General features: G+C 41.8%; 5 protein-coding genes, 2 long non-coding RNA genes and 1 other non-coding gene across 13 annotated transcripts; 3 read left to right on the forward strand and 5 right to left on the reverse strand.

Moving 5' to 3' along the window:
* The first annotated feature begins 15,595 nt into the window (after positions 1-15,595).
* Cacna1d (calcium voltage-gated channel subunit alpha1 D) lies at positions 15,596-328,478 on the forward strand. 3 transcript variants are annotated; one of them, XM_027947777.3, is made up of 49 exons: positions 15,596-15,662; positions 17,660-17,969; positions 21,873-21,978; positions 174,149-174,288; positions 182,775-182,917; positions 188,996-189,148; positions 189,666-189,862; positions 197,472-197,575; positions 225,051-225,220; positions 240,778-240,865; positions 241,139-241,198; positions 242,214-242,240; positions 246,100-246,260; positions 247,231-247,456; positions 247,590-247,797; positions 251,435-251,555; positions 254,871-254,985; positions 255,500-255,569; positions 256,402-256,468; positions 257,190-257,337; positions 259,719-259,848; positions 262,740-262,799; positions 265,199-265,305; positions 266,455-266,542; positions 267,107-267,214; positions 267,300-267,352; positions 271,173-271,319; positions 272,987-273,188; positions 275,144-275,302; positions 276,875-276,985; positions 284,989-285,072; positions 291,768-291,812; positions 292,219-292,347; positions 294,530-294,595; positions 296,691-296,782; positions 297,608-297,767; positions 298,341-298,468; positions 298,601-298,697; positions 299,229-299,331; positions 300,818-300,919; positions 305,762-305,892; positions 318,670-318,783; positions 319,477-319,844; positions 320,543-320,569; positions 321,635-321,781; positions 322,969-323,132; positions 325,631-325,752; positions 327,309-327,629; positions 328,076-328,478. In XM_027947777.3, exons 1-49 carry the CDS (start codon positions 15,596-15,598, stop codon positions 328,367-328,369), a joined length of 6,540 nt encoding a protein of 2,179 aa, XP_027803578.2. In that variant the 3' UTR covers positions 328,370-328,478. The 3 variants fall into 3 exon arrangements, with proteins under 3 accessions (XP_027803578.2, XP_027803581.2, XP_027803583.2); XM_027947780.3 differs by lacking the exons at positions 197,472-197,575; positions 241,139-241,198 and adding an exon at positions 196,796-196,899; XM_027947782.3 differs by lacking the exons at positions 197,472-197,575; positions 241,139-241,198; positions 291,768-291,812; positions 320,543-320,569 and adding an exon at positions 196,796-196,899.
* Positions 328,479-330,986: 2,508 nt separating this feature from the next.
* LOC139707490 (uncharacterized) lies at positions 330,987-333,353 on the reverse strand. The gene is made up of 2 exons (XR_011709054.1): positions 332,162-333,353; positions 330,987-331,637 (listed from the first exon to the last, which is right to left on the reverse strand). It is a non-coding gene; the product is annotated as an uncharacterized lncRNA (long non-coding RNA).
* Positions 333,354-333,360: 7 nt separating this feature from the next.
* Chdh (choline dehydrogenase) lies at positions 333,361-357,126 on the reverse strand. The gene is made up of 8 exons (XM_027947783.3): positions 357,052-357,126; positions 337,722-338,492; positions 336,983-337,134; positions 336,075-336,204; positions 335,665-335,799; positions 334,981-335,123; positions 334,493-334,595; positions 333,361-334,022 (listed from the first exon to the last, which is right to left on the reverse strand). Exons 2-8 carry the CDS (start codon positions 338,437-338,439, stop codon positions 333,604-333,606), a joined length of 1,800 nt encoding a protein of 599 aa, XP_027803584.1. The 5' UTR covers positions 338,440-338,492; positions 357,052-357,126; the 3' UTR covers positions 333,361-333,603.
* A 5,225-nt stretch (positions 357,127-362,351) lies between these two features.
* On the forward strand, positions 362,352-374,572 carry Il17rb (interleukin 17 receptor B). The gene is made up of 11 exons (XM_027947776.3): positions 362,352-362,432; positions 364,454-364,478; positions 365,248-365,388; positions 366,804-366,931; positions 367,298-367,424; positions 368,232-368,279; positions 369,751-369,893; positions 370,244-370,309; positions 371,265-371,364; positions 372,337-372,435; positions 373,580-374,572. Exons 1-11 carry the CDS (start codon positions 362,373-362,375, stop codon positions 374,140-374,142), a joined length of 1,500 nt encoding a protein of 499 aa, XP_027803577.3. The 5' UTR covers positions 362,352-362,372; the 3' UTR covers positions 374,143-374,572.
* Positions 374,573-377,008: 2,436 nt separating this feature from the next.
* Positions 377,009-392,363, reverse strand: Actr8 (actin related protein 8). 3 transcript variants are annotated; one of them, XM_027947836.2, is made up of 13 exons: positions 392,162-392,363; positions 388,588-388,758; positions 387,381-387,491; positions 385,341-385,445; positions 384,786-384,959; positions 384,203-384,296; positions 383,729-383,861; positions 381,712-381,865; positions 380,642-380,737; positions 380,343-380,483; positions 378,989-379,253; positions 378,090-378,253; positions 377,009-377,291 (listed from the first exon to the last, which is right to left on the reverse strand). In XM_027947836.2, the coding sequence occupies exons 1-13, from the start codon at positions 392,282-392,284 to the stop codon at positions 377,148-377,150; spliced, it is 1,875 nt and encodes a 624-aa protein (XP_027803637.1). In that variant the 5' UTR covers positions 392,285-392,363; the 3' UTR covers positions 377,009-377,147. The 3 variants fall into 3 exon arrangements, with proteins under 3 accessions (XP_027803637.1, XP_071474914.1, XP_027803638.1); XM_071618813.1 differs by having other exon boundaries at positions 388,588-388,721; positions 392,162-392,234; XM_027947837.2 differs by lacking the exon at positions 388,588-388,758.
* Positions 392,364-396,599: 4,236 nt separating this feature from the next.
* Positions 396,600-402,439, reverse strand: Selenok (selenoprotein K). Its single transcript, XM_027947825.2, has 4 exons — positions 402,349-402,439; positions 398,974-399,064; positions 397,493-397,576; positions 396,600-396,690 (listed from the first exon to the last, which is right to left on the reverse strand). The coding sequence occupies exons 1-4, from the start codon at positions 402,365-402,367 to the stop codon at positions 396,600-396,602; spliced, it is 285 nt and encodes a 94-aa protein (XP_027803626.1). The 5' UTR covers positions 402,368-402,439.
* Positions 402,440-417,543: 15,104 nt separating this feature from the next.
* Positions 417,544-423,212, reverse strand: LOC139707501 (uncharacterized). 2 transcript variants are annotated; one of them, XR_011709057.1, is made up of 3 exons: positions 422,640-423,212; positions 420,284-420,351; positions 417,544-418,504 (listed from the first exon to the last, which is right to left on the reverse strand). It is a non-coding gene; the product is annotated as an uncharacterized lncRNA (long non-coding RNA). The 2 variants fall into 2 exon arrangements; XR_011709056.1 differs by lacking the exon at positions 420,284-420,351.
* A 3,817-nt stretch (positions 423,213-427,029) lies between these two features.
* On the forward strand, positions 427,030-427,091 carry LOC114102384 (small nucleolar RNA Z39). The gene has a single exon (XR_003584502.1). It is a non-coding gene; the product is annotated as a small nucleolar RNA Z39 (small nucleolar RNA).
* The last annotated feature ends 129,627 nt before the right edge of the window (positions 427,092-556,718 follow it).

A 556,718-nucleotide genomic window follows, 5' to 3' on the forward strand; every position in this document is an offset into this window, starting at 1 on the left:
AATGTATGAGTGTGCCTTTCTCCCCTCATCCTTGCTAACACTTATTGTTTGTATTCTTTTTTTTTTAATATTTATTTTTTAGTTGTAGTTGGACACAATATCTTTATTTATTTATTTATTTTTATGTGGTGTTGGGGATCGAACCCAGGGCCTCTCCCGTGCTAGGCGAGTGCTCTACTGCTGAGCCTAACCCTGTTTGTATTCTTAATAGCTGCCATTCTGATTGGAGTGAGATGAAATCTTAGAGTAGTTTTGATTTGCATTTCTCTAATTACTAGAGATGTTGAACATTTTTTAATATATTTGTTGATTTATTGTATATCATCTTCTGAGAAGTGTCTGTTCAGTTCCTTAGTCCATTTATTGATTGGTTATTTGTTTTTTTGGTGTTAAGATCTTTTAGTTCTTTATATATCCTAGAGATCAGTACTCTGATGTGCATGTGGTAAAACTTTGCTCCAAGGATGTAGGCTCTCTATTCATCTCACTGATTTTTTTTTCTGAAAAGAAGCTTTTTAGTTTAAATCCATCCATCCCATTTATTGATTCCTGATTTTATTTCTTGCATTATAGGAGTCTTATTAAGGAAGTTGGGGCCTAATCTGACATGAGGAAAATTTGGGCCTACTTTTTCTTCTATTAGGTGCAGGGTTTCTGGTTTAATTCCTAGGTTCTTGATCTACTTTGAGTTGAGTTTTGTGCATGGTGAGAGATAGAGGTTTAATTTCATTTTGTTGTATATGGATTTCCAATCTTCCCAGCACCATTTGTTTGAAGAGGCTATCCTTTCTCCAATATATGTTTTTGGTGCCTTTTTCTAATATGAGATAACTGTATTTATGTGTGTTTGTCTCTGTGTTCTCTATTCTGTACCATTGGTCTACAAGTCTATTTTGGTGCCAATACCATGCTGTTTTTGTTGCTATTGCTCTGTAATATAGTTTAAGGTTTTGTATAGTGAGCCACTTGCTCACTCTTCTTTTTTTTTAAATTTTTTATTGTTGGTTGTTCAAAACATTACATAGTTCTTGATATATCATATTTCACACTTTGATTCAAGTGGGTTATGAACTCCCATTTTTACCCCGTATACAGATTGCAGAATCACATCAGTTACACATCCATTGATTTACATATTGCCATACTAGTGTCTGTTGTATTCTGCTGCCTTTCCTATCCTCTACTATCCCCCCTCCCCTCCCCTCCCCTCCCCTCTTCTCTCTCTACCCCCTCTACTGTCATTCATTTCTCCCCCTTGTATTATTTTCCCCTTTCCCCTCACTTCCTCTTGTATGTAATTTTGTATAACCCTGAGGGTCTCCTTCCATTTCCATGCAATTTCCCTTCTTTCTCCCTTTCCCTCCCACCTCTCATCCCAGTTTAATGTTAATCTTCTTCTCATGCTCTTCATCCCTACTCTGTTCTTAGTTACTCTCCTTATATCAAAGAAGACATTTGGCATTTGTTTTTTAGGGATTGGCTAGCTTCACTTAGCATAATCTGCTCTAATGCCATCCATTTCCCTGCAAATTCTATGATTTTGTCATTTTTTAATGCAGAGTAATACTCCATTGTGTATAAATGCCCCATTTTTTTTTATCCATTCGTCTATTGAAGGGCATCTAGGTTGGTTCCACAGTCTTGCTATTGTGAATTGTGCTGCTATGAACATCGATGTAGCAGTGTCCCTGTAGCATGCTCTTTTTAGGTCTTTAGGGAATACCGAGAAGGGGAATAGCTGGGTCAAATGGTGGTTCCATTCCCAGCTTTCCAAGAAATCTCCATACTGCTTTCCAAATTGGCTGCACCAATTTGCAGTCCCACCAGCAATGTACAAGTGTACCCTTTTCCCCACATCCTCGCCAGCACTTGTTGTTGTTTGACTTCATAATGGCTGCCAATCTTACTGGAGTGAGATGGTATCTTAAGGTGGTTTTGATTTGCATTTCTCTGACTGCTAGAGATGGTAAGCATTTTTTCATGTACTTGTTGATTGATTGTATGTCCTCCTCTGAGAAGTGTCTGTTCAGGTCCTTGGCCCATTTGTTGATTGGGTTATTTGTTATCTTATTGTCTAATTTTTTTGAGTTCTTTGTATACTCTATATATTAGGGCTCTATCTGAAGTGTGAGGAGTAAAGATTTGTTCCCAGGATGTAGGCTCCCTATTTACCTCTCTTATTGTTTCTTTTTCTGAGAAAAAACTTTTTAGTTTGAGTAAGTCCCATTTGTTGATTCTAGTTATTAACTTTTGTGCTATGGGTGTCCTATTGAGGAATTTGGAGCCCGACCCCACAGTATGTAGATCGTAGCCAACTTTTTCTTCTATCAGACGGCGTGTCTCTGATTTGATTTCAAGCTCCTTGATCCATTTTGAATTCACTTTTGTGCATGGTGAGAGAAAGGGATTCAGTTTCATTTTGTTGCATATGGATTTCCAGTTTTCCCAGCACCATTTGTTGAAGATGCTATCCTTCCTCCATTGCATGCTTTTAGCCCCTTTATCAAATATAAGATAGTTGTAGTTTTGTGGATTGGTTTCTGTGTCCTCTATTCTGTACCATTGGTCCACCCGCCTGTTTTGGTACCAGTACCATGCTGTTTTTGTTACTATTGTTCTGTAGTATAGTTTGAAGTCTGGTATCGCTATACCGCCTGATTCGCACTTCCTGCTTAGCATTGTTTTTGCTATTCTGGGTCTTTTATTTTTCCATATGAATTTCATGATTGCTTTCTCTGTTTCTACAAGAAATGCCGTTGGGATTTTGATTGGCATTGCATTAAACCTATAGAGAACTTTTGGTAATATCGCCATTTTGATGATGTTAGTTCTGCCTATCCATGAACAGGGTATATTTTTCCATCTTCTAAGATCTTCTTCTATTTCTCTCTTTAGAGTTCTGTAGTTTTCATTGTATAAGTCTTTCACCTCTTTTGTTAGGTTGATTCCCAAGTATTTTATTTTTTTTTTTTGAGGATATTGTGAATGGAGTGGTTGTCCTCATTTCCATTTCAGAGGATTTGTCACTGATATACAGGATGCCTTTGATTTATGCGTGTTGATTTTATATCCTGCCACTTTGCTGAATTCATTTATTAGCTCTAATAGTTTCTTTGTAGACCCTTTTGGGTCTGCTAGGTATAGAATCATGTCACCTGCAAATAGTGATAATTTAAGTTCTTCTTTCCCTATTTTTATGCCTTTAATTTCTTTCGTCTGTCTAATTGCTCTGGCCAGTGTTTCGAGAACTATGTTGAACAGAAGTGGTGAGAGAGGGCATCCCTGTCTTGTTCCAGATTTTAGAGGGAATGCCTTCAATTTTTCTCCATTCAGAATGATGCTAGCCTGAGGCTTAGCATAGATTGCTTTTACAATATTGAGGTATGTTCCTGTTATCCCTAGTTTTTCTAGAGTTTTGAACATAAAGGGATGCTGTACTTTGTCGAATGCTTTTTCCGCATCTATCGAGATGATCATATGGTTCTTATTTTTAAGTCTATTGATGTGGTGAATAACATTTATTGATTTCCGTATATTGAACCAGCCTTGCATCCCAGGGATGAATCCTACTTGATCATGGTGCACAATTTTTTTGATATGTTTTTGTATCCAATTCGCCAGAATTTTATTGAGGATTTTTGCATCTAGGTTCATTAGAGATATTGGTCTGTAGTTTTCTTTCTTTGAAGTGTCTTTGTCTGGTTTGGGAATCAGGGTGATGTTGGCCTCGTAGAATGAATTTGGAAGTTCTCCCTCTTTTTCTATTTCCTGAAGTAGCTTGAAAAGTATTGGTATTAGTTCCTCTTTAAAGGTTTTGTAAAACTCTGCTGTATACCCATCCGGTCCTGGGCTTTTCTTAGTTGGTAGTCTTTTGATGATTTCTTCTATTTCCTCAATTGATATTGGTCTGTTTAGGTTGTCTATATCCTCCTGACTCAATCTGGGCAGATCATATGACTTAAGAAATTTATCTATGCCTTCACTATCTTCTAATTTATTGGAGTATAAGGATTCAAAATAATTTCTGATTATCTTCTGTATTTCTGAAGTGTCTGTTGTGATATTGCCTTTTTCATCCCGTATGCTAGTAATTTGAGTTCTCTCTCTTCTTCTCTTCATTAGCACGGTTAAGGGTCTGTCGATTTTATTTATTTTTTCAAAGAACCAACTTTTAGTTTTGTCAATTTTTTCAATTGTTTCTTTTGTTTCTATTTCATTAATTTCAGCTCTGATTTTAATTATTTCTTGCCTTCTACTTCTTTTGCTGTTGTTTTGCTCTTCTCTTTCTAGGATTTTGAGATGAAGTATGAGATCATTTATTTGTTGGTTTTTTCTTTTCTTAAGGAATGAACTCCAAGCAATGAATTTTCCTCTTAGAACTGCTTTCAATGTGTCCCATAGATTCCGATATGTTGTGTCTGTGTTTTCATTTATCTCTAAGAATTTTTTAATTTCCTCCTTGATGTCTTCTATAACCCATTGATCATTCAGTAACCTATTGTTCATTCTCCAAGTGATGCATGATTTTTCCTTCCTTCTTTTATCGTTGATTTTCAGTTTCATTCCATTATGATCAGATAAGATGCATGGTATTATCTCTACTCCTTTATATTATCTAAGAGTTTCCCTGTGACATAATATATGATCTATTTTTGAGAAGGATCCATGTGCTGCTGAGAAAAAAGTGTAACTGCTTGATGTTGGGTGGTATATTCTATATATGTCAATTAAGTCTAGGTTATTAATTGTGTTATTGAGTTCTATAGTTTCCTTATTCAACTTTTGTTTGGAAGATCTGTCCAGTGGTGAGAGAGGTGTGTTAAAGTCTCCCATGATTATTGTATGGTGGTCTATTAGACTCTTGAACTTGAGAAGAGTTTGTTTGATGAACATAGCTGCACCATTGTTTGGGGCATATATATTGATGATTGTTATGTCTTGTTGGTGTATGGTTCCCTTGAGCAGTATGTAGTGTCCCTCTTTATCCCTTTTGATTAACTTTGGCTTGAAATCTATTTTATTTGATATGAGTATGGACACTCCTGCTTGTTTCCGAAGTCCATATGAGTGATATGATTTTTCCCAACCTTTGACCTTCAGCCTATGTATGTCTTTTCCTATCAAATGCGTCTCCTGTAGGCAGCATATTGTTGGGTCTTGTTTTGTGATCCATTCTACTAGCCTGTGTCTCTTAATTGGTGAGTTTAAGCCATTAACATTTAGGGTTATTATTGAGATATGGGTTGTTCTTCCAGCCATATTTGTTTATTTCTGTTACTAAACATGGTTTGTTTTCCTCTTTGATTATTTTCCTCCCTTTACTGTCCTACCTCCCACTGTTAGTTTTCATTGTTATTTTCCATTTCCTCTTCCTGTAATGTTTTGCCGAGGATGTTTTGAAGAGATGGTTTTCTAGCTGCAAATTCTTTTAACTTTTGTTTATCGTGGAAGGTTTTAATTTCATCTTCCATCCTGAAGCTAAATTTCGCTGGATACACAATTCTTGGTTGGAACCCATTTTCTTTCAGTGTTTGAAATATGTTATTCCAGGATCTTCTAGCTTTCAGAGTCTGTGTTGAAAGATCAGCTGTTATCCTGATTGGCTTACCCCTAAATGTAATCTGCTTCCTGTCTCTTGTAGCTTTTAAAATTCTCTCCTTATTCTGTATGTTGGGCATCTTCATTATAATGTGTCTAGGTGTGGATCTCTTATGATTTTTCACATTCGGCGTCCTGTAGGCTTCTAGGATTTGGGATTCTGTCTCATTCTTCAAGTCTGGGAAGTTTTCTCGTATTATTTCATTGAATAGATTGCTCATTCCTTTGGTTTGGACCTCTATAAGTTCCTGTATCCCAATGACTCTTAAGTTTGGTCTCTTTATGTTATCCCATATTTCTTGGATGTTCTGCTCATGGTTTCTTAACAGTCTTGCTGAGCTGTCTATGTTCTTTTCAAGTTGAAATACTTTGTCTTCATTGTCTGATGTTCTATCTTCTAAGTGTTCTACTCTGCTGGTAGTATTCTCAGTTGAGTTTTTAAGTTGGTTTATTGCTTCCTGCATTTCTAGGATTTCTGTTTGTTTGTTTTTTATAACCTCTATCTCCCTGTATAGTTGATCTTTTGCTTCCTGGATTTGTTTGTGTAATTCATTGTCGAAGTGATCTTTCAGTGTCTGATTTTGCTGTCTAATGTCTTCCTTGATACTCCAGATCATCTGAAGCATGTATATCCTGAATTCTTTATCTGACATTCCATCTGCTGCAGCTGTTACCTCTTCTAAAGTTGAATTGACCTGCATTGCTTGTGGTCCTTTCTTTCCTTGTCTTTTCATACTGCTTGCGTTTCTTTCTGCTTGGTGAAACTGTTGTGTTTTTGAAAAATTTTTCCCCCTATATATTTATATTGCTCTTGTATAGTTGAAAAGTCTCTCTTGCAGGGTCGGGCGGCGGTCTGCCTACCTTGCAGGTGCGGGCGGCGGCTCTGCTCTGCCCCTCCTCCAATTGGTGTGACGTGTCTACCACGCCTGCGGACCCCTGGGCCTGTTCTGGCGGTCGGTCGCAGGTCTGCCTACCTTGCAGGTGCGGGAGTCGGCTCTGCTCTGCCCCTACTCCAATTGGGGTGACGTGTGTACCATGCCGGCAGGCCACCGGGCCTGATCTGCCGGTCGGTTGCAGGTCTGCTTACCTTGCAGGCGCGGGCGGCGGCTCTGCTCTGCCCCTCCTCCAATTGGTGTGACTTGTCTACCACACCCGCGGACCCCTGGGCCTGTTCCGGGCGCGGGCGAAGGCTGTGCTCTGCTCCTACTCTAATTGGGGTGACGTGCCTACCACCCCGGCCGGCCGCTGGGCCTGTTCCACCGGTCGGTCGCAGGTCTGCCTACCTTGCAGGCACGGGCGGCGGCTCTGCTCTGCCCCTACTCCAAATGGGGTGACGTGTCTGTCGCGCCGGCAGGCCACTGGGCCTGTTCCGTTGGTCGGTCTCAGGTCTGCCTACCTTTCGGGCGCGGGTGGCGGCTCTGCTCTGCCCCTACTCCAATTGGGGTGTCGTGACTACCATGCCGGCAGGTCGCTGGGCCTGTTCCGGGCACGGGCGGCGGCTGTGCTCTGCCCCTACTCCAATTGGGGTGATGTGTGTACCACGCCGGCAGGCCGCTGGGCCTTATCCGCCAGTCTGTTGCAGGTCTGCCTACCTTGCAGGCGTGGGCGGTGGCTCTGTCCTGCCCGTCCTACCACGCACGTGGACCACTGGGCCTGTTCTGCCAGTTGGTCACAGGTCTGCCTACTTTGCGGGCGTGGGTGGCGGCTCTGTTCTGCCCCTACTCCAATTGGGGTTATGTGACTACCATGCTGGTGGGCCGCTGGGCCCGTTCCGGGCGCTGGCGGCGGCTCCGCTCTGCCCCCCTGGCTTGACGACAAAGTGAGTGAGACTCGGGTGTCCGCGACTCACCCTCTCCACTTGGAGACCAACTGTCTCTGTCACCGCCGGTATCGATGAAGCTCTCTCCTCCGCCGCCTTCCGATGACATCAGATCTCTGCCATGTTGGTATCCCATGCGAATGGCAGCATTTCGTTCCCTTTGCCGGGTGACCAAAGCAATGGGTGAGTCCTGACCGGCCCTCACAAGTCCCGTCCCAGTCCTGCTGCCACTGCCTATGAAGGCTTGGTTGGTATTTACCTCCACAGCATTCAGCAGGACCCGGACCGAGAAGCAGTTTCTGTGGGTTCTTTAGCCCTGGGCCAGAGCAGTTCCGGGAGCCGGAATTCGGCCGCTCCGTGCTCGGTGTATGTTCTGATAGGAGCAGGCTCCAAGAAGCAGTCTCCACGGGTTATTCAGCACTGAGCCTGAGTAATCTGTCTGCGAGCCGCAGGCGAATGGCAGCCTGAAATTACCTGTTCTATGGCTGAATGAGCTGTGATCAGTCGAAAATAGGGATGGTGACGTCAGCTCTCCAAGATGGTGGCCGCTGGCTTCCTCTGTGGTCTGACCGGTGTGGAGAACCGAATTGGACCGCTTCCTTCCCTGTCTCAAACCCAGAATTCAGCACTGAGTACGGTGATTGCACAGCTGGCAGAAGCCCGCAGAAACTGCAGCGCTGTTTCTTTGCGTTGCTATCTCCTCGCTTCGCAGCGCACGCCTCAGACTCCAGCCGCGGGGCGATCTGCTGAACAAGCAGCGCGACCCTCCGTGCGGACAAATCCCTCGCGACTGAGCCCCCGTAGCTGATCCCCGTGCGATGGAAATCCTTCCTCTAGGCTCTGGAGTACCCCAACCCTGCTGGAAACTCCCAACAAGACAGCCTTCAGCCGTTCTAACTCGTCATTCTCCCACACAGTGACATGGTACACGGGGGGCAATGCTCTCCCTTCGCCGCCATCTTCTCTATCTCCTCACTCTTCTTGCTAAGGATTGCTTTAGCTATTCTGGGTCTATTATTTTTCCAGATGAATTTCATGACTGCTTTTTCTATTTCTATGAGGAATGTCATTTGGATTTTGATTGGAATTGCATTAAATCTGTATAGTGCTTTTGGTAGTATGGTCATTTTGACAATATTAACTTGGCCTATCTAAGAACAAGGGAGATCTTTCCATCTTCTAAGGTATTCTTTAATTTCTTCTTAATTGACCCACGAGGCTTTCCTGCAACCTACAAATCTTTTCACCCTCTGATCTATCTTGCTCATTTGGGTTAGAATTATTTTAATGAAGCACAACTCTGATATTTCTCTGCTGAAAAATGACCCAAAGCATTCTGAATAGCTGTTTTGGAATGGGGTCTGTGGACTCTCAGAGGTGAGGTTGCCAGTTGTAGCAAATAAAATACAAGAAGCTCAATTAGGATTGAATTTCAAATAAGTGATATATATATATATATATATATATATATATATATATATATATATATATACACACACACACATATATATATATGCAAAATATTTGGGCATTCTGTGTTTCATCTTGTAACTTAACTACCTTCAGGACCTAAAGACCCTTTTGAGAGGTCTTTGAGGTCAAAACTATTTTCATAGTAACACTAAGACTTATTTGCTGTAACTGTGTTGAGATTTGAAAGTACAGAATCAACAGTGTTTAAAACTGTTGATGTTTTAGTATGAAGCAGGCAGTGATACCAAAGAATACCGGTGAACATTGCATTATTTCAACATGCACTTACATTAAAATGAGAACAGAAACACACATACACACACACACACACACACACACACACACACACAAATACCCAAAACCAGTTTTACTTAAGGGTCTCCTTGACAAAGCAGTAAAATTATTGACTTTGTTAAATCTCAATCCTTGTGCAGAGATCTTTTTTAATATTCTGGGTGACAGGGACAAATGCATGACACATTTCTGCTGCACACAGTGATTGTGTGATGGTTTGAGGTAGGAAGCTGATGGGTTACTTTGTCATAGAACACCATTTTTACTGATAAACTATAGTTATTCAGACCTAACTTTTTGGCAGATTTTTCTTGAAAATGAATGAAGTGAACTGGTTACTTCAAAGAAAAAACTTGACAGTATTTGTGCCAATTATAAAATTTGAGCTTTCAAGCGAAAATTAGAATCCTGAAAAACTTCTGTCTACCACTGAGAGCTTGACAGCTTTCCAATACTTAAAGACTTTCTGATGAGATTGGTAGTAATAAAAATTAATGCAGTTTTTTTGATATTGTATAATAAAATGTGTCAACTTTTGGAAAATCTCACTGAACCAATATTTTCTATATGACCAATGTATGATGTTACCAAATCATTCATGGGCAAAAGATCTATTTAAACTGCAATATAGATTGATGGATTTTAATGTAATAGACTATAAAAAGTTTCACTGATATGGTTTAAAATTCCACATTTCAACTAACCTTTCAAAGTCAGGTTTTGGTGTATAGTAAAGATATAACGTCCAAGTTTTCTGAAAAGGGCTGTCTTTTCCAACTACATATCTGTGTAAGGCTGAATGTTCATCATATACTTCAGTCCAAATATTCTATCACTATGGATTGAACATAGAAGCAGATATGAGAATCTAGCTGTCTTTTCAGCCAGACAGTAAAGAGATTTTCAAAAATGTGAAAGAATGCCACTCTTCTATTTTGTTCTGGAAAATAGTCATTTTTCACTTAAAAAGTAGGTTAACATTTAATGAGCCTATTACTATTTAAAACTGAATTACAAATGATTTTCAGTGTTCTGTTAGAATTTTTAGTATGTTTAATATCAATAGGTAAAATCTATATAGCAAAAACTCTTCAGGGTCTACCAAAACTGTTAGGAGTCTAAAGGGGTTCTGAGATCAGAAAGTTTGAGTACTGGTAGACAATATCCAGACTGGTGAGCCAGACTTCAGGGATTTTCCCCCACCCTGCTCCAGGCTGCTTTTGCAACCTTACTTATTACCACTATCTCCTAAGCAGCCCTAGGTCCCAGTCTAGTCACCTACTTACTGATTTCTGCACATGTTCATGTTGTTTTCTATGATATTCCTGTACTTGGGGCACATGTTTCCACCTTCTTCATAGCTTGTTCTGGTAATTAATAGGTCAGGGCTATCCTCTAAGCACCAGGGCCTGTAGATGGACAGACTCATTCAGACCGAACTTCACAGTGTGTTTATGGATATATCCTGCATGTGACCTTCAGGATATGTTTGTCTTCCTTAATTAGAATTCTTGGTGTCCAAAGGACCTAATTTTCTGTTTTATATTTTTACCATCAAAGGACCAAGTGAGCTACCATAAACATTATGGGATTTGGGTAAATATTAGCTGATAATTTCTAGTGATACCTGTGAGCTTTTATGATCAGAATAATGTAGTGACTGCAGTGGGCATAACACTTGGTAGCTGGGGGAGGGGTGCAGGAGGTGATTCTTGCTTAGAACCTATATGTAAGAGACAGGATTTGTAGCCAGGAAGCAATCAAACCAGACACAAGAAAGCACATCACCAAAAGAATAACCAGATGCTGCAGGTCTTTAGAGAAGGGGAGGTGGCACTGGGGGCACATGGGTATTTAGTTGGCTAGAGCAATCACAGAAGGCTTCTGGGAGGAGGTAGGGACTTGACAGAGGCTTGTTAAGGAGGCAAGAGTTTAGTTAGAGGTCAGCAAGGCAGGGATTTCAGGTCAGTGAATAACGAGAGCCAAGGCAGAGGCAGAAATGAGCACAGCATGTACACAGCCTAATGAGGAGACTGCTGACCACATTGAAGGTGAATGGTGCAAAAAGGATAAGGTTGAAAGCTGGTCAGGGTTCAGGCTGGATGTGGAAGGAAAGAAGAAACATTTTTTCAGGGTAGGGAAGTGACACAGTGTTTTCTGAACACCAGATGGATAATTTGTGAGAGGAAGTATAAAGGTGGAGCATCTAGTTCATGATCCAGGGAGGGGTGTGATGTGGTGAAGTTCTGGACTGGGCACCAGTAGGATTTCTTTGAAATGCCATATATGCCAGGAACCACACCTGGAATGTAGATCTATGCCTTTAAATGGCAATGTTTATATTACAAGGGCAAGGAGAGTAAGACCCTACTATAGAGTGTTAATGACACAGTTGAGTCTATAGTACATGTGGTTGATTTTGAGCTAAAATCTTTTATTTTAGTCTTTTCTCATTGTCTTATTGTCTCAGCCACTAAGTAGCTAACTGTATGTGATTTGGAGCAAATTTCTCACTTTTTGATGTCTTGGTTTTGTCATCTGTGAAATGAGAGTATTAATAGTACCTGTCTGATAGGCTTATTATGGGGATTAAATGGGTTAACCTGTAAAGTGCCTATATTAGAAAATGCATTTAAAAATATTAGCTACTGTTTATTCCGTAATTCACATTATCATAAGAATATAAATATTTTAATCACTCAAATTGCCCAAAACATCTAGCTTTGTAGAATCAGATCCCTTAAAAACAAAAACTCTTTTTTTTTTAAAAAAAAATTATTTTTGTAGTGTGTATAGACAGCATACTTTTATTTTGTTTATTTTTGTATGGTGTTAAGGATCGAACCCAATGCTTCACACATGCTAGGCAAGTGCTCTGCCACTGAGCTACAGCCTCAGCCCCCCAAAACAAAAAAATCTTGCTGGAGAGATTTGCAAAGATGGGATTCATTGCAAAGAATTCCTTCAACTCATTAAAGTCTAGAGTGCAGAATCCAGATGCCCAAGACACATTTTAATCATGCCACTTCTCAGTTAAAACACCTTTACTGGCTCCCACTATGGAGAAGCATGTGATCTTCTGGCCAGCTTGCTAGACAGCCAGACTTCTTCCATGGGGCTTGAGGGGGGCCTTCTCAGTCTCCTCTCCCCCGCTAGTCCATGCTGACTTGGCCTCAACTATACTGTTTTTAATAGACATTTTAGAGCAGTTGTAGGTTCATTGAAAAACTGTGCAGTGAGTTCCCATATACTCCCTTCTCCGATAGTTCCTATTATTACATCTTGCATTAATGTGGCACATATTACCATTGATGAAATAATATCGATGCATTAACTAAAGTCCTTAGTTTACATTGTTTAATCTTTGTGTTATACAATTCTATGGGTTTTGACAAATGCATAATGTCCTACATCCATCATTACTTTATCATAAAGCATAGCCTTTTATTATACCTTTTCCTTCTCTCTGTCAATTTGTATTTTAATTTTTTTGGGGGTACTGGGGATTGAATTCAGGGGCACTCCACCACTGAGCCACACCCCAGCCCTTTTTTGTATTTTATTTAGAGATAGGGTCTCACTGAGTTGCTTAACACCTTGCTTTTGCTGAGGCTGGCTTTGAATTAGTGATCCTCCTGCCTCAGCCCCCAAGCTCTGGGATTACAGGTGTATGCCACCATGGCTGGCTATTTTTTTTCCTTTTTAAAATTTTTTCTTTTTAGATATACATGACAGTAGAATCCCTGTCAGGTTATAACCATCAATTAAAAAGCCTTCTCTTCTGTGAAGGTTTCTCTTTCTCAGACTTTCTTAATAATCTCTCTAATGCTTGCATAGTACTGTCCTCAAACTGTTATAGCTTCTGTGTTCTGCATGGTGAAGATGTATACATAACTTTTATTCCTTCACTAGATTGTCTGTCCCTGAGGTAAATGTTGTGCCATAGATTTATCCTTACAACACATAGCCTAATTGTTCTTAACAGGCGACTTGTGAATGCTGGCTGAACTGAATTGAATCATGAACCAGTATTAGGATGAGAATTTTTTTTTTATTAGTTGCTCATGACAATACAGTGATCTTGACATATCATACATTTGATTCAAATGGGGTATGAATTCTCATTTTTCCACGTGTACAGGTTGCAGGATCACATTGGTTATACTGCCACATATACATACAGCAATACTAGTGTCTTGAGAGGCAAAGCTTTAGACCTGGTATTCTGAAATCACAATGTACACTTGTGAATTTTATATATGCTTCATGGAAGGGTAAATTCTTTGAAGGGAACAGTCTTCTATCCCTTCTGATTTTGGTTAAGAAACAGCCATGGGTGAGGTGGCCCAGGTCAGCTTTATTACCATAAAGCCACGGGGCTACTTCCCAGTCTCTCTTTTCTCCAAAACAACAAAACAAAACAAAACAAAAAAACAAAAACAAAAACGAAGTGGGATGGGGCGGCGGGAAGACAAGAGCTGTTTTCAACCTCCTAGAGCTGACACCCCTCTCAGAAAGGCCCCTGGAGAGTTTTCTGTCTGGTCCTCACTCTTCCCAGGTGCCCACCAAGAATTGAGAATATCCAGTGTGTCTTCTGTGGACAAGGAGAACCTTCTTATAAACACTTATTTTCTTAATTCATGCTGAGCTTTTTGCTTTAGAGACACTGTTATTCAAACGTTCTAAAATGCTGTAGGAACAAGCAGATGGGAACAAAGGCAAATAAATCGAATCCTGTGAATTAGCAAAGTAGACGCCCTTTCTCAACAGCCAGCACAAAGCTAAATGAAAAATATCAGTCATCCACTACATACAGTATATTCCCCTCTAACTAGAGCTGCGGTTTGCAAACCTCCCCTAACCCAAATGGGAGACAGCAAAGGTATAAAACAAACTACCAGTTCCCAGACAGGAGTCAACACTTCCAGCAGCATCATCTATTTCTTCTTCGAGTAACCCTAGTGGGTTGAAAGACCTTGGCTTTTACTTCCCCGTACCTGTCTCCAAATACACTTGCGGGTGGGGGTGGTGAGACGGAGGGAAGGTGCAGTGAGGATAGAGGGAGGGGGAAGGGGAGAGGTAGAGGAGAGGGAGAGAGGGAGAGAGGGAGGGAGAGAGAGAGAGAGACCGCGGTAGAGAGAGTGAGAGGGAGCCAGCCGGATCCAGGAGTCCTCGGTGGTGCCAGACAGTGGGGAGAATTGGGGCGCTCGGGAAACCGCGTTAGAGCTTAGGGCAGTTACCTGGGCAGTTAGTGCTCTCTAGGGAGTAGGGCGCCCCCATCCCTCCCAGAAAGCCAGAGGAAAGGTGAAGGGGACGCCTGTCTGGTTCCAGAGCAGTGAGGAATCCAGGCACAACTCCGCGAAGGGTGCGCTTCAAAAACGCAGCGAAGACAACCCGCTAGCACCTGTGCTCCCAGGGGGCGGGGCCTCCTCCAGGTGTGCAGAAGGGGAGGCCGACGCGGAGAGCCCTGGTCGGTCCCAGGAACCCAGGCACCTCCCGCCACGAAATGCAGTGGGAGGAGCGGTTAATCCGCACACCGCCGCGGCCGCGGCCTCTGCAGGCGCAGCCTGCCTCTTTCGGGGGAAGTGGGGAAAGCACACGCTGCGGCGCGGAGAGGGTTAACCCGGCGGTTCAAGGCTGAAGCGCACTTAACTCTTCGGCGTCCGCGGGTCAGTCGAGCCAGACCCGGGTGGCGGCACCCTAAGTCTCACACAGCGGCCACCCTGAGCGCGCGGGCGGTGCGAACAGAGCCCCCAGCCCAGCTGCTGACAGCTGGGGCGCGGCGCGGCCCGTGGGAGGCTCAGAGCGGGCGGGGGTGTGGAGGGAGGGCGGGGGACGGCGGCGGCGGGCGCGCAGCGTCGCCAGGGCGAAGCCGGCGTGCGGCGCGGCGCGGCGGGCGCGGAGCGAGCGAGCGGGCGAGCGCCTCCGTCCCCGGATGTGAGCTCCTGCTGCCCGCGGTCCCGAGCCAGCGGCGGCGGGGGCGGCGGCGGCGGGCACCCGGCACCGCGACGGGCGGACGGGCGGCATGGGGGGCGCTCCGAGCGGCCCCGGTGGCCGGGCCGGCATCACCGCGGCGTCCCTCCGCTAGAGGAAGGGACCAAGCCAATTCTCCTTTGCAGCAAAAAATTAAATGTATATATTATTAAGATAATATATACATCTGATTTTATTTTTTTAAAAAGTTTATTCTGCTCCATTTTTGAAAAAGAGGGAGCGTGGGTGGCGAGCGGTTTTTATAAATTATCCTTATTTTCTGTTATTTGTCCCTGTCCTCCCCACCCCCTGCTGAAGCGAGAATAAGGGCAGGGACCTCGGCTCCTACCTATCCGTAACCCCCTTACCCATCCCTTCCCCGCCCTAATGCCCAGCATAGTGCCCTGCACACAGTAGGCGCTCAATAAATGTTCGTGGATGATGATGATGATGATGATGAAAAAAATGCAGCATCAACGGCAGCAGCAAGCGGACCACGCGAACGGTGAGCAGTCAGAGCCTGGGCACCCGCTGCCAAATCTAATCCTTGTCATGGTCCTCCTCTTCCCACCCCCTCTTCCCCCCCACCCCCAATCTCCAGTGCTCTGGGTGGGTTGAGGGGGTTGGAGAGGATGCTTCTAGCTCGGTGTCATCTACATAGAAGGGGAAGATGCGTGACAGCCACTCGGTTCTCCCCTCCAGGCCCTGAATGTCAGAGTTAATTCTGCATTTGTGGGGTGGGGGCAGCTATTGAGAACGTAGACTACTGTGAAGCTGGAGGGGCGGCGAGTCGAGGTGATTCGGGTTCAGTGTCCTCCGGCTCAACTTTCCTCCAACGCCCTCGAGCAATGAAAGGAGGGAGATTGTTAGTCTTCAGCCTGAGCCCCCTTTCCAGCCTCCTCTTGCCTTCCCCTCCTCCCTTGCCCCCTGATTGACTGGGAAGAAGGTCCTTAGTGGCATCCGGAAAATTCTAGGATTGCCTGGTTTCACCCTTCACGCTGTGGGTGAAGCGCACACCCCTACACTTGCAGGGGGGCCAGATCTTGGAATCTGGGGGAAGGGGGTCGGATGGAGCCAGTATTCCCGCTCCTTGTGCCTCCAGTGCACACGCTGGTAACCTAGCAATGCCCGGGGAGTCGATGCCCCTGTGGGGCTCCCCTCCTCAGTCTGGGTCCGGCACCACGTGCAGTTTCCACGCGGACTGGGGTTGAGTCGAAGCGGGATGGAGCAACTCCTGGCCATACCCCGTCTTTGGAGATCAGTGGCGCCCCCAACCCCAGTAGACTTGAAGCCTTTCGGGGTGAGCGCTCCTGAAGGGAAAGGCTTGGCACGACTCATCTTGGGATCCGTTTGTCTGCTGTCCCCGGCTTTGCTCCCTTCTCAGGCTTGCTGGGCAGACAGATCTGTGCTTGCTTTGACTCTTAACAATAATTGGCTTTGCAAATGCTCATCCCTCTACCTCTGTACTGTCTCTCTCACTTTGACTTCTGCCTCTGCTAGGAGGCTGTGGCCCAAGGCAGACAGGTGCCTGGGAGACCTGCCTGGGGATGGCCTGACCCCAAGTGGTGGGGGCTTTGCTCACAGAGGCCCTCTTTGGTTTCTGCCTTGTGTGCACCTGGATGTTAGTCTACACTGAAATGATTCTTGTTTAGGCCTTGAGGGCCCCCTGGCATAATCTAGCCTGTCTATCCTAGGTGTAGGTGTGCAGGCTGTCTGGATGTTGGCTTGGCTGCTGCTGCTGCAATTTAAAATGCAAAAAAAGCCCTAAAGATGTTTTCTGTTTTCCGAAGCTCCTGGAGGAAATGAGTCCCAAGTATCATGAATTTTCATTTTAAGGAAGTGTCAGTGCATAATCTAGATATCTGTTATAGGGCTTTTCGTATTGCCTTGTATCAGGTGAAGATTTTTTTACCATGCTGAAAAAATGGTTTTGTGGTGGTGGAAAGATGTTGGAGTAACACCCTGAAAATAATTAAGACTGTTGAATTATTGGCACTGCCTTGTGTGTGTGTATATGTGTGTGTGTGTGTGAGAGAGAGGGGGGGGGGAGAGAGAGAGAGAGAGAGAGAGAGAGAGATATGGTGGTAATTATTTTAGAGAAAAGCTGTTGTACATATCTGTTAACTTGTAAGAGATACATGGGTTTTCGAAGTCAGAAAAGATACAGAAAAAATGTGGCAACGACCTCAGTTTTTCAGAAGAAATGTACCAAAAGACTCCTTGCAAAGACATGGATGTGGAATACTAACTTGATTAGGTGTGGTGCTTGCAAAGATTCTGTGTGACTGACACTTAGAGCAGAGCTCTTGGACTTTCTCACTGTTCTGCTTGACAAATCCTTGCTTCTAAAAAATAGGACATGAGATTCAAAACAGGAACATCAGAATGATTTATCCTCTTAATGTTGGTATACAACCTTTGTCTCCCCACCCCCTCACCACTGGATTCTAATGTTATTGTTTTTGTTTTGTTTTAACTGTTCTTTTTCTCCTTTTTTCCCAGAGGCAAACTATGCAAGAGGCACCAGACTCCCTCTTTCTGGTGAAGGACCAACTTCTCAGCCGAATAGCTCCAAGCAAACTGTCCTGTCCTGGCAAGCTGCAATCGATGCTGCTAGACAGGCCAAGGCTGCCCAAACTATGAGCACCTCTGCACCCCCACCTGTAGGATCTCTTTCCCAAAGAAAACGTCAGCAATACGCCAAGAGCAAAAAACAGGGTAACTCGTCCAACAGCAGACCAGCCCGCGCCCTTTTCTGTTTATCACTGAATAACCCCATCCGAAGAGCCTGCATTAGTATAGTGGAATGGAAGTATCCTTTTTTTGTGTGGGGGGAGTCTTTCTCATTTTCTCTTTTACCATCTGTTCTTTAAAAGGATTTGCTTTCTGAAATGACACTTACAAAGCTGTAGCAGTCTGGAATGTGAAGCTGTGTATTAGGGGTTTCATGGTATATAACTTCCTGTCTCCTTAGGTTACAGAAGGATGGCTCCCTGGGTATATTTAGCCTACTGTCTGTGTGGGTGTGTGTTTAGTGGTGGGGGGAGGGAGTGAAGCCTAAAACTTCAAAGTGGTAGAGAGTTAAAATATGAAACTGATCTTTGGTCATTAGACACTACATGGTTAGTTTTAAATCCACCGTTGTTTTGGGGCTGTGCTATACATTGAACCTATTGCAGATGAGGTACACTGATGAGGAAAAAAAAAAGACTGAGACTGTACTGACTGTACTGGAAGTGACCTTTGATGGAATCTTCTCATTTCTTATATTTGAAATTTCCTTCTGCAACTACAGTTAATGCTAAGGTTGCTTCAAGTTCTGACATTTGATGTTTCTAATTGTTCAGGTAACTGCAAATATGAACGTTTCTTTCATAGGGAGTGTTTTTGATTTTTTTGGGCTATGAATGCTATGATTTCCTGGAATTTCCTTTTTGACAAGTTCAAAAACAGTATTTGAAATGTAAGTATGGGGAAGCCTGAGCAGGGAGAGGTTTGTGAATGCCTGTTCTTCCTGAGCCTTGGAGAGTTATAGAACAGCCCTCTCCATGGAGGAATTTGCAGTTGCTGTCTTTATAAAAAAATTCTGTCTATGTCCTTGGACTGAAGTTACATTTCTGGGCGTCTCCTTTGTATTTTTAAAACTGAGTTCCAAGTGCCCAGTGATGGTTGTCATGCTCTAGATCTTCGATGACTTATTGTGCTTCTGCCTGTTTATCCCCATCCCTGTACCTGGAGGCCAGACTCCAGTTATTGCCTTCCTTCAGAAAAAGTTGACTGAAATCTTCTCTTTGAACAAATGGCTAATTAGTCAGATGATTTGTTGGTCTGGGAAAAGTAAAGCATTTTCTTTTCCCAGAAGAGTGTTTGGGGCTGATAGGTGCCTCAGAGCAGTTCCTAATGGTAGATCGGAGTGACAAAATTGAGCTTCCCTTACCAGGCCCAGAAAGATGGAGAGGATATTGACAGCTGGCTAGAAAGTGGAGCTGAACCCCCTAATAATTTGAGTCCTAAGCTAGGCATTTATTTGTTTGCCCTTTGTTTTAGCTTACTATTTTCTCTGCTCCTGGACAGGAGTTAAAAATGAGGCAACTGTCTAAAAAGATATTGGAGAGAGCAGTTGAATGCATGGATAGGATTTGAAAGGTTTACACGTGCTTTTTCTTTTTAGAACAGATGTCTCTTCTGAGTGAGTTATGATGTCTCTCACATTAGCTGGGGTTGTGTGCGTGCATTTTCTCTTTAAGTTCTTTTCTAGTCTGAGGACAGAACACTCATGTCAGGCCGGCAAGGAACTAGGTAAATTAGTGTGTGCTTCCATAGCCTCACTGGAGTCAAGGGTAGCAGTGCATTTGCCAGAAAGATCTCCTCCTCCTTAGATTGTCTTGATGTAACTCTGAGTAAGCAGAGACCTCTTGGTGAGGTCATTAATTTTATGTGGAGTGAGGTGGGAGACCCAATGCTGTTTCTCTTTGTGCAGAGTATTTTGTACATAACAATTTATGTGTATAAAGTGAATTCCTGGATCACGCTGCTGGCTCCCTTTCCCAAGTTGCCAGACATATGTATACAGGAAATAGGGCATGTGGCTTCTGGTTCAGGAAGAAACATGCTTACAAGTGGGATGGTTTGTAGAATAGGTAGATATTAAGTGATATGTGATCTATTTGTTTTGTCAAATGACAGTTTCCTTCCATTTTAGGGAGCTAGTTATAGAAATCCACCCTATGCCAGCTCTGTCAGGCCCTGCAAGCACTGGGGAAATGAGAGTCTTGTTTGTTTTTACAGATAGGCAGGGCAGAGTGTCCTGGACCTTGGGGGAGCAAAAGGTGTTCCTCTCATTAGAAGAAATTGTTAGGATCAGACCCCGTCTACTTTGTGTGGCAGTGAGATAGTATCCACCAGTGCCTGGGGACTGAAATCAGACCAAGACAAAACAAAAAACACATTTTATATTTAGCCTTCCTGAACAGTTGAACATGTTAGTATTGCTCAGATTTGCATGTTTATCATTTAGGGAGTTGGGAAAAGAAGGATGCTGGTATGAGGGCAGGGGAAGCACTAACTGTTTCTACAGAGAATAACTTTGGGGCAGTCAACTTTTTAAATTTCAGTGTGAAACCTGAAAAATGAAATGAGAATTCTGAAGTCTCCCCCTGTCCCACCCCAGTCCTGGGGATTGAATCCAGGAGTGCTCAGCTACTGAGCTACATGGTTGGTTCTTTTATTTTATTTTGAGACAGGGTCTTGCCAAATTGCCCAAGCTGGTACTGGGGATTGAACCCAAGGCCTTGCAAATGGGAGGCAAATGCTCTGTCATAGAGCTACAGCCTCAGCCCTCAGAAGTCTTCTTAAGGTGGACTGCCTTAAAGTTGGATCCCTGGATAAAAGATTTGTAAAACTAGATGAGTTAAGAGAATCAATATGAGTTAAAGCTAACGGGTTTAAAATAAACCCATCAAAGTTAGTAAGGGGATAATGTTATTCTTGTCCTTATTCCAATTAGTTATCAAAGCTCTTCAAAGGGGCTGAGGTTTTATGAAACCCAAGAGATCTCCAGAGAGGTAAGGGATATTTATTTCTTACATCATTTTTTTGATTTCCCAGAAGAGTATCAGGATGAATAGGGAAGAGTCTGTTGATAGCTTCAAATCTTTAGTACCTTGAGGGATTTAGTTAAACCATGGCCTTGCTTCTTGTGGGTGAATGTACAGGAACACTGTTGTAAAATCAAGCCCAGGAATCACAAATTAGGTTGGTGTTCCTAAAATCTCGAGTTTGAAATGGCTGAAAACCAAAAGAATAAAAACAGCCATTTTTGGCAAATATCAAATTTGTATTGCCAGTTTTGACAATGTCTCTTAATAACACCAGCATGTTTTAGTAAGTATGTGTTCGAGGCTGATCTCAAAGTGATTCTTACAGGGAGACCTCCGAGATTTAAAATTGTTAAGGCCTATTTTTAAAGTGTCTGGTGCTGATTTCTTATGGCTTTTTAATTTAATTTGTTTATAAATTGGACACAGCAACAGCACATTATAAACTGAGCTCCGGTCCAGCTTTAATCTGAAACAGTTATAGCTATCGATTACTCTAGAAGAGAAAGCAGAGGAGGGAGCTGGAGCCTGGCGTGCTTATCACAGCATCTGAGGTACTGAAAGTCATGAGAGTCACAGGGAGAATAGAGAAGATTCCTAGTGGCTTTGTCCTCCCCAATCCAGATAGGATATTTAGACTGACCCAGCCAGGAATAGCCCCTGAGAAAATGGCTCTAACACATGGAGGCAAGGATCTGTGGAAGAGATTTACACCACGATGGCTACTTTCTCTGTGTCTACAACAGCTGGGAATTTAGTAAGTCCCTCCTTGCTTTTTAAGCTCCAAGAAGCAGAAACCTGGTTCACACAATGCCCTAACTGGCTGTTCAATACTTTTAGGTTTTAATATACAGTGTACAGCAGAATAATGAATGTAACATGATTCTTGCAACAGAAAGAGGACATGAAGAGGTCACTGGATAGGGTGACCTACTGTGAGATGACCTTTGATGATTATTTCTCTTGAAAACCTAGTAGTCACAGTAGTCAGTCAAAAAATGATTTGAGTTTTGTCATTTTCATTTTAAAAGTAGTTCACATGTGATATGATTGGGAGTGTGATTGTAGACATGGTTTATGTTTATGTAATGCATATGTACCTTAACAAAAATTTTCAGACCATTTGACATATTTATATTATTGGCTATTTTTGCCAATTGTGTGGCCTTAGCTATTTACATCCCATTCCCTGAAGATGATTCTAATTCAACAAATCATAACTTGGTAAGTGTCTTCAGAGTTCCTGCTTATCCTGGTGTACGGTTATCATTTGCTTCTGTACTTGAACTGGCAGTTGACTTTCTGGGTGATGGAAATTTACAACCATGGATGTGATGTTTCTTGAAGTTTTGCTACCATATTTTTTAAAAATATTTTTTAATTGTAGATGGACACAGTACTTTTATTTTATTTATTTATTTTTATGTGGTGCTGAGGATTGAACCCAGTTCCTCATATGTGCCATGCAAATGCTCTACCACTGAGCCACAACCCCAGTCTCTTGGTTTTGTTTTAATCTCTATTCTCACGTTTATATTGAATGAAAGTGTTTAAAGTCATGAATCTTGTATAAATAGATATGGAACATTTTGCAGAGGAGATGTGTAGAAGATTTTAAAATGACTTTCTCTCTCTGCCTAGACATTTGCTTTCTACCATGCTCTTCCTGATAATATTAGTTTTCTCTCCCTCTCTCTTTTTTTAAAATCCAGTGTTGTTTGGGAATGGTGGGTACTTTGTTCAGTTTTTCTGGTAAGTAGAAAAATGTCACAGATCTTGTATATGAGCTATTAATTTTTATAAAAGTAGAATACAATAAAACTAATGAATCTATACAAAGCCTAATTTGGAGAATAAAACAGTATAGTACTGATGTTTCTACTTCGACTACTATGAAATGTCCCAAGGTAAAATGAGTTTATGGTTAAACACCAGTATCCCTCTATATACTTTATTGCCCTCTTAAAGATTTATAGTGTACATTAGCTGAGTAAAAGTTCTGGGAAGTTCCACAGTTAAAAAATAGGTTTCGTTTTGTTTAATTCAGCTAGTCCCTGAAAATAATTGGTTATGGATTCTTTAAAATTTTTTTTTGGCAGAAGACTTTAATGTCATGGAACCACTGTTCCATGGGACTTCCTTTGGGAAAAGTTGATATAATTAAAAAAAAAAAAAAAGCACTAAGGAGCACTAGACTGAGACTAGGAGCTTGTCCCATTCAACTGTCAGGGAGTTATATTCATACCCTTTTTGCATTGCTCCTCCCCCGCCTGGCAATTAAGGGGATTGGCTAAGAAGATCACTGGGATTGTTTTTACTTCTGACATTCTGTAGTCTTTCTTTGATGATTCAGAAGCCATTTCAGGATTTTTCTGGGGTTGCAGCATCCTTCTTGCAAGAAGCAGTTCCTGATAATTGGAGACCAAGTGGATGAAGGAGGGAATGGCAAACTTTCTCTTCGGCTTTCACCTTTTCCAGCTAGTTGCACTTGGTTTTGGTTTCTTGTGTTGACACTGTATTTGAACAGGGCTGGGTGTTCTTAAGTGAGCGAGTGCTGAAAAGGCAAACACACGATGCTGTTCCTAGTCAGGGAGAGCTCTGCTGGCTTCAAAAAATAGTGAAATTATACTCTTGTGAATTTAGCCTTAATCGTTTATGGTACAGGATTTCTTGTTATATTTAAAGTGTTAGAGGCTGGGGATGTAGGTTGGTGGTGGAGCACTTGTCTAGCGTGTGTGAGTTCAATCATGAGTACCATAACAATAAAGAAAATTAGTTGGGCATATTTCAGATGTAACATCATGTCTCTATGTATTTGGGTTTGGGTAGTTTGATTTCTAGAGAGTTTTCAAAAATTTTTGGATATTGCTGCTGAAAATACAACTGTGAATGGGAGTTGGATATACCTATGAACACTATGAGTATATATTTGTACTATGTTTGAGATTATTTGCATAATTTGGGGTATTATAAATGGCTTTTGATTTGGTTGTAGACATTTGACATTAAATGATCATTTCAAAGGAAAAGCAGAAAGAGTGAAAAGCCTCCCATCAATGGAGATGGATCCTCGTAGTCTAGGCCACAGATGGTGTTAGCCTTGTTACCAAATTTAACAATGTGGATGGTGACCCAGTTTGTTGCTTTTTGTAGCTCATGATTAAACAAACTTAGAAAATAAATACCTTTCAGAAAGGCAGATTAATTTAGATCAATGGAATAATTAATGTAGCTGCATGTGTAAGCCAATTAATATTCTGATTTTTTTTTTCCCAGAGAAATTCAGGGCATTAATATAAATGCTGTCAGACCTTTTAGATTTCTCAGCTAAGAAGTGATGGAATAAAGTATATGAAATGGATAAATCTCTCTTCTCCTTTGCAGCTCCGCCCAGTGGATCTTTTCTTTATAATTCTTAAACTCTGGATTTGTTCTTAGGGTAGGTGAGCAGTGTGTTAGTTTGGCAGGCCTTTTGAAATACCAACGTATATTTTGACCTCTTTACTGAGTGTTCTGAAACTCATGGTGTTAAAGTTTCTGACTGCTTTCACTTGGATGGTCACATGGCCAGATAAGTTTCTGTACTGCCTGACTCTTTAAATATTTCCTTTCCTACTGTGGGAAGGGAGGCTCTTTGTGGATTTCCCCCTGACTCTGAGCAAGGTCCCATGCCATGTCTGTCCTCCCACCAGGGAGCTAGTTCTTTTTTTTATACATTTGACCCAATTTGTACCCAAGTGATTGCTCTATTTTTGGGATCGGTTTAGAGGCAGCTGAACAAAGCTTGTTTTTCATCTGTAGTAAATACCTTTCATTTAATGTGAATGACAAAACAAAGGGCAGAGGCTGACAAAGGTTACAAAGCTGTGCATCTCAGGGAACTGGTGGATTTCTTTGCCTGTTAGCTCAGTGGGAATTGTGTATGACAAGCACTTAGAGTGACATTCAGGGCCTCTTTATGGCTGATGTTTCTGCCTATTTCAGGTCAGTTGTAGTGATAGTATTACTTTAGTTGAATAAGAAATGTGGCCATTTCCATGAGCCCAGTGTATGTTTGGTCTGGGTGGTGCGTCTAACTCAGCTAGCTTTGGGGATTTGAAGACTACCTTGGGGGTAGTAAGTTTTCCCAGAGTTAGATTTTTCTTTTTTTAAATACAAACAGTCTAAGTTTCTATGCCGTTTTCCTTTGTGGATTCACAGGGACAAGTGGAGGCTGAAGCCATGGAAACAGTGCAGCTTACTCAGTTCCCACAGTCGTGGCCCTCCCAGTTAAGTCAGTAGCAGTGTTTCCTCATTTCTACTTAATGAAAACTGTACATCATTTTTGTTTTTGTTTTTGTTTTCTTGTTGGTACAGAGGAGGGGAGCTTTTTCTGTATCTGGTGTCAGAGTAAGGATGATTACAAGTGATACTTCCCTGTCATGAGAAATGCTTTATTTTGCATTCCAGCCTTAAATCCCTCATAAGCAAACTGATATCGTTTTCAGTCTGTGAAACCTCTTCCTGGTATTCTCCCTCCCCAGGCTGCCTCCCACTTCTGTTGTACAGAACTGCCTCAAATTAGAAGTGTCCCAATTGAGGATCCCATATGTCATTTCAGACCTTCCTTGCTATCTGCTAATAATTGTACCCACCTCTAAACCAGTTCAGAGTAGCAGGAGGGTGAGGCCTCTCTGTGACTCATGCTTCTCTATCCCTTTGTCTAGCAAAGGGACTGGATTATAATAAATGCTCAATAAATGCTTGTTAAGCTGAACAAAATGTTTTACTAAGTCTTTGATCCCTTTCCTGCACCTTTCCTCATCTTATGTTGAGGCCTGGATGTTCATACTTTTAATTTCTTGACATTTTGCCTCTGTTCAATCCACGTGTCTTCCACTTCCTCTTCATTCACATCAGTGTCAGACGTCTTGCTAGAAGTGATCCTCAGGCTTCAGTGGCTAACTATTGCCCACCAAAGAAAGACCAGATCCCATGGCAGGGTCCAATTTGTTCTGGTCCAACCCCACTCTTCTCCTTTACAGTCTCCCCTCTCCTATTTGTCCATCCAAAGTTCTTAATTATCCCCTTTTCTACTTGTCCACCTCATAGCTTTTCTTCCACTGTTTTCTTCATCTGAGATGCTTCTTCCTCTCCATTACCTTTCTTCTTATGTCACTGTCTTTAAGTTGCTTAATAATCTCAACTTATATCTCTTCAATGAGACCTTTTCTGATCCTGATCCAAAGGAACAAGTCTTATTTGAACCCCTCTCACAGCACTTTGCATGTAAAACACCATACATTTCTGTTATTTATTTGCATATCTTTATCTTATCAAGCAAGCTCAGAATACAATTCAGAGTGAACCATTTTGAGTCCCTGACCCTGCTCAGCACAATAGTACACTGTAGATGTTCAGTCACTAAATGTTGTTGACTGCCAAATGAATAGGTCTTTCAGGAGATGCACCTTGCCCTTTCCTCTCCTTGAGTTAAAATTTAGAATTTTCTTGGATGGCAGGTCCCTCTGTGGACTCCTTAGAGGTCCCTTGCAGGGAGTGGGTAGGAAGTTGTTTCTTCCTGAATTTGGAATCTGTGATTCTTGTGTATCTCTGGCTGAAGGATCCCTCAGAGCTGGGTTTCAGAGTGAAGCAGTCACATTTTGGGCTCTGGTTACAGGGATCAGAGTAGCAAAGAGTGGTGGGAGTCCTTCTGGTAAGCTGTGCTGGGCTATGGACACTTGTCAATGGGATTAGATGTCTTAAAGGGGCCAGGAATGCTCTGGGACAGTCTGCTGTGATTGCCTTCTCTTTATCACATCTGAGATCCTTATATATAGTGTTAAGTGGGCTTAAAAAGCAAGCTCATCTGGGGTTGTGGCTCAGTAGTAGAACACTTGCCTAGCATGTGTGAGGTAGTGAGTTCAATTCTCAGCACTGCTTATAAATAAATGAATAAAATAAAGGTCTATGAATGTCTAAAAAATATTTATATATATAAAAAAGCAAGCTCTTTGGATTTGCATGGTCATGATTTAGTTTCTCACCGTTTTGCACCAAATGGGGGTGTATTGTAATAGAGTACTTGAAACAATTTTGTAACCAGGCTCATTGGACTTTGCCTATAGGGTGTATATTAGTTCTGTGCTTCATTTACACTGTTTTTCCTCTATTGTGTTCTGCTTCAATTGCAATCTCTTATTTCTGTGTGCCTAGATTCTGTCTATTCTTCAAGACAGTTCATGTGCTACATCTTTGTCCAGATTTCTCTGATCCTTGGCTATTCCCTATCCCCATCTCTGATCCTTGACTCCTACCCCCATCTGCCTAAGTGCATATTTGCTTTCTTGCTGGACTCCCATGAGCATGGTAAACTCTTGTATTCATAGATATTGTCCCTTTTCTATCTTGTTCTACAAGTGTTATGGGAAGTGGCTCAGGTGTGGTGGTTCTAGACATGTGTTTTGGGATTTGACAGCCAGCTGTTTGGCTGATTAGTCTAGTGACTTTGGAAGAAACTAAATGAGTTTCTAGAGGTTTCTGATTCCAGTCTGTAGCTTTATGAACTTATCTGTGCAGCTGGCACACAGTAGGCACATCAGGAAATGTATGTGGAATAAATGAATAGAGAATGCCCACACAAGGGATCTACAGTACATCCTTATAGATCATTAGTTAATTTTCAACAATTGGCTAATGATTAATGGTTGCCTGAGAGACTGACTTTCATTGTCCAATATTAATGAAATCACAGGAAACACCTGTCAGGCTTCACCTTTAATTTCAGGATTGTAAATTTTTTGGCAAATTCAATCCTTTATATTTGAAGCAGGAGAGAAAGAAGAAGAGTACTTCTTGATACTTTTTAAAAAATTATTTTTTACTTTTTGAATCCTGTCACAACCTGGCTTTTGTGTTATATGTTCATTAGCTACATTGTGAATAATTCTTTGCCGGTGGATGTAAGTACCAAGCTTCATTTAAATATCGGTGGAGGAAGAGCCACAGAATGCCCAGAAGGACTTGTGGCACAAAACTTTTCTCAAAGCTGGCTCCTAATAACAAAATGTGAACCAGTTTATCTTTTTTTTTTTTTGTTGCTTTACCTCATTTCGATAAAGAACAGATTGCCTAGATTGATCTTTTGTTGAATAGATATTACTTTGATTATTGATGATTTTTCAGAAATAAAATCCAACTCTTAAAGAATTCAGATTTACTACTATTACAGTTCCTTGAGAAGAATTCTAGTTGTGTCCTTACTTGTTTGGATTGTTTGTTAGTTAAAAAGTGAATTTAATTGGTGTATAGTCAGACTTGATGCAGGAACTCTCCCTGCTCAAACACTTTAACTAATAAGATTGTATTAAAGTGAAGTCATTTAGGCATACTAGAATATTAGCCAGAACCCTTTGGGTTATTGGTTGCAGAAACTCACTCAAATTGGCTTAGCTGAAAGAAAAAATGTATATGTTGTGCTTGTAGGGCTTTCTCTCTTCTTTTATGGTGCTAAGGATGTTACCCAGGGCTTTGGACATGGTAGGCACGTCAAACCATTTTTGTACTACTACTGAGTACACAAATATGGGTTTTTGTTTGCAGTTTATTAAATGAATTAACTGAAAAGTCCAGGGAATAGAAATTGCATCAGACACAGCTGGAAAGGAGGCATCAGGATTCTGAGGCCAGATTCTGACTGTCCAATAGCTCCGCCTCACATGCTGCCTTAAATGTGCATTTTTCAATTCTCATTTTGGGAGGGATCGCGAGGAGATGCATTCTTTTTTTAACCATACTCAAGTTTAATATTTCAAGATTGATTGTGTGACTTTGTAATATATACAGACACATATGTTCTCTAACCCCAGTTATAAGTTTTCCTTAATGAAAAGGCAGCAACAACATTTCCCCATCAGTGTTTATTTAATTTTTAATTTTCTGCAAAATTAAATATGAGAAGTATCTGAAACAGAAGGTGCAAAACTTTGGGAAAAGTTTTATGCCACAAGTCCATCTACTCTGGGCATTTTGTGGCTCTCCCTCAACCAATCTTTAAATGAAACTTGAGACTCACCCACCTGAAAAGAATCATTCACAATGTAGCTAATGTACAATACTAAACACAAAAGCCAGCTTGTGACAAGATTCAAAAAAATTGCAGAGGCTATAGAATTCTGGTGGTTGGTTATATAGCGTGCACAGTGTTATGGTTGAGTGGATGAATGTGCCATAGGAAGAGATGTTGGTATTATGTTTCTGGCCCTGTGGGGGCAGGGTCATAGCAGGGGTTAGTTCATCTAGGAATGTATATTAGCACCCCCACTTCTGCCTTTTGCTGTGCACAGTCTCCTGAAGTACTCTGCCATCAGCAGTTGCAGAGTGTGTCCCCAAAGTCCTGTTCTGTTCCTGTGACAGGAATAAGGAAAGGGCTGGAGGGTGTTTCCCTTTTTAATTCAAATGAGATTAGTGTTCTTCCAGCTGGGGTTCTGGTGGGCAGTAAGGGTGTTTGGTAGGGCTGGGAAAGCTGAAAATGGCCGATCAAAAGGAAAAAACCAGAAAGATTGAAGGTGGGGACAAAGAAGGAACCGCTTAAAGTGATCAGTCAGCTACAGGGCCTCTGTGTGTGTGTGCGTGTGTGTGTGTGTGTGTGTGTGTGCGCGCGCGTGCGTGCTCGTGCACACGTGTGTTTATGGTTGAGGGAGAAAGTTGGGATGGTTATTGACACAGACAGGATGAAGCCTGATTGATCTACAAGGATGAAGAAGGGACCCAGGCATGACCCAGGCTGGGGAAAAAAAAAACAAAAAAAAAAAAAACAACTTTCTTCTTCTCCAGAACCTCAAAGCAGTTATTTCTGCAAATTTTTTTTTTTCCTCCTTCCTGCAGGCCAAGTGGTAATTTTAGAACTCCTAGGACATCTGTTGAAATTATTGAATGAGTGAACATAAGGGTCAGGTTAGAGGGAGTTGAAGGGTGACAGAAGGAAGGGAAGGCAGGTGCAGACTTCTCAGAGGTAGTATGGTAGGACACTAGCTGGCCAGGGCTGGCCCTGCAGGAGCCCAGCTTGGAAGGAGGAAGGAGGTGGCCTTCCTTAGCTTGGGGATACACTGAACTGGGCAAGAGGCTCATGCTCTTCTGCCTCAGTCACCCTCTTCCCTCTGTAATCAGCTCCAGAGAGCCCCCTGCCTGCTATACTGTGTCCACGGGGAAGTCTAGCACAATGCAGACTCCCAGATATTTTTGTAGAGCTGTAAGGACACTTACTTATAAGAAATGAAATTGAGGCACCCTTTATTCAATAGATATGGAGACCTATTGTGCAGAGCACACATACCCTGTGTTCCTGACTGCTAGCCCATTTGGATATGGCTCCCCTTGTTGCTGCTGCCTTTTCATTAAGGAAAACTCATAACTGGGGTTAGAGAACATATGTGTCTGTATATAGGTCTCATATTTCACATTCTTTTTTTTTTAAATTTTTTATTGTTGGTTGTTCAAAACATTACAAATTTCTTGACATATCATATTCCACACTTTGATTCAAGTGGGTTATGAACTCCCACCTTCTCCCCATACACAGATTGCAGAATCACATCAGTTACATATCCATTGATTTACATATTGCCATACTAGTGTCTGTTGTGCTCCGCTGCCTTTCCCATCCTCCACCCTCCCCCCTCCCCACCTCTCCCCTCCCCTCCCCTCCTCTCCCTCTACCCCCTCCACTGTATAACCCTGAGGGTCTCCTTCCATTTCCATGCAATTTCCCTTCTCTCTCCCTTTCCCTCCCACCTCTCATCCCTGTTAAATGTTAATCTTCTTCTCCTGCTCTTCGTCCCTACTCTGATCTTAGTTACTCTCCTTATATCAAAGAAGACATTTGGCATTTGTTTTTTAGGGATTGGCTAGCTTCACTTAGCATAATCTGCTCTAATGCCATCCATTTCCCTGCAAATTCTATGATTTTGTCATTTTTTAATGCAGAGTAATACTCCATTGTGTATAAATGCCCCATTTTTTTTTATCCATTCGTCTATTGAAGGGCATCTAGGTTGGTTCCACAGTCTTGCTATTGTGAATTGTGCTGCTATGAACATCGATGTAGCAGTGTCCCTGTAGCATGCTCTTTTTAGGTCTTTAGGGAATAGACCGAGAAGGGGAATAGCTGGGTCAAATGGTGGCTCCATTCCCAGCTTTCCAAGAAATCTCCATACTGCTTTCCAAATTGGCTGCACCAATCTGCAGTCCCACCAGCAATGTACAAGTGTACCCTTTTCCCCACATCCTCGCCAGCACTTGTTGTTGTTTGACTTCATAATGGCTGCCAATCTTACTGGAGTGAGATGGTATCTTAGGGTGGTTTTGATTTGCATTTCTCTGACAGCTAGAGATGGTGAGCATTTTTTCATGTACTTGTTGATTGACTGTATGTCCTCCTCTGAGAAGTGTCTGTTCAGGTCCTTGGCCCATTTGTTGATTGGGTTGTTTGTTCTCTTATTGTCTAATTTTTTGAGTTCTTTGTATACTCTGGATATTAGGGCTCTATCTGAAGTGTGAGGAGTAAAGATTTGTTCCCAGGGTGTAGGCTCCCTATTTACCTCTCTTATTGTTTCTTTTGCTGAGAAAAAACTTTTTAGTTTGAGTAAGTCCCATTTGTTGATTCTAGTTATTAACTTTTGTGCTATGGGTGTCCTACTGAGGAATTTGGAGCCCGACCCCACCGAATGTAGATCGTAGCCAACTTTTTCTTCTATCAGACGGCGTGTCTCTGATTTGATATCAAGCTCCTTGATCCATTTTGAATTCACTTTTGTGCATGGCGAGAGAAAGGGATTCCGTTTCATTTTGTTGCATATGGATTTCCAGTTTTCCCAGCACCATTTGTTGAAGATGCTATCCTTCCTCCATTGCATGCTTTTAGCCCCTTTATCAAATATAAGATAGTTGTAGTTTTGTGGATTGGTTTCTGTGTCCTCTATTCTGTACCATTGGTCCACCTGCCTGTTTTGGTACCAGTACCATGCTGTTTTTGTTACTATTGTTCTGTAGTATAGTTTGAAGTCTGGTATCGCTATACCGCCTGATTCGCACTTCCTGCTTAGCATTGTTTTTGCTATTCTGGGTCTTTTATTTTTCCATATGAATTTCATGATTGCTTTCTCTATATCTACAAGAAATGCCGTTGGGATTTTGATTGGCATTGCATTAAACCTATAGAGAACTTTTGGTAATATCGCCATTTTGATGATGTTAGTTCTGCCTATCCATGAACAGGGTATATTTTTCCATCTTCTAAGATCTTCTTCTATTTCTCTCTTTAGGGTTCTGTAGTTTTCATTGTATAAGTCTTTCACCTCTTTTGTTAGGTTGATTCCCAAGTATTTTATTTTTTTTGAAGATATTGTGAATGGAGTGGTTGTCCTCATTTCCATTTCAGAGGATTTGTCACTGATATACAGGAATGCCTTTGATTTATGCGTGTTGATTTTATATCCTGCCACTTTGCTGAATTCATTTATTAGCTCTAATAGTTTCTTTGTAGACCCTTTTGGGTCTGCTAGGTATAGAATCATATCATCTGCAAATAGTGATAATTTAAGTTCTTCTTTTCCTATTTTTATGCCTTTAATTTCTTTCGTCTGTTTAATTGCTCTGGCCAGTGTTTCGAGAACTATATTGAACAGAAGTGGAGAGAGAGGGCATCCCTGTCTTGTTCCAGATTTTAGAGGGAATGCCTTCAGTTTTTCTCCATTCAGAATGATGCTAGCCTGAGGCTTAGCATAGATTGCTTTTACAATATTGAGGTATGTTCCTGTTATCCCTAGTTTTTCTAGAGTTTTGAACATAAAGGGATGCTGTACTTTGTCGAATGCTTTTTCCGCATCTATCGAGATGATCCATATTTTACATTCTTAACATAAACCATCAATTCAAAATTTACACAAGCTAGGTATAGTAGTGCATGCCTGTAATCCCAGTGATTTGGGAGGCTGAGACAGGAGAATTGAATGTTTAAGTACAGCCTCAGCAATGTAGCAAGTCCCTGTCTCAAAATAAAAAAAATGGCTTGGAATATAGCTCAGTGGTCAAGTATCCCTGGGTTCAATCCCCAATACAAAAAAAATTCACACAAATAATATCTGAATTCATAATGGTGGGATTCGTTATGTATTTGTATATAAACACAATATAACAATATAATTTGACCAGTATCTTTCCTCAGTATTTTCCCCTTCCCATTTTCTCCCTCCCCCTTGTCCCTTTCTTGTACCTACTGAGCTCCCTTTGATTTTCATGAGACCCCCCCCTTTTTCCTCTTTTGCTTCCACATATGAGAGAAAGCTTACAGTCTTCGATCTTCTGAGTTTGACTTAATTCGCTTAACACATTTACCCAAATCATTCTAATTACAGTAATCAGTAAGCCTTCAGAATTGTTTTTCATTATGTGTATGTGCATGGATATGTGTGTGTGTGTGTGTGTGTATACACATATAAACATATATATTACATACATATACTGTGCATTTGAAATATGTAGTTTGAGTATTTTAAACTTCACTTAAGTGGGACCACAGGGCATGTATTATATAGCATCCTTTTTTCCCCACTTAATATGTCTTTTAAATCTTGCCATATCTGATGCAAAAATCAAACAATTTCTTTGTTGCTGTAAAAATATTCTATGTATAAACAGACCACAATTTAATTAATTGTTCTGTTTCTATGAACCTTAGATTAGCTTCAAACGTTTTGCTATTTTGAACACTGTTTTATTAAATAACTTTTCATGTGCTTCTTCATGTCCAAAGTAGACATTTCTCTGGAATAACTACTTAAAAGTCAACTTTCTGGGTTAGCAGGTACTTGTATTTTTAATTTCCATACTCACTGCCACATTGTTCTTGACTAATTCTGTACCAGTTTTACTCCCACATCCACTACATCTCATTTCACTCTGATGAGTGATCTCATTTGTTCTGTATTTTAGGAAGAAAAAGGACTTTTGGGGTATAGTATAGCCTCTCTCTTAGTTGTTAACAAGCACCCCCAACTATCTGGTTAGAGAAGAAAGTCTGTGAACCCAGGCATTAAATTTTTGTAATTGTCTTTTGAACAAGTGACCCAGATGTGAAAGGCACTAGAATTTTTTTTTTTTTTTTTTTTACTTGCTTTGGGAGCCATGAACTTGGATGCTGTAGAACTTTCAAGTGAAATTTTTATTATAGGCAGTTACTAGGTGAATCAGTTTCTAATGTAAAAACTGAGTCTTAGTTTGGGAATGTTTGCTTTCTATATTTTGGTTTTGAGATGGATACTGTCTTTTTGTCCCTTTACATAGAGGAAAAAAAAAATCCAAGCTTGTAATTTCTGATATCCCATGTTATTTGAATATTAACAAATTTACTTTTCATACACGTTCATTATTATTCTTATTCTTATGGTCTCTATATAAAGTTAATCCCCCTTCTGCTTCCAAAAGTTCTGAGGTGGGTTAGAAAGTGGAATTTGATGAAAAATGAGGCAATTGGGAATTGAAACAAAGTAGACTTGCCAAGGCTCTTCAGGTGAATGGATTGCTAACATTTGGACACTCCACTGGCCTTTAGGGCTTCCAGCAGAGGCAGGAAAAGAGGACATCCATGAGGCTTTTATCCTCTCAACAAAGGCAAGCAGCCGCTTGCATTCAGAGAAGCACTTTCTAGGAACCAAACTCAAGGAGGAATCTCCAGCATGGGTCCTTGTACAGTGTAAGGTACATTGTTGGAGCACCGCAAGGCATGGTTCTGCAGTGCCTTTATAAGAGTCAGAAATGCTGTGTTAGCAGATGTTCCCTGCACTTTTTTTTCTTTCTAAATGGCTAGGGTAAACATTAAAGTATGGTAAGAACGAAAGCATTTCTATTTTTGAAAACAACTTTGCTTTTTATTATATAAGTTAATAGGACTAAAGCTGGGAAGATTAAAAATGAACAGTTTCTCATAGCTAACATTAAATTACTCATTGAAGTACTTTTTGAGCATTTATTATCTGTAAAATATAGTTCATTAGACATTAGAACACTATGCTAACTTGGTTAAAGTCAGATCGCAAAGAGATAGTATATATTAATGTTGAGAACCCTTCCTCTCCCCTCCCAAAAATTTTTTTTGAATAGGTGTGGTTTCATTATTTTAATCCAATCTCAGGAATTGACCAGTATTATTAAAAGAACACATCCTTGATTGTTCTTCAGTAAAAAAAAAAAAAAATAACAATGAGGTATAATGAAACATTATTTATTATTTAGATGATTGCTTTTAAAGTATACAAAAACCAGCTGAAATGGGTAAAATCCTCCCCTTTTATACCAGTAATTAGCCTTTTGGTCCTTTTTTCATGATCATGCACAAATGAACTTCTCTTTAGGCTTACACAAATTCTGAATTATTGAAATATAAAATAATGGTGAATCTGTCTAGAACTCTTCAGAATATTTATCTGGTGGAAAAGACATTAAAATGTTTAAAATTTAAAATTAAGAATAATATGGGAAAGTAAACACAGCTAGTAAAATTTGGTAAGAGAGGTGTTTTTGTAGAAAGCTATGGTCTGGTGTGGTCAAGGGTAGAGAAAGCTTTGGTATGTTATATTGGCCAAACGAATTAAGCTAATTGATGCATTAAAGCCACGTGGGGCGATAGTAGGTTAGGTGCCCTGGTGTGGATTTACCCCAGTGTTGAAGCAGAGGCGTGATGAGGTTGAGATTGGAGAGGACCACAAAGGCTTCAGCTAGATTGTTTCTTTTTAGAACTGGCAGTGTGATTTACTCAGGGTCACGTGGTGAGAGAGGAGCTCAGGGAGGCCTAAACCCAGGACATCTGTTCCATTCTTTCTTCCCACTCAAGTAACAATTTGAAGCCTGTGGAAGCCATGCACTTTTCAAATAACTAAGGGCAGGACCTGAGAACAGCAGGGGTAATAGTGACAAAAGATTGTCTCTTCAAAGCAAGCTTAGGTCTTGAGTCAACTTTTATTAATTATCTCAAGTTTTTTTCTTTGTATGTCTTCCAAAAATGATAGTATTGATCACTTCTTCCTCCCCTATTTAACTTTGTAAAATATCGTGTCACTTTCAAAATATTATTTGGTCATAATCTGTCTCATTGTTTTGCAGAAATGGTCAGGACACTGGCTAGTGGCTATTGTAGGGCAGGTGAGACTCAGCAGAGCTGGTTTGCAGGTGCAGAAGGTCTTTCCTCCTTATCTTGTTTTCCCGTGGCTCACTGCCCTGTCTTTTTGCCCACAACTAGAGGCCCGGTGGTAACAGCCAATATAACTAGCTCATGGCTGATATTTACTCCATGAAGGAGATGTTGTTAAGACCTTCATTTTATAGGTGCTTGCACGAGGCTACGCCATCCTGACATGGTCAGGATGAGTCACACCTGGCCTTTTACTTTAAGTGTTTATACTCAAGCATGAGGCTCAGAAGGAAGTCAAGGCTCTTAGGCTGATGGTGCTTGAACACCTAGCAGCAGCAGCAGCAGCAGCAGCAGCAGCAGCAGCAGCAGCAGCGGTGAGGCCCCAGAGAGATAATAGCAGAGCCTTGTGGTGAGTCTCCCTGGGCAGGCGTCACGCTCCCAAGATTGGTTAGTACTTGGGAACTGGTACAGAAACTTTTATCCTGCCTCATTCCCACCACACAGAGGCATTTCCAGTCTTGGGGCAGGAATAGGGGTTGTGGTTGAAGAGAAGGGCAGAGGTTTTTTAATGATCCTGTAACCTTCTGACAACCTTCTCAGTCATCAAATTAAAATGGGAATGACTAAAAGAGTTTAAATTTGGGCATCAGGCAGATTTTCTTGCATTTTTAATTCCTTGAAAAGCATTGCTTTGTGAGTGGTAGATCCAGGAGCTCTTGCAGTATTTTTCAGGGGTTTGCTGAATGCCGAGTGGTTGTACAGCATAAGCCAGTAACATCGTTGATAGGTGCTAGAGTCAGACCTGGGCATAGTCCTCAGCCTTCCCTTTCGTGATGTGTGACGGGAGCAAGCTTCTTTTTCCTCCTGTGTCTGTTCCTTTCCTATGAAAGACAAAATGCCGTGGCTAAAGGGGTTAGCCCAGAACCTGGCTCCTAGAAAGCACTGTGCTTCAAATCTCCATGTTGGTCTTTGAGGTGGTCGTTGCTTGCTTCTACTTTACAGATGAAACTGAGGCTCCTGGAAGACTAACCATCTTGCTCCAGGATACCCAGTGAGGAGGTGGCAGGATCTCCAGCTGTATTAGGAACGTTTCCCGGATAGTTAACTGGATGTGGGTTTGATTTCTAAAGCTATTCTGTGGAAAATATCCTCACCAGACTTAGCCAGTCCACTTGTCCCATTGATGAGCCTAATATAGTAGTGATCAGAGAGGGTGTTGGGTGGATCTAGTGAAGAAGTGACCTGGAAATTCTAGACCTGGACTATGCACCTCCATTTAGACAACACAGGGTTATTTTCCTAGGGTCACCAAGAAAAGAAAGGGGCTAGTATAATGATCAGGATCTCATTCTGCCATAGCTGGGAAGCCTGAAGCCTCAGTCTACATAGTGATCCAGGGTGTTTAAAAAAAGAAATTGAATGCTTAACACTCTACCCTTGAGGTGTGCTGATGTCTCTATATATTCTTTTTTTAAAAAAATATATGGTTCTTTATTCTTTTTAGTTACGCATGACAGTAGAATGTATTTTGACATGTATACGCGGATTATAACTTCCCATTCTTGTGGTTGTAAATGAGGTGGCACTTCCTTGGTTGTGTATTCATATATGAGCATAGGAAAGTTACATCTGATTCATTCTACTGTCTTTGCCATTCCCATCTATATACTCTTTTCTCAGCTATATTGGACCAGTTGTCCTTTGTTCTATGCTTGGCCCAGGTGGGAGCCCTGATCATCTCTGGATTTAAATGTTGCTTAGAAGTAGAAAGAAAACAAGAGCTAGGGTGCAAAACAGGTGTTCAGGGAATTCTGTCCTCAAAGCTGTGTGATTCCTAGAATCAGAATGATGACAATAATCACTAATGTCTGAATGGATGTACACAGCCTACACGGTATTTGCTTCACTTTGGCTGATTTCATTTTCACAGTGATTTTTGTGAGTGTTGCTCACATTTTACAGCTGAGGCTTGGGGCTGTGAAATGACTACCCAAGATCAAGAAGCCCTGTTAGAATGTGGATAGCATGTGCTATTTTCCTGCCATCACGGACCTGGCCCCCGCTCCAGTCATTCAGGTGGGAGACTTAGGCTTACAGATGGAATGTGCCTTGTTAAAACTAGGGTTCACCAGAAACTGGGCGATTGGTCTTCTCTATTACCATGGTGCTTGACCTGCCTGTAAGATGTGAATGCTAATAGTAACCCTTGTCTTACATTGTTGAGAAGATTAAAAGTGATTTTTGTGTGGGAATCACCAGTGCTGTACCATTAATTTTCTTATACATAAATTTCACTTTCTCAGGCTTTTAAGACATGCCCTGGTCACACTCCCTTCCTTTTTGAGACAGCAGAGACTTAGTAGGAAGACAGATCTGGGTTTTGGGTCCCACTTTTAGCGCTGGCTAGCTTTGTGACTGAACTTAGTAAAATGGGGAAAATGACCCTTGTCTCACTTTTAGCTTAGGGTCTTTGTGAGAAGTAAATAATATTTGAGTCCTAGTTTACCAAAAGACTTTGGTTAATCAATTGAGGGGTCAAAGGTAGTTCCAGAGAGGCTCCCCCTACCCTCCTAGTGAAGTTCAGAGAGCTTGGCAATATCTAAGCATTGAGGGAATCTCTTCCTCTTTCCCCTTTGAAGTGCTCTAGGGCTTTAAAAAAAAAATCAGTTATGGGCCATGCCTGTTAAATCCCTGTGATCTCCCCATAAGTGTTTTTTCCCTTTGGCCCCATGATTTTTCTCCTCCTTTTTGTTATTGAAGCCCAGACCATGACTGTGTAAAGAGGAAAATACCCCTTCACTTTTTTTTTTTTTTTTCCAGTGAGGGGCATGTTCCTGCTCAGAAATAGGGTCTTGCTGGCAGGTGCCTGGTGGGGCAGTTGAGGGAATGGTAAGTGGTGCTGCAGCCTGCTGCTCTTGAGGTGCGGAGGTTAGCCTTTCTAAAAGACAAGCACCGCTGGGGTGTGGGGGTTGATATTCATGCCCCACTGATGTTCCCATGGGAGTGGGAACATGGGAGTGTGTTCCCCTCTGTGTAATGAACTAGTGGGGGCCTATGTATCATGGCTTGCACCCTTTCATTGTAAGCACTAGAGTAAGCATTTTATACCCAATTTCTTCTCTGGGTTCCCCCCCCCAAAAAAAAAGAAAAAAAAAGCCATATAGTAACTAGCATTCCCAATTTATAGATGAGGTAAGTGAAGGTCAGAGGAGTTAACTGACTTTGTGCTGAGGGAATCAACCCATAATATCATAAACGGGGCCTGTAATTACTCCTTCCAGTGTTCCAGCATTGTGCCCAGCAGTGAGCATGAAGAATGTCCAGGAAAGAATGCCAAACTTGGAGTCAGGTGACTGGCTTTGAATTCCTGCTCTGTAACTTCACTTCTGTGTGACCTCCACTTTCCTCAGTGGTCATAAAGTAGAGAGTAGAAATTCCAGTGGGTTGTGTGTATGCAAATGTTTTGTAATCAACCCAGCAGCACACACATGTGAAGCATTACCCTTACTACTGTCTATCTCACCTTTCCCTCTGGTCCCTCCAGAAAGCATGCAGGGTCCTGAGCCCCAGTTCCACTGTTTTCTCTCCATGGTGCCTGTCAGTGCTAGGCCTGAGCCCCAGGGAAGAAGAGTCACACCTGCCAGTGCAGCCACAGTGATGGTGGTGGGGGAGACGCTGAGGTTGCAGAAAGGAGGTGGGGTAGGGATAGGGAGGGACTGAAAAAGCCCATCATACCTGGAGCTTGATATGACCTTATTCTCCACCTTCCAGAAAGAGCTGCTTCAGGATTTCAAAGGCCATCTGTTATTTGAAGTCCTGATTATTCCTTGAACTCCTTGAGATTTGTGGAATTCTCTGTGTTTGTGAAATGCAAACCACAAACGATTTTGCCTAGTAATGGATAGGCTTGTGACCCAGCCAGGCCTTTAGGCAAGCCAATGATATTTCCTGGTTTTAAGTGTGAACAGAGCATAGTTAATATCACATCTTCACTCTGTTCCTCAATCTGTCTTCATTTTGTCTGTGATGAAAGACCAAAGTAATGCACTTGGTCATGGCCTGAGGCTGGGTAGCCATCAGAGACTAGAAGTTCTGATGTGTGGGTCTCCACTCTTTTCATGGGCTGTGAATGCTAAATTGGGTAGGTGGAATCAGCTGGTAGCACTGAAAAGAACAGCCCTGCGGCCGGGGCCAGGGAGCGGTCCTGTCCTCTAACCATGGACTTTGTTGTGTTTGAGACTGTTTTCTTTTTTTGAATAAGAATGTGAACTTCTTGTGGGCAGGGACCCACTCTTCTCTTAAATTCTCCATGGTCCTTGGCATGGAGTGCTCAGTAAATGATTGGCCATTTAATGAAGTTTACTATTTACGTGAAGCACCCTGAGGTTGCTTTAATTGTTTCAACTATTTTTTTTATAAGAATAGTTGAAACACAGCTGGGTTCAGTGGTGCATGCCTGTATTTCCCCCAAAATATAATATAACATATATTGAAAATATTTTTTTTGTTTTTGTTTTTTGGTACTGGGGATTGAACCTGAGACACTGAGCCATATCCCCAGCCCTTTTTTGTATTTTATTCAGAGACAGGGTCTCATTGAGTTCCTTAGGGCCTAAATTGCTGAGGCTGGCTTTAAACTTGTGATTCTCCTGCCTAAGCCTCCTGAGCCGCTGGGATTACAGGTGTTCACCACCGTGCTCAGCTGTGTTCTATTTTCTAAATAGGGGTCTGATGGTCTCTTGTTCCAACTTGGGAACAGAAAGTTGGAGATAGGCTCCCTTGTGGGGAGATTTATTGCTTAATGAAAACATCAGAACTTAAAAGACTAAAACATAGTGCTCCCTCAAAGTAGTCACTCCAGAAGTTGTACCCTCATCTAGTGGTGTTGAAACACTTGTTTTTCAGAATTGCTTTCAGAGCCAATTTCTGCTTTACGTTTTGCTTTGCTTCTGGCTAACAATGGGGGTGGTCCAGTCTTATTACTGACCAGTCTTTTCTCAGAGGAAACTCTTGGATTTGATTTTCTTTACAAATAACCATCTTCAAAGAACCAAGTCTTGTCTTTGAGGAGTAGAATGTGTCATGGGCTTTGAAGAAGGTCTTTGCTGCATTTTGAAAATGTTCTGAGGAATGGCAATAGGATCAGAATTATGTGTCTAGTTTCCCAAGCTTACTACTTGGAAGGAAAAACTTATTTACATGATTCTGTTGTGTTTATTAAACAAAACAGCCTTACCACTTTTGCAGTCACACTTTTCTAAGTCTGCAGTCTTGTCTGGTCTAACATTCCCTCTGTGCCAAGAACTTTTGCACCTAGGCTTTTCTCTAGCCTTGGCCCCAGGGAAGTGGGAAAGTGAGATGTTTTATTCTTGGCCCGCACCTGGATTTTAAAGGCCTTCCTTAGTCTGGGATAACTGTGATCCCAAAGTATAAGGACTCAGTTCTAGAGTTCGGCAGATTGGTGGTTCATGCTGACCCCTGCCAGGGATTGGGGGTCCTCAGGAACCAATGTAATTGTGTCGTTCACAGCTGTTGTTTGGGTTATTTACAGAAATAGAATTACTTGAGTTGCGAGCAGGGCTCCTTGGGCTTGACTCAAGAATATGTAAGTTTCTGCATTTTTTTTTCCTTGCCTTAAAAAAATGCATTTTTGATACCAGAAAGTTAGAGATTTAATCTTAGCTGTAGCAGACAGAGTTCTACCCTTGCTGTGTGAGACAACAAAACTACTTTAAAAGGAGGCCTCTCTCTCATAAATTAAGGATCTTTGTTCTGTAGCCAGGCTCAGATGATAACTGCTGGTCCCAAAGCCTGCTGTACCTGGCTTTGGGACATAGGGTCAGAAGAGAACAGAATTAATTGAGTAGGGATTATTGCATGTTTATGCTTTTCTTTCCTTTTTTTTTTTTTAATACTTTTTTTTTTAGTTGTTGGTGGACCTTTATGTATATGTGGTGCTGAGAATTGAACCCAGTGCCTCCCGCATGCTACGCAAGCGCTTTACCACTGAGCTACAACCCCAGCCCTTCTTTTTTTTTTTGGTAGTGGGGTTTGAACCCAAGGCCGCCTGCATGCTAGGCAAGAGCTCTACCACTGATCCATATCCCCAGCTGATTCTACTTATTTTTTTAAAGCAGCATTATTGAAATATTCGTATACCATACAACTCACTGGTTTAAGTCATACAATTCAATGATTTTTATTCACAGTTGAGCAACCATCATCAAAAATCAACTTTGTAACATTTTTCTTTTCTTTTTATGTTTTTTTTAGTTGTAGTTGGACACACAATACCTTTATTTTATTTATTTATTTTTAATGTGGTGCTGAGGATCAAACCCAGCACCTCGCACTTGCTAGGCAAGCGTTCTACCACTGAGCCACAACCCCAGACCCAACTTTGTAACGTTTTTATCACCTTCAAATGAAATCCCATCAGCCATCACACCCCTTTTTCATCTGATTCCCCTTGCTCCAGGCCTGCACAACCACCAATCTGCCTTCTATCCCTATGGATTTGCCTATTCTGGTTATTTTATATAAATGGAATCAGACAATTAGTGGCCTTTTGAGTTTGACTTTGCCTACAATTTTCAAGTTTTATTCATGTTGTAGAATGTTTCAGTACTTCATTTCTTTTTATGGCTGTATAATCTTCCATCACTTGAATATGTCACACTTTATCCCTTCATTAAATGATGGACATTTGAGTTTTTGAAATGCAGTCTTGCTAGGCTGATCTGGAACTCCCCAGCTCAAGCAAACCTCCCTCCTCAGTTTTTTAAGTAGCTGCATCTGTAGATATGTGCCAGAATGCCCAGTTGTTTCCACTTTTGGCTATTAAACATAATGCTAAGAATATTCATATATAAGCCATTTGTGTGAATATAAGTCTGATTCCCTTGGTTTATATCTAGGAGTGAAATTGCTTGGTAATATAGTAACTTTAACATTTTGAGATACTGAAGTTTTCCAAAGCAGCTGTACTGTTGTATGTTCCCATCAGCAATATATGAAAGTTATTTGGGAATCTTAAAATTGGATAGGGCTTTCAGGATTGCCTGTTCCAACTCCCTTGTCTGATGGAAAGCACTGCGATTCCTACAGGAGTGTTCTTGCTCAAGGTCATCAACTAAAAAAAAAAAAAAAAGTTGGGACTGGAATTCAAATCTCTGTATTTTCCACCTTGGGCATGATCAGTTTCTATTCTGTTTCTGAAGCCAATAGATGTGACTTGCAGAAATAGAGCTGAAAGATGCTCAAGAGGAGTGTGTTCCTTCTTGAAAAGGCTAATTCCAAAACGTGAATGAATTGACCTGCCCTTTGGACAAGGGGAGAGGTTGAAGATCTTTTCTTTTTTGTATTGGAAATTGAACCCAGTGGTGCTTTACCACTGAGCTGCATCCCTGCCCCTTTTTATTTATTTTGAGAAAAGGCCTCACTAAGTTGCCCAGACTGGTTTTGAACTTGATGATTTTTCTTCCTCAGCCTCTGGATTTGCTAGGATTATAGGAGTGTGCTACTGTTCCTGACTGAGATGCTGAAGAACTCTTGAGATTAGTTCTTTTGGCTTTTGGGGTCCACCCTTGCTGTGTGAGACATTGATACTGCCTTAAAAAAGAGGCTCCTCTTTTAAGCATCTTTGACTAAACCCAGTGTTCTATAGTCAGTCTCAGACGTTCACCACTGGTCACTGACACCTGGCATAGGGACCTAGAATTAATTGAGGGGTAGTTTTTAGGGGTAGTAGGTTATAAGAATTTTCAAGATGCTAACTAAGTGAGATGGGATGGGAGGTAGGAACACTATCTGCAATAGTAACATGGGAGATTTTAGTCTGTCCTGTTTTAGTGACCTGTGTGGGATCACCTTTATATCAGGTGCATATAATCCTAAGGACTATCTGAGCCACTGATGCCAAGGTCACCAAAACTTCAGAAAGAATCTCAAAAGAAGTGCTTTATGTACAAGGATGTTATACCACACTTCAGTGATGGGAGACACTGGCTGTACCAAGCTAGAATAGTATAGACCAGAGATAAGCCTAGAGAATGTATCGGAGTAGGGAAGGGCTTCACTAAGGGTTACAGTAAATGAGTGGTAGTAAAACCTAGGTTAGAATCGAGGTCCTCTGGCACCTTGCCATATGCTTATTTCCAATTCAGGTCGTATGTCTTCATTTACACAAAGAACAATATTTCATATACACAAGCGAAAGGACTTCTTGGAGACATTGCTTGACTTAGATAATAATTTTTTTAGTCTACTTTAGGCACTAGGTCCTGCCCTAAAACCCTTCTTTGCCATTCTCATATTAGAAAATATTAAGAAACCTTTCAATTTTGGCCAGATCACCAGGGTTCTCATTTTTATCTCCCCCCTTATCTCCAGGATCTATTTTCTGCAGGGAGGTCTGTCCTTGACTTTAAAGAAAGCTTCAGAAAACAAAGAGCCTTGTTTTTTGAGAAGGTCAGCCTCTTTCATCAGATTCTGAGAACCTCAGGGCATGGACAGTGTGGTCTCTGTTACTCAGACTAACTGGTGCAGAGTGTTCTAGTGAATATCTGTGAAATTTCCGTTTTGCAGGAATGCTTCCATTTTGATGGGTTTCTGAGGTGTGATTCCTTTTCCCTATGGTCCTGAAATTTTGTCGGTTCCAATTTGGACATTGTGACCAGAAGAGATGGGATGATTTTGTTCATCATGGGGAGTTGCCCATTTTCCCTTTGAACTTGATAAAAGCGAAAAAGCTTTCTTTCACACTTGTGCTGTGAATATAAGGGCTACTTTTTTTTTTTTTTTGCTGAGTTGTGCTGTAGGTGGATGGAGCCCAACAGGACTTCCCGGGAAGTATTCCCAGAGCAGGGAGGGGGCAAGCATGGAATTGTGGAAGGAATTCTGTGCCATAAACACAGAATATCTTGTTTAATAGTGGAACTTTTCTGTTTTCTCCTCTAGAGGTGGAAAACAGTTCTTTTCAAAGACAAGCTTAATGACTACTGTGCCAGCACACAAAACTACAAGATAAATTTATGCACCAGTTTAGCACTAGAAATGCCGTTTATAAAAGATGTGCGTGAAAAATCTTAAAAATAGGTTGAAAACATCCTAGGCGCCGCTGGTGTACTTTCAGTTATTAGGGACAGAACTCTAGGGATGAGAACGTGGTGCCAAGATCTGACCCAGGTTAGAGCACCTGTGCACCTGGCTTCTGATAACCTTTTTGGAGGTTCTTTTTAATTAAGTCCTTGTTCAACTTTCACCAAGGCTTATGTTTCTCTGGTTGGAGCAGAATAAGTTTTCGGGCTGAATTACTTGGATCATTGCCTTTGTTTTCTTTTTCACATAGCCGGTGGATATCTGGCCTTTTCAGCCAAGGAAAATGGAAATGGTTTTAAACACTCACTTGAGCCATGAATTTCAACCATGTATTAACTTGCTGCTTATTCCTTGATTTTTTTTTTTTTTATATCCTCTGAGAAGCAATGATATGACACAGGGGCAGGCCTCCAGGGTTATTTCAAAGCCCTATGAGGCTTGGAGCTGGGGGGGGGGGGACAAGGGAGAGTGGAATTGTGCCTTCCAGCTGGTGGTGCCCACAGAGCCCACTCACCCTTCCCTCCCTCCCTCCCTCCCTCCCTCCCTCCCTCCTCCTCCTCTTCTCCCTCTCCTCTCTCCCTCCCCTCTCCTTCCTTTGTGTGTGTATGTGTGTGTTTGAGTTTCCACTTAAGATTTCATTTTGGGGAGAAGAATTTCTGACAACTTCTTTTGTAGGCAGCAGAGGTAAAGATTGGTCTGTATTTTACCCTTACTTGAGCCTGCAAGGACTGTAGGCTGAACATTCGGAGCTGAATTCTTGTTCCCTCCTCCTGGGAGTGAGCCATAGGGTAGATTATGTACTAAGGTCTCACTTTTGTTTCAAACTCATAGCTATTGCTTAGCTCTTTGGGGCAGCAGAAGTAAGAAACCTGGTATCATGAATGACCCAGTCACTGTTAATAAGTGGCTTTTGTATAACGTGGACATTTTTACAAATAGTGCTCTCTCCTTTTTTTTTTTTTTTAAGTATGAAAAAAGGGATAGACCAGGTCCTTAATTCCTGTCTTCTTCCAAAACTGTTTTCCTAAGGAGGAGACAATCCAGGGATGAAGAGTAGCTAGGAGGCCAAATCCAGTGACTACAGTAGGGGAGAGGGGAAGTAAGCTAGAACTAATGATGATCAACATAGGACTTCTTGGGTTTATTTTCTGCTTTGAGTATAGGTTTTTCTCTGTAAATCCTGAAGGAGATTTATTTAATTCCTGCATATTTGGAGCTCTTTGAATGTGCCAAGGATCAGTCCAATTCACTAAATGTTAACTAGGGAGTCAGAAGTCAGTCCCTGACTGCAAGGAGCTCACAGTTCAATGAGGGTAGATGACCCTTAGTGAGCCTGTGTATCAGGACTCCACTAGTCACAGTAATGGGCCCCAACCCAGCATAGACTGGATTAAGTAAAAGAGGAATTTATTGGCTCACATAACTGACCAGTCCAGAGATAAATCCTGGAGTCAGCTCAGGGGCTCAAATGATGTCATCAGGATCTGGTTTCTCTCTCCCCATCCTGGCTCCACTTCCTGTGTGTTGATTTCATTCTCAGACATGACCTCCCCTCATAATTGCAGGAGGCTGCCAACGATTTCTAGGCCTATATCCTTCTACCTTCCTTCCAGAGAAGGAAATCCTGAATCTGTCCCATTCCCACCAGACAGACTTGTTTCATCTCACTGGCTTAGATTGACACACATGTACATCCTGAACCAGTGGTTTTAGTCCCAATCCTCAGTTGACTATAGATTCTACTCTAAAACTGTTGAATAACTGATAAACATACCCCAGTGACCTGGCTCCTGCTGGTACATGTGACCATTTCATTTACACCAAAAGCACTGAATAAAGCTCAGCTCAGTGCTTTAGGATCCAGGGAGGAGCCCACTTTATCCCAAGTAGGTAAGGAGTAGAGAGATTCAAGTATTGATTATTGGGACCAAGTAGCAATGTCAGACTTGAACTCTGGCCTGGCTCATTGTTGGGGCTGAAAACTAGTGGGCATATTCCCACCTGACACATGCTTGAGTCAGAGTTGATTCCATTATGAACATCGTACCTTGTTAACTGTGCAATTTTAGCTGCACTGTGAATTAGGACACCAAATCTGGTCTCCTCTGGGAGCATAGTTCTTGCCCTGGGTAGGGTGGTACTTTTAACTTCTGGTGAGCGTTAGGACTTGACTCCACTATTAGATTTATTCCTGCTGATGGTTATTTGAGATTTTAAAGTATATAAAGGTAAATGAGGATAGTTGGTACAATGGCATCTGCTGACCTTAGCTGCATTATTTAGATAAACATGTTTTAACCTTCTTCCTGGGGTTTTGTATAGTGGAGTGGTAAATGGTGTAGGCTTTAGAGACTTAGGAGAGCAACCCATGTTATGTCTTGGGTTTCTTACTGAGCCTCAGGTTCCTTGTCTGTAAAATAGTAACCTCATAGAATTGTTGTGAGAAATAAATAAAGTGATATGAGTAAAAACATATTGCCTGGAACATTTAATAAGCAGCCCATAAAAGGTAGCTATTGTTATTATTTCCTAATTTGTCAAATGAGCAGGGTATACTGCCAGATAATCTCTTAAAGTTTGTTTTAGGATTAGCATTTTGTAAATCCACAAGAATCTTTTCTCCATTGCCCATCCCCACTGAGAGTTTGAGAATTCTGTGGAGATGTTAGAAAGTCTTGAAATGTCACAGCCATCAGAGTGTATAGTGTTTCCTAATTCATGGAAGACTTTTATGTTCATTCTCTATTTGATCCTTAGAACATCCTGTGATGACACAGAGCAGGAATTTCAGTTCCCATTTTATAGACAGGGAAATCTGGGGGTTAGAAAGATCAAATGAATTAGCCAAGGACAGTGGCTGGAAAGTTGTAGGCCAATGCCTGCTGCCAGGAATCTCCCCAGATATCCCCTGTCCTCTGTAGCATTCTGTTATGCCAGTATGGATTTGCATTTCTAATACGAGTATTTGAATTTGTTAGATAGCCACCGTTGTTTTACCATTGGATTTGACTGGACAGCCATATTGTATAACTCTTCAGAATAAGGTTTGAGTTCATTTTGTGGAAAACAAGATTGTCATCTTCTTTGTTCATTGGTTTGATTTATCAGGATTGTATTTGCAAACCTCTCCACTAAAATAATTCACCTCAATTTGTGTTGTATGAAATACAACATATAACAAATAACATAAGTCAAGTTTAAAGCATTTCAAGGTTGTAGTTGGTAGGTTTCCAATTACAGTGTGAAAAGCTTGCCTAGGAGAGGTTCAGGTCATTTGTGACAGTAAATATTTCTCAGGGAGGGTGGATTTTTGTGAAAGATAGGTAAATCTTCAATTCTTGGTTGGTGAATGCATAGCTCATTCTTCCTATCCATACCCCTCCTGAAAGTATTGTGTATTGGCAGTACTTAACAGTACTGCATAATAACTACCATGGCATAAATTATTTGAAAAAAAAAAAAAAAAAACGGAGTGTGCTCAGCATCTAATAGGCTATTGTTAGGACTTCATTAATATTCCTCTATGGGTCTGTTGGATAGATCACTGTTTCAAGACTTTTGGAAATGTAAACCAGATTAATTAGAAGTATTGTGCATAGTAAGTGTCCTTGAATGTGTCCTGTCATTTTGGTATAAATGAAACGGTCACATGTACCAGCAGGAGCCAGGTCACTGGGAATGTTTATCAGTTATTAAACAGTTTTAGGGTAGAATCTAGTCAACTGAGGATTGGGACTAAAACCAGATTTCTGTGCTCATCATACACAAGGAATGGGCATTCTGAGCAGACACATAGGCCTTGACCTAGCCCTCTTGTCTAGAAGTATCCATGACTCCCTCTGAAGTTATCTCCTGTAGGAGACCAAAGTACAGATTATTAGCAAGTGTTTTTGAGATACATCATATATATTTGAGGTGCCTAAAGTATATAAATCTAAAGTGTGCAGCCTAATGAATTTTTGCATGTATATACCCATGTAACCACTTCCAGGTCAAGATACAGAACATTTCCATCAATCTGGGGGTTTCTTTATGCCTTGCCTGCCCCCACTCAGAAAACCACTATTTCAATTTCTACCTTTGGCAATTAAGATTAGCTTATCCGTGAGTTTCATTATAAATGGAATTATAAGTTTGTATTGTATATCTGGCTTCCTTTACTCAATATAGGGCCAAAAGCACGATTTTTCTTCAGTCATGGTTGCCTTGTGAACTCGCTAGGAATGAAAAGATTTTGAGAAAGCTTGATTGATACTGGTGGGCAGCATGAATTTTGAAATAAGAGATGCCCTGGAACCATCATGAAATGGAACAATATAAAGATCAAGGAAAGCAATCATCCCCAAAGGAAGGACTTCCTAGAATTGGAAGTTTCTGGGACCCAACTTCCTTTCTTTACCTGGTCTGTGGTATTCTTTGCTACCCCACATCCTCCACACAGGCGCTGGATAGTGCGGGCTGCTTATGTGTAACATCACATGTGGGATATAACGTTTGAATAAGTGTGTAAGAAGGTCTCTGAATGTTTTTAGCTATTATTCTTTATCAACTGTTTCTTATTTTGGAATCATTCTTGTATAAGCAGTGTGAATGTAAAAGATTTTATAGGAAGAGAACTTGTTATTACTTGTTTTATAAGTCTCTTCTCTCAAAATCTGTCATTTCTTTACCTTTTTTTGACTGATTAAATTCTGAAGAACAAGTCTATCTTTTGCTCAATTGTAGTTCTTTGATTTGGAGAAGTGAGAAAATTAGCTATATGTGGGTGTATTTTTCAGCAAAGGTAATATAATGACTTTGTTCCTTTGTTTCCATGGGTCTTACAATCTTCTGGAATTGTCTGATACATACCTCATCACACTATACTAAATCGTACTACTAACAGAAAAGATTGAGTTTGAATGTAGAATATTTGAAATCTAGTTTTATAGTTTCCACCCACAACCTGTGCCCAGGGTCTTGGCAAATGCTGTACTATTGAGCTACATCCCCAGTACATTGCTTTTAAATTTGAAGTCAAGTTTGACTTTTTTCTTTTATTGTTGACACTATCTAGAATCCTAAGAAAGATTGCAAATATATTATCTTGTGTGTTCTTCTAGAAACTCTATAGTGTTAGCATATATGTTTAGATTTGTGGTTCATTTCAAATTAGTTTTTATAGTTCATTTCAAATTCTTAAATTTTTAAAATTATTTTTAATTAGCTATACATGATAGTAGAATGCATTTAGGCACTTTGATATGTCATACCTAGGTGGGGTATGATTTCTCATTTTTTGAGTGTACATGTTACAGAATTTCATTGGTCATGTAGTTATACATACATACATACATACATACAGTAATAATGTCTGTTTCATTCTACTGTCTTTTCTATCCCCACATCCCCTCCCATCACTTCCCTCTATCTAGTCTATGGTAACGCTATTCTTCCCTAGTGCCCCTCACCTTATACTGTGAATTAGCATCCACAGAAAACATTTGACCTTTGGTTTTGTGGGATTGGCTTATTTTGCTTACCATGACATTCTCTAACTCCAACCACTTACTGGCAAATGCCTTAATTCCACTCATCTTTAAAGCTGAGTAATATTCCATTGACTATATATTCCACATTTTCTTTCTTCATTCATCTATTGAGGGACACCTAGGTTGGTTCCATATTCTAGCTCTTGTGAATTAAGCTGCTATAAACAATGATGTGGCTGCGTCACTATAGCATGCTGATTTTAAGTCCTTTGGGTATAAATTGAGGAGTGGGATAGCAGGGTCAAATGGTGGTTCCAGTCCCAGTTTTCCAAGAACTCTCCATACTGCTTTCCAATTTGGTTGCACCAATTTGCAGTCCACCAGCAATGTATGAGTGTACCTTTTTCACCACATCCTCGCCAACATTTATTGTTGCCTGTATTCTTGAGGATTGCCATTCTGACAGGAGTGAGATAAAATCTTAGAGTAGTTTTGACTTGCATTTCTCTATTGCTAGCGATGTTGAACACTTTTTCATATATTTGTTGATTGATTATATTTCTTCTTTGAAGTGTCTGTTCAGTTCATTTATTGATTGGGTTATTTGGTTTTTATTTTTTGGTGTTAAGTTTTTTGAGTTCTTTATATATCCTAAAGATTAATGCTTTATCAGAGGTGCATGTGGTAAAGATTTTCTCCCAATCTATAGGCTCTATCCTCATGTTATTGTTTTCTTTGCTTAGAAGAAGCTTTTTAATTTGAATCCATCCCATTTATTAATTCTTGATTTTACTTCTTATGCTTTAGGAGTCTTGTTAAGGAAGTCGGATCTTAGGCTGACATGGTGAAGATTTGGGCCTATTTTTTCTTCTATTAGGTGCAGGGTCTCTGTTCTAGTGCCTCAATCTTTGATCCACTTTGAGTTGATTTTTGTGCAGGGTGAGAGATAGAGGTTTAATTTCATTTTGCTACATATGAATTTCCAGTTTTGCCAACACCATTTGTTAAAGAGGTTATCGCATACAAAACATAGTCAAAAAGATAATGCACCATGATCAAGTGGGTTCATCCCAGGGATGCAGGATTGGTTCAACATACGGAAATCAGTAAACATAATTCATCATGCTAATAGACTTAAAAACAAGAATCATGTGATTATCTCAATAGATGCAGAAAAAGCACTTTTCCATGTCCCCATTGAATTGTTTAGGCACCTTTGGAAATCAGTAGGTCATATAAATTTGGTTCTGTTTCTAAATTCTGTTCCATTGATCTGCCTATTTTATGACATTTCTACACTGTTTTGATTGCTGATGCTTTGTTATTATAAGTCTTAAAATCTGATATATTTTTCAATTTTTCTTTTCTCTCAAAATTGGCTATTCTAACTAAATCATTTGTATATCCATATAAATTTTAGAATAATTATTTTAATTTCTGTGAAACAATCTTTTGGGATTTTTATTTTTATTGATGATGTTGAATCTATGGGTCATTGCCGCAGTCTGGCTGGGCACAAAATCACGAGCCACTCAAGCAGGAACAAACTTTATTTCCAAAACTCCCGTGAATGCCAGGCACGCGGCCTTCTCACTACCCCAACAGGAAATCCCTCCTCTGGAATTCTCTCCTACCGCACTTCCCCAACCAATGGGAACTCTCTGGGAGTCCTGAGAGCTCCAAAGTAGCAGGCCCAGCGGACAGCAGGGGTCTAATCTCCAATTGACTGCACATCTTAACATAATCATTATCATCTCAATGGCTTGCTGGCGTCACCTTTCAGCCAAAAATGCCATGCGTCATTCCTACTTGGCTATAGCTCTCAGCAGATCATTCTGGGGAGAAAAACAGCTTAACAATATCAACTCTTGGAATGACTGAACATGATGAAGTTCTCCATTTATTTAGATATTTTATAATTTTTCCTCAAATGTTATTAGTGTATCAGTCTTAAAACATATTTTTAATCCCTAATACTTAATATTTTTGATTACCAAATGGCATTTAAAAAATAAACTTCCAGTTGATTGTTAGTACACAGAAACATGATTTTTTAAAAATGTTGGCCTTGTACATTTCAACTTATTATTCATTCCAGTATTTGTTTAGTTGTTCTCTGAATAAAGACAGTTTTCCTTCTTTCTAATGTTTATATATGTGTGTAATTTTCTTGCCTTTATAGCATTGACTAGAACATCCTTATAATGTTGAAGTAGAAGTGTAAGTATAGATATCCTTCTTTTTGAACTTGGAGACAAACGTTTGGTCTTTCATCATGGAGTAAAATGTCAATTGTAGATTTTGTATAGGTGTTCAATACTGATTGAGAAAGTTTCCTTCTGTGTCTAGTATGCTTAGGGTTCTTGTTATGATGGGGTATTGAATTTTACCAGATTCTTTTTCTATGTGAATTGAGATAATCATGTTTTTTCTCCTTTACCAATGTGGTAAAATTCATTTAATTTTGAATGTTAAACCAATTTTGCTTTTCTATGGTAAGCTCATGTGGTCCTGATACATTATATTTTAATATATTGACGCATTTTGCTTTATATATGTATATTTTTTTGCATGCATGTCCTTATCAAGTCTGCAGTTTTTGGTAGTGCTTTGTCTGATTTTGATATTGGGGTTTGACTCAAAATATGTAGTTTAGTACCTATATCAGAGTTCTAATTTTCTTTTTAAGTTCACAGAGTGGTAGATATTAAGAGGTGGGATTGTTTTAATGATCAGCCAAGAATTTCTGCTTAGTAACACGTGTCATCTATGGAATAGGCTATATGTTGTGTGTGAAGTAATGCATCAAAGATGCTGGAAAATATTGTAAGTGGGGCGAGCAATCTGCACCATCCTCTTATACTCAAATTGTGTTTATATTAGCAAAATTTATCACTGAGGGAATGCATTTTCTGATTGTCACCCATTTGTAATTGGTGGAGTATTCAGTTAATAAGATTGCGTGCTAATATTTGAGTCTCCTCCCTCTTCTCTGTCCCTTTTGGTTTTATTTTTTCCAAACAAAAGCTTACAATCAGCTAGAGCTATTTTGCATCAGGTTGGCTACATAGCTTTAGCTAAAATATTTTTCATTTGTATTGGTGGCATTGTAGGTTGCCACTACTTTGGTGATTTCAGTTTTGAGGGATTTGGGAGTAACCGTCTGGTTCCCATTGTGATAATGCATCCAGGAAAAGTACAGGGAAACAAGGAATGGTTTGGAAGACATTGAGGTGTGTGCTACGCTTTAGAGAACGCACCTCTGTGTTCAGAATGATGTGTTGGAAAGTACACCCTACACATGTTCAGCAGGGCTGGTTGTCCTCCTTTTTTATCTGGAAGATGGCATCTCTGGGGAGTTATGTCCCTTTGAGGCTTTGGAAGGATCTTGGGAAGTTTGAGTGAGTTATGGGGCTCAATTCTGCACCCATAAGCAGGGATCCAAAACTTTGCGTGGAGCATTTGGTGACCTGTAATTGACAGGTTTCCCCTCCCTCCTGCTGTTGTCACTGTTTCTGTGGAAGGAGGATAGAGATGCATGGTGCCCACAGAGTAGAGAGGGCAGGTTCTCAGGTGCCACGGGCTCTGCTTCAGGGATGTCTGTGTTCCTCTGGGGGATTCTAAAGGATCTGGGGAACCATTTGCGCAAAAATGTTCCCTGAGCATGAAATGTCCCTCTCTCCTTGCTCCTCCCCCAATCATATCCTCCTCATTCTTTAGACTTGAAATTTCAAGTCCAGTCTCCAAATTCATTCCTGACTTTGTAGATGCTCCCTGACTTAGTATGGCTCAAATTACAATTTTTTGACTTTACTGGTACTTAAAGTAGAAATTATACCTTGAATCTCAAATTCTGATAGTTTCCCAGGCTAGTGATCTGTGGTATGATCTTCTCTTGCAAAGCTAGGCAGCAGTCATGAGCCACACTCCCAAGCAGCCACACAGTCTCTATAGTGTCCTGTGTTGCTGAGCCTGGATGGTCCACAGTTTAGATATATAACAAATGCATCTTTGACTTAAGATGTTTTCAACTTACAGTGGGTTTATCAGGATATAACTGAATTCTGAGTTGAAAATTTACATTAATTTTAATGTAATTAATTTCTACTCTTCACTTTAAGAATCTTTTTTTGCACGTGTATGGTTTGTATGGTTTAATATAATATGCTTTGGGTTGTAATTGAGAAGCCTAGAAGATACAGTTTAGATCTGAAAAAGACACAGAACAGATGCTTTAAAAAAATCCTTGACATTTTCAGGTAGGCTTTAGTTATTTGGAGACAATAAAGAAAAGTTTTTAAATGTACATAGTGGGAAATGAAGTACAACCAGGAAATTAAGGTTGTTAGAGCAGATGATTTAGACTAAAAGAAACAAGTTAAATTATTTGGGGGCTTAATTTGTCTGACTTGACCTTCTTGTTTCATTTACTTTTAGACTAGCTGGGACAATTTTTCAGTAGAGGTGCCTTGTTATTAATGAATTCTCCTACCACACCCATTCTACTGGATATTCTAGTAACTTTTCTCATTTATGAGCAACTGCTGTGTTCCAGCCACTGTCCTCAATAGTCACACTTGCCTTTTCAGGTCAATAGTTTTTACTATCCCCCTTGAATAAACTGAGGTTCCAAGAAGCTGTATATCAAGGAGGGTATGCAAACTTTGGGGAGAACTATCAAGTGAAGATTCCAGGGTAGGAGAAGAGAATGAAGAGATTGTTAAAGATAAGAAATTTTAAGTGTTTTTTGGTACTGTTAGAATTTTATCATATCACTTTTGATTTTTAAAACTGGCCTGTTGATTAAATTTGATAATTTTTTTGTTATTGTTAAATTGGTTTCTAGAATGTATATTGCTGTTATGTTTATTGTTTTTGATATTTTTTCAGCACTCTTCAAATTTGTTGGGTTTTATATTCTTCTTAGGGTAGATCCTTTTATAGCAGAGCCTAGTAGAGAGGAGGTGAACATCTTGAACAGAATGCAGGAACCTTAGACTTGGGTCCTTCTCTGATGTTGTCCAGCTGTGTGACAGCTGAGTCTCAGGTACTGCATTTTTATAGCCGTGGTGCTAGTACCCAGTTAGGCTTGGTGGCTGTTTCTCTGAGGCCTGTGACTGAGCATGCATGGGGTCATGAGGAGGTTTTTGTTCTTGTGTTGGCAACCTCTGTACAGCCAGTTATCGAAGATGGTTGAGATTTAAACTGAGAACTTTGCACTCCAGCTCGGGCTCTTTGTTGGATCAAACTTCTTTTGATGTTTTAGTCATGCCCTCTCTGAGATATCTCTCAGTTGTTAATATATCTATGTTCCCCATCATGTTTTCTTTTCTGTCTTGGCTTCAAAGACACTGAGCTGAATTTATTGTTTGATTAAAGTTGCTGGATTGGCTAAAATTTTAAATATGTATTTTTTGTTTTTTATGAGAAGTTTCTCCCCATTTATGTTTTGATAATTTTATTGTTTTTTGTGTCCTTTATTGTATGTAACCTTTGAAAAGTAGGTCAGGTCTACATTTTAAAAATAATTTCTGATGGAGAAGGGCCATCAGACAAATGGAAAAAGATGTGAGTGATTTGGTCAAAAAAGTTCGGGACAGGTTTTTGTATTGAAACTCCTTTTTTATCTTGTTCCTCATCAGATGGTTTGTACAGCTCGTATTTCTATCTTCTCATCTGTGGTATGCATCAGGGGAAAGGTTTTCTTTATAAAAATTGTTCTCCTAATTTGACAGTTTTGGTGGGGTGTCCTTCAGTTCTGATCTTGTGGGCAGACCTATGATTCCTGGATACTCAGGGGATCACAACCTTCTCCCTTCTTTGTGACAGGCCTGAGGCAGCCTCCCTGGAGTCCTGAGTGGCCCCTGTCCAGGGCTATGGTGGAGCTGGGGGCATCAGGCATATGCTGTTGCTGGCTAATACTCATTGAATATGGGAGGATAAGATTTGGGCCATAGTTACTAGGTGTCACTATCCCTTTTATGACCTCTGTTTTTAGAAGTAGCTTCTATGTACGTGACAATTATTTGACATCTACTATATGTTGGTCACTGAGGTGGGTGCTGTAGTTTTAAATACTCAAGGGTGACAACAGTATCATGATAATTACAAATATGATAGATTCATCATATAGGCAATAAATTACAAAGAAATAATATTGAAAAGATTCATAGTAGCTAAGGTATGCAGCTCCACGAGGGAATCTGAAACCACTGTTGAAAAGTATTTTGTTTACCTGGGGGTCATATAAGGGAGCAAAATTCTCATTTCTAGATTGGTTCTTTGTGTGTTAGGGCTCCTGGGAAACTCTTCACAGTGATCCCAGATACTTAGGTTTACAAGGAAAGTACCTTCAACTCCTCAGCCCTTTGGTGTGGCTCCCAGAGATCGCTTATTTCCAGAATTACTGGGGGGGTGGGGCTGGCCCTGCTTATATTTCTCTTTTCCCGCTGTGGCTATTGCTTTCTGAAATTCAACTGATTGCTTTTCTTTCCAAATTGCTGGGTTAAGCTTTATCTTATCTAATTTTATCTCTTCCAGCAGTGTATATCCAGAGCATCATTAGAGCTTGTGCTCATTCTGTCCCTTTTACTTTTCCTGTGCTTCCCTCCACATCCCCAGGGAATAGGGACTGAATTTGCATACTCTATGCATTTTATGGCACTGGGAGGATGGCTGAAGGTGCTTTTTTGCATTTGGAATCTCACTTTTCTGGGTCTCTCTTATCCCCATTGCCATATTTTGCTGCTTCTGGAACCTGATCGGGTTCATCCTTTCCATCTCTTGGTTCATGCCTTTTTGACCCATGATCCTTCCCACCTCCATCTGCCCTTTGATGTGTGTGTGTGTGTGTGTGTTTGCTTGCTTTTCTTCTGTTCCATTTTTGTGCTACTTTTTTTTTTTTTTTAACCCCAAGCATCTGTACATCCAAATAATGAACTGCAGCTGCAGTGTTCTCTCTGTGTCTTTTTGCTCTGTGCATCTCTCTCTGGCCTTTTTCTCTGACACAAATCATGCAAAAATCATGCTAGTACCTTTTCCTTTCCATATTCCCGTTTTGGGGTGTGCAGATACCCGGGTGAGTGAAGAGGAACTACAAAAGCATCTACATAAACTCGCTTACACAAGTACTACTGAAGAAATAGGATTGTGTATCTACGTCTTTATTGCCCTTGTGCTAGTTCCTTTAGTATGGTGGCACTTTAATTGCTTGGAACTTGCAGCTTGGGCACCTTCCCCTGAGTATCTTGCTGATGCAAAGGAGGGAAAGCAGGAGCAATCAGAGCCTCGCCTTGCCTATGGGTCCCCAAGTGATCCCCTTCCCCAAATGAAGATCAGTTTTTCTGTGAGCCTTCTGGAGTGGAGTGACAGGGAGAAGAGAATCCACTATTCGAAAAGATTATGTAGTATTTGCTTGTCACTTCTGTTTAAAGGCAACAAGAAAAATCTATCTTTGGCTTAGAATTCTCCTCTCCTGACCTGTGGGTGAATATTGACTGATGTGCTTTACCTCCCATGTAGAAAAGACTCACATGCAGGGCCATGAATTAGAACTCTGCCTTGGAGGTATCATCTTAATGTTTTCTGCTGAGGGGAATTAGAACATGGTGTTTCCTTCAAGGTTACAAAAAGCAAACAAGGATCTTCTTCCTCCTAGACTAGTGGGAAGTAAACTAATTATTTGAAATCCTGTTTTACCAGTCATAAAAGTTAGACAAAAACTCGGGCTGCTATATTAGAAGATCTTAATATATTCTGGACCATAAATTTCTATTCCTTTTCTGGAAGAGAAAAAATGCATTTTAGACTTGGATAGTTTCATCTAGTTTTTTAGGCTATGAGATAAAAAAGATTAAGTTTCTAGAGTCTTGAGTTTTAGCACAATGATAGAAAAGTCACTTAACCTTCCCTGCTTCCTTGGCTCTCTGAGAGGAATAAAAATTCCTGCCTTGTAGGTATACACACATGTGATACGCATTCAGTGAATATTCATAATAGATGAGCACTTTGATAAGCCTGCTGTTGAAGGCCTGGGTGGTTCTTTTGTCCTCATTTGTTGGCTTTATTTTGTTATGATGTATAGCTGGACCTAAAGTAACACATGCTGTTTGTGCTTCTGTGGATACTGGTACTTTCAGGGTCTTAACTATATTGTTTTTCTGGAAACTTCAAGAGGACTCGGGGCTCCAAAAAAGGGCTGAGAAGTTTTGAATTTCCTTTTTTCTTTCTTTGTAAATGATCTGAAAGCCTAAGTCATGTAATTAATAACAGGGGAGGTTAAGAGTCAAAGCTTTTTTTTTTTTTTTTTATTCTCTGGTCATTTTTTAAGCTGAACTTGGCATGGGTTGAAGCAAATCTGTTGTCTTTTTGACCATTCAATTTTTTTTTTCTTTAAAAAACTGAGAAAATACATTCTATCACTAATTAAATAATTGCAAACAGACCTGTTAACATATGGTACTGATTTTTTCACAGAAGCATTGTTGAAATGCATGGGAACTACCAGGTTAAAAACATAAAAATGGAAAATCCATATATTCCAGATGGTATCTCCAGACCAGAGGATCCAAGTGGCATGAGAAACTATCTAAAGAGGGGGTTGGGCATACTGCAGCCCCCAGGCCAAACATGGCCTTTTGCCTATATTTATATAGCTGGGGAACTGAGAATGGTGTTTTACATTTTTAAATCTTTGAATAAAAATCTAGAGAAAAATATTTCATGAGATGTAAAAATGGCACATTTCAGTGCCTTGTGAGTAAAGTTTATTGGGACGTAGCCACACACATTCATTACATCTTGTTGGCGACTGCTGTCCTATAATGGCTGAATTGAATAGTTGCCTAAAATATCTGCTTTCTGACCCTTTACAGAGTGTGCCCAACCTGAGACTAGATTATGAATTTTTGTTGGACTATGTATGCACTGATACATATTTCTTTTTTGAAGTTCAACTTCTAACTTAGGGTTTTTTTTTTTTTGTCTTTTGTTTCTTTCTAATAAAGGAAAACATGACCCATTGATCTCACTACTCAAACTAACCCCTTTAATATTTTGGGAATAAAAATAAAATGCTCATGCTGTTTTCTTTTTCAAGCAGAAGGTAGAAAGTTAAAAACCTGTCTTCTACATTTTTGACTACTTCAAGTTCTCAACCTAAAAATGAACATTTAATAATTTGATAATTAACATTCTAAAACATGTTTTGTGATTATGCCAGAATGTACATATCCTTTTTGGAAAAAAAAAAAAACTTCCCATAATATGTTTAATTTACTAGTAAAATATTCTTATGTTATGTAGCCTTTTATTATGAAAAAATTTCAAATATACACAATATAAGACAGAAAAGCATAATGAACCCCATTGTACCCTTCAATCAATCTCAACACTCCTTAGCTTCTGGCTAATCTGTGTCATTTATGGAAATCTACCTTCATATAATGTTGAAGCAAATACCCAGTATAGCATTCCATCTGTAAATACTACAGTATGTCTAAATGATAATGACTATTTTTTGAAATTAGATAACAACTTTAGTTAAAAGCATGAAGGTAAAATGAGAGAACTTAAGGAAGTTATAGATAATAATTAAAATGGATTCTTTGCTAATTTTTTTGTTCTACTTACACATGATAGTAGAATGCATTTTGACACATCATACATAGTGGAATATAAATTCTTCTGGTTGTACATGATGTAGAATCACACTGGCCGTGTAATTATATATATACACACACACACAGGGTAATAATGTCCGATTCATTCTACTATCCTTCCTACTGATAATGATTTTTTTAAAAAAACATAACCACAGGCCACTGACATGAAAAAATAATAATTCTTTAGTGTAAATTTGACCACTGGGCATTATTTATAATTGTCTTTTTTTTTCCTCTCCACAATTATTTTTTTTAAATGTTGGTTTCCTTTACTGATCCTTTGAATTAGGAGCCACATAAAGTTTGCACAGTGTGATTTATCCTTGCCTTTTAAAACCATTTTAATCTGTTAGTTCCCTCTATACCTTTTTTGTTCTCCTTGCTACTCTTAAAGAAATGAAGTTATCCGTTAAATAGAGGTTTTAACATCCCTGTGGTATTATGTTTAATATAGTCCTCTGTCTTCTAAATTTCCTGTGAATTGGAAGTTGGGTCTTTTTAAAAATTAAATGACAGCGGAATGCATTACAATTCATCTTCCACATATAGAGCACAATTTTTCATATCTCTGGTTGTATATAAAGTATTCACACCAATTCATGTCTTCATACATATGCTTTGGATAATGATGTCCATCTTGTTTCACCATCATTGCTAACCCCCTGCCCCCTCTCTTTCCCTCCCACACCTCTGCCCTATCTAGGATTCATCTATTCCTCTCATGCTTCCCCTCCCTACCCCAGTATGAATCAGTCTTTTTATATCAGAGAAAACATTCAGCATTTGTTTTTTTGGGATTGGCTAACTTCACTTAGCATTAACTTCTCTAACTCCATCCATTTATCTGCAAAAGCCATGATTTTATTCTCTTTTATTGCTGAGTAAAATTCCATTGTGTATATACCGCATCTTTTAATCCATTCATCTGCTGAAGGACATCTAGACTGGTTCCACAGTTTAGCTATTGTGAATTGTGCTGCTATAAACATTGATGTGGCTGTGTCCCTGTAGTATGCTGTTTTTAAGTCCCTTGGGTATAGACTGAGGAGAAGGGATAGCTGGGTCAAATGGTGGTTCCATTCCCAATTTTCCAAGAAATCTCCATACTGCTTTCCATATTGGCTGCACCAATTTGCAGTCCCACCAGTAATGTGTGAGCGTACCTTTTTTCCCCGACATCCTCGCCAATACTTATTATTGTTTGTCTTCATAATAGCTGCCATTCTGACAGGAGTGAGATGAAATCTTAGTGTAGTTTTGATTTGCATTTCTCTAATTCCTAGAGATGATGAACATTTTTTCATACATTTGTTGATTGTATATCCTCTTCTGAGAAGTGTCTGTTCAGGTCCTTGGCCCATTTATTGATTGGGTTATTTGTTTTTTTTTGGTGTTTAGCTTTTTGAGTTCTTTAAATACCCTAGTGATTAGTACTCTATCTGATGTGTGAGGGGTAAAAATTTGCTCCCAAGATGTAGGCTCTCTATTCACATCACAGATTGTTTCTTTTACTGAGAAGAAACTTTTTAGTTTGAATCCATCCTATTTATTGATCCTTGATTTTATTTATTTATATATTTATTTATTTATTTTGCATTACAATTCTTAATACACCATTATACAATAATTTATCATATCTCTGATTGTATCTTGTGCTATAGGAGTCTTATTAAGGAATTGGGGCCTAATCCAACATGATGAAGATTAGGGCCTACTTTTTCTTCTATTAGATGCAGGGTTTTTCATTTAATTCCTAGGTTCTTGATCTACTTTGTTGAGTTTTGAGAGATAGGGGCTTAATTTCATTTTGTTGCATATGGACTTCTAGTTTTCCCAGCATCATTTGTTGAAGAGGTTATCTTTTCTCCAATGCATGTTTTTGGTACCTTTGTCTAATATAAGATAATTGTAATTTTGTGGGTTAGTCTCTGTGTCCTCTATTCTGTACCATTGGTCTACTAGTTTGTTTTGGTGCCAATACCATGCAGTTTTTGTTACTGTTGCTCTGTAGTATAGTTTAAGGTCTGGTATAGTGATGCCACCTGCTTCACTCTTGGTGCTGAGGATTGCTTTAGTTATTCTGTGTCTCTTATTTTTCCAGATGAATTTCATGATTGCTTTTTCTATTTCTAAAGGAATGCCATCGGTATTTTGATCAGAATTCCATTAAATCTGTATAGTGCTTTTGGTAGTATGGTCATTTTAACAATATTAATTCTGTCTATCCAAGAGCAAGGTAGATATTCTATCTTCTAAGATCTTCTTTGGTTTCTTTCTTTAGAGTTCTTTAGTTCTTATTGTATAGATCTTTTACCTCTTTTGTTGATTCCCAAGTATTTTATTTTTTTGAGGCTATTGTAAATGGGGTAGTTTTTCTCATTTCCCTTTCAGAGGATTTGTCACTGATAATACAGAAATGCCTTTGGTTTATGGGTATTTGGAAGTTGGATCTTGAGGCTTGATCACATTCATGTTTTGTTTTATTATTATCTTTATTTTTAAGTAAGTTACTTAATAGGTGGTGTTAGTCCCTCCAATAGGAGGCACTTAATTTCTGGTTGTCTCTTTCTGGGATTCAATATAGGTTGTAACATGATATTCTAACTCTATCATTTCCACTTATTGACTGAAAGTTTTGAGTTGGCTTATCTTTATCAGTGACTCATTTTGTTTTTGCAAATTTTTTAAGTGTTAAGGATTTAAGCATTGAATATGTTCACTGGAGTTACTGATGTTCAAATAGTCCCCTTTTTGGTTAGGGAAAACCTTTTCTAGTTGGTTCCAGTGTTTTTTGAAGCGAGTCTAGTAGCCTTTGATTGCTCTCTTTCCAACTGGTATAATAAGATGTTCTGGACTCATCTTACATATTTCTTGCCCCAGATCTGGAATGAGCTATTTCTCCAGAGGCAATCTTGCTTCTTTTTAGTGGGAAATAATATTAAAAATTACTTTTTGGGCTTGGAGGCACATATTCACAAATTAACAGTTTTTATGGTAATAAACACATACAGAAAATGCATATAGTACCACACTGTTAACTACCACCTGGGTTGGGAAACAACATGCCAGGAACTCAATATAGCTTATTTTTGTCTGCTTTGAATTTTATACAGTAATACTTCATGGATTCTCTTGTATATTCTTATATTCATTTGTTTTCATTTTTCTTGTAAGATGATACTCCATTGGATAAATAGGCCACATGTATCCATTCTGTTATCAATGTGCAGGTGAATTGTTTCTAGTATTATAACTTTTTTTTTTTTTAACAGTTTAAGACCAGCCTCCTACCTGTCTCCTGGTGCTCATGGGTGTACTTTTTTTTTGTATCAGGAATTGAACTCAGGGGCACTTAACCACTGAGCCATAGAGACAGTGTCTCACTGAGTTGCTTACCCTTCACTAAGTTGCTGAGGATGGCTTTGAACTCAAGATCCTCCTGCCTCAGACATACATTTTGAAGGTCATGTATGTAAAGGAAGAATTGCTGGGTTTAAAACCACGTGTGTTTCTAAAGAGTTATTCTAGTGCATACTTTGACTAACAGTGTGTTTACATCCTTGACCACACATGGAATTGTCAGATTTCAACATTTTTTGCTAGTGTGATTGATTTAAAAATTATTTGGTTTGGTGTTTCCCCAATTATCAATGACGTTAAACACCTTTTATATATTTAATTGACTATTTAGTTTTCTTCCTTTATGATTCTGTTTAATTTCTGTTTCATTAATTATTCATCTGATTTTTTTCCCATCAAGTTCTTTTTTAATTGATTCATTGGCATTTTCATGTGTATTATACAAAATGAATAATATTATCACATCATTATGTATTGTTTTCACATAAAGTTTTATTCTGGAGACCTTTTCACATCCTTCATCTACTGATCTGTTTTATTCTTTCTCATGGTGGCCTGCTATTTCATTGATAGAATTAAGGTCACTTCTAGTCCCATTAAAATTGTGCTACAAAAGAACTCTTGTATATTATCTTGGCATGATTTTGTGTGTATATCTATAAAACAAAGGTGCTTCTGGGTCAGTTTGCTTGTTTTAATAGATATTAATATTTGCCTTAGTTCACACAAAAGCAGTTCATATTATCTAAGTTAGAAGGTTCAATTGATAGTGTTCAGAGAAATTATCTGGCTATGAAATGATTTTTAGACCTCCCTGTATTAATTGCAATTTAATTATTTTTGAGAGTGACACCTACCATGTTTCAAAGGAAGAAGTTGCTAATTTAACCTAGTAGTTTAGAACACATTTCACAGGGGATTCTACACTTGTGTAGAACGTATTAAAAATCAGGGAAGCAAGCAGATGCTTAATGGTGCTGTGAGGTTCACAAAGGGAGGCCTCATCTAAAGGCTATGGTTGTTCTTTATGACAGTTGACTTCTGAGTGAGATTCTCAACCCACCTTTTGGATCTTTGATTTGATTCAAATTGAAATACTTTCCCCCTTGTGTTGCAGTAAGTCTTTGAGTATATCTGCTTTTCCTTAAATATTTCCTGAGCACCTCGTTATGTTCTAGGGAAGGGTGGGTGCTGAATAAGGTATGGAAGGTTGATTGAGATTTGCTCTTTGTCTTCATGCAGAATACCATGATATAGAAGGAGTTCATTTAGTATATTTGTACAGTGGACTTGTTTATCATTAATTGGGTATGACTCCCTTCAGAACATCATTTAATTTAAAGCAGCTGAGCCAGTCACAAAAGACCACATATTATGATTCCATTAAAAGAAGGTCTTGAATAGGGAAATCTATAGTAGCAAAAAAATATATCAGTGATTATTTAGGGCTGGCGTGAAATTAAAGATATAGGATTTCTTTTTGAGGTGATAAAAATTGATTGTAATGATGAGGCATACCTGTGAATATATTAAAAGCTATTGCATTATATACTTTGAGTTGTATGGTATATGAATTATATTTCAATGAAGTGTTAAAAATATAAAACAAAAACAACAACAAAAAATATACAGCTATTCTTCCTCAGCTGGCTCAGTGACATTTTCCCTTTAAGTTCATGATTGAACTTTCCATGATTGTTTTAAAGATTGGATGATGTAGAGCTGCCAGTTCTGCAGGAAGGAGCCTAAACGGATGCCAGTTAGATGTAAATGAAATAGCCGGTTTACTTACCAGCAGGTTGGAGAGTGACCTTTTGCGGTTCCCTTCTTCACTAAATGAGTCAGTGCTGTTCAGAAGCCCTTTAGTTATGTTATTAATACTTGTTTCAGAGCACAAAACCAAATAGGACTCCCTACTAACCAGTCTTTCTAACCCTGTACTACATAAAATTTTAATATATATGAAATAAAGTCAAGGGTAAAATATACCTGTCACCCAAATTCAACATCTGCTAATTGCATGCTTCTTTTTAAAATTGGTGCATTATGGTTATATATAATATTGGGGTTCATTTTGACATAGTCATACCAGCATGGAATATAACTTGTTCTAATTCCATCTCTACTTCTTCCCCTTCCCCTTCCCTCCTCCGTCCCCCTGTTCCCTTTCCTTTACAGTTTTCCTTCTAGTTATTTTTTTTTTAAATTTATGCTTTATAATTACACATAAAGATGAAATTTGCTTTGGTTTATTCATATGTGCATATAGGATAGTTTGGTCAATTTCTTTTGAAATTCCTCCTTTTCCCCATTCTTCCTCCTCCCTCCCAATCCCCTCCTTCTACTTCACTGATCTTCTGTTTCCATTCTCTACCCTTTTAACTCACAGCTTTGTAATTTCTCCAAATTTATAATTCACAATGATTTTTAAATAGTACTTCTCACAGCCCTCCCCTTTCTGTTGGAGATGATGAAGAAGCGGGTAAAGAACTTCAGTGTTTACAGTTGAGTTAGTGTTTATTATTTCTCAATGTACATTATTCAGGGCCCTTTCTTTGGATAGGTGTATATTATATATGGTACATACTTGGGAATCAATGTGTATTTGAGTTCTTAATACCTGTTTGTACTTGTACAAGACACTCTGGCAATATCTAGGAATATAGCACCCAACTGAGACAAATGTGTGAATAATAATTATTGTCCTAATAATAACTAACATTTAGTAGTTTTATCACTTACTATGTATTAGGCCTGCTTTTTTTTTTTTTTTTTTTTTTTTTTGGTACTGGGGATGGAACCCAAGGACGGTCTACTACTGAGACAGATTTTGCTAAATTGCTAAGGCTGACCTCAAACTTGAGATCCTCCTGCCTTAGTCTCCTGAGTCTGGGATTACAGATGTGTGCCATTGTATCTGATCTTCCATAGTCTCATTTAGTTCTTACAACAGATGTGGTAAAGCAGTCATACTTTACAGATAAGGAAGCAGATTCATAGAGGTTAGATACTTTGCCCAAGGTCACATGCCTAGTAAATGGTGGAGTGACACCCAAATATAGTCAACACTGGAATTGGAACTTTTTTTTTTTTTTTTTTTTTTTTGGTGAAAAGAGAGAGGACCATGGAATTTATAACTTTATTCCAAAAATAATATAAATTAATGGACAAGAAAAAGCATAAAGAAGAAAATAAAAATCACCCATAATTCTACCAGACAGGCATGCCCATCTTTAATGTTTCTGTGTATTTCCTCTAGTCCGTTTTTATGCCTACTGGTTTATTTTTATATCCACTCAACCTCTGTCAGCCTCTGTCAGCCTATCAGTGAAGTCCATTGCTAATTTATTAAAGAACCTTGGGATGGAGGTCACACAAGTCATAATCAGGATGTTGACTGGGTTTTTCAAGGTTGATGATGAGTTCATACAATGGTCTGGCTCAGGGAGGCTCTATTCTTTTTTAAAAATATTTATTCATTTATTTTAGTTTTAGGTGGACACAGTATTTTCATTTTATTTTTATGTGGTGCTGAGGATCGAACCCAGTTCCTCACGTGTGCTAGGTGAGCGCTCTACCACTGAGCCTCAACCACAGCCCTCAAGGAAGCTCTTTTTTTTTTCCCAAAGTGTACCTTTGGTCTTTCTCTATTCCTCTAACCATTAGATTGTCTCTCCTGTGAAACAATTAAATATACCTATAAAAGGGGCAAATTCTGCATGTATCAGTATAGAAATTATGGGAAGAAGCTCAGAGTTAACAATAACTGCTTTGGGATGTCATGGATGGGTAAGGTTGGTGATGAGGAATAAGGCAGCTTGGAGGCAAAAGAAAAGGTTCCAGAAACAGATGGGACTGGCTCTCATCCAGTTGAAAACCTGCAGTTCTGGGAGAGAAAGTTCCACATGCTGTGTAAAGGTTACGAGAACCTGCAGTCTTGGTAGGCTGTAGGCAAGGAAGAATCAAGTAGGACTTGACCCAGTGAGTCATCAGTCGTTTGCCTGATGGTTGGTGGGGGGTCACCTGCCCATTGTGCCTGTTTCCAATGAGGGGTTAGAGCTTCCTCTATGAATTAATATCAGGAGAAGAGCTGCATTGAAGAATCTTCACACATCTGATTTGTGTATGGCATGTAGAGTGGAAAATTGGCCTAGTGCATGGGGTGAGTGGAGGGCAGTGAGGCACCTGGGTAAAAGGCTCAGGTCCTCCTGTTCTGTAACTTAGGTTCTAATCTCAGCTGTGTAACTTGCTTTCACTGTGACCTGGCAAATTACTTAGTTCATCACTCATAGAATGTAGGGCCACTAACAGCACTGTCCTCATAGGCTTGCATGGGGTTGGGAAAGAATAAATGAGATGAGGCACATAAAGCATTTAGCACAGAGAAGGACACCATAGAGACTAGCTAATGTGTTATGATTCTGGTGTGTGTATGTGTGGAGATAGATATTAAGGCCGGAGAACTGTGGATTCTTCTTGCTGTATTCATAAAACCATGCCTTGAGACTTTAGGCAAGCCACTTTAATTTTTTTTTTTTTTGAGTCTGTATCCTTAACAGTGAGCTGACGAGTGTTTCTAAATAATCTTCTTGATTCTGTCCATGACCATCATTCAGGATTCTGCCTGTAATTTTAAAGAATATCTAACAAATGCAGAGTACTTCTCAGAATATTTCCTCCTTTTGATCCTCCCCACAACGTCAGCAGAGCAGTGATTATTTCTATCATTTTCCCAGATGAAGGAGCAGACAGGCAGACATTTAATGACTTGCCCTCACAAGGCCTCAGAACTTGCGACAGAGCATATTCCAGAAAAGCAAGGCCAGAGTCCTTTAAAGCAAACATGTGACACAGATGCACCTCGATTGGGCTTTTGCCCTGTTGAGAAACCAAGCCCAAAGGAGGTTCTCAGTGAAGCTGAGTGGGGGTTTTCAGGAGAGATGATTCCCAGGGGAGCTTTGGGCTAGGGCTGTCATAGTGGAACAGTAATTTATGGGCTTCTGACAGCCTGAAAAGGTCATGGTGTTCTTCTTTAGTAATAAATGAAAATATAAAGTAACTGGGATCCAGGGAAAACCATAAGGGCTCATGAAGGCTGACCTCAGCTTTTTTTTTTTTTTTTTTTTAATCATGTAAAAATTCTATCTGTTGGATACAATTAACCAAACCTGGCCACTTTTTCTTCTAAAAGTAGTTGGGATTTGGGGCACAAGATAATATAGCATTTGGCAGGTGGGTGGGGTGGGGATGTTCTAGTAACAGTGGAAAATCCAGATTATTTCTATTGTGTGCTTTGGTGTTATTCTTTTTCGTCTGCCCTTTGCCCTCTTTCTCCATCCCATTTTTACACACCTTTCTTGTAAAGCCATTGCAGATGGAAGGAAAAATAGGAGTAGTGGTGGGGATCTATGCCTTTTGGAATGGAGAACTGATGTAAACTGGGTTTCAGCATGTTGAGGGTGAGGTATATATAGGGCCCATGGATTGAGAAAGAGAGTCTTAGAATGATGGGGTCACAGAGGATCACAGATATTGGCTAGGCCTCTAGCTATAGAGTTCCTCCTAAGCTGCACACTGGCTGCATGAGGACTGTCTGGCTGCAGCTTCCAAGCTTGTAATTTAGATGTTACCCTGCTCAACCATGAAAGGTTGGGAGGAGTCAACTCTGTCCTAGAACTGAGGGGAGGTGTGAACTTTGGGGGACTGGTGTTGGGGGACCGGTGGCTAGATTTGAAATCTGGCTTATTCCACAGCCTGACAAAGCAGTACTAGGACCCTCACCTCACGAGGTCTGAATTTGGGACAGCGTTCACCAAACCAAGCTATGCCACATGCTTGTGTGTAGGCACTGAGTGTATATCTATGTAGCTGTATTTGTATCTTTATAGTTGTTCAGTGGTCAGAGTTCAGATTAATATGTCCTTGGTTCTGTTGTTTCAGAGTGGCTTTTAGCCTAGGATTCTGTTAACTTACTATTGGTCACAACCATAGTTTAGCCTTTGAATGACGATTAAGACCAAGGTTTGACCAGCAGAAATAGGCCATCTTCCAAGAGATCCTGTTGTATTTATGATTGGGCATTTTCTCTGCATTACTTTTGTACCTCGCCTCCTACTCCATGCCATCCCTCTATCTTTGCTGAAAGTTTTGGGTTATTGGTCTCAGTTTTCCAGCCTGACCCCATTAGTGTGATTACCAAATGTACTGCATCATACATAGAGCAAAGCAAATGGATAGCAAATGCCCCTGGGTTTTTTTATTTTTATTTTTATGGATATAAACAGCATAGTTATAAAGAAACAAGTAAAAACAACTATTTACATTTTGCAAATATAAGATGGCATTCTTGGGCTGTGGTTGTGGCTCAATGGTAGAGTGCTTGCCTAGCATGTGTAAGGCACTGGGTTTGATCCTCAGCACCACATAAAAATAAATAAATAAAGGAATTGTGTCAATCTATAACCAAAAAATTTTTAAAAGGATGGCATTCTCACACGTGAAGGGCTTTGTAAAGTGAACCATATTGCAAATATAAGATGGGCTTTGTCTTACTTTCTCTCCCCTTCTGGCAAGTCCTAAGATGACTCTTCAGATGGGTGTCTCAGTTAAGATTCTGCCTACCTGTTTTTGAGGCTGTGTGCTCAGCACCTGGAGCCCATGAAGACTGCATGTGTGAGCTGAAAGGATTTTTAACAAGAGATGGGAAAATGTTTCTCAGGAAGACATATTTTACACCAGCTCTTAAAGATAATGACAGTGGCTCCTTGGGGTTACCTATCCCTCTTGCTGGCTGTCAGAACCCAACAAGAGAACATTGGCAGCTTTCACTGAAACCTTTCATCCTGTATGTGAAATTTTAATACTGGTTTACTTTCAGCACAGCTGGAAATGACAAGTAAATCCCTGCCTATATCCCTCTAACACCCTTTCCCCACCCCAAATTTTCCCTTAAGTGTGTATTAAAATGCTTACCACCTCCTTGGCATTGCTGGACAGCCTTTCCAGCATGAGCCATAGGGTAAGTTCCAGGAGAGAGGAGAATTGGGCCAAGGAGGATTATCCCAGATTTCACAGCTTCCATTCCTAGGGTGGATGGAAGGAAGGTCTGGGCTCATTAAGTACAGAAGTTTTCTGTTATTTTCATCAGGAATAGAGGTCTTTTGGAAATTCCTCTGTGGGTTGGTTTTCCTTGGTCCTTTTATTCTTTCTGCCTGTGTCTAGTCTTTGTGCTTTCTTTTTGTACCTTTGTACAAATGAAAGGTCATTTGACAGAATAGTTAGACTCATGTTAAATACCCTAACTATGGCTTAGTTGATGTATACAATAACTGAAGAAAACACAATCTTGGTTCTGTGCCTTCATAGATTATATAATTTTAGAAAGCTCAATTTTCCAGAGCACCAAAACTGAATTTTATCCATTGTAAACAATGATTTTTATTTTTAAAAATTCATTTTGGAAGAAAATTCTATGAAATGTACCATGCATTTAACTGCCTTCAGAAGCAGCCAGCTTAGAACTGAGTCTGACATCGTCTCCATCATGCAGGGTCACTGTTATGAACACCAAAGGCTCTGCTGTGCTAAGAGGGATGACTTCAGGTTGTGGCTTCCTACAGTCTGTGTCTCCAGAGTCTTGGACTTGGCTGACTCTTGTATCTGGTTCTGTCATTTGGTTCCTGCTCCCCCAGGCTTTCAGGTCTTTCTTTTGCTTATAATTTCTCTCCCTCGGAATTTGTGTATTCAGAAGCAAGAGAACAATTTATTTATAAATGTAAGGACAAATTCTGCCATATAGTGGCTTCTCATTGTAGGTGCAGCAATAGTGCTTTACATGCATGCTCCCATGTGATGCTGGTAGCTCTTTGAGATGGGCAGCATCTTTCTCCTTATTTTACAGGGGAAGACACTGAGCCACAGAGAAAGCAACCACACACCCTTCTTGCCTGAAATAATAGGAAATTAATTCAACCGACATTGGGGGCTTCTAAATAACTGGTAGTGGGTGTTGAGTAGTAACAGAAAAGAGTGAAGGACTATTTTAAAATAGTCTGATTATTTTACAGGGCTTCACAAATTTTTGTGCTGTTTTTAGACCACATTGAGGGCTTTAAGAAGGTTAGAAACAATCTATAAATTAAATTTAAAAAGCATATGCTGTCTTCTCACTGCTGCTATGGGGTTAAGTGCTACAGATCAGAGGACATTTCAGTACAGGTTAATTTTTTGTCATATACTGATATCACAATAATTTGTGTTCCTTTTATTTTTTAATATTTTGTTTTAGTTGTAGTTGGACACAATACCTTTATTTTATTTTTATGTGGTAGTGAGAATCGAACCCAGTGCCCCGCACATGCTAGGCGAGTGCTCTACCGCTGAGCCACAACCCCAGTCCTAACCTGTGTTCATTTAGGAAGTCTGTCTTATATTTGAATGTGCTTTCATTTAAACCCATTAACTTTGCTTTTGTTAGATGGAAGTGACACACATGCATTTGTATTTATGTAATCATAGGCCCTCCCTCAAGACCATGTGAGTGGTTCTAACTCCAGGTGATTTGTCAGTAGACTTGGGTTCTAGTTTTGCCTCTGCCACCAGTAGCCTTCCTGTAGGACCTTGAGCTGAAAATTTTACTTTTCTGGGCCTCACACTCCTTGACTATAAGATAAGGAGAATAGAAAATTGGATGGGATTTCTAGTGTGGGTCATTTTATGAAGATTTGGTATTTTTTCTCAAATGATTGCTACTAGAGGCAAGTTTTCAGTACTTACTCTAAAGAAGACTACCATACTGTTGAAATGTAAACCTCTTATTTAAAAAACTCTTTAAAGTTGATTCTTCAAAGGATAGTACACTTACCCTATTTTAAAAATGTTCTCTGTTGTTTTTTTTTCAAGCAACTCCTTGTAGTTTGCATAGAAGTTATATTTAGACCACTGTAGATTAATACATCATAAATCTAAGTTGATAGATTTTCTTAGTGATATTCTTTCTCTGTTCACCTTGGCTCTTTAATTTTGAGTAAACTAGGGAGCACAGTAAAAGTCTTCTTCTCTTAAAATACTCAAAGGATATATTTTTTCCGGTGCAGTTCTTCAAAGGATAGTACACTTATTTACTATACAGGACAATAACAGAATAAAAGGCTTGAAAATGGAAGAGATTGCAGTTGGCTGCATGGACCCTGATCACTGTGCTCAAACCTGTGCATTGTTGTTGAGAGAAAGAGGTGGTATGTGGTGTGAACCTGTTCTGGCTCACCCAACATTAAAAAAAAAAAAAGTGCACTTGCCCTTTCTGCCTTGGCCCCTGTGAAAAGGTTTCCTAGAAGAAAAAGCAAGGAGGGCTGGGGATGCCCTTGCAGTGGTGCTGATTGGGGCAGGCAGGAGCAGTGGGGCTGACTGGCCTTCAAGGGCCCTATCTGTGCAAGAGACTGAGATCCTGAAACAGTGAAATACAGCACCTGGAGCAGGCAATGCAGAGGTCCAGGTCCAGTTCTCTTGTGTCTTTAATGTTCCCTGAAATTCAAAGATGGTGAATAATGGAGCTATATTACTCTGAAACTGTGGAGCAAATTTGATCAGCATCAATTTTCCTCTTCACCCTAAGTTCAGTTCTCTCTCCCTGAACCCTAACCAGGCATCTTGGGGACTGTAGTGAGCCTCCAACTCTGCATTCCTGAACTTTTCTTGTCCCCCTTGGTACTGGGGATAGAACTTGGGGGTGCTTTATCACTTAGCTATATCTCCAATCGTTTTTATTTTGAGACATATCTTGCTAAATTACTGAGGCTGGCCTTGAACTTGCAATCCTTCCTGCCCCAGTCTCCCTGGTCCCAGGGATTGCAGGCATCCAGACTGCATTCCTAAACTGCTGAGGTAGCAGGCTTTCCTGTACAACTGAGTCAGGCAACCATGTGATCTGCTAACTACCAGTTTCTTTGAATAGGTGTTTATTTCATGGATCATTTTGAAGATTCTCCATGGATATACAATATGGTTTTAGAATGCTGGGTAATTTCTCATTTGTTCTTTGAGATTGGTTATTTTTCAACCTTCTTTAAAATTGGTCACGAGCACTTTTAAAGAGTCTCTCTCTTGCTGTCTTTTTATGGCTCCTTGCCCAAGGAAAGCCACATGAGAAGTCCCCAGGCCTATGGAAGCCTAACCTACTTGAGAGGTGGTGAGGGAGAATGCTTTTGGGAAAGTACAGATTTAGAGTTATGGATATTTTAATAAGGGAAAAAGGAGACTCAGAAGTGTTTTTTTTTTAACTTAAATGAGCAATTATATCCTTAACTTGGGGATAGAAATATATTCTGAAATTTGTTTAGTCAGCTCCCTTTGAAATAAATAAAATTACAGTGATGATATCATTCCTGTTTAAAATATTTGAAAAAATATCAAGGCAAAGTGATTAGGCCTAATTGTTTGCCAAAATTTCTTTAAAGTTACATTTTTGGGGGCATTTCTATGCCAAAAAACATCTTAAACTGATGAACATATAGTTCTCCTCACTTATTTTGGCTGGTTTTTAATTAGATTACTGTTTTCATAGTTGAGGAAATACATTTAGGCTGGGACTATGCCCCAGGGTGCCAGATTTCAATCCAAGAAAAAAAATGTTCTCCCTCAATTTAGTGCTGATGTACCCTTAAATAGCACAGGTGCAAGTGCTTTTCCTTGGCCAAGGGCACACAGTGACTTTCCAGAGGGTTGATTGGTTGTGGAGTTGGGCAGGTTTAAGGTGGAGTGCCTGGCTTGCCCTCCACCTGGAGAAACCATGACTCCCTATAAATTTAGCCTTCAAAGGAAGGTTCTTGAGCTCTGTTCTTCAGGTCAGGCTGATGCGAGCAGATGGGGAGTGGGAACAGAAGCCTGGGTTGCAGCTGGGGACAACCTGACCTTCATCTCGTATTCAGTCTATTACGGTGAATCACCAGCTCACATGTTTATGTGCTTGCTTGTTTGAGAGCTTGTAAATGAACTCTGAGATCTACTCTTTGCTACTTACTTGTAGATTACTGAGAAGAATGAATGCTGTGTTTTCCTAACGGCATACTCTGAGGCTTACAATGAAATAATTCTATGACCCCTTGCTTAGGAGCCTTCACCTTACCTAGGTGTGAGGTTTGGATTCCTACCTAATACTACTATCCCTTCCAGTAAAGTCTTGCCCCTTCCCCAACCATTTTGGCATGTTTGCTGGGCTGTCTTTTCACTGTAGTATCTGACCTATCTGGAATGGGTTGTCTTCTCTGGGGGCTGTAGTCTGAGTGCTGGGTATTGTTTTCAATCTTCTTTGCCCTGAGAGTACAAAGGTGGAATATGCCATCTTGGCTGAGGAGAACTCTCGCCAGGGGTCCTGATTCTTGCTTGCTCTTTGGTATCCTATTACTTGGCCCCATTCCTCGATCTGGGAGTGGACGGACCCCAGTCCTGTGACAACTTGGCTTGGGGCCTGGAAGGTGGCAAATCCAGGGCACTTCTGATCTGTGCCAGTATCCCTCAGTGGGTGTAGGGACGCTGCCCTTTTAAAGTCTGAGAACTTAACCTCCCCTGTCTTCTCCTCTCCAGGATTTTGCTGGCTCTCCTTTGTTTCTCAGAACTGTTCTGGAGGACTAGGAACAATCCACACTTGTTTCTGTGTCTGTTCTTGACGTAGTTAATTTCCTTTTTGTTTCTAGTTCTCTGTCCCTCTCTGGAAAAGGGGGAACTTCTTTCTTAGCTATCATCATTATTTTGCTTGGCTTGGTAGAAGGATGTTAGCACTTTCCCCCACCCCCGTCTGAATTGGAACTGCCACAATATAGTTTTAAAGGATTTAATATTCTTGTGTATTTTCTGCCTTCATAACTTTCTCAGGTCAGGAGCTACTTTTTCTTGTGTGTCTGCACTGTGTGTACACCTGCTGCGTGCTTAATAAGCCCAGCACAGAAGGAAGAAGTGCTGAACCTGTGTAAGAGAGCAGTTGCTGTCAGGGTATGTTATCCAGGCACATTAAAAATTACTTCCAGATAAAAATAAAATTGTCTGCACATGCATTAAAGTGGGGACACAAAGAGCCACTATGAGACAATGACCTTAGCTTAGGAAAGAAAAGTTTAAAGTAATGCTGTTTTACTTATTTTAACATTCTGGTTGACACACTGATTCAGAATGGCCTTACTGCCAATTAGTGGAGCTATTTTAGTGAAGTTTTTAAATAAAATCCTGATTTCTGTGACTAATTAGGCTAGGCTTGTGTTCACACAGTCCCTGTTCTCAGTTATTAAGTTTTTATAAAAACGTGTTTACATTGTTGCTGCAGCAGCTAGTCTATGCATTTCGCCACCTGGCTACGCAGTTTTTGGGAGCGCTGTTCTCCCTCCTGTTCATGTTGCATTTTAAGAACAGGCTCTTGCCTCTTGTCAAGGGCATTTGCTTGGGAGTGTAGGGGAGATCTTACTAGCACTGATGATGCAGCTACCGCGGCCATTATCCTAATAGAGACAGCAATCTGCCCATGTGCATGGGTGAACATCTTTAGGCTTTATTTGCAACAGAGACCTCAAGGATTGGGTAATTCTACACATAAGGGGTGTGTGTGTGTGTGTGTGTCTGTGTCTGTGTGAAAATGTGTATGATTTTTACAATCATATTATAGAAAGTTATTAAAATTTGTGAAGAATAGGTTCAATTACTTTAGGAAGAAAACATTATCTAACTAGTCTTTATTCAACTGTTGTTACAAGTCACATAAGTACATACTACATATGGGGCTCCCAAACTCGGTAATATTTAGCAATCAACACAGTCAACACATGTGATCCCCTGGCAGTCAGCTCCTTTGCTTTGGAGGAGAGGGTAAAAATGGGACTGCAAACATTAAATTCAAAGATTGTTCTAAGGATCCCATAAGACTTTTGCAGTAGGAGCTCTCCATACTGAATATGTTGCCTAGAAACTTGTTATAGGGGAAACTTTTTGTATAAACCACAATTGTGTCAGTACTTTCTGAAAGCATCCTAAATTGTCTGTCTCTGTGTGTTTTAAAACTGGAATTTGCATCACAGAAAAAAATGTGAGCTAAATAATAGAAATATTTACAAAAATGGGCAAAAATTGTGAGCCAGTAAACTGCTTTTACAATAACAGGATTCACGTCCTTACAACCATGTGCAATGTCTACAGACCAGACTATATCTATCCTTTCACCCCCTAACAGATGGGAGAATTCTTAATCTCCTGGCCTTTCCATTAGTCAGCTTCTCTGTGCACGTGCCCTGATGAGTTCAAAGGACTCCTTTTCTTTTGCCTCCATCTTTAAACCCACAACAGGATAGCCACTGGATTGAATGTGCACTTAGCATAGATTCCTTTACCATTTCCTAGGTCTTTTCTAAATGCATTCATCTTCCCCCTTTGATATTTGTTCATCTCAAGAGTAGGTAGGGATTAGGTTGTTCTTTGTTCCATCTCTTGCTGCACAACGTGTGTGTATGAGATTTAAACACCTTAGAGACTAACAGTTCATCCATTTGTTAGCCACTCGGGAACCGGCCCATGGCCTGTATTCAGTAAACGGTCACTAAATATTTTGCTGATTAATGATTCCGAAGATTACTTCAGGTTCTGAGCCCCTGCCTTCAGTTGAGCTTGATGACTCTTTGCATTACAGTCATGAATGGAGAAGTGTTCTGTTGAGTGGGGAAATACCATATTCTCCCCAACTCTTGTGCATTGATTTAGTTTCACCCAGCACCTCCCCTTTTTAAGTTTTCATTCTCAATGTTAATATTATTGTCAAGGGTACAACTTGAGATTTTTAAAATAATGTACTGAAATGCAATAAAAGTGAAAATTATAATGACTTTAGAGCAAAACCATGCTTCCCCTATTCCACTTGTATTCTACTTTCTATATAGCAGATCTAACATGGTTCCATGAGGATACTGTACCTCATGGTTTCAGTTTTCCTGTTGAAACTGAAAAAGATTTAATGAAGTATTTAGTATCAGACTTGTGATATGAACCAATACAGGGATCTTTAGCTATTTACAAAAACCGTGGAAGGTAATGAATATTCAAACAAGGCTCTTAGTCATAGTCACATAACAAGATGTGGGACAGGGCTTTGCTAATGGAGTCCAGTTGGAAAGTAGCTGTGGAAAGTGGACTTCTGCCCTTTTCTCCATCACTTTCTGACTGCTCTTTCTGTTTCCCTGTGAGGTACTTCCCAGGGAATAGAGGAATAAGTTGACAAAAGACACATATAAAAGAGAGATTTAGGGTTTCCTAAGATGAAAGCTTTTATGTTATATAGACTCGTCTCTTTTATTCACTTCAAATCATTCTCAGTGATGTTCCATTTCTCATCCCCTCCCCCCACCCCAGCCCTCTTCTGTGTTCCTCATGGCCTACTGGGAAGAAAAACTCTTCAAACCATGTTTGCCTCTTAGCAGACAGGGCCTGCCTGCTTCTCATCCAGGCTCTTTTCTTTGCCTTTTAGACAGTTTGTCTTACCTTAATAGGCCTTGCTCAGATTGTTCTTTTATTTATTTGAAAAATTCAACAAAATTCTGCATAGGTATATATGTATACACCCCCTAACACACACATACACACAGAGTCCTGTGAGCTTTAGAATGTAGGTAAATTGTATCTACCACTGCAATTAGGATACAGAACAGTTCCATCACCCCATAACACTTACTTATCCTGCCCCTTTGTAGTCGTATTCTTCTTTACCCAACCCTTCACAATCGCTGAGCTGTTATGTCACTGTAGTTTTACCCTTTCTAGAATGTCATATAAATGGAATCACTTAGCATAATCTTTGAGATTCATCCATGTTCAATAGAATGTATCAATCATGCATTCCTTTCTCCTGCTGAGTTGTATTACATTTATGGATAGACTACCTTTATTCATTCACTTGTTGAAGGAATCTTGGGTTCGTTCCAGTTTTGGGTGATTATCAAGAGAATGTGTATGAACAAACAGGTTTTTGTGGAAATAACAAATTTTCATTTTTCTTTTGTAAAATATCTAGCATAGGAATTGCTGAACCATATGGTGAGTGTATGCTTAATGTGATAGTATATGACTAAACTGTTTTCCAGAAGGATTATACCATTTTGCATTTCTACCAGAAATGTATGAAAATTCTGGTTGCTGCTTTGTCCTTGCCAGCCTTTGTAGTGTCAGTGATTTTAATTTTAGCCTTTCTAATAGGTATGTAGTAGGTATCTCATTTTGTGTTAATTTTCATCTCTCTAATGAAACATTTCATATGCTTACTTGCTTGCCACCTGTTTATCCTTTTTGGTGAAGTGTTGATTTCCATCTTTTGCCCATATAAAGTTTTGATTGGTTTGGCTTCTCCCTGTTGAGTTAGGAAAGTTCCTCATGTATTCTAGATTGAAGCTGTTTTTCAAATCAGATATGTGATCGGCAAATGTTTTCTCTCAGTCTGAGGCTCATCTTTTCATTCTCTTAATGTCTTTTGCAGAGCAAAAGTTTTTAGTTATTTTTCTTATGGGTTGTACTCTTTTTGTCATATCTAAAAAATTCTTTGCCCAATAGGCCATAAAGATTTTTTCCATTGTCTTTCCTTTAGAAATTTTGTAGCTTTATATCAAGAACTATGATCCCTGTTGAATTAACTTTTATTATTGATTTTTTTTTTGCATACGGGAGGCCAACTGTTCAATACTATTTATTGAAAAGCTGCCCCTTCCCAGTTGAATTACTTGTCTTTGTACATTTGTTTTGACCAGACTTGACTCTTGCTTCTTCTGTTCACTGATCTGTGTGTCGATCCCTTCATCAGTACCACATTGTTTTTGATTATTGCACTTTTGTTGTAAATTCTAAAATTGGATGGATTTCGGTCTCCACCTTTATTATTTTTTAGAATTTCTTTGTCCTTTTCATAAATTTTAGATTCTGCTTGCTGATTTCTGAAAAACAAAAAGACTGCTGAGATTTATTATTGCTTTTATTCTATAGATCCATTTGGGTAGAATTGACATCTGAACTATATTGAGTTTTCTAAATCACGAAAATAGTATGATTCTCTATTTAAGTCTCCTTTGATTTCATCCAAGAGAATCTTTTTTCATTGATCATGTACATTTATGATTGATACAGGTTTAGGTCTGCCATTTTATTGTATATATTTCATTTGTTCCCTCTTTTTTGTTCCACTGTTTTCCTTTTCTGCCTCCTTTTGAGTTACTTACATATATTTTTTTTTACTTCTTGTTTTAATTTGTATATTGTTCCTGATCATAGAGGAGAAAGCATTGTCTTTCATGTCAAGTATGATGTCGACTATGAGCTTTTCATAATGACCTTCATTGGGTTAAGGAAGAGTCTTTTTAGTCCTACTTTGTTCAGTGTGTTTATCAAGAGAGATTGTTGGATTTTGCCAGCTGATTTTTCTAAGGCTTCATAATATTTCCTTCTCTTCTGTTTTTTTATATTTGTGAAGGATTCCTATGAATTCTTTAAACATTTGGAAGAATTTTCTGGTGCACAGACTTGGACTTTTCTCTGTGGGAAGTTTTAAAAATCAATTAATCTCTTAATTTATTTCAGGCCTATTCTTTATCTTCTATTTTTTTTTTTTTTGGTTTCAGTTTTTTTTTCCTCCTAAGTACATGTTCATTCCATATAGGTTATCTAATTTGTTGGCAGGATTCCTTTAATGGTAGGTCTTCTGGGAAGGAATTCGGTTTTCAGTCCTCTGAGATTGTCATTTCACTTTCATTTCAAAAGAATGTTTACTGCTGAATATTGAGTTCAGAATTTATTGTTACCTCCTTTTAGCTCTTTATAAGTATTATTCCACTTTGTGACCTTCCTGGTCCCTTGTGGGAAATCCATAAGCATTCAAATCATTGTTGCTTGTATATTACATGTTGTTTTCCACTGGGCATTTTCAAAACTCTTTTCTTTGTGTTTAATTTTCATCATTTTGATTATGGTGTGTCTGGTATGGATTTCTTTGAGATTATCCTGATGGCAGTTTGTTGAGCTTCCTGAAACTGTAAATTTAGTTCTAGTGCCAAACATGAGAAGTATTTAGCCAATTTTTTTTTCAAGTATTTTTTCTACACAATGCTTTTTTCTCTTCTTCTGAAAGTTAGACATATTAGTATTTTCACACAGGTTCCTAAGCCTCTAATTTTTGATTATTTTTTCTTTTTATATTTTACCATAGATAATCTTTATTAATCTAAGTTCAGGTTCACTCACTGGTTCTTCTGTCTCCTCCATTCTGCTACTGAATCCATCCACTGACATTTTAAATTTTTTGTTATATTTTTTTGTTCCTCAGATTTTCATTTGGTGGTTTTTGGGGTGGTGCCTGAAATTATCTATCATTCCATTCAAACAAGAATGTCCAGCGTAGTCATAATAGCTACTTTAAGTTGTTTAATAAGTAAAATACTTATTTCATTGCGGGGTTGGTATCTATTAGTTGTCTTCCTCTTGCATGTTGAGTTTCCTTGTTTTTCAGATGCTTGAGTAATTTTGGATTACATTCTGAATATTTTGAATATAGGTTGAACATCTCTAATCTGCAAACTTGAAATTTGAAATGCAAAACCAAAATGAAATGAAATGAAAATCCAAAACGTTTGGATCACTGACATGATACCGCATTGGAAACTTGCATGTCTGGCCTCATATGATAGGTTGCAGTCCAAAATACAGGTGTACAAAAATACTATATCAAATTCAGGTTCTGTGTATAAGTATACATGAAACATGAATTTTGTATTTAGAGTTGAGTCCTATTTCCAAGATACCTTATTATGGTATATGAAAAATTTCTAAAACCTGAAAAAATGGGAAGCATTTCTGATCCTAAGCAATGCAATAAGATATACTTACTTAGCCTGTTATGATTCTCTGGTTATTGCTTACGTCTTTTGAAGACTGTTGGGTTTTTCTTTTTAAGCAGATAATTGAACTGGTTGCACATTCTGACTTCTGTGGGCTGTGTTTCCAGTATCAATTCTGTTTCCAAAACCTTTGAATTATCATTTGGGTCTGTACCTTATGTGTGCAATCTGCTATCCAGTCTGGGACCTGGGTAGTGAGCGCTCTCAAGTAAAAAATCTCAAAGCCATTGGTATGCTATTTAGGATCAGATCCACAGGAAGCAGCTCAGGTGTGAGCCCAAATGGTAATATACCACTTTGAACTGTATGTTGACATAAATCCTGAGCTGCCTTCTCATAGCAGTCTCTCTTATAATTTCTGATTGCTGAAGCCCTCTTTTGCTGTCTTTTAGTTAGAAAGGCAGGACTTTAATTCTCTGCTTTGCTATATTACTTTTTTGTGACTATGTCCAGGGTCAATCAGCAGATGGCCATAGAGAAAAATCAATGGGATTTCACTCCATGTTCTTGGGACTGCAACTCCTCTTGGGAGAATCATTCTTCCGAGTTTTAGATACCTGCTTATCCTCTGTTGTTTCTCTTTGGTATTGTGAGATTGTTTGTGCTGGGGTGAGAAAGATCAGGAAAAAAAGCAAAAACAATACAGGGAATTTCTCTGAACATTAGGGGATGGATGGGTGTGTGTGTGTGTGTGTGTGTGTGTGTGTATTATATGTATAACATGTATGTTGATAAAGATATTTTATTGCTATATATCAATAAAACGTCTTCAGGCCAGAAAGTGAGGGCTTTTCTTCTCTTTTGGGGTTCTTTCTGTCCATACCCAGCGTACATTTCTGAGTGCTCTAATGCCAGATTAAGTGATCCTGGCAGGAAAGAAAATAGGAAAATTCAGTGGTGGTTTGGGAATATTCTGAATTCCAGTCTTCATTTTCTAATCTACCTGTTATCAAGTTTCAGAATTCTTAGGTACTTCATGTTTTCTGCCCAACTCATATTTGTTGACATTCAGTGAAAGACAGTGTGAATATTCTTATTTTATCTTGCTTAGAATTGGAGCCTCTGTAATTCAAACCCTGCACAGTGTGGGAATTACCAAACTTGGTTTTGGGAGTTCCTAGGATGTGCTCATAATATGTATCATGGCATTCTCAAATAATTCTTAAGATAAAATAAGTGCCTTTCTTTACTATAACATGGAGGTTGGCAAACTTTTTCTGTAAAGAGCCAAATAGTAAATACTTGTGTCTTGTCATAAGTATCACAAATTCTTAACTCTGCTGTTGTAGTTTAAAAGCAGTTGTAAACAGTGCTTAATAAGTATAGCTGTGTTTCAATAAACTTTCAGATGGATACTAAAATTTGATTTCTTATACTGCTTATATGCTTTTCCCCTCAAGAAAAGCATAAATCCATTCATGAATCTCCCATAGGCTCACCTCCCAACCCTGTCACATTGGAGACCAAGTCTCAGCATGAGTTTTAGTAGGGACAAACCACAGCACTAACCATGGACAGGGGGATTCTGGGAAGAGGTGGTGTACCTTGGCATTGGAGGGCTGCTGAGTGTTATAGGGAACAAGCCCAGTGCTGGTACCATCTGTGATGACTGTTGACTCACAACTCTGTATCTATAAAGGGCAATGGAGTAAACAAACATGTGACTTTCTTTTGATATTCAGGTTTTTATAGTACAAGTGTAGATGAAACCTTGCTTGTTTAACCGTATATGTTAGTACTGTTTTTAAAAACTCCTATCATAAACCAGTGATAAATGCTTAGAAAACTATGGGTCTTGATAAAATACGTACCTTGTTTGATGTCTGTCTTGCAAATAGGAGAGCATGTCTAGAATTTCTAGAATTTAAAAAAATCTTTTACTTCACTTGTCTTCATTATATAATTGATTTAATTTCTCTCAAATGTGACAAAAAAGGAAAATATGAACAGTCATAAAAGAGGACTGAAATTAGTTTGCTCTATGCTAGATATTTTTGGACATATCTTTGTACAAAGTAGCATTCCCATTTTCACCTTGATGAGTCAAATATCTCCACCTTTAATCCACTTAGTTTGATGCCCAACTGGTATTTCTCTCCTTGCAAATGTTGAGAAATATGTGGGGCAGTGATAGTGGTCACAAAGTGCTGAGGGGTACTTTAGGAATTCAGGTTATAAGGATTTCATTGCAATGAATTGTCCCAGTCAAAATTCTCAGAGCTCTTGTTGACAAATATGTGGCTGAGTAAAATACTACTAATGATAATAGAGAACACTTGCATGTAGAACACTTTCCATTATGTTTAGAGAGCTTAAAATCTAGAAATCTCTAAAAGTAAATTGGAGTTTTTTTTAAAAATATTTTTTAGTTGTATTTGGACACAATACCTTTATTTTATTCATATATTTTTATGTGGTGCTGAGGACCGAACCCAGAGTCTCGCAGGTGCGAGGCAAGCGCTCTACCGCGGAGCTACAACCCCAGCCCAAATTGGAGTTTTTATTAACCTATTTAGTGGCAAAACAAAACCTGAGTTGCTGTGAGACTTTTTTTTTTTTTTAGTGAAATCTGAATTTTTTTCATAGCTGTATTGAGGTTTAGTATACATGCCTTTAATTCACCTATTTGATGTGATTTTTTTAAAAGTAAATTTATAGAATTGTATGACTATTACCACAATCCAGTTTTTATGACACATTTATTGACCCCAAAAGTTCTCTTGTGCCTGTGTGAGACTTTTTATAATTTTTGTCAATTAACAGATGTTTCACTGAAGAAATATCAGTTTGATTTTGGAGTTCCATTCTGTATTCTTCTGAAATAGGATAGGTACTCATTATCTGAAAGCTGATTAATTTTTAATTCTTTTTTTCATATTTTATTGGTGCATTGTAATTGTGTAATGCACATAATTACATAATGATACATAATGGTGAGATTTGTGTGCATGTATGAATATGTAACCACAATACAAGAATATAATTTGGCCAATATCATTTCGAAGTACTTCCCATTTCCTTCCTGTCCTCCCTCCATTTGGTCCCTTTTCTCTACTCTACTGATTTCCCATTGATTTTATTGAGATTCCCCCACTTTTCTTTTCCTTTTTCCTCTCTAGCTTCCAAATTTTTCACTAATTTTTAATTTTCAATTCTAAGACACACCTGGCATAGATGTTTCTCTTTAAGGTATTTTGGACTATGAACACATCAAATCTCTACAATAATTCTACAAAGCAGATCTGTTGTTCTTCATGGTATAGTGAGGAAACTGAGGCACATAGAGGCTAAGTAGTTTGCTAAGGCAATACAATTATGTGTGTGAGGAAGCCACAGTTGGAACCTAGAAAGGATCATAACTGCTTTATTTGCCCTATTTATCCCAGGCTGAATGGAGTGCCACAAGACAGTCTAGTGGGAATCCAGGAAAGAAAATCAAGAAAATGCCAGCTGGGCCTGAATTAGAATTTGCTATGTTTAAACATGGAGAAACCATTTTTTTCTGTTTGATATTAAAGACTCTTAATAAAATATTCAAAGTTTAACTAAAGGTACAATGGAAACCTGTGCACCCACTCTACTGATTGACTAAATTACCAGTCTTGTGTGCCCCTCCCCAGCCTGTCGCTGTCACACAGATGTGATCACTGCAAAATTTTTGTGCTTGTCCTTTTCAGAATTTGTTGTTTTGCCATATCTTAATTCCTCAGTGACATCTTTTTAACTTTGCATGTTTTAAAGTTTATATAAATGGAATTCTACTGTTAGTCAACTTTCCATTACTATAACAAAACATGTTGAATAGTCAATCTATAAAGAGAAGACACTTATTTTGGCTCACAGATTTGGAGGTTCCCATTTGATTAGTTGGTCCTGTTGATTTAGGCCTGTGGTGAGGCAAGACATCATGACAGGAGTACATACCAAGCAAACTCCTCACTTCGAGACTGGCAAGCAAAAGGAAGGAAGGGTGGGGGAGACTGGGGTCCCACGATCCTCTTCAGGAGCGCGCCCTCAATGATCTAAAGACCTTCACCTAGGCTCCATTTCTTAAAGGCTCCACCATCTCCCGATAGTGCTACTTTGGGGACCAAATCTGAAACATATAGGCCTTGGGTGACATTCAGGTTCCAAACTATATAGCACTGAGACTATCCTTTAACTTGTGGTGTCCCCTGTGCTTCTGAGATTTATCTATAATTTTTTCATTGCTATGTAGTAGAATGCACTATCATCTGTTTACACATTGTTGTTGGACGTTTGTGATATTTCCTTTTTAAAAATGTAATTCAAATGGATGCTGCCTTGAATAATCATCTAAATTTCTCTTGATGCACATATGCAAAGGTTTGCCCAGGAGTGAAATAGCAAGGTCACAGTATATATATGTCTTGAGCTTTACTAGAAAGTGCCTAGCTACTTTCTAAAGAGTTTGTATCAATTTATGCTCACCCAATTAATGTAAGTGGTGTGATTATTTTCATATCCTTGCTAATACTTGATGTCTGATATAAATTTTTTTCCAGTCTAATTGTTCAAAAATGGAATTTTGTTGTGATTTTAATATGCATTTTCCTAGTGACTAATGACATTGAGCATCTTTTTATATCATCACTTAATTTTCCTCTTGTGAAGTGCATACTTTCATGCCCATTTTTTTTCTGGGATGTCTTTTTCATGCTAATTTACTGAAATTCTTTTTAAAATTAAATTTTAAATTTATATATGACAGCAGAATGCATTAAAATTCTTATTACACATATAGAGCACAATTTCTCATATCTGTGGTTGTATACAAAGTATATTCACACCAATTCGTGTCTTCATACATGTACTTTGGATAATAATGTCCATCACATTCCATCATTTCTAACCCCATGGTGAAATTCTTTACATGGTCTGCAGGTTAACCCTTTGTTGATTATATGTGAGAGATACTCCCCCCGCCCCCAGTTTGTGGCTTATCCTTTAAATCTTTTTGTTATATCTTTTGATGAACTGAGGTTTGTAATTTTAAGGTGGCTATTTTTTTATCCATTTTTTCCTTTAGGGATTTTCTTTCTTTCTCTCTCTCTCTCTCTCTCTCTCTCTCTCTTTCTCTCTTTCTTGAAAAAGGAAAAAAGTTTATTGCTTTGCTAGCAAAGGAGAAGCACAGGGGACTCCTGTCCCAGAGGCTGTTATTTTCTTTATTTAACTAGCATTTATGAAGTACTTTCTGTGTGCTAGACATTTTCAAGTACTTTATAAATGTTTACTCATTTAATCTTCATAACATTAGAGGCAATCGCTATTAATATAAGCCCCATTTTATAGATGATAAAACTAAAGCACAGAATGGCTGAGTGACTTGTCAAGGTTACCCTGCTGGTAAATGGTAGATCCAGGACTTAAATCAGAGCAGTTTAAGAAACCCTTTCCTGTCATGACATGACATCATGCAGATATTTTTTTCTTTTCTTTTTTTGGTACTAGGGATTGAACTTGGAGGTACTCAACCACTGAGTGTCATCCCCAGCCCTTTCTGAATTTTATTTAGAGACGAGGTCTCACTGAGTTGATTAGAGCCTTGCTAAGTTGCTGAGGCTGGCTTTGAACTCACTATCCTCCTGCCTCAGCCTCCCAAGCTGCTGGGATTATAGGGTATGTCACCTTGCCTGGTCATGCAGATATTCTTGAATTGTTTTCTAAATTTTTTTTTGCTTTAACATTTGTCTGTGATTGCTATATAATAGATTTTTTTTTCATGTGTAGTGTGAGGTAGGGGTCTAGTTTAATTTGTTCCACGTGGAATAGTAGTTGTTTCAACACAGACTACTTAAGGTGAAAAACCTTTTTTTTCCAACCCCTTTACAATATAAACTTTTTAAAAAATTTAATTAATTAATTTGTTCTAATCAGTTATACATGACAGCAGAATGCTCTTTGATTCATTGTACACAAATGGAGCAGAATTTTTCACTTCTCTAGTTGTACCCAAAGTAGGGTCACACCATTTGTGCAGTCATACATGTACCTAGGGTAATGATGACCATCTCATTTCACCATCTTTCCTACCCATGCCTCCCACCCCCTCCCCTTTGCCCCATCCAAAGTTCTTCCCATTATGGATTAGCATCCACTCACTAAAGAAAACATTTGACCTTTTTTGGGGATTAGCTTACTTTGCTTAGCATGACATTCTCTAACTCCATTCATTTACCTGCATATGCCATATTATTCTCTTTTATTGCTGAGTAATACTCCATTGTGTATATACACCAGTTTCTTTATTCCATTCATCTATTGAAGGGCATCTATGTTAGTTCTGTAGCTTAGCTATTGTGAATTGAGCTGCTATAAACATTGATGTGGCAGTGTCACTATAGTATGCTGATTTTAAGTCCTTTGGGTATCAACCAAGGAGTGGGAGCTGGGTCAAATGGTGGTTCCATTCCAAATTTTCTGAGAAATCTCTATACTGTTTTCCAGATTGGCTGCACCAATTTGAAGTTCCACCAGCAATGTATGAGTGTGCCTTTCCCCCTACATCCTCGCCAACACTTATTGTTACCTGTATTCTTGATGATTGCCATTCTGACTGGAGTGAGATGAAATCTTAGAGTAGTTTTGATTTGCATTTCTCTAATTACTAGAGATGTCGAACATTTTTTTCAGATTTGTTGATTGATTATATATCTTTTTCTGAGAAGTGTTTGTTCAGTTCCTTAGATCATTATTGATTGGGTGGTTTGGTTTTTTTGGTGTTAAGTTTTTTGAGTACTTTATATATCCTAGAGATTTAGAGCTCTATCTGATGTGGATGTGGTAAAAATTTGCTCCCATTCTGTAGGCTCTGTCTTCACCTCACTGACTATTTCTTTTACTGAGAAGAAGCTTTTTAGTTTGAATTCATCCCATTTATTGATTTTTGATTTTATTTCTTGCACTTTAGGAGTCTTATTAAGGAAGTCAGGGCCTAATCTGACATGATGAAGATTTGGGCCTACTTTTTCTTCTATTAGGTGTAAGGCAACATAAGCTTTGTAACAAATCAAATTTTATTATATGCTGAACTGTTTCTAAATTGTGTTTTATTTCAATAGTGAATTTGTGCATCAGCCCCATACTATGTCAACTGGTATGCCTTTAGAATACATTCTTTATTTGCAAGTCAGATCCTTTTTTCTTGTTCTACCTAATCAAAAGTGTCTTGAAAAGTTTCTTTTTACTCTTTGAAAGCAAAATGGCAGGATAATTGTTTTACACTAACACTATTATTCATGTTGGACTTTGGGAGAATGATTTGTCATTGCTGTTACATTAACTTGTTTGCTTCAATTTCATTTGAATGACTTGAGCTCTGTTTATATGCAGGGCAAAAAACTCCTCAAATGCATACCAGGTATTGGTTTATGGAAGGCTTTTGAGTCTTGTTAAATGGAAGGGAAAGAGAAAGGAAAGGAAAAGTAATTTGATGGATTAGTAGTCTCTTCTAAGTTCAGTTACATTGGCAATTCTGAAAATATGCTAAGGAACTTCAAAAAGTATGTGGAGCCTTGTCTGATTTGATTCCATAAGTTAAAAAATGCATAATGCATCTTTTAAGTTGCTTTGCACAATAAGAGAACTGTACCTGATTAGTCTTAAGTGGCTAGTGTGCAATTTGGTATGTAATGTTTGTCTTAATTCTATTGGGTTAAATTAGAATGTCTGGTATCTCCACTGGGAATATACCTCCCCAAATGTTATGATATTATCATTGAACAATGCGAAGTATCTCTTCAAACACTAGCAACTGTCTCCTGTGACTGCTTTCTTTGTGGAAGTATTATTTATGCTGCAAATGACTACATTTCAAATCATACTGGTTCTCTCCATCTTGGCATTTCTCAACCCAGTTGGCCAAAGTGGAAATTTATAAATGCTATGTCTGAGAATTTCAAGAGAATGGGGAGACATTTCCCTAAGGAAAACCTGGCAGTCTGAAATCTTTCCATCCTTCAGATTATGGCAAGGTCTTACCATAACCAAAAGGAAACTGTCAGTGCTCCCCTTCATCTTTTAGTAATGTCCCCCTTCACTGCTCTAGCCATGATAGTTTCCTTGCTGATCTTCAAAATGTGAAGCATGCTTTGGCCATAGATTTTTTTCCCTCCTCTTCCTTCGACCTGGAATGTGCTTTCCCAGTTGTATGTTTGGTTCACTGATTACCTGCTCAAATTTCATCTCAGAGATGTCTTCCCTGACCGGCCTCTGCAGGAACAGCTCCCACATTTCTCCTGCCAGCCCCCTTTACTCTGCCTGAACCACCCCACCCCCACTTTCCACTAGTAATTTATCTCTTAAGAGGATAAGCACTCCTTTTCACTGCTGTCTTCAGTGTCTATGGTAATGCCTGCACATGGGAGCCAATGGACAGCTGTTTCTTGAGTGAATGGAACTATTTGCTTCAAGGAAGAAGACAGAAGAGGGCCTTGGGAGCAGGCGTGTCCCCCCTCATCCCCCACTCCACTGGCCTCTTTTTCAATGCTCCCGCAACATCTTGCTTCCCTCTCTGTTAGAACCATTTAGGCAGCTCTTCCTATGGGCATTTCTCTCATTACATGCTAAGCATCTTGAGGCAAAGGTCTGTCTTAATTTTTTCCCTTCTGTCATCCCTGCTGTCTTCCTTCAGGGCTTAGGACTGAGCCTGGCATGCTGCTTTGTTCACGGTAGACTACTTAGCTATCTGTTAACAAGGGATGTGGGTAGCAATTGTCTTCCCCAAGGAGGAGAGCAGTAAATTAGACAGCAGTCTAATTTCATATGCAAGCTTCTGGCTAAAGTAGCTTTTTCCTTCTGTATTCCTCTGACTTTTCTTGAGTCTTGTATAATAAAATTCCATTGACTATAATCCTAATGAGGAAAGGGGCTGATCCTTCTTGCTCACCACAGTTCACTGGGTGCCTGGCCTGGTGCTTAATGCATGATATTCACTCTCAGTAAATGCTCACCAATAAATCACAGCTGAAGTTAACTTTGGCTCATGTGAAATTTATTATTTATGTCCAAAATAACACTTAAAAAGTGCAAGACTTATTTATAAGATCTGTAGAGAACAAATGGTTTCTCATTGTGAATGAGACTTTGCCGCTCCTCTGACCGCCTATGATACTAGACAAAGGGCTACAGAGATGTGCACCTGTTTCTTAGATGGGGTGTTCATAAACATCAGCCTTTGAAGTCTCTTTGAGTAAATTACTGCTTTTACTTCTTTAAAAGGGGCCTTTGTGACCTTAAGTAACGTCAGATGTCTACGGTTCATACTATCCTCAATAATAACTAGTTAATTGTAGTGGACAATTTAATGGACCAATTTTCAGGTAACTGTAGACAGGTCTTATATACATTGCCTGGGAGTGGGACTGGGAGGTGTGTAGACACAAGCAAGGGCCAGGGCTTTTGCCAGTTTTGCAAGGCAGGCGTGAGTCAGGAGTTCCTAGCTGATGAGGAGTTCTGGTTTATGGGGTTCTTTGTGACTGAAAGGAGCATGGAGGGCAGAACATGGGCTAGGAGTAAGCAGACCTAGCCCTGTGTCATTTAACCTCATTGAGTGTCCTCCCTTAACAGTGACAGAAACCTATGGGGGTAATGTTTGCATCAAATGAGGTAATATGATAACTTGTGAATGTTGACGTTTGGAAATAAAATGATGCTTATATTTTATAATTGCTTGACAGGACCTCAAACTTGTTTAACTCAGCTTGTCACCCCCTTATGTACCTGCACCCATGCAGTTAACTGTGGCTGGAAACACCATTGAGCTATGATGATTGGTATTCTTTATAATCACTGACATGAAACAAGAAGTGAATGCCTTTAGCATTGGCACTGTGTATCTCAAGTCCATTCTCTTATTTCTACACAATGATTTCACACTCCCCTCTCCTGAAACCTCTAACACCTCTTTCCCATCCTCATTCTCAGTTTATGGCCTTACTTTCCATTTCTTTGAAGACTGAAGCTACTAGAAGAGAGTTGTATAAGCCCCCACTGTCACATCCACCCACCTGCTTACATTTCTGTCCATAGGTGCTGCTGCCTCCCCTGTTGACATGGGTAAACGACCCATTCCTTGAGCCATGCTTGGGTGCCAGGTTGAATCCAGTCTTGCCTGTCAAAGTAAATGACAGTGTAGTCATTCTGCCTCTCACATACCTTGTCAATTCTTCTATACAGGATCTTTCTAGTCAGTACACAAACATGGTATTATTATCTCTTTCTTAGGTGACCCTTTATTGATCCCTTTTTAGCCACAAGACACTAACTCATTTCTTTTCTCTGACTCAACACTTCAAATTATTTTCTGTATCTGTGGTTTCTTATTCTTTTCCCATTTTCCTCTTTGAATTCATTTATCAGGCCCTAGCTCCCACTACACATCCAAATGGCTCTCACTAATGATCTTCATGTTGCTAAATCTAGTAGTCAGTTTTCAGTTCTTGCTGTATTTGATTCCTCATATTTGCCTCATATGCACTCTCCCCACTTGTACTTCCTTCTTGTGGCTTCCAAGATACCTCACTCTGTGGGTCTTCCCTTCATCTGACTGGTTATTCCCTCTTAGTCTCCTTTCCTGATTTCTCTTTGACCTCTTGCTGTTGGAGAGCTCTGGAGCACAGTTGCTGGACCTCCTCTTGTTTCCATTAGTACTCTCTCCTTCAGGAATCTTACCCAGATTGGGGCTTCAAATACACTTAAAAGCTATTATCTCATATACCTTCAGCTCCCATCTCCCTTCTGCCCTCAGGCTCACATAGCTCCTTGCCTGGGAGAGGTGTGCCCCATCCCACTCACCCTGCATATTATCCTCCAAAGCACTTCTCACCACTTACTGGTTGTAGATGTATTTCCTGGTTGGTGGTTGTCATCCGTTTACCACTAGAATGTAAACTCTGCTAGGCAAGATTTGTTTATTGCTGCACCCATGGAACCTGTAAGGGCACTTGATAAGTATTTTATTGAATGAATCAGTTCCCAGTATACAGTGAAGGCTCTAATAATTTAATAATTCACTGTTCAAATACCCTGTCTCAACTCTTCTACTTCCAGCAGTCTTCTAGCCCTTTAGAGATAGTCTGCCTTAGGAATATGTATAAATCCATTTGATAGTGTTATGACTTTCTCTATAATCCTATTTAATTGACCTTAGATATTTTAGTGTACAGTATCAAGTATATTACTTGATATTTTAGTGTACAGTATCAAGTATATTACTTGATTGATTTGGGAGAACTGGAAAGATATTTGACTTCAGAACCAAATACTCAAGTTTAAATTCTTGCCCTGCCATTAAATAGCTACTATGCCTTAGTCAGAACAGCAACCATAGGTCTTACTTTTCTTTTTTTAATAACTATTTTTAAAACATTTTTTAGTTGTAGATGGACATAATACCTTTATTTTATTTATTTTTATGTGGCACTGTGGATAGAACCCAGTGCCTCACACATGCTAGGCAAACACTCTACCACTGAGCTATAACCCATACCACTTTCCTCATTTTTAAAGTGAAATATTTGTCTTATAGGGCCATTGCAAGAAGTTGAATGCTGAATATGGAATGCATCTAGCATAATTATTGGTATACAATAGGCATTTAATAATAACTATGATAATGGCCTATAGCTGTACAAATGATCTTTAGGATTACTTGCATTTAAAAAAAATTGAAATTTTTAGAGTTATTCCTTTAAAATGTTGGTTGTTGGTCTTTGGTCAAGAATATCTTTATCTAATATAACATTGTTTCTGTGGTGAAAATTAGATTTGATTTACATTTCAACCTACAGAGTCTTTTTCAGGAATTTATTCTGTTACAAAGTTCAAGGACTGCCTTTTAGTAAAATTTACTTAACTGGAGTGCTTTGGAATGGAATGTTCTGGAGGAATTGCATCTCCTAATTAATGAGAAACAATTCATTTTGTGTGGAAGGCTCTTTCTAAAATGCCTTTATATTCACAAAGAACATAATTTCAAATTGTATACTAAGCACTTAATAATTGATTACTTGTCTTTGATCCAGAGACACTTAGTTGAACTCGTATTTTGATTGCCCTGAGGCTTTAGAAAGTATATCGGATGCTACTGAATGTGTATTGTGTATTCAACATGGACTTAAAAATCTTAAAGGAGCTTGTTGGTTTCAAAACCTAAATGCCAACAGTAGCCACCTTCATAATTATTGATTGTACCTACTCAAAGGAAAGATTACAAACCACCTCAACTTCAAGGAAGTTAAGCAGTTGTTGAGATAATACATGCAAACATATATCTCTGTGTGTGCTGACATGGACTCAAACACTGTTACATAAGGCAAAATATGAAGCACAAGATATGGTCTCACACATCACTCTGCAATATGTGGTGAGTGCAGAATGGACAGGATAAGTCTTATGTACTATGATTTCAAAGGAGGAAGGATGATTAGCAAAGGCTAAAATGGGTCAAGGGAGTCTTCCTGGAAAAAGTGAGATTGGAGCTGGGCATAGGAAGATGAGTCAGATTGTACCCTGTGATATAGCCCATAAAATTGATCCAGCCAGGGACCAGTGCATGGCTCTCCGGCCAGTCTGTATCCTCCTCTGAGGGACTGGAGTGGGTCCAGCAATTGCCTTACAGCTCCTCTGTGAAAACAGTTCGTTATTCTTAAAACATATCCTTTGTCTGCCACCTGTGATTTTTGGGAGCTTTAGAAGCTTTGCATCAAGGCTGGCAGGGACAGGTATTCTTAAGCTGAGAAGGCAGGAAAGGGAGTTTAGTCCAGATGTGTTGTGGGGAAATGTTTGATTAGTTTCCTCTATGTCTGACTTTGAACATCAGTCTTACAAGGGCAACATTTGGCTACAGATTTCTTTCTAATGACGTGAATTGACTTGATGGAAGAGAAAGGTATATCACTATTTAGAGAGATAAACCTGGCACCATTAGCAGACACTCTCCCCCAAATATTAAGTTAGGCCATGAAGTAGAGATGGAGCAGTGTGGCAGCTGGAGAGAGTTGTCATCTATATTCATTTACTTGCTCAACTCCCTGGTGTGTTTGACCATCTATAGCTATGATTTCTAAACAAACCAGCAGAGTGTGTGGCCAAGAACCTGCAGTGTCATACAAGCCTTTTCAGTAGTCGTGAGTCTTTTCAGTTGGCATGGAGGCCAAGTTGGAAGTGGGAAAGCTGGAAAAGGAAAGGTGTGAGGCTCCCAGGGTGATAGTCATACTTGTCCCAAGTCATGTGTTTAAATTAACTATAAATCCTAAACAGGAAAATAATATTGCCTTTTTTAGTCCTTCGCAATCTATATCTCTGTGTGAAAAAATGAACTTAATTGTGAAGGCCTAATGGTGAAAAAGCAGGATCTATGTGACAATGACTAAGACTGTCCCAGGCTTTGATGGGACCATGGCTGGTGCAGGGCTTGCATTGCAAATATTCTCTAAAGCAGTAGTGGCTGGAGAACCTCTTACCCTGAGTGACAGGAAATCACTGGAAAGGCCTTAGCACCCAGTTTTACAAATGAGAAAATCATTTTTACAAATGCTTAGCCCATGAACTGATTTGTTTTGAGATCACCAAACTCTTCTTGTCTGTCTCTCCCTCTTTATATATGCTATTGACAGCTGTTTATATCTCTACCCTGACTTACTAGTCATCTCAAATGGTGTGCTTCAAAGGCACCTCAAACTTGACACATCCAAAATGGAGTCTAGATCTCCCTCCAGGTTTGCCCACCTCCAACTGCCTTGCCCTAGTGGATGGCAACCCACTCACCTAGGTGCTGACACCTAGAAATCTGAGATTTCCTTGGATTCCTTCTTATCTCTAATCCTGTCATCAGAATCACAATGGTCCTGTCCTTTCCCCTTTGCCTCTGGATGTATTCAGAGCCTCCTCTTTTATTTTACTACCACTGCCCTCCTGTAAATTACCCTCATCTTTTGTACCTCCAGGGTCTTCTCCACACAGCAGCCAGTGGTCTCTTAAAAACGAATCTGAACATGTTACCAATCTGAACACGATTTCATAGAGTGTTCTCATGGGAACAGAGCTCAGACTTTGTGCTGACTGTGCAAGGCTCTGTGCAATCCCGTCTTTCCTCCTGCATCTCTGTCCACTCTCTCCTTTGCCCTTAATGCTTTAGCCACACCATCATTTGAACTTCTTTAAAATTAGCCACAAAGCTTTCAAACATTTTTTTTTTCCAATCTGGAAAACTTCTTTTGATACATTAAAAAGAGGTTTCCATTAAGTTCCTAACTTAACATTTACCACTTTTGGGTATTCACTGATTCCTCCAAAAGTTCTCCTACATTCTTCTTAGTTTCTTGATAGCATTATTTATAATTTTTTTCTCACTAATGTGGTTATCTTCTGTACTGATGGCTGTCAGGAAAGGGCCTGTGTTTAGCTCACTGGTGTGAGTCCTCTTTGCCTCCAGCTCATCTCCCATTGCTCGGCCTTTCCTGCATTCCATTCCATACTTGTCTCTTGCTGCTCCTCAGACATGCCAGGATTGGATGTGCCCCAAGGCCTTTGCACTTGCTGGGCTTTCTGTGCAAAAAGATTTTTTTTTTCCATCATGACACCTGGATGACTAACTCTCATTCTCTGTAGATCTTTACTCAAAGTCATCCTTTCAGTAAAGTCATCTCGGACCCCAGTGTCTAAAGTTATACCTGCCCTCGACACTCACACCACCCTTCTTGGCTTAATTTTGTCCACTGTACTTTATCACTGTCCACCATATGGCACATTTTACTCCTTTATCTTATTTATTATCCATCTTCTCCCAGAATGAGAACCGAGGGCAGAGAACTTTCCTGTTCTTTCATTTCAATATATCCGGTTGTTTGAATAGTTCTGTGCACACGAATACTCCATAAATATTTGAATGAATTTAACACATGAACAATGTATGCCCAGTGACTGGCACATAATGAGCATGCCTTACTCTTTTTTTATTGTGATGAAATGTATATAACTTGATATGTATCGTTTTATTCATTTCTAAGTGTGCTCTTCAGTGGCATTAATTACATCCTCATTGTTGTGCAACCAGAACTGCATCTGCTCTGAAAGCTTTTCTCAGGTGAAAGAATAAAGGAATAAGCAAGTAACTGAATGAATGACTCTGGGCAAAGCAGGTTTATATGATGGGTCTCTGGACTTGGCAGCCCGGAATTCTTGCCACTGTATCGTGCTATACATGAGGGAGGGTGAAAGGATCCTGATCTCAGGGATGCTCAGTTTTACGTACATGTTTCACCTGTTTTCTGCTTTAAATGAAGAGGACCCTGCCCCGTCTCCCATCTCTCTGATTTGCACGTTCATGTTCTCACCCACTCCATGTGCATACCTGTCCCTTCTCTTCTACACCAAGGCGGTGCTCTTATAATGCTTCAAGAGGACCCTGTCTGCCTCCCTGAGTGCCCCCATTAGTCCCTTAGAGCATCACTGATGGTGAGGAAGGGTTTATTTTTAAAGTCAACCAAGTTACGTTGAACACAGAATGTGAGGTGTGGGTCAAAATCATTGACTATGAAGTTCTCCCAGATGAGTGAGGGGCTGTGTAAACCCCTTAGCCGGTTTTCTGTGTTGAATTACACAGAAGTTCCACCCTTTTAGGTACTTTACCTTCCCTTGGGTAGCTGGAATACCTGTCTTCCCCTAGTGCACCTGCGTACCTCAGCAGGCTGGAATGTCCTTTTGCTCACTGTTGCTTCTGTGCTTTTCCTACACTTGCTCTTACTCATTTGCACTAACCCACACAAGCATGCTCAACCCACCAGTTTGTTTTGACACTTTTGGGTTTATAAAGCAGCAGCCCAGAGAGAGCTCAAAGCATACCTTGAAATGTCTTAAAACTATATGAAGCTGATAGGATTAAACCCCCTGCTCAAAAATATGTGACAGTCACCTCCTGCCATCCATCACATGTCTGATCTGGCTTCTCTGGGGACACTGTGGTGTCTTTTCATCATGACCCTATTGAAGTCTTCAGACAGAAATTCGGGGCAATCATATCTTGGTTTTTGGATCTTCTCCATTGAACTCCACTATGCCCCTGGGATGTGCCTGATATTTTGTTTGTGGTGTCAAGAGGGGATCAAGGGCAGGTGAAGTCTGGGAGGAGCTCGTTGTGTAGTGCTGTCAGCTGTTTCCATACTGAATGACTGTTAAGTGCCTAGCAGGGACAATTATTACATAATTTTTGTGATAGCTTTGCTGTGCACAGATAGCTATGGGGGCTCCTAGGAGAGCAAAACTTGCTGTATGGATGGGGATACAGGTAAAGGTCAGGGAGAGTTCAAGAGGCACTGGTCAAAGCTGGAGGTGTGGGGATGTGGCTGCTTATGGCAGCAGGGGAGCAAAGGGGTTCAGTTGGGATGTAGGAACTGGGTTCAGGGCAATTTCCACTGCTCAGTAATGGACATTAACTGGATTTATTGGGTTATGTTCAATTTTGTTGTGCACTTTAGTCATTTGTGGTTTGACTTGCTTTCTGCTTTCATTAGAGATATAAGTACCTGTCAGGAAATTTCTGCATTTCCATAGTGTGAATGTTATAGGGTTTGCAGAGTCCTGGTCAGTTTTCATTGCTGTAAGGAAAGTATTCATTGTTATGTAAATTAGCAGGATTACTCAGCCCAGTGGGCAAAGAAAAGTGCTTCTTTAGGTCACTGTTACTTCATGAGAGTAAGTAGAGCTTTGGAAAAATAATTGTAATAATTAGTTAAATGTAGTTGGATAGTTTTTTTTTTTTAAACTGGTCACACCATTTTAAAAAAGTCACTAGTCAGTTCCTTTTATCTGAAATCCCTGCTAGACACTTAACAGTCATTCATATGTTAAGACCTGGCATTTGGTAATTACAGTAATTAGTGATTAAAATAAATCATTGTTTTAAACAGGTCATTAAGAGAGCCCTCAAAATGGCTTATTGGAAACAGGAAAAAGTATCCCTTAGCTGACAAAGGTTTTCTCTGTTCTTAAAATTGAGTTTATAAACCAGGCACAGTAGCACACATCTGCAATCCCAGTGGCTTAAGAGGCTGAGGCAGGAGGATGATTGCGAGTTCAAAGCCAGTCTCAGCAAAAGTGAGGCACAAAGCAACTTAATGAGACCCTGTCTCTAAATAAAATACATAATAGGGCTGGAGATGTGGCTCAGTGGCTGAGTGCCCCTGAGTTCAATCCCTGGTACCAAAAAAAAAAAAAAAAAGTTTATAAATGAATAAACAGGAGGTTTTTCAAGATGGCAGAATAGAGAAGGTTGCTTTCCTGACTGCTTTGTGGATTGAAACCAAGAAAGCAGACAGGCAGCTTCTCAGCAAGTGAAGAACTGGAAACGTTCAGGGACACTGTAAGTCCATAGGATAGAGACTCTGCTGCCTTAGATCCATACTGTTAGATGGGTAGACACACAAACAACATGAATAAAACAAGGAAATAAAGCATTCCAAACAGGCCAAGATGCTCCTGTAACAGAATCTATTGACACCACGGTGGAAGAAAGGTCAGAGAAGGGGTTTAGAATGTACAGTTAAACTGATCTGTGAAGTAAAGGATGGTATAAAAAATGAAATCAGAGAAAATAAAACACTTCAGTAAAGAGGCAGAGATTCTGATGGGGGAAAAGAAAACAAGAAGAAATTCTCAAAATGAAGGAAAGAATAGACTAAATGAAAATTCAATAGAAAGCATCACCAACAGAGTAGACCACTTGGAAGACAGAACCTCAGGCAATGAAGATGAAATATTTGATCTTGAAAATAGTTGACCACAGAGAGAAGATGTTGAGAAACCATGAACAGGACTTCGAAGAACTATGGGATAACATGGAAAGACCGAATTTCAGATTTATTGGGATAGATGAAGGCGTGGAGGTACAAACGAAAAGAATGTGCAATCTTTTCAATGAAATAAGAATCAGAAAATTTCCTAAACCTAAAGAATGAAATAGAAAATCAAATACAAGAGGCTTACAGGACCCCAAATGTACAAAATTATAACAGACCCATACCAAGGCACATTTTAATGAAAATTCCTAATACAGAATAAGAATAGAATTTTTAAAGGATGTGAGAGGAAAAAATATGAGATTATGTACAGGGGAAACCAATTTGGATCTCAGCTGATTTCTCAACCCAGACCCTCAAAGATAAGTCCTGGAATAACATATATACCAAGCTCTGAAAGAAAATGGATGCCAACCAAGAATCCCATGTCTAGCAAAATTAAGCTTCAGATTTGAAGATGAACTAAAAACCTTCCATTATAAACAAAAGTTAAAAGAATCTGTAACTAGAAAGCCTGCAATACAGAACACTCGACAAAATATTCTATGAAGATGAAATAGTAAACCAGCAAAGGGAAGAACTACACTAAAGGAATAGTCAGTCAATCAAAGGAGAAACTAATTCAAACTAAAAACTAGAAATAAACCCAATGACCAGGAATACAAATCATATCTCAATAATAACTGTGAACATTAGTGGTCTAAACTCATCAATCAAAAGGCATAGACTGGCAGATTGGATTAAAAAACAAGACCCAACAATATGCTGTCTCCAAGAGACTCACCTGATAGGCAAAGAAGTGAAGATGAAAGGGTGGGGAAAAAACACATCAGCTCCATGGATCACATAAACAAGCAGGGGTAAAATGGACTTCAAGCCAAAGTTAATCAGAAGGGGAAAAAGAAGGCTGTTTCATAGTGCTTAAAGGAATTATATATCAATAAGACATAACAATCATAAATATTTAAACCCCAAACAATTGAGATCTATGTATATCAGACAAAACCTTCTCAATTTCAAGAATCAAATAGACTACAACAAAAAAATACTGGGTAACTGTCACCCTGGATAGATCCTCCAAACAAAAACAAAAAGCTCTAAGTAAAAAAATATATAATTGATAATTTAGACTTAACAGACATATATAGAACATTCCATCCATCAATGACTGAATGCACTTTCATCTCAGTAGCACATGGATACTTCTCTAATATAGACCATGTTATGTAAGCTATCACATATGTTGGCTTACAATTGTAAAGTTACCTTAATATATTTTTAGCTTTGGGAGGATTATTTTGATAGTTCCCTTCCTATTGATATTAATTTTTGTGTTCTTGCCTTTTTCTTGCTTGGGGCTGGGATTGTGACTCAGTGGCAGAGTGCTCGCCTAGCGCTGGTGAGGCACTTGGTTCAATCCTCAGCACAACATAAAAATAAGTAAAAATAAAGGCATTGTGTCCACCTATAATTAAAAAAATTAAAAAAATTTAGCCCTTATATTTCTGTTCCTACTCTTATTTTTTTCTTCCTACTACATAATTTGAAAACAATTTGATTTTTTTAGCTTTCTGATACAAGTAATTTAAGTTATAAATTTTCATTTGAGTATTGTTTCATTCCAGAGATATTTTAAGCTTTTATTATCACTTAGTTTAAGCTTTTATTATCACTTAGTTCAAAGCACTTAGTTCAAAGCACTTTTTGTTTACTTGTGCTTTCTTCCTTGACCTCTGGGATATTTATAAGTGTGCTGTTTAATTTTGAAATAGTTGACATGTGGAGTGTAGGGTGTGGAGTTCTATATATCTGAAGGTGATTGATTTCTAATGTAATAAATCATGCAGAAAAGACAGTCTGAATGATTTTAAAATTAAAACAAGTAATGGAAAATGCTTTTTATATTGATTGTATTGGTTACATACATGTCAAAACTGATCAAATTGCATACTTCAAATATGTGTGTTTTATTGTACTTCAGTTATACCTCAGTAAAACTATGGGAAAAATGACTAAACAGATAATGAAAAAATATTACAATTATTTTCCCAAAGCTGTCTTGTCAGATTATAGTTGGGAGGAAACTTTTGTCTTGGGGGAAACTTCTCTCGTCATTGAAACTTTTTAAGGTTCTAATTAGTTATACATCACAGCAGAATGCATTTTGACACATTGTACACATATGGAGCACAACTTCTCATTCCTCTGACTGTACCCCATGCAAAATCATACTTTCATGCAATCATACATGTACAAAGGATATCAATGTCCAACTCATTTTGCCATACTCCCCCACATACTTCTTCCCTCCACTCCCTCCCCTCTGCCCAATCCAAAGTTTCTCCATTCTTCCCTAGCCACCCCCCATTAAGGATCAGCATCTGCATGTAAGAGAAAACATTTGGTCTTTGTTTTTTGGGGGACGGGCTTATTTTGCTTAGCATGATATTCTTCACTTCCATCCACTTACTGGAAAATGATGTAATTTCATTCTTCTTTAAAGCTGAGTACTATATTGTGTGTATATACCACATTTTCTTGAACCGATCGTGTGTTGAAGAGCACATATGGTTTCATAGTTTAGCTATTGTGAATTGATCTGATATAAACATTGATGTGGTTGTGTCACTATAGTATGCTGATTTTAAATCCTTTCAGTATAAACCAAGGAGTGGGATAGCTGGGTCAAATGGTGGTTCCATTCCCAGTTTCCTGAGGAATCTCCATACTGCTTTCCATAGTGGCTGTATCAATCTGCCGCCCTATCAGCAATGTATGAGTGTGCCTTTCTCCCCACGTCCTTATCAACACTTATTGTTGATTGTATTCGTAATGATTGCCATTCAGACAGGAGTGAGATGAAATCTTAGAGTAGTTTTGATTTGCATTTCTCTTATTGCTAGAGATGTTGAACACGTTTTCATATATTTGTTGATCAGTTGTATTTCTTCTTCTGTAAAGTGTCTGTTCAGTTCCTTAGCCCATTTATTGATTGGGGTTTTTTGTTTTTGTTTTTTTGGTGTTAAGTTTTTTGAGTTCCTTGTATATCTTAGAGATTAATGCTTTATTGGAGGTACCTGTGGTGACGATTTTCTCCAAATTTGTAGGCTCTCCCTTCACGTTATTGTTTCCTTTGCTGAGAAGAAGCTTTTTGGTTTGAATCCATCCCATTTATTGATTCTTGTTTTTACTTCCTGTGCTTTCTTGTTAAGGAAGTAGGTCCTAAGCCAACATGATGAAGATTTGGGTCTACATTTTCTTCCATTCAATGCAGGGTCTCTGTTCTGAGTCTGAGTCTCTGGTCCACTTTGAGTTGATTTTTTTTTTTTTTTTTTTTGGTGCACGGATTTCCAGTTTTCCCAGTACTGTTTGTTAAAGAGGCTATCTTTTCTCCAATGTATATTTGCACCTTTGAACCTTGACAAAGCAGGCAGCTTTCATGGTCCTTGTTGTACCTTTTCTTTGGTGGTTTTCCTGGGGGACTTGGCTTCAGACAAGGCACACGACCTACATAGGGATTGTTCCCATCTTTCAACTGGGAAATATTTGCTTCTATCATACCTTGTTTACTTTCCTAAAATAAAACACTAACCAATGAAAGGTTTTCTTTGAAATTTTAAATAGGTTTATGTAAAATTTATCCTGCAGATGAGAGGATTCTCAGTGAAATCTTCAGTGTACAAAATTACTAAAAGCTATTGAGCCAGAGTCATTGCTTTCTGAAATGTCTTCCCATAAAAACATGAGAATCTCCATCTTCTGTCAGACTAATGGTTTTTCCAGTCTAGCATTCTACCGCTGAGAGTGAATTGAGGCAGTCTCTGTGGAGGACCTGATGACCCTTCCTGCCTTCACCTTAAAAATTTAGGAATGGGCTAAAGGTGTAACCTCCCATAATAAGTGATTATGGAGCCATTATTCACATTGTTCTTGAATTTGTTGAACTGGCTTTTGCCACAGTTCTTATTTTTGGCCTTTACATCTGGTGGAACATGGCAGCCAGCTTGAGTAGCACCCAGTGAGAATTTACCCCATGTCATTAGCAAATAACCACAGTCCTCTTTTCCATTAAATTTTAATATCCATTGATTTGATTCTCTAAGTAGAACTGATAAATGCACACATTGCTCATCTATGTGTTTATTTTAGATCATTCTAAGAGCAAGTTACTTTAGTTCATGTTACTAATATAGTTCTTAATGATACTTTCCTCCCTTCATCTTGTAGAGGCCTTTTCAGAACTGTTAGATTTGTGAGTTCTGGGTAAGATTCCTGGCCCTCTTGTTCACTGGCTATGTGATCAGGAGTGTTTTTGCTAGATCCTGAAATCTCTGCTTCCTCATGGGTAAGGTGGAGGCATTAGCTACTTCCCTGGAGAATTGTACTCACTCAGACTCTTAAATTGATTAAAATGAAAGGTAGTCAGGGTCCAGCTGACCTCAGTTGTCACATGAGGCTCAGTGAGGGGGGATGTCTCTTAAAATACCCCAGCGGTGGTGGTCTAAGCTTGGTTTTCTCCTCAAATGTGGTGAGGTGGCCACAGGCAGCCCCAAATTCCTATTCAAACAGCTTGGCAGCTCAGCCCAAAGAAACAATGTTTTTTTTTTTTCCCCAATAGAAAAAAATAAATTCCGTGGAGGTGTCTGAGTATTTGGCTTCAGGCACAGTCTGTTCTGTCCTTTTCATGGTGGCCAGGGGAATACAGTATTCTGGCCCTGCGATGGCAGAGGATGAAGTCACCTCTGTATAAATCACACAAGCAGAGGACTCCCCACTGAGGAGGAGATTCTTACCAGAAGTGGAATCGGGCTACACAGCACGTGAGATGATAATAGTGGCTGCTCAGAGGTGTGTGGATTGGGGCGACCCAGGCAAAGAGCTGTGGGCATTGCAGGCATGCAGAATTCCCAGTACGTGGAATCCAGCCTTTCTCATCCTTCATTTTAGCTCTTAGGGAATGCAACTTTGTTATGTTGGTTCCAGATTTACTCCTTTAAAACATTAAGTTGATGCTGCCACCATGAATATCTTTTACAAGCTTTTAATTCAGCTTACTTGCAGCCTTCATGTGTTTGGAAAAGACCTGTGTTAAGGGAGTAGGGTATGGGCAGGAGGAAATTTAATGTTTGTTACCTCATCAAAAATTACTTTTGGGGCTGGGGTTGTAGCTCAGTGGTAAATCACTTGCCTCACACGTGTGAGGCCCTGGGTTTGATCCTCAGCACCCCATAAAAATAAACAAAAATAAAGATATTGTGTCCATCTATAACTAAAAAAAACCCTTAAACTTACTTTTGGAGACTCTCTGATATATATAATATATAATATTATATATTATATAACATATTATTATATATTTATTATAAATATAAAACACCCCTTAGTACTGTGAGGGAGCTGGAAAGGAGAGAGGAGAGCCCCTTTCCTGGGATGTCTCTAAGTTCAGTATACACATACTGTGACATGAAGTGGAATATGGGAAAGTTCTGGGTGTGGGGAAGGGAGACACTCTGGGAAGCGCAGAGTAGAGCCTGACCCTATCCAGCAGGCACCTGCAGGAGGGCTCGATGGTGCCTGAGGGAGGCAGGTGGGTTAACTTTCATAGCTGTAGGGAGCAAGAAGGGGTGCAAGAAAGGAATGATGAAGCAGAGAGAGGGGAAGGGAGGGGATTCATTCATTCTTGAAGTTCACTTTTTGCCAGCTTCTGTGGGTAGTGCTGCTTCCTACTCTAGTGGAGGAAGACTGTCATAAAGTGTTCTGGCTACTCAGAAATTTGTTTGAGGTCAGATGAGGGCACAGAAGAGAGAACCCTCTTCCCTGCCCATGCTCCTTCCTGCCGCTGAGGTGGTATGAACAAATAGGATGGTAGGGTGGTGAAGGATGAGCCTGAATATAGTGTTTCTGAAGTGTGAGGTCTACCAGGAGGAGGCATGGCGGAGCCAGGTGTAGAGAACCTTGAATGACAGAAGTGTGGTGCTGTGATTATTCAGGTCGTTGTTCTCCAGGGAAGACATCATGGCTGTGTGTTCCAGGTGGTTGCCCATGGCCTGCCTCATGCTTGGCTTAATGCTCTGCTGGCATCATCTTGAAATTCCTAGTACTTACAAAACAAGGGGCCCTGCATTTTAATTTTGCACTAGGTATTGTGAATTACATAGTCTGTTTAGAGGCTGATGTACCATCAGTCTGAGTTGTGCTTTAGGGCATATTTAGATAGCGTTAAGGAGAGGGGAAGAGCAGAGGTGGGGCCATAGTCAGGAAGCCATTGCAGAGTGTTGAGGAAGAGATGAGGCTTAGATTAGGATTAGGTATACTGAGGATAGGGAGGGGACCCTCTGATAGCCTGTGGCCAGGCCTGAGCTACCGAGTGGTCATTCAGGGTCAGGGGGAAAAAGATCCAGAGTTAGCCTTTACCTCTCTATGTAGGGACTAGCTCTCAGAGCCAGGATTGTAGGTAACTTCATGTGGATAATTCTAAACTGCAATTTAGAATACTGTCTAATATTTTTACTTTAAATAGTACACTAAAGCTGACATTGGCAGGCTCATTCAACAAATGCAAAATAACCAGAAAAGACATTCTGAGACATTCTGGAATCAAGCAGATGGACTGAGCAATCGTGTTAAAAACAGCAAATCGTAACTTGAACTTTAGTTAATCATAATCAAATTTCTCTTCCCTTAATTAATTTTGAAGCCTTTCCCCAAGTAGTTTTCTATTTTGGTTTCTTTTACTTAAAAGACCTTGTATTATGAGGCACCACCACATTTATAAGATGCCTTGTAATTGACATCTGAACCAAAATACCATATCATTTAGGAAACAATATCCTTTCCAAGGTTTCAAAAAGTGGTTATTTTGTTTCTTAAAATGAATTCCCTCATGAATCTTCATATCTTGTTCTGTTAACATAGAAATGAACAAAACTGTATTTACTTGGAGATTTTAAAAAATACCATTCATGTTAATGGTTGTCCTGAACTTAGGATCCCAGAGGGGTGGGAAGGGTGTGTGGCTTGGGTATGTTGAGTCCGTTCCCTTTAATACTGTACTGTTGACTGTCTGGTTCAGGCATAGGGAGAGTCTTTGGTTGCAAGGACACAAGGTTGAGGCAGTGCTGTCCAGGCCCCACATGCTGTGTGGGGCTCCTCGACACTTAGCAGTGGTGGCCAGAAGTAAACCAGGGTGAGGCTTGCAGAAAGATGAAAGGGCTGTATTCCCATTAGGTGGTCAGGTTGCTGTTGCCTTTTGGATTTTAATGTACTCCAGGTAGGTGAGGTGCAGAGACCACTGCAGCTTGTGTTGCCCTACAGCTCATCATGAAAATGATATTCTTTCTCTCACACATTCTTTATATGAAAGAATGATTTAGTATCATCTGGATATTCTATGGTTGAAAAATAAAGATTATATCTGCTTTTTTTTTCTTTAAAATGTTTTGAGGGGTTTGTGGAGGAATACATGATGTCATATATGGGAGGCCCATAAAGTTAGCAAGGCGAAAAATCAAGTGTTCCTTTGTTTCCTCATTTGCTCCCAGTGTTTGGGATGTGTCTGATTTCATTTGGCTCTCTTGTTCTAGTGACAGGTCCACTCGGTGAGTGCTTGGCACTGGTTAGGAGTGGTTTATAATGTCTTGCGCAGTGGATAGAGAAAGCAGTTGGTAGACACTTGGTCAGGTCCTTTGTGTTTCTTAAGTACCTACTATTATGCTTTGCACATGATAGGTGCTTATTAGGGTGAATATATAAAGGTTGCTTGAATTAATCCTGTTTACCTATCTGACGAAAGAGACAACCTTTGTAGAGTATGAATTGTGACTTCCTCTAGGTGAAGGGACAGGTTTGTGCTAATACATCCTAATAACCTTATAACCTCACTTGGCCTTTCTGTTATTAGGGCAAAGGCAGAGACCACCTCTATTTTGCTCAACATTTATTTTGCTGTGCCTAGTTTAGTTCTTGGCCCAGGGTTGGAACTTAGGTATATCCCATTCATGTATTCATTAACAGATATTTCTATCTTTCTTGCATTTTAGTAGTAGCAGTTCATTCTAGAAATGGAGTCATGTCTTCATCTCAGCTTCTTTAGTTCTCAAGCTCTTCATATATACATTTTACATACATGTCCAACTCAGTGATTGGCACATGGCAGCCATTGACATTTGTTCAGGAAATTGCATTGGGAAGTAGTGTCAGATGGAGGAAAGTGCACTGACTTTGGAAGACCCAGGTCTGGCCACCTGACTAATCTGGAGGCCTTGTGGAGTAGGTCAGGTGTCTTATCTCAGCCTGTCAGAATCCTGCTTTCCAAATGGGGCCACTAATCACTACTCTACTTATCTTGAGGATGGCTTATGCAGCTCAAAAGAAACAATGAATTTGAAAGCTTAGTTCAAGTTAAGCCTTACATATGTGAGGACTTGTGCTTGTCACTAAAACATGATAGAATCCTGTTATACTGGATGTGTGACTAGTGGATACACACTTACTCCTCAGTCCACTGAGAATTGCTGCCTTATTTTATCTAAATTAATACATGCAAAGTAAGCACGAATAATTCTATAGACACATTGTCAGTATAGAAACTGTGGAAATCCACAGAAAGCTGTAACAGTTACCCACAGGCCAGAGATGATCATTGTTAACCTTGTAGAATGTTTGTAGAATGCTTCTCCTAGGTAGGTGCATGCAATATAATTTCAGTTACCTAATGGTTATTTTTGTATCTCATTTTCCCCCAGTAGATAGCTAATCCCACTAGAAGAAAGAGACTTATCTTAACATTTCTTCTGTAACTTTTTCAGGGTCCTGTCCATTGTTAGAGTGTTTGCTAAATTCTTAGAGGCTTTCTAGAACTTCAGGGTTCAAAAGATTGAGTTGTAATTCAATATTCACGTTTTAAATACAGGAAAGCTGAGACCCATGGAGAGGCTCACAGTCCCAGGGCTGGATGGAAGCAGAGCTGGAACTCAAAACCTTGCCCGTTGTCGTCTTGCTCATCTCTGCTTCCTGATAAAGTTCAGGTGCAGATGCTAGAAGGTCCACAGAACTGGTGCTTTTAACAGAGAAACTGATTGATTTTTGTTTTGCCCACATCTCTAGATTTGTGGCTACTGCTGGGAATCAGGATAGTGTCTGGTTGTCTTGAAACAGCTGTCTCCAATGGAGCCTTCCAGCTGTTCTCAAGCATATGCTAATTTCTGTGTGAGCCTACATCTGAGGGCCTCCTCCTGTTCATTGTGGTTGTGCTGTATGCACAGGCTCTGCACCCCTGCTTAACATTCTTATCTTGTTTAAGGTCCTTAGCCAGGCTATCCTGTGGAAGATTCAGCTTGTGTGCAAGCCTGACATTTCAGGATCCAAGTCTAAAGAGAGGGGAGTAAGTCACCAGGAAGCATTATCACTCAATTTATAAAGTTACTGGTGACCCAAAGGAAGGCAGAGAAAGTGCATTGGACCCTCAGGAGCAGGAAGCTTTCCTCATGGCAGTTGGGGCTGGTAAGGGCTTTGACAGGAGGGGTATCTGAGCTTGACTTGGAAAGAGTGACTAGGATTTGAACCCTTGGAGAGTGCAGGAGAAAGCATTCTAGGCAAAGGAACAAGCATCAGATAAGAAGGGTCAGGACTATATCCCTTGGTAGGGTCAGCTGATTAGGAATTCCAGGATTAGGGAGCTCAGCAGCTTGGCCAAGTTGAGTTCTTCCCCTTTGCAGGCTGTGACTCATGATGTCCCAACCCTCCTTCCTACTCCCTGCTCTGGTGCTGTTGGTGCAAACAGCCTGGTGAGTTGGAGCAGTCAATTTTCCTTTGAGACGGGAACCTTGCAGTGGGTTTGAGGTGATCAGGGAGCTTTCTGATATTGTACACATGATTTTGTGTATAGTGTACCTTTTACCTTTGATTTTCAGAGTCTCTGTTCCTTCGGAAGAATATGTACCTTGAGAGCCTTGGAAGAAGGTTGACCTGTAGGTTTATATTAAAAAATATGAAAACCTCCCAAATCTTATAAAATATATTGGGGAAAGTTTCCTTCAATTTAAAAGCCTTCACTGTTCTCAGACATGGTTCATTGATCTCCTTACACCACATGACCTCCATGGGCAGGGTTGTGTCTTCTCGCCTAGAACTTGGTCTTGGAAACCTATATGTAATGTTTGTTCATGAAAAAAAAAGTCTTTTTTGTGGCTATACATCCATATGTATGCTGTCTTGTAATAGTTTAAAAAAAATTTACTACTTCTAGGATCCTATGGCTGAATCTGTGTAGAGCAGACATTTCCAATGTCACTCTCCTGCCTGGTCCCAACCTGAATCCTCATATAGCACAGGGATAAGTTTTGGCACATCCTTTCAGCCAGCTGGGAGATGGGGCTGTCTGGCCAGCATCTGCCTAATGCAGCTGAGCTGTCTTTTCTCCACAGGGCTCTTAAACTCCATGATCTTTAGGTGTAGGTCTGGACCTAAATATACATCTCTGCCTGTTACCAGAGGTGGATGCTTGGAAGCCAAATCTACACCACCCCTTCTTGACTTGAGAACAGCTTGTGCCAGCAGCAACCCTTACTTACCATAGGCAGTGTAAGAACTCCTGGGGCTGCAAAACCATCAGTTGGGTTTCTCCTCAGGAACTTTCTTCCTGGTGAGTCTGCACTCCATTTAACATTGAGAGCTCTGCCAGGTGGATATGAGGTTCCCAGCAGAGGCAGGGATGTGGGCAGCTGCCTTGGCATTTTGTTTGGTGGGTACACAGATGCTGAATCAAGAAGGTCGTTTGTTTCCCCATCTGACTTCTTTGAGCTCAAGGGAGAAGAGTGGGCCCCTTTTTCTAAGTCCCTTTTAGAAAAGTACAAGGAAAATGTTTAGCTTTTGCAACCAGTGGCATTGATCTCTCTTGGAAGGATATTGGCTGTCGCATGTAGTATTGTTAGGGTGACAAGCCAAAACAGGCAGGTCCTAATCCAGGTAAGACCAGGACATTCCATGTTGTCATCACTCTCATTCACCTGCTCTTCTAGGCCATTCTTTTTCATTCAGTAGCTTGCCAGTCATTTAGTCTGTACTGAGGGTGAACACTGAACACATGCACATGGCTTCTACCCTCAGCAAGCTTTTGGACCAGAAAGAGGCAGACACCAGCAGCTGTTATTACTGTCATGTAGTAGTATGTGTCATAAGAAGCTTTGAGATGTGTGCAGCATGGGATTGGGGTGGGGGAGGGAGGTGGATGGATGTGCTCTCTCTTCTGGATGTCCCCATTTTCTGTTATCTAAAGCCAGCATAATCTTCACTGCTTATTTCCATATTTAACATTTTATTGCATTTAAAGCCCTTCTGTTCCTCTGCCTGGCCACCCAAATATCTGTCCCTTTGCTGCTTAACACTGACATGCCCTAAGACAGGAATTGGAAAGAAAGAAGTTCTTATTCTTGGGGAGCTTGTCTTTGATTACTTTCTCAGGGTTCCAGTTGTGTTGGGGTTTTGTTCTTTAGCATAACTGGAAGTTTCTTGAAGGTCAAAGAAAGCCTCTTTGATATTCTTGGAAAACTGAAAGATGGGGTTGGTAAGTGTGGATTGCTGTAAATGCTGTCCTGGGTATATTTGCTTAATGAAAGGCTTAAGAGAGTGTGTGTCTGCACAGTGTATCCACCTTTCTGCTAGCCATGTGGCCAAAATGACTCTATTAGAGGATCTTGGTTCTGCTTTGGAAATAAAGTGGTAAACGTGTGAGGAGTGACTAGGAGGAAAAAAAAAATGTCTTAATAGATAGAGATCCCAAAATTATACCTGTGCCTGAGGCCTTCTTGAAGAATGAAAAGCTTAATTCATGCATTTTTCGTTATGCTTTCAGTTTTTTTTTTTTTTCAAAGAAAGGGATGTGTCAATTTGAGCTGCCTAATTCATTTTTAATGTGGGTCAGAGCTGCCATCTTCACATGCCTTTGTCTAATCACACCTAGACTTCTGTGAAATGCTTGCCTCATAAAACAAGTTTAATTAATAGAAATAGGAAGGTGAATCACAGTGCTGATGATTGAGATGAGACGTCTTGCCTGCCCAGAGAGGCCTCCAGTGTTGTCCCTCCTGAGCCTTGTAGTCTGAGGCACATTCCCACATAGGGAACCAGGACTCTGGGAGTCAGTCTAGGGTGTCATCAACAACATGTAGCTTGGATTTGCTTTTGGCAGATGTGGCTGCCCCACTTACAGTCCTAATGCCAGAAGTATTGTCACCTTCTTATGAAAAAATTTTTGACAGGAAGCAAACAGACAGACTCTGGTTTGAGGCCAGGTTTGCATCTTAAAGCAGGTTGACCTATTTTCATCACAGCATTATCAAAGCCTGCTTTGTGATTCTACCTCCCTAACATGCTTTTATTGGTGTCACATGAATTGAACACCTGATTCAAGGAGAAAGAGTGAAGACTTTGTCCTTGTGCAGGGGAGCTCTGTTTTCCTACCGGGGTAGGGTCTGAGCCACCACATAATATGTCCCCAGAGCTAACCTGCTAATGGCCCTGTTCTGCCCTGGTGAGGCTGCCCTGGGAGGGAACGACAAATCTCTAGCACAAGCATGCAGGGCTATGTCTTTCACAAAGTGTTTTCATGTCCCTCTGTCAAACCTGGACAGCTTTCTAGTGAGGGAGGCACAGCCGACAGTTTTATGCTTGGTCCAAAGATGAAGCTGAAACTCACACGGGCAGGTGGTGAGAAGCCTGTATAACAACTTGCAACACGGCACACTACAGGGCCCTGTCGGAGTATTTACCTAGAGTCCCTGCCTCCAAGAGTTTCTTTCTAGACTTTTGTTCTCCTCCACATTTGGTTTAAATAGTTCCAGGGGTCTCAGGAGCAAAACAAGCTCCCAACCTCGTATAGGATCTGTGTGTAATGGTCCAGAAAGCTCTCACCTCTGGACAGCATTGGAAGGGAACTCCCCTGAGCATCCTAGTGACATGGCTGCATACCTTGTGGATAGGAGGGAAAGGGCATCAGTCCCTCCTAGACTGGGTAACATCTCTGGGACAAATGCATTTGCCAGAGGAAGTCATGCAAAGGAAAGAAGAGGATTTTTCCACTGAGTTTTCCTTGCCTCTCTTCTGTGTGTTTTCTCCCTTGAAAGACAGAGCTTCTCGTCCCAGCAGGCCCTATCCTGTTTTTCAGAAGCCTCTTGACTCTTCCCTGGTTTTCTTTATTTTCAGGCAACAATTCCTTATTCAGATTTTGCGACAGCCTATACTGTCTTGAGTGATAAGAATGATATTGTAAAAACATCAGAGCGAAATTAATCCACTGAAAGTGTTTCATAGTGTCATCATAGTATCCAGTTCTTGTAACATTTTTTTGTGGACTATCTGCTAGTATTATAAAACTAATAGTAGTAATTCTTTACATTATAGAGAGCTTCAAAAATCAGAGGCTGCTTTTTGCTGTAACCCCTACTAACCTTCTGAGTTAGATACACTGATTTTAAATATTTTTATCTAATAGATGAGGAAATTGAGATCTAGAGAGGATAAGATTCTTGCTCAAGTTTACTTATCAGCCAGTGAACAATTGAACCAAATCTAAAATCCTTTAATTCAAAGCAAGGCAGTCTTTAATTTCATGAACTTTATATTATAATTAAGGTCATTAAATAATTCAATAAATTGAGGGACAGATGATGATGGACCTACCCTAGTCTGAGGAGTGAAGGTAGGTTTTCTGGAGACATTTGTAGGTAAGTGAGACTGGGATGCTGTGTTGGCTTTCTTTTGGTGGAAAGAGTTATGAGGATTACTTGGGGGGCACTGCCAGTTCAGGGAGCTGGATGGAGTGCCACATGGCTGGAGTGAGAGAGCAGGGAGTTGAAGACTATAGGCCTCCATCATGGAGGGCCAGGATAAGTTCTTTAGTTTGGTCCTAACGACTATGAGAAGCCACTGAAGGTTTTAAGTGAAAGAGTGATGTGTGTTTTAGAAGACTGCTTTGATTCTTGAGTGGAAATCCATGGAGGATGGCAAGAACAAACTTGGCCAGCCAGATCATGCATCTACCTGATGGAATAGTTTCAGGGAGATGGTGTTATAGAATATAACTGTGTACAGCCATGATGGACAGAAGTGGAAAGATTCAAGAATTGTTAAGGAGTAGGATGAAGAGGAGTTTGGTTTGGTTGTGGTATAGGAGGAAAAAGTAGTTAAGACACTCAGGATTTTGGCTCAGAAGGTGGTAGGACCATTTTCTGAGTTAGAAAACCTTGGAGAAAAAACCATATTGGGGACAGAACACAGGATCATGGATTTGATTTGGGACATCCTGATTTTGAGATGCCTGTGAAATATGAAAGTAGAAACATTGAGCAGGAGCTGGACAAGTGGTTCTGGAACTCTGGAGAGAGAACTAGGCTGGAGATATATATTTCAGATTAATTGGCTCAAAGAAAAGAATGGAAATAGTGGACCTGAACTAGGCCACCTTTTATCTTTACCATACTTCTGGGAGGATTTTTTTTACTCAATCCCTGATTAGGAAGTGGAACTTTAAGGGGCAAGTAATCCTGTTTGGAGTTACTTTACTGATAGCTGAGTTTTTTGGCTCTCCAAGAAGACCCTGTAATGCAGAAGGAAAATATAGTAGGGAATTAGAACAATAAATCCATTTAATATTATATCTGAGTATTGTCAATTTAATAACTAATGTTTGACAGACTTCTGATACCTAGTCTCTGTGATACTGATTTAAGGCTGTGCCCATGCCAACAAGCTGTTCTACTTAAATTTACTCTATTAGATCCTTATGGTATATTTCAACATAAGAAATAATGCATTCATAATGTTTTCAAATTTTGAATTATTTATGTAAATTCCCAGAGGTATTTCTTCAGGAATAGGACACTTTTTTTAAAAAAAAAATGACTCCTACTATTATAAGGGCAACTGATTTGTCAAGAGGAATCGTGTCAAGAGGAATCCTTGACTTGTTGGGGTGAGATTCATGCTCTATCTCCCTGACATCCTCAAAGGATTACTTTCCTTATGTTTCCAAGGACCCATCTGGGAGGGACACTGAAGACTCGGGGACAAGCCTTCATCCTCTGACTCATTCATCAGTGTTTGCTGAGCACCCTGAGTTGCCTTTTTTCTCTTCTTTGCCACCAGAACAGAAATGTGACTCAGACCTAGCCCTGCTTATAGCCCGGGGCTGGTGACCTAATAGATGGGGAGATGCACAGATAATTTTAACCAAGCATGAGCTCTACTTTATTTGGGTTCCGTATGAAGTTGGGGGGAGTTCAGAGAAGCATTTCACATAAACTGAATTTGTGGAGGTGGCTAATGATTTTGTGCCCCTTATTCCAGTGTTTCGCTCTTGGGTGGATCCAGAGAACCCTAGGAGGGTGTGGATATAGAGGCTAGCAGGCAAGCCTCACTCTACCCCCCAGCTACAGAGGCTCTGGTGCAGCCAGCCTCTCCCCAAGCCTCTGGTGTTAGAGATCAAATCCAGGGCCTCCCATACTTTAGGTGTTCTGCCACTAGCCTGTATCCCCCATTCTGAGAAAGGGTCTTAATTAATATTTTGTCATGTTTGCATTTTTGAGAGCACTAAGATTTCTTAGCCACTCCATGCACATTTCCATTTTGCTTCAGTGTTGCTGCTGAAATTACTAGAACTTCTGAATCAAGACAGATGTGTGATTCTAAAGAATCTTCAGAGCCATAGGGATTTTCCTCACACTGAAATCGGTGTCTTTTTTCACCCCAATTTAATTAAACCCTTAATGAATATTTTATCAAATGAATGTCATGTCTTGTATTTAATTATTAATATTGTTTATGAGGCTCTTTCTCTTTAGCATAATTTATAAAGTAAGAAATCATAAGAAGAATGATGTTTTAGGGACAATGGCTGAATAGCTGTATGTTCTCCTAAATGATCCAGCTAGTTATTGTAAATATTTGCAAAACTGGGCATTAAAAAAGTTACGGGATAAAGTAGGGGCTCCTGAAGTGTGGGCAAATCAGGTGTAGATGTTCTGTGAGTATTAAGTTGTTCTGAGTCTGTGACTTCCTGAAGCTGTGGATGGACCGTAGCTATGAGGAGACAGAGCAGAGTGGAGTCAAGGTTGGTCTCATCCTAGCTGGATGACTGTAGCCAGCCCTTTGCCCAGTGTCAAAGTCATTTTGGTCTTCCCACTGTCCAGATTTCCTGGTTCACTGATGACCCTGGTAACTACCTTGGGGTCTTTTCTAGCTGTTTTAGGTAAATAGTAGGAATATCCCCTCCAACACTATGGAATTTTGTTTCAAGGAAGCTTTTCCTTGTGTCCTTGCTCACTCACTCCTTTCTATCATCATGACCTTGTGGCATGACCCTGTGTCAGATCTTAAACCTCTAGCATCCTCCTACCAGCCTGTCTCTCCATCCATCTTGCCTGCTCAGCACTACCCTGGCCTTTGTCCTTCCTTCTGTGTGACCCTGGGCCAACTTAGATCCCAGACCTTCTAGCTCATTTTTCTAACAGTTGTTCTCTCTGATTCTTTCATTGCCTCTGCCCAGAAAACTTCCAGCCCTGGATGGACCCAGCTGGGTGTTCTGCCCTCCTGTCTGTCAGTCTTGGTTTATGCCACTGCCACTTTGTACATAACTGTTCTGCCACATTGCCCCCTCCCCTGACAAGTTCAACTCCTTTTCACCTCAGCTTTTTCACAGTTGGTTCTCTCTCCCTGGATTGCCCCTCCCTCGTTTTATCTACTATTACTTCAGGTTTATGATTCTTATTTGCTTCTTCAGAGAGCCTTTTCTGTGTGGTTGAGATCAGACACTGGGTGCTCTCTCAGTGACCTATCCTGGTTTATTTCATACTTAGGATTGTCACTTGTTGTTTATGCACTTATCTGTTCAAGACCTGGTTCAGGTTTTAGAGGGCAGACCTAATTTCAGACCTTCTGTTTCTTCACTTCCATGAAATGTCCTAGAAATCCTATTACTTTGGCATCCAAACACCATCTCTGTCTGTCTCTCATAATCAGAAGCAGCTCAAACATCTTTTGTCAGCATGAGTGTCCTGATTTTTACTCACAAAATAACTGTGGTCATCATGGTTTTAATTCCTGTTGTCTGGACATGTGATAACAGAGTATGAGCGAAGGGCATGGGCTTTGGACCAAATTCTTTTCGTTAAATCCTGACCTCATCACTTATAACTGGGTGATGATAATCAGGCAACTGCTCAGAGCCTTGGTTTCCTTATCTAGAACATAAGTACCCACCTCCTGGAATTGTTGAGAGGATTAAATGGACTGACACAGGTGCGGAGCACAGAGAGAAGTACTCAGGACCCTGGTGAACATCCAGAAAACATTGGCTACTGTTGTTGTGGCCTGGTCTCCACCACCTCTGGGCACATAAGGATCTCCTGCCTTGTGGTTAACTTTTCTTTTATGTGTAGGTATTCAGTAAACATTTGTAGATTGAAATACATATTTTAAAGGGATATTGAATTCAGACCTTTGGTCCTATAATTCAAAACCCTTTCCTCTTGCCCGGTCGCACCTGTCTTCTCACATCACTCACTCTCAGCCTCACTATATGGTCATCTTCCCTCCCTCCTCAAAACAAGAGGCTCAGTATCTATTTTTCCTTCTTATTATGTCTATCTGGAATACTTAAGTTCTACCCTTGAACTCAACATCCCATCTACCCTCTATCTTTAATGCCAACTTCATAAACAACTTTTAGGATGTCTTCCCTGACTCTGTTGACCCTGTATGAGTTATTCTATATCTACTCAGTCCTGTTTAAGTCACACTACTTTTATCCTTTGTAAGATTATGAACTATTGCAAGCAGAAGTGATGTTTCATCTTTCCTGAGAATCACACAAAGCATAGAAGAATTCAGTACTTCCTAGGCATTCAGGAAAAGCTTGTTGGCTGAAGAAATTAACCAGTTGACCTAGTTTTGGTGTCAGTTGATTAATGCTTGGATATCAGGTCATACTCTGGGTGCTTGTTAAATCTCATGTTATTCAGAATGTTCTGTCACCAACTTTTGGCAAAACTAATGACAGGTCCTGTGTTTCCTTTGCCATTTCTTTTGTTTCTCTGTCTTTCTAGGAACACCTAATCTACACTAAGGGTTATTTCTCTTTCACTCAGTGGTTAAACAAGAGTTCCCAAGCACCCATCTGATGCATTACAGGCACTAGTCTGAGCACCAAGGAGCAGTCATGCATCAATCAGGCAGGGCTGCTGTTCCCACAGAACTGCATTTCAGTGGGAGAAGATAATTACCAAACTCACACATGACATAGATGGAACTTGGAGAGGGATGAGAAGAGGGGAATGTGATGCTGTTATACCCTTGGTGGCCAGGAAGGAATTATCTGATATGATATGAGTAGAGATTGGAATGAAGTGAGGGGGCTTGATGGATGTTCTGGAAAAGCATTTTTGAGGCAGAAGGGACAGACAGTAGATGGAAGTCTTGGGAAAATAGCGAGAAGGTACTTGAGATTGAAATGGAGTAGTGCCCAAGAAGATGGGAGGAGTCGGAGGGTCAGAATGTAGAGAGCCTTCTAGGAGCTCCCATCTGGGCTTTGGATTTTATTCTGATTAAATGGAAAGCCATTCAAGAGTTTTGAGGAGCAGAGGGACACAATCTAATTTATGTAATGTCACCCCAGGTCTCTTATGAACTTAAGGAAGTTGAACTAGCAGGCTTGTTTGTAGGAAAAGGGCAATTGCTTCATTTTTAATGGAAGAACACTGCTCAGTAAATTCATGGGTAAGGCCTATTGTGTTTGAGTCTCCTGATTTTTCAGCAAATATTTATTGCTTATGAGTGTGTAGTCTTAGGTAGTCTCTGTTTGGAACTATAGCACCCCAGATCCCAACACTAGTTCTTTCATTCCATTGCTTTGGCTCAATTTGTGAGTAGGACCAGCAGCCTTCAAAAGTAACTGCAGCATTTAGATAGGAATGGATATATTCACACCTTTTTCATGGTCTTGGAGAAAGTGCAAGATAAATGAAGGAACTGAACCAGGTGGGACCCAAAGGCAGTCATTTGAATCACATTTTATCATCACTGTTTTGAAAATTATCTATCTACCTGTGGATAGATAAGGACAAGAGATTTTTAAGATGTTATTGCCAGGAATCTAATTTTATGAGAGTGTGATAAAATGATGGCAGGGTGAGAAACATGGAATATGTGTTCTCCAGATTTCAACCAGCATTTCTTGCTTTTGAGTTTGAAGTTCTGCCTGGAAATTGTTTTAGGCCTAAACGATAAGCAAAAGGAAAATGGCATAAGTGGAATTGATCCCCCCAAATGCTTCCTGCTTCCTTCTCTCCCACTATATGTGTATAAGTGGTAAACACTCGAGAAGAAATGCACCCCAAAGCCAGCATGCTCCCTTCGCTCCCAAAGGCACTCAAGCATTTGTTGGAGAAAGAACGTTGTTTGTAACTTTGCACTTAAGGGTATGCTCCCTTCTTTCTAGGATTATAAAGTTGCCAGGAAGACCTTGTTGGTGTTGAAGTCATGGGCAAATGAGGGGAAGGAGAGAGAGGGTGGTGAGTATTCTTCCACCCCAGGTGTGAGGAGGGCCAAGTTGCAAGGCTAACAAGGCAGCTGCAGCACCCCCTCTAATTTTCCTCCTTCCTGCCCCTAACGAGCAGGTGGGAAGAAAGAGGCCCTTCACTCTGCTTGCACTGTGCCCTTGGCCTTGTGTTCTATCTCAAAACCTGGGTCACCAGCAATGATGGCTGCAATCCAGCCAGCCGTGCAAGAGCTCTAGTCAGAAACGGTGAGGTCAGAATCCATTATTTAGGGAGTTGCTGTTTTTCTTAGAAGGTGTAAAAAGTAGTAGGTGTAGTTTTAGAAGAAGAAAGAACAGAAATTAAGTTCAGTGACAGGCTTTGCAGGGCCTGATGGGTTCTATTTGATTAGGAGTTTATGAAGTAGGGAGCATTCGAGGTGTGTGCGCGCACGCGTGTGCGTGTGTGTATAAGTAAAAGCTAAAGGATTGGAAGACTTCTTTGAAAAGAATGATTGTCATTCACGGCTGTGAAGTCTGGTTCATATTGGTGACAACAATTAGAAAATGAGTTCAGACATGTAATGGGATTACTTTAAACCACTTGCAGTAATCTGGACTGGTCTCAAGTATAGCTGGACTGTCTCAAGTATAGTCTTACTTGGGGATGTGGACAAAGTTGCTTAAGTGCTCTGGGCTTACTGAGACTTAAGTCAGGATAAGAAGTTAGATCCCAGATTCCTCCATTAGTTGATTTAATCACTCTAACAAATGTTTATTAAGCACTTTCTAGGTATCAGGTCTGTTCTGGTACTGGAGATGTTTAGTGGGAAGGCTCACATGGAGCATATCTCCTGGGGGAGATATACAAGCAAGTAAAGAGAAGGTAATTTCAGAGCATACTGCCCTTATTAAACAAATAAAGTAGGAGATACGACAGTACCTGAGAAAGGTCAGAGAAGGCCACAGTGGGCCTTTTCTTCCAGGCAGAAAGAAGGTACAAAAGCTTTGAGGCAGAAAAAAGTGTCAGCAAGGCCTGGCCAGTTGATAGCATTCTTCCCATGCAACAGGAATGAGCAGTCTCCTTGAATTCTTCCTGTGCAGTTCCCCACACTTGTGTTTATGTGGCAGCCACTTTATGGGCTCTAGGCATATTTTTTTTCTTCCCCTGGCCAAGATATGAAGATTTCTGATCAGACTTCAGAGCCGGTCATTTCCCCCACCCTTCTTTATTCAGGTATGAAAATGAGATCACCTTGAATTCATCTATTGATCTGGAATTATGCACAGCAGCAGTTTACTCCTCTTAAGGTCCTATTGTTTTCCTATTTCCTCAGGTTTCAGTTTGAATTTTTCCATACTATCTGTCCACTGGTTGTCTATTTTAGTGAAACTAATAATTTTACCCATTAAAATGGTGCATTTCAACATAGCTTTTATAGATGGCTGTTTAGCGGGGAGTTTAACCTTTTAGACTTAGTCCATCTTTGAGTTGATAATGACAGCTGGCTCCACTAGCTCATCCTTAGGCTGTAGTGCTTCACACTGGGGGATGCACAGGGTGTGGTCAGGAGACTCTAGTGGAGGCCATTTGGAGGGATTTGAGGGACAAACTAAGGATATTTTCATTTGGAAGAAGAAGATGAAAACAGAGACTAATCCAAGACGTAGAGGAAAGGTAGCACCTTTTCTCCATTACACCCATAGAAGAACCCTCACCTATGGTTGTTTCTGAGGCCTTGGATTACAGTGAAGCCCCCAAAGGAGCTACTTATTCTCCAGATGGTCCCATCAGCTATACAGCATCTGGGAATGCTTTTCCTGGTGACCAGTGGCTCAGGCTAGAATATTGTAATCTTTGGCTCCTGTCGGCCTGCTTTACCTGCTTCAATATGACCCTAGCTTCTAGTGATGCTTGCAAGCCCTGACTCAAACTGCATAGAATGCAGCTGAAGTTGTAGCAAGGGATATGCACTGTAAGCATTCAAAAAAAAAAAAATTTAAAGATGTTTTCATGGCTTCTTATTTAGAAAGTTTGTGCTTAGGAGGACATGTGCTCATTTAATGATGAAGGCATTTTATGACATGTCAGAGGTGATTCAGACAGATAAGCTGGGCAGGAGGGAATGCTGGGGTGTACATAGAAAAATGTATAATTAAGTGAGATTATCTGAACCAAGCATGGTGGTGCATGTCTGTAATCCCAGCTATTCATCAGGTTGAAGCAATAGGGCTGCAGGAGGCGAGCCTCAGCAACTTAGCAAGACTCTGTATTAAAATTTAAAAAAAGGGACTAGGAATGTAGCTCAGCAGTTGAGCTCCCCTGGGTTAAACCCCCAGTACCACAAAAAGTTTTGGGGGGCATCTGTTTGTTGACAACCCAGGGTGGTATCAGTGTAGACCTTCTGATATCCTGGCTTTTCTTTACAGTTGTAGAATTCTGTTATTAAAGAAACAAGATTTAGCTACTTCTTTGAATACCCAAAAGAAATGGAAAATGAGTTCAGCATCCATGGACAGTGAGAGCCTGGTAGCATGTGCACTGCAGACATGGTCCTCTTTTGGCTGATATTAGAGAAGGGCACATAACAAGAATTTGAGTGTCTACCACAGACACTGGGGTTGAGAATACATCAGTGAATCCAAATATCTTGGTCAAGACCAACAGAAATCTTCTGCTTTTTTTTTTTTTTAAATTTATTTGTTCTAATCAGTTATACATGACAGAACTTTTTGCTTTTTTGAAGCTTATATGCTTTGGGGGAGATGAATGATAAACTATCAAAATAGTGGTTAGACATATTATAAATTATGTTGGAGGTTGATAATTGGTATGGAAAAATAAAACCGAGCAGGTTGAGAGGAGCATCATATTATAGACAAGGGATTGGAAGCTCAGAGAGCTGAGCAGTTGTTCAGGATCATAGCACCATGAAGAGGTGAATTTGGGATGAAACTTGAGATTTGGTAGAATCCAGAGGCCTGATCTAATCTCTCAGGCCAATGAAAGGTTTTACCTCACTTTCCCTGTTTGAATTCCCCCACTTTACCTGGGAGGAGTCCATACTGCCAGCTATGGCTAGAAAAGTTGCTATCTTTCAGAGTTTAATATTTTTAACTCCTTTTTTCCAATAAAAATACCATACAGCTAGGGCCAGTCCATTGCTGAGAAGAATAATATAACTCTCACCTTTCATCTTGGAACTTACTAGCTTCTTTCAGTGCAACTGAGGCCTTAAAGTGAGGCTATAACTCTGGGTAAATGGTGTTCAATAGCCAACAACTACTATTATTTTTCTTTAGCATGACCTTTTCTTAGCACTTTGATATTTGTCATTTCCTGTCTGCATCTTTAGACGGAAACTTGCTCTTCGCAGCTTCATTTTTCATTGGGTTGGCTTCTCAAGCAAATTCTGATTTGAAAATGAAAGGTGGTTGGCAGTAAGAATAATGGAAGTGAATTTTTGGTATTAAACATTATAAGCCATAATTAATGAATTTTTCTAATGTTTAGTTAGCTTTTGCATTGCTATGACCAAAAATACCTAACAAGGAGAGGAATTTATTTGGGGCTCATGGTTTTAAAGGCATTAGTCTATAGATGGCTGACTCAATTGCTCTGGGCCCAAAATGAGACATCACGGAGAAAGGGCACAGTGGAGGAAAGCTGCTCAGTTTACAGCAAGGTCAGAAAGCACAGAAAGAGGGGAAGGGCTCACAGGAAAAACAACCCATTTAGGGTATACCCCAGCTACCCATCTCCTCCAGCCATGCCCCATCTGCCTGTTATTACAAAGTCACTCCATACAAACTAGATGGATTGATTAGGTTATAGCTCTCACAATGTGATCATTTTACTTTTGAATATTCTCATATTAACAGGAAGTTTTTTGGGGGAACACTTCATATATAAACCACAACATTCCATTCCTGGTCCCCAAAAGCTCATGTCCATAAAACAATGCAAAATATATTTAGTTCATCTCTAAGAGTGTCATGATGTAATCTTAACAGTTTCAGCATTACCCAAAATTACAAGTCTAGAGTCTCATCTGGGACTCAAGGCTGATTCTTCGTTGTGAGCCCCTGTAAAAGTCAAAAGCAAGTTACACATATTCATTATGTAGTGGCCCAGAGTAAACATTCCCATTCCAAAAGAGAGGAATGGGGCATAGGCAGAAGGGATAGAGCCAACGCAAGACCCAAATTGAGCTGGGCAAACTGGTCCTGTAATTCTGTATCCAACATCTAGGATATATACTGGTCAGATGTTATTTCCAAAGGGCTTGGAATAGCCCCTTTAGCCTTACTAGTTATAGCCCACCAGGTCTCTCCCTTAGCCTGACTCTCTGCAGCTAGAATCTTTCCTTGGCAGATGGTCCATGTTATTGGCATCACTTAATTCCTGAAGTCTCCATTCCAACTCTGCTTCACATTCGTAGCTTCATGAATTGCCCTCTTGAGGGTAGCCCACAGAGACTCTGACCCTTTTATGTGTTTCCTGGCCTCATAGGCCTTCCTTTGAAATCTTGATGGAAGTATTTATGACTCCCTAACTCTACCATCTTCCATTCCTGCAGAACTTGCACCATGTGGATGACACCAAGCTCTGCAACTGACTTGTGCAATACCTAGGTCTCCTGGAATCATAGCTGCAGCTGCCTCTGATTGTCTATACAGCTCAGCATGGTCAAACAACTTCCTAGCCACACTTGCTGGAGCAGAGTGCCCCCAGGATCTCTTATCAAAGGAATTTTTAACTCTATATCCTTGAACCTGAGACAGTGTAGTCTTACTGATTTCTGAGATGACCTCAAACTCTTTGCTATTATCTTTGAGTAAAGTACTTAGCATCTCTTTAGTGTTTGTAATCTCTTCAACAACCATACTTTCCTTGACTCCAGTTTCATGTGCACTTTTTGATCAAATTGCAAGTTTTTCAAATGTTTCTACTCTGTTTTCTGCTCCTGTTTATCCCAGTAAACTTGGCTAAAAGTCACCAGAAATATCTATGTTACTGATTTAATGCTGTGCTGTCTTGAAAATTTCCCCATCAGATTAATTAGTCTGTCACTTTAAAGTTAAGCCTCAAAGTGTCAGGACAGAGGCAAATGTAGCTAAGGGCTTTGCCAGAGTATAAAATGAATGGCCTCTAATCCAATTCGCAGTGGAACCCTCATTTCCCTCTGAAACCTTATGAGCAGTTTTGCATTCCTATCTCCATTATGGTTTTCTGAGCTCCCTCTAGAATTGCTTTCTAAGCTTTGATTACAACATTATAAAGATTTTTCAACTTGCATCTCTAAACTTTTCAAAATTCCTCCCACAAACCAGCAGCAAAGTCTTCTGAACCCATGGTCAGGTTAGTCACAGCAACAACTCCACTTCTAGTAACAGTATCTGTTCTAGTTAGCTTTTGCATAGTTGTGACCAAAATACCTGACAAAAACAACTTGGAGGAAAAGTTTATTTGGGGCTCATGGTTGGGTGTTAGTCCACAGAGAGCCAACTCCCTTGCTCTGGGCCCAAATTAAGACAGCATATCGTGGGGGAGGGGCACAGTGAAAGAAAGCTGCTCAGTTAATGGTGGGCTCAAGAAGCAGAGAAGGAGAAGAGGATCCACAGGAAGAAAAGCCTTTCTAGGGCTTGCCCCAATGTCCCACCTCCTCCAGCTATGCCCCACCTGCTTACAGTTACCACCTAGTTAGTTCATTCAAACTAGGATGGACTGATTAAGTTTATAGTTCTCATAATCTAATCATTTTACCTCTGAATATTCCTGTATTAACAAACTTTAAATACAAATCATAACATCTAGTTTTCATACTCTCAAACAGTTTTCAGAGAGATTGCTTTTGGATTGTGTGGTTGTCTTGCTGTAAAAGAAATTGAACTTTTGGTAATTTGGTGAAGGCTCAGTCATAGTTGGCAGAGCTAGGCTGGGGTGTTGGGGTCTTTGGCACAGCTCTGGGCCCTGTGACAGCTGAGAAATTTATGCCATTGACAATTTTCTGGAGAGAAATAGAATTCTTACTTGCTGCTGGTTGGTGGAAGGGATTATGAAAAGTTTAGAGATGCAAGTGGGATAAAGCTTTAGAATGTTAAGTGGAGCTTACTAGGTGATTCTGGTGGGAGATCAGAAGTTCAGAATGGAGATAGGAATGTGGACCATGCTCATGAGTTTTCAGAGGGAAAAGAGGGCTCTAATAGTAGATTAGGTAATGAAGGAAGTAAATAAGTAATTTTTGGGTGGCCCAACTTGGATGTGTTATAGGTGTGCCTCTGTTTTGGTACTATGGGTGTGTTCTGGGCCAAAAAAAAAAGAATGTGTGTAAATGGAATTTTAAATCATTTTCCAATGAAAGGGATCTTTTTTCTTCTTTTGTGGTACTGAGGATTGAACCCAGAACCTCACACATGCTAGGCAGGGGTTCTACCACTGATCCACATTACCAGTCCTCTTTACTTTTTAGTACATTAGGTTCTCTTGAAGGGACAGCTCTGCCTACTCTTCTCTTTTTATACTAGCTTAAAAACATTTTAAAGTAAAACATGTTCGTTTCATAACATACAGGAAACAAAAACAAAACAAAATATCATTTATTAAAGTGGTATCATTTAAATGTACTCTATTGAAATCAAACAACATATTGTGAATATCTTTTGTCATAGTGTGATCTTTTACACCTGTTCTTACTGACTACACAATATTTCATTAAAGTGGTTGTTCCATTGAGTTCAATTTTCCGTTCTTACAAATTGAGGTTGTTTTCCTCTTTGTATCACTGTGAACCACATTGCATTGAATGTCTTGGGGTAGCAAAGTCACTGTGCACATCATGATTATTTCCTTAGAATAATTCCTAAATATGGAGTGCTCTAAAAAAGAGTGTGTATGATTTTTGTCTTTGATATGAGTCACAAAGTTTTTGCTTTTTTGCCTTTTAAAAGACAAATTAGAAAAAAAATTTATTAAAACAATTGAATGAGTAAGAGCCCAGACTTTGAAATCAGATCTACACCTAGGTTTGAATCCTAGGTCTACCATAACTAGTTGTGAGACCCTGATAAGCTTCTCCAAACCTTAGTTTCCCATTTGTGAAATGGCCATCATCATCTTCTTAGACTAAGTGTGAGCATTAATTGAATGACTCAATAGTAAAACATTAGACTGTAAATGAACTCTGCTATGAAAAAAGTCCTTGTTTTTACCCAAACCTAGAAGAGCATGGGATCAACAGTCTCTTCTTTGCTCCACCCATGGCTTCCCTAGCAGTCATTGTAGGCACAAGGAAACACACGGCCATCTTGGTACACTGTAACCAGGGTTGAGATGTCTGTCCTAATTCTGAAAACCTTCTCTCAGACATTTATATGTTCAGACAAACTAATCAGGCTGAAATTTCTCATGCTTATTTGCAGCTAGATGAAGCAATCCATTTAGTTGCTTTGGAATTACCCAGGCGTGGAAGAAATTGATTTCTCAACCTTGAGAAATTCTGCAGTTACTGAAGTACAGACACATACCAGAGTCAGCTTGGTAAAAATCACAAATAAGAGGACCTGGGCATGACCCTTGGTTAGGGTCTCTATCATTGGCAAAATTGGGGATTTAGCCCTAGGGTCCTATGTAAACTGAAGCTCTCCATTTAGCCAGCATCAATCATAAATTTATTTCTTTATTTTACTCTTTGAATAACTGATTTTTTTCCCCCTTTCAGCTTCCCCTTTGGTCCTTAGGAATGAAGCTTTTGTTGAGTCTGTGTCTCTTTTTCCTGAATCGGAGGCATTTACATAGTTGTTTCCTGTTATAATCGCATTGATATAAACTTTGGGCTGTCACTGAAGGCTGAGGGCAGGAGGGCTTGAGCTGAGTTTCAGGACTCCGAGTCCATAATGTGAAATTTCTCCGCTTAATCAGTCTTCACATCCCATGAGATGGGAACAGATGGGAAAACTGGTATACCAAGAGTAAAATGCCCAAAGACATGTGCCTAATAAATGGCAGCACTGGGAGTGAAATCCTTGTGGAGTATGGCTCTATTTTTGGTGACTTTTAACCACCAATAATACCACCTTTTAATTTGTTTATAAGAATATGTTTCATACCAGGAGACACCTTTTGCATTCACCAATTATACAGCTGTTGAGTGTAAGGATACACAGAGAAAAAGAAACCCCTGTTGTTGTCTTAAGGAAGGTATTCTCATATAATCAAATTATATATATAATCATATAATATCATATAATCAAAGCAAAGGCATTCTCATAAAATCAAATTATTTTACAAAATAAGTAAAGTCCATTTTTGTGGTTGAACATGATGTGGAGTTACACTGGTCATGTACTTGTATATGAGTATAGGAAAGTTACATCCAGTTCATTGTACTGTCTTTCCTATTCCCATCCTGCCTCTCTTACCTTCATTCCCCTTTGTTTAATCCAGTGAACTTCTTTACTTCCCATCCTTATCCTCCCTTCTTATGGGTTAGCATCCACATATCAGAGAAAACATTTGACTTTTGGTTTTTTGGGACTGGCTTTTTCACTTAGCGTGATAGTCTCCAGTTCCATCAATTTACCAGAAAATATCATCATTTCATTCTTCTTTATAACTGAGTAATATTCCTTTGTGCATGTATACCACATTTTCTTTATCTATTCATCTCTTGAAGGGCACCTAGGTTGGCTATTGTGAATTGAGCTGCTATAAACGTTGATGCACCAGCTCTCATTTTGTTTTCATTTATCGGCAATTCAACATGCTATTTTATCAGCTCTATAATTGCATGATACTAGTTAGATGTGAGGAAAGAAACTGTTTAGGGTATATATAACACATTGTTTTCCTGTTCCCCATATTTAAGGTCATGCCTTCTTGTCATGACTATAAAAACTCTTATCCTCACTTTAGATTCTGATATTATGTGCATGCTCACAACCCCTCTTATACCCTTGAGAATCATTACTGTGCCAAGTGTTCATCCCATTTCTGTACATCCCATCAGTAAACATTTGAGTAAGCCTGCTTTCTGTCGTATGTATTAAGGCTCTTAATTTTGAAATATGAAATATTTTAGTACTAAATATACTCCTTTAATCTACACCCACTTCTGAGCCCATCTACTTCACCAAGATTTGCCCCTCTCTGGGATGAACTCCTTGGTTTAATAGCAAGGGAGAAGACAGCTGACTGATTAAAACAAGCCCTAGGAATCTCAAAATCCTGGGATTTTAGAAACTGGGATTCTAAAATTAGCTGGAAGATTTTGAGTAGGGGAAAGAACTCTGCCAACATGAATCATCCCTGAGAACACTGTTCTGTTATAACTCTGTTGCAGATTTGCCTGACTCCATGGAGGAAAAGTTAAATTATGTTAGTAGTAGTAGTAGTGATGATGATGGTGGTGGTAGCCTACCATTTAATATGTGCTAAGCCATGTGGTAGGCACTTGTGATACTCATTTAATCCTTAAAGTGACCTGCTATAGGTATTGCATTCTGATGTTAGATATGAGATTGGCTCATATAGGTAAATTTTGCCTCATAACTAGGTAGTGAAGATGCTGGATCTTAACCTGTGTTATTTGAGATCAATAGACCTGTCATTTTAAACATTATACCCTGTTGCAGCTCTTAAAGCCCATATTTAAACATGTGCGTGCAACCATCCCCTTACCACTCCTGGATCACAACGTTTTTACTTGTATTGTCTTTGCTTTCTTAAACTCTTTTTTGGAATGTGGATTGTGTATAAGTGATATTTTAATATTTTTATTTTTAGATAGATATATTTATATATCTAAAACTATATGTATATATCATCCAATAGAATACAATCTTTTTTTTTTTTTTTTTTTTTTTTTTGGTTAGAACTCATGATTTTTACCCTGGTAGCAGCAATTAATACTAGCTTGGAGTTTACATTTAGGTAGGCAATGTATTGGCCCTGGTGTGGGAGCCAACACTGAGTTCTGGGTCTTCTCATTAAGTAGTTTTGTGACTCTGGGAAACCCCCTTCCCAACCATCACTAATTGGCCATGGTTCCTGTATTTGTCTAGTTTCTGTTGCTGTATCAAAATATCTAAACCTCTGTAATTTGTCAAGAATGATTTTAGTTCACAGTTCTAGAGGTCCAAAAGCATGGCAGCAGTCTCTGCTCGGCTCTTGTGAAGACCTTGTGGCAGGTGGCGTCATGGTGGCAGGAGTGCATGTGGAAGAGACCACACAGTGAGACATGAAGCCAGAGACAATGAAGGGGCAATTTTTGCTCTTTTTTCTGTTCTTTGAGGAAGTGACCAACTCCATGAGATCAGCATTAATCCCTTCCGAGTAATACTTCCCATGATTTAACCATCTTCCACTAGACTCTACCTCTAAAAGGGACCACCATATTGGAGGCCAAGCTTCCAACAGGAAACTCTGGGGAATGTATTCATACTATATCCAAACTGTAGCAATAACCTTCCCTTTCCAAGTCATTCCCCTTTGTCACCATCCCCACCCTTTGCTAAGCTGGACTTTCTTGACCAGTTGACCGGAATTGATAAGATAAGATAGAACTTGTCTGCTCTTTCAACTTGGTGAACTGTTCAGTCCCTTCCATTTCTAGAACTCTTATCTGATTATGTAAATGGTGCAACTTGGACAAGCTTTTTTTTTCTCCAGCTGTCTAAATTGTCTTCTTCAACAGTGAAGACAGTTCAGTGACAGGATATTGTCACATACTGTGCATGTGGCACAGGTAAGGTCCTGGATACTGGGGAGCTGGTTGGAGAGCATTGATGTACACAAAATGTAATTGTACTATTCCTTGTGGTTTTCATCTGGAGCTTTCTGAGAGACCTGAGCTGACAGATGAAACAGATAAACTTTTCTTGAGGAATTGTTGCAAATATTTCCATGAAGCTGAACCTGTCACCAAAACTATTTTGAGTAGCAAAATAGTGCTCATGTTTGCTCTTGGAAGGCAGTAGTGCAGAATGATCAAAAGCATGGGCTTTGAAGCCAGACTGCTAGGGTCTGAACTCTAGCTCTGATGTCAACTCTAAGACCTTGGGCAAGTTCCTTAATCTCAGTGCCTCAGATTCCTCATCTGTAAAACAAGATACAAATAAGAAACCTTCCCGTTGGGGTGGTTGTGAGGACTAAGTAACTTTCTATATTGAAAGCACTTAGGTCCTAGCAACTAGTATGGATGATGATGTATTGTTAGACCATCAATTTTCTAATTAGAATGACAATATTTTATATATTTCAAAATACCATTCAATACTCTTAGTGACTGAGGGTGATGAAATGGAACATTCTATGTGAAGCCAGTTTATAATCCCAATTCATGCAGCAGCAATACAATTGGTAAGTTGGCTGTGGCGGGGAGCCCACAGACATGACAGGCACCCTAGAACAATGATGCATAGCTTAGCTAAGCATTTAAGTCCCTGGGAACTCCAAAATCCATATCTTGTGGTTCATTTTCAGACCAAATGAATCAGAATTTGGCAGAGGAAAAGAGGAATGAAGGAAAGTTAAAAAAAAAAAAAAAACCCAAACAAAACAACAACAAAAAACCACAACAATCTTACCAGGTGACTCCAATCTATGCCTGGTGTTTGGGAAACTCTAACTTGAGTGGTATAATTGTTATATTTAATGGAGTGCAAGAGAACTTAGTAGAGTCTGGCAACATGTATCTATGTTTAAATAAAATTTCATTAGGTAACATGAAAGAAGTTATACAAGCAGAATTATCTGAAAGAAATTCTGGATATCTACACTTAAAGCCTGGGGCTGTGAGTCTGGCTCTAGTTCTTATTGAGGTCAGTTTTTACTGGCTGGCTGGTTCCCTTGCCATGGGGAACAATGATGATGGAGACTTAACTGGGCAATGAGTGGGATGCAAGAATAATTGCAAAAGGAGTTGGAAGTCAATAATCTATGAATCCTGGTTTGTATTAGGCACATGGGATTCTCATGTCTGCCCATGCAGATGAAAATGGAAGCTATGAATTGAGGGATAGTACAGGAGAGTCAGTGAGCAAGCATATGGATGACTGGCCAGCATGTGGGCAGACAAGATCATTAGAGAGCCATTATAAACTCTTAAGGAACAAGGAACAACCCGGGGTTATTTGCCAAATGAAAAGAGGAGGAAGTAGAGGATTACAAATGAAGGTTTTGAAGAAGCTACTGAATACCTCCTTACTCACTCCTACTCTGCACTTTCCCTTGTAGCTAAAAAGTCTTAAAACTTCTAGGTGAAGATTTGATGAAGGTGCCAGGATGGGTCACTGATCGCCCTTGGGCCAGCATTTAGCAGCTGCTTTGTTTTTGCTGGTCTTTGATCTAAAATGGGGGTAGATACACCTATAAACTGCCATAGAGTTGGATTAAATGGTGAATATGAAAATACTTTATTAACTATAAAGTGCCATAGTGTTCATGGAAGCATTGCTTATGATGTGGACACAGCATGCCTTTGGCATTGGTAGGAGAGAATGGACTCTCTTCTTCTTCCCGGGCTACAGCCCCAAATCTGAACATCTAGAAACATCACTACTTAATGGTATGGACTGTTCTAAGATCTGTTGCAGGGCAAAGCAATGTGTTAGTTCCTGATGATTACAGTTGTTGGCAATGTATCTTTAATGGTTTTCCACTATGGGCTATTTCACTTGAGCTGATTGCTGGTTATGCCCTCTTCCAAGAACTTGTACTCTAACTCCATTCTTTTCTAGAAGAGAAAGTAAGCCACACGTGCACACAAGAGGGATCTCACTGAAGGAGTGAACACAGATTCACTGAAGGTAAATCCAACTGATGGGGAAAAAAACATAATACATTATTCAGATTTCAAAACTGGACTGTTAGAAATAAATTACATACTGTATAGCACAAAGCACTTGTCAAGGTTAAATCACGACTTCAAGTAGGGATGTATTTCTAGACTTTAGCAGGGACCATGTGCCATGAGACCATCATGGAGGACTTCCTTATGTGTCTGACACTGTGTAAAGTTCTCAGGGAGACAAATGAGTTACGAGTTTTTTGGCTCCTCAAATTACTTACTACTTTGCAAGAACATGTGATTGTGTGTTCAAGTGAATGCTAGGTGCCTAGGTTTAATGGAAGTTGGACAGAGGAAGAAGGGCTCATGCTAGTTGACGTAGTCTAAGAGATCTGCACATTAAGACAGGCCGCTAGCTGGCTATCAAAAATCTGAATAAGGACTGGAAAAGTGGCTCAGTGGTATAGTGTAGCACCCACCTAGCATGCGTTGAGGCATTGAGTTCAATTTCCAGCATCACACACACAAAGAATAATTGTTTTAATTATTACAAGCAGTTTATATAGTATTTTTATAGGGATCATGAATTTTGATGTCTTTGGGAGCCAGATATATAATGAAAACTAGGGAAGCAGTTAAGAATACCACATATTTGGGTGATGGGGGTTGTGGCAAACCAGAATGTATGTATCCCACCTTCAAACATGGCAATCCAAAATTTAAAACAGAATCATGACTCAGTACTTCTTATTTTCAAAGAACCTTTACAAATATGGTTCTGTTTAATATTCTGCATCCTTATGATGCAGGTCTGTTTTTTCCCTTCTGAAGATAAGAAAGCTTATCAAGATCAAATAAAGGCAGAGAGCATGTGGCCTTGTAACTGCAGTGCAAATTTTCAGAGCTATGAGATACCTCCCTAGAGGCCCTGGCTCTCAGGACTAAACCATGAGAGAAGAAGGTATTGTGTTTTCCTGAAGTGCCAGTCCTTTCCCCAGAGCGGCCCCAATCATTCTCTGGGTATAGCTCAGGGGAGCCGTGCTTTGGGGGATGTTTGTTTCTACTCTTGCCCTATTTCTCAAATGGACCCAAGAGGCTAAGACTGAGAAACTCCAACAAGGCTGGCCTGGGAGTCAGAGAAAGCAATCAGCTGTGTCAATAGATAGGCCCTTTTGAACTTAATAATAGGTGCAAAGTGCTGAAATCAGCTTTGCAATCATATTTAATTGGCTGACTTGAGATTTCTCAACTGTCTCTTCCTTTTTATCTTTTGACCATCTTAGTCATTTTTCACTTAAAGTAAAAGTACAGAGAGGGAGGGAGGGAGAGCTCTGCAGAGATCTAGATGAGGTTATTTGAACCCAAAGTGAAGAAAGCCCTGCACTGGGGCTGGCTTCCCCCGAGGAAGAAGTTGGTGTCAGTAACGATTAATGTGAGCAGCCTCTCTGGCTTTGGAGATGTGACCTCTGGTTACGGCAAATGTGACAGCATGAATTACCTTCAATTACGGTGAACTACATTCAACTGCATTATTGCCCACACACCTTGGTGAGAATTGGCTGCTTTGATAGCTTTGACTGGAAGAAAAAGACAATGGGGACAACTTGGAAATGACAGAAACTGAGAGTCTAAGACTGGAGCATAGCAGTCCAGGGGTTGTGGGCTTTCTGTGCTGTCACCAGAGGTGGTATATAGCTTGGGGTCTTGTTTCCTGTAAGTGCTTGAGGAAGGACTCGAGTTAAGTTGCCCACTTCATTGAGTATAATTTGATAATTATACTTGTAGTGTACAGATTGGTGATTTTTATTTTTAAAATTAGAACATTATAATTATACATAGTAGCTGGTTCATTTTGCAAAATCATACATGAAAGGAATTTAATTTCAATGCCCATTCCACTCTTCTTTTCTCCCCTCCTACCTCCACTCCTCTCTCCCCCCATTCTCCTTCCTCTGCTTTACTGGTCATCCTTTCACTCCTTTATTTATTTCTGATTGGTACTTTCTACACATTCATAAAGGTGAAATTCCCTTTGGTATATTTATATATGCATATAATAATTTTATTAAATTCATTCTGTATTTCTTCCCCTTTCCCATCCTTCCTCCCTCCCTTCCTCCTTCCCTCCCTCCTTTTTCCCCTCCTACTCCACTGATCTTTCTTACATATTTGAGTTTTGATAAATGTATTCACCTCTGTGTCTATCACTCCAATTAAAATATAGAACATTTCCAGCATTATAAGGTTCTATATATCCTATCAAGTCAGACCCTACCCCAATTCCTGACCAGAGGCAAACACCGATCTGCTTTCTATTCTTGTGGATTGGATTTGTCCTTCCTAGAATTGCATAGAAAAACAGTAGAAAATGTACTCTTGTGTCGATAGCTGAAGTATGTCCTTTTAAAAAAAATTTTTTAGTTATAGACAAAATATCTTTTTCATTATTTTTATGTGGTGGTAAGGATCAAACCCAGTGCCTCACAGGTGCTAGGCAAGTGCTCTACCACTGAGCTACCACCCCCTTCCCCCACACCCCATTTGTCCTTCTTATGGCTGGGTGGTATTTCATTGTATAGATAGAATGTACTTTGTTTATATCCTTAACTACTGTTGGGTATTTGGGTCCAGACATTGGAAACATTGTTTTTATCATGGAAATTATTCAAGTTTTGGTTTTTACTAATAAAGCGACTAAGAACATTTTTATACAAGTCTTCATGTGAATATGTATTTTTAATTGCTTCTGGGAAAAATAGCAAACACTGAAATTGCAGGGTCATAGGAAATGGAAGGTGGCCCTGTGATTCCCCCCCCCCCCCCACCCCCGTGACACACCTCTAAGCCTTATGTTGCAGGGCATATGGGACTCTGCAGATGGAATTAAACTTGCTAATCAATTGACTAGGAAGATTATCCTGGATTAAGTGGGTGAGCCCAGTATTATAACACGGACCCTTAAAATCAGGAAAGGAGGGCACAAGATCCAATCAGAAAGATTCCAAGAATGAGAAGGACTAGACCCACTTTCATTGGTTTTGAAGGAGAAAGGAGGCTGTGAGCTAGGCAAGGAGGGCAGACAGCTGGCAAGGAGGGACCTCAGTCCCATAATTGTATGTAACTAAATTCTGCCAGCAACCTGAATGAGCCTGAGAGCAGATTCTCCCCTAGAGTCTCTGGATAAGAGCCCAGGCTTATAGGTTTAGCTTCTACTTGTAGGCCTATGATCCATTTTTGAGATAATTTTATATAAGGTACATGTGACATAAGAATTAAAGTTCACGTTTTTCCCCAAATATCCAGTACTAGTACCATTTATTGAAAGAACTATTCCTTATTTGTTAAATACCTTGGCTCCCTTGTCAAATTTATGTATTATATATGTGTATAAATATACACACACACATACACATATACGTATATGTGTATGTCTCATATATCATACGTAAATAAGCCAAAAGAATATGGATTTTTCAAATTTCTACTCTTTTTCCATTGGTTTGTACATCTGTCCTTATACTATTCTATCTTGTTACTGTAGCTTTAAAATATATCTGGAAACTAGGTTTTTTAGGTTCTCCAGTTTTATACTAGCTCCTTTGTATTTGCATATAAATTGAAGAACTGGCTTGTCAGTTTCTACAAAAAAAAAAAAGTCTTATTGGGAATTTGATAAAGATTACATTAAATCTATATATTAGTGTAAGAGAATTGACATTTTAATATTGAATCTTCTGATCCATGAACATGTATTCTTACTAATTATTTAGGTTTAATATTTTCAGTGTTTATAGTAATTTCAGTTTTGGATCTCTTACATAGATTTCTAAATACATCCTTAATTATTTCCTGATCTGATTTTTTTTTTTTTTTTAAGTACAGGGCATTGAACCCTGGGGTGCTCTCCACTGAACTGCATCTCTAGTCTTTTTTATTTTATTTTGAGACAGGGTATCACCAAGTTGCGCAGGTTGACCTCAAGCTTGCGATCCTCCTGCCTAAGTCTCCTGAGAGGCTGGGATTAAAGCCTTGTGCTGCCACATCTGGTGTCTGATTTTTTGATGCTAGCTATAAATGAGATTTAGTTCAATTTGTAATTGTTCATAGTTACTATATAAAAGTTTAGTTTTTGTACATTGTATATCCTGTGACCTTGTAAACTCACTTATTTCCAGTCACTTTTTAGATGATTGCTCATAGTTTTAGACATACACATCATGTCATCTCTGGGGGGAAAAAAAAAGTAGTTTTACTTCTTCCTTTACAATCTGATGGAGCCAGGTGCAATGGTGCTTGCCTATTATGATTTTGATAAGAGGTATCCCTCCAAAGCTCTTGTGTTTCTGCAGGAATATTGGGGTGGAATGATTGGATTGTGAGAGCTGTAATCTAATTAGTCCAATCAGTCCTTGTTTGAAGGGACTGACTGGGTGGTAACCGTAGGTAGGTGGGGATGGAGGAGGTGGGTCATTGGGGGAGTACCCTGGAAGGGTTATCTTCTCCAGGCTCCTTCACCTCCCTCTATCTTTACTTCTTGTTCCCTCCATGAGCTGGGCAACTTTCCTCCTCTGGGCCCTTTTATGGTCATGGACCGCCTCACTGTAGGTGCAGAGCAAATGGAATTGGCTACCTATGGACTTATATCTCGGAAATTCTGAACCCAAATAAAGCTTTTCCTCCAAGTTGTTCTTGTTGGGTACTTTGGTCATATCAATGCTAAAACTGACTAAAGTAACTATAATTCTAGTAACTTGGAAAGCTGAGACAAATTCTAGGCTAGCCAGGACAACTTAGCAAGGCTGTGTATCTCAACATAAAAAATGAAAAGGGAAGAAGTTCAGTGGTAAAGCACCCCTAAGCTCAATCCCCAATACCGTCAAAAGTAATAATTAAGTAATAGGATACAATCTGGTAGACCTTGAATTTCTTCTTGCCTTATTACGTTCTTTAGAACCACTGTTGCAATGTCAAATAGGATTAGTGTTAGTGGAATCCTTACCTTGTGAACTTGGGGGAAGTTATTCATTGTTTCACCATTAAGTATGATGCTAGTTGGTTGTAGATGTCCTTTATCAGTTTAAGGAAATTTCTTTCTGTTGTTTATCAGGATGTTTTGCCAGTCAGCTTTTCCTCTGCATCTATTGGTATGACCGTATGGTTTTTCTTTTTAGTACAGTAACACAGTGAATAGCACTAATTGATTTTCGAATGTTAATCTTGTCTTTCAGAATAAACTTCATTTGATTGTGGTGTACCCTTTTGATATATTGCTGAACTTAATTTGCTAATATTTTGTTAAGGATTTTTGTCTTTGTTCATGTGGGTTATTGCTTTGTGGTTTTCTTTCTTTAAATGTCTTTGGTTTTGTTGACCTCATAAAATGAGTTGGAAAGTGTGCCATCCTCTGTTTCTTCAAAGACTTTGTGTAGGACTGGTATTATTTCTTTCTTAAATGTTTGAAGAATTGACAAATGAAACTGAGTCTGGAGTGCCCCCCCCCCCAGTCTTTGGGAAGATTTTTAACTAAGAACTCAATTTTGGGGGCTAGGATTATGGCTCAGTGGCAGAGCACTTGCCTAGCATGTGTGAGGCATTGGGTTCAATCCTCAGCACCACATATAAATAAATAAAAAATAAAGGTACATCAACAACTAAAAAATATTTTTAAAAAACCCTTAATTTTGTTAAGTAGACATAGGACCTATATATATATGACCCAGATTTTCTATTTCTTTTCCACTGAATTTTTATAGCTTATATCTTTGAAGGAATTTTTTCATTTACTCTGTTGTTAAATTTATTGGTGTAAAATTATAATATTTCCTAATTATATTTTCAAAGTCTGTAGGCTCTGTAGTAATGTTATGTCCTTCATTTCTGATAATAACTGGCATTATCTGATCATAACTGATAATTACCTCGTAATTTGATTCTTTTTTTTCCTGTTGAAAAAGAAAACCTAGCTGGAAGCCTACATTTTGGTTCAATTTCATTTATCCTTGCTTTTGGCCTTACTTTCTTCTTTATCTTTACTCTGGTTTAATTTGCTCATCTTTTTCTATGTTAGAAGCTTACCTAATTGATTTTATGCTTTCTTTACTAATGTTAGAATATTGGCTATAAATTTCTCTGTAAGCCCTGAGTTAGCTATTCCATATTTTGATATTGATATAATGTTTCTTTTATTCAGTTGAAAATATCTCCCATTTTTGACCATTGGGTTTGGAAATGTCTTTAAATTTCCATCTATTTGGGGATGTCCAGATATTTCTGTTGTTTATCTTCTATTATGATCAGAAGATGTTCTTGGCATTCTTTTAAACGTTTTCAATTTGTTGATACTCGTTTTATGGGTCACATATCATGTGTCTTCATGAATGCTCCATGTTATCTTAGAAATGGAGCATTAGAATGTTTTATAAATGCCAGGTTCTATAAATTTAAGTTGGTTTATAGTGGTGGTGTTATTTTCTATACATGTACTGATTTTCTTTATATATGTTTTATCAGTTACTGAGAGAAGATTGTTGAAATTTCTAACTAGAGTTGGATTTGTCTTTCAACAGTTTTTGCCTTATATATTTTGAAGCTTTGCTACTGACTTTACCTTTGTGTTTTAGTTTGTTTCCATTCCTATAATAAAGTACCCAAGACTGGATCGCATATTAAAAATCAGGTTTATTTAGCTCAATTTTGGAGGATGCAAGTCCAAACAGCATGGCACTGACTCTGGTTGGGACCTCACGGCAGATGGCATCACCAGGTTGGGAGTATGTGTGGCAGGGAGAGATCACATGGCAAAACAGAAAGCAGAGTGTGGCTGGGTTACCAAGAACTATGTCAATTCCTTCTGAGTGCACACCTCTAATGACCTAAGGAGCTCTCAGTAGGCTCCACCTCTTTCAGTTCTCACCACTCCTAACTTTGCCATGCCGTGGGCCAGGCTTCCACCTCGTGAACTCTTGGGGCACACACTCAAACCATAGCAGATTGATGTGTCTTCTTGATGAATTAATGACTTTTATTGTTATGAAATGTCTTTCAGTCAATGTTCTTTGTTTTGAAATTTATCTTGTCTAATAAGATAGCACCTACCTAGAAAAACCCAGCTTTAGTGGGGCCTTATTATTCAATTTAGTCTTTTAACTGAAATGTTTGGATCATTTATGTTTCGGTTTTCAGTTCAGCATCTTGATATTTTTTTCTATTTTTCCCCTTTGTTCCTCTTCACCCTTTTTTTCTGGCATTTCTGGGTACAATTGAGTAGTATTTAGCATTCTATTTTATCCCTCTTTTATTTTAGTCTTTTTTTGTGTAATAGAAGTCTTTCATATTTACCATTTCTAGAGCTTTTCATTTCTTTATGTAGATCAAAGTTGCCACTTGGCCTCATTTCCATATAAGGACTTCCTTTTAACTTAATGCATTTCTGCTGGCAATTAATCCTCTTGACTTTCCTTTGTCTGACAGTCTTTATTTTACCATCATTTGGGAAATAGTTTTGCCAGACATAGAACTTAAGATAGACAGTTTTCCTTATAGCATTTAAAAGATATCATTCAATTGTCTTCTGGTTTGCAGTTTCCATAGGTAGTTTTCTTTCAATCTGTATGTATTGTCTCTTCATTTTTTTAATAAAGATTTTTCTTTTTATATCAGTTTTTGGGTATTTGATTTTAGTGTGAGGATTTCTTTGTTTATCCCCTTTATTGAGCTTTGGACAAGTAGGTTATAGTTTTCACATTTGTAAAGTCATCAATCTTTTTTTTTTTTCATGTTTCTATTTCATTCTCTCTCTCCAGAACTTGAATTTCCTGTATTAGCCCAGCTAATGTTGACCACAACTTAGTGGGATTAGACTCACCTTTCTTTTAAATGTTGTATAATGCCTATTGTTGCATTTTCATGTTCATTAATCTTTTCTTCTGTGGCATCTAGTCCAGGGGCCAGTAATTGTTTTCCTGTGAAGAACCAGATAATAAATACTGTATGCTTCATAGCCCACATGGCTTGTTACAGCTACTCAACTCTTCCATCATATCACAAAAGCATCTACAGACAAAACCTACAAAAATGATGTGCCAGTAGAACTTCATTTACAAAAATAGGCTTTGTTCTGGATTAGAACTGTTGGCATAGTTTGCTTGATGATTTTTTAAAACTTACATGTCTTAATCTCTTGAAATTACATTTGTTTCTTAATAAGTTGCATTTCCCTTTTTATTTTAAATATTTGAATAAAATTATAATTGCTGATTTTATATCTTTGTTTACTTATTTCATCACTTCTAGGTGTGTTTATTGACTGATTTTTTTCCCCCCACAAAAGACTGGTCATGGTTGCCCTTTCTCTTTTTTCATGGCAATTCTAATAATTTTTTATTAAATGTTAGCACTGTAAATATTATTGTTGAGTGTCTGCATTTTCGTCCTTTAAGAGAGTGGGCTTTGTTATGGGGTTGGCAATTAAGTTATTTTTTTGTTTATAGTGTTCATTTAAAAGATGGTTTTAAAACTTTGAATTGATTTAGAATAGCTTTTTGGGGTCTCTATTGAAAGTCCAAGGGATCAACAAATCCTCTTGGCTTCAGGTAGTTGGTGAATCAAATGGTTTCTGGCCTTCTGTGAACCTGGAAACCATTCAGCTCATAGTTTCAAGGTTGCTTTTTGTTTAGCCATATGGGGTTTTATTCTCACATCTGTCAATGTTCAAGACTAAAGGGTTCCCCTCTTCAGATTATCTGTCCTGCAGTGTGTAGCCTCATCAGATTCCCTGTATTTCAATCTTTTTATTCAACTCAGACTTTTGCTTTGGATTCCTCCTTCCTGCTCCATATTCCAGAATGTACCTCCAGGCAGAAAGCTAGGGCAACCATTGGCTTGCTTGGTTTGAGAGAAGAATTCCCCTCTCTTAGAGATTAGTTGCCACTCTCTGTTGTTGAGTATTTGAAAACATTACTTATATATTTTTTCCCCAGTGTCCTGGTTGTTTGAAGCAGCATGATAAATCCCATCCCTTTTATTTTGCCATGGTCAAAAGCAGAAGTCAGTCGTCATCTTTTAGCCAGGATATGAGCAGACTGAGAAATGCAGTTCTGTAAGATTAAAAGATAGATCTTGAGTTTTAAATTTTGTAAGGTGACTGTTAATAGAGTATGTACCTAATAAGGAAGGCACTTTTGCTTCTGAACAAGAACATTTCTGCATAGAGTGTTATAAACTGTTCTAAATATTTTTTAGTTGTCAGTGGACTCTATTTTGTTTATTAATATGCGGTGCTGAGAATCAAACCCAGTGCCTGACTCATGCTAGGCAAGCACTCTACCACTGAGCCACAATCCTATCCCCTAAACGGTTTTGATGTATTTAATCCTAAATAAGTGAACTTAAGCTTATAAGTTAAATTGCTTGTGACGTAAGATACATTATCAATTGCAGAACAGAAATGATTTTTCTATGCTTTGCATTAGGTTCTCAAAATTATTTCATTTCCCCTTTGACCACAAATAAAATGGCTCTATTCAAAATATCCCTCCTTTAAAATGTCTTACCCTACTTCCTTGTTTAATGGAGTGAAAAGAACCTAAGACCTGAATAAGATACTAGATGTTTCAATTCTGGAACCATATGTGACTCTGTGTGACTTGGGAAAGGAGAGTTGAGCCCTCAGCATATGCTTCATGTTCCTTATTTGTATAATTGTGTGTGTGTGTGTGTGTATGTGTGTGTGGATTCAAACAAACAGCACAAGACAACTCTTTGGGAATTTTAATACTTGCTGTGAGTGTGCGGTGTTTTTGAGGACACTATGAATTTCCTCATTGAGACTCAAATAACCCAACAGTTGAAGTGTTTTCTAGTCTGAACAAACACTCCTGCCAAAAACAGCTCTATGTGACTTACATTGTAGGGATAGAAGATTTTGAGCCTCTTCTATTTTTATTATAGCAAGGCTACTGAATTTCTTGACCACCCAATTAAACATAAGGAATTAAACATGAAATTATTAGCCATAAAAGATTAGAGCTATGAAGGATTGGTTAGTAAAAAGTAGAGAGAACTCTAGAGAAGATAAGCCTAGCAGATAGTAAGGACAGATACTGACTTGGGGGTTGAGCTAGAACAGTAGAGGAATACATCTTCCAGGGCTGAGCTCCAGATCTTATTGTAGAGGGCTTGATTGGTTTGCTAAATGGCAGAGAAGTTGTTTTGGTTTCATGTGGGTCGTGGTAGAAGTCCTTATGGTTCTCTGCTGATGGAACTTGCTGGAAACTTTGTTTTGCCAGAAATCTACCCTCTAGAGTATTGAGGCATGAAGTCCCCTGGGAGCTATCTCCATAATGGCACTCCATTTTGCAACTACCTGAGGTATGGGAGTAGGGATGCTGGAGAAAGCACTAGCCACTAGGTGCTCCTCTTTTTTGTATGCTATAGGAAGAGGATGCTGAAGAAGCCACGTGCTCTATAGGAGCTCATTATGAGCATTCTGGAACCAGGCAATGGAATCCCTTTTCCTGCAGTTTGTCTCCAGCATCCTCTACTGGTAAAATTTAGCATTGTGCCAGTTGACGAAGGAAGAATACTCAAAAGGCCCAGATCTATTTCCAAAGAACAAGCAAAAAGGTGTATTTGGAGAATTTGTAACTGGCATAGCCCACTCCTTTGGCTACTTGGCTTCCATGTGTACCCTTCTTATACATTTAATTCCTGTACAATAGCATGACCTAATTCTTTCTTTCTCTCTCTCTCAAAAAAAAAAAAAAAAAAAAAGAGAGAGAGAGAGAGAGAGAGAGAGAGAGAGAAGTTTTTAATATTTATTTTTTAGTTTTCGGTGGACACAACATCTTTATTTTTATGTGGTGCTGAGGATCGAACCCAGTGCCCCGCTCATGCCAGGCGAGCACGTTACCGCTTGAGCCACATCCCCAGCCCCAAGCATGACCTATTTCTATCCAACAAGATAGAGCTGACTTTGTTACAAGTGAAGAAGTTCTCATCACTTCCCAAAATGAGATACACAGTCCCAGGAGCTTTGTGTTCTTTTCTGGTTATGTTAATTGTGCACTGTTCAGTCAGAGTCCTACTGAATGTTCTGTTACTTAAACACTGAATTATACTTTACTAAGTTAACTAAGTTACTTTCCAGCAACTTGTATATAAGATCAAAATAGGAAGGAGAAATAACATATACAAATAAAATGTACATATAAAAAGAAAAGAGAGAATATGACATCTGTGGCTTCCTTTTTCTGGCCATATCATGAGATGGTTGAGATTCTTGACCTAGTAGAGTGACCTATACCACCTTCCTGAAGTGTTCTAGTCTTCAGTTTACCTTCTTGGGTATGCATTTATCCCTCCCTCTCTTCCTGTCTCTTTTTTTTTCCTTTTAAAAAATGGGGCTTCATTATGTTGCCCAGGCTGGTCTTGAACTCCTAGGCTCAAGTGGTCCTTCTGCCTCAACCTACCAAGTAACTGGGACTGTAGGTGTGCCCTGCCAAGCCTGGCTTTTTCTAGTTGGTTTTGGTTGCCAGCTTTTTTTTTTTTAATTAACTTTTACTCTAGGGCATGAAAATACTAAGAGATGCCCCAGAGAATCACCTAGGTTCTAGATATTATCTTCTCTATTATATAGAAGCAACCCAGTTTCCCTGTACCAGTCAGAATCAATTACACAGCCAGTAGATTAACTCCCTTTTGCCTGCCTCATACTTGTTCAGTGGCACCAGTTACCAAAATGTCTGGGTGGTAATTTCATGTTTAAATTCAGTGGAATCATTGCTGTGTATGCTGGTAGAAACATCTTCCCCTCCCTAGGAACCAAGATCTCCAAACCAGCCAGCTCATAGTTGCTGGGATTGGAATAAAGTATTCTGTGAGTTTGTTGTTAGGTATAATTGTGAGAGGACCCACCTTTACTTGCAACCTTTGAGTTTCAGACCTGTGCATTCCAGGTGTGGAATAGAGTGCATCATATGTTGGTTTCTGATTCAAATTATATGCTGAGTCCTGCAAAACAGAATTTTGCCCTTTCAGGATGTCTTATTCCAATTTGTGTCATAATTTGAGTCTTTAGAAACATTTCGTTTTTTTAGTTTAGGTCAGCTCCTTTTTTATTTATTTTTAAAAAATAAATGGCAGCTAACTAGTCACTATATCTCTGTGCAATAATAGCACAAAGGAGCCGTAGATTTAAATTTTAGGTTGGTTTGTATGTTTTTATGTTGTGCTGGGTACTGAACCCAGGGCCGCACCCGTGCTCTTACCATTGAGCTACCTTCTCAGCCCTAGGTCATGTTAGCTCCTTCTGATGGCAGATGGCAGAGATTGACTCTTTCTTCTGCCTTTGGACAAAATATTGCTGTGTTACCCAGGCTGGCCTCAATCTTGAGATCCTCCTGCTTCACTCTCTGAGGTAGTTGGGATTAGGGGCATGTGCCACTATGTCCAGATGACACAGTACTAATGGAATGTTTCCTGTTATTTGTATCACAAATGGTCTCTCGATTCTCTCACTTGCTTATGTAATCTTTTTTTCCACTATGACCTGATATTATGTAGCTTCCTTTCTTTTTCTAGACCATTGAGTATCCACCTGAAGAATGGAAGGTTTGGACTTGATGCTCCTTGAAAAACCTTTCCTTGCGAATGTGTTTTTGCCCCGGTGAATTTGCAGGGTGGTTGATCAGTTGGGACACTGGGTAAAGTGAATTATTAAGGATGAGGATTGTGCACAGAGGTGGGTGGAGACCTGGTGCATTCTCAGCACTGTTAGCATCCATCCATGTCCAAGTCTGAACACCAGGTCAAGCTGAGGGGGAAGTCATGTCATCCCATCTTGCCCCTGAACTCTCAGGATTGGCACTCATTTCTGTGGAGGTGGGACAGGGGTGACACTGTGGAGAGAGAACCATAAAAGGAGCATGGAATTATTTGGCATTTCTCATCTGTATCTTCTGGTCCCCTTCTTTCTGCTCCTGAAGCAGAGGCACACATGCACATGGGCACTTTCTTTCCCAAACAGATATTACTGCTCTGAAGTCTACCAGGCTTAATAAGCAACCATTCCACTGTCTTCCTTCTTCCTCTTACCTGTTCACAGGCCTGATGCTGAGCTTGACAGTTGCAGCAGGCCAAGAGGAAATACCCTGTTTCCCTGTTTATTTTTTTTTCTTCTCTTAAAAAAAATCTGTATAACTGGCTGTTCAGTCGGTCTTGCAAATAAGCACTATGCCAGGGCCTATCGAAATAAGGCAGGAATCATGTTAGCTTTTGCTCTTTTTTTTTTTCTTCAAATGTGTCCATTGTGGTCTAGGTTTGGGAGGTAGGTTTTCATGGAGGCAGGCATTACTGGAATGTCTATCTACCTATTGGGCTGAGAGGAAAATAGGGATGATATCATGGAGGTTTTGGAGGTGGTATTATGACTGTGGTGATACAGTTGGACTTTCTGTGTCTTGTACCTCTCTTCCGTTCTCTGGGCTCCTCTTCTACATGCCTATCTCCCCTAGCACACCTGCCTAGAATGCCCTCTCTCCTCCTATTTGCTTTTCCAAATATTGCCTATCCCTCAAAGCCCAGTGCTTATGTGATGTCATCAGGACCAAACACACTGACTGTTACCTCACAGTACTTATTGTCTGTGAGAGAAACTGCCCCCTTTTATACCTCTGACAGTGCTTGTGTTCAGAAGTTACTGTATGTGCACTTCTCGTGTTCTCCCCCAATTCTTCCAAAAGCTCTTTGATGTGAGTGGGTGAGGTGGTGGTGGTGAGGAAAGGAAAGAATTGGTGGTTTAGTATTGGGAACAAGAGCACAGGTTTTGGAGTGACTGATTTGTCCCTTCTGTGTTACTTTGGTTACATGATTATCTTCTTAAGCCTCATTTTCTTCACTTGTAAAATACTGAAAGTACTACTTCAGTACTATAAGTACAACTTATAAACTTCTTTTATAAGTTGTATGGTTTAGGATTCTGACAATTAAATGACACATTGCCTATAAAGTACTCAGCATAAGGGCAGGCTCATAGTGACCAATAAGTGTTAGGTGTGATTGTTACAACTATTCTAGACCTACTCTGTAGTTGAGGAGAAGAAAGTTTGGGGAGCATAGATGACTTAGTCCAGTTGTACCATCAGTTGTTGGTTTCCAAGCAAGGACTATACATAGGCAACTATTGGGATTGCTTGGAATTGCTATAACAGGGATGGTATCATGTACTTAAGTACTCAAGAGGGCATGACTGGGAGGAACACATCAACCCCAATGTAGAGATGGATACATCAGTATGCAGTGGAAAAAGCCTTGATTTGGAGACCAAGTAGCAGCTGTGTAAGGGGAGTACCCGTCTATAGCTTTTACTCTTTCATCCCCATCCCCCAGAACCATGCACATTGTAGGTGCTAGGTCAGTCTCTGCTGAACGAATGCCCAGAAGTCTTAAGCCATGGCTCTGGCTGTGCCTCTGAACTGGGTAACCCTGAACAGCTTCACATCCTATGAGTCACAAGGATCTCCCCAGTTCATGGAGGGGCTGGGCCTGTTGGGACCTTGCCAGTTCTCATGATCATGCCAGTTCTCCAGCTTGATAGATTGAAGACTTCTGGCAGCTTCACAACACTCAATGTGCATCTTTGCCCCAGCTGCACTTTTGGAGAACTGGGTGGAGAGATGAGAGCATGAGCTGGCTGCCAAGCACCAAGGTCGCCCAGGTGCTGCTGGTATTGTAGACACATGCAACTGTCCTCAGATGGCCCAGGGCTGGCTAGGGTTTGCAGGAGCACTTCAGCTTGTGGACAGCCTAGATTCCTGCTGATGCTGAAAGACCTCCCTGGCAGCTGTGTGTGTGTGTGTTGCTGTTGCTACTGCCAAGTCAAGAGATCTGACAACACCTCACCCTCCTCTGGCTGCTTGGGAACCTCTAGCATCTGGTTGCCCACATGATAAAACTTTTGACATCACACTTAAGGACCATGAGATGCCCTGAACCCTATCTGTTTTTCTCAGGTCACCCTTCATTACCAGTTTTCAGGTCCCCAATCCCATACTGGAGTCTCCCCAGGTGTACTTGGAACCCTTTCCTTTCTGGCTTTTCACATAGACCAATCACTGCACTTTTCCTTCTTGGGTTCACAGCAGTGGTCTTTGGGACTTTACCCATGCCTGCTCAGTATTTCCCTTCATAAGAAATCCCCTTGGTCAGAATTGGTTCTTTATCATATAACCTGTAACACCTGGATGGTATGTACTTTGACCTAGCTAGCATTTTTGTGTCTGTAAGGTAGGATACTCTGGTTCAAATACTGGCTTTGCTATTGAACAGACTGGGATTCAAGTTCTAGGTCAGCCATGGATTAGCTGTGTGACCTCAGGCAAATCACCCTACCTCTTTGATCTCTGCATCTTTATTGGTGAAATGGAGTTAATAATTCTTAAGTAGTAAAGCAACAAAACCCCAAGTTTTTAGTCTTCTTAGGTGTCAGCTAGTAGGCCCTCATATGATCCCACAGCTATTGTGTTTGTCAAGTCTCTTTCACCAGGCAGCACAATCCCCTTCCACGCAGAAACAATGCCATGAAGTATTCTGGTAATGACAGGCCCACTGGGGTCAGAAACCATGTTGGCTCTGATTTCCACACCCTTCCAAGCCTTTCCCAGGGCTTCATACATACTGAGCCTTGGTAGAAAGAGGTGGGACTCCATTTTGAATATTTCATCATGCCTTATCTCTCTTGGCCCTCAGAAAATTAATATTCTGAATCGGATTTCATCATGGAAAATTCTCCATTTTTTTCTCCCTCTTTAGTGCTCTGTGAAAATCATCATTTCTTTAAATTAATTAATCGGACAAACCTTTGTGAAGCACTGGTAAGCTGCCCGGGGCTGTGAAGTGCTAGAAGTTATAAACGGCTTCCCTAGATGGCTGTGCATTATTTAAGCCTTCACTGGTCCTGTTTAATTTGGCCTCACAGTGTTCCGAGGTGGGTGGGGGGCATTATAATTATTCCTGTCCTCATTTTCGGAAGAAGCCCTCATCCTCTGGAGCTGAGAAACCAGTCGGCCTCTTCCTGGATCATTTCTCTTTCCCTGACACTTGTCCCCTGGTTGGTGGGGCAGTAGAGGATACAGAGCTTACCCTCCCACACCCTGTCCAGAGTACATGGTTGTTTCTTTTGGACTTTTCTCCACTAAGTGTGAAGAATACTTGGAGGTGTAGAAACAGGGGAAAGGCATGGTTCCCTCTTACCAGAAGTTCATAAACTAACTGAAGTTTAGCCTTTTGCATCTTTATTGAACAGATAGTTATAGAATGTCTGCTTTGTGCCCAGCACTGTGCTAAGGGTTGGGTTTAGTGTCCAGCTATACAGAAAACATGTCTCCCAGGCCTTAGCCATGGAACAGTTAATAGAGAAGGACATAATCAAGATAGTGCCTATGCTATGAAGAAAATTTATGAAAAATTAAATAGCACAAGTAGATCACAATAAAATAAGAACAAATTATAGAATCATCATGTGTCGGCTCTGGAAAGGCCTGGCCGTGCTTCCTCATAAAAGCAGGGAAGTCTAGGATCTGAGAGGGTACAGTAGAGCCAGGATATGTGTCTAATTAGTGCCTTTCCACGGGCCACTCAGCAGAAGGGTTGGGAGCAAGGTAATGGCCTTTTTTGAGAAGGATGTTGAGTTTTTTTTTTTTTTTTTTTTCCCCAGGCTCAATTCTAGGCCTCTTTAATTTAATTTTTTTTTAAAAAAACCTTTATTTTATTTTTATGTGGTGCTGAGGATCGAACCCAGGGCCCTGATTGTGCTAGGCAAGTGCTCTACCACTGAGCCACGACCACAACCCCTGGTCCCTCTTTTAAAGTAACTCAGACTCAAACCCAAAGGAATCAGCTTTGTGCATTCACGATGTGGGGGGACACTGCTTTCAACTGGGAACTCTCCAAAGCATTTGCAACGATAGATTTGTGTAAGAACTTGATTTGTACCCTACATTTTTGTAAGTATTTAGTATACAAACAGTTATGCCTGCATTTCTACAGCAGAAGGAACTAGTTTGAGATGGCTTCTGAAGGATTCTGTTACTGTTTGTAAGGCAGTAGGCGCTTGTAACCTTTAATGGGAAAATAGGGTTGGGATGTACAGGCTCTGAGACCAAAGAAAGAAGAAATGGTCCCATCTCTGAGGGCAGGCTGACACTGCCAGATGAGCACTGAGAAAGGAGCAAGAAAGTCACTCCTTAAATGAGGATAAGAACAGGTGACTGCTCACACAGCCTCAGACACTAGTCTGAAATGCCATTTCCTCCTCTTCAAGCTCCCCTCCTTGTGTACTAATAAAAGGTCATACTCTAAGCTTTTTTACCCATGTTTTAATATTGAAATAATTGCCTTTTTATTATTGAACTGCTTTAACGTTTCATATGTCTTGGATACAAATCCTTCATCAGGTAAATTTTTGCAAATATTTTCTCCTAATGGCTTTTTTATTATAAAGAAGAGAAAATCTTACTTTGAACACTGTGGTAGATACCTGTGACTACACACATAGGAAAAGAACAGAATAAACCAGAACTGTGAATTCCTGTTAGTCAACATAGATGGGACAGGTGTGCAGCTCCCTCAATTCTCTCCATGGCCCCTGTTTGATGCTGAATCTAGGTAACCCTATGTTTTGACTTAATGTCTCATCCTTCTTGTCTTTAAAAAAATTTTTTTTTTGTTCTAGAACTAAGCCAGGGTGAGCTCCTTAGGATCCAAAGTGTGCAAGGCCTGCTTTGCCTGTTTTCCATCTTTTTCTTGTGCTTATGCTGAGGTTGGGGCTGAGGACTGGGGTACAGTGGTGATGAAAGAGTCGAATATATGTGTTCAAAAGTTGCTCTGGGAGAGAGAAGTGAGATAAGATGAATTAAGATAATGAGCAAAATGGAGACTTGAACATACTTGTGGGAAGAAACAAAGGACTTGGGTAAAAGCAAAGGTTTCTAAGCCAGGGCATAGAAAGCAATGACCATAAAAGAATAGTACAGTTGGCTTCATCAAAATTAAAAGCTTATGCTCATCAAAAGGTAATGTTGGGGTCGGGGATATAGATCAGTGGTGAAGTATTTGCCTAATGTGTGAGCACTGCCAAAAGTAAAAGAAAAGATGCTGTAAAGAAAACGAATAAGCCAGCCTCCAGGAGAAAATATTTGCAAAACATTTACTTGATGAAAGATTTGTATCTAGGACATATGAAACGTTCAAGCAGTTCAATAATAAAAAGGCGACTATTTCAATTTTAAAACATGGGTAAAAAGAGTTAATGGATATTTTTAACAGAAGATACAAATGATCAAGAGGATAAGAGAATCATGAAAATATATTTAACATTGTCATGAGAAAAATGCAAATTAAAATCATAATGATGTACCACTACACACCCACCAGAGTGACTAAAATGAAACAAGCTGATAACACCAAATGTTGGTGAGGATATAGAGCAACCAGGAGCTATTAACATATCATTGATGGGATCCTACAGTGGTTTAAACTCTTAGGGAAAAAAACCCAGGCCTGTGACCCAGAAATTGTATTCTTAAGTATTTGCCCAAGTAAGATGCAAACCTACATCCATGGAAAGGTTTATTCATAAATTATTATAATGACTTTAATCATAATAGGAATAAAGCCTAGAAACAGTATAGTGTAGGTGTTTACCAATAGGACAATGGATAAACAAACCATGGTATTTTCATAGAGTGGAATAGTACTTTGGAATAGAAAGGCATGAACTACTGATACATGTACCCTTATTCTGAGTGAAAGAAGCCTTTCATGAGTAAATACAATATGTCAAAACTCAAATGGTAAACCCAAGATTCTTGCATTTTTGTATAAATTTATTTGAACAAACCTGTAAACAAATATTAAATTCTAGTTAATTATATGCATGCTTAATCATTTGGGAGTAAGGTATAGAGAGTTCTCCTTGTTTTGAAGTGTATATACAATAAGATGTGTTGATGGATATATTGAGGGATGGCTAGATATATGATAAAGCATATAGAGAAAAATTTTAATCATAGAATTGAGGTAGTATATACATGGGCATAAACTATAAAATTAGTTTTCCTATGTGTTTGAAAATATTTATAATGAATGTTGGAATAAATATGTTTAAGGGGAGGATACACATTGTAATAGCATATATAGAAGATTACTCATGATTTATTATTCTTTGTTACATAGTGCTATTGTGCATGTCTTCTTCAAAATTCCATTAAAACCCACCAAAGGATCCTCTGCAACATAGCTTATTTATCAAATTCAGAAGAATCCTTCCAATGTGATTCATTTGTGTCACCTGGTCACCTTTGAGTTAATTTTCCTACCGCAGTTAATTCTTTCTCCCCCTTTGAATGTGATCATCCTTAAATACAGAATGCTTGCAGCAACTTTGGAATTGATGCTTTCATTGTCAGTTTGTAGAGCAAAAAGCTAACAAGGAGGAGATTGGGGAATGGTTATGGGGGAGGGTACATAATTTGAAATATACTCAGGAATTGAAACAACTGTCTCTTATTTCTGGCATTGGGGAAATTCTTTTTTCAACAAATATTTAAATAAATTATGAACTAGGTCATCTTTCCCTCTCTGATGAAATTTTTCCGCCTACAATGTAATGGTAGATGTCACGTATGAGAGCTGAAATGGTTGTTCATTTTAACTTTTAGAGTTTTGGATAAAAATGCCAGATACATTTTTCCAGTTAGCAGTATCGGGAAAACCTTTGAAAGGAGAGGGGAAGTTAAAAACCACCATGGAGAATCACAGAGTGAACTGAGGACAGAGATTAGATCAACACTCATTCCATTTTTGTTTTCTTGGAATGAAGTCAGAACAACATTGTTCTCATTTTTATTTGCAGTGAACCTAATTTTTGAACTGATCTATACAGTAATAAGTACAGGAAGGGAAAAGAGGGAGAAAGGAGATATGGCACTTTAGGTAGTTAGCTTTTATGAGATTATGAAAACGGCAAATGAAAGCAAACTGAAGCCCTTTGGGCTAATAAAGTTGGCTCTGCCATTCTCCTTTAATGTGGAACCTTTCTCAGGTGCTCTTTGAGGGGACTCTTATTTTTCCTTACTCTTGCTGGCCCAAGTCGAACTGTAGTCACCAATCTGGAAGATGTGTTTGCTGGCATTTTACCTCCCATGATATGGTGTTTTACTTTGATAGTACCCCACCGAGGCCCTCTGCTATCCTACCAAGCCCTTTATAGTGATTTTTATTATACAAAACACTCCTCTGTCCATGAGCTCCAGTCTTGATTGTGTCAACAATTGGAAATACAATTACCGTGAGGGACAATGAGTTCCTCAGGTAACAAGCCTGGGACTGGACTTATCCAAATAATGCTATGGGATTATGTAGGGGAACCAAAGAAATAGATGCCCTGTTGATGCATTGAGAAACTCTTAAGTGTTATGGTTTGGATATGAGGTGTTCCCCAAAAGCTCCTGTGTTAATGCGGAACTATTCAAAGGTGAAATGATTGGATTATGAGAATTACAACGTAACTAGTCCATCCTAGTTTGAATGACTAACTAGTGGTAACTGTAGGTGGTAACTATGTGGCTGGAGGAGGTAGATCACTAGGGGTGTTCCCTGGAAGGGTTCACTTTCCTTGCAGTCAAAATTAGCCAGGACTAAATGTTTCCTGGCTTCCTTGAGTGTAGCAGCTTCCCTCTGCCATGCCCTTCCATCCTGATGTTCTCCTTCACCTTGGATCCACAGCAATGGAGTTGGCTGGCCATGGACTAAACTTCTAAAACTGAGCTCAAAACAAATTTATCCCCCTTTAAGTAGTTCTTACTGGATATTTTGGTCACAGCAGTGAAAAGCTGACTAACAGAAATTGGTAACAGAAGTAGCATGGTTGCTGTGACTAACCTGATCACATATTTCAGAAGCTGAAAGAATTGGTTTGCAGGAGGATTTTGGAAAAATTTGGAGAGAAGCCTTAGAAATTTGTAAAGAGAGCCTAATGGGCAATTCTGGTTGGAGCTCAGAAGACCAGAATGTCATTAGGAATATAGACAGTAAAGACTGTGCTTATGAAGTTTTAGAGGGGAACAGGATTCTGTTGGGTATTGGACCAGAGGCCATTCATGTTATATTATGGCAAAGAACTTGTCTGTTTTGTCCATGTCCTAAGACACTGTGAGGCTGAGTTTAAAGGTGATGGATTAATTATTCTGGAAAATGAAATTTCATTTTGTATTGTGAGATGGACCTGAGATTTTGGGGACCAGGAAAACAGTTTAGATAGGAGTTGTCTCCTAAAACTCCTGTGTTAATGCAGGAATGTTCAGAGGTATAATTATTGGATCACTAGAGCTATAACCTAGTCATTCCATCTAGTTGGAATGAACAAACTGGGTGGTAACTGTAGGTAGGTGGAATGTGACTGGAGGAGGTGAGTTACTGGGGACATACCCATGGTTCACCTCATGAACCATGAGCTGAAATTATGAGCTCAAAATAAACTCCTCTAAGTTGTTCGTATCAAGTATTTTGGTCACAGCAATGAAAAGCTAACCACTAAGACACCTGAAGCATTATAATGATAGTGAAAATTGCACTGGTAGAATAGGGGTATGAGAAAGTTGATTAATGACTTTTTTTTTTTTTTTGGTACTGGAATTGTACCCAGAATTAACCACTGAGCCACATCCCCAGCCTGTTTTTATTTTATTCAGAGAAAGGGTCTTGCTAAGTTTCTTAGGACCTTGCTAAGTTGCTGAGTCTGGCTTTGAATTTGTGTTCCTCCTGCCTCAGTTTCCCTAGCCGATTGGATTACAGGCATGCACCACTATGTCCAGCTATGACTGTTTTTATAAGGGGAAGGAAAAAAAAGGATGAAGGGGAGGGAGAGGGTGTATATAAGTGTGCTAAGGAATATTGCAGTTGCCACTGGGATTCTTCCATTGTGTTCTTATCCTTGAATAAAGTGGCTCACTTTTCTGAGTCCCTGGCAGGAGATGGAGCTCAGTATAGTAGACTATCCTGAGTATAGAGCATCTAGTGAGTAAAGACAACATCTGATTGCAGCTGGGTCTTGAGGTCCTGGCATTGAGAGTGTACCAGGAAGAATCCCTGAAAGGCATTGAGGGTGGCTGGGTCTGAGCACTGGTTCAATGCCTTGGGTTTCTCTAAATTAGCTTCCAAGCTAGAAACTGGCTAGAGAGATACCTCAGAATTAGTAGAATTCTGGAGCAGAAAGATCTGAACATTGTATACTTTCAGATGAAAAGTGGGGCTCACCCAGGGTGATGATAAGCCTGGTCTCTTCACTGTATAATGTGGTAGGGTTGGGTTGGTCAGTGCTGGCTAGTGCATATTTCTTCATGGTCAGAGGGATTGATAGAAAGTGGTTGCTGATAGCCAGGCTCCAGAAGGGCCTGTTCTAGAGTCATTTCCTGGTTGCCCCAGTTGGAGATAGTTTTATATATGTGATTGAAACCTTAATATTTGGGGACAACTGAGTTGATGGTTTAGCATCAGCACCAGTGTCATTGATACCTGGTGGAAAGAGGGAAAAGCTAAATGAGGAAATGAACAAAGGAAGATCTTAGGAAAAGTCTTTAAAGTGGGAAGACCTGAATCCTGAACCAAGGCTATCGGCCAAATCCCCTAATTTTATTTATTTTTCATATTACAGATTGAATCCAGGGGTTCTTACCCACTGAGCTATCTCCCCAGCCCTTTTTATTTTATATTTTAAGACAGGGTCTTGCTAAGTTGCTTAGGGCCTAGCTTAGTTGTTGAGGCTGGCCTTGAACTTGTGATCTTCCTGCTTCAGTTTCCTGAGCTGCTGGGATTACAAGTATAGACTACCACACCTGGCTGGTTTTGTTTTTTAGTCAGACATGTAGATATGGGTAAAGTCACACTCCAGTGTCATTGTGTGTGGAGATAGGAGACTGGGATTTTAGTTTCAGCTTTAGCTACCATCTTGTTTTATGATGTTGGATGAAGGTTTTCCTCCAAGCTTCACTTTGCCCACCACTGGTAGAGGAATCTCAAATTCTAACATGAAATAGATTTGTTTCCAGTCGTGTGTTTTCTTGTGTTGCTGTGTTGAATCCCCCTCTTGTCATTCTATGTGGCTTCTAGGGCAGAGACCATGTCTGTCCCATCATTTTCAGTTATAATCCCTGCCATTGTAGAAGGGACAATGGTAAAAGGGCAAATACCTTTTTACCTAACTGGGCATTCCTGAAAGTTTTTTTTTTTTTTCTTTCCTTATTTGGTGTTTGCAGCTGTTCTAGTTGAAAATTGGCCAGGTGACCACATGCTCCACCTGAAATGTGCCCGCAGGCATATCACCTGGAATCTGTGAAGGTCTCCACTTCACAGGTCCTGATAAGGAGCTGTGACTCTAGCTCAATTGCTGTGTTCCCTACTATATAGTCTGGTAACTAGTGTGACCTTGCATGGTGACCATTCCTTTGGATGAGGTCCCAGAAAGAGCTTCAGCTTGGCTTCACTTTGGGGGTAGCATGATGATTGTCCCACTCAGGAAAGTGCAGCAGTCTAGAACTGTGGCCCAAACCGAGAACCCCCGGGGATGAGGGTGCTAGTGTCTCCTCCTTACAAGCATAACTATCAATGTGATTCTCTTGAGTCCTTGTTCTTGGGGTCTAGAAAGGGGCCCTTCCTTTATCTTCTGCCTGCCTTTTTAAGGTCAACAACCTGATCAAGCCTCACTTATTCTGTGGTGGGAAGGGGTGGTTGATTATAGAGGGCTGGAAGATGTCCCATTTTTCAGTTTTTTAGAAAATGAGGTATTTGGTGGTACTTGTGCCAAGCCTGTCCTTTCTGATACCTGCATAGTAGGAAACACCCAGTTCCCTTTTATGCACAAAATGAAGGATTGTGTCATGACCCACACTGCCAGACCTTATATACACACATAAATCTAATAGGAGATGCAGAACATGCACCCTTTTGTGGGCCTATGTTTCATGCCTTGGTTGTTCTCTTTGTGATGGTATTGTCACAGTTTGGGGTAACTTGTAGAAGGTTGGAAGCTGAGTCTTACTTAAGGCCATTATTACCTCCCCATCCCCCAGGCCTTAGAGTCAACACACACTGTTCTGGGTCTGCTATATGCTGACATCAGTGCTGACAGACCAAATTACAGTACTCCCTAACCCAATTCTAAAGGGTAAATGCCATGGCACTTAAAGTATTTTGCAGAAACTATTATTTTGACTCATTTTCACACTGGCTACAGTTTTTTATAGTCTTGTAGGAACTTTGGTTAAATACAGAGTAAAAAGTAAAAGCTTCTTGGGAATAATGAAGAATCAGGTCCTTCAAGGTCTTTTAAAAAAAATATTCACTAAATAGCAGCTTCTTCTGTGCCTACAATTACAAATTGCAGTATGTCCCTCTAAACAAACCTGAGAATCACATGACTGTGTATTTGTGTTTTCCAAAGCCTCAGCGGCCACTGCAGTTTTGAACACCTATAGATATACATAGGAAGCAGAAGGAAAGACTGTCGAAAACTTTTGGTTAAAAATGTGTGTGTTTGCAAAGAGTTTTGCTAGTATTTCACAGATATTCTAGCTATTAAGTAAAAATATTACACTGTTCATCATAGAAGAAGAAACAGGGCTGAATAATTACTAGACTTCTCCTTTTTCTGGCAGAGAAGCAAAAGCCAACAGCATTCTTTCTTATGGGCACCAATGGTCCAGAGGAGGGTCAGAAAGCCTTTTTGTAAAGAACCAAATAGTAGATATTTCAGACTTTATGGACCATGCAGTTTCTGTTACTGCTATTCAAACCCGCTGTTATAGGGCAAAGAGAGCCATAGACAGTATATAAACAAACAATGCAGCTATGTGCAATAAAGCCTTATTTATGAAAAGCTGGCTGGTAGGCCAGGGGCCATAATTTCCAACCCTTGGTCTTGTGAGAAGTACAAGTCCAGGGGCACTTTACTACTGAGCCATATCCCCAGTCCTTTTTATTTTTTTATTTTGAGACAGAATCTTGCTAAGTTGCTGAGTCTTGCCTTGAATTTGTGATCCTCCTGCCTCAGCCCCGAGTCACTGGGATTACAGGCGTGTGCCACGGTGCCCAGCCAGAAGTATAAGTTTTTTGAGTTGTCACTGGCAGTCTAATCTAGCCCAAGAAGGTAGCTCTGCTTCCCTGATTGCCTTCACACCAACCCAGGTCTTCTCTAGCTGGTTGTTCAAGTAGGCGGTGAGGTAGGTTGGTCTTCAGTCTTCTCTTAAAATGATCACGATTGTGGAAATTTATGTAGCCTCCTGAGAGAGAATCTCCTTTCCTTTCTTCACTCTACCTCACACACAACAGATGCTCAGGAACTGTATCCAACACAGAATAAAATATAGAATGAGAGTGTTCTTGACAGTTTAAATGAAGTCGTGGTTCAGGTCAGGAGCTGGCAGTCTGGCACCCAGGTGAATTCTGGGGGAGCTCTAACCAACTGTGAATTTCTGCCAGATGCTGCCCTCCTTCTTTCCCATGTGACACTGTGCAATTCTGTCGGCCTTGAATGCTTTCTCTCTCATGCTCACGCATGTTCCCTACCCCCCGCTTTCCCCCACCACCAAAATGGTGCTGCTTCCACCAAATGCACACATAAGAGCATTTTTCTCTACTCTGGCCCACTAAGGACAGGTTGGTGACAGTGTATGCAGTTTCAGAAAGTTTGCTGACTTCAAGCCCAAAGTCCATAAGTGGTCACAGTTGGTACTTATTCTAACAACACATTCAAAAGTTATACGAGCAATATGATGTTTTTTTACATACATATTGCACTAGTGACTGGATTTGCACTTCATCCAGTTTCTAGAGACAAACTCAAGATAAATGTGGTTAAATGCTAGATCTTAGAAGGGAACCAAGGATGGAGTAAGCCTGGTTAGTCTCTGTGGCCTCCTGCCACACCTGTCTTCAATTTGATTTGTTAAGTTGGTTATTCTAAAAATTCAGTTATAGGGAGTCTCAATTAAAATATATATAAACGCGTTAAAATTATTTTAACCTGGAATCTATGATTGGACATTTATTTGTCAATGTTTTTTTTCCCTAGTGTTTGTTGATGCATTGTAATTGTACATAATGGTGGGATTCATTGTTGTATATATGTTATGCACACAACGTAACAATACAATTTGGTTAATATTACCCCCCAGTATATCCCCTTTCCCTTTCTTACTACCTGGTCCCTTTTCTGTACTGATATCCCTTTAGTTATAATGAGATCCCCACCCCTGCCCAACGCCATACATATCTTTTCTTCCCATTTTTCTTCTCTAGCTTCCACATATGAAAGAAAACATGACTCTTGACTTTGAACATGGCTTATTTTGCCAATAATATTCTCAAGTTTCATTTATTTTCTTGCAAATGATATAATGTCATTCTTCTTTGTGGCTGAATCAAGCTCTACTCTGTATATCTACATCCCCTCCCCCCACCCTTTTTTTAAATCCATTCATCTGTCCACAGACAACTAGGCTGGTTCTGTAGATTGTATTTGTCAATTTTTTCAAGTAGAGCCACAGACTTTTTTTTTTTTTAAGTATTACACATCTACTGATCAAGAAAATGCCCATTTTTCTCTCTTGCATAAACTACACCTATAATTTGTCTACACTTTCCAGTTTCATGTTATTTTAAAAAAATATACATGAGAAGAAAGCTGAGAGCAGTACTAAAAGTTTATGGTTTCTCTTTTACCTTTTGTTGTAGTCTTACCCATATCTGATTCAGCTATAAAAAATGTAGCAGATGGGCACAGTGGCACATACCTGTAGTTCCAGCAATTTGGGAGACTGAGGCAAAATGATCAAAAGTTTGAGGCCAGCTCAGTGACTTGATGAGACCCTGTTTCAAAAGAAAAAATTTAATAAAGGGACTGGGTGTATAGCTCAGTGATGAAGTGTCTCTGGATTCAATCCCCAGTACCTAAATTAAAAGAATAACATTTAGCAGTATTTCCTATCCGATTCAGCCTAATTTTTATGGAAGCAACCACTTTTTTTTTTTTTGCAATTTTATTTCATCATTTGACTCAGTGTTCAATTAAGTTAGATAGTTACGGTAACAAACTAACTGACATAAACTTGGGAACAAACATAACCAACTTTTGGTAAGCATATAATTCAGTTGCTGGGAACAAAAATATATAAGCTTTCTAGAAATGGAGGAGCCATGAGAGTTCTGTATGGCTAGTCACTATCTTTTACCCAGAAGGAATAAAGAATGCCAGTTCAACTGACAAGTTAGTTAAAAGAAAATTAATTTAGAGACCTTCTACAGGACTAGGAAAGGGACCAAGACCTAAGCTTCTACCCGTAGTTACCAATATAATGAGAGCTGTCACTTACTATGTACATACTGTGCACCAAACATTGCACATTACCTAATATATTCCTATTAACAATGCTTTTCATGATTAAAAGAACAAAGAACAGGAAAGTGAAGTACTTGTCCACAGTTTAGTTGGACCAAGTGAGAATTTCAAACCCAACTACCTGACTGATTTCATTGAGCTACCTGACTTAGGACACACTGGCAGCCAGGAAGTTGTCCAGATAAATTTCAGTTTGCCTCATCTGGTTGTTTAATAGCAAACTAGTGCAGATGCAGGCCCCACAGAAGTGCTTTCTAGAACCCACCCATTTACTATGTACTAGGTAGTTGGGATTAATCTCATCTCAAATGTGTGTCTCCTTCTGTGCTCTTGTATATCTGAGCTGTGAAAAATGCAAGACTGTATGTTACAATTGAACAAATGTTGTGTATTTGGGTTTTTAAAATTTGCATTTGAGCAGAATCACAAATTGTAGAAGGTAGTAATTTCCAGACATCTGAGGTCTGATTCACCAACATTACTGTGATTAAAGGACAACCTGTATTTGTTCACTCCATTTTATCCTAACTCACTAGGATGTTTTATAAATAATAAATCTAGATATTTAGGAAATAGCATCTACTTAGCTGTTTCTGCTTTGTGTTCAGACATCTCAAAGTTATCCTAATGTTATAGATATGCCTGAATACTAGATTTATAGGGGAGTGGCTATGGAAATAACTCTGCTGACATATAAGGGCAACTTTAAAATATGAAGTACAGAAATTAAGTAGCTTGACAATTCCCTTAGAAGATACATTTCTGAAATAGAACTCAAGTGTAATGGTTTCAGTTGGTCAAAGAGTATTAATGAATTTTGAATTGAGGCAGTTGAGATTAAGCCTGTTGCCTTTTCCAACACTAATCATTTTTAAAACGGTGATTGATTTTAGTGATTATAAAACCATTAAAAAGACATCTGCCTATTCCTGAATTAGCAGGATGGATAGAGTCTTGAGCTTTCAGTTAGCCAAACAGGACTTTAATGCTTATGATTTCAAAGTGCCTGTTTCTTTATGATTTTTCCCTGTGTTTTCTGAGCCTTGTCTACTCCTTTTTATCAGGGGTACAAATATGTGGTGGGCTGTGCTTGCTGTGCCCCCTTCAGCTTTAGCATTGTGGCAATGTAAGGTGAAGCTGAGTAGGATGACTTTTGCAGCTTTCCAGAACCCTCCATCCCTTGATTGGTATGGGGTTACCCTATCCTATGGAGACCCCTCTGTATAACATTCACAACAACCACAATGACAGTGGCTACTTATTGATCATGTGCTGGGCATTTCCCACCATCGGTGTGACTCAGTTCCATGCAGTTGGTGCTCTCGACTCTGTGAGAGGATGAGAAAACAGCTGCTTGGGAGATTTCAGTGCTTTGCCTAGGGACATGGACACACAGCTGGTACAGGGAAGAGCCAGAATTTGGATCGTTCTTCATTACCCTCATGGCTGCCCAGAGGATAGGTGGTCTTGTGCTCCCTTATAAGGTTGTTGTTCTTTTAGGAGCTCTCTTCACAGTCTCAAGGAAGCTGAGGGAAGGAGTCATTCAGTGAATGAAGATGCAAAAATGTGCTTAAAATAACTATAGCCTTTATCCTGTAGTACCAGCTTTTCCACATAGAAGTCAGATGAGGACCCCCCCTCCCTTCATTCACCAGGTGGGTTACGGATTCCCTTCACAGCCCTATCCTTAGCTGAGAGGGGTTTTTGTGGCTGACTACAAGTGGCCCCCTGCCTCCTGGAGGACATAAGTGACAATGTATTTTTTTTTTTTTTTTTTTTGGTGCTAGGGATTGAACTCGGGGGCATTCAACAACTGAGCCACATCCTCAGCCCTATTTTATACTTTATTTAGAGAAAGGGTCTCACTGAGTTGTTTAGTGGCTCAGCTTTGCTGAGGCTGGTTTTGAACCCATAATGCTCCTGCCTCAGCCTCCCAAGACACTGGGATTACCGGCGTGTGCCACCATGCCCGGCAACAATGTACCTTTGTGAATCTCTTTGTACTGGGTGGTGACCCACATCGCAGGTTTTCAGTGTCTCCATGCTGCCCTGCTTCTTTTCTCCCTGATCTGCTGCCCCATGCTCAGAACCCAGTGTGTGGGTGTCTTTTTACTTCTTGTCCCAGCCATTGTTTTTTGTTTTATGATCCATTCTCCATCTGGACTTGAGGGGGATCAGGGAAGATGAGTTGGCTTAGGGAGAGTGACTGCATGGCACCTGTCCTTCTCTCTTGTCCAGCCTTCGGGTGTTTGATGCTTTCTTCCTGCCTCCTGGTGCTTGGGGTGCTGGTGTTGCCCCTTTCTGTCCCACTGTTGGAGGACAGTGCTCTTAGGAGTATAGAGTGCCATCACTTCCCAGGTTGATTTTTTTCTGACCATTGGGTTTGCTTTTGGGGCACTTGGCTTGGCATATTTTTGGGGGCTCTTTAAAGAACTTTTAACTTAAGGGCTTTTGTGCTATATCAGGGAAGGGAGGGAGAGTGATTGCGGGTAAGCAAGAGTTGACATTCATCCCTACTGGTGTGTACTGGTGGCTCCAGTTTCTTGGCTTCTAGAGCTGTATTGTTTAACTTTTTTTTTTTAAGCCTTGGTCAGCAAAAATAAATACATTTTATATTGAAATCCCCAAACATAAATACTTGATGAAAATATACATAGTGTTAATACATTCTAGCATTTCCTTACATTTTATATTTTCCATTATATTGGGGATTTTTTTTGAAAAATGCTGTATAAAACCCACTAAATTAATTTCCTATGAATTCCACTGAAATGATATCTCTCCTCCATTTCACAATAAATTCCACAAAGATGGGAAAATGTTATTCTTCTTCCTGTAATTGGTGCTTAGTTCCTATTGTCAATGGATTCTTTTCTCAATTAATTCTCTGGAGAAATACTTTTTCTGGACCAAGAAACGGTTTCATTCAAGGGACAAGATGACTTGAGTCACTAATCTGATTTTCTTCTTTTACATTATGTGTTAAAAATCTCAAATATTGGGCTGGGGTTGTGGCTTAGTGGTAGAGCGCTCGCCTACCACGTGCAAGGCCCTGGGTTTAATCCTCAGCATCACATAAAAATAAATAAATAAAATCATGGTATTTGCATCCAACTACAACTAAAAAATAAAATTTAAAAAAGTTTTAAAAATCTTAAATATTCATAAAGATATGTCTTTACAGGATACCTCTTTGAAACAGTCTTATTTTCTGCTCTATTCTTTTTCATATAAATTTCTTTTTCTTTCCACTTTATTCTTCTGTCCTGAATATTTAGTTTCAGCTGATTTTAAAGTATAAGATGCTCAGTGATGCTAAAACATTTTTTAAAGTAAAAAAAAAAAATCTCAAATCAGATACCTAAGTATTTAATTAGAAAGTTTCCCCTAGTAAATGCTTCCAAGAACACCCAGTTCTACAAGTGTAGTCACTTGTAAAAAGCCTGTTGGGAAGTCTATGCTTTGAGGGTTACTGGTAGAGCCCTCTTCAGCCTCTGGGAGGTTCATCAAGTGACAGATGCATGTGAGGTTTGCCTGGTAAGACCAGGTCAGTGCAAATAACGCTGGCTTCTTAGATGCTCCCTGTCCAGCATGGGTCAGCTGGGACTTGGTCCTGTTGATTCATTTTCTCTTCAAGACCACAGTTGACTGGTGTCTGGTTTTTAAGCCTCCCAATGTCTCTTCATTAACTTTATAATAGTAAAACAATGGTGACTTATAGTCATGGAATTATAATCTTCTGAGTAAATATGTCAAACACTTCAATTACAGACTCTATGCTTTAAGTATTAAAAAAAAAAACTTTGATACATGAATTTACTTAGAAATGATCTATGTTCCTATGGTCTCAGCACATTCACAGGGAAAAGTGGTGTTCATGAATTAGGGTCTTTTATCCAAAAGGTTAGTTTTTGTGGTGAGATGAATATAGTCTGCTCTCCACTGACCCCCTGCCACACAGTTTCCTTCACAATACAGGGAGATCAGTAACATGAGACCTGAGGAGTTGGGCCTTTTTATCTCTTTACTGTTCTGTTCTGTCTATAACAGACTACAGACTTTTGCAGGACAGTCTGGGAAGGTGTTGGACAGGTGCTCTCTTATTGGAACCAATGCTCTCTTATTGAAGCCAAGAAAGGGCCTCCTCTGGAGAGAGGTGCACCCTTGCCAGGGTTTAGACTACAGGGTCAGCAGTGAGTTGAGTCATTGTCCTTTTACTAAGTGAATCTTTAGCAGTTACCCTGTGCTAGGCGTTGTGCTAGTCCTGGGCAGTGGCCAGGCAGAGGAGCATTGCATGAGCACAAAACTAACAGCCCGCATGCTTTGAGGCCATGGAAATTTGCCAAACCCAGATCCTGGCCTGTGTGTTTTATATGTATTACCTCACTCATACTTAGGAATAGAAACTCCCACATTTATTGTTATTTTTGATGAAGAAGCTGCAGGGAGGAGGCATAATGTCACCTGAGTCTATGCAGATAATAAGTGGCAGAGCTAGGACCTGAATCTAGGCTCTTTTGCCTCCACTGTCAAAGATCAAAATGCTAATTGGCATAGTGACTGCCTTGTGGTAGGAGCTCAGTAGCACTGCCCACCAGGATGGGTATGCTCACAGCTGCTCTGCCTGGCAGACGTGGCTCCATCACCAAGGGCCATGTTCAGGTTGCTAGGTTGAAGTTGACTAGATGGCCATACCTAACTTTCTGTGGTCCAGCAGCCAAAATCATCCAGCTGTGATTAAGGTGGAATAGGATAGAATAAACACAGGAGAGAGTTGGCAGGCCTGGGACCAGAGTGGACTATGGTTTCACTTCTAATTCAAACATCAGTGAATTTAACTGTACAGATTTAAAAAGCTTTTTTTTTTTTAAGGCTCTGTTAATGGAGAAAAGGAAGGATGTCAAATATATCTTGTCAAAGTGAAAAGGTTTACTTTTAAACTGCAATTTGGAAATATTTGTTCATTCCTTTCAACAAAGGAGGTAGATGTATTGCAGAGTTTGGTGATGTCACATAAAGTAACCACTTCTAGGATTTTTCTAAAATGTTAGGTGTTGGATAGCTGTTGTATGCCGAGCTCCAGAGATTTCAAGGGATATGGCAGACAATTTTGATCAGTCCCATGTAGGACACATAATCCTACTGTTACCCAGTCTGACCTACACTGTTGGGATGAGATGTAAAGGTCTTACATGGTTTAGAAAGAAAGTAGAACCATGCAACTTCAACTAGGGAAGGGTACCTCATATTCTGGCCCAGGTGTTAGCTCTTAGAGCTCTCTGATGGTATGACAGGGTTGCTGGCTCAGTACTTAGCAATATAGCCTTGAGATCATGGCTTTGTTTTCCCTTTGTGTGTGTGTGTGTGTGTGTGTGTGTGGTTGTCAAAGTGTTTATTGAGACTAAATGATCAGTTCTCTGCTTTGGTACCCCAAGAGGATTCTATAGCAATAGATAAAATGGTTCCTGTCCTCAGAGTAAGATGATCTATAAGTAATGCAAGGCAGCATGTCAGTAGATTGACTTCCTAGCTATACCAGAAGCTTCTGAAAACAGGGATAGTCCCTTGCCTTTCTTTGCTCTTTCATGTCCTCACACATAGTTGGTACTTGAGTGTTGTTGATACAATTTAATTTCATAATCAAATGCCAAAACATAACTTTTAACTCCGGGATAGCAAATAATATCTGCCCCACTCAATGGGTGATGCCTAACAGGAGCATCGTGGGACTCTGTCAGTGGAGAGGGGAGTGAAATGCTATGCTATCTAATGACTAGTGGGGTTGTCTGCTACAGGGAGTCGGGGTGGAGGAATGTGGCAGTCAGTGGTCCACTCTGCTTAGTATATCAGGCTTTCAAAAGAGGGAACAAACATTGCATGGGCAAAATAGAATTCTCTAGTCTTCCTTTAAATGTGGAGTAGGATTTAGATAAACTGAAGTGTTTCAAGTCTTGGAGGACAAGAGCAAGCACAAAGACCAGATGTTTCAATGGATATGACATATATGCAAGACATTAGATGGACTGGAGCTGGGGGATGTGGAGGAGAGAGGGGAATTGGGTAGGGCAGGGTGCCCCATCCCTGTTGGGGCTATGAGAGTAAGTAGTTTATTGATAGATGGAGTGTAGACAGGTCTTAAAGATCTGAGGGGTGCTTCTACTAATTTATTGCACTCCTGCATATGGAGTACTTCAAACATGCCTGGAGACCTGGTCTCTGATTTCTCTTGGCAGTGGGTACATTCCACAGTTGGCATGTTCAACTCCACTTCCTCTTTACCATCCACTTTACCTCTGAGGTTAAAATCGAAGATGCCCTCAGAGACCGGATGAGTATGAAGCAGTAAATTTGGAAAGCTGAATCTAGATGAATTTCCAGAGGCAGTGACTTGCAGGACTTATGGGGCCTAGGTATAGGGGACTTTCACTGAGCCTCTGGGTCAGAGGGAAGCATCAAAGAAGTCTGCTTTTGGGAAAATAGTAACTGCTGAATATTCCTTGTTGCTTTGAGCTTTTGGAGAAGCAGAATGATCCTCTAGGACTGTGCATTTAACTAGAACTCTTTTTTAAAAATTATTTATTTTTTAGTTGTAGTTGGAAACAATACCTTTATTTTATTTATTTATTTTTTATATGGTACTGAGGATCGAACCCAGGGCCTCTCACGTGCTAGGTGAGCACTCTAATACTAAGCCACAATCCCAGCCCCTAACTAGAACTCTTTAACTTGCAGTTGACCACAAACCCAACCTACACTAGTTTAATTTGTTTTTTATAACTGGAAAATGCAAGGATTAGGGAGTGAATATCTGACTTTAGGATCATCTTGATCCAGGTGCTCATACAATGGCATATCAGGGTCACATGCTTCTAAATTTCTATGTCTGACACACTCTCCCCTTTTTGGTTTGGCTTCCCTTGGTGTTGGCTCTTCATCTCAATGTCCCACTGGTAACTGCAGGCTTATAGTTTCTCAGGGTTTAATCCTGCCAATGACAGAATTTATCTAGTTGCTGAAGTGAAGTGCAAATCCCAGGATTAGCTCTAATTGGACCTGGCTGGTGTGGGTTGGGACATATGCCTATCCCTGAACCAGTAACCTGCCCTACATTCCAACTTCTGTAGCCTTTGAACTGAGAGCAGGAATGGAGTGGCTCCAGGAGTTGGGTGCTGTCACCCTGGGAATTTTGCTGGGTGATAAGGACCATAGTGACCCACCCCATCTCAGCTGACAGCTCTAGACTCAGCAGCAAAGCAGCAGCTGCCTTTGAGCGAAGAGACTACCCCCTGCCCCCAGGTGTGATGCTGCCCGCAGACCAGATGTCTCTGAGGCTACCCTGCTGGCTGCCTCCTGTTGGCTGAGCTGCTCTGGGCTCATTCTGGTCAGCATCCTGGGCAGGGTCTTGCTATCCTCAGTGGTCATGAGTGCACTGGGCTGTTGTGGTATATCAGGAGAAACCGCTTGAGAGTTCCAGATGCTTCTGTGGAATTCAGCACAGGGAGTTTACTCATGCTTCCCATGGACCAATCTTGTGTCCATCCTTGTTCAGAGCAAGCTTTGATGGTGAAGTGTGTTACAGCCGGCAGAGCTCTTCCTTCCCACCCTCTGGCCTTCCCTTCACTTGGTCAGATTTTCCCCATAACCTGGATGGTCCATCAAGAACGACTATTCCTGCTTTATAGGTGAGAGAACTGAGAATCGGGAGGGCTAAATGATTCAAACAGAATAACAGTGCAGCAGAGACCAGGGACACAAATGTCATGTAAAATTTGTACTCTTAAGCCAAAGATGAATACAAACAAATGCAAACCGACACTTCTAGCCAGTTTCTTCATGTAAATGTGGCATTAAACTACGCATTGGAGGCCTTCTGAGTAGATACTTAATTAATACCTGTAGGGGAGCAAATCACCTCTATTTACAGCCAAGCAGCTCTGAGCTGCGAGGCCTGCCTGCTGGTCACCCTCCTGTGGTTCACGCATCAGAGTTTTACTAGCGGTTGGATCAGCTTATTGTAACTGTGATTGCAGTCGTGTGGTTCCTTGAGGTCACCTCTTGAAGTGTATAGTACAGTGGGTGAGAGTGCGTCTCAGGAAGACCAGCCCAAGTGCCCATGTTGACCTCAGGTGAACCCAACTATTTGGAGAAACAGTAGCTGCTCTTGGTTCATGCTGCCCTGAGATGGCTCTTTCCAGGGGCCTCTGAACCCTCCCAGAACCTCCTTGTGAAGCCTGTGTGGGAGCTTTGCTCAGCAGGTCACAGCGAATTGTAGTTTTCCAACTGGAAGAGATGATCTGATTCTGTCTGCTCATTTTACACATGAGAAACAGAGGCCAGACCCCGTCAAAAGGCACCTGAGGCCCTTCATGGCCATCTGCCTGTTCAGCCTCATCCCACCCCTTCCCACGCACCCTTTGTGCTTCAGCTGCTGTAAGACACTTGTCACCCTGTGCTTGTGCTCCTCCCTCTGATTGGACTACCTTCACCCTGCTGTCCAGCAGGGCTGACCATGATTAGAGGACAGGGTGGCTGTTCTGGGATGGAAGTCTTCCTGGAACAAGGTAAAACCAAGAGGGCCCTGGCATTATGGAACTTACTAGCAGGAAGAGACATAATATTTAGTCAAAATCTCTTATTATGCTCATTTATTCATTTGTAAACTCTTAAGTATCTATTTTTGTGACAGGTCTTGGGAATACAATGTTGAATGAAATAGAAATTACCTCTGGCCTTATAGAAATGTACATTCATTGGGTGATACAGTTATTAAGGAGGTAATTTTTAAAAAATTATCAAAATTGACAAATTATACATATTTATAGTGTACAACATCATTTTGATATATGTATACATTATGGAATGGCTAAATTAAGCTAATTAACATATTATCCACATTCTTATTTTTTGTGGCAAGAACATTTAAAATCTACTCTTATCTGTTTTCGACTACATAATATTATTAACCATGGTCACCATGTCGTACAGTAGACCTCATGAACATACTCCTCCTGTTTAAAAGTTTGTATCTTGACCAGCTTCCCTCCAACCCTTCTCATCCCTCTGCCCCTAGTCCCTGTTACCAACATTCGACTTTCTGCCTCTTTGTGCTTAACATTTTTTAGATTCCACATATAAATGATATCATGAGTATTTGTCTTTCTGTCCTAGGCTTATTTCAAGTAGCATGATGTTGTAAATGATAGGATTTCCTTTTTTTAAAAAAAAATATTTTTAGTTGTAGATGGACACAATAACTTGTTTTTTTTTTTAATTTTTCATTTGTAGATGGACACAATACCTTTATTTTATTTATTTTTATGTGGTACTGAGGATTGAACCCAGTGCCTCACACATGCTAGGCAAATGCTCTACCACTGAGCCACAACCCCAGCCCCCAATAACATTTTTTTATGTGGTGCTGAGGATTGAACCCAGGGCCTCACACATATGGGGCACGTGCTCTAAGGCTGAACCCCAACCCCAGCCCAGGATTTCCTGGTTTTTTTTTTTAAAGCTAAAGAGTTTTAGTTTGGGGTGGATGGAGATATATGTATAATGAATGACATTATCCACCCATCTACTGAGGGACATTAGGTTCATTCTGTATATTGGCTGTTGTGAATAATGCTTTAGAGTAAACATAGGGTGCAGATGTCTCTTGAACACACTGATTTAATTTCCTTTGAATATTTCCCAGAAATGGAATTGCTGTATCATATGGTAGTTCTATTTTTAATTTTAAAGGAATCTCCATACTGTTCTGCATAATAACTGTAGTAATTTACATTTTCACCATCAGCATGCCCGGGTTCACTTTTCCCTCATCTTCGCCAACATCTGCCTCATCTTTTTGATGATAGCCACCTTTTCTTCTTCTTCTTCTTCTTCTTCTTCTTCTTCTTCTTCTTCTTCTTTTAAATAATAGCCATCTTAACAGGTATGAGGTGCTATCTCATTTAATGTGCATTTCCTTAATAATTAGTATTACAATTAGTATTTTCATATACCTATGAAAATAGGTATATTTGACTATTGTATGGTATCTTTTGAGAAATGTCTAAAGATTCCTTAGCTCATTTTTTTAAAATGTGTCATTTTCTTGCTGTTGAATTATTTGAGTTCCTTATATATTTTGGATATTAATCCCTTATCAGGCATATGGTTTGCAAATATTTTCTCCTGCTCCCTAAATTGTCCTTATTCTGTTGTTCACTTGCTGTGCATAAGCTTTTTCGTTTGATGTACTGCCTTTTGACTAGTTTTTGCTTTTGGGGTCATAGCCAAAGTCTTTGCCCAAACCAATGTCAAGAAGTTTTACCCTCTATTTTCTTCTAGTGTGTGTACAATTTCAAGTCTTAATTTTTAAATTCTGGTTTTAGTTGATTTTTGTATATGGTGTGAGATTAAAGGGTCTGATTTTATTTGCATGTGAATATCTAGTTCTATCAACATCATTAATTGAAGAGACTGTCCTTTCCCATTTTGTGTTCTTGGCATCTTTTGTCAAAGATGCTTTGACTGTAAATGTGTAGATTTATATCTGGGCTCTATATTAAAAAGGTAATCTTTAAAAAGTTAAATTTTCATTGTGAATTAGGGCTGTGAATTATAATAGGCTTTAACAGTATATGACAGCAGGCTCCAATTTTGTCTGGGAGGTCAGAAAAGGTTATGCTGAGGAAGTACCATTTAAGCTGAGCCCTGAAGGACAAATAGAGCTTAGGTTGATGGGAAAAGGGGGGCGGGAACACATTCTAGAAAGAGGGAACAGGATGTGGAATTGTTCCACTGTGGCCCAGGGCCACAGCATGAATCAGTGGCTAAGCTTTGACTAGCAGAAAACAAATATTATGGCAACAAGTCCTGTGTTCTTTTCTCTCAACTATGCTGTGCTTGTATCATAGACCTATGTATTCACTCCCTCTGAAGAGGGAAGTTTCCATATATAGGGGCAGATGTATATATAGACCAGGTAAGCAAAGCCTGGTGAGTAAAGGCATGGGAGTAGAAAAGTCCCGGGGATATGTAGGAGATGTCAGGTTGGCCTATGATGTGAAGGAATCTCCTAGAAGAGAAGTGAGAAAGTTGGAAGAGGAAGAGAGGGAAGGATGGAAGATTGAAGAACTTATCCCTGGCCTGCAGGTTGGAATGGAAAGGGAGGGCCAGGTAAAATGACATCAGTTTTTATCTCATCAGTTTGACCATTTATTCCAGACTTGCTCTAGAAAGCATTTATAGTGATTTAGAAAGATACATACCCTGTCTTTTGCTTTTTGATAGGTATATAAGGATCACAAAACCTCACATTTTTAAATTGTTATTATGTTTTTTTATACGTTTATTTTATTTATTTTTAACATGGTGCTAAGGATTGGACCCAGTGCCTCACACATGATAGGCAAGTGCTCCACCACTGAGCCACAACCCTGGCTCCAAAACCTCACATTTTTATAGTTCTCTTTTTAGATATAGTTTCTCCTGTTTTCTTCTCTACTTCCTAGTAGCACTTATGAGTGCCTTAAGTATGCCTGTTACAGTACTAAATGGTTGAGTTACAAAAACAGTAAGGGATGTTCCCTGACAATAGGGTAGTTCTGGATAGTAGGGGACTAGCAGGGTACAGAAGAGATGGGGGAGGGTAGTACTGGTGGAGTACAAGTCAGAAAAGCCTTCTCAAAGACTTGGGGCCATGTGGTAGATGAGCAAAGCAAAAAGGTGAATATCACCTGGCTGTGTCAAGCCTTTCTTGATCTTCTGACACAAATTGGAAGTTCTGTGAGACTAGGGATCCCATTTTGCTGAAGAGCAACCAGGTGCTCAGGGATGGATGGATGGGTGGATGGACAGACAGATGAACATTGATATTACACAGCTAGTTAAAAGATTTCTGATAAGAGGATATAACCAAGAAACAAAGATTCTGACGTCTCCTAATTCTTACCAGTTGAGTTTGTTTCTTAAGGTTCTGTGTAAGATAACTGTTTTTAGAAACTGTAAATTGTTTTAGAGACTATCCTATTGGTGAAATATCACTATTTAAAGAAGATAGACCAGGTTTCAGAATTAGAGTTAACCCTTTATTTCTTTGGCCAAGGTCTCATAGGGAATGTGGGTCCATATATAAGGTGGTCTCTGGTGGTGGTTTTCTAAAGGGAGAACTCTGCTAAACAGGACCTCCTGCCATGAGGAGAAACCTGGCATGTTGGGTGGCTGAGTGACACAGGCCTGTCTCTGCCTGACATATGGAGGGGAATTGGAGATCATGTAGTATTTCTGTTTAGCCTGGGAAGGGGAACTTTTAAAATGTAGCTCTGTCCAGGCCATATAGGAGGGACAGCCCACTGCATGTCTGGTCTGAAGGGTTCTTGCTCAGCTACTTCTTCCTTATCCTTACTGTTGCATCTTCCTGTGCTCACATCTGTCTTGGCCGAGTGACCTCAGTGTCTGCTCTGTACCGCATCTTGCCTCCTGTTTCCCCTGTGTGCAGTTAGAAACCTGAATCTCTTATTGGTTTCCTTTTCAAATTCACTTGACTTTCTTTTCTCAAATGACCAATCCTTTTGTAAAGCAAATAATTATCCCATTCCCTCTATTATTGTTTTGCATCTTTTTTTTTTTTAAGACTCTGCATTTGTTTAATGTAGAGCTACACTTATCTCATAGGAGTCCTTTTTAGTGTCAGGACTGAGGACCAGGATGACACTGGCTTCTGGGCAACCTGTTCTATGGGCTCTGATTGTTCAGTTATGGTAGAATTTCTGTAATAAAGAATCACTTTAAAGCAATGTTACATTTTTTAGAATCGATTCCATCAAGTAATTCACTAAGGATTTTGGAAAAGGAAGCCAAAGTCTTTAAAAAAAAAAAAAAGGGGTGGGGGTGGGGAAGAGGACAGGGAAGGGTATAAAAGAACCTTCACCAATTTAGTTATACTAATGGTCCTTGTATTGTGGTGGCAAAATTACTTATAAATAAAAGCCAAAGAGGAAAAACAAGCTGTGTTTGGTAGGTGGACTCTCTGTTCCCTTCCTTGTTTTTCTGCTCTGAAGTATAATGCTGTCTTGACGTAGGGATGTAACTGCTATGAATATTGATAGCAGCAAAAGCCTTTTTTTCCTGTCTGGCCTAGTAAATACAGCAGAAAGGATAAAAACGGAAGAGGAATTGTAAAAATCAGTGTGCTGTTTTTAGATTATCTCGTTCCCTTAGAATATTATGTCTCAAAAACATATTGACGATGTGCATTTGGTGGCCAGGGTCTGATTTGAGTATAGCAGGTTGTGTTTTCAGGGATTTTTTTTTTTTCCTGTGGTTTATATAACAGAATTCTTCCTTGAGCTTTCAGAGTTAACAGTTCCTGCCTTATACAAGCCTTCCTGTATCTGCCCCCCACCCCCACCAGTGGCAAAATGTGCCCTGCTTCTTCTCCGGATATCACAGCAGGGTGAATGTAGGATTGTGTGGTGTGCCTCCTGCTGTGATGGTATGCCAGGGATCAAAGGGAGCTCTGGAGGGCAGGTTTAGAAATGACAGGAACCATGATGCTCTGGGGCAAGGGAAGGAAGAACTGATAAACTGACTTTTACATGACCAGTGGAGAGTGGCAAATGGGGGTGCTGGCTAGGATGCACAGCCGTGTTTAGATGGTTCCCCTGGTGGCTAACAAGGAGATAATGGCAGCAAGGCATGGGGGAAGCTCCCCTTGGGACAGCCAGGGACAGGGGGCCAGTACTCTGGTCACAGACAGAGCCTGGGGTAGCTTAGGCAAGACTTAACATTTGAATGTAAAAGGGTACTGGGGCTTCTGCAAGCAAATATATATAAGGTCTGTTGGTATCATCCCAAAGTGAATATTTTAAGAGATTATTTTAAAAATAGTTTTCCTTCAGGAGCTTAAATTTTCTTTAAAAACCAAAAGTTTGCATTTATAAAAATGTCTACAACATACATGACATAGAAGAGCTCCCACTTTGTCAGTCACGAAAAGGAAGGGTAAGGGAGAAGTGGATGAGGACTTAGGCCTTAGCAGAGGGCTAAAAGTAGAGAATTGCTCTTTATCCAATACCTTTCTTGTGATTCCAGAGGTTCTGTGGGTGCAGGTTTGAAACCCTCACATTCCCCCACCAGACCAGACTTTTCAAGGATGAGGACGAGAGTGGAGAATTTTTCCTAATCCCGGCTTCTTGTTCAGGACAGAAGATGTGCTAAGTGATTTTTTCATTTAGTTATTAAGTAGCTTCTAGCCCAGGAATGCCTCTTGGTTATGCATATTCCTGTTAGTCCCTATTTTTATTGAAACCAGGGTCCCATGAAGAAAATATTTATTAAAAAAAAAAGGAGTTAAAAACGTTTAGAACTGATGATTGAGGTGTTTTCCTTAGCTGGTAGAATCATAATGGGTTGGAGTTGGAAGGTTTCCCATTTTGTAGTCCTCAAGCAGGTGGCACACTGAGGTGTTTGGCATTCTGAGAATGGCTGGTGGAAGAGAAGGATTTGGAAGTTGAGCCCAGGCTCCCTGGACAAGCACGTGATGGCGCCTCAGAAGTGTCAGCCACCGAGAGGAAGCTTGCCAGTAGTCGGGCAGTGTTTGCCATCTGAATTTACTCCATTTCAATCTGCCTATGAGGAAGTTATGTCCAGAGAAGGGGAGGGACCTGCCCAAGGTCACCTGGTTTTTCATTGATAAAGCTGACTCTAACTTAAAATTAGACATGAACTTAAGAGGAAATAAGGGTCAAAACAGGCACATCTTCATTCCTTCCAGAGGACATTCTGTTCAAGGTTGCTGTTGAAATCTTTGTTGCACCCTTGTGCTTTTCTGGACCTGATTTGGCAATCTCGGGAGGAAAACAGGCGTTTTGCAAATATGTGCAAATAACAAACATGCCCGTTATGTCCTAGGCAGACTCACTGCACATGCATTAGGGCAGGTGGCAAAATGCAATCATTCAGCCTGGAATGAAAAGTGTTTTACACTTAGTTGCTTATGAGAAATTCAGTGTTAAAATGCCTTCCTGGACCAGGTGCAGTGTAATTGTTTTCTTTCTCATAATAAAACTTGGGAGAAAAATGCTTATATCTTTGAGATATTGATTCTAATCACTGTTTGTTTGTCTCTCCCACCCCACATTTTTTTGTGTGTGTATGTGTTTCTTTTCACAGGAAAAAGTAGAATATGCCTTCCTGATTATTTTTACAGTCGAGACATTTTTGAAGATTATTGCATATGGATTATTGCTACATCCTAATGCTTATGTTAGGAATGGATGGAATTTACTGGATTTTGTTATAGTAATAGTAGGGTAAGTCCCTCTTACTTGGAGGAAATATTTATCTGGAAAATGGGAAAGGGGTGGGGCTGGGAGATGAAGAGAACACAGTCTTTTGAGGGAAGATGGTTACTCTTTTATGCCAATTATTGCACCAGGGCCTACCAGGAATGATACTGAGGCTGTCAGTACTGTTCTGTCAGTCTTTGAGCAGAGACTGGTTTGAAGGTTCATACTCCTACATTCAGTAACATGTTACAGAAGGGAGGCTGAGCTCCTGATATAAGATGGTTCACCTTACAAGCCTTGAACCTCCACAAATAAACCATCCTTGCTGTGGTCAGAGGAAATGAGTGGAGCTCTTAATGCTTAGCACCCTGCTAAAATTACATATACACCCCTTCATAGCAGAGGTACTCTGTTATTTAACATCCCTTGAGCAAAGCTATTATTTTTTTTTTCTGTTGACTTATGGGAGAAACTGTAACATCACAATCCCATTTTAAAAACAAAACTATTGTCTGAATAATGCCAGTTATCTGGCATAAAGGGAAATAAGTTAGAAGATGCAGAGAAGCAGGTGTTCTTTCAAATTCCTGTTTCAGGAAGAAGATGCCAATAGTTTTAGTTAGAATGTTAAAAAGTAGTGGCCTGTGTTTTCCTACTCCTTTCACACCTAGGAGAGAAATGAATCAGTTATCAAAGCAATGCTGGATCTTTGGACCAAATACCCACATAGGGAATAAGTTATATGCCTTCTCTGAGTCTTAGTTACCCTAGCTGCTGTATGGTTTTTCCTAAAATTGTGTCTGTAGAGAAAGATTTAAAAATAGGCTATTTTCATCTCCACAACTTTGATTAGCTGCCTTTTGCAATTGTGCAAGTGATTTTTCTTTTGGATTATCCTTTGATCATGAATCCACTGGCTTATCATTGGAGACTAATTCTACTGGATATTGGAAGAGAGAAATCAGTTTGGGGCCTGTCCTTTCAACCTAGAAAGTTACAGTGGGATCCATATGGAAGAAAGTTAGCTTTTGCAAAAACCACCAAAGCACATTAGCATCTAGGTCATCATTGCAAAGTTAGTGCATCAAAAATGAACATTTGGCAGATATATAGAAATGGTGCACTGTGTTGAAAAATGGCAAGCAGGAGCCTTGCACGTCTCTTGGTTCTGTAATTAACCCTGTTGTACCTCACCTGCCTCTGGACTTTATGTTCTGGTAGAGAATGGAGATGCTTACCTCCATTGCTTATACTATAATCACCTTGTCTTTCTGCCTAGAGACATTTTGTACATACTGGCACAGCCCAAGGACATGGAACAAAGCAAACATGGTGATCTCACCAAGTTTAGGAGTCAAGAGTTCAGGACGACTGAGTACCTCAAATTTGGGAAGGGAGGGAACTCGTCATAGAGGGCTTCATGAATATACCTTCAGGTCCTCTGGTGTTTGGGCAGAAGACTAAGCTACACTTATGTGGAGTATACTTCCAAGAGGCCAGGCAAAGAGCACTGTTAGGAAGAGGAGAAACTGGGGAGCTATAAAGTAAATAACAACCAGAGCTGACACGGGACTGAAAGGTGTTCCAGTTCTGACTAGTTGGAGTAAAAGGCCTCATTAAACACCCTGGATTTGCAGTGGGGACCTCAGTAAAACCATCAGTAGTTGTGCTAAAGCAGCTCTAGAGTGGGCATTGGCAAAAATGGGCCAAATCCTAGCCCATCTACTGCTGCTTGTTTTTATAAATAAAGTTTTAGTGTTACATAGCCATATTTATTTTTTACATCCTTGAGGTGAATAGTTTAGGTCCACAAGGGCTAAGTTATTTATTCTCTGGCCATTTATAGAAAAAGTTTGCCATCCTGTGCTCTAGTGTAAAGATTATCTGAAACCCTTGCCAACAGTGTTTGAAAAGAAGCCTGAAAAGGAGAAGACCCACTGTAAGAGTACTGTAACTGCTTTACAAAACAAAATTTAGCATTCTTCAGAGGAAAAAAAATGAGATCTAAATACTTGAAGTAATTCCCAAACGTCCAGCATCTAGTTAAATAAGACTGGACCCATGAAGAAATATGACTCATAATCAGGAGGAAATTCTGTCAATTGGAACAAACTCAGAAATGACAGAGATGATAGCATTAGCAAGAAAGTCATTACAATAGTTTGAAAACAGCTCTTTTAAATGTTTGTGACCTAAAAGAAATATATAACTATAATGAGGAAAGATGGGACAATGTAAGAACCAAATGGAATATTAAGAGCTGAAAAATACCTCTGAAACAACAAAAATTCTGAATTGCCTTAATAGCATATTAAGATACTATCAAAGAAAAAAGGGAACTTAGATATAGCAACTCAAAAATAATAATTAAGGGGAAAATGAACATCACCTTGGTGACATGTGGGGAGTTATCAGATGGTTTAACTGATATATTTTAGAATCTCAGAAGGAGAGGGTTTAGAGAAGACAGAAAAAAATATATTTGAAGGAATGGCTTCAAATTTTCCAAATATGATGAAAAATAAAAACTCAGAAATTAAACAAGCTCAAAATCAGCTGGGCAGACCAAACATGAAGAAAGCTACATCAAGGAACGTCATAACCGTAATCAATTTATTAAAAACCAAAGATGAAGAGAAAATCTTAAAATGGAGAAAAAGACATCACAGACTTTTTATCCGCTATGGAAGCCAAAGACGATAGACATCTTTAAAGTTCTGGGGGGAAATTAGTCAGACTATGGTTCTTATTCAGTAAAATATCTTCCAAGACTGAAGTCAAAATAAACAACTTTTAGACAAATCAAAGCTGAGAATTCATGACTGATAGACCTGCACCTCAAGAAATGTCAAAGTTCTTGAGACTAAAGGAAAATAACACCAGCTAGAAATGTGGATCTACACAAAACAAAGAATGCCCGAAAAGATAAATGGATGGGTACCTATAAAGGCTTCTTTTCTCATTTTAGAAGCTCTTTAGGAGAAAAAATGTAGAGTCTGTACCTTCTGTAGAAACAATATATAACAATTTCATAAAAGTCCGGAACAGAAAAATAATTGTTTTACACTCATCAAATGCTTATGCAGTAGGTGGAATGATAAAACACTTGAAGACAGAGCAGGATAAGTTAACATGTAGGTTTTAAACCCTAGAGACCAAATGGCAAATTATCCTCTGTAAATCAAATCTGGTTTAAGCTTGTCCTCTTGCCCCCAGTGATAAAGTAGCTTATTTGCTACCTCTTTGGCAAGTAAAGTTTTATTGCAACTCAACCACATGTCAATGGATATTTGTTGTTTAATGGCAAAGTTATTAGTTACACCAGAGACCTTATGGCCTGCAACTCCTAAAATATTTACTATCTGGCACTTTATGGGAAATTTTTTTCTTGGCACTTGCCCTAGAGAAACCACTAGAAAAATGATGAAGTTTAGTTAATAAACCCATAGTGGAGCCTAAGTGAAATGAGAAAAAAAAAAAAAAAAAAACTCAGTCCAGAAATGGCAGGGAAGAGGAGGAGGAACCAAGGACAGGACAAATGGAAAACAAATAGTGAGACAGTAGGTTTAAGCTCAGTGAAATCCTTATTGATATCCAGAGCTTATCGTACTGTGCATGTACAAAAACAAGACCCAACTCTTTGTTGTCTTCACACACACTAAATATAAAGACACAATTTGAAAGTAAAAGGACAGGAAAATGTACACCATGCAAAAATTATCAAAATGAAGCCAGAATGGCTATATTACTACCTCAAAAGTAGACTTTACAATAAGGAATATTATCAGGCATAGAGAGAGAGACTTCATAATGGTAAAGAATCATTTTATTGGGACTGGGGATGTGGCTCAGTGGTAAAAAGAACTTGTTTGGCATGTCTGAAGCCCTGGGTTTGATTTCCCTAGCACCCTGTGCCCCCAAATCATTTCATCAGGAGAATGTAACAATCCTCATTTACATATGTCTCTTAACAGAGCTTCAAAATACATAGTAAAAATTGATAGAAGCAAAAGAGGAATAGATAAATCTACAACTATAATTGTACGTCTCAATACTCTGTTGAAGTGTATTGATGGATCATGTAGACAGAAAATCACTAAGGATGTAGGGAGACTTGAACAATACTTTTGACCTAATTGACTTTTCTTTTTTTTAAACTCTTGGTTTAATAAGAGCAGAATACACATTCTTTTCATTTGTACATGGAACATTTATCAAGAGAGACAACATTCTTGGCCATAAAATAAATCTCAGTGAATTTAAAAGATTAAAACCATAGATGGATTTTCTGAATGAATGTTTCTAGATGAAAGGGCACTGTAAAAAAAAAATCAATTGGAAATGAATATTTATAATGTTACTTTACACTAGAACCCCCTAAACTTAAACTATTTAGGCATAAATAGTCCACTAAAATGACAAAATCTTGCTGAGAGAAATTAAAGAAGACCTAAAGAAATGGAGTACTGTGCTTACATTTTGAAAGATTCAATATTGTTAGCTTGATTTGGAAAGAAATTACACCCTATGTATTGAATTCTAATATAGATCCCAGCAGGATTTTTGTAGAAGAATGACGGTCTTATTCCAACATTTATGTGGAAATGAGAGAGACTCTATACTAGCCTAAGAAATATTTAAAGACAAAGCTGGAACCTGACTTTAAGGCTTACTGTAAAGCTGTAGGAGTCAACATAGTATGACATTGGCATAAGGAGTTGACATAAAAACCAATGGGATAGACCACATATTTGTGATCAATTGGTTTTAGAAAAATGTCTTTATAAGAAGAAACTGTTTTCAACAAATGGTGCTGGAATGACTGTTCATCAATATAAAAAAATTCTATTTTTACTTCAAACCATATATAACTATTACCTTAACATGGATCAGAGGCCTACTTGTGTGATTTAAAAACTATAAAATTTCTAGGAGAAAATATCTTTATGATCTCAGAGTAGGCAGAAATTTCTCAGGGATACACAGCCATAAAAAAGATAATTGAAAAATAAGACTTTTGTCAAAATTTAGAACTTTCCTTCAAAAGACAGAAGAAGGTGAAAAGACAATTCAGAGTAGGAAAACTGTTCACAGTATCTACATCTAACAGAGGACTTGTATTCAAGATATATAAAGAATTTTTACCACTTAATAGCAAGACATAAGTGAACAAAAAATTTGAATAAGTCTTCAACCCTGCCCCAAAAGAAAGGCCAACAAACTTCTGAAAAGATGAACATCATTAGTAATTTTTAAAATGTCACTTGAAACCACATGGAAACACTATGTGCCCACTAGGATTACTAAACGTAAATAGACCAAAAATATCCAACCCTAGCCAACATGTGGAGCAACTGGATCTCTCGCACAATACATCTAGAAATGGAAAGTGGTACGACCACTTAGGAAAATCTTTCTAATTTCTTACAATGTTAAACCCACCATGTGACTTTATTACTAATTCTCCTGGGTCTTTATCCAAGGCAAATGAAAACACATGTCCACAGAAAGACTATTCATAATAGAGGAAAGCTGGTTTCAAATAACCCAAATATCCCACAACAGGTGAATGATAAACTCACCATGGTTTATTTACATAGTGGAATTTTACTCCCCATAACAAGAAACAAACTACTGATAAATTTAACAACTTGGCTGAACCTAAAGAAAACATGGTAAGCAAAAGAAGATAAACAAAAAGGAGAATATACTACATGATCCTACTGTTATAGACTATAGAAGAGGAAAAATCTTATGTGGATAAAGAGCCAAGCTGTGGATCCTTGAGGATGGACAGAGGGAAGATGACTGCGTTGGGGAATGAGAGAGCTGTTGGAGGGGTTGGAGATAGTCCATCTTGGTGGTCGTGTTTGTTACCTAGACATATGCTTGTCAGACTCGCCTTATTCTGCACTATAAATGGGTATATTTTATTATTTGTAAATTAAAATAATAAACTTGATTTTAAAAGTTAAGTTACATAGGAAACTAAAGTAGAACCGGACTCATCAATTTTCTTATTAAATACGAAAAACTTTAGAGCATATGATTATTTTTTTTATCTAAAATGTACATTAAATTACAGTCCAAGAAAAAGTAGAATAAAAGTTTTTAAAAGATGAATTATGATGTGTTCATTTGAATCAAATTCCTGCTCACTAGAGTTTCCATCTACGGTCTGTATCTTGGTTCAATGGATTTTCTGTTCCAAGTCCACAGTGACCTATTATTTTTGTCAATATTCCCACTAACCAAGTATTAAGGAAGTAATGGGTATTTCTGAAATATTAGCTGTTAATAATGTGACCACAGGAGGACTCAATGGGCCTAGCAGAGCTGATGTCACTCCCTTTAAAACACAGTCTGATTCAAATCCACTTTTATCCTACTTCTCTGACTTTTCAGTAAAGAGACATTTAGGCGTTCAGGCTCATCCCTTAAACTTTTGTGAGGAAGAGCATGGTGTCCTCATTCTGCAGCTACTAAGGCGGTTCTTTCTTTTTTCTTTTCCTCTTGTCTTGGGGTAAATATTATGTTCTTCTCATGTCCTTATCATTTTAGCCTGTGTGTGTGTGTGTGTGTTTTGGTACAGTGGTAATGAGGGGAACTAGAATCCCAGAATATGAGAATGGGAAGGGCAGGGTTCTGGTGTCCCTAAATCCAGACTTCTCATTTTACCTAGGGGGATACTGAGGCCCAAAGAAAGAAACTTTCCTAAACTCCTAACAGTTTCAGAACTATTAGATATGGAAGTAGTCCAGCCCCTTCCAGCCCAGTACAGTCCAGGAATAGCAGCTGGCTTCTCTCCTCCTCAACCTCTTCTGCAATGGGAGAGACATTATTCACCTATTTTCAAGGCCATTGCTGAAGAACAGGGTATAAAAGAACTATAAAGTACACACTGCAAAACACTGATACTTGAAGGCAATCTTAAGTCACCACCTGCATAAATTACTTTCCTAACCCCAGGGGATGAAAATTCCTGTGGCTTCCACATTTCAGAAGATTTTGAGGTTTTCCTTCTTCCTTTTGCTTGTTTTCTGTGTGGTTATGAATTTGTTCTTGCTGAAGGAGTTCACAATAATTTTTTTAAACTAGGCTAATGAGAAACCTATCATAAATATGATATGTTTCCCCAGTTATAACTAGGGAGAGCCTGTTGTAAGAGGCTTTGAAAAACTAAAAACAAATTATTTTACAAAGTCTTTGAAAAGGTAGATATCTGGCTTATTTTCCCTTCTGGCTGGATCTATTGCTAATTGCTGTACTGTTATTACAACAAAGAGCTGGTCTATAAATGCCCAGAACGACATGGCTGTGCCCAATCAGGATTGTAATCAGACCACCCTGCGTTTTATGGACTTAGTGTCTTGGTGATCCAGAGGCCTGCCAGTGGTGGCAGAATTTCTCCTTTGGCTGCTAATTAAACTTTAGGAACCTTTTCTTTGTTGCTGGGCCAATCATTCCTACAATCTGATTGGCCAGAGTCGATGCTATTTGCAGTGGGTAAATTTATATTTATTCTGAAAAACGAGTAACAATTCCAAAGAATAAATGTTTATTTAAAAGAATAAAAGTAACTGTCAAATGAACAGATTGCCTGAAAATAGCTTTATCTGGAAAAAAAAAAGCCTTCTGAGAGCAGGAAAAAATTCATCCTGTTTGCCAGATACAATATTATTCATATTTCAAAAGAAAATGGTATTAATCCCTTCCCTCAGGTAACTGTTTTTAGTCTTTGCACAGCTCCTTAGCATCTGTGATTTACATCATTTCCTAAATATTCCTATGAGGGTTTGGGTGGGGGTGTGTGTCAGTGACTGCTTTGAAAGTGGTATAACACATTAAGATGTGGGACTTTGAAGTCATTCATTGATTTACTCATGAAATATTTTTTGAGCACTTCCTGTATGTCAGGAGCTGTTTTAGGCACTAGGCTAGAACAGACTAAAGGAACAAAACAGTAAAAAACAAATTATTTTACAAAATCTTTGAAAAGACTTTGTGTCCTTATGGAACCTGCATCCTCATGGGACTAGCACACCTGGTTTCAAATGGTCTGCCACTAGTTGCGTGACATTGAACAGATTACTTGTTCCCATTGAATTTGTCTCTGCACGCGTAAAATGTTGTTGATCCCTGCTGCACAACATATGTGATGAGATGTGAAGTGCTTACGCATATCACCAGTACTCATAGATGGTGATCACCAGGATCACTGTTATTTCCATTTTGATTGGGGGCAATTCCACTTGTCATCACTGGATGCCCTGTGAGTCTCTACTTTGGTGGAAGTTAACTTGCTTTGGGATGCTCTATTGGCATGGAAACAGATGACATTAGCTCCTATCCCAAATCCTTTTAGAACAAGGGATAGGGTAAGAACCCTATTTTCTGCCTCCCTTTTACTTAGGCAGCAGCCTCCCAGAATTAGCCCTTGTTTAAAAATAACTACTATTATCATCCTATTTTGCTTCCCTGAGTGACAGACATTTCTTTCTTTCTTTCAGATTGTTTAGTGTAATTTTGGAACAATTAACCAAAGAAACAGAAGGCGGGAACCACTCTAGCGGCAAATCAGGAGGCTTTGATGTCAAAGCCCTCCGTGCCTTCCGAGTGTTACGACCACTTCGACTAGTATCAGGAGTGCCCAGTAAGCAATTTTTGTTTCCTAGAGCCAGGACTGTGCTGATCTGTTTCTTCTAGGTGGGTCTCAGGATTATGAAACAGAGTGCTTTGAGGTGAGTTGCCTTGTACCCGTCAGTAGCACAGCAGCCGACCGACCATGGGTGCCTTTACAGTTGACAGAGCACTGTGGTTTGCACTGTCACTTTGGATCTCCAAGATAGCCCTGAAATGGGGCATGTGGTGATTATTGTCATTCTGATTTTGTAGAAGAGAGACTCCTCTTGCGGAGAGGCTGGGTAGTGGTGGGAGACCTTGGCTTCATACATCCAGATTCCAATGTAGTTTTCTTCTCTGATGGTATACGACCATCATCTCCCTGTTCCCAGGCCTGCCTCTCTGAAAGTGGTAGGAGATGTAGATGGAGGGTATTGGAGGACTCGCCTCACAGCCTTTTTTCAAAGTGCGGAGCAACAGGGGGCTGGGCTTCTGGAAAACATGGTTAGCCATCCTACTACTAAGAATTGTGCCTGTCCAGTTATTTTTTCCATATTTTGGTGCATTATAGTTGCATGTAACAGTGGGATTCATTGTTGCGTATTTATACATGCACATAATATAACAATATAATTTGGCCAATATTATTCCCTAGTATTTTTCCTTTTCTTTCCCTCCTGCCTCTCCCAATCCCTTTCCTCTATTCTACTTATCTCCCTTCAATTTTCATGAGATCCAAAACCCTTTCCCCGATTTTCCTCTTCAGCTTCCACAAATGAAAGAAAACATACAACCCTTGACTTTCTGAGTTTGACTTATTCCATTTAAGATAGTGTTCTCAAGTTCCACCCATTTTCTTGCAAATGACTTAATTTCATTCTTTATATGTCTGTCTAGTTCTGAGGGAAAGGGATGAATGTCTAAGCTCCCACACCAGCATACAGGGTACAGCAGTTCCTGCCTTGAAGGTGGTTGTGAGAACTTAATTAGAGAATGGAGGGAGAGCCCTAGCACCATGTCTGAAGCACAGAGGAAGTTCTCAGAGCCAGAGATAGTGGTGATATCCACTAAGCCCTCCGTACCAGGGAGTACCAGGCCCTGTTTTGCTTCTGGATCAGACCTCCAGGCCAGGTTGAATCATACCTGGATTGGAACAGGTGCACTGCTGCCTGGAGCTGCAGGCCTCTAAGCCTTCCTTGAGAAGTATGGGGTTTGCCTCATTGTCCTTCCCTTTAGTCGGACCCCTGTATTGGGGACTTCAGAGGATAGAAGTCCTAATGCCTTTCTTAGGACTGGTGCTTCTGAGATGGTCACCTGCTCAAAACTGAAGTTAGGGATACAGGACTATAGGATGTGCCTATTTTCTACAATTCATAAAGTCATCGGAAGAGTACAGATTTTTTTTTCTTCTCCAGAAATTCTTCATGGAATTTTATTAAACCTGTTGGCACTCAGAATGCACCAAAAATCCTCTGGAAGAAAAAAAAAAAAAAACCACAGAATTATTTCCAAATTTAACATTTTAAAATGTAGGAAGTGGTGTTTTATGTGTACTTGTTTTTCCAGATGGTTCATTTATTTTCATTGAAAAAGATCAGCACAAGTCTGAACCACAGAATTGTCTGGAAGCAATTGAGAAAAGTAGAAATACCTTGGAAATGACTGACTATTTAAGTGTAACATGATTAAATGAGAATTTCAGTGAGCAAACATGTTGTTTCCGATTTAGTTGTTATAGCTTAATCTAATTTCAAAGTAACCATGACAGCCTTTTCCCCCAGAGAAAAATGACAGGACTGATGCGTGCAGACTTTTGAGGCTGTGGCTCGTGCGTGCATGAGCACCTCTGGCCGGTGAAAATTCCAGAACCCATGTGGCATTATGTTGACTAATGAGGTTTCTGCAGACGGACTAGTACTGTGCCCCTCCATACTCTGGAGAGCTAGTTTTCAACTGTGTAGCTTAACTTTTTCCAAGAAACATTGCTATTTGCAACTTGATGGAAATCTGATCTCTCCCCCTACAGGACAACAGGGAGAAACAGGAGGACTTTTAAGCCCCTATTTTAACTGACCAAGAAGGGAACATTCATTCCTCTCATCAAACCCAAATGGGTTTTTTAGGGGAAGGAGTTAGGTTCCAGGGCCATGCTATTTCCTGTGTTGGTTGACATCTGTGGCTTGATGATTCTTCTCTAAGTACCTGCAATCATTGAAAATGCCCAGGAATGTTTCATTATTTATACTTATCTATGAATTGTCTGCTCCCTTCAAAAGAGATTTCAGACTATTCTAGAAGACATAATTTTGTGTGCATGTTTGTATGGGAATAGTCATTGGTGAAAGGCAAGTATATTTCAAAAAGTGGTAGTTCAGACGTTTGTGGAGTTCTTTACCACCCGAATTCAGTTAGCTGATCAGTGTTTACCAAATTCCAAGATCATCAAAGTGGGAAAGAACTCTAAAGATACTCTGGTATGTCTGCATTTTTTTTTTTTTTAAATCAGAGCTCTGTAGTTCATCCTGACAAACTTGTACATGCATGGAAATCAGTTTCAGTTCATGATCCCCACTTTCTCTACTATCCTTCCTCCCCTCTTCCATTCTCCTTCCTCTACTTGACTTCCTTTGACTTGTGTATTAATTTACATTTGATTGGTTCTTTATATTATCCTATCCTTTCATCCCCCTTTCCTTTATTTTACTCTAGATTCTGCATATAAGAGAAAATATTTGACCTTTGAGCTCCTGAATTTACCTTAATTCTTTAGAACCATATTCTCCATTTCCATCCATTTACCAGCAAATGCCATAATCTCATCCTTTTTTATAGCCGAGTAGAGCTCCATTGTATGTAAATGCCACAGTTTCTTAATCCATTCATCTATTGACAGGCATCTGGATTGATTTCATATTTTAGCTATTGTGAATTATGCTGCTGTAAACTTTGAGGTAGCTATATTGCTGTAGTATGCTGATTTTAGATCTTTTGGGAAAATACCAATGAGTGGGATAGCTGGTCATAATGGTGGTTCCATCCCTAGTTTTTTGAGGAGTCTCCATACTGCTTTCCAGATTGGTTGTACTAGGCAACAGTGCAACCAAGAACATACAAGTGTACCTTTTCCCCACATCTCACCAGAATAGTCTGATAACTATATGTAGAAAAATGAAGTTAGACTGCTCTCTCTGATCCTGAACAAAACTCAAATTGAAAGGGATCAAAGACATAGGAATTATATCAAACTCTACAACTGCTAAAAGAAAACATAGGGCCAACACTTCATCATGTAAGTGCTGGCACTGGCTTCCTTAATATGACTCCAAAAGCACAAGAAATAAAACCAAGAATTCAATAAGTGGGATGCCATCAATCTGAAAAGGAAATTATTAAGAGCATAAGAGAGCCCACAGAATGGGATAAAATCTTGGCCAGCTACTTCTCTGATAGGGGATTGATATCCAGAATATACAAAGAACTCAACACCTAAAACACACAGTTTTCTAAGCATCATCTGTTAAAAAAGGCTCTTTTCTCTGCATCTTCTTTTAAGTAAGCAAGCCAAGGCCTGTCAAGAGGTGGTGACTGGAGGTTCTCAAGCTGGTGGCAGCTGCATAAGGCCAGCACCACGTCCCCTCATTCTTGGCCTGGCAATTCATTCTACTCCTTCTCATACCTCCTTGATTAGAGTCCCATGAGATCTACTGTACATGTTGATTATGTCCAAAGGAACTGAATATAAAGTTCATATACTTGTTCACATTAAGGTACAACTCTATCATCTCATAAATTAGGCCAATCTGAAATACAGTTGTTACACTAAACATAAAAATGTTCGTGAGGCATATAGTTTCCATAATCTTGAAAAGCTAACTGATGGATGATTTCGGATGACCTATCCATGTCCCCCACCCCCCCACCCCCCAAAAAAAACGAATAAAAAATAAATCTGGGGCTGGGGATGTGGCTCAAGCGGTAGTGCGCTTGCCTGGCATGCGTGCGGCCCGGGTTCAATCCTCAGCACCACATACAAAGATTTGTGTCCGCCGAAAACTAAAAAATAAATATTAAAAAAATTTTCTCTCTCTCTCTCTCTCTTTAAAAACAAATCTGTCCACATAGTTAATTTTTTAAAAAATATTCTTTTAGTTGTAGATGGACACAATACTTTCATTTGTTAATTTATTTTTATGTGGTGCTGAGGATCAAACCTAGGGCCTCACACTTGCAAGGCAAACTCGCTACATTGAGCCCGAGCCCCAGCCCCTCCACATAGTTTCGAGCCAATGTTTTTCATGCCCCTCCATTTAATTCCTTTTAGGATGCAAAAATATTAAAATCATATTACTTGTCATATTTCCCCCAAAATAAACATTTAAACATTTAAAGGTAGCACCGAGTATTGTGTTGTATTGAAGGCTTTAGAAAGACAGGGTCTTCTTGGATGTGGAACCCTCTTGTCAATCTTCCTTCCCTGACCTTCCCACTCCCCTGACTCTTCCCAAGGCTACTTGTAATGGCAAACTTTTGTTTTTATTGCTGGTAAGTATTCTCTTTCCTTTGCTTATTCTGACTTTTAATTTATTTACCTTTAGTATATCAGTGTCTTATATTCTTTCTTTGAATAGGTATTAGGAAACTAAGAATATACTAGAAAAGGGGCAGTTTGAGAAAAGAGAGACAATGGGACAAGGAGAAAAGAAAAAAACAGCAGAATTTGAGATCATGGGTGTTGGGGAGAATGCTGGACCAGTAACCAGGGAGCCAGGAAGCCTGGTTCTAGTGTGGGTTCTGATTCCTGCTGTTCTTCTCCCAATCCCCCACCAACCCTCTTCATCATTCCCATCTCTTCCTTGGCAGTTGGACCTACACGGTTGCTCTGTGTAATGCCTGTATCTCTCCTTTATCAAGCTCACATTTCAGCTACGGGACACTTGCACCTTAATGTTATGCCAAGTGTTCAAACTGGACAGATCTAAAGTCACTCTTTTTCCTCTGCCTCCTGGCCTTTGTCCCTAATTCTGAAAGATCCTTCTTTTGAAACACTTGTTTTTGTTTTGGATGTTGGGATTTGCTTTATTACCCTGGCTTAGATATTCAGAGTGCCACCAGGTGCCTTTCTTTCATTCCACCTGACTGTTGAGTTCTGGTCTCATCCTAATCCTCATTCTAACCTACCTGGGAGTCCCTGCACTCTTGAAATACTTCTTGCCTGTCTCACCTGCTGCTGTCCTGTTCATCTTTATGAGGAAGCTACCTTTTGCTGATGGACTGAAGTCTGGCTCCATAACCCAAATTCAAAACTCAGAGTGATATGGCTGCAATCTTCTTCTCTTTCCTGATGTTCTTTCCTACTACATGACCACTGATCAAAACTTGCCCCAGGGGTGGGGTTGTGGCTCAGTGGTAGAGCACTCGCCTAGCATGCACCCTGGCATACACGAGGCACTGGAGTCGATCCTCAGCACTACATAAATGTGAAATAAAGATATTGTGTGCACCTGAAACCTAAATAAATAAATACATATATATTTTCAAAAAAACCCCTCACCCCATTCCTGCTGTGCTGCTCTTGGTACTGGGTTCTCACTCCATGCCCATCTGTGGAAATCCATCCTACTCACCCTGTAGGCCCTGTTAGGAGTTGTCTTCCCTCACCCTACTCAAGGGCAATGTCTTTCATCTCTTTTTAATTTTAACCATTTAATATGCTCATAGCATCTGTGTGCTACCTGAGAATAATTTGTATAATATTCTTATATTTCCTTCTAGAACATTACCTTGAGAGAGATACTTTATGTAATATCTTTTCATATCATCCAAAGCACTAACCTTTATTTTGCACATGGTAGATGGTCAAGGAGTTTTGTTGAATGGATAAGTAATGTATAAATAAATGAATGAGTGACATCAGTAGTCCTTCTCAGGCTTTAGTTTTTCCATCCTGATAGGCAGTTGGATTAGATGATCTGTAAGTCTCCTCTTCAGCTCACCTTCCATCCAGTTTTATTACTATACATCTTAAACAGAGCAAGTATTATTAGGAATAATATATGTGCCTCATCTGAATTGTCTTCCTGGCTCACAAACTGATTTTTCTCTTTCCCAGGTTTACAAGTTGTCCTGAACTCCATTATAAAAGCCATGGTTCCCCTCCTTCACATAGCCCTTTTGGTATTATTTGTAATCATAATCTATGCTATTATAGGATTGGAACTTTTTATTGGAAAAATGCACAAAACATGTTTTTTTGCTGACTCAGGTAAGAACTGAAAATGGTAACTAATCTAACTTTTAAAAGTTTTGGTTTCCCCAATAAGCAATGTTTCGTTTTAGAAAAAAAAAATCTTTAAAAAAATAAAAAATGTGAGAAGGGTATTTCTTGATGCCAAATATACCAGAAAGTCTATTTTTTTGAGCTAGTTCTTAGTGTGAATTATGTTAAGAATAAATGAGAACTTAATTTCATTTCCATTCTGATTTCCTGTGTAATGTGTCCTAGCAAACAAGATAAGGGACCTCCATGAGCCAAACCAATAACATTGTGATCTATAAGCTCAGGAAAGAACTGTAAGAGTGAGTACAGAGTGAAGAGTAGTGGATTGTGATGAGAGGAAATGGCAAATTCCATTGAGGAAGAAGTATTCAAAATGGCCTTGAAGGGCAACTAGGATTCTGAGACGGCATGAGTGGGAGATGGGGTGTTCTGGGCTTTAGCATGTCTTCTGGGCTTGGATGTTCCTCTCCCAAGTATGGCATATCCTGCTTTGTCTTTACAGATATCGTAGCTGAAGAGGACCCAGCTCCATGTGCGTTCTCAGGGAATGGACGCCAGTGTACCACCAATGGCACGGAATGTAGGAGTGGCTGGGTTGGCCCAAATGGAGGCATCACCAATTTTGATAACTTTGCCTTTGCCATGCTCACTGTGTTTCAGTGTATCACCATGGAGGGCTGGACAGATGTGCTGTACTGGGTAAGCCACTTGAGGAGAGAGTTTATTCTTTCCTTGGATAGATGCTTCCTTAGTGAGAGATGGCTGAAAAAAAAAACTCTGGAAGTCATTTATTGGGGAAGGGAAGTAGACCTTGCTTTCACTCATTGTGTCTCTTCATTCTGCTCCCTTAGGGTTAAGTTCTTGAAGGCTTCTGCATATTATTGGCTTCTGGCCTTTTAGTCTTCCCCTTCCCCAGTGCTACTTGGAGAATTGTTGCTGACTGCCCAGTTCCCTGTGGGAGGAACTTCAGGTGTCCAGAGATGTTCTGATTAAACTCTTGAGAGCCAGAGTGTGGTTTCTCACTCAACTTCCACAGGCTGAAACTGAGTTTTCATACATAAAGGTAGATTATTTTACTAGATTCCAAAGGGATGATAATCTGGATCCCTTTCATACTTTTCATAGCTCAGTACAACCTTTTCCCAGCACAAGTTTTTCCCATCATAATTTCTTTTTTATAATGTTCGCATTAATATAAGTCAGCCCAGCACAAGTCCTTAGTTCTTCCTATCTCTTAGGGGTTATAGAACTCTGGTAGGGCAGAAAAGGTGTCAAACCACCAAGGCTGGTAGTCTCATCCAACAGCTTGACATTCTTTCAATGACTAGGATCTGATTCCTTTTGTTTCTGACACTATGAATGAAGTACAGTAGTATTATAAACTCCTTGGCTGAGTTTGTTTATTGGTAGAATTTTGTGGGGGGGCAGGTGGTACCAGGGGTTGAACTAAGGGGCACTAGGCCAATGAGCCCCACATTCCCAGCCCTATTATGTATTTTATTTAGAGACAGGGTCTCATTGAGTTGCTTAGTGCTTTGCTTTTGCTGAGGATGGCTTTGAACTCGCCATCCTCCTGCCTCAGCCTACTGAGCTGCTGGATTATAGGCATGTGCCACAGTGCCAGGCTTATTGGTAGAATTGAAAACCTCACAGAAGTTTAGATATTCTTTCCTGCTATATAAGAGTCACTGGGAAAAAATAGCTAACATGTAGATTTGGAGCCTAAATCCCAGTCCAATTGTGGTTAACTATAATGAATTGTTAAAAGGAAATTAGTAGTGAAGTACTTCTTGAATTGATGGCTTCTTGTTAGAAGGCCTACAAATTGAGAAGTAGCATCTCATAGTTTCCAAATCTAAACTTGATAGGATTTTATGTTATTTTTTTTACTCTATAACTTTAAGGACACATAATGGTTATACATAGGTTTTGTTTCCCTTCCTTGGTGCTCTATGCTTGCCAGGTTATAGAAACCCCTATACAGTCGACCCTCTGTATCCATGGGTTCCACATCCACAGGTCTCACATCTCCGCATCCAGCCAACTGCAGACTTAAAATATTTGGGAATGAAAAAGATTGCACCTCTACTGAATATGTGCAACCTTTTTCTCTTTCCCTAAATAATGGTTAAATGACTACTGACATTGCATTTATAGTGTATTAAGAATCAAAAGTAATCTAGAGATGATTGAAAGTACATGGGAGGAGGATGTGTGTAGGTCATATGCAGTGCATTGCCATTTTATATAAGAGACTTGAGCATCTGTGGATTTTGGTATGGGGTGGGGGGAGTGTCCTGGAATCAATCCCCTGCAGATACTGAGGGACGACTGTATGTTCAATGTTAGGCAAGGCATGTTTTTACCTTTAGTGTCCAAAGTGTGAGTCTAGTTTGGTAAGGCTTATGTATCAACAACATGTTATATCTTGTTTCTCCTCCTTCCCCTCATTTTTATGATTGTTATGGGGGATGGGGAAGAGAAAGAGTGAGAGTGAGTTTGTGTGCTTCTGTGTGAGTCAATATGCACATCTGTTAATTATATTTGTAAGACAAGGCCTTTTCATGAAAAGGAAACCAGGTGGGATATTATATTGGATGAGCTTAGATCATGGCCAGGCAAAGGGACTCCTCAGGTCAGATAAAGTGTTTGTTTTTATGCCTGTCTCCTAAATTGCAAATCCCACTCAAAGTGAGGCCTCAATCCATCTTTCCATGAAGTTTCTGATAAACAGAAAAAGACTCATCCAAATTGCCCAAACTTTTTAAAAAAATTTTTTTAGTTGTAGTTTAACACAATACCTTAATTTTCTTTCTTTATTTTTGTGTGGTGCTGAGGCTTGAACCCAGGGCCTCACACATGCTAGACAAGTGCTCTATCACTCAGCCACAACCCTAGCTCAAATTGCCCAAACTCTGACCCATTCCCCCAAACAGTACAGAAAGCAACATTCTGAATTTTTTTAAAAAATAAAAATCTGATTCCCCTCAGATTTGTTTTACTCTTTATTGTTATGGATGAATTATCAACTGCTGATCCAACATGCCTGGACTAATGAATAATATTACACTTTGTTACATTTCTACATGATGATTCCCTTACAGTTGTCCTGTTACCAAGCAGTGAAAACTCTGGGAACGTGTGATTAAAAGAGAAAACTCCTCCCCCAAACAAGTTTCCACTTGCTTTCTAGAGAACTTTTAAGTATCACCTAGGATGATGATATAATTATCTTTATTGTTAGTATGACAATCACATAGTTAATAATTTGACAACATAATTACATTCTCTATGAATTACATAGCCTCTTTATTCTGATGGAGGAGCTTAAGTAATTCCTAAACATTCCATCAATCTATATTCCTTTATAGAAGGTCTGAGATCTTGAAGCTGGAGAGAGCGGGATGTAGAGATATCATTGTATATTCCCAGGGTCTTCTAGCTGTTTTTTTTTTTCTTTAAAGTATGGATATGCAAACATTTTTATAAAGGGCCATGTAGTAAATATGTTTGGCCTTGCAGGCCATGTAGTCCCTGTTGGAATTATTTAGATCTGCTGTTGGAGCTCAAGATCAGCCACAGACAATATACAAATGAGTAGGTATGGCACTATTCCACCTAGATGTCATTTATGGACCCTGAAATTTAAATTTCATATGACATTTTATGTGTTATGAAATATTCTTTTTTGCCATGCCCCCCAACATTTAAAAATGTAACAGCTACTTGAAGGTCATATAAAAGCAGGCAGCAGCTAGATTTGGCCTTTGGGTTATAGTTTGGGGACCCCCTAGTCTATACTAGAACTCAGTAGTCCTTTTTTAAATATTTTAATTGTAGTTGCCCATAACTTTATTTATTTATTTATTTTTATGTGGTGCTGATATCGAACCCAGTGCCTCACACATGGTAGGCAAGCGCTCTACCACTGAGCCACAACCCCAGGCGCCCCAGTAGTCTTTTCTTGGCATTTTTCTACTTGTCAGCAGTTTGTGAATCCTTCTAAAACACTAGGGGGCAGCTAAGTAATGTTCCAGAGTGTTCTCTAAGATCTTACTCTCTGAAACACATCAGAATTATTTTTAATTACTTGTTGATTGCATTTATTAACCCATCATAGAGATAGGCAGGAGCCAAGGAACCAAGCCTTCCTAATATTTTATGGGCCACATTCAGCTGGAAACCCACACAGCTGTGTTTTAGAACAGAACATCCCTGTCCAGCACAGAGCGGGTGCTCATCAAATGAAAGTGACTGTTGCCACACTTCAAGAGGTCCAGGTTTACTGCCTCATTAGTGTAGATGGACCATGTCTGAATATCTATTTTTAATCCATGAATAGGGCGTAAAAGGAATATCTTGGGTAACAAAGGAGATTGCATTTTAAATAATTGCAAGCAAATTTCACAATCCTTTAGGTATTTGAATATGGTGGACAAAGTCTTTGTGGGGGAATGTTTTATATCTAGTCGAGTTTACATTCAGTCAGTATTCTCAAGCTAGTTAATGCTATAATTCTCTATAGTGTCTGGCAAATGGCTGGCAGGGTCTTGAGAAGAGCAGTATGTCCCATATGCAGAAAGGCACACCTAGGACAAAACTATTTGGAAGCATGGATAGTGAAATCATCGACTTCTGGTGGAAACATAATTATTGTAGTGCTTTTTTTTTTTAAAACAAAGTGAGCTATATAAACCTAACTAAAGTGTTGTTTGACTTACATATATGTTGCCCATAAAGATGGTAGAGCATAGTGCAGATAAGAGTACTGAAGCTGGATGAGGCTGGTTGTGTGACCTTGGGCAGGTTACTGTACCTCTCTGGATTTTAACTTCCTTATCTATAAGGTAAAGAATTAGAATGGCATGTGTTCCTTTTTTTCTTCTTTAACTTAGAGGAAATATTTTTCAATGTAGAAAATTAATTTTGAAATTATTGGTTTCAGGAAAGAGCTATTCATCTAAGCCATTGATGGCCTCTCATCTGAGCACTGAGCTCTTTCCTCAATGGTACACACACTTATGGAGGTGCCCGTTGCCCGATTCTAATAGGAAGCTCATGGTCAACTGACAGTGTCCTTCATTTGAAGCACCTGGGAAATTCCTGTCCAGGTCATCAGTCAAGGCCTTGCCTTTCTCATATTTCATGCCTGAGGAGCTACAACCAGTGGACGAAGTTTCCAGTAGTGTTTTCAACAGTTAGAGAAAACAAAAGGCCTTAAGTTGGCCTTCAATTTAAGACATGAATGTTGAATTTAGCCTCTAAAATGAAAGAGAGCTGAATCTAAATAGAAAACTATTTCTTGGAGCCCAGGATAAATCAAAGACCTTTAGCTTAAGTCAGTTTCTCCACTAATTTTTTTTAAATATTTTGTTTTAGTTGTAGTTGGACACAATACCTTTATTTTAAATTTTTTTTTTTATGTGGTGCTGAGGATCAAATCCAGTGCCCCTGCAAGTGCTAGGCTAGTGCTCTACCACTGAGCCACAACCCTAGTCCCAGTTTCTCCACTATTGATAAAGATTATGCACAGTCTGAAGTACACTCTCTGTCTTCACATGGGTATTTTTTGGGGAACAGCTTGGCAGTTCTGATTTTTTTTTTCCCAATGTGTATGGTAAGGTCTAAGAAATACTTGGCTCAGAAAGGGACTTGGTAGAGAAGGTTTAGTTGGGAGAAAGACGGGCCCTTAGAGCTTAAGTTATGTCTTCTTGCCCCTTTTCTGGCAGAGAGCTAGTCTCCCGTGGCTATTGTTTCGCTGCAGCTTGCCCTCAGCTGTCACTCCAGGTGATACTTCTAATTTGATCAAATGCCAATCTGCTGAGCACCTACTCTCAAGAAATGAAAAGGGAATTTAATTTCTTTAAAGAAAAATTTCCCTTCTAAGTCGAGTAGACAGCGGTTACTAGAGTCATACTCTGGGACACCAGACTGAAGTCTAAAGGAGGACTGGAGAAGCAGATGGCCCTGGTCAGCTTACACTGGCAGAGTGGTAGAAGAGTGAAGTTTCCTAATGGAGCCCTGCACTTGTACATCCTCCCCTTCCCCCATATAACACTCTCCTCTGCCACGTGCACCTCTGTTCCAACAGAAGAAAACAGGCCCAGAGAGAATCTGTCACAAGTATTGATTTGAGACTAGGCTCTGGCCACCCCACCAGGCAGCCTGTTTCTTCTACACACATGGGTTTTTAAATAAGTTTAGTGGCGTAGTTGCTTTGGGAGAATTACCCTCTGCCTTCCTGCTGAAATTAGTTTATCCAACTTAATTAGATCAACAATTGCAGCCACAGCCCTGGCTCATTCATTACTCTAATTGCCAGTATAAGATGTGCAGACTGATATGAGTTCTATTAAGCACATCAATTTTCATGTGGCCAAACAGGTGTTTCACAGGGGATTTAATGCCCTCTCCCTAGGCTTCAGCAACAGATGGTAGGTGATTTTTTTTTTTTTATGTTCTCTTTTCCTGTTTGGCTTCTGCATGAGGCAAACATTGTGAAATGCATGAGCCTTATTCTGTAAAGCTAAAGCCTGGAGCCAGATAAGGTACAAGAAGGCACAGGCTTAAACACCCCAAGGACTGATCCCTGCAGGGCAGGAGAGATCACCCAGATTCTTCATTGGCTGAGGATTCTGAATGTGCTGGAAGGGTCAGGCCTGGGGTATTCCATTCTGTCTCCTGTCTGGTCTTTAACACCTCCTGCTTTGGAGAGATGTTTGCCCAATTTAACACCGACCTGTGCTGTTGGAAAATTCCATCCAGCTGTGATCCTTAAAGCACCTATCTGCTCCAGTGTGAAAGCTGCTCACTACAACCTCCCCTGGGAGGGTCTGACAAAGCCACGCCCAAATATGCACGCAGCTTGAGCTTGTCTAGATGTAGGGTTGACAGGTTCTTCTGGCAGAGCCCTTCTTCACGTCTCTACTTGGTCATCTCACAGCTGGGGCCATTATGGGAGGTCATCTAGGTTAAAGCCGGCATCCTTATGTGAGTGAAAGTGAGAAAAATCTTGTTCCCTAAGTGAACCCTGAATATGTGTCAGCTTACTGGCCTCTGAAATGTTTTCTCTTTTTTGCATTCATTTAGTTATATTTCTACTCACTGATTATAGATAAGCCAGTTTAAGATTAGATTTTCTTGGATAGGTTGACTTCCGCTAGAAGCTTATCATTTTAGGAGATTTATTTTTTGAAAAAGCATTTATAGAGTCAAATATTGTAAGTTTGTCTCTATAATGAAGACTTTTCCACCATCACAAATTTTAAAAGTAAAGTTAATACTATCAACTCCACAGAGCAGAAAACAGATTCCAGCTAAGTGCTACTTTTGCTTAGTGAGGCAGTTTCCTGCAAGAAAGGGCCAAATCCCAATTGATTTCCCTACCTGGGACCATGATGTGCTAGTATCTGGCCTCAAAGCCTCAGTCACTCTTCCTGTGTGTGGGTGCACGTGCTTGTGTGTGTATGTGTGCTAGGAATATGCAATGAATGTACATTGGCTGCTGTCTCTTATTTCAGTCTAAGTAAATGTTTTATTTAAATGTATAGAATGCTCTCTCTAATGTGACCCTCTTTCCTTATTAGATTCTCCTATTAATCCACTCCTATGAGACCATCTTATTTCTTGCAGATGAATGATGCTATGGGATTTGAATTGCCCTGGGTGTATTTTGTCAGTCTCGTCATCTTTGGGTCATTTTTCGTACTAAATCTTGTACTTGGTGTATTGAGCGGGTAAGCTACACCTCTTTCATCTTGAAAGCAGAGTCCTGAGGACAGTTGCCAAGACCACACAGGCTTTGCTAGAGGGGGCCTCCGGGTGGGTGCCAAATGCTTCGTGTCTACTTTGAGATGCTCCCTTTTCTGCTTAGGCTTCCCAGATCAAGGGGTTTCCTGGAACCTCACCAGTCTTTGTGAAAGAAAGCTATAAAATGATTATTGACCAGAAATTAATCAGCGTTGTTACTTGGGATTTAAACAGTTTCCATGGCTTGCCCTATTGACTCTCCTAAAATGAGATACATTTGTAATTGCTTTCTTGGTCTGGATCCAAATTTAATGCACATTAATTGGTACAAAATTTTAGCTAAGTGAGCTGGTCTGGGAAGACTTTTATTAGGCCCCATTTGTAGATTTAGCAATAGAACTTGTCTTTATTGGAAGAAAAAGATGGAATAACCTAGGCCCAGTCCCTGTACGATAAGCACTAACCTTCAGCCAAAGCACTGAGTGGTCTGACAGCTGCAACTGGGGCTCTGCTCTTTAGTAAATGGATAACTGATAACTGATCTCCTTACATTTTACAGGTAAATGATGCGATAGGATGGGAATGGCCATGGGTGTATTTTGTTAGTCTGATCATCCTTGGCTCATTTTTCGTCCTTAACCTGGTTCTTGGTGTCCTTAGTGGGTAAGCAGTTGGATCCATGTCGCACACTCTCCTGCTGCCGTGTGTGAGGCGGCTCTGTGTGTCTCCCAGCTGCTCTCTGATGGCTTTTCTGCATGCATTTGGACTCTGATGTTCCCTCAGTGTGTTGCTTTTGGATTGAACTGTGATTCTTTCTGCCTGTATCTGTCTGTGAGATTCTGTGTTTCTGATGCTTGCCAAACACTGTTAATTTAATGAAAATGTTCCCCTGAAGCATTAGTATGAGAGTGTGTGGAGATTGATTACAAGTGAGGAAAAGGCCGCCCAGCCCTGGTCTCCCCCAAGAAGACCTTTGTCTCTTGTGGTTTACTTTCCATTAGCATATAACAGTGTGTTTTAGTAGTCACCCTCAGGGCATTATAAATGGTGGTGCTTCAGATTTTGTTGTGAAGGAGAAATGCACAAATACCCATCAGTTTGCAAGCCTTAGGTTCCTTTATTAGCTTGCTGTCACCATGAGAGTTGTTCCTCTGATTCATTTCTAATAAGACTATGGGGTATCATTCCTTAAGGCAAAATGACAAACTTGCTCACATACATTTCCTGTGGCCTCATAATGGTCCTTCTCATTCAGTCATCATTTTTTTATTTTCACTTTGTTTACCACCTTGCCTCTGGATTGACTCCATATTACAGGGCTTGGGGGAGACTGGCTTGGAAAGGGTCTGCTGGTGTTGGAGGGCCCTTTCCTGCCTGTGGTTGGGATGCTATCCCAGAGCCCCTGTGGGCAGCTCTCTAGCTCACCATTCCTCAGGTGCTCCAGATAAAGGAGCCACAGGCTACCTGGACTCTCTCAGAGGTAGTTTCAGCATGTAGCCATTGTGGTGGGAGATGCCCATGTCTCCTAGAGGAACTTTTGTCACTGCACTGAGCCCAGACATCCTGAGGAAATAGTGTTGATGGGCTTGATTCCAAGACAGTTTATGTGCTCCAGACTCACCTCATGTTGCTCTTTCCAACATTGTATCTTGGGGACATGATGTTTTCATGTTAGTAAGGAGGACTTTCTTACATTTTTTTGAAAATTGACTGCCTTTTGCAGAGCAGAGAGTGGAGCTTAGTTATCCAACTCAGCTTGCTTTCTTCGCTTTCCCTTAAACCTACTCTGCCTGTTTCCATAGGTTAGCACTGAGAATTCTATAATTATGGTCAGTTCCATGCTCACATACACATTATCATGTGAAGCTACTCTCTAGAAATGGCCCAGAAGCCAGGGCCGCCTCAGTGAAAGGAGTAGGGCCAGGTCTGAGCTGGGGATGACACACTCCCCCTCCTCAGCCCAGGTCCCTTCTAAAGATCATGTTCTTTCACTGCAGCTTTAATAAGGCCTTCCTCCCAGTGAATCTCTGTGGCCTTGGGTTTAAGGTCAGGATTGGTGAGAGCGGCATTTATCCCTGGAGAAGCTTTGCCACAGGAACTGCCCATACAAGGTTAACAGCAGTTCTGTTGTGAATTCCTTGGCGCCCCATGTCTCCTAAACCCAGCTAAACTGACGGAGACCATGGAAACCTCTAATTTTAACAGTGCCAGTGACATGCCTTATCTTTTCGCTTCCCCAGGCAAAACTGTTGCCCCAGCATGATGAAGCAGAGGTAGGAGCCAAATCATGAGGTGCTTAAAAAAAAAAAAGAAAAAAGAGGAAAAGATAGGAGGAGTAGCTTTCCGTTATAATGATGGGGGTTCAATATGTGACCTTTGGGGAGATACCCAAGCCTGGAGAATTAAAAATATACACATCCTCATGAACAGTTTACTGAAAAAATAAATTTTTGAAAGACATTATTTTTACAATACAACTACAAAGGAGAATGCAAAGGATATGTGAAGTTTAAAAAGAAAATCTAAGTCTTCCCCAAAATTAGAGTAGTCAGCTTACTAGGGGCTAACCACTGCCTCTACTTCCTCAGACAGCCACTTTGGTAGGAAATGCTGAGGGGTGCCTTGGGTGAAGTAAGAACCATATCTGAAAAACAGAGCCTCCCAGCCAGGTTGGACGATTGAGTCAGTATTCCCCAAGTTTCTGTCGAGTGGCCAGCTCTGGGCCAGAGGCCAGGGGCACCAAGGTACCTGTGACACGGCAGCCTTGTGCTGAGGCCTGCATTGTCTAGTGGGGAGACCGTGGGCAAGCAATATAATACAACCAGTGCTGGAGTGCAAGTGGAGGCCTGGGGGCTCTGTGTGGGACATCTCAGAAGAGGAGGAGATAGCTAACAGGGGACACTGACAAGGAGCTGGCCTCCTCCTCCTTCCTCTTCTGACAGTTCTCCACCTGGCTATAGCCAAGTTACTTTCCCATTTGTCCTTTTTGTTTGTTAAAGCAATTTTAAACTTTTTATTTTAATCTGAAGATTCTTTTTCCACAGTTTTTTTTTTTTTTTGGTGGGGGTTATAGGCAGGGTGGGCAGTAGAGACATTGTGAAACTAGAAGGACATAAGTGTCCCAAGAAAGATCATTTCTGTTGCATAGACCTGAGGGACCATCAGACCAACCCAAATGGAATCCCCAAAGCACTGAATTAAAAGGCACCCACTTTAGTTCAGGCAAAATGACAAATGTTGTTGCCCTCTAATGAGGAAGTGTGAGATGATGCTGTATATTTCTAAGTCTGTTGACCATTTTTAAAACATTTGTTTCTGCTCTTGGGCGCCTTTCTTTTCATGTGGCCATGCCATCCTATTGTATTCCTGTACTGACTTGAACACTGATTTGGTGTTTATACATTTTTAAAGCATTGTAAGACTAATGTGCTGGAAAATCTTTGGTGTTACAACAGACCCTTTTTTCCTCAAGGTGAGTATGAAATTTATGAACCGTGTGCCCTGTGTAGCCAAGTAATGAGCAGACATGAACATTTTTATCTCTGGTGGTGGTGCTCTTTGGGAAGAGCTGAGAATGTCTGTAACTAGTGCTGCAATATAACATTAAGTTGTCCTTGAGGAGCAATCCGATTATGACCAAGGAACTGAAAAAAGTATCTCCTGTAAGTCCAGACCTGAGGTGTGTCTCATTTCTTACACTGGCTTTTTTTTAAAGCTTGGCAATTTTTCACTTTTAAAGCTATTTGTTTAACTTGGGTCCCTTTTGAGGCTTCCCTCAGTACACTGGCACAGGAGACATCACACTGGCATTTCAGCACCTGGCCTCTTCAGAGTGCAGAATGATGGCTGCAAGTGGTGGGCTGGCTGGCACTCCTTGGTTCTGCACCTCAGGACCCACCTGCCACTGGCCAACCCACAGTTGGTGTCTGAGTTTCCAAGGTGGAGGCCTCCCTAAGCTCCCAGGATGAGGCTCAGACTTCCAAGAAGAGGACTAGATGACCTGGGTTTTGTCCTGCCAGTGACCCTTGTTCACTCTGGGACTTGGTCTCCTCATACCTGCCTCAGGAAGACTCCCATTTTCTTACGGGGTGGTTTTAAATCAGCTAATGAATGTAGAGTTGCTTCAAGGAGTATATAAAGGATTTTACTCATTTACATATCCGTATCTTAAATTTACAGATCTTCCTCTACTCCCTTGGGTGATGTGGGACTAGTGAAAATTCTGCAGTGTAGCATTTCTGAATTTTGTAGGAAGTGATCAAGAGGAAAATGGTTTATACACACTAATGTTGTACTCTGTGGTATTTGAGAAGTAGCTGCGGGGATTAGAAGTTTTTTTTTGTCAACTGTGAAGTATTATGCAGATCTAAAGCATTATTACCAAAGTTATATTTGATGAGGATTTTTTTTAATAAGTAGATGAGAACGGCATTTCCATATAGTGGTTTAGCACACTAGCTTTGGAGTCCAATAACCAACGCTTGAGTCTTTGCTCTTTTACCAGTTGTGAGTTTAGGGGGCAAATTCTCACTGTTTTGAACCCTACTTTTGTCATCTGTGAAATTGGGCTAGTAATAGTACTAACTTCTTGGAGTCCAGTGATGATTCAGTGAGCCAAAGTGTGTAGAGTGCCTGGTCATTGTTATGGAGGCCTCTGATAAGTGTACATGTGAGAGAAAGGAAATAATCAAGTCGGCCCTTTCAAACTAATTGATAGTAATTGGCCAAGATAGGTCTCAGGGAGAGGCAAATTTATATAGCTTTTTTCTTTTTCCTTTTTTTTTGGGGTGTGTGTGTGTGTGTGTGTGTGTATGTGTATGTGTATGTGTATGTGTGTTTTCTGGGGATTGAACCCAAGGCCTCACGCTTGCTAGACAAGCACTCTAGCACTGACCTACATCCCCAGCCCCTGTTGTATTTTTAAATGTTTTATTATATAAGTGTGTGTGTGTGTGTGTACACACACATAAATGACATATGCTGAAAGGATATTATTACACAAACCACCTCTTGAGCCTGCTTTAAAGAATAGATTAAAATCATTTATAATTCATCTATGAATTCAAAGCTTTTACCAGCATCTTGCCAAAAATATTTGAAATACTTTCTGAAACAGGCCTCATCTGTTGGTAAGTGATAAATGTTCTTAATAAACCAGATTTTATGACAAAACTAAATGTAAACCCAACCCAAATTAATTTGTAATGTGTCCCAGCAAGTTCCAGCTCTACCAGGTCACAGGTATCTTTTAAAATAATGAATTCACCTTTATCTTACTAGAGGCCTGTTTAACTTCAGGAGTTTTTAGGAGAAATGGATGAAGTGAAGCATTACAGAAAAGGGTGATTTTTAATCTTTCTGAATCTCACTTCCTATATCCCATTCTGGGTACAAAAATTACCAAGGGCCTAGACAAAGACTCAGGCAGTCTACTTTTATAAAACTAAAACAAAGATTTGTGGTATACAGTGGACAGGGAAGATGGTGCTGTGGGTCTGAAGCCTGGATTATATAAGAACTTCACAGAATGCAGTCAGGTTTGGGGCATCATGATTTGTACCATGGTCCATTTACGTTCATGACACTGTGAAGATAAATCTCTTATTTCTTCTTCTTAAATATTAGTTCAGGAGGCAAAACACACCAGTAAGGTGGTGGTTATATCACTTGTGAATATTCTTTGAGTGGACATGTCCCTTCTGGGAATAGGTATTATAAATTTTTCATGAGTGGGATTAGATTTTTTTTTTCTCATTCAACACCTTACATCTACTGATAGAAAATGAACAACAGAGTTCCCTTCCTTCTATATACATATCTGTGACAGCTTAGAAGATCATTCAAATTGCTTACAAAACTGAAAGGGATGTTGTTGAGGTCATGGGGTAGCCAGACCATGAGTGTGATTTGTTATAACCTTATTGCAGAATAGAAATGTACTGAGTTAATGAGAATTCCATATATTGGCCAACAGAGAATTTTTGGCAAGTGGTTAATATGGCACACAGAAGTCTAGTCTAAAAGGGATAGTGGGAGGACTCTTTGCAGATAGCTCTAAGCTTAAAAAGTTATTTTCCCCATGTGTAATTAGTAGTGATCAGACTGCCAGAATGCTAAAGGCACTCTTAATGATCATTTGCAACAAAATACTTCCCCAAAGTTAACGAGACTAGTCTTTGGTGTTGCTAGGCTGTTGTGAAGGATTTCTCCCTAGTTGGATGTCCCTTTTCTTGAACTTTGAAGTGATATTGTGAGTGAGGTTGATGCTCAAGTTAGGATGCTGAAAAGAGATACTACTATTTTTTTTTTAGTAGTAACCTCTTATGTTTTGGCTTTGGTAGAACAAGAAATTAAGCCCTGATTTGGCTGTAAAGTGAAAGAATGCTAAATTTCCTTTTTTCTGTTAACCAAAGTACACATTTATATATACTTTTGAACACTGAGCTTTCTTGTTGCAGAGTTAAATGGCTGTCGGGGGTAGCTGACAGCAGGATCCTGGTGCTGTTGGTACCATGGCACAGGAAGAGCACAGGCTGGTAGCCATGCCTGACATTAACAAGTGAGTGGTAACCTCTCTGCCACTGGCTCGCAGCTACTGTTTCCATAGAAATGGCTGTTGGGATCAGTGGAAACGAGGTAAGTGAAAGTTTTCGCTGATCCTTGTTTCCATCAAGCTGACGTCTGTTTCCCTGGCAACAGCAGCGGACAGCAGCCAAGCACTAGCCGTTGATTCAGTAGAGCGCTCTCACTTGTCAGCTGTGGCTATCATCATCTGTTCCTGACCATGTTCTTTTGATATCACACAGCAGAGACCTCTGAGGACCCACCCGTGCCCTCCTGGGCGTTAAGTAGACTGTAAGCAGTCTCGCCTCCATCTGCCCTCTGGCTTGTTGCTGTGCAGTTTAGGAAAAGGAAAAGGTTGTTGGGGGCAATGGTGTCGCAGAGCAGACTGTTGAGTCTGTTGGTCATGTATCCTAGGGAGAAGAGAACTCATGACTGCGCTTTCATGCACAGACCCAGCTCTTTAGAAAGTTCTTGATACCTTAATAGTTGAAATTAAAGCCATAATTTTCCCGTGTTCCCTGTTCGGTAGGTGGTATTAACAGTTGTCATTGTTCTCACAGTGAAAAGGATGTTTATGAGCTTAATAATTGGACTTTTGAAAAATATCTTGCTGACTGCCTCTAAGATGTTACTGTCGACCTTGTGCCAGTTTATTTTTTTTTTCTTCTGCATAATGTTCTTTTACAGGTTAGTAAAATTGCTTACAGAGATCAAATATTGGTATTACAGGGAGCTAAGATTACAAAGACCAGTATATCTGTTGTATGTGGGACTCTTAAGCCCACCAGTTGTTCTTTTCTTGGATTTTCATTTTAATATTTCAAGAAATGTATGCACTGCAGGTGTAAGTATCCTCTGACTTGAGACAGGTTCCATATGCAGGGGAGACCCTTATTGCCTTGGAGGGTGAGATGAGTTGCTGGTTTTAAAACTTTAAAGGTATTGCTTTAAAAAAATGTTTTATTGGAAAAAACAAACTGAAATTCGGAACCATATTTTTGAGAATCAAATGAAGATCTGGATCTACAATGCTAAGAGAATTTAGATTGGCTTTTCAGAAGAGTGCTGGAAAATTGTGGATTCTCTGTCTTTGGAGGGCTTTCTGAATGACTTCATTCTTCAACTCTCTGGAACAGAAGAACTATGCTTGACATGGAGGCAGTGTTTAGGGTTGACCCTTAAATACTCTATACCACCTGGTTGGGCTCAATAAGAAAGAGAAAATCTTGCTAGATATTTTTTCTCTGCTTGGACTTCTTAAAAAGAATGATTTATCTATTCATTTAATGAATACTTTTGACTACTGACACAGTGGAAGATATTTTTGCCAAGTGCTTAGTAGGCACTGGGGTTACAAAGATGAGCTAAAATAGTTTCCATCTTTATGAAGCTTATGTCTCATGGGCTAGGCAAAAATTAGAATTAAAAATTTTTATAATGCTTTTAAAGAAAGATAAATGGTCCTGTGAGATTGTTTAATGGACACAACTGATTTCTGACTAGGGGTTTGGGGATGTGTTCCAGAAGACATGGAGAGTGAATAGCCTTCATAGCCAGGCAAGGTGGGAGAAAAGGTTGTGTCAGAGTGTTTCAGACAAAGGGATAACTCATGCAAAGGCTCTACAGTAGGAAGAGGCAGAGGACATTAGAGGTTCTAAACAAACCAGAGTGGCAGAGGGAGCAGAGAAAAAGGAGAGACTGGCCCTCAGAGCCCAGATCATGGAGGTCCTTGTAGACCACATGCAGATTTTGGTTATTAGCTAAAGGGTAGGGAACTCACTGATAAGTTTTATGCACAAAGTAGTATGATTTAAATTTGCATTTTATGAAAATGATGGTGTTTTGATAGCTTACCTAAAAATCTTCAAAAAGATAAGATGAATTGGTGGATGGGTAGAGAGATGCATGGATAAGTGAAAAAAATGTTGCAGATATTCTGGAAATTAGGTGGTATTCACTGTATATTTTTTCTTATGAATATTTAAAATTTTTCTTAATAAAATTTTTGGTAAATCTGCCCACAAAAGTCACTGTAGTATGAATGGACTGTATGGATGAAAGAACAGAGAGACCAATTTAAGGAGATTTTAATCCGCTTCCAGCTGTAACAGGCTAACAGTACCAGACCTTTCCCCGTAAAACCACTATAAAACAGGACAAAAAAATATTAAGCAACTGCTTTCAGAAAATGAAAATAGCCCAGGATTGGAATCTATATGAAAAGAGAAATACATGAGGTCACCCCTACTATTTTCTGGCTTTCTATCTGGAGCCACTTTTAGAATTGTGGCAGAAAGAGGCAAAGCTCAGCCAAGGATGCTTCTATTTGCTGAGGAGGCAAAGAATATAGTTCAGGGCTGCTAGGACAACTGAAATTTTTAAGATTTTTCTTGATTTTACTAGAGAGAGAGATGCCCAAAGAAGAGGATCCTGAAATCTGAATAGATCCTCCTAAATATTTGACCATATGCTAGTCTGCTTATGTGTCAGGTAATCCTTATTGAGGCCTGGCAGAGAACAGCTACTGGAAAGCTGCAAGCTACTAGAAATCTCATTGCTGAGTTCTGACCAGAGGATTGACCTTCATGGGTACATTAGGCATTTAATTGAGATTTCAAAAAAGCCAGGCCTTGGCAACAGGCTTCTTTAGCTTTAGAGTAAGGCTACTCTAGACCTGTCCTAAAAAGCTTAAAAATGGGATTCAAAGGGATTAGGCCAAACAGCCAATAAATTAAACATCTGCCCCCCCCCCCAAAAAAAAAAAAATCAATACCCATTAAAGGAGGAAAGCAAAATCCAGATGTTCCACAAATGTTTCCTCTTATGATCAAAAATTATAAGTCATGAAAAGAAGCAGGAAAACCTACATAATCAAGGAGAGAAAATAGAAACACATCAGGAGATGACAAAAATGTTGTAAAGACTTTGAAATCACTACTGTAAACCTATTCAAAGAATTGAAGGAAAAGATGGATAGAATAAAGGAATAGATAGCAAATCTCAGTACAGAAACAGGAACAGTATAGTATCTGGAGCAAAACTGGAATGACATTAGATGGAATCAAAAGCAACCTGATGAATGTGTAATTGGAGTCCCAGAAGAAGAAAGAGGGAAGAAAAAAAAAATTTTTATAAGAAATAATAGCTAATAAAAAGAGGTCAAACTCTGAAAAAAAAAAAAAGAAATAATAGCTGAAAATATTACAAATATAAAATGTTGTAAATTCACATATCCAAGAAGCTCAACAAATCTCAAGCAGTGTAAGCATAAAGAGAATCACTCCTAGGCACGTTAAATTCGCATTACTGAAAGTAATAAGCTATTTTAAAAGAAATCGGGTGGGAAGCAGCACTTAATTATGTATTAAGTAAGAAAATATCCATTGACTTTTTTTTTCAGAAATAGTGGAAACAAGCCATAGGACAATGGAATGATATCTTCGGAGAACTGAGGGGGAAACTAGAATTTTGTATGAAGCAAAAACATTCTTCAAAAAGGCAAAATAAATCTTGAAACAAAAGCTAAGAAAATTGGTCATCAGCAAATCTGTACTATAAAAAGTGTTAAAGGAAGTCCTTCAAGCCAAAACAATAATTTAAAATAGAAACAAATCTACTTTTTAAAAAATAAACACCAAAATTGGCAAATAGGAAGGGAAATAAAAAAATTTTTTTCCTCATTTCCTAAATTTCTTTTAAAAGCAGTGATTTAAAGCTGATATCAGGTTATTTAAAGCTAATATAACAGGTAAAGTAAACCATAGAACAACTGAGGCACCAAAGATAGAAGGGAGTTAAATGGAGCTTTGCTGCCAGTAAATTATTACGTTGCATATTATAAATATATGAATTCATGGTGAACTGGCAAGGACTTCATATAATAATCTTTAAAATAGTAAAAAATGGTACTACACAGCCAAAAGAAGGGATAAAATGGGATGCTAAATGATAATTATCCAAAAATAAGTCAGGAAAGAAGAGAAAAAAGGAATAAAGAATACAAGGTACAAAAAAAAAAAAGATGGTAGGTGCAGTCTCAGCCACATCACTTATTGCATTAACTGAAAATGGTCACACTGTTTTAGTTACAAGACAGATTATTAGACTAAATAAAACTAAGATGCTGTAAATATATAACATAGATTCAAAATGAAAGTGAGGTTAAGACCACACAAAATGAACTTCAGTACAAGGTAATAAGGACATTGGATAATCTTGAAAAGATCAGTTCATGAAGAAGATGCAATGATTTTAAATGTGTTTGCACCTAATAACAATTTTAATATACTCAAAACCCAAACTGTGAGGGTTTAGTAGAGAAATTAATAAGTCCACAAACACAGGTGAAAAATTTTACAATCCCTTCTTGGTAATCACTAGAGCAAGGACATGAAAAACAGTAAGTACAGGGGCTGGGGATGTGGCCCAGTGGTAGAGTGTCTGCCTGTCATGCACAAGGCCCTGACTTCAACCCCCAGCTACCCATCCCCCACCAAAAAAAACCCCAGCAAATACAGATAGTATCTAAATTGTGTTTAGGTAGACTAGTAACTATCAACTAACTTGACCTAATATTTATAGAACACTACCTCTTATAACTACAAAATACACATTCTTTTCAAGAATACATGGAATATTCACCAAGATGGACCATATCTTGGCCATAAAAAGTCTCACTCTCAAAAAACTGAAATCTTACAAAGTATGTTTTTCTAACTTGAATAAATTTAAAGAAGAAATTAATAACAAACTATTTAGAAAATCTTCCAAGTTTTTGGGAATAAATTTGTCTCTAACCTATAACTAATAAAAGAGTATACCTGAAAAAATATAATATAAATGATAATAAAATCTCAGTTTGCATGATCCATCTAAAGTAACACTTAGGAGGAAATTTGATAGCTATATCAGTAAGAAAGAAGGATTTTTAAGTCAGTGATCTACTTTTCTGCCTACAAATCTAGAAAACATGTAAGACCAAAATAAGGAGAAAAAGAAGTAACAAATAAAACAGAAAACATAGATTATAAAGGTAAAGCAAAAAGTGAGCTCTTTGAAAACCTTAATGAAATTGTTAATCCCAATTAAAAACTAACTAAAAAAGGAAAGGGGGACAATGACCAGTAACCGAAATGAAAGAAGAAACAAATTCAGTAGAGAATCAAAAGTGCATTTATGGACAATTGCTTTTCAATATAGGTGCTAAATAATTCAGTGGAGAAAAGATAATCTTTTCAGTATTATGATGGTTGAAATATTGGACATCTGTGAGAAAAGAGAACGTTGACCTTTAGGTCACACCAGACACAAGCATTAACTTAAAATGGATCATAGATCTTACTAAAATGCCAAGAAGATTTTTCTAAAGATATTTAATTGGGATGAGCAACCCAATTAAAAATTGGCCAAAGACTTAAACAGATGTTACCAAAGAATACATATACAAATAGACAAAAAGTATATACAAATATGTTTGATTTTACAATCATCAGGAAATGATGCAATGTAGAGGTTTCCACTACAAAGGTAGTGGAATAGTGACAGTAAAAAACAACAGCAGCAAAAAGACTGCCGATACCAATTGTGGGCAAGAATGTAGAGCAACTGATATCCTCACACATTGTTCCTGGAAACATTAAGACAGTTGAAATACTTGGGAAAAGTGTGTCAAGCGCTCATAAAGTTAAACACTACTTTATATTCATTAGTTCCGTTCTTAGGTACTTACCCAAGATAAATGAAAATCCACGTCCACAGAACGACTTGTATATGAGCATTAGAGAACCTTATTCACTGTAGCTCCAAAACTCATGACCTTTTTCTCCTTCTCTTTAAAAAAATTTGAGAGACTCACATTTCTTAGATAATTAGGTCAGAGAATTGTGGTATACTCACACCATGGCATACTAGTCAGCAGTAAAAATAGATAAATAACTAGGGATGTTAACAGCTAATACAACATTATCAATGAAGTTCAAAAATAAGCCAGACCCAAAGGAGAATGTATTACTATGAAGTTTTGAAACAGACAAGACTAATTTATAGTTATAGGAATCATACCATTGATTTTCTTGGGTGAGAGGTAGGGTTGGCTGGCAAGAGAAACAAGATGACTTTTGTGGGGAGAATGTTATAAATATATCGATTGGGGTGCTGTTCGTGTGGGTGTCAACATTAGGTAAACTAAATACTTCTGTACATTTTGTAACTTGCATCTCAATAAAGTCAGTCTTAAAATATTGCTAAAATTAAAAGGGCTTCTTCTGGTCAAGCTGGAATAACAGAACTGGATTTATATTCCCACCTGAAACAAAATCCAAAATAGACAACAAATAAAACGATGATTTTCAAGACTGTGGACGTCAGGCAACGGAGAAGACCAATCCCTGAGACACAGGAAATAAATGCAACAAGCTCCATGACTGCCCCAGCTTGTGGACTGAGAGTTTCTGGGCCATGGCAAAAGGGGAAGCCCAGGCAGAGGCCTGTGGACTCTTGAAGTTGAGAAGATGAAGTCAAGAGTCTGCAGAGTTCAAGATGGCTAGCGTTACAAGACAGTACTGCAAAGGTGTGGATTGCATGGGAAGTGAACTCCAGAGATCAATGGAGGGTCCCTTTCAGTAGCAGGTTGCTTTCTAGCATGAGACAGGTGGGGGAAAAAACGTTTAAATGGATTAGAGAAAACAGTGTTCAACACTTGGGTCTAGAAATATTGTCTGATCTTATTAGTCACTGGCCAGTATTAAAACAAGACCTTTAAGGATCCAAAAGTTTGATCCAAGTTAGATAACTGTATCAGAGAGCAAAACAAGTATACAAAAATATCTAACATCAAACAAGGTAAAATTTATGCCAGGCATTCAGTCAAAGTTACTTAGGCATGCAAAAAAGCAGGAGAATATGATCTATAATGGGAAGATTTTAACCAGTCCATTGAAACTAACCCATATCTCACACAGACATTAGGATTATTGAAAGCCATGAAGTCATCATAACTATATTTCATGTGTTCAAAATGTAGAGACAGAAGATAACAAGTTTTTAAAAATCAAGATCCTAGGAATACGTTTGATAAAAGATGTTCAAGTCCTACTTAAAACTTTGCTAAAGAAAATTAAAGAAGACCTCTCTATATTGAAGAATATATGATATTTGTGAATAGGAAAATACAACCTTCATGTCAGAAGATGGGCAGTATTAAGAGAGGTACTTTGTGATGAGATGGAAGGAGAAATGAGGCAGGTATGCTTTTGACTTGGTAGTGAGAAGCTGGGAGTATTTTTGACTCCTAGTCTCTCTGAAGCAGGAGGCAGGGTTAACAGCTAAGGGTGAGGGGGTTAGGTGGTAAAATCCAATGTCTGAGGAGAGGGGCTTTAAGATAGTATTTGCAGAGAGTTAGGAAGTAGGTAGATACAGAAACAAGGGAGACGATCAGCAACATTGAAGACCTTTTCTAACCTAGTGATGCTGAATCTTTGGTGATGTCATATATACTGATGTCACCATTGTATGATTCTCTGTAGCCACACTTGGGCAATTTGGGCATGCAGGAGAAAGAGAGTGCTCAAGGTTTTTGCTGGCTGTGTATAGAAAAGGAGAATTTTTCTAGCTATGAGAAGTTCTCTAGCTGTGTATACATTCAGGAATGGAAGGTTTTAGAGTATCAGAAGGACATCCCTGGTAGGATGGATCATGAAATCTAAGGTGGATTAGGAGGAAAGGAGAGTTGTAACAGATTTGGGTGGAGGGGGAATGGAGGTGTCAGCAGGCCAGCCAATTTTAGAGAGGTTAAAAATATTTTGAGTGGAAATGATTGAACAAGTCAGCTTCACTGAGAGTCTGACATGGTCAAGAGAGCAGAGGCTTAAATTCATGGATAAATTTGTTGGGAGGTGATAAAATTCAGCATGTGACTGAAGCAGCACAAAAGAGATGGTCAATGGAGACCTATATGTCAAGGGATTGAAAAGCCAGGGGTTAATGAGGTCAGACAAAGGCAATTGGAATGTCCCAGAAATGTCAGGACTTGGGATGGAGAGGAAGGCTGGGAGCCAAAGATCAGAGTCTTCAGTTCTGCAGGTCAGTGGAAGATGATACCAAGGAAGGGAAAAGGTCACATAGCCCACTGGCACCACCCTCAAAAGACAGGGTTTTTATTTGGTTGGCTTTTATAGCAGGATTAGGCAGTATTGGCCTGGACCTAAAGAGGAACAGGAAAGCTAGGAGGCTATGAGGGAGGCAGGGTATGAAGGGATCATGAGAAGTGTGAAGCAAGGGGGATGTGGGATCCTCTTGAAGAGCCTGGGGCTTGAGAAAGCTTGCCTCTCTGTAGCAGCATTCCCAGGGGCTACGGGAAGGGCTGAAGAGTGAAGGGAAGGCTGGTCCAGTAACTAGCAAGTTCAGAGGAATACTGGGATGATGGCGTGCTTGCAGGCCGGGCAGCAGGCAGAGGCATGGACCCTGACTCGTCTGGTGATGTCCAGGAGCTGCAGTCTGGACTCGCCCAGCTGAGGGTGTGGAGGTGTTCTTTGGAAACTTCATTCTCAACACATCCTGGGGTATTGGAGTGGTCTCAGGTTGGAGGGGTCTCAGGGTCTGCCTGCTGGATGAGGAGTGCCCATTTACAAGTGACCCTTGTATATGGCTGTGATCCTTGTATATGGCTGTGATCCCTGTACTGGCCTAGTGTGCAGCGGTACATTGGGCCAAGGGGATTTCCATCAGAAACAGGTTATTGGTTCTTGCGTGTCGTAGTAGGACAGCACAAAGTCGGAGCTCAGGAGTCCTGGCACCATTCCCAGTCCCTTACTTTCTGGAGTTGTAAGTTTGGGCCTTATACTTCACTTCTCCACACCAAGGTTCTCTCATCCCTAACATGGATAGGGCCCTTTGCTTCTGATTTTTCCCACAGAGCTCTCCTTAAAACTAAGGAAAGACATGGTTGGGGAGGGATTTCATAAACTGAAAGGCCTTTCCAAATGTGAGGGGTACTCAACATAAGCCTGGCTGTGGGCTCCTCCTAGGAGGAGGTTTCTATGAGTAGGAAAAGACTTATTGGTAGTTGATATGTTCACTCATTAGCATTTTTTTTCCAGGCTCCAAATCTTCTAGAAGCTGGGAAGGCACTTGACGCATTAACCTAATTTCTTCAAGTCTGCTTGTCATTAAGACTTTTGTTTGGATTTGAGGATAAAACATTAATCCACTCTGAACTTCATCATTCCCTTGAAATTCTACTTCAAAATAAATCTCAGTTTAAGTTGTCTGCTGGCACCTTTGAAGCCTCCAAGCATTTGGGGCTTTTCAGCTTTTGAGTCTTGGAGACTTCGGCTGCATCTGAAGGATTCTAATACAGCGGGTGATGGCACCCTACCTGTCCAGAGGGGAGCTGTCCCACAGGCTCACCCATCCTGTCCTTGAATCCTCACCTGTTACTTATCAGCAGGTCCACAGAGACATGCCATGGAATTCCAGGGCTGTCTGTGGAGGTCAGCAGCTTTGGCTATCAGTCAAGAATATTTTAGCATCTGATCTGTACCTCACAGTATACCTGGGAGTGCAGTGGAGGTTGGCAGGTTAGGGAGGGCTCCTCTGAAGAAGAGGAAGCCAGGATCCAGCTGATTTGTAAGGATGGTAAAGAAAGGGAACGTTCCAGATTCTGGAAGAAGAGCAGGGGCTGGTGACTCATGCCTGTTGGGGCCAGTGTTTCTGACAGTGAAAGCACTTGAGTGGGCTGGCTAGTGGTAGGACGAAGAGCAGTCGTGCATCTGGGAATGCCCACCAAGGGAGGCAGGGTTTTTCCTGTAAGCTGTAGAGCTGTGAAGTGTTTTTAGTCAGATGATGGTAGACAGCGTGTGGAAGGTCAAGCTGGTGCCTCTCAGGGCAAAATGGGGTGAGGAGAGCCTTGGGTAGCAGGGGGCAGATGCAGTGGGAGGTTCAGAGGTGGAGATGTAAAGGAAGACATAGACATTTGTGGTCAGTGCCTCTCAGATGAGGAGAGAGATGTGGATTTTAATGGTCAAAGTCTGGGTGATCTAGAGTATGGATTGTATGAGAGAATTCTTCTTTATTGCTTATCATCATAATTAATATGCCAACTAAGATTATATATCACTAAGCACTGCAGTAGGCATTTTTTTATTCAATCTTCTCCATTATTTTAATGAAGTGAGGGTTCTTTGCTATAAATTACAGATGAGGAAATCAAGACTCAGGCTTATCAATTTCCTCAAAGATACACAATTAGTAAGTAGTAAAGCTAATAATTAAATGTAGATCTGTCTCCAGAGCCCAAGCTACTTTGTTCATCCGTTGGAAGCTCCTCCTGTGTCTGGGGAGGGGACCCCTGTGGCATCTTGTCTACCCAGATGGGCCTTGCTGATATACCCTGTGCTGTTCTACTCATTATGCTGTCAGGTTTCTTCTCTTTCCCCAAATGATTACCAAGAGCAGAGTGGAACAGAGGAATATGCGGCTTCAGAGAAATTGTTTTTTTCCCCTATAAATCTTCTTGTGAACAAGTCACATGTAGCTCTAGTTCTCCTTTTAGGTCCTGTTCCTGGATGGTGCCTCTGTTGGAATCCCTAGGCCTCCCCTGTAATATGATGTTCTTGTCCTTGTTCTCTCTCAGCTATGTCATGCCTGAGAGCTCAGAAAGGGTGCTTCCCACCCATCCTGCCTTTCAGTGGGAGCTCCTTCTAAAAGGGAGAAATGGTTTCTCAGTGCAGCTCACCAGCTGGTTTGCCTTTTACATGTCCATCTGGTAGAACCAAGGCTGAATTTCTTATCCGTATTGTTTTGGGAACACGCCAATAGATGGCCTCAATTCCTGCCTCCTCCTAGGGTCCATGTTGCTCACCCACAGTTGGAGTCCCAGCAGCTCTCTGAATGCATGCACATCCAGCTATCAGTCCATGGCGGCAGCCTGATCAGGCCCTTTGTACAACATGGTGTATTGGTGCCTAAGTTGGATGTGCCCTGGGGGTGCTGGTGCCTTCAGACATTTTTATTTTTAATGGTCCTTCCGCCTTCCAAAGTCTGACTTTAGGTACTCATTTACCTTATTTTTTTTTAAATGGAATCTGACAATATAGTGAGGTATGTGTCTTAAGTGACTTCTTAAGTAGTAGTGTTTGAAGCCTAATACTGTTTTGGCTCATCTGGTTGAGTGATATAATTCGGAGAAAGTGAGGTCAGACAAAGGAATTTGTGTTTTTGAAGAATACCTCCTAAAACAGAAGTCTTTACTTTTAGCATGCAACCCGGAGATTTTTTTTTTTTTTTTTTTGCTAGAAAAAATTAAGAAGTCTTTGGTAACCATGGAAACTAACTCTTCAAAGATAGAGAAGTGCTTCTGTCCTCGAACAAGGAAGGGTAGTAAAAGGAAAGCATAATTCACTCTAAGGTGCTCAAGATACTTTATTTCTGCATCCTTTATATTTTAGACTTGTACGGAACTCCTGCTTTTTAAAAATTTATTTTTAATGGCACTATAGGGTATAGTTTCAAGTGAGGAAAAGTTTTATGGCTACTTGTGGCCAGATAAATCCATTGCAGAATCTAAACGTTCCCATCTTTCATCTGACCGTCATCAATGTGAAATCCATATTTATAAAAGCATTTATTTATCTAGTTCTCAATGAACACCTACCAGTGGTCAAGGTTTGTGATAAATAAGCAGTATACAAAGATAAGAGAGACTGTCCCTTCTTCATGGAGCTTATAGTCTGATATGTGCAAGAGGATATTAACCAATTTCAGGCTGTGTAATAAATTCTAATTTAGAGGACTCTAAGGATGTCAAAGAGGTGTCTTCACATCTTGCCCTAGCCCAGAGGCCTGGTATATGGAAAAGCTTCTGAAGGGTAGGTGGCGGGCAGCATCCGTAGTGGTCTGGAGCCCGAGAAGAGCTTCATGCCTTGGGGAAATGAGTTATCCTAGGATGGTTGAAATAGTTTTCAAGGAGGAAGAGTTCAGAAAGGAGGCAGGGGAGAGACAAGAGCAGACACTGGTGCATGGACCACTCCCTCTATCCCCAGGGTTCCTGAGGTCTGGCCTGTGACAAATAATCGAACCCAATTGTTAAAAGCCAGGAAACACCTACTTTAGAAATGGTTCATCTTCTCTAAAGACAGATACTGTTTTCTATTTAGAACATTTTCACATGTCTTTTATGTCAGTAAAAGCATGAAGGAGATGAAAAAAAGGAGGATGACTTTGAGAAAATCTCATACCACACCAAAACTCAAGCAAAGAGAAATGAATCAGGAGGCACTGACTCCCTTTACAAAAGCACCCACTCTGGGGTTCAGTAATGAGTTCCTGAAGAATAGCTGTGATGTGGTTCAGTGGTTACAAAGGTGATTCTTAAACTTTTCCCTCAGCATATTTACTGTGTAAACAATGGCCCCCCTTATCTCTTTTCCTTTTGGACTGCTAGAGTTTCCCACCTGCCTTATGGCAGCCAGTGCCTCATAGTGGCTAAGGAAGAATGCTGTCACAGGTTTGCTTTCTGTCCCTCCATGGATATTATCTGCAAAGAGCCTATCTTGTGGACTTAATGCTGCAGTCCTGATCCCCAACCCAATTCTGGTCTGTTTGCCTCATGCAGACAGAGCACCCTTTGGTGACTAGACTGGAACAAAGACAGTGATTTTGATAAACTTTGAACTAACCTGAGCTAAGCCAAGTCATTGAATAAAATATAATTTTTAAAATTTATTTTTACTGTGAAACATTACTGCTGTTTTTTTTTCTTTTTCAACAAAATACCTAGTTTCCTTGAACAGAAACTGAACCTGTGTGCTTCCTTAAAAAATTACATTTATATAGGGATGTTTTTTGAAACATATTACTTTTTCATTCTGTTTCATTTCCTTTATGTCTGTATAGAGGAAATAATTTAGGTCTAAAGAAGACTGGCCCCCACTGATAACAATCAGTGAGTTATTTTATAAATGCTGCTTTTTTTTTTTTGGTGAGTTTCTGTTTTACTAGAACTTTTTTTTTTAGTCCTACTGGTGAGTGTGTGAGAGTGTGTGTATAGATAGCAAAATGTTAGTTTGCCTAAATTTTATTTACGCAAGCTTGGTTCAAACAAATACCATTGCAAACCAAGAACAAACCCCATGTCTAAATCAAGATGATTTTAGTTATTCATTTATTTGAGGGGCATTTGAGAAATAAAACTCTACGGAGCAAACTGCATGTCATCCTTTTGCATTTGTTGCACTTTGATTTGCGTGCAACAGCACAATGTGGACTGAGTGCTCTCTGATAGCATTGCCTGAGTTAGGGGTTCCAGAGCTGTGCATGTCAGGGCCCATAAGTCCTGATAACATCAGGGTTTGGAGGTTGAGTCTCTGTAAAGCTTAGGCCATGTGCCCAGGCCTAGGGTCTCCATCTGCTCTCCTGGAAGGGAGGGAGTCTCTCTGGAGTGGTCACTTCTGAGGAGGAGTGACAGAGAGCAGTTGGGGGATGAGTAGAAAGTGTGTGGAAGCTTTTCTCTATCCCCAAGTTGGTATTGTGGACGAAAATCAGGAATGTGGAAAATAAGGGGGTGCTTTCTGCCCTGCTTCTCCCCCCACCCCCCGCTTCTGAGCAGTGAGTGTCCACTTATACATCTTTTCCCTTTGGACCAGGAAGACATGAAGTCAGCAGGCCCATGGAAAGGGTGCTTGTTTTGGCACCTATCGGTAGCCCAGTTGTACTGTTGACTGGGCATATGATGTGGGACTAGTACCTTGTTGCATCTCAGTGTTGGCCTTTGTGTGATGGACATGAAAAGCCTTGGACTGCTTGTCCCACACTGAGATGATAAAGATGCTTTGAAGACTCTCATATAAATCTAAATGAGGTTCACTTCTGATATTATTAGAGGGGACATGGCATAGACTCAGGCTCTCCTGCCGAAACCCATGTCATTTCCCGCAGCTGTGCAGCCTCCAATTCTGCCCAAGCTGCTGTTGGTTATCAGCTGGGATGCAGGGCTGGTGCAGTTATGGGTGAAGGACTGCTTAAGGGGCCATGGCTCAGGCTGCTCTGGTTTTAGAGGCTTTTGCTGGTTCTGTTGTGTTCATCTTTCCCACTTAACAGGTTTTACACAGGGCCATGTGAGTGTCAGGGTTGGGGTGTACCGTGTGCTATAGTCAGTACCCCTTCATAGCCATTTCTCCTGAATGCAATCGGTCTTTAGGCTTCTTAAGTGTTGATGCCACCAGATTTCATCTGCCAGATCTAAGAGGTGCCAGATTGCTATTCAGGGAAAGGAGCAAAAGGGAAGAAGGGACCACTTCACAGCAGGCAGTCTGAGTCACGGGGGAGGTAAGAGATGAGAGCCACCCTGCAGCTGAACACAGCAGAGGGTAGTCTGTTGGAGTGCTCACTGGCATGGGCAGAGGGGATACCTGTGGCTTGGCAAAGACAGACCAGAGCATCCTGCACTGTAGCTTCTCTATCAGTCCATCTCTACCAAAGGTCCCCATCTTCACCCTCTGGGGAGGTTTCTGCAGCCTAAAGTAGCTAACTCATCTTTGAAAAGTCTGAACTGTTAAAATTGACCTCTTGACATTTAAATTTCTCTCGGCCATCCAGCCTGCCCTGTCATTCCTTTCTGAACATGTAGTCAAGGAACGTTCCCATGATAGATGGAGCCTTACTTGGCCTGGGAGGGAAGGTTCACACTGAGATGACAACACTGGTGTGCCAGACCTAGGGGGCTGGCATGAAAAAGGCAGAGGTGACAGTGACCATAGACTGGGGGTGGTTGGGTCAGCAGTGACAAGCCTCATAGGTGCTTTTCCAGATCATGGTGTAACAAAATGGGGATTTTATGAAAACTCTTATTTTTTTAACCATATTTTATAGGTGTTAAATATAGCCCATCACCAGTGTTTTCTGAACACTTTTTGACCTCTCCACCACCATTTTAGCCTTCTTTTGACCTTGTCATCATACATCACATGTATAAAACCAAGCTGGTCGTGACGCTCTCCTTTCCAACTTTGCAGTTCCCCATTGCCTACAAGGAAGTGATCCAGGCTCCTTGTTTTGTATTTAAGGCCCTTCCCAGGCCAATTCTAACCTATTTTTGGTTCTCGCCCCCACTCCCATACATCTGCCTTCTTCTTCCATTGTCCCTGTCCTATGTGTCCCTGTTAAGGTACTTAGGGGAATTCAGCAGCTAGATGGGCTTGTGTACCTGACCTCTCTGAATCTGTTTCCGTACACTGTGGGTGGTAGCATTCCTTCCCTCCCATTTCTCAGTGAGGATGGGTGAAGGCTCTGAGCTGGACTCTGTATGAAGGCAACATTGCATTGTAGGAGAGGGCTTGACTATATCCCAGGAAACAATGTTCTGGTGATTCAGTGGTGAGCAGAACCCCTTTGTGATACTGTCTTGGAAGTCAGGATCGGGCCCTTGTTCCCCCAGTGTTGAAGATTAAACACCGGAAAACACTGAAGCAAGCATAGAAAGCAAGTTTTATTAGTGAGAGAGAGACTTCACCTGGAGAGAAGTGGACCCAGGGCTGGGTATCTGTGGGAGGGTATGTGTCCTTCCCCTTTCTATATCACAGATTTCCTTTCTTCCTCCTACCACCTCTTTGTATCCTGCCTTGGTGCCCAAAAGGTGAGAAAAGAACCCAACAAAAGTGCTAATTAGCAACTTTTTTGTATTGAGAGGACCGATTCCCTGGAGGTGTTAGCAACTGGTTGAGAAGCGGAAGTGCTCTGGAGGTGTTAGCCTCCCATTTCCTTCTTTAATAATTAGCCCCAATCTTCTGGACCCATTCATTCACCATCTACACTGACTACCTGTCATTTGCCCATGTCTCATTTGGATAGGGTAGCCATGTGAGTCTTGAGCTGGGTCTTGAAAGGTGAGCTGGAATTCCAAGATGGGATAAGGCTGGTACATGGACTTCTGCAGATGGAAGTGTGGGGAATTGAGACAAGCCGCCAAAGGACAAGATGTACCTTGAAAAGATGGGGACTAAAGCTAGAATAGCAGCAGGCAGAAGGCTGGAAGGCATTTGTCCTTGATTCTTGAAGGACATGATGAAGAGCCAGGAGGCATTTTGAGCAGGACACCACCAAGATGAAGACCAGGTCTGCAGCAAGTTTTCTGGATCAGAGAGGGAGGCACAACCTGACCAAACACTGTCACAGCTGCCTCGGTGGGTGAGGTGCATGCCGACTGGCCTGTGGAAGACACTGAGTAATTGTCCTGTTGAGCTGTCAGGGAGATTCCTTACTGAGTGACTGCTTCTTAAAAATAACATGAAAAGGAAGATTTCCAAACCACTTAGAGACAAGAAATCTACTACACGAGGCCTGAATTGATAAGGAGAATGGCGGGCTGGAGGTGGAGGCTGCACCAGAGGGCATGTCTGGACTTAGGCACTCTGTTTTGTGTTTCTGGATGATCCCAGCAATCATGGTTACTCTGTCCTGCAGGATCATATTCTTAGCCTCTTGAGGAGTAGTGCCCATTTTGTTGTTTGTCTTTGTTTTTTGTACACACTCTTCCTCCATGCCTGTTTGAACTGGCTACTATGGGGAAGACAGAGTCATTGAAAGAAATATAATAAGAAATGAACTACATTGTACATTCCCGCAGGGAGCTTCCAATCTAGCTGGTAAGCCAAAATGGATATATAGGACCATACATTTGCAGTTGATTAGTACAGTTACATTTTGTAAACATAAATGTTTTTCTCTTTGGAAATAATTTCAAACATACAGAAAAGTCGCAAAAATAAAAATAATGTAGAGAAAAATCCTTATACCTACTATTCTAATTCACCTATTATCTCATATATGTTTTCATTCATAATTTTATCTCATTTGCTTTTTTATTTACTATCTATATGGGGTACAGACAGGTTTTTGAGAAATATTTTATAATTCATTGCTATTCTTAGTTATTTTAGTGCTCAAGTTTTCTTAGGTTTGGCAGTAGAGTCACTCCCTGAGCTCCTGGCCTCTAACCAGCATGTTTTTGTTTTTGAGCACTTGCTATTCTTCATCTGGTATCTACCTGGCCCAGTCCTGGAATCAGCCATTTTTTTTTCCAAAGACCCCTGGTTCCTTTTAATGAGAAATGTCATGAGAGACCAAGTATGCTCCTATCTGCTGGAGTTGCTTTGTCTCTAGGTGCTTTCAACAGAGAGAACTAGGGCATATGAATTTCTTTACTTGTACACATACTCCTATTGATTCATATGCTCGTGTATCAATATCTTGTTAAAAATCAGATATTGGGCCTTACAACAAATATTTATAAACCCTGAGTTCCATTCCAGTCCACCCCTCAGATTTCTAGGCTTCCTCCATTCTGTGTTTCTCTGTCTCCTTTCCACAGTGAGAATTCTGGTTCTCAGCAACATTAACACTTTTACTCATCTGTTAAATCCTGTCATACCTCTAAAATAGTTTCAGATTGTCTCATCCCTATCACTACCAAAGACAAAGAACAAAGCAAAACAACAACTTAAAAGAGCTCAGCATTTGTTTTTCTCCTTGCACCAGTCCTGCCCAAGACAGTGTGCCAAAGTTTGTAAGCCACTAGAATTAGTTTTGTCTTTCCCCTTCAGGACAGTTATGGTATTTATTTGAAATACTGTCAGATTCATTTTTTTTTCAATCCACTTTCAGTTTATGGGTATTTTCTCTCCATCTCATCCTTATTGATAAAGGACGAGAAATATAAGAAACTAATTTGAAGAACATAAACATATTCCAGAAGTCAAAACCACAGAAAAGGATACACTTAGGAGTATTCCTCCATCCTTTATTCCGTCTACCCTATTGGTCCTTGCCTCTTGTTTTCTGCTTCATCCGACAGATATACACTACAGAATATGTGTTTCTTATTTTCCCTTCTTTCATGTGCAAAAGGGCAGCATACAGTTTGCACATTTTTGTCCAAGCACTGATGTGAATTTTTCTGTCAGCTGGACACACCAGAACCAGACCCATTCTGATCCAGGATAAGTAGGCTCCTAGCATGAACAGTTTTTGGAATTTTGAATCACTTGCAAAAATCTAATCATTTCTGCTAATCTTTGTTAAATGTTTGCAGTAGTGATGGTTATTGAACCTCTTAGTCATGAACTTCTTTAGAAGATGATGAAATTCTATGCAAAACAGAGTGCCTTTTTTTCATCATCCACTGAGGTTGATGTAAGATGAAGTAGACTTGAGGCGAGAACAGAAAGTTTATTATGGTGGAAATGAGTTGTTTGCAACAGAACAGAAAGTGGTGCATTATTGATATGTGTATTCTGGCTCATCAGTCACTGTGAGCCCCAGGATCCCATGCATCCTTCTAAGCATCTCCCAATTCTGGGAGGATCATGGTAGCTGAGAACCCATTCAAAGCTGTTCCTAGTTTTCCCCTTTGGTATTTGAGAAGGGTCTCCCAGTTACCTTTTCAATTTCTCTTAGGCCCTGATTTAACAACTAAATATTATTCATTTGAACTTCACATTTTTGCCTACCATGCTTTGTGTATTTTGAAGTATCATCTTACTGAATAGATCTTACCTAACCTTGGTGGAACAATAGAACAGGTATTATTGTGTCTCTATTTCAGCTCAAAAAATAAAAGCTCAGAGAATCTAGACCTTCACACTCAGAGCCATAAGTGGTCTAAGATGGCCAAGGGACACCTAGGTTTATCACACAAATCCCACTTCTCTACCCTGCCTTGTAGGCAACAGATTGATGCTATATGGACCTCAGTTCTGTCTAAATCAGTAACCCGTTACCTACCTTCTAGGTATTGGGCTATTCAGAACTGTCTGAAATCAGGTGAGAGGATCTATATAAACAGCTTTGTTAAATGAACTTTCATACGGTTTTGATTTATTTTTTAATTTTTTGGTACTTAAAATTGAACCCAGGGATTCTTTACCATTAAGCTACATCCTCATACATTTTTTTTTTTTTTTGAGATGACATCTAAGTTGCTGAGAGCCTCTTTAAGTTGCTGAAGCTGTCCTTGAACTTACAACCTTCCTACCTCAGCCACCCAAGTTGCTGGAATTATAGGCATGTGCCCATCATTTAAATAAATGGGCCATAAACCAGGACTTAGAACAGTTTTTTTGTGTGTGTTTATTTTTTATTGATTTAAAAAAAAAATAAATGACAGTGGAATGCATTATAGCTCTTATTACACATATAGAGCACACGTTTTCATATCTCTGGTTGTATATAAAGTATGTTCACACCAATTTGTGTCTTGATACATGTACTTTGGATAATGATGTCCATCACATTCCACCATCATTACTAACCCCCTGCCCCCTCCCTTCCCCTCCCACCCATCTGCCCTATCTAGAGTTCGTCTATTCAATTTTTATTCTCAGGAATTTTAGTAGCTAGTAGGGTTTTACTCATGTTCACTTAACAGCCTAGAATATGCAACAGTGATGCAGCTTATTAGAGAAGGATTTTTATAGTTCTAATATAAACAAGTACATAAAATATGACAGCGAAGCAAAATTTCATTTTATAAAGTCTTCAAGCCTTACAGGGTAATTCTTCCACTATCTTTGTCATTTTTTCCAAGAATTCAGATCAGCTGTGAATCCAAAATAAGAATACCCTACTTGTATATATAATCCTCCCCATTTAGTATACTAAGTCCAGAATCAAAACATGAAAAAGATTTGTGCTGGGATACTTTTTGATAAATGACAGAATTGAGGGCATACCTGCTCTTCACAATGAATTTCTTAAATTCTTAAAACAGATTATATAATGAATTGTCCTGTGGACACATGACATTCCCAGTCTTCCTGCTGTTGCCTCAGGATGTGAGTTTGGCTTGAATATGACATTTTGAATTTCAGAGTCTTTGGGTGAGCTCAGCCAGAGCCGAGTTATGCATTTCATATATCTTGAGAAGCCCAGGAAGTCTAGAAACCCCAGACCATTCTCTGGTGTATAGTTTGTGTGAGCAATAAGACATTGCCCTCCAAATATCTTCCTTTTTGAGATGAAAAGATGTCCTCTCTGGGATGGAGTGCCTTTGGGTGGGGAGGTCAGAGTACAATCTGCTCACCTTCTCAGCCCCTGCCTGGTGCCAGCCATCTGTGAGCTGACTGCAGGATGCCCACAGCCTTGCTTTCTTCCTCACTGCCCAGAGGGTAGAGTGGAGATGGAGCAGCCCTATCAGGGCCAGGGATAGGTTCGGAGGTCCAAATGGTGGGGTGAGTGGGATCCTTTCTCATTGTGGGGAGAGGGTGGCACCTTGGCGAAGATTCTAGTTTCTTATCTGAAGTATGTGTGTCACTGGGTGTTCAAGTGTCTGTTCAGCCTCTTGAGGAATTAGTGTTTGAGGCAAGGGTATGGAGAGAGAGAGAGAATAGGGGTTTAGCTTAATGAAAGCAAGTCACGTTCCCTTTTGTCACTTAGCAAGTCCCTGAAAGGGAAATGTGCCGACTTTGAATTGGAAGGCAAGTGGGTAGGAAGGCGGCAGTAACTGTGTCAGAATCTTGGGATCTGTGTGCAGAAACTTGGGATCTGTGTGCAGAAACCTCACCTGCTCTCCTAGCAGCTTTTTAACTGTAAATACAATTAAATTCCATTAACTTACATATTTTGGCGCCTGTAACAACTCACGGTTGGAAATGCAGATGATTCCTTGTTTATAAAAAATTGGTAATTGTCCACCTTGCTCTGACTTGCCTGAGCAAGTGTGGAGTTTTATGTACATATGTAGATACAGGGTTTCAGATACAGAAGGCAGAGTAAACAGCAAACACTTGGAACATTGGCACACCTGCCAAAGACTTTCCAGGTCAGGTGTTCCCATAAATGGGCAACAAATTGTATTACCTCTTCGACTCCTATGGGGAAAACTTTTAAGGAAAGATTATGGTGAGAATCAGGGGTTAAGAATAAATAGTGCTTTACTAGTACTTGAGTTCCTGCCTGGGAATGGAGAACTAGGCTGCGAGTTAGGTCTGCCTGGAACCCTGTTCACTGTTCTGGCCTGAAGCTGCAGGTGGTAGGGATGGGAGCCTCCTGTGGTTTGTGGGGAAGGGCTGCTTCCCTGGCAGGGCTCTTGATTGGGATAGAGGGTCAGCACACATTATAAATGCAAAGTTTTGTCCAAAAATATTGAAGAAGCCTAAACCAGGTACTGTCTTTGGCCTCAGCTTGGCCTACTGGGGTCCCTTCTCTTTGAAGTGCAATGCCAGGTATCAGGAGGCTGTGGGGAAGGAGGTCATCTCTGAGGTGAGGCCCCTGGTGGGGAGTGTCAGAGGTCTGCCATAACAGCACATGGTGCTTCTGGCCTGGGTTCCTTAGGATCACTGTCATCCTGAATAACAAATGATGCATGTGTGTCGGTGTGGTCTCTGCTACTCTGACCCTCACAGTCTTGCTTAGGGAGACACTGTCTTCTGTCCTGTACACGTGTGTGGCTCCATTGCTGTGCTCATGTGGCTGTGCTCAGCACTGTGTGTCCTGCCACAAGGCCATTGTGCAGCGGGGCAGACAGCTCATGACGTAGGTCCCCAAGGATGTCCTGACGGGTGCTTGTTCTCTTTGGCTCCCTCAGAGAATTCTCAAAGGAAAGAGAGAAGGCTAAAGCACGGGGAGATTTCCAGAAACTCCGGGAGAAACAGCAACTGGAGGAGGATCTCAAGGGCTACTTGGATTGGATCACCCAGGCAGAAGACATCGATCCTGAGAATGAAGAGGAGGGTGGAGAGGAAGGCAAACGAAATAGTAGGTGTTGCCTTTCTTGCTCCCAGCCGGACCAACCTGACGTGCCCTTCAGTCACCCGCAGCAGGCCCTCCCTGCCTCTGACCTGTCTGCACGCGGGATGGTCTCCTCCCAGCCATGCTGTCCCCTCTGCCTGCACAAATCATAGAGGGAAGAAATGTGTTTGTGTCAGCTTTGGGTTTCTGCCTGAGTTTGGGGTTTAGATGTGTGTTTAGTAAGGTGGCTTTGTAGTTGAAGAGGATCAAACACTTATTCTATGGGCCTCAGAAATTTCGTGAGTCCATTTCTGCATGGGCATGGATCAGGGTCTGCACTGAACATGGCTTTTCTCGCCTGAGAGTGAGCAGTATCACTGGACAAGGATTTGAAGAGCAGGGTACCCCTTGACTCTCATGTTACCTGGAGTGGCTCCCCACCTGTACTATCTGTACAAAGCTGAATGCTGACATCGGGCAGTTCATTGTGCCAGGCAGTTGTTAAAAGGCCTGTTTCACAGTCCACCTGCCTGGAATCCCACACTGAGACACTAGGTGCTCTGAAGTGATTTCTACAGGATGCAAGGCCCGATAGCCAGTCAACCACTGGAATTAATTGCCATTGTCAACCACAGTGTCTCCTTTGCTATACACTTTTCTCACAGACATGCTCTTGCTCTTCCATTTGTGCTCTGGTGAAGGTAAAAATTGAAATCCAACAGTGGTTTGACTACACTGCTTGTGATTTGTTTCAAATCCAGAGTAGTTGAAAGTAAGGACTGAGAACACATTTCAAAGGTACATGTCCATTGAGAGGCATAGGAAACTGAGTTCAGTTCTACCTTTTGTAAAAGATGCTAAGATGCTACTGAGATGAGCCTCTTGGGGTCGTAGTTTGTTCCCTTTCTAGAAAGGGAAGGCCTGCTTACAAATAAATGTAGTGGAAGGAGCCAGAGCCCCAGGGTACTCAAGGAGACAGATGTACTGCAGGAACTAGGAGGAGGATCTAACATAGGGCCGGAACATTTGACCCAGGCCTTGAAGGATGGATCGATCTGAGGAATGACTGTTCAGTACTGACTCAAGGGAACAACAAAAGGTGAGCAGCAGCCAGGCTCAGGGAGGGTGGGATGGGCTCTTGGGCTAGAGCACAGAGGGTATGAAGGTCAGGGTGAGCCAGTGGGAAGAGTAGGAGAGGCAGATTTGTGCATCTTCTGTAGGCAGCAGCACGTGGATACCCTGGCTGAAAGGACTCTTGACTGAGATAGCATTTATGCTTCTTCTAGTCTGGGACTCTGTGAGTCTATGCTCTCAGAGAGGGTTTGGTATTATCCTGGGTTCCTACTACTGACTAAAACCTATGTGCTGACTGGGGGGTTAGTAGAGTGCAGGTCACCTTCTCTGCTCACCTCTCTGCATCTACTCAGATGCAGGAAGAAGCCAGGGCTTCAGTCCTTGAGGATTAGGAAATGGCTTCCAGGAGACTGGGAGGATTTATAGAGCTGATTGTGTTTGTTGAATACCAGATTAGAGTGGATAAATGAACATTTGAGTTCCAAATTCAGTGATGTGTCTACTAGGTGATTAGATACAGAAGAGTGTGGGCATATCTTCAGCACAGTTCTGTGAGTTACTGAGCCAAATTGAACCCTGTGGCCCTTGTACCTGCAGTATTGCTGGCAACAAGCTGTCCAGGCGAAGCCTGGGGATGCCTACTCGGCCTTCTCTTCATTTATAGACTGTGGCTTGGATCCTGATGTGGGGAGGCCCAGCAGCCACCTGCTTCATCCACCCCAGAGAAAGTGCTGTCCCTCTTCTCTGAAGAGCACCTTTCTTTGCTAGTTTAGGTATATCCCATGGGGAGCCAAGTGAGGCCATCCCAGGTGCTGATGCCTGTCATCTCTTTATTGCTCCCCTAGAACTAGCGATCTAGATTTTAGTGCAGTTAATGTCAGTTGTGGTGGAGTCATTTTCATGGTCAGTGTCTTGATCTGTTTTCTGAGGTCTTGTCTTCTGGTAATCCTGAGGGTTCACAATTTTATCTGAGCCAAGTATTTCCTGCCACTGTCTGTAAAGAACCTACCTGTGGGATGACCAAACCAATGCCTTTGCCTTTCAGAGAAGTTACCATTGGAGGGAAGATAGAGAAGGCAGTGACTTATTACAGTACTAAGGGTAGAAGTTGTCACCATAATCAAGGAGCAGCAGCAGTCTGCTGTACAAATCCAGAAGGCTCAGTGATGCTGGCTGGCATGAGTGGGTGGGTGGGTGGAAATGCAGGGAAGAGGTAGCATCCTCACTGAGCCCTGAGGGATATACATCCTTTAGCTGTAGAAGGTGAGGTGGAGTGGGGTGGGGGCGGTTCAAGCTAAGGAAATGAGACAAAGAAGGCGTGGAAAATAAAAAATATTCAAAGCCCTTCAGTGCATTACTTTGTTTCTTTCATTGATAGTATTACTAAGTCCTTGGAAAGTTGCAGATCTTCAGAATTAACCAGAACTGGGTCTTACAAGCCCATGAAGCTTCAGTGTGTCTGCAGAACATCAGAACTATGGTTTCTGCTGTGCACAGTGATGTGTGACTCAAAACGATTAGCTTAATGTTTGATCTAGAATTGCAAATATTTCTTTGGCGCACCCTTGTTCTTTGGTGAGCTCTCTTTCCCAGGTGCTGGGGTTTCCTGCAGAGTGAGGCTCATGGTGTGTGATGCTTTCCCGAGTTGTCAGTTTGCCAGAGCCTCGGTAATGAGGGTTTGAAATGCACAAATCCTAGGCTGAGGGAAGCGTGTTGAGATCTAACTGACTTGAGGGCACCACGTCTCCTGATGAGGAAGAAGGGGAGCCTCCCTGATTATAGAACTCATTACCTCAGGATTTCTGAGGAAGTCAGTGCTGGTGGGGTTTCCCTGGGGCCCCCCAGGCTTGCCAGCTGCTTTCTTTCTATCACAGCCAGAAAAACGCAGGGGGCAAGGGTTAGTTTTGGCCCTAACCCTTGCGTATACCTGGTCCCTGGCTATCAGGCAATAGAAACAAGGGTGTTTTGGTGTCAGCACCCTCCTTAGGTGTGTGAGATCCACCCTCATGTGTCATGCTCCCCAGTCTTGCTCCTGTGTTATCTCTGGGAAGAGGGACAGTACACTGCCTGGGCTTCCTGACTTCCTGCTGGTTTAAGATGTTGCTTTGGCTGACGGTCTTTTTCAACTGGGTCTTAGATATGAGTTGGGCAGTTTCCTCCCAGATATTTTGAGGAATTCTGTGACAGTGTGAGAAGAAGCCTTCCTGGTAGCTGAGCCTCAGCCTAGCTGAGCAAAGGAGTCACTCACAACAGATAACTGTGCACTTATAAGAGGCAAAGACTTGGGCTGCAAGGCATTTTAAGGCCCTTTCTCTGGAACTGGCTGAGTTTTATGACATGGGATTTGGACTTCAGTGATAGGAAAATTACCCAACATCTTGGAGTGCCATTTTCTTGGTTGCAAGGAGCTAAAGATATCTACCCAAAGCACCATTAAGAGAATTCGATGTTCAGTAACAAGCAGGTGTTGAAATAACTGTGGCCGAACTTGCTGCTGCTCTTGTCATCAGACTTGAGGAAAGTTTGGCCTAGCTGAATATTCTTGAAGATTCTACTAGACCTCTAAGCAACCTTAGGGTGAGGACCCTTTTAAGGACCTGCTGCTCCAAACTTTTCTTCAGAAGCTATACGGTTCTGAAGTATTGAGAGAACACAAACCTACTGACTTGGTCACTTCTGAGATATGGTAGCACAGCTTTCTGGCTCTTGAAATCCATTCCCAGTTTTTCAGTGCTTACTATCAGGGAACAGATAGTCAAATTGAGTACTCAGAGAAGTGCTTGCATTATCTCCTCCCTGTTCTGCTGAATGTCACTTGCTGCATCTGTGGTGTCCATCTCTGGCCGTATATTACGATCACCTGGGGGAGCTGGAGCCTTCCTGGTGCCACATTTCACCCTAGGCCTCTGCTTCATTCTGGGACAGGAGTCAGGGGTGGCTCTTGTATTTTAAGCTCCCTGGAGGGTTGCATGTGTAGCTTAGACTGGGAACTCCTCTGTCATGAATGTATCAGTGACTGACTATCCCACAGACCCAAGGACTTACTTGAGAGGAAAAGAGAGGCAATTAGGTCCTTAACTGAGCTTTCTGATGACTCTAGTGACAAGGAGCTCTATTTTATGCATTCTTGGACTATTAAAAATGCCAATTCTGTAAATTTGCTATTAAGAGAGCTAGTGCTACACAATTAATTGAGTGGACAAAAATTCCCTTGGAAATTGGTCCCTGAGTATTTGGGGAATTTTCAAGGATAATTTATTTAACTTTTTGCTGAGCTTCAAGTTTCTTAAGAAACTCTGCCAAATCACACAGTGATTTTTTAGATATACGCAGCTGCTTCTGAGTTAACAATGGAGTTTTTCTAGGGCCATTAAAATCTGGAAGCCTCAAATTCTATTTTAAACTCTTCTCATTTTCAGTGATTAGTCTTTAAAAAAAATAGCATTAAAATAATGAAATCATTTTAAAGAGCTCATTCTAAAATTCTAACACTACCCCCCGCAACACCTCCCCCAACAACATATTGTAAGAACATTAACAATACTTGATGTCCAAAGAAAGGATGGGATACCCGAAGCTCTCACTGCCCACAAGGCGTGCCTGTTCATCTGCTGCTTTCTCTATGGTCCTAGAGGCTCTGAGTGTGTCCCCTGCTGCCGCCCACTGGCATCTGCCAGTCCCAGGACTTGGTACAAAGTGGCCCTAGTTGCCTGCCTTTTGCCTGTTGGTACCCAGATACCTTTTCCTACAGTGTGTTCTTCATTTGTGGGTATGAGACCTAGGGATGGCAAGCTCTTTGCAAGCACAAGGAATAGCAGTTTCCTAGTCCTTTTTTAAAAGATTGTGTTTAAAATTTTTGATTCATAAAACTGCTTTTGTCACAAACGATCTAAGGACTCAAGTCCAGAATTGAAAATACTGAACGCAAACAGTGGCAGAGAAACATGTGATAAACATATATCCAAGTTGGTCACCTGCCCTCACTGGTGAGGAAGCCAACAGTGGGACTTGGAAGGCTGACCGAGGAGGACCCGGCAGCCGGACACTGTTTCCACTAGCTGGTGTTGGGCATGGCCTTCTGCCCTGGCACACCATCTCCACTGAGGTGGTATAAAGTAGTAATGATTTATAAAGGCACCTCCTCTTCTTCCATTGCCTTAAGCCTTGTGGGAGCTGGTGGGAGGTGAGCTTAGGGCTCAGGGTCCCACCTGGAGAGGTGGAGGAGCTGCTCTCCAGCCAGGTGTGTGGAGTCCCCGTGGAGTCAAGGTTGCTTTTGTTTATTTTTAACGTTTTAATTACTAAAGTAATATTTTTCCCCCTGAAAAGAACTCATATAATAGCAATGCATATTAAGTAATAAAATTCTTTCTTCCTTCTCCTTGGAGGGAGCCAGGCTTAGCAGTCGGGGGCCTCTTCTTTCACACATGGCTTTCTTCACATAAGAAGGTAGGAATTGGCATAGACTCTATGCCGACAGTTTTGGCCACAAGATGCCAAGCACAGGTCTTTTTCCCTGAATTGTGTTCCATAGACATCTTTCCATGTTTTTAAAGCAAGATTTTGGCTAATTTCCAATTAATTGCCATTATAAGAATTGAACATTATAAGAACTATGTATTCAACAGCATGTGACTTCTACTTTATGCAGTGATCAGAGTTGCCGTTTGGAGTTTATTTGTGTGATGGTCTGATTAATGTCTCTCAGTCACAAGACCCTGGACTCCATGGGGGCAGGTGTAAGGTGTGTCTCAGCTCTCCGTTGTGTGGCTGGCATCAAGCATAACATTTGTCACACATATGAGCACTGTTATTTGTTGCAGGAAAGGGCGTGGAATAATAACTATCATTTACCAGGTGCTTCCTATGTGTCAGATACTGTTTGAAGGGTCACGGGCGCAGGATTCTTATTTCTCACCCAACTCTGAGATAGGAACTTTACAGATGAGGAAACTGAGGCACCAAGAAGTTAAGTAGCTCTATAAGGACACATGGCTGTCAAGTGGCTGAGCTGGGGTTTGAACCCAAATTCAGGCACAGTCTACATGCTAATTACTATTAACTCCCATGTGCGCATGCTCCTGTGCATATACACTCATACCTATGTTCTTGTGGGATGTGGGTTAGGAGAAAGGGTTTTTTTTAGTGAGGATGCCCATTTTAGAAGTGTGCTCTGCCTACCAGTAGTGTATGCCTGTCTCCCTTCACCCTTACTGGCTCCTGGTGTCCAGAATTATCTCTATAGTTTCCCTCCCTGGAGCACATGGCCTCTACTTTAAAGATTGGACAATTTGGTGTGCTCATGGAAGAAACAATTGGAAGAGTTTAGAGTTCTCAGAATCATTTTTCTTGGGATCTAGTGGCCATGGGAGAGTTGTAGGAGAAATGATAATTATAGAGTTGGCCACAGCTTGCGAAAGTCAAACATTTTGCTCATGTTACCTTATCTACCATTTGCTTTTTAAAACAGCCTCATGAAATATAAGATGTCAAACTGCTATTAATATTTTACAGGTGAGGAAACTAAGGATTAGCAAAATTAGCAGGCAGTAAGTGGGAGGTCTGGGATTAGACCTAGGCTGTCAGAATCTAGCACCCACCTTTTTCATTTCCATCTGTCCCATTCCCCATAGCAAGGCTTAGTTGGAATTCTACTGCTGCCCAGTACTCAGGTTACCGACCTTCCCTTGAAGTGCCCCTTCCCTAATGGTCTTCTTAGATAGGAGGCCAAACATGAGAAGCCTTTGTCTAAAATGGGTTTTTTTGTGTGTGTGTATTTAGAATAGGTTCTTAAAGACAAGTGTTTGTATAGCAACTATAGCAGGTACACTGCCCCTGTCCCTTCAGGTCCTGAACTATAGATTTCTGTGTAGGAGGAGGGAGGTGTCAGGTGCGCATCAGAGGCCAGTGTCTCTTGTGAGGCCGCCCCTGGGCTGGCGTGGGACTGGCTGCATGCCCCTTGTTTGCATTGCTCCTGCTGCCCTCTGCTGTATGGTAATGAAATTGCCTGTGTTCAACCTGAAGGGGTCACAGTGGCCGACTTGCTAAAAGAGGATAAGAAGAAAAGGAAGTTTTGCTGCTTTCGCCAACGCAGGGCTAAAGATCACGGTAAATTACTGAGATTGAGCTGTCCAACATTCTCTGGTACCTTTTCCCTGCACATAGGCATTGTGTGAACTGCATGTGCCTTGCGGTGTGTTTGGCAGATGCCTATATTGTAATTGCTTGATTTCTTTGAAACTTGGTCATTTCATTTTCTTCTTGTCTTTCCTTAAAATGTGTGTCCTGACCAAGATGGCATTGAAGTTTTCTTTCTATTTGAACTATATCTTATAAAGAAGCAGCTGAATGAACTCAGAAAATTTGATTTCTCATGAATATTCTTAGACTGGAAGACAGATTTTTCAAACACTTTTCCACAAATAATGTCTTAAAGTTTAAACTGTTTAGAAATTCCAATAATATTATTTGATTGATTTTGTTTTTCCAGGCTGCATATTTCAAGTGGCTTCTTGGTCTTCTAATCTCTGACTGTTTTACCCAGGACCATGCTAAAATAGTGGTGGCAGCTTCAAGAGTGAAGTTAAAAATAGATGCAAAGATTTTTGGGTACTTGCCTTTGCAAGTGAGAATAGGTTTGTGTGCAAAACAACTACATTTCAGGCAATGTCCTAAAACAATGTTGACCATACCCCTCATCAGAAACCCTGGGCTAAACAGTCAGGACCATCACTATGCAGGCATTTATGCCAGCAGCTGGCTCCCTGCCCTGCTCTGCCCAGGTCACCACTATGGTTGGACAGCGGTGCAAAGCTTTACCTGAGCAACTGGCAATTGCAATCAAGAGCTTCCACTTGGGACCCTGGTTGGAAAGAAGAATGCTTGAGAAGATTCAGACTGCAGGGGCACAAAGCCAGCTGCTTGGGGAACAGAAGGACACGTTACACTGGTGTTTTTTTTTTTTTTTTTTTTGGTGTGTGTGTGTGTGTGTTTGTGTGTATGTGTGTGTGTATTAGTCTCTGCCACCTGTGGAACTGCTGAGCTCAGAGATTAAGGGAAGTGGACTGGAATAACCCATGGATTGTGTCATAAGGGCTATGTTAGAGTCCTAGTCTCTTCAGAAGGCCTGAAAGAGGAAGGGGATGAAGGAATTGTCAGAAGACATTCAAGGCATTTTGGCCCTAAGAGGAGGAGGAGGAGGAGGAACTTCGATTGGGGCAGAACAGTGAGTTAAGGGTGGCCATGGGACTGGCTATCTCTGCTGTAGTGTTTTCATGGGGCATCTGTACAGGAGGCAGGCTTGCTGTAGTTCCTGAGGGGCTCTGTAAGGAAGATTGGCTTTAACTAAGCAGGAGATACTGTCTTGGACTTAAGGAAAATGTCTTTAAAGACTAACTTAGAATATAGCCCTGGGTTGGTTACCAAAAAAATGAGATGAGTGGTTCCTGTTCCCAGAAGAGAAGAAACCAGTCCTTGGGCTCACCCTCCCGAGGGAAGGCTTAAATTAGATCTTGTGACTTTTTAAGGATTCCTGTAGCATCTCTATTAGTTTCCTGAGATCTTCAGGGAGAGGAAGCAGACTAATATTTTCAGGAAACTAACTGTATTTTGGGTGGGGACAGACTTCTACTGATTGGACCCTGATCCTGCTGGTAACAATGGAGCAGGGACCCTCGAATGGCTGTTGTGCTGCCCTGGTTACTGTCATGCAAAAAGAGTTTTTGTCTAGATACAATTCTTGATTTAGACATGGAAACCTTGGTCTGGCCTTGACCCACTTTCTCCAAGAGTCTGACTGCCTTTAGCAATGAAAGTCTGTTACTCTATGTCAGCTGTGTGTCACCACCAGCCTCTGAAAATACCTTCAGGGGATATCTGAGTCCATGTTACATTATGGTACCATTCATGCTTGTCATGAAAATAAGATGAAAACGTAAGATCTTGGCCTCAAATTCTGCCTCCTGAGAAGACAACCCAAACTTGCCACCACTCAGTTATCCAGTCTCACCCTTTCTCTGAAGGGAAAGTTAGGCTTTAGGAGGAAATGCTAAAAGAAATCCCTTAGTGTGCAAGACAGCCTGTTTTGCAGGGGAGAACAGATGAGTGGGGCTCAGAAGCTCAGGACATCGGTGACTGAGGCTTCTGCTGTGGCAGGTTACAAAAGGAGGCTAGGAAGCCCTGGGCTGTTTGTCATGTGACAAGCCTTCCCACTGGGCTGCCACGACTAGAGGCTCCCGGGCCTCATGGGTAGGACAGAGTCCTCTGGGAGCTGCTCCTTTCTGTGCTGTGCTCCATTCCCTGGGGCATTTGGCTGGAGGGGACTTGGAGTCTGTTTTTCCTGGGCAGGTTGCAGGACTCCTGCTCCCCTCCTGAGGGTAATGGGCAGTGGCTTCACAGTACTTCTTGTCTCTTTGTGCCTTGTTGTTTTGCAGAGCTGAGGGAATACAAGAGAAACCCCCAGTTGCTGGTAGCAACACCAGACAACTCATGGGTACTTCTGCTTTCAAGTAATTTTATAGCAGAGATTCTGTGTTAATTTCTGGTGAGTGATTAGGCCTCATTAGGGTATGGAAAGACCTCCTCAAGCCCCCCTCCTATTCCCAGTCACCAGCAAGGGTCAGACCCTCCAAGAGAAGTACACCAGGGCTATATGAGTCTGGGGAAGCTGCAAGTCCTTTTCTCTAACACACTCCAGGGAACTACAGAGGTAGACAGATCTTAGAGCTGATATTGTCTTGCAGCTCATTCTACAGATAGGTAACTAAGCACAGGTGAAAAGGCACTTTCCCTCTGTCACCTGACAACACACTCCAAGCTTTCTTGATATCTCTTCTAGAGTCTTTGACCTCATTAGCCAGCATCATAGAAGGAAGTTGGTCTGAAAATTTGATATTCCTGTTAATGGTGAATATCGTTTTGAGGCTGCATGCTTGGATCCAAACAGTCTCAAAGTCTCAGTCTCTCTCTCTCTCTCTCTCTCTCTCTCTCTCTGTGTGTGTGTGTGTGTGTGTGTGTGCGCGCGCGCGTGCGTGCGCATGCACGAGGATTTGCTTTCTGAATTCACAAGCCAGGAAGATTTGGTTGAGAGGTGGAGAAATCTCTGTACACTGGTGAAAATGTTGTTATGCTAGCCTGAGAATGTATTTCCCTGTGACAGTGCACACAATGACATCCAGGCCCAGCATATGATCTTAGAGACACATGTAACCCACAGCTACAGAGTGCTTCAAGAGGAACCTGGCCCCAGCTGCTCATGCCACATAGACCTTGAGAACATGCCTACAGTCTAGGATGTGCTGGCTGCTGTCTGGCACCAGCTCCTCACCCACAGCAGCCCCTAGGATCCTCCTCAGTGTGCCCACACTCTAAGCCTCAGGGTGTACCCTGGAACTCTGTCCAGGATCCCAAGGCTTAGAACAGATTACAGAGCACAGTCTTCCCCAGACTTTCAGCAAGCAAATAGCAGTGCATGCCAGCACCCCGTTACAGATGTCAGGCTTGTCCTAATGCTTGGTTCACCCAGAGTCACTGAAAAGAGTTTTTTAGTTTATAGAAAGAAAAAAACTTCCCCAACACTGCTCTCAAGTTCCCTGGAGGACTTGCAGCTTCCCCCGACTCATATGGCCCTGGTGTACTTCTCTTGGAGAGCCTGACCATTGTTGGTGACTGGGAATAGGAGGGGGGGCTTGAGGCCTAACCAGAAATTAACACAGAATCTCTGCTGGAGAGGGCATAATATTCATCTCCATGGGACAGTCATAATGCTTTTGCAACTAGTACAAGAGCATCTGTTTCAGGAATTTGCCTGTGGGTTTATTTATATGTATTTTTATAATTCTATGTTTTGATTTGCATAAACTCCTAATAATCACCAGTATAGCTTGCTATTTGTACGTCCCTAGTCTCTGGGATGTTCTCTTGGATAGAAATCAGGAAGTCTCTCTCAGAACTAAGCTAGCTATGTGTCCTGAGGCAATTTGGTCATTTCCGTAGTCTGTGAAACCACAGAGCTCATCTCCTGTGCTCTCAGAAGCCCCTTGCAGCATGAACAGTCTGTGATTCTTTCCTCCCTATTTTTAAATATGCAAATGAAATCCTGTTGGGGTGAAATGAAGCAAAACTCATGTTAGTTTATTAATGTTAAAAAGCGAATGCCCAGTACAAGTGAAGGGTAAAGTGTTTTAATGTACAAACAAGGTCTTTGGTTTACCACTGGGCCTGATTTATTCAATACTTCACAAATGGAACTTCCCTGTCTGTTCTGTGTTAGGAATCCAGAGGCTGGAGCCAATCATAAGACTGCCAGGGCCCCAGTCCAAGCTTGGTTCCTCCGTCCAAATTGAGGCACCAGATCAAAGCTCTGGTTCCAGAACCAAATGAGGTAGCACTACCCATGGGCTCCTCTTTCCCCTTCCACTCCTCCTCTAACTCTGACAACAACATTCTGGAATAGATTTATTTATTATATGCCCCTGGCTCTGTAGGTGTGAAATAATTATAACAGGAGAAGTTGCTGTTCCTACAACAGGCTGAGTTAGACAATGACTCATTTTAAGACAAAATATGTAAACCAAGAGTGGTGGCCAAAGCTGATTCAGATGGAAAAATGTTTGTATTAGATGCTTCTGTGCAGTGATGGCCGTGGTCAGAGTGGTCACTTTGCTTGCAGGGAGCTCCAGGAGAGCTTTTCTGAGATGATCATCTGAGTGAACACTTGTGATTACTCAGTGCTGGGGACCTGGTTCTCGTCATGCCTCCCCCCATTCAGTTATGCCTACAGTCCATGAGATAGATAGGTACTCTCTGATTTATAAATGAGGAATTGGAGGCTCAGAAATCAAGCCACAAATGTGGGGTTAAACTTAGATATGGCCAATTTGTGCGCCTGCTGTCAGGCCCCTTTCTCTCTGTACCCGAGGACAGAATCTGCTTGGAGAGTGGGAGGACTCTCCTCACCCTGAGTGCAGCCTGGACAACTCACAGCCTCACTGTGTTGTGTTTGGAGAGTCAGGGGTTACTTATTCTCTTCACTCAGTCTGGAGACCAGATAGAAAGTTTCATAGGCTAGTAATTGGCATACAGCCAGAAATGCAAAATGAACCTCCATCCCGCTTCCCAAAGGCGGTAAAAAAATTATCTGTTTCAATTAGATCATTTGAAAAATGAAGCTTAGGGATCAAACACAATGATGATGGCCATATCAATGTGAGCCACAGCCCCAGAGGGTGAAAAACGCCCGAGGATTTAGTCTGCTTAGATATTTACCCACTGGGAAATAATGACTCATGTTCCAGTGTGATTGATATCAGAACCAGGAGATACCGAACAGAGATGGAAATAATCCTTTAGAGTATGGAGATAGCATCATACTTTATAGACGGGAAACTGAAGCCTGAAGAGAGGCAGGATGCCACGAGGGAGGCAGGCAGACCCAGAGCCTGTCATTCCCTGCCAGTGTATTGTGCTGCCCTCAACCTCCGGGTCCCCCTTAGTCATTGAAATAACCACTTTTCACAAAGAGCTGACTCCTGGTTGGATATGAAAAGGGTCTCCTGCTGGGATTTTCTTCAGAGATAGAGCAACATTGTCAGAGAAAAGGACAACTGCCAGCCAGCTTCATGTACTTTACAGTCCTCTGATCCTCTGTAGAAGTCAGAGCATGAAACAGTCCTGGGGAGGGAAGTCTGGGAGCTGTGTGTGTGGTGTTTGTAGTAATGAAGTTTTTGTTCAAGAGTTTTCTATGATTGGATGGTGAGATTCTTCGATTTTCTCCTTTCTGTTTCTTTTTTTTCCTCCTCCTCCCCATGGAGTAGTGAAAGAGTGAATCAAAGGTTTGTAGTTAGTTTCTTTCAACTTAAGGAAGGAGAGTACCAGCAGTATAATACGAGTCTATAAATCTGTTCATTTGGCTTTTGCTTCTGAATCCTGTGCCTAAAAGTGCCTGGACAGGGCCATTAAGGTTTCCACAGAGGCAAGTTCAGTATCTTGGGTGCTCACAAAAGGAAAGAGACCAGGGATCTCCTTTGGGACCCTCAGAAGACTGCTGCTCAGACCTCTGGGTCTTTGAATCAGATCCCACTTCATCCTTGTATTTCACTTTTTAACATTTCTTGCCAGAACCGAGTCAGCACTATGCAGCCTCATGGGCAGAGTAGTTGACCCTGTTTCTTCCCCTCACTTCCAGTTTTTGCGGATGAAGTTTCAGGCATCCTTATTAAGTCATCTGCCCAAAGGGGGAAGGCTTTCCTATTGACATTGTAAGGTCTATTTAAAAAAAAAAAAAAAAAAACAACAACAACAACAACAAAAACTTTTCCTATTTATATCCATTTAATTTCTTTCTTCTGTCTAATTGCTCTGGCTAGAGTTTCAAGAACTATGCTGGAAAGAAGTGGTGAAAGAGGGCATCCCTGTCTAGCTCCAGTTTTTTGAGGGGATGCTTTCAATTTTTCTCCATTTAGAATGATGTTGTCTGTGGGTTTAGCATAGATAGATTTTACAATGTTGAGGTATGTTCCTACTATCTCTGGTTTTTCTATTGGTGAGGATGTGGGAGAAAGGGTACACTCATGCATTGCTGGCGGGACTGCAAATTGGTGCAACCACACTTAGAAAAAAGCAGTTTTCTAAGGAGATACCTCAGAAAACTTAGAATAGAATCACCATTTGACCCAGTTATCCTACTCCTCAGCATATACTCAAAGGACTTAAAATCAGCATACTGTAGTGAAGGAGCCACATCAATGTTTACAGCAGCTCAATTCACAACAGTCAAGCTATGGAACCAACCTAGGTGCTCTTCAACAGATGAATGGATAAATAAAATGTGGTATTTATACACAATGGAATGTTACTCAGCCATAAAGAAGAATGAAATTATGGTATTTGCCAGTAAATGGATGTAATTGGAGACTATAATGCTTAGTGAAATAAGTTAATTCCAAAAAACTGAAGGCCATATGTTCTCTGTACTATGGGGATGCTAACACATAATGGCAGAATGTTGTGAGAGAGAGGAATCACTGGATTAGACAAAAGGGAATGGAGGGTAATGGGAATAGGAAAAATAGTAGAATAAATAGGACATAGCTTTCCTATGTTTATAAATGAATACACGACCAGTGTAACTCCACACCATGTACAACCACAAGAATGGGAAATTATACTCCATGTATGTATAACATGTCAAAATACATTCTACTATCATGTATAACTAAAAATAACTACAAAAAAAACCTGTCACTTCAATGTAGAACTCTGCATTAGAGGGGAAAAAAGTACACGTGTTTGGGAAATTCTCCTATGTTTTGATCTTTGGCAACTCCTTTCATATGCTGTGTTAGTCATTCTTTACTCCAGAACTTGTTGTGGAGACCCCCCCAGGGAGCTCTTTTCACAGTTAATGGAAATCTGTTGGGAGGCTGCCCCTCCCTACCTCTCCTCCAGCTGGGTTTAGTTCTCTGTGTCCCCACACTTCCTTTACTGCCTTGGCTCCATCATGTGCTTGTGATGTCTGTAGAGTTGAATCAAGTGGATGAGAAAAGATGCCCATGTGCCAGCTGGTGGCTGAGGTGGGGAAGGGAATCCCTGGACCTCCGGACAATAGTGGGTGCATTTCCACATTTCTGCCACTTTTTAGAAGCCTGCCATGGAAAAGATAGGCTTATGGGGCTTAGAGACCTCAGTGACACTGAAATCAAAGTCTGCTTTGCTCACTGTTTGCCAAAACACCTCTCCTTCCCCTTCATCTAGCTCCAGGTTCTCCTTGGTATTCTAGTGCCAACTTATTTGGAGAGAACCTTCTGCATACTGACTTCACAAGTTTAGCAGAACTTCGATAGCAGATCAATTAAGAAGTAGAGCTCTTTTTTTTTTTTTTTAAATATTTGCCGTTGAACCTAGCTATGCTTTACTACCGAGCTACATCCCCAGCCCTTCGTTATTTGAGACAGGCTCTTCTTAAGTTGCCCAGGTTGAACTTGCCTCAGCCTCAGTAGATGCATGCATCATTGCACCTGGCTGAGCTCTCAACTTTTAAAGAAGATTTTGTGTGTGGTTCCTTCACACCTTTTCCATCCTTAATAGCTCTTCACCTTCAGCATGTTGAGAATAATTTATTTATGAAGTATTAGGTTTAATCACAAATGTTCTATGGTACTCCTGTTGGGCCAGGAGAGATGTATCAATAACCGAGATGTCAGGATGGCTTTGCAGTGTGATCTGGAGATCAGGCGAGTAAGCTGGTGTCAGGTCCCTCCCAGCCTGGGAAGAACTCATTTTGGCCTTTGTTTCCTTTCTTGGCAAGACTGTGGGTTGACAGAGTGGCCTCTTAGACTCTTGAAAGCACAGGCTCTGTGCAGTGGACAGGCCCAGCCTTCAGCACTGCCTTTGCTGGCCAAGCCTAAAAGGGCCCTTCTTGCTCTCCTCTCCAGTTCCTGAGGGTTTGCCTTTGGCCTGCTCCCAGCAACACAGCATCCCCAGTGCACTGTCTAAGCCTCCTCTTCTCCCCACAGCCAGCATGCCCACCAGTGAGACCGAATCCGTGAACACCGAGAACGTAAGTGGTGAAGGCGAGACCCAGGGCTGCTGTGGAAGTCTCTGGTGAGTGTGGAGGCTGCTCTCCCTCCTAGCCCTCATGGATCTTAAAGAAGCTAATGTTGAGGAGCACCCCAGATTGCAGTGGAGTCCCAGGGCCATGGCCTTAGGTACAGGAGGGCGGTGGGCTCCCTCTGGCCCCTCAGCGCCCTTCCTCTTGTGCCAGGTCCACTGGGGTGCCCAGCAGTCCACAGTCCTCTTCCTAAGTAAGAAGCAGTTCCTGCTGAGGTGGAGCTGGGGACTGTGCCAGTTAACCCGGCCACCTGCTGTGTTCATTAGGTGCTGGTGGAAAAGAAGAGGCACAGCCAAGACGGGGCCCTCTGGGTGCCGGCGGTGGGGGTAAAGGCTGAATTCTCCTTCCCATTGGGTTTGGCATCTGTGCTTTGGAGGAAGAGCTTGAATGGCAGTTGCTGACTAGAAAGTGCCACCTTTTAAAAATTTTTCTTCATGCATGGGGCCTTCCCAACCTCATGCCTAGTGACCAGATGAGGAAACCCTGCTCTCCTCTGCTGGTGGCACCTGTTTTGGGAAGCCTGCACCACCCTCTCCTAACCATGGAGGAAGCCATCCCATAACACCCACTGGCTTCCTTCTAGATGATTTGGGCTGCAGCAGCAGGAAGGGTGGGGTCTGGCATTGCGGAATGGGCCAAAAACTACCTGCTTTGGGGAACCCTGTGCTGTTTTGTCTTGTTTGCTTCCTGTTAGTGTCCTTTAGGTCTTGTCTATAAGAGAACTTAGTCTTGTTCTTGGCAGAGTTTCATGAAAGTGATATTATGGCAGTGTATGCAACGGTTCATGAAGTGATTTTTTTTTTTTTTGGCCTCTGTTCTGCTCTGCCCTCCCTATGACATTGTGAAATAGGCAGGGAATGGGTTTGTTTCTTCTCCCATTTTACAGAAGAGAACAGTGAGGCTCAAAAAGGCATGCTGCTCCCGTGTTCACCCAGTTGTGAATAACAGAGCTACGACCCCTTGTCTGTTGCTCCTTTTCCCACGAATTCTGTTGTTGAGATGAGGGGCTGGGCTACAGGCCTTAGAGGCTTGCTAGCCTCAGCTTGGAGTGGCAAGAGAAGGACACCTGAGGTCAATGCCTGTTGCCATGTCTTCTCAGGGAATTCAGCTAAGAGTCTTCTCTTGCCTGGGGTCTTTGAGGGTGCTCAACCTGCCTGCCTGGCACTGGTAGCACCTCGATTTCTGCTCTACTCTTAACCCAGCTGACCTGTTGTGGCTACCAGGGGTGCTAAATCCAGGCTTACATGCATGGCTTTTTACCATATCACTGCTGAAGCAATAAGGGAGCATGTGTTCACGTCTTTCAAGTGGGAATCTTAACACCTTTGTCTTTTCTTTCAGCCAAGCCATCTCAAAATCCAAACTCAGGTCAGTATCTTCATTCTGCTTTTCCGCCCCCCGCCATTGGCCTGTGCATTGGTTTTGATGTTATACTATGTGTTTTAAATTCTGACTTTTACATGGAATTGCTCTACACTTGAATTTTACTCCATGGGTGTTGACATTGATACTGAATTTCAGTCAGTCCATTACACATCACAGACCTGCCTTGGGGAGCGGTATAGCAGGAACAACTGCTACAAACCAATGGGACACAATAATGGACAGATTTTTGCCTCCCAATCAATACTTCAGTCATGTCTCTAAGAGATGTTTCTTGTTACTTTTCAACTAGACCCCCCCCCCAATACACAAAAGCTTTCCACAGAAGAGCATTCAGGAAGTCTTGTAAGATACTAGTGATATTCCATTTCTTGATCTGGATGCAGGATACGTGTTCAGTTGATAGCGATCATTGAATTATATGCCTGATATTTGTGTACTTTTTCATATAAGTGTTATTTTTCAATTAAAAACATCTTTCTGCTGTGTGCAGTATACATAGAACTAGATACAAACCTGAAACTATAAAAATTCTAGAAGAAAGCAGGAGAAAATTCTTTATGACTTTGGGTTAGGCAAAGATTTCTTAAGATGTAATAATGTAGGATCTATAACAGGAAAATTTGATAAATTGGTCCTCATAAATATTAAAACTTCTGCTTCTGTGAGCGTGTATGTGGAGCTGGGGATTGAACTTAGAGGCACTCTTCCACTGAGGTACATTCCAAGGCCTTTTTAAAACATTTTTGAGACAGGGTGTAGCTAAGTTACTGAGGCTGGCCCAGAACTTGTGATCCTCCTGAGTTGCTGGATTACGGGCATATGCCACTGTGCCTGGCCCAAAACTTCTACCTTTATTGTTTTCTTAATAAATAAAGACAAACTGAAAACTTGGATAAAAATGTTTGCAAAACATATGCAAATCATATATGATAAATCTGTACATAAATGATTAATGTAAAGATAATAAGCAATAGTGTCCATAACAAGAAAACAACTCAATAAAAAATGGCAGAAAGTTTTATTGGCGTGTCACCAAAAAGAGATGTGGATGAAATGTCCATCAATCATTGGAAAAAAGGAATATTAAAATCACAATTAGAGACCACTACATGTATGTAAGAGTGGGTCAGATTTAAATGTCTAACAATACCACATTCTGACAAGGATGCTGATTGATGGGTATTTCTGTATAATATTGGTGGTCATGTTGAATGACAGCTCTTTCTCTCTCTCTTTTTAATGACAGCCTGTGGTTACAGTTCAGTGGTAGAGTGCTGTCTAACATGTACAAAGCCCTGGTTTCAATTACCAGTATGCCCACCCCACACCCCCCAAATTTAGTGATTTAGTAGTTTCTCTTTTTGCTGACCTAACAATTCTACTTATAAGGTATTTATATAAGAGAAATGATGATATATGCCTACTCAAAAGAGTTTACATAAATGTTTATAGCTGCTTTATTCATAATTACTCTAAACTGGAAGTAACCCAAATGTCCATCAAATGGTGAGTGGGTAGACAAATGGAGGTGTGTCCATATGGTATAATACTGCTTAGCAACAAGAAGAAAAAAAATGATACACGTAACAACATGGATGAATCTCTAAAGCATTTTTCTTTCCCTGTGTGAGAGAAGCTGGTCTCAAAAGGCTACACAAAGGCTGACTCTTTATATGACATTATGGATGAAACAAAATGCTGGTGACAGAAACCAGATCATAGTCATCAGGCAAGGAATAAGGTCGGTGGAATTGACTGCTCAAAGCTGTGAAGGAACTTTTTTGGGGATGGAGATTGTCACTTCTTTACTCTGTGTACCTAAAAAGAGTAAGCCTTACTATATGGAGATTACATCTCAAACCTGACTTTAAGGGAAAAAAAGAAAAAGCTCTTTCATGGTTCTCTGTTATTACAGGGCATAGAAAGGCCTTCATCATTTGGCTCCTGGCTCACCTTCTGCCTCAATTTGTGACAAACCTCCCATATTCCCCATTTGTAGAACGCTGGAATGTTCTCAGGGTTTTTTTTTTTAATATACATATTTTTTAGTTGTAGATGGACACAATACCTTTATTTTGTTTATTTATTTTTATGTGGTGCTGAGGATCGAACCCAGTGCCTCACACGTATGAGCCTCACACAACCCCAGCCCCTGTTCTCAGTTTTTAAAGGTGCCATTGTTTCTACCCCTTAAATGCAGTCTCCTCTGGGTGAATTGCCCTTCTACCTGCTTTCGGCATTATTCTCATTCATCCAAAGATCCAACCCAAATCTCTGCTTTTCAGAAGATTCCTTCCTGACTTCTCCAACAGACAATTGTATCTCCCTTCTCCTGACCAGTATTCTGTCTGAGACTAGCACTTGGCATGGATTTGTAATTGTCATTTACTTCAACCCTGAGTGCTTTCCAGGGACAATGCCTTCTTCATTTTCATCTACCCAGCACCGGGCACATAGTGCTCAGGAACTCTGGTCTGAGAGGACATGCAAGGCCACCAAGGTGTTCAGAGCCCAGTGAGGGGCAAGATGTAGATGTTACAGGTTTCCAGGTCTCCTAGATGTGGGACATCCTTGTTCCCTGTCACCATAGCACAGGATGGACCCATCAAGGCTGAGTCTTTTCAGGCTACCTTGCTTACGTGTGCTGAATTACATATCTCAGGAGAATCCCAGCTGTGCATGGGTAGAGTCGTGTGTCCTTGGTACTTTTTCTGTGAGGGCTGTTGTGTTTCTTTAACTAGAAACTGCACATTGGGAGCAATAACAAAAACACCTTGCTTGACTCAGGTCTTGGTAAGGAGTGGGCACAGTTCCTCCTTTGCTCACTTCCTGGGTCACGTTTTTTAAATGTCATAATCCAGCTGAGTCAGCCAGCGCTGCCTCTTGAAGGTGAATATTCCTCTTTAGTCAGGACCCTAGAGGAAGTGTCCCCATCCCTGTCAGTGAGGCAACTTGGCCCACAGAGCAGGGACTTTGTCACTGAGCTGATTCTTCCCTGGAATCCAGGTCACTGAGCAGTAGTCCATGGTACACTTCACCAACTACCCCCTTGTGGCAGATAATATTTTCTGGAAAGAGACAGGTTAAGGGAGAGAATATTTTCCCTAATTACAAACAGGGAACTGAAGGTGGGTGGAGGGCATGCTACTTTGTCTGTTTGGCTCAGCTCATTTTATTTTTATGAAAACACAACTCAATATTGGCTCTTTTTCTAAAGGTTTATTTTGAGCATCACTAGTTAGAAAGGGCACCTGATGACTCAGTATTAAGACTCATGTCCTCCTTGGCTTTGACAACCACCAGGTTCCAGAGGAACCCCAAAGATTTATGAAAGAATTTAAAGCTTCCCTAAAAAGAAAACTATGATTTTGGAGAACTTGGTTGCTTGATAAATTCTGTATGATGATTGAGAGGCTGTGAGCAGTGTATGTAGTAAGTGGCTGTCTGCACCCATACCAATAGATCCACACACCATCTGGGTTTATGAACTGCATATGTGTTCAGGTGCGGTGATGCATCTACATGTGGATCTATGAATATCTAGATTTTCTTACTCATTTGATGACTATATATGACAGATCCTGAAGTTATTTATAACCACAAAAGGGAAACCAAGCATAATCAAGTCAAGATTATACTTTTAAAAGTTGTATGTTAAGACCAATATTTATATTATGAGGTCTGCTAATTTTTATGCCATTTTTTCACTTTTTTTTTCTTCCTGAACCCCCAACCCAATCTGAACCTCTAGAGCGAAAGCCAGATTCTTTGTCCACGAGGTTTATTGGACTTGCAGATGCCGTATCTGTCATATTGGGAGTAATGTTTGCTTATCTTTCAGCCGACGCTGGCGTCGCTGGAACCGATTCAATCGCAGAAGATGTAGAGCTGCCGTGAAGTCTGTCACGTTTTATTGGCTGGTTATTGTCCTGGTGTTTCTCAACACATTAACCATTTCCTCTGAGCACTACAATCAGCCAGACTGGTTGACGCAGATTCAAGGTATGAGTGGAAGCTGTGCTCTTTTTGTTCCAAGTTAGAGATTCTTGTGGCTAAAGGCTATTAGTATTATCTGATCAATAATAATACTAAACAATTTAGTATTAGTAATGAAGTATTGTATCTACTGAGGGCTATTTTGGAAAAACAGTCCAAACGCAGGCAATCCCATAGTACCTTGGAGCTGATTCATGCTGAGCATCTCCTTGTCCTAGCACTGAGACAGCCTAGGATCCAGGAATCTTGGAGTTGGAAGGACCTTCTCCCTGCCCCTTTTGGAAGCTTTATTTTAATTTAATTTTATTTATTTTATTGAAAGCTTAATTTTATCTATCGGAAGCTTTATTTTTGGCAAATGCTTTTGGTTTTCCTCCTTCAAACGTCCAGAAATCGGGGTTGGGGAGTTGAAGGTCATCCCCAAAGCCAGCCCAGTCTGAGCTTGACAGTTTTGAGATCTTAAGAAATCCTCCCTTACATCTGTTTCCTCTACCTCTTAAGCCTGCTTAGCAGTATTTCCTGCTGTTAAAAATGACATTGGTAGGCGCACTTCTGATATCAGTGACATAAACCAGACTAGACAGGTTTCATGTTTGGGTGCCATGGAAAGGGAAAAAACATCCATATTGAAACCCACATTTTAAAAATTCATGCAGAATCATGAATTTTTAGTGCAAGAGAGCTCTAGAGATTGTGTGATAAGCTGCCTCTATCCGTTTTATAATCAGTGAAACTGAGGCCCAGAGAATCAAATAACTATTCCATATTTGCACATCTAGTTAGTAGCAGTGCCACTACCAGAACTCAGCAGAGAACAGACTATCATTAATGCCATATTTTTGTCGTGTATAATAAAAGAGAAAGCATTGGTGTGTTTCCTATGGGGACTGATGGGAAGGAGGTACCAGGAGAAGAGGAGCTGGATGGAGCCTCTCTCACACGAGGTCTTGAGGATGCGTGCCTTCTGTCTTTCCAGATATCGCTAACAAAGTCCTCCTGGCTCTGTTCACCTGTGAGATGCTGGTAAAAATGTACAGCTTAGGTCTCCAGGCATATTTTGTCTCTCTCTTCAACCGGTTTGATTGCTTTGTGGTGTGTGGCGGAATTACTGAGACCATCTTAGTGGAACTGGAAATCATGTCCCCTCTGGGAATCTCTGTGTTCCGGTGTGTGCGCCTCTTGAGAATCTTCAAAGTGACCAGGTAAGGAAATGTGTGTGTGTCTTGCCACAGGTGTTTTCTCAGTAAGAGGTGGCCATCAGTCCAGTCTCTGGTCAGAGGATGTTCTGCTCTGTCCTGCAGAGCTCTGGGCTCACACCCTCATCTTGACTTGTAGGCATTGGACCTCTCTGAGCAACTTGGTGGCATCCTTGTTAAACTCCATGAAGTCTATTGCTTCATTGTTGCTTCTGCTCTTTCTCTTCATTATCATCTTTTCCTTGCTTGGGATGCAGCTGTTTGGAGGCAAGTTTAATTTCGATGAAACGCAAACCAAGCGAAGCACCTTCGACAACTTTCCCCAAGCCCTTCTGACAGTATTTCAGGTGAGTCCTTCCTTTTGCCCTCCTCCTGTCCCAGAAAAACACACTGTAAGCAACAGCTAAACCCCAGCCTTCTTGTTGGCTTACAGCTCAGGAAGATAAAAATATTCCATTTTTTATTAGTAATCTTGGGCCTCATGATACCGGGTAAATTTTATGCCCTACGAATTGTTTGTTTGCATCATCCTCCAGATGTTGATTGAGGGGATTTATCGAATCTTGTTTTTTAAGACCTCTAGCTATGTTTCAAAACAATAAACCCCAAATCCTCTTGTGCTGATTTTGATCACTTCCAAGTTTAGAACTCTAGTTATAATAGATTGATGTGAAGAAATAAATTTGGAAGCCTGGATACTTTGGTGTAGAGTTGAGTAGTGGTGGCCTTCTGCCCTCTTCTGTCCTGCCACTATGATGTGAGGACACAGGCTCTGAGGATGGCTCTCCTGTCAGGGCTTCTATGGGCACTGGGCTGGATGGCAGTGATCATCTCAGAGGGGCACAGATGGCTCTGCCTCTTAAGGAGCAGCATGCCCTCCCCCTTCCTGACTGCGAGCTGTGGGGTCTGAGCCCTCTCCACGTGCCCAGAGCTGAACCTCTTCCTTGGACAGGCCTGACAGATGTGTTTAGAACTCCCATGCACCCTCGTTGCTTTTCATCCAAGCCCTGCTAGATACACGGGTGTTTGGGGGAAGGGCACGAAACAGATAGGTCCCAGGGTGGCTCTTTCTGTGCCTAGCTTGATGACCTTGGATGAGTCACTTACTCTTTTCTGAAGAAACACAGAGACTAGAGGGAATGATATGTAAGATTCTTTCTCACACAGTTATTTAAGATGTATGCATTTTGATATATCACCCATAGATGGGATATAATTACTCATTTTTCTGAGTGTACATGTTGCAGAATCATATTGGTCATGTAGTCACATATACACATACAGTAATAATGTCTGTTTCATTCTACTGTCTTTCCTACCACACATCCCCTCCTCTTCCCTCCCATCACATTCCTCTACATAATCTAAGGTAATGCTATTCTTTCCTAGTGCTCCCCGCCTTATTGTGAATTAGCATCTGCATATTGGAGAAATCATTTGGCCTTTGGTTTTTGTGGGATTGGCTTATTTCACTTAGCATGATATTCTCCAGCTCCAACCACTTACTGGCAAATGCCATAATTTCATTCTTCTTTAAAGCTGAATAATATTCCATTGAGTATATACACCACATTTTCTTTATACATTCATCTATTGAGGGACATCTGGGTTGGTTCCGTATTCTAGTTCTTGTGAATTGACCTTCTGTAAACACTGATGTGGCTGCATCACTGTAGCATGCTGATTTTAAGTCCTTTGGGTATAAACCAAGGAGTGGGATAGCTGGGTCAAATGATGGTTCCATTCCCAGTTTTCTGAGGAATCTCCATACTGCTTTCCATAGGGGTTGCATCAATTTGAAGTCCCACCAGCAATGTATGAGTGTACCTTTTCCCCACATCCTCACCAGCATTTATTGTTGCCTGTATTCTTGATGATTGCCATCTGATAGGAGTGAGATGAAATCTTAGAGTAGTTTTGATTTGCATTTCTCTAATTGCTAGAGATGTTGAACACTTTTTCATATATTTGTTGATCAATTGTATTTCTTCTGTGAAGTGCCTATTCAGTTCCTTGGCCCACTTATTGATTGGGTTATTTGGTTTTTTTTTTTTTTTTGGTGTTAAGTTTTTTGAGTTCTTTATATATCCTAGAGATTAATGCTTTATTGGAGGTGCATGTGCTAAAGATTTTCTACCAATCTGTAGGTTCTCTCCTCACTTTATTATTTCCTTTGCTGAGAAAAAGCTTTTTAATTTGAATCCATCCAATTTATTAATTCTTGATTTTACTTCTTGTGCTTAAAACAAATAAAAAAAATTAAAAAATAAGGACAAAAAATCTATGGAATTATCATATGGACCCTGTTTTTTTTAAAAAAAAAAATTCTTAAATTTTGCTGGTCAGAATGACTACTGGTCAATCATTCTTTTCTCTAATTTCTTTCAGAGGAACCCGTGTCTTCCCCCGCCCCCCTTTTTTTAAAGCATGCATATGGCACAAAATTCAAGTGTTATAAACCAAAATAGCATGACAGTTCTCCCACTGGTCACTAATTTCTTATTCTAGGAGGCAACTACCATTAAACAGCTTCTTGTAATTCTTAGACATGTATTTGCTCAAAGACACAAATCAAACTACCTGCCTACCTAGGGATGAATCTACACAGATGGTCACTCACTCTACAGACTATTTGGCATTTTTAAAATCACTTACAGTGTCCTCAAGAGCCTTCCTGCTTGGTGTATAAAAGGTCACCTCCTCTTTTTAAATTCAGCATAATTCTGTGGTGTGGATTGCCATAAATTATGAAGACAGTCACTTGCAGATGAATATTTAGTGTGTTCAGTCTTGGCTCATATAAACAGGGCTCTAGTGGGTGGCCTTGAACAACCAGGACACAAGGGGCACATGTGAGAATAGATGTGTAGGACAAATTCCCAAAAGTGGGATTGCTAGTTTAAAGGGTGTGACTATTTTAAACTTTGATACCTTTGACAAAGTGCTCTCATTATAATTGTAAAGAGAGCAATGTGGAGACTACCCATTGCCTGCTCCTTTTCACCACAGTTGGTATTCATGCTTTGATTGTCACCTAACAGATGAAAATGGTATCTCATTGTAATTTTATCAGGAGTTAAGTTGACCATCTTTTCATAAGAACCATTTATAGTTCTTTTTCTGTGAATTTATCTTATCATTTGCCACTTTTGTGGTTTGATTTTGATCTGCAACAGTTTGAATTTTTACAATATCTAGTTCAAATAGAAAATATAGAAGTTCTCTCTCACTGGAAGATTGCATTTAAAAAAAATCACTGTCCATATTCATCTGATTCAATTTTGGAAGGGACTCTATTATGAAGTATCATTAGAAGCGAAGATAAATTTTAAATTTCAGGTGGTTGATTGTATTTTCCCTTGAGATCATTAGTAGACTTATAGGAGACATTTAGAATTCCCCACTTATAAAAACTCATAGATTTGATTTTTTTCATTTCCATATTTGATTAACTATGGAATGCTATGCAGAGGTTACAAAGAATGACGTTAATTTATTAATATAGAGAGTCTTCAGGAAATAATTTTGAATGGTTTAAAAAAAGAAAAGGCCAGTTTCAGAAAAATTCATATAACATAGTACCCTGTATGTCTAAAAAAAAAAAAAAAAGTCAGAAAAGACACCAATTGGCTCCTTTTTCTGGGTGTGAGTATGTGTATTTAAATTCATAGACAACGTTCCTGGAGAGACATCACCAACATCGTACTGTCTGGGGAGAGGATGAAAAACTGGTCTGAGGTATAATTTTAAAAAGTCTATATATCCTGTATGTAAAGATTTTTTTCATTTGAAATATTGACTCATGTATTTGTGTCATTAAAAATAATGTTTGGAAAATTCTATGGGATAACAGATGGATTTATCCCATGCAACCTGGACTGTGGAAGATGGCTTACCCCAGATTTAAGCAGCCTCCAAGGAGCTCTGGGGGAGCAAGATGGGTCTTGCATCTCCTGCTCTATCACTCTGCTTCTGGCTTCCTAGATTCTGACAGGTGAGGACTGGAATGCTGTGATGTATGACGGCATCATGGCTTACGGAGGCCCGTCGTCCTCAGGAATGATCGTCTGCATCTACTTCATCATCCTCTTCATCTGTGGTAACTGTATCCTTCAGGCCCCCCCAGGGCTGTGTTGTTGTTGTCATTGGCTTGTTTTTTTGTTTTTTTCTCCCTGAATTTCCTGTGGCACTGGTGGTGGCCACACCTGTGGTGGGGAGGTATGTGTCTTCACCTTATTGGCTCTCTGTAGTCCTCTGTGTCGCTGGGGGATGGCACAGTGCAAGCAGAGTTCCAGAGAGGCTGTGAGGAATGCAGCTGGCTGAGCCAAGCCTTTCCAGGGAGAGAGGGCACATGTGCTGGTGCCAGGCCATCCGGCTGGGAGGCATGTTTCCCATACAAGTCTCAGGGCATGGCCTAGGGCAAGCCAGGTGGTTCCCTGTGCTGTTATCCTTGGGAGGTTAATGCTGTATCTCTCTCAAGATCTTAAGACCTTCATGACGAGGAGTGGGGGCATCTTTCATGGCTTGACCTGTGCTGCCCTGAACCTAATCTTATTTTGCTGACCTATGCATCTTTGGGTCTCATGTGTTCATTGGCTGACTTCTCTCGCATGCATATACATATAAGTATTTTTTTAGTTGTAATTGGACACAATACCTTTGTTTTATTTTTATATGGTGCTGAGAATCAAACCCAGCTCCTCGCACATGCTAGGCAAGCGCTCTACCACTGAACCACAACCCCAGCACCCCCACCCCATGTAACTTTTTTTTTTGACTCATTTCACTCCTCTTCCCTGCCAAAAGGCAATCTCTTAAGACTTCTGAAATTGGCCCTCAGGTTATTTATGCAGACCCTCTAATCTTGGGCTGTGTCTATTTTATCTCTAGGTCCTAGTACAAAACTTGGCACACAGAAGCCCTCAGAAATATGTTGTGAGAACTGAGCAATTGTACAACATAAGAATACCATCTCTTGACTTTCACCCTTCTAATTTAAGAATCCTAACCTGGTTCTTCTCCTAAGGAGATCCTGATCCTGTTAGCTGTTTCCCCTTTAATCTTCTTTGGCTCACTGATGAATTTTCTTCAGTGTTGAAACCCTAGTGCAAACTTGTCCTGTATTCCTCAGGGACAATGTTTTATACTATGAGGGTTCTATTTTTAAAAATCTCATTTCAGCATATATACATTCTACTAGTCCCTGACTCAATCCTAACATCCCTCCTCCAGGGAACCACCTCTGCCTTGTCTCCTGCCCAGAGATGAACTCATCCACCTCTAAAGCTCCCATCAGATTGTGTTTGTTTCTCCCTGTGTGCAGGGTCTGCCGCTACTGAAATTGGGGTGGGCACTCCTCCATCTTCCTAAATGGATGACAGCTCCTTGAGTCAGGAATCATCTTTTCTGTATTTGCATTTATCACTATCAGACAGGACCTTGTGCTTAGTTGGCCTTTGGTAAATGTTTGTTACATGAATGGTCAATATTTTCTTTGTCTGCTCTCCTCATGATTTGCTCTTAAGGTCACAGCAGAATACCAGATTTGAGCCTGAAGAGAAGTATTCCCTGGCTCTACTTCTCTCTGATTCCATGTTGATGCTTTAAGAGTTGTTCATAAACTGGGCACATGAACAGCTGGATGGATGCTTATAATCTCAGCTACTCAGGAGGCAGAGGCAAGGATCACAAATTTGCAGCCAGCCTCAGCAACTTAGAACCTATCTCAAAATAAAATAAAGGGTTGGGGATATTGCTCTGTGGTAGTACTTGCCCTATCATGTACAAGACCCTGGGTTCAATTGCTAGTACTCGAGAGGAAAAAAAAAAATGTTCATGTTTTCTGTCCCCAACTAAAATAGATGCTCTATTTTGTCATATTTCTGCCCATGTTCTGGGTATCCATAGCATGGCTTGGAATGTCAGGTGCTTGGTAGGTCTTTTTGAATGAATTTCAGAGCACACCACTCTTTAGGAGGATCTGGGTAATGTCTTTAAATGCAGATGATGGGTTTTTACTCCTGGAAACCATCTGTTACTAGCTTGTAAGACCTTGCTGTGGTTTATTAGTCAAGATTTGCTTTCTGCTCCCCAGAAGAGCTTAGTGTTGTAAGGCTAGAGAGGTGATTCCTTCTTCATTGGGGTCATTGAGAGAAATCCCCAATATAACTATTCCCAGCACTAACTCCTTCCAAACCAGCCTCGATCCATGCCCATCAGAGGAGTTTCCAAGCACGTGTTTCCGAGATGCCTCCAGCCCAGGACAAATTGCTTCCTCAGGCTCATTGTAGTGCCAGTTAAAAAAATAGACTAACATTTCAAAGGCATTTTCAAAGTCTTAATATAATTCACTCACGTTTCTATCCTCTTTAAAGCCTTGAATAGAATTAGTCAAGCATGATATCCCCTCACAGAGATCTCATCATCAGTCCCTTGTTAGGTTATGTTGGTTTATGTGTTCAGCAACCCAGATGAGATTTCAGATTGCACAGGCACATGGGGCAGTGGTGTGCTGCTGCTCTCTCGGGGGCCCTGGGGTCCTACAGTTTTGCCTACAGGTGACTGGGTGTCAGGCAGACAGAAGCATTCATTATAGTCCAAGGCCTTCTCGTTTATTGCTGTCTGATCGCTGTGCTTTTATAAAATGTTCTTAACTGCTATAAATAAGAAACAGGCATCTTCTGATTTGAGAGCCTTTGAAATGTTTTTCAAGGAAACCACATGCACAATTTTATAGTAAAAGCCAGAAAATGATAATAACCCCTAACAACTTGTTCATCTAACTCTTTACTATTTGCAAAACTCAGGCTCACCCATAATAATTAAATATCTAGCCACAATGGGACTATTCAGAAGATAGCCCTGCAGCGTCAGGGGGAAGGTCCAACATGTTGCCATCAAATGGTGTTTGTGGAGTGAAGGAAAGAATGAGGTGTCTGCAGACTCTGAAGGCCATTTCAGAGGAGGTCTCACACTGTCCTGTGCAGAAGGAATAACATGTAGCCTTTGAAGGAGTCCAGTTTGGAAAGTACTCCCCTGAATATGTATGTTATGGTGCAAGTTTTCAAAGAAGTAAAATAAAACACAAGGTACTTTTTAATGATACCATGTGTGTTACAGATTGCTTTACACCGTATGTATCAGCTATAGATACATTTATATATAAGAAAATATACACATACAAGGAAATGTTGAAATTTGTAGGTTTTCATGAGTTTCAGTAAACCTTGATCTTTTTTTTCAGACTGTCTCCTGAGGTTTCGTGTGTGTGTGTGTGTGTGTGAAAGCAGGGTCCTAGACCTCTGGTTTTACCAAGTGAGTATAGCATGAGGGTTAGTTGCCTGCTACTCACCTCCTAGAACACATTTCCATAAGGGGTTGCATTTAGAAATGTGTTGTACCCTTAAAAATTTCAAATTAGATATTCTACTGAATGTCTTCTTGGCCATCGCTGTTGACAATTTGGCTGATGCGGAAAGTTTGAATACTGCTCAGAAAGAGGAAGCTGAAGAAAAGGAAAGGAAAAAGATTGCCAGGTAAATCCCATTTTCACCTGAAATATTTGCTCAGTGGTACTTGGGGAGCCCAGCTGCCTGGGAGGCCTGGTGGACTCAGATGTGTTTCAGAGCAGCTGTAGCCTCATGCTGCTGATTTTTGGTGATTGTGGGTAACCATGTGGTAGATCAAAGAGGAGGGAATATTGGGCAGAAGCCAGGCCCTTGGCTCTTACCCTTGGAGCTGAAAATGGGAGTCATGCATCCCCGTGCTTAAAGAATCACTGCAGTTAATTTTGGCATCATAAAATAAATGATGCATTCAATGCTGATTAGCTCTTGGATGAGAATTTTAATAAGGTGATCTGTGTGATGAATCCATTGCATTAGATGAACAGGAAGGTCTGAGTTTGGATTATACTGTGCTCTTGCTGTTAGTGTTGTTCCCAATTAAATTCTGTCCCTCACTGGGGGCACTGTTGATTCAGACTCCTGATTAGCATTTTTATACATAGTAATATAGTTATTTGGTTTCTTGTGTTTGTTTTCACTGTAGAAAAGAGAGCCTAGAAAATAAAAAGAACAACAAACCAGAAGTCAACCAGATAGCCAACAGTGAAAACAAGGTATTTGTTTTTAAATAACTTCTTCTTCTGATTTGCCTCAAAGTGATTCTTCTGGTATCTCCATAAATGTATGACATATGCTGTGAAAGTATCTTGTGTATTATGTTCGGGTATGAAAAGCAGAGCATGCTGTACAGATGGCTGGTTTACCAGAGGGGTGAGCTGGCTGTCAAGCCACATTTCACCAGAGAACCCAATGATAAATGTTTTATTAGTTTGTCCACTTATTTTTTCTTTGTTGAAATATCGTGGTTGAGATCACAGTAGTGTCTTCTGGGTGGGTATGATAGTCAGGGATTTTTAGTAGATGTCTGTTCCCAGCAGCAATCCCAGGATCAAGTGGTCTGGGAGGCCTCAGGTCTCTGCTGTCAAACTTCATCCCACTTATGATAGCTCTGGATGTTTCATTCATTTGTTTGTTTGCTCACTGAGTTGAGAAACACTTAGAGTGGTGACTACGTGTCAGACCCTGGGGATTTAAGAAGGAAGAAGACTGTAGAGTCCCTGCCTCCATGGAGCCTGCCGTATAGTGGAGAGACGGGAATTTCAATGTGGTTATCTTGTGGTGTGTGTGACTGCACTGGGACAGCATAAGGATGGACCCTGCTGACCATGACTGGGTTGGCATTCTATTTCCATCTCCCTTCAGGCCTTCTGTCTGAAACAGAATCGCCCATCTGCCTGTCCCTTCACACTCGCTCACTCACAGATGTACACTTGGGAGAGAAGCTCCCTTCCCTGTGCTGAATGGCAGGGTTGGCCCTTCACTTGGGCACTCTGAAGTGCATTTAAGCCAGTCTCTCTTCCTCCCAAGTTGTCTCTGTCATCCTAGGTTACAATTGATGACTATCGAGAGGAGGACGAAGACAAGGACCCTTACCCACCGTGCGATGTGCCAGGTATGATGAAGGCCAGAGATGGGCTCTCAGCTTGTAAGTGGTGTGGCTTTGCTACCACCCTGTGACTTGCTGCTGAGTCTGTGACTGGGGTGGTCCCAGTCAGGGTCACACTATGCTGCTGAGGTCCCCAAGGCCATGGACCCACTTGCCCCATGGACCAGTTAGCTCCACATCTTACAATGGTCACAACTCTAATTCCAGGTGGTGGGAAGGGGAGGTGTGGGTGAATCAGGTTAGGCCCAAATTTTTCCAGGAAAACTCTACAGGAGACCGGTTGTTAGTACTCACCTGACACATTTGCGTTTGATGGATGCCTTATCAGCTGATAACGGTGGGGCTGTGGAATTGGTAGGCCCAGGAGCTACTTGTCTGTGACTTGAAGTCTCTCATGGTGGTTTTTCAAACTGAAGCCATGCAAGGAAGGAGGTTTCTAGGGAAGCAGCCAGTGCTGAGAGGGCAGCCACCTTTATTGGTGGTCAGGGAACCTCATTTCTACAGCTGCACACACTCACCAGACAGTGGCACATCCAGCCCCCACACTTATTCAGTCCATGTTCTCTGGAGAAGCAGGAAAGTCTTGATTTTATTAATTTTAAGCCATTAAAATTAAATCTTAATTTATTATTAATTTTAAGCCATATTTTAATATGAAATCAAGGATGATAATTCAAACCCAAATGCTGTCTTTATTTCATGCCTATAAAAAGTGTTTCATTTAAAGTAGGTGAAGAGGAAGAAGAGGAGGAAGAAGATGAACCTGAGGTTCCCGCTGGTCCCCGTCCTCGCAGAATCTCGGAGTTGAACATGAAGGAGAAAATTGCCCCCATCCCTGAAGGGAGCGCTTTCTTCATTCTTAGCAAGACCAACCCGTAAATACCTGCTTCCTAGTCCCATCACTGCCACCTTTCTGCAGTGACCCTAGTTTGAGGATGGCTGGCGGGGCGGGGGGGGGGGGAGGGCGCAGGAGCGGGTGGTGAGGGAAAGTGGTTTATAGCCCTGTTCTGAACCTGAATGTCCCATAATTCCCCCAAGTTTTCTCCAGCTGCTCTCCTGCTCTATTCTTGCTTTCCCGTCAGTTCACGTCTTCCTAGCCTCCTTGTTCCTATGGGGACCTGGGAGGAGTGTGTTCACGGTTTTCCTCCATCATAATCGGGGCATGGAAGCAGCAGTAGGTGAATACGCGCTCACCAAAATACCCCAACTGAAGCCCACTACTCTGGTGTTCCCCCATTGCTCATTCCTAGGACCCCTTCTTAACTAGTGGATTTTGCCTTAAGATGCTTTGTAGGATGAGAGTTTTGTGATCAAGTTCCAAATAGCATCTTTATCCTCAGATCCTGTTTAGGTGATCTTTTTTCCTATTGAGCTTTATGCCAAGTAATGTTGCACAACGGTATTTTATAGATTATAAGTCTTTGATTCAACACTGTGATACTCTGCTTAAAATAGCACTTCTCATGTTAAGATGATAAGGTGCTTACCAGGAACATGGTAATGACTCATGTACTGTAAGAGGAAGAAGTTTATTTCCTAGCTGGTTTCTAGGTTTTATTCATCATAGATTAAGTGAACTGCTGGGAGGATAGGTGACTCCTGGAAAGGCTTCTAGAACTACAGTAGTTCTTGACTGTCAGAGAGGAATGCTATATAATTCGGAAGCCCTAGGGAGATACAGGTGGGAAGCAACGAGTCCTTAGGACCCGAAGATTTGATGATTGTTTTATAGCTCATCACTGTTTGGATGCCCATAGGGGTGGTTGGTGGTGATGGGGGATCATTGTACTAATGTTACTGACACCTACAGCTCACTGTGTATACACATGTCAAAGGAATGGGCTGATTTTCTCCCAAATGTTGTGAACACTTCTGCCCTCCCTGCCTTGCAGAGTCTTGCCCAATCTAGGTGCTAACAACTTGCAAGCTCTCCAGGGGATACATGCAGCTTTGAGAAACCCCAAAAGAGAGGTCTCGGAGTGAGGGGTCACCTTCATATAAAGTTGACTCCAGTTTTGAAAATGATTTCAAAAGAAAACATATATATATATATATATGAAAAAGTGAAACAGAACAACAAAACCCTTTAAATTCTGAAGTCAAATATTGAAGGTAAGGATACTACTACGTCAAAGGTAGCAGGAGAGGTTCTGGTGACCCAGAGAGCCATTGTTACAGCCTGGAGTCCAGGGTACTGCTGTCCCTTGCTTCATGGGGCTGCAGGACTCAGTGGGAACCCCATCACACAAGGCAGAAAGATCCTTACGTGTTAGCAAGTAACATCATCAGATGTCGCTCTCACTTCCTGAGGAGGGCTTGTTGTGGGTCAACTCTAAAATTTAACATTTATGACTAAATCTCTAGGCAACAGGAGATTTCTTCAGTCCTCACTGCAGGTCACATTTTAGAACAGCAGTACAAGAAAGGAATTTGTCTCACTCTTTGCATTAAAATTAAAACTTTGGACAAATTGAATTTGACAGAGTTTAATTGAGCAAAGAATGATTCACAAATCAAGCAGCCCTGGGAACCAGAGAAGTTCAGAGAGCTAGACATTGCAATGTGGGCAGCAGCATTTATAGACAGAAAATGGAAGTGAGGGACAGAGACATCTTGACTGGTGACAGTGTGGCCTGTGCTTTATTTTAACATGGTCTGATCAGTTGGAAGCCTGGATTGGCTGAGGCTCAATGCTGTGATTGGCCGAGACTCGGCTTTTAGTTACAGAGTATACTCCTAAAATAGGCCTTCAATTAGTTCGCATATTAAGTTAGATTATAGTTTAGGTAGGGACTCAAGGTATGGAGCATCATTGGGCCAAATTTAGCTTAATTTGACACAGTATTCTTTCCAAGGCAGGGATGGTAAGCCATCAGGCTTCATGTCATAGTGGAAAACTTCACAGTTGGGCAGATCTGGGTTGGATATCTGCTCCTGGTCCTTATTTAGCTATGTTACCTTAAAGTTCTCTCACATCCATAAGCCTCAGTTTCCCTATCTTTTGAAGGATAGTAGTCTCTACTTCTAAGGATTCAGTGAAATGGTCTCTCTGAAACTCCAAGCACAAAGTTGGTTGCCCCATGTGCCCCAGGGCCTGTGGCTGGTGACCAGGTCACTCTGATCTGTCCAGACAGGGGGCATGGGTAGCCTAGCAGACAACAATCCTCTTCCCAATCTCTCACTTCAGGGGCCCCATACTTTAAAGACCCCCGACTCTCATGTGGGCTCATTTCCATGCAGTGGCTTTCTCCCACAGGATCCGCGTGGGCTGTCACAAGCTCATCAACCACCACATCTTCACCAACCTCATCCTCGTCTTCATCATGCTGAGCAGCGCTGCTCTTGCGGCTGAGGACCCCATCCGCAGCCACTCCTTCCGGAACACTGTAAGCCTCTGAGAGAGGAGAGGTGGGTGGGGCTCCCTCGGGGGTCAGTACTGTTCCCTCTAAAGCAGAGGCCTTCCTAGGAAGAGGGCCTGTGGGGGTCCAAGAGGCTAAAGCTAGGGTAGGCCTCCAGTTCATCTGCAGGCATGATGGTTTCCAGTTTGGGAGTGCTGGAGCTAGCCTGAAGCTCTTATTTAGAACTGGTAGAGAAAATTTCTTTCTTGTATGGACTTAACTATACAAAGTTGCTCAGCTCTATTCTATTGCTGAGGAGAAATACAAGCCAGGGGGATGATAGGATGCCAGGTTGAGGGTCTAGCAAAGAGGAGGAACTTGAGGTTTTGTTGTGGCAGGAAGCGGTCATGCTAACAAAGTAAGAGGGTTTAATTTTTATTCATCAGTTTTCTAACTTGAGACAGTGCCCTCTGATGCTTCTATGTTGGAAAGAAACTTGTACTTAAATTAATTCTTGGCTCAGCAGCCTGGTATTAGCAATTCGGCTAATTCAGCATCAGAAAACTCCAAAGGCAAGACATTGTCAGAGAGCCAGTAGCCGGTGGACCACCAAGCATAGAGACTGGAATGCCATTCCAGTTATTACCAAGAAACCCTCCAGAGAGGAAGCCAGCCATTGTGTGCCATCAGGCATCACTGTCTCTGTGTGTCCAGTCTTTAGAGATTTTAGGATTAAGACACATCAGCATATCAATGCATCTCTCCCCATTTCCAGGGCATGGGAAACCTAATCTGTTGGAGTGATAAGACACACTCAGATATGTAGATAAAGAGCACCTTCTCCCCCCCCCCCAAGGCATGTGTTGGTGACAATTTAATGAGGAAGGTGCCCAGCCTATCTTAATCTGTTCTCACAGTTTAGGGCTTCTTTTAGAGAGCCACAAGGCCATCTTTACCTAGATTTTTAAATGGAATAAAGACCGCTTGTTGTTCTATCATAAAAATGATACACAAGGGAGGAAAAGGTGTTAGATAAAATAATCATTTCATGACAGATTAGATCAGGAGCTAGTTTTAAATACATATTGACCAGGAGTTAACTTACCTTGGGACTTTATTTCTTTTCTGTTATAATCTTTTCTTCATGAGTCTATTTACTTGATACTTTTTTTCCAGAACTGATGTTGTCTTTTTATTTTTTTCCAAATAGATGTGTGTATGTGTATTGCTTTTAAACAAACTGCAGTGTTTTCTTCTAACCTTAGCTGACTTCTTTGTGAAAAAGAAGATGGAAGCTGAGTTAGAAAGAACAACTTAGAAATCTAAGAATTCAGATTATCCCCTGGACACCAGGTGCCTGGGCACCAAGCCGACTTGGCAGCAGCATCTTTTTTGGCTGCCAGGTGCCTTCAACATTAATATCCCTACTGTGTCCCCTACTGTGTCCTAAGAGAAGGTCTTAGGGGCCTCACAGTTTATTGGAAACTGCCTTTCATTGCCTGGCCAAGAAACACAATCACATAGAAGTGTTTTGCAAATTTTACAAATCCCAGACACACAAACAGTTTGGAAAAGCAATTTCCCTCTAAAGACAGCTCCTCCTCTGAAGGGAGCTGGTCTGGAAGCAGAGATCCTTACCTTATTGTGAAGGGGCAGCAGAGCATCCCCTGAAGTGCTCCTATGTGTGAAACAACATGGTCCTGTGCTCTACTGGTACCTGTCAGCCCTCCTTCCTGCTCAGCAGTGCCTGTGACTGGCTGAGTACCCTGAGCAGGTGCCCCTCACCCTGTTCCCAGGATGCACATATCTTAAAGGAGTAGTCCTGGTGTTCACCAGAGTCCTTCCAACTCTGACATCTTCAGTTATTTCAGAACCACAGAGAACAATTGCCAGAAAGATCAATAGCCACATAGCCTTGCCTATTGCTAGAGTCTTGGCCGCCATCTTTGTGGTTCAGGGAGCTATGGCCAGTAGTTCCTTTTGAACAGCCTTGTTGGAGTCGGTCTTTTAGCTTCTGGCCTGATTTTCCTGACTGTAAGTCCCTATGGCCATGAGGGGAATAAAAGACTTCAGAAGGAGTTAATAGGATTGTGTTCTGAAAATGATGGCATTTTCAGAAATGCAGATAATGAAAATTCAAAGGCCAAGTCAGTCTCCTCTTTGAATGGGCCCAGCAAGGTAAAAAATCAACCTTAGGAAAGAGCAGTGAGTACATCTGCAGAGCCACAGACAGAGGAAGATGGGAAATCCCAAATCATACCTTGCAGACTGAACCAGCCCCCACACATGGGGGTGAGTGCTATTGTGCACAGTTTAAATAGGAATAAATAGAATGTTTAAATAGTTTGCAACGGGACATGTGGAAGCTTCTGGTTCCATTTGACACCAGTAATACCTTTGAAATTTTTTATTTTTTGAAGTGCTAGGGATCAAACCCAGGGCTTCACACACGCTAGACAAGTGTTCTGCTACTGAGCTACATCCCTAGCCCTGCCATTGACATCTTTCTTCTAACCTGAAACTTGCCGGGTGGTGACATACTTCATTCAGCCTCACACCCCCACCCCCAAACAGTTAAAACTCCAAAATGTACGTGACTGGCTTATTAGGGGCCACAAGTCATGACTAGAAGCAGTGCACTGATGAGGAAAGGTTGTCAATACAGCATTTTTAGAATCCAACCCCTTTTGGTCCAGGATACAGACCTGGGAAGCCAGTCAGCAGAGGGGCTAAAGGAGCCCCATGCCCCTGTCAGTTACAAAGAAGAGCTGTCATTGAACTGAGGTGGGTCCACAAGAGCATTTGTGGTCTACCTCCAGAGCAGCAGGGCTGTCCTGGGAGAGCAGTCTGGCCACGGTTGGGGGTTCTGCTGGTGGGCATGTAGCAGTCGGATCTTGTCCGGATGCTTTGTTCTCACTTCCACGTGTTGTGCCTTGCAGATACTGGGTTACTTTGACTATGCTTTCACAGCCATCTTTACTGTTGAAATCCTGTTAAAGGTAACGGCTTTTTCATTGATTCTCATTACTCTAAAGCAGCCATAGAATAATAGTTGCCATTCTTTGTTTACCTTCCAGATGCTAGGTTATGCAGATTATGTCTTCACTGGTACTTTTGCATTTGAGATCATTTTGAAGGTAACAGGCTACCCAGCAGTGTGTTTGAGGGCCTGCTCCTGTGTTTGAGACACAGGAAAGAAGCGTGAAGTGCTTTTGACTTTATTTATTTATTTATTTTTTGTCTTCTGTGGCCACGCTAAACTTTTTTCCCCCCTTTAACCAAAAGATTTTTTTCTGTGACCATTCCAACTTATTTTTGGTGGTGTTTCCTTTTTAATCTTTGAGTGCATGTAGGAGCTACTTTGGCTTCACAGTATAGTTACTAGGGAATTATATTTTGCTTCGTTAAAACAAAATCCTCTGAAATGAGTCCACTGATAACAGACATAGCACTGTGTGAACTTTCTTCTACCCTTCCTGACATCAGAGTCAGAGGAAAAACATTGATCCTATGAAGGGAATGTGTGTCTCCTCGTTTCCCTGACTGCACTATTCTCTCCGTAGCCTGAAATAGTAACATACTATTTTCTTGCAACAAGATTTGCAAGATAGCTTGGGTCTACCTGTGTTAAGATATTTACTCTCTGATTTAATGGATGGGCTTACATTTACACAAACAAAAGGAGCACCCTTCAGATAGGGCAACCTAAATGTAGTGCCCATGCATGAGCTAACTGTTGCCGTTGCTGCATGTGATTTGTGTACTGAATGTGGAAGCTGCCCCATGGGAGCAGCTCATTCCTACCTGCTCAGAGGTCCAGAGACCAACAGCACAGAGCTAAGAACCTCCAGGAGTGGGTCCCTGTGGCTCTGGGAGAACAGGGCCATGAGAACTGTTGGAGTAACCATCTCCTAGTAGGAAGAAGCTGAGAAATGAAGATTTTAAACCACAGTTTTCTTTGAACTATTTTGAGGTTTTTATGTGTGCATCTCAGGGAAAAAAAAATTTATTTTATATTGGACTACTGTGGAACTTGGGCTCTTCACAAAATCTTCTATAAAGGAAACCTCAAATAACATGACCAGGGAATGGCTTCTTTGTGGTTATTGTTAATGAAAAATTAGCTCAAAACCAACAACCAACCAATATCTGTTTAAATTCTTTGCTTCAAATCTTACAAAATTTGAGTTCAGCCTGGTTAATTGAGGTTTTGTTTGATTTTCCACCTTTTCAAGTTGTTAAGTATAGTTATTCTTGGGCTTTGGGGAAATGAGATCCTGGGTTACTTAAAAGGGAGAAAAATGATAGCTGGTTTTAAATTTCCATAGTTTTGCCTCAGTGATTTAAATCATTTAAATTGTTCTTCATTTTGAAGGTATTTTAGAGAATAGAAACTAAAACAAGAAGCATTCAGAAAATGGAGGTGGACCCAAAATTATCTGACATCTGAAGTACTGGTTCCTGATGGCCTTGGCCATTTGGAAGGCTTTTTATTTGGTTAACTGATTGCAATTGCCATTTTGTAGGTCAAAGGTTTGAATATTGGCAATTTAATCAAGTTAGAGCTGATAATCTCCCAACTCTGCCTCTCCTTGACTGTATATACCGGAGCCTGTTCCCCACCTTTGTTTGATTTTATCTTTTAAATGAATAGTGAACTCTATAGAGTTATTTTTTCTCTGGGGAACTGTTCCCGTTGCCTGTAGAAAACCTCCCTGGAGTATCCATAGTATATACTCCGGGAGTGCACAGCAAGTGACAAAAAATGACATTGACACAGGTGTGATGTCCCATGATAGCTTCCTTGCCACACCTGGTACATGTAGAACAGTTAGGATTGGCAGTGCCCTTTGAAACAGGTAGCTCATTAAAGACCACTAGAGGCAATGATATGGGACCAGCAAGGACAAAGGATGGAAGTTTCTACGCAGCTAGAGCCTGTAAGTGCTGGACTCCTGTGCTTTCTCTAGCCTCCACGAGGAAGGCCGAACTGTAACAATGTAGGCTCCACTGGAACCTCTGGGAGGTTAGACCAGCACTTGGCGGGGAGGCTGAGTGGTCTGAGCAGTGGTGACAAAGTCACATGGCATCTCTTCCAAGATAGGCTCTTTGTAGACATGCCAACAATGTGTTTATGTGTGAAATTGGTGCTTGTAATAAAGTCTAAGTTGGTCACTTTAAAAATGGGTTGGAAGTCAGCTGTCCCTTTTCCATTTTTGTTTGAATACGTTGTTTGTGGTCTTTCAGTCCCGCTGGTGTACATTTTTGGACTTCCTAATGTGTACTTGTTAATAAAGTCATGCTTTCCTAGAGATTTTGTGAAGAGCACAGGTTGCTTTGCCTCTGGAGAGAAGAAGAAGAAAAAAAAACAGTAAATGACCCATGATTCTGCTTATAGATGACGACTTTTGGAGCTTTCCTGCACAAAGGGGCTTTCTGCAGGAACTACTTCAATTTGCTGGATATGCTGGTTGTTGGGGTATCTCTGGTGTCATTTGGGATTCAGTAAGTATTCTGGGGTGTGTGCTTGTGTTTGTACCCAACACCTTTGGCAAGATGGTTTATAGGAATTTTAATATGACTCATGAGGACTAGCATTGTTTTAATTAACTGTATTTACTTAGCCAGGATTGCTTAATTTGCCCCCATGCCAGAAAGCACTGGGGCAATTCATATTTTCCTGTGTTTCTTTTTTAGTTTTTATTCTCACTGCTAGATTGGATTTATAGGTTTATTACTCCCTGTGAAATTCTTTTAGCAGTGATTGAAAGAAATCTTGAGGAGGGAGGAAGCTAGGTTCTAGTCCTGGTTCCTCCAGGGTTTGCTTCCAGGCCTGAAAGCATCCTTTTGGGATCTTGATTCCCCATTCCTACAGGAGGGGCTGGGAACAAGGGCCCTCTCCTGGCTCCTTCCACTCTAAATGTGATTTCTTGGGCATCTGGGATGCAGCAGCTGCTGTGACCTTGCTTTTTGGCTTCAAGTTTTTCATATAGGATGGAGGTGGCTGCAGCTCCTGCCGCTCCCTCCTGGAGAGCCTATGTTCCAGTCACTCCCAACCTTCTCCAATGCTGCAAATGAGCTGTATTCTCTCCAGTAGGGCCTTTGAATGTGCTGCTTGCTCAGCCTGGAGCCCTTCCCTTCTGTTAGCTAATTCCTGTTTCTCCTTTGGGACTCAACCTGGCTATCACTTCCCTGGGAGGCCTTTGCAGGCTACCCCTAAGGCTGTGCACACTGCATTTTATCCCACTGGGGCACATGCCACTCAGGGTTTTGATTGCCCATCTCTCCTACCAGACTTAACTCTTAAAGGCCAGAGAAGCCCCAGTACCAAAGCACTGCAACCTAAAATCCAAGAACTACCTAGTGTTTGCATTGAGAAGAACAAAGCAAGTTTGTAAGTTGCATCTAGTTGCATCTCTGCCAAGATCAATCATGTGCCTGAGGCAGGGCTTCTGTGGGTACCTTGGGCTCAGCTCAGGATGCATTGGATGTGCTGGAAGGAGACCAGTCTTGGAGAGAGACCAGCTCAGCTTCCATGGATCCCAAGCAGGTTGTGTACTGGTATTAAAGAGATGAAGATCAAGTGAAATAAGTAATCTCAAAATATTGTATCCATTAATACTTCCTTGTTGGTTTACCTCTGCTCCTCCTCAGATCCAGTGCCATCTCCGTTGTGAAGATTCTGAGGGTCTTAAGGGTCCTGAGGCCCCTTAGAGCGATCAACAGAGCAAAAGGGCTTAAGGTACCGATTCTCCTCCTTCCAGCAGGGCTGGCTGCAGTTACTGATTTTTCTGGGTCAGAGCTGAGCTGATGGGCCTTTCCCACCAATTAATAACACCTTTGTGGAAACTGATGGCATTACTGTTTATTTGAGATCTTTTTCTTTATGATTACTATTCATTTTATTACTTTTTTCATTCAGTAATAGTTCTTTTTGTTCATTTTAGTCTTTACTCTCATGCAGATTATGCAAAAAGCTAAAGAGTTTGCATTTTCCTAAGTCCTTTGGGGGCAGGAGGACATTGTGGCACCTATATGCCAGGAATAGCTATACCCCCTAGCATTTCTTTTTAATTAAACCACCTTCTTTGTAAGTGGGCCCCTCTTTGGTTTCCTCCACGGGGGCCGCAATGCAGTGTGGGACCTCCTGCAGATAACCTGAAAAAACAAATACTAGGGACTGCAGAGTCAGGAAATCACATGAAAAATGCACACATAGAAGCCCCGGACTGGTGTTAGCTCACTAATGCTAAAGTAATGAAGGAAATGACACCCCTGCATCCCCTCCCCACTCTTGTCTCCCCAGCACGTGGTCCAGTGTGTCTTTGTGGCCATCCGGACAATTGGCAACATCATGATCGTCACCACCCTCCTCCAGTTCATGTTTGCCTGCATTGGGGTGCAGTTATTCAAGGTAGAGGGGTGCACTTCACGTGTGGCCAGGTGATGCTTTGAGAAGGAGCCCGTGCCTGACTGTCATCTGTCTGTTTTGTACTCAGGGGAAGTTCTATCGCTGCACAGATGAAGCCAAAAGTAATCCTGAAGAATGCAGGTGAGTGTCTTGGGAGCAGAGTCATTTCAGGAATTTCCAAGGAATACAAGAGGCCTGTGTGCTCAGCTCATGGCTGAATATTTGGTGTTTTTTAAAATTTTATTTATTTTTTGTAGTTCATTTGATTTCAAAATTGAGGTGAGATTCACCTAACATAAAATCAGTTCAAAGTGTGCAGCTGTGTCAGTGCAGTCAAGTGGTTGTGTCTTGTTCCAAAATTTGATCATCCTAAAGGAATGGGTAGCTGGATCTTGCTATTTGGTATAGAACTTACAAACTAAGGCTTCAAAATAATGATTATGAGATGCCCCAAGTAACTCTCCTTACATCCCTGTGGATAATGTTGCTCCCAAATAAAGACATGCAGCCCGACTCCCTGGTGTTTGAAAGCTGACTACCCTCTTCTGGTAGATTTTCCAAACTTCTTCTCTCCTTGTTCCTGTCAACCACGTTTTTGACCATAATTCCATTCACAAGAACAGGCAGAGGAGAGAGAAAGTAAAAATATTTATGCCTCCTATCCCAAGGTGGCCATTGAATATGAAGGCAGGCATGGAGACCCTTGCTCAGAGATTGGGGCTGAGCAGAATCTGTGTGTTCCCATCCTTCAGAGACCTGACCAACCGAGGTCTGGCTGCCCACATTGCTGATGTTGGTTAGGGGCTTCCTTTACACAGAAGGTATAGTCACAGAGCACCAGTTGCAATTTTTTTTTTAAAGAAAGGTTTATTTCTGCTATCAAAGAACAGAATCATGACAGTGTAATTTAACAATTCTAATTGGCTTCATTTTAAGTTTTAAAATCAGGTAACACTTCATTCCATAAAAAAGAATCAGTTTTCCTATGAGCCAAGCACTCATCAAAAATAATTTGATGAGTTAACATCAGATTATTTATTTTGCTTACACAAAATAAGGACAAGGGAACTTCATTATTTCTTCAGTTGAGAATGGCTGTTCTCCTTCCAATCCAGATTTCTCTTGGAGGACCAGATGTGTCAGCTTGGTTTGATTGACTCCATGTTTTGTTTTTTTTTTCCCCTGGAATATTGTCTCTGTTGAAAACACTGGCTTCACAAAGAAGGTAGCAGCAGGAAAATTTCAGAATCCAAAGCTTAAAAATAAGTCTTGGGCAGTGTGGGGTTATTTTCTGTCTCAAGGGGGGAATCATCTGGTGTCCGAGAGCCTGGGAACAGAGGCAAAGTCCCCAGCTGCCCATCTAGGAGATGTCACTCTCGGTAGCGTCTGGTGTCCTGACCTGTGCTTGCCCAGGATGACAGTGGGTAAGGAGCAGCAGGTCACAGGGGCCCCCTGACCCTCTGGGAGACAGAGCTCTCCCTGGGCAGACCCCGGGGCTAAGGGTCAGTGGCCAGGGGAGAATCAGCGACTGGCCCTGCCTGTGGTCCCTGAGGTCCTGGGGCAGGGATGCAGGAGGCAGCCAGTGTCACAAGACGTCCCTGTCCCCAGCCAGGCCAGGCGCCTGGCTAAGCAAGGAGAAAGACGGTGTCCCTCCTCAAGGCCTGGCCCCTGCGCTTGTCTCACTTCCTCCCCAGCACCTCCTGGAAGGGGAGGAAGTGACACCCAGGGGAAGGCCGGGAAGTGAGGCCACCATCACATTCAAGTTCAGGGTGTAACAGCTCAGGCTGCCTCCCAACAGGCCCCATACTCGGCTCCCCTTCATGGGCCACATCCCTTCTGAGAGTCACACCCTGCCCTTTATAGGCACAAGGACCCAGAAGTTCCAGGGACTGTCCACGTTTAGGCCCTCAGATCCAGAAGTTTAGGCCCTTGGATCCGGAAGTTCCTCAGGAATCCATGTTTAGGCCCCAGGATCTGGAAGTTCCTCAGGCGCACGTACATGTTTAAGCCCCAGGATCCGGAAATTCGATGGGTGCACGTTCATATTTAGGCCCCCGGATCTGGAAGTTCCTTGGGCGCACATCCATATTTAGGCCCACGGATGCGGAGGTTCCTCGGGTGCACGTCCATGTTTAAGCCCCCAGGTCCAGAAGTTCCTCAGGCATCCATGTTTAGGCTCTGGGATCCAGAAATGCCTCAGGCGTCCATGTTTAGGCTCCCGGATCTGGAAGTTCCTCAGGTGCATGTCCATCTTTGGGCTCTCGGATCCGGAAGTTCCTCAGTCCTCCATGTTTAGGCACCCGGATCCGGAAGTTCCTCAGTTGCACGTCCATATTTAGGCTCTAGGATCCGGAAGTTCCTTTGGTGCATGTCCATGTTGAGACTCTAGGATTCGGAAGTTCCTCAGGCGTCCATGTTTAGGCCGTAGCATCCAGAAGTTCCTCAGGCGCATGTCCATGTTTAAGCCCCTGGATCCGAAAGCGCTTCAGGTGTCCATGTTTAGGCCCCCGGATCCGGAAGTTCCTCGGGTGCACGTTCATGTTTAGGACCCTGGATCCGGAAGTTCCTCAGGTGCACGTCCATGTTTAAGCCCCCGGGTCCGGAAGTTCCTCAGGCATCCACGTTGAGGCTCTAGGATCCAGAAGTGCCTCAGGTGTCCATGTTTAGGCTCCCAGGTCCAGAAGTTCCTCAGGTGTGCGTCCATGTTTAGGCTCTAGGATCCAGAAGTTCCTCAGTCCTCCAGGTTTAGGCCGTAGCATCCGGAAGTTCCTCAGGCGCACATCCATTTAAACCCCAGGATCCGGAAGTTCCTTGGGTGCACGTCCATGTTTAAGCCCCCAAGTCTGGAAGTTCTTCAGGCATCCATGTTTAGGCTCTGGGATCCAGAAGTGCTTCAGGCATCCATGTTTAGGCCCCAGGATCAGGAATGCCTCAGGCATCCATGTTTAGACCCTCAGAAGTTCCTCAGGCACACATCCATGTTTAAGCCCCTGGATCCGGAAGTTCCTCAGGTGCACATTTAGGCCCCCGGATCTGGAAGTTCCTCAGGCCCACGTCCATGTTTAGGCTCTAGGATCCAGAAATGCCTTAGGCATCCATGTTTGGCCCTCAGATCCCCACCAGTTGTAATTTAACTATGACTGTGCCGCTCTAGAGGCACCAGCACCTAGGTTGTGGGGTGCAGAGTGCCCCTGAAGCTGAGTCCACAGCAACAGTGAGGAGACACCATCTCTTCCTTCTCAAAGCCTCTTCTTCCTCACCTGTAGAATAACGATAACAGACTTATCTCTTGAGTTCCTTCCAGAAGGAAAGTTCTATAAGAAACATCACATGCCCAAAACTATGGATTTGTTGGGGGAAAAATTGGGAATGCCATTAGTAATAAAAGAAAGAGATTAGATGTAAACTAAAGTGCAGATAGAAATATACCTGGGGGCTGGGGTTGTAGCTAGGTGGTAGAGTACTTGCCTGGCACAGTGAGACTCTTTGTTCCATCCTCAGCACCATATAAAAATAAATCAATAAAATAAAGGTATTGAGTTTGTCTACAACTATAAATATATTTTTTTTTAAAAAAAAGAGTTTACTTGGGCTTGTTTCCCAGAGCTTACAAAATTCTCTATGAACAAAGCTTTGATTCTTAAGCATATACTCTGAGTCTATTTTCTATGAGAAACATTTACCCATCGTGTGGTTTTCATCTGTTAAAAAAAAAAAAAAAAACACTGGGTGTCTGCCTAGCTGCTTTGGAGGATGCACGTTGCAGTTATTCAACAATTGTTCAAACTGTGGACTAGATTAAATGCAGGGAGCGCGCAGGAGAGACTCTACTTGTGCCATGCTCAGGTGAGGCTGGGTGTGACGTGCCTAGAAGAAAGTCTGGGGCTGAATGGCTGATTTAAAATAATTTCTACCCATCTTGTGTAAAACCAGGACAAATCCTGTTTCTTTACCTCTCTAGGGGACTTTTTATCCTCTACAAGGATGGGGATGTGGATAGCCCTGTGGTCCGTGAGAGGATCTGGCAAAATAGCGATTTCAACTTTGACAACGTTCTTTCTGCTATGATGGCGCTCTTCACTGTCTCCACTTTTGAGGGTTGGCCTGCGTGAGTATAGAAAATGTGCAGTCTTCCAGATGAGGCTCCTTCTTGCTCCTCTGGGGGCCTCTGAGCTGAGTCCTCTCCAAGAGTGAGTCTCATTTCCATTGTTCACAGTCACAGGCCTGTCCCGTGACTCTCTTTACTTTGGGGCATTGATCATCCCTTCCTGGCCCACAGAGCTCTGCTCTCTGATTAGTCAAATGGCTAACGTCTGTGGCCTGCTAACAGAACTCTCACATTGGTAGCAGAGATGGTATAGGTCCTGGGCAGCATTGCTGGATGGGACCAGGGGGTTCTGAGAGGCACGTGTGTGCCAATCCCCATTGGTAACCATTTCAGTAAAGGTGCCATTCTGTTGTTCCTAATAAGGGTCTTGAAAGTGTCCCAACCTGTTTGCTCATTCATTCTGATACGTAGAGTGCTAACGTGTGCCAGGTGTGGATGGTTTCCATCATGCCTTTTCTGTCATTAAGGCACTTGCTGGCTCATTCACTAAATGTGCTTTTGAAATCAGCTCTATTCAACAAGCTGTGCCAGGCACTGTGGAAGTAAAACCGTGGGCTAGGCATGATTCCCTCCTTCAAAGCACAGATCCAATAAGGGTGTCAGGGTCAAACCAGGCAGGAGCTCTGGTATGTCCTCGACATACAGAATATGGTCCTGGAGGATGGCTAGGATTCAGATGGGAAAAGTCAGACCAGAAAGAAGGAAGAAGGTGGCACGCAAATGGGAGAGTCTCTTGTACCTCGGTTGCCCTCTGATGCCCCATGCCCAGAGCAGCCACAGCAGGTGGGCAGGCTGACCCCCACAGGTTGGCAGAGCTCTCAGGATACAAGTGAAAGGCACAGATTATCAGAAGCTTCTGTGAGATCAAGGGATGGTTGGGTGGGGTTTGCTCGTTAGAAAATTGGTCCATTGAGAAAAGAGGCATGGAGTAAGGTGGTCACTCTGAACAGGTGGTGGCCATAGTGTCAGGTTTAGGATGCTGTGCTTTAGCACTCAGAGGAACTGAGCTCACCTCCTGACTCTGTCCCTGAGAAGTGTGACCTTGGGTGCTTGAATTGCTCTCTGAACATCCATAAAATGGGGGTGACAGCAATGTTAGTCTTTCCAGGTGCAAAGATGAAAGAAGAGGATATAGGAGTGTTGGGCACCATGGGTATGTGCATCTGTATTGGGGGATCAGCTGAAGTCAGAGTGTACATTTCCTACTCCCATTAAGAGTTCTGCTTGATGTATACTTATGTGTTGTGCATATTTTGTTTGAGGAACTCCCCTCAGTTCTTTGGAAATGCTTGGGTCAGATACTTATTGTCTTTGCCAGCTGTGTAGTTTTCGGTTCCTCCGGTATGATGTTCGTCCTCTCTCCTCTGTGAATAGAAAGGAGTGTTACTTGTGAAATCTTTTCATTTTCAGTCCTCAAAATAATTTCTACATGATTATATTGTAGGTTCCTCTCCTCTGGGTGTCAGCTTCAGGGCCTGAGGCTGAGGAGGGCCTCAGAGACCTGGTTGTATCCAGAGGTCTTGTTGGGTGGCACCCTGTGAGGAGATGAGAAACAGTGCCCACAAAAGTTCAGAATAACTCTGGGGACATCTTGGGGGAGGCTGTGGGCTGGGCCACTTGGGCGGAGTGGGATTGGGAGGTCCTTACTTGGTTTTTCTGCTCTCCAGGTTGCTGTATAAAGCCATTGACTCAAATGGAGAGAATGTTGGGCCAGTCTACAACTACCGAGTGGAGATCTCCATCTTCTTCATCATCTACATCATCATTGTCGCCTTCTTCATGATGAACATCTTTGTGGGCTTTGTCATCGTAACATTTCAGGAGCAGGGAGAAAAAGAGTATAAGAACTGTGAGCTGGACAAAAATCAGGTTAAAGTCACACACTGTGCTTTTGTCCCTCGAGCAAGAGCTGAACATCTCTTTTACCACCCTGCACTCAGAGAAGGGTGCCCCTGGGCTCACTCCCTATTCAGAGCGCACTCTCAGCCAGTTTGAGTCATGCCTGCCGAGTTAGGCTTCCATATACAAAGTAGATTTCATGATTGTAAAACCCATTTACAGTTGCCTTAGTGAGAAATCAGAGAACATGCAGGCTGCCTTCCACAGTCATGGCCCAGGAATGGTGGCACAGAATCTTATAGGGCCTTGTGGCCTGAGGCCAGTATATACCCATTCGAGTTTCCAGTCTCTACCAGGAGACTCTTTAGTATCTGCTTAGGCCAGACTTTCTTTACCATGGCACTATTGATATTTTAGGCTGCATAATTCTTGTTGGTGCTTTCTGGGCACTGTAGGATGTTTAGCAGCATCCCCAGCTTCTACCTACTAGATGCCAGTAGCATCTCCATCCTCCAGTAGTGACAACAAAACATTCCTGGTCATTGCCAGATGTCTCCTGGGGAGCAGATTTGTCCCTGAGGAGGAAAACCCCTCTAACACCAGAAGGGAAGTCAAAAACTTTAAACTGGAGATTAAGGTTTGAGTGGCATCCTTATTTCTTTATCTAGCACTTCGTTTTAACCAATCTGGTAGAAATAGGAGCCTCTGGCTCTGCATGGTGCCTTGAGGCAGCCAGGAGTCCTGTGCTCTGGCCCTGCCTGACTGCACCTGCTTTGTGACGTTAGGTACATCTCTGCTCTCCCATCTCTAACTGAGGGCATTAAGGAATCACCCCTTAGAGGTTCCTTTGAACCCTAAAAAAAAAAAAGTGTGAGATGAGAGCCTGTTCTGGGAGTTTCCCTAGTCCTCTTTTGGTAGCATTTCTGCTTTGGTTATGAAATAGTAAGCAAGAATGATCCAGCAGCCTGGGATTTCAGGCTGTAGCTATGCCCATTATAGAAATGTGAGGATATTCTGGCTTGGTTTGTAGGAGAACTTTCCTTCCGGTTGTCAGGGTGTCCTTGCAGATCCCACACAGTACAGTCTGAGGGAGCCTGGCCTAGCCCTGTACCCACTCATCCACTCCAAGAAAGATGAGGGCAGGGCCAGGGCTGTGGATGGGCACCTGAGGTTCTAAACAAGCTTAAATTGGGTCCCTGGTGTCAGTATGTGAGGTTGGAATGGTACCAAGTCCCAGACACAGGGAGCCTGCCTGCATCCAGAGTCAAAGCAGGAGAGTAGGTGCAGAGCCAGGGCCTCTGGTCTGAGGCTGGAGGCTGGGGCTGGAGGCTCTCTCTGGACTTGATGCAGAGGGTGGACAAGTCTTTGTCCCTAGAGCGAGTAGGAAGGATAGGTCTCTGGGTAGACACAAACTTAGTTTAATCCAGCCATCAATACCAACCATATCCTGGAGATTCTAAATCCCTGGAGCTCCCAGATAGACGCATGGACAGCTCACCATGAGTCACACATTCTGACTCCTGAGAGGTGTCTTATGTGGGTCCATCTGAGCAGCCCAGTGCTGCCATTCTCAGAGACTAAGTCAGCCCCTCTGGCTCTTGATGAGCTTGTGCCTGTGGGTGTTTGGCTTCCTGTCCCCAAGGACAGCTCAGCAAAGGACCTGGCCCAACAGTGGAAGGGAAATGCACTGATGAGGCCTGGACCAAGTCTGCTCTCTCGTGCTCACACTGCACGTCCTCAGCATAAAAAGCAAAAGTTCGGAATTAGTTTTTTTCATAAGCAAAGTGGGGGCTCTGCTTACCTCCTATGTTGCAATGGTAGCACTGGTGGCTGAGACCTTGGTGGTGCTGTGGCAGGAAGGGTGGTGGCTTCTAGTTATGTTCTAGTTAGGAGGCTAGAGTGAACTCTTGCAGAGCAGATGACCACTGTGGCTCCTTCCCTCAAAGTGCTCAGAACCTCTTCTTTGCCCTTTTCTGCCGTTGCAGCGTCAGTGTGTTGAATACGCCTTGAAAGCACGTCCCTTGCGGAGATACATCCCCAAAAACCCCTACCAGTACAAGTTCTGGTACGTGGTGAACTCTTCGCCTTTCGAATACATGATGTTTGTCCTCATCATGCTCAACACACTCTGCTTGGCCATGCAGGTAAAAATGGAGACAGCTGTGGGGACCAAGTCTGGGCATTCTGCACAGCCCTGTACCCCAGATTCTCAGGGTGGAGTGCTGCCCCCTCACAAGAGGATGGGTTTGATGTTCTGATGAATCCGGGTTATAGTATGGCCAGAGTCCATTCTGGCTGACTCTTACAGTAGATGTTTAAGATCACTCCTTTGTTTGAGACCATACAGCATGGCGGTAGGTAACATTCCCATGGATCCCGCATGTGGCATTCAATTCTACATGGGCCTCTTGTGGCCAGGGAATGGTTAAGTACTAAAGTTCTCCGGGGTGCGGCAGTGCATGCCTGTGATCCCAGCGGCTCAGGAGACTGAGACAGGATAGCGAATTCAAAGCTAGTCTCAGCAAAAGCAAGATGCCAAGCAACTCAGTGAGACTCTGTCTCTAAATAAAATACAGAATAGAGCTGGGGATGTGGCTCAGTGGTTAAGTGCCCCTGAGGTCAATCCCCAGTACCCAGAGGCGGGGGGAAAAAAAGGGACCACAGTTCTGGACTTGAACAGGCAGGAACTTCAATTCTGATTACTCCTTATCAGCTGGGTGACCTTAGAAAAGTTATTTAATTCCCTGAACCTGGCTTTCTTAATAGGTAATATGGGGAAATCTGTCACACCTACCTCAGAGATGAGGTTTAAGCTGAATTATTTGTATCAGGTGCTACACACCATGAACACCCAAAGTCAAAAAGTAAACCCTAAGTCATATACTTATTTTCAAGGGGCTTTCAACCATGGCAGTGGGGAATTTTATGATTCATGAAATCCTGGGTTTGATCTGAACTATAGTTACTTCTAGCTGACATCAGGGGCAAGGAATACATTTCACTCAAATTGCCTGAGTCAGGGTTTAATTTGGTATCAACAGTGAATGTTTTCAGGAATTATGTTGACGAGTAGCTATCACATTAGGACAGCAAGCAAGGATCAAGGTCTAGATCCAGATTTTGCCTGGACTCTAAGAACTTGTCAAACCAACTCTCCTTGCAATCTGGAAAATGGTTGTAAAGACAGTCGAGGATAAATTTTCTGGGGCTTCTTTACCTTAAAAATTCCTTATGAATGAAAAAGAGCATTTACTGTTTAAGATCACTCCTTTGTTTTAGACCATACAAACTGATATAGCAAAAAGTATAAAATCAGAGTAATTCTGCCTTTTATTAAACATAGACCTAAATGGCATAGGATTTATCCCTAATCAAATTTTGCTTTTGTTCATAGAAATTTTGGTAGTGTCTGCATTGTGCCTTAATCAAGGGCCTGAGTATAAGCCCTGCCAGAAGAAAGGGTGAACTCCCCTTCTCCTGAGCTGAGAGAATGGATTTGTTTTTCCCTCCATCATTCAATCATCCTCATCTTGTCACGGACCCCCTGGGCTTGGTGGGAATTTACCATGTGACCTTGCAATGCTGGTCGAGTTGGGAGAGGGTGCCGGACCATGGAGAGTGCCCACACAGTTGCAGAGAGCTGGGGAGCCTCCTTCTGCGAGGGTGTGAGATCATGGCCAAGTCTCTGAGAGCCATACCTCTGTCTTCCTCCACAGCACTACGAGCAGTCCAAGATGTTCAATGATGCCATGGACATTCTGAACATGGTCTTCACTGGGGTGTTCACTGTCGAGATGGTTTTGAAAGTCATTGCATTTAAGCCTAAGGTGAGTTGCTCAATCACTCAGAGAAAGCACCAGTTTCCTGTTGGACTTGTGTTACTGAATTGCACTCAGTTGTTGTGGCTGCTAACTGGGTTACCACCTGAGAACATTAAAATCTGATCAGGGCATCTGTATACACACAGGAAAATCAGTTTGCAAAAACAAAACCTCATGAAAACAATTCTGAGAAAAAGAAGAGAAGAGAATTGGGAATCTGTAGGGGGGAGATTGTTTGGAAACCTGATTTTCTGGTTCTAGAAGAGCATGTCTCATGCTATCTCAGGAAAACCTTCATTCTCTGAGCACTGGGGAAAGGTCCAAATACGACCATCAGAGTTTGATCCTGATTTTACTTTCAGATTTCTACCATGAAGACTTTGGTTTATTCTTGCTCTGCAGCACACCTTTCACATTTTATATAAAGTTCTAGAACCAACTGCAGACTTCTCACAGTCATCCCATCTTTTGTTTCATTTAGAAAAATTGCACTCTACTTTAAGAAAAATGGGATATGAAATATATTAAACCACACTGGAGGGCTCAGCATATCGCCTTTCCTTTGGGAGGACAGTGAATTCAGTCCCACGCTCACAAAGGCTATATCAGAAGAGGCAGTGTAGTTCAGTGTCCAAGAGCACAGATCTGGAACTGGACTGGATTCAGATCCTACTCTGCCACTTACTAGCTTAAGAAAGTTTCTTCACTGCCATGTGCCTCAATTTCTGCATCCATAACATGAGGATGCTAATAGTCCTCTTTCATGGACTGCTGTGACGCGTGAAGAAGTACCATATTTAGTGCCTGGCATGTGGTGCCAGCTGCCACCACCACTTTCTTCAGTGATGCTCCCTCATTCTAAAACCCTAGACACAGCAGCTGAGCTGAGCTGAACTATGAGGCATTTGTCCCTCAGCCTCCTCCTTAGCATAGACCCAAACTCTAAGAGTTAGAGGATGACAGAACCCAGTGCTCTAGTTATTGGTTCTCTTTGAGTGGGGTATCGTAACAACATTAATTTAAGTAAGACCATGGATTAAGAAATAGTTTCACATACTCCACAGTTACATGAAATTCTAATTCCAGACTGTTCCTTTCTTTAATTTGAATTAATTTCTATGCAATCTTTATCAGATCTTTGTGGACCAAAAAGAAAGGACATTTGTAAGTGATTAATTGGGTGATTGCAGTGGGGTCAAATTGGGCACCTTATGCATGGCCAGATGTTACCTACTGTGACTTGTCCATATCTACATACATAAACATTTCCTCCTTTTCCAAATTCATCTTAATTTCCTTTGAGATTTTGGTTTGCTTCCCTCTTACCTTTACTTCTTTGAACAATATTTGTCTGAACTGATGGAAAAGGTTGCAGAGTAAGAATGTGGAAAGTACTTGTGAAATGCATGTGGAACCCACCTATGGAACATTTCCCAGAGACCCTGTGCCATGTCTCCCTTTGCCTGGTGGTTAAACTCAGAAAGTTTTGAAAGCTTGAACCAGGCTGAGGAGAAAGTCCACTCACAGTATGTGAGTGAATGAGAGTGCACTTGTATGTATGCACACATGTGTACTTGAGTCTGTGAGTGTGTTTGTATGCACGCGTGTGCATTTGTATGCAGGCCAGTGCACCGGTGGCTTGTAGCACACTGCTTAGCCCAGGAGAGTTCTGTGGCGTGTGAACAGATGGGTGATACCCAAGGGAAATGAATAGCTAATTTATAATCAGTACTGAGAGATCAGAGTTTTTAAATGGGTGATTTCCGCCACACATTGTATTGCTTTGTAGTTTTACTCAGCAAGATATTTTCATAGCACAAGATGACCTCAAATTACAGTTGAGAGAACTTTTCAAATAACAATAGCATCCTTGCCCTTGGAGAGCACCCAAGCCAGAGGAGATGGGTCCTCTATCACTGTGTGCCTGGTGGAACAGGGGAAAATGAAATCACCATGAAGCAAAGCTCTGCTTGAAACCTTTATTTCTTATTCTTCTCTTTGATGTTTTTAAGCCAAGTTCAGGTGAGGGTGGTCTTTTACAAAGAAGTCAAGGAGGCTACCTCTATTCTCACAGTGTGATAGTGAGGGCTAAGGAGCAATGTTGTCAGGGCTTCAGAGACAGGAACGTGCCAAGGAGGTGGCCACAGGGCATTTCAGTCTCATCTCAAGAGAGTCTTTGTCCCCTTAAGGAGCTCTGTATCAGAGTCCTGGGGTAGCTTTCTCCACAGTAAGAGCATGCCTTCTAGGAGAACTCACCAGCCTCTGTTAGGAGAGAGAGGTTGCAGTTGTCATATAAAACCATTTCGGAAAGTGAAATCAGAAAAAAAAAATCCATAGTGGTAGGTAAGAAGGCATTTCAGGATGCAAGGGTTAAAAAAAAAATTGAGTTTCCTAATTCTGAGAACTTTTTATACATAAGGAATCTGAGAAATGGGGCCTCTTGGGAGATAGCGCATTTAGAAGGAAATGGTTCAAGGCCATGTAAGGCCAGTTACCCAACACCCACAAGCAGGAAGGGGATGAGGTGGGAAACCCAGAGGTGAGAGATTCCACAGTGGGGAGGCAGTCTTGCTTCATAAGAAGAGTTGGTTTCGAGCACTAGACAAGCAAGAGTGGAAGGTGATGAGTAGCCAAAGAGCAAAATAATTGGGGAAGGGCAAGCAGAATGCACATTTTATTGCACCCCACAGGGGAATCCACCAGCTGGGCATCAACCTGGTGCACTCTAGGTTGTGCTTTTGACTTGGAGTTGATCATGCAGCTGTAGGGTTTGGAAACATAATTCAGGTAAGAGATGAGCCCTGTTCCCCTAGCCTTCACCTCCAGGAGAAGCTGCTGTAATTCTGCAATGATTTCTTATGCTCCAAGGAGAAAGGTTTAGGAAAGAGGGCATTCTCCAGAGGGTTGGCTCCAGCAAGTATAAAGAGCACATTGTGGAGTCAGAATGGCCTGACCTGTCTATTTCTGGATACCACACACCTGATGTTTTATCCCAAAACTTGGTCCAGATCCAGGATACCTGCCATGGTTGTGGGATTTCCTCCCAGTGAGCCACACCCTGTTCCATGTCTTAGTCCTTAAGCCTTTTGGTCTTAGTTCTATCCTGAAAATGTCTAATTCACACTCCTACCCACTTGGGCTTGGAAAAAGTAGAAGAGTTGGGTTTGGTGCTGTTCCTTACTTCTACACAGAGCCAAAGCACAGTAGGTTGTGGGTTGCCTGGTCTCATCCACCTCTTGGGTAGCACACCCTGCTCCAGGGCCCCTGGCAGGAGTAGGGCTTCTTAATACAGTTCCAACATTCTTCCTGGAATATGTTCTGCACCTCCTGGAAAGAAAATTGGATACTGCCTTTCTAGTTTTTCAATGATGACATCTTTCCAAGTGATTTCTTTTCAATGCCAAATAATACTAGAAACCAAGTATTACCACCCTTAGAACTTCACATTGGACTTTCTGATGGGTGCTTTCATCTTGTCCCTCAGTCTCAGGGTATCACAGAGCTCCCTCCCAGTCCTCTTCTCTCCAAGTAAGATATGTGTGTACCTAGGGCTGCAGTAGCCCTCTGTCTCACCAGCCTTGCCTACTGTCCTCTCTCCTGGGCAAATGCCTGCTTTCTCAGAGATCTCCCACTCATGGAGAGCCCTTTCTGTACTTATTCCCTTTGTAAATAACAAACTGACCAGGCTACTCTTCTGGCCCTGGCCACCCATTATTCAAGGAAAAGAAATGTGATTTTCTTAGTCTAATATTTGAAGTCCTCTGCAAAACACTTGTATAAGCACATTTCTGCCTCCTTTCCTGCCACTCTCTCTGACATTCCTTCTGCTCCACCCCATCCCCAAATGTGAAGATGCCACTCCTTTCCAGGTCCACAGACCTTATTCTGGAAGCCTTTAAGACCCACTGGACATTACCTCCCCAGGAGAGACATTCCTGCCAGCCCAGCCCAAGCCAACCTTTCCCTTCAGAGGTACATCTGAGAGATGCTTACCATGCAGTGTTGCTATAAACACTGCTGAGTCTCTGTTTGCTGATAAGCAGCTGCTCAAGGTCACAGGCTGTGTTTGGGTCCACAGTACTTCATGTGATGTCTCCTCAAGGTGGTTACTCAGAGATTGGTGAAATGAAGGAAGGAATAAGTGCTTGAGCCTCTTGGCACAACTTGGCCAAAGACAGCACTTGCTTTTCTATCGGTTTCTAGGTAGAGTGTTTGCCAAAGTGGGATATGTTTCCCATTAAGCCCCACTTTACCTTTGGAAAGGTTTAAGCTAGTCACAAAGTTGCTCATTACTGTTCTACCAGAACTTGGCACTACGGGTCATCACTTGGGTCAAATATTGCCCAAACAGTCCCTGCCAGAAGTTAGTAAGTGATCTGGCTGCCATGGTAAAGGACAAAGGGCAGGTTGTTTGTGGAGGGTTTCTTTAGCTCTGCAGATAAGAGTGAAGCCAGGCAGCAAAAGGAATCTGGACTTGGGCTGAGTTTCTTGTTTTCCATTTGCAACCGTTCTCCAGACACTGGCCCTTTGCCATCCTCAAGCCTGTGCTATATCCTGGCGAGGGGCCCAGGAATAGTCGTAGCCCAGCCTCTGCCTTCCAGGAGCCCGCTGTCGGGCAGGAGACAGACACCGACAGACAGTCAAAACAGGGTTCTTAGAAAGAATGGAGCTTCCTGACTCTAATGTCTGCATTAATCTGGTTCATGATTTAGGTTTCCAGAGTCAGAATTGTTTCTGAATAATGGATATGATTGCATGTGGTGGGCTTGCTTGGTCTTTTCGGGTAGGGAGCTGAAAAACAAAAATAGAGAAATGGATAGATTTGATTGCTCATTCCACTGGAGAGTTACAGAATTTGGTGGAAGTGATCATCAGCCAAGAGGAAGAGCATGGAGATGGGCCCTGGGTTAGGAGCTCTTGTCTTATCTTCTGGTTACCCAGATGCTATGGGCCTTTGGTGGGGAAGGGTGGGGACTGAGTCATGCTCACTCTAGCAGTGATTTCTTCAAAATAGGAGGCTGTTAAACAGGGAAGCAGTACGTAGGAAGAAAAAGAGGACTGACATTTTCTGCCTCTCCTGTCCTCCTGTCAGAGCCACCTGCACCAAGTCAAGCCTCCTATAGCCTAGATTAGGGGTGTCAGCTTTTGGTCCATGAACTATTATGATTTGGGTGCCATTTTGTGAGTGCGAGGGATTTTCTAGAGAGTCATATTTCCAAAAAGCTCCAAGACCCAAAAGAAGTGTTAAGCCCCTGTCATATTAATTCAAAAGGATTTTATCTATTCTGGTGAGTGATGATTGCCTTCATGGAGAATAGCTTGTAGGTGGATGGGAACAACCCTACAGTGGGAGCATTGATCATTCAGGAGAGGGACAAGCTGTCAGGAGTAGGACAGTTGTCAGGAGTAAAATCCCAAGGCTAGTGGGAGAGCTGTCTGGCGCAAGAGGGAGTGGTGGGTTTGGCCTCTGGCAAATCCCACAAAGTAACAGGAGAGAGATGCGGTGCATGTGGTATGGGTTTTGTGCCACAGGAGAGAAGGAAGAATGCTTGGCTTTTACTGCTATGGGAATAACCTGGAGCTCTAGTGGCTACTCATGACCAAGCATTTGATTAAGGCATAAATTCCTCCCCACAGGAGAGGGGAGGGGTTGCCACATTCCCTTTAGCTTCTGAGATGCTCTTAAGTCCATGAGGGAAAAGGGTAGTTTCTGCCTTTCTGTGTAGTCTGAGGCACTGCTGTCCATCAGAGAACTGCTTGTTACCTATTTGCCACAAGAGGACCGTGGGCACCTCAGCTCCGGCATTGAAGGCACCCTCTGACTCAGCTGCCTTCTGTGTCAGGAGACCTTGGTGAAGGACACACACACGTCTTCCTTCCCATTCTGGGGCTGGCTGTGTATCCCACCTCTGAACACATCATGGTCTAGACCTCACAGACGCCCATTTTCCTGCAGTGTGGCCAGCAGAGAATCATGAACTCATGAGAGGACAAGCCAAGAAGTACAAGTGGTGTCTTTGAAGTAGAGCTTCTCCTTATACTTGAATAGGTTATCAGATTTGCTGTAGGCTAACTGCTCCTGTCAGCTTCTTAGACTGCTGATAGGGGGCCAGGAGGTTGACAGGCAGGAAGGGACAAGTGTGAGAGCGGCACTGTGATTGTCAGAGGGGGACAGGCTGAGTGGGTCAGGAATCATGGCAGGTGGATGGGGAAGTCTTCCATTGTTTAGTGAGAAATTAAAACAATAAACCATGAGAGTATAATGGCTCCCCCACGAATAGGGGGAATGATTAACAGGCAGTAGAGTGAACATCCCTACTCCAGTTATTAGGGCAGTCGACATGCCCACATTTTCTGTAGTGTTACAAAAGGCTGTGGCCCTGCAGTGGTTTCTGCTAGGCCTGCGTTTACTCACAAGTTCCTGGGACCTGTCACTTCAAAGTACCTCCTGTTCTTAATACAGTACTAAATGTACCATTATAAGAATCCAGGCCTCTCTTTATATCATTCAGACCTGAATTTTTGTTTCCAAAATGTGCTCTGACTTTTCCAGAAGATACTCATGGGCCTTCGCAGTCTGGTCCATGGCAATCAGAAGCCTCCTGGCTCTGTGTTCAGTCCTTCCCCACCACTACTATGGAGGGCTTCCCAGGGGTGTCAGGAGACAACGGCAGTGGTTTAGCACCTACTGTCCTGGTCCCAGAAAAAGATGTAAAATTTTTTCACGTATGGCACATATACATGGATTGGTAAGCCTCGTGTTTAAGGATGTACCTTAGAGCTGGCTCAAGCTATAAGGACCTGGAAAAACAATAACTGGGAAAGACCAGTAAGGTGCAGATTAATAGAGAAAGTGACACATTCACATATCAAGTAGATTCAAGGCACTGGGCTGGATGGAGCTGGTGGAGGTGGGACAGAATAGTCCTCACCCTTGAAAGGCTTTCATTGTGGTAGATGTGCAGTGTTCAACAAGAGAGAGAAAGAGACAGACAGACACACAGACAATATGGTGAGTTGTGGGCAGTCCGGAGGGGCTGAAATTTTTCTGTGAAGGGCTAATATTTATCTGACCCTGAAGGAAGAAGTAAACTTATGATCAAGTTGGGTTGAGGAGTTTTGGATTGCAGAGGCATCTGGAGGTGGGGAAAAACCTGCTCCTGTTTTTGAGGGACAAAGAGGAGTCCTCTTAACCTGGAAGGTGAAGAGAGAGTGGGAGAGCAAGAGCTGAGACAGAGGGTGGAGCCTGCTGACAACGTGAGGCTTCTGGTGGGGCCTTTGATGGTAGTCTTCTCCTCAGAGCCCACCTTGGCTTCCCTGTGCTGATTCTCCCGCCCCACAACCAAGACCTCTCTGCCACAGAGCCATGCCTCAGGGCTGTGCACACATCTCTGCCTGTCTCTCCATCAGCCCTGACCTAGTTGTATCCCCATTAGACCAAAATGTCTTTGAAGCCAGGGACTGTTCTTGGTCACCCTCGTGGTCATACTTTCTGGACCACTACAGTTGGGGGAGGGCTGCTGGTTTATTTGAAGGGGCCCGGAAAAGGAATGAGATGACTGTTGACAGTGCTCTGTAAGTGAGAGAAGAGAAGCAAGTGGGTGATTAAAGAGCCTCAAAAGAGTGGGAGAGCCTTACCCTTCTGTCAGCTGATGAGGGTGTGAGATCAGCACACAGGGTGGTAGGGTAGGGTTGCCCTCTGTCTGCTCAGGGCCACGGGTCTGTGCTCTGTGTGTGTGTGCGTGCGCATGTGTGTGTGTGTGTGTGTGTGTGCATGAGTGTACACCCACCCTCTTTCACACACATCCCCTCTCACACGCAGAGGTACACAAGCCCCCTCTGTGCCCTTTCCACCAGTGGACAGTATTGTTGCCCCCCCCCTCTTTGGCTTTACCACCCAACCTGGTTGCCATGGGTGCTGTGGGGACTCAGATTATGTCCTCATATGATCCGTGTGATGTTTCATTCATACGTGCTCATGAACATCTGCCCCTGCCTGCTCTGTCCAGGGGTATTTTAGTGACGCCTGGAACACGTTTGACTCCCTCATCGTAATCGGCAGCATTATAGACGTGGCCCTCAGCGAAGCTGACGTGAGTATGCGCCTGGTGTGGCCTGCACCCTCCTCTCTCTTCTATCTGCACACTCTGCTCCCTGCCCTGCAGTGGCATCACCTGGACAAGTCACAGATCCCAATTGTACTCGATTCGAAACTGAGCATTTCCTAAAGGAAAGCTATGGGAAAGACCCCTGTAGAGTAGAGCCTTCACCCAAAAGGCCTTTGCAGACACAAACCACCTTTGCAGGGCTGACTTTCTGGCCGCACTGACCCCAGGCACTGGTAGGCAAGGTAAGCTAGGGTGTCTCTAATTGTTTTTATTTGCTGTGTCAGAAGTGATACCCAAAGGGATATATCTATGACATGTTTGTCTTAGGGCAGTTTTTCAAGTAGCTGAGTAGCATAACGCTGAGATGTTCCCCTTCGATAACACTGTCCTTTTCTCTTTTTTCCTGTTGTGCTTCTTCTCCTCTGTGGCTTCTGAATGCTTGCCCTAACAGCACTATTTCACTGATGCATGGAACACTTTTGATGCCTTAATTGTTGTTGGTAGCGTCGTTGATATTGCTATAACTGAAGTGAATGTAAGTAGCAAACTTTGTGTCCTACCATGTGATTGTTTTCATTAAGTCTGACATAGAAGAGACTAGAAGCTCCCCCCTCCCACCCCCATGAATGTCCAGCCATTCTGGAAATCCAGGCACAAATTCTTGTTGCAAGATGTGAAGGCCCTTTATAGGCTCCCCTTCCCCACCTCTGTCTTCTTCTCCTGAAGAAGTGGGACAGTAAGCCTGGAATTTTCGTTTTGGAAAGAGAACTATATTTTTAAAGATCTTTATATTAACATTTTAAGGGCTAGGAGTTGATCGTATGTGTAATGTGAATGCCGCCAATCACTAGTTGTGTGATCTTGGCAGGTCACCTGACTGCTTTGTGCCCCAGTTTTTTCAGCTGTAGAATAGAGTTAATGTATGCCCTCGTGCCCACAGTGTTTCTGTGGAGGCGCAGAAGGGAGACCCCACAGCCACACCTGAGTATGCTGTGGTCCTTGCCTATACTCTGAGTCTGGCTGGTGATACTGGAGAACCTGCCAGGCTCTGACTCCCCAAGGGGTGATGCTGGTAGGACCAGGGCAAGGAGGGCCTGCTGCTTATTGGGGAGAAGATCAGTACTCCTTTGTCACATGCTGCTGAATCTTGATGAGGGAGCATGTGTATAGCAACTTGCTAGGTGAAGCAGGCCTCCTCCACAAGCATCCTGAGAACCCCTTCAGAAGTAAACAGCTTGAGAAGGGGCGCACCACTCCCATCCAGCTCCCGTGGTCTGACCCATGCCCCAACTGAAGGCCCAGGCAAGCAGAAAGGCCCTGCTACCTGGTCTGGCCCCAGTCCCTCAAAAAGTCTTAGTGGGTGTCCAGTGTGTGTGCCCTTTGAGGGGACAAGCAGAGTAAGGGCAGGGACTGTTGTGTAGTCTTGTCTTCTGCTCCATGTTGCCAGTGCAGCCCTGCCCCTCCCAGTGTTCTGCCTGGCTGACCTCTCAGAGTTGAGGATTCTTGGGTCCATCCTGATGCCCAGACAGCCTGTATATCAAATGAGGATGGTGAAACCCCTCTCTGACCCTTTATGAGGCCAGGCTGATTCTGCAGTGTGACTAGTGGGATAACCACCAGTCTGGCAATCACAAGACCTGGCAGTTCAAGCCCTACTTCATGCCTGACTTGTTGGACCCAGACCTCAGTTCCCTCATGGGTCCTGTGGATTGAGTGAGGCCCTCCCTGCCTCACAGGTCTGTTATGGAGATAAAATGATCTGAATATTCATAAACATACTTGCTAAGAAAACAAAGTGTTAGGGAGATACAACAGTACTATTGTAAGTACAGATTTTCCATGTGATAAGTGAAATGGACTTTAAGATGTTGCCATGTCCAAGAAGGTATGATTCAGACCTCGTCACACCCATGTCCATGTCATGACAGGATTCTGAAATGGTATTTAGCTAGGCCTAGGCATAAACATCTCCCCGCCTCCTTAAGTCCAGACTTATGTAAATTCTCCTTTGTGTGACATATTCCATAAGGCAGCTATAAAATGGCTATTCGGGATAAGATTCATAAATGACTTCATAAATGAATTCATAAATTCATAAAATAGACTGGGCTTTCATGGACACAAGTTTATAGCTAGACATCTGCCTGCTTAATCATCTCAAGTATAAAGTGCCTGCCACATATATAAGAATTCCAAAACAGACCCTAATGTAGTGGGACGGAGACGGCCTATGATGAAAGTGAAAAAATTCAAGAGCTCTCATCCCAACCTCCTCAAAGCACGTGGGGCCTAAAGTGCTGCAGCACTGGACGGTGTAAATGCTTAGTTTCTGGGTACCAGGATGTAGCCAAGGTTGTTCACCAAATGGGCACCCCGCTTCCTTATGCTGCCCCACCTACTAGCTGGCAAAGTGGCACCGTGCGTCCAGGGCAGCGCCTGGCTTCCTGGCTGCTTCACATGTGCTGGGGGCCAGCTCCTCCCACCATACCTGTCTCCCCCTCCCCTGGCTCAGCCTCACCCATCAGTGTCTCAGTGTTGTCCTGCTTCACTGTGCATCAGGAAAGAGCCAGATGACCACTCAGATTTCTAGGTAGCAATTGACAATTGAGTATCTGTACAAGACAGGCTTCTGCGGGATGTCTTCATTCCTGGCATTAGTGAGCTTTTTAAAATCACTAATGCCAGGAATGTCCCTAGACTTTGCTCTCAATCAGTGACCTTTTCCCTGCTCAGCTGTACCCTGAGACCAAACACTGCTCAGCCATGCCATATTAGTTTCTTGCCCTGGGCTGGTATAGTACCATCTGGAGATCTCAGTGTTTCTCCACTGAGCTTTGGCACAGAGGGAGTGCTTAAGGCCACCTCATTTATTTAATCTTTCAACACACATTTCTTGAGCGTCTACCATTTGTAGGCCCTGGGCTAGGCTCTGGAAAGACCCAAAGATAAAAAGACTAGATATTCTTAACCTCTGATGGTATAAATACATGAGAACAGAACTGTTGATTCCCACAGGCTCCCTACCCCCATGCCTATGGCATTCTTCAGGGGAGCAATACATGTCACACCTTGGTGGCCTTGTCCCCTGAGCTCCTGGGTCACCTGAGCATGAGCACTCTTGGTCTGTGTTGGCTGGTTTTAGCTTCCATATGTCATCATTTTTTGCAATGCTTAATCTGCTGTACTCTCTCCCCCAAACTCAGTTGATCTTTCTTTTCTGTTTCCTAATTGATTTTCATGTTGGTTTTATTTTTAGAAAATTGTAGCGGCAAGTATATATAAACATATATACGGTGAAGTGATTAAAGCTAAAGCACTTCTAGAGACTGTATTCTTGTTTTTGACTTCCCACCTTTGGTTTTCACTGAGTTTCACAGGACATGCTAAGGATCAGTCACGGTCATCTAAACTGTTTCCCTCCCATACATGCATTGCTGTCTCTGGCCAGAGCCTGAGCTTGGGCCTTCTTGGTCAGTCACACTTGGCTCTGAGACTTGCCAATCCAAGAATCAATTTTCTGGCCTGGAAATGAGAAAACAAGCTTGCAGTTGTATTTCTTGTAAAAAAAAAAAAAAAAAAAAAAAAAAATTTGGATGGCCCTTTGCATTGTCCTGCATGCATGCTCACCCAGTGCTCTCTGTTCTGTCCCCTCCACACACACACACCCACCCTGCTTTTCATGGTTTGACAGCTTTCATAATCTTGTCTCCTTCACATTTGATCATAACATCACCAAGCTGCTAAAATATTGGACGACAACTGGTAGGCTCACTTCTGCTCCCTCCTGGATGCTTGCTTGTTTCTTGAATGGTAAAATGACCCAGCAGTCCATTTTTCTGACCCATAGATTGTTGTCACCGACATTCTGTCTTTCTCCATTGTTACTGCATGGGAGGCAACAGCTTATTTAGAAATCATAGCTGCCTTTGCTTATCAAAGGGTCTGTAAAAAGAGCAGGAGCTCGCTCTCAGGACCCAAGGATTGTCCCTGGCTTGTCAGGTGCTCAGTTTGGACCAGGTCACTATAACTTCACTCAGCTTCTTGTCTTGACCCCACAAGTTAGGCTGCTCAGCTCCCCAACTCCATATACTGTCCCTGTCCCAGGAACCAGGTAAAGAACATAACCTCTCAGCTCCTGAGGTAGTCTCGTCCCAGCCCTGAGATGATGGTGAAATCCCTGCTATTAAAAACTGACCACCCCATCTGCAGGAGGACCTGTTCCCTAGGTAGCTTTTCAAAAATGGCCTTCTATCTCATGACCCATGGACAGTCCTAGGAGTAAAGCATAGTGTCAGGTTACTTGTGTCCCATCTCCATCAGCTGCTATAATTCCCAGGCTTCCTCCAACCCTTCCACAAGGAAGGTGGAGAAGAATTTCTAATATCTGCATCCAAGTACTAAGCCACCATCAACTCCAAAAGAAGCCTCTGCCCAGCTGTAACAGCCTGTTTGGGCTTTTCTAGTGGCCCCACTCTATGACCACTCTGCTGATGTGGGCTGTGACATAAATGCTTGGCCCAGCCCTTACTCTGGGCTAAGCAGTACTGAAATTCTCAGCTCTGGGGGCACATTAGAATCACTGATGTACTTGTTAAAATCTCCATAGTGCAGGTAGACCCCCTGATCAATAATAATAATAATAATAATAAAGTCTTTGGGTGGGACCTTCAGGTAGTTGGTGTGCAGCCCAGAATGAGAGCTGGCCTGCCCTTTCCATTGGGCTGACATTTGTTGTTTGGGGAAAGCTTTTCTCAGTGGCATTCCAGTTGGGAAGATATTTTGGCAACTTGAACTGTCCTCCCAGTGCCGCCATCTATCCCCCGCCTTGAAGCAGTTCTGTCTGCCACTGGCCTGTGGTGGGAGGGGGTGATGTCACAGGCCACACTGGGGGTGCATGCAGCCTGGTGTGCTGTTTGTCCAGCCCTTCCTCTCTCGCATGTTGTGCTGTCTCAGACCTCAACAAACACTATCTCCTCCTCCTCTTGGTGTTTTAAAATGAGAGTTTGGACTTCACAGTCCATGACTTGTCACAATTCAAAGATGTCAGTTAAAAAATATACACCTTGAAAGTCACTTTGGCTGCCAGCTTTCACCTACCCAAAGCAGGATAGCGGCAAGCAGAAGACGGGGGCCAGAAGTGTCTTCTCAACCAACACCTCTCCTTATGGTCTATGGGTCCAACACATTGTGGGCATTTCAGTAATGTCACTGTAGCATTCTGTCTTCTGCACACTGGTCCCCTGAGCAGAGGCGAGCAGAGGTGTGTATGCATGCTCACACACTCACGTACACACTCCTGCTGTGTGGGCAAGAGTGATGTCCCCCTCAGGGAATGATGTGGGAGACAATGAGAACTTTGGAAAACAGGTTTTTTGGGGTTTTTTTAAGTCTTAAGTTTGAAAACATGAGCTGTCACTGTAAGGATGTTTGTAAATAATAGAGGAAAATAAAAATATTGACCCTGGATTTTGACAAGCCATTACCAACTTCCCATCCTAAGCATCCCAAGGTGGAGCAGTGACCCTTTCTGACTATCAGACCTGTTCTTGGGTTCAGACCCCTTGTTCTCCATGAGTTTTACAGAACTTTCTGTTTGGTCTTGGGAGGCAGCCCTTGATGAGAGCGAGGCTTCAGAACCAAGCCTTTCCTTCCCTTTGTTCCCAGGGAATGAAGCCATCTGAGCGGCATGCACACGTCCCTTAGGTTTATAGGCATGCTGGACAGAAAGCCTTTTTTGAAGCCCCAACCAGACGAACCTCTTTCCTTTCTGTCAACTCCTGGGTAGACCTGCTGCTGCAGTGGAGGTGGCAGCGCTGCAGGGAAAAGAGGCTGTCACATCCCAGTTCTGCTTCAGTTTAGAGTTACTGTGTAAAGATGCCTCCGGGGATAGGCGAGAGTCTGCCTCTGCCAATGTCTTACATTCTTTTCAACACTTAACAATTGATAGGTGCCTTGCTGGGCACTGAGTGGAGTGAGGCAAGGCCCCTGCCTTCCCTTGGGGTGAGGAAACCAGGTGAGGATCAGCTGTAAGAGTCTGCATCCTGGGGCCTGGTGACAGGAGCCCAGCCAGCCCTGGGATGAGGTGGAATGGCTGAGCTCAGGGCAAGCTGGTCCTCCACAGGGTCCTGCAGGCCTGGGCTTCCTTGCATCTGAGCAGAGTAAGCTATAAGTCAGGCAGTGCAAACCTCTGGAACCAGTCTGGTCTTGTTCTGGCCAGTCTGGTCCTGCTCCTAAGCAGCCCTGTCAGAGGCGTGGTGGGAGGCATTTGGTCCTGTGGGAAGGCATGTGGACCCCAGGCAGGGCCGCTGTTTGCCCTGCAGCTAGCGTTGTCCTGTTGCTTAAAGTTAAAGGTGGCTGTGGAACAGTGGGCTTCTCTGAGCTAAGAGAAGCGGAGGCACCCTCTGTGCTTCTGACTTTAGGAACAGCTGAGGTCTGGCAGCATTATCTTTTACTGGTGTCTGTCAGCTGGACCTCATGTCCCTGGATATAAATTAGAAAACAGTAGTTTGCACCCTGCCGATGGCTGCCCATCCAGTTAGAGTCACTGGCATTTTCTCAGGGAGGGAGCAGGTGTGTTGTCCAAAGACAGTAACCACACATTTTTAAAAGGGTGGAATGTTCTGAATCCCTTCTTCCTTCCCACCTGATTAATCCATTTTTTAATGTTTGATTTCTTAAAGCCAACTGAAAGTGAAAATGTCCCTGTCCCAACTGCTACACCTGGGGTAAGATCAGTGACTAGTTCCCAGGGGCTGGGCCTTTTCCTTGAGTTTATTTGACCATGTCGAGTTTTCCACTGGTTTTTTCTGTATTCTCCATGATTGTCCTTCCAGAACAGTGTCTGCAGTGGTTTGCATTCATCATCAGTGTCCAGCACTCTTGGCCAGCCCAGCGTTCTCCTCTAACACAGTAGAACACGTGGACATGCATGTGCTGTGTGGATAGTTTTTTCAAACCCTGTGTTGTTAGCATGTAACTTTTCCTTTCATATCATGCTTTTTAAGGTGAAAAGGCCCTAGAAACACATCTTCAGTTCTTACCTCTGTCACCTTTGCATCTGTTGCTGTTTTTCTGAAAGTGTTGCATGTTCTACTTTCCATTGGGTTTGACCTCTCCATGATAACCCTTCAGAACTCTGAAGAGAGCAATAGAATCTCCATCACCTTTTTCCGTCTTTTCCGAGTGATGCGATTGGTGAAGCTCCTCAGCAGAGGGGAAGGCATCCGGACATTGTTGTGGACTTTTATTAAGTCCTTTCAGGTAAGAGCAAGCCCAGGCTTTCTGTTTCTTTGGGAAGTTCATGTGTAGGTCAGTGGTTATCCCTTGTCCTGGGGGCCCCAGACACTCTCTTCCCGCGTTGACACTGTGTGGACCTAGGTGGAATGCTGGAGAGATCCAGCCCAGCACTGCTCGGGTCACTTGCCTTAAAGGAAGCAGAACAGAAAGAAGGAAGGCCCTGTATCTCAGAGATCAGGAACATTCCCAGGATGGAAAGAGATTTGAGTCTCTGGGCTCCTCAGTATCCCCAGGATACCCAGTGGTGGTGGTAGTCAGAGAGAGGAGTGGGTCCTGCAGACTCCCTGGAGGCCAACAGCCTCACTCAAAGATGCTTTCTCCTCCTGTAGCTGCAAAGATCCTGTCTGTCAGCCAGTCTAGATACAACTAGAAATAATGCCAGCTGGCCAGGCCACTGTTAGGTCTCTGGTTATCCAGTGCCTACTGGGATTCGAGTTCAGGGCATTTAGGCCTAAGGCAGGTCTCTTTGACTACCTATGATTCCCCAGGCTGGCGCAACCCATTTCTAGTCTATTCCTGAGCATAACTGGTTTCTCCTGTATCTTCCAGTATCCTACCCCAGATATTCCAGTCTTCTGGATTGATTCAGTTGGGGAGAGGAAAATAAATATATTCCTGGTAAAAGGTGCACCCATTGTAGGGAAATTTTGGATTTATAGAAACATTATAAATTGAACCTTGCTTCTTCATTTTATTAGTCAACTATTTCAGCCAAAACTCATAAATAAGTTCATGTGAACAAATGAAGCTTTCCAAAGATACATCAAAAAGCTGAGGTTTGCCTCTCACCCATCTCTGGGGTGACGAGTTTTAACAACCCAGTAAGCTGTAAACCCAATAAGCTGTTTTAACAACCCAGTAAGCTTTGACTGTAGGATCTTAACCGGTTAAGGGAAAAAGAGATGGCCCCTGGGGAAAAGGAAAGGTGCAAAAACTCAGAGAAAGTATGTCACAGGTCCTGCGGAAAAGAATGAGGTTGGAGGACTAAGAAGTGCGGCTCTTGGCACTGAGGCAGGGCAGAGGGGGACCCAGGCAGCCAGCTTCTGTCCAGGGAAGGCTTGAAACCCTCCCCAGCTGTACTTACTCCTGTGTGGACTAACTGCTATAGAATAGAATGAGCTCAGGCAATAATGTCACTCTTACTTTTTAAAGAAATTAGTAAACTTTTTTGAGATTTGGTAGATAATCACAGATTACTGATTCACACTGAGAGACTGTGCCAACAAAATGGTTAACTGGTAATCTAGAAGATAAATACAGATTGGTGTGGTGAGAAAAGCCCACAACTAACTCCATGGGACTCTATCAAGCAAGCCAGGGTAGGCTGGCAGTTGGGGTCCACAGCTGGTGCAGGTCTGAAGCTGGCCTGTTAGTCTACTAATTCCTGACTTATCGATGAGCTCTCTCAGATAGGAGAGAAAGAGGATGCTTTCAGTGTTTATACTTGGAATTAAGCCCATCACATGTGGTGAGGGAGCAAAGCAACGGAAGAACATTGGTTTAAAGGACGGTGGTCTGATCAGACACACACACTTGTGTTGGGTGTTCCTGAAGAGAGCCTAGGCTTGGCGATCACCCAGCTATCTTCTTTTCTTCCCACCCTGACTGTAGTTCCTTCAGAGGTGTACATTTTATGAAAAGTATTTTGCATCCTGTAGCTACCATCAGAAATTGGTTCTTCCCCTCTGACTAATTCTATTTTTAAGACTTCACCCTAAGGAAATGCTTCAGCAGAAGCAAGGTGGAAAATCACCTTGCATAATGATGTTTCTTTACAACCTGATCTTTGCCCTTTGCAGACTGCCCACAAGAGAAAGTTCAGGCTTCAGAATGACTTGATCTTTAGTAACTTCACAGACGATTCCCATAATGGATTTAAAGCTCAAGAGACTGGTGTGCCTGTGTTGAAAATTTTTAGGGTTAGCATACGGTGTTGACAATGGAGAGTGGTAACACCAGGTGTGTAGGGGGTTGGGTACTTGGGACTGAAGTAGTTGTGCTGGGCTGGGATTAATATTTCTTCCTCATTCTGTGTTCCTTCACTATACCATGTGGAAAAGAAGTGTGTGGCCACTGTGTAGGTCTTCTTGTCGTGCTGAACAGGCACAGGGGCCCAATACTGAGTCACACGGTTCCTCTCTTACAGGCGCTCCCATATGTTGCCCTCCTCATCGCCATGCTGTTCTTCATCTACGCAGTCATTGGCATGCAGGTGAGTGCCAGGTGCTTCCTGGGAACCCTTTTTTCAGGATAGCCCCAAACCTGTGGTATAATATACCATGGCCAGGAAAAGTCGAGAGACAAATGCATTGGCTTCAAAAGAGATAGGTAGATGAGAAAGATGTGGTCCCTCAGGCAGGAGCTCCTGAGGATGAAGGCTGTGCCAGAGGAAATCAGACATGAAAGATTGTGGAGAGGTGAAGAAGTGACAAGTAAATCTGTGTGTTGTGGCATCCCCACCCCCACCCAGTGTCTTGGAAGAATTAGCTGGTTGAGAAAATTCATGGCTCGTTTCAGTGGTGGTGGGTGATAGGAGACCACAGAAGAAGGAAGCCATAATTGTCAATGTGGAAGTCATGTTTTCTGTACTTGTGTAACTCAGAGGAGACTTGGTAATGCAGAAAGTCTGATGATATTCTGAAATGCTATTCCTTATCATAAATGGGATTCTTATTTGAAACAAAATTATCCCAGATTCTTTGGTTGGGACTGAACTGGGACCATTGTGGTACCTCAGCTTTCCAGAGAGTCATAGTACCAGACTCTTCTGTGACCATGGTCTAGGGACTGAGCTGCAGCATGCTTCCCATTCCTCCTGGGCTTGAGAAAGGGATTGGGCCTTATTAACTGCCAGGTCCTAACATCAAGTGTGCAGCTGTGGTGGAGGTAAACGGAGAGTGGTATGTGGCTCTAGATGTCTATGTGGCCTCCTTGACTCTCCCTTTACAGATGCTGTCTTTCTGATAAGGGAGGAGTGTGAGTAAGAGAAATTGAGGTGATTCTAGGGAAAGAGAAATAGTGGCATTTATTTATTTATTTCCTGGAGACACAGAAGTATTTGCAGGTCTCTAGGAATCTTACCAGGAGTTGGGAAAGGAGTGGTCCTACTCGAGCCCTTGTAATTGAGCCATGTGTGATGGATGCCATGCACCAGGAAGGGTCTTGTGTAACAGACAAAGAGGTACCTCAGAGCCTGTAAACTACATCACATACCCCACCCCAGGTTCTCCTAGCAGGCTTTGGCCAGGCATCAGGCTCTTCCTAAGCCTCAGGAGAAAAGCTGTTTGCTCACTGGCCCCTGCCCTGGAGGTGCAGCTCACTCTCCTTCTGGAGGATTGCAGGCTCCTGCCCACTGGCACCCCCTTTGTGCCCAGCCTGATATTTCATTTATCTACTTGCCATTCTTCTTTTCATTCCCCAGGACACCTGTGCTGTGTCACCTTTACCCCTTTGCAGGTGCTGGTCCCTGTGCCTAGAGCACTCTTCAGCTTCTTTCACAGACTTCTGTGAAATAATTAGACAGACTTCTACATATTCTTCATTTATAAGCATAAATGTCACCCCCACCCCTCATGATCTTTCCTGACCCCAAGTCCCTGGATTTGGGTAGATGAGCCTGTTCCCCACTTCCCTATGGGTCTGGACCATCCCACACTCACCATGTGAGGTTGTCATTGCCTGGTTATCTTTGTAGTCTCTCCCCGGAGCAGGGACTCCTTAAAGATGAGACTGCTTGTCTGGAGCACCATGTGCTCAGTGTTTAAGCTAGTGCCTGGCACCTGGGTGTGCCCAGAAGATCTCTGATGAATTAACAAAGTGCCAAATCCTGAGAAAGCCCCAGTTGGTCAAATCTGTCTTCATCCTAAATTCATAAGTGTTGTTTTTGTTTTTTTTTATGTGACTGTTAGTCAGCTTTCTGTCACTATAATGAAATATCTGAAACTTAGAGAAGGTTTATTTCGGCTCATAGTCTTGTAGATTCTAGAACATGATCCATTTGGCCCCATTGTTTTGAGCCTGTGGAGAGGCAGCACATCATGGTGGCAGTGAGTGTTGGAGAAAAAGCCTATAACAGCATGGCCAGGAAGTAACAGATGAGGGGCCAGGGCCGTGGAGTCCCCTCGGAGAGCACACTCCCAGGGATCTACCGGCCTCCTGCTAGGCTCCACCCCTTAAAGATTCCACCACTTCCCACCAGTGTCACCCTGGAGACCAAGCCTTCGAAACACAACCTTTAGGGGACATTAAAGACTCAAACTGTAGCAATGACAAACTCTATTTTTTTTCCTAATAACGTCTCCACCTAGATGTTCGGGAAAGTTGCCATGAGAGATAATAACCAGATCAATAGGAACAACAACTTCCAGACGTTTCCCCAGGCGGTGCTGCTGCTCTTCAGGTGACAGAGTCTGTGGGTGGTGTTCCTGGGCAGGTAGTGCCAGTCTCTGTCTTTCTCTGGGCTCAGAGTGACACAGGACATGTGTCATATCAGAGCAGTGTACCTTTCCCAGTAATCACGATGGCTTTTTGCCTTTGCTTTATATTCTCGAGAGAACTAGCATTTCAACCACAGAAGGATTTTGTCGTATTATTAAAACTGCTGGGGCCATATAGGTTGTGGCTGGGAGTTGGAAGTTTACTGACACCACCAAGAAAATTGTGGAATACCTGTTTATGCATGAAAGCGTTTACCAAAACACAACAGGGATGACAGAAACGAGCAGAAACACAGGGGCCTTTTGCACAGCCAATAGGGAACATACTAAGATGAACAGTTTCAAATTTTATGGAATTGTTTTGGCCCCAGTTAACTTTGGAAACCAACTATCTTACAACAAGAACTTTCTAGAAATTGTAGAAGCAATTTCTCGTGTCTCCAGCAAGTCATTTGCAAACTGGGTGGTTCTTTCTTTGAAACAAAATTAATCAGGAACAATCTTTTAAAAACTACAATATGAATGTTTAAAGTAGAGAAGACACAGAAAAACAGATATTCATTTATAAAAAGAAAAATTGGTATGCTTATATCAATGATTGTTATAATCCAAGAGGCCAATATCAGGACCTCTGTGTGGGAAGGTGCATTTGAAAGTAAGTAGAAATTTCAGATTCTCAGTAATTCAAACTTTTACTTAAAGTTTGTTCTAATTAGGAATCCCCGCCTCAACAGTCTAAGCCTTAAATCTCTCCTTCACCTACTAAAGCCCTTTCTCCATCTAAAAAGGTGTGCAACCGGGGAGGCCTGGCAGGAGATCATGTTGGCCTGCCTCCCGGGGAAGCTCTGTGACCCCGAGTCCGATTACAACCCTGGAGAGGAATACACGTGTGGGAGCAACTTTGCCATTGTCTATTTCATCAGCTTTTACATGCTCTGTGCGTTTCTGGTAAGTAGTCACCACAGCTCTCCTCCATTTACAGTGCCTGTGTAGCATTTGGGGTTCAGACTAGTGACATTGCCCTGTCAAACTCTGCAGGAAAATTGACGTGCCTGGGCTCCTTTGGCAGGGAAGATCTCATTTACTCAGGCTCATGCCACTGCCACCATGGTTGTGAGCAGGGATTGGGTGCTCACTAATAGGCTGGGGACAGTTACCAACCATCCCAGCTTCTTGGGGCTTCTGGTTCCTTTCTAAAATTTCAAAGCTTCTGCACATGGCTTTAAGTGACTTCAGAGTATTGAGTTATCTGGTGGCAATGAAATTATGAGCTTGCAGTGAGCTTCAGAACACCAGCTAATGCATCCACCCACCCCTCCTGGGATGATTCCAAGCCATCCAGGAAAGCTAAAAGCCTTCCCTTTTAAACATCACCCCAAGGGAAAGGGTTTATAGCCCCTTTTGTGTACTTGGAGATGTGGGTTCAAATATCTCATGTCCATGTAATTAGGAGGCATGTAGCAGAGTCTAACAGTGCATCCCACTACAGCTGAAGTTCCCCCCTCTGATTTCCTTTTTCAGATCATCAATCTGTTTGTGGCTGTCATCATGGACAATTTTGACTATCTGACACGGGACTGGTCTATTCTGGGGCCTCACCATTTAGATGAATTCAAACGAATATGGTCAGAATATGACCCTGAGGCAAAGTAGGTTGGAAAAGAGTCTGTCTGGCTTGGATGGGCTATTTTGGAATGTCAACTTTTGTGGAAGGTGGAGTGGGCTGAAATCTCAGGTCAGCTTCCACTGTCCCCCGACCTCACATTGTCCTTTGCTTTCAGGGGAAGGATAAAACACCTTGACGTGGTCACTCTTCTCCGGCGTATCCAACCTCCTCTGGGGTTTGGGAAATTATGTCCACACAGAGTAGCGTGCAAGGTGAGCATCCTGTTTGTGTGTCTGACAGCTTCTCTTGTGGGGCTCACGATTTCAGTCCCTAAACACTCAGTGACACTCAGCCAGGCTCTGTGTGAGGTGCTGGGGACACAGAATCCCAAGATTCTCTGGACAATTAGAACCCATGGGATCAATATAGATGTATATATACATATACATGTGTTTGTGTGATGATACGTACCTGTGTATGTACACCAGAGTGATATAATTTGGAAGCTGAGAATCCCACAGCCTCATCAGCAAGCTGGAGACCCAGGAGAGCTAGTGGTATAGTTCTGCCCAAGTTCAGAGGCCTGAAAACAAGGGAGCTGACGGTGTAATGTTCAGTCTGAGGGCAGAAGGCTGTTGGCACACAGAATTAACCATCATAAAGGTGCTCCCAAATACCTGCTGAGTTGAACTTGAGGGCTAACAAGAGAAGGAATGAGGGATGAACAGAATAAATACCCCAAAGGGACGCGATTGTCACCCAGTATTGGCTTTCTCCTGAGGAACGTTTCTTTCCACTTACAGAGATTAGTGGCCATGAACATGCCTCTCAACAGTGATGGGACAGTCATGTTTAACGCAACCCTGTTTGCTTTGGTCCGAACGGCTCTCAAGATCAAGACTGAAGGTGAGCATTCCCTGGAAGCAGGACAGGTGGCAGAAGAGGAAGGAGTGGCCGCCTCTGATTTTGACTTTCTCAACTGGGCTTTTTCTAGGTAAAGGGAGCCCCAGGAAGGAGCAGGAAGAAGAGTGGGAGTGCCTATGAGCAGGAGGCCACCCTGCCCTCCCTCAGTCCTCCCTGTCCTTCCTATCGGTTTCACTTTGTCCCAGAGTGTTTTGAGTAAATTTATTCTGCTTACTACCATAGCAGGAAAAGTAGGCAAATACAGGGACAGAGACAGCCATCTCAAGTGGGCTCACTCCAACTGTCCCTTAATATTATGTGGTCTGCAGTGAGGAAATCTGCAATTCTGAGCTATAGCTTCTTTCTCTCTAAAAAGGAACTAAATGCACCTATTCCAGGGACAGTCCTCAAGGGGACTGAGGCACTGTCTGCGGAAGCCCCTCTGTACCCATAGCGCACAGTCAGTGCTTGGGGAATACTAGTAGGACCAGCATCTTCCTAGCTGGACCCTCAGCGCTCCCACACTGAGCTCTGTTCAGATCTGGCAAAACAGACTCTGGAGGGTGGCACAGTAGCCACATCAGGAGTGGACTGGAAGGCAGATGGCAGCCTGCTCAGCAGTGAGCGAGAGGAAGGGAGGAAGTGGAGACCTTGAGGGAGGCACTGGATGGAGGAGAGGGGAAAGGAAGCAGCAAGGAGCATGTGCCAAGTGAGGGGACAGGTGTTGTGTACAACCCCAGGGCTCTATCTTCTAGTCTAAGGTGTGCCTCCTGTGGCTGGCTTGTCTACTTAGCCACAGGCCAGCCCCTCTAAGGGTTCCAGGAGGCAGGATGGTCTTGCATGCCAGCACATTAGGTGGGAAGATGATCCATATATAGGAACATATATAGGAACAGGTCAAGATTATATGGCATCTCTGGGTATGTGCAGTAGGAACTGAAAGTTTAGGCTCAGTGACTTCCCAGCTGGGCCCTCGCCTTGGATGGAAGTGGACTGAGGGCAACCAGTGAAGAGGGAAAGGCCTCTGGGCTGGAAGCAGTGGGAGGGGAGTAGGTCTGGGCTGTGGGGGATCAGAGTCCAGAAGTCCTGAATTCCAGAGTAAAACAGGAATGTCCCCACCATGGAGGGACTTCCCCCTGGGTAGGCTCCTTTAATGTAGGAAGAACATTTGACCCTGGCTGGGGAGAGCCTGTGGGAGGGAGCCTCTGCAGAGGCAGTGTGTTCTTCCAGCCATGCTGGGACTGGGCAGAGTGGCGAGGACAGGGAGGGGAGTTGGGAAACAAACAAGGCTTGCTTCCCTTTTTTGCTTTTTTTTTTTTTTTTGCCTTTATACATGTACTTTTTTTGCATTACAATTCTTATTATACGTATATACCACAATTTTTCATATCTCTGTATATAAAATATGTTGACACCCAATTTGTGTCTTCATACATGTACTTTGGAATAATGATGTCCATTGCATTCCTCTTTTGCTTTTTGGATTTAGGGAACTTGGAACAAGCTAATGAAGAACTTCGAGCTGTGATAAAGAAAATATGGAAGAAAACTAGCATGAAACTGCTTGACCAAGTGGTCCCTCCAGCCGGTGGTCAGTGTAATCTATTTCCTAAGTAGTTCTCAGCCAGGACTTTGGTTTAGTGATAGCATCTCCAGATAGCCCAGACCGTGTTCACAGAATGCTTTAGGTCTCAACATTAGGCCAACACTAGAGAATCCTTGGCCATCCGGTATGATTATTTGTGGGCAATACAAAGACGATTCAGTGGGAGCCTTCAGTGGGGAGGAAACCAAGACTCATGTGGCTGGAGCAGGGGTTTGCTCGTTGGTGGAAGAATTAACGTTAGAGAATAAGATTGCTGTTACAAATGAAAATCCTAAAAAATATATATATATTTCTTTTGTCCAAAAAGAAATAGTCAAAATAAATCCATCAGCATTTTGTTGAAAACTCATTTAAAAAAGTGGGTAGTTTTCAGGAAATGGTAATTTTGAAATGTTCTTATCAAGACTGAATTTACCATCATAATTACCAATAAAGTAGAATTTATCCCCAGCACTACAAATAATTAGAGACAGAACTAACAAGCATGCTTATTTTTCTTTTGTTATTTATCACAAATTAACTGACTAAACTTTTTTGAATTTATATATATATAAAATGTCTACCTATTATATATATATATATATATACATATATATGTGTACTGTTTTTCCATTTTCATTTAAGTACACGTGGACTTACAAATTGAGGTGGTTGTTTTCAGACCGTTTTGTTTTCGAGTTTTAAAGGTGCAGGATCTGCTTACCCAGTGCCACCCCGCCAGCATTTTAGCCACCCCTGGCCTGGGCACAGTCATCATCTTGGGGGGGTTTGTAACCAGAGAACCTTTATGGTATCACTGCCCCAGCCGCTTTCGAGGCTGGTCTGGCTCAGGTGTGGAATCTGACTCCAGAACCTGGGCCAGGATTGTAGCCAGGGCTACTCCCTCTGAGAATGTGACAGCCTGTGGCTCTTCGGGGGACAGAGAGCACATGTTGGCCAGATCTGCTCCCTAACTTGCTTCTCGTGGAAGCAGTATGAACTTTCATTACTGAAGAGAGCCTCCCGCAGCTGGAATGGCCACTGGCTCAGAGATGGGGAGAATGGGCCCAAAAGAAATGATAAAAGGAAATGAAATAAAGTTCCCACCCCGAGAACCCCTGCTCACGGGGGAAACCGATGCTGCACATTTAAAACTCCTCTTTGGTTTTTGTTCTTTTCCTTTCAGCTGCATTTCCAAGTGCTCGCATGGCTTAAATGAAGTGCTTTTTTGAACTGTTGTAACAATGTGCTTGAGCTTTCTCTGCAGCCTCCATTCCTTTCAACTCTCAGTCTTTCAGAATATTCTGAAGCAATTCTGTTTTAGGGTGGTGGCATGGAATCAGAGTTATCTCTTGCCAACTGTATTCCCCTATGATATTTCTTGAAATACTGATGCATGCTTCAGAACAAGCAGGCCATGTACATGTTCCCAAAGGGAGCCGGAGGACTCGCTCCTCTCTCCTTCTACCTCACATCTCTTGAAATGCCACTTTCATTAAGACCAGTCTTACTCCTGAATTAATGCCCATCCATCCCCCACGAGACACACTTGGAGAGTGGCACTCACTTTATTCTGAAACTTCATTTATTTCCATCAGAAAAAAGTCAAGAATTTGGTTCAGTCTTGGAAAAGCTGATCAGCTTTTAGTCCCACTAAGCTTCTCATTGAGGCTAAATATTCTTCCCCTTTCTTGGTCCATAGCTGGGCCTGGATTTCTCTATTTGGATTGGGTTTAGGCTGTCAGGTGTTATTCTGTTCCACAGTGGTAGCAAAAAGCACTGTGATGCCTGAGGAGGAAGGATTGTGATGCCTAAGAGGAAACAGAATGCTCCCAAGAGTCCATGCAGTGTTGAATCTCGTGCCTACTATAGTGCTTATCAAGGCTTAATCTCATATAAGCACTATTGCCACCAGAGATTGCAGGTACTCTCCGGCATCAGTGGAAAGTTCTGGATAGGACTTTATTATCTTTGTCATTTGTTTGCATTTCCTTTTATCTTCCAATAGACCAGTGCTTACCACCCTTTCCTGTGTTGTGACATGCTTAGAGAGTGATCATGTGTGCATTGCTCCAGGCAAAACAGATGAGTAGCTCCAGAGGGTAAGGGTGTTGCTATCCCTCATGCCATACCCTGGTCAGAGAGCACCAGAGTGAGCAAGGTCAGCCTCTGCCCCTGAGTGCCTGAGACTGGCTAATGTGGAGTGTCAGGGCGCCCCTCATGACCCTGGTGACACAGCAGAGTGGGATGTTTGTCTTAGAAGTCTTTTCTGGTGGGAAGGTGATGTGAGACATCACTAGGTTATTAGGAGCTTCATAAAAAGGTGATGTCAGGAATGAGCTATGAAGTACATGTTGGGACCTTCCTTTCCCACTCTTGGAACCCAGTGGTCTCCAGCAACAGCCTGACCACTCCCTGGTCATCAGTGCTGAGCTGCCTCAGCTTGGAATCTTGGCTGAGATTCTCACCTTCCCTCTTCAGTCTCCTCTGCCATCCCATGGACTGTCTGCTTTCTCTTGAGAAGCTTTCTCTCCTCCCCAAAGACCCTCCTGCCTTTGAACCTTCCCTTGAGCTGTATCTTTGGCTCCTTGGTGGCAGAGAGCACCCTGAGCCGACCCCATCTCTCTCCAGTCCTGGGCCCAGAAAGTCTCACTGCATTCTTTCTTTCTGTTCTTTCTGTCTCTGTCTTCCTAAACAGTGACATTACTTGCGCTTAAGAACTCTTCTCTGGGTCCAGTCTCCCAATTACCTCAGCACCTCAGTGGAGATCACCAAATGGCCCTCAAATCCTGCCCTGCAGAGCCTTGAGAGGGCCTGCCTCTGCTCTGCAGGCTGAAGAGAGATAAGGTTTAGGCCTGTATTTGCAGGAAGCATCCTGGTGTGGAATGTAGATAGAGCCACTATTATTCCTGGGGACCCACAGAGAGGACTCGGAAGCCTGGAGTAAAGGACAGCTGTGGCACGGCAGCAGGAGAATCCCCCGGGGCCCCCTGGATGAACTAGCTGGGCAGCCCAAGAAAGGGATAAACTTGTACTATAGAAGAGGCAGCTCCAAAGAAGCAGGTGGCCAGACCTGGGCTGTCTAGAGGGAGATGGCGTAGAGGAGAGGACCTAGGCTCAAGGAGAACCATTGCCCTGGATTCGGGTTCTGGCTAGACTGACCTGAGCAAGTCATTTAACCTGTCTCTAGCTGTCAGGGACTGGAGGTGAGCACATCCACTGTGCCAGAGTTGTCATAAAAAGGTCTGGAGACCCATGTGGAACTCCCCAGACAACTGGTGTGGCACCTGTAGGTGCCTGGCCACAGGGACCAGCTAGAGCTCATATTCTAAATGCATCCTGCACCAAATGGGCGGAGACTGGGAAACAGCAGGGAGTGAGCTGTGAGCCCTGAATGGCCTCTGCTTGCCTCTTGACTATGGACGGTGCCTCATGAGACAGTGTAGACAAACCCAAGACTGATAAGGCCCATGTTTTTCTCATGGGCAATGCCGAGCCCGGGGTTTATGTTGGCGGCCCCTGCACCACTCCAGGACTTCCCTCGTGAGGTTTAGGAGGAACATATCACTTCTCAAGCCAGAGCAGCCTCTGGCAAGGAGGGCTGGAGCAGCCAACCAAAAGAGATGGAAATGATCAGGGGTGGGACCTCCCCGTAGGCACTGAAGGAAGCCATCCAGAATACATTAGTTGATGTGGGGGTCCCAGTGACCCCCACGCTGTCCTGCTCTAGGATGCACTTCAGTGGGTGCTGCTGGTGGTGTTACACAGTGCTCAGACCCGAGTTTGACTCAAGCCAGGGGGCTAATGCCTTGTGTCTGCCTCAGCAGTCCTCTCCTGTAGGAGACTTATCTCTTACAGATGAGAACACAAGCTCAGACAGGTTGAGCCCATTATCCCCATCAGTAGGTGACTCTTGCAAGGACAGCCTGGCCCAAAGCCTGAGGACCTGCAGCCATTCCCCCTCCTAGCCTTTGAGAGTCATTCCCCCTCCACAGCCTTTCTGTGGTCTTCAGTCCCCCATTATGCGCCCCCCACCAAAAGGTGGCCTTTGGCTTTCCACCCAGGAGACCTCAGCACCCTGCAGAGATGGTGGCAGGCACTCCTGGGAGACCTGGGGGCACGTGGACATGTCCAGGGTGGTTTACCTTGAGACAGCCAGAGCCTCTATTCTGCCTCATGCATCACCTTTTAAATTGTCAGCAGGGTTCTGATTCCCCAGTGATACACGTTGAAGGTTGTTTCTGAACAAAGCAGAAATAAGCCCAGCTCCACTCTGAGGCTAGTTGGAGCTGTCACTGCAGAAAACTGGCAATTCTGAACAGAGGGTGGGGGAGCGTGTGAAAATCTAGATCTGCAGTCGCTTTCCTGAACCTTCCTCTCCTTCCAGGCTTTTCTATGTCATCTTTCTAGGTCTCTATTTTAAGGCATAGGGATTTGGGTGGTTAATTGCCATTGATGTTTATGGTAATTACACATGCAAATCCCTATGCACAGGGGTAAAAACATGGCCCCACTAAGCCTTTTTTGTTTTGTATCTTTTATTTTAAGCAAATAACCAAGATGGCATTTCACAGTGTTACTAATATGCTGCGCTATTAAACTCATAATGAATATATTACTTTCTGCAACTTTTGAGTCTCGGTTCATTAACAGACACTAGTTTTGAGCCTTACCTGCTTTGCAAAGCCTTGCTTTTTGCTAGATTGAGCGTCCCCTGTTGTAGGCTGAGAGCTCGGTGCCTTCCGCATCATCCCGCCCCACCACCCCTGCCCCAGCCAGAAGCAAGTGTTTAGGCTCTTGGTCCAAATGTGCTGATTTGGGAGAGCTATGTCTGGTCTCTCCGTTTAGATGATGAGGTAACCGTGGGGAAGTTCTATGCCACTTTCCTGATACAGGACTACTTTAGGAAATTCAAGAAACGGAAAGAACAAGGATTGGTGGGAAAGTACCCTGCGAAGAACACCACAATTGCCCTACAGGTGAATTGTCCTCTTGTTTTGTTCTCTCTTTTCACTAACAATGTTACGAGCTTATTTGAAACACTAGAGAGCTGACCATTCATGGTTGAGCAGTACCACAAGGATTTTGTTTAAACTGGGATACTGCACACTCCCCCAAATGTGGACTGGCCATTTCTGGGCCACAAGGTAAGTACTTCCTCCCCTTGCCTTCTCCACTGTGCCTTGCACCTGCCACCGCTGGCCCATGTGCAGGGCCCCCAGGATGGCCATGGCAGGAAAGGAGTGAGTACTGCCCTCACACCCGGCCCCCTCCAGTCTTCTCCAAAGGCAGTGTCCTCCAGGCAGGCACACCTTCCCGATAGCCCTGCGCTCAGCTCAGGGTCCGGCTGCCTAGTGAACAGCTTTCCATCTGAACGCAAGTGCTTTGTTTTGTTTCTGTTTGTTTCTTACCCCACTGCTTGTTGGTTTTTGGTCCATTTCAGTAACATCCATCACTTCCTAGTGTGTACTGTGCGTGTGTGTGCGCGCTCGCGTGAGTGCATGCGTATGGTGTGTCTGTCTCTGTGTGTTGTCTTCTGATGGCCGTGAGGCTTGCTGTGCAAATGCTGCTCTTGCATCCAGGCCAGCCTTGGGCCCCTCTCCCCTCCTCCAGCCCAGGCCCCACCCTAGGTCCTGCCTTAGGCCCCTAGACATGTGAATGTGGTATAAGGAACCTCAGCATCCATGCATCTAAGGGTTATAGAATCCTTGGGAATCCCAGAGCTCTGGGTGGGAAGCCGGTGTGCAGATGGGAAAGGAGCTAAAATGGAGACTTGCAGGAAAGGGGCTGAGAAGAGTGGTCTGTGGCCAGTGATGGGGAAAGCAGGGCAAAGAGGGATGGGAAACTGCAAAGGTCAGCAAGCGGTCAGCAACCAAGCCCCGTCATCTCTGCTACCTGGAGTGCTTTAAGTACATTGTGAGTAAGATGAATTTCTCCTCTTTTTTTTTTAGTTTATGCCAAAATTACTTTTATGGCCCTATTGTCACATGTCTCAAATGTGACCTCACAGGTGTTGATAAGGTTCACCCAGCCTTGTTCTGTGTTCTAAGTGATGGTAATTATGGAAGTGAAGGCTTGTCTGTGATATTGTGAGAAAAACTGTGAATGAGAATGGTGGTGAATGAGGAACATGGGGAGCATGTGTATGTGGTAGGCTAGCGATGACCTTGCATGACAGTGACGGCTGATTCCTGAAATCTGTTTGGCTCAGCCGGCCATACGGTGGGCATACTGGTGGGGCAGGTGGATGCTGAATCCTACTGAAGACAATCTCTGATCTTCTTGCTCTGATCATGTATCCTTTTGGTAGCTCAGCAAGCACAGGTTCAGTCACATGGCTTCTTGCTGTCTCAGGTCAGAGGATCTGGGAGTTAAGCCATTTTACCTGTGTCCTGCTGATCTGGTTGGCCCTTCTCCTGGATTGCAATTCACAGCTAGCCTTTAGGCAAAGCGAACTGAAAAGATGGTGTTTTCGAATTGAAACAGGTCTCTGGTTCATACATTTTGGGGGGCAGAATGGCTATGTCAGCCTCCCGCAGAAGGAGAGATTAATATGCTTTTGGAAGACTCTTCCCTTGGTAGCCCTTACCCAGAAGAGGAGGCTGGCCAGATTTCTGAGAACAGTGGGTACCTTCTGCTTAGAGGGAATTGCCGGCTATTCTTGAAACTTAGATGGTGGGGTCAGAACTTGACTTTCTAGAGGAGAAGTACATCTTTCATCGATGGCATGTGTCAGAATTTACGGTAATCAGCTTAGCTCTGTCATGGAACTTCAATTTTCTGTGAAGGGCGTGGAGGACAAACACTTGGGTGCAAGGTTATTAATATTCCGAACCCCCAAGACTTCCCAGTTAGAGAGTTTCAGCACTTGCTCCGGGGCTAGATGTAGTGTTTGCTGTTCTAAAACATGCATCAACAGCACATGGCTGAGTAATCACATTTCACCTACGGGGTTTACTGAGTCTTGAGCTAAAGGTCCAGATGGTGCTGACACAGCACCATCTTAACCCAGGATTCTGGGTTAACGATTCTATGGCATGGTGTTCACATAATGTCCAGGGTTTTTAATCTCCTAAATGTTTTTCATTTTCTAGGAAGTTTCATTTCTTGAGTGAAATTCAAATTAGAACTTGAAATTGTTCAGTATTGCAAGCTAGACGCTACCAACACATTTTCACACGGCTCCTTTGGGATTGGAGGCTAAGTCTATAATTTATGTTGAGTACACAGCGTAGACAATTAAGTTGTGTTCATAATCTGAACAGATAAATTCTGAAATGCATTTGACTCTGAAGCAAACATTAAAATAGATTTTTTTGTCCCCTTGAAGGATAATTCTAATTACATTTTTGGCTTCCTCTGCTGTAGAAAGGGCTCTAAATGTGAATTGTTACTCCAAGGTTAATTAGCATGAGGGGGCTTTCCTTCCTCATGATGAGCTATTCCTTGACAATGTAGCAGTGGGGGAGAGGGGGTCAGCATGGGAGGAGTGTGCTGACTGCTCTGCTAGGACAAGGACTTCCCGTCTCTGGGGAAGTCCCTGAGGGTGGGCATGCCTGTGGGGAGGGGGCCACCTGCTGCTCCGATGTTGGGGCACCATGGCTCACGGACTGAATGCTGGTGGGAGTGTGGCATCCGTGTGAGCAGCGTGCATGCTGGTGCTGTGGAGAGTGCGGTCACTGAGCTTTGAGAACTGGGCACCCCCGGGCACACAGAAGCGCGTGATCTTGAACCCCGTGGGCTCCGTCTGATCTCCCTCTGTTCAGACCAACTGCAGACTTGCCTTCCCCGCTCGAGGGCTCGGCTCGAGGTGCTCCCACCTCCAGGCGCTCCCACCTCCGGGGAGGGGCTCGGCATCCCGTGTCCTCTGGCCTCTGTGATCTGAATGAGTGTGCGGTTTCCATCCATTCATCCCCCCCATCTCCATCATGAAAATCAGCCTTCTCTCCAGCCCCTCTCCCGAGGGAGCCCGAGAGAAGCTGCACCAGGCCTTTTAATTTTCTCACTCATCTTCCCACGCCACATTCCCTTTAGTTTGACTCTGGCATTCGCTCTTCATTCATCGTTGCTACATCCAAGGGGCTCGCGAGTTCCCACGAGGAGCCAAGAAATAAAGGAACCCAGCCCTGCAGCCAGGGAAACTCAGTCCCCTTCCCGCCAGCAGCAGTGTGCCTGGACTGTCCCCTGGGGACCTTCTGGATGAGGACCTGTGCAACTTAACAGGCACCGATGAGTCCAGGGTCCCTTCAATAAGAAAAAGAAAAGAACCCAAAGTGGGGACAGTTTTGTTCATTTCTCTTTCTTCCCAACACTTGAACACCTCCTTTACTCTGGTGGGATCTGCAGAGACTGTGTCCCACCCTCATCCCAAGTGGTAGCCTGCCCATCTATCTGAGTGACAGGAAAACTCTGGAGGGAGAGTCTTTTTACCTGTTTGGAAGTTGGGTTTCAAGACGAGACTGCTTGTTTCTAGCCATGCAGAATTAGGTAGTTAGGTTGGAGAGCTTTGACAGCCTGTGGCCGGGCCACTAGATGGGGCCGCAGGTGGTCAGGGGAGATGTGGGTGGTGTGTCAGCAGCAAATGGTCCTTGGTCCCCTGCTGTGCCTTGATGCGGCATTGGGGAGCCTTGGTGCATAGACAGGGGTTCCCCCCCAGAGATTCAGTCTGTGGAGGACGCTGTGGCCACACACCCCTCTAGTCTGAAAAGTAGTGAGATTCTTTTTTAAGAGCATGATTCTACCTAAAGCCATAAGTGGGCTCTTTTTTCATTTTTTTAATATAAGAGGAGAAGAGATGCTAACAGATGAGATTTCACTGGCTGATTCGTTTGTTTCAGATGCTTGAACGGATGCTTTAGCGTTTTCTGCCTGAGCTACGGCACCAAGCTGGTTAGTCGGAAGGCGTGGTGGCTAAGGCCTTGAAAGGGCAGACTCTCACGTGGGCTAATTTCTACTGACACAGCATTTCGGGAGAAATGCAGGCGAGCGCAACCCCAAGGCCCCGGGGAGACCCCTTCCAAGCAAGGCACTCCTCCAAAAGGCAGAAGCGGGGCCATGGCTCATCTGCGGGGCCATGGCTGCCTGTCGCGACGCTGCTCACAGTGGCTCCTTTTCATGGAAGGGAACGTACAAGTTTTAACAGTTGCCCTTCCAAGCAGAGACTCAGAGAAAGGGAAAGAGAGAGAAAGAGAGAGCAAAGGACAGGGGCAGCCGCCCCACAGAGAAATGAAATGAACACAACTTCCTGATGCTGGCCAGTAAAAAAAAAAAAAAAAAAATTATAATAAAACGATTAAGCAGACCTGCCTAAGGTGGGCAGCTGACTCTGTTCCAAAGTCCTGCATCCCTAGTTTGCCCGAACTCCCAAAGACTGGCAGGCCCCTTGGCGCTGAGCTGACAGAGTTCCTTTTGTATTGCCAGTACGTCATGACCTCCTGACCGCCCAACCCTGCTCGCTGCGGTGACCCAACCCAGAATGCAGTGAGAAGTGGACAGGCCAGGAAGCTCAGAGACACCCATTGAAACTAACACATACACCCGCATGCCCAAACCAATCCAGGCAACACCTCAGGGTCCATCTAACGTGTCCGCGGGAAATGCCACCACACCCAACCTCATCTAACATTGTCCGTCTTTAATTCGCGCTCAGAGCCAGTCTGGGGATGCCTCTTTGGAAGCAGTGTGGTCTAGTTTCAAGGACACCGGGAGTCAGGGAACCTGGGTTCTAGTCCCAGCTCCAGCGTTCACTTGCTGCGTGACCTTGGGCAAGACACTTAACCTCTCTGTGCCTCAGTTTCCCCATCTGTAAAATGGGGGTAATAATGTCGACCTACCTCACAGGGCTGTTGTGAGGAATAGCTAAGTGATTGTAAAGCACTTTGAACGTATAATTGCTTATTATTAAGACTTCAACAATAATAATATCATATGCCTGTTTACTACCAGAACTTTAAGAAATCCTTGTTTTCCTTTCATCTCTTTTCTGTACTCTAGTTATCCACCGAGAAAGAGAATTCTCCCCTATTTCAGATATCTAGGAAATGCACAAAGACGTAAACGAAGGTGACTCCACAGGTTGCATTTTTTTGTATGGTAAGAATAGGAGATTTTTTTTTGCCCAAGAGGCATCTGGTTCAAGTTCTCAGCAGTTTCCAAGAACAGGTCGAGGAGTCTGCACCTCTTATGCTGATGCCCAGATTGGCCAAGCAGAGTTTTAAAATTAGTATTCAAAAGTGACCTTAGTGCAAAGGTCATGGGGAAGATTCTAAAAATATCGAAGTGTCTGAACTGTGTAGAGAAAAGAAGGGCTTTATGATCCCCTTCCACTCGCCCTGGTGTGTGCAGACTGGAGTGTGTGCGTGTGCGTGTGTGTGTATGAGGGGGTGGAGCCTGAGGTGGAGCGGTGGGGAGGGGAGAGTGCAGTCCGTGGGCAGCCCTGTTCCTGACTGAAGTGGACCATTCTCCGGGCGCCCTGGCAATACAGGAGCCCTCACGGCCAGGCAGAGTCTGAGAATAGAGGCCCGGGGCGGGGGAGTGTGCTTCCTTATGGCCTGGCCTGGCCCAGGCAAGATTGGCAAGGTCCCTGTCAGTCTCCTGGCCATCTCCAGGGAAGCCTTTGTGCCTGTAACAGTGTCCCTTGACCATAGTGGGTCACCATACTAAGTGGTTCGTCCTTCCTGGACATCAGTGGACCTCCCGGCCTCACTATAAAGATGGGCCCAGCTTCAACTCCGCTCCCACCGTGCAGGCTGGACCAAGTCTAGGAGTCACTGGGTTTGATGGACTCTTACAGAGCAGTTCTGCTGCTTGACAGGGCCCCGTGGGCGGGGACGTGGAGGAAGGGTTCAAAGCCAGGCAGCGCTACCAGTACAGCTGACCACTTTGGAAGACGCATGCCTGCATCTGGTCTCGACACTGTACCCACAGCTGTCGCTCCTAGCACTGAGGTTTCCCACACCCTGCCAGCAACATGGCCTCCCTCTCTCCCATGCTCCTTTGCAGTCTGTTAGCCAAAGGGCTGATGCCTAGCCTAGCAGAGGGCCTCTGGGATCCTGCCCTAGCCTGAAGTCCTGCTTCTGTTCTGCTTGGGGTGTGTTAAGGTATAAGAATCTCCTGAGAATTAACGCATCACCCCTGAAAGGCCTACCCACCTCAGACAGGTGACCCCTCTGCTTGTCTCTGACCCACGCTGATGTTGAGCACGGCACGTGCTCACTGCCATCTGCATCACCCTGTCTCCAGGGTCAGTGTGAGCAATTATGTCTAGATCATGTCTGGAAGAAAGGCCCAGAGCAGTTCTGATGGTTGTGGTTATGCAGGCCTCTCTCCCCACGCCTTGCAAATAAGTAAAAAGCTGGAGAACAGCAACTTTCTAGGCAGGACATAGACAAGGTTGGAAGGAACCAAGGGAATCTTGCCTCACTTGGGCTTGGCTGTGCTGCTGAGCTGTGGCATTGGGTGATAGTAGCCAAGGCCACTTTAGGAAAGACGACCAGCAACTGTGAGGGCTGCCTCCAACTTCCACTCACAGGGGGAGTCGGGCTTCCTGAAACTTGGTTCACAGGCAGCAGAGAGACCTCTGTCATTTCTCAAAAAAACCTCTCCCACAGAGTACAGCCGTCCGATATAGAGGAAGTTGTCAGAGACTACTTGAGTTTATTATTCAGAGTCTTCACAGACACACAGAGCAAACTTGGTATCCAGCACCAGAATCCATAGTGCTAAACTCTTAAGCTCCTGGATAAAAGAGGTCTCACACACCAGAAGCCATCACAGGAAAGCAGAGGTAAGATTGAGTAACAGGCCCTTCTCAAACAGTACCAATACTGTGGTTTGACCCAACTAAAAATTAAACCACAGGACTATGGTACTGCGTTTCATATGCTTTCTGGAAGGGGGACTGATCCATCTGAGATTAGGAAATGCTCAAAAATCTTTGGGAAAAACAAAAAAAGTTAAGGCAAGTTATGGAGTGATAAAAATCTCAGTTACTGTCATGTTATAACATGCACCCAGTAGTGCTCAGTAGCCCAGGTGTATCAGGGTTCAATTATGGATAGGAAGGAGCCTGTTAAACTTAGAGTCCCAAGGTGGGTCGGTACCTGGGTGAATTTGTTCTCCTCGGCACATCTTAGACCTCAGTAGATAGAGGTGTCTCTTTGGGATAGTGGGAGGGCCTGTGTTTCTAAGGTACAGTAAAAACAACCCAAAAGAAGTGGCAAGGTCTAGCTCTGAGAAGCCACTGGAAGGGCAGAGGGGAGGAAGGTCAGCAGAATCACAGAAACCTAGATGAGGCAGAAGGTCTGACCCCTGAGGCAAAGGTAGCATTGCCTGTCAGAGGATGGATTGGGTGGCAGTTCTCAAACTTTTTGATCTCAGGACCCTTTTCTCATTCTGAAAAATTGAGGATCTCCTTGTAGCAAAATTAACTGTCTTAGAAATGAAAACTGAGAAACTTTAAAAATACAAGAATATGCAAGCACAGAGGTACTGGGAGAGGCCAGCACCACATCCTGCAGCCTTTAGAAACATCACCACCCTCTCGTGAGACAATATGAGTGCGTAAGGAAAGTCACAGTGACCTCACGGACCCCTGGAGTATCTGGGGATACCCAAGGCCCTTGGACCACACCTTGAGAACCATGGCTCAGAGGAAATGATCCAAAACCCCCCTTAAAGGCAGAGAGTTCCAGAGCCTTCTATGTCACCCATGTTCACAAAACTCCTACATACCGCAACCCTCTCCTCTTTAGCCCACTCACCAAGACCTGGGGTCACCTGTGCCAGTGTATCCAGCTAAGCTCAGGCCTGTGGCATGGCCAAGTCTCACTATCTGTGCTGATTTGGAGCAACAATGGTCTGAAATAGTGCGTGATAGAAAGTGTGTTTCAAGATCTCGGCTCCTCTAAGCAGCAGAACTGAGACCCTGGGTATGTGCCAGACAGGCCCAGCTGCAGAGATGACCTGTGATCACCTGTCATCCCTGTACTGACACAGGGATGCGAGAGCTCTGCTAAATTAGTCAAAAGAGGATTGCTCTGTGTGTGCAACTGAGACTCGATTCCCAGGCTTTCCCAGTAGATGCAAAGACTGTCTTGCTGGGGGTCCATGTGAGAGTTTGGGAGAGGTAGGGCCAGTGTAGGATCATGGGAAGAAACAGCCTAGGGACCAAGAGTCTTCGCTGAGACCTAACACTAGTTTGGGTGTATAATTTAGCAAGATGGGCATCCTCTTGGCTTGCCCTTTTCCTCAGAATCTGATGGAATACCAGTACGTGGCTCTCCATGATGGGAGTACATGCTGTGGGAAGGAAGTTATGATTTTGCAGCTTCTGCTGAGCCTCCATTTTACATAGTGCTCTTTGTTTTTCAGGAAACTAACAGTCTTTCTGATGGTGGTGTTAAAACTATAACCAAGAATCAAGGTAGAAGGGGCTGGGGATGGAGCTCAGCTGTAGAGGGCTTTCCTAGCACGTGTGAGGCCCTGGGTTTGGTTCCCAGTACTGGAAAGAAGAAGAAAAAAAATCAAGGTGGCGCTGAAACAGATAGGTATCTTAGATTCTTTACAGGGAAAGTCGTAAATTACTTTAGGTAATCCGTTTAAAGTTTCCTTTGGCTTTCAGAGTGACGATGTCTAACCTGGTTTATACGGCCTGACACTGCCCCTGTGGGGACTCACGGGGGGACTGTTATCACTGACTTCTCAATGAGAGTACCAATCGCTGTGGATGACTAACAGACTGTCATGCCCATGAGTCTAACCTTTTATGTCTGACTAGTCACAATGGACACAAAGGCCACACCGTGACATTTTCCCTGGAGAAAAGCAACGACAAAAATAAGGGGTGTGCCCGAGCGTGCGGAGGAGGAGGCGGCAGAGGACAGCCTGTAGATGAGCAGGTTTATTCCATAAGAATTGAATCTCCAGCTCTTTTTTTTTTTTCTAATGGAGCTAGTCTAAAATCGTCCCTTCCAATCCAGTGTGGGCCAGTCTTGCAAAAGAGTTAACCAGAACTTGTCATTAGGGAGATGACAGTGTGCAGGGCCAGCCTTGGCTGAGTGAAGCCTGCCCGTGGTAGGATCAGTCTGGGGACTGCACAGCTGGCACCCACATCCTGAAGATGGACAGCCAGGCCCCGTCCCGACTGGAGACTTTCCTGTCTTTTCTGCATTGCTACAGCGTAGGTGCAGGGCCATGGCTGGGCGTCGGTATGGGTGTGTGCATGCTGTGGTGCTGTGCAGGCTGGCAGAGGGCTGGTGTGTCTGCGGGAGCTAGTTTAGGGGGAGAGGGTAGAGAAAGCCTTTCACATGCACCCAGATAGGAGAAACTTAGCTCTAAAAGTAAGCAAGAGAGAGGAAGAGAATGAATGTGTGTACTTGATGTCAAAATGTCATAATTTTATGCTGTTGCTTTAGAAATGTTTAGAAAGAGATTTTATAGATTTATTTTTTGGTGACTTAATCATTGAGTAGAGTAAATATCTATAAAATTCCAATTAAATGGTGTCTAAATTTTAAAGCAGCAGACTACAGGCAAGGCGCCAACATTTCTTTTTTAAAAAAAGTATTTATGATAACATCTAGCATTTTAAAATCAACCAGAAACTAGGCTTGATTCTGTTTAATATTTTATAAGATTGGACATCTTAAAACAAGTCAATAATGTTTATATTTTATAGCAATTCTGTGTTTATTCAAAACCATAATTCTGTGATGTGAATGGAATGACTTTCTATGGCTTTATGTTGGTTTAAGTGCTAATGACCACATTTCAAATTAAAGCAGTATTTTGCAGAGGTAGACACAGACATGAAATATGACAGGATAGATAATTTTATTGATTGTAAAGTGTTTATTTCAAGAAAAAAAAATGTTCTTTTTAGGGTTATGAAAGAAAAACTTTTTCAAGGGTTTAAGATAGTTGTCTGTACTTTTTAAAACTGGAATTTGTGCCTATGGAATTTTTGGAGCAGCCGAAGCTACCTTTTAGCTTGATATGTGTGCTAGAAAATTTTCATTATCATGTTTTGTGATATGTAATAAATTCAGGGTGCTGTGCTTAAGCTTCATTTCAATTCTAGTTTGGGGGACTTCTGTCCCCCCTCCCCCACCCCCCACCGCCCCAGATCCCACGTGAAAGAGCAAAGTCAGTCCTGACTCTGACCAGGTGTGTTTTGTCCTATGTGGAACAAGCAAACTAGAATAGTGATTTCTAAACTGCTGCTTTCATGTTTGGGAAGAATGACGCTTTCCTCTTTTAATGTCTTTTTAATAAATATGTTGTCATTATTTGTCTTTGGGAGGTGGCACCTTAGGTCACCTCTCTACCTTCATGATTTATGTTGCGAACAAATTCTGTGTCCTTTGTCTGTTTGCTGCACTATCTTGTCAACTAAATCCTAATCTTGTGTATCACCGAAGACGTGCTGGAGACGGTTTTTGCTTTTATTATGCAATTATGTTATATGTGTATTTCAGTGAAATGTCAACCCGTCAACAGAGGATGATGTTAAAAATTATCTGAATAAATAGTTTTCTATTTCTTTTAATCAGACCTAGTCCACTCAGTTGAATGACAAGTAGGACTGTCTGTTTTTCATACTCGGAGCTTCCCCGGCTGTAACATGGGCTGACAGGCACTTACTGGGGGTGCCGGCTTAGTCATTGTAACCCTGTTTGTTTTGTGGAGACAGGAGCAGGTGGCTCCAGCCCTGGCTCCTTGTTTGTGCATCAGCTGTATAACAGACCTTTTTCTCTCCAGTTGATCCAAAATCAGACAGAGACCCTTGCTTAGCCATGATAATTGTACCCTAGAGAACTCTGGGTACAAGTGAGTGGCTTGCAGGCTGCTCGGGGCTGCTGGACGCCTCCTGTCTTCCATGCCTGCAGCTGTGCTGAATACGAGCTTCTGCCAACACAACGTTAGCGTTGCCCTTGCCATGTTGCCCTAGCGAGGCAGGCAGGCCTGCCTGAGAACTCAGATGAGCTGGCCTTGGGGATCCTGGGAAACGGAAAGCATGAGTGTGCGGGTGTGCATGTGTGCTCTTGTGCTTGTGACCAGAGGGATGGGAGAGCAAGAAGCAGCTTCGCCGACCACACCAAGAACTGTTCTGGGTTTGACCCAGCACACTTCTGTCTTCCCCCTGCACGACCACAGCACTCACAGCCAGGAACCTTAAAGCTTTCACTCTGGCACCTCCTTTATCCCCACAATTCATGAAAAGGGAAGGACCTTCTGCCCTCCATCTGAGGAGAGTTCAGACCCAACCCAGCCTGGTGTGCCCTTTTTAACAGAATCATCTCACAGGCTGGGTGAGCTTATGGGCAAGGTTGTTTATAAAGGGCTTCTTGGGACTTTCCTGTGTAACTTTACATTCTAAATGGACGTCACCACCACTGGCAAAAGACCAGTTTTGAGCATTTCTACCCCAGGGGGCCCCAGTCCTGCCAGGCCTAGCATGACTGCTTCCCTCCCCAGCACCACTGCCAGGTGTCCCCCCTGCCACCACTTGTATGTATCGGATGTGGTCATAGTTTTCTATGACCTTGCCACCTACCCCTCACTTGGTATTGAGGAGGAAGGACAGGAAAGCAGCCCCTCCCCTGGGGCCCCAGCACTAGGCCAACTCTCCTTCGCGAACCACTTTGAGCTTGGAGTCCAAGCAGCAGGAGGCCTGTCCAAGACATCTTGGCACTCTGCTAGCTTTCAGTGGTTGCTGGGGTGCAAGCAACTGCCATGGGGAGGTGCTGCCTGGATACAGGACCCTGGGGACGGAGGGGAAATGCCTCTTTCAGAGGCAAGTCCTTTGGTGGGAAAGGACGGAGAAGCTGCATGCTGTTTTTCCTCCAAACTGATGGTCAAAACTGCCTCAGAGCCAGAGACTGCCCCTTCCTCATTCATATAGTCCATCGTATTTCAGAACGTTTTTCCGTGAACAATGGATGGGCTTCTCCCAGGCTCTGTCCTAGTAGACTGGAGACTGGAGGAGGAAGACCAGCTGCAGAGACCTCAGGGGAAATGCAGAATTTCTGTGGGCACCCAGGATGGTTCGGGGTGGGGTCTCCCAGTGGTCTCGCATTGCCCACAGATGCTGGTGTCCCGGTCTTCAGAAACACCCCTCTGTTGACCAGTTCTCAGCTTGCTCTCCGGCTACAGGCCAGGGCACCATGGATGGCCACAGCGGCCCACTGCACAGCGGCCCAGGTCTGTGTGCTTGACTGTCTGCTCCGTCACAGTCGAGTGTGCTAGTGATTGCAGTATGTGTGTCACTCACTGTTCCATGGCTTTTCTGCAAAGCCACTTGCCCTGGTAGCTGCTTCGTCTGCTTGCTCCTCTGGTGCCGCACCTAGGCCACCTCATCCTGGATACAGCCAGAGGGTTCTTGTCGCCCTCCATGTAGAACAGCTAAGCTTCATTCCCTTCCCTGTTCAGGGCTTGGGAGATGGTGCTCTGCAGGTCTCTTCCAGAGACTGACTAATGGGAGTGTGCTCTCGGCTTGGCAGACCCTAGTTATTACAGCCAGCCAATGCTTCCCTGCAGGTGGGGGGATTGCAGACTTCAGCATCCCAGCCATCATGACCTCCTGACCATACCCAGCAACCCTTAGAGTGCCTTCAGTTACAGTCCATCTGTCCATTTCTCGGACTGGCCTTTGGAGAAGGCTTCCCTCCAACTACTGAATCAGGCAGAAGCAAAACCCCAGGCTGGACCCAAGACCCCATGTTGTCTAACCTGTTCTGCCATTTTTATTGATCTAGGCGGGATTAAGGACACTGCATGACATTGGGCCAGAAATCCGGCGTGCTATATCCTGTGATTTACAAGATGACGAGCCGGAGGAAATTAAACGAGAAGAAGAAGATGTATTCAAAGTAATTATAACACATCTAGCTCCATACTGGCCACTTGGAAATAGTGGGGCAGGATTCCGGTCGGGACAGTTATGATCCACAGAAGAGTCTGGAGAATGCAAACCAGTTGTAGGGTCTAGAGGGGCTGGAGATTATACCCTCCCCATCCCCAAGGCCCTCTCCATTCACCAGCACCTCTTCTAGGCCAGGCCAGCTCTTTCTCTTGAGTTTGCCCCTGCCCCCAACTGTCAGCTTTCAAGGAGCTTGGCCATGGCCACTGGCCAGTGTGGAGGAACATTCTGGGTTCTTCAGCAGCTACACACTCACTACCCTACCTCCCTGGGCCAGCTCTTTGATCTGCCTTTGGCCCTCAGTCCCCCGGGCCAGAGGGTATGCCCACTACCCCCACCTTGGGCCTGCCCACCAGCCCAGCTGGGCATAAGTCCCCTTAACTTGGAGTGACAGGAAGAGCACAGTTGAGTGACAGCAAGAGACTGCTCCCCAGCTCAGGAATTGGTAACCTTCCTCATTTCAGGGGGACCAACTGCCACGTGAATACATTCACCCTGACCACTGAGACACTCAGATTGTTTTACAGGGACCCTATGGAGCTTGCCTAGAATTTATTTTTCATGTAGAAAAAATTACCTGACATAGCTAGCCTGCATCAAATACTTGTTAAATTACCTGGTGTTGTCTCCCATTATTTTGCAGAGAAATGGTGCCCTGCTTGGAAACCATGTCAATCATGTTAATAGTGATAGGAGAGATTCCCTTCAGCAGACCAATACCACCCACCGTCCCCTGCATGTCCAAAGGCCTTCAATTCCACCTGCAAGTGACACTGAGAAACCGCTGTTTCCTCCAGCAGGAAATTCGGTGTGTCATAACCATCATAACCATAATTCCATAGGAAAGCAAGTTCCCACCTCAACAAATGCCAATCTCAATAATGCCAATATGTCCAAAGCTGCCCATGGAAAGCGGCCCAGCCTTGGGAACCTTGAGCATGTATCTGAAAATGGGCATCATTCCTCCCACAAGCATGACCGGGAGCCTCAAAGAAGGTCCAGTATTAAAAGGTAACCTTTAAAATGCATTTGCACTGGTAAAAATTTCTGCCTGTATCGAGTCCATCCCATGGAGCAAGGCGAGTCTTCTGTGCTCTGGCACATGGAGGAGACTCCCTGTAGACACTTGCATTAAAACCTGGGGGTGCTGCCAAGCTCGTGGCTATTCCACCCACCATATATGTGGGACCCAACAGACCAGGGGCCACCTTGTGTCCTGCATCCTGCTGTATGGGGTGCCCCTCAAAGAAGAAGCTGCAAAATCCACGCTCCCTAGTTGTATCAATGTACCCTGGGCCAGGGGTTGGTGGATTTCTCCTGGAAAGGGCCAGAGAGTAAATATTTTAGGCTTTGAGGACTATTTGATCTCTTGCAACCACTCAGCTGATTGAAAGCAGCCAGAAACTGGGTTTTATGTGGAGGGGATGGTTGAGTCCTTATAAAACTTGGTGCGTGGACACTGAAATTTGGACTTCATATATTCACTTATGATAAAATAATTTTGTTTTGATTTTCTCAGCTCTTTATAAATATAAGAAGTTCTAGCTCATGGGTCATGCAAAAAGGGGTAGAAGCCCACATTTGGCCCCTCGAGTACAGTTTGCCCACCCCTGCTAGGAGGTAGCCTAGTAGCTGCACTATAAATGTCATTGGAAATGTTTAACTTTTGTCTTCTCCCTCCCTTCCACTGTCACGCCTTTCCTGGATAGAACTCGCTATTATGAAACTTACATTAGGTATGTGTTCCTTGCCTGTGTTTTTGTGTTAAATGCTGTGCTGTTGTTATCAGTTGGCTACTCTGAATGCTAAGGATTGAGAAGCATTTCTTTGAGCTATTAAGTAGCCTAATAGGTTTTCACAATTCAGAGCTGTGGCCTTGGGGGGGTCAGAGGTTGTTTCTTCCTCTTAGCAAAAAAGCTTTCAGATCTGTAGCAGCATAGACTTGTTGCCACCAAGGACTCATGGTCACATGCCAGTTGTGCCCCTACAGAGCCCTGGGGAGCTGGGCAACTCTGGATGTTCTTAGAAGTCAGGAGTCTTAGGGAAAGCATGACCCAGACCTGAAGATCAGGCACAAGAAAGATCTCCCTGGGCATTTCTCCTGTAGCCCTCAACCTTCACGCCCTGGGTTCCACCTGTTGAGCTGAGTTGAATTGTGGGTAGGACAGTTGTGTCCTCAGGAGCAGGAGGAAGATGAGTCTTCTGGTTTTTCTATTCCCAGTAAGTTTGGGAGCCGCAGGGCCTCAGTAGGGTGAGAGTAAGGAAGCACAGCTCTTCCTTTGGAGAGAGGGTGGTCACTGAGCCTGGCTCGTGCTCCTGAACCTTAAGGCCAGGAGGATCCACGTGTCAGGAAGATGGTATGACAGCCTTAGATCAGGACAGCCTTCCTTGTGATGCTGGGTCAAAAACTCTTTGGCCTTCCTGGTTTGCTATGATGGGAGGTCAGTGGTGCAGAGGCCTCTCTGTTCCAGGTTCTGAAATCACATTGGGCTGGAGCTGGGGCAGTAGGGTGAGCACAGATGGCCTGGGAACCCTGGGTCTTTCCCACAGGACCGCTGACCACTGCGTGCAGGGCTTCTGGGCTCATCTTCTTGCTTTGTTCTCCAAATTATGTCTGTGTCTTTGGTCCCAAAGCCTCTGGGCACAGCGGTTTGTCCCCAGTGTTGTGCAGGGTCCTGAGACTACACACACAGCATCCTTGCCAGGGGCCTGAGACAGGTGCCCTGGGGAGAAGCCAGAGAAGCTCTGCGGCTGTAGGCACTGTGCCTCCTCAGGCTCTTATACCTCTCTCCCAACTGCAGGTCTGACTCAGGAGATGAGCAGCTCCCAACTATTTGCCGGGAAGAGGCAGACATACATGGCTACTTCAGGGACCCCCGCTTGGGGGAGCCCGAGTATTTCAGCAGTGAGGAGTGTTATGAGGATGACAGCTCTCCCACATGGAGCAGGTGAGGCGCTCTGCCTGGTGCTGAGATTAGCAGGATGCACCCTGCAGCTGCACTCAGGTTTCCCCAGAAAAGCAAAGCCAGGGCACCAGCTCCAGGCTTGGGGAAGAGGGAGGACAGGCATTTCACACCTGCTACCTGCTATTCCTCCAGGTACCTCTGAGGCCTTTCAGTAGGGTTTCCAGACACCTGAGATGGGCCTTTCTGTCAGATCCCCATGTTCTGAGAGAAGAGGTTTTATTTAACTACCTTGGGAGCTCCAACCTGGGGGAGCTCAGGTAGTTAAAGCCAGCCTGAAGCTTGGCCATGCTGTGGATGAACAGCTCTTATTTAGGGTGGCTGGATCAGGCACTGTGCTTCAGGACACATGCAGGGGGACAAAGGTCACCTGCCACCCCTTCTCTGAACTGCGTTTCCCTGTCTGACCATGGCCAAAGGATCACCAGAGTAGAAGTGGTGCTGCTGTAAGGTCACATCTGTCCCCGGCCACAGGCTGACCCTTTCTCTTCTCCTCATGGTACTTCCACCATCTTCTTCCAATGCCCAAATTCCACAACCACTGATTCTGAGCCAAATGGACCCCAGGTTTCCTTCAGGATCCTTGTCTTTGGGGTCTTATTCATACCATGTCCAGTGCATGGACAGTTAACCATCTCTACAGGCCTCATTCTATCCTCTCTTCAAGGGCCTGCACCAGGGCCTTGCTTTTCATTTCCCTGCTTGGAATTGAAATGTACCCCTTTCCCCCACACACACCAACACCCCACCAAAACCAACACCTTCTCACAGAATCTGCCACATGTGCTGTCTTCTAACCCGGTTCCTCTCTCCTCCTCAGCTTGCACTGAGTAGTGTGCTTATGGCCTTTTCTAAGCTCCTTGTGGGTGGAGAACAGGCTTCATGCATCCTGGTGTCCCTGTGCCCATCCCAGGTCATGTCAAGCTGACAGGGCATCTGCCCTGGACCTGAGGCTGGCCCAGGGGTGGAAACTACCAGCATATCTCTTACCATAAGCCTCCAGTGCTGGGACCCTTCTGCAATGGCCCTTGCTCTCCATTCAGAATCTTCCATGAAACTGAGGGCAGCCTGTTCTCCACTCGTCCTGCTGAGTGCAAAGGAGGTGGGGGTGGGAAGTCTGTCAGAGCTAGAATCTCACATGCACCTTCCCTCTTGACCCTTCTGACTGCTAGGCGAAACTACAGCTACTACAGCAGGTGCCCAGGCAGCAGTATGGACTTCGAGCGGCCCCGAGGCTACCACCCTCCCCAGGGCTTCTGGGAGGACGATGACTCCCCTGTTGGCTATGAATCACGGAGATCTCCCCGGAGACGCCTGCTACCTCCCACCCCAACATGTGAGGCCGTGTTTCTTGTTTTGGGTGAAGCCTCCCAGAGAATGGTGTGCCTGTCCCCTCACCCTCAGACTAGTCTTGCCACATCAGGGTCCATTGGTCCTCGAGGCCGTTGGTCCCCCAGATGCTGAGGGCCTTGGCCTTCCTGTCACCACACCCCTGATGGAGCTTATGCTGCTCAGCGTTGCCCGTGGCTCTCCTTGAGGACAGAGGCAGGCTGTTGCCCTAAAATTGCACACAGATGCTGGAGAAGGGGCTCTTGTGGGCACCGCATTGCCCTTGAGCCTGGGGTTCCTGAGAGCTGGGCAAGACAGACGTGTGCCTTTGTTGTCATCAGCTCTGCCCCACTCCACCCTGAGGAGCTGTCTCTGAGAGGGAAGGATTGGCTCAGCACAGAGCTGGACCTGCCCAGGGCCTGTCTACAAGCCCTGCCTCTGAGGAGCACCTGGGGATTCTTGGTGTCCGTTTCTCCTCCAGTCCCTCTTCTGGTCCCTCCAGGGCTTAATCTCCTTTCCCTCTGTCCCTCTCAGGGAGGGGCAGGTAATGGCCTTGGTAGTCACCTCCAGGATAGATGTTCCTATTCTGAGGTCAGAGAGCCTGTCCTGATGAGGGGGGAGTTCCTTGCTTTCCTCCTACAGCAAGTGCCATGACTGGCACTGTCAGATGTGGGTCACCCCAAGCAAGGATCTCAGGCTAGGGAAAGAACTGCAGCCATGGCCCTGTCAGTTTTTGGTGGGGCAGTTTCATTTTGGACGTGTGGGTGTTTTGATGGGTAAAAGAATGTCCATTTCTGGTGTCTCTGGGGAATGAAGCTTAATTTTGAGCAGGACTCTAATCGGTAACCAAAAATAACTGAGACAGCAGCTCCTGACTCTGCCTGCTGCGCCCACAGCAAAGAGCGTGAGGGGAATGGGTGGTGCATGGGTCTCTGTGCCTCATTCCAGCTGTCATAGCCTGCTGGGCCGTGTAATCAGACCCATTTCTGTGGTTAATATTTAATTGTTCAGCAACAAACACATGCTGCTCAATGGAGCCATTCTGTTTCTCATAAATACTAGATGAAGTGTGTGCAGGTGAGCTTGGGTGGAGGGGCCTCTGTGTCTCTGTGGTTTCTTCTGCCTTCCTTTGACCTCAGCCTTTGCTTATTCACCCACACAGATGGCCCATGGACATGTGCACGGATGCCCACCATCCCATCCGCAGCCACGGAGAGGGGCTGGGCAGGCAGGAGCAGCTGCCCTCCTCACCTATAAGGGGGCTTGGTTTTGCTGTCCCCCAGCTCAGACCTTGGGCAGGGAGAACATTGAACTCCTCTGGCCTGTGTTGTCAGCCACCATGGGATGACTCCTTCCTTAAGAGATTGTTATGCAGAGCACACCAGATGAGGGGATCTGGGGACCGGTTTTAGACATGGAAATGTACCATATGCATGGGAGGGATTATTACTTTCCTGTCCCACCTGAACTTCTGGGCCTGCCACCAGATCATGGGTCCTAGAGGTTGTACTAACAGGCCCATCCCCTGGGTGGTGCATGGAGGGAAGGCTTTCAAAGGCAGGAGGCCCCAGCAAGCCCTCAGAGGGTGTTGAGCTTGGCCCATTGTGGCCTTCTGTTTGATTCCTCTCCCCTGGGCAGTGGCCAGCCAAGGGTTCAGCCTCTTTCATGACAGACTCCTGTTTCTAGAGCTTCACGTGCAGTCCAGGCCTCTCAAGGCCAGACCCTGAGGTTTTTTAGTACAGGAATTAGGAGCATGTGGAGTTTTACTGGCGCCAAGAAATTCCCTGTGAGCTTGGAAAGCAGAGGGAGCACTTGAAATGATGCAGCTGCTGCCTGGAGGACCACGGGTGGGCTCCCTGCAGCAGCCCCATGAGGGTGGAACAAAGGCTTTTTGCTCAGTGAAAGGGCCTCGGATTCAGCCTGATCTACTGGGCTCTATGAAGCTAAAAGGTACAAGTCGCCTTGTCATCGTTCAACCTATGAGTGAACCTCCCTTCAAAATAGCTCCTTAATAGGATGGCCACATTCTCAGAGGTGTTCTTTGGCTCTTGGGAGGCTGGGTCCACGTCCAGGGATAATGTGTGCTCACTGTGTGGTTGAGCTGATGGGGCAGGCAGAATCCCTTCCTTCAGAGGCACAAACACTGGGCCTTGTGTCTGAAGGTGAAACAGGGACAGTGAGGAGAGGTCTGGAATTCTAGAATGATTCCATGTGCTTGTTCTCCATGATAATGTGTGACCGGGGCTGCTGACCCAACCTGGATGTCCTTTGGCCTGCCTAGAACAGATGAACACTTACTACATTTTTATTTTTAAAAATACAACAAAACTTAGTCGGGCTGCTTCCTTCATCTTCCCTTCCCATCACTGAAACCTCACTACACCTCTCTCCCAAGTAGACGGTATGCTGCTTCCCGGGTTCAACATCTGGGGCCACCCCTATTGCAGAGAGATGCTGTCCTGGCAGAACCCGCTTCACCATGCATGATGTGCTTTGACTTCCCAGCTCACCGGAGATCCTCCTTCAACTTTGAGTGCCTGCGCCGGCAGAGCAGCCAGGAGGAGGTCCCGCCATCACCTGCCCTTCCACACCGAGCGGCCCTGCCTCTGCACCTGATGCAGCAGCAGGTGAGTCACCCACCTGGCCTTCCTCTGCCTGGGTCCCATTGGATGCACCCTTCCCTTGGCTGCCAGCACCCAGAGGCAGGGAGGGAGAGAGAGAACCTTCACATACAATCTGGTCTAGTCCTGGGAGCAGCCCTGCCTGATAGATCTTCCAGCCCACTCCACAGGAGCGCCACGGGAGGGGAAGCTGGGCCTTGTCTGATCCAGTGCCAGCTTCCTGGCATTGAAGACAAGGCTGGGATAATCCCTGTCTCAGGGAGCCATAGCCTCTTTTCCAGATTCTCCCAAATTGCCGCTGTTCTTTATCTGCTCTGAGAGGTAGTTCCTCTGTTAAGACACATTCATGGAGTTCTGCGGTCACCGGGATGGCCCAGGGAACTCCCTGCCCACAGGGAAGGTAGCTGTGCACAAGGCAGCCTGTGGCCCAGCACCCACTCACTGGTGCTCTGCCTCAAGGACAAGAGTATGGTTCACCATATGTCTGTTCATGGATTATGGGGCACAGGGTGGTCAAGGGACTTTCTAGCACTCAGCCAGTCCATTGGTAGAGACAGGTCTTTGCAGGGTTCTTAACCCAGGGTCCTGAGCACATGAATACTCAGTGAGGCCAGTTCAGATTTTCTAGTCCAGTCTCTGCCAGCTTTTCACTTCTCTGCTTGCATGTTTTTGGGGCAGGGTGAATACTGGGGATTGAACCCAGGGGTGCTTATCCACTATACCACATCCCCAGCCCTTTTTTAATTTTTTGAGGAAGAGTCTTGCTGAGTTACTGAGGGCCTCACTAAGATGCTGAGGCTGGCTTTGAACTTGGGATCCTCCTGCCTCAGCCTCCCCAGCCATTGGGATTACAGGAGTGCACCAGCACACCCAGCCCTCTACTTGCACTTTTAATGCTAATTTTTAATTCTGTTCTATGTCATCAAGGACAAAGAACAAACCTTTAGAAGATCCAAGCCACCAGATGTTATGATTCTAGTAGGCATGGAGGTCTCTAAGGGCATGCGCTTCATGTGAACCAGGCCCTGGTCTTGTCTGTCTCAGCTACCTCCATTGGGTGAACCTGTGCTGTTTACCCACAGGCTCAGGTCCCTCTACACTGTGGGCGGATCTGCTGTGGTGGAGCTGTAGGAAGCAGGGTTTGTGCTCAGTGCCACAGGACAGAGGACTGCTGGGCACAGGGTGAGCTGTACTGGAGAGGAGCGAGCCAGCTATACTGGAGAGGAGCGAGCCAGCTATTTTCCTTTGTGAGCTGGACTCCTTGCTTTTTCCTGAACATCCTCCAGTATTTAAACCCAGAGAGACCAGGTGGTATGTCCACACACCTCAGCTTCCCAATTCGTCGTCATTCTGAAGCAACTGCATGATAGTAACAAAACTCCTTGTGCAGTTATAGGAAACACATTAGGAATGACTTGGGGGAAGAGAAAACACATCTGTTAGGAACCCACAGTTCTTTTGACAGCTCACTTAATTTTCTTGTGTCCTTGGGCGAGGCTGCCTATGAAGCAGCACCCAGCCTTTCAGGGCCTCCTCCTCCCCACTCTCCTGTCTCTCCTCAGATCATGGCAGTTGCAGGCCTGGATTCGAGTAAAGCCCAGAAGTACTCACCAAGCCACTCAACCCGGTCATGGGCCACCCCTCCAGCAACCCCTCCATACCGGGACTGGACGCCGTGCTACACCCCCCTGATCCAGGTGGAAAGGTCAGAGTCCCTGGACCAGGTCAATGGCAGCCTGCCATCCCTGCACCGCAGCTCCTGGTACACAGATGAGCCTGACATCTCCTATAGGACATTCACACCAGCCAGCCTGACTGTCCCCAGCAGCTTTCGGAACAAAAACAGTGACAAGCAGAGGAGCGCAGACAGCTTGGTGGAGGCAGTGAGTATGGACTTCAGCCACTGGGGCCTGAGAGCAGAGGCAGAGCCAGGAGAGCCAGCCAGCCACACTCCACAGGAGGGTGCCAGAGCCTGTCCACCCAGTCCTGACACTCCTCAGCAGGAGGAATGGTGTGCAAAGCCTGAGCGGAAACGGCTAGATCTCATAGATGAGCTACACTGAGCTCCCTGCGAGCGTTTCCCCTGGCGCTGCCAGGCTGTACCCTATTCTCCCCCAGCGGGTTCACTCTGGAGCTGTGTGGGGCTTTTCAGCTTCCTGATGTTTTCAAAGCTAAAGCCATTCACAGTCGTCACGTGTGAGGTCTGGGAAACGTGGTTGGGCGAGGTCCTCATGGCACATCATGCAGTTAGCACTTGAGTGGCTTTTTCTGCCACCTCTCCCCCTCAGCAAAGCCATGACATGTTGATGCCACCTTGTATCTTGTACAGGTCCTGATATCTGAAGGTTTAGGACGCTACGCAAGAGATCCAAAATTTGTGTCGGCTACAAAACATGAAATCGCCGATGCTTGTGACTTAACCATTGATGAGATGGAAAGTGCAGCCAGCACCCTGCTCAACGGGAACGTGTGTCCTCGGGCCAACGGGGATCTGGGTCCTGCCTCACACCGGCAGGACTATGAGCTCCAGGACTTCGGTCCAGGCTATAGTGACGAAGAGCCAGACCCTGGACGAGATGAGGAAGACCTCGCAGATGAGATGATCTGCATCACCACCTTGTAGCCTCAGCAGGGGCAGAGCAGCTCCAGCCTTTGTGGGGGAAAAGTGCCTCGTAGTTAGAAAGTTTAGGCACTAGTTGGGAGTAAATATTCAATTAGACTTTTGTACAAGTGATGTCATGCCTCAAGGAAGCCATAAACCTGGTAGGTACAGGTTCCAAGCGGCGAGCTCAGCAGTGTGCCATGCGCTGAGCCCAGCGGCAGAAGGCAGATCCAGCCCTCTTGTGAGGGTGGGTAAGGCCAGAGCAGTTCCTCCCGACCACCCAGATGGGTGCTGCCAGGGGAGTCCGAGTCTCACCGCACCCAGGGTGCCCAAAGGAGCGGTGGGGAAGGTTAAAGGTGATGACGATCACCACACCTTGTCATTACCTCAGCCATCAGTCTAGCATATCAGACACTGGGCCCAGCATATCCATTTTTATACCCCAAACACACTGCTTCCTGGTTCCTGTTTAGCTGTTCTGGAGGACAGTGTCAGAACCCCGCTACCAGCGATCATCATGAGAGGGGAGTGGGACCTCATAGACAAGGTTTTCTGCTATGTGACGCCAGTTTACATAAGAGAACGTCACTCGGATGGTCAGTTCCGACTGTCGTGCTTAAGGGCAACTGTAAACTGGAATAATAATGCACTCGCAACCAGGTAAACTTAGATACACTAGTTTGTTTAAAAATTAGATTTACTGTACATGACTTGTAATATATTACAATTTGTATTTGTAAAGAGATGGTCTATATTTTGTAATTATTGTACCGTATTTGAACCTGCAGCAATATCCATGGGTCCTAACGATTATAGTTCCCCACTGAAATCTAGAAATTACTAGTATTTTTACTTGGGCTATAGAAAGGTAGACAAAATAGAGCCAATTCTCACATATTCAGTGAAAATCCTTTGGGGGTAAAATTTTGAGTTCGAAAGAACTTGACACTACAGAAATTTTTCTAAAATATTTTGAGTCACTATAAACCTGTCTTTACATAAGTATACAAGATGACTACTTGCAGTTTTTTTCTTTGGGCAAGAATTCTATGATTTTGATAGGGTACTTTTATCCACCAGGGGTTGCAATTATCTGTTTGGTTTTACTTTAATAACCCTCTGATAAGTCTATTACAGAGTAGGTCAAGCTGGGCTACTCTGCCCCGGTGCAGGCGTAGGTTTATTGCCTCAGCTGCCCACACAGGCCATTTCTGCAACTCTGATGCAGAAATAATTGCACAGGTGAAAGTAGTATGTCTGCTCCAGTGCCCTGGGGACTGGTGGTGCTGGGGCGGGGGACAGAGGAGCACTGTGGTGACCCTTAGGGTCAGAATGTTGGGGTCTGTACAGATCATGTTGTTGCCTTTTACAAAATGTTGCTGTGCTGTGTTCTCTTTGAGGGCTTTTATATGCAATTGAATGAGGGCTGAAGTTTTCATGAGAATGTACTCTGACTGTATGTCCTGGAAAAAGCCAGTTTTGGATCATTAGAACTGTCAAGGCTTCCTTTTCTGTTAACAGAATCACTCCGACGTCATCACGTGACCTTGGCAGGGATTCCCTGCACTCACAAAGACAGGTAGCAATTTTGGTTCAAATTTTTTTAACTAGTACATAGACAAAACTGTCATTTTTTTTTTTTTTTTGTAAATAACACTTTGTTACAAAGACCTCACAAACCTCTTCGTAAAACATTCTTACTCCAGATCTGGGCAAAAACACTTCAAGGTTTGTAAATGACTATTTCCTGACAGAAAGCCTTTTTTATTAAAATGCAAACTGTTCTTCAGAATGAAACTGCGTAATAATTTCATTGTCTTCGGGAGCTCTCCTGGCCAGTGAGAGCTGCGGGGCAGGCGCTCTCGGGGCAGCTCTGCACACAGGTAGATTTTTCCTCGTCCTCAGCTCCTTCGATGCCCATGGTAACACCAGCCACAGAGAGCGCCACTTCTCCCAAAGGGCTACACCACTGTCAACATTATCTGGACTGTCTCCACGGGGTTTTGGTATTACTGTGGGGCTGCACATCATCAGGTCAAAATCACCTCCCAGGACTGCAAGTTCTGGAACAGGTGACAAGTGTTTTCTGAAGTCAGTACTTAAATGCTGGCGTTGATAAAGGCTGCACCACTTCCTGGTATCTGTCTGCTTTAAGCCTGGTCCAACCTCTCATCTAATATTAAATTTCTCTTTTTAAGAAAAATCTGAAGTTGTAGAGCATGGTTTTTTCCCTTTGTTTTAGAAGAGTTTTAAGATTTAATCTCTCTACTTTCTGGACCCTCCCCCAAACGGTTTTGTATTCTCAGGAATAGTATATTTCTTTAACCTTGTGTAGAAATGGTGATTTTGATTCAACTGTAAATCAACAGTGAGAACCATCTTGTTCAGCATGTGGACTCTAATTCCCAAACAGCTGGATTCCCGTTTGACCAGGTGACAGGTCCCAGCTCTGGTGTGTTGCAGAATTGGGTGAAGGCCAGGAGGGGTGGGTTTGGGGGCACTGAAAGCCACTCACTGCAAGCTGTGGCTCTGCCTGCCTGGGGCAATGGCAGCTAGATGCTCACCCACTTTACTAGGGGACCCCACTCTTCAAAGAAGCCAGAGATGTTTATTTCACAGTCTAAAATGTCTATGCCGATTGCATTTTCCTACAGGCTTTTATTTATAGGGTGAACCATTTATTTGTAAAAACAGGCTAGCCACAGAGCTGATAGCACATGTGGAACACCAGCACCTGACCTACAACTTCAGGCCCAGCTGTGGCTTGTTGAAAGGTTCTTTCTTCCCTCCAGGGCCTGGGAGGGCAGTGCAGAAGCAGGAACAGGTTTGGGTGTTGGCTTCTGCCATCAGAATGGGGTGAGGAGGGTGGCTGGAGAATATCTGGACGCATGGAGGAGAGGTATCTTTTTTTCTGATTTTCAAGGGGGAAGAAACAAAAATGTGTCTCAGCGCTGATGTCATGTTAGTTTATAAGTGGAAATATGAAAACAACCTTTGGGCTGAGGGTTAGGGTTTGGCTGGAGTGAAAAATCTATTTGAATTTATGGAAATCACTATCCTGCAGCCTGCAGTGGAAGCGGAAAGGCTGTGCGTTGGGGCACCTCAGCTTCCGCTCCTGGCACTCACCATTTCTAGTCATGCTGGCTGAGGCTCCTGGCCTTTCCCCGATCTGTCCCTCCTATCAGTAATTCCTCCCGTGGTGTGAGTACGGTCATCTTCCACGAGGTGAGGCTCCTCAGAGCTCTGGCCATGGATGCCCTTCTGACTCTTTGAGCAAAGCAGTCTTCTGCTGTTAGGTATGATAAGCTTTTTGACAAGAGGCTCAGCCATCGAAGTTGGCCTGGTTCCCCACAAGTGAGCACTGTCCTGCCTACTTGGGCTCCCTCAGCCCTCTCTTCCTCGTGACAGTGGAATTTCCAGACAGCCTGTTGTTTGGATGTGGGCCAGTGCTGTGGCAGGAGCCACGTCTGTTTGTCAGGGCTCATGTGAGGAACTCTTCAAGTCAACCTTGTGCCTGAACCCCAACAGCAGTTTCCTGGTTTGACTTCTGTGGGTTCTGGACACATGACACTTGCTGTCTTATCTCTTGAAATGTGTTTCCTTGTGCGATTATGTGGAAACCGCCTCACCATGTGAAAGGAGGAGAGGGGCCTGACGGGCTCTTATCACATGTCACTCTGCTTATCTCAAGATACAGCTGCTTTTGTCTCAGAGACTGAGACACCATGGGATGCAGAGATGGTGGAACTAAATGACTTGTCAACTGCCCTATCTACATCAGTAAATTCAGTCAGGCCTGCGACCAAAACGTACCCTTCCCTGAATCAACACGACCTCTCTGACCGGATGGTAGCATGTGGCCTAGCTGCCATCTGAGTCCCCAGAGGATGGATGGCTGCTGAGGGGATCCTCTAACTTTTGAAGAGAAATCTCTTAGCAGATTTAGAATTTTCTTTCTTGATCTTCTCTTGGAACAGAGAAAAAAATACAGGTAAGATTAAACAAGAACTGCCTAAAGTTTTAAAAGGAATATGTATGATGGTTTCTTTCTGTCCACCTTTCTGGAAGGTTTTTCTCAGAAATGTTGCAGTTATTGGGCCTCCAAGATCTGTGAGCTGCCTGGAACCCCTGGGTTTCCCCCTCCTTATTCTGGGCCCAGCACTGCAGGTTTCCACATCACTTTTCTTCCCTCCTATCCATGGAAGATTTGCACGGTTTAACTAAAAGCATTTTGAATGGATTTTTCTTTTCATTTGCAAGCCTATGGGGATAAGGTATCACAGTTCAAAAATAAGTTACTAGAACATATTAAATATCAAAGAGCTGTTGTAAATGCTCCTTGTAGCTATCCCCCTCCCTCTGAAAACTCCAATCTTCACCGATTACTGTTTCTTGTACTTAGCTGCTTTTCTATCACTCTCAGCACCATTCTGATCTGTTCCCATGAACGTCCAGAGAATAAGAATTTGCCCTGTCTCTGTACTGGAGCCCTGGGAAGCAGCCAGAGCTTTCCTGACAAAGAGGTGACCTGGTAGGTGGGGTTGGCTCTAGGAGTCTGTGTTTCTTGGTAATAAGACCAAAGTGCCTTTCCCTCCTTGAATGAGGTCCAGAAAGCCTCTCATCGGGACTGTGGAATCAGAACACTACGGAGGTGGCCCTCCCTCTGACAGTAAAATCAGGATTAGGGAAAGACAAAAGTCAGATGGCAACTTTCCCTCTGCCCAGGGATCCTCGGGATTCAGTGCCAGCCTGGGCTGAGCTAACTCCTATGACTTGCAGCCTTGGGTAAAGCTCAAGACACAGGATGATACCCTTCCTTGGGGGGCTCAGTGCAAGCTTACCACATCTGGGCAAACCACCCTGTCCTCTTAGGGGGAAGCCTGGAAGAAAGCATTCAGCTCAAGGCAGCAGGACCCCGCGTTGGAGAAGACCACATGGATACAGGACGAGAATGTGGCAGTTCACGTTCCCCTATCACCTCCCCTGTCCCTCCAGGATGCAGGGTCGCAGGGTCCCAGGCTGCACAGTGGCCTTCTCCCAAAGGACTATATCAAAATGCTGGAGGAGAACAACTTGACATACTGACTAGAACTAGTCTCATTTCCTGAGACATTATCCAGTTCTCAGCCACTGAATAGGGCTACCTAGGTCCCAGTGTTCCAGGTGGCTTCTGGCAACATTTGGAGGAAGGGCTGGCTGATCGGTCCTGTCAGCGTGCTGGGGGCCTCTCTGGTCATCCTAAGGCAGTGGCTGTCTTAACGCTGGGTGTCCAAGGTCTTAGGCTTGTAGACAGGAACATCCCTGTCCCAGAGTGCAGGCTGCCCCTTAATGATGTCGGCTGCTTTTTCTGCAATCATGATTGTGGGGGCGTTCAGGTTGCCACTAACTATGCTGGGCATGATGGAGGCATCAACGACCCTGAGGTTTTCTACCCCCAGGACCCTGGTCTTTGGGTCCACCACGGCCATGGGATCGGAGGGCTGGCCCATCTTACAGGTGCATGAGGGGTGGTAGGCACTGTCGGCTTTTCTCCGCACAAAGGCATCTATCTCCTTATCGGACTGAACGTGGCTTCCTGGCTGGAGTTCTTCCCCCCGAAAGGGAGCCAGGGCTTCCTGTGCAAAAATTTCTCTGGACAGCCTCACACACTGACGGAATTCTTTGATATCTGTTTCTGAAGAGAAGAGACAAAATGAGGCCCTTCCTCTTACCATGCTGGCCTCCCTGGAAAATTCCAGGTATGCAGAGACTCAACCAGCCACAGGGGACAAAGTTCACAGACACGGAAGGAAGACCAAGTCACCAGGTGTGTATCACCTGCCCATAACCATCTAGATGGGCAGCTTCTGCCCCAGAGTTGGCATGGGGGCTTTCACAGCCACATGGTAGCAGAGGCAGGCTCTGTCCAACAGAGGTGCTCATTTTGGCAAATAGGCAGGCCTGGGATGGCGAGCTGCACACACACCGCCAGGTGTCCCTGCACCTCTCACCTGCCAAGTGAGGTGCTGGGGTTACTTCACCTGGCCCAGGACATTGTGCCTCCAAGCTTATGGCCTAGGGTGATAGGGCAGGGACAAATGAGGATCCTATAAAGGCATTTATCCAGCCTAGGTAGAGGGGAGATACCAGCAGCTCCTGAATTACCTGTGGACAAGTAGTTGGGTTGGATTATTGGGTGGTCCTGGGGATTTTTACTTCTCAGTTTGAGCCAGCCCACACTTGGGCTCCGCATAGGCCCCACATGTACCTAGGAGAGTTCAGAGGAGACAATGACATTGACCTCCCTCAACCCAACTCAGTAGCCTGCAGCAGTCCTTGGTTTCCTGTGGGGTAAGCCAGCATCTATTAAGAACAGGTACAGTCTGACACGTCTGGCCTGCATCTCGCCCTATCTCCAGGAATCCCTGTTCCCTCCCAGCTTTACACTCCTTGGTACACAGCCTATCTTGCCCATGGCTGGTGGTGGGACCCCAGAGCCCCCTCCTCACACTGATCAACTCCTCCCTTCCAAACAAAGATTCTGGGCTGCCACTTTTCTCTCCCCATTGACACACTGAGCCACTGGAGGGCAAGGGTCTGAAAGCCCCGTACTGGGGAGGAGGAATCTGCCTAGCAGTGGCTCCTGAGCTCACCTGGTAAGCCTCCTGCTTGGTGGGGACCCGGCCATGGTCAATCACTTGGGATGGCAGGAAATGGAACTGAATATCTGGGTGGGAGACCCCAGGCTGGCTGCGGATAAACCCACCCGTTTCCAGATGGGATGTGGCTCCATACCCTGAGTATCAGAAGAGGATAAGGCAGGCAGAACAATTGTTCCTGGTACCTTCCCCCCATCCTCCTGGCCCTAAGCTCTAGCCATAGCTGCCGCAGGTGGGTTCACCCACACCACAGCTTTAAATATCAACCCTGTGCCTAATGGGGGCTTCAGCTGCCTGTTGGCCCCTCCCACCTGGTTCAGGGTATAGCAAAGGAGGGGGAAACAGTCTGAGCTGGGGAGGATTTCCAAGAAAGGTCCCCTGGTTGAGGCAGTGCCGATTCTGCAGCCCAGTACCAAGGTCTTCTCTCTGCCTTGTTCCACGTGGTGGTCTATCCCCACCTGCCTATAAGAAGGGCAGCACCTGAGCATTCTGCTTGAGTGGGCACTGTGCTAAGGGCTTCAGGCCCTCATACCAGTCTGTCAGGCAGGAGCTTAGGGCTCGGGTAAAGGGCCTAGTTCAGCTTCAAACAGAAACCTGAAGCCTAGAGTCCTTGCTTAGCTCCTCGGGAAGGAGAGCACAATGCCCACAGCCACCAAGGTCACAGAGGAACCTGCCTACCTGTGAATCTCCACAGCCATTCCAGTCCAATGCAGATCTTCCTCAAGGGCTTCTGGGCTGAGTGGAGGGTGATGGGGTGGGTGCAGGCCTGTTGGATGTATATCTCCAGGTGGTCCTGCAGGTTCTGGCCAACTCCTAGAACGGGAGGGAGTGGTTAGGGAAAATGGCTACCATGGAGGCTTAGCTCGCTTCGAACCCTGTCCCCCTTTCACTTATCTTCTAAGCCAGCTCCTGTCTGGCCCCTGTGTCTCAGCCACCCTTCCTGCAACTCCTGCCTTGTCCAAGTGGGAGGGGCTGGCTACGGATCCATGCCCAGGGTCAAGAATGTCCAGGGCAACCTGGAGACCCTTGGGCTCATGGGAAAGATGTGTCAGTTTCTGGAAGTAGTAAGGCGGGGGGGGGGGGCTCACCAGGCAGGTGGCACACCACAGGGATGCCCAGTCTCTTGAGGTCATCTGCATTCCCAATGCCTGAAAGCATGAGCAGCTGTGGAGAGTTGATGGCACCCCCACTCAGGATCACCTCCTTGCTGGCATAAGCCTGGAAGAGGCAAAGAACCACCCAGTCATATCTCCTGAGAGCCAGCTATTCTCGCAGCTCACAGACCAGCACCCCACTCCAGAGCCACAAGAACATGGCCTTGGGATGTACTCATGTTGGGCATGAGGATGCTGCCGTCACCACCCTGGAGATCCTGCTCACAGGCCCAGGAATAAAGGGGGAGTGCACCGTGTCACCATTTGAAAGTAACCTGCATGTGCATTCAGGGTATGTTCAAATCATGGACCTAGCTCTAGAACATTCTGTAACAGTGGCCTTAAAAACAGATTAGCCTGACAATCACAGCTTAGGATCAGAGTTGTGGAGGCTGGGTTCTATCTCAAGGGCTCTGATAAAGCAACTAGTGTGCTCAAGTCCTTGGGTTCCGTCCCAAGTAGCAAAAAAATAAAGCAAACGGGGGCATTTAAATGAGGTGAATGAAAACAGTCACTCAAGTAGTAAAAGCATGCATGCATGGAGCCAAACCAACCTGGTAAGTGGAGAAAAGCACACTGCAGCAGCACAGCATTCAATCTCATTTATGGGTTTTAAAACCTCTAGCATAAACCTGAGGTGAGCATGGCATACTGGTACCAGAGGATCTTCCTCCTCTCTACCAGCCACAGCCTCCCCATGAGGCAGAGGACAATCCATCTCTTCTGTCACTCATCAGAGGGACAAGAGCATGTGGCTGGGGAGGAGGGCATGACTTCTGCCCAGGCTGCACATTCCCTTCCTGTGCTCTGAGCTAAGAGGGGCCCTGCTGTAGTTCACTCACCCGGTGGCTCTGGCCATTCTTGATGTATTCCACACCCACAGCACGGGTGCCTTCAAACAGCACCCTGCTCACAAGCGTCTGGACTTCAGCCCTGAGGTTGGGGCGGTTCAGTGCCGGGTGCAGGTAGGCACAGGCTGCACTCCAGCGCTTGCCTGCAGGACAGAGCAAGATCAAAGTATAGCCCCTGTTCTTTCGCTGACACTTCTGGAAGGCTGGGGAAATGGTGAATATGTCCTGCCTCTGACTATGCAAGGCCTGTCTTCAAAGTAAGGTTGAGCCCTGAAGCCCTGCCCAAGTCGACATCTACCCGAGGTCCCCTGGGCACAGGTGGAAAACCATCTTTTACCCTAACAGGATGACAGAGGGGTCAGGACCCTGAAGTGAGCCCTGGCCTTGCTTCTGTCCTACATGCCTCTGGGTCAGTATCCCAGTTTATGAAAGAGGGTGCCACCGAAGAGGGCCATGTGCTCCTGACTGCCTCTCTGCGCCTTAATTTCCTCTTCTCGAAAACTCTGAGCTCTTGGTCCAAGAAGCCCATTATCCCTTGTCCACACCACCAGGGCCAAAGTGATGCCATGTCTCTGGTATTGGGGTACATTCTGTAGCATCTGGGGGCCAGTGTATCACCTACTTTCCTCCAATACCATTTTACCACACTTACTGATCCCAATAGGGCTAGAGGGAATGGGCCGTGATAGAGTACAGTTTAGGATGTGAGGACAGCGGGGACCCACGCTACCTTCGTGGATGGTCATATCCATCCAGCCGAAGCCCTCCTGCTGGAAGCCGTTCATGTCGTCGGTGAGCGGGTAGCCGGCCTGCTGTGCCGCCTGCAAGAATGCCAGGTGCAGCGGGTGGCCTGTCTTGCCTCTGGACACACGCAGTGGGCCATCGCCGCCACGGTACTGGCTGGCACCCAGCTCGTGGCCCTGTGCCCTGCGGAAGTAGGGCAGGCAGTGTTCATAATCCCAGCCTTCAGCACCTTGGCTCTGCCAGCGGTCGTAGTCTTCAGCGTGCCCACGGATGTAGACCATGGCATTGAGGGATGATGAGCCACCCCAGACGCGGCCACGTGGCCAGTACAGTGCACGCCTGTCCATGGCCAGCTGTGGCTCTGTGTGGTAGGACCAGTTATACTTGTCATCACACAGGTTGTCCACGAGGGCTGCGGGCATGTGGATCTTCCATAGGAGCCGCTTGCTCCCAGCCAGCAAGTCCTTGGGCCCTGCCTCCAGCAGCAGCACCCGCTCTGCAGGGTCCTCGGTGAGCCGATTGGCCAGCACACAGCCCGCAGAGCCCGCACCCACCACCACGTAGCTGTGTTCATCCCCAATCTGCGAACCAGCGCTAGTCCGGGCTCTGCTACCCGGGGGCCCTGGCTGCCCCAGGGTTGCCCTTGCCAGGACTCCCCGATGGCCCAAGCACCCTTGGCTCCGGCCTTGAAGGATACGCCACATATTTCAGCTCAAGTCTTCCTGTCCACGGAGGGGAATGGGATAATCCACTTTTCCTAGGACAAGAAAAGGGGCATTAAGCATCCTAATCTGCGAGCATGTGCAAAAATCAGACCAAAGCTGGGGTGGCCATACTGGGACAGCAAAAGTCCACTGGAAGGTCACCAAAGGCCTGCTCTGCATTGGTTGGGGCCAGCAGTCACCCATAGTCACTTCTAAGGGCAACTGAGAAGGAGCAAAAAATTCCATATCGAAGTATGCCAGCCAGGACCGACGATCACAGGGCTTGGGCAGCAGCAGAGGTGCCCTGGAAAGATTTTCCTGTGACATTGTGCATGAACCAGGAGGCCAAAAATCTGTCTACTGGAAGGCAGAAGAAAGAGCTTTCCAGGGTGGGAAAGCAAAGGCACCTACACTCGTTCACTGGAGACAGTTGCTGAACCCCTACCAGGTACCAGGCATGGTATTTTTTCCTCTAGTGATAGAGGAAAAAAATCTGCTTCCAAAACTGATGTTCTGGAGCCAGGGAGGAGAACAAGGCATAAGTAATGGAAGGAAGGGCCCCCAGACTGTGGAGCTCATAGCCTTTGACTTGAGGGACCACAGGAGCACCAGAGAGGTTTTAAGAAGGGGACAGGGTCAGAGAGACACTCTTAAAAGATCACTCTGTAGCATACTACTGGAATTTTGACAGTGAAACTGCAATAGTATTTGCAGGGTCTCTTCCACAACAATGTTAAACTCAAACCCCCAACATGCTCAGTAGAAAAGAATCAGAGTGTGCCTTCACAACCTCCAATAACAACACTGGAGAAAACCCACCCATAAGGTACAGGCCCAATGTGTCTTCCCAATACAGAAATTGACCTAGTTACGAGAACTAGGAACCCCCAAGAAAATTCTGATAAGCCCTACCTTGAACCCTGTACCTCATAAATACAGCCTAGCACTAGAGGCAGGGTAAGAATACAGAGAAGACTCCTCCTTTCTCTTCTCTGTGCCAAGGCACAGGAGGAAGACGGCAGGGGCTCCTCACAGTCCTGTCTGAAGCAGACACACTGAGAAGAGCCTCTAGGCACCCTCAGAGCAGCACCCACCGCTCAGCTCCCAACTAACAACCTGATGGAATAAAAAGTAGGAAAACCATCCATCTCAGCCTCCACTGTCCTGAACATGTGAGACTAGTATTCCATACAAAGTTTTTAAAAGATAAATGACTCCTTGTCAAGAGAGAAAGCAGTCAACAAAACCAGACCAAAGGATGACCCACTGGATATTACAACCATCAGACATTAAAAGAACCAAGATGAACATTATAAAAGATTAGTAAAAAGGGTGGGCAACATATTGAACAGAATTGAGCAAAACATTGGCAACTATACAGAAATTCAAGAAAAAATATAATACTGGAGATAAATAGTCAGTGAATCTGAAGGTAAACAGAAGAGGGAAAGGGGGAGAGCAGAACAGCTGAAGCTTAAGGACAATATCAAACCATCTGAAGTATGGATAACTGGGATCCAAGAGGGGTAGAAGGAGAGGAGGGAAAACAAGGGGGGCTTCAGGTGTAGCTCAGTGGTAGAGTGCTTACCCAGCACCACAAAAGGGAGACAAAATATTTGAAAAATGATATACAAATGGAAGAGAATAGAAAACAGAGACAAACCCACATAAACACAGTTATCTCATACTAGACAAAGGTAATTTATATATATATGTATATATACATAAAATGAGGAAATATAGCCTGTTCAACAAATGGTGCTGGGAGAACTGGAAATCCATACTTAATAAAATGAAATTAGACCCCTATCTCTCACCCTGCACAAAACTCAACTCTAAGTGGATCAAGGATCTAGGCATTAGACCAGAGACCCTGAGCCTACTAGAAGAAAATGTAGACCCAACTATCTATCATATTGGCTTAGGAACCAACTTCCTCAATAAGACTCCTAAAGCACAAGAAGTAAAGTCAAGAATCTATAAATGGGGTAATATAAAACTAAAAAGCTTTTTCACAGCAAAGGAAACAATCAAGAACATGAAGAGCGAGTCTACAGAATGGGAGAAAAATCTTTGCCACCTCCACCTCAGATACAGAATGAATCTGTAGGATATATATATAAAAAAAAACAATAAATAAATAACCCAATCAATAAATGGGCAAAAGGAACTGAACAGCCACTTCACAGAAGAAATACAAATGGGTCAATATATGAAAAATGTTCAAAATCTCTAGCAATTACAGAAATGCAAATTAAAACTACACTGAGATTCCATCTCGCTCCAGTCAGAATGTCAATTATCAAGAATACAAGTAACAATAAATGTTGGCGAGGATGTGGGGAGAAGTACACTCATAGTATTTCTGGTGGGATTGCAAATTGTTGCAACCACTCTGGAAAGCAGTATAAAGATTCCTCAGAAAACTTGAAATGGAACCACAATTTGACCCAGTTACCCCATCCCTTGGTATATACCCAAAGGACTTATGAAATCAGTATACTACAGTGACACAGCCACATCAATGTTTATAGCAGCTCAATTCACAATAGCTAAGCTATGGAACCAACCTAGGTGTCCTTCAACAGACAAATGGATAATAAAATGTGGAATATATACACACACACACATACACACACGCACATATACACACATAAATACACATACATACACATACATATACATATACACACATATGTGGTATGTATATATGTATACACATAAATGCACACACTGGAAAATTAGCCATAAAAAAAGAATGACTGCTTTATGACTTTTGCAGTAAATGGATGGATCTGGAGACTATCATGCTAAGTGATATTTTCCAATCCCCAAAAACCAAAAGCAGAATGTTCTGATATGCGGATGTTAACACACAATGAAGGAGGGAGAGGGAAGAATAGAGGTTCATTGGATTAGACAAAGGGAAGTGGGGATGGGAATAGGAAAGACAGTAGAATGAATTGGACATAACTTTCATATGTTCATAGGTGAACACATGACCTTTGAAATGCCACATTAGGATCCCATTCTTGTGGTTATACATAATCAGAATAAGTTAAACTCCATGTATGTATAACATGTCAAAGTACACTCTACTGTCATGTACATCTAACCAGAAAAAAAATATTTGAAGAAACTGATGAGACTTTTTCAAAATGAGTGCAAGACAAACATAGATTCCAGAATCTTTAAGCATCCCAAGCACAAAGCATCCCATTAACACAAAGAAAAAATGCCTCCGAAGACGTCAGAGTTGAACTGCTAAAACTCCAAAATAAAGAGAGAACCCATCAAAGTAGCCAGATGAAAACAGAGGACTTTATGTAAGAATGACAGCAAGCTTCTTGTCAGAAAACATGCAATCCAGAAGGCAATGGAACAGTAGCCAAGGGCTAAAAGAAAAAACAACTCCCCCCACCAAAACTCTAGCTTACTAAATTGAAAAATACACCTAAAAGATTCTGTGTACCCCCAGTGAATACATCTTTTAACATAAAGGAGATAATCTAGATCAAATGGCCAATTTCTTGAAAGGCAAACAAATATGCTTTGAATAAGACAATGTCTATTAAAGAAATGGAATCAATAGTTCACATTTCAACACAGAAAGTATCACACCCACAGGGGCTCTCAGGCGACTTCTACCAAACATTTAAGGGTAAAAGTAGACCAATTCTCCATCTTTCTTCGTAAGATAGTCATTCTGCTTTCATTTCCTAATTCATTCTACGAAGCCAGCATCACCCTACTACCAAAACCAGACAAAAATATAACTATAGACCAGTATCTCTCACGAACATAAATTAAAAAAACCTCAATAAAATATACATAAAAAGAACTAAACATCATAGTCAAGTGGGGATTTGTCCTATGTACATAAGGCTGGCTCACTATTTGAAAAGCAATTAAAGTAACCCATGACACCAAGAGGCTAAAGAAGAAAATTCACATCATAACCATAGATGCAGAAAAAGCATCTGACATGAAAAAGCTCAGTGAAGTAGGAATGGGCAGGGAGCTTCAACATGATAAAGAATATCTACAAAACCCCATAAATAAAATGAATATCATACTTTATTGCTGTTATGGTTTGGATGTGAGGTATCCCCCTTAAGGTCACATGTGAGACAATGCAACAAGGTTCAGAGGAGAAATGATTGGGTTGTAAGGGTCTTAACCCAATCAATCAGTGAATTGATCCCTGATGGGATTAACTGAAGTGGTAGGATGTGACTGGAGGAGGTGGGAACTGGGACGTAGCTATGGGGTATATATTCTGTGTACACCACAAAAATACAGTCAGCTGGCCTTGGACAGCCAAGGCCCCACACATCAATCTAGACGTGGATCTTCTTCTTCCTTTACAGCAATTAATTCAAGATGGATCACAGATCTAAATGTACAACATAAAATACAAAACATAAAACCCCTAGAAGATAACAGGAGAAAATCTAGATGTCCTTGGGTTTCACAAGGGCTTTTCAGATAGGACACCAAAGGCAAAATCTATTACAGGAAAACTGATAAACCCAACTTCATTAAAATAAAAATATTGTACTCGGCAGAGATACTGTCAAGAATTGAGAAGACAAGTCAATGACTGGACTAAAATATTTGCAGAATTCCTATGTGATAGAGAACTATTATCCAAAATATACAAATACATTTTTTTCTCAGGAGATACTGGGAATTGAATGCAGGGGTGTTTTACCACTGAGCCACATTCCACATTCCCCAGCCTTTTAACAACAACCCTATTAAAAGCAGGCCAAAGTCCTTGATAGATACCCCACCAAAGATGATATACAGGTGGCAAACAAGCATAAGAAAAGATGCTTTAACATCATAGGTCATCAGGGAAATGAAAATTAAAACAAGAATGAAATACCACTAACACTGGGCATGGGGACACATGCCTGTAATCCCAGAGACTCAGGGGGCCAAGATGGGAGCATCGCAAGTTCAAGGCTATCCTCAGCAACTTAGGGAGACCCTGTCTCAAAAAATAAAAAGAGCTGAGGATGTGGCTCAGTGGTTAAGCACCCGTGGATTCAGTCCCAAGTGCAAAAAAAAAGAAAAAAGAAGAAAAAGAAAAGTAGTACCACTACATACCTATTAGAATGGTCAAAAATCTAGAACTCGAATGCCATTAACTTCTGGCAAATATATACAGCAACAGAAATTCTCACTCATTGCTGGAGAAAATGCAAAATGTACTACCCACTTTGGAAGATAGCTTGGCAATTTCTTATAAAACTAAATATACTCTTCCCAAATAACCCAGCAATTGCGTTCCTTGGTATTTACACACAGGAGCTGAACACACATTCACACACAAACCTACACATGGATGTTTACAGCAGCTTTATTAATAATTGTCCAAACTTGGAAGCAACCAGGGTGTCCTTCAGCAGGTGAATGGATAAACAAACTGGTGCAACCAGACAACGGCAAATTACTCACCGCTAAAAAGAAATGACCCCTGAAGTCATGAGAGGGCACAAAGAAAACTTAAATGCAGGTTACCTAAGTGAAAGAAGCCCATGTGAAAAGACATGGCTGTATGATTCTGACAATACAACATTCTAGCAAAGGCAAAACCATGGGGACAGTAAAAAGATGGGTGGTTGCCAGGGGTTTGAGGGAGAAAGGTGGAGATGAGGGGAAGGGCAGAGAGAAGATTTAGGGCAGTGAAACTGCTCTATCCCATACACAGAGATATCACTATACATAGTGACATAGGATGCACACCACTACCAGGGACCCTAGTATAAATCACGTACATCTCTATGATCATGCACATCAGTGCTGATCTGTCACCCGTAATGAATGCACCATTCTGGAGAGGAAAGGTGAAAATGGGGGAGGGATTATTCATGTGTGAGGGCTCTATGGGAACTCTGTCTCTTCCTTTTGATTTTGCTGTGAAACTGCTCTAAAAAATTTAACTCTTCTAAAAACTGTAATAAAGAGTCTGACCCCATTTTTGATGTCTGACCACTGACAACTCCCACGCCTATGCACCCCCGCAATTCTCGCCTGGCATTCCTGCCCCATGTATGAGTGTGGAAGTTCAAATTACCCCATTCCTTCTGCATACAGGTGTCTTTACCTTGGCCCCAAACTGTGGCTACCATAGAATCCAGGAACACTTGTTCCTCCCTCTGCTCAAGCCATCTGCGCTGGCCTGGGTGCCTGTACTGCTCGCCTCATGAAGTCCACTGTGTGAGCACAAACCTCCTAACATCCTTTTGCTGTATGTATGTGGCATCATCAGAATCAACAGCAAACCAATTTTGGTTGGTGGGAGATTGATCCCTCCCTCCATGAACAACCAAAGAGACAAAACACACTTAGAAGAGCATCCAGAAATACGAAACAATTAGAAGTAAATTTAACAAAATTGGTGCAAGACCTATAAACAGAAAACTGCAAAACACTGAGAAAAATTAAAGATGACTTAAATAAACAGAATGAGATCCCACGAATGGGAAGACCCAATATTGATATTATGTCAATTAGACCCAATAAATGCTAATAAAATCTTAATAGGGTGTGTGTGTGTGTGTGTGTGTGTGTAACCTAACATGCTGATTTCAAAAGGTATATGGACATCTGGGGGGTGTAGCTCAATGGTAGAGTGCTTGCTCAGCGTGCATAAGGCCCTGGGCTCAATCCCCAGCATCAGTTTAAAAAAAACCAAAACAACAAACAAAACAAAAAGACGTTTATGGAGGGAGACAACACATTGAAAAAGCTGCAGTTATATAGTTGTACAAAGAAATACCTCACAGCAGGAAAGGAACCATAGCATCTCACGTCAACATAGTGGAAATCTAAAAATATACTCAGAATATAAAGAAGGTTGTGGCCTGAATTGATGTAAGAAAATTTAAAGCATGAAATTAATATATGAACCACACATCAGAGCCCCAAAATATATAAAGCAAACACTGAGATGTTGAAAGGAGAAACAGACAGTTCTATAATAATAATGTTTCCAATACTCAGATTTCAATAATGATACATCAAAAAGGAAATAGAAGATGTAAATAACACCATAAACCAATGGAACCTAACAGATAATTACAGAACATCCAAACCAACAATAGAATACACATTTTCCCTCAAGGGAGCATGGAAGAATCTCCTAGAAGATTACATGTTAGGCAGTAAAACAAGTCTTAATAAATTTAAAAAGACAAATCAACCAAGAATCTTTTTAGATCACAGTGGAATGAGACTAGAAATCGATAACAGAAGGAAAATTCACAAACAGGTAGAAATTTTTAAAAAGTTTTAAAGCAATTTATGAGTCAAAGAAGAAATCACAAAAATTAGAAACACAACAAGACAAATGAAAAACACAAAATACCAAAACTTAAGATATACAATGGAAGCAGCACTGAGGGAAATTTATAGCTGTAATTGCATAGATTAAAATAGAGAAAGATCTGAAATAAAAGCTTAACTTTATACTTCAAAGAAACAGGAAAAAAAACTAAACCAAAAGCTAGCAGCAGGAAGGAAATATAGATTAGAGATAAATAAAAGTAGAAAAACAATAAATAAAATCAATTAAGACAAAAGTCATTCTTCAGAAAACAACATAATTGATAAACTTGTACCTAAGGAAGAAAAGACTAAGAAAAAAGACTTAAAGAGATTCACATTAGTAGTGCGTTCAAAATCAGCAAACTCAGAAATGACAGTATGGATATCACTACTGACTTTACAGATATAAAAAAGATTATAAGAGTATTATAATCAATAGTATACCAATAAATTGGATAATCTAGAAGAAATAGACTAATTTTCAGAAACAACCTACCAAAACTGAATCATGAAGAAACAGAATATCTGAAAAAACTTATAATCAGTAAGGAGATAGAATCAGTAACCAAAACCTCCCATCAAAGAAAAGCTCTGGACCAGATATCTTCATGGTGAACTCTACCAACACTTAAAGAATTAACAACAACCCCTATCTAACACTTCCAAAATATTGAAGAGGAAGGGAAACTTCCTAATTCTGAAGCCAGCAGTACTGAGCTATCAGGCAGACACTGCAAGAAAACTACAAGCCAAGCTCTCTTATGAAGAGTAAAGAGTCTCAACAAAACACTAGCAAATTAATTTCAGCAATATGTTAAAAGGATTCTACACCATGACCAAGTGGTTTTGTTCCTAGAGTGCAAAGATGCTTCAACATACAAAAATTATTCCATGAAATACACATTAACTGAATGAAAGAAAAATCATGCGATAAAATTAACACCCTTGAATAATTAAAACACCCAAAGAAGGAATAAGGGGAAACTTCCTCAACACAACAAAGGTCATATATGGAAAAAACACACAGCTAACATCATACTCAATGGTGAAAGAGGGAAAGATTTTCCTCTAAGATCAGGAACCAGACAAGGATGCTTGTTTTTGCTATTTGTATTCAATATAATATTGGAAGTTCCAGCCACAGCAATTAAGGGGGGGGGGGGGGGAGGGAAACCAAGTTGAAAAGAAAGATGTAAAATTGTATCTGTTTGCAGATGACATGATCTTCTATGTAGAAAACAGAAAAATTATACACAGAAAACAAAATAAATTCATTAGAGCTATTAGAGAAGTTCAGCAAAGTTGTAGGATACAAAAATAAACACAAAAATTAATTAATTGCATTTCTCTATACTAACAATGAAAAATCTGAAAAGAAATGCCATTTATAATAGCATCAAAAAGAAAAAAATATTAGGAATAGAGAATAAACTTAACCAAGGTGTTAAAAGACTTATGCATTGAAAACTACAAAATGTTGCTGAAAAATTTAAGGACAACATAAAAAAAGCAAGACATTCTATGATTGTGGACTGGAGGAGTTAATATGCTCATGATGACAATACAACCCAAGGTGACATGACACACAGATTTAACACAATTTCTATCAAAATTCCAGTAGCATTTTTTTGCAGTAGAAAAGCTCATCCTAAATTTTTATGGAATCTCAAGAAACCTCCAACAGCAAAACAAACAAGGAAACCTTGAAATAGAAAAAGCTAAAGGATTCACAATTCCTGACTTCCCAAATTACCACAAAGCTACAGTAACCAAAACAGCATGCTAGCGGCATAAAGACAGACATTCAGACTAATGGAATAGAGAGCCAGAATTAAACCCTTGCATAGATGGTCAACCGATTGTTTTTTAATAGAACATGGATGTTTTAATACATTTCATATTGCAACAAAGACACTGAACACTTAAAAACAATTACATTGATAACAATAAAAATAACCAATTCCTCGGTGCTGAGGTTGTGGCTCAGTGGTAGAGCACTTGCCTAGCACATTTGAGGACCTGGGTTTGATCCTTTGATCCTTATTTATAAAAATAAAATAAAGGTATTGCAACTGAAAAATAAGTATATATTTTTTAAAAATAACCAATTCCACAGAACACTTGCAAATGCAAACTTTTTCCTCCAAAGAAACTTGTTTTCACACATCTAAGTAACAAATGACATTATAGTCTTCAGATTGCAAAATATGTCCAGAACTTTTGATTCTAAAGAAACTGATGTGCGGTGATTGAGAAAAAGAATGTTGCTTTGTCCAACAACAAATCTCTTATATTTTTATAACACACTTTTTTTAGTGACCACGTATTTTTCTTATTTATTAAATGAAAACCTAGACATGTCTGCACATAACAGTGTTCCTATTTCCAAACGCTATTTCAAATGAGAACACCTATGGCTGATCCCAACTTAATCGGGATAGTTAATAGTTCACACATGTATGTGTGCCATATGCACACATACATGTGTGAACTACCCACAGCCCCTTGAAAATAAGACCACTGTGGCCACAGCAGCAGTGGGGTAAGATCACGGTAGAAGATGACACAGTAGTTAACACTAAGTCATATCCTGCTCCTGAGAACTCTGCTCAAGCACAATTAGGGTCATCCACCCTCCTGATAATGAGTGAAGAGCCTTGTTTCTGGTGACAGAGGCGGGCCCCTCTAGCTACCAAGAAGTGAGCAGTTAACTAGCAGTGAAGGTCACTGATTTGCATAGAACTAAATGGTCATTATTGACATATGCTTTTAAAGGCTTTAAACCTTTTTCATCTGGCAAAGACCTGCATCTTAAATTTGATTTAGCTATCTATATACATTTTTCTTTGTTTCTAAGACATCTAATTAAAATCCATGAAACCCCAGGACACAGCCTGTGCTGCTCACTGCCAGTGAACTCTGTTGGTGCCTTTGTACATGCAGGTGCAAGAGGAGATGTGGCAATCATCTGGCTGTGAGGCAAAATTAGGCCACAGTAAGCATCTTGATGCAGTGCTCCATCAGGCAGAATGCACCCAGGACAGCATGAGCTGGAACTTAAAATCCTCATCAACCACAGTAATCAGACTTAACTTCAGTTCTCAAGAACACTGTGGTCAGATGTGTGATCAGAAAATGTTGGACTTTAAAAATAAAAATTTTTAGTTGGGAGCCGTGGTATATGCCTGGGATCCCAGTGGCTCAGGAGACCAAGGAAGGAGGATCATGAGTTCAAATCCAGCTCAGCAACTTAGAGAGGCCCTAAGTAACTTAGCAAGACCTGTCTCTAAAGTATAAAAAGGGGCTGGGAATGTGGTACAGCACAAAAGTATCTTTCCATGGGGAAGGGAGAGTCTTTTCAACAAATGGTGTTGGGAAAACTAGAATGCCACATGATAAAGCATGAAGTTGAACTCTTGCCTTTACCATATACAAACATTAACTCAAAAGAGATCAAATACCTAAAAGTAGATCTCAAATTATGGAAGCCAGGTGAAAAACAAAATAGAGAAACTCTTTGTGACATTGGATTTGGTGCTGCTTTCCTGGATGTAAGATTGAAATTATAGGAAAAAAAAAAAAACCATACTTCCTCAAAGTTAAAAAAACAATTAAAAAAAAAAGAAAAAGAAAAAATAAACTGTACTTCCTCAAAGTTAAAAACTTGTGCATCAAGGGACACCATCAACAGTACACCTAATAGGAAAAAATATTTTCAAATCATATACATGCCTGATAAGGTACCAGATCCAGTATGCATACAATCCAACAACCACCAACAACCAACTCACATAGAAAAGGACTTGAATAGACCTTTCTCCAAAGATGATGCATAAATGGTCAATGAACACATGACAAGATGTTCGGTGCCACCAGTCTCTGCAGAAATATGAATCCAAACCACGATGGGACACCTCTTCACATCCATTTGTGTGGCTAAAAACAAAAGCAAAATGGAAAACAGAGGCTGGCGAGGGGGTGGAGGAACTAGAGCGCGGTAGCAGCTGGTGAGGAGTAAAATATAGCAGCCATTGTGGAAGACAAGTTAGCAGTTTCTCAAAAAATTAAACAGTATTACCACATGGTCCAGCAATTCCACTCCTATGTATATACCAAAGAACTGAAAGAGAAGCCTCAAACAGATATTTCTGCATCAATGTTTGTAGCAGTGTTCATCACAATGGCCAAAAGGTAGAAAGAACTAGACCGTCTCATAACAGATGAGTGGATAGACAAGACATGGCATATACACACAATGGAATATTATTCAGCCTTAAAAGAGAAGGCAGTTCTGATGCAAGTCACAGCATAGATGAAACTTGAAAACCTGATGCCGGATGCCAAAGGGTTAACATGATAGGATTCCACTCACTTAAGGTGCCTAGCAAAAGCAAATTCAAAGACAGCAAATGGACTAGAGATTAGTAGGAGCTGGGGAAAGAGGCACAGGGAGATACTGTTTGATGGAAACAGTGCTTCTGTTTGGAGAGTGACAAAAACATTTTAGAGGGCTGGGAGTGTAGCTCGGTAGTAGAACACTTGCCTGGCACGTTGTGAGGTCCTGGGTATGATCCTCAGCACAGCAAACCCCACCACCACCAGATTTTTTTTTTTTTTTAATTGGAAATGGATAGTGGGTATGCTAGTGTGACTATACTTAATGCTACTGAAGTATACTCTTAAAAATTATTAAAATGGTAAATTTTATGTTACATATGTTTTACCAAACAAACAACAACAATAAAAAATCTCCAAAGCATGGAATTCAATCCTGGATATTGTTAAGTGCCTCCATATTATGAGAGAGAAAAGCACTAAGACTGGAGGACAGTAGTTTCTGGAGTAGGGAGATGTACCCAGGGGCTTCCATTTGCACCTGTTACGCAGGTGACATCTGCATCTCAATCTAGGTGACAGGCACAGAGGTCTGAAATGGGGTAATAATCAAAGTTGACAAGATTAAGAGCAACATGGGCAGCTTCCCCAGGAGGCACCGAGCCAACTGTGGAGAAGTGAAGACAGACCCTCCTGTGGGGTGAGGGTGGCAGCAGTCATTTTCTCTCTTTTGCCGCTGGCATTCCAGGACCCCACCTCCTGTCACAGCTCTGCCTCAAACACCTTCCTAAATGCCACAGTCTCCAGTAGCCTCTAACATGAAGGGGAATTTTAATTGTTCTGAGAGTTTGGAGTCTGGCTTGGGACTAGCCACAGATCTCTCCGGCCCTTGGGCAGGGATGGGATGAGCCAGGTTGGGACTAAATTGGGGCATTTCTGTCTGTACTCCTGCTAGAGGAAATCCCCTTAGGTGCCTCAGCCTCTTTGCTCAGAATCGCAGACTGGGATCTGCTAAAGGAAGGAGATGGGAGCCCTGGGGCCCTCGCTGGCTCTCACTTAACCTCCCTGAGGTGCGTAGCACCTAGCCCCTGCCTACTCCCCTCCCCATACCAAGGCAGGGGCTGGGGTGAACCTTCCTCTTCTCCCCCAGCAGGGCTGGTTCCCAGGCCTGGGAGAACTTCCTGCCCCTGAGACTTACCAAGCCCCTCAGAAGATAGGCCTTGGGCTGGGGGAAACAGGCACCTGTCACTCAGGCTCTACTCTCAGTGGGTCTGCAGCCTGGGCCAAGGCTCATCACTGTAATGGGAATAAGGGGGAAGGGTAATGGGGCCAAAATGGAGGGCTGCTACCCAAAGGGAATTCTTGGAGGGCAAGGACCCCTGAACCCCCAGAACAGTGCCCTATCAGGCTCCCAGACTGGATGGATGGACATACTGGTGACCGAGGGTAGGAGCTACAGGGAAGTAACCCTTCCCACTTCCCAGAGCTGTCCAGACAGGGAAGGAACCCCCTGGCATTAACAGTATGGGAGATGGGTGGGAACAGGACCAGAGAGATGAGGAAGGCAAGCGTGTTCATCTAGGTTGGAGCAAAAGGAGGGGTTCTGTCTACAGTGGGCAGGATTTGAAGCATGTGGTGGAATCCAAGTCTTCCTTCTGACTCTGGACCTACCCTATTTTCTGGCACCAACTTTGGCTAAGCCTGGTCTAGGGCTCTGGCCAAGAGGAGAGGATGTGACCTGGTCCATCCACCTTGCTTGAGGGAGAGATTTCTATCTGTTCTACCTCACAGTCCAGGAGATAAGACTTTCATGCCACATACGCCCACCTCCTGGAGCACAGGGCCGCCCCCCAAGCTCTACCACCCATCTGGCAGGCCAGCCTGGGTGCTGGCCCCTTTTTGCTGTGGCATGGGCTGTTTGGGAAGTCAGACTTTTCAAGTTCAGACTGCCAGCCCAAGGCCAGTGATGGATATGGTATGGGTCAAGTACAGAGAAGAAACAATGAGAAGTAACAAATACAGGCTTCCCACCCTGCTCTTTTTACTGTTAACTTTCATCAAAGTAGTCCTTTGTAGTTTCAACTAAGAATTCTCATTTCTAGTTCTCAAATCAATAGATAAAAACAGGTTTGAAAAATCTGCCCAATGTTGTGGTCAGAACACTGATTATCTTATATGACAAGACATTTCCTGCAATTCTGAACATGTGACCAGTTGCATAAGTTTTTATAATTTTGATGGAGTTAAGATGCAAAAGAACCACAATCAGAATAAAATGCTTGCCCACTGTTTCAGGAGCTCCACACTCAAAGCACAATCTGTCTGCAGAATTGTGCAGCTTCAGTGCTGATGGAACTTTCTGAAAGAACATTCTGAACAGGACTCCTAACAGCACTTCCTTCCCACTCATTTCTTGGGTGCACACATGAGCATGTTTCCTGCCTAGCTTCTGCCTAGTGCAGTGTACTTTGTGAGGGTCACATCTTTTGGGTCATTAAAGTCCTGCCTTGCTTCGGGCAGTCACCCAAGAAGAGACAATGAACTCAGATGGGCTGAGCAGTTCCAGCCAGGGTCTGCATGCCCAATGATGCCTGAATCTATTTTGGCCTTTGAGATGCTCAGGCTGAATGATAAATAATGATCCTGCTTTGGACACAACTGGGGAGCATGTAAACCTTTCTGGAAGGTAATGAACATGTTGGATTTTTAAAGATGCACCCCTTTGTCTCAACACTCCTACTTTCAGGAGTTTAGCCAGAAAAGAGCACTGCAAAACTGAAAAACAAGCACAAGGGGTCCATCCAGCATAGTCTATACCACAAAAAATTATACATAACCTAACTGTTCACCACTAGGTACCAAGAGACAGCGGATGAGGTTCCCACACTAGGCTGGGCCTCATTCAGGTAAGTGAACCTATCTGATCATGGAGTGCCACTGCACCAAGCAAACCATGGTGTTGACTCAGAATCAAACCAGACTAACTCAGAACAGTTGGAGCAACTGTCCTGCTGAGTGTGTCAGGTGGCTTATCCCATTCGAACCCCCAAAGACACAGGTGTTGGCTGGGGTCTCCATCCCATGCCATCACCATCAGCCCCTGACTGATAGGGACTTGACCTTTGGGGCTTGTTTCCTATCTACACCCCCTGTCAAGTCACAGTGGAGCCACCCCACCACAGGCCTGACCAATGAAGCCACATTAGGGAAGCCAAAAAGCTGTGGTCAGCATGTGGAAAGGGTTCAAGCCACCAAGTGTCCACACCAGAGCTATGGGCACTGAGGAAGTGGCAGAGGGTTGACTGCTTTCCTGCAGCCTCAGAGGGCCTGCCCAAGGACACCACCATCTTACTGCCCAGCCCTGTGGTAGGATGGTGGCCCAGGGTGGGAAGGATTATTGAGATCAATCCTGAGCTGAGAGCTAGTGACAGTCCAGTAAATGACACTGGGCATTGCTCCTTCTCCCATAGAAACCTCATTGCCACCCCCAACCAAGGCCACCCAACACCCCCACCAAGATGCCAGAATGAGCTTCCTCATGACCCCAGGTCCTTATGGTTCTAAGACCCCACCTGGCCTGGTTCCTGCTCAGCCTGCCACCTCTCACGTCACTCACTGGCAGCTTGCTCTCTGAGCTCAGGTGCTCAGACCCCTTTCCCCACTGGGGCATTGGCACATGCTGCTCCCTCCTCCAGGCAATGTCTGGACTGGTGCTCACCTGACTCACCCCTTCCCTCAGGACCCTCTAAGGCCTCTATTCCTGGGAAGCTGTCCTCCTTCCTGGAGCTGCTTTGTATTTACTGGAACCTCAATTAATTAGCAGTGAGGTGACCTGTGGAAGTTTCATCTCTCTGACAGGGTACTGCGGCCTGGCCTCCCACTGTTTGCTGGGCCTGGCCTCAGGCTGTATTCTAATGCTGTCTGAAGGGACACAGGTGGGGGACAGGTCTGCCTAAGGCCTGTAACCAAATGTCCTGGGGAGTCCAAGATGGGATGCTGAGCCCATAGGTGTGTGCCAAGATGGACAGGAGCACCAGGGAGCGGGGCACAGGGAATGTTCTGGATGCTGACATGATGGCAGCTATCTGGACACATACACAGATGAAAACTACCATAACACACACTTTACTGTACGACTACTGTACCTCAATTTAAAATATTTTCTTTTTTTAGTAGAGTCATCTCTTCTTCAAAAAGCAGGCTTTTCTTCCTACGGATTTCATCTCCCACATATTGATATATAAAAACAACCCCATTGGAAATTCTCCTCTTCTCCCGAAAGAGCTAATTGCTTGCTCTTCAGAGAAGACTCCTGAGCCGTGAAGACCTGGCCACCCTGCTCTGCCCCAGTACCCAGCTTCTCATCCCTGCTAATTGCACAGAGGGCATTTGGTGAAGCTGCTGAGATGGGACAGAGCAGGACATAGGCTGCTGAGGAAACCCCTCACCACTGCAAGTCCTCTAGTCTGATGCCAAATGGAAGGCCAAGCTGTCCTCCCAGCTCTGTGGGGCCTTGTGGTGTGACCAGAGCAGGATTTCCCATTGGTAACATGTGGCCGACAGCCTCGCAGGGCAATGCCAATGCTTGTGACTCCTGAGACTTGAGGCAGCCCTCCCCCCCTCCCCTCTGCTGCCCCTCAGTGCCTCCCTGGGCCATGGGTCCTTGTATTCTGCATTCCAGAAAGTGTCCTCTGTAACACCCCTGTTCTCCAGCTGGTCTCACCCCTTTCTCAAACCTCTGTAGTGGGCTCTATCAAAAGCAGAGAGCAAGGTGAGAAAACCTAAAGTCCTAACACCAGAGTGGAGCCTGGGCTGCCCTACCACAGGGACAGTTTCTTGGGTCACCTGTAGTTTTTCTCCTCATGGACACATCTGTAGCTTCAAAATGAGTGTCCCAGGTGTGTTTAGGAGGCAGGGCACAGCTGAGGTTGCTGTTAGGGTGACTCAGTTTCCTCAGGTCCCCTCAAAGAGTCATGATTCTGATAGATGAAGTAGGAGACTCAGGCTGGCCCCCAAGGATAGGGTCCTTCAGATGTGCCCTTGCTCTGGGCTGCCTGGATACGTGGGCCACACAGCAGAGGGCCTTGGATGAAAGTGGGGACACAGAGCTTTCACTAGAGCCAGTTGAGGGGAAGTCAGTTGAATACAGTATCCTGGCTGGTATATAGTAACACAGGAGTAAGGTGAAGATGGGAGGAAAACCAACCTCTTTTCCTCCGTCAAGGGTGCTGAACACCCTCCCTACACCAGGTTCAGCACAGGAGCCAGAGGTCACCACAAGATTGTGTGATGGTTTTGCTATGAGGTATCCCCCAAAAGATCTTGTGTGACTGAGTTATGAGAGCTGTAACTTAACCAGTGCATTAATACCAATAAAGATTAACTGGGTGGTAACTGTAGGCAGGTAGGATGTGGCTGGAAGAGGTAGGTCATTGGGGCTGTACCGTGGGGGCATATATTCTGTCTTGGTGAGTGGAGCTCTCTCTCTGTTTCCTTGTTGCCAAGTCCTGAGCTGCTTTCCTCCACCACACCCTTCCACCATGATGTCAGGACTCACTCGAGACCAGAGCAATGATGTGGCCATCTATGGACTGAGATCTCTGAGATCATGAACCCTAAATAAACTTTTCTTCCTCTAAAATTGTTCTTGTCAGGTCTTTTGGTCATAGCAACACAAAAAAAAGCTGACAAAAATAGGCATCTGGTGGCCATAAGTCACCAAATTCCTGCTCAGCAGGGTCCATCCAGAGTTGCCCTTCCAGCCAGGTTCCTTTCCTTACACACAGTATTTGGGGTACAGTGCAACTCCCAGAGTGAGGCACACAGCAGGCACTCAATAAACACATGCCACATGAGTGGTGCATAAAAATGCACTGCCCGTTCCCAGATAGGAGAGAGAGACTTGGAATGTGAGGCAGAGAGGCACAGTGACTTCTCTTATAAGGTCACAAAAGCGCTACTGAATTCTCCCATTTCTGTCTACCCCATGGACACCAGCTGGACTGGGCTCCATCATCTGTCTCTCCAGGACCCTCTCCAGGGTCCCTGATGCTGCTATGCCACCCCACAACCAACTCTCCATAGCAACCATGGTGATCTCAAGACAAGGTGTGCCAGGAACCAGCAGGAAAAGATATGGGTGAGTGTCTACTTGGACTGCACCAAATATGATTTCAGGAGAAGTGACACATAGGGGACAACTAAGACCAAAGGCCTGCTCCTTACCGTCGCAGCAGGAGTATGAACAAGGGAAGGCACGTCACATATAAAATACCCTTGCCACGAAGTCTGTGTCTGAATCTGACCGTATTTCTAGATCCATCCACCAACTCACAGGAAATGCAGAGCAACATGTGAAAGGGACACTGGGGACACTGTCTCATAAGACAGTTTGCTTTCATTTTGTATAGCTTTGTTATTATGATAGCAATGAATTAGAGATATTTAAGATTCAATAATCTCTTCTGGCTAATTTTGTGCATGTTTCAAATTTTCCATAATAAAGAGGTTTTTTTTTTGTGGGGGGGGTAGGTACTGGGGATTGAACTCAGGGGCACTCGACCACTGAGTCACATCCCCAGCCCTATTTTGTATTTTACTTAGAGACAGGATCTCACTGATTTGCTTAGCAACTCACTGTTGCTGAGGCTGGCTTTGAACTTGTGATCCTCCTGCCTCAGGCTCCTGAGCCACTGGGCGTGTACTACCACACCCGACTAGAATTTTTTCTGTAGTATTGTTTTTTTTGGTTTGGAATCGCAAATATGCCTATTAAAGGAGGAAGGGAAAGAACCAGATGGAGGCAGAGGGCCTGGTCCAGGGTGAGGGATTCTAGCTTTTCCACAGGAGCTTGGGGCCATCTGCAAACACTCTGTCACAAGTTTTTGTTTCAAATGCACTTTTAACTGGTTTTCTAAATCTCAGTGAAAACATACTCACCTTATGCCCAGAAATGACAGGATACAGTGCAGTCTGCAACCAGAGCCAGCCAGCCACACACTATCTGTGATTGTCTGTAAAAGATAAGTACAGAATGCAAGTCAGAGTTTAGAAACTTTTCAAGGCACCTGGATCAGTGACCAATGTCTGAGGAGCCTAACAAGAGAATGGGCTTTCATTTTCCATCATTTTTATTATCATTATTTTTTAGTGAATTTCAGCCTATGTGAGATTAAATTTTTAAAACAAACATCTAGCCTCTCACCACAAAGAGTCTAAGAATATTGCAGCCAAGACATTAATCTCCAGGAGACCCCAAACCTGTCAGCTTCAGTGGCTTGCCAGAAAGTTCAGGACAAAGCTTCCCTGTCACTACTTGTAGCGTGAGTTACTTCCTGCAGACATACGCAGGTAAGAGGGGAGGAGCTCTGCAAAGCTCAGCTGATTTGAAAATCCACATTCACTTGGTAGCCACCTCCAAGAACACCAGCAAGGCCCAGGAAGTGGGCCAAGTGCCCGCTCTGGTGAAGGGCCTTTGCATCCATGGCCAACCAGCCAGCCAGCCTGCCAACTTTCACACGCATGCTCATTGCCATTTCCCTTTCAAACTTCTGGATCAGTTTAACCACAGAGAGTCCTAAGACCACAAGGTGGGCTGCTTACAAAACTCTCACTGCTTCCCTGTATCAACTAGAAATTACTCCAGCATTAAAGGGCAGAAATAAATCAGGAGCTGGGGATCATGCACGACATCAACAAGTCATGTTCCACTGCTTAGAAGAGAAGTGAAAGTTGCTGATGGTCAAGATCTCTGGATTGCAGAAAAGTCAGGGTAGAGAAGTTGCAACCTGGCCTAATTTCCTCATTCATAAAATGGGAACACAAGAACCCATTTCAGTCCTTTGTTGTTGTTGTTTTGTTTTGTTTTTAAATGGGAGGGCAAAAGGAAATAAGAGCTAATAGCATACTTTGAAAAATTAAAATAACCTGGTGATTTTATCAAGTTCATAGCATGGCCTGAGTTCCATCCTTCTTCTCTTCCTTGCTCAGCCTTACTTCTCCATTTCCTCCTCCATAAAGTGCACAATGTTTCCCCCCCCACACACACACATATTTGTTGGTGTATTACAGTTGTACATACTGAGGGATTTATTGTTACATATTCAAACATGCAAGCAATACACAATATAACAATATAATTTGGCCAAAAATCATCCCCCAGAATGTGATGCTGCAGTTACAAATAAGAACAATCAGAGCAACAAAAACAGATTCCTTCAAGAATCACTGATCAAAAACACCACTGACCTAATACAGAGCTCCGTGAAACCTTAGGTGATTCCCCAACAGCCTGAAGCTGACCTGTCACCTTGGGGTTTTTGACAGAACAACAATGGCACCTGCCTCCCTGTGTTTCTGGATATTCTTTGAAGCCCCAATGTGAGAACAATGAAGGTGAAGATCCATGCAAATACCCAGGAAACAAGATACACAGGTTGTGACCTCACAGGGCTTGGTCCTAGAAACTGGCAGAATTGGCATTAATACTTGGTTACCACCATGACCACAGTCTGTGTGCTTTCCTGGGCTGGCCCCTCCTACTGGAGCAGACAGAATGTTTGCAGTTTGTGACCCTGCTAGAAACAGTGGGTTCCAGACCTGGGTGTGGCTTCAGGGTCCGTGGCTCAAAGCAGGCATTAAAGTTGACTCTGCCAAGTTCAAGTAGCTGGAGCAGAACAGGGAGCAAGGGGACACCAAGGGCCAGAGTGCTCCAAGGGCTCCTTTCCCAGCTTCAGCCAGCTCCAGGGGCCCCTGGGAGACAACTGGCATTTGCCTGTAAAGGCTCCCTCTTCAGGAGACAAAGAATCCACTGTTGACTGCCCAGGGCCTTAATATTTGCAAAAGAATGAAGTGGAAAATTCCACCTGTGTGGGTGAAGACTGGACCCAGGACATGTCAACAGCCCACATGGCCTTGTCCTCTCAGGGATGGATCCAGCCCAGCAACAAAGGTCTGAGTAGCAGTGATAGAATCTGGGGATTGTTGTTCCTCTAGAGTCCAAGGGAATTTCCCTATTTGAGTTGTAGAGATATTAGGAACTTTTAAAAATTGTCCCACACATCTGCCTGAAAAGCTACAAAATAATTTTAACCCCTCTGACTTGCTTTCCTGTCTCTTATTTCTTCAGAGTCTCCTAAAGTCCTCCTGGTAGGCAGGCAAAGCTGGTATCAGCCCCATGTTATGGATGGATTGGGAAACTGAGGCTTCAAGAGTCTAAAAAGCCTCAGTCAAGGCAACAGTTGGTGAGCGAGTAGAGTTAGGCAGTGTGTAGGCCAGGATTCCTGACTCCAGTGGGAACATGGCACCTCCTGGGGTCTGGGTGGGTAGGGCACAGGCACACAGCATCCTCCAGGCTGGGCTGAGGCCCTGACCTTTGCTTGCCTGGAGGAACAGGAGAAAGTTCAAACCAGCCCTCCTAGGCAGCGGGCTTAGAGCCTTGGAGGGAGACAAGTGTTCATTCATTCATTCATTCATTTGGACATTTTAATGAGTGCCTACTAAGCCCAGGACATGAAGGCATGCTGTGCCAGGTGGCTCTTTCAGAAACCCAAACCTAGAAGAACATGATGGTAGGGGCAAGGCAGAGATCAGTCTTTACAGATTGCTTCTTTCAGATTTGAATCACCTCACTGACATTATTCTGTCTTACTCACCACACTTTACAAAAGGGAAACTGAGGCTCTTGGAAGAGCAATGGCTTGTCAGAGGTGGGAAGAAAGAAGCTGAACCCCAGCCCTGACCTGGATGGCCCCTCCTCCAAATTATCAACCCATACTGTTGAGACTTAGGCATCCAAGCAAGTTTGTCCCTTCCAGCAGGACACCTCGGAAGCTATGTGTTTAACCAGCAAGGACCTCTCACAGAGGGACACTTGTGGCAAAGCCAGTGTGAACATGTCTGAGGAGGCAGGCAGGCACATCCTGTTGGAGGACCCTCTTCATTTCTCCTTCCACTCTCCACTCCACAGCCCTGCCCAGAGAGCTGTAGGCACCACCCCATCCCAGAAGCCCCAGGGCCATGCTTACCATCATGGGCCTGGGACGGGAGGGAACCCAGCACCCTGCCTAGAACTCCTTCCCACCCTACCCACATCCTACTCTTCTCCTTTGCCCTCTAGTTTCTTCCCTGGAGAAGGAACCTCTCCCACCCCTTTCTCAAAACAAAACCATCCTCTTACCCACTCCCATTTTGAACCTACTTCCTCCTGTGACGGACCTACTGGTTCTTGCCAAGGTCAGGCGACCCTGAACTCTGTGCCCATGTGACCCCAAGAGCTCTGGCCTCAAGTGGGGTTTTCTTAGGACAGCCCTTCCTAGTCCTCACTTCCTACTTCAGTGGGGGAGGGGCTGTCCTCCTCACGGCCCCTCGAAATGGCTGATTTGAGACCAACTTCCAGGCCTGGCCTTGGTATCCCCAAGCTCACCACAGCAGGGCCTGCTCTGGTACAGGCTATAAGGGCAGCACCGCTCAAAACCTGGCCAGGGGCGCAGGGGCTGGGCTATTCACAGAGTGAGCACCTTGAACGGCTGACGCCTCCCTGGTCTCAGAAGGGCTAGTTTCTGCCTGCTCTGCACAGACACCCAGGTGGCTTCTCACAAACGGAAGACTGACCACCATATAAAAGCCTGCTGTGGTTCCCTGGCACCATGGGACGAAGTCCACTGGCTTCTGCAGCTGCCCTTGAACATAGCTCTCCCTGTACTCATCCTCAGTCTGAGAGCACTCATGCACTGTTCACCTTTGCACCCTGGTACCTGGCAGGTGTTTGCTAAACAGAAAGACTGTTAGAGAAACAATCTCAGAGACCACAGGGCTCAAAGTTACTCAGAAAGGTTCAAAGAGTGGCTGAGGGTGGTTCAGCCCCAGGCATGAATGAGGCCACAATTGATTAGGAATCAGAACAATCCTCTAGAAACATTTCTTGCAATCCTGTGTACACACATGCCAGAGCCCCCAGCTGATCTTGAGGCTGGAGACTGGGCTCTATTCTGTGCAAGCAGAAATAGGAATCTTCAACTGAGCCTGGCGGGTCAGGACTAGCTCAAAGTAGGGCCTCAGTAAACACAGGTTGATTCAATATAACCTCTCACCAGCTGACAACTCTTCCACAAGTCTTGGCTTCTCACGTGCAAAATGGAGCAAATTCAGCCCATGAGCCTGAGACCCTGAGTTAAACCCAATCTTTTTACAAATGAGGGGACTGTGGCATGAGAGTTCCAGGCTCTGTACTGTTGTTAGCCCAACTGTTTTTCAGCCGTCCCCCAAACAACTATATCTCAAAGGACGGTAGTCCCTGGACCACCCACCCTAGAATTAGGGGAGTAAGGCTGCTGCTAAATCTAGACCTTGGGCTAGCTGGGCCCGGCAGTCCCAGTCTCATTTAGGCAGCACTGGGAGATCCTGAGCACAAATTGGGGAAACACATGTCTAAACCCACAATGCTGAGGCTTCACTTCAGCTTCTGGAGCCTCAAGTGTTACAGTCAGACCTCATTTTATGGAGTTACACAGTTACCAGAAAACCGGAGGGGCTGGAGTAGAGATTCCTATCACTTTTATCGCTAAGTTCCTGCTGAGCACTAGCTCTTTAATGGGGCTTCGGGGACCGCGTCCCACTACTTTTCCTTCTGGGGCTCTGCCGCTGGGTAAAGGGAGCCCGAGTCTCCGCGTCCATCAGGGTCCTCCTGATCCACCACGCCTCCTCCGGGAGGCTCTGTGGGGACCCGCGCCACCGTGGGTTGGGTAGGCAGAGGGCCAGAGCGAGTTGTCCACTACTTACCCTGGGAAGGTGGGTCCCGGTGCCGAGCAGGAGCGAGCAGCTACCACCAGACCCCTGCTCAGCTACGCTTTAACTGGCGGCACCGGCCCAGCTCGCGCTCTCGGCTTCTGTAAGGGTCCCGTGGGCCGCTCGGCCGTGTGTGCTCCGGGACTGGAACTCGCGGACGCGTGGAGCGCACAGGCTGCAGACGTGTGGGGTCGCAGCATCGGCTCAGTGCGCGCACATGTGCGCTGGGGTGGTACAGTCTCCACTGCTCGGCTCTGCCCTTGAAGGGGCCCGAGCGGCTCGGACCCCGCCCATCCGCACGAGCCCCACAGGTGAGGTCGCTGCGCCTTCAGCCACCCTGTGCTGCTGGGCGGCCAGGAGGCCCGAGGGAGGGCGCTGGAAGAGGCGGAGCCCAAGAGGGCTGTCCTGGGCGCCGGGATAAGAGCGCAGCTGGAGGCTGTCCCGCGTCCCGCGTGGTGGTGGGCGGCGGCCAGGCTATGTTGCTTGTGCTGCTGAGCCTGGCCGCGCTATGCTGGAGCGCCATGCTCGGAGAGCCGGTAAGCCCCTGCCCACATCCCTTTCCCTAGACTGTCTCTTGAGCCTGGACCCTGACTGCGTCGGGGCTGCTAGCCCACGCTGCTAAAGATGACCACTCTGTGGGGTGGACAGGTCTGCACTACCTGGAGTAGCCTCGATGAGCCTCAGACCCCCATCAGCCGGCTGTTTTTAGCCCCGCCAGCGCTGGGTGTCAGGCTGCTTGGGTCAGGGGCGTGGGAATCCAGACCGACCTGGTCACAAATGCCATCATGGGTTCTTAATTCAGTCTTTTATGCTCACCTAGCCTCCGTTATCCTCACTGGTTAAAAGGGGGGCGGGGGCGTGCAGGAGTAAGTACCTAACTCATCCTGGTCGCCTAACATGTATTCCATAACCTGCAAAGAGCCTCTCTGCTGATGAGTAGGCGCCCATTTATGCTGGCCATCTGCTCACCTGTGGGGGCACAAGAACTGCTTCTCCATTACCACCGGCCTGCTCCCCCGCCCCTCCCCCCATTTTCTTGATACTGGGAATTGAACCCAGGGATGCTGAGCTACATGCCCAGCATCCCCAGTTCCTCCCTTTGGAAAAAAAAAAAAATTATTTTGAGACAGGGTCTGGCTAAGTTGCGGAGGCTGGCCTGGAACTTGTGATCCTCCTACATCAGCCTCCTAAGTCTCTGGGATTACAAGCATAAACCACCACACCCTGCTGCCTGCTCTTTCTTTTCTCCTTTCTTTCATTCTTTTTCCCTTGTTGACTTGTGATTCCCTTTCCCCAGTGTCTTAAATGATTGAAGGAATCTTCTGGCTTGCTAAAGCCCCCAACATATATTCAAAACCAATCTCTGGACTGTTAGCATAGCAAATAGCCTAAAAGTATGGTTGTTACTTATTCATGGTTATGGACACCCATCCATTGTGTCCTGATGCCTTCTGCTACTACCATTGCCTCTTTGTTCTGAGGTCCTCTTGACATTCGCTGCTGCAGCAAGAATTCATTGCCTTTGTGGCAGTTACTGTAAGGTCTACAGTATTAACTCTGTCAAGTTTAGAGCTATTGCTTTGCTTCTTCCTAACACTTGCATCACCAGTTCTTTGACAAGACTTCAGTTTCCAGTATGGTGGCTTATTTGTTTAAAAAGAATGTCTGATGATATCCTTCCAGAGTTCAGTTTCACAAGGACAAAGGGATGATTGACAACTTCACCTAAACCCAAATTACTCAAACCCTCAAAAGTCTTCTTGTCTTCTGTTTTTACAAGGTGTTGGAAATGTGGAGGTTTAGAGGGATTGGATTCCAGACCTGGTGAATTTATCACATTGAGTTTCTTCATTGGAACTTGCTCCTGTCTGAGAGTTAAATGTTTTAGGTTGAGTATGTAATGCCAAAACCAAAATTTTAAATATTTCTTAAGAAAATATTTCTTAAGAAAAAAACAGTTAACTTCAAAGGGTTTCTCACCGACCTTTCTTGGACATTGATGATACATATTTGCTTTTTTGAAAGCTCTTTAAAAAAAAAAAAACAGGATGAAGTGACAGTTGTTTATGGTTTTCTAAATAGCTCTAGTAAGTCCTTCTGTATTAGAAGAGAAATATGTGAAAAAAACCTGAGGAAGGTATTGTGGACTGCATTCATTGCTTTCTTCTGCTCATCCCCTGACCCTGGGGAAACTCATATACTCCAGACCATCCTGAAAACTGAGAGTTAAGCATTGGAGTGTGAAGGGACCTCATGATGATGGTCCAGAGTCATCCCTGGCTAGAGGCAGAGAAGGCTAATGCCCAGAGACTCACTCCTGGTCTTCAAGTGAACTAATGGGTCAGCTTGAGGAGCAGGCATACTGATGGCTGAATCCATGGTCCAATCATAGCTTAGTTTCCCCTAGCTGTGAAGCACAAGCAGCTCATTTTTACTTTGAAAATCTGTCACTTATGTATGCATTTAACAAAAAAGATAGTGTGTTGTCTGATTTGGTAAAGGAAGGCTTGTGGTTTACTGGCTTCAACATGACACTTGGTTTCTTTTTCTCTTGCAGACTATTCAGTGTGGCTCTGAAACTGGTAGGTGCCTTAGGGAATGGTTATTTGGGACATTATACTCAAAGAAGGCCTGAATTCAGGCAGTGGGTGTTTGGAGACCAGGTAAAGGATGAGCCTGTTAGCTGATGTGTTTTAAGTTCTTAAGATAGAAATCTGGGGGAATACAGAGGTGTTTGAGATGGGTTGGCCTCCTGACCAGTCAGGGGGCACAGTAGGGCACAGCATGCAAGACAGAAAGCAATGCCTGCTTCCCTGCAAAGAGAGATCAAGGGCTGGAGAGGGAGATCACTTATAACTAGGACCTGGTAGCAAATGTTTGTAGAATAAATGCTTGAGAGTATAACACTGAAGAATGGGTGGGCTTCTGCCCAGGAAATGTGAATAGGGAGGGTAAACTGGAGGAGAGATAGCAGCTGCAGCAGCAAAGGCTAGGAAGTGGGTATGTGTGGTGGTATATGCCAGCTGGCTGAAGTCCTATGCTGAAGCACAGGGATGGCAGGACTGACCCTAATGAACATGGCAATACACTAAGCATGTCCACACATGGAGAGAGGCACCTGAAGTAGTCCCAGGGGATGTGTAGTTTGAGGCCAGAAGGCTGAAAGCATTAATCTCAGTTCAGCATCACCTCAGCTATAAATTGGCCAGCACCCAGAAATGTTTGGCCTGATTAGCAGGAAGAGTTAATGAATTGTGAATGGGGGATGGAGCAGGGTGATTTGGTTACAGGAGATGATATCAGACTCAGCAGGGAAGAGGAGTGTCAATGGGAAATCTTGCCTTTTCCCAGGGCTGTCTCCAGAGTGGATGGTCCAACACAATCTGACCCCAGGGGACTTGAGGGACCTCCGTGTGGAACTTGCTAAAACCAGTGCTGCAACAGAGGACTATTCAATTTTGATGAACATAAGCTGGATACTCCGAGCAGATGGTAGGTTTGCTGATGCAAATCAAAGATAAGTTCTGAAGTGTCTAATGAACCAGAAGTGTGCAGGCAGGATGACCCATTAATCCTGTTCCTAGACATACCCAACAGAAATACATACATGCATCAAAAATACATCAAAAGCCACTGGTTAAGATGTTCCCAGCAGCACTATTTGTAAGAGCCCAAAGGACTTAAATATCCAATGGAAAAATGGAATCCAAGACAGCAATAGGAATAAATGATGTTACTACACATAATATAGGTGTCACAAACATAAGAAGCCAGGTTATGAAGAGTTTATGCACTGATGTCTATATGCATGCCTACAACTATGATGCTTTCTAAAAAAGGGCAAAATGAATGCAGTGGGCAAAGTGGGCAAAGTTAGAAGTTGGGATGGTGGTTACTTTGGGGGTGGGATGACTGAAACGAAGCATGAGGGGCACTCCTGGGGGTTTTCTTAACCCAAACTGGCTGCATGAATGTGCAAAGTCATTACGTGGTACACTGATGACATGGTATATTTCCATATGGAAGAAGATGGGTTAAGCCCAGCGATAACTCCCCCAGTTAAGGAAAACTCAGGTTACTTTTCTGTTTCCCAAATAATATTGTGAAAGTTCTGGCATTTCCCTTAGATTACACTCCAAGGCAACTGGCAGGTTCTTCAGATGAGCTAATTCCAGGATCCACCCAGGATCTCAGTGCCCATGCTTGTAGTTTCCATCTGATAAAATAGTTAAATTTGATGCAGCCAAAAATACATGAGTGCCAGGCACTGAGAGATAGGTCAATTATTCCCCCCATAAGGTTTCAGAGAGGTTGGGAGGCAGACACAGGCAGTGACCAGGAAGCCCTGAAGGGGACTGTGTCCCATGTGAGTGGGATGCAGGCAGGGAAGAGCAGGAGGGAGGCCCTGGCAAGACTCCTTTGTGAAATGATACACTAAGGCTTTGGCCCATCCCTGGCAAAATGAGCTCTTTGTGTGCCTTGTTATAGGCCATGGTACACATATTGGACTTTACCAGAGTCAGACTTGCAGAGGCAGGAATGGGAGGAAAGGACATGCCACGGAGAAGAGTCAGTGTGGAAAAAGAAGCAGTCAGGACATGCATGGCTTGATGATACTCTTGGAGGGTCTTTATGGGGTTCCCAATGCAGGCCTGTTCCTCTCAGAGATCCAGAATAGAACAGATGTTAAGCTAATCACAGGTATCCTGAGAGTTCACACCCAAGTTGTGAAAGCTAGGCACTGCTGCTTGAAACTCCCTGAGCCTCACTGACTTCATCTGTATACTGGGGACAGCAGGGCCTACCTTTTGGTGCTATTGTGATTACGGACTGAAATGAAGCATGTAAAGTATCTAGCATCCAGTCATATAGTAAGTGACAAACAAATGTCTCAACTCTCTCTGCAGCCAGCATCCGCTTGTTGAAGGCCACCAAGATCTGTGTGACAGGCAAAAACAACTTCCAGTCATATGCCTGTGTGAGGTGCAACTACACGAAGGCCTTCCAGAGTCAGACCAGACCCTCTGGTGGCAAAGTAAGCACTTTGAGGGATGTGGCCAGTAGGGGAACATGAACCATGTGCTGCTCAAATAGGCTGATGAGCAGCTGTGACACAGAACAGGACACTTGAGTCCAAGTCCCAGTTTGGGCCACTTCTGTGCATTAGGCAAGTCAGAATTTCTGGGCCTCAGTTTCCCTTTCAGCAAAGTGAGGGGTCTTAAATTACATCCTGGCTCTAAAATCTCACTTTTCTGATTGTATGAGTCATACCAGCAGACTGTGTGGCACCAATTCCCTAAGTAAACATTGGCTACGACCCAAGTTTCAGTAGAAGTGTAAGGGATGAAAGTAAAAATGGAAAGGGCAACACATAGATGCTGTTCCTTGTTCTGCCTTCCAGTGGACATTCTCCTACGTTGGCTTTCCTGTGGAGCTGAGCACGCTCTATCTCATTGGGGCCCATAATATCCCCAATGCAAATATGAATGAAGACAGCCCTTCTTTGTCTGTGAACTTCACTTCACCAGGTAATCTTTCTCAACTTCTCAGTTATTCTGTCTTGCTGGGACACTGGCTTTGATTCATAGAGTCAAAGTGAGGCTTTGGCCTTGCAAGGTCTCGGTTTCCTCATACGTGATACAGAGTTATAACCGCTCCTTACTCACAGAGCTGTGAGGGTTAAATCGGGTAAAATGAAGGGAAAAACCCATTTCTACGGGTGCGCTGAGTGCTTGATGGGAGTCATCTCACCAAGCCTCCCAACAAACCTAAGGTTGGGAAAGCCCCATCTTAAAGATGAAGAGACCAAGAGGTCAAGTCATTCATGCTGGGCTGTATACACAGGAAAAATGAAGGTGATGTTCAAACTCTGGTCGTTCTTGATTAATGCACTTCCACCATCCACGGTGTTTCTGGTACCATGCCATTTATCACACAGTAGTTCCCAGCTTCCTTGATGAAACCAAATATCATTTTGTAATTGATTGATTGCAGTACTTGGGCTGGAACCCAGGGATGCTCTACCACTGAGCAACATCCCTGGCCCGTTTTATATATGTTTTTAGACATGGTGACTTTCCAAGTGTTTTCTTGAGGATTGTTAACTGTTTTGATAAAGCTTGTATTTAAATTAAGATGGGTTACCACTCTATGGTCAGATGATTTTTGTTCAAGAATAAAATGTCAGGGTCCCACTGATTTGCTATCTCACTTGTATCTGGAATATTTTGGCAATTTGCTATAGGTGTGATATGTGTGCGTGTGCTTGTACTTGTTGACAGGGAGTAGCATGGGTACCTTTTCCTAAGTGTAACAAGTTTCATTCATATTCCCAGGCTGCCTAGACCACATAATGAAATACAAAAAAAAGTGTATCAAGGCAGGTAAGTAAATACAGCACTCTGCTCTTTATTATTTGAAGATAGTTATAAATTGAGCCAGCACAGCTCTATCCATTCTTTTACAGATGAAATAACCAAGGCTCAAAGTGGGGAGTTATGTATTCAAGTTGCTTGATGAAGAACAGCAGCAGCCAGGGCTCCTGATGCCTGGCTAGCACTTGCCCACTGGGGCAGAAAGCCTATCCAGGGAAAGATTCTTAGTAAAGATTTATGTATTAGAACAGTCACACGAAACCACCTCCACTGCTTGGTTAAACTAACATTTTAGCCCAAACCATACTTATAGTGGTGCCAATCAAAGGCCTTTCCTGATACTAAGGGAGCTCTGAGTCCTTTCACAGGATCACTAGTGCTACTGACCTATGGCTGTGAGAAACCTGAGGATTTTCTGTTTGGATTAGCAAACATTTAGGGTGGGAGTGTTAGTCTAAGTAATAACCTAGAAGTATGCTCTCAACCTGTGTTCTCAAAGAAGATCACCTCTCCCATGCTAACTATTAGAACTCTGCCCCTTGAATTGTAGAATAGTCTCTTTAGGATAATCAGTCGGAAATACCCAACTTCTGGGGGAGTTTTGTTTATTTCCAGGCAGTATAGTCTTGGGATGTTAATAAGAGTGGTGGTATTTGGAGGGATTAGTCTCTATCTTTTAGGCACCCTTCACCCTTTACCAAACTAAGCTACAAATGCTGTTCTTGCTAGAGACAGCCCTGGAGTACTGGGCTTCCTCTCTTGCCTCATGGAGAGAGAAATTTGTAGGAACATAGTTGGGGTTTAGGGGGAGTAAGGTCTAAGGGCCTGGAAATCAGTCCTAGAATGAAAGATAGTTTCAAGCCAGGGCCTGAAATGGTCTCTTAGGTGGGGAAGATAACACTATCACATAGTCATGTTCATGGAAATCAACCTTGTCCTTATTTGCAAGTCACATCAATGGAACAACTGACTTTTTCTGACACAGTTCACCTGTGAGAGTATCCTCCAAGCTATGAGGCACTTCCTTCTTTGTATTCAGTAAAGCTAGCACAATGCTGTGATGGATGGAGCGCCTAGAACTCTGTCCTTATCTAGGTCATCGTACTCCTGATCCTGAATTCACTCACTCCATAATCATAGACATGTATCTCAACCTGTGGTTCCTTCTCACATTCTGAGGACAAAATACTGGCCTTAGCCCATAATTCAAATAGAAGCTGAGAACAGAAGCTAGTGGGAAAAAAAATCAATCTTTGCCTCCTACCGCACTTTAGCAAAGCAGTGGCATGGGGTCTCTAAACTTTCTTGGACTGCAGGTACTCTGACACTGGAAGCAATGTTTAAAAAGCACACTGTGTAGTGGAGACATTATCTTGGTGTTTGCCTGAGAACTTGGGTTTCTCTTTTTAGTAAAGCCCTTTTGGGAACTTAAAGGGAAAGTTTAGCAAGTTCATTCACGTGGTTTGCTCTCAACTCTTAGGAAGCCTGTGGGATCCCAACATCACTGCTTGTAAGAAGAATGAGAAGATGGTTGAAGTGAATTTTACAACCAGTACCCTTGGAAACAGATACACGGTTCTTATCCAACAGAGCACCAGAATTTGGTTTTCTCAAGTGTTTGAGGTACTTCTATCCTTGGTTCCCTTATCATCACCCCCATCCTCAACCTCCAGCTTCCTTATCTTGTTGAAGGAAAAAGCATAGAAACTAGGATTCCCTGAAGAAGGCTTTTCAGAGAGCAGAGAAATGTGTTGTCCAAATGTGCTTGGCTATTTTGATTAATTTGACACATTAAAAAAAAAAAATCCTTGTGTATACTGGGATATAGTACTAAAACCAACCAAAAGTAGAAGTTTCCAAAGTATGAAATGAATCCTTATTCCCATAATGAATTGAAGTCAGTTTGGGAAATGGCTTCTTCATTGACAGTCTTTGATATGCTCACTCATATGACTTCATCTCACCTGCACCAGAACAAAACAAAGCGAACTTCGACAGCCATCCTAGTGACTGAGGAAAGTGAAGGTGCTGTGGTTCAGGTAAGTTTAGTGAGGTGCTTTGGGGAGGGGAGGGACTCTAAAAGACTGTTCCACCGTTTTGTGAGCTTTTTTACAGGGTGAGTCACTTTTCTCAAATTTACTCCTGCATCGGGATGCTAGTGATGTTAACGGGGATCCATGATGGTTAGATCAGGAAGCTGACAGTCCCTTTTGCTTATAGTAGCTGTTGACTTTCCAGATTGCTTTTATTTCCATTTTCTGTCACAGATCCTCATGGTAATACTGAGATGGGAGAACCATTTTATTCCCCCAGCCTCAGTTTTAACTGCAAAATGAAGTTGCAGAGGATTTGAAGTTGGAAGGTTTGGGTTCCAGATCAGTGTATGTATGAACATTAGAGAGTGACTGCCTGTCCTCTCAGGGTCTCAGTTGACCCAGCTGGAAATGGAAGTTGGTTGGGTAGATGCTCTCTGATCTCTTGCAACTGTTGAGCAACTGTTGACTTTAGGATGTGGGGACACAGCCACCCTGGAGAGGAGAGGGGAGGAGCTTTTGTCCTTCATTCTCTGGGATAGGAAGGCAGTACTAAAACTGGCCAGAGAAAGCAGACTTTCACGGCTTATTATGATTGTGCTCCTCTTCTAGGAAACCATTGACTTTTCCAGGCAGGGGACTTCCCTGACTGAGGTTAATATGAGCCTTACTGCTCACTGTCCTGGAGATATTTGCATATGTATTAGGATATAACCTAACCCCTTTAGGTAATAAAATCAATAGGAGTCTTAAAGGACATTTCCATGTTCGGTCATTAGATTGGATTTCTAGATTTCTAGGCATTTCTAGGCTACACAAGTGTGACCAAGGGGAAAATGTCCATGACAAGTGCAGAGATAGGGTTGGAACCAGAAAAAAGGGGAAGACATGGTGGAAGTAGAAAAACTGTTAAGATTGTCTGAAGTGTGGTGTGAACTTTGAACCTCTGGTTTTTCCTCAGTTAATTCCATATTTCCCTACTTGTGGCAACGACTGTATCAGACGCAAAGGGACCGTGGTGCTTTGCCCAAAGATAGTTGTCCCCTTCCCTCCAGATAACAGTAAGTGCCTGGTCATTTCACTGGGTAATCAGAGGCCCAGGTCATAGGCACAGCCTCCATTAACTCTGTCTGTAGAGAATCTTGAGGGCCTTTGCATGCTGAACTGGGGTACAGAGTGATTCCAGTGCTGGCCTATAAAACCCCAAATCCAAATACAGACTCGAAACTTTACAGAACAGGATATATGAAACAGTGCACAATGATCAAAGTGCCACAGGAATCTGCTGAAAAGTCAATGGTGTAAAAGGACTAGGAATAAGAGGGAATGTATATTTCATGCATTCTGATTCTCTCATCAGTCTCAGTGGGGCTGTGACTTGATGTGGTCACTTTGCCAACATTTGGATAACAAATCAGAAATACTGTTTTGTCTCTCTAGAGATGTCAGGTTTTTTAAATTTTTTTTTAATTTTTTTTTTTTTTATTACAGATGGACAAGTGTTCCTGCAAGTAGCCTGGGGTGGGTCAAAAGATAGAAGGTGTTAATTCTTAAGAATCTCAGCCAAACACACTGAGGACAACCTGGGTGCCTCATAATTCTAACTTCGTGTTAGGGTGCCTGAGCCTGTGGCAACCTCGGTGTTCTTGTGAAGGGATGGCATAATTTCCCATCTCAAAAAAACAGCTTTTAAAAATGCCACCTATGTATACTGTTTATATAACAAATATACCCAGAATAACACTAATTCCTCAAAGCACACAAAACTGATGTAAGCTCAGGTTACCATAGTGAAAATGTCTGTGTGTGTGTTTAAGAAGCAAGAAACCCAAGAGTCTCTGGAGAACTCCCCAGGTCCCACATCTCTTGGGAGAATCTAATGAGAAACCTGGACACTGTGGGAAAACACACTGATGAGCAGATCTGACCCCTGGTTTTAAAGGGATCTAAACTTCTATAGAGAGTAAAACTCTGTTTTCAAATACACAATAAATTGGTTTCATTTTGCTGAAGGTAAGCTTTGTTTTCTCCAGATAGAAGCGTGCTAGGAGGCTGGCTGCCTTTGCTTCTCTCGTTGCTGCTAGTGGCCACCATGGTGCTGGTGTTTGGGATCTACCTAATGTGGAGGCATGGTAAGATTATAATTCCCTCAAGGTATTCTTATGAGGAAATCACATTTTGAACTTTTTTTGTGGCACTGCTGGGGATCAAACCCAGGGCATCACGCATGCTAGACAAGCACTCTACCAAAGAGTTACACCCTAAGCCCCATGTTTTCAACTTTCTAAAAGGAGATTCCTCTAGAGGCCATCACACTGGCATTTCCCAGGGTTAACACAACATTTATTTAATGCCTTAGAGCACTGTTAGAGAGCCTGATATGCTAACAAACTGGATCACATCTGCCAGGTTAAAGCAGAGTGTGAACTTGGAGATCTGGTAACTACCTACCACCTATTTCATTTTTACCATGGAGGCTTCTACAAATACTGAAATGGGCAAAAAATGGCTAGAAGTCTACTGTCACCTGTGACAGATGTTCTAGGCTAGTCCTTACTTTTTAAAAAGTTCTTTAAGACCTAAGAACAATTGGTATACTAAGGTCTCTGCAAACTCTAGAATACTTGAGTACTTGACAACAGAAGTCAAGGAATTAATATAGAATCAGAGCTCGCAGCCACCCAATAAAGACTCTGCAGCTTTCCTCCACATGTACAAGAGGAAATGTAAATGCATCCTTTGAGTTGCATGCAACGTTGTATGTAGAACAAGATCAATTTCATGTTCTGTGCTCAGAAAGCTATGAGAACTGTGACCTCAGGAAGACTTATGTTTAGGAAATGCTATTTGAACTGTATTAGTTGTAGTTTCTTTTATAGTCCAGTAGAGGGCAGAATTCCGGTTAAGTTCCAGGGGTTTAACTTTATGGAACACACAGAAACTACCACCTGGAGGTAGAAGAAGGTACAAACTACCCCGCAGAGCTAAACCAACTCAAAATGTGATGTGAAGTGCAGAGATCGGATAGTACCTAAGCCTAAATAATTTCTATAAATTTATTTGAAAAAACAAAGCTCGAGAAGACTAATTTAGTGAGTATGTTTCAGGTGCTATGTCTAAAATGATACCTGAAACATACTCACTAAATCAGTTAGGTCCCAGTGCTCCACTGACATTCTTTCTCAAGTAAGGGATCACTTATCGGGGGTGATTTAGACTAGGGCGAAAGCCTGCTGTTAACTGTTCAGATAATAAATGCTTTTCCTCCTCTCACAGAAAAGATCAAGAACACTTCCCTTCCTACTACAAGTCTACTGCCCCTCATTAAAGTTCTGGTGGTCCACCCATCTGAAATATGTTTCCATCACACAGTTTGTTACTTCACTGAATTTCTTCAAAATAACTGCAGAAGTGAGGTGATCCTTGAAAAATGGCAGAAAAAGAAAATAGCCGAGATGGGTCCAGTTCAGTGGCTTACCACTCAGAAGAAAGCAGCAGATAAAGTAATCTTCCTTCTTTCCAATGATGCCAATACCATGTGCGACGATACCTGTGGCCACAACGAGGGCAGCCCCAGTGAGAACTCTCAAGACCTGTTCCCCCTGGCCTTTAATCTTTTCTGCAGTGATCTGAGCAGCCAGACTCATCTACACAAATACATAGTGGTCTGCTTCAGAGGGGCTGATCCCAAAGACAACTACAGTGCCCTCCATGTCTGCCCCAAGTTCCACCTCATGAAGGATGCCGCGGCTCTCCAAACACAACTTCTCTGTGCTACACAGCACATGTCAGTGGGGAAATGGTCACAAGTCTGCCACAGCAGCTGCTCCCCCTTGTAGCCCACCCAAGAGAAGAGCAAGACCACAAAGCCTTCCTACCCAACCAGTTTTGGAGAGAGCTCTGTGATGACCCTGAAATTTACTACCCAGGCTACTGATAGGGAAGGCTATATATAGACTTGCTTTAGAACCAGAATAGAGAGAATCAAAACTGAACATACAGATCATAGATTAGTCATTTAAAAATGTTATGCTCGTTTGGGGTTTTAGCTCAGTGGTAGAGAGCTTGCCTCACACACATGAGGCACTAGGTTTCATCCTCAGCACCACATAAAAGTAAATCAATAAAATAAAGGTATTGTGTCCATCTACAACTAAAAAAATAAAACAAATGTTATGCTGATAAAATTTTTACAAATGCCACTATTAGAACATCAACGAACTGAGACTAAATTTATAATTAAAGCCAAGTCAATTGTATACCATCAAATCAAGGATAGTTATAACTGAAAATTATAATCATTCTGATAATACTGTGCTTAAGCCATCTTCCAACCAAAAGTCCAATCTTGAATAACCCATGCCTTGAACTGTTGGTAGAAGTGTTTAGTTCTGTAACATTCTAGGTTCAATTAATGAATACTAAATTTAAGAAGCTCTCATTAATTCACTCAGTAGTTTTCTTGGAGAAAACCCCTCTATTACACACAGAAATCCTTCTTTTTCTTTTTTCTTTAATTCGTTTGGAGCCACATCCCCAGTCCTTTTTATTTTATATTTTGACACAAGGTCTTGCTGAGACTGGCTTTGAACTTACAATCCTCCTGCCTCAGACTCCCAAGCTGCTGGGATTACAGGCATGCACCACCATGCCCACCAGAAATCTTTACCTTTAAGATAGTAAAAGTTGGGTATAATAAACTGGGCCCATCTTAGCCAACCAAATTTGTATCAACTGTAAAGTTTGGTATTTGCTTAGGATCTTCTCTCTCCAAACTAGATTCATGTCTGGACTCTTGTGCAAGTGCCTGTTCATTTAAAATACCAAATTACACTCCTGTAAACCTAATGTCTACCTTTGCCCAAAGTTACCTATTAGAGATCACTATCAAGAGTTTTCAGTTCCTGTTATTACATAATTTTTCATGTTTAAAACAAAACTACTTCTTAGTTTTTTTATTTAGGTAAACTATTGCAACTCACTTATAAAAAGATAACATTGAGAGGTAACTTTCAACCTATCAGCATTATAGAACACAAAGAGGTAAAATATTTAAAGTCTTCCAATTCTTTCCTAAAAGCATCTTTTTCTTAATACAGAGCTCACAAAAATACATTTCTATTAGATGTATTTTCCCAGGAATATTTATACAGTGTAAAAATGAATCTGCTCTGGAATGGGGGTCAATTTCAGATGGATGACTATTAAAATGTACGCATTTGCAGAACAGTCTTAAGAGACCATTTCCTCCTCCTAATAGTTGTCTTATGGATAAAATAAAAACCCAAATAAAGAGGCATAAAGTGAGAACTCACCATATCCAGCTTCATAAGCGGATACTTAGTAATAATGGCTGAAGCAGTATATTTAATGTGGCAAGGCTCATTTATTTGTCATGACAGTTTTCACAATGCCTATCAAAGAGGAGATGGATATGGCTCACATCAAAACTTGGACTAGTAATCAACTTCCTCTGAATCAGCATATACCCATTATATGTTATGTGAAGAACTATTAGAAACAACTATATACTTCTGAAATAGGCAGTTGATACTAAATTGTGTTGAAACAACCCAGAAACACAAAATCATTATTGTATAAATTTGTAAAAAAGATAATTTTCAAGTTGAAATCATACATCCCGAATAGTATTAGCAACTTAAAATTATTTTGATGTATTTGTGGACTCTTCTATTCCTAATCTACTGATGGAGTTACACAGGTTATGCTTATCTGTGCAAAATGCCTCAGTACCACATTTCTTCCTGCCTTAGACTTCTTTCTATATTACATTCTTACCTCCAACTCTTACCTTTCCCTGATTTTGTCTCTCCCCACATCTGCAGTCCTGGTCATAGTGGTGACAAGAACAGGCACCTAACAGCTGGGGTCAGGCATTCTCTCCCATCTGCCAGGTCTCTTGAGTTCCAGGTATGTGCTCACTACTGGCTCCTGTCTCCACTGAGACACCTTCTCAAAGAAGTCATGCTCAAGGCCTGGACCACTAGTGCTGATGACTATATTATTTTGATTTTGCTCCAGAGTGCTCACAGGTTAAGGGCAACTGGTCATACTGAACATAGAAATCTCCAAAAGCTTGCATCTGGTTCTTCAAATAAAGAAAAACTTGATGATCAAGTAGTAATCCTGACAGTTACCATATTATACAGCACAAGCTAACAACTCTAAATTTTATACAAATCATTTCTATATAGCTTTAAGAAGGAAAGATGTCCATTTTAGCTGTTGTCTTGCTCTTATAACAGTTTTCTTTAACCCACCCTACAGCATTTCTGATGACAGCATCTAGCCAGTAAAGCCTTAAGTTGTTGTCTCTAGAAATCTAGAATTGAATGGGTTCCTTTTTTTGTAATCCCACAGAAAATTGAAAAAAACCCAAAAACTACTTTTTTTGTATTTAGAATTCCAAGAATACATGAGTCACGTGCACAGAACTCAAGACACCTATACTATGCTAGACAAGAGGGAAATGGCACAAATGGGCCCTTCTCACAAGTCACATCGGTATGGCTGACAATGCTCAGAGGTCAACAAAAAGTTCTTCACCCCATAAAAGAAAGTTCAACAGCAACATTTTATATCACTGCGAAGCCCTGAGAAAGGGGCAGAGAGCTACAATTAAAGAGTTCATATTTATTCTTAAATGACCTGTCTTCAAAAGATTATAATTTCAAACCAATGTCATATCATGAACATAAAACTGAAATTTATTTCTTTTCCTTGACAATTAAGCATCTAGGTCAATAAATTAAAATACATACATACATATTCTTTATACCAAGAGACTTGTTTTGGTCTTCAACAGCGACTTTTCCTCCCCATTTCACCACACGAAAGCAGCTCGCTCTCGTAACATGCGGACACCAAAACGCTGCCATTCTCGCTGATAAATCCACAGTTCCTGAGTTGTATCCAAACATGCCAACACTGCCCCTCCTTTCCATGCAATCAGCCGAGGATCCATGTCCTAGACAAGTGATAGAACTGTTTTAGTATAAGCAGACAAGATGTATACTTCATTTACTTTAATCTGGGAAGGATTCCTGCTGAGTTCATGTCCTAAGAAGCTAGGTCTTCTACCCATATTAAGACACTGGGACTCATGGACAACTAAGACCTCTCTGATCTGACAAGAGAACACTTTTAATTTTTACTATTGAACATGCTACCCTTCACTACTATTCCACAACAGGCCTTTAAGCAGGAACATATATAACAAAATAATTTTGATATGTGAGTGGAATAAATACATTCCCACAATCCTTCCCTCAGAAGTAAAAGAAAATAATATCACCAGGAACTGTAGTGAGATTTAATTCAAACATGATATATTTCTAAATTCCTGGGTTTATATTTAATGAAATTCAGACACAATGTATTTCAAAATTCCTGGGTTTATACTTCTTTTCAAGATAGTTCAAACCAAAAAGATTTTTAAAGATCTTTCTAGTCCAGGGACCAGCAATAGTTCTTGACTATAAGAGGCTGTCAGGGTATGAGAGAACAGTATTCTCAACCCACCTGATTCTCTCACAAAGGTAGAAGTCAGGTGCAGCAAGGGCCAGAACCAGGAATTTAGTCACCTAGTCCAGAGCTCCTTCTGCCACATCTGTGCCACACTCAAGAGTAATTTTTGCACTTCCTCATACTCTTACAACCTCGCCTGACACAAGCCCAAACCTCCCAGGTTTTAACTGTCCACTTAGAAATAACCACTGCTGGTTTCGTTTGCATACAGTTCAATTTGCACCATGAAACAACACACCTTAGGCCTTGTAATTACATCCACATTTTCAATAATTCGCCTGAACGAAGGTGGCATTTTGTTGAGAATTCTGTGCTGTAGAAATTCTTGAGCTTTATGAAACATCAAACCACCTCCCACGACCAGGATGGAGCTGTACATCTTCTTTTTGGTATCATCAGATGCTGAAAAGACATAGATATCCCTTCCACTTACCACCACCACCACTAGGCCAAGCCACAAACATCTCTTGCTTGAACAACTGCAATAACCTCCTCAAAGATCTCCCTCTAGACCACTCTTAAACCCACACAGCCAGAGGAACCTTGTAAAACACAAATCTTGAGCATGCCGCCACCCCACCCTTCATGCCTTGTTACTCAAAGGATTAAGACCAAACCCTTCAAGGTGGACCATGAGGTCCAGTGTGGTGTGGTACTCACCTACTCTCCAGCCTCATTCCCACACTCTGGTTCCCACATCAGTCTTTGCAGCTTTCTTCCTCTGCATGGAATGTCACCCTGTTTGTCTAACAACCTGTTTGCTCTCCACCTGAGATCTCTCACATGGCTCTTCAAGAAAGCATTCCCTACTGCCCACCCTCCAAACCTTCCCCGGAGTAAGTAAAACTCCTTTATTACATCTCTAAATCAGGAGCTCTTAGGACCCTATAGTTCAACTTTGCAGCACCCACCACAATTATAATTTCTTATTTATGCAATTATGTTATTCTCCCTATGCTATACAATCAATAAGGCCAAAAACCAATTATTCTATTTCATTACTGTACTCCTAACACCTGGCAAAGCAAGGACAGAGTAGGTACTCGATAGTTTCTGAATGACCATGATACACTGCAAAAATATACCCTAAATTGAACCAATTTATTTGTTATTTCTGGTGTCCCCAAATGTGCTTACAACAGCAGTCTATGCTATGCAGGATGGCTTTGTCAAGGCCCAGGGCTTTCCCTTCAAACAGTGAGATGGCAGTTTTCCTGGACATCAGTGCAGTGAGGGCCTCCTCGGAGTCATTGCCAGCCATCAGGCAGTCTCCCTGGGAGGATCCTAAATCCACCTCCTGAGAATGGAGTCTTTCTGGAAGATCAGAGGACTGGCCACGAAGATCTCCTTCAAATCCAATGGGTTTAGATGCTGATTTTCGGTCAGCAGTAGCTTTTGCAGACTATAAATCAAAAGGATAATCAAGTAGATGGTATGACCATAACAGAACACTGTTGATATTGTCTAGCTAGATCCCACCCTTCCCTGCCTATCATGTCCCATTATGAAACAAAAGCCAGCAAGTTATACACATACTGCCCAGCACCCAATCCCAAGATAACCTAGGAGTGAGGAGTGAGCACACTCTAAAGCCAAAGCAGTCTCGGTAGGACTCAGTGTGGATCTACCACTGGTTGGATTTTGATATTAAAATGTTAGTACTGATACCATTTTTCCTGAAGTGAAATATTTCAATAGGATTCATGGGCCAACGGCTACTAGAAAATCCTCATTTTTAAGTTCTATCTACTGCTTCACATTTACCTATGGGGCAGGAACAAAGACTAGAAAAGGTTTATAGTTCTCATCTATTTTTCATCATGAGCTCTGATATTTCATTAGCAGGTAAAAGCTTCATTTTATGCTCCTACAGCAGACCTCTTATTACTGAAACTAGTTTTGAACAAAAAAATTCAGCTCTTTGCCCATGCCATATACCTTTTACAACGTAATTAATTATAAAGTAGGTGAGATGCTACTGAAAATACTACTGAATCAATATTTAGTAGCAGATAATGTAAGTAAATAATATTATGGCAAAAGAAAAGTGTTTTCATTAACTTTTTAAGTACATGGCATGGCATTCAGAAAACTGAATTAATGCCTGAATAAAGAAGTCTGTCATCTGGATTTAAAGTCAGACTTTAATCAGGCATTGTAATCCCAGCTATTCAAAGGTTGAGGCAGGAAGATTGCCAGTTTGAGGCAAGGCTGGGCAACTTTGTGAAATTCTATCTCAAAATAAAAAATAAAAAAGGGATAGGGATATAGCTCAGTTGTAGAGCATTTGTCTAGCCTGTTGAAGGCCCTGGGGTCAACCTCCAATACTGTAAAAGACAAAATAAAATTCACACTTCATCTCTAGTTCTACAAGCAGTATCAGGGTTAGTCTGTTGAAGACCGAAATAAATGATCAGTGATCTATTAATTCTGGGCAAACTTCTCCTGCAGGATCAAAATTGTCTCTTCTCCCACCAGAATTACTATGAACCTGTTCTTGCTTGCTCTGTGTAGCCAGTAGATAATGCTCATCATGAGGATCCTCAGGATCACCCTGGGATCTGTGCTGCAAAGTTGTCATTTTCTGTCCAACAATTCCAAAAGTTGCGGGGTAAAACAAAGCCATTGGAGCCTAAGCATGAAAAAGAAAAAAAGAATCAGAAAGATACTGCCTCCAACTTCCAACTAGCAAACTCACCATGTTCCCAGCAAGTGCACATTCTCCCAGTGTGATTGATTGAGCCTGGATAGATTTCTTTTTACCCAAGATATACACATCTATGGGGTTACCTGGAGTTTTTCATCTCCTAACCGAAACTGGTAAAGCAGGGCAGGAGAATCTGGATGGCGAATCTGAAACTCATGGTCCTGAAGCCCAGAGATGTCCTGATTCCAGGAAAAGATGCTGTCAGTAAATCAGTAAGAATGCATGTAAACTCCTCAAATTATGCATAAGCCTCTCCATCTCTAAATTTTACAATAAAAAGGCCACCCTACAACCCTGTACCACTCTCACTATACTTAATAAAAAAAAGTTCCAAACTGGGTGTGGGGGCAAACGCCTGGCAAATTCAAAGCCAACCTCAGCAACTTAGCGAGACCCTAAGCACCTTTGCAAGACCATGTCTCAAATAAAAGGAATTAAAAAGGGGTTGGGGATGTGGCTCAGTGGTTAAACACCCCTGGGTTAAATCCCAGGTACCAAAAAAAAAAAACCAAAAACCCAAGAATTCTGTTGTTCTTTGCTTTCCTATTTAACACTTCTGAAATGTATATCATCTGCAGTTTTCATTTTTGATAAACATTAATACAAAGAGTGACCTCAATCAATAAGCAAATTCTCTCAACTTATATCTAGACCCTTTTTATGTTTCTTAGAGTCTTAAAACTCAGAATTCTATTATCTGAAAAAGTAGAGGAAAAAAAGTCAAATACAAAAAGTAAAAAAGGTAGCCAACCCATATCTAATATATGTATGCATATATTATATATACACATATAGATATATGATTTAAAGGTTAACTCTTCACAATACTAAGAAAGTGCTTCAAAATTTAATAAAAATGTCCACATCTATGTATTTTTGTTACATTTATTATACCTAAAATTTTATCTTCATTCTTATCAGAGTGATTAGACACCTTCAGAGAAAAATGTGCTAAATTCTCCTAAAAAACAACCTGTGCATTCTGGGTTCAAGAGAGTCTTGACCATATCAAAAAGCTCTCACCCCCTTGAGAGCAAAGCTTCTAGGCTTTATTAATTGGGTTAAAAGAGCAGTATAATTAATCTTAAAATACCTTTTAAATATTACATTTTCTCTAGAAACAAAAAAATGATAGGTAATATTTTGTTCCCACCTGGTCTAAATGACAAAAAGTTTCTTTAAGGTGCTGCAGAAGAAGGCAATCCATTTTATTTGTTAACTGGCATTCTCTGTAAGGGAATCCAGCTCGTTGCATGAGCCAATAAAAACATCTTGACACGTCAGATCCTCCATAGGCCAGACAAAGCCTAAAGTTAAAAGGGCAGACTGTTAAATCTGTGAGTTAGGAAGGTGCAAAGAGTGCTTCAAGAACTCCTTTAGGCATAGTACAACACAAAAATTTTCAAATGTTTATTGTAAGAACTGAATGGAAGAATGGAATAGATAGTAGAAGGGACAAAGGGAACTTGAGCCAAAACCAGTTGACAGGGCACCTGGAAGCAGTCATTTCTAAACCCTAATGATATGAACATGCTTTTTGCTGTTTGCAAAAAGTTTTCAAAACACAGAATATACATTATTAAATCCAACTCATTTTCAAGTCAATGGACTTTCGCTAGATCACAGTTGTTTGGCTGGCTGCACTCACAAGCATGCAGAGGTAACAACATAAGACAAACTTATGAGGGAAAGACTTAGGGAAACTGTTCACTAACTGAAAGTTTCTATAACTTAAGAAGACCACTGTAAAATTATTTTAATGGTAATAAACCTGGGTCCAGTATTTTCTCCATACTTTGAGAACAACAATGGCAGAGCCACGCTAGCTCATACTGGGTTTTATCTATTTAGTTTTATACACACACACACAAAACACACACACACTCTTTTTTTTTTTTTCAGTTGTAGATGGACACAATACCTTCATTTTTAGAAATAATGGTGGAATGTGATGATCATTATTATCCAAAGTACATGTATAAAGACATGAATTGGTGTGAATATATTTTGTATACAACCAGAGATATGAAAAATTGTGCTCCATATATGTAATAAGAATTGTAATGCAATCCACTGTCATACATAAATTAAAAAAAAATTTTTAAAGTAAAAAAAAAACTGTTTGGTTATGTTTCATTTACATAATGACTCTATCCAATTGCCAATTATAGTTTTTAGACAGTTTACATTTTATTACATCTATATATTATTGTAATCAGTTCTTTTTAGTTTCCCAAAGATTTTTTTTCTGATGGTCAATGATTTGTTTTTATAATTACTCTGTTCAGAAAAATCAGTTATATTTCCTATGTAGTGTATGTACATGTATGTATTTGCACAGAAATATCTTGTTTTTATGTAATTAGATGCAGCTGTTTTAATGAATTGGGATGAATAAAGGAAAAGTGATGAGCTATACGAGAGCATAAAATAAACAAAAACAATGTCAAAAAGAAAAAAAAAAACCTTTATTTATTTTTTTATGTGGTGCTAAGGATCAAACCCCACAGCCTCACATGTTCTAGGCAAGCGCTCTACCACTGAGCTACAACCCCAGCCCTCATACTGGGTTTTAGAATGTCTTGTAAATTGGGATTGGAGGCAGTAGATTAACCTTTTCATGACCGCCTTGAATCCTGTTTATATTCATTTCTTCTGTACCTGAGACTTAATCTACCTAAAGTAAGAGACAGAAGAAAGCTGTCTTAGGACCACAAAACGATGCACAGAATCCATTCCTGTACTACCCAAGTGGCTTTACCTGCATAAAGATGTCTTAGGAAGGACATGCAGCAAACGTGCTCCTGCCATTTATTTTATTAACTCGTTACCACTGATGACACCATGAGAAAACAGCCATCCTTTGCTGTTAGGGTGTGATTAGCTTTTCTATGGCAGGCCACAGTAAAAGAAATGAAGTTAACATTCACACTTCCTCTATGGGAAAGCATACAATACAAGCCAGGACTTTCAGGAGCCACTGACATGGATTCACACTAGAAAGTTCCAATAAGGGCAATCATTTGTTTTTAGTCTTGCTAGAATTTATACTCCCCAAATCTTGCTGGTTTCCTATGCCGACTTTTAAATATATAATTTCTTAACCCTAATGATATGAACAGACTTTGAAGGAAGAGGGAATAGGAAACATCATCTCACAAGTTCCTTACCGCGTGTTCCGATGAGACACCCCATCCTCCACACAGCACACGCTTGTCTTCTGGTCCCCAACATCTACAATACATGTGCTGCTTAAGCCACTTCCAAAGGTAGCACAGACAGACTCCTGATGGACCACAATCCCTAAGAAACAAAAAGCAGAGGACCAATCAGCTAGAGAGCAGTACAGATTGTAAAAACGATTAACTAAAGTCAGGAGCCTAGAAACTTTTAGGAATGTATCTGCATTAATCTTTTCAGAATAAGCATTTAAATGAATCAGTGAATTAGATTAACTTTGCCACTGAAAAAGAACAATTTCATTTCAAGTAGGGCTCACTGCAGGACTAGGGGTGTAGCTCAGTGGTACAGTGCTTCCCTAGCATGCATGAAATCCAGGGTTTGAACTCCAATACCACAAGTAATTAGATAAATAAAATTTTTAAAAAATTTGTAAATAAGTCTCACTAGAATATCCCACATACCTGAAAAACCCATCTTCATCAATATCATATTCACTAGTTCTTTCACATGCTGTTTATTATAGATATCAGGAATTAATAGGATACATCTATAATACTAAAAAGAACAAAGAAAAAAAGGTGGAAGCGTTAACACATCCAGTCAAGTCCAATCCCACCACACCTGTCCTTATGGAGGCGTCCCTACACAGGAGCAGCAGTTACGGCTAATGGCTCTGAGGAAAAACTTGAACACATGTGCAATCCTTTAACATTTTCTGTTTCTTCATGAAACCCAAAGTCTCCCCCCACCACACTTGGAATCATCTCAGATTTGTAAAATGAAAGATAAGACAACTAATGTGTCTGAGTAGAGACAGAAAACATAAACATGAGCAAGCTTGCTGACTTCCAAACAGCACTGAGACACCCCAAAGCAAAACATTAAAAAATAAGACATCAGAAAGGAACTAATTGAGGAAGACCACCACCCTAAGGATGAGAATGCTTCAAGAAGGACACTGTATCACAAACAACTTGGTAAAGTCTATTTGTGTTGACCAAGAATCTTTAAGACAATCCAAATTAACTGGGAATTTTAGCTCACCTTTAAGTCTTTCAGTGGGATTTCCAAGTACTTTTGTATTGCATGAGACCATATTACTTCAATATCTGCTAGAACAGCTGTAAGGGAGCCCCCAGGTCCCGGGTGAATATTTAACTGGCCTCTTCTGATAGGCCAATGGATATTGTAACAATCCAATGGATTAACATACAAGGCCTAGAAAAGGCAGGGAAGGAAAGAGGTATATTTTAAAAACTCTTCTCCTGGAGTCAAAAATCTAAGACCAGAATTAATATTAACATTTCTGAATGAGGAGCTGGGGAATGTAGCTCAGCAGCACTTGCCTAACATGCCTGAGGTCCTGAGTTCAATCTCCAGCACTGGGGGGTGCGGGGGGGAATACTAAGAACAACAATTTCTGAATGTTTTAGATGTTGAATGTGAAATATTTAACAACCCAGGTATCAGTGTGAATATCTGATCCTCAAAGCAGAATAACCAAATGTTAAGAAACAATCAGAACTTGGTAGCAAAGTGGATTTTAAGAGAAAGATCACGTTTTTTCTTTTTTCATTTCACTGTAAAGACATTTCTTACCTCTTCTCCTACCAAATACTCAGGGTGATGAGACGTGTTTGTCCACTTATTTCCAGAACAGTGATCTAAAATTGCAGGCCGCATTTGTTTGTTGTAGGAACGTGCCTGAAAAAAAAGAAAAAGAAAATTAGTTGCATTTACACAAGAAGGGGAGGAGGGCAGCATTAAGAATCCCTTTTGTTTCTCCCATTCACAGATCAATTTTAATCACAGATCCAAAATACTGGGGAAAATATTCACTAGTCACCGAAAGATTTTCTTGTCCTTTTCCACAATCTTGGTTTTTCCCATGATTTTCACACCTGTTTTGTTATTTATAGACAGTCCAAAATTAAAACTATATACTGCTTAAAGATGAATATAAATCTATATGTAAATCTAACTCATGTCTGCATTGGTTTATATTAAATTGAAGAATACAGTTAAGAATACAGCTTCCTACCAAGATCCTAGATTACACACTCTCCAGTAAAATATAAACTTTTATAAACTTGGTTAATAAACTACCTTATAAGTTAGTTGGCTTGCCTAAGCATTTGTGACACTGATTCAAGTATTCTAGTATTCAATATACAGTTAAGAAAGGAGTTTCTTTCTTTTTAAAGGAAATCTCATCTTGTATTTGCAGAATAAAAGGGAAAACGTGTGAATGGTATTATAGTCATGTGCCACGTAATGATATTTTGGTCAATAATAGGCCACATATAAGACAGTGGACCCATAACATTATAATGGAGCTGAAAAATTCCAACCACCTACTAACTCATGACATTACTCACTCATTTGTGGTGATGCTGGTATAAACAAATGTACTGCTCTTCCAGTCACACAAAAGTAAAACACGAACAATTAGGTATAGTACTTAAACTTGATATTCATAATAAACTATGTTAATGGTTTATATATTTATACCATTCTTTTATAGAGTATATTCCATATATGTGTATAAAATATTTAATATAAAATATTATTTTATATGTATATAGTACATATATTTTATATTTATTTATAAAAGTTAACTGTAAAAGATTCTCAGGGTCCTTCAGGAGATATTCCAGGAAAAGACACTGTTATCATAGTTCCATGTGTTATTACCCATGAAGTCCTCCCAGTGGAATAAGATGTGGGGGTAGAAGACAGTAATACTGATGATCCTTACCCCATGCTGGCTTAACGTGTGTGTTAAGATTTTAACCAAGAAAAGTTTAAAAGAAAAAAAATTTAAATAGAAAAAAACATAGATAAGGATATAAAGAAAATTTTTATACATCTGTACCATGTTTGTATCTTAAGCTGTATTATAAAAAAACTGAAGAAGTTACAGCAAAGTGGCTAAGTATGGAGCTGCAACCTATAACCCCAGGTATTGGGAGGCTAAGATAGAAGAACTGCAAGTTTGAGGCTAACCTCAAGGCAACTTGGTGAAACCTTGTCTCAAAAAGAAAAAATATGTGTGTGTGTGTGTGTGTGTATGGGCTGAGATGTAGCTCGGTGGTAGAGCACTTCTGGGTTCAATCTCCAGTACTGTTTTTTTTTTTTAAAGGTTTTAGTAAAGCTAAATTTGTTTCTGAAAAAAAAAAAAAAATTAAGTGTTGCCTATGTGTACAATGTTTATAAAGTGTACAGTAGTGTACAGTGACATCCTAGGCCTTCATTCTCACCACTCACTGTCTCACCCAGGGAGACTTCCAGTTATGCAAACTCTGTTCATGATAAATACCCTACACGGGTATACTTTTATCTTTTATTCTGCATTTTTACTGTACTTTTTATGTTTAGATACACATATACCTTCCATTTTATTACAACTGCCTATAGTATTCAATACAATAACATGCTACACAGGTTTATGGCCTGAGAGCAATAAGCTATGCCATATGGCATAAGTGTGTAGGCAGCTAGATCATCTAGGTTTGTGTGAGTCCACCCTGTTATTTGCACAATAGCCCACATTGAGAGACATATGATAATATGTCCCCATTGAGAGACATATGATAATAAAAGTGGAAAAGAATAAATGGGAAGAAAAAGTTGACTAACCTGTTCAGGAGACACAGGAATTCGTCTTGTGCCATTTGACATTTTTTTAGACCATATTGCTTGATCCACCATTTTAAGGCCATTTTGTCTTTGTTCATTACTTTCAGGTTTCTGAGGGGAAAAAATTGAAAGATGAGCAGAATAAAGGACTTAGTGAAAAGAGAAAGCTACTATTTAATCCATCATTAGGAACTACTCCCTCATCAACAAACAGCATTTCCTTAATCTCTGTCATTTGCAGTAATTTACAGGATTCCAAGTAATCTTTTATTGTAAATAAAAAAGTCAAAAATGAAACTCTGACCAAACCCTAAATATTAGCAAAAATCTATATCCTCAAGAGACTTTTGATTGTTAAAATTTTTCACAGCACTAATCAAAGCACATCTACTTCATGTTTACAAAGTATTTCAGAGATTCTTCCATACATCTGTATTTCTCATGTTTACAATTTTGTAACAATGTCACATTCCTTCTACATATTGTATTTTGATTAACCAAATATACAAGTTACTAAGATTTTGTGGACTCTTACATGGGCGAGTTATAATTAAATTTATAACTGGACTTCAGTAGTCTGCTAGTTATACCAAACAAGAGAATCCTAAAGGTTACCATCACAATTACAAAAATTTAAATTTCTAAAACTGTCCTTAACTTAAAACTTGAAAGCTAAAAGTGAATCATGACGCAATATGCAGATTTAACAGCTAACAAATTTTTTTCTAATAATTACCATCTGCAAAATAAGATTGAGTGAATGCTTACTTCAGGGAAATTATTTTTTTTGTCTTGAAATTATAATTTGATCTAAGACTATAGTAAGTGGTTGGCCATAGCAGTTCAATTTGCTAATGGTTTTAAAATATGAGTTGGATTTAAAGTATAAGTGTTTAGAAAAGAAAATACAGTTATCAGTTAATAAAAACCCATATCATTTTAAGTGACAATTCTATAACTTCCATTAAAGATCACCTTTATCAATATCCAATTAATCTTAATCAGTTAAACTGAATTTATTTTTGTTGTAACTAATTCTTCACAATCTAAATCAACAGTTCAGATAAAAAATGACAGCTGTTATTATTTTAAAACACAGTAAAGCTATGAGGATGTTTGTTCAAGATTCCCAGATACTCTTGGGTGTCTAAGCCCTCACAAGGAAACAACCTTGGGCTTTCTCTCCAGGTCCACTATTTTGACTTACATTTAGTCCTTCCCTTAAGAGCCAATTGTCCTTGTATAGGGGCTGCCCTTGTTGTTTGTGTCTTCTTGCAATGACATGAGGAATGCTGGCAGGGAGTGTGTCTGTGGCTCGACCAATTCTCAAAGTTGTTGAACCTGGATGTATTACAACAATGAAGTTGCTCTGGATTTGCTGCAAATGTGAAACACAGGTGTGTGATCTCAGTAAATACTATACAGGTGTAAATTAATCAATCCATTGGTAACAAACTAAGTTTCCTGTAAAGACTACTGGACTCAAGAGTATCAAAATAATTCAGTAGAGGAGTTGAGAAATATCCAATTACTGCTCTCCATCTTTTTGTATCTGTATGCTCTTGATCTGACTCAGAGTGCATCCAGCTAAACAAATATTTGCTTAAATTAAACAAAATTATCCAACATAAATTAACACATAAATACTGAGTGATTATGTGCCAGAGACTATGGGTACGATGATGACTAGGATGAAGTTTCTACCACCCATCTAATTACTAAGGAAGACAATTAAACAAGGTATAGAGTGTGGAAGAATATGGAGAATACTATGTTCTAAGATCCATATGAATGACCTAAAACATTTGTTAAGGTTAAAAAAACAAAAAATGTCCTAAGTTTTCTGATTCAGAAACTCCAGGGAGAACACCTAAGAACTGACAATTTTAAAAAGCTCCTGAGGTGACTAATAAAAATTACTTAGGTTTGATGGAAGGGGTCAGAGAAGGAATTAATGGAATTATTATTTTGTAATGCTGGAAACTAAGACTTTATATGTTAATCACTTCAGAATGTGTCCACCAAATGTATTTTGGTGTCATTATTTTTAAAACAAGGTTACCCTTGTTGGTTCTGTATTATTTACCTGACATAGCAAGAGCTATCCTCACAAATCAGAAAACTTTGCTGCAATTCACAATCCATCCTTGGATAATGGTGAACAAGGACTGACAAAGCAGCACAAATCCAGGACGGTGGCAATAACTGTGGGCTTTACTTTTACATGACAATCATTTCAGCTCAATAAATCTGAAGAGGGCAGAATACAGAATTACTTGGGAGAACTTCTGCTACATGAACTTGTTGAAGGTTCCAAATTTCAGTAGGGAATAAGAGAAGGGACTGACAATCTTTTTCACTTAGTTAAGAATTGCAATTCCAGCCTGACTCTTTAGTACCTATTTTACCCTGACATCAAGTTACAGTTGTCTTCTTACCCGTCTTCCTTCAAAACAGTTCTGTGGATTGTCAATAAGTTCAGAACCTCTGCCTAATTCTCTAGCTTCACTCCAGAACCACTTTCATTTTAACCTCTTTAATCTTAATCTATATTCCTTTTTTAGATGGGGTCTTGTTATGTTGCCAGGCTGGCCTCAAAAACACAAACCTCCTGCCTCAGCCTCCCAAGTAGCTGGAGTTACATGTGTGCACCATCGAGTCTGGTTCCTCTTGAATTCTTAACTCACTGACTTTGGAGCCTTCAAACAGACAACTCCTTTGCTTGAAATGTTCTCTCCTGCCTCTAAGTGTTACTCCTCCTTCAGGTCTGAAGTTAAATGTCATCAGACAAGATTTGCTGCCCACATCCCCAGCAATCTTATGGTATTCCTTCCTTTATGACATTGTCACTTCTGTAACTATTTATTGTTTGCTCTCTCAACATACAATAAACTTTCCATGAGAAGGGACACCTGTCCCGTTCACTAATCTATATCCCAACATATGGGTGACAGGAGCCTGGGAGGTTATTTGTTGAATCACAATGGCATCATTCTTAAGAACCAAGGTGTTGAGCAGTACTTTCCCAAGCTATTCTGTGTAAGGCAGACATTTGTCCAACATATTGGGGTAAACAGATGAGGCTGCCCAACATCAGGGATACCTGTACCTCATTAACAGCTTACAATCTGCAGCATGTTGACTGGGAAGCTCTGGAGTAGAAAATGCAGCTTCTTAGAGTGTGGACAAATATTTTTTGGTAATCACATATTTAATGTATTAAAAAAATGGATACATTCCACACATTATTTCTCTGGATTAAGTCTTGTTTTCTTAAAAAAAAACAAATCTTACTACATTAAACAATATAGGTATCACAGAGAACATGGAAAAACTAAAGGGTGCTACACACACTGACTGCTGTAGTGCTTAAGGGCCCAGGCTCAGGATTCATAAATCTGGCTGCAAATTCAGAAGCTACTTCTTTGCTCTGATTACATTCCTATCTCAAGCACTCTTGTGAGGATGAAATGAATTAATCATTAATCATGCAGCCCAGCCATAGGAGGTATGGAGAGAAGCACTTAATACAGGAAGCCTTCCAAAAGTTCTCCATTGCCTTCAGAAGATGCCATATTCCAGCTTATATGATCCTCACAATATGGCTTCTGCTATCTTCCTCAATTCCAGACATCCTAATTTACTGCCTATCCTCTCTAGGCCCAAGTGTCTTCCATGCTGTTCTCCTTCCCTTTCTGAACTTCCCCTGCTAACTCCTAATTATCTTCAGGTTTCAGTCCAGATGTTACCTCCTTTGGAGAAACCTGCCCTGTCAGGGCAGAAGGAAGTGCCTGCTGTCTGCTGTATAATCCTCTGCACTAGCCCATTCCACACCATGTTCTGTTATCTGTGCCCCCCACAACAGCAAGCTCTACTAGGAATAGGCTCCTGTATAAAGTGGGAGAATGACAGGGAGTAGAAACAGGCAAGGCCACTACAGACCATCTAGCCTGCTCCTTCAACTGGAGAAACCAGGCTTCTGCAACAGTAATAATTACCCCCGAGGGCTTCCCATGTGCCAGGCACTCTGCTAGGCATTTTACAACTGTTCTAACCCACCCATGGGTGAGGAAGCTGGCTCAGATGACAACGTGAAATTCTGAGCATTTAATGCCTCCTTATTTCTTTGTGAATTATGCATTGTCTTTTCCAGTTTTCCTATGAGAAGGTGTTTTCTTCACTGATGAATAAAGTGCTTGCAAATGTACAATAAAGCTCCTCTCATGCCAAGCTAATGCAAATTTGTTTTTCCTGGTAAATCTGACTTAATCTTGTTCTCTTCTGAACAGGCAGGTCTCAATCTCTACTTTAGAGAAAAAAGTCCACCTTCTCCTTGCTTTGAAGTTTGAAGAATCTTTGCTAACAATGGAAAACACCTGAACATGTAACAATCATCAGCTGCAGCTCCCCGTGGACCAGCCGGGTGCTAAACTCTCCCTGAGGCCATGTAAAGCTCAGAGCAACTTGGGAGGCACGTGATAGCACGGTCGTAGTTTCCGGGACGCGGGGCTCAGAACCTGGCGGAGCCGGCGAGAGGAACGCGGAGCTCGCGCACTGACCGCCAGACTCTGCTGCGCACCGCGTTCCCTCAAAGCCCGCGACCGGCGCGAAACGACCACTTCGCGGCACCACCCACTAGTGATACAATCCTCTAGGGGGGAAACCCGACCCCTTCCAACGGCTGCCAGGCCTCCCTTCCTCGGCCGCGTTCTGAGCCCCGGCCTGGCCCCAGAGGACCTAGGCTAGGCGTGGGGTCCTGAGTCCAGCCCGCGGCGCCCCACCTCCTGCAGCGATTCCGGCACCAGCGCAGGCACGATGGGCCGCTTCACGCCGCGCTGCTCCTTCTCCTTCTCCCCGCCCTTCTCCTTCCCGTTTTCTGCGTCCCCCTTCTCAGCCTGGGTCATCGTGGCGGCGGACGCCCACCAGCCTCTTCCTCAGCTAGACCTCCAGAGCGGAAAGGCCACCGCGCAGGCGCAATTTCCCGCAGGGCTGCCCACAATCAAAATGGCCGCCGCGGGCGTCGGCTCGGAGGATTCTGGGAAAGCGGGAAAGGCGGGGCTGTGCCGTAGCAGAGATTGGGTGGATGTTGCTGTAGATAGTTCTCAAGGTAGGATGACAGCAACATAATGGGTTTTCGACCGCTTTACGTAGTCCCGCCGACAGAGTCTCATTTTAAAACTTCATTTTTGTGAGGTGCTGGGGTTTGAACCCAGGGTCTTGTGCATGCAAGGCAAGCACGCTACCAACTAAGCTATATCCCCAGCCCCAGAGTCTCATTTTGTCTTAACAGGTGTCTCTTCTCCAGGCTTCTCAGACAACATACATGCTCCTAGTTCTCATATTTTACTGATCGTGTTGAATCCGTTCTCTGATATTGGGGTTCTTTGGGGCAAGGTCTCCTTAGATGACTTTATAACGTTTCATGGATTTTACTATAAATATGATTCCCAAATGTGTATCTCCAGTTTGGACCTCTCCCTGGGATCTAGATTGTTATCCAATGGCCTTTTATCTCCAATTGGACATCTACAAAGCATTGCAAACTTAAATTTATGTTAAATTTAACTTTGACAGGGCAGAGGGTGGGAGGAGGTACCACTGAGTCACATCTCCAGCTCTATTTTTGTAGTTTATTTGGAGACAGGGTCTTACTGAGTTGCTTCACACCTTGCTTTTGCTGAGGCTGGCTTTGAACTCGCAATCCTCCTGCCTCAGCCTTCCAAGCTACTGGGATTACAGGTGTGCACCACTCGGCTGGGTTAAGATGAAACTCTTGATTACCCATCCTACCCACCAAAAAAACAAACAATAGAACCCACTCTAACTTTTACCAGCTCAGTAAATTATTTTGATTATTCAACTGTCCACAGCTTTTGCTTCCAAACCATCAGCAAATCCTGCAGTCTTTATCATACCTTGAATGCATCTTCTTCTCCATTCATACTATCTTTACCTAGCCCAAAGCATCAATATCTCACCTGGATGACAACAACCCCTACCCACCCAGGGCCTTGGATAAGCTAGGCAAACCCTCTACCACAGACCTACACCCCCAGCCTACAATAACCTCTTTAAAAAATATAAGTGCATTTTAATTATGCAGAATAATGGGTTTCATTGTGGCATTTTCATATAGGCAAATAACTTACTTTGCTTACATCCACTCTCCCATCACTCATGACCCATTTCCTCTTTAGAAGTCTCCCTGTTATTTTTGTGTCCATCCCCCTGCCCCAGATTCCATATGAGGTAAAACCTCATACTTTTCTGACTTATATCAGTTAACATAATCTCTAGTTCCATTCATTTTTCTGCAAATGGCATAAATGCTTCTTTATGAGTGAATAATACTCCATCGTGTAACTATGCCACATTTTTTGAAATTCTTTCATCCATTGACATGCACCTAAGCTGATTCCATAACTTGGCTACTGTGAATTTTGCTATAATAAACACTGGTACGCAGTTATTTCTAGCATGTGCTGAATTTAATTCCTTTGAGTATACACCCAGGAGTGGTATAACTGGATCATATCGTAGTTCTATCTTTGGTTTTTGAAGTATCTCCATGCTGATAATTCACATTCCTACCAACAGTGTGTAAGGGTTCCTTTCCCCCTTATCCTCAAAGCATCCTTTTTTGTATTTTTTTTTTTTTTTTTGGGTACCAGTGTTTGAACTCGAACTCAGGGGCACTCTACCACTGAGCCACACCCCCAGCCCTATTTTGTATTTTATTTAGAGACAGGGTCTCACTAAGTTGCTTAGTACCTCGAAGTTGTTGAAGCTGGCTTTGAACTTGAGATCCTCCTGTCTCAGCCTCCCTAGCCGCTGGGATTACAGGCATGCACTACCACAAGGGCTCTTTTTTTGTATTCTTGATCATAGCCTGGGGTAAAACATTCTGATGGGGGTGAGATTGAATCTCAATGCAGTTTTGACTTGCATTTCCCTGATGGCTAAAGATATTGAGCATTTTTTCATATACTAGTACAATAACTAGACTTCTTGTTTTCCAGCCGTGTCCCCTGTACAAGTAGGTCCTGCAGCTGCCCAAATGTTAATATTACAAAAACAGTTCAATACCATTTCCAGCACTCCACTTAGTAAAATCTTATCAGGGAGTTATCCTAAAGAAAAACAAGATGTCACACCCATGCTTTATACTTTCATGGTTTCCCTTCACTCTTTGGACATAATTGAAACAGATCACCGTTAAGGCCATATTTCATCAAGGTCCTGCCACATTTCTAATTTCACTTTCTACCAATTTTCCTTGGCATTTCTAGCTATACTTGATTTTTCTGACATGCCAAGCCTTTCCCAGAATCGTCCTGTGTATGTTCACTCGAATGCTGCCTTAGGCCTTTCCAAGTTATCCTATCCTCCTATTTCCTTGGAAGCACAAATGAAGCATTAGTCTGTCGTTATCTTGCCTGCTTGTTTACTGTCTCACATTGGACTGGAAGCTTCACCAGAAGGCAGCCTTTGCCTTATCCTGTTACCTTCAGCGCACATGGTGAGTAAACTGGGACAAAATGACCCAAACGAAAATCATAAGTTAATGAATAACAAAGACAAGATATCTCAACACAAGCTCCTCAAATGGCTATGTTCTGCACTAAGACATTCAACCTAAGTATGGAGCAGGACAGCTAAATGTCCTGAGGAAGGAGTCCTGCAGCAGCAGTCTTGGGAGGCAAAAGAGGGTCGGTCATAGGTCACATGCTCAGAAGCCTTTGGTAACACTAAGCTATCACCTTTGTGGCCTCTACCATGATCTCTCCCACTATGGTCAGGTGGAGGTTTAACACAATGTCTCTGCCATTCTCTCGCCACACAATTTTAGAGTTACTAAACTTACTGCGCACTTGCATGTATCTTTATAACTTAAATATCACCTACCTACCTCATTTTGTCAGAAAAAATGTGTAAAAGATGCCTGGCAGAATTGAGTTGTCAAAATATTTTTCCTTATTCTAAAACTTGTATTATAATGTTTCCTTATCTTTGAAAACCAGTGTCTTATGCTACTACAACCCTATTTCCTGACAAACAGGGTTAAATAAATATTGATAAATGTTTATTCTAAAAAGCTTTAACCCAATCACTTTGATTTCAAAGCCTGTTATGCATTGAAAATAGAATTATCTGTATCATTCGTTTTACTAATCAATATGTCAGCGCCTATTAACATGTAATCATTGTTCAAAGGATTGTGGCAAAGACAAAATTCCTAGTCTCACAGGGTTTTCCACTTAGTGAAAAATGTGAAAGTTATCTGTATTCGGATGGTATTTAAAGCCAATAGGCAGAATCCTAAGAAGTAGTATAGAATTCAAATTTGTTGAGATAACATCAAAGTCTATGGTTTTAAAGATTAGGCAGCAAATCTCCATTTTGAAGCTCAGGTTTGTTGGCAATAGCTTTATAAGTACCCTGATAATTATACCTGATAAAAATCAGACATGATGGGACAAATTATATTAAAGACAAAAATTAATTCAAGAGCACAGATTTTATGCATGCTACTGAAATAAACACAAGAACAAATTAACCATGTACAATTGAAAAAAGGGACACAAGCACTGAATATGCAGCCTTTATTTTCTTCAGGTTTAGAGTGTTTTATGATTAATTATATAAAGATGAGGAACCAGTTTTACAACCTAAAAATATTTACTTATTAAAACTATATTAATACTTTAATAAACTATACAAAAAAGATAATGAGACAAACATGTGCATTTATGGAATTGCATGTCAGTCAGGCCAGATCCCTGCAGAGGGAATTCCCAGCGTGACCTCATTGATCTGTGAGGACACAGAGCAATCCTTATTTAGACGTACACATTCCTCCACTTGTCTAGCATGGTAGCCCTCCACTTCTTAATGGTTTCCTTCTTCTATGAATGTGTACGTTTAGTTGTCTGCTTCTTAGAGCAGACGTTTACCTAAAAGAAAGGTTGTAATATTAGTTACCAGTTATTCAATTGGACCTATATAAAGCTCAACATGTTACATGGGATTATAATACCTTTCTCAAAAGATACTTTGATAACAAAGTTGACAAACTGCCCAGGGGTTAAGAGAGAAATATTTTCCCAAACAATGTCTGAGTAATTATAAAATGTTGAATGACTTAAGTTTTCCTAAAGAAAATATTCCTAAGGAGACATTTTCAAAATAAAAGCTTAGAAAATAATTTCAGATTTTAAGTTACCTTCCTCATCCACCACCCATTGGGGGAGGGCTAGGGCCCTGAAGATGATTGATTCGACCCATTCTTCGGGGAGGGTTTCCTGGTGGCCTGGTAAAAGACAAAATTAGTATCTACTCTTTAGTAGACATAATTTCAATGGATTCCTTCGAACATTTAACTAGACCCTTTCATTTTTCAATCATCACATGATCCTTAAAGAGTCTTTAAAATAGGAACTACCATTTGGATCAGGAGTTGAAAATTCAAATACTTATAGGAACTAGAGACCTAATGCAAGTGAGGAAACAGTCAAGCCAGGATTAGGATGAACAAGCCTCCAGCAACTCAGGCTGATTTCTACCACGTGGAAACAAAAACCCAGCCCATGCTATCTGACCTTCTGAGATTTTCATTAGCAGATGGAAATTTATACTGTAAATTGAAATCTTTAATGTTAGCCATCAGTTTTCATCTTCTAATTTCGACTTTTCCTGTAGGATTTTTTTTTGGGGGGTGGGAAACCGGGGACTAAGCTCAGGGTTACTTAACCACTGAGCTATAGCCCCAGCCCTTTTTTATATTTTATGTAAAGACAGGGTCTCTCTGAATTGCTTACAGCCTCGCTAAATTGCTGAGACTGAACTTGTGATCCCCCAGCTTCAACCTCCTGAGCTGCTGGGATTATAGGTGTGCACCATCACACCAGGCTCCCGTAGGATGTTGAATGTATACTTTAGCTTTGCCAAATCAACTGTTTATCAAATCGGAGGCAACATGATTTTTTATTTACAGTAATTCATCAATTTTTTGTGAAATGGAATTTAACTGTTAACTTCCACTAGTCTAACTTCACCCAAAATATGTAATGCAATTATAATAAACAACTATTATCAATTTTAAAAAGCCATACCCTCTTCCATCATCATATCTGGAATCGGATGAGTTTCCATAGCCTCTTCTTTTTTTCACATCTTGCTGAAGCAGAGTTTTAAAACTGAAACAAAGAACAGAAAACAACTGAGGTATCACTTTTGACCACATTAAAAATATATTTCCATGGTTTTAACTATCATTTTTGTGAAAAGATGTATAAAGCTACTCAGTAGTGCCAAACCTACATTTCTTGCACCCACAGGTCTACAGGATCTAGCTTATACATGTGTCTAAATTAAGTATTATGTTTTCTGCCAAACCCACACTTATTTGCTAATAATTCCCTGAGACTGAGCATGAAACTAGAGTCCTCTCTGATTTCCTTCCTCCACTCTACATCAAGTGTCAGGTACCAGAGTCCGTTTTCATAGTGTCTCACCTTCCTCACCCCTGCCTTTCCCCTGCCAACAGCCTTTGCCTAACATTATCTTGGGAAGGAATGGGGTGACAGTGGTGTGGCAGAGGCACAGGGCTTCTGGAACTCCATTGAAAGGGAATTTTCTTTATTTGTGAAGAAGAAGGATTTAACAGTAAATTTAAGAATAAAACAGTAAATGGATATGGAGTAGTTGGGATATGTAAAACACTTTAAATGAGTTTTGCACATAATTTAGGACCTCACCTGTGTCTAGCTGAATTTTTCTATGGAACTCTCTCTTTCATTTTATACTCTACCCCTTTTTATTTATGTTCCATGCAGCCATAAAATTAAGCTTTCTAGACCACAACTACAAGCAAACTAAGTATGAAGCCCACAGCTCAATATTCACACTCCTCTGTCAACCTGCATATGGTTTTCTCCACATGGAATAACTTCCTCTGATGTCCAACATCCATAATCACGCCAATCCTGCTACCCCTTGCAACGTGAAGAAGGAACTGTCTCCCATGATTTTGCAACTCTGCAAGTACTTTACAAGACAGTCAAATACACATTCAAACTTACCATAAGACTTATTAGTAGTTCTCATAAAACAAGCACATGAAAGACCAAAAATGCACTTAAATAAGAATTGCTTGAAATTATTGAGGAAGTTTAAATTGTTGTCTTCTTTGCATCAATTCTGTCTTTATTTTAAAAAGCTAACTACTTAGGATTTGGGTTTTTTTTAAAAAAAAACAGGATAAAAATTCTCCTTATTCAGTTATTACACATAATGTAGAATAAAAGGAATCAGTAGACAGAATGCAAAGCATAGTCATTTGACAACAGAATTGACAGGCCTGGCTGCAGATTGAAATGGTTACAAAGTTAAGCGAACCCAGCTAACTTAATTGGAAGATGTTTGGTGGTGGCAGCTTTATCATTAAATGAATCTCAACTGCCCTTACCAAAAATGATTTGAAAATTACAATTAACTGCTTCAGGAGAGCTAAGCTGAAGATATGCCACATAATATACTAATATACTTCAGTCAACTTAAACATCAGAGCAACTAAGAACACTAGTATACTTACAACAAAACCACAAACTCAGCTATTCCCCAAAAGAAATCTGTTATCAAAGATAGTCTCCATGGGGACTGACTCCGGCTGTCCAACACTTGTCCTATAGAAAAGAATAAAGAAACTTTGGTGAGTACTACAAATTTCTGACCCAAGCAGCATTACATTTAGGTAGGCAACAATGATAAATTCAGTCAGCTGTTTCTATAGCCAACACAAGAAGTAGTCTACAATGTATGTATCATTCTAAGGAAGGGTTCAGGGAAGTAAAGCTCCATAATCCAGGGATCATTCCTTTAATATATCAAATGCTTACCTATGGTATATAAGTCGAGTGGTTGACTTCATTCTATTCAAATATTTCTCTGAGACCTCTTTTGTTTTTATTAGTAAAATACATATAACAAAACATTTTAGTGATAAAATTTACATAATAAAATTTACCCCATTTTTAAGCATAGTTATGTGGCATTAAATACATTCATGCTGTTCTGAAACCATCACTACCATCCACCTCCAAGACTTTAGTCTTCCCCAACTGAAACTCCTCACTAATTAAACTCTAACTGCCCATAACCTCCTTCCTCCAGCCTTTGGCAATAACTATTATTTCTGTCTCTAAGAATTTGACTTGTAGGAACCTCATATAAGAGAAATTATAGGGAGCCGGGCAGGTAATCCCAGCAACTTGGAAGACTGAGGCAGGAGGATCACAAATTTGAGGCCAGCCTCAGCAACTTGGTGAGGTCCTAAGTAATTTAGCAAGATCCTATCTCAAAAAACAAAAGGACTAGAGATGTGATTCCATGGTAAAGTGCCTCTGGGTTTAATCCCCAGTACCAAAAAAAAAAAGAATCATATGTCTTCTTTTGTGATTAGCTTATTTCACCTAATAGTGTCTTATAAGTTACATCCACATTGTAGCATTTGTCAAACTTTCCTTCCTTTTTAGGACTAATACTCCAGAGTATGTATATACATTTATCCATTCATTTGTCAGTAGACTCAAGTTTCTTATACTGAATCATGCTGCTGAGAACATGGTATAAACATCTCTTTATTCAAGTATTCTGAAGAAACAAATGGCTTGGGTGGATAGAAAGGAAAAAAAAATATTTTTTCACTTGCAAAATCTCTTGTCTGTATGAAAAGATTGTTTAAACATACTTTCACAAATTTTCAGAATGAGTTATTTTAATGAAATTCCTATAAATCAAAGAGTCCCCAGGCTATAAATACTGAAGGGAAATAGCCTGTCCTTCATTAAAATGATCCCTATTTTCTATAACAGGATGCTCTTGAGCCTAACAATAAACTCTAGCTTTGTCTCAAGCAAAACTGGACCTAATTTTTCAAAGTACTTTTAAATAACAGCAGCTACTACATGAAAAGTTTATACTCCAGTGTTTCAGTCTTGCAACTCAAGAGGTCAGAATATCTAGGGCAAAGAATAACTGTCTCTCCAAGGTCCCAAGGGCTTTATCTGCTTACCACTTCTGCCCTGGTTTACTTTTCCTCTTTCCTTGACCAACTTATTCTCAGGTACCCACCTGGATCTAAGCTCTCATTGAGGTGGTGAGAAAAACTGGCTACACAGTCAAAAAAGGGGGTACAGGCTTGGTTCTGCCTCTTATCAGCTCTGCTTTATGGGTTGATGTGACATTTCTCTTGCCTGAGAAAAAGTATTTCAGGAATATCCATCACATGGAATTTTCAGGGGAAAATCATAAGATAGAAATAGAAATATTTTGTGCCAACAAGTACAATTCTAAAAAGGGTCTAACTGGAACCCACCAATTCTTCGGTTGTGATTTTAAAGAATGTACAGTATGTACACCCATCAGTCTATCTTTTTGTTTGCCCTTCCCCCATGCCAGTTTGTAAAGGCAGAAGCCCCTGTCCTCTAGTATCCCCAGAGGGAAAAAAGGTGCTTGAATAAAACTACATTTCTCAACTATAAAAGTGAGATAAAGTTGGGCAAGGTGGGGCACGCCTATAATCCCAGCAATTCAGGAAGCTGAAGGAGGAGGATGGCAGGTTCAACAGGCCAGCCTCAGCAACTTAGTGAGACCCTGTCTCAAAATTTAAAAAAAAAGGTTAGGGGAGATAAAACGTCCTAACAAGATATTTATGTGGCTCAAATAGAATATTGTATATACATTAAAGCATTCAACAAATACAAGGAATTACTCAATAATGCATAAATAGAAGCTACTAGTCTTAATCACAAATAATATAAGACAAACTAAAGTCTGCAAGTGTCCAAAACTAAGATGAAATTAAATTTTGATGCTTTCCTTTAGTGTCCACCAACCAATTTGTTTCCAGGATTTTTAAAGTGGGAGATAGGATTTGGTAAAGCAAAGAAATGCAAAGTACACTCAGCCAAGACTTCTCACCGACTGCCCTAACAGTCTGGAGATAAACAGATGATTCAAGTAGAACCAGTACCTACTTCCAGTGATCCAAGAACTACTAACATTGCACCACGGAATATCACCTGAGTGAGCAGCAGCTGGTCTGACACTGATCTCATCCATTATACTACGTCTTTTCTTTCCAGTCATTTCCTTTGTAAACTCACAGAATTAAGTCTCTCTCAGATCCTCTATTCCTATGATAATTAATTTGCTCCTAGAGACAAGGGTGCTTTTTCTTTAGTTCCTGGAAAATCAGGCAAAAAGTTGGGTATATGACTGGCTACACTCTTTTGGGGGAAGAGCCTATCCAAAACTTTTATCTAATTATGGCCTTAGGCTAGTTCTGGTTTGGGGATTTTTTTTTTTTTTTTTTTTAGAGAAACCATAAGTATGGTTGATAAGGCCGCTGATCCTAACCTACCTGGGTTCGGATTCGAACTCAGCCATTAACTACTTTTGTGATCCTGGGCCTCTGGCCTCAGTCTCCATCCTTAAGACAGGGATAAAACATTACCTGACTAGGCAGTTACAAAGACTAAAGGAGGCGATAAGCACAGGAGCTCTAACAGTGCTCAAGGCAAAGAAAGAAAGCGCAACGTGTACCAAGTCAACATCCCGTTCTCCACTAGTTAAGGACAGCCACGCCCGAGAGCAAAGACCACTTTCGCAAATCTGCCATCAGAAGCTCGCTGTACAAAGGCAAGGGCTCCGAGATCTCCGTACTTAGCTTCACGTCCGCAGGACCCCACTCCAGGGGACCTCGGCCCCCGATCGTCGTCAGTAAAGGGGACAAACGCTGACGCGCTCTAGGCTGGGGCGATTTCGCATCCAGCTCCGCCCGGTCACTCGGCACGAAGGCCGGGGAAGCCGCTCGGGGGCCTGGGCCGGGCGAGCTAGGATAGGAAAACAAAATTCCGAAATCCGGCCTGCCTGGAAATCGGCCACCCCCACATCCACTCCAACTCACCATTCGAGATGTAAACCATCTTGCCTCCGCTTCCCGGCTTCCCTGCGACTAAAATGCCACGCCCCTCTCGGCTTCCGTAACTCCCTCCGCGCCGGCTCTCCAAACGTCACAGGCCACGATTAGAACGAACGCTGTCGAGGAGGGAGGTGGGCAGAGCCCATTGGCTGCTGGCGGAGACACGCCCCTCGACGGAGTTTTTGTCTTGCCACTCAGGCAACTTCCGGTGGAGGCTGGGAAGCCGGTGGTGGGATGTTCTGTTGATCGTTAACCTGCCAGAGCCCATTCTCTGAGTTTTCTCAGATTTGGGTGCGGACGGGTCGTTTGCACCCTAGAATGGGCAAAAGCTGCTTTTGATTGATAGGCACAGGGTCAGGGTAGGCAAAGCGTGTGAGCCGATTGAAGACAATAAATTCCTCAGAACTTTCCTGACGTGTGGACATTTGAAGGTGTGGAGGTGTTAGTTTGGGGATTTGATTGGAGGGATGTGCCCTGGCGTGGTGACTCCCGCGAAGAACTTCAGTGTCACACCTTTGGGACTACACTGCCAGGCCCCTCCTAGATGTATTCATTCTCTTTTAAACCAGTATTTTCTGCTCTGTGTTCAACAAAGGTGGAGTTTTTATCAGCTTTTGTGAAGCAATTTAAAAATTCAACCTTAGCTAGACACCTTTCTCTGTGAGTGATGTCAAGACACGTCTTGGTTATTCACATCTTGGTTATTAAATATGAATCTCGTTCTTTTGCTGCTCCATCCACTCGCCTGTTTCGGTTCCTTAAACAAGGCAATTATCTTTCCTGTCTGAAGGCCTTTGTACTTACAGTTCTTTTTGTGTAGGCGCCTAATGATTGGTTCCTTCATCTTCCCATCCTCTCCTTAGTTCTTAAGCCGTGTGGCATAGCCTTGGGAAGACCCCACCACCTTCCTTAACAGGAAAAGGAAAATTACATTTTGGAAACAATTGTACTTTATGTTTAACAATGGTTGGTTAAGATTATATGTTCTAATACCTAGAATTGACAAAGATTTTATCTTATGGTGATTTGGGGGAGACGAGAGCACTCCCCCAACTACCCCGCCAAAAAAAGTGCATCATAGGACAAAACAGTATCCTTCACCACATTTGAAAATTTTGCTGCACAATCATAGATGAGTTTTGCAAAAATACTGGAGAGACGGGTTCTAGGTATTCCTAAAGGCCTTAACCCAGACAGTTGCCACCCACCATCAGCTCTCCCCTGTTCTGCACTAGTTGCCTTGTAACTGAAATCCCAGTTTTCACATTTTCAACCCTTAAGCAGTTTTTCAAACTGTGGCAAGAATGACCTTAGGATGGAGATCATGTATGTCCCTGTTGCTCCTAAAATAAAACCCAGGTCCCTGTCATGGCCTATAGATCCATTATCACCTGCCCACTTGATTGTCCCTTTCAGTATGCCTACTGCCACATATGTGACATTCAAAAATCATGTCTAGAATTTTTTTTTTTTTTTTTTTTTTTAGTTTTGTGAATCCACTAGGTTTTTGGTGTCTCCAGGATTCTGCACATGCATTCCCCTCTACCTGGAACACTTTCCCTGACTCCTTGCACATTCAGAGCTGTTCATCTGTCAGCTTGAGTGTCATCACTTCATAGTGCTCTTCCATGGCACCTTGTGATTATTTTCCTTCTGTTTTTTTTTTAATCTGGTATGAAGTTATTTATTGTATAATTGATTTTTATCTCTTCCTAAAGAAAATTTCTAAGGGAACCTTATTTGCCTTGTTCCCTTTTGTTTCCTCAAGGATACCATAGCCCTTTGGCAAGTGGTCAGTACTTGGATAAATTTGTTGGTTGGAGACAGAAAGAAAACTGTTCCTTAATAGACCCCTGTTTTTCTGCATTGTTATCTCATGTGCTTCCTCTTGATGAGAACTATCCAATAAAATAACAAAGACTTTTCAAATGAAAAAAAAGTGCATAATTAGTAATAAGATGGAGTAGAGGACAAATATGACATCTCCCCTCTTTCCCTAACCTCCATTAATGTCTAGAACTATAAGTTAACCATTAGCCCCCTGTCGAGCACTTGAAATGTGGCTAGTCAGATTTGAGAGGAACTGTACAAAATGTACATCAGATCACAAAGATTTAGAATGATAAATGTAAAATAAATCAAGTTTTTAATATTAATGACTTTAGGAAATGAGAATATTTTGGATATTGGGTTAAACAAAATACTTAAAGTGATTTTACCTTTTTTTCATTTTTTAATGTAACTAAGATTTTTAAGTTACATCCATGGCTCTCATTCATAGCTCACATAACATTTCTGTTAGACAGTGCTGGTCTAGAAGAAATACTTTATTTGCCTGGCATAGAAAAGGCACTCAGTAACTATTTGTTGAATGGATCACTGAATTTCCTCATAGTCTTTAATGATGAATAATAGTCATACGGGGTTGGCTAACTGTCAAGCACCATTCTAAGTGCTTTATATTTGTTCTTCTTTTTTTACATTTATTCTTCATAACACATTTAATCTTCACAATAACAATAATAGCTAATATTTTTGTATAGCACTTACTCTGTGCCAAGCAATGTTTCAAGTGCTGTTCATGTATTCATTTTTTTTCACAAATCATGTATTCATTCATTGAAATCTTAACACGATTAAATGGGCTCCCATTCCCATTTTACAAATGAGGAAACTCAAATGATTTTTCCACGGTCACAGAAACAGAGCTTAGAATCAAGAGCCTGGCTTTACAATTCATGCTTTAAACCCCTGTGCTATACCACTTCTCCACACCTAGGCAGAGGTATTGAAATAGGATATAATTCAATGTGGTACTAATAGTATGGGGTGGTTTCTGGATACTATTCCAATGTATCTTCAGTTCTCAAAGTTGCAAAATAGATTCCCACAGTTATTTCTTTCCTAGACACCTTTCCAGCAAAAGTTCTGTGTATTTCTAAGTAGATTACTTTCCATCTCTGCACCAATCCCTTGGCCAGAAGGATGAGCTATTTAGAATGACAGTCACCTCTGAAGCTGAATCTGGAATCAGTCCCATTTAGAACAGAAGGCCTGGGAGTTGGAGAGGACTGGTGTTTCCAAGATAGCAAAGGAATACTGGGTTACATCAAAACAGTCAGATGCCCTCAATATTGCTTCAGGGAACATGGGAAATAGATGGCATTTATATTCTTTATTAACCTTTTATGTGTCTGTTCTTACGGTTATTGCCTTTGTGGTCTTTATTTCGTCTGGGCTCAGAAATGTTAACTCTTTAATTGTCTCATTTTTCTATCTTATGCTCTTTGTTATTGCTTTTCATGGCAACTTCTAATTGTTTTCGATTTTTTTTTAAGGTTATATAGCCTCAGACTGGCTGTGCTGTGCAAATCAGCATTTTTTTTTTTTTTTGAGCCAATAAGCACCTTGTTCATTCCTTCAGCTCAAGTGATGATTAATTTACTCTAAAAGTTACTTTCTCCTTTTTTCATTTCATGTGTGTGTGTGTGCGCGCGCGTGCGTGTGTGCTGTCACTGGGGATCAACCCAGGGCTTTGGGGTGTGTGTGTGTGTGTGTGTGTGTTCTACCACTGAGCCACACCCCCATTTACCTAGAAGATAACTTTTTTAAAAAAATTTATCTGAGTTTATGTTCTGTGCAAAAATGGGGAAATGTTCATAAAAATTCACAATGCAGTTTTCCTTGGAAAATTTGGTTGGTTAAAACTGGAATTTGGTTAGAATTTTTCCAGGCATAGTGGTGCATGTCTGTAATCCCAACGGCTCTGGAAGCTGAGGGAAGAGCATTGTGAGTTCAACGCCAGCCTCAGCAAATTAGCAATCTCCTAAGTAACTCAGAGAGACTCTGTCTCTAAATAAAATACAAAAATGAATTGGGGATATGCATCAATGGTTAAGCACACCTAGGTTCAATCCCCAATACAAAAAAAAAAAAAGTTTGAAATTTCATTGGTAGTCTCTAAACATTGTTTTTTTAGTTTTATGAACACCCCCAATTTTTTTCATATTTCCAGGACTCTACACATGCTTTTCTTCCTACCTGGAATACTTTCCCCTAACTCTTTGATATTATCAATTTCATAGTGGACCTGTCTATTTACATTTAAACAGTCTTTTTTTTTTTAATAGGAATAAAGAATACCTGGACTTAAACTCATGACTCCATTACAGGAAGAGAAACACTATTCCAATTATAAATTTTAAACTTTTAAATTGATTCAGTTTTAGCATTCCTGGCAAGTGTAATGTAAACTGTTTTAGTGGTAGATGGAATGAGACGCTAGTCCAGATTTTCAAAGTAAAACCCTCAGAGATTTGGGGTGTTGGATGCATTGTAGAAACACTGAATAATCATTAAAAGAAAATATAAATATTTTTATAATTATGTTCTTTGGTATCAAAGTACTTTCTAAGTCTTGTCTTTAGATCCCTAAATATGGAGTTTAAGAAGTATAACAGAAGTGTAAATTTTATTATTATGTTTATGGATCTCAGGATAACATTAATCTTTATATTTAAAAAACTAGTGTACATATATATACCCTATGACTTTAAGGAATGCATAATTTACTATTCTTATCACTCACCTGTTTAGAGCACTCAATGGTTTTTGGATTTTTCCCCCCTGCTTTAATGTACATGTATTATTAAAATCAAAAGCTGTAAATGGATCTCCCATGAAGAACAGGTCTCCTTTCTTTACCTGAAGCTCACAATTCTAAAATTTGATCATTGAAGTCTCACTGAAAGATTTGTCTCTGAATTTCCATCTTGTTTTGCATCATGGCCAAGCAATTCCTGACTCATTTCTTAGCTCTTTATGTTTTTCAAACATTTTCCCCATTATTTTATCCAAATCTTTTTAGTTGACCTCAGATGGAGAGTGTTACAGTTTACATATGAGGTGACTCCCAAAAACTCATGTGTGAGATAATGTAAAAATGTGAAACAATTAGATGGTGAAAGCCTTAACCTAATCAGTGGATTAATCCACTAATATGGATTAACTGAGTGGTAAGTGTAGGCAGGTAGGATGTGACAGAAGGAAGTAGGTCATTGGGGTCCTGTCTTTGCAGTTTATGTTTTGACTTCTCTCTCTCTCTCTCTCTCTCTCTCTCTCTCTCTCTCTCTCTCTCTCTCTCTCTCCCTACCCCCATCTGAGCTGCTTCCCCCCCACACACCTTTCTGCCATGATTGCCTCACCTGGGCCCAGAGCTATGGAGTTGGCCCACCATAGACTGAACCTCTGAAACTGTGTGAACCAAATAAACTTTCCCCCTCTGTTTTTGTCAGGTCTTTTGGTCAAGTGACACAAAAGCTGACTAAAACAAGGGGTTTAGTACAAATTACTTAATCTTTCATGAGAGAAGTGCAAGTTAATAAATTTATTTCTCCAAGTCAACATTACAACTTAGATTTGATTGTAGATCACACACACTGCTTTGCTTTTGACTTAAAAATTCTTCTGTTTATGTATAAATTTTCCAGAACAACTGCTATTTTCTGACTGTAGTCAAAACACATTATTGTTTATAAACAGAAAGGCTGATTATATGCAGTAAACTAAAATGTGTGGGTGGTTTAAAAACATTTATTTCGTCAACAAATATTCCACTTTTAATGTTTTCACAACAAAACATAAATAAAATCTTACTTTTACTTGCTACTCTTTGTTCTTTTAATGGGAGGGTCAAGGAAATAGGTTTATTTTATGGAAAAGTTTCTTTTTTAATGGCCCAGTGATAAATGGTCATGGAAGAGATCCTTAGCCAGGTTTGAAAGGATCTACTAGAGATGTTGGTGTTAAAATTAGGTGACTAGGGCTGGAGTTATAGCTCAGTGGTGGAGTGCTTGCCTAGCATGTGTGAGCATTGGGTTCCATCCTCAGCACCACATAAAAATAAGTAAATAAAATAAAGGTTTTGTATTCATCTACAACTAAAATTAAAAAAAAAAAAAAAACTAGGTGACTAGACAAACTGTCACAAATGCCTTAACATCACCTTATTTTTTCCTTACTAATTATATAATACCAGCAGCTTGGTTAATATCACCCAAGGTCAAAGAGGGGTCTCAACTGCAAAATATCGTCTTATCATAATGAGTCAGCCATCTCTTTTGCTATGAAACCCTAACTTGTTTTTGATAGGAAGTATGAAACCGAGGCTGAAAATGGAAACTGGCAGGCAAGGAAGTGTTGCTTGATATTATTTTTTCATTCCTTTTGAATGTATTTAGCTACTTCTTAGTGGCACCCAGTCTTTCATGTTCAGACTGAGATGTTTCACAAGTATTTTGGAGACCATATGTGCAGAGAAGTGAAGAAGTAAGTGGAAATGACTATAACCACCTTGGTATTGACCTGTTTGGTTGCTTTTGTTCCTGCCCTGTGCTCTGCTGGCTGGCAGCAGAGGGGAGCTGGTGGTGCAGAGGATACCAGTGGGGCTGGCACAGAAAACAAAGAGCTGTCACTCAGACTTCCTGCAGCAACATCAGTGACAGCACAAACAGTTCACACTGGGATTTAGTAGGCTAACTGGGGACTTTGAAGCTCAGCTTTGGATCTGTTCCCACATGGGGAAGCCACCAGAATATGACTCTAGTCATTTCAATTGAATCACTGTTTTTAGAAATGTTAAACTCCAGAGAAATGCTGCTAAATTACATTTTCCATCATAAGCCTTGAGAAGTTCTTTAATCTAGCATTTCCTTTTCCAGAATTTATTCTAAAGAAGCATCAAGAGATATTCAAACAGATTTATTAGCAAAGATATTTATTCCAGTGTTACTTGCAATGAAAAAAAAAAAAAAAGGAAGGAAGCCATGTACTTTTGTAACTGGGGGAAATTATCTAAATTTTGAAATAAAATAGCACATTATATGTTAAAAAATGGGAAATCACTTATGATACATTAAGTGAGAGAAATGGATTACAAACAAGAAGTATCTATGATACAATGCAAAAAGTGGAAACATATGTATACCAAATATATTTATATAGAAATGTAAGGCATTATGGAAGCTCTAATTTCTTCTTTATATCTTTCTATAGTTCCAAGTTTTTCTATAATAAACTTGTATTTCTTTTTATCATTAGAAATAAGTAACAATACTTTTCATGTTAAGTTATATTTGTTAGAAACTGAGAGCTCATTTCTAGTTTCGTTTTAATGTTTTAGATAACTCTTCAAAATATCTTTTTTCCTGCAGAAGGGATAGAAACTTATAAACAAGGGATTTACTCAGGTGGCTGTTAACTGTTGGAGTACATTTTTAAAGCAATTTTATTTCATGAGGTTATATTTGACTCTGCTCAATTGCATTTGTGCACACAGTATATACATGGCATCCCATAATATTAGTCAAATCAATGTTTTGTGGTTTTCCTTAACTATGAAGGGTCTGGTAAGAATCAAGGAAACATAGTTTAGCTCAAAAATTCTTGAGCGGTAATTAAAGAGAAATCTTATGTTTACAAATTTTGTGAATGATCTATTTGCAAGGTTTTGGATCTTAGAGCCCTTATTTTGGGTAGATGTTGATAGACACTAGAATCATCTTGCTAGTATTTGGATCATCCTGAAAAAATGACCAATGAATCAAGAACATTTATGGAATGTGGATGACAAAAGAGGAAGCAAGTAAATCCTCAAAACAAACAAACAGAACGAACCCAAAGTTTGCTCTGTGAGTGATCTAACCCGCTGTCCTTTAAAGGAATTTAGAAAATATAAAAAGTTACACTGTATCTTAATTTTAGGAAAAAAAAATTAAGAGTTCAAATCAATGATTTTTGCCTTCCAGCTAGAAGTTAATCTGAAAATAGAATACAGGCAATCAATGCTGAAAATAAGAAATTTCTTTTAAGTATGCATATAATGAATGATAAGACTTGAACTGCTTCTCAAGGCAACAGACAAGGACTGCAGAGACCCCACTTGATGCCCAAGGCTGTAGAAGGGCCACTCTTACTAAATGTGCTCTGGAATATATTCTATGAGCAATTTGTTTTCTTTAATTCTTACTTCCCAAAAGAGTGTTATTTCAATTTTAGATATTAAAAAAAGTATTTTTGAAACCTAAGACTAGTGGAGGAAGCAGATTCCTTTGATCATCTGGGTTATGCAATTGTTTGTTTGTCTGTTTGTTTAACCAGGAATTGAACCCAGGGACACTGTGTTAGTCAGATTTTTCGCTGCTGTGACTTAAAGATCTGAATAGAACAATTGTAGAGGAGGAAGAGTTTATTTGAGGGCTCACAGTTTCAGAGGTCTCAGTCCTTTGGCAGCTGGCCCCATTCCTTGGGGGTGGAGGTAAGGCTAAATAAACATCATTGCAGAAGAGTGTGGCAGAGGGAAGCAGCTCACAAGATGATCAGGAAGCAGAGAAAGACTCTACTCACCAGATACAAGATAAATACCCTGGAGGCACACCCAATGACCCACCTTCTCCTGCCACACTCTACCAGCTTTCATTTACCACTCAAGTTATCATCAGGAGATTAATTCATTGATTAGGTTAAGATTCTCATAACCCAATCATTTCTCCTCTAAACCTTCCTGCATTGTCTCACACATGAGCTTTTGGGGGACACCTCACATCTAAACCCTAATAGATGCTCAACTACTAAGCCACATCTCCACCCTTTTAAAAATAAATGTATTTAGAGACAGGGTCTCACTAAGTTAAGAGCTTGCTTGATGATTATAATATGAGCCAGGAAAAAAGGATCTTTAGATGCTTCAGTGTGTTCCCTTTTCCATCTTTCTTAATGGACTATAGATTTCAGGAGAGAGCTTCAAAAAGGTTCTAGGCACTTTACTTTTTACTCTAGATCTTAAAGATCCATTCAAACATTCAGTTGTTCCTGCTATGAATTAAGGCTAATGTGATAAACTTTTGTGGTCTTACAAGGTGCAAGTCATCATGCTAGACAATGGGGCAGATAATAATAATAATAATTAACATTTAGTCAGCACTTATTATGTGCCAAATAATGTTCCAAGCAATTTCCATATGGAACATTGTGTTAAACAAGCATGACTTATGGGTTGTGATGAATAATTTTACTTCTGTCTCCCACCTCTCCTTTACATTTCTTTCAGTGGGGATAGTTATTCTCTGCTTCTAAATGAAAACTTGGGCAAACCCAACAATTTGTTCTGGTTTCTTGTAGGTCACACAGTTGTTTCAATTTAATGAGTAGAATGTCCAATGCTAATATTCAAAACTCTTAATTCTGTTTTAAAAGAAAGGTTTTTCCCTTCCCCAATAGAGGCTTGCTGTAGGCTGGAACAATTACATAATTACATGCTTCTCTCTTTTTGGGCCCCACTCCCTATTTTTTTTTTTCTTTTGGTGCTGGGGATGGAACCCAGGGCCCTGTGCATGAGAGGCAAACACTCTACCAACTGAGCTATATCCCCAGCCCCACCCCTGGGTTTTTACTCTCTGCTCCATGAGATAGCTTATTAGGGTTCTGTCCCGGAATGGGAGGGAGAACACAGGGGGACACAAAATTTCTTACACATGATGCTTCGTAATCTGGGCTGATTCTCTCTGAATCTAGTTTTTGTAAATTCTCTCAGTTGCTGGATATCTACCGCAAACAGAACCTTTCATAAATTCAAAAGTATCCTTATTTCTGCTCGACTTATTCGTGATTCCTTCTTCTATTCCTGGTAATCCACAGTTTACCTCCAGCATTTTCCACTTCTACCCTTCGTCCTGCCAGGCAAACATCTTAACAGGACCCACCCACCACCAGCTCTCTCCCTCACCCTTTGCCCAACAGTCTGGAAATGTCAGCCAAGTTAGCACTTGCTCTTTCTCCCCTGCCCTGTCTCTCCTCTCTGCATACAGAAGCTTTCTGTAAAGCTAATGTGCTTATCTGTAAATAGCCATAGTTTACCAATTAGCCTTTTCAGCATCGATAGGTTTTATATGCATCTCTTGGACAGAGCAGAGTAGGTTCATGCTGGGACCATACTGAGTATCAAAGTGAATGGCCAACTGGGGACAACATGGTTGTCAGTTTGGAAATGGCATGATCTTATGACTTGATGTTTTTTTCTAGGCATAAGACATACCCTTGTTTCTTTCACTTAAAAAACAAAAGTCATATACATCCTGTGTCACTTAACAACAGGGATACATTTTGAGAAATATGCTATTAAGTGATTTTGTCATTGTGCAAACATTATAGACCAAACTTACACAAGATGGCAAGACTGGAGTTGATTTATTCTCTATCTTTAACATGTCTCTTTTAACATCTGTATCTGTCTATGTTGCATTACTATAATGAGGCAAGCTAACTTATAAAGAAAAGAGGTTTTGGAGACTAAACGTTCAAGTGTCATAGTTCAGGCTCTGGCAAAGGCCCTATGGCAAAGGGTTGAATACATGTGGGAAGAAGGATCAAATCTTGAAACAGGAAGCCAGAGGGAGACTAGGGTCCCACAATCCCTTCTGAGGACATGCCCCCAGTTGATGTAAGGACCTTTAACTGGTCTTCACCCCTTAAAGGTTCCACATCATTTCTATACCACCAAACTGGGGACCCAAGCTTCCAACATATGAGCCTTGGGGGACAAACCACTTCCAAACCATAGAGACATCCAATCTAATTTTTTTTAACTTCTATAACAGAACTGAATAGTCTTAAATGATACAATAAATATGCATTTTACTCCTTCTAAAACTTAGTGATGCAAGTTCATTTTCTCTAGATGTTTTCCTGAAAGTGGAGCAGCCTTCTGCTCATTCTCCTTGCAAATCTTCAAAGAAAAGCTCTTTTAGTGACTCTCAGTTTTCAACATTGAACCTTTTTATACCCCCATGTGGAAAAGGGCTTAACAGTTGAGGTACTTTGCAAGATATAACCTGTTCTAGTTCCCTTTCTTCTTTCTTTCCTTCCTTCCTTCCCTGTTTCCTTCCTTCCTATCTCTCCCTCCTCCTCCTCCTCGTCCTCCTCCCCTCCTTCTTTTTTATTTTGCAGTGCTGGGGATCAAATCCAGGGCCTCATGAATGCTAGGCAAACATGCTATAGCTGAGGCACACTCCTATCCTGCTCTGGTTCCCATTTTATTATGTTGTGTATACTTTATTCGGGAGCCTCAATCAAAACATCTATTTTTAAAATCTGTTACACATGTATCATTCCAGTTATCCTCACAACAACCCTATAAGATTGGTATCATGATCATCTCCAATTTATAGATGACCAAACTGAGGCATACAGAGACTTGGTAACTTGTTCACAGCTACCAAGTAGTAGATCTGGGATTGAAACCCCAGGCAATGTGGCTGCAGAGTCCCTGTCAATAAGCAACTTTCATTCTCCAGGGAAAGAGAGGACTTGATAAATGCACAAGTGATTAATGAAAAACAGGAGAATGTCAAGTGCCGTAAGAGAACCACATACTTAGTACCCATGAGAGGCGGAAGAGACATAGTACATGCTCTCTGGAGGGGATCAGAAAAGGATTCCGAAGAAGCCATAGTGGAAGCCTATCTTGTAAGATGAACGTTCCCATAGGAGTCAGGAGGTAGAAGTGAAGGATTGCCATGAGATCGCATCAATCTTTCAGAAATCCTTCCACCTGACTCTCTAAATGATCACATACTTTAAACCTAATAAGATTTATATAGGGATTAACTTGACTTGACTGATTTTTAAAGCATTCTGTTTCTACAGCTTATCTTACAGAAGACAATTGTTTTGTCACTGGCTTGGATTTGTCTTCCAAAGCCTGGTAGGTATGCTGCCACCTTAGAAAGGTTCTGATTGGCATCAAGTCTTGCAAAGGGGGCTGTAGCTGTAGCTCAGTGGCAGAGCTCTTGCCTAGCATATGTGAGGCACTACATTAAAAATAAAATAAATAAAATTAGGCATGCTGGCCATCTATAACTATTAAAAAAAAGAGAAGAAAGTCTTGCAAAGGGTATTTTCCAAATGCTTTGTAGATGGGTGAAATTGTCAGGGAGTAGCTAGCAATGAGCAGTGAAATGCAGGCAAGGTCACAAGTGTTCTTTAAATGACTTTAGGGTCTGCTTTAAACTACTTCCAAAGTAGAAAGTTAATTTGTAGAAAATAAATAGAAGCAAGGGAGCTAGTTGAAAATCACACCAAGAGAATAGGATTAATGGGACTAACTCTTGACAGAGTCCACTGAGGTTGATGTGAAGTTAGGAATTATGGCTATAAGTGTCTCCAATTGTCTGGGAAGGAGGATTCCTTTAGTAGCACAGGGACACTAAAGTAACTTCTGACCAGCTACTGACCCCAGTGCCCGCATTAACATGGGATTGACTTGTATATGAAGCCCTCCTAAATAGGATGGCCACCATGACAGTTCCACAAAGGACCAACTAAGGTCAAAACCTCCATCACCCAATGTGAAGGAGGAGTTGAACACCTGATTGGCAAAGAGTACAGAGGGTTGTCCCTAGTTCTGGTAAATATCAAACAGTAATAAAATTTGGGGACAGCATTGTCTCCTTTGTCATTCTTTGCTTGGAGATGGCCCACCCTCTCACTTGAGAGTGCTCTTTGCTTGAGCCTCACTTGGCTTTTACTTTATTTCACCTATAATAAAGTTCTCTTGCATGGATTTTGGTGGCTGACTTTTAATAAATTTTCTTTCCTTGGAACATAAGAACTGAGGTTTGGAGTTTCAGCTCCCTGCTCTTCTGTGACACAATGTTACATCTTGATTCTGTTTTGACCTTCAGAAGTAAGCTGCAGTATGTAACAATGAAATTATTGTTCACTGTCATCTCTGATTGTCAACAAGCCTTTGAAACATAATAAGGCAGAAGTGACTGGACTTTAGTGTCTCCAGGGTCAGGCAGGTAGAAACTGTGGCAAATGGAGAGGAACTGTGCCTTCTTTCTCTAAAGGGGACAGAAAGGGTTGCTGGCCAGTTGTCACCATGTGGGATGGGAGTGTAGTATAACCAGAGCTTCTGATGGTTTCAAGAGAAATAGGAATTATGGATGACTATCTGAAATTCCTTTTTGGTGCTGGGGGTGAACCCCAGGGCCTTGCACTGAACTATATCTCTAGCCCCTGAAATTTCTCTACTTTAAAATATTGGTAACTGATACATATTTCTTTTTTGGGGTACCAGGGATTGAACTCAGGAGCACTCGACCACTGAACCACCTTCCCAGCCCTATTTTGTATTTTATTTAGAGAAAGGTTCTCACTGAGTTGCTTAGCGCTTCCTTTTTGCTGAGGCTGGCCTCCATGCCATTTATTATGAAAAATTTCAAACACTGAAAGATAGAAAAGCACAGCAAACCCATCATTGGTACATACCAAACAGATAGAAATGATCAACTCATAGCCAGTCTTATTTGGTCCCTACTCCCACCTGCTCCACCCCCCCTCCAGATTATTTTGAAGCAAGTCCTAGATATCATATAATCTCATCTGTAACCATTTCAGCATGCATCTCTAAGATGCATATTTGACAAATGTAATTGCAATGCTATTTTCTCACTAACAAAAAGTTAACGATTCCTTGATAACATTAAATGACCTGATGTTCAAAAATCCCCTCCTATTTATCACAAGTTTTGTTCATACATTTCATATATCAAGTCAGGATTGAAATACATCGCAGTTGGGCATGGCTTGATAGGTCTCTTTTATTCTGTAGATGAACATATCATTGTAATAAAAATAAAAAATTTCATACTGAAAGAAAGAAAACTGTTTAAGTCAGCTTTTTTTTTTGGATGCTGCAACCAAAATACCCGACAAGAACAATTTTGAAGGAGGAAAAGTTTATTGGGGGCTCATAGTTTCAGAGATTTCAGTCCATAGATGGCTAACTCTGTTGCTCTGGGCCCAGATGAGGCAGAACATCAAGGCAGAAAAGTGTGAAGGAGGAAACAGCTCAGGACATGACAATTAGGAAGCAGAGAGACTGTTTCACTCACCAGGGACAAAATATACATACCCCAATCATACCCCCAAGTCACACACACCTCTTCCAGCCACATCCTCCCTGACTATAGTTAACACCCACATAATTCTATCAGAGGATTAATGCACTGATTAAGTTAAGGCTCTCCTAACTCAATCATTTCACCTAGAAGCTTTCTTACAATGTCTCACTCAACGGGGGGTGGGCGGGGGGAGGGGGGAACACCTCATATCTAAACCATCACACTGTTGGCAAAAAAAAATGTTCACAGGGCCACTTACTGAAAACAAAACATGTTTTGATAAGAGAAAATTCATTGTTCTGGTGATTCAATAGATAATATGGTGAGTTTCCCAGGAACCAGGAAAGTACAAAATATCATGTAGGTAGTCTCACCATCACACTATATAGAATATAGTACTATTTAAGAAATAATGCTTTTTATGTAAAAAAAAATTATAAAAACAAAACCTTGGGAAGACATCACAAAAAACAAGGGGTAAGGCTCTCTAATATTTCTTTTTTTCATAAAACCTATGGGTAAACTGGCAAAAACGGTCAGAATCAGCTTTTTAGAATTGTGGAAATTAACAAAAGGCTTATAGCAATCTGGAGTGCACTGGTTTAAGAAAAGTGGATGAATCTTGGTAAGAATATAATTTTTTTGTGGTATTTTATTTGCCCTGTTGCCACTTCCCATCTCTAGCTCTCAATTTTGTTTGGTAGCCTTAAAACACAAACAGGCCACAGCTGTGAAAAACAGCAGCCTGGCCATCAACATAGGGGCCGTATGGGATTGAAGGATCTGTAAAGCCTCATTCCTGAAGAATTGCCATTATTTGGCCTGTCTGAAGGGTCCCTGGAAGATCCCATTTGCAAGGCTGTCTTTATTTGATCTGAATCAGAAACTCACAAGAAGTATAGAAAAAAAAAAAAAAAAAAAAAACTGTTCACAGGGCCACTTACTGAAAACAGTTAAAAGCAATCTGTTGACTCTGTGTTTACCCAAGGCAGCAAATAATACTTGAAGTAAACAACAGTGATGCCACCAGTTAGTCAAGCATATGAAGCAGGGTTTATTTAAAAAAGGGTAACATAGACTTCTCCCTTGAGGGAGAAGGGGGCCATAGCTGGTATCACAGTATCCCAAGAGGCGAGGTGTTTTGCCTTTTAAAAAAATTTTTTTTAGTTGTGAAAGACCCACCGATTCCCTGTCCAAGAAAGACGCACGAGGCACTGGCTGCAAACGCAAGAGGCGATTTATTGATACACAGGCGCCTGCGGGTGCCCAGCGAAACCTCAGCCGGAGCTTCGGTGAACTGGCACACCGGGCTTTGGGGTACAGATCTTTTATAGGGTACAGTGGTCAGTTTCCCTCCTAGCACAGTAACAGGTATCTCATTGGCTCTTTTGAATCCAGCATATAGGTCACTTAAAGGGTAAACTTGTTTTTCACTATAGGTTCCTGGAAAAACCACATAAAAAACATTTGTTATTCATTGTATGGTTTTTCATTGTATGATCCTGTTTGCCCAATCGTGCTGGTTCCTTTCCCAACCATCCTGTCCTTTCTTAATCGGTTACACTTAACTGATTTTCTGAAAAATACATCTGACGTCTGTGCAGGTGTGGAAGCAAGCCCTGGTGATTTATTACTGGGCCTAAAGTTATTGGGCTGGGGTCTTTCATTCCCCCCTTTTTCTTTATCATGGATAGAATCTTATATCCATTGTCCTGCTTGCTCAGGTTCTTGGATTAAGCTTGTGTGTGACCCTGTTTGTTGTTTAAGCAACTGGTACTGTTGAGTTAGAACCATAGTTTGGATTATAGAAAGTCTCTCTCTCATGAATTGCACCAATCTATTGAGTATGCAGGGTCCAAACGTTAGGATTATTAGCAGAATAACTAAAGGTCCCGCTATGGTGGATAGCAAAGTAGTTAACCATGGGGATTTGTTAAACCAATGTTCAAACCATCCTTGTTGTGCTTCAAATTTTTTTTTTTTTTTTTAATTTGGGAACTCCTTATTGCTGTGAGGAAGGGGGACGAAGAGAATCTTTCTGGCTTCTTCAGGCTGAAAAGGGACGGCGTGGGGCAAGCAGTTTGGAGTCCCCCTTAAAAATATCGGGTCTATCGAGTGGTCCATGATGAAAGTCTAATTGAGAAGTAATAGGCTGGAGGGCCATTTGAGTGATGGGTGGTCTATAAGAGAAACAAGAACTTATTAGTACTGGAACCATATTGATGCAGTAAAAAATGCCACAGCACAGAAATATGCCAATGAGTATAATGGCCAAGACAAAGATTAACAATGTTTTCCATCAGGCAGTACCAGGAACTAGGAGCTAGGATATTGTTTCCATGAAAAAGTTGCTGAGGACATGGCTTCCATCTAAGCAGGTAAATCTTTAAGGATATTTGTCACATTGTCAGAAATGTCAGGGATGTCAACACAACAACTAACATGTAGGGTTATAGATGTCTTTTCCTTTAAGATATAGTTTAATAATTTAATGCCATCTGATCCTGCAAAATCCTTTTACTAGTATAACCTCTGTGTCTAATAGAGAAATCTTTAATTCTGTTACTTAGGGCTGGATAACCATATTAGCAAACATCAAGCCTACCTGCGTTGGCTAGAAATAAAGGCCTTAGACTAAAACTACTCTAGCAGTCCCTTTGACAGTTATCAGGCATTTCTGTCTAAGAATCTTTTTTGTAGCCTTCAGTCTACTTATTTATGGAAGTTACATTTAACTATTATTATCATTTAAGATGTCCAGGAACAGCTGTGCTTTGGCTTTGACTGTCTTTGCTAAGTGTTTAAGATGAAGCAAGTCAAAACTGACTTTTGTTTCTACCTATTGTTTACAGTCAGCTGAGTTATCCTGGGAGTCCTCGGGAACTTCATAGCAGCTTTTCAGTTCTGCTAGTGCCATTTGCGCTAGGATGGGCCCAGGCCTTGCTTGACCATATGGCTTCCCTCAGAAGCATCAGGGATGTCTCCCTTTTCTAATGACCCTCCTCTTTACAGCAAATGCACTGATTGGCTTTCTGTCCTCCACTGGTCTCATTAATCTCCCTGCTCAGGAGGTTATGTGGCCTAGAGTTGCTGAGCCCTTTGGAGAAGTCCCCTATTCCCTGATTCAGACTGACTCAGAGGGCAAGAGCCGAATATTGGTTTTCTTGGCCCTTTTAATTTAACTAATTTTAAAAACTTGATCTTAAACATCCAGCAAATAAGTTAACAGCCTTATATTAAGAGCACTGGGCTTTAATGTCTATCTCTCTATCCTGTAGGTGATAACTCCTTATCTTATGTTGACCCAGGTTGTGTTCTTAAAGCAATACCTCTTTAAAACATTAACAGGCAATCTTTAAACCATCTATAAGCAAACTACAAAACAAAATTAACTAGGGTAAAAACATATTTAGCTTATATAATAGCTACCTTGAATTCTAGCAGGGTTATACATCATAATTTCCTGTTTGAGATCCTAGTAATCTTGGCACAAACCTATTTTTGGACACAACTTTAACTGTACTGAAATCTGGCTTACTTTTTTCATAGCCACTTTCACATGTAGTGAGATGGGACAGAGCCTTATTTCAAGTAAGGCAGGGCTCTTTATAAATCTCAAGTACTATAGTTCTGAAGCTGATCATTTTACAAAGTTTACATAAATTGTTGTTCAAGTTTACATGAACATTAGCTAACATAATATCACACCTAAAACATGAATTAAAGGCTGAAAGCTTTTAACCTCTTGTAGAAAAGTAGTAATGTACTTTTGTGTTTTGCAATAAAACCTTCACATAGATTAGGCTCTTATTAACTTAAAAATACATGAATTGTATCTCAGAGTAGAAAGTAACATGGAACCGTACATATCTTATTGATAACAAGTTCAGTTATAGAACACAAATGATATAATTGAATCTCCAACATGTTTTTTTTTTTTTTTTTAAGCCTAAAATTACCATACAACTTTAGAACACCAGCTTGATATAATGTTCTTTTGAAGCTTCTACCTTACAGACTTGTATACCTGGAAGATATGAACACATTAATAACACCATAATTACATAAACCTCCTTTTGTTCACATTTTGAAACAATACTTGTAAACTTTTAAATTTAAGCAGAGTTAACATTTTATTAGGGCCTTTTTGAACACCTAGAGAAACTTATAAGCTTAATTTTGAGGACATCTTTACTTTTATCTGTTTACCCAATCTAAATTGAACCGTTTGAATCACGTGAATTAAAGATATTTGGATCTATTTTTAATTTTTTTTTTTTTTTATGAGCGCTCCTCATCTGTCAATTGTTATATCACTGTAGGATATATGAACATACACACATACAGACATACCGACATACAACACATAACAAGAGTGTGCACACATAACAATAATAAAGGCCTCGTAGCTTTTTGCAGATGAAATCTCCATTGCAATGTTTTTTTGTTTTAAAAAACTTCACTGATCAGAAAAACATTAACCTAGGTCTGCAGGATCAGAATCACGAGCTCAAAAAAAAAATACAGAATCTAAGAAAAAACAAGAGTCCTAAAAAAAAAAAAAAAAGATGACTGGCCAGTAGTTAGTAAATACCATACAATTTACTTCTTGGTTTGGTCTAGTTTGAGTTCAGGTAAAAAGACACTTTTACCTTTTTTTTTTTTTTTCTTGGGCCTGAGCTCCAAGCTGCTTCTGTTTGCATATCAGCTTAAGCCCTGACCAAGGTCTGGAAGGAGCAGGGAAAAAAAACTGCTATTTTGAGCAGACACTTTAGGCCCAAGGCGTTTTAACCTTAAGTTATATTTCCAGGTTTAGATGTTGAAAATTATGATACAAATTTAAGAAGCAATTTCCAAAATTTAAAATTTTATATCTTTTTACACTAGAAAAACTTGTTCACATAAAACTGGAAATAGGATCTCTACCATCAGAAGAAATTTCTTTAGTACCTCTAAGCCACTTTGCTTGTTTTGAAGTTTCTAAAGTAGCATTGAGTTACATTAAATTTGCCCACACACTACCATATATATCTGAAATTAAGCTTTGAAAATTTTTAAGACTATTACTATTTAATTATTTAATGTCATTTTTATGAGCCAGACCAACGTTTTAATTTCTTTTCAGGCTACCCAGTTCAAAATTGAAACTCTTTAAATTTTTTTTTTTTTTATCCCAAGTATTTAAGTTTTCTAGCATGAACTATCTGAAATCAAATTAAACAATTGCTTAAACCCAACTTTTAACTGCAAGATAGTGCAATGCTTTAGAAACCCATTCAGATACCAGATTGTTACAATAAAAATTATTATTATTTTTATTTTTAGACACACATTTAACCTAGATTATCCCTAAGAAACAATCAGACAACCAGATAAGAAAATATCTCTCCAGGTTTTGAACTTTCATTTAATTATGACTCCCATCAATGGCACCATAGACTTTCCCATGAGTGGACCAGATGTTTTCACGTAGGGGCAACTATAGGTGTGACTGGCTTTACTGCATTCAGTGTCCCTTCTTTTTAAGTAAACAGAGGTAGCGTAATCCTTAAGATGTAGATAAGGACCCAGGGAACTCCCCAGAGCTAAATGGCTCTGGCAGCTGCTGGGAGTCCCTTAATCCTATCTTTCACCCATAGGATCAGTTCCTCCAGTTTGGTTTGACCTTAGGCATCAGGCATTTTTTTTTTTTTTTTTCTAACTTTTTAGTAGCCAGCTCCCAAAAAGTCCATCCTCTGCTTGCAGTTGTTTCGAGTGCTAGGCTTCCCCAAGAGAGCAGAGTGGGGACTCCTTAAAAGTCCCCTTGAGAGTGTTAAAATTTGTGACTGAAAATTTGGTTCCCATCTCTAAAGCCAATTAACACTAATTTAATAATGAGGACAGGGCTTTGAGAAAAGTCAAAGCGAGATGTTAAAGTTGTTATAGATTGTCCCATGTTAGTCTTAGATGGAGTGAGAAAGTGCAAAGGCAAGAAGACAGACACAAATATCAGACTGGACACAGAGAACGCTGCGCGGCTCGAGCACAAACCGAACGTACCTGACGGATTAGGGAGAGGAGGGATACCGTCACCTCCGTCACCCACGAGTACAGTGTACTCTACAGAACATTGGAGGCCCCCCAAGATGGGCCTCCCTGAGCCCCTGGGACGTCTCCCAGGGTGGCAGGGGAGAAGTCCGAGTTCGTCAACTCCTTCTCAAGCTGCCCAGAATACAGAGCGATTACGCGTAATCGTACAGACGCTGCGCATGAACAGATAACAAGATAACAACCAGACAGACAGAGACACAAAATGACAAGAACTGGCCAGCTTACCTCCCAGTGGTTATCGGGTGTTCCTCGGGCAGGGATCCGGACGGGGTTACAGGAGTTCTCCTGGCTGGCTCGCCAAATGAAAGACCCACCGATTCCCTGTCCAAGAAAGACGCACGAGGCACTGGCTGCAAACGCAAGAGGCGATTTATTGATACACAGGCGCCTGCGGGTGCCCAGCGAAACCTCAGCCGGAGCTTCGGTGAACTGGCACACCGGGCTTTGGGGTACAGATCTTTTATAGGGTACAGTGGTCAGTTTCCCTCCTAGCACAGTAACAGGTATCTCATTGGCTCTTTTGAATCCAGCATATAGGTCACTTAAAGGGTAAACTTGTTTTTCACTATAGGTTCCTGGAAAAACCACATAAAAAACATTTGTTATTCATTGTATGGTTTTTCATTGTATGATCCTGTTTGCCCAATCGTGCTGGTTCCTTTCCCAACCATCCTGTCCTTTCTTAATCGGTTACACTTAACTGATTTTCTGAAAAATACATCTGACGTCTGTGCAGGTGTGGAAGCAAGCCCTGGTGATTTATTACTGGGCCTAAAGTTATTGGGCTGGGGTCTTTCAGTTGTAGATGGACAGAATGCATTTTTTTTTTTTTTAATGTGGTGCTGGGGATCAAACTCAGTGCCTCACACATGCTAGGCAAGCGCCCTACCACTGAGCCTCGACCCCAGCCCTAGTTCTGCCCTTTTTATACGTCCTAGGATTCCTTTGTTCTCCTGCACTCTTTCCCGTATCTTTCTCCTTTCTGCGTAGGTGACTAGGCCCAGGAATGCTCAGTGGGAGGGCCAAAAGGTGAGAACAGGTGGGCTGTAGGGGGAAGGGCAGGATGGAGCAGCCCCAGGGCGCAGTAACTAACAAGTTTATAGCTCCCTGTAGGGAGGGGAAATTCCTGGGACAGGTTACCTTGGCAACAGGTTGGAGCAGGGGCAAGTTCTTGATAAGATTCCTCAAGGGATGGTCTCCAGCTTCTCAGACTCACTCAAAATTGGCCTCCTTGACCCGACCTGACTTGATTTACCTATCTACACTGACTGTCTATCTAATTCTGGCTTCAACAGAATAACCAAAAAGCTTAAAAGAAAAAATTGGCCGTGAGACATTCACAGGGGTTTTGAAAAGCACTGACATGTTCTTGAGAATCTGGAAGGTCACTTGCATGAGCAGGGCTGTGGTCATGATGAAGGTCTTGGTATTCTCACATCTGGTTGATTTTTAGTCTCTGACCAAGCAGAAGTGATGGGTTTGGAAAAATTTCCAATTGTCTGAACATTTAAGGTATATGTACACACACACACACACACACACACACACACACACACACAAATACTCCTTCTGCAAAGAGTGGGAGACTTACTAGTTTCAGACCTTTAACAAGATTTCTGTCCAATCATTAGCTGATCACCAAACTAACTTAACAGAGGTACCCATGTGCTACATGCAACAAAGAAGACTACAGAATTAGTTTTTAAAAAAGAACATGAAAGAAACAAATGAGGTCTGGGGATTATTACCCAAAGGACATGTATGAAGACACGAATTGGTGTGAATATACTTTGTATATAACCAGAGATATGAAAAATTGTGCTCCATATGTGTAATAAGAATTGTAATGTATTCCTCTGTCATATATAAATTAAAAAAAAAATTTAAAAAAGAAACAAAGAGAAATCATGAAACACAAACTTGGTTCTTTGAAAAGATTAACAAAATTCATCAAACTTTAGTGAAACTAAGAAAAAAAGAGTGAAACTAACATTACTAAATAAGGAATGAAAGAACAGACATTATTGACCTGAAGACATAAAAAGGGCTACAGGGAAAATCTATGAACAAATTAGCCTAGGTGAAATGAACAAATTCTCAAAAAGACACAAACTACCAAAACTGACTCAAGAAGAAATAGAAAACTAGAACAGATCTATAAAAGGAAATTAAAATGGTATTAAAAATCATCTTCCTGCAAGTAAATGCACAGAACCAGATGATTTTGCTGATGAATTCTTTCAAACATATAAATAATTGATACAATTCAAACAAATAAGAAAAAAATATATGAAATAGGGAAAAATTTTCTGTTCATTATAAAAGACCAGTATAACCCACATTCAAGAATCCTGCCTTAGTGGGGCATGGTGGTATATATGCCTGTAATCCTAGTGACTCTGGAGGCAAAGGTAGATATATTACAAGTTTGAGGTCAGCTAAGCAACTTAGTGAGACCCTATCTCAAAATGAAAAAAAAATTTAAAAAAAAATAGGGCTGGGGATGTAGTCCACTGGTAGATTGGTCCTGGTTTAATCCCCAGTTCAAGGAGGAAAGGAAAGAAGGAAGGAAAGAAGGAAGGAAGGAAGGAAGGAAGGAAGGAAGGAAGGAAGGAAGGAAGGAAGGAAGGAAGGAAGGAAGGAAGGAAGAAGTGTACCTCTAAGTACTTCATGCAAGTGGAATGATATAGTATTGGACTTGAGTTTCATCTTTTCATTTCAATATGCAGGATTGTCTTTAGGATTTCTTGCAGGGCAGGTCTAGGGTTAATGAACTTCCTCAGCTTTTATTCAACCAGGAAATGTCTTAATTTATTTCTCTCTTTGAAGGACAGTTTGCCAGATATAAGTTTCTTAGTTAATAGGATTTTGTTTGTTTATTTGTTCTTTTGCTTTTTACCACTGGAATGTATCAGTCCCCTGCCTTCTAGCTCCAAGGTTGCTGATGAGAAATCTGCTGATGACCTTATTGAGGGTCCCTTGGATGTGTCAATTAGCTTCACTAATGTTGTTTTCAAGATTCTTTCTTTGTTTTGTCTTTGGACAGTTGGATTATAATGTGTCTCAGTGTGGGTCCCTTTGAGTTCATCATATTTGAAGTTGATTGAGCCTATCTGTTTAGATTCATGTCTTTCAACAAAATTGGGAAGTTTAGGCTCTGACTAAACTTTTGTGGCTCAATAATTAGTATCCCTGCTCTTCATCTTTCCTTTTCTTCTCCCCTTTCTTGATGCCTGATGGCCAGAAAATTCCTTGAGATCAATTTTGCTGCAGGTTTTTGTTTCCTTTGGTATACCCAGCTAAAATTTCATGGTTTAAGTAGCACTATGCATCTTTGGTGGTGGTTTAAAAAAAAAAAAAAAAAAAAAAAAAAATATATATATATATATATATATATATATAAAAACATATATATGAAATATTTTTATATGTAATATACTTATATATCAATGATGGTATCATTTAATCAGTTTTGTAGAAAAAATTTGGCCACATTTCACCTTTAAGCTCTACATAATAAAGATTCAGGGGCCAATGCATTCAGATGATTCTGGTCTTATCTTTATAGTTGGAGATATAAAGTATCTTGTGGTCATTCATAATGTGCTTGAGTCCATTGGATTGGATCACTATCTGACAGATTCATTATTAAGCTTCTAATAGTATCAAATTCACAGTAGCACAATTATTGTGCATCTACTGTATATGAGGTACTATAAACCAGTTCAAAACTGTGTTTGTTTTCCTGAAATTAATTATGCTTATAAATATACTCCAAAGGAAAAAGGGTAAAAGAAAGATGGAAATGTTTAGTTTTTAAATGCATTATTTCACTAAAGAGTTTCAATAGTTTGTGAATTACTTTCTAAAGTCTGAATTGTATCTACCTTCCCTTTTTTCCTACTACCCTGACATAAATTTGTTGTTGAAGTCCAAACTCACAGTAACACAGAACATAACCTATTTGCTGACAGGTTCTTTTTTTTATGACGGGGGTTGGAGGAGTACTGGGGATTGAACTCAGGGACACTCTACCACTGAGCCACATCCCCAGCTCTATTTTGTATTTTATTTAAAGAAAGGGTCTCACTGATTTGCTTTAGCACCTCACTTTTGCTGAGGCTGGCTTTGAACTTGTGATCCTCCTGTCTCAGTCTCCCAAGCTGTTGGGATTATAGGCTTGGCATCTGGCCGCTGATAGGTTCTTCACAGAGATAGTCAACTTAAGATGAAATCATTAGGGTAAGTCCTAACCCAGTATGATTGTTGTTGTCCTGATGAAATGGGAGAACTTGGACATGGAGACGTGCATAGTAGAAAATGTTAAGAGACACAGGGAGAAGACAGTTGTCTACAAGGCCAAGGGGAGAAGCGTGGAACAAATTCTTCCCAAGTCCTCAGGAGGAACCAGTCCTGCCACTACCTTGACTTTGACTTCTAGTCTCCAGGACAGTGAGGCAATATATACACATATTTTTGTTCTGTTTGTTTAAGCCATTCCGTTTACATTATAGCTCTTAGAGCAGCCCTACTAGACTAATACATTACGAGAATGATTTTTTTTTATAAATATAAAGCTAATCAACTCTTTAACAAAGGATAGAAATGTGGATATTTGCGCATGATGAAGCAAATCAGTATGAATAAGTTCATGATATGTAAAAATTCTCTGATGTACCAGTAAAAAAAAAAAAAAAAAGAAATGTGAATATTTTTATTTTGCCATTTCTAAAACTCACAAGAGTTTGCAGCTTATTTCTGTGTCCTATCTTCTCTTAATGGAATTCTAATTCCACAAAATGAGGAAATGAATACTGCACTCGCCTCATTTCTTCCTATTATTTCAAATGAGTCCTGTGATGTTCTCAGCTAGGTTTTTGCTTTCATGTATCTTGTCAAAAAGGAAGCTCACTTTTGATCTCCGTCTACTTAGGACTCATCAAAGGCTCAGGACATCCATACTTCATGCTTCTCAACAGAAACACCAGCAACCTGGCTGAGGTCTGAAAGCCATCCTCTTCACAGGAACTCACAGACTGAATTTCTAGGTGGCTGAAGATGGCTGGATTTGAAAGGAAATGGGTGTCATCAATCTTTCCAGAATATCAAAAGCTATAGGACACACAGTTCACAAGATATAATGACTGCCTAGAAAAACCATGTGAAGAGTGGCAGCCGGTGTAGTCCGTAGAATTTTAATCATCTGCTTGGCAAATTTGCTATGCAATCATTTAATTTTGAAAGCCTCTTTTTACATCTCATGGCCTGTGGGATAATTTGCGTAGACAAAGAAAGAAAGCCTCCCAGCTTCCAGATTGTGGAATCTCTCTATGATTTTTTTGATTAAATGTAGCCCATCCTTTACTATATTCTTCAGAGCAGAAAAGACAGACAGCAGGCCTAGAAGAAATCAGTTGATTTTCACTGATTGAAAGACTCGCATGGTCAGCTATGGCAGCGAGCTTTAAAGTCTCCTATTTTCAGGTTTTGATGGAATTGGGCCTCTGAAATCTTTTGGTATATTTGTGCCTCCTGCATTCATAAAGTAGCCCAGAGATACTTTGTATATTTGTAGTGATGAAGGTGGTGAGCTTGTCAAAATAATTTCAAATGTATTGAAATTATTATCAGAGTTGCAGAGGAAGTTCTCACTTGTGGGAGACCTCGAAGTTTCCATGGAGTGACTAAATATCATGTTGCCTGAGCCATCTCTGAGGCCTTACCACAGCAGCAGAGGAATGTAGGATGTGAATTGTTTGGTAGTGCAGATGAATGACTTGAGGGACACAGAGGCAGGTTGATATCTCTAGGAAGGACATAGGGCCAAGACAGGAAGCAGATGGGAAGCTACACATTTTATTCTGCATACTTCATTTTGGTTCTTTTTTAAAATTTATTTAAAAAGAAAATATTTGTACTACGTAATTTAAAATCAAAGATAAAAGTGCAAATCTTGAACTAACATGAATGTAAACCCTCAAATACATAGTAGTTCACACTGAATGTTTTAGTTTTTTTTTTTTTAATGCTAAGTGGGAATGCACTGATTAATTGAAGCAGAATTTTTTTTTTGATTTCTTCCAAACCCTTAGGCAGCACCTTTTAAAATGCTGTACTCATATTTTATTTTTTTTTTTAAATGACAGTAGCATGTACTTATTACTTACCTAATGTGTTAAATATGTTAGTGTCTTCACCTTTCATCTTCACTGGAATCCCCAGGAGGAAAAAATAGTGAATGTTAGAGAATTAGCCGGGTAGGCATCACCTACAGCTCCTGCCTCAAATGTATTATTCTCAGGAATGCATTTCAAACACCTGACTTCATTAAAGACCATTTGGAGATACTATCTTTTCACTGGATATACTATTAAAATGATGAACTGTTCAAACAGAAATAAACATAACTATCTTCCCCTATTCCCCTGAAGTCATCCTATTGCTGCTAGGGAATAAATCTCTGCATTGTCCCTGCCATATATGGATAGATAGCTGTTGTTTGGAATGCTGCCTTGAAGGTCAAGTCCTAGGTTAGAAGAAACAAAGTGTCAAGATGTATCAAGAACAGAATTTTGGCTGAGGTGCTGGGGCACAACTATAATCCAGCAGCTTGGAGGCTGAGACAGGAGGATTGCCAGTTCAAAGTCATGCAATTTAGTGAGGCCCTATGCAATTTAGCAAGATCCTGCCTCAAAATAAAATATAAAAAAGGGCTGGGGATGTAGTTCAGTGATTAAATGCTGCTGGGCTCAATCCCCAGTACTAAAATAACAACAACCAAAACCAGACAAGAAACAAACAAATAACCCAGAAATTTGTAATATAGGATATTTTGAAATAGACTGAGCTAGCTGCCACATGATAAATTCTTCAGATAACCCACATTTAAGCATCAGAGCTTTTAAAAATTTAGTCTTTCTCAACAATAAATGTTAGTGAGGATGTGGGGGAAAAGGCACATTCATACATTGCTGGTGGGATAGCAAATTGGTGCAACCAATCTGGAAAGCAGTATGGAGATTCCTTAGAAAAGTTGGAATGGAACCACCATTTTTTTTTTTTTTTTTTTTTTTTAGTGCTGGGGATTGAACCCAGGGCTTTGTACATGAGAGGTAAGTATCCTACCAACTGAGCTATATCCCCAGCTCCTGGAACCACCCAGCTAGTCCACTCCTCAGTCTATACCCAAAGGACTTAAAATCAACATACTATAGTAATGCAGCCACATCATCAAATCAGCTGTTTGTAGCAGCTCAATTCACAATAGTTAAATGGTGGAAGCAACTTAGATACTCCTCAATAGATGAATGGATAAATAAGCTGTGATATATATATATATATACACACACACACACAATGGAATATTACTCAGCATTGAAAGAGAATAAAATTATGGCATTTACAGGTAAATGGATGAAGTTGGAGAATATCGTACTAAGCAAAGGAAGCCAATCCTAAAAAAACAAAGTCCAAATGTTCTCTCTGATAAGTACATGCTGGTTCATAACATGGGGCAGGGGTGGGGGGGAGGGAGGGCATGGGAAAAATAGAGGAAATTTGATTGGGCAAAGAGGAGGGAGGGATGGGGAGGGGGCATAGGGTAGGAAAGATGGTGGAATGAGATGGACATCATTATCCTAGGTATATGTGTGACTGCTCATATGGTATGATGCTATATCATGTGCAACCAGAGAAATGAAAAGTTGGGGTGCAATTGTGTACAATGAGTCAAAATGCATTCTGCTGTCATATATGCCTTAAAATTAAAATAAATTAATTAATAGAAAAAAGATTTAGTCTTTCTATTGGAAACCTTTAAAAATTATATATCATTTCTTGTGGGGATGGTGGCAAGAAGGCAGTATATACTGTTTGCAATTCAATCTTGTTAGCACAGGTTTATCACTGTAAACATCTAGAATATTTACAGTTTATCTCTGTAAACATTGTTCTCTGCTAGAATGTGAGTTAATGTAATATGGAAGGATTTAAAAAAAAAAATATTTTTAGTTGTCAATGTGTAAGGGTCCGGCGAAGCGTCGGAGGAAGAGACCACCAAGAGACTGACTCATGCAATTGCAGAAGGGGATTTATTTATTGGGGATCCATTCCAGCGTGCTGGCCTCCGTGCTCACTCAAGAAGGGAGAGCAGCCCAGAGCCCAGAGCCGGGGTTGAACAATGCTTAAGTACACTTTTTTGGCGAGGGCGGGGACTTTACATACATCACAGTCTCCTTTAACAAATCACCATACACCGCGGGAAAGTCAAACAACAATTCTTAGACTTGATTAGTACATACATTGGCGGGAACAGGGCACGCTGGAGTGATAGGTCATTCCTAAGGAGGGGGTTACATTCAAACTGATTGGTTTAGGCCCTGCGATGCCTACATGACAAACTGCACAGAGCCCTAGGCTATTTGTAGCAGTAATTCACTTGCAGGTCAGCATGGGAAAAGAAAGAAGAAGTAGAGCAAGCAAAGCAGCAGCAGAAAAAAAGTCCTTTATTGTGTACAAGCAATCTTTTTATAGTATTGTGAACAAAGAAGGCAGCCTTCCAACATCAATAAATCAGGTCTTTCAGCTAATTAAACATAGCATACAGAAGTTTTACTTTGTAATCAGAAGTGACCCGCTTCTCATGGCTAATCTATTCTCAGCCCGGAGTATGTTGAGCTCTGCTCTTTGTTAAGAACAGATAATAAAATTTTTCTCAGCGCCCTCCTAGCCCACTTGGCAGAACATCCCGTTTGCAGGCAAGTCCTCCCAGGGACAGCAGACACCTTGTTTTCAAGCATGTCCGCTGTTACCTTATCTAAACCTTGAAGGAGCCTCTCGTTTGCAAGTAGGCCCTCCCAAGGACAGCAGACACCTCGTTTTCAAGCATGTCCACTGTTAACCTATCTATATCCTGTTTGCAGGCAGACTCCATCAAGGACAGTAATAGTAACGCAGTTACATCTGATTCTCTACACTATTAATCAACTAAATGGCCAGTAGGGCGTTGTCTTAACTGCCTCAGGAATTTCAGGTTCTGGGTGTAACTCAGGCTTTGCAGTTTAGAAGCAGCTTAGAAACTTTACCCTTTCAAATGGACCTTTATTATATTTATTTATATATGGTACTGAGAATTGAACACAAATGCCTCACACATGCTAGGTAAGGGCTCTACCACTGAGCCAGAACCCTAGCCCTGGAAGACTTTTTAAATGTATCTCCCCTATTGGATATGGTCCTTTCCAAAATAATTCTTATGTATGGTTTTCTAATATTCTAACAATGTAGTGTCTGTATATAACATGTTTGAAACGCTTCTTTAGAAATGTGCAGGGTATCTGTGCTGTACCAATCCTTCCCTGCTGGGATCATCGTTTTATCTTGCCCACTAGTTACTTTGTAGCCACCTCAATATTAGATGGATGGATCCAGTATCACAGTGTTTGTGTTCAGGTAACTTATTTTACTTGATATGGCCCCAAAACACAGGAGCAGTGATACAGTTTGGCAATTTAGATATGCCTAAGACAAGCTGTAAAGTGCTTCCTTTAAATGAAAAGGAGAAAGTTCTCGACTTAATAAGGAAAGGAAAAAAAAATGTACCTTGAGGTGACTGAGATCTATGGAAAGAACAAAAATCGATCTGTGAAACTGTGAGGAAGGAAAAAGAAACTCCTGCCAGTTTTGTTGTCACACCTCAAACTGCAAAAGTTAGGACCATGGCAATAAAGTGCTTAGTCATTCGCCTCGCTTCATCTCATCCCGAGGGCACTGGATCCTCTCATGCCATCACAAGATGAATGAGCACTACAATAAGACATTTTGAGGTAGAACACATTCACATAATTTTTTATTATAGAATATAGATATAATCGTTCTATTTTTGGTTATTTTTGTTAATCTCTTACTGTGCCTAAATTTATGTAATGTATATATGACATATAAAATATAATATATATTTAAACATATTAATATAAAACATATCATATTAATATAATATATAAATATTATACATTTGTATATAAATATAATGTTTATATTATATTTATGCAATATATATTATGTAAATATGTATTTCATATATTTTGTATAAATAATATATATTGCCGCAGTCTGGCTGGGCACAAAATAACCGAGCCACCACCAAAGCCTTGTAGATTCAAACAGCAACTCTTTATTCCCGACACTGTCACCGACATTCTACTCACACTTCCCCGTGAATACCCTGCCTCCACTTGGCTCAGTGCACCAATTCTCTCAGAACCCCACGAGCGGGCGCCTGAGGCAGCAGGATCCGCCCTAATCCTAGCAGGATCCGCCCTAATCCTGGAGCCACCCTCTTCCCAGCAGGATCCACCCTAAACCCGGAGCCACCCTAATCCCTGAGCAGGGTCACCTTTCAACCCCAAATGCCATGCGTCATTCCTACTTGGCTATGGCTCTCAGCAATATATATTTAATCATGGCTCCCTAGAAACTAGTTGGAAGTTTTTTTTTTTTCTTATCTAGTTTTCAAAAAAGTCATATCATATATGTATTTTTTTGAGATGTGGGTCTTGCTATGTTGTCTAGGCTGATCTGGGTTCAAGTGATCCTCCCACCTCAGCCTCCTAAGTAGGTGAGACTACAGGTGCATACCACTGAGTCCAGCTTATTTCTTACTCAAATATTTCATACAATTCACAAGTAAAACCATCTGAACCTGGAATTTTCTTTATGGGAAAGTTTTTGATAACAGATTCAGCTTCTTTAATTGATATAAAGCTATTTCATATTTGCTGTTTCATCTATTGACCATTTCGATGTTATTTTTTTCAAGGAATTTTACTATTTCATCTTAATGATCAAATTAGCATAAATCTGCTCATAACATTTCCTTATTATCTTTTAATGTGTTTTTGCTCCTGATATTGGTAATTTGTAATTTTTCTTTTGATTAGTCTGGCTGTTGTTTTATCTATTTTATTATCTTTTCAAATAACTAGAATTCCCCCTTGTTAATTTTATCTATTGTTTGTTTTTTGTTTTAATTATTTATGCTCGTCTCTATATTTTCTTCCATTACTTTGTTCTTTTTTCCTACTTTATGAAGTTGGAATCTTTGATATTATTCTTTTGTAACATGAGCATTTAAAACTATAGATTTCCCTTTGGACATTGTTTTAAATGTACGTCATCAGCATTATTCAGTTTTTACATATTTGGATGTTTTGGATATTTTATTGTTGGTGATTTCCAATTTAATTCCATGAATTAGATAACAAATTCCATGTGACTTCAATTCCTTTATAATTATTGAGACTTCTGTGGCCCTACACATATTCTGTGTTTTTTATGTGTATATTAGGGATCAAACCTAGCCTTACATGCTAAGCAAGCATTCTACCACTAAGCTATAGCCCTGGCATTATTCAATTTCTAAAATTATATATATATAATTTTTGGTAGGTGTAGATGCACACAATACATTTATCTATCTGTCTCTCTATATCTATCTATCTATCTATCTGTCTATCTATCTATTTTTGTGCTGAGGATGTGCTGAGGGTCGAACAGTACCCCACATGTGCTAGGCAAGTGCTCCACCACTGGGCCACAATTCTGACCCCTACTCAGTCTTAATGAAGGTATCATGTGAATTTATAAAAAGTATGTATTCACCAGTTGTTGGGTTTAGTGTTCTATAAGTATTAATTAGGTCAAAAATGGAAGGTAGTATTGATAAAATCTATGCCTTTGCTGATTTATTTTTGTCCAGTTGTTTTATTAATTGCTAAAGTTGGGTTGTTAAATTCTTCAACCATGATTGCATTATATATTTCCCCCTTTAATCCTGTTGAATTTAGCTTTATGTATTTTGAAACTCTACTATTAGACACACATATCTATATATCTATCTAATATTTGTGATCATGCAATCCTGATGAATTAGTGATTTTACAAAATTTTTTTTTATATCTCTGATAATACTTCTTTTCCTCAAAGTTCCATTTATCTAGTATTGGTGTAGTTACTGTAACCTTGTTATACTCACTGTTGCGTGGTCTTTTTTTTTTTTCTGTTAACGATTTTCAGCCTTTCTATATCTATGTTTAAGGCACTTTTCTTATAGATAGTGTATAGCTGAGAATTGCATTTTTATTTTTAGGCAAGGTCTTTTTTTTTTTTTTTTAATACCAGGGATTGAACCCAGGGGCTTTTAACCAATGAATGGTATTCTCAGCCCTTTGCACTTTTTATTTTGAGACAGGGTCTAGCTAAGTTGTTGACACTGGCTTTGAACTTGTGATCCTTCTGCCTTAGCCTCCCAAACTGCTGTGATTACAGGCATGAGCCACTGCACCCAGTTAGAAGCAGGGTCTTACTCAGTTGCTTAGGGCCTTGCTAAGTTGCTGAGGCTGGCCTCCAACTTGGATCCTCCTGCCTCAGTTTCCTGAGTTGCTGGGATTACAGGTGTGTACCCCTGCATATGCCTTTATTGTGATTTTTATTATGGTTGGATTTAGGCACGTCCCACTTTGCTATTTATCTTTGTTCTCTGACTTTTATTCCCTTCCTTTGTTACCTTTTAAAAAAATGAATATTATTTAAATACTTTTTAAAATGCCATTGTGATTTTCACTAGTTTTATGGCTTTGACTCTGCATTGTGTGTTTGTGTGTGTGTGCGTGTGTGTGTGTGCATGTGCGTGTGTACATGCACGTGCGTGGGTGCATGCACTCTGGTTTGGATCTGGAATGGCCTCTAAAGCCTCGTGTGTTGAAGACTTGGTCCAAAGAAGCAAGGTTTAGAGGTGGTGCTTTTGGGGAAATGATTGGATCATGAGGTCTGTGACATCAGTGGATTACTCCATTGACTGAACGGACTACTGGGAAGAGGGGAAACTGTAAGCAGGCGGGACATGATTGAAGGGGGTGGGCCAAGGGGAACTATATTTTATCTCTGGTCCCTTCCTTAGGGCCTCACTAAGGAAGGTCCCTTCCTCTGTTTTTTTGGTTGCCAGGAGGTGAAAAGCTTTCCTCTGTCACACCCTTCCACCATGATGTCCTGTCTCACTTCAGGGCCATGGAGTCAGCTGACCTTGGATTGAAACCTCTGAAACTCTGAGCCAAAATAAAGCTTTCCTCTTTTAAGTTGCTTATGTTAGGTATTTTGGTCACAGAATAATGAAAAGCTATCACAGTGCGTGTTTGCCTTAGGGATCACAATATACATTCCTAAATTTGCAGTTTACTAAGAATGAAATTATGGCATTTGTCAGTAAATGGATAGAACTGGAGAATATCGCTAAGGGAAATAAGCCAATCCCCCCCAAATCAAAGGCTGAATGTTCTCTCTGGTATTTGGATGCTAACTCACAATAAGGGGCAGGGGGTGGGGAAGAACAACAGAAATACTTTCGATTAGAGAAAGGGGAATGAAAGGAAGGGAGAGGGAATGGGAATGAAAAAGATAGAAGAATGAATCGGACATCACTTTCCTTTACGCATATATGAATACATGACCAATGTAATTCCACATCATGTACAACCTGAAGAATGGGAAGTTATACTCCATATATGTATAATATGTCAAAATACATTCAACTGTCATGTATAACTAATAAAAGCAAATTAAAAAATATTGTACCACTTTACTTAAAATGTAGAAACCTACAACTGTACAGTTCTATATATGTTATATATACTCCACTGTAAAATTTTACAATTTTAGCATTAAGTAGCTGCTTTTATTTTAAGAAAGTGGAAGAAATATCCTTCTTTTTTGTTGTTGTTGTTATTCCAGGGATTGAACCCAAGGGTGCTTAACTACATCCCCACATCCCCACATCCCCACCCCTTTTTATACTTTATTTAGGGACAGGGTCTTGCTAAGTTACTTAGGGCCTCACTAAGTTGCTAAGGCTTGCTTTGATCCTTCTGCCTCAGCGGCTGGGATTCCTTCTGTATTTACCTATGTATTTCACCATCCAATGTCATTTATTCCTTCCTGAAATTCAGTTTTCGTATGACATCATTTCCCCACAGTCTGAAGAGATTCCTTTAGTATTTCTTACAGTACATGTTTATTAGCATTGAATTGCCATAGGTTTTATTTATCTGAGAGCATTCTTATTTGACCTTCTTTCCTGAAGGATATTTTCAATTTTCTTTTTTTTTCTTACACCCTTTAGTGATATTCTGTTGTCTTCTGACCTTCATTGTTGTGATGAGAAGTCAATGATAATGAATTATTACTTTGTCTTACTTCTTTAAGATTTTCTCTGTCCTTGGATGATTTTCAACAATTTGACTATGTTGTCCTAAGCCTATGATGGTTGGTTTTTCCCTGTGTGAAAATCTGAACTGAGAGAAAATAATCTATTCTGAGGTTTAGGAAATACAAAACAAACAAACAAACAAATAAAATATTTGTCCTGTCTATAGTTTGTAGGATCTTCTTGAAACTATAAATTTATTTCATGTAACAAATTTGAGAAAACTTTGACCATTATTTCTTCAAATATTCTTTTCTGCCCTAGTCTTTCTCCTCTTTTGAAATTTCAACTGCATATTAGACTTTTTGATCTTGTCATGCCATTTCTTGTAACTCTGATTTCTTTTAAAATTTTTACTCTCTGTTCTTCAGATTGAATATTTCTTTTACACTCATCATCTTCACTTAATCTCTTTGGTTTTCAGTCTACATCCTGCTTTTAAGCCACTCCAGTGATGTTTTTATTTTAACACTTTCACTTCTAGCTTTTTTTTCCTCCTTCCTCCTTTGCCTCCCTTCTTCCTTTCTTTTGTGGTCTTGGGAATTAAACCTCAGGCTCCCCACATGCTAAGCAAGCACTCTGCCACTGAGCTACACCCCTGAAATTTCTATTTTACTCTTTTAAATTATTTTTGTTTCTTTGCATAGATTTCTTCTTCTTCTTCTTTTTTTTTTTTTTTTAATTTGATTTGAAACATTTTTCCCCCTTCTTGAATAGAGTAATAATAGCTGCTTTAGGAGCTGGGCTTGGAGGTGTATCTGTAGTCCCAGCTATTCCAGAGGCTGAGGAAGGAGGAACACTTTGAGCCTAGGAGTTCTGGGCTAGCCTGGGCAACATATGAGATTCTCTCTTTCTCCGCTGTCTCTGACTTGTTCTGCCCATGGCCTGAGCTGGATTTGTAGCTTGTGTTAGTTTTTCATCCTGGTGACAAAAATACCTGACAAGAACAACCCAGAGGAGGAAAAATTTATTTTGGTTCATAATTCAGAGGATTTAGTTCATGGTTGGCTGAATCTGTTGCTCTGGGCCCCAGGTGAGGCACCATGTCATGATGGAAGGGCATGGCAGAGAGAAGCTACTCAGGACACGGTGGCTGGGAAGTAGAGAGAGGAGGGGGAAGGGGCCACAGGGAAGATACACCTTTCCAGGGCACACCCTCAGGGACCCACCTCCTGTAGCCATGCCCCAGTTGCCTGCAGTTACCACCCAGTTGGTCCATTCAAACTCGAAGGGAATGATTAGGTTACAGCTCTCATAATCTAATCATTTCACCTCTGAATATTCCTGCATTAACACAGGAGCTTTGGGGGGATACCTCATATCCAAACAACACAGCTCCATCTCAGACCATCTTGATATGGTGAGTAGATGATAAGAATAGGATCCTAGATTATTGGGTCCTTCTTGGTTCAGAATACTGCAAAAATAAATAAAAGGACTATACACCTGCATTAGGGGATTTGATTATATATGCTCTTATATAAATTGGAAAAGTGTGTTAAACTACAAACATTTTTATTTCCCCAGCTAAGCTACTTCCTTGTATCTAGAGTGGAGCCTCAACTTATATCCCTCTTCATCTGGTAATTAATTCACTTTTATCCCTTATAAGGTCCTTTATAATAAACCAGTAATAGTAAGGAAAGCACTTTCCTGGTTTTGTTTTTTTGGTGGTGCTGGGGATTGAACCCAGGGCCTTATGTATATGAAGCAAGCACTCTACTACCTGAGCTATTTCCCCAGCCCTTTGCCTGGGGATATATTTCACAGCAGATATGCACAATCTTATGTCCATTTGCCTCTGTCAAGGGCACACTCTGGAAGATCGTTGTTCAAAAAGACACATTTTTTTTTTTTATCTCTCTTGTCCCTAACTTCCAGGAGAGGAGCATAACTGTTTGTCCTCACAGCTGCAATTGATGCATTCTCATCAGGTCTAGATCTCAGCTGGTTGCTATAAACCTGAGAGGCACCCTAGAGGACATCTACTTTGATCCAAAATACAAATCCCCCTTCAGATCTTTTAATAAATAGTCAGTTGCTCTCAGCATGAGTTCACCTCCTTCCCCAGAAGGTAGGTGAGGCTTAAAGTATTTATCAACCACATCAGGGTGGTTTTCACTTAGTGTATATTATGAAAGCTTTCAAGTGCCAAAGGAATGAGATATCAAATGGTGGCAATCTGGGTATTGAGATAGAAGAGGAAAGAAATCTTTGGGAGGCAGAGAAGGCTTTTCCTGCTTTCCTAGTGTCAGACCAGCAAGTTGTTTCCTGATTCACCCATTCTTTTTTTTTTTCTTTTTCTTTTGTGGTACTGGAGATTGAACACAGGGGTGCTGTACCACTGAGCTACCTCCTCAGCCTGGGGATTTATTCTTTATTTTGAAACAGGGTCTCAGTAAGTTGCTGAGGCTAGCCTCAAACTTGCAATCCTTCTGCCTCAGCTGGGATTACAGGGCGTGGCCCATCCATTCTTCAACCAACCTGGCCAGACCTGGTGCTACTTGCTTTAAGGGACATAGCCATTTCAGACTTGGAATGCTCCCGTTCAGGTTTTTCTCAGGCCTTAAACAAGTACCATTTCTATGGTGAAAGTGTTTTGGGCTAAACAGGGTTTATTGACTTCTTACTTCTTTGCCTTATTCAGGTCAAAAAGATTTTCTTTACTTTATTGGTGCATATTAATTATACATAATATTGGGATTCATTGTGACATATTTGTACAAGCACTTAAAATAAGTTGATTGGTTTCATCCTTTATTATCTCCTTGCCCTCCCTGGATCTCCTTCTTCTCCTTTACTGGACTCCCTTTTATTTTTATGAGATCCTTTCCCTCCTTCTTTTTTTTTTTTCCTCTAGCTACTACATGTGAGAGAAAACATATAACCCTTGACTTTCCGAGTCTGGCTTATTTCACTTACTATGATTCTCTCCAGTTCCATGCATTGGTCTGCAATTGATATAACTTCATTCTTGTTTATGACTAAATGAAACTCTATTGTTTATATATACCATATTTCCTTGATCAATTCATCTGTTGATGGGCATCTAAGCTGGTTCCATAACTTGGCTAGTGTTCATTATGCTGCTATAAACATTAGTGTGCATCCATTACTGTAGTATGCTGATTTTAATTTTTTTAAATAAATGCCAAGGAATGGGATAGCTGGGTCCATTCTTAGTCTTTTGAAGCATGTCCATACTGATTTCCATAGAGATTGTACTAATTTACGGTCCCATGAACCATGTGCATGTTCCTTTTTCTCCAAGTCCTCTCCAGCATTTATTATTATTGTATTCTTGACGACTGCCATTCTGACTGGAGTTAGAATGTTTGATGCATTTTCCTGAATGTTAGAGATGTTAAACACATATTTGTTGTCTATTTGTACTTCTTTTGAGAAATGTCTATTTTGTTCATTTGCCCATTTATTAGTGGATGTTAAATGTTTTTGATTTTTTTTTTATATTGATCCTCTATCAGAGGAGTATCTGACAAAGTTTTTCTCCCATTCTGTAGATTTTTCTCTCTGTGCTGTTGTTTCCTTTTCTGTACAGAAGCTTTTTAATTTAATGCCATCTGATTTTAATCCTTGATATTTCCTCCTGAGCTTTAGGGGTTGCCTATATGTGGGAAGTTGGCCCTATGTGGTCTTCTAGCGATTATAACAATTTCTGGTCTAATTCCTAGGTCTTTGATCCATGTCGAGTTGACTTTTGGGCAGGGTGAGAGATAGAGATCTAGTTCCATTTTTCTACATATGGAAAACCAGTTGCCCCAGCATCATTTGTTAAAAAGGGCGTCTTTTCTCCAGTGTATGCTTTTGGTACCTTTGTCAAGGTTCAGGTGACTATCTTCTGGTGGGCTTCTCTGTGTCTTCTATTCCATTGGTCCACAAGGTCACAAAGGTTTTAAAAGGCAACAAGGCTATACCTGTTATCATCAATGGAGAAAACAGGAAAGTACCCTCGTAGCCCTGCCCACTCAAAGGTGCAGTAGTTTCTATAACCTTTGTGGAGTAGAATGACCTTAAATGTTTTTTTGGGCTTTTGCTTGGGTGCTACCTTTGTTTCTACCACTAGGTGGCACCACACTACGTAATAATGGAGGGACATGATTCTTGAACTATGTAAAGACTTCTAGACTTTAGAGAATTGGTCGCCTTTAAGTTAGGTGCAAATAGGGTATAATCAGTTCATTTAATAAAGGGAATCTTTTAAGATATGAAAATCTCATATAAGTCAATTACTGGATTCATTTGCTCTCTATTAAAAATGGGTCCTGGAAACCCAAGCAGAGAGGAGCTTAAAGTCACTTACTCTATCTGTAAAAAAAAAACTTGGCTGGATTAAATCAGTCGAAGTCACTGCACGGCTGAGTGGATCTCACCCCTCAGGATATTCAATCTCTTTGTTGAGAGGTCGGATTACTGCTAGATCCCTTTATCACCACAGCTGAGCTCTTGGGGCTGCTAGGGATTAGACATGAGCCTCTTCCATCCAGAGCACCTTAACATTCTCTCTCCTCCCTCCGCCCCTTTTGTGTTGGGGTACTCTTCTGTTGAAGTGAAGATAAGACACCAGAGATAAAGGGAGGGGTGAATGTGGCTGCCTCTGCCACAGCCCCTTCCCAGTACCCAGTTGCCAAGATGTCCAACTGGCAGTATAAAAGGCTCTCTCCATTCCCAGAGCAGCCAGCCTCTGTGGGCCAGGCCCATGGATATATCTATCTGCTCTATCTCAAATCTAATTTAGGATCTAAACATGCCCGGTGGGAAGCAAAGCCCAGCTAACCCAACATACCCTAGAGTGAGTAACACACACTGTGAATGGTATCTACATCTAATGAGGTTTAGTTCCCTGGGCTGACCCTTTTCTTATCCAAGATGGACCTCCTGCATGGCACCCACTAACATCCAGTGGATAATAATGTAACATCCAGGGGTCAGGAGGCTGGTGGCTCAGGAATCACCTCTTGTGTCCTTCTTTCACAATGACAACATTTTAGTTAGCTTTTCTTCACTGAGAGACCAGACAAGAACAATTTAGAGAAGGAAAAGTTTATTGGGGGGCTCATGCTTTCCGAGGTGTCAGCCATAGATGGCTGACTGTCCATAGCTCTGGACCCAAGGTGATGCAGATCATCATGGTGGAAGGGCTCAGCGGAAGAGAGCAGTTCAGGACACAGCAATCAGGAAAGCGATGGAGAGGGAGAGAGAGAGAGGAAGAAGAAGAAGAAGGAGGAGGAAGAGGAGAGAGAGAGAGAGAGAGAGAGAGAGAGAGAGACTCTGAACCCCAAAGGCATGCTTCTAGTGACCTACCTCCTCCAGCTACACCCTACTTGTCCACAGTCACCACTAGGTTAATCCATATAAGTGGATTAAGCCATCCATCTGGTTACAACTCTCACAATCTAATCATTTCACTTCTGAATATTCTTGTATTGTCTCGCACATGAACTTTTCGGGGGCATCACATGTCCAAACCATAACAAACAAGATACCAGGCACATCCAGCCTTCCTTTCCGTGCAAGGTTTCAACTTTGATTTCAGCTACATCTGCTAAAGTGGCTGTGAAAATGTCCTGGAAGTTTGTCACCTCTCCTTGGGATTTAGCCATCATAGAGAACACCTCCCTATACTTTTCTCCTAAATGAAATCTTAGGAAGAGGCAGAGTTGCCGTATATTGGTGCACAACTCTAGGGGCTCCATTTACACCAGTGTTTCCATAAGCACAGAGCATACCTGACCAATGCCCCAACAGATGAGGCAGATAAAAAGAGTCTCGTCCATTATAGCCTTTTATTTTATTAAATAGTCAATCATTGGGAAATACCTTTTCGGTGAAAATAAAAAAATGTAAAATCATGGGTTATGGTTGAAATGTGCCCTTCCTATCAGCATTTCAGATCATGTAGTTTAGCCGCTAAAAATCTTAGGAATACTTTAATCAAATAGATCCAGTCATTCATAAATAAGAGACAGGGATTACATATTTTGAAATTTGAATAATCTTTGTGGAGGGAAAGAAGGTAATATCTATCAAATGCACATGCTGTTTAACCCAGCAATCCCACTTCTAGGATGTTATCAGATCTCCTCTCAAATATGAAAAATGATCCGTTGGCTGAATTATTCATCACTGAATCGTTTATAACAGCAAAAGTCTGGAAACAACCTACATGTCCAGTAGAGGACAGAATGCATTAGGGATACTTGACAGCTCTCACAAGAAATGAGGACGCTCTTTAGGTACTAATATGGAATGGTCTCCAGATACTTGGTCCCATCAAGAGAGTGTGGTCCAGAAATGTATGACTCTAAGTAATAGTGTGTGTGTGTGTGTGTGTGTGTGTGTGTGAGAGAGAGAGAGAGAGAGAGAGAGAGAGAGTTTTTATATGCTTGAATAATGCTGCTTTTATCTCCGGGGCAAGATACTGCCTGGTACAGGCAGGAATAGAGAGTACTTTTTGGATACTTACTGATCCTTTTGAATTTTGAACCACACAAATGTATTACTATCTAAACAGCAAGACAATAATAACAATAATTACTAATACCCAGACCACCACACTTAAAAAAAAACCCTCTAAATTTATGACAATCACTGTGGCAATCTAAAATAAAATATTCTCACAGAGTAACTGACCCCATAGCTATTTCACCTTGGTGTTTTGTACCAGAATCTATTGATAAGACTGTGTAATTGAATGCCAGGGTTCAAATTCTGTCTGTATTATTTATTAGCTGTGCAAACTAGAGCGAATTTACTTAACTTCTCTGTGCCCCAGTTATTTTTATAATAAATAATAAATCCTACTTTGAAGGTTTTTTTTTTAGATGACTTGATGAGTTAGTACCTGTTAAATATTCAATGAAATGTTTAAAAAGAACACCTCAGAACAAAAAAAACCCCAGGGTGCCTGGCATTAATTGTGGCACACAGAGGCTATAGGGTTATGACTGATAGGTAAGAGAACATATGTGTAGGCTTTGACACATAGTAGGCACTAAATAAACATTAATTACCTTCCCACCTCTACTTAATTGGGTTTCCAGGAGCTTTGTAGACTCTCTCTGAGAGACTAGAAAGTGGCTTTCTCCTGGACTTGCTTGTGATCTCTGCATTTTGGTCTGCAGGTGGACCCCGTGAGCTGTCTTCAACTGGTTCCAGGTTTTTTAAAATGAATCTATTTGGTTCTATTATTTTCATGTCACTTTCTTAGGTTTATCTAAATAAACATTTATACATTTATACATATATTCATTGTGTCCCCATTTAATTCATACGATGGATTAAATTATTGCTGTGGGATGCTCATCATGCTGTGAAATACAAAATTGGTGGCTCTGGCTTCAGGCACCAACTGAAGGAAGGATAGGAGGTGACAGTAGGAATCATTCTTAGAAAAATAGAAACACACCCAGGAAGCAGCTGACATTCTTAAAATGCTGGAAGTCGGGCCAGACCCATCACAACTTTATCTTTAACCCCTTGGAGTGGGTGGGTTCTCCTGATCAGTTCTAATGGAGAAAAGGGGGTAAGCTTGGCACGGTGACAGGTGGTAAGTGATGAGGACAGAATTGAAACCTGAACCTGGATAACTTTGGGATTCAAGTTTTATATGAGCACCATCTCCTCTCAGGCAAGTCATCATGAAACGAACTTTATAAACCTTAAACCAAAATTGCTAATTGATATTAGTAGGCAGTTTTCTAAGTGACGGAAGAACTGTCATTTGTTCACTTTCAATGCAAGCTACTGTCCTTAGATGCAGTTAACAAAAAAATTCCTACATTAACCCTGTGAGCTAGAGGTGTCCTCATCTTTCAGGTAAGGAAAATATGATTCAGAAAAGTCAAGTAATTTTCCCAAGGCCACACAGCAATGGAAAGAAAAAGGCATTTAAACCAAGTCTCTCTCTCCTTCCATAACACTCAGACGTGTAGTTCTTTGAGAACTTATTTTCTGTTTTATCTTTTTTTTTTTTTTCCCTCAACCCAGCCTGCCAGAATGTGAGTTTAAAGGGGATTCTATGCAAAGTTCTTGAAACTGATCTCATGGGACTTGTTTGTCTTGGTCAAATACTCATGTGACTAAAAATAAAATAACAGATTTTACTACTGAGATGAAATTAGTCTCTCTCTTGATCCCGATTCCAGCTACCTTCTCTCTGATAAAATACTTCTCATTAGAATATACCCTTGTGGCATGATTCCTAAAACAATACGATCGTTTCTTTTTTTCATTCTTTCCTTTTTTGTTTGCTACTAGTGATTGATCCCATGGGTGCTTTACCATTTAGTAACGTTCCTAACTCTTTTTTTTTTTTTCTATTTTATTTTGAGACAGTCTCTCTAAGTTGCTCAAGGTGGCCCGGAACTTGTGATCTTCCAGCTTCACCTTCCTGAGTTGCTGAGATGACAGGCATGTGCCAATGTACCCAGCAAGAAGACAATAGTTTCTGCAGTTCTTTATAGACTCCGTGGTCAATGCTGAAAAGGGAGGAGAGAGATTGGAGTGGTGCTTTGAACTCTGGGTTCTAGACAGAACATGGGCCTTTCCTGTCTCTGGATTCCATGTCCATGGGATGAAGAAGGTGTGTGTGTGTGTGGGGGGGAGGGTGCTGGGGTTGTGGCTCAGTGGTAGGGCGCTTGCCTCACATGCTTGGGGCCCTGGGTTCGATCCTCAGCACCATATAAAAATAAATAAATAAAATAAAGATATTGTGTCCATCTACAACTAAAAAAGTATTTTAAAAATATAATAAAAAAGAAGGTCAGGTGACAGGCATGAAACCAGGAAGCTGTATGGAGCCTCTGGTAAAAAACAGAGCTCTTCTGCACCTGTGGTAACCGAATGCCTATCACATGCCTAGCACGACACCCCCCACAGCCCCTGGGTTACTTGACAGGATCCTCACAACCACACTGCGAGGCAGAGGCTGCTAGTAGCCTTACTTCATGGATGAGGAATCTGAGGCTCTGAGAAGGTCAGTCACTTCCTTCAAGGTCCCACAGCCAGGAAGTGGCAGGGCGGGACTCAAACCCCAGCCGCACCCTCCGCCTCAGGGGCTCTGATACTAATCAAATTACCCATCCTCATACTGCCCAGAGAGGTCATTCCCTATGCAAATGTATTCACAGGCATATTGAAAGCAAAAATTGGATTCTATTCCTTGTACTATTTGGTCATATTTCTCTCTTGACATTATACTCTTAAAGTTTCTCTCTCTCTCTCTTTTTTTTTTTTATTCAGGAAAAACCCTTGGTTCCCTCTCAGAGCTGTACAGCCTAGCAGACTGACAGGTGGGCTGCTAGGAAGGACACCCGGGCTGCCTGGACTCACTGTTAAAGATACGTACGTGCCAGAGCCTTTCAATGACCCCCAAACAGCCAAGATCCTATGCAGCAGAGGGAGGAAAAACAAAGAATTTTCTTGGCTGTGTTTTGTAGTTTCCATTAGCTTAACTGTCATCAAGAACAATGCTGAGTCAGTATCTGAATTATCTTTTTCTCTGCTTGGGTTCTTGCCTCTGGCTGGCTGCCATTTCTCTGCATGCCACAAGGCACCAAGACAGGTCCCCACCTCATCCATCTCTCAGTAAGGTGATGGATAGCATACATTTCGTAATGGGGTAGCAATACAGCATATGGATTGGGAGGATGCAGTCAGGTCCTGGCTGCGACACTGCCTAGCTGTTTGTCCTGGGGCATATTATTTAATCCAGAGCCTCCCTTTCTTACTGGGTGAAGTATGGACTCTGAGGCTACCTCCTTCTTAGTGTTCCTTGTCAGGGTGAAATGAGATAGGTGTAGCAGTTGCGCAGCACAGTGCCAAACACTGTCCGCATGCCAAGTGGCAAGGATTCCACTTCTGTGCTCTTTTGTTCTCTAGCTACATGGTGAGGCTCCCCTGGACCCCTTTGGCTGGACATATACTCACCACACAAGGCCCAGGGAATTCTGGGTCTTACAACCTGCTAGGATCCCTGGGAGACAGGGGCATAGCTCTCCTGTCCTCAAGTGCCCACAATTATCTATGGGAGGTCTGTTGTCCTTTATATCAAGAATTTGGTCCAGAGAGTCAGGGTACAGGGCTCTTTATCAGGAATGCATCAGCACCTAAGCTTTAGTTTTTTTCTTTCCTTCATTCTCATTTCCTCCTTCCCATCAAGCCCATGGAATTTTGATCTAGCCTTGGATAGGGAAGAGATAGCCATTGGATGGAAAGCATCTTCTAAAACTGTGGTACATATACACAATGGAATATTACTCAGCCATCAAGAAGAATGAAATTAGGGCATTTGCCAGTAAATGGATGGAACTGGAGACTATCAGGCTAAGGGAAATAAGCCAATACCAAGAAACCAAAGGCCGAATGTTCTCTCTGATATGTGGATGCTAACACACAATAAGGCAGGGGAGGAAGAATAGAAGTTCATTGGTTTAGACAAAGGGGAATGAAGGGAAAGGAGAGGGGGATGGGAATAGGAAAGAGAGTAGAATGAATCAGACACAACTTTCCTATGTTCATATATGAATACACAACCAGTGTAACTCCATATCATGTACAAATGGGAAATTATACTCCATGTATATATGACATGTCAAAATACTTTCTACCGTCATGTATAACTAAAAAGAACAAATAAAAAATAAAAAAGAGAGAGCAATCTTCTACCATGCATTCTTGCAAATCTTTTAACTAATGTAAGGAGATCCGCTGCTTGATGTTTTCTTATCTGTCTGGCGGCCATAATTGGCTTTATTTTACAGAGGAAGCTAAGTATTCTATACTTATGGAGTATGGAGTAATGCTAATGTTAATGTGCAATACCTTTGGCTGCCTAATGTCTGTACAAGTTGGCTGTTTAGACACCTCCTTTGGGCACCACAAGGAACCTGTGACTGCTTCAGTTCTTTGGCAAGGTTTCTGTCTGGTATCCCGTATGCACTCCATTCATGCTTATTGAATGACAGCATATCTTACCCTGGAGATGTACTGCTCCACTTGCAAATGCCATTATTGAGGTCCTCAATGGCAGTTTTGGGCACAAAATAGAGTATTCAGAAGTAAATTTGATTTTAAATTAATCTTTGATTTATTAAATTTAGGGTTTTTTAAAAAAACCCTGTGTATCTCGACGCTTTTAAGTTTAAATTACAGATCTTATTATTTTGTTTATATGCCCAACAAGACATAACCACTACTTTTAAAAATTAGTTTGTTATAGTTATACATAATATTGGGGTTCATTTTGACATAATTATACAAGCATGGACTATAATTTGCTTGGATTCAGTCCCTAATGCTTCCCCTTTCCCTGTCTACCTCCCTTTGTTCCTCTACTCTAGTGTTATTTCATCTATTTATGTAGGATTTTTTTTTTAAAAAAATTGCATTATGGGGCTGGGGTTGTGGCTCAGTGTTAGAGCGCTTGCCTAGCATGTGCAAGGCCCTGGGTTCGATCCTCAGCACCACATAAAGATAAATAAATAAAATAAAGATATTATGTCTAAAAATAATTAGCATTATGTGTGTGTGTGTGTGTGTGTGTGTGTGTGTGTGTGTAATTCACGATGGTAAATTCATATATGTACATAGGAAAGTTTGGTCAGATTCATTGCACCATTCCCCCCTTTTCCAATCCCTCCTTCACCCCTTTTGGACTTCACAATCTCTCTTCTACATTTGTTTTGGTTGGGATGGGAGGTGTTCCCTGAAAGTTCACAGGTGAGACAATGCAAGAAGGTTTGGAGGAGAAATGATTGGATGACAGCCTTAGCCCAATCAGTGAGCTAATCCCTGATGGGATTAACGGGAAATGGTAGGGTGTGGGTGGAGGGGGTGGGAATTGGGGCGTGGCTTTGGGTATATATTTGTACCTGGAGAGTAGAGTCCTCTGTCTGCTTCCTGATGTGAGCTGCTTCCCTCTGCCACACTCTCTCACCATGATGTTCACCTCCTCTCAAGCCCCAAGGCATGGAGCTGGCCTTCTGTGGATTAAGACCTCTTGAAACCGTGAGCCCTCAAATAAACTTTTCTTCCTGACAGTTGTTCTGGTCACATCCTTTAGTCACAGAAGCGGAAAAGCTGACTAAAACAAGGTTCATGGGATCCCATCCTCACTTTTTCTTTCTTTTTCTTTTTCTCACTTATTTTGATCTAGCTTCCACATAGGAGAGAAAACATTCAACTCTTGATTTCCTGAGTCTGATTTGTTTCGCTTAACGCGATGTTCTCCAGTTCCATCCATCTTCCTGCAGAAGACATAATTTTTCATTCTTCTTTATGGCTGAGTAAAAATCCATTATGTATATATACCACGTCTTCTTTATCCATTTGTCTGTTGATGGGTTCCTAGCCTGATTCTACAGCTTGGCTATTGTGAATTATGCTGCTATGAACACTGACATATAACCATCACTTTCCAGAGGCCTTCAATTAATGTTTAGTCCCATTTACAAACTTGGTCAAACTCTTTTTTAAATTCCTTTTATCATTTTAATGTATTCAATTTCCTTTTAAGTACTATAATTATCTGACTTAACAGAACCTTTCTGAACACTTAACTCCTATAAATCTAACAAATTCAATCTAAAAATATGGTAAAACTTTAAAAAAAATTCAGCTCTGTAATAAACCTATTAAGAATTGAACTTAAAATTACAAGTCTCAATCAATTACCCTTTTAAAATTAGAATCACAAGGACGACCCCTTACTCCATTAGGCTAAATTCCCTTGAACATTATAAGTACATAAAGTGTCAAAACTTCACAAAGCCCTCAACCTGAAAATATTAATAGTATGCATTTTATTTATTGATTTATTATTATTATTATTATTTTGGTACCAGAGATTGAACCCAATACCAAACATTTATCCATTGGGCCACATTGCCAGCCCTTTTTGTTTTATAATTTGAGACAGGGTCTTGCTAAGTTGCTTAGGGCCTCGTAAGTTGAGGCTTGCCTCAAACTTGTGATCCTCCTGTTTCAGCCTCCTGAATTCCGGGGTTATAGGCATGCACCACCTTACCTGGCAATAGTATGCATTTTAGATTCTTAAACATTTATATCTTAATTTTTAAATTACCCCTGAGCTTGAAGATGCTACTTCACCAAGGAAATCATGTCATCCTGAACAACCTTACTTCCCTTTTTCCCTTCCATATATTTGTTCCCCAAGCAACCCAATTACATCTCAGTGATCTTGCCACCAACTTCAATAACCTCAGCTAAAGTTATTGACCTTTTAGGGTTTATGGATGGGATGAGTTTAGATGTTACTAAGGTCTTTAAAATTCTTAATTTACATTTTTAATTTATTCACAAATATGGTTTTCCATTTAGGCTAATGGAAATGAACAAAATGATTGAAAAATGTATCACCTGCTTATGTAAAGCTACCATCTGATGATGCTCACTATTGAACACAAATGTTTGCAGATCACTCCTCTTAAAAATGCCATTCGTTTTTTGCATGAACTCTAATGATTGGACATTTTGACCTTAGAGCACAAGCAGCTAAGGAGTCACATCTGAGAATGTTTATGAAACATTTGAAAATCAGGAAGATCCATTTGTAAATTATATGTTCCAGTTTATTTAGAAAACTGTGTCCCTGATTGATGGGACATGTCATTGCTACTTCCTTCTGACAGTGGACTGAATTGATATATTAGTCTGCTTTTGTTACCATAATTAAATACCTGACACAAGTTACTTATGAAGAAAAGAGGTTTATTCAGCTCATGCTTTTGGAGAATCTAAATTCAAATGGCATGATATATTCTCTGACTCTGGTGAGGGGGCCATGACAAATAGCAGATAGTAGATAAATGATGGGGTGTGTGTTAAGGAAGGATCACACAGTGAGCCAGGAAGCAGGAAGAGCTGGGTGAAGTCACATTTAGTCTTTTTATAACAATTTTTTTATAAAAACTATTAAGAGGTCAATAGAGAACTACTCATGCCCCCAATAACCTGAGGACTCTCCACTAAGCTCTACCCTTTAAGGTTCCATAATACTTCCCAATACAACTACCCTGGGAACAAAGCCTCCAATCACATAAATTGTTGGGGGGATACAATTAAACCATGTCCAAACCATAGCAATTAACATATTTATTCCTAGTTTCTAGAAGAGCATATTGAGTAAATAAATGAATAGGAGGTGGCATGCATAACATGTTAAGTGAAATAAACAGGAATTAGACCCCCCTTTTGTTTAAATCCCAGTTTCATTCCTTAAAAGCATGTGACTTTGATGAACAGCTTTGTGCCAATAAATCTGAGAACTCAGATGAAATGAACACATTCCTAGGAAGGAGAAAGCTACGGAAACTGACTCAACAAGAAGTTAGAAATCTGAATAGACCTTTAATGAATAATGGGATTAAATTAGTAGTTAAAAATCTTTGCACAAAGAAAAGTCCTGGGTCTGATGACTTCCCTGGTAAATATTATGAAACATTTAAAGAAGACATAATTCCAGTAATACACAAATTGTTCCAGAAAATAGAGGAGAATGAAACGTTTCTCAACTAATTCTACAAGGTTAGTATCACCCTGATGCCAAAGCCTGAAAAAATAAATCACAAAAGAGGAAAATTACATATTAATACTCACATGAATATAGATGCAAGGATTCTCAACAAGATATTAACAAATCAAATCCAACAATATACCAAAGAGATGATACACTCTGGCTGGGTAGGATGTATCCTGGAAATGTAAGTTTGGTTTAACATCCTCAAATCAACTAGTGTCAAAAAACACAGCATCATCTCAATAGATACAGTGTCTCACACACAGTCATGATCACAACTTTTAGTAAACTTGGAAGGAATTTTCTGAACTTGGTAAGGAACTTATGATGAATATTATTACTGGTGAAAAACTGAAAGCTTTCCCCCAACCTCAGAATCAAGGCAAGGATATCTGCTGTCATTTATTTTACTTAGCATCACACCAGAGTTGCTAGCTAGTGAAACTAGACAAGAAAAAGAAAAAGAAAAAAAAAATCATCCTCATTACAAAGAAAGAAGTGAAATCATTTTTTTTTTCCACAAAGGAAACAATATTGCATGTGGAAAATTCTAAGAAATAAAGACAGACTCGCACAACTTGCTAGAACTATAAATGAGAGAATCTCCTAGACTATGATTTATGCAAAGTTTTTGTAGTTACAATAACACGAAAGCACATTTAGTAAGGAAAAGATTGCTTTCTTGGATCTTATCAAAATTAAAAAAAAATATTGAACTTTGAAAGATATCATTAAGAAAATGATACCTGGGTTGGGGATGGAGCTCAATGATAGAGCACTTGCCCACTTTCCTAGCATGTGTAAAGTCCTGGGTTCAATTTCTGGCACCACAAAAAAAGGAAAAGAAAGAAAGAAAGAAAAAAAAGAAAGAAAGGGTAACTTGTCACAGCTACTTGGAGGCTGAGGCAAGACAATTACTTGAGCTCTGATGTTTGGAGCCAGCCTGGACAATGTAGCAAGGCTTATCTCCTAAAATAAAAAAAAATATAGCTGGGTTATGGTGGCTCATGCCTGTAATCCCAGTGACTCAGGGGCTGAGGCAGGAGGATTGCAAGTTCTAGGCCAGCTTCAGCAACCTAAGAAGACCATATCCCTAGTCCTTTTTTTTTTTTTTCCAAAAAAAAAAAAAAAAAAAAAAGGGACTAGGGATATGGCTCACTGGTTAAGCACCCTGGGTTCAATTCCCAGTATGAATGAATAAATAAATAAATATATCAAGAAACATACTGGGAAAAAAATATTTACAAAACACATACCCAATAAAGTTCTGTAAAGAATTTACAAAGAACACTTATAATCTAATTATAAGAAGGCAAAAAAAAAAAAAAACCCTAATCAAAATGAGAAAAAGATACACTTTTCAACAAAAAATTTGTGTGATTGTGGGTGGGTATGTGTGTGTGTGTGTGTGTGTGTGTGAGAGAGAGAGAGAGAGAGAGAGAGAGAGAGAGAGAGAGAGAGAGAATGGCTAAGAAGCATGTGAAAAAGATGCTTGATGTTATTGGTCCGTAGGGAAATGCAAATTAAAACCATAATAAGATAATATTTCACCCTCACTAGATTGGGTGTCATATATAAGACAGATGATAACTGGCGAGGATGTGGAGAAACAGAAACTTCCAGACACGGTCTTTGGCAACATAAAATGGTGCAACCACTTTGGAAATACTTTGGCAGTTTCTCAAAGAATTAAACATGAAACTTCTTTACAACATTGCGATTCTACTGTAGACGGAGAGCAAATGTCATAAGTGTCATTCCTAACAGGCCCCAACTGGAACAACCTACAAGCATCACTGATGAATGGACAAACAAAATGTGGTATGTCCATACAACGGATTACCATTCGGCAATAAAAAAAGAATGAACTACTGGCTCATGCCAACTATATCATGGATGAATCTCAAAAACATTATGCTGAGTTCAAAAGGCCAGACACAACAGATGTCATATATGTGATTTTATTTTTACAAAGTATCCAGAAAAGAAAGACTTAGACAGAAAGTAGATTAGTGGTTGCTTGGGGCTTGGGATTTGTGCAGGAATTAATTGTAAAGAAGCCTGAAGGATCTTATTGGAGGGATGAAAATATCTAGAACTGATTCACGGTGAGGGTTGCACCACTTGGTAAAGTTACTAAAAGTCATTAAAACAATGGCATCATACTATACGCCTTTGTTGGGGACTGCATATCAAGTCAAGATGGCGCCTGGCAGTTTGCCAGGAGGAGTGGTGCCACAGTCTGGCTGGGCACACAATCACGAGCCACCACACAGCTTGTAGATTCAAACAGCAACTCTTTATTCCCGAACTCAAACCAGCCGTCTACAATCACGTTCTGGGGAAATCCACGTTCTCTCCCCAAATCCACGTTCTCTGCCCAAATCCACCTCCACTGGGCTTGTATCTCCAAAATATACTGTCTGAATCCCGTGAGAACTCAAGGGGAACTCAGGCAGCAGGATACGCCCTATTCCCAGCAGGAATAATCTTAAACCTTAAACCTGGAACCTAAACTGGGAATGCCCTAAACACGATTATCTTAAAACCGGGAACACCCTAATCTGCCTTGGTCCTTGAGCAAGGTCACCTACATTCAATGTCGCTGCAACATGTCAGCAACATGGGGTACGCTGGCAAGGAAATTGTCATACCTACTTGGCTAATGGCTCCCAGCATCTCCCCCCTTCTGATTAATTAAACAACAAGCAATGTGGCTTAAGGACCGTGCCTGGTAGGTTGTCCAATTCAACATATGGTTCTTACCCGTCATCGGAAAACTGACCTTTAGGCGTCAGCCTCCTGTCTTAGGTTGATACCACTGCAATTGGATCATACCCATCACTGACTACCGGTCCAGCATACAGCCATACTTGTGGATAGGTCTATGCACCAGTGGGGGGGGTGAGGTTCTTTGCCTCACCTCTGTTGGCCCCCAAATTTGGCCTTGGTGCCAGTGGGGGAGTGAGGTTAATGTGGCTTATGGACCGTGCCTGGTAGGTTGTCCAATTCAACATATGGTTCTTACCCGTCATCGGAAAACTGACCTTTAGGCGTCAGCCTCCTGTCTTAGGTTGATACCACTGCAATTGGATCATACCCGTCACTGACTACCGGTCCAGCATAAGCCATTGGCCCCCAAATTTTAGACCATCACTAGCAGAAGGGAGGAGGATACAGAAATGCCACGACACCAAGCCAATTGATGGCTCCTTGGGAAAAATTGCATCACTGGTGACACCATCAGCAAAGATATGTCAGCACTACCACAATTAACATGGGGTGTGCTGGCAAGGAAATAAAAATTGCATCACTAGTGACACCATCAGCAAAGATATGCCAGCATTACCACAATTCGCTGCACCAAACGATAGTTACATAGTCCAGGCAAGTTCTGCAAGCAGTTCAAAGCAGAGGAATCTATCAATATGTCCATTTCCTCCCAAAATCCGTTTCCTCCCAAAGTAAGTTGACTCTTTGATTGAGCATTACTTGTTGAGTTCTTCACCGGCACTGGGATGGAGATAGGAATTCTGGCAATGATGCTAAAGAGACATTATCCTGAAAAGAATTATTAAATATAATGAAAAGGAAAGGTGAAAGTAAACAAACAGATCTGTTAACCTACTTTAAAAACAATCCTTAACAGCCTTTTACCTAATTTAAACTAGTAAACAAACAGATCTGTTAACCACCTTTAAAAACAATCCTTAACAGCTGTTTACCTAATTTAAATTAAACCATTTAAATCACGTGAATAAAAATAATAATAATTCGGATCCATTTTTTCATGAGCGCTCCTCATATAAGAAATATGGACATACACACATACAGACATACAACACAAAACACAAGAGTGTACACAAACGTACAACACATAAGAAAATAGTAAAGGCCTTGTAGCTTTACCTAGGTGAAATCTCCATTGCAATGTTTAAAAACTCCACAGTCAAAAAATAAAACTGATCAGAAAAACATTAACCTAGGTTTGTATGAGCTCAAAAAATAAAAATAGAACCTTATGATGTGGAAAAATGCAATAATAAAATAGCTATTGAAAAAAGCATCCTGGTTAATCACTGTCGCAGATGTAAGAATGGCCAAGCTGGAGTTCTGGATATCAGCTGTTATGGATTTGAGTCAAATCATCTTCTTTTCGATCTGTAGAAATTGTTTTAGTTAATCTCTCTGGAATCCAAATCGGCTGCTGTTCTCCCTGTGGAAAAACACAAACAGATCCCCGACTCCAGACAATCACTGGGTCAGGACCTTTCCATTGTCCTGTTAGAATATCTTTCCAAAGTACTTTAGGCTTATGTACATTTTTTGGATACATATGTCTTTCCGCAGCACTAAGTCCTGATGAATCCAAATTTAAAAAGTTTAGAGTAAAAAGCGTTATTTTAAGTTTATCTTTGGGGGATATATACCCCTTTCCAATTCCCTCTTTTTGCTTTAATAAGTATGTTTTAATAGTTTGATGAGCTCTTTCAACTATGCCTTGTCCCTGTGGATTGTATGGGATTCCTGTTATATGAGTAATACCAGATGATGAGCAAAATTGTTTAAAAGAGGTAGAGGTATAGCCAGGACCATTATCGGTTTTTAACTGTTTAGGAACGCCCACAGTGGCAAAATTTTGTAAGCAATGAGCTATAACATCTTTAGTTTTTTCTCCGGCATGAAGGGAGCCCATCAAAAATCCAGAAGAAGTATCGACTGTAACGTGTAAATATTTTAATTTTCCAAATTCTGGCAAGTGTGTGACGTCCATCTGCCAAATATGGTTAGGTATCAGTCCTCTAGGATTGACTCCAAGATTAACTTGTGGTAAAAATGTCACACAATTTTGACATTGTTTTATTATATGTCTGGCTTGTTCCTTAGTTATTTTAAAACGCTTTTGTAAAGTATTAGCATTAACATGAAACCTTTTATGAAAATTTGTAGCTTCTTCAAATGTAGAGAAAATATGTATGTCATGTGTAGTTTTATCTGCTAAATCATTGCCTAAACTAAGGGCTCCAGGCAATCCTGTATGTGCCCTAATATGTCCTATGAAGAATGGATCTTTTCTGTCCCAGATTAAACTTTGTATAGTGGAAAACAAAGAGAAAACAGTAGAAGAAGGGGAAATCTTACCAGCATCTTCAAGAGATACTATAGCATTAACTACATACTGACTATCAGAAAATAAATTAAATACAGAATCTTTAAACATCAAAAAAGCTTGTAAAACTGCATTAAGCTCTACCTTTTGAGCTGATTGTTTGGGTACTAAAAATGTAAAAGTTTGATCAGGGGTAACTACTGCTGCTGTACCATTATTTGACCCATCAGTGAAAATATTTGGAGCATTCATGATAGGTGTTTTTCTTGTCATTTTAGGAAAAACTACAGGATGTTTAGATCAAAAAGACAACAAAGGATTAGATGGTAAATGATTATCAAATGTAACATTAGATTTACACATGATTATTGCCCAAGTATTTAACTCATTAGCTAACTCATCAATTTGATCCATAGTATATGGAGTAATAATTTTATTGGGAGAAATTCCAAACACTCCCTTCGCTGCTTTTATTCCTTTGAGTATTAATTGTCCTACAGCCTCAGGATACCTAGTAAGAATAGTGTTAGGAGAATAAGATAAATGTATCCACAATAATGGACCTTCTTGCCAAAATACTCCTGTAGGAATATTTTTTGTTGGTAGTACAATAAATAATAAAGGCAAACTTATATCAATTCTATCCAAATGCATATTTTCCATATATGTTTCAATAATTTTTAATGCCTTTCTTGCTTTAGGAGTTAACATGCAGGGTGAATTTGGATCTGATGGACCTTTTAGAATATCAAATAAAGGTCCCAACTCTCCTGTTGGTATACCTAGATAAGGCCTTATCCAATTTATGTCTCCCAATAACTTTTGAAAGTCGTTAAGTGATTTGAGTTGATCTACTCGTATTTGAATTTTTGGTGGACGGACCATGGTTGAGGATAATAGAACTCCTAAATAATTAATTGGAAAATTTAATTGTACTTTATCTATTGCTATCTCTAGATTATAATTTTTTAATAAGTTTGTAAGTGTGGCATAACATTCCAGCAATATGTTTTTATCTTTATGTGCCAATAATACATCATCCATATAGTGAAATATTTGTAGTTCAGGATTTTGATTTCTAAGTGGCTGGATTGCTTTGTTAACATATATTTGGCACATAGTTGGACTGTTAGCCATCCCTTGAGGGAGTACTTTCCATTCATATCTCTGATAAGGACCTTCATGATTTAATGCAGGGATAGTAAATGCAAAACGTGGACTATCCTCGGGATGAATTGGAATTGAAAAAAAACAATCTTTAATATCTATAGCTAAAACATGCCAGGTTTTTGGCAAAGCAGACAATTGAGGAATCCCTGATTGAGCAGGTCCCATAATAACCATCTCATTATTAATGGCTCTTAAATCTTGCAATAATCTCCATTTACCAGATTTCTTTTTGATGACAAAAATGGGAGTATTATGGGGAGATATGGAAGGTTGTATATGTCCTTCCGCTAATTGTTGTTTGACCAGATCATGGGCTACTTGTGTATTTTCTTTAGTCAGGGGCCACTGAGGAACCCACACTGGTCTTTCTGATTTCCAAGTAATTTTGATTGTCTCAGTGGCCCTTTCTGAAAATCCAACCCATGTCTGTCTGTTCCTTGATCTATTTGTACTGGTGCTGCTATACCTTGCCCTTGTTTTCCTAATCTTTTTTCTTTCCTAAAGCCTTGTCTAGCCCTAGTAGTGGGCGCATTAGGATTGATGTTATTTGTTAACGTCAAACCTAATTGATCTAGGACATCTCGTCCCCATAAATTTATAGGAAGATGATCCAATACATATGGCTGTATAGTTCCTTCACATCCTTCAGGATCCTTCCAATCTAATATCATAGAACTTCTATGGGGATTAGTCGCCACTCCTAGGCCTCGAAGCGTTTGAGTGGCTTGTTGTAATGGCCAATGTTTTGGCCATTCTTGACGAGATATGATGCTAAGGTCAGCTCCTGTGTCCAGTAGCCCATTAAACTCATGACCTTGAATATTTAGTTTTAGCATTGGGCGAGAATCTAAATTTAAAGACAACATAGCCCAATCTACACCTGTGGAGCCTAATCCCCTGGAACCTCTTTCTACACTATGACTAGGAAATTTATTATGTAGGCTGGGTATTATTAACAACTGTGCTATTCTATCTCCAGGTGAAATTACTGATATACCTCTTGGAGAACTAGCTATAATTTTTATTTCACCTACATAATCGGGATCAATTACCCCAGGACTTACCATAAGTCCTTTTAATGTAGATGAACTACGTCCCAGTAATAAGCCTACTGTTCCTTGGGGAAGAGGTCCTTTTACTCCTGTGGGAATGATTTGAACTCCCATCTCTGGAGTTAATACTGCTCTGGCAGAGGTGCAGAAGTCCAACCCTGCGCTCCCTCGGGTTTGTCTGATGAGGGATTTAATGGACAATGTGTCCTGGGCACTACCCTGATGGTGTTGCTGGGATCCTCCACTGCCCCGTATATTTGTGGTTGTGGGCCCCAGAGCATTGGGCCCCCCTGTCCGTTTTTTGGCAATGGAGCCTGATGCCTTTCTCCACGATATCTTGGATAAATACCTGGTCTTTGTCCGTTTTTTGATAAGGGAGTACCTTCTATGGTGGTTTGAGAACGGCATTCATTAGCCCAATGTCTCCCTCTACGGCATCGTGGGCAAATACCCGGTATTCTATTCCTTTGATACCTACTTTTGTTAAACCCTCCTCCTATGGGGCAATTCCTTTTAAAATGTCCTGTTTGTTCACAATCATAGCATGTTTTTGGCCTGGCATCTAAAGCCTGTTGTACTGCAGCTGCCAAGACTTGCCCTTGTTCATTAATATCTCTACATAATTTAATATATGTGTTTAAATCTTCATGTCTCCATGGTCTAATAACCTCTCTGCAGCAACGATTTGCTTGGTCATAAGCCAGTTGTTTTATTAATGGCATTGCTTGTTCTGTATCCCCAAAAATTTTGGCAGCCGTTTGAATTAGCCTATCTACAAAGTCAGCGTAAGGTTCATTAGCTCTCTGTATTACCTTAGATAGCTGACCTTGTAAATCTCCATGTCCTTGTAAAGTCTTCCATGCCCTAACTGCGTCTGCAGCAATTTGTGCATATATAGCAGGATCATATTCAATTTGTTGCCGTTGACCCTCATAAGGTCCTTTTCCTAACAACATATCTAGATTTCTTTGAGGGTAACCGGCTGCTGCATTTCGCCTAGCTGTCTCCGTGCAAAATTCCTCATTGGCAACCTTCCATAACAAATATTGTCCTCCATTTAGTACAGATTTACACATGCTAGCCCAATCTGCTGGCGTCATGTCCAAGTTAGTAATGGACTCAACCATGCTTACCGTGAAGGGAGCTTGGGGACCATAGGTTGTTACAGCCTCCTTTAACTGATTCACTGTTTTAAAATCTAATGCACGGTGAATTCGCTGCCCTCCTGCCTGTTCAAGTACAGGGCATGCTAATCTTTGAGGTCCTGTCTCAGGATCCCATTTATCAACTACGGGGTTTGAGGGCCACTCAGCTGTCTCCATCGGTGGGGCTGTTGGTTGAATTACGCCCTCTTGTGATAAAACGGAGTTAGTAACAGCCTCCTGTTGTGGCCTTTTTCCTAACAACCCCTTTTCCTTTAAATTTTCTTCCTCTGTCTGACTAGCTCGAGAGACCTTCTCTTTTGTTTGATCTAAAATGTCTTTCTCCATGGTCTGAACCTCTAACAATTTACTTAACATCTTCTCGGTTTGTTTTTTACTTATTTCTAATCTACTATAAAGATAATGCAACCCAATAAGATAGCACAAAACAAAGCCGAAACTGAATGAAACAAAAACGGAATAAAAAATCATTGTATCAATTTTCTCTTCCTCAGGGCCGACAAACTTCAAACCTTTAGTCAACCATTTTTTCCAGTTTGCCTGAGAAATTTCTAGGGATAGGCAGCTTGAAACAAAAACAAGATAAATCAAAACAATAACACATTATTTTTTGAATTGGTCACCCATTCTTTCGCTCTTCCTCAGGGGCGAGCAATTTCACTTACCTCCAAGCTTTAGACGTTCCCCGTACGGGCCACCAAATGCCGCAGTCTGCCTGGGCACAAAATCACGAGCCACCACACAGCTTGTAGATTCAAACAACAACTCTTTATTCCCGAACTCAAACCAGCCGTCTACAATCACGTTCTGGGGAAATCCACGTTCTCTCCCCAAATCCACGTTCTCTGCCCAAATCCACCTCCACTGGGCTTGTATCTCCAAAATATACTGTCTGAATCCCGTGAGAACTCAAGGGGAACTCAGGCAGCAGGATACGCCCTATTCCCAGCAGGAATAATCTTAAACCTTAAACCTGGAACCTAAACTGGGAACGCCCTAAACACGATTATCTTAAAACCGGGAACACCCTAATCTGCCTTGGTCCTTGAGCAAGGTCACCTACATTCAATGTCGCTGCAACATGTCAGCAACATGGGGTACGCTGGCAAGGAAATTGTCATACCTACTTGGCTAATGGCTCCCAGCAGAGTGGTTTGTATGGCAACGCCACCGAGCCATTAAGATGGTAGGGATTCCTTATTGACTGATTGCTGTAACTGGATGATGCTAATTGAGTCAAGCTGTGTGTAACCAGTTAGGTATATATACCTCTGCTGTTTTGCAATAAGGCGGCTCCTGCTACCTTGGGTGACCACTACCTTGAGTTCCTGCTCAGTTCCCACTGAGTTTCCCCGCAATAAAGCAGTTCTGCTTCAACCTTCAAGTTGCTGGTCACCTCCTGGTTATTTTGCCCAGCCGGACTGTGGCACGCCTTGTCTTCCTGATCCTTCTGCCTTTTTTTTTTTTTTTTTTGCAGAGATCTTTCTTTTTTCAGAGCCTGAGTTCTCCATTGTGTAGATTCATGATGGTTTATTCACCCTTGAATTGAGTGATGATTTTTATGATATGTGAAATACACGTAAGTCAAATTGTTAAAGTTGTGATTTCACTTCTTTCTGTTCTTAGCTCTTTCACCTGTAAAATGAGGATCATGAGATTGCTTCCCTCTGTTGGGCTGATTATGTGAGATAATATATACACATGGTTTAAAATTAGAGCATTGGACGGATTGTAGACATTCCTTTAAACACTAATCTAGATGATTATTTTGAAACAGCGGAACAAAGTTCTCAAGGAAAAAGAAAATAAACTGTTTCTTTTATTGAAGATATTAATATATTATAAACCCTTGACCTCTTATCCAACCCTGACCTCTTGGCATGGGACAACTGAAAGAAAAGTCTAAGGCAATTCATCAATATATATATATATATATATATATATATATATATATATATATATATATATATTGCACTAATTTAAAAAGCTATAAATAAATAGTAGAGTAGAGTAGAAGAATAGAGAAATGGGAACAGGGGGACAGAGGAGGGGAGGGAAAGGGGATTGAATTGGAGCATATTATACTCCATGCTTGTATATTTTTGTCAAGATGAACCCCCAATATTATGTATAACTATGGGAAATAATAAAAAATTATTTAAAAACTTGTGAGAAACAGATGAAATTTGACTGAGCAGGTAAAAATAGGCAAAGAATTCAGTTTAAGGGATAATGAAACTAGAAAGCTTTATTTATTCTACTTATTAAGTTTCAACTTACTAAAATATGTTAGTAAATATTTCAAATAAAGATACAGGAAGTGGTACTTTTTTGGGGGGATGGGGTACTGGGAATTGAACTCAGGGACACTAACTACTGAGTCACATCTCCCCAGCCCTATTTTGTATTTTATTTAGAGACAGGGTCTCACTGAATTGCTTAGAACCTCACCGTTGCTGAGGCTTTGAACTCTCAATCCTCCTACCTCAGCCTCCTGAGCTATTGGGATTACAGGCGGGCACCACCATGCCCAACAGAAATGATTTATTTTTTATTTAAAATGTTTGACTACATACAAAACATTTAGAGTTACAAAACTACACACAAAGCTATGTCGAGAAGTCTAGTTTCTATCCCCAATCCCTCTGCCTTCTCCCCTCTTCCTGAAGATTTTTTTCCCCAATTAGCCTTCACTTTTTTTAAAATAAAAGCAAACATCTATTTCCATCAAGTGATTAATAATGTATAATTTATCAAGTCAAATGCCAGGTTATTTGGAATTTGATAGTCTTCCTTCTCTGCATAATACCGTATGATAAACCTTGTCCCCCTTCTCATTTTTTTCTCCCTTTTTAACTTAAGCCTGGTGAATATGCAATGGGGTAAAGACTTTATTTCTTTTTTTCCCCCAAAGACCAAGTTGTCCATTGTGTAGATTCATCATAATTTATTCAGTTAGAGTCTGGGTGATATTGGATTTATAGAATTTCCTTTTTACATATAATGCTGCAATGTATAACCTTGAAGTTATAGTAAATTAAAGGTGCAAACTATGAACATCCTTTGGCAACTGAATAAGTTCATCCTTTGGTAAGGCACGCTACCTATGGTGAATGGAATGGATCCAGTACTCTTTTTTTTTTTTTTTGAATTTTTTAATATTTATTTTTTAGTTCTTGGCAGACACAACATCTTTGTTTGTATGTGGTGCTGAGGATCGAACCCGGGCCGCACGCATGCCAGGCGAGCGCGCTACCACTTGAGCCACATCCCCAGCCCCTGGATCCAGTACTCTTAACATGAAGAAATTTCATTTGGAGCGCCTGTGGTTTTGAATTATTCAAATTATTCATTTTTCTAAGATACTGAAATATTTTGGAGACAAGTCCTTGATAATAAATACCACATCTTATTAACCACCTTTGTGGATACTATGTTTTTAAATATCTTTTTTGGGGGTGCCAGGGATTGAACTCCCGGGCACTTAACCACTGAACCACATCCTCAGCCCTTTTTTTTTTTTTGTATTTTATTTAGAATTGCTTAGCACCTCACTTTTTTCTGAGACTGGCTTTGAATTCTCGATCCTCCTGCCTTAGCCTCCTGAGCTTCTAGGATTACAGGTGTGTGCTACCATGCCCGGCTATGGTTTTAAATATCTATAAACAAATTTTAAAATTATATTTAATTGGTATTTCTAGAACTTCCTATTTTGTTATATTAGATATCAGCTAGTAGTCTATCACTTGTTAAAGTGTATAAATTTGAGGTTGACAAAATTTGTCAAGTCAGGTATTTGGAGTTTGATAAAGCCTTCAGTATATTTTATGAAGACTTAAGTGTCTTGACTCTTGTTTTTTTTTCTTTTGCAAAGTTTTATAAATTTAAACTTTTATTGATTGTTTTTTATATCTGTGTTTATTGGAGAAGAATTAGGGAGTTTATTCAAGAACACATACAGAGAAGTACCTACAGTCCTAATCCTCAGAGATGCCAATATCAGCGTTTGCATTTGTTATCCTTCTAGAATTTTTTAATAAACATATATAGCCTCTCTGCTTCCCAACACACATGCATATGTCATTCCTTCATCTCCTATCTCTGTATGTCTTTAAAGGAAATTTTGTCTTCTATTTATTAGTTTTTATCTTTTAAATTTGCTGTTTGCATGCCACACACAAAAAATTTTTTCTATTTCTTTATCAAAGTTAGTTCTTTGTATTTCTTAGTGTTTATTTTAGAAGCAGAAAATAATTGCTTTGCTTTTCAAAAGGTTTGTGGGGAAAAAAGTAATCCACACAGGGCTTTTTGTAATCATGGTTACCCATATCTTATTCTAACACTAACAGTGAATATCTAATTTAAAATGGAAAAGTTTAAACATTCGAATGATTGAGCATCATATCCCCTACCCCCCAACTCTTGATAATAAATTGAATTTCTAATTTTCCGAGTTTATAATTTTTTTTGTTTTTTATGTACCAGGGATTGAACGCAGGGTGCTTAACCACTGAGCCACATCCCCAGCCCTTTTTTGTATTTTATTTAAAGACAGGGTCTCACCGAGTTGCTTAGGTCCTTGCTAAGTTGATGAGGCTGGCTTTGAACTCACAGTCATTCTGTCTCAGCCTCCTGAGCTGCTGGGATTATAGGTGTGCACCACTGCACCTGGCAAATTTCTAATTTTCTGTGTGGGTCTACATGAAAATAATTTCATGACTGTCTTTTATTTTAGAGAGACAGATAAAACTACTTTGATTATTTAACAAGCAGAAACAGAAAACTTGATTCATAGTAACTTAAAAATGTAAATATTCTTTTATGTCATGTTATGGTCAGTTAAATAGGATGGTGAAAGAATAGTGGGGTATAAGGAGACAGAGTGGAGAGTAAAGGAGGAAAGAGAGGAAACTGAACAGAAACGAGGAAGGAAAAGTGAAGAAGACAGATTAAGAAGGGCAAAGGATGAGAGACAGAATCAAAAGACCATCCTTCAAAGCAGAAGAAGAACACATGTGGAGAAATAGAATTTGGTTAGAAAAGTCTTTTTTTTTTTAATGGACACAAATATTTTAATTAATTAATTAATTAATTATTATTATTTTTTTTTGTGGTGCTGAGGATCAAACCCAGTGCCTCACATGTGCCAGGCAAGTGTTCCACCATTGAGCTACAACTCCAGCTCAGAAAAGTCTTTTAGAGAGCAATTTGGCAGTATCTATTGAAATTTTGAATATTGAAATTGGCTCAAGGGAGCCCAGTAGTCATACTTCTTGGTATCTGTACCTTAGAAATATATTAGCATGTAAGGACATTTATTGCCACGTTTATTATAGCAAAAAAAAAAAAAAAAAAACCCTATAGAAACTCAAATGTCTAGTATCAGGAAGCTGTTTAAAAGTACATTCATTTAGTAGAGTGTGAGGCAGACGTTAAGAAGAAGGTGGTAGAGTTTGTGTATACAGATGTGGAGAAATATACACAAATGTGATCAAGTGATAAAAGTATGTTGTAGAAAATTAAGTGTGATATGATTTGAATATATTGAAAATATGTGTGTATATTCGTATACATCAAAAACAGTCTATATGAATGTACTCTGAACCGTTAATGGTTTTAGGTGGAAACGTTTGAATTGTTATGATGACATTTGATAGTTAGTCTTTGGGAAGATGAAAATGAGAGAATCCCTAATGTGTTTGAATGTGTGAAGAGAGATTTTACTGTGGGGGTTGAACTGTTCTGCGTTCCAGCAGTCACCCAGACAAAATTCACTTGAGGGCTGAGTCAAGCCTTGGACTTCTGTTTCCCATTTCTAGCAGCTGCCAATAAAGCCCAGAACTGTGTCATTCTGTTGTTCACATTAATGGACAATTTTTATTCTGACTCTGAGATTTGGGGATGAACCTTAGAAAGGTGATTTCCTCAAGTGTAATTTGAGGGTAATGATAATTCCTGCCTTACAGGATTATTTTGAGTGTTAAGTATAGAAAGATACACAAAATGCCTAACTCAGTACCTGACATACGGTCAGGATTCATAAATGGTAACCACTACTATTATTAATATTTTGGAAAAATTCAGGATCAAATTTCCACTTTCCTAGGCCTGCGGGTTTTCTTTTAATGCCTTCTACCCTTGTAGCATGGAAAGAAATTTGATATATGGAACTGGAAGTAGATAGATTTACCTAAGATTTCATGCTAGTCCATCATAGCTTATGTTCTAAGTCTCAAGGAAAATGAATCTTTTGTTCATTTTTGATTGCTGTCTCAGCACAGCTCAATTACTTATCTGATGATTTGTATTAGTTATTAAGGCAGCCCCCCAAAAGTATCTGTTCATTTCCTGAATATAGACTTTTAATTTAAAAAAGGTCTTATATAATTTTGGGACATTTTTATTATTTTTAAATGAAGCAACTTTCAGTACATTAAATTTATTCCGAGAGATGACATTAGGCCATGTTCTTGAGTCTGTTCTCTTGAGTGGATTTAATGTACTTTCACATTCTTAAAATGTTTTTATAATAGTTTCATAATTACAAGTGATGCTTTTTAAATGTGTTGCCTTCTCAAAAAAAAAAGAGTGACTCTGACTTGCAGTTTTTATGAATTTTGCTAGTTTCTTAATGCTTCAGCTTCACCAGCTTGCAGGAAGGGAAAGTTTGAGTTATACAAACTGCCAGTTCAGCTGTAGGAATTATGAGAGCCAGGCAGTGTTTGCACATGGTTAGTCTTGCATGGCAAGAATGAGGCTGTTGTGTTCCTTGTCATATTTATTTAATAATTTAATTTAATAATTGAGAAAACTATGTACTTGGGGAAAAAATTACCCTTTGGTGGAGAAATGTTTGTAGTACATTTGCATTTCTGAAATGATTTTTCTGTTTTTATAGAGAAACAAGGATTCCCTTATGTGTAACAATAATTTAGTATCCTCTCTACAATATTATAAACCTCAGATACATTAGCATTGGTCCCAAGCCTGTTACAGGGAAACATGACACCATATATGGCCTAAGTGCTACTCCTTATGCCCTCAACTCCTCCCAACACAGTCCCTCACTCCTGTGCCTCTCCCTTCCCCCTTTCACATCTGTCATGGGCATCATTAATCATTTAACAAATGTTTTTGAGCCTGGTGGTGACCTCAGAATTCTTTAAAAAATCCTGAGTTCCAGGTAGCTACTTCCAGTCAACTGCTAGAAAACTTCTAGGATTTATCAATATATTGACAACATAACCTAATCAATGTAGGCAGTTTAGTTTACAAATCAGTTGATTCAATTTTTTTTTTTAAATTAGCCCAACTGTTTTTGGACATAATTTCAATAAAAATAGTGTATTTGGGGCAAGCATTTTGACTTTTCAAACCATTGTCTCTCAGCATAACATTGGCAAAGTTTGAATAACTAACTCCATAATAAAATGCATAGTGTACAAGTGCATTATATGAAGTAAATTTGCGAAATATCTGACACTTATGCAGGATCACACCAGTAAGTGTGAATGTGTCTAAAACTTCTCTTGCTTTGAAACAGATTTCCTAGTGACCTTTGTTCTTTGCCATCTCTCCAGCAAATCATATAGTTGTTTTCTGCCCCATGAAAATTCATTACCATATCCCAGTGTGATGGCAGATGGAGAGATCTGTGGCCCAGCATCATTTTGGAGATCTTCCCTGCCTATTCACTACTGCTGAGTAATTTTACAAGTTGGGTTCATTTAGTTAGGAAGGGGACTAACTCTGATCCTTATGCCAAATACCAATCATAGGCATAAAAACACCTCAGATCTCTCTCTAGCAGCGTAGTCAGGATAAATGGCACTCGGGAGCTATGGAATATGTTTTCTCCTTTTCTGCTGACATTGTTCCAGAATTTGCAATAACTGGCAGTGTCTTCCCTTGGCTACGCCCTTCTCAGTTTCCTTTGATAAATACAGAAACAGAGCTGAGAGGAGCAGGGAATGGTATGCCTTTCTCTCAAGTCCATTCTCTGAGAGTTTGTGTGTGTGTGTGTGTGTGTGTGTGTGTGTGTGTAACATGAGGTGATGCTATTTAGACTGGTGATGGAAACACTTGGAAATAGCAGTATGAAATCAATGCATGAAATGCAAAGAGAAGATGGTCTAAAAGAGGTTCCTGTGCTGGGGATGTGACTCAGTGGTAGAGCGCTTGCCTTGTCCACGTGAGGCACTGGGTTTGATCCTCAGCACTACATAAAAATAAATGAATAAAATAAAGGTATTATGTCCATTTATAACTAAAAAAATAAAAAAGAGATTCTTTATCAATCCCTGTGACCCTATCTCTGTCCTTTTCAGATCCCACCCCAGGCTCAGCCACCTCAATGTTGGCTCCCAGGTAGGTTTCTGTTAAGCCTGTGAAAGTATGTCCTGCCTATTCAGGAACTTGAGACACGCTGCAGGTGTAAATGTGGACCAGCAGATATGTGCTTGAGTGCCCTCAATCTGCTGTTTATGTCCTTCTACAACAGCTGCCAGGCTCCTTTTGTCTTGTTTGTTGGCCCCTAAGATCCCCTGGCAGTCTGAGGCTAGAAGCAGGCACCCCAGTTTCAATTTTCAGGACAGCTCAATTCCTCACCATGAAGGTCATGAAACAATTGGCTAATTCATTCTCTTTTATTTTAAAAATTTAGAGAAGTAAATTATTTGAAGTAAATTCCTTATAACAGGACTTTTGATCTCAACTGTCTCTTAATCTTGTGTTTGATAAATAATGAATAACTCACTGCTCACTGAAACGAGCGGTAGTCAATGATTACTAATGCCTCATTTGCATATGAAATTAATATTCCATATAGTTGGTCCAATCATTTAGGCTTAAGCCAATAGAGTAGGAGGCATGTTCATTTGAGCAGAAATTTGGTTGCAATGGAAAATACTATTGAGTCAGTATTAGTACTTTGATGCTTTCATGGCCAGCCCTGGAGGTATACAACAAGGGAAAAAATTCCCATTTTTGGTGGTGGGTTTAACAATAGCAAACTTGCTCTGAATATCAGGTGCCATAAAGTTCATTCTATCATTTAATGAATATTTATGAGATTCCTACCGTGTACATACCACTGTGCCCAGAGCACCTGTGTTAGATGCTTGTAATGGTTGTCAGTAGTACGGTAAACAAAATTTTAACTCTACTTTCAAATGGAATTAGTTCTTACATTCCAAGCACAGACCATTGTCAGTGCTTTGAAGCAACCCGGTTGTTTGACATTTGTCAGTGTCAATCATCGAACCAAAAGGTCTTTCCTCTGCATCTTTGGTTCATTATCAATTATGATTAAATTCATCATCAATATCCTGTTAGTAAACAGAATATTTGGTTATTTAATGGGGGATACAATATGTTTTCCCCCCTTGTGCTTTTTGGTGCTGGAAGTTGAACCCAGGGCCTCTCACTTTTACAGTACATACTCTAGCACTAAGTTAATTTTAATTACTATAACTATATAACAATATACTGATGTAATTATATAGTTACATAATTTATCCATACAACTATATGTCATTTCTATCAACATAACTACCTAAGGATTAATAATTTGTTTCTTATTTTTTTTTTTAAGAGAGAGTGGGAGAGAGAGAGAGAGAGAGAGAGAGAGAGAGAGAATTTTTTAATATTTATTTTTTAGTTCTCAGCGGACACAACATCTTTGTTTGTATGTGGTGCTGAGGATCGAATCCGGGCCGCACGCATGCCAGGCGAGCGTGCTACGGCTTGAGCCACATCCCCAGCCCAATTTGTTTCTTATAATATTGTAGTGGACCTTCATACATATTTTAACAGGAGAATCTGGTGGCTCAGGAAAGTATGTCAGGTAAACTCCAGTGTGGGCGTGGTCCTTAGATAAGGTAGTTACTATTTCCCTTCTTTTAATGGGGTTTTGAGGAGGATACTTCTAGTTCTTAGACAGCCACATATCAATCAAAGTAGGAAATATTAGACTATGATAAAAAAAATAGCCCCAAATATCTCTGACTTAGCCCAACAAAAGCTTATTTCTCACTCATGCAAAGTCTGCTGTAAGTCAAAGCAACTCTCCAAAGCATCTGCCCTATCCTTTCAGGATCTGTCAATCGTAGGCCGTATCCATGCTAACACACTCCTATGATTGACAGGGGAAGAGAGGGCTGGAGAGAGGAGAAATAACAGTCAGATGCTTCCATTCATGAAATGCAGCAGAGGAGGTGTGTGAAGTTCCAGGCTCACAGTAGGTTTGCAGCTTGCTTGGCCATGTTGAATTTCAAGGGCTTAAGATGCCATCCTTCCGTGAACCTGGAAGTAGCTGGATATCTGGATATAGCTGAATACCTGGATGTTGGCTCACATCAGACCATTAGAAAATCTAGAACTTTTCTCTCTCTTTTTATTAGTGAGTTGGAAATATGAATAAATGTTCCTGAAAGGTATCCTTTTTTTTTTCAGTGTGATAGTGCTGAAATAAACGTGGGAAATACCTTCATATTATTGAAGTGACTGTGCCACAAAAGTTAAAAGTATCTATTGATAATTTATGCATCTTGCAGTTTCAGAAATATGGACTGTTAAAACCTTAAGGGAGATGATATTTGGTCTTCCTCTTTGAGGACCCAGGTGTTTTGTTTGGCATAACCATGGCCCCTGCAAGATGTTCATGTCCTAATCCACAGAACCAGTGAATATTGTGTTCTATGTCAAGAAGAAATTAAGGTGGCATGCAGAACCTAGTTAACTGACCTTAAAATATGGAGATTATCCTGGATTACCTGCATGTGCCAAATATCACAAGGGTCTTTTAAAGTGGAAGAGGGAGGTGGAAGAAAGTTCAGAACCACAGAGATGGCATCATGAGGAAGACTTGACATGATATTGCTGGCTTTGAAGATGGAAGGAGTCACATGCCAAGAAATGTGTCCACACATTTCTAGCTCCTAGAAGCTAGAAAAGGAAAAAAAGTTTCTCCCCTTGACCCTTTAAAATGAACACAGCTCTGCTGACACCTTGATTTAACCCACACTTAAGACTTCTCACTGCTTAAACTGTGTAGTCTTAAGTCACTAAGTTTTCAGAATTTGTTATAGCAGCAATAGGAAACTCATACATGTCTTATGACTTCTACAAATAGGGTTAGGGCAGAAGATTGACATTTCCTAGAAGGTTATGCATGAAATATATGGAATTATATCTCTTCTTGTCAATATCCTCTTAAAAAATCTGAAAAGTTAGTAAAGGAGATGAAAACTAGAAAAGCACGGTTTCTGGGAGCACTATAATACTTCAACTTTTCTTGTCTTCTTCTAAGTGGACTTGTCAATCTGTTGAGAAATTTATGTGGAATAATGGAAGAAGAGAAAAAAATGAAAGCACCAATTTTATCAGAACTTCACATGGTTTTAGAAGAACTAAAAGTTTATGGCTAAGATTCAACAAAGTATTCAGAGAAGTGACTGATGGGATGGTTTTGGAGCAAGTGATGGCTGGGGTTGAGTTGCTAGAAAATGGCTTTAAGCATGAACCTTTATTTGGTTAGGAAAAAAAATAAGATTATGGACAATGCACACAGTTGTCTCTCTTGAATCTAGGAAGTAGCTGAGGTGCATAGCAAAGTTCCTGTGTGTGCATTCATCTTTGTTTTAGTGCATGACTCAATCAATAGGTAGGTAGGTATATATAACAGGAAAGTTGTTATATAAAATAATGGCATTTATATCACCTACAGACACCCAGAGAAGCAAGAATTTGGCTCAGGATAAAGCATTGATGAAGATTCTGTTCAACAAATGCATCCAAAGATAATTAATGATAGTTACTTACTTAAACTGATTACCAACCATCAGTTACCAAGTCCTGATAGATAATTATTCTTTTCTATTCTGGTGGCTAGAAATCTGCTTTGAACGAATTTGGAAGTGCTCCCCTCCCCCAATCCTTCCTGTCTATGCTAACCTATGTCACCTGTCAATATTCTCCTCTCCTTCCTTTCCTAATTACCAGGAGCTCTGCTTGAGAGTGTCATATATTTTGATCATTAGCAGATGCTTTATAATAACGATAGCAAAAGACAGCTAGTCATTCTATTATATATTTATTTTCACTCCCACCTTGTTCCAAAAAGAATTTAAGGTGGGTTGCAAGAAAAAAAAAAAAAAACCACGCAAGGCAACATGATGAAACAAAGATTAGCAAGTGAGGAAACAAGGGCAAAAGGAAAAGAAGGGTGAGGGAAAAAAAAAAAAAGAAACTTGGAGTACAAATTGTACTTCAGCAATGGACTACAAATTGGGTCCTTGCTTTCTAGCAACCCGTGGGGGGAATGATCAGTCCCATGAGTCACAAGCCAGTTGGTGAGAGGCAGCACAATCATTCTTGGAATTTAGGCCAGAGAAATTTCTCCCACTCATCTCTGTAAAGAAGACCCCAGGATAATTCAGTGAGCTATGTCCCCTATAGCACAATGTCCCACAGACAGGACAAATTCCTCAGAGCTGTGTTGTCACATCCTTCAGTATAGGTCTGCGATACCATGTCCCAGCAGAATTTAGCCCATGTGCTCTACGGGGGATCCAAAGAATATGTTTCAGTTTCTCTAAGGGTTGTTGATTCAACCAAGGGATGGATTAAGAGCTTCTAAATCATAGCCATTATTCTTGGGGGTGTTATTAAAAATTTCATGAGATATTAAATATCTAGCCATTAAAAAAAAAGAGTATCTAAATGAATGATGGGCAAATGACCCTCTATCCACATTTCCTCTTGGCTAAGCCCCTGCAGAAAAGTCAATGACAGAGAGCTTTGGGGTCTGGAAAGGGCTTCAGTCTCTCTTTTATGTTTGGGAGCCTTAAAGGAGGGGTCCCAGCAGAGGAGCCCAGAAGAAGAAAGTGCTTGGATCTGTGATGCACGGCAAGCAGGATGGTGGCAGTGGCTCTTGGGCTTCTCCAGTTGGGGAAGGTCAAGTGCTATTGTCTGCAAGAGCCCCCTGGGTCAGGCATGCCAACTGGCTGGGACTTGATGGAGGATCTATGAGCTTGGTTGGGTGGGGCCCTTCAGCCATCAGGGAAAATTGAAGGTCTTTATCTCAAGCTTGCTCCCATGTGCGAGGCTCCTCCAGGCCCCTGGATGTTCATCTGGCATCCTGATATGCTGTCAACTAAGATCACTCTTGCTGCCCTCCAGCAACCCAGCACCTGCCTCTCTCCAAATCCTAAGTCCTCCGTGCAGTTTGGAAGCCCCCCAGGCTCCAGCAGTAGTCCGCTCACATTATTCCAATGCCATTGTCCTAGGATAGTTTTGGCAGGAAGAGGAAATAATGCACATGTGTTCTTTCAAGAATTCTCTAGGGCTGGGGAGATAGCTCAGTTGGTAGAGTGCTTGCCTTGCATGCACAAGGCTGGGCTCAATCCCCAGCACCACCAAAAAAAAAAAAAAAAAGAATTCTCCAGTTCATTCTCCAAGTAACCCTCACCAGGGTCCTTCTTAAACATACGTCTCATCGTGTCATATCCCTGATGAAAACGCATCCAAATCTTTCCAGGCCCTCTCAGTCCCCTCAAGATAAAGCTGTAGATTTGCAAAGTGATTGACGAGCCCTTGGCTTTTCTCTATCACCTCATCCCTCTTGATTCTTCTCCTCCTCTCCCCTCACTCCTTTTGCTTCCTCATCCATGGTTTTCTTTTCTTTCTTTCTTTTTTTTTTTGGTACCAGAGATTGAACCCAGGGGTGCTTAACCACTGAGCCACACCCCCAGCCCTTTTTAATATTTTATTTAGAAGAAGGGTCTCCCTGAGTTGCTTAGGGCCTTGCTAAGTTGCTGAGCCTGGCTTTGAAGTCACCATCCTCCTGCCTCAGCCTCCCGAGCTGCTAGGATTACAGGTGTGCTCCACCACGCCTGACTGTGCATAGTTTTGAGCTTCCTATTTTCTCTCTTTCTTCCCCTTGGCCCAGACCATTCCTTTCTCTTGAAAACCTGTCTTTACCCTTTCATCTGTTAGGCTGTCCTGTGCCTTGTGTTTCAGATTCTAACTCAGAAATCAATCCCTCCAGGAAATGGTCCTGGACTTCAGACTAGATGAGGTGCCTCTGCTGGGTGCCCCACAAAGCCCTTTACTCTCTCCAGCTGTAGCATTATGTTAGGCAAATGCCAGATGCAAACGTAATTCCAATATGTCAGTGGCTAAAACAATAGACTTCTGTCTCCTCTAAGCATCTGATGCAGGTGCTTCCGACTGTTAGGTAGACGTCTCAGGGGGATTCAAGGCCCTGTGATAGCTCTGCCATCTTATAGGGCTTCAGAGTCCTCAGCATGCAGCTGGGGCAGAAGAGGAGAGGGGCTGGAAGGCACCCTTCCCTCACTGTCTCCACACCGAGCCACCCTATGTTCCTGCCACTCCCATTCCAATGGCATCAACATGGTGTCACTAGTTGCTATGGGCAGCGGCTGTAAAGTAGCAATGTTATAATACAGAAGGAGGAATGCAAATTTTGGTGGACACAGCTCCTAAGGTGCCCGACTGTAATTGTCTGGGGTCTGTAGTCTGTGGGGAGAGTAGGGGAAGGCATTGCTCACTATCATACCTTTTTTTTTTTGTGGCAGTTGTGACCCTCCATCTTGGTGCAGGGACCACGTGACACATAAGGGCCTTCGTGCTTGGCTGAGGGAGATAGTAGGTCATGTGGACAATCATTCCTCTTGACATCCTTTCCCCGTACTATTCAGTGCTAGGGAGGGAGGGAGGGAGAAGAGAGAGAGAGAGAGAGAGAGAGAGAGAGAGAGAGAGAGAGAGAAGGCATGTCCTTTATGCCGTTTCCAGGCAAGCCCTTCTAAAAAGTACGTGTCTTGCACAGACAGAAGCATTCACTGTGAGCAGAGAGGTCCCACAATCACAGGTGCCCATCAAAGCATGAGCCTCCTCTTGGATGACGAGGCTCTCTGATTAAAGACTTGTTATTGGTCCTTTATTGGGCACAGAGAGAAAATGTGCTGCTGTTCGTCCTGGCATTGCAGCTCTAGTGCACATCTGGCACCTGACTCTGCGTCCCAGGAGGTGGGCGGCAGACGCATCTTCTCCCACTCTTTGGAAGCCAGCTATGTCTTTGAAGTGTCTCTTCACCCGTCATTTTTTTTTGTGTGTGTATGTCCGTATGAGCATATAATAGTAGGAAAGCAATCACCTATCAGATTGTTAGGGGAGAAAAGAAGCAATGAATAGGCATGATGTGTAATTGACTTATGAAATTGGAGAAACAGAATTCGCTCTCTCAAGCAGTGTGGTTTCCATTTCTGAGAATCCTTAGGCAGGATAGTAATATATTGACTTGTGATATTGGAGCTTTCTGCTTTATAATTTAAGGACTCAAAAGTGACCTAATGGAAAGACACAAAGAATAACAATTAAGCACCCCATCCCACCATCCCCTATTCCTCTTCCTAAGGGGCCCCTTTATATAAAGAAACACCAGACCCCTGGGGGCTGGCTCAGTCCAAAGCCATCAGCATTTGTTATTTTCCTGTTTGCTCTGGTCCCTGTCTTAGTCATCAGTGCAGAAAAAGGGAGTCCAGTCATCCTCAGCAGCACCTGACCAATGCAGGGGACATCTTGGAGGCTGAGGCACAAGTGGCTGTTTCTGGTCTTGCCTGTTTTGTCAAAATTTGGAGGAAAGGGGCAAGCCTCTCTTCTCCTTCCCAGTGGCCCCTTCTGCTCTGAACCCTGCAGACCAGGCAGATAGAAAGTGGGTTACAGCTCTTTGGAGAGCAATTCATGCCCAGGTGTAGAGCTTCCATCTCCAGGCGAGCCAGGCTAAGGCAGAATGGTCTAGCTGCATGCCCAACCTGCTCCTGAGTCCAGGGCCATCTCCTGGGACTGAATCTGTGCAACTTGGAGGTTCAGCTTGCTGTTCCTCCCCAATCCTCAGCTTGGTTAAGGCCACTCCAGTCATCATAGGCACGGGTGACTTTGAACCTCAGAAATATTCTTGGCTTTTGCAGGAAGGTCCAGGCTCCTACCCCTCTCTGAGGCCAAATTCTCTAAACAGTGGCTTCCTATAGCCCTCATCACTCATAATAAGCTCTGACATTTACAAGCACGGACTATGTGTTGGGCTTTGTCTGGAGTTATGTATACAGATGTGCTCATTGAACCCTCACACATTTTCTATATTGTGAACCTCGATGTCATCCTCATTTTAGGCAGGGGGACATTAAGGGACAGAGGAGGCAACTCCTCCAGATTAAACACAGCTGGATTTGAACTTGTGTTTATAGTCTGCTCCTTGCAGCCTTATTTATATAACAGAAGGCAATTCTCAGCCCAGTGCTCTATGGGATTTACCACTATCATTATTAAAAATGCAAACAAGCTGGGTATGTGACTGTAATCCAAGATATTCTGGAGGCTGGGGCAGGAGGATCACAACTTCGAGGCCAAACTGGGCAGAGAGACCCTGTCTCAAAATAAAATAAAAAATTAAAAAGGCTGGGGACATCGCTCAGTGGCAGAGTGCTTGTTTAGCCTGTGTGAGGCCCTGGGCTCCATCTCCAGTTCTGAAGTGGGGAAAAAAAATAAGGACCAAATATTTCCCCCAACCTCTGTCAATCATCCCTCATCAGAGGAGACCATTGACAATAGCAGACTCTGGTCCACCCAATCTTTTCCCAGTCTTTCCAAATACCCATAAGTTTCTGCAAAAGGGGAATCATATCTACAAAATGAAGAGTCAAGGAATTGGTGATGTCTTTTACAGAGAAGCATGGTCACATGTGGCATGTTTCAGTCCAGGACAGATGACATGTACAGCCGTGGTCCCATGAGTTTCTGTCATCTAGTGATGTAGTAGCTGTTCCTGGGTAGTGTAAGTACACTCTATGATGTTTTCACTACGATACTGACTAGTGATGCGTTTCTCAGAAGGTATCTCTGTCCTTTTTTTTTTTTTAATTTTTTATTGTTGGTTGTTCAAAACATTACAAATTTCTTGACATATCATATTCCACACTTTGATTCAAGTGGGTTATGAACTCCCACCTTCACCCCATACACAGATTGCAGAATCACATCAGTTACACATCCATTGATTTACATATTGCCATACCGGTGTCTGTTGTGCTCAGCTGCCTTTCCCATCCTGGTATCTCTGTCCTTAAGGGACATGGGGTTGTATTTGGCCAGGAAGTTCAGTCTCTCTGAACCTTGCTGTGCTTAGAATTCAGAGAGGTCTTCCCTGGCCACCGTAAGTGAAATAGCACCCCTTCCCTCCTTACCCTCTCTCAGGACCCTGTTTCTTTCTTTTGTTATATTGGATTGGTGGCATTCAGTCTTGAAATGGATGTGAGTATCAATGAATTAATTCCATCTGATACAACCTAGGGGGTGGCTAATTAGTATATGAAGAGCCTTTCTCTGAATCAACCCCTGAGGCCTGGTTAATCAGCATGGGAAGATTAGAAGTCATTTTTTGACTGGTGAAATTAGTGGTGATCGTTAGGCTACCTACTTTTGCTGGGTTCAATGCTAAATGAAAATATGAGGCCCCTTGTCCAAAAAGCAGGAAGACGTGCCATTAAAGATACTTAAATATAGCACCTTTTCCTTTTTTTCCAGTTGCTATAGTTTAGATATGGTTGGCTCCTCAAAGGCTCTTGGGCTAGAGGCTGGGTCCCAGTATGGTGGTGCTGATGTGGTGGGAGCTTTAGGTGATGGGGCCCCGTGGAAGGAAATTAGGTCATGGAGAAACTTGTATGAATTGCTTAATGTTGGTCTCATAGGAGTGGGTCAGATGTGGGAGTGGAAAGTTGTTATACAAGAACAATCCTACCCTTTCTGTTAGGGTCTGTAAACAAGTCAAGATGGCGCCCGGCATTTTGCCAGAGGGAGTGGTTTGTGAAGTAACGCCAGCGAGCCATTAAGTGTGGAGATTCCCTATTGGTTGACTGCTGTATCTAGTTTATGTTAATTAAGATAAGCTGTGTGTAATGTATATATACCCCTCCTGTCCTACAATAAACGGCTCCCACTCCAGCTGTATCAATCTACACAAGTTGCTCGTCACCCCCCGGTTATTTTGCTGTAGCCAGACTGCGGCAGATGGTGGCCCGTCCGGGGAGCCCTGGGACACTCGGGGGTAAGTGACAAAAAAAAGCTGCCAGTCCATAGATAGGATGGGAGCAAATCTGCTCGTCCCTAAGCAGATAGGGCAAGAAGAAAAATGGCCATTTTGAGAAAATGGAGAAGATTGATACAGTATATTTGTGTCTTGTTTTGTCTTGAAATGTTGTATTGTCTTTGTGACGAAAATATGGAAGGTGTGTTAAGTAAATTACTAAGGGAAGAAGGCACCCCAGTGGAACCAAGAGCAATTAGGGCATGTGTTGATAAAAGCCCAGGAACTCTAGTCAGAAAGAAAGTTCAAAAAAAAAAAAATGATTATCAGGAAAAAAGTTGCAGCAAAAGGCTATTACTAAATACTTTTCGTTACCGGAGGGTACATGAATCGGCTCGGCGGCTGCCACGTGCGCGAGCCGGTCACGGTGCAGCAAGGACTTTTCAAGTGGCGGCTGCCGGCTTTTCCACTGCTGTGAGCCCAAATCTAGACCTGACCTGGAGGCACAGTCTCTCAGGCTCTTGCTCCCTGTGCCCGGAAGCAGTTTGAGTCCAGGACACTCCCCAGGGCCATCTGGGGCTGCCCGGGATGCTACAGCCCGCAGAAGACACTACCGGCATCCCTGATGTTTGGTCATTTTCAATGCCAATAACTAAGCTACAATGGTTCTCCCACACCTAAAAGCTGATGAATAATGAGCACCATTAAGGCTTATTTCAAATGTAAAAAACCTTGAGATAATGTACTAAATTGTTCAAAAGGTTGTTTTCTTAGTGGAATACTACAGGATTTTCTTTAGCATCATTGCTGGAGTTCCTGCCTTTATCCCAGTGCCGGTGAGGATGAGGGTGGAAAAATTTCCAGGGTTGCTGAAAACTGGACAAAACTTCGGCTGAGAAACGGACGAGACTTCAGAGCTGTTGCTGTTTCTGCTGCTACAGCTTAGGCTAGCTGCCTGCAGGACTTACCTGGACTATGAACTTACCTGGACTGTGGTTAACCTGGGCTGTGAGTTAATCTATTGAGACACTGCTTTACCTGGACTGAGACAACAAACTGTAATCTACAACAAATTGTAACTCGGTATCTTTGCTAACGGTGTCATTGCTGGTATAATTTTTCCAAGGGCTTCTTGCATGGAGCCATCAATTGGCTTGGTATTGTGGCATTTTGTATCCTCCCCTTCTGCTTGTAGCAGATTATTTATGGTGTTTGTGTAAAAACCACTATGGTCGTTATTTAAATTAAACAAAAGGGGGAAATGTTAGGGTCTGTAAACAAGTCAAGATGGCGCCTGGCATTTTGCCAGAGGGAATGGTTTGTGAAGTAACGCCAGCGAGCCATTAAGTGTGGAGATTCCTTATTGGTTGACTGCTGTATCTAGTTTATGTTAATTAAGAAAAGCTGTGTGTAATGTATATATACCCCTCCTGTCCTACAATAAACGGTTCCCACTCCAGCTGTATCAATCTACACAAGTTGCTCCTCACCCCCCAGTTATTATGCTGCAGCCGGACTGCAGCACCTTTCCTTAGCCTTTCCTCTTACTTTCTGCCTCACCATGTGATCTCTTTCTCTAGATTTCTCATATGCACTTCTGCCATGATACCATCTGCCATATTATGAAAATCAATCATCAGATGCTAAACAGATGGGGCCACCACCCAACCTTGAACTTTCAGTTGCAAAACTGGGAGCTAAGTATTACTCTTGTCTTTACAAAGTATCTAGCATCAGGTATTTTGTTATAGCAACACAAAATGGATCAAGACATGTCAGTGTTTTTTATTTGCTATTCAGTGCCATATTCCCTATAGCACAAGGACACATGTGGGTGAGAACAGATGCTCCCATGCTCCCATTTGGGAGTGAAGAGTTCTGTCTGGTGATTCAATTAGCTCACTGGGCCCACTGGCTTCCAGGTCTCCTCCTATCAGTTGCTGGTTGAATACACTGTGGTCCTCTGGGGGCAGAAAATTCAAGTTAGGTGTCTCTTTTTTCCATGGAAACATCCCCTAGCCAAGAGCATTGTGCTCTTTACATTGGGAAGAGCAAGATACCCAACTGAATTGAGTAGGAGGCTTACCCCTGCTGAGTTACCAGCCATGGCACTGGTATCTTATGTAGAGATGAAGACCACAAAGTCCTATTAAGAAACACCACAAGGTAACTGAGTCAACCCCATAATCCCCATACTTATGGTCCTCATGAGGGCAAAGAATGGCAGTGAGATGGGATAGAGGAGTGTTGAGTGGGAGACTGGGTAGGCTCTAGGGTGCAGGGGTGAGAGAGTGGAAGACTAAGAACCTGTCTGGGAGGCAGCAGGAGCCCAAACCTTAGCTTCATCCTCTATCACTTACTTCTTTGTCCCTTTGGACTTCATTTCAAAAAAAAAAAAAAAAAAAAAAATCATGGATACATGTATTAGAAATTTCAATATGATGACTGTAAAATATAAAGCCCCTGAAATGTGAGCCCCTTTCTCTGGAGGCTGGTGCAGGAGGATCACAACTTCGAGACCAACCTTGGCAGAGAGACCCTGTCTCAAAATGAAATTAAAAATTAAAAATGCTGGGGACTTCGCTCAGTGGTAGAGTGCTTGCTTAGCCTGTGTGAGGCTCTGGGCTCCATCTCCAGGTCTGCCTGGGGGAAAAAATAAAGACTAAATGTTTCCCCCAACCTCTGTCAATCATCCCTCACCAGAGGAGACCATTGATAACAGCAGACTCTGGTCCACCCAATCTTTTCCCAGTCTTTCCAAATACCCATAAGTTTCTGCAAAAGCGGAATCATATCTACAAAATGAAGAGTCAAGGAATTGGTGATGTCTTTTACAGAGAAGCATGGTCACGCATGGCATGTCTCAGTCCAGGACAGATGACACGTGCAGCCGTGGTCCCATGAGTTTCTGTCATCTAGTGATATAGTAGCTGTTCCTGGGTTGCACTGGTTGCAAGAAGCACATGAAGGTGGCCATGAGGTCAGGAGGATGCAGTGGGGTTCTGTAGGGAAGGGGAGGCTGTCAGCAGGCAGTTGGGTGGGACTCCTATTGCAAAGCTCATGGACCTGGTCTAATTGCATTGGAGGTTCTGTTTGTCCTTCACTGTCAGGGGCTGCCCTGCATGACCGAGGGCTAAAAGGGGCCTCTCTGCCTAAAACAGGCTGAAAACTTTTCCTGCTTGGTAATAAGGTGTCTCTTCACAGTTGTAATTTAATCTAGATTTGCTGTCTCTGCGACCATGCCACAAGGTTGTAGCAGGTTGGGTATGCATATACCCCCATCTGCTTTAACCATCCAAAACCTCAGATATTCCCAAAAAGAAACTGAAAAAGAATTGTTGAGGCTGGTTTGCTGTCCTATATCTTTGTTCTTTATTCTTCTTTTTTGTTTGTTTGTTTGTTTTTAGTAACAGGAATTGAACCCAGGGTTTTTAACCACTGAGCCATATTCCCAGCCTATTTCTTTTTTTTTTATTGGTTGTTCAAAACATTACAATACTCTTGACATATCATATTTCATACATTTGATTCAAGTGGGTTATGAACTCCCATTTTTACCACGTATACAGATTGCAGATTCACATTGGTTACACATCCACGTTTATACATACTGCCATACTAGTGACTGTTGTATTTTGCTGCCTTTCCTATCCCCTTCCTTTCCCCCCTCCCCTCCCCCCAGCCTATTTCTTTCTTTCTTTAATTTTAAAGACAGGATCTTGCTGAGTAGCTGACTTGCTTTGGGCCTTGCTAAGTTGCTGAAGCTGCTTTTGAACTTGCAATCCTCCTGCTTCAGCCTCCCGAGCTGTTGGATATAGGTGTGTGCCACTGCATCCAGTGGTACTGTATATTTCTAGCCCTTCTAATGGTTAGTAATTAGAGTCATCCTTGGGTATCCACAAATGTTTGATTCCAGGAACTCCCCGCCCCCAACCCTGTGGGTACCAAAATCTGAGGATGTTCAAGTCCCTTCTATAAAGGGTCATAGTATTTTCCTATAACTTGTCCATGCCCTCTAATACATATTAAATCATCTTTAGATTTCCTATAGAACCCAAAACCACATAAATGCTATGTAAATTGTCATTCTAGTGCATTATCTGGGGAAAAATAGCAAGAACAAGTCTGTACATTTTTAGTATAAGCATAATTTCTTTTTTAAAAATACTTTTAATTATGATTGGTTGACTCTGTAGATGTGGAATTCATGGATACTGGGGCTGATTGCATTTTAAATATCTCTGCTTACTTATGTATCATCAGTTGGCTTTACATGTCATCCTGAAGGCCATGGCTTTGTCTGTTCCCTGCCATCTCCCTGGGGCTCAGCACAATGCCTGGCCTTGGATGGCATTAAGTACCTTCTGGTATGAAAAGAGTTGGTCAGATGTTCTGTTTGTTATGGCTGGAAAGGAGAGGAAAGAGGTTTCACAATGTCCCTAAGAATCAACCAACCTTCAGCAGTCTGGTTATATCTATGAGTTCATACCTTGTATTATCTTCAAGTTACACTAAACTTTTGAATGGTACAGGCTAAGATCAAAAGAACTTTTACTTCAAAATTTTCCAGACTTGCTGGGCATGGTGGTGTATGTTTGTAATCCCTGTGGCTTGGGAGGCTGAGGCAGGAGGATCATGAGTTCAAAGCCAGTTTCAGCAACTTAACGAGGCACTTAGCAACTCATGGAGATCCTGTTTCTAATAAAATATCTTAAAAAAGGGCTGGGGATGTTGCTCAGTGGTTAAGCACCCCCGGTTTCAATCCCCATTACCCTCCGCCCCCTGGAAAAAAAAATCCAGACTTGAATTTATTTTGAGTGCAATGATGCAGAGGAACGAACAAAGGATTTGGCGTCAGACAGACTTGAGTTTGAATTCTGGCCTCTCCATTAAAACCAACACGGATGTGGTAGATAAATAAGTGTGAAGCTCTTTGGAACTCTGAATCTTCCCTGTAACGACATGCTCTTTATAGGGAGAATAAATAAGATCATGCATATTAAGATGCCAGTACAGTTCCTGGCACAGGAGGCAATCTGTATACAGAGTAGCTAATGTCATTTTTGGCATCAGAAAAGAGTATTAAGTGACATTTGATTTGGGATTTTCCATTAGCTACTCTCTTGTTCCTTTTTCTCTGATATTAGCACTAGAAATGTAGAACAGACAAACAACCCTAAAATATCGGCAGCTGAACACAGATTTTCCTTTCTAACCCTACATGTCCATGGCTGGGAGACTGAGTACTCTGTCCCACATGGCCATCACCCTCACTCAGACACACAAGTCTATGGAACTTTACTGGTTGCTGTGGCAAATGGTACTTTGGTGGGTCTCACATCAGCAACTAAATGCTTGATTGAAACTGACATACATCATTTCTGCTCAAAGCTGATTGGTCAGAACTGGTCATAGGTTTCCACTTCATTTCAAGGAAACAGGATGTATAATCTTACAGTTTTAGTCTGACCCACAAAATACCATAAAGTGGCTTTTGAGTAATGAAAATTTGTTTCTCACAGTTCTAGAAACTCAGAAGGCTAAACCACAGTGTTGGCGGATTGGATATCTGCTTCCTGGTTCAGAGATGGTAACTTCTCCCTGTGTCCTTATGTGGCAGAAGGGGCCAGGAATATCTCTCAGGGCTCTTTCAAAACAGTACTAATCCCATGCATGGGAACTCCACCCTCATGACCTTAACACCTCACAAAGGCCCCATCTTCGAATACCATCACCTGGCAGGTAAGGATTCCAGCATATGGATAATAATCAGACCCACAGTGATTACTATGTGCTCAGAAGGTAGAGAACCAGGAATGGTGGTGAGTAGCACTAATGACAAGTACATAACCACTCTTTTGTTTTGCAGTGCTGGGGATTGAACCCAGGGCCTCGTGCATGCCAGGTGAGCACTCTACCACTGAGCCCCATAGCCATCTTTATTACATACTTCCTGTGTTATACCAGAGTTGCAGTCCTTGAAGGATATGGAGTAACAACCACTAGGGAGAAAGAAGGAAAAGTGTTCTGGACTCTGGATTTTCATCCCAGTAACAATGGGTTTTGAGCTTTTACAACTGTTTTCCTGATTTAGACTTTGAACCTGCACAAGTTTCCTGGCTGCCCAGGAATCTCTAGTGATAAAGTCACACTAAACATTCTGCTATGATTGACTCTCATCAAAACCTATGAAAACACACCCCTCTTGTAACCAGTTGCCAGTTTCTCCCCTGAAAATGTGCCATTCCACCGCTGCTTACTAAATAAAGACAGCTTGCTGATCTGTTGAGGTCTGCTTCTGTTTCGGTTATTTTTGCTTACAGTTCTAGGTATAGGTTTGGTGACATTCAAGCTGAAGAAACTGAGGCTTAACAAGATTAAATATGTTGCCCAAGGTCACATAATTAGTAGGTAGCAGAATTGGGTTTCTGATCCCTATCGAACTTGATCCCCCAAATCCTGCTTTTCCAATATTATTCTTTGAGGAATATTAATAAATATCTTCAATATTCAGGCCAAACTGACCTTCATGAACTCACACACAAGCTCCAGGGAATCCAGGAGAAACTGTGGCAGGTTTTGGTCCCTTTCTTCTCCTATACACCCCCTCTCCATGGGTGGAACGGCTGCATGGATGACCTGAACGCTCGGTCCAACCCCCATCTATACTTGTGCCACCCCATTCTTGCCCTCTTCTCATCAGAATCTCAACGTTCAAAGTCAAGTTAAACCCTCAAGTTCAGTTCAAGTCTTAGCCCCTCTTCTCAGAGCAGACCAGCTATAGTCTCCACCTCTTCCAGACTCTTGTATCATTGCTTCTGTTTTCTTCCTCCCTCTCCTCCTTTGCTCCTTTTCTTTTCTTTTTCTTTCTTATTGAACCAAGGTGCATTCTACCACTGAGCACATCTCCAACCCTTTTTTAAAAATTTTGAATTTTGAAACAGGGTTTTGCTCAGTTGCCCACGCTGGCCTCGAACTTGTGATCCTCTTGCTTCAATCTCCCAAGCAACTGAGATTACAGGCATGTGCCACACTATACCTTGGCTGCTCTTATTCTTTTCCTAGCAGATGTCAAATATGATCTAATTATTGGACAAGCGGAGGACAACCAAAGGTTTTCCTTGGCACTGTGAGGCACATGAGTCTTACCCTTGGTGGTTAGATCATACTGTACACAATCTGTATGAGTTGCCCGTCTTTCCATTAGAACTTTCTTTCTGGACAACTTGGGATTCTGAACAAGAAACAAGCAGTATTTCATGAAAATTGCAAGGCACGAGGAGTGTAGGTGGCAGACATATGACTCAGGGGAAAGGGTGTATAAACTTTTCTCTCTTAGGTTCTTTGTCAGATTTGGAGTTTAATATTCCATTTCAACTGGGTGTGGTGGCGCATGCCTGTAATGCCGGCTGCTCAGGAGGCTGAGGCAGGAGGATTGCAAGTTCAAAGCCAGCCTCAGCAAATTGAGGTGCTAAGCAACTCAGTGAGACCCTGGCTCTAAATAAAATACAAAATAGGGCTGGGGATGTGGCTCAGTGGTTGGTAACCCCCACCGCCCAAAAAATTCCATTTCAAATGAAAGCCTACTACGCGGTATAGATGTGAAGTCCAGACACAGGGAAGTAGTCTGGGTTAGGCAAAGACGTCTTTGAATACATTTAGGCTCCTGGGGCGGGGAATGTTGGGCCATACTCATGGTGAGGTTGTCGTGGCCCAGATACTGTTACCTTTAGCTCAGTCCACTCCAGGCAAGTTCAAAACTGGTCCCTAATTTCTCAGTGTCACTCAAGAAAGCAGGAGCCTAAGGAACTGAAGTGTACATTGGTAGTCCCTCACCCATTTCCACACTTGTGTCAGAGACTCCAAATGTCCTTTCAACATCTGTTCTCCCTTTCTTCTTTAATAACACAATCCTGATTTCTATCTGGGTGCTTTGTCCCCAGGCAAAGGCTGTACTTTCTAATGTCTATGGACTAAGTTTTGATCAATAAGATACATGCAAATGTACTGAATGACACTCCAGAGGGGCAACCTAAAGAAGTTGACACAGCTGAAAGGTGAACGCTTTCTCCCTTTATCTTTCAGCTTGGAATGCAGATATGATGGTTGGAGCTTTAGCAACTATATTGGATGAAAACCATATATGGCAGAGCAGGAAGTTTAAAAGATTTGGATTCCTGTAAACTATAAAGATTCCTTGTTGGCCTTGTACTTTCTACCTTTGGATTTGTCTTCAGTGAGAGAAAAATATTATTTTATTTTGTTCATTCTCTTTTATCTGGGGTTTTCTGACATAAGAAGCTTTTCCTATCCTGTTACAAATCCCCCTTCCTTCACTCAAACTCCAGTGAATCTGGGGCTCCTGGACAGGAACCCGGGACCTAAGTTTAAGATAATGAGTAGTGCATTTCCCTGGCCATAGGTATTATTTTGGGAGTAGGAGCATGAGCCTTCAGAATGAATCCTGTGCTCTCAACCTTGGGAGTGGTTAGGCTGGGGGTATTAACCACTGTTGGGAGGGGTCAGTTTGTCCCAGTTTAACACCTGCATCAAGCTTTGCTGAAGTTAGACCTACCTCCAGACTTTTCACATAACTGGCCAATATATTCTCTTTTTTGCTTAAGTAACTTAAGATTTTTGGGTCACTGTTATGCTTTGGGTATGTATTGTCTTCCAAAACTCATATATGAGACAAGAATGTGGAAGAATGTTCCGAGATGAAATGATTAAATTTTGAAAGCCGTGACCTAATCGGTAGATTAATCCACTTGAATGGATTAACTGACCAGTAACTGCAGGCAAACAGGGTGTGGCAAGAGGAAGCAGGTCACTGGGGGGGGGGTGTGCCTTTGGGGTTTATATGTTGTCCCTGGCAATCAGAGCCCTCTCTCCTTCCTGGTCACCATGTCCTGAGCTGCTTTCCTCTGCCACATCCCTCTGCCATGATGTTCTTCTGCTCACCTTTGGCCCAGAGTAGTGGAGTTGGCCAACCACGGACTGAACCTCTGAAACTGTGAACCAAAATAAAAATTTCCTCCTCTAATTTGTTCCTGTCAGTCCCAGCCATGCAGAGCTGAATAAGACAGTTGCTTTGTGTCCCAAATCGTCTGAACTGATGGAGATGCTTCATTGGTCTCTCTACGTCCACACTGATAATTGGTCTTGATGTCCCAGGATCATTACAACTCTCACTAAATTGGTGAAACAGATTAAAAGGCCTAACAGAAGGAACTTGCCAACTAAGTCCAACTGTGGGTCTAGAAGGAAGAGGAGAGCTAGGATTCTGGGTACCATTAGCAGTCCTTGCCAAACCATCCTCCAGTCCTTCTTACTTCCTGTGGCCAGAGTATCCCTCTTAATTCATGCATTGATTAATGTCATTCCCCTGCATGAGACACTTCTTCAGCCTCACAGTATCTCAGGTTCTCCTCTGTGGCCCACAATGCCCTACATGATCTGGCTCCAGCCATCTCACTGACCCATCTCACTCCCAGTCATTCCCTGGCTCTTTTCCCACCAATCTCCTTGCCTTGGGTCATTTCCTACCATTTTTGAGGGCCTCCCTGGCCCTTCTAGAATACCTCATCCCAATTCTTCAGAAAGCTGACTTCTTTTCATTCTCTAGGAACCTTGATGAACTCGGCTTCCTCAGAGAGACCTTGCTGGAACACCCTAAAAAAAGGGCTTCCCTGTTATTCTTTATCAGAGGACTAACATGGATAACTGTTTATTTGCTTTCTGGGTTAGACTGTCTTCTTCTCTAGAAGCCAGGAGGAGAAGACTGTCTGCTTCATTTTGTTGGTAGTACCTCCTTTGCCAGGTCTGGCACTCAGTAGGAATGTCAAGAGTTTATTGAATGCATGCATGGAGTGTCTTCCATGCTAGTCTGCAGACACTGGAGAGTTAAAATGTGCTTTCTATTTTTGATGCTGCATAGCATTAAGAAGGTTGCCAGGGCCTGCTGTGAAATGTCCACCTAAAGAGGAGTGGAATCGAGGTGGTTCAGATTCTTCACCAGCCCCCGAGTTCATTGCACAGCAGAGAAGGGCTGTGTGCTTGCTTCTTTTCTTGCGCTCTACCTGCCAGTGGAATGAAGCCCAGGGTAACCAGCAGGGGAAACATGAACACATGCTCTGGAAGACACCGCATCAAGCTGGGGACAGAGCTGCCCTCATCTCACCCACCTGTCATACACTTCTTTAATATGATTGCTGTCTGCTGTCCATTTTTAGATCTTAGAGGAAGTTTCTTGAAACACAATGGTCTCCTGTCATCTTCACCCTAATTAAAACTTCTCCCAACAGGTGTGGTGCTGTACACCTGTAATCCTAGCGCTCGGGAGGCTGAGGCAGGAGGATCAACAGTTTGAGACCAGCCCTGGCAACTTAGTGAGGCTCTAAGCAACTTAGCAAGACTCTGCCTCAAAATTAAAAATAATAATAATAAAAAGGGCTGGGGATGCAGCTCAGTGGTAAAGCAGCCCTGGGTTGAATCCCTAGTACCCAAATAAACACTTCTCCCTGGGTGGAGACTGCTCATTCCTTATCCCACTGACCCACAAACCAACACTTTCCACAGCTGCTGACCATGATGAATCATCAACACCAGTATCTTGTAAATAAGTTCTCCCCCTTTCACGTGTTTCCTTTAGACTAGCCAGTCCAGCCAGATGTTGCGGCACATACTTGTTATCTCAGTGGTTTGGGAGGCTGAGGCAGGAGAATTGCAAGTTCAAAGCCAGCCTCAGCAACTGAGTGTGGCCCTAAGCAACTCAGTGAGACTCTGTCTCTAAATAAAAATAAATAATTAAATAAAAAGGGCTGGGAATGTGGCTTAGTGGTTGAGTGCTCCTGGGTTCAATTCTTGATACCAAAACAAAAACAAAACAAAACAAAGCAGCTAGCCAGGCTACACGTCCCAAGGGAAGGCTGCCCTGAACACCCATGGGCTGTAATAAAGTCCCTCAGCCCCTCCCCATCTTTCTCTCCTGCTGGTTGAGTGCCCCCCGTGTCTCCCCCATATTCACCCCTAACCTCTCTGGGATCTGTGAATAATAAATCACTTCTTTTTTTTCATTTTTGTTTTTACTTTCTCATTGTATTTCGCCTGGTATACACACCTGAGCCTGACTGTCCTTCTCATCAGGGTTCTTCCAGAGAGTGGTTGTCTTGGCTTATGGCTGCATTTGAGAGAGACCCCAAGTCTAAATTAGAAAGAAACCTTCTAAATTAGAAGAAATCCCACCAGTAGTCCTCATCTGAACTAGAAGCAGAGCTCTCTTGCTGTGTCCGTGGAGCTTACATCTCAAGGGCAACTTGTCTCTGGTGAGGTCCTTTCTGCTGTGAGAAAGCCCCGTGGAATTTCAAATGTCAGAAGGCAGAAGACTAAGAGCATTTGCTTTCTACTCACTGGATCTTAAGAGCGCCCAGGAAGGTGTCACTTGCTTTTGAAAAAAAGCATTTGGATTTTAATTTCCCTTGGAAGGTGTAATGGGGGAATTCCTTGTGCTGTTGGAGCTCACTCAGAAGTACCAAGGTGTCCTCAATAGCTCTGAATCAGGGCCAGAGCCAGCATGCAGAAGAAAGGCCCGTCTGAGCCTTCAGACCCATACACACACTCCAACAGCCTCTTCTTCTTAAAAAATTGTTCTAATTAGTTATACATGACAGCAGAATGCATTTCAACTCATTGTACACAAATGGAGCACAACTTCTCATTTCTCTGGCTACACACAATGCAGAGTCACACCGTTTGTGCAATCATACATGGAACATAGAGTAATAATGTCCATCTCATTCCACCAAACTTCCCACCCCCACAGGCCTCCCCACTCCCGTCTGTCCAATCCAAAGTTCCTTCATTCTTTCCTAGCACCCCCCCAGCCACTATTGTGAATTAACATTCACATATCAGAGAAAACATTTGGCCTATGATTTTTTGGGAGGGATTATTTTGCTTAGCATGATATTCTCTAACTCCATCCATTTACCTGCAAATGCCATTACTTCTTTAAGGTAATATTCCATTGTGTATATATACCATATTTTCTTTATTAATCTGTTGAAAGGCACCTAGGTTGGTTCCATAGTTTAGCTATTGTGAATTGACAATAAACATGGATGTGGCTGCATCACAGTAGTATGCTGATTTGAAGTCCTTTGGGTATAAACCGAGGAGTAGAATAGCTGGGTCAAATGGTGGTTCCATTCCAAGTTTTCTAAGGAATCTCCATACTGTTTTCCAGAGTGTTTGCACCAATTTGAAGTCCCACCAGAAATGTCTGAATGTGCCTTTTCCCCCATATCTTTGCCAAAACACTTATTTCCAACAGCCTCTTCTAATGGGGCATAGTCATGCACCCATATAGACAAAGTTTTGGTTGACATTGGGCTACGTAGCCAATGGTGCTCCCACATGACCTAGTGTCGAAACCTCCATAGCACTAAGCATTGCTCTCTTGTTTGTGGTGATCCTGGCATAAACCAACCCACCGCACCTGTAAAAGCATAACATACAACTATGAACAGAACCTAATACTTGATAAGAATAATAAGCAACTGTTACTGGTTTATGCATTCACTGTGCCTTTTATTATTTTGGGGACATTCCTTTTACTTACATAAAAAAGTTTCCTGTAGGACTTGCCGTGTTAGGCTGGCAGCAGCTTCCTACATCTCCAGTTTACTTGTCCCTTGATTGCCTTAACAGACCATGTCCACAGATTGACCTGGACCATCTAGATTGCATACGTACATTCTCTGATGATTGTACAACAATGAAATCACCAAGGACGGGTGTCTCAGAACGTGCCCTGTTATTAAGCGGCACATTGCTGTATTTTTAAATACAGATAAGGAAGCTCAGAGGAAAAAATTCCTCTTAAAATTCGTGGTACCCCCCTCACACGTGGCCATTCTGGCTCTTCAGGGTGTAATGTGATTGGGATCCGCTTTTCATAAAAAAGATTATTCTACTTAAGTGTCAAATTGACAAAAGAATTAAATTAGGGATTGATTTTAAAAAAAAGAGTCACAGCAACGTTTCTTTAAACAGAAAAGTACCTTGGAGGCATTTCAAATGATTTGATTTACAGACACTTAATTTGCACAAAACCTTTCAGGAAAATAGAATGTATAGAGAGGAAAGTCGATGAGTGTGATTTGTGTGGGCACAGTGTGTGTGCTGCTTCTAAACCTTCTAGGTATATTTCTTTCTTGTTTTGTACCAGGGATTGAATCCGGTGGTGCTTAACCACTGAGCTGCATCCCCAGCCCTTTGTATTTTTAATTTGCAGACAGGGTCTCACTGAGTTGCTTAGGACCTTGCTAAATTGCTGAGGCTGGCTTTGACCTCTCAATCCTCCTGCCTCAGCCTCCCGAGCTGCTGTGATCACAGCTGGTCCCTCTATGTATTTCTACTGTACTCTGTCTGTCATGATCGTTTATTTTCGAGTCTGTCATTACCATTACATTGTGAGTCCCTTGCTGACAGGAAGCGCATCTTAATTATATTTTTATCTCCTAGTCCCAATGGGGTCATTGACAGCTGGATTCACGAATTAGCTTCTTTCTATCTGTGCCCTCTAGTTTAGGGACTGGCATTCAGGGGCATTCAGAAATGTTTGTGAAATTGAAATAGCCAAATACAATTCCCCCTTTAAGAAGTAGTGTGCATTTTGCACTTGTAAAAAGGCTTTTCATTAGGATAGCCCATTAAAAAAATGATTGAATGTTCCCAGTTACAGGTTATCTGTTGGAACTCTGGCTTCCTACTGATGGGTTTATTTACTGAATGCCTATCATGTACCTGGCACTGGGGGGGGGTAATAGCTGGGGATATAGTGAGCAAGGCAGATGGGGATTTCTTCATTTAGGCAGCTTACAGTCAAGGGAGTAGAGCAGAAAAGTAAGAATTGGATACCTATCACATGGTAAGAGCTGGCAGGGTGGAGAATATACTAGAGTGGAGTAATGTTTACCAAAGGACTCCTGGAGTTGGCTAGCAATGGGGATGACGAAGAGGTCCCGAGTGCAAAGAAATGGAGGAATTTGGCCTCGTCAGAGCAGAGAGAGGAAGACCCAGTGAGGGAAGAGTCACATGTGTAGGTTGTTCAGGGCATGTTGGGGGAGGCTGTTACCTATGTGAGCTTAGAGTGAATTCCCAGAGAAGGCAAGGGACAGCAGGAATTCGGCTCTGGCCACAGCATGGAGAATGAATCGGAGTTGGGCATGGTACTCCCAGTGATTAAGGAGGCTGAGGCAGGAGCATGGCAAGTTCAAGGCCAGCCTCAGCAACTTAGCGAGAACCCAAACAACTTAGTGAGACTCTGATCAAAATAAAAAATAAACAGGGGGCTGGGGCTGTAGTTCAGTGGTCAAGTGCCCCTGGGTTCAATCCCCAGTACAAAATGAAATGAAAACATAAAGGGAGAGAAAGAAAGAAAATGAATTGGAGAGACAAAGACTTTGGTCAGTTCAGACTTTTAATGTCCAAGAGAATATTTTATTATGGAAATAAATGAAGACCAACCAAATTAGAAAAAGCAAATTTTTTGCTACAGCAAGGAATCAGCCACCTTAACTTGTACTTTAGCAGGGACTCAAAGGCCAGCAAGGAAGTGGAAAAACTACTGCAAAAAAAGAGGAGGCTTCTGGGGTGTCCTGATTGGAGGCCACAAGCAGGCTAAGTCCAAGCAGGCATCTGATGTGATTGGGTAAGTGTTTTAGTCAGCTTTTTCACTGCTGTGACTAAAAGACCTGACAAGAACAATTGTAGATTAAGAAAAATTTATTTTGGGGCTCGTGGTTTTAGAGGTCTCAGTCCATGGACAGCAGCCTCCATTCCTTGGGGCTCAAGGTGAGGCTGAAAAACATGGCAGAAGACTGTGGAAGAGGGAAGCAGCTCACATGATGATCAGGAAGGAGAGAGAAAGAAGGGTGGGGGGAGAGATATCTCCACTTGCCAAATACCAATATATATACCCCAAAGGCATGTCCCCAGTGATCCACCTCCTCCAGCTACACCCTACCCGCCTTCAGTTACCACTCTGTTAATTTCATCAGGTGATTAATTCTCTGCTTAGGTTAAGCCTCTCATAACCCAATTATTTCTCCTCTAAACCTTCTTGCACTGTCTCACATGTGAGATTTTAGGGGACACCTCACATTAAACCATAACAATAGGGGAGCATATTCAGCTCTTTCTGATTAGTCCCAAGTTGGAAGAATAGACAAAAGTTGGGAAAACTGTGAGTTGTTCATCAGTTCTGGACATTTTGGGTCAATGGTTATGGGAAATATCATTTGGCTTCTTGGATCATTACTGGACCGGAGACAGATTCTCTTCCTAGAAGTCTGACTGGAAGCAGGCTGTACCAGGCTAGCTTCCTGGGCTGATTATTGCAGATGAAGTGTTGATAACCTGGACAGGTTACTGCTGATGTGGGTCAGAGTTCTGTTTTTCCATGTGATCTGGCCATTATAGCCTGTTTGTATATTCAGTTTCTCATTATCATCAACTATTTACAGTGGAGGTATTTAGAGTTGCAAATAAAAGTAAACATTTTCATTAATGTATATTAAATTCCCCTAAAAATTATCCTTAATTATACAATTAACTAATTAAATTGCTTTGAACACCTTATACTACATTCATAAAGACTTTTTTTCAAGTACTCCAAATGCCTAATTGGGAAGACTTTCAACATTAACAGACAACAGCTTCCTAAGCATTGAAGTATTTCTTGTAAATACAAAAACCAAAATGTCATATGTCATAAAACATATTCTTTCAAACATTCTCAATCCTTTACCAACTTGGCCAAGTTTCAGTATGAAACTTTAAAACTTAAAAAAAAAATCACAACTCTGAAATAAATCACACAGATGCACCCGTATGTTAACTGCTGCATTTTTTAATTTAAATTTTTATTTATGTATATTTTAAAATTTATTTTAACTGTTACATCAAAACACAAAGGTATGCATATTAATGAGGTATCACATAATGTTGTGACACAGGTATATCCTGTGTCATGCTTAAATCAGGTTAAACATGTTTATCTCCTCATTTATTGTTTCTTTATGGTGAAAACTTTCCAAATCCTTTCTTCTATCTTTTTGGAAACGTACAGTATATTATTGTTATCTATAGTCACCCCACTGTGCATAGCACACCAGTTCCTATATAACTGGAACTTAGTACCCATTGATCAACCTTTCCCTACCCCTTCTCCCTCCCCTAATCACCATACTACCCCCAACTTCTATGGGATCAACTGTTTTAGACTCCACATAAGAGTGAGGTCAGGTGGTACTTGTCTTCCTATGTCTGGTTCCCACAAGCCTCTGCCCACGTCATACCTTGTCTATTCTTACTGGCCTGTGGTCAGACCCAGCTCCTGGTAGAGTCACCATGGATGGACCAGTCCCAGGCTCCTGTGTCCCACCACTGGCAACCTGTGCTACCAAACTGTGTCACACCCTGAGCTCACAGCCCTTCAAGACTAGCACAAACTAAGTGTGACCAAGGCCCATACTTCTGTGGGCTGTCTCTTGTTGAGCTGGACTCATGGCCCAAGGCCACTACAACCAGACACAGGTGATGCTACCTGCAACTGAAATTCAACAGTCTGGGGTTGTGTATGGTCACCTGACTTTGGAGGTGTTCAAGAGCTTCTGTTCACAGGCAGGTCTGGGTATGGGGACCACGAGAAGCTTCCCAGTATTAGTTTTCACAAGCCCAGCACCAAGTTTTAGGGCAAAGTCTTGCACTTACTGCTCTGTGCTACCCCCAGTGAATGGGGTCTTGCACCACACTATACTGCCAAAGGGTTGGGGTAGCATTGGTGAAGGCAGTCCCTTGGCTACCTGGGCTGATGCCAGGCTGGGTTTCCCTGGAGTCTCACATCCACCCTGTACAGTCTCAGGGTGCACAAAAGCCATGCCATAGCCTGCTATGATACAGGCTGAAACATAACCTGCTCTGGTATTGGGCCACTTCTACAGACCCATCTGTGAACACCGACCTGGTGATAGCTCTGCTGTCCAAGATTTGGGGACAGGTGGTGGAAACAGTCCCTTGACCCCCAAGGCTGACACTGAGCTGGGTTGCACCTGAGTCTCATAGTTGCACAGTCTCTGGTGGAAGGCAGGCATGTTCAAGCCCATGCCAAGGCTAGAAATGATGCAGGCCAAGACTCTAGTTTGTCCCATTGGTGCATAGATCTCTTCCTGATGCCAGGGCCATTTTAGAGGCTCATTCTGTGAGCTCTGGCCTACATCCTGGGTAAATTTTTCTTTCTTTCTTTCTTTTTTCTTTTTTTTTTGTACCAGGGATTGAACCCTGGGATGCTTAACCACTGAGCCACATCACAGCTCTTTTTATATTTTAATTTGAGACAGGATCTCGCTCAGTTGCTTAGGACCTCACTGAGTTGCTGAGGCTGGCTTTGAACTTGTGATCCTCCTGTCTCAGCCTCTAAAGCTGCTTGGATTACAGGTGTGTACCATAATGCCATGTGCAAAGGCATTTTAAATAACAAATTTAGCCTGTGATTCCAGCTACTCTAGGCACTAGGTCAAAAACAAGGAACAAAACATCGTTATTATCAATCAGATATTTGCAAGTGTGATCTTGAGTGGTACCCAACACTACATACTTACTGGATGATTGCACCCTAGCTCCTGGGGAACACTGGGTTCTTTTCTAGAACCAGGTACCATCTTCTGTTGTCAGCGGGTGCTCTCAATGCCATACAGTCGGCCTCCATATCTGCAGGTTATGCATCTCATGATTCAATCAACCACATATTGTAAATATTTGAAAAAAAATCAAATGTGTACTGAATATATATAGACTTTTTTTCTTGTCATTACTCCCTAAACAATATAGTATAACAGCAATTTACACAGCATTTACATTGCATTAATTTCGAAAAGAAATATAAAGATGATATAAAGCATATGGGAGGATGAACAGAGGTTCTATGTAAATATTGCTATAATTTTATATAAGGGGCTTGGGCACCCATGGGTTTTGGTATCTGCCTGGGGTGGGGTGGGGTGAGGTGGGGTGGTAGAGGGCTGTGTTTCTTGGAACCAATACCTCCTGGATACCACCAAGGGACAGCTGTACTGCCACCTGGTATGTCCTATTTCTTTGGGGAATCTTTCACCATTAACCCTTTTCCCCCCCTTAACTTTCAATCCTTCTCACCTATGTTGTGGCTAATTCGGTCACTACTGGATTGGATTAAACAAATCTCTTCACTGTCTAATTGGATTCTGAATTCCTTAAATATTTTGCTAGACAACCTCTTCAAGAAATCCAGTTAGGAGGGTACAGTCGGATACAGAAGTGAGGAGGTGATCTCAAGGCTACCTAGGGGCAGGGAACAGGTGAGATTTCATGACGGATTAGATTCTGGGGAAGATCATGTTGAGAGGAGAGGAAGATCCGAGATGCTGCCCAGGTTTCTGGTTTGGACAACTGTGCAGAAATATGTTTCACATAAAAATCACTCACATTCATTTGAAATGACTGGAATCAGCTAAATGTAGTGATCTGTAAACAGACAGAAGCAGCAGATTGAAGGCACGCACCGAGATGGGGCGACGAACTAGGACTGGAAGTCAGGCAGGGAACATCTCCCAGCTCTGCCATGACTTTCTAGTTGCCCTTGAGTCAATCCTCTTTCCTTCCTGGGTCTTCTTTCCCTTCCCGAAAATAAAAAGGGATGCTGGAAGTCTGAGTTCTCTTAGCTCTAAAATGTATAACCCTGTCCCGTAGGAGTTAGATTAGTCATAGCTATAAAAGCTTTGATAGTCCGATTACCACCTAAGGCCCTCCTCTCTAGGAAAACACCAGAAACATTTACCCACGGGCTCATGGTGTCATTCCTTCTTCTGTGCACCCCCAACACTCATGGATTAGATGGCCTCCAAAGCTCTTTCATCTTCTTAAATTCTCTGATTTCATGATTCTGTGAACAAAGACATGCCCTCTCCAGCATTTTAAATCACCTTATCTCTTCCAAAGAAACAAGGATAAAAATGGTGCTGCCTAAAGAAACAAAGATTAAAAAAAAAAAAAAAATGGCTGCTGCCTTTCTCAGTCTCTGTGTTCTTTCTTTTCCCTTTGAATTGCTCCCGCCATTTATTTAAAGGGGAGTCCCTTGGGCCAGAGGCGGTCTCTGTCTTTGTAGAGTTATTTGTTCCAGTGGCGAGGATGCAGCTGGATGCCTCACAATGCCTAATGATAATAGTTACGGATCATAGTGTAATGCCATCTGTAAACCTTGATAAGCTTAGGATAGATTCATAATATTTTAAAACCTGTACAAAATAGCAGATGGACAACATTCAAGGGACTATAGGAGGGACATTATTCTTTCATGTTACAATACTGGATTAATTCAACATCCCCAAAGTTCATCTCTAAGAAGCCATGTCTCACAGTATATAGATGTAGATGTTTACTGTTTGAAGCTGAGTACGGTGATGTCTGCCTGTAAATCCCAGCGACCCAGGAGGTTGAGGCAGGAGGATTGCAAGTTCAAAGCCAGCCTCAGTAACTTAGTGAGGCCCTGAGCAATTTAGCAAGGCCCTGTCTCAAAATAAAAATATCAGAAAAAGGGCTGGGGGTGTGGTTCAGTGGTTAAGTGCCCTTGGGTTCAATTCCTGGTACGAAAATAAAATAAAATAAAATGACCTGGGAATATACCTCAGTGGTAAAACACCCCGGGGTTTAATCTCCAGTACCAAAAACAAACAAACAAAAAATCCGAACAAAACAAAAACAAGAGTTGTTTGAAGTTGTCAAAATTAGTTACTGGGCCTTTTTTTTTTCGTTGTTGTTGTTCTTAAAACCCTTTATTCAAAATAATAGCTTGACATTCAAGGTTAGCTTATCTCTCTATTACCTGGAACCCTTATGTAAAGATTTGGTTTGGAATGTAAGGTTTTTTAGTTGTCTGAGGATTTACTCCCTTGAAGTATGGGTATCTGCTCCTCTGCCCCTGTCTAACCGTTTTGGAGAGAGATCTTTCCGGAATGTGCTGCATACATAACTAATTTCATATTTATGATTATATGTATATATGTATGTATTTAATTGTAGATGCACACGATACCTTTATTTTATTTATTTATCTTTATGTGGTGCTGAGGATCGAATTCAGTGCCTCACACATTTTAGGAGCGCACTACTATGGAGCTACAGTCCCAGCCCCGTAACTACCTTTTAAAGTAGATTATCTAGAACACAGCCTTCCCTTATGAGCATTGATTTTTATATTGGGTTATGTGATAGTCTTTAACCTTAAGGCCTAAGTAATTTTATCACCTATTGAAATGTATGCAGATTTATTTGTTCCAACACTAACTGTCCCCAGGACACAGATTTTGATTTTGAGAGTTATTCAGGCACAGGTGACAGAGACAACTTCAAGGATTGCTAGGAAAACTCGTCCCCATTTGCCTTGCTCCTCTTTCCTCTTCCCCATAGGGAACCACTTTTATATTTTTCAGCTGATTAAAAATTTCCCTTCCATATCTATAAATAAAATGGTTGTGCGGCTACCTCTTCATTTTTATCTTTGGTGATGAGGATTTAACTCTTGTCTCTTCCCGTCTCTAACACACATGCTCTCTTCCCATCCTCCCAAGATAATTTATCATCATTTTAGTTAAATTAATATTCAGTGTTTGTATTCTTATAACTATATGCTATTCAGAATTCAACCATGTAGAAAACTATAATTACTTTCCTATTCCTGCCCCCACCTTTTTTGTTTTCTTCTCGTTAATAATTGTGTTTTAAAACTCGCTTTAGTTTTCTGTGTATTTATTTCTGATTCAACCTATTGTCTAAATCAATGTTTCTCAATCTGTAATGAATGCTTTCTCAAAAAAAAATTCTTGTCTGTTACAGACACTTTCATAAAATATAATAAAAGACAATTCTAGAACAACAGTTCATGGACAGCACCTGTTGACTGTACATACTTTGCGTAGCACGGTTCAAATCTCATCTTAATGCATCTAATGCATCGATGTTCCATCTATTATCTTCTTTAGGAAGCCACTTTGGAGTCTTCTGACACACCAGTATGAATGGACCACTTTCTAGGTAGTAGGTGCATGGCTATTTCATGGGGCTGGGTTCTCCTTTCCTTTCTGCCTTGGGTTTTCTTTCCTTTCCTCTCATTTTGGTTCTTAGGTCCCTTACCTTCTTCATTCATGACTTACACCCTTGTCCTGCTGGGGTACATCCTTCAATATTTTCCTGGAAAATAATGTATGGAAAATAAACTTTTTGACACCTTGAAGGTCAAAACATAAAACTGTCTTTATTTCACTTTCTTGGATGCTTATTTGGCTGAGTACAGAATTCTTGATTGGAACTCATTTTTCTTTAGAATGCTTCATTGTCACAAAACCAGAAAAAAGAAGGAAAAAAAAAAATATGCCTTGTTATCTTCCAGCTTCCAGTGTTTCTATTGAGAAGTCTAAGGCCATTTTAGTCCCAGAGCCTTTCTAATATGATCTGTTCTTATTACTAGAAGCTTAGAAGATTTCCCACTTGACCTCAGTATTCTGTATTTTACATATACAGAGTTTTTTCTTCCCTTATATTGAACATCTGGTAAGCCTTTTTAGTTCTCAGAAATATTCTTGAATGATTACTTCATTCCCTGCTATAGCTTAGATTGTAAGTGTCCACCGAAGGACATTCCATGTGGTAAAGCCTAAGTCTCCAGCTTGTTGCATTTGGGACCAAGAGGTGGGGCCAACTGGGAGGTCTTCAGGTCATTGAGAACTGCCCTCAAAGACAAGATTGTGGCCGCCGGCATAGTAGAGGGAACTGGGAACAAAGACAGAGCAGGCCCAGCGGCCTGCTGAGGGGCAGAGCCGCCCCCCACCCCCCTCGCCTGCCAGGTAGGGGAAGGGTGACCACCGACAGAAAAGGCCCAGTGGCCCAGGGCGGGACAGAGCTTCCAATCACTCCTGCAAGGTAGGCGGGCCTGCGACCCACCGGCAGAAGAGGAGCAGTCGCCTGCTGAGAGGCTGAGCTGCCCCCTCCCCCTGCGCCGGCATAGTAGAGGGAACTGGGACCGAAGACAGAGCAGGCCCAGCGGCCTGCTGAGGGGCAGAGCCGCCCCCCACCCCCCTCGCCTGCCAGGTAGGGGAAGGGTGACCACCGACAGAAAAGGCCCAGTGGCCCGCGTCGGGACAGAGCTTCCAATCACTCCTGCAAGGTAGGCGGGCCTGCGACCCACTGGCAGAAGAGGAGCAGCCGCCTGCTGAGAGGCTGAGCCGCCCCCTCCCCCTGCGCCAGCATAGTAGAGGGAACTGGGACCAAAGACAGAGCAGGCCCAGTGGCCTGCTGAGGGGCAGAGCCGCCCCCCACCCCCCTCGCCTGCCAGGTAGGGGAAGGGTGACCACCGACAGAAAAGGCCCAGTGGCCCAGGGCGGGACAGAGCTTCCAATCACTCCTGCAAGGTAGGCGGGCCTGCGACCCACCGGCAGAAGAGGAGCAGTCGCCTGCTGAGAGGCTGAGCCGCCCCCTCCCCCTGCGCCGGCATAGTAGAGGGAACTGGGAACAAAGACAGAGCAGGCCCAGCGGCCTGCTGAGGGGCAGAGCCGCCCCCCACCCCCCTCGCCTGCCAGGTAGGGGAAGGGTGACCACCGACAGAAAAGGCCCAGTGGCCCAGGGCGGGACAGAGCTTCCAATCACTCCTGCAAGGTAGGCGGGCCTGCGACCCACCGGCAGAAGAGGAGCAGTCGCCTGCTGAGAGGCTGAGCCGCCCCCTCCCCCTGCGCCGGCATAGTAGAGGGAACTGGGACCAAAGACAGAGCAGGCCCAGCGGCCTGCTGAGGGGCAGAGCCGCCCCCCACCCCCCTCGCCTGCCAGGTAGGGGAAGGGTGACCACCGACAGAAAAGGCCCAGTGGCCCGCGGCGGGACAGAGCTTCCAATCACTCCTGCAAGGTAGGCGGGCCTGCGACCCACCGGCAGAAGAGGAGCAGCGGCCTGCTGGGAGGCAGAGCCGCCCCCTCCCCCCCGCGCCTGCAAGGTAGTCGGAACTGAGACCACCATCAGAACAGGTCAGACCTGCAACCGAGAGACAGAACAGGCCCAGTGGCCTGAGGAAGGGTAGAGCCGCCCCCCCCACACACGCCTGCAAAGTAGGCGGACCTGCGACCCACTGGCAGTACAGCCCCAGAGGCCTGCAGAGGGGCAGTGCCGCTGCCTGCGCCTGCAAAGTAGGCAGAACTGCGACCACCGACAGAACAAGCCTAGCGGCCCGCAGAGGGACAGAGCCGCCGCCCGCGCCTGCAAGGACGGCGGACCTGCTACCGACTGGCAGAGCAGGCCCAGCGGCCTGCCGGCGTGGTAGGCACATTGCCCCAATTGGCGGAGGGGCAGAGCCGCCGCCCGTGCCTGCGAGGGAGACTTTGCAACTATACAAGACCAATATAAATATATAGGGGGAAAATTCAATAGCACAACAGTTTCACCAAGAAGAAAGGAACGCGAACAGTATGAAGAGACAAGGAAAGAAAGGACCACAAGCATTGCAGGTCAACTCAACTTTAGAAGAGGTAATAGCTGCAGCTGATGGAATGTCAGATAAAGAATTCAGGATATACATGCTTCAGATGATCTGGAGTCTCAAGGAAGACATCAGACAGCAAAATCAGACAATGAAAGATCACTTCAACAATGAATTACATAAACAAATCCAAGAAGCAAAAGATCAACTATACAGGGAAATAGAGGTTATAAAAAACAAACAAACAGAAATCCTAGAAATGCAGGAAGCAATAAGCCAACTTAAAAACTCAATTGAGAATACTACCAGCAGAGTAGAACACTTAGAAGACAGAACATCAGACAATGAAGATAAAGTATATCAACTTGAAAAGAACATAGACAGCTCAGCAAGACTGTTAAGAAACCATGAGCAGAACATCCAAGAAATATGGGATAACATCAAGAGACCAAATTTAAGAGTCATTGGGATACAGGAAGGAACAGAGTTTCAAACCAAAGGAATGAGCAATCTATTCAATGAAATAATTCGAGAAAACTTCCCAGATTTGAAGAATGAGACAGAACGCCAAATCCTAGAAGCCTACAGGACGCCGAATGTGCAAAATCATAAGAGACCCACACCTAGACACATTATAATGAAGATGCCCAACATACAGAACAAGGAGAGAATTTTAAAAGCTACAAGAGAAAGGAAGCAGATCACATTTAGGGGTAAGCCAATCAGGATAACAGCTGATCTTTCAACACAGACTCTGAAAGCTAGAAGATCCTGGAATAACATATTTCAAACACTGAAAGAAAATGGGTTCCAACCAAGAATTGTGTTTCCAGCGAAATTAAGCTTCAGGATGGAAGATGAAATTAAAACCTTCCACGATAAACAAAAGTTAAAAGAATTTGCAGCTAGAAAACCATCTCTTCAAAACATCCTTGGCAAAACATTACAGGAAGAGGAAATGGAAAATAACAATGAAAACCAACAGTGGGAGGTAGGACACTAAAGGGGGGAAAATAATCAAAGTGGAAAACAAACCATGTTTAGTAACATAAATAAACAAATATGGCTGGAAGAACAACCCATATCTCAATAATAACCCTAAATGTTAATGGCTTAAACTCACCAATTAAGAGACACAGGCTAGTAGAATGGATCACAAAACAAGACCCAACAATATGCTGCCTACAGGAGACGCATTTGATAGGAAAAGACATACATAGGCTGAAGGTGAAAGGTTGGGAAAAATCATATCACTCATATGGACTTCGGAAACAAGCAGGAGTATCCATACTCATATCAAATAAAATAGATTTTAAGCCAAAGTTAATCAAAAGGGATAAAGAGGGACACTACATACTGCTCAAGGGAACCATACACCAACAAGACATAACAATCATAAATATATATGCCCCAAACAATGGTGCAGCTATGTTCATCAAACAAACTCTTCTCAAGTTCAAGAGTCTAATAGACCACCATACAATAATCATGGGAGACTTCAACACACCTCTCTCACCACTGGACAGATCTTCCAAACAAAAGTTGAATAAGGAAACTATAGAACTCAATAACACAATTAATAACCTAGATTTAATTGACATATATAGAATATACCACCCAACATCAAACAGTTACACTTTTTTCTCAGCAGCACATGGATCCTTCTCAAAAATAGATCATATATTATGTCACAGGGAAACTCTTAGACAATACAAAGGAGTAGAGATAATACCATGCATCCTATCTGATCATAATGGAATGGAACTGAAAATCAACGATAAAAGAAGGAAGGAAAAAGAATATATCACTTGGAGAATGAACAATAGGTTACTGAATGATCAATGGGTTATAGAAGACATCAAGGAGGAAATTAAAAAATTCTTAGAGATTAATGAAAACACAGACACAACATATCGGAATCTATGGGACACATTGAAAGCAGTTCTAAGAGGAAAATTCATTGCTTGGAGTTCATTCCTTAAAAAAAGAAAAAACCAACAAATAAATGATCTCATACTTCATCTCAAAATCCTAGAAAAAGAAGAGCAAAACAACAGCAAAAGAAGTAGAAGGCAAGAAATAATTAAAATCAGAGCTGAAATCAATGAAATCGAAACAAAAGAAACAATTGAAAAAATTGACAAAACTAAAAGTTGGTTCTTTGAAAAAATAAACAAAATCGACAGACCCTTAGCCATGCTAGCGAAGAGAAGAAGAGAGAGAACTCAAATCACTAACATACGGGATGAAAGAGGCAATATCACAACAGACATTTCAGAAATACAGAAGATAATCAAAAATTATTTTGAATCCTTATACTCCAATAAATTAGAAGATAGTGAAGGCATAGATAAATTTCTTAAGTCATATGATCTGCCCAGATTGAGTCAGGAGGATATAGACAACCTAAACAGACCAATATCAATTGAGGAAATAGAAGAAACCATCAAAAGACTACCAACTAAGAAAAGCCCAGGACCGGATGGGTATACAGCAGAGTTTTACAAAACCTTTAAAGAGGAACTAATACCAATACTTTTCAAGCTACTTCGGGAAATAGAAAAAGAGGGAGAACTTCGAAATTCATTCTACGAGGCCAACATCACCCTGATACCTAAACCAGACAAAGACACTTCAAAGAAAGAAAACTACAGACCAATATCTCTAATGAACCTAGATGCAAAAATCCTCAATAAAATTCTGGCCACTCGGATACAAAGGCACATCAAAAAAATTGTGCACCATGATCAAGTAGGATTCATCCCTGGGATGCAAGGCTGGTTCAATATAAGGAAATCAATAAATGTTATTCACCACATCAATAGACTTAAAAATAAGAACCATATGATCATCTCGATAGATGCGGAAAAAGCATTCGACAAAGTACAGCATCCCTTTATGTTCAAAACTCTAGAAAAACTAGGGATAACAGGAACATACCTCAATATTGTAAAAGCAATCTATGCTAAGCCTCAGGCTAGCATCATTCTGAATGGAGAAAAATTGAAGGCATTCCCTCTAAAATCTGGAACAAGACAGGGATGCCCTCTCTCACCACTTCTGTTCAACATAGTTCTCGAAACACTGGCCAGAGCAATTAGACAGACGAAAGAAATTAAAGGCATCAAAATAGGAAAAGAAGAACTTAAATTATCACTATTTGCAGATGACATGATTCTATACCTAGCAGACCCAAAAGGGTCTACAAAGAAACTATTAGAGCTAATAAATGAATTCAGCAAAGTGGCAGGATATAAAATCAACACGCATAAATCAAAGGCATTCCTGTATATCAGCGACAAATCCTCTGAAATGGAAATGAGGACAACCACTCCATTCACAATATCTTCAAAAACAATAAAATACTTGGGAATCAACCTAACAAAAGAGGTGAAAGACTTATACAATGAAAACTACAGAACCCTAAAGAGAGAAATAGAAGAAGATCTTAGAAGATGGAAAAATATACCCTGTTCATGGATAGGCAGAACTAACATCATCAAAATGGCGATATTACCAAAAGTTCTCTATAGGTTTAATGCAATGCCAATCAAAATCCCAACGGCATTTCTTGTAGAAATAGAGAAAGCAATCATGAAATTCATATGGAAAAATAAAAGACCCAGAATAGCAAAAACAATGCTAAGCAGGAAGTGTGAATCAGGCGGTATAGCGATACCAGACTTCAAACTATATTACAGAGCAATAGTAACAAAAACAGCATGGTACTGGTACCAAAACAGGCGGGTGGACCAATGGTACAGAATAGAGGACACAGAAACCAATCCACAAAACTACAACTATCTTATATTTGATAAAGGGTCTAAAAGCATGCATTGGAGGAAGGATAGCATCTTCAACAAATGGTGCTGGGAAAACTGGAAATCCATATGCAACAAAATGAAACTGAATCCCTTTCTCTCGCCATGCACAAAAGTTAATTCAAAATGGATCAAGGAGCTTGATATCAAATCAGAGACGCGCCGTCTGATAGAAGAAAAAGTTGGCTACGATCTACAGTCGGTGGGGTCGGGCTCCAAATTCCTCAATAGGACACCCATAGCACAAAAGTTAATAACTAGAATCAACAAATGGGACTTACTCAAACTAAAAAGTTTTTTCTCAGCAAAAGATACAATAAGAGAGGTAAATAGAGAGCCTACATCCTGGGAACAAATCTTTACTCCTCACACTTCAGATAGAGCCCTAATATCCAGAGTATACAAAGAGCTCAAAAAATTAGACAATAAGAGAACAAACAACCCAATCAACAAATGGGCCAAGGACCTTAACAGACACTTCTCAGAGGAGGACATACAGTCAATCAACAAGTACATGAAAAAATGCTCACCATCTCTAGCAGTCAGAGAAATGCAAATCAAAACCACCCTAAGATACCATCTCACTCCAGTTAGATTGGCAGCCATTATGAAGTCAAACAACAACAAGTGCTGGCGAGGATGTGGGGAAAAGGGTACACTAGTACATTGCTGGTGGGACTGCAAATTGGTGCAGCCAATTTGGAAAGCAGTATGGAGATTTCTTGGAAAGCTGGGAATGGAGCCACCATTTGACCCAGCTATTCCCCTTCTCGGTCTATTCCCTAAAGACCTAAAAAGAGCATGCTACAGGGACACTGCTACATCGATGTTCATAGCAGCACAATTCACAATAGCTAGACTGTGGAACCAACCTAGATGCCCTTCAATGGATGAATGGATAAAAAAAATGTGGCATTTATACACAATGGAGTATTACTCTGCATTAAAAAATGACAAAATCATAGAATTTACAGGGAAATGGATGGCATTAGAGCAGATTATGCTAAGTGAAGCTAGCCAATCCCTAAAAAACAAATGTCAAATGTCTTCTTTGATATAAGGAGAGTAGCTAAGAACAGAGTAGGGTCGAAGAGCATGAGAAGAAGATTAACATTAAACAGGGATGAGAGGTGGGAGGGAAAGGGAGAGAGAAGGGAAAATGCATGGAAATGGAAGGAGACCCTCAGAGGTATACAAAAGTACATACAAGAGGAAGTGAGGGGAAGGGGAAAAATAATACAAGGGGGACAAACGAATGTCAGTAAAGGGGGCAGAGAGAGAAGAGGGGAGGGGAGGGGAGGGGAGGGGAGGGGGGATAGTAGAGGATAGGAAAGACAGCAGAATACAACAGACACTAGTATGGCAATATGTAAATCAATGGATGTGTAACTGACGTGATTCTGCAATCTGTATATGGGGTAAAAATGGGAGCTCATAACCCACTTGAATCAAATTGTGAAATATGATATATCAAGAACTATGTAATGTTTTGAACAGCCAACAATAAAAAATTAAAAAAAAAAAAAAAAAAAAAAAAAAGACAAGATTGTGGGACCCCATTCTCTTCTTCTTTGTTTCACTTCCCAGCCATGAGGCAAGTGACTTTGCACATAAATGGATTTGATTCTCTTCTTTCCTCAAATGCTGACTCGGCAATCAGCATTCTCTAGGTTGCTAAATCACCTGCCCTTCTAACTGCTAAATTGGTGTTAATTTCTCCTCTCCCACTCTCTCCATCCCAGAGAATTTATACCTGCTCACAGTAATTTAAATGAGGTATTATGAGGGAGTAAAAATTAAATGTGTTCAGCTTGCCATCTTTACCATACCTGGTATCTGTTTCCTGTCATTCACAGGTTATTACCCTTCAATCAAGTAACATAATAGGATGTACCTATTGGATTCCCAAGGCCTTAATTCCAGCCCCATTGACATCCCTTACCTGCTTTGAGGCCTTGGAAAATTCACTTTACTTCTCTGATGTTCAGTTTGTTTATCTGTCTGATAGGGAGAATAATAATACCCACTCCATGTGATCATGGTCAGCATTGAAGGATGTGTATGGCATACAAAATCACTGTCCCATAAATGGCAGCTATTACTGCTAGAAGGCTCAACTCTCCCTCTTCTCTATCACACTGTATAGATTTGGAAATTGTATGACCACCAGTGGGTGCAGTGGTTCATGACTGTAATCCTAGCTACTTGAAAGGAAGGCTGAGGCAGGAGGATCACAAGTTCAAGGCCAGCCAGGGCAACTTTAGTCATATCCTGTCTCAAAAGAAAAAAAAATAAATAAAGCCTGGGAATGTCACTCAGTGGTAGAGAGCCCCTGGGGGGTTCAATTGAGAAACTAATGTGACTCCATTTTTGAGAAACCAGCCTCTACCTCAGAGCAAGCCTGTCCAAGGAAGGGGGCATGACCCTTGTCCTTGGAAAAACCCACAGAGCACTCCTAAGCACATACCCATCCTGCTGAGTTGTTTGTCTGTCAATAACAGGAGAGGTCTGTGGCTCCAGGTGTCCCTGACTCAGTTAGGCTAGGTGAGGACCCATAGCAACCTCCCTAGCAACCTCCAATCAGCATGAGACAGGGAAAATACCTGGAAGGCCAGATGACCCCCCAGTAGTTTATGGTGGTTGATAACATGTTGGGAAACCATGTAGTTTAGCACGTACACCCCTCGTGGCCTAAACCAATCAGTTCAAAGGAATCCCTCTGTTGTACTAACCAATCACCCCTACCCAACTTGTTCCCACCATTGAATGTTAAGAGTTGTTTGATTTTTCCCGTGGTATGGAATGATTTGCTCTGTGTAATGTTGTGACGCATACAGTATCTACCCAAAACCTATAAAATCTCACTGAACAAAGAACCAGGACTCACTCCCTGGGACCGCTTCGTCAGGAATGGTTGTGAGTCCAGGCTCGAGCTTGCAATAAAGACTCTTGTGTGATTGCATCGGATTCAGCTCCTGGAGGTCTCTTGGGGTCCCACGAATCTGGCATAACACAATCTCTAGTAGAACACACACACACACACACACACAAACACACACAAAAGTAAAAAAGAAAAGAAAAAAGAAAATTGCATTGCCATGCAAATTAAAGTGAAGTAAGACTCCTATGGGAACCCCCAAGATAAAATAAATAAACATTTTTTTTCATGGACTTTGTGGCATCTAGTTTTCTAGATACTGGTTTCAGGTATTCTTTCCAGGGCGGTCAGGGACCTCTCTCCAAAATGCTGATCTTATCACTGAATCTCCTGATCCTTTGTGATGAAGGCCAAATTCTAGCAAGATGTCAAGGTGTCCTCTGGCCTCTTGCCACCCCTGCTGTGGATCACAGGCTCCAGGCTCTTCCTTCTCTCTCTAGGTCTTCTCTGCCAACCCCGCAGAGCCCAGAGCCAATGCCTCTCTTCCTTTGAGAGCCAGAGTCCTTTTTGCTGGTGGTGATTCTTAACCCTCCTCTCCTCTGTCCCTGTCTCAGTCTCCACACTAGGTCAGCACATCTGCTGGGGCTCATCAGATCCTACCTCTACTGTCCGCCCCCACAGTCTTGCAGCTGCTTGCATATCTTTCCCATCCCCCGAATGATGACTGCTCTGGAATAGAGGACACAGCCTTCTTAATCATCTTATTCTTAGACCCCAACATAATGCCTAGCACATCTCAAGTATATATGATTTTCAAAATAGAATGATATTTGTTGAAAAACTGTATGAATGAAAAGGTCTCAAGTAATACTTTGGCTTGCACATAATAAACTGAATCAAGGGACTGACAAATGTAATTTTCTTTGTAAAACTTCAGAGATCAAACCTCCCCCTAAGTAACAATATTTATTTGTCATTGTCCTTAAGAGTCTGTTTGGGTAGGAAAATGATGATTGAAGGGCTATAAATCCTCCAGCCCTCTTCTACCTGCCTACCAACTGCCCAGTGCACCAGCATGAGAGCACTTGACTTTTTTTTTTTCTTTAATACCAGATTGAATCCTTGATCCCAGGGGTGCTTAACCACTGAGCCACATCCCCAACCCTTTTTATATACTTTTTAGAGACAGGGTCTTGCTGAGTTGCTTAGGGCCTCGATAAGCTGCTGAAGCTGGACTTGAAATTGGGATCCTCCTGCCTCAGCCTCCTGAGCCACTGGGATTACACGTATGTGCCACTGTGCCCTGCAGCACTTGCCCTTAAACAGTGTCCAAGACAGACACAGGCAGCCTTGTAACTTCTCTAATCAGCCTAGCAATAATATTTCAGTCACATTCCTGGGTGCTCATTGCTCTTCCTAAAATACAAACTATTTGCATGCTATTTTAAGCAAAATTGAGACAGGGTAAGTTTTAGATATCTGATGGAGGAACAGCACCAAAGATTAGGAACAAAGTGTTTTGGTCACACTAATATGTACTTCAGATATGTGAGAACAGGGTTCTGTCAGTCCCACCTCTTATCTTCCTTGCTCTTGAAGGAATCTGGATTACCATAATGAGGGTTATTATGTTATGATAATGAAGTTATGATAATGAGCTCCATGGACCAGCTCATTATCATTTTAGAAAATTTCAGGGCCTAATCAAACACCAGACTTTATGTTCAAGCTGTACCAATGACAGACATTTATTTAATGAACTATTTTCCGCTTACAGATGGAGGTTGAAGTTGGATTTGCATGCTCTAAATGTCAGCCTCCCTCTTTAGACTTAGTGGAAAGAAGAAAAGACAAAACGTGATGCACGTTTGTACCCAAAACATGGGGATCCAGCTTCTGGTAACGTATCTTTCTTCCTCTCTTGGCTTTGTGGATAGAGAAGTAACCAAAGCAGGGATTCTGGATAGGAAGGAAGTTATCAAAGCAATTCACAAAGTGTCTGACGGGTGCTCTGGTTTCAATTGTAAGCAGCAACAAAAACCTCTAGATTTCAGGTGAGAATGGGACTCTTTGTGGACAGTTGTCCTTTGTTGCTATCGTTAGCAGATTGGTTATGCTTGGGTGGCAGCTGATCTTATATACAAGTGTATTTTTCATCTCTCAGTGTTTTGTTTTTTAACAAAAGACAGCGAAGACTCACCTGTAGCAGTCTTTCTGGAAGGTCAAAGGAAACAAATGAAGCAAGATCAAAATTGCCAAATTGACATTGATGATCAAACGATGGTGTTCAACAGCCTTATCATTATTAAATGGAACCAAAAGCCATTATATGCATATGAGCCCAAAGCAAAATTGTTCAGAAGAGTTAATCACCTCATCAAGTTACATTTCTTGAAGTACCCTCTGGGTGCAAGTTATCATGGCTCTTGGACACTGGCTATTTGTCTTTTTCAAGGGCAACAGATTCAGAATAGGGAGCCTCTCAGGTCGACGGATGGGGCTGAAGAAAAGGAGGAAAGAGATAGGGGTCCTTGGGCACAAAGATTCCATTTTGTTGTTCGAGACACCAGTAATTTCAATGACCCCTATCAATTTAGATTCAGATATATCTTAAAAATAATCTCTGTATTCAAGGGCTTTCCTTCTCATTGGGGGGGAGATGGCACAAGTCTTTGCATTCCAGGTAAATCCTATTTATTGCTCAGTGCTTTGAGCCACGTGAAGTCAGGGAGCTTTATTGAATATCTGGGTTGATTGATTCCTGGCCCCTTGGGCTTAGAAATAGCACAAAGGAGAGCTAAGGATGGCAAGCCAAGTATGCCCACGCCACTCATCAACGCCCTGGGCAGAAACCAGTAGACTATGGATCTTGCTGTCCCTGAGGTAGCCAGAGTCCCCAGACTTGTCCTGATGTGACTTTGCTCGTGCCCTGTGAATTGGACCTAAAGAGGCATTATGTTCTATACACCAAAAAGACAGGCTTCTCCTTCCTTTTTCATGAAATCGAGAAAAGCACTTGCTATTTATCCACTGTCTGCTCTGGCCAGGTATGTGCTGCTCATTTTGTTCATTTGAACTCAGATCTTCATATCCTCAAGGTAGATGGTATGAAGTCCATTTTCCAGGCAAGGAAACGAAAACCCAGAGGTGATTTGCCCAACATTGTTTATGTGGGTTTAAACCACATAAACTGTCTGTCTGGTTAGTTCTCTTTCCACTTTAAATCAAAAGAGACTGCGTGTGTGCAAATGTATACATCTACACAAAATTAGGATCATGCTTTTTATTTATTTATTTAAATTGTGGAGGGACACAATACTTTTATTTTATTTATTTATTTTCATGTGGTGCTGAGGATCCAACCCAGTGCCTCACACGTGTTAGGCAAGCACTCTACCACTGATCCACAAATCCAGCCCAAGATCATGCTTTTTATATGGAGGAAATCTGGGTTCCTCAAAAGTTGAATGTAGCATAACCACATGATACAGCAATTCTGCCCCTACCTGTACACCCCAAAGAATTCAAAACAGGGACTCCAATAGGTACTTGTACATCAGTGTTCATGGGAGCATTATTCACAATGGCCAAAAGGCACAAACAGTCCAAGTGTCCTTCAAGTGATGAATGGGTAAAGAAGTGTGGTGTATAATACATTCGGCTATAGAAAGGAATGGAATGGAGTTTTGAAACATCTACTATGTAGAAGAACCTTGAAAACATGATGCTAAGTGAAAGAATCCAGACAAAAAGACAAATATCAGATGATTGTTTCCATGCGGAACCCAGAATAGGTAGATTCAAAGAAGCAGAAAGTAGCACAGAGATTAGCAGAAGCTAGTTTTTAAAAATTTGATTGATTTAATTTTATGTAGTGCTGAAGATCGAACCCAGTGTGTCCGTGTGCTAGGCAGGGGCTCTACCACTGACCCACCAGCCCAGGCCAGGAGCTAATTTTTTTTAAAGAAAGTCTGGTGTGATGAAAAGAATCAAGTGGACCTGGATAGGAATCCTAACTCTGTCACCTACCACCTGTGTGACTAACATGTTTCCTTATTTTAAAGATGGAGATGAGAAAACCTTAATTCATTAGGTGGTTGCACGGTGCAAATTATCTAGCCACTACCCAGCAGGAAATTGCAAGCACTCATATTGCAGAGGCATGGCAGAGGTGGTTGTAGAGGTGATACATGATTATTACTGTTAGCTCCGAAGGTCCCTACCAGAAAGGCTTAAACGCACTGGACAGTGACTATTTCTAACCACATGCACTGATGAATGGTTCAACTATCACTGAGATTTTGTTCTCGTTTTGGAAGAACTTTTTCTCAACAGAATGCCAATGAAGAACCAGGTGTTTGAAAAATGTGGCTGTGTTAAGTTAAATGAGCCTTTTTTTGGACTCCAGATGGGAGCATAAAGCTGTTCGAAACCCCAACGGTATTTTCTTGTTGATTTTCACATGACTGAAAATATGATTCGACCACAGTACAGAGGAACTGCCGACGTGTTCCTGCTGCCAGCTCATGGCTGCTATTTGGGAAAAGAAGAACTGTTAAGTGCAAAAACTCACGACCCTCAAGAACAGGAGGCTTGTGGTGGAAGCCTGTGGGGAGGGCTTTGGTGAGGACATTGCACAGGTGACACGCTAATTACAGGGCTGGCGGGGATACAATTCCCTGCAGCCTGGTAGAGTCATCTGTTGCTGTGTCTCGGGAAACCGAGCTCTATGGTGAGAGAATTGGGAGATACCCACAAAGTTTAAAAAGATCCGGAGAAAGCATTTAACCACTTCTGTTGGACTGATTTCTGTGCTCCACAGAGTGCATGATTGCCCCTCCCTGTGTATTTTAAATCTGCTTTCCATGCACATTAACATTTTCTTAAATAAGTCATGCCAAATTCTTGTGGGTATTGACTTCAGCCCCCTAATAAAGCACAGCTGTAGACCTGGAAACATGTCCTTTGAACATTTGGAAGTGTCTCTGCAGGCTCCCTCTTTTGCTTGAGACGCATATGGCCACTGAAAAATAATGTGCCTTTGTATTTAACCCTTCAGGACTTGAAAGGCAGGGTTCTGTGGAGTCGAGCTTCAATTTATTTAGTAGTTTCCTAATGATCTGCAAGAGTGAATACACCCTCCGAAATCAACTTTAGCCCCTATGTGCCCTACAACAGTTGTCTTGACAAATGCCTAAATATTCCTTTTAAATTTTTTCAGTTCAACTGGAAATAAATAGGTTTTCAGGTGGGACTTAGTTTCTCACACAGATCTTATGCATAAAACATGTTGAAGTTAATTTGTATGGAAAAGCAGACTAATTACTGTAGCCCAACCATTCATGGATAACTCTTGTACATTTTCGTGTTAACTCTCCAACTCTCCAGGCTTTTCAATGCATGAATAACAATTTTCTGTTTTGTTTTGTTTGCAAAAATAGGATCAAACTGTACTGGCCATCATCTAGTACCAATATATGGTGAACATATTTCCATATAATATTTTTAATGGCTACTTAGGTTTTACCATGTAGATTTCACACAATTTATTTAGCTGGTTTTCCACTACGCGACTTGTTAATCTAACAACCAACTAGCTAGAATTAGGTTCAGCTTTATTTGTAGAAACTCCCAAAGAATAGAGACTTGAATGAGGTGGACGTGTATTTCTCTTTAACATAAGATAGTCCAGAGGTGGGCAATTTAGGGTTGATATGGCAGTCATCAGGGACTCAGGATTTGTCTATCTTTTGCTCTATCATTTTTCTGCAGAGCTTCTGTGTTAGCTTTTAATTGCTGTGACCAAAATACCCGATAAGAACAACTTTGAGAGGAAAATTTATGTGGGGCTCACAGTTTCTGAGGTCTCAATCCATGGTTGGCCAACTCCATTGCTGTAGACCTGAGGTGGGGTAGAAGATCACAGCAGAAGGGTACCAAGAAGAAAAATTGCTCAGCTCATGAAAGCAGAGAAAGGGAGGGGGAGTTAGAGAGGGAGAGCTAGAGAAAGGCCAGGGACAAGGTATTTCCAAGGGCCTATCTGCAGTGACTTACTCCTTTCAGCCAGGCCCCACCTGTCTATGGTTATCACCCAGTAGTTCATTCATTCCATCTCTGAACCTTCTTGCATTGTCTAACATGAACTTCTCAGGAGGCATTAAATATTCAAACGCTAACAGCTTCCATCCTCAGGGTTACTTCTTTGCTCAAAGTAGCTGTAGGAGCTCTGGAAAGCACATCCAAATTCTAGTTAGTACAAAGGAAAAAATGAGGGAGAATCCAAAGGGTTTCTTCCAGCCAAGACAGCTTTAGTTTTTCTAGAAGTCTCACAGCAGTTCTGCTTTTCTGTAGCTGGCCATCTATACTCAGCTGTAAGGGAGACTGTGAAGGAAGTCAAAATAGTTCTATTGCTAAGGAAAAAGGGGAAGAGTGGTTATTGTATAGCAGCTAGTTGTTTCCTGCCTTACCAATTTGTGCCCTTACTATTAGTGTTATCATGTATCTCTTCTAGCTGAATATTCTTATATATTTTGTATGATTGAGAGTGAGCACATCTAAAAATATTATCTATTTTTGTTATTACAAGAGCAATGCATGCTTGTAGAAAACAAACATAGTAGACATATAAGCTGTTATAATGCATTTTTACCATTCTGAAATGTTTTGTCAATTCACAATATTCAGCAGTGTACAAAAGTGTCAGTTACCCTGTATACTTACTATTCCAGCTTGTTGTCTAATCAACCAGACTGATAAGTAAAAAAAAATATTAATTTGTACTTTGGTATTCACCAATCACCTGTTGAAATCCCTTGCCCATTTTTGTATGTGTGTGCTCACTTAAAAATAATTCAGAGGGGTTCTTTATGTATTTAATACATACCTAATTATTGCCATATGTTCTAAAATGTTTTCAAATTTGCCACTTTAACTTTATTTTCAGTATTTTTGTCATGCAAAAAAATCTAAAGTTTTTATTCTTAAATCTCTTTATCTTTTAAGGCTTCTGTTTTGATGTAAAGGCTAATACTTAAAGGGAAAAATGTGTATTTTGTTTTCTATGTGAGAATTTAAAAGTACTGTTGGATTTGGAATTATAATCTTCATGCTGAGAGCCCACCATAATAAAATCGTCAGTTTGTTGAAGAAGTGCTTTCTCTCTTTCACACAGCAGAGTTTGTGTGAATAAGGAACAGTATAGGCAGGATTTGACAATAAGACCTTATAGGTGACTCTCACTTTCTATAATAGTCAGGTTTCTGAGCACTGATGTTTAAATGAAGCATTTGTTTTACTGGAATCACATTTTTCCTTTCATTTACATTAAGCCTGACTATATAGAGATTTTTTTCCCAAATGAGACTCCTAAATATTCATCATTTCTAATGGAGCATCCTTGTCCTGTGGAGGAGCCTTTGAGGATTGTGGGAAGAACCTGAGCTCAAGGTCAAATAACCTGAGTTGAAATCCTAGCAGCCTTTATTATTATGGGATTTCAGGCAGGTCATGTGACCTGAGTAGACCTCTGTTTATCAGGGCAATTAAGAGAATTAGAGGAGAAAATAAATGTGAAAGCACCTAGCACCATAATTAACTCACAGAGATGGAGGCGATCAACAGATGTTTCCCCAATCTGCCCAGAAATAAAAATTTAGGTGTATGGTGTATTCTTTTTGCATTAAGAATCCCTTTATCATGCAGATAACCTTCCCCTACTTTTTTCCATTTGCTAGTTCTCATTTTCAAATGTTAGGGTAGCCTAAATATAACAGGGCCTCCCTGGCCATCTCTGCTCCCACCTTAAAGCCTTGAGGCCAGTCTGTCTCATTTCTCCTGTCCTAGAATGCCCTCCCTCTACGTGTCCCCACAATTAACTCTAAAACCACTGATAGATTTATTATTTTTTTTTAACTGAAAGTTTTCAGTTGATGGGGAGTGTGTTCATCAGTTTTGTGTCACTGTGACCAAAATATCTGACAAAAAAAACAACTTGAGGAAAAGTTTATTTGGGGCTCACAGTTTCTGAGATTCGGTTTATGGGTGACCAACTCCATTGCTCTGGCCTGAGGTGGAGCAGAAAATCATGGCAGACGGGTGTGGCAGACGAAAGCTCTTAGCTCCTGGCAGTCAGAAAGCAGAGAGGGTGAGGCAACAGGATCAAAATGTAAACTCCAAAGCCAAGCCCCAGTGACCTACTTCCTCTAGTCCTGCCCCACCTGCCTGCAGTTACTGATCACTTAGTCCATTCAAATGATTAATACAGCAAGTGGATTAATCCACTGATCAGGTTATAGTTCTCTTGATCTAATATTTCATGTATGAACATTCCTTCATTAACACAGGAGTTTTTATTGGACACCTCAAATCCAAACCATAATCAAGGGTGGAGGTGCCATTGAGAGAGAGTAGTTAATAGGGGTCCCCGAAGGTCACACAGCTAGGAAGTCATGGAGCCAGCAAACAGTCCCACAGCTGAGTGATTTCTTTTTTTTTTTTTTTTTTTTTGCCTTTTAAGAATCCAAAATTTGTCTAGATTTCTGAGACTGCATAGCATCTTAATATCCTTAAGGAAGAGAGATGAGGAGTTTTTCTTTGTGCTTTTGGTGGACTTGGAGAAACTGAGACCTGGAAGGAGAAAGAGGTTATGTAAAATGGCATTTGGTGGCAGAGCTGAAACTAGGGCCACAGCTCCTGCTAGTTTCCTATCTTGTGTTCCAAGTTCCAAGGTCTTCCAGAGTTGATGGGCTGACATGGCTAGTAGCTCACAAGTGTGAGCATGAGAGGTCAAGACAATCATTAGTCGCAGCCCAGAGAAGAACCATTTCATATCCAAAGGGAATAATATGCCGGATGAATTAGTGATTTTCATTTGCTGTGTGCTCACTTCTCTAGCGAAAGGTGAGCTCACTTCTGCAAGCTGCAAGCTGGCAGATTTCTCTCTGTGCTATTTCTGAGGTCTTGGCAGCAGAACTGACTCTCCATCCCAAAATTCTGAGAACTCCAAAGAATCTGGTGCAGGGTGTTCCTGTGAATGGAGATTTTTGACAAGTATCAACAGAATCTGGGTGATATGGAGTGGAATGGGAATGGTTTTCAGGACCCAAGTCCATGTCTGCTTCTAAGCCAATGGGTTGCAAACAGCCAGGGGAGTGAGGAAAACCATCCACGGGGCTCTCACTGCAGAGAGGAGCCTGGAGGGAGCCTGAAAAGGGAGGCCTGCTGGGAGCAGATGACTTACCCGATGCCAACCAGGTTCCCCCAGCTGTGGAGGGGATTGCTTGTAAATATCAATTACCAATTCTCCATCTGGGTCCAGCAGGTTCCAGGAGTTTACAAGCAAAATAGCTTTAATAATTTCATCTCTGGAATCCACTGAGGTAAAGCTTCTGTTTACTCTCCAGGAAGTTCAGATAATGCACGTTTGTGCGATAAGTGGGTGGGTTGCAGTGCATGCTGGGAAATGATGTTTTGACCCAAAAACTCTATTAGTAAATTTAGAATGAACAAAAATTACTCTGGCACCGGCAAAAAAATTTGTTCTGGCTCCTTCATTCTTTTGGTATATCCAAGCAATTTAGTTGGTTCAGTTTATCTTGTCACTAATCCCTGCTTATGAGCTGAACGTTTGTGTCCTCCCCAAATTTATATATTGAAATCTAAACTTTAATGGGATGAAGTTAGCAGAGGGAGCTTTGGGGAGTGGTTAGTTTATGGGAGCAGACCCCTCATGAATGGAATTAGCCCTTTACAAAAGAGAGCTGCTTGGCCCTTTTACCATGTGAGGAAGTTACCTTCTAGAGGTGCTGGGTTCGTTGTCTCCATTCAGCAAAGAATTGAAGATCAGGAAACAGAGATAGCAAGCAAGCAGCAGGTTTATTGCAAAAGGGACAGAAACAGACTTCTCCGAAGAGAAGGGTCCCCAGAGCTGGGAATCCAGTGGGGAAGTTTTGGCCTGTTCTTTTTATGCTTTTTGGAATTTCCAAATTTCCTTCTTTTCTTTATCTCCTCCCCTATCCACACTCTCCTCACTATTACTGATGGGTGCCCCCTCTGTCCATATGTCTGTATTGGATCCCCCACTTAGGAGCAGGAGTATGGAAGGTCTGTCTGATTGGGTCTCCCCTTTGTGTCTATGAGGACCTTTGTCGAGCAGGAAGTTGATCTCCTTAGAAGATCCTCTCCATGTTCCTTTGTTCTGGCCCTGTCCCTGACCTCCTCGCTCACCATCTTGCCCTGGCTTCCTAGGCCCTTCTACCTCTCCCTCAAGGACACAGTGAGAAGTCAGCTATGAAGGAAGTGGGCCCTCACCAGACATCAAATCTACTGGTACCTTAACCTTGGACTTCCAGCCTTTAGGACTGCGAGAATACTTTTCTATTGTTCCTGAGCTGCTCGGTCCATGGTACTCTGCTGTGGCAGCTGGCATGGGCTAAGACAGCCCCATCTCTAGCCCCTCTAGCTGCATGGCATATGAGGTAAAAAGCTCCTGGAAACTTCAGAGTTCATGTTCAGTTCCCTCTGCATTTCCGAGTGCTGTCTTGTGAAGCTGTCTCCCCCATGTCTTCTCCAAGTGCTTAGCTCCACATTGATGGTGCTCAGCTGAGGATCGGGAGCCCTAGGCTGGGCCTGTGGCTAGGGTTCTAGCAGTTTAGTTGTGTCTGATAAATGAGCAGGGCAGTGGCTACCTGTCTTTCTCAGCAGGGGTTAATTTATATTGGGGAAAAAGATGTGCTCAGAGGAAGTTGCACATCTGGAAGAGATAGCGATGGGCAAGGATAAGAAAACATGTTGTATGCTTCAAGTAAGAGTCTTCCCATGAACCTTGCTGAGGGCCCTGAAGAGGGCAGCAGACCATGCCCAGCAGTTCTCATCAAGACTGGCTATGGGCTGGGGTTGTGGCTCAGTGATAGAGCACTTGCCTAGCATGTGTGAGGCACTGGGTGTGATCCTCAGCACATAATAAATAAATTAAATAAATAAAATAAAGGTAATGTGTCCGTGTACAACTTTAAAAAAAAAATAAGACTGTGACTATGGCAGCACAAGCAGTGCCACCCCAGGACCTGGGAGACTCAGGTTGGCACAGAATGGGACTTCTCTGATTCAGTGCAGGCTCCTAGGACCCTGGCCCTGCCTTGGCACCCATTGGGGTAGTGTCCTGGGGATATCTATAGTCAGCATTCCGGGCATGGCCATCAGCATTCCCATGGAGGGTGCTGAGGCCCAGGATACGTCCCAGCCATCACCTGGCTTTGAGGAGAGTACATATCAACTAAGGGCCTGAGTAGAAGAACACCAAGGGTTTGTCTGTGACTCAGACAAGCCACATCAGCATTCTCAACACATAAGATTTTAACCTACGTAAAACTTTGGGACAAGAGTCAGTGAATTGAAATCCTGTTAATGTTGCTTGAACTGTGCCTGGAGAAGCTCAGGCACTTTGGATTTCTCTTTCTCATCTTGAGGAAGAGCAACCATGAGAGATGGGGGACAGTGATAATCTCTGGCTTTGAGATCCTACACACTGTTGTCTTTAGAATTCAACGAACTTTCCTTCCCTCCCCAGCCCTCTCCCCAGAGCTCTTGAATTCTTTTCTTTTCTTCTTCTTTTTTTTAATACTACTTTTTAAAAAATTTTTTATTGTTGGTTGTTCAAAACATTACATGTTTCTTAATATATCATATTTCACACTTTGATTCAAGTGGGTTATGAACTCCCATTTTTACCCCATATACAGATTGCAGAATCACATCAGTTACACATCCATTGATTTACATATTGCCATACTAGTGTCTGTTGTGTTCTGCTGCCTTTCCTATCCTCTACTATCCCCCTTCCCCTCCCCTCCCCTCCCCTCTTCTCTCTCTACCCCCTCTACTGTCATTCATTTCTCCCCCTTGTATTATTTTTCCCTTTCCCCTCACTTCCTCTTGTATGTAATTTTGTATAACCCTGAGGGTCTCCTTCCATTTCCATGCAATTTCCCCTTCTCTCTCCCTTTCCCTCCCACCTCTCATCCCTGTTTAATGTTAATCTTCTTCTCCTGCTCTTCGTCCCTACTCTGTTCTTAGTTACTCTCCTTATATCAAAGAAGACATTAGGCATTTGTTTTTTAGGGATTGGCTAGCTTCACTTAGCATAATCTGCTCTAATGCCATCCATTTCCCTGCAAATTCTATGATTTTGTCATTTTTTAATGCAGAGTAATACTCCATTGTGTATAAATGCCCCATTTTTTTTATCCATTCGTCTATTGAAGGGCATCTAGGTTGGTTCCACAGTCTTGCTATTGTGAATTGTGCTGCTATGAACATCGATGTAGCAGTGTCCCTGTAGCATGCTCTTTTTAGGTCTTTAGGGAATAGACCGAGAAGGGGAATAGCTGGGTCAAATGGTGGCTCCATTCCCAGCTTTCCAAGAAATCTCCATACTGCTTTCCAAATTGGCTGCACCAATTTGCAGTCCCACCAGCAATGTACAAGTGTACCCTTTTCCCCACATCCTCACCAGCACTTGTTGTTGTTTGACTTCATAATGGCTGCCAATCTTACTGGAGTGAGATGGTATCTTAGGTTTTGGTTTTGATTTGCATTTCTCTGACTGCTAGAGATGGTGAGCATTTTTTCATGTACTTGTTGATTGACTGTATGTCCTCCTCTGAGAAGTGTCTGTTCAGGTCCTTGGCCCATTTGTTGATTGGGTTGTTTGTTATCTTATTGTCTAATTTTTTGAGTTCTTTGTATACTCTGGATATTAGGGCTCTATCTGAAGTGTGAGGAGTAAAGATTTGTTCCCAGGATGTAGGCTCCCTGTTTACCTCTCTTATTGTTTCTTTTGCTGAGAAAAAACTTTTTAGTTTGAGTAAGTCCCATTTGTTGATTCTAGTTATTAACTTTTGTGCTATGGGTGTCCTATTGAGGAATTTGGAGCCCGACCCCACCGACTGTAGATCGTAGCCAACTTTTTCTTCTATCAGACGGCGTGTCTCTGATTTGATATCAAGCTCCTTGATCCATTTTGAATTAACTTTTGTGCATGGCGAGAGAAAGGGATTCAGTTTCATTTTGTTGCATATGGATTTCCAGTTTTCCCAGCACCATTTGTTGAAGATGCTATCCTTCCTCCATTGCATGCTTTTAGCCCCTTTATCAAATATAAGATAGTTGTAGTTTTGTGGATTGGTTTCTGTGTCCTCTATTCTGTACCATTGGTCCACCCGCCTGTTTTGGTACCAGTACCATGCTGTTTTTGTTACTATTGCTCTGTAGTATAGTTGCCTGTCCCTCTAGGGCTGCTTCATTTTTCTTACTGCTGTCCCCTCTCCTATGGTGGCTGTTTGAGGTTACTGTGGAGGATTTACCTGGTCCTTTCTATTGTGCTATCTCCAATTCCTCACCCAATGTTGGTGGATTCACTACTGCAGATCTTGGTGCCCAGTTGTCCCTGACAAGATAGGGTGACCTCTCTTCATCAGAGTTGCATTTTTTTGGTTTCTTCCAAATATTATCTTTTGCTCCCTAACCTTCTCATATCCTCTTTATTCAAAGAATTGAAGAACAAGTTATTGCCAAGAGGGGTTGCAAGACACATGAATGCCTTTGCAAAGTGTCTCATGAAAAAGTTCTCTTCTCATTTGTTGTAGTGAGCTTTTTTCACTGCTGTGACCAAAAGACCCAACCAGAACAATTGTAGAGGAGGAAAAGTTTGTTTGGGAGCTCATGTTTTCAAAGGTCTGAGTCCATAGGCAAGCTTGCTCCATTTCTTGGGGCTCAAGGTGAGGCAAAACGTTATAGTGGAAGAGTATGATGAAGGGAAGCAGCTCACATGATGATCAGAAAGCAGAGAGAGAGAAAGAAAGAGACTCTACTCACTAGATGCAAATATATATACCCGCAAAGCATCCCCCAACCCCCACCTCATAGGGTCCCACCTCCTCCAGCCACTCCCCACCTGCCTTCAGTTACCATCCAGTTAATCCCATCAGGGGATTCATTCACGGATTGGATTAAGGCTCTCATAATCAAGTCACTTCTCCTTTCAACTTTCTTGCTTTGTCTCACAAGGGAGCATTTGGGGGACACCTCACATCCAAACCACAACACCGCTGATGATTCAAGAGGGTCCTCCCCAACCCCGCCACCTGCAGAAAATTTTCTGCTTGATCCCCTTCTGCTTGGTGCTCATTTTTTATTTTCCTTTTACAATGTCACTTCCTAAAGATGCCGGCATTCCTTCTTCCCAGATTGGAATTCCATGAAACAACCTAACACTCCCTTGCAGAAGACTTTTCCTTATGAAATCTCTGGCAGTTAACTTCTGTTTGTTTAAACTTGAAAAAAAAAAATCAATGATTTCAAATTGCAAATTCAGTGAAAATTTACCCTGTGATCATGTAGTAGGATAACGTTGCCAGAGTGGGGAAGCAGAAAGCAAATGAGGCAGGAAAACAAGGTAATCCAGAGCATGATAGAACAGGATCTCTGATTAGTGAAGCACAATTACACGGAATAAATACAATATCGATTTTGTAAAAATCACGCATGGAGGAGGGAAAATTAAAAAAAAAAGCAGGTGCTTTGTCATTTATCCTTTTCATTTCTACTTGCCAAAATATTTTCAGGTTTTCTGAACTGCATTTGTTTTGATTTCGTTTTTAATACGATTCTGATTTAGATGATTGATATTGCATTAAATACCTCTGATGTCCCCTCTTTGGAAATGTGTTTCTTCAGAGTCCCCATTGCTGTGACAGCTCTGCTCCTTAGCTATTTTCCTCACTTACTATGTGATGTTATAGTCATTGGTACCCAAGTTTTCATCCCTTTTCTAGATGGTAAATTTATTGAGAGTAGATACAGACTTCTATCTGCTTGCTTTATCAACAGTGAATTCCCCAGTGTCAGGAGTAGGTGGAATTCTTATGTTAAGAATATGATTTTGAAAACCAAGTTATGAAATAATTTTAACATGAGAATCTTCATGTGGAACGCATGTCTTGGGTGGCTCTGAGACGAAGCATCTAGGCTTTGTTTAGATCTTTAATGATTTATAGGAAGAAAAAAAAATGAATGTGTCAGCTGGTGAATGATTTAAATCTTTTTTCTTTATTTATCTATGGACATATATTTCTTTATTTTACTTATTTATATGAGGTGCTGAGGATGGAACCCAGTGTCTCATAAGTGCTAGGCCAGTGCTCTACCACTGAGCTCCAAACTCAGTCCTGAAGAATGATTTTTTAAAGTTAATTTTATGTTCACGGTTCCCAGGGCATACGTAAAATTTAGAGTTATATTCACACATATACACATATGCACACACACCCTTGATGTGTCCTCAACTCCGGTAGAGTTGAAAGCTTACAGTTCCCAGAGGGCTGGGGATCATGATTCTCAGGGGATGAATTTGGTGACAGGAGCCTGCTGGTGCTGAGAGACAGGAAGCCCCCTGGAGCCTGGAGGTCTGGCTGTAGCCCTGGTGGACCTGTCATGTTTCTCGAAATTAGAGCCCAAGGGAATGCTTTATTTTTTGGTGTTTGATGATTTTGTCTTTATTTTTTGGTGTTTGATGATTTTGATTGTTTTTCCTCTCTTCACTCGGTGTTTAGTTTAGCCCTTTTGAACCCAAGGATTCTCTAAACGCTGTATTTTGTGTGGGACCTTCCAGAAAGAATCTTAGATATTTCTTGGCATCTCATGGAAGATGATTGCTGGAGCAGAGGGGCCTGATTTTCTCAGAATTGTACCTTCTGCTTTGTCAGCTTCCTATCTAGGAAGGCCAGAGGCAGACCAACTGGGGAATAGGCTTCTGCACACATTAGCTGTAGGACGTCAGTTTACCTTGAACCTGATGATCATGGAATTCCAGGGTCTCTCCCCTCCCGGGGTCCTAGTCTCTGTATTCTGATTTCCTCAGGGTCTCTTTTTCTAGTGTGGGGTGGCACTGAGTGGCCAAGGGCACTGTGGGAATCTGGCTAAGGGGGATCTGAATTGGAGACATTCAACTACAGATTGGGAAGTCATTTGGGAAAGTGTCAATAAAGCAAGTGAATAAAAAAATCACACCTCCTGATTTGAATAGAGGTGAATGGTACATTTTTTTTTGGTAGTCATCTTTAAACCTATTAAAGAACTGAAAGAAAACTTCTATAAAAAGAAGAATGTGAAATAAAAGTGACAGAGATGAACCATAAAATCATTCGATACCCAGAAGGAATTTAGAGCGAAAAAATTTGAGAGCCTATCAAACTCATTTATTACTTAACAGAAAGAAACATTTTGTTTATTCATTTTCAGAAAGAGAAAAATATTGATTAGAAACAATGAAGAACTCTTGGAATTGTGATAATCCAATTAATGAAGAAGAGTAAATCACTGAGCACATGAGAGTTTTTTTTAAGGATTTTTTTTTTCATATTTTTTGAGCATTATAGTTGAATAGTTGAGTATAATGGGATTTATTATTACATATTTGTACATACACACAATATAACAATATAATTTGGCTAATGTAATTCCCCACTATTTCCTTTTCCCTTCTCTCTGGTCCTTTTCCTCTACTCTACTGATCTCCCTTTTGTTTTCATGAGGTCGCCCCTCCCCCACCTTCCTTTTCCTTTTTCCTCTCTAGCTTTCACATATGAGAGAAAACACATGAACCTTGGCTTTCTGAATTCAGCTTATTTCACTTACCATAATGTTCTCAAGTTCCATCCATTTTCCTGCAAGTGGCATAGTTTCATTCTTTATGACTGAGTAAAACTCTTGTGGCTGGTTACAATGGTGTACACCTGTAATCCCAGCAGTTCCAGAGGCTGAGGCAGGAGGGATCACAAGTTCAAAACCAGCCTCAGCAACTTAGCGGGGCCCTAAGCAACTCAGCAAGACCCTGTTCCTAAATAAAATATAAAAAAGGGTTGGGATGTGGCTCAATGGTTAAGCACCCCTGGGCTCAATCCCTGGTACCAAAACAACAACAACGAACCCTCCACTGTGTATATATACCACATTTAAAATATTTAAATTTCTTACTTGTTCGACACAGAATAAAGGTAACATAAAATTAATAAGTCACTATAGTGACGATGTCTCTTCACATCGCAGGTTAATGGGTGTTGTCAACCCAATGATGTTGGCTTAAGGTTAACATCCTTGATGGAAAACCTTGAAATGCCCTGGAAATCTTGTAGCACAGATCTGAAAGAAACCTGATACAGTGTTCCTCTGATTTGATAGCACCCCTAAGGATTTACCTACTATTTACCTATATCATTTGTAATGATAACAATAAAAACAAATAATAAAAGTAACTTTCAATCAACCACATTACAGGGAAAATTACTTTTCTATTCTCTTTATAGAAAAATATGTAGATAACAGTATCAGAAAAAATATTGTAGATGTCAGACTGTAGCAGGAAATGAGGGTCAGGACACCACGATCTGGAGGCAACACTTTATTAGTAGCGCCAAGGCCCAGAGAAATAATTCCCAGTCTGAGCCCTGAGCACAGCAGGACTTCTACTTTTATATATAAGCAGGTTTGGGCTTCATCAAGGCAACTTGGTGCAATTCTATTGGTGGGTGCATTCTACATTCCTTATATGGGTGCAAGCTTGTCAACAGCCTAGAGACTCTTAGTACTGATGGCTTAGGAAGTTTTACTGCAGTAAGCCTAAGGGGGATTGTTCGGTCCTCATTGCTTGGTTTCCTGCTTCTGCTACTGCAGTTATCTGTAAGGTACCTGTTAGCCACTGCAAGCCTCTATGATTAAATGTCAGTAAGCAGAGTTGCTGTGTGTCAGCTTGTAAAACCACAGCCTGTCAGCTCTTATACTGCTAAAATTTCCCATTTTGTTCTACCAAAAGACAGATGATAAAAATCACTGTGGTTTTTCTGGATTTCATGGTAATTGTAATACTTTTTTTTTATATTTGTAATCTGTTGCAATTTCTTTCCTTGTTTGAAATAGATATTCATTTACACTCCCAAATTTGTATTTGTTGTTTTATATTCTTTTCCTTAAAGTAGGAATCCTCCAATTGTATCAGTTTCAGGCCCCACAAAACCTAGACCTGCCTTATGGCTCCACGACCCTGAAGAAATGATGTCCATGTTCTGAATCTCATTTTCCTTGTGACAGATGGGGGATTGCACAGGTTCCTGGTTATTAGGCCAAGAGGTTTAAATGAGATAATGAGGATAGAGAGTTTACTCCAGAAGATGTGGTGTGCACTCCAAGTTCTACCACCTATTCATTCATTCAGAGGGCATGGATTAAAGTCTTACCTGTTAAAGTACTGAAGCTTCCCCAGAGAGCAAGATGGAAAAGCCCCTGCTTTTTTTTTTTTTTTTTTTTGATTTTTAGATTTTGTTACCAGGGATTGAACCAGGTAACTTAGCTTAATCACTGAGCCACATCCCCAGATTTTTTTTTTTTTTTAAATTTTATTAGAGACAGGATCTTGCTTAGTGGCTGAGGGCCTTGTTAAGTTGCTGAGGCTGGCTTTGAACTTGTGATGCTCCTTCCTCAGCCTCCTGAGTCGCTGAGATTACAGATGTGCACCACCGCACCCCACCTGGAAAAGCCCCTGCTCTTAAGAAGTGTAAGTTCTAGTTTATTCTAACGAGCTCCTCTCCTTATAGGGACTGTTTCTGCTTTTACTCCTCTTGAAAGCATTACTTCCATTTTCCAAATGAAATGAATAAAGTTACTTTGTTTAGAGAATTATGTGCCAGTTTATAGCTATGTTGCTAAACCAGAGCTGGAAATCCATGGCCTCCTGTCCATTCTAAGGCTGTGGCGGGGGGTAAGTTGGCATTCCTAGCTGGTCATTTGGCATTCTGAGAGGTCAATGATAGGGATGGAGCCGCAGCTCAGCAGGAACTCAGCACAGTCTCCGGAAAGAGGCCTGTCTAATGGGGCTCGTTTCTTACATCCCTTGGAAACTCAAAGCAGGAGAGGCTTTTTGGATCTAGGACACAGCAGAGACTCACTTCCTGGGTTACCTGTCCTCCTAGGGTTTTCTGGGGTAACCTATCATTTGAAAATACTATTTTCTGTACTAATAGCTTCCCAAAGCATAGCTTTCTAAAGCTGGAGAGGAGTCAGGAAAGGAGGCCACACACACAATTCTGAGGACCAGTGGGCTGGTTTTCCACTTGGACCCTTTGAGTCTGAGCATCTGCTGATATTTATTTATAGGCTACAGAAAGGGTCTTGGTTATTCTACAGCAGAAGCCCAGTGTACTGGCTTTGGGCCAGTTTTGGAAAGCTGAAATGTTTGACTCTTTTTGTTTTATTTTAGGAGTGTGCTGTACTGGTGGAATTAAATGAGGACGCAGTGAATCGAGAGTACAATGCTATTTTTTTAATTTTTATTTTTTTTTATGTTGGGGGGTGATTTGGTGGGAAGTTTGATAACTACTTGGTCATTTAGACATACTTATGTTCAGTGCAGTTATTAAGATCTGAGATGTAAAGAATCTATTTATTTATTTTTTTCTTATACCGTGAATCTGTTTTGGGCACTCAAGTCTCACCAATAGACTGAGTTCTAGATGATTTGTTCTGAATGACTTCGAATATAGATTATGAGCCCCTTTAGGGAGGGACAGAGGCTAAGTGCTATGAATCAGCATGGTGCCAGGCACTTAGTAGGTGCTCAATAATACTTCTTAAAAGAATGAATAAACGATGAAGGAAGGGAGGACCCTATAGATAACATTTCCAACATAAAGGAGGTCTTCTCTACCAAAAGAAATTCGTATGGCATTCATTTAAGGCTGGCTCAGGATGATTCTGTTAAATAAAGTTTATTTCAAAAACCAGTGTTGTGCTTTGAGAACAAACCGTTTCCTGTGTTGATACAGAATGAAGTGCTTTGCAATTCTAGAGGCTTTTATTCCAAGTGGGAAACATTTAAATACAGCATCAAGGTGACTAAGCTGTTAGCTTGGAGTCAGGCCCACAACTTCGCCCATGAATTTAAGTCAGCCTGGGCTGGGTGGTCTGGGCCACGTTACCTAAGTGTTCTGAGTTTTCTTATCTATATAATGGGGATAATAATAATGACAATGACTTCACAGGGTGTTATGGTTCAGATGTGGCATGCCAAAAAGCTCATGTGTGAGACAATGTAAGAAGGTTTGGAGGAGAAATGATGGGTTTATAGCCTTAACCTAATCAGTGAAGTACCCCCCAATGGGATTAACTGGGTGGTAGCTGAAGGTGGCTGGAGGAGGTGGGTCCCTGGGGCATATGCATATGTGGAATCTCTCTCTGCTTTCTGATCATCATGTGAGCTGCTTCCCTCCAACACACTCTTCCACCATGATGTCCTGCCTCACCTCAAGCCCTGAGGAATGGAGCCTGCTGTCTATGGACTGAGACCTCTGAAACCGTGAGCCCCTAATTAAACTTCTTATCGTCTATCACTGTTCTGGTTGGGTCTGTAAGTCACAGCAGCAAAGAAGCTGGCTAAAACACAGGGTAATTGGGAAAACGGACGAGCTCATGCTCCCAATCTCTTGCCTCCCCTCTTGCCTCTGGCACATGCTCCTGCTATGACGTCATCTGCCATGTTGCAATGACCGGAGACCCTCACCTGATGCAGGCTCTTTACTGTTGGGACTTTGCAGCTACCAGATTGTGAACCAAATAAACTTCTTTCTTTTACGAAGTTAAAAAAAAAAAAAATCCACCACCTGTCTACCTCCTCTTCCTTTCCTTTCTCCTCTCCTTCCTTTGCCTTCTGTTAAATGACCTGGTGATTTCTCCTGCTCATTTCCATAGCTGTTCTCCAGGAAGCAATTCAGAGTTTTTAAGGCTACTCTTCAGCCCAACCTGGCAGTATTTTTAAAAAAATTTTAATTACTTTTGGCAGTAATATTTTTAATAGCCTTTGAATGTTCACAGAGCAAACCCATGAAGGTTTTTGTCCCCAGATCTTGTTTTTCTTAGTACCAGGAATTGGACCCAGGGGCACTTAACCACTGGGCCACATCCCCAGCCCTTTTTAATATTTTATTTAGAGACAGACTATTTTTATTGAGTTGCTTAGGGCCTCACTAAGTTGCTGAGGCTGACCTCAAACTTGCAGTCCTCTTGCCTCAGCCTCCCAAGCCACAGGGCCTGACGCTCATCCCCAGATTTTACAAAAGAGTCCAGCACTTACAATTTTCCTCATTTAATTAGTGACCACCCCCCTCCTCCACCCATTCTCACCCTTGGTTGGGTTCCAACCGTATTCCTAGTCCTCTGGGATTGCTTCTATGCTCCCTCTTCTTCTTGGCAGGCACGCCTACTTTTATTTCCCTTTTTGGAGATTTTCCTGGTTGAGAAATTGACATTGAAGACCGTTTCCTAAGGGCTCGGACCTTGAAGGTGACTCACTTTCCGAAAGGTATTCGTGATGTAAAGAAGCCAATCGAAACTCGCCCTTCTGCAGAGATCCCACGACTCTCTAAAGCAGCCCAGTATCCTAACTCCTCTGTGATAATTCAAGGTCAAGCTCATCCATGGTTGTGGTGGCTTGATTTTGCTCATTTTGCACATTATTTATGTAATACATGAGTTGGGAGGGAGTGAGGATGTGGATGATTCATAGGCAAAAGCAGTGGAAACACATTGCAGAAACCCAGCGCCTGTTCCTTGGTGTCCCCCCCACCCCTAGTTTGTCTCCTGTGCTGCTGCTCCCTGTGTGGCCTGCCATGGCTACTGGGCTAAGCATAGTCCCCGGCCTCCCCAGGCAGCCATGTAGGCATATAGGCCCCTTAGAGGCCTCAGACCTGCAACAGATTCTGGAGACACACCTACCTCCCAAGATGTAATTCTCATTTTTCAAAAGCCTAACCCATAAAATAGCATAAGGAATTCTAAAAAAGTTATGATGACTACTTCAATGCTTATTTTTTGAAATATCAAGTTTAAAAAAATTTTCTTTCCCTCATTTTTTTTTTTTTTTTGTGTGTGTGTGTGTGTGTTGCTACCCCTGCTTTTCTGGGATATGCCTGGTGCCTACGTTTAGCCTGCCTGTTTATTGGATACCCCGTGACTTGTAATCATGCTGCTCTTTCATGCCTAACTGCAAAGGAACATCTGTCTACTTCTTAAAAAATTTTCCCAGCCACTCAGGAGGCTGAGGCAGGAGGATTGAAACTTGGAGGCGGCCAGCCTCAGGAATGTAGTGAGACCCTGTCTCAAAAAAAAAAAAAATTTTTTTTTTTTTTTTTAATTCTTGATTCTCTCCTACATATTTCCTATTCTCCAGCAGGCTAGCCCAGGCATACTTTCATTTAGTGGCAGAACCAAAAGTGAGAATAAGCCCTGTCACAATAAATACCTTTTCCAGGTCCCTGCTTGAAACATATTTGCTAGGATCCATTTTTGCAATCTAGTATACTGTGTGACTTGGGGAATGTTTATTGACCTTTCTGAGACTCACTTTTTCCTTCTCTTAAAATAGGGCTCTTGATCCCTAGCTGTCAAATCTGTGTGAGGATCAGAAAGCAAATTTGTGTGAATGGGTATGATTCACAGCTACTTAGGCTTATAAAAATGCCATGAAGAGGTTATTAACCACATTTCCAAGCTAAGGAGGGTATATACATACTATATCAGCTGGTTTCTGCATTAACAGATTGGGTATAGTGTTCTCCAGAGAAGCAGAACCCATAGGATGTATATCTACATATAGATAATATTTTAAGGAATTGGCTCATGTGATTGTGGAGACTTGGGGGGAGTAGGCTCTCAGCAGGCTTAGAGAAGAGTTGCAGTTCAAGACCAGGGGCAGATGCTGGCAGAATTCCCTTTTGCTCAGGGGAGGTCTATCTTGGTTCAATCATGGCCTTCAACTGATTGAATGAGGTCTGCACCTATGGAGGATAATTGCTTTACTCAAAGTCCACCCACTTCAATATTAATTTAGGGATCCAAGGGCATGGTTTGGTGGTGGAACATGTGTTTAGCATGTGCAAAGCCCTGGGTTTGAATCCCAGCACCACAGGTGCACACACAAAAATGCCAATCTCATCCAAAAATACCTTATGGAAACACTCAGAGCTATGTTTGATTAAATATCTGGGCATCTTGGCCTCGTCAAGTTGACTTATAAAAATTAACCATCACAGGTACTAAGACTCAGATTTATAGTTAATTACTAATTCAACAAATATTTACTGAGAGTCTACTGTGCATCTGGCACCAGGTCTATCCATTGGAGTATAGCAATTATAAGGTGTTAGATTATCTATGCCTTCACTGCACAATTATTGTAGTAAGAGGTAACAAAGCAGATAACAACAGAGCCTGCCAAATCTATGAGAGTGGCCACTGTGTCTGTTCTTCCTGAATCCAGCTTGTAGCATAAATCATCTTTTTATTTATTTATTTTTTTGGGGGGGGCGTGTACCAGGGATTGAACTCAGGGGCACTCAACCACTGAGCCACATCCCCAGCCCTATTTTGTATCTTATTTAGAGACAGGGTGTCACTGAGTTGTTCAGTACCTCGATTTTGCTGAGTCTGGCTTTGAACTCGCAATCCTCCTGCCTCAGACTCCTGAGTGCTGGGAATACAGGCCAGAGCCACCAACCAGGCTAGCAGGAGTTATTTTATGCAATCTCCACAGTGATCCTGATAAGTGGGCATTGTCATCCTTGTATTGCAGATGAGGAAAACAAAGTCTGGAAAGACCGAGCTCTCTGCAGATCAAATAGCCGATAAGCAGCAGAGCCTGGTCTGAGTTGACATCTGCCCAACGCCCAAACCCAGGCTGTTGGTCGCTTAACTATGTCACTTATGTCCTTGGATTGTGGCTTCTCACAGATGGGAGAGCGGAGGAACCAAAAGACAGTGCAAGTCCGAGGTTAGCCTAGAAGGGGAACTTCAGAGTCGGAGAGGACATCTCTGCTGCTCTCTGTGAAGACACGCACCCACCCCCACGTCGCCCCTGCTGGCTGATTTGCTCTGCCACTTCCGGAGCCTCTGGGAGGTGGGTGGCCAACAGGCCACCAACATTATCCTGGCGTCTGCAAGTCCATCTTGGGAAACAAGTCTCCTGGTCTTTTAAAGGGACAAATGAGCATGCGTCTGTGCGTGGGTAGGGAGGGGGCGGATGTGAGTCCTTTCCTGTAAAGCCACCTCTTCATCCATTCTGCTCAGAGACATGGTCTTGGTGAGCGTGTGTACAGACATATATATGTAATATTTTCAGACTTTATCATACTTCCAAACTGCTCGCAGCGGGGGTGCAGATGGAACTATATGCTAATGGCTGTGGGGGAAGAGTGCCCCCCACGTGGATTGCTCCTCTGTATGTGCAAAGCAGCCTCCACGAAGGGGCTTCTCTGCTGGCCGTCAGCTCGGGGCCGAGCATAGCTGGGCACCTGCTAATTATTGTCCTGGTGGACCCTGGCCTAGGGGCAGGACCCGAGGCAGAGATGGAGAACCCGTGGAGGCAGGGGAGAAGGGGACGCTTTATGTAAGTGGTTTTTAGACAGATGGGAGATTCATTTTAATTGCATAAAAGGCACTCTTTCTTGAGTAGAGATGTAGGTCCTTTGCAAACCTGTGCTAGACAAATCCCATGGCCAGTGCTTCGCTAAATGCCCCTCTATTTCCATGATAACCGCTCATCGCTGGGTGGAGTTCTAGGCGGGCCGTTTGCCTTCTGAGCACCCCCCTGCACCTGATTCTGGATAAGTTCACCCCAGTCCTGATGGAGCCATTTGAAGTATTTTAAGTCAAGGTGCAACGAATCAGAAGTTTCGAGAAAAGGACAGGAGGATGTTCCCAGTGTGGGGAGGAAAGGTTTAACAAAACAAGTTTAGGGCGGTGGTCCTCCGGTTTAGATATGGTTTGTCCTCCAAAGATCTGAGTGCTGAGTTCAAAGCCAGCCTCAGCAAAAGTGAGGTGCTAAGCAAACTCAGTGAGACCCTGTCTCTAAATAAAGTACAAACAAGTGCTGGGGAGGTGGCTCAGTGGCTGAGTGCCTCTGAGTTCAATCTCCTGTACTCCCCCCAACCAAAAAAAAAAAAAAAAAAAAAAAAAAAAGATCCACGCATGCACAGGTTGCTGGGGACAACAGTCTTGGGGAGCAGGGAGGGACATGAGATCTTCTGGGCCTTCCTCCTAGGGCCCTCCATGCTGTCAGTCATCTGGGCCCTATCATCATCATCTTCCTTCTTTGTGATTTTTGTCACATGCTGTTTTTCACCTCTGTGGCTTTGTGTGTATTGTCCCTGCTCCCTCTAATCCTCTTCCCCTGCTTGGTGGACTCTCACGAGGCCTCTAGTTGCAGAGCCTGTGCTTCTGTGTGGACAATCACACGAGGAGCTGGGCCCTTGGGCTTGGGAGGCCTACTACCTGGACCTCCATCCTAGGGCTGCCCCTTGTCCTCTAGGACCTTGGCAAGTCACCTAAGTCACCTAATAATTGTGGACCTTGATTTTTCCTCTAAAAGTAAGGATTGCCATCATAGGACCCCAGTCAGAGGCTGTCATCAGGATTGGATTATTGACTATAGAAGAAGGACTCAGAACAGAGGCTGGACCACACATGCAGCTGCCATCAGCCACCATCTCGTTGTTATTCCCATCTCTTCTGGACTCCTAGCAGAGTTGTTTTCTCCTTTGTTGTCCTGTCATCTTGCTCTTGACTCTTTCCAACTCAGCACTTTGATTATTATCCTGCATTTCTCGGGGGCTTCCCAGTCCCCACCCAGTTATATTTAAGCTCCTCAGTAGAATTCAAAGCTTTCCATTTTCCAAGCCAATTGACTCTGACAACATATTTCCCAGCACTTTCTGACCCATACCTGATGTTGCTACCTAACTGTGCTGTGCATTTGTTCCTAAACTAGCCTGTGCTTCCCCTATACCCGTGGCTGGCTCAGGCCATTTTCCTATGGCCCTGTCCTTCCCTTCCCTTCACCTCCTCAGGCTTTTGCATGCAGGGTAGAGAAGATCCTGCTCACCAGGGCAGGCCTGTCTTTTTTTGGTACCGGGAATTGAGCCCAGGGGTGCTTAACCACATTCCCAGCCATTTAAAAAAAATTTTTTTTAGAGGCAGGGTCTTGCTGAGTTACGTAAGGCCTCACTAAGTTGCTGAGGTTGGCTTTGAACTTGCGATCCTCTAGCCTCAGACTCCCAAGCTGCTGAGATTACAGGCGAGCACCACCGTGCCCGGCTGACCTTTCTTGACTATAGGGCTGCACTGACCTCTTGGCTTGGTGCTAGAGGTCAGATTCTGCCCCCACATTCAGAAAGGCCACAAACCAGAGGGATCATATTGCAAGGTGCTTTTGTACATTTTAGCAACCTGAAACCCAGCAGATTTGAAGTTTATAAAAGGTTAATGTTCCATCATGATCCAAAGTGCTTGATTTTCTTGCCTCTGTGTGACACGGGTTATAGTACACCAAATTGGGTTTCTTCAAGGGCCAATGTCAGTCATCTTGAGGGATTTTAATTTAGGAAATATGGAAGACACTTTATGCTATAGAAAGGGTCACTGTATCTTATTGTCCCTGAATACATATGGTTCTTAAAATCATCATTTAATAATTCATAGGTAGCAGAAAATGCTTATCAGCTAATGTTAGTGGAAAAATATCAGAATGCAAAATTGCATTTACAATATAATCTTAACTGTGTACAAATCAAGTGGGTAAGGATGAAAGGAGGCTAGAAGCTAATAAAGATAGCTTGATGTGTTGGGAAGAAGTGATGATAGACAGTTTTTTTCCCCCTTTTACTATTGTTTTATTAATTCTATTACTATTATGTGAAATTAAAAACATTCATTAATTATATTAAGTTTCTATTTGTGATCCCATATTAATAATATAATAATGTGTTAAATCTGAGCCACAGATCTCTGCATTATCCCTCCATACTTCTTTGAAGTGGGGGTGTATATCCCTGACTTATGGGAGAAAGAAAAGGAGTCACCCAAAGTGTCACAACCAGGAGGGGACACATGAGCAGCCTTCTATACCCTGGCTCCTGTCACTTTAAACATGTTCTCTTAACCACAGCTGCTTTCTTACTAAAACCACATAACTTTTCATCAATCAGTAATGCAAGAGTGAGGAAAATTAAAGGATACTGAGAAGGAAAACACTTTACAAAGTAGTCCAGGTCAAGTGCGGTGGCGCATACCTGTATTACCAGCACCTTGGGAGGCTGAGGCAGGAGGATCGCAAGTTCAAAGCCAGCCTTGGCAACTTAGCGAGGGACCCTAATAAGCAACTCAGCAAGACCCTATCTCTAATATATGTGTATATTTATACACACACACAGATACATATGTATCTGTGTGTGTGTATAGAAAAATAAATATTTCACTTTGTAAATATTTATTGAAATATGAAGGAATTGAGCTTTAAAACTCTCATACATACATGATGTTTGGAACCAAGAATAGAGGTGACTCCATCATAATAGCACTATGAATTCATAAGGCAATAAGGTAGTAGTAATGACTTAGATCAATTCAGAGATAATTCTGGTGGTCTTAATATTTTCATTTGATTAAAACATTTAGTGTTATTATACTGTTTAGGTTTTTTAAAAATTGTTAATGTAGAAATGGTTATCATCTGGTAACCATTTCATTCTGTCATATGGCTTAACTTCATGAAGGGTTTGTGTGGTGAAAATAGAGTTAAGTGGGAAGAAATTTATCTTTTACTCATTGACTCCTTTACTTATTATTTCATTTAGTAAATATTTATTGAAATACTGAATGTATTGAAATACCAAATATTGAACGGTTAAATATTTATTGAAAAACAACCATATGAAAAGCCTTCCTTGTGCTTTATAAAATCAGTCAAGGGCCTTGCCTAGTACGTATATTAATGTTCTATGTATAAAGTCCCTGTGAAAAATGGTTTCTGGAATTAAATCCCAGAGAAATGCTTTTTTCCCACTTGAGTTACAGCAAATGTTCTGACCTCAGCCGGTTATCACCATGTTTCTCATTTTGCCCTGGCTGCCAGGAAATTCAGAATTGCTTTTTTTTTTTTTTTTTTGGTACCAGAAATTGAACGCAGGTGTGCTTACCACTGGGCCACATCCCCAGCTGTTTTCAATATTATATTTAGAGACAGAGTTTTAGGGCCTTGCTAAATTGCTGAGGCTGGCTTTGAACTCACGATTTTCTTGCCTCAGCCTCCCGAGTTACTTGGATTATAGGTGTGCACCACCCTGGCAAGCTCAGAGTCACTTGGTTTTTTTTAAAAAATGTTTTAATTAGTTATAAATGACAGTAGAATTCATTTATGCACTTGATATACATAGATGGAATATAATTTCTCATTTTTATGAGTGTACATGTTGCAGAATCATATTGGTCATGCAGTCACATATATACATATAGTAATAATGTCTGTTTCATTCTACTATCTTTCCTATCCCCATATCCCCTCCCCACCCCTCTCATCACTTCCCTCTACTTAATCTAAGGTAAAGCTATTTTCCCTAGTGCTCTCCCCACCCCCCGCTTTATTGTGAATTAGCATCCGCATATTAGAGAAAACGTTTGACCTTTGGTTTTGTGGGATTGGTTTATTTCACTTAGCATAATATTCTTGATGCTCAAGCACAAGCATCCTATAAACCTCACACTTGGTATATTTATCACTTTCTCTTTTTATGACCCTGACTTTTTGCTTTATTACCTTTCTATATGCCTATTCCCTTGACAACCCACCTCAGTTCTTGGAAAAATGGTTATGGGGAGGAGGGCAAGTTCAAGGCACAGCACCACCATCCTCATCCATGCTTATTAGTTGGAAGTAGAGGGTATGAGTGCAGAACACGGTGAATACACTAAATACCACTGCATTAGACACTTTAAGGTGGTTAATTTTATTTTAGTCAAATTTGATGTCAATAAACATGGGGGAAAGGTGATCAATTGTCTTTTATGGTGATCATTGCTGGTGATGAGTAGGCTGTAGTTGACGACAGAGTGATTTCCATGCTTGCCAATAGGAATGTGGGAAAGTCTCCAGGGAATCTGCGTCATCACCATAGATGAGCAATGGTCTATGGTGGCAATATTCATGACGTGATCATGCAGCCAGCCTCCAGATCACTCTTCCCCATCTCTGTCTTCTCTCCAGTTATAAAAATAAAACAACAAAAAGTCTTTTTATTTTAATTATATAAACAAATATTCACTGTGGAAAAATTAGCAAGATAATTATAATGGCATAGCCATAAAAGCCACCCATATTTCTGATAGCCGAGTAGAATCACTGCTAAAATTTTGTGTCTACTTCTAGTGATCTGCATCAATCCATTTATGCATGCATTCCATCATTCATCTGTCTTTTTCAAAATGAGAGCTGGGTGTGGTGGCACACACCTGTAATCCCATCGGCTAGGGAGGCTGAGGCAGGGGGATTGCAAGTTCAAAGTCAGCCTCAGCAACTAAGCAAGGCCCCAAACAACTTAGCGAGACCTGTCTCAAAATAAAAAAATAAAAATGGCTGGGAATGTAACTCAGTGCCCCTGGGTTCAATCCCCAGTACCAAACCAAACCAAACAAACAAGCAAACAAACAAAACCCAAACAAACAACAACAACAAAAAAAAAAACAGTGTGATCCCCAGGACACCAGTCTTGTGGTTAAGTAAATTTAAAAAATGAGTCACCTTCGCATCCCTTCTTAGACATTCATGATGTATATTATTTTATTAAAATATTTGACAAAGAAATTGGGGGACAGGGGGTGTAGCTTAATGGTAGAGAACTTGCCTAGCATACATGAAGCACTGGGTTTGGTCTCTAAAACTACGAAAGAATCGTAAAAATAAAATTAAAGATTTGAGAAATGTAGTAGCCAAGAAGCTCATTCTACTGTTAATAACCTTGAATTTTTCCTGTATGCTTGAAAAATTCAAGCATGGGATCCTTATTTTCTTTTTAAAAAAACGTTATTATTATTATTATTTTATTTATTTATTTATTTTTTATGTGGTGCTTAGGATCAGACCCAGTGCCTCACACATGCTAGGCCAGCTCTTTCCCACAACCCCAGCCCAGAATCTTATTTTTCTATAACTCAAGGAATGAATGCAATATTCTGTGGAAAGTGACAAAGGTTGTCTTGGATCTTAAATCTTAGGAAATATTTAGTCTACATAGCTGCATCAGATTGTTTGAATGGCTGTTATGGTGTTACTGTGGTCAGTTACATTCTCCTAAGTATAATTAAAGTTTTTTATTAGTGAATTATAGTTATACATAATATTGAAGTTCATTTTGACGTAATTATGCAAGCATAGAATGTAATTTGCGCCAATTCAATTCTCAGTACTTCCTTTTTCCTTCCCCTCATCCCTCCCCCTGTTCCCCTTTCTACCAGTCTTCCTTCTATTTTTTTTATATCTTTTAAAAATTATTGCACAATAGATCTAAGATCTACACAAAAGTATAATTCACTATGGTGTATTTGCATGTGTTCATAGGAGAGTTTGCTCAGTTTCATTTTACAGTTCCTCCCTTTTCCCATCCTTCCTCTCTCCTCCTCAATTCTCTTTCTCTATTCCACTGATCTCTCTTCTATTTTCACTAATCATACTTTTTTTTTCTTCTGGTAGTAGGGATTGAACCCAGGGTCGCTTAACCATTGAGCCCTTTTTCGTACTTCAGAGACAGGGTCTTGCTGAGTTGCTTAGGGCCACACTAAGTTGCTGCGACTCGCTTTGAACTTGTGTTCCTCCTGCCTCAGCCTCCGGAGCTGCAGGGATTACAGGTGTGTGCCACTTCGCCCAACCTAATTGTACTTTTTAATGATTGCATAGAATCCTATTGCATGGGCATCCCATGGCTTGTAGAACCAATACCCTACTGCTAGTTGTCTGGATGTTTTCCCACCTTGACTCTCATATTGGACATTATTATAGCTAGCTGAGGTCTCATGTACCTGGAAAACACCCCTTCTCACAAAGCTTGATTTTCCTGAGGAGCAGTATCTAAATAGATTCCTCATGTATGGTTTTATTTTTATTGTGTTTCCCTCTAATTTAAGGAATCTGTTAAGAAGACTCTAGAAAGAGAGGAAAGATGAACAGTAGAAGTAGAAGGGAAGAAATGAGGGGTGGTTTTGCTACTAAATTGGATTAAAAATTGTTATTTAATTTATTTATTATTTCTTTTTTATTTGTTCTTTTATGGTATACATGCTACTAGAGTGGATTTTGACATCATTCATACATGGAGTATAACTCTTCATTCTTGTGGTTGAACATGATGTGGAGTTCCACTGATCCTGTATTCATATATGAACATAGGACAGTTCTGTCCCATTCATTCCACTGTCTTTTCTATTCCCATCCCCCCTCCCTTCCTTCATTCCCCTTTGTTTAATCCAGTGAATTTCTATATCCACCCCCTCCCCCCCAAAAAAAATTGTTTTTAAAAATCTTATGCGTCTGTGGTCAGAATTCTGCTCTGGCTCTCCTGACTGGTCTGTTTTCATTGCATTTACTTTTAAAATGATCAGGTTGCTTTCTGGTTATAGCAAAGAGGTCCTGATACAGGTAAGATTTCTTAAATGTAGGGCTGGGGATGTGGCTCAGTGGTAGAGTGCTTGCCTAGCAGGGGTGAGGCCCTGGGTTCGATCCTCAGCACCACATAAAAATAAGTAAATTAATTAAAGATATTGTGTCCAGCTACAACTAAAAAATAAATATTTTTTTTTAAAAAGAAATATAAGTAAAGAAAGCAGGGAAAGAACATATGAGTAAAAATTGTAAGTAAATAAAAGCACAAGTGATGCTCAGATTTGGCAAAAAAAAAAAAATCATGACATGTTGTACAAGCTATTGAAATTTGGAGGAAAGTAGGTCAGCCCAGGTGTCACTGGTCACTGGCCCTGTGAGCTCCTCAAGCTGTATCTTTGTATGATTCTCATTAATGGCTCTGTTTTGGGTCTTCCCTGTCTGGTTTTCTTCCTTTTTTTTTTTTTTTTTTTTCCTGTCAGCTTTCAGCAGCCTGGGGACCAAAGAGGACTTCACATATAGGGACATTTAGCTGGGTCTTGAAAGGGGAGTGAGCGCCAGTCTCCAAGAGGCTGATTGCCACTGGAGGTCACAGTCAGCCCTCTCTCCATTGCAACGGAAGGCACTTACAATGGGAAGAAATAACACTTGGAACCAATAAATACAAATGAATTCACTGAAAAACAGTTTGGCCAATGACACTCTCTGGGAATTGGAGACATATTTCTCCTTTCCCCTCTGGTAGCTGGGGAAAGCAAATAGCCCTAACAGAGACCAGCAAATAACAGCAATAAAAACCCATGCACAGCGCTGAAGAGAGATGTCAGCTCTGCGAAGGGAAAGAGAAAGAACTGGAAGTGGAACGGAGCAAAGAAATGAAGGTTTAAGCCTACTAGGCACAGGTGGGATTTTTATGTTAAGTAAGAGGCTCCAGGGGAAAAGCAGGCTGACTTTTTCTTTCTTTTTTTTTTTTTCCTTTATGACAGAATCAATAGAATCTAATCAAGTTTTAAATGCAATTGTGGTAAGATGAGAAATACCAAGTGGATCCTCATAGGCAGTAACTAGAACATAATCATGTCCGGAAGGGAATACCAGAGTGATATGCCACATTTCTCTCCAAGCCCAGCTGGGGAGGGAGAGAAATGAAGTGAAGGAAGAGTGACGTGGTTTCAGGTTCGCATCCCCAGAGTTTTGATGCCCTGTTTTTTTTTCTATAGAGCTCCCCCGGGGACCAGGCTTTCGGCTCAGAAAGGCAATAAAAAGAGATGTCCTTTAGAGGAGGAGTGGTGAGAAGTGTCACCGGCCACTTGTGGGATATGCAGAATCAGATAACAGATGCTCAGCTGGAAGGTGGTGGGGTCAGGGGACTTCACAGGGGGAATGGAGGGCAAACTCACTTATACTGTGCACCCATATCCTGCCCAAGTCACCTCCCCCCCACACACACAAAAAAAAACTAGCAAAACCAGACTGTTTACCATGGAAATGCAGCCTCAAGCCGCCCCCTCCACCACCAAAGACCTGCCCCTGCATTCTACTTAAAACAAGAGTGCTGCTCTTACACGTTTTTTAGCTCCCAACCAGGTGCCTATTTGAGTCAGCTTTTGCGTCACTGTGACCAAAAGACCATGAATGGCTTTAAGAACAATGAGAGGAGGAAAAGCGGGTTTTTTTTTGGCTCATGGTTTCAGAAGTCTTGGTCCATAGACCTGCCGACTCCATTCCTCTAGGCCTGAAGTGAGACAGGACGTCATGGTGGAAGGGCATCGTGGAGGAAAGCAGCTCAGGACATGGGAACAGGAAGTAGAGAGACAGCTCCACTCATCAGGGACAAAATATAAATCCCACAGGCACACCCCTGGTGACCTGCCTCCTCCAGCCACACAATCCTGCCTGCCTACAGTTACCACCCAGTTACTCCATATTAGAGAACTAATGCACTGATTAGGTTGCGCTCTAGAAACCCCATCATTTCACCTCTAAACCTTCTTGCATTGTCTCACACATGAATTTTGGGGGACACCTCATAGCTAAACCATAACAGTGTCCCTTTTCTTATGCACCCCATAGAAGACCTCTGGAGCTGCCACTGGAAGGTGGTGATGATTGGAGTTCATTGATTATACAAGAAATGTGAGCAAAAGTGAAGAACCATTTGTGGACTGTGGCTATAAATCCCCTTGAGTTATGCCGAATCTGGCTTACAATGTGCCCGATTTGGTGCCAGGTTGTGGGCAGCCAGGTGGATTGCAAGCTGATCCTTGTCTTTGAGGAATCTAATCAGAGTCTAAGGGGGAGACAGAGATACACAGTCAATAATACCACCCAATAGAATCAGGCTGCAATGAGGGATGGGGACTTGGGGAGTCACAGGAGTTTCTTACTAACTTCGGGTGGGAGATGGGTTGGGCAAAGGAAGCAAAAATCACAAGTGATCATAATTTCTACATTGATTTCAACCTAACATTGTTCTGAGGAGATAATATTCCTTTGGGGCATATAGTAGTTGCTCAAGAAACATTTGTGGATGGATGAAGACAAGTATCTCCAGTGAAGAAATTGGGACACAGAGAAGAAAACACTTACCTGAGGCCATGTGGTTTGTAGACAGCAAAACTGGAATTTGGATCTGAGAACTTCATTCTTCTCTTTCTACCACATACAGAGGTTTTTTTTTTTTTTTTTTTTTTTTATGATGGAATGGAAAGAGCTAAAAACCCCAGGTAGCTGTGAGCAGAACATAACAGCAACCCATTACCATAGGGATTTTCTGAAGAAAGAATAAGCCCTTGCTGGTACATATCTGTTTCCTTCTCCCTTGGGCTTGTTCACATGAGCCAGGGGAGCATACTGATCATTGGTAATCATATTTGTCTTTAAAAGCAAACCAAAAAAAGCTAAGGGGCTGTATCTTCATTCTCCTGTATCTCTGTGGGTAACTCTGGTGCTACAATCTGAATTAGTCCTTTAAAAACATTCCCTTTCCAACCCAGCTTTTTTGGATATTTGATTTAGAAACAACTAATGAAGTCCATTTGCCATATGGGTAAGTGAACTTTTTTTAAGTAGGTGCTTTGCCTCCCTGCAGCTCTGGGAGCTGTTGTCATAGTAACATTTTCCCCCTTGAGTTACAGAATGAACAGTCCATGGAACCGACGGCAATGTAGGTCACAAGCGAAAAGGGGTTTGGTGGCTTCGTCTCAGAGCCCAGTTGGGCACAGCTTGGGACTGTTAATACCGTTAGGTTCCAGAGGGGCTCATATTCCTGAGTCTGAAGGGGAGATGCAGAGGGGGAAGAAGCTTTGGAAACTGCGAGGAAGAGCTGTGTCCTGTGTGGAGATTCAGAATGTCAGGAGCCCAGGATGGCCTGTCCAGGTGGTGGCTGTGGGGAGGGAGGCAGGTGTGTAATGCCGGAGGCTCAACAGTGTCTCTGCTGCTTGGTAGCAACAGACATTCTTTCCAGAACAGAATCCATCCAGTGTTAGTTCATGAAAGCCCACACCAATTGTCAATTTAAAAGTTTTGGCTGCAAGAGACCTTGCGTGCTTTTATATACAGCCTGGGAATGCGTTCAAGGTGTTTACATTTATTCATTCATTCGTGTAACACACGCTTGCTGAGCCACGTCTCTGCACCAGGTTCTGTGCTGGCCATGGTCCACATGATTGGGCCCAGTGATCAGGAGGACTTTGCACTTGGCTTAATGTTCTGCTGTCACTGTCTTGAAATTCTCAGTCATTCTTTTTAGCCAGGAGTCCAGTCCCACATTTTCATCTTCCACTGAGTCTCACACTGAGGTTACCATGTTCAGCAAAGCAAGATATAAACCCAACTGTCCTGAAGGTGGTGGTACAGTGGGAGAGATAGGAGCACACATCAAGGCAGAATTACAACTGTGATTGATGCCACGGAGAGGTAGAGGTATGGAATGGCTGGAGAAAAGATAGGCTATCATTGTTCAGTTCCATGGCTCAACAGATGGTAACAAGATCTGTAGGAATGGGTTGAAATTATAATAGAGGTGAGTTAAGTTGGTGTTACCGTGAGCGCCTTGGGAGGCCAGCTCAGGCTACTGAGAGAGGATGTCATGATTCCTCTCAAGGTTGTAGAGATTTGGAGGATATCCTCCTGTCAGGGCAGGTGCTTTGAGTAAGAACCTCTCCCCCCATCCCACCCTGAGAGTTTTCTTTTAACTTTGACATAATGTCAGAATTATAGAAAAGTTGATAGGATTGTACAATATAGTATATATGGTACATATACCCTTCACCCAAATTCCTTAGTTATTATATTTTACCATACTATGCAGTCTCTCTCCCTCTCTCTCTCATCTCTCTATCCCTCTATCTATCTACTAAGTGTCTGGGCACCCCCAAATTTATATGTTGAAATCCTAATGTCCGAGGTGATGGTATTAGGAGGTGGAGGCCTTTGGGCAATAACAAAGTCACATGAGAGTAGAACCCCAAGGAAAGGAACTAGTGCCCTTATAAAAAGACACTAGAGCAGCCAGGCACGGTGGCGCATGCCTGTAATCCCAGCAGCTTAGGAGGCTGAGGCAGGAGAATCATGAGTTTAAAGCCAGTTTCAGCAACAGCAAGATGCTAAGAAAGTCAGTGAGACCCTGTCTCTAAATAAAATATAAAATAAGGCTGGGGATATGGCTCAGTGTTTGAGTGCCCCTGAGTTCAATCCTTAGTACAAAAACAAAAGAAAACATGAAAGAGTTTGATTTCTCTCTGTTTTCTGGTATGTAAGCATACAAGTAGATGACTATGTGCCAACCAGAAAGAGGGCCCTCACCAGAACCCAACCATGCTGACACCCTGATCTTGAACTTCTCAGCCTCCAGAACTGTGAGAAATAAGTTTGTATTGTTTAATCTGCCCAGTCTATGGTATTTTTGTTATATCAGCCAGAACTGACTAAGAAAACTACTAAATACTTAAGAGTCTTCTTTAAAACAAGATTATCCCCTTATATAACAGTACAGCTATCAAAATAAGGAAATCAACATTTATACACTATGGTTTAATCTACAAATCTTACTCAGAATATCCCTCATTGTTCCAATGATGTTTGTCCTAGCAAAATAAAATCTTGTCTCATTTGTTACATTCACTTACCTGTTCAGTCTTGTTTAATGGAACAGTTCCCAGTTTTTCTTTGTTTTCCATGACATTGATATTTTTGAGGACTGAAGCCCAGTTACTTTTAAGAAGTCAGATGGAGGGGCTGGGATGTGGCTCAAGCAGTAGCGTGCTTGCCTGGCATGCACGGGGCACTGGGTTTGATCCTCAGCACCACATAAAAATAAAATAAAGATGTTGTGTCCACCGAAAACTAAAAAATAAATATTAAAAAATTCTTTCTCTCTCTCTCTTTAAAAGAAAAAAGTCAGATGGATTAAGGTATAACCAATCAATAGATTGATCAATCATTTTAGTTTTTTTTTTTTTTAAGATATCCAGTTCTCAGACCTCTTATCTTACAAAGTCCTCACTTTGAATCTATGTGATATCTCCTCGTGACAAGAATCAGACTATAACTCTTCATGGAAATACCTCAGAAGGGTGTTGTATTTTTCTTATTGCATCATATCAGGAACTGTGGATTATTAAATTGTTCTGTTACTCTGTGGGCTAAGTTGGATCTCAGTTTTTCTCACTGTGAAGTTTTTTCTTTGGTTCTTTTGGAATTTGTATGTATCTTGTGGGGAGGTTCTTTCAGACTACATAAATATCCTGTTACTCCCTAAACTTTCACTTACCAATGTTTTCATTCAGTAATAATTCTTGCCTAAAAGTTATTGATCTGGTAGTTGCCAAGTAGTGACTTTTTGGGGGGGGGGGGGTAGGGAGAATACTGTGGAATTGAACCCAGGGGCACTCAACCCCTGAGCCACATCCCCAGGCCTATTTTATATTTTTTTTAGAGACAGGGTCTCTCTGAGTTGCTTAGTACCTTGTTGTTGCTGAAGTTGGCTTTGAACATGAGATCGTCCTACCTCAGCCTCCCGAGCCACTAGGAGATGCGTGTTACCACCTTGGCCACGTAGTGACTTCCTAACTTCATCATTCCTTTTATGTTTGTGTGTTGTTTGCTACTATAAAGAAGACAACTTCTTCCCCAACTAATTAATTATTTAGTTGAGTATATGCATATTTATTTTTATTTTCTTCAGTGTGTTAAACTCTTACACTATCATTATCTATGCTGATGTTCAAATTGTCTCAGATTTGGTCCCTTTAAACCTGGTGCATATTCTGTCTCTCTCTATATATATACACACACATATATTACAATATATGTGTATATATATATTTTTTAAAACTTTTATTTTTGGTACTGGGGATGGAACCCAGGGGTACTTAACCACAGAGTCACATCCCCAGCTGTTTTAGTCAGCTTTTTTTGCTGCTGTGACTAAAGGACCCGACCAGCACAATTATAGAGGAGGAAGAGTTTATTTGAAGGCTCACATTTCAGAGGTCTTGGTCCATAGAAATCCAGCTCTGTTCTTCAGGGCTCAAGGTGAGACTGAACATCATGTTGGGAGAGGGTGACAGTAGGAAACAGCTCACATCATGATGATCAAGAAGAAGAGAGTCTCCACTCTTAAGATACAAAATATATACCCCATAATCACACCCCCAATGAACCACTTCCTCCAGCCACACCTACCTGCCTCCAGCTAACACCCAGTTAATCCCATGAGGGATTAATTCACTGATTAGGTTAAGGCTGTATAGCCCAATCATATCTTCTCTGAACCTTCTTGAATTGTCTCACATCCAAACCATAACACCAGCCTTTATTTATTTATTTTTTGTTGTTCTGAGACAGGGTCTTGCTGAATTGCTGAGGGTCTCATTAAATTACTGAGGCTGTCTTTGAACTCGGGCTCCTCCTCCCTCAGCCTCCTAAACTGCTGGGATTACAGGCATGCAGCACCGTGCCCAGCAACCTGGCCATATTTTGACACATACTCATCATTCTTTGTTGTTACTTTCTGCAACAACAAGGTGTTCCAAGTTCATCTTGTATTTTCTATGCATCAGTCCCGCAGTCAACCGTTTCTCCAAAGAAGGGTTCAGTTTTTGAAGGTGCATACATTGCTGAAAGTCATCTCAGTCTTGAGATTCTTTCCAAATTCATGGCATAGAACCAGAAAGTAGGGACTTGTGCTGTAAAATTTTATTCAAGATTCTTATCCGGCTCCTTTTTTTTTTTTTTTCCCTTAGTTGAATCTGAAGCAACTTACAAAAAAAAAATCATACAATAAAATTTATGAAACAAGAATTTTGAAAGGGAAGAAAAAAAAATGGTGACTGAGAGGAGGAAAACAGACATGCCAGCCACAAAAGTTGCTGGGCTTGCCCAGGAAACCTTGGCATTCAGCATTCTGGCAGCCAAATTAAAGAAGGAACTGCATGGGGAGAAGCTGCTCAGCGCCGAGAGATCACCTTCAGGGACTCCAACCTGCTGGCACAGGCAGGTGCTGCAGCAAGGAGCTGTCTCACATTGCATTGTGGGAAGAGACAGCCCTGGGGGGACGGCATTCCACCCAGCTAGGAATAGACAGAGCTGCAGAGAGGAAGTGGGTCAGGCTCTTCTCTTTCTTAAAAGCATTTTGGGGTACATCCTAGCTTTTGGGTTAGCACTCTGCCTCAGACCCAACAGGAAAGTCATTGCTGCCGGGTTTGATGGTGCACACCTGTAATCCCAGCAGTTTAGGAGGCTGAGGTGGGATCACGAGTTCAAAGCCAGCCTCAGCAACTTAGTGAGGCCCTCAGCAAATTAGTGAGACCTTGTCTCAAAATAAAAAATGAAAAGGTCTGCGGATGTGTCTCAGTGGTGAAGCACCCCGGGTTCAATCCCTGGTACCTCCCAAAAAAGATACAATCCAAACATCCAAGGACATTCATCACTGCCATGATTATTGTAAAATAATTATCAATGACATAAAAGCTGATCCTCATGGGAATGAGCAGATAATCTGTGCACATCCCTTCATGATATATGTGCATCCATGAAAGAACAGAAAGGATCTTTGTGTGCTGACAAGGGAGCTCTCCAAGACACCGGCCTGGGGGAAAGCATGAGGCAGGCTGATGTGTCATGGTGATGTCATTGTTGTCAACTGAAAAAAGGCAATCTTCAAAAAATTACCATCTCCTGCTTCTTGTGAGTACATAAATAATACCTAAATGCCCAGAAAGATGTGTGGAAGGCTTCAGAGCAAATTGATAGTCATGGTTCCCTGGGGGAGATGGAAGAGTCGTAGGCTTAAGGTGAGCTGGAGAGGGATTTCAGTTTTATTTGTAATGTCTTTGATTATGGAAACTTTCAAACGTATACAAAAATAGGCCACTGTAATAAACCCTCAAGTACAGTCACCCACACACTCTCTCTTCCTGAACTATTTTTAAGCACATTCCCGACATTGTACTCCATTCATAAATATTTCAGTAAGTCTTTCTAACAGACAAGAACCCTTTAAGAAAAACATAACCACCATGCCAAGATCACATCTTAAAATGTTAATAACAGTTCCTTAGGATTATCAAATACCCAATCAGTGTTCACATTTCTCTTGCTTAGTCTTGTTCAAATCTAGACCCAAAGAAGGTCCACATGTGGTGATTGATTGATCAGTCTCTTGCATCTTTTTTTATTTTTATTTTTTGGTACCGGGCATTGAACTCAGGGGGTGCTTAACCACCGAGCCACATTCTCAGCCATTTTTAAAATATTTATTTAGAGACAAAGACTTAATGAGGTGTTTAGGGCCTTGCTAAGTTGCTGAGGCTGGCTGTGAACTTGCTATCCTCCTGCCTCAGCCTACTGAGCTGCTGGGATTACAAGCATATGCCACCATACCTAGCAAGTCTCGTGTAACTTTTTATGCAATTTTGCCAGTGTATCTCTGGAATAAGTAGCCTAAAGGAACTTTACTGGGTCAAAGGATAGGGACACGTGTCATTTTGCTAGATATGTCCAGGGTCAGAGCAGTTTGCATTCTTCACTGGCAACGTTTGGGAGTTCCCTCAGTCTCACCCACAAACTGTATTGTAAAACTTTGGGATTTTTGCCAATCTGATAGGTGAGAAGACAGAGCTCATGGCAGTTTTCATGTTTTTAAATTAAGTCTCAAAAGAAAATGGTCTTAGGGAGAAATCTGAGTCTATAGAGGAAAGGAACAATTTGCATCGAAATAATAATATTGCCGACTACCTTTCAGCATATACCTTATTTTAATTAATCCTCAAACAGTCCTACAAGGTGGCATCATATCACCTTATAAAAGAAGGGAACCAAGGATCAGAAGAGGTGAATAAATTTATTTAGGGTCTTTTAGTAAGGAAGTGGAGGCCGAGGGTGAGCCTCAGAATCTGTTCAGAAACTGCTTCTGGGCCTCTTGGCCAGCCTGAGCTGCCTGACCTACAAGGCACCAGAGATTACCTCACACCAGGGTGCCAGGAGGCAATTCCCAGGATTTTTCCTTGTTTCCTGCTTGGAGTCAACTTCTAGAAGTCTGTCACCTGTCCTAGTGGTTTCCCAGTGGTTAGAGGACAAAGGGTTATGACAGGTGGCGTTTGGACAGCAGGGGCTGGTTCCTTAGCAGTCTGGGCCAGCTTGTGTCCTGGAGGACCAAGTCCAAGGAGTCTGCAGCTTCCGCATCTTCAGAAAACCAAATCCTCAGGAATTACACCTAAAAAACGATTCCAGTATATAATTTGGAGCTTCCATTTTTATATTGGAAGGACATGCTTCCTTCTGATTTTTTTTTTTTCCTGAAAAAAAGATGAAAATCAGCCAAGAATGGATTTCAAAAACACGATCCTATCACATCCAGACTTCTAAGTGAGTGTCCTTCTGTCAAAGACCTTTTGATGACTAAAGCCCAGCATGGCATCCTTGGCTAGCCACATAGACTCTCTAGTTTGGGCCATATAACATTACTCCAAAGAGTGTGACCACTCTTATTCTGGCCATTCCTCAGAGGAGGAAACTGAGTTACTGCTTATCTTAAGAACTCTTGAGGCCCACATCTCCAGGACTACAGTTGGTTCAGTCCCTTTAGGGAATGTTAGCCAGGATCCTCCACACAATAGGTTCTGGTCAAAGATTGAATATTAGGAAAAAGGTGTCCTTATTTAATTTCCTTAGCACCTGGAAGGCAGGGACTCCAATTTTTTTTTAATCTTCTTTCCTCAATATTGGGGACCCATTGGTAGTCAATTAGCTGGCTTTCATGGTGTCGAGGGAAGGAGAGAAGGAGACATGCAATTGGGTGACTAAAAATGAACGTCAGTCACACATCAAGCTCTTTACTGTCAACAAGTGTGCGTGCACACACGTACCCAATCGCATAGTGCAAATACTCCAACGGAGCTTCAGGAGAGGTGAGTGTGAGCTCTGGCCACTGTCACTTCATGGCTGTGTAGTTTGGGGCCATTCAGTTTCCTTCCTTTAGTCTCAGTCTCCTCCTCTGAAAAATGATCCTTCTGTCATGGGAAGCTGTGAGGATGACATGACATGAGCAGGGAAGAGCCCGATGACATGGTTAATGCAGTGCGTGGCGCATAGTAGGCACTTAGGAAATGTGGATGGCGTCTGATCCAGTAAACAACAGAGAGTGCTAGAATGGCGATAATGGAAGTCCAGTGTCCATTACCCTAATTTGTCCTTGGGAGGAACTGGAGAGGAGGAGAGTTGTCCCTTCCCTTAATTAGGGGACAGTTGGCCCTGGAACCTCTAAGCCTTTGGAATACTATTCCAGGCCCTCATTGCCACCCTGGACCAGGCCAGCCCAGACCCTCTGACACACATAGGCTTTGCAAAGTACCAGTGTGTTCCCAGGTCTCCCCCATTTCCTTTCCCGGGTGCTCAACCCCTGACACACAAATAGAAAATAGAAGAAAGAACGCTTGTGTGCTTTTTGTCTTGGAAATGTGTTGTGAATACTTTGCTTTTCATTACTAGGTGGGTTTTTAGTGTTGTGTCCATCTCCCACTTCCTATCAATCACAAGTACCTCCAAAGATTCAGCTCAGGATCTTAAAGAGAGAAGATCGTTCAGTAGAGAATCCCCAATCCCTCCATGTATCTCTTCCCCAACAAAAACTCAACAAAACAGTCAAAAGCCTCCATCTAAAGTCCTGGCCTCTTTCCTTCCCAAGGGCTCTGGGAGAAAGAGCTGGAGAATTACTCTGGGCTTTGGCAGGACTTCAGAATCTCTTTTCTTTTTTCCCTCCCCAGTAGAAGCTCAATAATTCTTGAGATCCAAATATAGAAACTTGTATGGAGAGCCCTGAGAAATCAGTAGTAAGACAGCCAGCCAGCCAGCCAGGCTTTCTAACTTTTTCCCCCCCAAGCAATCTAATAAAGCGATTGCACAGTCATTTCCCAAGGTCAATTTTCAGCTTTTAATAGTTTTAATGAGCTGTTTAAAAAGGCTCCTCAACTTGGGCTCATCCAAGCTTGCACGTGTTTGGGCGTCGGGAGGAAAGGAGAGGAAGGAGAAAGGGGGGACCAGGGGTAGATGGGAGAACTGGGCTCAGCCCTGCTAACTTGGGCCCAGGAAAGGGGGACCAGCTCAAGGGCGAGCTCCTCTGCAGAGGGACACAGTTCCTTGAGGTCAGATCTAAGTCACCTCAGGGACCAGAGAGGCAATCTCCACTTCTGCCTCCAAGAAGCACCTATGGGTTTGAGGTTTGCCGCCCAAACCTTAGTTGAAGAAGGAAGCATGACAGAGGCATGGTCAAGGCAGTGGGAGATGTGAGAGGGAAGGGCCTTGGGTGTGGGAAGAATAAATGAACTTGTTGAAGGGGCTGAGGAGAAGAAAGGAGGGAGTGGGGAAAGGAGGTAGCAGCTAATGGGAAGCGAGGCTGCAGACATAGTCGGGGTCTGTGTTTTAGATGATCTTTTTCATTTATAATCCCCATCATTGCTAAGAGCCACAGCCAAGTAATATGATGCATGGCATTTTTGGTTGAAAGGTGACGCCAGCAAGCCATTGAGATGATATGATTATGTTACGATCTGCATTCATACGGATATCGGACTCCTGCTGTCCACCTCGAGGGAATTCCGGAGGAGGGACTTCCTGTTGGGGTCCCGGAGATCACCGCGTGGGTCTGTCGGCAATCTTGCCGGGAGCATAAGGGGCATTGGCGGCAGTTTCAAAAATAAAGTTTGTTCCTGCTTGAGTGGCTCGTGATTTTGTGCCCAGCCAGACTGCGGCACATCATGATTATGATGGTCCTAAAGGTGCCTGCCATGGTTTGTCCCCCAGAGGTTCATGTGCTGGAGGATTGATCCCCAGTATAGCTGGGTGGAGGTGGTGAAGCCCTTAAGAAGTGGGGCCTAGCAGGTGGTAACTAGGTCCTGGGCATCCACCCTCATAAAGGATTAATGCTGTCTCTCAGGAGTGGGTCAAGTCTGGTAGGTGTAGACTCATTCCTATGATGTTGGTTTGTTATAAAAACAGTGACGCTGGCCACTTCTTTTCTGTCTTTCCATGTGACCTCTCTTACTCTCATGTGCTCCCGCCATGATACCATCTGCCATGCCATTGATGTAACCAGATGATCCCCACCAGATGCAACTAGATGGGGCCACTTGATTTTGGACTTTCAGCTTTCAAAACTGTGAGCTAAATAGACCTCTTTTCCGTATAAAGTACCCAGCTTCAGATATTTTTGTTATAGCAATGCAAGATAGATTGTACTGTTCACCACACAGTTACTGTGTACAAGGCTTTATGTTGTACATGTGGTAGGTCTTCACTCCTTTGATTCTTACAACTGCCTGAGCATGCAGCTTCTGTGATTGTTCCCTTGATACAGAGGAGAAAATCAGAGGGTCGGTGAGAAGTCATTGGTTAAATGTCACCCAATTGGTGAGGTTGATTTGCAACTAGACAGTCTGACTCTAGAACCCATCATTATTTTATGTACCACCTGAGGGTAATATAAATATTTCAGCAAAATCCAGGTGTCTACATAAAGAAGAAAATTAAGAGACCCATAAACCCACCTCACAGTCATGGCTGCTTGAATATTTTGGTATATGTGGCAGAGATCACGGGCTGTCCACCAAAAGTCATTCCTTCTTTTTTTCAATAGATGTAGAGTTTGGGCCAGGCCATGATCCCTGGCTGAATGGCCTTTCTCAGACTCTCTAGAGATCCCAATACAGAAGCTTGTACTAATTCAGGTGGGAGTGAGATGGTATTTTTGTGTACCTTTGTTATAGCAGCTCTCCTTAACTAATACAGTCCATTTTTTCCAGTAGTTTCTGTGTGCACAGTCATTTCTCACATGTCTTCCCCTTAAGTATTTGTGCTTTCCTTACATTTTATATTTCTCTTTCAGGATCAGTGGGTCCATTCTCACCATCTAATTCCAGAACAATATTAATTAAAAATCATGATCAAACTACACACCATCATTCTGTACCTCTTCTCTGATTTGGGAATACCTTTTGATCTTAGCCCCTATTGGACAAAACCCAGTTCCATAGTATCATCACATGTGTTCTGGGATAAGACTAGGGAACTGCTGTCATCTCTTTCCACAGTGGATGCACCTGACACCTTGCCCTGGTCTCTTGTGCTACAATGTGCAAGCTCTAGTCATCCTAATTTCCTCATCCAAATCATCCCATCAGCTGTAGGTTCTAACTAAGCCTAGTATTTCTGTTTTATAGATGAGGATACTGAGGTTCAGAGAGGAGCTGGTTTTTTGAGTCCTATACCTTGAGAAGCCTGATTAATAATGGACCATGAAATGTGATAAGAAGGCCAGGGACTTGTGCTGAACTCTTTTTAAGTACAAAAAAATTTATCTTTTTAAAAGAATTTTCATTTTTCTCTTCTGTTTTCAAAAGTAACATGTGCCCCTTGTATATGTTATCTCAACAAAGCAGTCAGAATAATCTTTTAAAAACATGTCTTAAAAAAGACAAAGAAACCAATTTTTTTAAAAGGGCTAGGATCTGAATAGGTGTTTCTCTAAAAGCATCTACAAATAGTTACTAAGCACAGGAGAAGATGCTGAACATCATCTGTCATTAGAGAACTGCAAAACAAAACCATAGCGTGATAGCCCTTCACCCCCACTAGGGTGGCTAGGAGGAAAGAGACAGACAATACAAGCAGAGGTGGGAATGCAGAGGACCAGAGCTGGAGGGAACGTCCGGTGGTGTAGCCATCTTGGAAAACAGATTGGCAATTCATCCATGAACGGAAAACACACATCCATCAACAATCTTGTATACGAATGTTCATCCCACTGTTGCTCATAATATCCCCAAAGCAGAAACAACCCAAAATATCTCTTAATCGGTGAGTGAATGAACAAAATGTGGTGTGTCCATACAGTGGACTGTCTGTCATTGGATGATTAGAAGGAGCGAGTACTGGTCCATGTTACAGCATGGATGAAAACATGCTCGGTGGACAAATCCAGGTACAGAGGTCCACATATCGTTTGATTCCAGATACCAGAAATGTCCAGAACAGGCAAATCCATCGCGACAGAAAGAAGAATAGTGGTGCCTGGACTGCTGGGTGTGGGGGGACTGGGGAGTGACTCCTAAGGAGAAAGGGAAGGAATGGTAATTTTCTAAAATGAGATTGTGGTGTTGGTTGAGCAATTTTGTCAATACACCCAAAACCCATTGCATTGTACGCTTTAAATGAATGGATTGTATGCCATGTGAATTATATCTCAATAAAGATGTTTAAAAATGCAGAACTTGGGTCAAGCACAGTGGCACACGCCTGTAATCCTGGAGACTCACTGGGGCTTAGCAGGGAGGATAGCAAGTTTGAGGCCAGTCTGGGTAACTTAGGGAGACCCTGTCTCAAAATAAAAATAAATAAATAAATTAAAAGGGTTGGGGATGTGGCTCAGTGGTACAGTGTCCCTGGGTTTCAACCTCTGTACTAAAATAAAAATAAGATAAAATAAATCAACATGCAGAAGTTGAATCTTGTCATTCCTCTGCTCTGAACCTTTCAGAGGCTCCCTGATTTTCTGAGTGAGGTCAATGTCCTAATAATATTCCACAAGGGCCTGGGTCACCTGGCCTCAAGTTTCCTCCCTGACTGAATCCACATCTGCTCCAGCCACCCTGGCCTCCTCGCTGTGCCACGAACATGCCAGGCACGTCTCTGATGCAGGTTGTTCCCTTTGCTGGGGGACCTGCTCCCCTAGGCACATTTCCATGAGCTCAGTTACGATTTGGATATGAGGTGTCCCCCAAAAGCTCATGTGTGAGACAATGCAAGAAGTTTTTGAGGAGAAATGATTGCATTATGAGAACCATAACCCAATCCGTGAATCGATCCTTGATGGGATTAACTGGTAGACAGAGACAGGTGGGTGTGGCTGGAGGAGGTGGCATTGGGGGCGTGGCTTTGGGGTCTATAGTTGTATCTGGAGAGTGGACTCACTCTCTGCTTCCTGATCACCATGTGAGCTGCATCTCTCGGCCACAGTCTTCTGTCATATTTTTCTGCCTCACCTCAAGCCCTGAGAAATGGAGCCTGCTATCTATGGACGTGTGCCCCTAAATAAACCTTTCCTCCTCTACAGTTGTTCTGGTTGGGTCCTTTTATTCACAGCAGCAAAAAATCTGACTAAAACAAGTTCCTATGTTCGTCAAGTCCCCTTTTCCCAGGGTCTTCCTTGGCCCCTCCATTTAGAATCTGGCCCACTTAGCCCCCCTTACTGCAGTTCCCCTTACCATTTTACATAGAATCCCCAGTGCCTGCTAAAATGCCATATGGTTTATTATTTGTTATGTTATTATCTGGCTCTCTCTCTACCAAAAGGCTACTCCAGGAGATCCAGGATTGTCTCTGTCTTGATCACTGCGATGGTCCATTGGCCAGAACAATACCTGTCATATCCAGGACCACATAGCAGGTTCTTGATAAATATTTGTGGAGTGAATGACTGAGAACATGTGGGGAAAACATTGTTCATTTCCACTCCTGTCTTCCCTGCCCGCCTGCTATGATGAAGGCTGCAGAGCCCTGACCTTCAATTTCCCAGCTGATCATCAGGAGGAGGCTTCCAGGGAGCTTCTGAGAAAATATTTACTCCCCTGACCAAAGGAAAGAAGCCGAGGAGCCAGAACCTCCGAGTGTCTTGTCTACACCATATTCTCACATTTAATGGTGAACACGTGAGAATGTCATTCCAGTAATTCTTCTTTTCATTTACATACCTTTTGCAAAATTAGAAATCTGGATTATCCTCTCTGCCCCACCCTTTGATAACCCACTCTTCTCCCCATTTGGTGTGTCATGTCATCTTGATCTGTCTGCAGTTATTTATTGAGTGCCACTTATAATGACAGCTGGGCGGGACAGATCAAAAGACGGCGGTTTGCTCTGAGTCCAGAGGAGAGGGCAGAATGATGACAGGTGGGTCCTGTCCTGGGGACGACTCAGAATCCAATTGGGGAAAAGGCAGGAAAGGTTATTGGGGAGCTGTCCCAGGAAAGAGGTGATCCGAGGCGCAGGGGCTCCCACTGCTTTGATTGCAGAGCCTGGGTCTGGGTTTGTATTCAGCCGGAGCTGTCCTGTTGGCAACAATATATACCTCTGGATCTGGGAGGGGAAAACTGCGGGGTAGTTTCATTCCTGCGTTTTCTGCATAATGTAAATGTAATTAATCATGTCTAGGATGCTTTATAATTTAGCATTTTTTCCCTTTTAGCCATCTAATTAAACTCAATTAAGCTTTACAAGTAGTTATTTTAGAATTTCTCTTGGTACCCCCACTGGTGTAGGACGGAAAACTCACATTTAATATGTTTCAAGGTTTTCAAAATGAATCTCAGCGTCTACTCGAGTGCAAGGTATTCTTGTATTCCTGCAACTTCAATTCGCCCTAGAAAAGACTGGAGAAATGTTTCTTGTTTTTTCTTAAAAAAACTTTTCAGGCTTTGAACAAAGGTGGGAACTCAAATGAGCTGGAGAAGAATCGCTTGACAGGACTGTGGGTGACCATGTAGGTCAGTACCTGCTCCTGGGAGGTAGCCCTTCCTGAGTTTTCAGCTCTGACTCAGATTAGAAGCCACATAGATACTTTTCTGTTTCT

The sequence above is a fragment of the Marmota flaviventris genome, chromosome 1 (assembly GCF_047511675.1).
Source record: "Marmota flaviventris isolate mMarFla1 chromosome 1, mMarFla1.hap1, whole genome shotgun sequence".
In the NCBI taxonomy this organism is placed as follows: domain Eukaryota; kingdom Metazoa; phylum Chordata; class Mammalia; order Rodentia; family Sciuridae; genus Marmota; species Marmota flaviventris.

What these genes read in the sequence shown, in the direction of transcription:
- Cacna1d (XM_027947777.3), top strand. Translation starts at nt 15,596, where the DNA reads ATGATGATGATGATGATGATGAAAAAAATGCAGCATCAACGGCAGCAG. An exon ending in AGAGGAAGGCAAACGAAATA is followed by an intron (nt 225,221 to 240,777) that starts GTAGGTGTTGCC and finishes TTCTCCCCACAG; the next exon opens with CCAGCATGCCCACCAGTGAG. An exon ending in AAGAAGAAGATGTATTCAAA is followed by an intron (nt 318,784 to 319,476) that starts GTAATTATAACA and finishes ATTATTTTGCAG; the next exon opens with AGAAATGGTGCCCTGCTTGG.
- Chdh (XM_027947783.3), bottom strand. Translation starts at nt 338,439, where the DNA reads ATGTGGCGTATCCTTCAAGGCCGGAGCCAAGGGTGCTTGGGCCATCGG. An exon ending in TGTGGTGTGCCACCTGCCTG is followed by an intron (nt 335,800 to 336,074) that starts GTGAGCCCCCCC and finishes CTCCCGTTCTAG; the next exon opens with GAGTTGGCCAGAACCTGCAG. An exon ending in ATGGCTGTGGAGATTCACAG is followed by an intron (nt 335,124 to 335,664) that starts GTAGGCAGGTTC and finishes TCTGATACTCAG; the next exon opens with GGTATGGAGCCACATCCCAT.
- Il17rb (XM_027947776.3), top strand. Translation starts at nt 362,373, where the DNA reads ATGTTGCTTGTGCTGCTGAGCCTGGCCGCGCTATGCTGGAGCGCCATG. An exon ending in CCAGACCCTCTGGTGGCAAA is followed by an intron (nt 366,932 to 367,297) that starts GTAAGCACTTTG and finishes TCTGCCTTCCAG; the next exon opens with TGGACATTCTCCTACGTTGG. An exon ending in GTGAAGGTGCTGTGGTTCAG is followed by an intron (nt 370,310 to 371,264) that starts GTAAGTTTAGTG and finishes GTTTTTCCTCAG; the next exon opens with TTAATTCCATATTTCCCTAC.
- Actr8 (XM_027947836.2), bottom strand. Translation starts at nt 392,284, where the DNA reads ATGACCCAGGCTGAGAAGGGGGACGCAGAAAACGGGAAGGAGAAGGGC. An exon ending in TAGGAGATGAAAAACTCCAG is followed by an intron (nt 380,484 to 380,641) that starts GTAACCCCATAG and finishes TTTCATGCTTAG; the next exon opens with GCTCCAATGGCTTTGTTTTA. An exon ending in GCATAGCATAGACTGCTGTT is followed by an intron (nt 378,254 to 378,988) that starts GTAAGCACATTT and finishes ATGTCTTTTCAG; the next exon opens with CATCTGATGATACCAAAAAG.